A 546996-nucleotide genomic window follows, 5' to 3' on the forward strand; every position below is an offset into this window, starting at 1 on the left:
AACCGCAAGTCATTACCCACTGTGCTGAGGCAACCACAGTCTATTAGCTACAAGCCCACCTGGGAAGCCACATTCTGTGAACCACAAGTCCATGGCAAGAGTCGTCATTTATCCACGGTACCCAGACAGTGGCCATCCATCCATTACTCACTATCACACTCCACTACCCACAATGCCTTGGAGGCCTGCTTTCACTACCCCTCGTGCCATGATGAGCATGGGCCACTAGCAGCAATGCCATGACAACCACCCCCTGTTATTCCCAGAGCCTCTCTGGCCCCCCTCAGTTTCCCACAGTCCTCCACAGTGGGGTCCACGCCACCAGCTCGGGGTCGTCGCCCCCTCCCCCTCCCCCCGGCTGCCCGGGCCGCACTTCTCTACCTCCCACCCTCCAGATCTGGACTCCTGGGGTGCCCTCCACCCCGGCCCCCAGCAACCTCGGGTGGGTGTATCACCTGATCGCCCACAGTCAGCACAGGAGATGAGGTCCTCAGGACACCCCGTCTTCTTGGAGCCACCCAGGCAGAAGTCACAGTAACCGTTGGGGATGACAGTGCCGTCGGGCGCCTTCTTGGCTGGAAGACAGCAAACGGCTGTTGGCGCAGGCAGGCAGGGGCACCTAGTCAAAGGCTGCTGTGGAAGTCGGGGCAGAGGGAGGCGTCCCTACCTGTGTGTTTCCTCTGTGCCTCAGGGACCCAGGCCAATTCTTTGTAAAACTCTGGGGTTGGGGGGACAGAGAGAGGGGCTCTCACCATAGGCAAGGCTCCACCCTGCCCCCAGCCTCAGCCCCAGGGGTGAACCCCTTTTCCCAGGCGGGGGGGGGGCGGCAAGGAGAGGGAGTAGCTACCCCCGAGCTGTGGCCAGGAGCAGAACAGTCGGAGACCCAGATAATTCTCCTCAGGAACCCCGAACTCTCTGAGGACAACTCACACACCCTCTTTTTCTTAGGTAAAACTGCAAAGAACAGCTTTCGGACGAGCCCCCTGCTTCCCCATTCACACACACTTCTACCAGACAAACCAGTGCCACCTGAGCCCCAACTAGATGAAAATTGGGGACACCACTGGCCAAGATCTGGCATGGAGACAGACGGACATTCAGAAGAAAACTCCTGAACACAGAGGTGCCTGGGGGTGGAGTGGGGACCGGATGAAGAGACTGCCCTCTCCCACCAGGAGATGGGTGGGAAGACAGTTTCTCCCCTGGCAGAGCCTCCCCCCGAGCCCTCCCCCACCCCTCAGCTGTCAGGGCTGGCATGGGATTGGCATGGGCAGGCGCCGAGGGCTCCCAGGCCGCAGACCCTGCCCCTCAGCCAAAGCCTCGCTGAGAAGGGAGAAAGGGAGGCAGGGAGGGAGGGGAGTCATCTATCACCCCCCATCCCCAAGCTCTAATTGAAACAATAAATCAGACCCAGAAATATTATGCCCGGGCCGGGAGCGAGGGGGAGAGAGAGAGAGAGAGAGAGAGAGAGAGAGAGAGAGAGAGATGGTTGGTTGCCATGGCAACCCCAGAGCCAGCATCCCCATGGTCGGTGGGGGGAGGGGACCGCTGAGCTGGAGATTTTCCAGAAATGTCTAATGTGCCCCCTCCCTCCCAGGCTCCTCAGCCCCCGCTCCCAGGGTCCCTCACTACCCCACGGCCCGCCTGCCTGCTCACGTTTGTGGTTGTTTTTCCGGTGGAAGGGCAGGGCGTGGCGCTCGGCGTTCTCCTCCCCCTCCTCCTCAGCCAGGTGGGTGTGGGTGTAGTGGTAGCTGAGCCCTGGCCGGTTCTTATACCGTTTCCCACAGACTGGAGAGCGAGCAGGGAGGGCCCGTCAGCCCTCCCAGCCCATGCGGCCTCCACCCTGGCCTCGGGGATCATGCCTCCCCCCCCTCTGCCAGAGGCCTGAGCATCCCCTCCCACCGGGCTCTAGAACAGGAGGGAGGGGGCCGGCAGGGGAGAGATCTCTAGGCCCCACTCTCTCTCTTTCCCCCTCTTCAGAAGGACTCACTATCACAGACATACGGCTTGTCTCGGTCCTCCAGGGAAGCGGTGTCCTGGCGTTTCCGGAGACCCCCGATGCCATATGCCTGCGGGGAAGAGTTGGGATCAAGGGCCAAGAAAGGGAGGGAACTGAAAGAGCTTTTTCATCATTTGAGCCCAAAAGGTGAAGCGCAGCTCTGCCTCTTCCTAACTATGGGCCCTGACCTCTCTGAGGTTCGGTTCCCTCATCTGTTGTGTGGGCATAAAGACGGTTGTAAGCCAGTGTACAAGCTCTGCTTTGCAAAGGGCTTACGAATATCTGAGCCTCGGTTTGCTCCTCTGTAAAATGGGTATAACCCCCTCCCCCCTTCAGGCTGCTCTGGGGATTAGATGAGGTCAAACTGGGGCAGGGCCTGACCATTGTGCATGCTCAGTACACGGGGCCTGTCATTGAGGAGAGGGATGATGAAGAACTGGGCGGCAATACCTTTCCTTTAGCCCTGTTCTTCCTCCTGGGAATGTCATCCTCCAAGTCTTCCACCTCGAGATCATGTGGAAACTCCAGCAGCTGCTGTTTCTGGGCACCAGGAGAAGGGAAATTGAGGTCAAGAAAATGGGGGACGCTGTCCTGCTTTGTGGGAGTTCTGGACACAGCTGGAGACTGGGGGGAGCAGGGCACGTCAGGAGGTCTTCCAAAAAGAGAAGAGGTGTGGAAGGATGGAGACTTAGGATGCCCGAAGGCCCTAGGGAGCCAGGGGAGATTGCAGAGCAGGACCAGGATGAGCCAGGGCAGGTGGCCGGGGTGAGGAGGCAGCTGGGGCCCCTGAGGGGTGGTCCCACCTGGCAGTCCATAATGGTCTCCTCCTCCTTCAACTCAATCTTCTTCTCCCCGGTCTCAGCACACAGTAGCGCCTCAAGGACTGGCCCTTCCGGGAGGCCGCCCTCCTTCTTCAGGGGTGCCTCACAGTCTGGGGACAAGGCCATGGTTGGGTCAAGTGGGGAAGATGTCCCTGGAGGATTCCTCAAAAGCCCAGGTCGGGGGTGCTTCAGGAAAGAGGCTTTCCCACACTCGACCAGCGACAAGACTCAAAGATGCAATCATACACCGTGGGAAGGATGCTGAGACCCTGGGAAAGGCCCAGCCAGACACTCAGACCTGCTCAGAAGGAGACACGGCCAGACTCTCACTTACACCTGGATGCAAACGGAGAGATACAGATACTCAACCAGGAGGCACATGGGAGATACTGACCGATCATCTTGAGACAGCCAGACACACAAAGGAAGAGATACACCCAGACACGTGGAGGAAACACATTCAAACCCTTGGAGACACCCGGAGACCATCAAAAAGAGACATTAAACCATCAGCTATTCCTAGATCCACATGAGGAAGACACAGCCAGACCCAACCCTACACCTGGACACCCAGGGGGCAGAGACAGCCATACCTATAGAGAAGCACTCAAACGGATACACGTGGACTTACACAGGGGAGGAGACACCCAGTCCCTCCGAGGCAGACAGACACACCCAGAAAGACAGCCAGGTGGACACGTCAATACACCTGGACCCACACAGACCCTTGGATACACCTGGACAGGGGAAGAGAAAGAGCCAGTGACTCTGATAGTCCTGGTCACATCCAAGAAGTGAGGAAGCCCGACGCTCTTGCTGGACCAGCACACAGGGGCAGAAACACACCTAATACACGAGCCACTAGGGGAAGACATCTTCCCAGACATTCCAAAGCATCTGGCCACTCAAAGGAAGAGACAGCCAGACACCCTGATACACCCAGACACACTCAGAACAGCAGGATACTCTGCGAGACCAGACGCACACAAGACTAAATAAACCCTCAAGTACTCTTGGAAACACCTAGAAAGAGACACAGACACTTAGATACACTCCACTGCAAATGGAAAGACACTCCGACACATCCAGACACAAGCAGGCACCCATAGGAAGAAATACAGCCAGACACCACACATCCCAGCTCACCAGGGAAGATCCACGGAGACACACATAACAGATACCACTCTGCCCCCGGATACACCTGGGCCCAAGTAGGAGAAGATACAGTCCAAGTCCAAGCCCAGTCACTCAGGGAAAACTGGAGAAGGTCTGGGCTATACCCAGACTCACACCTGCAGACACTCGCTAGGAGGGAAATAAAGGCAAATGCTCAGATCCACACTGGCTGGGGGCACTGAGGGGGGCGCCACCCCGGATGCAGCTCCACCCACCGATCTTGTACTCGCAGGGCCGGAGTCTGGGGTCCTCCAGGATGTTGAGTCTCCGTTTCTTTCTCCAACAGCGCGCGGGGTACGTGTAGATCTGTCCGGGGGCCAAACCTGGAGTGAGAAGGCGGAAGGGGCCGTGAGAACACAAGGCAAGAAGGCGGGCCGCCAAGCCGCCGCTCCGCCCCGCCCCCACGCCCACCCCCACCCCCACCCCCACCCTCCATGGCCGGTACCAGGGCCGCGGTGGGTCTTTTCCATCCAGATGTAGCAGTTGTTCTGGGCCACGCCGGTCTGCGAGTCGAGGAAGGGCAGGCGCAGGCTGCGCTCTGCGCACAGGCGCGCGTTGTAGCTGCGGCAGTGTTCAATGGCCTCGCGGTAGAAGTCCTCGCCTAGGCTGCGAGGGGGCGAGTGAGCGGGCGAGTGGCTGTCAGCAAGGGCAGGGGCGCCTGGTCTCCCGGCACCCCTCCCTCCGCGCGGCCCTCGGGAATGGGTGGGCCGCCTCCCCCAACCTCACCTCTCCCCTCCTGTCGCTCCTGGACTCAGGAGCCCCCAGCCTAGGGCCCAAGCAGGCCTGGAGCCAATGAGTAAGATACACACAATATGGAAACAGATAAAAATGCACCAGGACCCATCCGTACATGCACATATCAAAATACACAACACAACCAAACCACACAGGATTCGCACACAAAGAGAGACATATCCCAAAACTCACAAAGGAGAAACAGACAAATCTCACATATGTGCACACACAAATATCTACTGAAAAAACATTAACAGCGCAGTCACCTAGTGTAGAAACAGACACATCACACATATATCCATGCACAAATACACATCACATATCCAAAGACACACAACATAAACAAAGCACCTGCACAAAGACACACAACATGCAAACAGATCACACACACAGCACTACACACACACACATCCAAAGACACACAGAGATACACAAATATTATGAGAAGAATGTTAAAACAAACTACCCACACGTGCACTTACATACCCAAAGACACAACACAAACAAATCACACACACACACACACACACACAATATCCAGGCATACTATACAAAGAAATCACACAGATTCACAGGGCACACTCACACACAATCACAAAGATACACTATAGAAACCAACATCTAAAATACCACATATTCACACAAAGATACACACACAGACCACATAGGAACAGACAAATCCAGCCATATTCACACAAAAATGTACACATAAATACATGCATACCTACAAATCCAGACACAGAACACAAATGATGTGCAGTTTCAAAGGACATGTACACACATTCAAGACCCAAATATCCAAAGATACCTAGTGTAGACTAAAATAAATTGAACACATATCCACAACACGTATCAAAAAACAAAAACAAAAAACACAAACAAACAAGTGACACACACTCCACATGCCAAGACAAAGGTAGTGTGGGCTTCACTCGAGTTTACCAAGGCTCCCACACCCCCAGGCCATTTCACTCTCTCCCCAACCCCGGGGGTCGCGGCGCGGGACATGACCCCCTTCCGCCGAAAAGGACCCGAAGAGGACTCCGAGTTCCCCACACCCTCCGCTCCTCCAGGAGCAGCGCATCGGACACCGTTCTTGCCAGAGCCCACAATCACACACATTCGCACCCCCGCGCAGCACGGCCCACGGTGACAGCCCCCCAGACACCCCTTCGGCCCCACCCCCGGCCGCCACACATACACACACGCCCGCGCACACCCGCCCGCGCGCCCTCTCCGGTCTCCCGCCGGCCCGCAGCACCTCAGGGGGCCGGGGATGACCGTGGCCATCTTGCTCCCCGGGTCCTGCCCCCAGCAGGTCCCCGCCGGGTCGGTCCTCCCAGCGCTCGGGCGGGCGCTGAGGCCGCCCATCCATTCATTCCCGCGGGGCGGGAGCACCGGGGCCACAGCCAATCACGACGGCAGGGCGGGCCCGCCCAGGCCATGCTGGGAGTGGTAGTCCCGGACCTGGGGGCCGGCGGGACCCCGCGGGGAAGGGGGCGCAGAGGTGCGGCCCAAGGAGCGCGCACGGCCACTCACCCGCGCTCGCTCTTACGCGCATCCAGTGTCCCCGGCATCCACTCACACATGCACACCTGGACTCGCACACACCCACGTACGGCAGTTTACACACACATTCACACGTATACTCACAGCCTCCCACGCAGACTCACGCACACTTCCCTCCCACACCTTCACAGACTCACATACATTTACACTCACACAAACACTTCGATGCCGTGAGACGTAGAGCTACCTTAGAGGTGCCCACGCAAACGTCCCCACCGGCATGCCTGCACTTGGCTCACTGACACCTCTCCCTCCCCCACCCCCAGGCCCTCCCAGCACACCCTATCTGTCCCACCAGGGCAGTCACTCTCACAGTGACCCCGCCCTGCTGCAGCCCGTCCTTCCGCGGGGCAGGCAGCACAGGTGCTCCTAAGGAGCTGTAGCCACACCTTGCAGGTTCAAATCCTGGCTCTGCACCTTAGGGGCCATGTGGCCTTGGGCAAGTGACTTAACCTTCCTGGGCCTCAGTTTCCTCATCTGTAAAATGAGGGTGACACCTCATTGGATTGTTATAAGGATTAAATGAGTAAATATGCATAAAGTGTTAATTTTTTTTTTTTCTTTTTTTTTCCCATGCCCAGCGTGGAGCTCACTGCCTGCCAGGCTTCCTGAAATCCAGACCTGAGTTGAGATCAAGAATCTGACACTTAACAGACTGAGCCATCCAGGCACCTCTATAAAGGTAAAAGGCACCTTTTTAAAAAGGTAGTAGGCGTTCAGTAAATTCACTCCCCAAAGAGGTTCTGATGTGCAGGTAATAGACGTTCAGTAAATTCACTCCCCAAAGAGGTTCTGATGTGCAGTAAGATGTACAATGGTGATAGCCAACCATTACTAGAAAGAATAATGCCTGGCACATAATAGATGCTCAGTAAGTTTTTGTTGAATGAGTAAATATGCTCAGTACCCACCATGTGCCAGACACAGTTCTAAGTACTTCCAGAGGGGTAACTCCTACAATCCTCATAATGACCCTCCGAGGTGATGCTGTTTTTTATCCCCATTTTCCAGATAAGGAATGGAGGACAGAGGGAGGTGAAATTACAGGCCCTCAGCCCTGGCCGCTGTTTGAAGGGACTAAGAGAAGGATTCACTCACCTAGATATCTGGACCCAAGTGAGGCTTACCTCCTCCTTTCTCCCACTGTCACCCACACAGACTGTCCCCTAAGGGATTCCCAGACAGCGCGCTGACCCACCAGGCCACACCACACTAACGCTCACCTGGAACCACCCTGGTCCAAAGTTTGTGTTCAAGTTTGAGCCCCCGCATGGATAAAAACGCCCACAAACGTCCTTGTCCACCAGGGGGCTCTCCAGCAGACAGAGAGGCAGACTAGCCTTCCCCTCTTTTGTCACTTGATGCTTCCAGCTACCCTCTGGTGAGAGAGACACCCTCAATGTCTTCCACACTTATCACTTCTAAACACACACACACACACACACACACACACACACATTCACACACACACACACACACCCTAATCTTAGACCCCCTGCACAAACTTTCCCCGATCTCCCCCAAGTAAGGCCTTGACTCCCCCACCCTGCACTCCCAACAGGACACAGTGGGTCTCAGCTTCACATCTGGCCGAGAGTAGGTGGCAATGGGGAGTAAGTGCGGGACGCTGGTACCCCCGTGCTCATGCTGGCCTCCAGGCTCCTTTACTGGCCACCCCATACCTCACCCGCAGTAAGCCCTGCCCCTCCGCCCATCAGCTCGGCTCCAAGAGTTCCCTTGCCACCTTCCTCTCACACCTCCCACCACCCTCACAGGTCCCCCAACACATGACACTTGGCTCCCCACACCTCCAGCCTCAGACACCCCAGCTCACTCCTGCCCCACCCCAGAACACTTACATCAATTTGATCCCTTTGGAGCCTGAGTGTAGATATACTCCATGACCTTCCTGGAGGCCCTTGTCCAGCAGTGCAATTGACCACAGACCCAAGCTGACACTTCCCTCCCTTTCCTTACCCCTGGTCACCTTCACAGATCCCTCTTCCACACGTGAACTCCTAGCCCCACAGCCTACCCTCATCCCTGCGGACCCCTCAGAAGATGAGAGCAAAGCAGGGAGCTGGCACTCCCACCCTAACCTTATTCTCGCCTCTTGGCGCCTGCGATGCCCCGTACGGAAAGTGGACCACACGAGAAATCAATATTGATACTACACTAATCGGTACACTTAGGGTCAGGCTCTGTTCCGAGTGCTTTACAAAGATCACAACAGCCCCTGAGGCCGTAGGCACTGTTATGATTCCCAACTACACAGATGGTAACACTGAGGCTCTGGAGGAGGGGGAGAAGGTGGGAGGTGATTTAATAGCTCAAGATGAGGTTTGAAGCGAAGCAGTCAGAACCCCTAGGCCTGCCCCTTCCACTTTCCCACTCCCAAGGCAATTCGCTCTCACATTCTTTTCAGGAGCCAGTTCCTGCCTTCAACCCTCCACCCTGCAGACCTCTCCCATGATGAGAGCAAAGAAGGGCAAATAAGGGCGAAGGCACTCCCACCCCAGCGCTTCCCCTGGCCTCCTCCAAGAGGTCTGCGCCAGGGTCAGAGTGAGGAGGCCAGAATGCCTGTAGATCCACCAACCTGTACAGGAACCCTGTCCCAGCCCGTTTGAGGGTGTTTCTCATAGGAGACACATCTGTCTGTGTGTAAGGCAGAGTGAGAGGGAAGCAGAAGTGTGTCACCATCACACACCTCCCCACACTGACCCCAGCTCCGCACACGCGCCCTGTAAGCTCTCTCTGGCTCACCGCAAAGCCACACGTGTAGGCGCGTGCCTATCAACCCCCTCTCCTCTCCCAACAGCCCACCCCGCCAGAAACCAGAAACTACTGGGGGCCTTGGGTCCAGCCGTCTGACACAGCCCTTGGGAGGGTGGGGGGCGCTCCCGTCCCCTTACCCCTCCCCAGCAGCCAGCACACGTTGCTCAAGGTCAAGGCGGCGAGCGCAAGGGGTTGGGGGAAGCGGGGTTGCGGGGGGAGGTCGCCCCAGCCCCTTTGTGCGGCGCCGCGGGCGTTCGCCCTCCGCCTCCTCCCCCAGGCCCGGGAAGAGGGGGAGGGGAGTGCCGCGCTCGCCAGCCGAGGAGGGAGGGCGGGAACGGCCGCGCGCCTGTCACTCTGAGCCCGCTGTCACCGCCGGAGGAAAGGGGGTGGGGAGCGCTGGGACCCGGGAGTCCGGGATCCCGAAGAGGGAGCGAGAGAGAGAGAAGGAAAGAGAGAGAAGAGAGGTGGACAGAGCGAGGGATGGCTAGGAGAGTGGAGGGATGGACAGGGATGGGCTTGAACCCAGGCGTCCAGGTTCCTAGCCACCGGGCCCAGGAGGAAGCTAACGCTCGGAGGAGGGACGCGGACGGGCAGAAAGGGAGGGAATCCCCCGAGATTGAGGGCCGCTGCCAGCATCCTCTCCCGAGGCATCCGGTCCCCAAGGGGATGAGAGATGCTCTCATTAGATGTCTATGGGCTGGGAGAGGGAGCGATCCCACGGTCTAAGCTGACCTGGGCGTCGGAGCTTCTAGGTCCTGAAGACCGGGGGAGGAAAAGGGGGAGACAGGAGCCCCGACGTCTCAGCTCCCACCCTGAGGCCGCGCGGGGCCGAGGTCCCCGGAGAAAGAGGGGGAAAGAGAAAGGTGTTCTGATCAGAGGAAAGAGGGTGGTGAAGACCCCGGAGACTGAGGTCTGGACTTAGGCGTCGGTACTCCCAGCCCTATGCCGGGGCAGGCCCGGCGCCCCCAGAGATGCGGAGGAGGAGAGATGGAGGAGGAAGAGAGGGAAGCCCCTACCCCCACTCTGGGTGGGGAAACGGCCTCCGCCACCCCCCAGCCCGCGCGCCACATTCCTTCACTGACAGCGACAAAGGAGAGACGCCCCCGCGACCCTGAAGGGGCTCCCGCCCCCAACCCCAGGGGACAACAAGGGGCGGTGGGTCCCCCAGGGGTTGGGGGGCGCTCTGGGGGTCTCCATTAAACTACCTTCCGCGCGCCGCGTCCCCTTCCCCAGCGAGGGCGGGGGAAGGGCCGGGGGTGGGGGGCGGGATGGAGGGACGTGGACGGCGGGGACACTCACGACTTGAGCGGGTTCTGAATGGCGGTGGCCATGGCCCGCTCGGCTGGGCCGCCTCCGGCCCGGGGCGCTGCTGCCGCCGCGCGCGGGCCCAGCCCGGCCTGCGCCGCCCGCTCTGCCGCCCAGCGCGCTACGATTTCATTCATTCTTGGGGCTGCGGCGCGAGCCGAGCGGGGCGGGCCGGGGGCGGGGCTCGGCCAATCCCAGAACCTCCCGGCGCACGACGGGACGTGGAGTCTCGGGGCGCGCGGCGGCGCCCGAGGGCGCCCCTGGCCGGACTACACGTCCCAGGGGGCGCCGGGAGGACCACACGCCCATTGGCTGCTGAGGATACAGGGCGGGGCTGGGCTCGTCCCAGAGCATCCTTTCCTCCTCCCTGAGGGTGCCTCCATTCCCATCTCGGGCTCTCCATCCTCCAGGAACCGCGGGCGTGAGAGCAGGTGGTTCCTGGCCTCTGGGTCTCCCCAGGGTATGTGGATGACCCCAGGATCTGTCGTGTGTTCTTGTCTGTGCTTGCTGGTCTGGGTGTCTCTTCTGTGTAAGCCAGCGTGTAAATAAGCACAGGGGTTAATCACTGCCTTTGTTCACTTATTCAGTGCCTGCCAGGTGCCAGGCACTCTTCTAGACACGGTGGCATACAGCAGTGACCCAACAAAGTCCCTGCCCTCCAGGAGTTGACCTTGTCATGGAAAAAGACAGATAGGTGATTAAGAAGAAAATAAAGAGACAAAATCATTTTAGAGAATTATGAATGCTATAAAGTGGCTTCTCTGAGGAGATGGCATTTGAACTGAGACCTGAGAATTTCCAGCCAGGCAATAGGAGGGGAAAGGGAGCGAGCTTTGACAAGTGCAAAGATCAGTGAGAAAACTGGTGTGACTGGAGCAGAGTGAGTGAGGGGAGAGATAGGCTGGGGAGAGAGCAAGGACCCAGATCATGTAGAGCCTTGTAGGACATTACAGAGAAATTGGATTTTGTTCTAAGTGCAATCAATCATTGGCTCTCTTCTTTTTCACACACACACACACACACACACACACACACACACACACACACACACCAAAAGCCCATCAGCAAATCCTATTATCTCTACATTCACAGAACAGATCCACAATCCATGTAGTCTTCTCCCTTCACAGCCTCCACTTAGTACCATCTACCATTGTCTCCTGCCTGGACGGCTCCAGGTCTGTTCTCCCCACGGCAGCCAGAGTGGGCTATCTAAAACTTATGGCATCACAATGCTCTCTGGCTCAAAACCTCCAGTGGCTTCTTTCACAATTAGAGTAAAATGCAAAGTCCTCCCTCGGCCCTCAACACCCTACTTGATCCCCTCCCCAACTGTCATCAGATTTCTGACCTCATTTCCCTCTTTCCTTCCCTTGGCTGACTTTACTCCAGTCACACTGGCCTCCTCCCTGTTCCTGGAAGATTCCAGTCCCATGTCAGCCACAGGATCTTTGCACTTACTCTTCTCTCTGCCTAGAATGTTCCTCCCCCAGATATCCACATGGCTCCATCCCTCACTTTATTCAGGTTCCTGATTAAATGTCACCTCCTCGGATCCAACCTCAGCTAAAATAGCATCCCCCATAACCCTGTCCTCTCAAATGCTTTCTCTTCCAATACTTATCATAGTTTGTCATAGTGTAATTGATCTATTTAGTTATTTGACTTATTGTCTGTCTCCACCCATTAGAATATCAGCTCTGTGAGGGCAGGGATTGTTGTCCTGGCCACTGTTGTCTTCCCAGTGCCTAGAACAGGGCCTGAAAAGTAGTAGGTGCTCAATAATCATTTGTTGAACAAATAAGTGGATCAACCAGACGTTATGCTCCGTGTCTCTCCCCACCGTCTAGCTCTGAGGCATGCAACCAACAGAACAGAGAGTAAGGGGGGGCTCCATGCTGTGCCCTCCACACACAGACACTTGCACAACCTGAAAGGGGGGTGCTGTATTAAGGAAGCCCCCCCAACAGGGGGCCTGGAGCTAAAGACAAAGAGAAGGGAGGGGTTCACAGGCACATTCACTCCTTTCTAGAGTATTACGGTCCCCAGCTCTGTGTGGGCACGCTGGACACAGCAGTGCTGCTCCGCCCTGGGCTCGTAAGCTCACAGCCCGGTGGGATAACAGACCCATCCCCACACGATGACAGCCAAGAGTGGAGGAAGCACAAGCAGAGGGGTCAAGGCTGGGATAGGGAAGCACAGGGGCTGTGGGAGCCCAGAGGAAGCTCCCGACACAGGCTGTGGGTCAGGGAGGGGCTTTTTGGAGCGGATTCCAGGAGAATCCTTTCGAGTCCTGACCCCTTGCCCTCTCAAGACACGGAGCAATTGTCTGTTCTGACATCTTGGGGCCCCAAGATGTCACCCAGGTGTTGAGAACACGGACCGTGGAAGTCCCAGCCTTTGGTCACTTCTCCTAATCCTGGAGCCCGAGGATCTGGCCAGCAGAGGGCACTGTGGCCCCAGTCTTTGTCCACACAGGCTGTTCTGAAGCCTCAGACCTAGGACAGACACCCTACTCCCGCAGTGGGGCCACTAGGGGAGACACTGGTCCACCCACCCTGGGCCTCCGACCCTGCCCAGCACCTGGTCACTGGTGTCTGACACCCCACCCCAAAAGCTCCTGTGGAATCGCTAGGACACCCTCTGTTCCAGACCCCGGAGGGCTTCGCCTGGGCCTCTGAGGGAGACACCATTGCTAACCTCCCACCCCATATCCCTCTCTTCCCCACTCATCTTCAGAATAGACAGCCCATGGGGCGCCTGGGTGGCTCAGTTGGTTAAGCGACTGCCTTCGGCTCAGGTCATGGTCCTGGAGTCCCGGGATCGAGTCCCGCGTCGGGCTCCCTGCTCAGCGGGGAGCCTGCTTCTCCCTCGGACCCTCTTCCCTCTCGTGCTCTCTATCTCTCTCACTCTCTCTCTCTCAAATAAATAAGTAAAATTTAAAAAAAAAAAAAAGAATAGACAGCCCTCCCCTAAGCCTCCCTTGGGATGTTCAGACATGACCTTCCTAAGTCTCCCGACCAGATGGGGATATTGAAGTACAGGGGAGGTGAGGTCAGGCAACTTAGGCTCAGAGGGACAACACCCTCGGCAAGAGCCCCCACCCAGCAGGCAAGGAGAGCTAGGATTTGAACCCCGGTCTGACTGAGAAGCTAACCTCACTTTTCCTCCCTGTGCTACTCTGAGGGGGAGCTTACTGACTTCCCTGGGTCAGGATCCACCCAGGTCTTCTGTGAAAATGCCATCCCTGCCCATCCCCCCCAATGCCCCAGTCCTAGGGATTCAGGGTCTCTGAAAACAGACCCCAGAATCTATCCTTAGCAAGCCCCCACATCTTTCTAATGACTTCAAGGCATGAGAACTACTGGGCTAGTGTTTGAGGACAAACACAGAAAGAAGAAACAAAATATAGTCGAAGGGAAGGTTGTCAAGCACTGGAGTGCGGTGGGCACGTCATAAGCCACGGAGACAAGAGTGGAGGGCGTGGGCTCTGTGGGCCAATGTCCTGTGTTCCCCTGTGGCTCTGCAGGAACCTCCTCCATCTTTCTGAAACTTTAGTTTTCCCATCTGCAAAACAGGAGTACTAGTTCCAGCTTCCCAGGTGTGTGGGGAGGATCCTGTGGGTCCATGTGAAGCACTTAGAACAGTGCCTGGCACTTTTAGCACGCGATAAATGTGATCCTTACATCATAAATTCCTGTGGCTGAACACCTACCGTGCGCCTCACCTGGGCTGAAGGTTTTACATATCTAATCTAATAGCCTAGCGGGATGGGCATGGTTCCAGCCCCTCCCCCCCCAAGGGGTGGTCTCTGGTGGGAGATCACAAATAAACCCCAAAGCCTGGACTTGAACTTGGCTGTGCTAACCCCCAAGCACCCTGTGTGCTGCCCTGACGGGCTGGCTACGGGGGGAGTCCTGGTCACTGAGCACTCCTCCCCCTGCCAGGGCACAGTCATGTGACCCTCACAACAATCCTGAGACTCAGGACAAGGTCAGACCATGTCAGGTAGGGCCTTAAAACCCAAGGGAAGGAAGCCAATGTGCATTCCAAGCACAATCTAATGCTGCTGTAGAAAGATCCCCACGGTTGCACAGGTGGGCCAAATTTTGGAGGGTGGGAGCACAAAGACCAGGGAGGAGTCTGCAGTAGCTCCAGTCGGAGGAGGGGGCAGAGCAGGGGTGAGGAGGGGATGGGAAGCGGCAGAACCATGGCCGCTGTGACAAATGACTACAAACTTGGCGACTTAAAATGAGAGAAATGTCTTCTCCTACAGTTCTTGGGGCCAGAAGTCTGAAATCGGTAATCACTGGTGTGAAATCAAGGTGCAGACAGGGTCCCCCTCCTTCTGGTGGTACTAGGAGAGCATTCTGTCTACGCCTCTCCCAGGCCCTCGTGGCTGACGGCTTTCCTGGGCTTGTGACTGCCAGCTCTCCAACCTTCAAGGCCCGTATCTTCAAATCTTTCCCCGCTTGTCTTCACATCACTTTCTCTTCTGTGTGTGTGTGTGTGTGTCAAATTTCCCTCTGCTTCTCTCTCTCTCTCTTTTTTTTAAATTTTAAAAAAGATTTTACTCGGGGCGCCTGGGTGGCTCAGTCGTTGGGCGCCTGGGTGGCTCAGTCGTTAAGTGCCTGCCTTCGGCTCAGGTCATGATCCCAGCGTCCTGGGGTTGAACCCCGCATCGGGCTCCCTGCTCAGCGGGAAGCCTGCTTCTCCCTCTCCCACTCCCCCTGCTTGTGTTCCCTCTCTCACTGTCTCTCTCTCTGTCAAATAAATAAATGAAATCTTAAAAAAAAAAAAAAGATTTTACTCTTTCATTTCAGAGAGCACAAGCAGGGGCAGACGGAGAGGGAGAAGCAGGTTCCTTGCTTGATGAGCAGGGAACCCCACTGGGGGCTCGATCCCAGGACCCTAAGATCATGTCCTGAGCCAAAGGCAGAGGCTCAACCGATGGAGCCCCCCAGGAGCCCTGCTTCTCTCTTATAAAGACCCTTGTAATTACATTGGGCACCCCAGGAGAATCCCAGATAATCTTCCCCATCTCAAGACCCTTAACTTAATCACATCTGCGAAGTCCCTTCTGCCATGTAAGGTAACATAGTCCCAGGTTCTGGAGATTAGGACTCCACATTTTGGCGGCCATTTTTCTGTCTACCACAGTACCCTATTGAAAATGGCAATCTTCCCCCTTCCTAGCACTTCCAGTCTCTTTGCTACGTTTAATTTTTTTTCTCTTTAATTTTTCCCATAATTCTTGGGGCCGCCTGGCTGGCTCAGTCAGTAGAGCATGGGACTCTTGATCTTGGGGTTGTGAGTTCGAGCCCCATGCTGGGTGTGGAGATTACTTAAAAATAAAAATCTTTAAAAAGAATCAGAAAAAAACTTCCCCATAATTCTTATCACCTTCTAATATATAATTCACTTATTTATGATATTGTTTATTGCCTGTTATGCCCCGTTAGAATGTAAGTTCCTTTTTTTTTTTTTTAAGATTTTATTTAGGGCTCCTGGGTGGCTCAGTTGGTTGAGCGACTGCCTTCGGCTCGGGTCATGATCCTTGAGTCTCGGGATCGAGTCCTGCATCTGGCTCCCTGCTCCGCAGGGAGTCTGCTTCTCCCTCTGACCCTCCCCCCCCTCATGTGCGCTCTCTCTCTCAAATAAATAAATAAAATCTTTTTTTATTTATTTGAGAGAGAGAGACACAGCGAGAGAGGAAATACAAGAAGGGGGAGTGGGAGAGGGAGAAGCAGACTCCCTGTGGAGCAGGGAGCCCGATGTGGGGCTCGATCCCAGGACCCCGAGATAACAACCCGAGCCGAAGGCAGACGCTTAACAACTGAGCCACCCAGGCGCCCCAGAATGTAAGCTCCTGTTATTACGGGGCACCTGGAACAGTGCCAGACATAAAGCAGTTGCTCAGAAATATCTGTGACTGAATGAATGGATTACTCCCCAGAAGCCTGGACCCTGATCCACTCCCACCCACAGTGTATGAGGGGCCCTATTTCCCCAGGCCTAGGCTACCCAGTTTATCCAGTTCACTTACCATGCGTTACCACGTACTTCATCCATGCTTACTGGTCCGTTCTGTTGGTCAATACCACTGCTTCTCTGGCCAACACTTGGTATCATCCAGCTTTCTAACTTTGGCCTGATCAATAGGTGTTAACTGATAGCTCACTGTTGTTTTATTTTTATTTTTTTAAGATTTTTATTTTTAAGTAATCTCTACCCCCCAACATGGGGCTCAAACTCACAACACCACTCTACCGACTGAGCCAACCAGGTGCCCCTCTCGTTGTTTTAATTTGCTTCTTTTGGATTGCTATTGATAATCCCTTGCATATTTTCCTACTAGGGATGTTATTGTTTTGTTTTGTTTTTGGTGTGAACTTTTTTTTAATTCAAGTATAAAAACATACAGTGTTATATTAGTTTCAAGTATACAGTATAATGATTCAACAATTCTATACATTTCTCAGTACTTACTTAGATAAGTGTACTCTTAATCCCTTTTTTAAATTTAGAGGGTTTTTTTTTTTTTAAAGATTTATTTATTTATTTGAGAGAACGAGAATGAGAGAGAGAGAGAGAGAGTACATGAGAGGGGGGTGGGTCAGAGGGAGAAGCAGACTCCCCGCCGAGCAGGGAGCCTGATGCGGGACTCGATCCCGGGACTCCAGAATCATGACCTGAGCCGAAGGCAGTCGCTTAACCAACTGAGCCACCCAGGCGTCCCTAGAGGGTTTTTTTTTTTTAAGATTTTATTTATTTATTTGAGAAAGAGAGAGAGAGCAAGAGCAGGGAGGAGGAGGAGAGGGACAAAGGGATTCCCGGATTCCCCGCTGAGCAAGGAGCCTGACATGGGGCTCGATCCCAGGCCCCGGAGATCATGACCTGAGCCAAAGACAGATGCTTAACCAACTGAGCCACCCAGGTGCCCCCATATTAAGTTTTTAATTTTAATTCCTGTATATTTACCATACAATGTTTTAGTAGTTTCAGGGTACAATCCAGTGATTCAACAATTCTGTACCTTACTCAGTGCTCATCGAGATCAGTGTAAGGGGTGTTGTCTTCTGGTGTTGATTTGCAAAAGAGTTCCCTGTAGTTTCTGAATTGTAATCACTCATCAGTTGTAGATGTTGTAAATATCTTCCCTCATTCTGCCTATTAAACAGCTATGAGGCTTCATCTATGAGGCTCTTCTTTGGACAGAAACTCTTGATTTTGACATGATCAAATTCATCGAATTCTTTCACCTTATGGGTTAGAGTCTTGAAGTTTTGTTTCAGAAGTCCTTCCCTCGGGGCTGCACCCGCCCCCCACGCCCCGCCGTAGGTCACTGTTCCTGTGATCACTGGCTGTATAACCAACTCCGCTAAATTCAGTGGCAGAAAACAGCCATCATTTATTACATTTATGTCTCATGGTTCTGGGAGCAACGGGGCTCAGCTGAGCACTTCTCATGGGGGTCTCTCATGCCTTGCAGCCAGAAGGCATCTAGGGCTAGGGTCCTGCTCCCTCTCCAGGCTTCTTCACACATATGTTGGGGTCTTTTTGTTTTTTTGTTCTTTCCCAGCTGTCTAGAACACAAAACCCCTCCATGTCTCCGTGTGGCTTCCTCACAACATGGCAGCTGGCTTGCAGTAACAAGCATACCGAGAGAACCCAGCTAAAGCTTTTTCTGACCTAGCCTCTGAAGTCACTGTTCTGGGGCACCTGGGTGGCTCAGTTGGTTAAGCGTCTGCCTTCTGCTCAGGTCATGATCCTGGGATCCAGTTCCACGTCAGGAATCCCTCCTGCGCTCCTCCCTCTCCCTCTGCCGCCCCCCCGCCCCCGCTCATGCTTAAGGACGCGCTCTCTCTAAAATAAATAAATAAAATCTTAAAAAAAAAAAAAAGAAGTCACTGTTATGAACAGAATGTTTGTGTCTCCCCCACCAAAATTCTTATGTTGAAGCCCTAAGCCCCAGTGTGATGGTGCTTGGAGATGGGGCTTTGGGAGGTAATTCGGATCAGATGAGGTATGATGGAACTAGGGTCCTCTTTAGAAGAGACACCAGAGAGCTTGTTCTCTTTCTTTCTGACGGTGAGAACACAGCAGGAAGACAGCTATCTGCAAGCTAGGGAGAGAGTCCTTGCCAGAACCCAGCCAAGCTGGCATCCTGATCTCAGATTTCCCAACCTTTAGAACTGTGGGAAAATGCTCTTTTTTTTTTTTTTAAGTAATCTCTACACCCAATGTGGGGCTCAAACTCACAACCCTAAGATCAAGAGTTGCACGCTCCACTGACTGAGCCAGCCTGGCACCCCCATTAATTTCATAGTTTTATTCTTTACATTTAGGTCTTTACTTCGTCTGGAGTCTATCTTCGTATGTGGTGTGAGGTAAGGATCCTTTTTTTTTTTTCTCCACATAGTGAGTCAGTTTTCCTAAAGTCTCAGTGAACAATCCATCCTTTCCCACCGAATGGAAGTGCCACCTCTATCATTTTATGTCCCTATACAGGCCTGGGTCTGCCTGTGAGTCTGTTCTGTTCCTTTGGTATATTCATCTGTTCTTGCAACACACTATTTTTAGAACTATGGCTTTGCAGTTTGTCTTAATATTTGGTAAAGCAAGACCCCCCTTTCCTTTTTTATGTTGACTTAGCTATTTGTATACCTTTATTCCTCCATATAAATTTTAGAATTGGTTTATCAAGTACTTCAAAAAAATCTGGAATTTTTATTAAGACTGCTTTAAATTTATTGGCTAATTTCGAGACCTGACATGTAGATAATATTAAGATACCCTAACCAAGGACATGCATGGTTTCGTTTTTTTCAGATTACCTTCTGTATCCTTTATTGACATTTTACGTTTTAGTTTATTTTAATTTTTTATTTATTTTAATCTTTTTAAAAGTAATCTCTATGCCCAATATGGGGCTCGAACTCGCTGAGGTCAAGATTTGCACGCTCTACCGACTAAGCCAGCCAGGCACCCCTAAAGTTATGTTTTAGTTGGTTATTACAGTGTTACTGAGATGATACTGATTTGTGTAGGTTGATCTTATGTCAACCATGATAATCTCTTTGCTAAGAGCCCTCCTGCCTCAATTGTGAATACCAGTCACATCATTGATGAAAGGCCATTTCAAATATTTATCATCCTAATTAGCAAAGCCCTTAGTGTTGATCAGAGATGGATGAGTGCCTTACAGCAGATGCCTCTGGAGCCTGCTCTTTAATTAAAATCCCGCTGACAACCCTCCCGCCTCCGGCGTAACTAACCTCTGGGGTGCAGTTTAAAACCAACTCATATAGCCACGAGGGGGCGCTGAGGCCTCACTTAGGTAGGAGGAGACTTACTGTGGGTGGAGAGAATGTGGCCACCAGGGGGCATTGTTTGGGCCAAGCACCTAGTGTGCGCCGGGCGCTGTTCTGGATGTTAGCGGAGCCATGCTCAAGGCAAGAAAGGAGCTAATATGCCGAAAGTCGGGGAGTGTGGATAGACAATAAAATAAACTAACATTGTATCAGGGCTGGGGCGCCTGGGCCGCACGGTCGGTTGGGAGTCGGGCTCTTGGTTTTGGCTCAGGTGGTGATCGCGGGGTCTGGGATGAGCCCCCCACTGGGCTCTGCACTCAGGGCGGAGTCTGCTTAAGATGTTCTCTCTCCCGCACCTGAGTGGTTCAGTGAGTTAAGCGTCTGCCTTCAGCTCAGGGCACGATCCCAGGGTCGTCCGGGGATCAAGCCCCACGTTGGGCTCCCTGCTCAGTGGGGAGCCTGCTTCTCCCTCTCCCTCTGCAGCTCCCCCTGCTTGCGCTCTCTCTCTCTCAAATAAATAAAATCTCAAAGAAAAAACCCTAGAACAATACCAAGAAATTCATGTTTTAAAATGATGAATTGGAGGAAGGAAGAAGAGGGAACGGAGTGGATGTAGACGAAGTAAGAGTGAGGGAAAGATGCCTTGTGGCTGCCGAGTGGGAAATAGCACAGACCCTGGGAGGCAAGGAGCCTGGTGACCGGGCAAGTGGGGGGCCACAATGCAAGGGTGGCAGGTCGGGTACACTGTGTCCTTTGGAGCTTTGCCACATCAGAGGGCCCGAAAATCAGTGTTCCCAAGGCACATCTTTGCTGGCCAGGGATGATGGCTGGAGGAGCTAATGGTCTAGCTCCTCCCTAGGATGGTTAAGGTTGATAACGATGCTTATTACGTGCCTGGCACTAGTCTATGATCTGTACATTTATTATTTAAAAAAAATTTTAAGATTCTATTTATTTGAGACAGAGAGGGAGAGCACGAGCAGAGGGAGAGGGAGAAGCAGGCTCCCCGCTGAGCAGCGAGCCCGATGTGGGCCTCGATCCCAGGACCCCGGGACCATGACCTGAGGCAAAGGCAGATGCTAAACGACTGAGCCACCCAGGGGCCCTGATCTGTATACATTTAAAACCTCACGACAACGCGGGGGGTAGATACTGTTCTAATCCTCTTCATTTCACAGATGTGGAAACGGAGGCATAGGAAGGTTAAGGGACGTGTTCAAGACGACACAACCAGGAAGGGAGACAGATGGCATTTGAATCCAGGCAAGAACCCCAGAGTCCAGGCTCTTACCCACTATGGTATGCTGCTTCCCAATGCTTTTGTTGTAGCCTTGTTCTCAGTCAAGTTGTATGGCCTTTTGGATAAGCTATCTCAGCAGTGTGAGCAGTCACTAACATTTTAGTATGAATTAGTTACCACCCACCGCCGCTGCCGCCCCCCCACCCGGCCTTCCTGACACTATCGTATAGCAATCACCGCTATGGTTTACAGGAGCACTGTAGTGTAGGAGTTCAGTAGCTGGGCTCCGGAATCGTATGCCTGGGACTGAAGCCCAGTGCCACTTCCCAGGTGTGTGACTTTGGGTAAGTGATAGCACTAAACTGGGCCTCAGTTTCCTCATTTGTGGAGTCCCCATTTTCCAGATGAGGAAACTGAGAAGCTCAACACGCGGCATACCCAGGACTTTAGGACCTGGGTTTTGAGCACACAGTCACCTCCACAGAATGAGGAACCAAAAACAGGTTCTGAGGTCCCCAGGCCCAGGAGGATGTTCTGGGAGATGCACGCAGGTGATTGGAGGCCGGGAGGGCTATGTCCATCCTCCACACATTTGCTCTCTGTACGTCTGGGTGGAGGGAAGGGGACCCTGGAAGCCTGAGGTCTGCATGCGCGGGGAGAACAAAGCCATCCGCAGGGCTGGACAGGCAAGGGGTTTCTGCATTCCTCTTCTCCTTCGGTGGTATCTTCCCCTCCTGCCGGACTGGAGCTCACACCCCCTGCGATGGGTGCCTGATCCTGGCCCGGCTGCTGGGTGGCACAGGGTACGGATGAGGCCAGGGCTCCACGTCAGTCAGTAGAGGGATGATTTGATAAGTGCTTTGTCCTGGTTGGGGGGGGGGATGCCCTAGCTCTGCCCCCCACCCAATCTCCTGGCCATACATAGGCAGGACCGCTGCTACAACTAGACCTGCTGATAAAATGCTGAAACCCTGGGGCGCCTGGGTGGCTCAGTCGGTTAAGCATCTGCCTTTGGCTCAGGTCATGATCTCAAGGTCTTGGGATCAAGTACCCCCCCCCACCCCCCCACCCCCCTGCCTCAGGCTCTCTGCTCAACGGGGAGCCTGCTTCTCCCTCTCCCTCTGCCCACTGCTCTGTCTACTTGTGCTCTGTCAGGTAAATAAAATCTTTTTAAAAAAATACTGAAATAATTCCACAGTTTGGGGTGAATAGCTGCCACCCACTTCTGATGCCCTTCAGGCCTCCCTAGCGCCCAGCCCAGCGGCCTCCCTGACCCAGCTCTAGGGGACTTGCCGACGCTGATGGGTGGATGGCTCCACCGATATCTGGTATCTTCCCTGCCTTAGCCTCAATGTCAATCCCTCTACTCACGAGGTTCAGATATGGGTACCCATTTCATATAAACTCCTATGCATCCTTCAAAGCCTTGCCTCAACGTCACTTTCTTCAGGAAGCCCTCCTGGTTTGTTCACGATGTGTGGTGGTGATATTGGGCACATTTGGTTTTGTGCATCTCCCGTGGTACAAGGACCACAGGCCATCATTCCCACAGGAGCCCTGAATGACAACCACTGGGGCCCTGCTGGCTTGCACTGGGCCAAGGCTGCGGGGGAAGTGAGGACAAGCCGAGTTCCAGAAGGGGAGGGGGGCAAGGTCAGCAGGGCCTGTTCTCATGCTCTCTGGCTGGCGAACGATTCTCCATCTGTCGGGCGGGCTGCGGGTGCCAGGACCGGGGGAGATGCAGCAGGACAGACGGAGGTGTGTGGGGGGAGCTCAGGGAAACCCACGGTAATCAGGGAGAGGAAAAACAGGCACACCATATTGTTACAGAACCATTACATACAACTCACAAACAAGCCAGGACGGTGTGGAGGGTAGGGGAGAAGAGAGGGGGCCACGGAGGCAAGAAGGTCAGGGTGGCGCGGTCCGGGCTGGGTCCTGGAAGGGGCTCAGGCTGCGGTCCCCGGAGGGGCTTGGCGGGTGGACGCCGGGCTGCTTGTGGAGGCCTCGTAGCTTCCCCAGCAGCTCCTGAACGAAGTCCTGAGGACGGGGCAGGGGTCCTGAGAACACGGGAAGGGGCGCGGCTGCCCCTACATGCTCCGCCTCCCCTCCCGGACAGTGAGAGGGCCTGTAGGTAGTTGGGAAGGGGGGTCGAAAGGCAGAGCTGGGGAAAGAGGGGGGGGGGTACAGCTAAAGACCGGGAGAGAGACAGAGCGAAGGAAACAGAGAGACAGGGAGAGACAGAGCCACAGACAGGGAGGGAGACAGAGACCCAGAAACTGGGACCAAGACAGAGACGCAGAGATGCAGAGGGAGAGACAGGGAGAGACAAAAGGACAGAGAAAGAGACAGCCATAGAGACATCAAGGTATTTCTCAGGCCAAGGGATCACAGGAAGGTCCCCAGGGACAGAGGCCTTAGCTCCAGGGGCAGACACACAATGACGTTTGTCCCTCGGGCAGCCCAGAGCTGGAGAAACATATTTTTCCCTTTTAAAGCAGGGAAGGAAGTGGGAGGGGTTGGGCCGCTCAGGGCCTGGAGGGATGGGGGGGTAGAGGTGGGGAAGGGAATCCCAGGGCGGCAGAAGCAGCTGGAGGGGACCGAGTGGAGGGGTGAGGCTGAGCCCCAGGACTGGCCGCCCAAAGGAGAGGGCGGCAGAGGCACCAGCAGAAGCCGGACACAGATGGGGAGTGTCTCCGTGGGGAGGAGATCACAGGCCCCAGCGGCAGATGGGGAGAGGCAAGCGGGGTGAGGGAGACAAAGACACCACTGGAGCCGAGGAAAGGGCTGAGAGACTCAGAGGGCTCCCCAGAGCTCCCTCTGCCGCCCCTGGGCCAGGCAGCATCTTCCCTCCTCCCCAGGGACCCCCTTCTCCACCAGGTTGCAGGGGCCCAGAGCAGGGAGGGAACACTCACCTCTGTGGGGTTCCTGCACGACTTCAGGAGTCCCTAAACGCCCCCCCCCGGCCCCCACAAAAAAAGAAAAGAGTAAATAACCATCCCCGCGGCCCCTCCAACCCCTTCTCTTTCCCAACAAAGCCCCAAGGCAACAAGACAAAAGGAAATCAGGCTCCAGGGTGGACTTCCCATCTGGTTGCCAGGGAAGAACATGGCCCGCGGGTCTTATAGAGCAACGGGGTGGGGTGGGGTGGGGTGGGGTTGGGGGGTGTGAGTCAAGAAACTCTGCACCAGGATTAGAGTCCAGAGAGGGCCAGAAGGTCACACAGTGTTTCCTAACAGCAAGGACACCAGCTCTGCTCCTTCTGAGCTGTGACCCGGGGCCAGTGATTAAATCATTTTCCTCATCTGGAAGATGGAGACCATACACCCTTCACAGGATTTGTGAGGATTAAATGAGTTAAGTGGAAAGCAACTGAAACAGTGCCCGGCACATAGTAAGTGCTCAGTAAACATGTGGACTATTGTTGGGATTTTCAGGAAGGTGCTAGGTGGGGGAGGGCAGCTCTCCCTCTCACCTACCTGGATTTTCCGGCTTCTGTCGTCTTCGCTCTCTAATTCCAACAATTCGTCAATGTTGACCTCATCAGGCATGTCTGCCTCCTAAGGCGGGAGGGAGGGGTGGTCAGGGTCGCGTGCCCGTCCCTCCCTCGCCTTTGTCCAGGCCTCTGGAGAAGCCCCACCGGCCCCAGGGCCCAGCTGGCAGGTTCTGGAGCAACAATGTGGCAGTCAGGGACAGCACCGCCAAGGCGGGACATCTGGGTGTTGGGGGGAGGGGTGACAGATGGGTTGACAGAGGCCCAGGGGCCTGTACCAGCTCAGATGCCGGGCGGCCCCAGAGCCCCGAGAGCCCTGGGGCTGGCACAGGTCTCTCTCCTTGGCCCCAGTTCCCAAGAGGGGAACAGGCCTGGTCCCCAGTTCCCAAGAGGGGAACAGGCCTGGTCGAGTATTGGAATGTCAGATTCTGGGATTCAGGAGAGGGGCTGGCTCTGCCCTTTCAAGGAAAAGTCTAAGCACTAGGTGTGGGGGAGGGGCGCAGGCTGGCCAGAGCGGGCTGGGGGAGGCCCCATGCCTAAGAGGACCGGAAGGGAGGGTAGGGCTGAGGCCAGCCGCCAGGGCCAAGAGTGCACCCTGGTCAGTCCAGAGAGATGACCACCAACGGCCCCCAGAGTGGGTGGGTGGGATGAGCCGCGGAGCCCAACTTTGAGCGACCCAGAGGGGGATTCCTCAGATAGCCTGTTGGGGCAAAAAGCCAAACGCAAGCTGGCTCACTAGCCCTGGGGGGGACTGAATCCAGCTGTCAAAGCAAGAGATCCCTGAGGCTACAGACTTTTTTCCTCCCCCACCCAAAGCCCTTCTGACTTCACTGTGGGCCTCAGGGCTAGGTGGTCCCGGGTTTGTGTGCCGGTTTGTGTGCGGAGAAGGGGGGGTCAGCAAAGGCCTGGATAGTCTGTAGGTGGGTCACACGCCTGCACGAGGCTCTGTGTGTGAGCCAGAGGCCGAGGCCAAGGGGCCAGGGCCGGCATGAGTGTGCAGAGGTATGGGGTGTCATGGGCGTGGACTGCACGGGGGCGGGGGGGTGGCGGCTATGGTCCCATGACTGTGAGGCGTGTGGCTCTGGTTTAGCTGTGTTTGTCTCACTGTCGTGTGTCACAGCCACTGTAATGCCCACCATTGGAGGGTGACCTTAGAGGATGCCACCTACGGATGGCCCCCGGGTTACTCTGTCTACCTATAGGAGCTTCCCTGTGTGCCTGACAACAGTGGGACCTTGTGTGGCCGTGAGGGGCCATGCCTTGTGTCACCTTCGAGCTGTGCATGCTGTCTGTCCGCCGACACAACCACCACGTCCCTGGGATTGTGTTTCGTGTGTGGTGCAGTGTGACTTCAAGCGGAGACTCAAGAGGAAGGTGTGAAATGTGTGTCTGTAGCCTGTGCGTCCCATTGGAGGCTGTCGCTCCCGCCCTGTGTGTACCTACAGCATGCGGTTTTCTGTCTGCGTGCAGCTGTAATTTCTGCCGTTTTCCGTCTGTGAGCGGCTGTAGCACCTGTCACTGTTTGCATGTGGTTCTTGCTTTTGCTTTTAGGAGGCAACCGATGGCTGTTACTCGAAACATTCCGGGTCCCAGGGGAGGGGTAGCTCGATCGCTGTGCACACTGCTCCATTGCAGGTCTCTGAGCGGCTGTAACTGGAGTCCTTTTGTGTGGGTGTAGCTGTGCGGGGTGTCTGCGTTGGGCTGTGGCCTGTGCTATTGTGTCTGTGGGTGCTGATCTGTAGGGGACCACAGCCTGTGTCCCTGAGAGTCTGTCAGGGGCGCTAACTTGTCGCTGTGCACGTCTGTGAATGCTGTTGCTTTCTTTGCTGGGCGTCTCTGGGTCTCCTATCTAAGTTTGGCTTTAAGACATCCCCCTCCCCCAACCTCTCTCCAGATATGGCCGCTCTGGCTCCCCAACTTTGCCTCCTCGCCAACCCCCCATATGCTCAACCACTATGCACAACCATCTCTGGAGACCCAAGTGTGTTTCTGGGTCCACAAGCAGAGAGCCGTAGAGAGAAGACAGCAAGCGCCATGCATGCCTGGTCCCGGGGCGTGCGCTCTCTTGTGTGACCGAGGCCAGCACAACAACCAGAGACCCCCAAGGGCGTAGGGTGTCCGGGCCCGGGGTCTGTCGCTCCGAGATCCCTACCCCCTTTCGCCCCCGTACCCCTCCCTGCCTCACCCTGCCGCGGTACAGCTCCTCCAAGCGCCCGTCGATCCACTTCTCCACGTCTAGCCGCCGCTGCAGCTCCCGCCGGTCGTACTTGACGGTGACACGCGCGTGTCGTTTCTGCAGCCCCCGGGGGCTGCCCCCCGGGCCGCGAGCCCGCGACGGAGACTGCAGCTTGCTCAGCACCCGCTTGCCCAGACGCTGAGCTGCCATCGCGGTCCTGGCCCCGGCCCCCAGCGCCGCGCTGTGCGGCTTCGCCCGGCGCCTAGGGGGCCTCTTACGGGCCGGGGCGGGGCCGGCCGGGGGCGGAGGCTCGGGCTCTCCCCGGGGCCAGCTCCGCCCCGGTCGCCCGGGCCTCAGTTTCCCCGCCGGCAGCTCAGGGACTGGTCGCTGCACCGCATAAAGCCCGCAGCCGTGCCCAGTCCAGGTGTGCGCGCGGTCCGGGAGTCTCAGGCCGGGGCCGGGCGGCTGGGGCTCCCGGGACCTGGATCCCGGGGGGCGGGGTCCCGGGACAGGCTCTTGGGGACCGGGCCTGCCTGCGCCCCCTGGTGGCTGCAAGGGACAGTGCAGGAGCCCCCGTGCCGCCTTTCTCTACAAGGGAAGATTCAGCCAGAGAACTCACAGTACAACATTTATTCATTCTTTCATTTATTCACTCATCCATGCAGCCTTTCGTTCATTTATTCACTCACTCTATTCAACAAATATGTATTCGTTTGACATCATGACATCTGTTAGCCTCTGTCTCTCATATCAGACTCCTCAAGCAGGATAGCATCCAGACTGTCCTCTCTCCCTCTGGTATTACCAGGCCCCTCCTCCCTGACTCCCTGACTCCCTTCCCCATGGGTTTCTTAGTGACCTCAGCAGGGGGAGACGGCACCTGCTCTCTTCAATCCTTTCAGCTTTCTGAAAATCTCAATAACGCATCTATCTATCTATCTATCTGTCTATCTATCTATCTATCTACCTCGGGTGCGCGCCACACGCACACACACCAAGCACTGTTCTAGGCACTAGAGATAGAGCAGTGAACAAACAAGTCCCGTCCTCAGGGAGTTGACATTTTTGTGCTGGAAACAGTCAATAATAAGCACTATTACACAGCTTATTAGACTATGATAAGTTATTTATTTATTTATTTATTTAAAGATTTTATTTATTTATTTGACAGAGAGAGACACAGTGAGAGAGGGAACACAAGCAGGGGGAGTGGGAGAGGGAGAAGCTGGCTTCCCGCAGAGCAGGGAGCGCGGAGCAGGGAGCCCGATGCAGGGCTCGATCCCAGGGTCCTGGGATCATGACCTGAGCTGAAGGCAGACGCTTAACGACTGAGCCACCCAGGTGCCCCGATAAGTTTTGTTTTTTTTTTTTTTAAGAATTTATTCATTTATTTGAAAGAGAGAGACATAGCAAGAGAGGGACCACAAGCAGGGGGAGTGGGAGAGGGAGAAGCAAGCTTCCCGCTGAGCAGGGAGCACAACGTGAGGCTCAGTCCCAGGACCCTGGGATCATGACCTGAGCAGAAGGCAGACGCTTAACAACTGAGCCACCCAGGCGCCCCAGAATATGATATGAAATATGAAGCAGGAAGGAGAAATGAAGTGAGGGAGGGGTTGCAATTTTAGCAAGGGTAATCACAGAAGTCCCTTACTTCACCAGTCTTACCACTTCTAATTACAAGCAGCAAGAACGATACTTTAAAACTTAAATTTGGCCATGTCCCATCCCTGTTTAAAACTATCCATAAGTAGGCAATGGTTTCTTAGATATGACATCAAAAGCGGAAGCAACAAGAGAAAAATAGCTAAATTGGACTTCACTGAAATTAAAAAGTTTTGTGTTTCAGGGATGCCTGGCTGGCTCAGTCTGTGGAGCTTGCATCCCTTGATCTCGGGGTCGTGAGTTCGAGCCCCATGTTGGGCATAGAGCTTACTTAAAAAAAAAAGTTTTGTTTTTCAGAGGCCATCATTAAGAAAGTGAAGAGACAACCCACAGAATGGAGAAAGAATTGCAAATCATATATTTGATAAGTTGTTGTTGGTTTTTTTTTAGATTTTATTTATTGATTTTTGAAATTTTTTAAAGATTTTATTTATTTATTTGAGAGAGAGTGAGAGAGGGAGCACATGAACAGGGGCAGAGGGAGAGGGAGAAGAAGACTCCCCTGCTAAGCAGGGAGCCCGACGTGGGGTTCGATCCCAGCTGAAGGCAGACGCTTTATCGACTGAGCCACCCAGGTACCCCTATTTATTTATTTGAGAGAGAGAGTGTGTGGGGGAGGGGCAGAAAGAGAGACAGAGAGAGAATCCCAGGCAGACTCTGCACGGAGTGCAGAGGCCCACTCAGGGCTCAATCCCATGACCCCAAGACCACAACTGGAGCTGAAACCAGGAGTTGGGCACCCAACTGACCGAGCCACCCAGGCACCCCCAATAAGGTACTTGTAATTAAAATAAAGAAGTGGTGGAACTCAATAATAATAATAAGACAAATAACCTAATGAAAAAATGGACAAAGGCTCTGAATAAACATTTCTCTAAAAAAGATATACAGGGCACCTGGGTGGCTCAGTCGGTTAAGTGTCTGCCTTCTGCTCAGGTCATGATCTCAGGGTCCTGGGATCAAGTCCTGCATCAGGCTCCTTGCTCAGCAGGGGTCTGCTTCTCTGCTCCTCCCCTGGCTCGTGTGCATTCTCTCTCTCACTCATTCTCTTTCTCTCTCAAATAAATAAATAAAATATTTTTTAAAAATAAAATAAATAAAAAAGATATACAAAGACCAGTAAGCATTTGAAAAGATGCTCAACATGTTAATTATCAGGAAAATGCAAATCAAAACCATAAGGAGATACCACTTCATACCCAGTAGGATGGCTTTAATTTATTTCTTCTTTAATGTTTATTTATTTTCTATAGTAAAGCTGTACACCCAATATGGAGCTTGAACTCATGACCCCCCAGATCAACAGTCACAGGCTCTTCCAGCCAGGTGCCCCAGGTGGCTATAATTTCTTTTAAATGAAAAATACCAAGTGTTGGCAAGGCTGTGGAGAAATCAGAACCTTCATACATTGATGTTGGGAATGTAAAATGGTGCAGCCACTTTGGAAAACAGTCTGGCAGTTCCTCAAAAGGTTAAACTTAGAGTTACCATATGACTCAGCAATTCTACTCCTAGGACTACACTAGAGAACTGAAAGCATATGTTCACACAAAAACTTGTACGTGAATGTTCACAGCATTGTCGCAGCGTTGTTCATATTAGCCAAAAGGTGGAAACAACACAGCGCATCAACTGATTATTGGATACATAGAATGTGGTAAGTCCATACAAGGGACTGGTATTTGGCAATAAAAAGAAATTAAGTACTGACACATGCTACACCAGAGATGAACCTTGAAAACACGCTAAGTGAGAGAGGCCAAACTCAAAAGGCCACACGCTGTATGATTCTACTTATATGAAATGTCCAGAATAGGTAAATCCATAGACAGAAAATAGATTAGTGGTTGCCTGGCACTGAGAGAATTCTGGGGAAAGGGAGTGACTTGCTGGCCAGTACAGGGTTTCTTCTGAGGATGATGCAATTTTCTAAATTGTAGTGTGATGGTGGCATAACTTCATTAATATACCAAAAACAAACAAACAAACAAAAAACCACCCTAAAAACCATTGAAATGTAGGGCGCCTGGGTGGCTCAGTTGGTTAAGCGACTGCCTTCGGCTCAGGTCATGATCCTGGAGTCCCGGGATCGAGTCCCGCATCGGGCTCCCTGCTCAGCAGGGAGTCCGCTTCTCCCTCTGACCCTCCCCCCTCTCATGTGCTCTCTCTCTCATTCTCGCTCTCTCAAATAAATAAATAAAATCTTAAAAAAAAAAACCATTGAAATGTACGTTTTATTTATTTGTTTATATTTGTTTGTTTATTTTTAAGATTTTGTTTATTTGACGGAGACACAGCGAGAGAGGGAACACAAGCAGGGGGAGTGGGAGAGGGAGAAGCGGGCTTCCCGCCGAGCAGGGAGCCCAATGCGGGGCTCGATCCCAGGACCCTGGGATCATGACCTGAGCCGAAGGCAGACGCTTAACGACTGAGCCACCCAGGCACCCCCAACTGTACATTTTAAAAGGGTAAATTGTATGGTATGTGGCTTATATCCCAAAAGTTGTTATATTCAAAACAACAACTGTCCATAGCTCCCCATCGTCCTGAGGGCATTCAAAGCTCTGCCAAGCCTGTGGTATCTCTCTCAGTTGGATGGGGGGGGGGCAAATGTGGGGCTATAATCAGGTGGGGTGGGGGCCGGTGGCACAGGAGGTGAGAGGATTCACCCAAGGCAGAACAAAGGAAATCGTTTAATGAGTACACCGCAAGGGAGAGGCAGTCAGGACAGCAGAGAAGAGGCCATCTTCAAGGAGGCAGTGGGTGGGGGCTGTATTTCATTTTATTTATTTTATTTATTTTTTTGACTTTATTTTTTTATTTTATTTTTTTAACTTTATTTTAGCACATGGTGGGTGCAGAGGGAGAGGGAGAAGCCGACTCCCACTGAGCAGGGGGTGGGGGCCAGTACTTAAAGCAGGAAGGTGTTGTACATAGGGCCATTGGTCAGTTAAGGCCTGTGGCTGTTTTCAGGTGGGTCGCCTGCTGGGGCTGTCTGGATTCAGCCAGGGGGTCGCTGTGGGCCCTTTTGCCTGGATCAGGTTTCCATTGCTCAAGCCTGTTGTCTCAAAGTAGCCTCTACCTTCTCAAAACCTTTGCCCTAATAGTTCTTTCTGTCAGGGAAGCTCTTCCTTGAGAGTGGTATCAGCAGGGCTCATTCCTTCATCTCCCTCAAATGTCACCTGCGCAGTGGGGTCTTGTCTGAACACCCTACCTCCCTCATATTGTCAGTCCCATGCCCCGTACCTGGCTCTATGTTTTATCCATAATATTGCCTTTCAACATTGTATATAATTTACTCATTTTATTTATGAGTAAATAAATGTCTGTTTTCCAACTAGTGATGTGCCGAAAGGCAAAAGGAGTACAGGCAAAAAGGGGGTGCACTGTCTGTAGAGATTTTAAAATATAAATAAATAAAACTGGCCAAAAGTTGGCCCAGTGTTTATTATACCATGCACTGACAAATTCTAGGCAGTATCAGTGATAAAATAATCCTCCAAAATAGTCCAAAATCTTTTTGTTGGTCTGCTTATAGGCAATTGATGCAATTGCTTTTGAGTTTATTTTTTTTTATTTTTTTATTTTTGCTTTTGAGTTTATTTTTTAACAATTTATTTATTTGAAAGACAGAGTGAGAGAGAGCAGAAGCGGGGGGTGGGGGGCAGAGGGAGAGGTTGAGAAGCAAGCTCCCCGCTGAGCTTGGAGCCCAACATGGGCTCAATCTTGATCATGACCTGAGCCGAAATCAAGAGTAAACGCCCAACCAACTGAGCCACCCAGACTCCCCTGGTTTTTTGTGTTGTTTTTTAAATAAGGTTTTATTTGAGAGAGAGAGAGAGAGAGAGAGAGAGAGAGAGAGAGAGAGAATGAATGGGGGAGGGGCAGAGGGAGCAGACTCGCTGCTGAGCAGGGGGCTCGATTCCAGAACTGAGATCACACCCCGAGCCAAAGGCAGCCACTTAACGGACTGAGTCAGCCAGGCGCTCCCCTTAGCCTGTTGAGTTTTAATAATAGGCTTCCAGTTAGTCATTTTTATTACTGTATCCTTTAGTAAACATTGTATTTGTAATAGTTTTCTATTGCTACAGAATAAATTACCACAAACTTTGTGGCTTAAAACTTACTATCTCATGGTTTCTAGAGATGGTTTAGCTGGGTCCTCTGCTCCAGGGTCTCACTGAGCTAATCCAGGTGTCAGCCAGAGCTGCCATCTCATCAGAGGCTCAACTGGGGAAGGATCTGCTTCCAACTGCTTGACCTTGCAAAGATGAGGTCTTCATTTTCTTGCTGGTTATCAGTAGGGGCTGCTTGAGCTTCCAGCTCAAGCCCTGGCTTAGAGGAATGGGGTGGGTGGGGGGTTCACGTGCCTGAGAGAGCTTTGTCCTCACATTGAGACTCTTGACCTTGAGTCCTTGGCTCTCACTGCAAGATTAAAGAAGATGCTGGGCAAAAAATATTTTTTTAAATAAAAAAATGGTGAGGGCATCTGGTTGGCTCAGTTGGTATAGCACACGACTCTTGATCTTGAGGTTGTTGAGTTCCTGCCCCACGTTGGATGTAGAGATTACTTAAAAATAATTTTTTTAAATGTACACAAAACAATTGCTGCAGGTAAACACCGTTCTGATAACCCAATTAAGGCTCCTCACATATTATTATGCCAGGAGGGAGGCTGAATAGTGGGAGTGGCCCTGGATCCTGTAAGGCACTGCTGCCTTTCTTGCCTCAGGCCTTTTGCATTTTCTGTTCCGGATGCTTGGAATGTTTGTCCATCAGCCCTTCTGATCCTTCAGGGTTCATTATCAAAGCCAAGTTGGTCCGAGGGTTGTGGGTTATTGTTAAGCTGTTTAACATTATCAAAGCCACCTCCGCACTTCCACCACCTCAGTCCCTGATCCTTCAGTCTGTGCTTCCCTGTCACATCCCCAATCATTCTAATCACTCTGTCCTATGCTTCTGTCATCACTACTCTCGGTTGTTCCTGTCTGGTGAGGAAGGGACTAGTCTGGCTTGGTCATCGCTGGGTTCCCGGTAATGCGCCTAATAGGCGTTCAGTGAACGTTCAATTTAGGAAGGAATAAATCCCTCAACCTCAAAGGAGGGCAGAAATGAGGCGAGCTTCATCGCCACACTTTCAGGAACCACAGACTTCTAGGAAGAGCATTCTGTACCCTCTTCTCCCACCCCGAGGCCCAGCCCAAGGGTGAAGGTACAAGGACGTCACCAAGCCCCGGAGCAGGGAGGCAGGGGGCCCCAGCGCTCAGCAGGTTTGCGCCTCCCCGCAGGCTAGCTCCTACCCTGGGCGGACCAACTCAAGCCCCACCCTTCCCCTCCCACCCAATCCTGGGGCCAGCCCAGGTGCGCCGAGGGAGGAGGATCGCCGCGCAGGTGCGGGCTCCCTGCGCCTGCGCTCTGCGCGCCCCGCCTCGCCAGGTGCGCCCCGCCCCCCTTCGTGACCAGCCACCTTCGATAGCCGCTCGGAGGCGGCCGCCATTGGCTCTAGCGCCCACTCAGTGTTTGGAAGTGTGGTGGGGTTCTGAGCCGTGGGAGAGTCGCTGAGTGTCGCCGGGGGCAAGGGGCGAGTGAGGGGCGGACAGAAGCATCGTGGGCGTAGGAGGCAGAGTGTCCGCACACCGAAGGTCCGACGTGTGGGGGTCTTCCCGGGGACTTCGGCAGGAGCGCCGGCGCAGCACCTCGCACACCCTCTGGGAGCGCCCGCACCTGAACACGAGGCTCTCCAGCGCGCGTGCGCGGCAAGGGTCTTCCCGCACCTGATCGCGAGACCCTAACGGCCGGCTGCTCGAGGCTTCGCCTGCGCTACCGGGTGGAGACGGTCATGGCGCAGCTGTGTGGGCCGAGGCGGTGCGGGGCGCTCCTCGCGCTGCTGGTCTCGCTGCTCCTCTTCCGGGCTGAGGCGGCCGAGGGAGAACGTGGCGTCCACGGTGAGGGCCGGGGCGGGTCTCCTGGGAGGAGTGGAAGGCCGAGGGCGGGACATTAGGGTCCGGGGGCTAAGTTGGGGTGCGAGGGGCCTTGGGCAAGGTCTGAACGGGGCGAATCGGCGGGAGAGGGAATTGGGGGCGACCTGGTGAAGCTCAGGGGGTGTGGTGGGGCGGGCTCTGGGAGATTGAGCCTGGGGATGAGGCTTGGGAGCCCCTGGGAGTGAGGACGGGCGGCGGAGCCAGGGTTGGGAAAGTTTTTTGCGGGTGAGGGAGGAGACTTAGGACTGTTGACCAAGAAGGAGTGGCATTGGCCCTTCCTGTGGCAGGAAGGGGGTGAGAGGCCCAGCAGAAGACCAGCCTCCTCCTGGCAGAGGGAAGTTCAGCTGCCCAGGAGATCCCTGGGAGACCAGGCCTGAGAGGGTGGGGGTTGGATTAGGTGACATAATGGCAATTTTAGCCTCTGGGAAGAAGCCCCCACGCCCACCTCTTTAGATTTATTGGACCACAGCCTCCCGAGAAATTTTAGCTGATTCGGTTGCAGTAGAGCGCCTCCAAAAAGAAAGGTGTTTCTCAGTGATATCCAAAGGAAGGAGAAGAACAAAAGTGTTGGAGGGGAGAAACTTCGCCAAGGTGCAAGAGGGGGGACCCCTTGGTGTTAAGAAGAGTATTGGCATTGAGAAGCTGGGGTTGGGTTCGTGGAACTGGTCCTTAACAGGTTGGTGGAGAATAAGGCCCAATTTAAATTTCTACATTCTCTGGAAGTTTGGTCTGGGAAGGTCTTTTTTTTTTTTTTTTAAGATTTTATTTATTTATTTGACAGAGAGAGAGAGAGCACAAGTAGGCAGAGTGGCAGGCAGAGGGAGAGGGAGAAGCAGGCTCTCCGCTGAGCAGGGAGCCGGACATGGGGCTCGATCCCAGGACCCTGGGATCATGACCCGAGCCGAAGGCAGCCGCTCAACCGACTGAGCCACCCAGGCGCCCCTGGGAAGGTCTTTTTGAACAAGTGTTGTCATAACCTCAGCTGCTTCAGACAAGCACAGCCAGGCTTTGGAAAAAACCTTCTTTTCAAAGAAGAATTCATTGATTCAAGCAAAACTTACTGAGCCCCAGATGTGTCAGGGATGATGCTGGCATCGGTGATAACACTGAGTTGTGACTCAGACAAGCCAGGTCCCTGCACTTAAAGAGCTTATATTCTAGTGGGAGAGACAGAGACAGTGAGTAAACATTTAGATAAAGAGCAGTCACTGCAGTATTAAATTACTAAGAAGTAAATGAACAAGGTGAAGTACACAAACAACGTGATTTTAGATGATGGGCCTGCTTTAGCTCAGGTCCTCAGGGGAGGTCTTTCTGAGGAGGGTGACGTCTTGAGCCCTAACACGAAGACCTAGTAGATGAGAGTCCAGTTGGAGGTAATGGAGTACAGAGTCCTCGAGGTTGGCGCAAGCCTGGTGGTATTCAAGGAAAAGACAAGAACCATCCTAGCTGGAATAGAAGTGGGGGTGGGGAGAGAATTGGAGGAGGAGGTGAGGTGGGAGAAGTAGGCAGGAGCCAGGTGGCTTCCTAGGCCAGCATTTTGGGTGGAAAGAGAAAGCAGGGTGTGTGTACACCAAGTCATCACCTGTGGTGGCTTCTGAAGGCTGTTAATTTCCCCACGCCAGGGGCAGAGAGGAGAAATCGAGCTAATGGGGATATCCAGGGTCATTGGGGAGAGAATCAGCTCTGTAGGTCAAGGAATCAAGAATGCAGGTGTTGGGCACCTGGGTGGCTCAGTCGGTTAAGCGTCTCCCTTTGGCTCAGGTCCTGATCCCAGGGTCCTGGGATGGATCCCCGCATTGGGCTCCCTGCTCATCGGAGAGCCTGCTTCTCCCTCTGCCCCTCCTTGCTGCTCTGCCTACTTGTGCTCGCTCTCTCTCTCTCTGTCAAATAAATAAATCTAGAAAAATAAAACAGAACTCATTAAAAAAAAATGCAGGTGTTGAACTTTCTTGCAGTCTGGACTAGAATTTGACAGCCCTTCTGGACTTTTTTCATTGATGTAATTATGTTAGGATGTACCCTCCAGTTACCTGCCCTGGGACTTTATCAAAACTGAGTTTAGGGGGCGCCTGAGTGGCTCAGTCGTTAAGCTTCTGCCTTCGCCTCTGGTCCTGGGATCAAGCCCCGCATCGGGCTCCCTGCTTGGCGGGAAGCCTGCTTCTCTCTCTCCCACTCCCCCTGCTTGTGTTCCCTCTCTCGCTGTCTCTTTCTCTGTGAAATAAATAAGATCTTAAAAAACAAAACAAAACTGAGTTTAGGGTTAACCTCTACTGCTTACTCTGAGCTCCCATGTGTTTAATCCTTGAAACAACCTGGTGGGGTGGTGAAGTTAGACAGGTCTTGCCTAAGGTCACACAATCGTAATTGACAAAGTCAAGTCTGGCTTCAGAGGCCTTTTCTTTTCCTAGTGGCCTTTCTGGCTGCTGCAGCTGGCTGGACCTCCTGACCTTTCAGAAGTACTCCTGTCCGGTTGGGTGAACTAATGACCTTGCTTATCTGAAGTTCTGTTTGTTTGAAGGCTTTCAGTAGTTTAATTTGAGGCCGGAAGTAGTTTTGATTTTTTCCCCCCTTCTGATTGCTTTGATGAGTGTGGTGAGGTGGGGAAGTGTGTCGTGAATGTGTGCGAGGGGACGATCGTAATAGTTGGTCAAGGAACTTGATCTGTGTGAAGACATGAGGGGGCTGAGGGGTAGAGGAAAGGTGGTAGGGTCAGTGGATTGTTGGAGTTGAGGTTTTGGAGGGAATGAACTAGAAAGACAGGATACAATGGGCAGTGAGTGAGACGCTTGGAGCAGAGGTTCCAAGAAGTTGTGCTTATTGAGACAAGGTCTCGGCATAACCATGGTGGGGCGAGGCTGAGGAGAGGACAAGATCACTGGAGAAGAGGTCTAGGAACCAAGAGGCCAGGATGGTGTGAGTGTCACCCACCTGGATATGGAAATCACTGAGAATGATGAGAGGCAGCATGAGAGACAGCCAGGAGCTAAAGTCATGAAATGAGGAGTAGTGATCTGGGCTAATGGATGATGCACAAGGTGGGGTACAGTCTACTTTGATGATGAGATTAATAGCTGGAGTTTTGAGAGGGCAGAGGGTGAATGGTGTAGAAGCAGCACCAGGAGTAAGGAGACCTCCCCTCTTGGGCATGTCCTCAGGGGAAAGCAGGGTCTGGTTAGAGTAAGAAAGTGATGAGAATGTTCCAAGACGAGATTGAGGAAATGAGAGATTTTGCTTAAGGTAGTTGCTGAGTTCCCAAGTCCCAGAAGTTAGGGGAAAGAGAGATGGGAACAAAATAGGATGTATGGGGATGAGGGGGGTAATTCAGGAGTCTGGGGCTGATGAGGTGATAAGCAAGTGATAGGAGTGCCATGTGGTTTCAAGGCTGACAATGTTGGGCAGGCACTGGGTGTTGGAGGGCAGACAGGAAGGGGTTTGGGGTATAGCCGACACTGGAGTCTGGACAAAGGGTGTCCTGAATCCGGACCCCTGCTGATGGAGGTGGGGGAAAGCTGATGCTGCTCTGGGTGTTTCTAGCATTCAGGGAGAGTGCCAGTCTGCCATGGAAAGCGCATAGAGATCATAAACTGGCTGTTCCCAAGAGGCCTCAAACAGGCTTTATGTGAGTTGTAGTTTCTAGAATTGGGAATTTTTTTTATGAAAAAATTTGGCTGGGGCTCTGCCTGAAAAATGTGAAGATCATTGGCACCAGGTCAGGGTTCCTCCATAGCACCCATAGTGCTCGTTTTGGAAAGGACATGTACTACTCTCCCTGTCTTTTTTTTTTTTTTTTTGAGATTTTATTTATTTATTTGACAGAGAGACACAGTGAGAGAGGGAACACAAGCAGGGGGCGTGGGAGAGGGAGAAGCAGGCTTCCTGCCGAGCAGGGAGCCGGGAGCCCAATGCCGGGCTGGATCCCAGGACCCTGGGATCATGACCTGAGCCGAAGGCAGACACTTAACAACTGAGCCACCCAGGCGCCTTCCCTCAGTCTTTATGTACTTGGCCCGCCCACCATATCTCTAAGCATTTGAGTTGTGACCCCCCCCCAATCTTAAGAATATGCTCCATTTAGTAAATGGAGGTAGAGAAAACATAACAGCTCCTTATAAATTGTATAGTGTGGGGTGTGTGTATCATTGCTGTTAGGGAGGGAAAAGCCTTTATCAGGTGGCCACAAATGTGTGTGTGTGTGTGTGTGTGTGTTTTAATCTTCCCCTGGTGACAAGTCCTGTTATTTGGAGTGGCCCAAAATACGTAATTTTTCACTCAATTCAAGGGCAGATAATACAGTTGGCCCTTGAATAACACAGGGGTTAGGGGCATCTCTGTGCAGTTGAAAATCCACATGTAACTTTTGATTCCCCGAAAACTTAACCTACTGATAGCCTGCTGTTGACTGGAAGCCTTACCAATGACATAAACAGTCAATTAACACATATTTTCTGTTACATGTATTAAATACTGTATTCTTACAATAAAGTAAGCTAGAGAAAAGAAAATGTTATTAAGAAAAGCATCAAGAGAAAGGTCAATTGTGTATTCCTTTTCAGAATAAAACCTTAAAAATTCCTTTGGGAAGTTTAAGTGTAGTTCCTGCTGCCAATAACTTTACGCCTGACCTTGGGCATCAAAGCTTGGCATTAATGGGTACTGGGCTCATGGTCTTTTGTTGATTGTTCTTGGGACTTTCCACTGGAGAAAAATGTAGCAGCCTTCATTTGAGAGCCTCTACTGCACTTTCAAGTGATCTTCAGTTTCCATTAACCTCTTGGGTTAATTACAGTTTCTCCAGCACCTTGACTTAAAGGACAAACTTCCCAGCACTTCTCCAATAAGCATATTCTTAGTCACCACTCCTATCTTTTCACCCCCATGGATGGTTGTAAACTGAGCGGTCAGAGATATGACAAAGAGCTAAAGTGCAGTTGGTGTTGGTGATCAGCTGAGGGTTCTCCAAAGTAGCATCTTCTAGTATTTTTTTTTTAAGATTTATTTATTTATTTGAGAGGGAGCGAGGGCACCCTCGGAAGTGGCGGGGAGGGGCGGAGGGAGAGAATCTTCAAGCCGACTCTGAGCATGGAGCCCTGATGAGCCCAGGGCTCATCCCATTACCCATCAGATCATGACCTGAGCCGAAACCAAGAGTCTGGCGCTCAACTGACTGAGCCACCCAGGCGTGCCTAAGCATCTTCTGGTATTCCTGCCTTCACAGAAGAGGCACTTGTTTTGCTTGCAGTTAAAGCAGTTTGTTCCAGGATACTCTGAAATATTTATTCAACACATTTTTTTTAAGTTTTTTTTTGTGGGTTTTTTTTTTTTTTTTTTTTTTTGTCAGAGAATGAGGGAGTGAGAGAGCCAGGCAGAGGGAGAAGCAGGCTCCCCGCTGAGCAAGGAGCCTGATATGGGACTCAATCCCAGGACCCTGGGATCATGACCTGAGCCGAAGGCAGATGCTTAACCGACTGAGCCACCCAGGCGTCCCTTGAAAGATTTTATTTATTTGATAGCACAGGCGGGGGAATGGCAGGCAGAGAGAGAGGGAGAAGCAGGCTCCTCGCTGAGCAGGGAGCCCCACGTGGGGCTCAATCCCAGGACCGTGGAATCGTGACCTGAGCCGAAGGCAGACGCTTACCCGACTGAGCCACCCACGCGCCCCTATTCAACACATATTTATTGGACACCTACCCCGTGCCAGGTACAGTTTTAGGCCCAGGAAACAGCATTGAACAAAACCAGTGACCTCCGAATGCATGGCAGCTACCTTGTAATGAAGACAGTACAGTAATAAAATGAGCAATGAATATGTATTTGGTGTGCTAGTACTGAAAACATGGCCTTTGAAGCTCAAGTGGTGACAGTCCCTAAAGAACATTGAGGGCCTCACCTTCAGGTCCGCTGAAACATTCCTTTACCCTGGTCAGCATTTGAGAGCTCAGCCATGATAGAGAAAGCAAATTTCTCTTTCAGCCAGGTCTCCACACACTTCTCATTTTTCCTATCCCCAGGGTCATTTGCAACTCTCATGCTTGTCTTGAGGTAGTTGGCCAGGCGTCCAAGCCTCTGCCATGTGCTGAGGCCAAGTAAGTGATGAGGTAGCCTGAGATTCATGTGAGAGGGGAGAGAACCCTGAAGGGGTCACACTGAAATGATTTCATGGACCCCAGGAAGCCTTGGTGGCCCACTGGTCATATGACTGACGCATTTTTCACAGTGACCCTAGAAGCATTAGCATGTGGATTATGGGTGTCTTTATGCAGTCCTGGTCACAAATGTCATTTCATGTATTGTTTCTGACGAGATCTTTTTTTTTTTTTTAAAGATTTTTATTTATTTATTTGACAGCACAAGTAGGCAGAGAGGCAGGCAGAGGGAGAAGCAGACTCTCCACTGAGCAGGGAGCCCGACATGGGGCTCGATTCCAGGACCCCGGTATCATGACCTGAGCCTAAGGCAGCCGCTTAACCGTCTGATCCACCCAGGCGCCTCCTACAAGATCTTTTTTTTGAAAACTGAAAAGGGATGCTGGAACATGGGTGCTGAGGCCCAGTAACTTTAGAGTTTACTTTTAAATTATTTGATGTACATTTTTCATGATTGGAAATCCATTTTAGAAAGGGCAAAAAATTTAGCTCTTGTTTTACATGCTAGTGTTTGAGATGCATCTCACCCAACGGGGTCCTGGGTCCGTGGCTTCTAAAGTCCTTGAGTTCATATATCACAAGTTCATGTCATATTTTATATGTGTCCCTGGGTCTGTCATTTAGAGTCTAGGACATGCTCTTAAGTGGGTGAAAAATTTTATCATAGTTTGTGACCTTTCAAAGGGCCACTCCTTATAAATAGATATACAGTATGTGTGTGGTATTGAAATTTAATGGTATGCAATCGAAAAAACATGTCTAAAAAGGTTCCTTAGGGGGATGATAATGAAAAAAAGTTCGAGAAACACTGTTTGAGGGAGAGGGTTCGTTAGCTTTCATCAATTTGTGAAAATGGTCCATGATTCAGAAAAGGTTAAGAATCCCTTGAATTAACAGGCAGTCCCATGAAAGACGTTGAAACTGTCCTTACAGGTTATTCAGATGGGCTACTGTAATTCTAGTTATAGATTTAGGTAAGGGTAGAATTTATAGTCTTGTTTCAGTGATGAATATGAGGTGACAGTGGGTAGGAGTGGTAGTTTGCATTGTGCTGATGGTTTCTAAAATGTAAACTTTTATATCTAAATATTTTATATCTAAAATGCCAAGGTTTTATATCTAAAACAAGATATTATGAGTCTTATAATTTAAGTTGGATTTGTCATTGTAAATGTTCTTTCCTCATAAATACCTAAGGGTTATTTTAAAGTTTCTGAATTATTTATCCTAATAATGACAACTTCCAGGCACCCAAACCTAGAGGAGATGGGTAGTCAGTAGCTTTCTTTACTGAAATCAGAAGCACTCAAGTATGTAGAACCTACTCAGCTAACCAAAATAGGTGAATTTCTAGACCATTTTGAAATAAAACTGATCGTAAAATAAATGTCAACTCTGGAATTTGGCACAGTGGAATTAAAACAGCCATGAGTACCTCCCTGATACTCAGTACCTCTTCAGTTACACAGAACTTTTAAAGATTCTCATTCTTTGGTGAAGAGATACGGAAGGTACAAATGGGTAACCAGGGCATATTTTTTCTTATTTTCCCCAGGCTCTGAACACTTAATCCAGGATAATGTGGGGTTGCAGGACTTTGATCTATGTGATAGTTTGCCATTGTCCTACTCTGGGTGAAGATAAGGAGTGGTGTCACTTGAGGCACGGTAAATGGTCACACAGCAGAAAAACAAAGGGAGGAGTGATGGTTGAGTTGGTTGATCAACTCTGACTTGAGGTTGTATTTGTGGTTTTCCATATCCCCTGTGTCCTGTCAGCTACCATATTCAGTCGGACTTTCTAGTGAACTGTGTCATCCCTTTTTTTACCTTCATTCCCACTGTCCCTTTATTAGTCTGGCCTCATCAAAATATATTATCTACTATTTATTCAAAGCTTTGTGCTAAATGTTTTAAGGGCTTTTTTCTTTTTTTAATTTTTTTCTTATTTATTTGAGAGAGAGAGAGCATGAGCAGGGGGAGAGGCAGAGGGAGAGAGAAAGGGAGAAACAGACTCAGCTGAGCAGGGAGCCCAATGTGGGACCTGATCCCAGGACCCTGCGATCATGACCTGATCTGAAGGCAGACGCTTAACAGACTGAGCCACCCAGGTGGCCCTGTTTTAAGGGCTTATAATGGAATACAAAACTCCCTTAATCTTCACAACACTCGTAACGTCACTTGTCTGTGTGTCAAAGAAATCCCTCCCATTTGAGTTGTTTTTAAGAAACACATCTGAGGAGATGCCTGGGTGGCTCAGTCGGTTAAGCGTCTGCCTTCAGCTCAGGTCATGATCTCAGGGTCCTGGGATCGAGTCCTGCGTTGGGCTCCTTGCTCAGCGGGGAGCCTGCCTCCCTCTGCCTGCCGCACCCCCTGGCTTGTGCGCTCTCTCTCACTCTCTGACAAATAAATAAATAAGATCTTAAAAAAAAAACAACGCATCTGTGCATGCCCCCAGAATTTATCTCTTTAGGGACTATGGAGGAAAAGCTGATGAATCTCCTTGCTTTATTACTCAACAGTGAATTCAAGTGCCCTTTCCCAGATAAGCCATTGTCAGGACAGCCTCAAGAGTAATAAATAGTGCATTCCAAAGCAGGCAACATAAATCTAGACGTCACAGAAGGGGACTTTTTGCTAACAAACTTGCCAGAAAACACTTAGATCATGTATAAATCACACAGAGACCCCCTCACTTAAACTTGGGCTGAGTTCTAATGGCCTAAAGATAGTTCTCTTGCTAACAGTCTCAGCTTTTACCGCTAAACTAGATTTTTTGTTTAAGATTTTGTTTGTTTTGGTAAAGATTTTATTTATTTATTTGACAGACGGTGAGAGAGGGAACACAAGCAGGGGGAGTGGGAGAAGGAGAAGCAGGCTTCCCACGGAGCAGGGAGCCCGATGCGGGGCTCGATCCCAAGACCCTGGGATCATTACCTGAGCCGAAGGCAGATGCTTAACAACTGAGCTACCCAGGCGCCCCTAAACTAATTAGATTTTAAAGAGAAAACTGTTTACTACGGAATATTTCTGACACCAGATGAATGGGCTTTTCCACATCAAGCAATTCTCCAGTTCTCAGTGGACACCCATTTAACTCAGTTCTGACACTGACACTGTGGAGTTAGCACAGACCCTACAGGTTACTAGCTCAGTCCCACAACGTGCTCCTCCCACACCTTCAGTTGAAAGTCCCAGGTTGTCGCCTGTACTTCCAACCTACCTGCTATAAATCAAAGGTTCCCACAATGCCCTCAGGTTTAATAATTTGCTAAAATGGCTCACAGAACTCAGATACATTTACCAGTGTATTATAAAGGATATAGATGAACAGCCAGATGAAGACATGGAGGGAAGTCTGGGAGGGTCCCCAGCACAGAAGCTTCTGTCCTTGTGGTGTTTGGGGTGAGCCAGCCTCCTGGTACATGATGTGTTCACCAACCCATCTCTTCTAACCCCTTTGGTTAGGGTTTTTCAGGAAGCTTCAGCATGTAGGTATGATTGATTAATAATTCAAACTCCCATCCCCCACCTCTTCCTGGAGGATGGGGGTGGGGCGAAAGTTAACAACCCATCAGTCTTTCCTTTGTCTTTCTGGCAACCAGCCCCCATCCTGAAGCTCTCTAGGGGCCCCCCCAGCCACCAGTCATTTCATTATCACTCCAGAGATTCCCAGGCTCTTAGCTCTTGTGTCAGGAACCCAGGTCAAAAACCAATTATTAGAACAAAGGTGCCCCTAGCACTTAAGAAACCACAGGGAGGTGGGGGCAATGACCAAATATCTGTCCCTTACTATGTCAGAGATAGGTGGAATCCATAATCAGAGTTTTGCCTTATCTTCCTGAGCCTCCCAAGCTTCCGGTTTACATACTCCAAGCCTCTAAAATCTGCATTTTTTTTTTTTTTTAAGCAGCCAGGCCTAAATCAGTGAATGTGTGGCTTGCTGAATTAAAGAATATGGGGTTTATATGTTTTCCGGCTTTATTGTTAGTATGCATTTGTTGCATGTACTATTGTTCCCATGTTACGAGTGAGGAGATAGGCACAGGAAGGTTGGGACTGCCTCTATCTAGGTAAGACAGCGGGCTCGTAAGAGGCAGCCAGGGACTCCTGCAAACAGAGATCTTTTACCAGAATGAGGATCTGTCTTACATGCTTTTGCCAAATGCCTGTTCCATATGTGTCACACCCCTACACTAGAGCCTTTGGTCATTTCCTTTGTACCTTATATTGGCTTACAAGCTCTTTGAATTTCAGATGTGATTGAAATACTTTACCATGTGTGATTTGTTTTGTTTTGTTTTTCTGCCCAATGAGTCTTATTCTACTTGGAAATCCCTGGAGGGCAAAAGACCACATCCCCAGTCAGTGCCTTCTATGTAGGATGGCTGCTCACCCTAGTTTACCTTGGAGGGTTCCAATTTATGCCACCATATGTCACAGAGCGACTACTAAGAACACCCCCTTTCGTTCTGAAAAATGTCTTGATCCAGAGGGTATACTGTATGGTGACCCTATTTACATATAATAGCTATTCAAACACTTGTTGCTTAGTACTGATCAAGATACTAAGAAATTTAGCACATTCAATTTTATTTATCCTATAGTTTTAAGTTTGTTTTTTTTTTTGTAAGATTTTATTTATTTGACAGAGATAGCAAGAGCAGGAACACAAGCAGGGGGAGTGGGAGAGGGAGAAGCACTCTTCCCGCGGAGCAGGGAGCCCGATGCGGGGCTCTATCCCAGGACCCCGGGATCATGACCTGAGCCGAAGGTAGACGCTCAACGACTGAGCCACCCAGGCGCCCTGAGTTTTAAGTTTTTTAACTGAAAATTTTAAACAGAAGGGATCATAATCCACTGTCCTGATAAAACCACTGCTGACCCTTAAAAAACAAAAGTAATGCATTCAGAAGATTAGAACACTCACATTGTACTGAAAGATACAAATGGAAAAGAAAAACCGGGGAAAAGCCTCTACCCCTCCTTCAGGCCCTTTCCTTAAACGTATATTTATACACGCGTCTAAATTAAAAGTTTAGAAAGGAATTACAATATGTAAACCATTCTGCTTTTCCCCTTCTTAGTTTTAGACATTTTCAATACCGGCGCACACACCTTGGCCTGTTTGGAACAGCGCTGAGTATTCTGTTGTGTGTATGTCTCATAAGTTACTTAACCAGCACAAACAGGATGTCTTGACGTTGAATTTTCAGCTGTATAGGTCTGCGAACACCAAGCCCTTTGTGGGTGTGGTAATTGTTGCCCCCGTTCTTTAAAACACTTGGATTACATGACTCTTCATTGCTTTCTTTGCTTTTTGATACGGAGGAGTGAATTGTACTCTTATTTTTTTGTGTACAAATAAGATTTTCAAATGTCTGAGGATTATTACAACAGAATTTCTCTGTGGCCATGGTCCTTAGAATTCTGAGTTGCTTTCATGGAAAGAGAAGTGCTGTTTTTAGTGATGGAAGGGTGTGCTACAGAGTCCTTGGCAAAGGATAAACCCGAGGAATGCGTGGTCAGTGTTGTTATAAGAAATGTGAACGCTGGGAGACTATTTGATAGCTTGTGACTGCACATACAAGACTGGCTGAGTGCTATAGTGAAAGGGGTGGAAAATCTGAACAGGGTGTTTTTATAAACACTCTAAAGAAGAGACTAAACTGTAGTTCATGGTTGCTGCCTGCGTATGGCCTGCGAGCTAAGTATGGTTTTTACGTTTTGTAGAGATTGAAAAAATCAAGAATATTCAAGAATATTTCAAGACATGTAAGAATTACACAAAATAAAGTTTTAGTGTTCATAATAAGGTTTGACTGGAATGACAGCCATCCTCATTCATTTACATGTTTGTCTTAAGGCAAATTTGAACACCTTAATTCTCAAATCTCTAATATTTTAGCCAGATTGTACTAAGTAAATACTAATGTTACTATTTTTCATTCTATATATTTAAAACCTACAGTTTTTAATGTTTTGACAAATTTAAAGGACTTGGAAGACAGAAATTTTCCTGTTGCTTTCCACACTATGGTGTAGAGCAGGTACTGCCCGTGTTCAGTGTTTGGCCCACCATAAAAGTTTACTGAGCTTTGCTCTAGAAAAACAGATGGGTGCGAGGGAGAGGACCACTTCATGAGTGTCTTCAGGTTGCTCAGATGGTCCCAGGCTTGCTTGTATTAGGCAGCCAGTGAGGTGAGATGTCAGGTTTCTTCAGTGTGTAGCACCCAGGGGAGTAAAAAGTGTATCAAGGGCTAGACTCCTAGGAAAGTTCTTTTCACTTGTTTTAGAAGTAAACTTACTCTGGGGTCATAAAAAAAATAAGGGGCTCCTGGGTGGCTCAGTCGGTTAAGCATCTGCCTTCTGCTCAGGTCGTGTTCCCGGGGTCCTGGGATCAAGTCTCACGTTGGGCTCCCTGTTCGGTGGGGAGTCTGCTTCTCCTTTTACCTCTGTCCCCCTCAGCTCCCGCTCGTGTTCTCTCTCACTCTCTGTCTCAGATAAATAAATAAAATCTTTAAAAAAAAAACAACAAAAGAACAAGTTCAGGGTGGTTGTTGATTCAAGGGAGAGAGCAGGTAGGATTGAAGTAAGGGGTATACAAAGGGTTGGAATTTGGTAAAGCTGAGAAGTAGATAGACTTGTGTTACAGTATTTTCTGTACTTTTCAGAATGTTTGAAATACTTTATTAAAATATGTTAATTTTGGGGTGCCTGAGTGGCTCAGTTGTTAAGCGTCTGCCTTCGGCTCAGGTCATGATCCCAGGGTCCTGGGATCGAGCCCCGCATCGGGCTCCCTGTTCCGCGGGAAGCCTGCTTCTCCCTCTCCCGCTCCCCCTGCTTCTGTTCCCTCTCTCGCTGTGTCTCTGTCTGTCAAATAAATAAGTAAAATCTTAAAAAAAAATTTTTTTTTTAGAGTAGGCAACTGCAATAGTGCCTTTTTGGAGAATGATTAGATACCGTCTTCTTAAGCCTGTAGAGTTAAATTAGATTGGCAGTGCCTGGGAGCCTAAAATTACTGTGATGTTCTTGTTAGCAGGTGACAGCAGGTTATTCCAGCTGATTGCACATGGAGTGAAGGTGTCTGAGCCTTTGGCTTGTTGTCTTGGTTGAAGTTCTGATGACTTTAGAACCGGAGGAACCTGTTTTCCATGACGAAGACCAGGCTGTTTGGCAATTTTATAATAGCTAATGTTCAAAATGCCTGCTGGGGTTTTGTAATTTAGGTTCATATTTCAGACAATACATGATTTTTAACCATTTCTGATGCTTTTCCAAGAGAACGTTAGGGTTTCCTAAAGACAGAAATTCCATTTTTACATACTCTGAAGTGAGTATTTCTAGATTTGGTGCTCCTCAGCTTTTCTCCGTTTTTCCTCTGCATTGAAAACTTACAGGATGTGGGCGCCTGGGTGGCTCAGTCGGTTGAGTGACTGCCTTCGGCTCAGGTCATGATCCTGGAGTCCCGGGATCGAGTCCCGCATCTGGCTCCCCGCTCGGCGGGGAGTCTGCCTCTCCCTCTGACCCTCTTCCCTCTCGTGCTCTCCATCTCTCATTCTCTCTCTCTCAAATAAATAAATAAAATCTTTAAAAAAAATAAAATGAAAAGAAAACTTACAGGATGTATTTCATTTTGCACTAGCATTTGTGAGCATACAAATAGGACTAGAGACATAGTTTTCTTTTTTTTTTTTAAGATTTTATTTATGTATTTGACAGAGACACAGCGAAGAGGGAACACAAGCAGGGGGAGTGGGAGAGGGAGAAGCAGGCTTCCCGTGGAGCAGGGAGCCCGATGCGGGGCTCCATCCCAAGACCCTGGGATCATGACCCGAGCTGAAGGCAGACGCTTAACGACTGAGCCACCCAGGCGCCCCTCTTCAGATTGTATTTTTAAGTAATCTCTGCACCTAACTTGAGGCTTGACCTCACAACCCTGAGATCAAGAGTCACATGTTCTACCAACTGCGCCAGCCAGGCACCCCCATTTTGGTTCATTTTTATTTTAATCTGGATCTCCTAAAGTACAGTGCTTTTTTTTTTTTTTTTTAAGATTTACTTATTTGAGAGAGTGAGAATGAGAGAGAGACAGTACCTGAGGGGGGGAGGGTTAGAGGGAGAAGCAGGCTCCCCGCTGAGCAGGGAACCTGATGCGGGACTCGATCCCGGGACTCCAGGATCATGACCTGAGCCGAAGGCAGTCACTTAACCAACTGAGCCACCCAGGCGCCCCAGTACAGTGCTTTAATGAAAAAAAAAAAGCCCTTTAAAGAAGGTGATAAGTCATGGAAGCCATGTTAACATCCTGAAGTATTTCTGGCGTTTTGTACCAGCCACGTGGAGAACAGTGAGAGTGCACTGATGCTTTTTCATGAGTTCACTTCTTTTTTTTTAAGGTTTTATTTATTTATTTGACAGAGAGAGACAGCGAGAGGGAACAGAAGCCGGGGGAGTGGGAGAGGGAGAAGCAGGCTTCCCACTGAGCAGGGAGCCCAATGTCGGGCTCGATCTCAGGACCCTGGGATCATGACCTGAGCCGAAGGCAGATGCTTAACGACTAAGCCACCTAGGCGCCCCTTGAGTTCACTTCTTAAGCCCAGACAGTAACAATTTCTCTCACAGAGGCTTAAAAGCAATTTAGTTAGTAAAAGCATGGGGCAAAGTGAGAATTTTCTCCATTTGACAGGGAGTTTCCAGACTTGCAGAAGGGACTCTTACACATGGTTAAATTTCACCTTGATGGAACCTAGCTTCAGGCAATTATTCTGCTACTTGGAGCTCTTACTTTTACTCTAATCAAATTTGTGTAAAAAAAAAAACAGGTGAGTTTTTTTTCTGTCTTTATTACAGAAATTTTCAAATATACACACAGTTGTGTGAGCCCACATGGACCATCACTCAGCTTCAGCAACTGTTAGCATTCTGTCTTTATGGACATACTATGGTTTTAGTCCAAGTTTTCTCTTAATAAAGAGACATTTCTAGGGGCGCCTGACTGGCTCTGTCAGGTAAGCATCTGACTCTTGATCTCAGCTCAGGTCTTGATCTCAGGGTCGTGAGTTCAAGCCCCATGTTGGGCCCCACATTGGGTGTGGAGCCTACTTAAAAAAAAAAAAATTCTAAATTTCCCTGCGACAAAAGTGAAGGTTCCCCACCCCCTCCTACCCCACCCAGGGAACCTCAAAATAAGGCTTTCTGAAACTTAAACTGTGAAGTCAGTGTGTCATCATTAGGAGCAGACGAGAGCCGCTCTCTGGGACATAGCGGCCCCCCGGCCTCAGGATTTGATGCGAAGACACCGTCACATCTACACCATCACGTGGCAGTCAGGGAAGGAGGTATCCCAGAGGCACACCTTGACTGCGGTGTCTTGACCGAGGTGTGTCCTGAGTTGCGTGCTCTGCGCCTCTGGGCTGCCTGGTAGATCCCGACGGAGCAGGATGTCCACTGGAATCTTGCAGCAGACTTCCTTATTCTGACTCCAAGGGACCTGCTCGTTTCGGCCTGCTTTCTGAGGTGGTGTGTTGATTGATGTGTACATCAACACGCTTGGCTGGTGTTTCTCAGCATCCTCCTGTGCCCTCTGCCAGCAAGCGCCCACATCCCTGCGTCTCATCAGCCAGGGCACTGCGAGTGTCTGAGCTGACAGGAATGAGGGCCAGATTCTGGGCAGTGTGACTTCACTAAGCTAGCTGCTCTCCAGCCCCGGATAGGGTTTTCTCTCCATTATATACTCTCAGCCCCTTCTTCACCTGTACCGAACGTGTATCCAGCACCCTTGCTCAGGAGAAGCTACCACATCTCCACCCTTGGCGAGGTAGGTGGTCAGCCCGTCGCATTCTCTGCTGTGGTGTCTGGAGGTTCCCACCTTAGCTGCTTCGAGCTTTGTTCGGCATTCTCTCTTTGTTTTGAGATGCAGTTCACCTGTGATACAGTTCACCCATATAAAGGGTGCAGTTCCTCTCTCAGATCTTTTGTCTGAAAGACTGTCCCTGAAACTGCTCAGGAAGCAAGGACACCAAGCAGTCCGAGTGATTGGCAGGGCACTGGATAGGCTGTTCACCTCTGCAGCAGTTGGGTCCTCCCCGCCTTGAGGTCGTTTTCAGTTGTGGGTCATACGTGGTTCCTGTGAGGCTCTTCTCCATCTTGTCTTGTTAATGGCAGTGCTGCCTCAGACATTTGACAGCCGCCATTGAGCAAATCATACACCAGAGAACTCTTTTCCTTTGGTGTCTTGGGCCTTGTTGATTGTATATGTTTTGTGACCTTTGGCACGTTGTCAAAAGTATCTGCAACAGGTGCACACCCAGCTGATTCTGGTTAATGTGTTACGGACAGGAGGTGCCCCTGTTTTTTCTTAAACTGCTTAAAATATTTACATACCATAGAATCAGCATACAATCCAGTGATTTTTAGTACATTTACAGAGTTGTACAACCATCCCACAATCTAATTTTAGAATATTTCCATCATCCCCAAAAATCCCTGTGCCCATTTGCAGTCCTTACCATCCCCCAACCCCCCTTTCCCCCCCAGTACCAGGCAGGCAGTAATCTACTTCCTGTCTCTCTTGATTTGCCTTTTCTGGACATACTAAATGATTCTTTTCATATGAAATATCCAGGTAAGGTACTTTTTAATTGGTGATTAAAAGGATGGTTGCTTTCAAATTAACAGAAAATTTCTTACTTCAGAATATGCTTTTTCTGGGCGCCTGGGTGGGTCAGTTGGTTAAGCGACTGCCTTCAGCTCAGGTCATGATCCTGGAGTCCTGGGATGGAGTTCCGCTTCGGGCTCCCTGCTCAGCGGGGGGTCTGCTTCTCCCTCTGATCCTCTTCCTTCTCGTGCTCTCTCTCTAAAATAAATAAAATCTTAAAAAAAAAAAGAATATGCTTTTTCTGCTGCACTAGTTACCTGTGATTTATCGGTGTGTATGAGAGCACCTTGAGGTTTTGCTCAGTACTATAAGCCTTTTTGTCCATAGATCAATGTTTTGTGGAACATTTGGTTTCATGCCCATTATTGTGACATATATTGGGAGAAACGAGGTCTTGCCCTCTGCTTTTGAAAGCTGTCCCCTAGTTAGTGAAGTAAACCTAACAAACATGAAAATAATCAGGAGTAAATGACAGCATATAACCAAGTGTTGGGCCCTGGAGTACTTTTATTTGCGATGTTTATTGAGCACCCTGCTCAGATTGGAGCTTATGCCAGAAGACAAGAGATGGGTGGAGGCCAGGGAAGGTAAAGGAGGTGATGTGGACTCAGAATCCCAGGAAGATGATAGGGTGCTACTGGGCAGACGTGGAATCACATTGTCAGGTCATTCCCTTTTCAGCTTGCTTTCCATCCTCCTGATTCCTCCAGGAGAAAGTCTTTATTTTGGTGCAGGTGATACCTCCAGCACTTGCTTATTTCTACCTTCTTAAGAGACGGCAGCTCTCTAGGCCTTTGGGAGGCAAATGTAGCTGGCTGGTATTTCATAACATTTTTGTTTGTTTCCCTTGTACTAGAGGAGGGTCACATTTGGGGGTACCTTGAAACCCATGCCCCTCTTGGAATGCTCAGATGTGGCCCTTACAAGTACTGGAGCAGAGGAGTGCCCTCAGCTGCCTTGGGAGGTGGGAAGACTAGAGTTAGGAGCTTCTTTTTGAGGCTCTTGTGGAAATTTGGGTGTGAAGTGGTTGACCTGGTCAAACAGTGGATAAGGAAGGTTAAGACACATCCTTCAGTGCGAGGTTTCCCCTCGAGTCAGCTGTGTGTTTTGCCTTTGAAAGCCATATTTCTACACTGAATGGTGTACGTCATTAATAAATGAGGGCAGGGACAGAATCAACATGCAACTGAAATATAGTTAAGTTGGGTGGGTGGGTATCTTTGTTAGATGATGTGTTTCTTTCCTAAACAAGGAAGGAATCACTAAGCCTGGTGGCAGCACGTTAGAAACGGCTCACAGAGAAGCTGTGCTGGATCTTGGGGCTCAGGAAAACTGTGGGCCTCCTCTGATAGGTCTGTGTGTCTTCTCTGTTGGCAGGATTGTCCTGCCAAGCCAACTGGTCTCTGCTTTATATTTTAGACTTCTGTCGAGGCCCGAAGATAGTGGGAAGATGCCGGGCCTCCTTCCCTAGATGGTGGTACAATGTCACTGATGGATCCTGCCAGCAGTTTGTGTATGGCGGCTGTGAAGGGAATAAAAATAACTACATGACCAAGGAGGAGTGTCTTGAGAAATGTGCTGGTGTCACAGGTAAGACATTGGTCCCTGGGGAAATGGTATAACCTAGAGACAGTTTATTAACTGGGATGTGATGCCTTTTGCATTATGCGCATTCTTCACGGCTGAACCTGGGGGATGTTTTTATTTTTTTTATTTTTAATTATTTTTATTTTTATTTTTTAAGATTTTATTTGACAGAGAGAGACACAGTGAGAGAGGGAACACAAGCAGTGGGAGTGGGAGAGGGAGAAGCAGGCCTCCCACAGAGCAGGGAACCTGATGCGGGGCTCGATCCCAGGACCCTGGGATCATGACCTGAGCCGAAGGCAGATGCTTAATGACTGAGCCACCCAGGCACCCCTGGGGGATGTTTTTAAAAAGCAGAAGAAACAGGCGCAGTTTGAAGGTCACCCACACAGTGGTTTCACAGCAGTCCTCTACCTCCTCTTCCCAGAAAGGAGAGCAGGCCACAGGCTGGAGCTGGGGGAGGGGGACATGACTGCCTCTTCTCCTCGATTCCTTTCTCTCACTGCTGAGCGCCAGTGCCCTGCCAGGCCTAGCAGAGGAGAGTCCTCCAGGCCACCCAGACAGGCTGCCCTCCCTCCTCCCTGGGCATTGGGGTTATTTTTACCTCTGGGACAAATGACTTGAGGAGCTCACCCAGCCAGCCAAGGTATGAGTCAAATTAAAACTGCAACAACTTGGGGTGCCTGGGTGGCTCAGTTGGTTAAGCGTCTGCTTTCAGCTCAGGTCATGATCCCGGGGTTCTGGGATTCCCCCGTCCAGAGACAACCCCTGCATCCTCGTTGGGTTTTATGTCTCTTCATGCACTGGCTGTAATCTCCCTTGGCTTTGAGTTCTGCATTCAGAAATCAGGTATCTTATTAAAGTTGTACGTGAAGAGGGGGAAACAACAGTGGCCTTGGTGTGGCCAGAGGTTCCAAACAGTGCTTGAGCACACAAGCCCACACTGACAGAGCACCTCGAGGAACATTCTGATGATCTTTGTGTTGTGCTGCCCAGAAGACATTCGATAAGCGTTTGGAAAGCTGAGGTGGCCGGGTATTATTTTGGGATCATACAGGCAAGTCCCTTACCTTTTGGGGGGCAACTGGCAACCTTACCAGATGGTGACTGAGGAAAATACCATTTATTGTACTTTTTTTGTTGTCCGCTATGATCCGGCATGGGAGCAGGAATTAAAGGGAAACATTTTTTGCTACCTTTTCTGTCCTTTCTCCATTAAGAGTCAGCTGTAGGAAATGTGCCTGCCTGTTTGAGTTTCTCCTTATTTTTCAGGAAAACGGTTGAAATTTTAAGAACACAAGCAGTGAACAGTGGGCATTGAGACAGGATGTTGCTACAAAGGGTCATGGGTTCTTGAGTTTTGCTGGGAGAAGGCAGACAGCTGTCTCCCTACAGGTGGTCCAGAGTCTGAGGGCCCAGAAAGCTTGTTTGTTGGCAGCTGAGTGTGACTCCACTGAGTCTCGTTGCAGCGTCTCTCCCGAGTCTGGGAGGAGAGCTAACACTGCCAGAGCAGCTCGCCGCTGGAGCCTTCCGCCAGCATATTCTCTCCCAAGCAGGCATCCTCGGTGGGAAGCCAAATGAGAATGAGAATGTCAGTTTATTCATTTATAATGAGAACCAGAACTCCCCAGGGGACCAGACACTCCAGTCTCAGAGCCTGCTGTAGCTTTAGTCCATGTAGGCGAGCCTCTCCGCCGGACTCCCAGAAGATCGCTTGCTGTGGAGAGGCGCAGAACAAGGCGCGCTGGTTTGTGATATGGATGTTTGATGGCATCCGGTGATGCTGGCCCCGTGCCTCTGCCCCAGCTCTGCTGGGACCAGCGGGGAGGCAGGGGGGGCCAACTCCTGTCCTTCCTAGACCCTGCCGGTGCTTCCTTCCTCGTACTTCCCTAACCAGCAGGCCTCTCTGCCCCACGCCGTCACTCTGTGTGCATGTGTGAGGTAAACTATACCTAGCTGCACAGGTGCCCAGTCCCCACAGCTCGGCGGCATCGAGTATGTTCGGACTGCTGCATACCTTTTTAAATTCATGGGGTGAGTTAATACAGTTAAACAGATTATTTGGCCTTGGAAGCCATTCTGTTTTTTTAAAGTCATTTCAGACATCTTTGATCTAATTACCAGCGAGGGATCTTAAAGTTTAACCCACAGGGGCAGTCTTGGTTCCTTATTTCCAAGTTCCAGCAGGCTTGTGGTCCGACACGTACATCGAAGGGCCCACCACAAAAGGAGAAATGGGAGTCACCGTGAGAGGCACGTGGGACCGTGGCTGCTTGGGGACTCTGCTCACTGTGTGTTATGGGGCATTCTTGAGGTGCACTTTCTCACTGTGTCGTCTGTCCCCTTGTAGAGAACACCATTGATGATCTGGCCACCAGCAGGAATGGAGCAGATTCCTCTGTCCCAAGTGGTAGGTTCTTAAAACCACCGAGGATGGAGTGAGGGCCATCCGGACCACGAAAAGGACATGTGTGATTTGGGAGTCGTATAAGGGCTCCCACCTCCTGGTCTGTTACTCCGAATCGACGAGCCGGGGCTCTGCCTGGGCTGCCAGCTTCCGGTTGCTAGCTGGCATCCTTACACCGGGGAGTTCACGTCCAGCAGCCGAGAGGGCCAAGGGGTGCTGCCGTGCTTCCAGGCTCGCCTCCGCTTCCTCCTGGGGGACAAGGGATTGTGGATGCTGCTGTGGCCCGCAGCGCACGCCCCTTCCCTGTCCCTGGGCTGGCCTCTGCCTGCTGTGCCGTCTCACTGGCCCACCCCACCTCTCCTTGCGTCTTCTGTCTCCTTTGTCTTCGGTTGTCCTTGCCGTCCCCCTCCCTGTGCCGAGTCCTCTGTCTTCTGCCACCCCCGCCTGCATTCCCACTGCAGTCCTTGATCTCGAGCCTTGTGTCAGCTTGCTTTGTAGTGCTGACAGCAGCTGCCCCCTTCCTCCTTTATGCTTAAAGGACTCTGCATGCATCAGGAGCCTGGGGTGAGTGGTCCAGATGCACTGGCAAGTCCAGCCCAGCTTTCTTGAAGGCCATTTCCCAGGCAGTGGGCTCTGTTGGGCAAGACCTGCTGTGGAGGGAGGGACTCTGCCCCCGTCCCATTTGAGCACAGCCCCCCAATTGGCCAGTGGCTCTGCACTGACTGCAGCCTTGGCTTCGGTCCTCTGGTTCTGACATCAGTGCTCACGTGAGAGCGAGCGTTTTATTAGTTCAGTGGTTGGCTGGCTCGTTAGAGTCACTTTCCAGTTTTGCTAGACCAGGAATCCGGCAACTGTCCTGACCATTGCTTTGCCTAGGTTCACTCTTCATTCCCAAGCTGGCCTCCAAGGTCATCTAGCATCCTTAGGCACAGGCATGGTGTCTCTGTTTTAGAAGAAAATCTCTCCAGGAGGGTGAGGGGCCGTTTCACTATGTCAAGGAATGAACAAGACCGTCTTCCTCAGCACCCCCGAAATTGTGGCTGGGATGAGTTTCCGTAGGGATCCCTGAGGTGACAGGCAGGCCTCCCCATCCAGCATGCGTTCCAGTGTGTGATAGAGCCCGTGAGGACTGGGGGGCGACAAGCCTACCCATGGAGGGGACTCCACTCCTAGTTGCCGGCGGGTCCTTGCTCCCTCAGTGGGCCCTGTTAGTCTCAGCTCCAGCCAGGCTATGCGTACTGTGTCCATCCTAGCCTCCCTGACTTGGATGTTTCTGTTTTAGTTTCCAGAAGGCAGGATTCTGATGACCTCTCTGGTGATATTTTCGACTATGAAGGTATAACTTTTTAAAAATATTTATGTATGGGGTGGGGGATGCCTGGGTGACTCAGTTGTTAAGCGTCTGCCTTCGGCTCAGGTTATGGTCCAAGGGTCCTGGGATCGAGCCCTACATCGGGCTCCCTGCTCAGTAGGAAGCCTGCTTCTCCCTCTCCTACTCCCCCTGCTTGTGTTCCTGCTCTCACTAACTCTCTCTGTCAAGTAAATAAAATCTTAAAAAAAAAAATTTATGTATGGGAAAAACATGTTTTCCTTAGTTGGGAACTGAAACACACTTGAGTATTTCCACTAAGGAAGTAGTGTAGTGCAGAGCTTCCTGACCTTCCGCAGGTGGTGGAACTCACAGGCATGCCCCAGGGCTGCGGGAAGCACGTGTGGCACAGCCGTGGGTGGGGAAGCTTCCCGGCGGGAGGCCGTGTGGTGTGCTGGCTCCTACCTCTCCCTGGCTGGGTGGCTCTGCCTCCTGAGGATGAAACGAGGGGCCCATGACAGATCTCTTAGAGACCAAGTCAGTACGCGTGAAGTGCCTAGAACAGTGTCTGACATGGAGTGATCTCCTTACCAGTGGGGTCTGGCTGTAAAGAGAAAGATACCCCAAAACATGGAGGAGTGTCCAGTGGGCCCGACTGGCCACGTCTGTATTTACAGGCCCCTCTAGCGGAGAGTTGTGTCTGTTGGCTGGCGGCGGTGCGACTGCTCAGGAACATTCCAGCTCCACTTCACAGCTGAGCCCTGCTAATTTGTCCTCCTTGGGTTGTGTCGTTCCCAGAATACTGCACTGCCAAAGCAGTCACTGGGCCTTGCCACTCATCCTTGCCACGCTGGTACTTCGATGTGGAGACGAACTCTTGCGACAACTTCATCTACGGAGGGTGCCGGGGCAATAAAAACAGCTATCTCTCCAAGGAGGAGTGCATGCACCGCTGCTTTGGTGAGCCCACCTGATTCCTAAATGCAAGAAACAATGTTGGGTGGATGTGTGGGTGAGGCCTCTTGTGAGGACCGTGGGATGGGTCCATTTCCCCATCCCTAAAAGGAAGACCTTGGCGATGCTGTCATTTGGACGCTACCATTCTCTGGCTCCCTCCCCAAAGGGAGGCTTTGGGCCCAGCTGTTGCACAGACGTGTCCTAGGTTCCCACCAGGGTGTCAAGGCCTCAGAACCCTCAAAAGAGCTGGAAGAAGTCCCTCAGAAAGAGCCTCTTGTGAACACCTAGTTGGTGGCAGCTCTGGAGGGCAGGAGGACTGTGAGCTGACCTTAGGGTTGTGTGTTCCTTTCCAGGCAAGCAGTTGTATCCTGTCCTGCCCCGTGGCACTAAAGGTAAGAGGCCTCTGGCCCTCCACCTGCCTTCCCTGACTTAAGCTCTGCAGTGTTTTTGCAGGCTCATGTGGTTCTCTGACACATAATCCTTCACCGTAAACATCTTTTGGGTTGAAAGTCCTGTTTCGGCACGAGAATGGTCAGACAGCTTGGAACAGAATGCTGGAGGTTTGTCCCGCCAGGCAGTATAATGGGGCTGGAGGCAGGCAGTCTTCACCCGGGCGCCCTGGGGTGACTGGAGGACAAGTTGTGCTGTTAGGCTTGTGGGGTCTGCTGCACACAGGCCTGAGACTGGCTCCAGATTTGGAGGGAACTTTGCTGCTGTGGGGTGTGCTGAGTTGGTCACGGGTGACAGGAAGTTGGAGAGCCCTTGCTGTGTGTGGGCCGAGCGAGGCAGGGCCCGTGCTGTTGTCCCGAAGCAGGCTGGTCTGACAAGACCCCGGGCCTCCTCTCACTTTTGTTTCTGATTCCGAGCCTGAGTCATGGATGATCGTGTTTGCACAAAGGACCGGCCACACTGGTTTGGCCTCCTCTTTCCACTTGTTTTCCTGTTCAGGAGCCCAGACCTGGCCTGCGTGTGTGCTGTGGTTTAGAGGAGCGAAGCCAGAATCTGGGTTGCCCGGCAAGGGGCAGAACGCGGCCCGGGTGTGGAGGGTTGCGGGTGGAGAGGGGGCTGCCCCTGTCCATCCTGTAGCCACATGGGGAGAGGGAGCCAGGCAGCTGCCGTGGGAGGCCACCTTCTTTAGCTGGAGCCCCGCCTGAGGAGAGCGTCTTGGCTGACCGAGGAGACAGCGGTGGGGCAGCCGCAGTGCGGTTTCCCCCCCGGGCAGTGAGGAGCACGACGGTCCCCTCCCAGCGCCGCTCCGAACGCACCCTTGCCTCCGCCCTAACCTCATTCCGCAGGCAGCCGCTCCGGCCACTGCCGGCCACATCCTTCTCTGGCTGGTCAGTGTGCTGTGTGAACACACAACCTTGGGGTTTCATGTTTACACACGAGCCAGAGGTGTGTGCTTTTTACATCCTGGTACCCATTTGGTGGCTTGGGACTCCTGCACCGGTTGCCCCTGAGAGGTGGAAATACAGGTGGAAGTGGGATCTTTTTGTTCAGAAAGAACAGAGAGAGCCACTGGGTGCACATAGCACAGCGCCTCCTTTTCTCAGGAATCTGCTTCTTGGGACTGTAGACTCCTTGCTGACCTCCCAGGCGGGCGGTGCCCGTTCTCCAGACCCTCCCAGGCTGGGGTCGGCGGAGGCCTGGCACAAGGGCTGCTGGTCCTCGCCCTGAGCCCACCTGCACGAGTCCCGTGTGAGCCCTGTGCGGCCCTGCGCTGGCTCTGCTCCTCTTCGTCCTTCCGGTTCTGAAGCCTTTCTCTCCTCCCCAGTGGTGGTCCTGGTGGGGCTCTTCGTGATGGTCCTGATCGTCTTGCTGGGCGCCTCCGTGGTCTGCCTGATCCGGGTGGCCCGGAGGAGCCAGGAGCGCACGCTCAGCACCGTCTGGAGCTCTGGGGATGACAAGGAGCACCTGGTGAAGAACACCTACGTCCTGTGAAGGCCCTGCGAGCCAGAGGCCGCCCTTCCTCAGGCTTCCCTGCGGATGACGAGCACCTGGGATGGGAGGGGAGACCAGTGGAGCACGTGTGTGTGCTTTTTAAAATAGAGTGATTGGTTTGTATTTGTGCAATCATTAGGGCTTCGGGTCTGTTTGTTACTCCAGAAGGTGAGAGGGCTGCGTCCCGCTCTCCCGCTTGGGTTCGTGTTGGGAACCCTCTCGGAGGAGGGCTCTGCCTCACACCGTGAGCGGTCTGGCCCCAGATCAGAGTCAGCTGCTCTTCAGTTTAGTTCTTTGCCCCAGGTCTTAGTTTTCTTGATTTACGTTGAATCCTGTAGTGTCCTTTCCCATCACAAAAGTCATGTCTTAATAGCTTCCTTTGTTCTGTGTGTTTTTGTTTTTTGTTTTGTTTTTTTAGTAAGCAGAAACAAGTCTTTTTTTATTAGGATTCTGAAAGGAAGAGAAGAAAATGTACAAGTTTAATAAAAATGGCCTTCCCTTTAAAAATAAGTTTCAGCAAGTGCTTGCTTTCTTTATGGGATTGCTGATTTAAACTCTATCAAAATTAACACAGAACAACACTACGTGAGATGTCCCATTCTAGAAATGGACTCCTTAAAAAAATTTCATCTTTCAAATCTTTTTAAATGAAATACATCTTACATTTCAACTGGGTGCCCGTAAAATTTCAACAGACAACACTTAGCCTTACCACCTGTGGTAATCTCTGGCATTTCCTTCTTCTATGTCACTTTTGAAAAATTCTAGACATACCCCACTCAATTGGTTTTTGTTTTTCTTTGTTTTGTTTTTGTTGTTGTTTTTTATTTTTTATTTTTATTTTTTAAGATTTTATTTATTTGAGAGAGAGAGAATGAGAGATAGAGAGCACGAGAGGGAAGAGGGTCAGAGGGAGAAGCAGACTCCCCGCCGAGCAGGGAGCCCGATGCGGGACTCGATCCCGGGACTCCAGGATCATGACCTGAGCTGAAGGCAGTCGCTTAACCAACTGAGCCACCCAGGCGCCCTGTTGTTGTTTTTTAAATAATGACCCACTATAGACTACTCCACACCTTGAAACACTGCCTTTGAGGGCACAGGAGGATTGGAGTGAGGATGCATCCTGTCGAAGGGAAGACCAAGACCTTCCTGAGACTGGAGTGGCTTTGACCAAAATCACTTCGCATCCATGATTTTCATCTTTCCCCGAGGCTCTGCAATCTTTCTCGGGTCTCTATGTGCTTCAGCAGTGAAACGGGACAGGGTACCATCTGGCTGAATTCGGCCTCCAGGCTTGGCCCCAATTCTGCTGCCTACCTGTGGGTGTTCCCTTCTTGCCTCTAGACTCTGGAGGCTCTTCCTTTCTTCCTCCTTGTCCACACACGTAATCATGAACATGGAGCAGCTTTGAGGGAACCCATGGGGTCAGGCAGGCGGCCTGGGGCCTCCACTTGCACAGGTGACTCAGGAAGCTGGGCAAGGCCTCCTTCCCTTCACCTTTCTTAGAAATCCCCTCAGGCCAAAAAGGTCACATTCTGTGCACTGGGGGAGAGACTTGCACCCCATAGGGCTTAGAAATCTATTCCAGAGGCAAGTTGGGCAAATACCTCATGTCCTTCTTTGTAGCCTTCCTCATTTGTGGAGATGTTGCTTGGGGATTCTGGCCCTGGCCCTGCCAAGCCTTCTAGGCAGCCTGGCAGTCTAGCCTCAGAGATGATGGGGAGAAAATGAAACCTGCCTGCCGTATCCCAGATAGATAGGGACCCAGCTCTGGGAGAGCCTGCGGAGGCATTGGGAAGAGACTCCACCCACCATTCCAGGTGTGCAGCAGTGAGCTGGTCACTCAACTCCTTTGAACCTCCAATTTCCTCACCTGTACTCTGGGTGGGTGTGAGGGTTATGTGAGATCATAGATCACCCAAGGGAAGTGCTCAGTAAGGGGGCCTCCTTCAGGGGGCTGGTGTCCACCTCTGCCTACCTATCATGACCTGAGCCTATTTATTTGAGAGAGAGAGCACAAGGGGCAGGGGCAGAGGGAGAGGGAGAAGCAGACTCCCCACTGAGTGGGGAGCTCTGACAGGGGGCTCGATCCCAGGATCATGGGATCATGACCTGAGCTGAAGTCAGACGCTTAGCCGAGTAAGCCACTCAGGTGCCCCTCTTTATTTTTAAAGATTTATTTAAGTAATCTCTACACCCAATGAGGGGCTCAAACTCACAACCCCAAAATCAAGAGTTGCATGCTCCACTCACTGAGCCAGCCAGGTGCCCCTGTGTTTGGATTTTAAAAGAAACTGTTGGGAATCACTTTAAAGTAATTCTGCAGTAGGAACATCATCAAGTCAATTCTCTTAACACCATCAAGACCAGTTGAACTTTAGGTTTTCTTTTTTTTTTTTTTAAGATTTTATTTATTTATTTGACAGAGACACAGCAAGAGAGGGAACACAAGCAGGGAGAGTGGGAGAGGGAGAAGCAGGCCTCCCACCAAGCAGGGAGCCCGATGCGGGGGTCGAACCCAGGACCCTGGGATCATGACCTGAGCCGAAGGCAGATGCTTAACAACTGAGCCACCCAGGTGCCCCCAAACTTTAGGTTTTCATACAGTGTCCTTTCATGTTTCCCATGCAGAAGTCATGCTGACTCACTTCTGCCAACACGTGTCCCGTTTGTCTCATGGGTTGGGAGGCCCCGTGGTCCACTCGCTCCTGGCTGATGGACACCGTCGGACCTGTGGCCCCCGCTTGGCCGGCCAGTGGCGTCTCACTGCCATGCTTTTTCAGGGTGTGGGGCTGCTCTTGCAGTCCAGGCAGCCAACTCCTGCCACGCCACTGTGGCCCTCGAAACTAAACTGCCCGTTTGGGACATTCTGGACCATTTACAGGCTAACAATGGTGCTCTTGTTGGAAAGACTGCCCAGCAATGGGCCAATAGCCAAAGTATTCAATGGCCATTTCACAGCCTTTGTCATCCTCAGGCTGTCCATATCACTCAGAGGTGGGATGGATTTTTAAAAAAAATCACCTCAACAAAGACCTGTCACCATCCCCTCCTGCTCCACACACTTCAGTAAGGAGTTTGTTCACTGACTGTGGCTGTCCCTAGAAAAGGGTTACTTCTGGGCCATCTCCTGGGGAAAGATCAGGTCAAAGGGATTGGGAGCTACATAGTCAATTTTGAAACTTGGAATTCTTTTCTCTTCATTTCTGCATATGATGCATCTTTCTTCCCTCTAGCGTCAAGCCCAGGCCCACCTGATTGGTGCACCTTCTGGGTGGCCGGCCGACCAGAGGGGGGCCTTGGGGTTGTAGTAAATCCTCAGCTGGAGCGCCCTGTGCCCCAGCATTCTGCGTGGGAAGGAATGAGCCACAGTGTCTCCCCATTGCGCATGAGGGTTGCTTTGGGGCCTTGTAATTGTTGGTAATGACACCAAAGAGCTGCAGGTCAGTCTGAAGTCCCTGGTGTGGGTCCTAATGGGTGAGAGACTAGTCTTCGACTGCATCCTGGCTGGCTGAAGTATGTCCGCTCCTTCACGGCTGGAAAGCTCCAGGACCCTGGACGGCAGGTTGGCCTATCTGCAGGACTCGCTGCTGCTTGGAATCCTGTTCACAGGTCGCTTTAAACACTGTGTGAGAGAAACGGAATGAATTTGCTCTCAGGCTGTTAGATTAATCAGAGTGGCCTATTCGTGTGAAAATTCACCAGGAGGCAGGAGGTGTGGATTGTTGGCAGAGACGGGTCTCCAGCGGGGGTCTGTGTCACGCTGCTACAAGGATTCCTGGGCGTGCCGAGAATGTGTGACCCTGACGGCTGTTTACCTGGGCCGTTTCTCAGGTTGGGCCTGCAGCGAGCACCTTGAGGGACGAGGGAATGGCTCCCTCCAGGACAAAGAGACTTGCCCGCTACTTACCGGCAAGTGGCAGGTTCCCCAGCTCACGGGGCGAAGAAAACCAAATGCTGATGCTCCCGGTGCTTGCTGCGAGTAATAAGGCTTTTTGTCTCTGACCCAGGAACCTCCAGGCCTCTGCCAGCATTTTGAAAACAGTTACCGGCTAACTTGTTAGCTTACAAATAGAGTGAAAGCAAATCCCGGACACAACAGTCAGCTGGGTGGTAGCCAAGCTTGGCTTTCCACAGCCAGGCTGTCTGCCCCTTGGCCCATCCCAAAGGGTGGTCCGTCAAGATGTTCTTAGTGTTCCAGAATGTCCAGGGCCAGGGCAGCATTTTGGTCTTGTGGGAAAGGAAACTGAGTCCCTACGTACTGTGTGCTTCAAAGTCACCCATCTCCTAGGATGTGGTTAAGTTCAAAGAAAACATTCCAATCCAGGGATTATGATGTTTATGGGACCAGGGCACTCCGTTCATGTGTAAACTTCAGGAAAGAGACGAAAGCAGGCCTTGCACAAGTTGCTTTTCCAGGAAGCCATGTCAGGCCTCAGATGTGTAGGAGCGCCGCATCCTGTGGAGGACCGTGTCCCAGTGGCCCACTGCTCGGTCCTACCCTACCTTGGCTTCCCTGGCCACTCGGCATCCAGCAATCTCTTCCTAAATTGCAGTGACTCAGTACAAACTTCAGGGTCGGGGTGAGCCTCCAAAGAGTGTCCGCTGGTGGAGTGCTAGAGAAAGGGGAAGCTGAGCTAGTAGTGAAGGGCAGCATCACAGGCCAGTTGGGAACACAAGTCCCTTTTTCCTACAAAGAAAGCATTGCTTATACCCTTAGGACCGAGTCATGTTAGGCAGAAATAAGGAGGAAACAAGCAGAGGAGGACAGAGCTGTTAGAGGTCAGGGGTGGGCTGGGCCTGGGGAGGGATGTAAGCTACCGTCCCTGCCCCTAGTAGCTGGCTCGGGGAGTACTGAGGGCAGGGGCTCTTTCCCGAAGAGCAGAAGGCTGGACGTGTTCATCTTATGCCCTCACACCTGCTTTTCATCAAGCATTTGGGTTCACCTTCCCAGCTTTAACCTGGCCTCCATTTGTAAGTCTTCTGGGTTAGAGCAAGGGAATGAGGGTATATTCACTGCCACCAAGAGGGAGTAGTGACCGACAGGCTCCCATGTCCATTTTCCCTTCCTTGCAGTAAAGAAGTCCCCAGGTTTTCGCTGGGCATGCGGCCGCCCAGCTCGGAGCTGTATTCTCCTAGCCTCCCCTGCTGCTAGATGTGACCGTGTGTCTGACCTGGCCAGAGGGACAGGTGCTGCTTCCAGGTGCAGTCCTTAAAAGGAATTGGTGTGCCCTCTCCTCGCCCTTTCCCTTTCCGCAAATCCGATGGTGGAGGCCAGCTTCCCTCTATGTTCAGGACAACACCCGGGAAGGATGCAGAGCAACCAGTTAGGAGCAACCCCAAAATTTCCCTGGGTGATTTTAGGGGAGAAAAAAGTGGAGCTATCTTGTTAAGGCTCTTTCTGGTCTCTGTGAAAGTGGCCACATCCTAACTATGATACAGGAGTGAATAGAGGGGAATTTGGAGGATCAGGCCGCGCTCTTCCCCGGGCCCCTTCACCACCCCCACAATCTTAGCCAAGTAGTAAAGAGCTACTTCCTCTTGGGTCTGGAAGGCATCTCACTACCGATCTGCAACCTACTAGCTCAGTGTCCTTGGGCACGAAACCATCTTTTTGAGGCTCAACTCCCTCATATACAACATGGGATCTTAACTGCCAGGTTCGCAAGTAAGCATATGAGATCGTGTTCGTGAATAATAAAAACTCACATTTGCTGAGCATCTATTTACCTTGTGCCAGGCAGGCTCCAGACACAACTGTCACTTTATGAGGTAAGTCTTCCACTTTATAGAGGACAAAACTGCAGTGCAGACTGGTTGACTTATTTACCCACAGAGCAGTAAGAGGTAGAGTGAGGATTCACCTGCGAGCAGACTGACCTCCACAACCCAAACTCTTAGCCACTCTGTGCTTGCTCGAACCTGACATTACATTAGCAGAGGGCCTGGCACCAGGTCACCTCACTAACTCACCAAATGATAGTGAGCACCAAATTCTGAGTCACACTGTTCTGGGTGCTGAGCAAAGCAGACGAGGTCCCTAACCCTCATGGAATTTGTTTTGCTTGGAAAAACATTTTTCTCATATCCTGCATCCACTTGTGGGTAAAGCCACAATCATCATTCGCCACCTCTTCTTACTCGGAGTAAAGATCAAAAGTCTTTGATGTACAAATCCTCCACCCCTCCACCCCTCCACCCCTCCACCCCTCCACCCCTCCACCCCTCCACTCCTCCACCCCTCCACCCCTCCACCCCTCCCATCCTTCCTCCTGTCTCCCTCCATTCTCACTGCCACTCTGAAGTTCTTGCAGTTCTTCATCACTCAGGTACATTCTTGCCTCAGGACCTTTGCACTTGGTATTCCCACTGCCTAGAACACTTCCTCCATGTGTTTGCATGGTTTATCTCCTCATCTTCAGATTTTTTAAAGAGAATTTTTTTTTTTTTAAAGACTGTATTTATTTGAGAGAGAGAGTACAAGGGGAGAGCGGCAGAGCTGGAGAGGGAGAAGCGGACTCCCTGCTGAACAGGGAGCCCGATGTGGGGCCGGATCCCAGGACCCTGGGATCACGACCCGAGTCGAAGGCAGTCGCTTAACCAACTGAGCCACCCCGGCGCCCCTCATCTTCAGATCTTTATTCAAAAAAGACTTGCGTGAAGCTTTCCCTGGTAACTCTTACCTAAAATCCAACCTCTCCCCAACATACCATGTAGTTATTACCTAGCCCCCTTTCTTGCTCTCTCTCTTCTTAGCACATACTTTTTAAAACCAGCTTTTATTGAGGCATAAGTTACATAAAAGCCATTTAAAACATACACTTCAGGGGTTTCTAATCTAAAAAGATTTATTTTTAGAGAGAGAGAGATGGGGGAGGGGCAAAGGGACAGGGAGAGAGAATCTTTTTTTTTTTAATTTTTTTTAAAGATTTTATTTATTTATTAGAGAGAATGAGAGAGAGAGAGCACGAGAGGGAAGAGGGTCAGAGGGAGAAGCAGACTCCCCGCCGAGCAGGGAGCCCGATGCGGGACTCGATCCCGGGACTCCAGGACCATGACCTGAGCCGAAGGCAGTGGCTTAACCGACTGAGCCACCCAGGCGCCCGGGAGGGAGAATCTTAAGCAGACTCCTTGCTGAGCGTGGAGCCCAACACGGGGCTCGGTCCCACCACACAGAGGTCACAACCTGAGCCGAAAACAAGGGTAGGATACTTAACTGCACCACCCAGGCGCCCCAGTTCTTAATAATTTTTACCAGGTGGTACAATTTTCAGCATAAATCAGTTCGCACGTGTTTTCATCCCCCACAATTAGATCTCGTGCTCATTTACGGTTAATCCCCATTCCTCACACAGCTCCCAGCACCCCCTAGCCTGCTGTCTCAATAACTCTTCTCTGAGCACTTGATATGAACGCTGTCCTACAGCATGCAGGCTTTCGGGTCTGGCTTCCTTCACCTAGCAGGGTGTTTTTGAGGTTCGTGCACGATGCAGTAAATGTCCGTTTCTTTGTACAGCGGAGTAACGTCCCGTTATATATTCACATTTTGTCTATCCACTTTACCAACTCACGGGGCATCCTCACTTCCAGTTGTTTTCTAATATTCTGTACATTTTACACCTCGTTTCCCCCACTAGAATGTCAGTCCCGTGAGGCCGGGATTTTGCTGGTTTTGTTAACCTCTGTATGCCCATCACCTGAACTGTGCCGGGCACATAGTAGGTACTCAGCAAATGTATGCCGAAGGAACTGACGATGAAGATAACTTTTTACTATCTTTAAGGGCTAAGCTGCTCATCAAGCAGGGGAAGGAGGGTCGCCAGGATGGGCTGTGGGGAGCCAGCAGTCAGGGCAGGGACCTCTGAGGAATGCGCTTTGGAGCAGAGACCTGAGGGCACGCGTTCATCACCACCCCCAGGCCCCAGCCACCACTCCTGCCTGCCTGCTCCTGCAAGTGTGGTGGCCCAGCTGCTGGTGGCAGGGCTGGCCGGGGATGGATTTGCAAGGACACTTGGCTGCACAGCAAGGGGAGCAGATGGCTCAGCGCCCCCCCCCCCCGCCCCCAGCAGCCTGACTGGCCCAGCCAGGCATGGGGAGCCCCTTCCCCTGAGCACCCTCCAGGGAGAGCCAGAGGGGCCAGGGCCTTGGACTTGAGCCAAACTGAGTGTGAATCCCAGCTCTAGCCATTCATACTACATTGGCCCCTCAGCATCTTGTTTGGTCCCTCAGTGTTCTCATCTTTAAAATAGGGATGATAACAATACATATCTTCTAATTAAAAAGCCAAACATTATCTTACAAGCACTTAGTCTGTGCCAGGCACAGTTCTAGAAACTAACCCATGACAACAGCCCCATATGGAGGCTGCCACGTACAGATGAAGAAACAGGCATAGAGAGGCAGAGTGACTTTCCTGAGCTCACCCCACTACTGAGTGGGTCTTCAAATTCAGGAGGCTGATCCCAAGCTCTTCACCCCTTCAGACACTGCTTCTCACGCAGCCGTCCAGGGTTTAAAGCGAGCTAATGTGCATGAAGACCTTTGGAACAGCGCCTGGCCCGCAGTAAGTACACGGAGTGTTGGCATTATGATGGTGCATAGGGCACAGGGAGACACCCTCTCATTTCTTCAAAAGCAGGCATCTGACCCTTTTATGGGAAGCAGGTGACAGCTCCAGCCCTCCCCCCAGAAACCTACAGCTGCCCACACAGTGCCCCCTCACTTGCCGAGGCTCACGGGGTGGAAATTTAGCAATCAACTGTCCACCCACCTCATTTCCCAAGAAGAAAAGTTGGGTGGTGCTGGGGAGGGGCTATGAGTCAAGGCTAAGGACTCTGAGCCAGGTTGGGTGGGGCTCCTCCGAGGTCCTTGGGCAGCTGGTTCTCACTGCCCCTCCCCCTGCCCTCTGGGCTCTTGCGGTCCTCCCCACAGACCATCTCTCACCACCATGGAGTTGGACCTGGCCGCAGGTGCGCTCCTGGGAAGGGCTCTTGAGGCGCAGGGGGCCAGGCTAAAACCCAGAAGCCTCCTCCCAAGGGCGCACGCGCTGCACCTGCACCAACCCACCCAACTTCTCTCCACAGCCCTCGACTCCAAGGAGCCCCAAGGGACAGGCCAGGTGGGAGACCACAAACACAGCCCCCCCAAAGTTCCGGGCGCGTCAGAGGCGGGGGCGGCTGATAAACCGAGGGTAAGTCACCTCAGGACCCCGCGCATCCCTCCCGGTATCGGGTGGGAGGGGGTGGGGGGTAGGCCTTTGAACCCAAGGCCCCGCCGAGCCTGGGGCTTCCAACTTGCGGGCAGGGGCTGGGTCAGGGGTCCGGGCCTCACTGCCTGCCTCCAACGAGCAGGGCGGCGGTCACCGCAGCTCCTCGGACTCCAGCAGCGACAGCTCCAGCGACTCGGACATGGAAGCAAAGGTAAGAGGCTCCCCGCAAGCAGGCGCCCCAGGTGAGGGGACAGTCCCGGACAATCGTCTCAGCGGCCGACCCCTCGCTCTCCCCTCCCCTCCGGCCTCGGCCCCACAGCCTCCAGCTGCCGCCTCCGAAGGGCACAAGAGCACGCCGGCCAAGGTCAAGAAGCCGAAGGCGAAAAAGAAGGAGAAGAAAGGGAAGGCGAAGAAGGAGGCTCCTCACTGACGGGCCCGGCCGAGTCTCATTAAACCTTCTTTCGACTCTCTGGTCGCCTTCCGGTCGCGAAGTGGGGCACCGGTCCCGCCCCGCCCGTCCCGCCCCGCCCGTCCCGTCCCCGTTCTCGGGCCGGGCCTGCCCCCTGCCGGGCGGCCGCACCAAGGACAGGCTGCCCACGCCGTGCCCATCTCGGTTTATTGTTTCCGGAACAGCGACCGCTCTGCGGGGCGGCCGGTGCAGCTGGAGATCTCGGCACCTCGGCCCGGAGGGGGTGGGGGTGGGGTCTCGGGATCGGGGCGGCGGCGGTGTCCCCGCGGGCGGGCGGGCGGAGGGGCGGCGGCAGCCGCGCGGAGCAGCAGCTGGGGGCGTGGGCCGGGCCGCCCTCACCGCACCAGGTGGAAGGTGAGCCAGTACATGAGCAGGGGCTGCGCCGCCGCCACGGCCATGGTCAGGTACATGCGCAGCTGGTTCCGGGCCCCGCGCACCGGGACGCCCTCGGCCGCTGCCTCCGCCAGGATCTTCAGCCGCAGCGTCCGGATCTGGGGCGGGAGGGGGTTCACCCTTGAGTCCCGGGCTGGGCGCGGGTGCCTGGATGTACTTCCAAGCCCTGCCTCTCTCCCTCCTCCGGGGCAGCTAGGCTGGAGTCTCTCTGCTCAAGGGGAGCCTAGGTTCCCCCCACATCTCCTCTAACAGATGGTGAGGACTTGCTCCTCCCCAAGGCTTGGGAGCAAACGTGAGGGTTTGCAAGCTCATGCAGCAGGCGAGGCCCCTGCGTGAGATGAGATGTGGAGCTTCATACCCTGCCTGCGGAGGGTGCCTGGGGAGGGTGCCTGAGGAGGGTGGCAGGCTCAGCCGGGCCGCTGTCACCCCGCTTATGTGGGCCGGATGACAGTTTTCAACACAAGCCAGAAAGGCTTTTTTTTTTTTTTTAACTTTTAAATAACATCTATGTCAAAGTATATCTGAGGGTCCGATCTGGCCAACCGGTTTTGGCCCTCTGCTCCTCACATATGCTCACACTGCCTCCGCCCAGGGCCCTGAGGTGCGTTTATCATCATCCCCCTTTTTTACAAAAGGGGAAGCAGGTTTAAAGAGAGGAAGGGATTTGCTGGGGACCCAGAGAAGCTACTTCCAAGGGTACCGAAACTTTTTTCATCCTAACACATTCTGGCAGGAAAGCCCACCATGGAAGAGTGGAGTGAGGGTGAGAGCCTACCCCAACAGCCCAGCTGGCTCCTCCTCTTCCTTCCGGCCCCAGCTTAGACACCCCCTCTTCCAGGAAGCCCTCCTGACCCCCAGGCTGGGACAGCCACTTTAAGCCTCCTCAGTTCAGCAACGTGGCTCTCGTCTCAACTCCTCCCCTGACATCCTCTGTTTGGAGGCCTCCAGGGGACCCCGATTCTGAGGGCTTGTGCCCTCAAGCCTCATCCTCCCCTGAGCCCCAGCTCACCATGAACACAAAGATAGACACGCAGCACCAGCCCAGCACCAGGTAGTAGCCAATCTTCCCAAAGAGCAGGCCCATAAGGACCCCGCCAATCATCCTGGGAAGAGAGGGGAAGGCTGGTCTGAGGGAGAGGCCTCGGGGCTGGGGCTGGAGGAGGGGGAAAGGAACGGGGTACTCACCCAACATATTTGTAGCCCAAGAAGGCCACCAGATCAATAGTGGTGAGGTCAGTGTTGACAGTGACCAGGTAGAGACTGAGCAGGATGGCCAGCACCTCCAAGGTCAGCCAGGCCAACGCAGAGCTTGCCTGCAGCCCGAGGAGGTCTGGGGAGAACCTGCCGGCACCAAGCTGTCACTCCGATGGCCGGCTCACACCCTCCCAGAGCATCCACCTGGGGACACCTGTGTTGGGTGCAGCTAGAGACTCCACAGTGACCGAGATGGATCTGGACCCTGTCCTCATGGAAATCTCATGCCAGGGAAGGCAGACCTGTCCTCAGTGACGGCCCTGAGGGGTCAGGGCTGGGATGAGGGGAGTGCAGGGCAGGGGAGGTGCCTGACCCAGTCGGGAGAAGGTGTCAGAGAGGGCTCTTCAGAGAGGACATCTGAGCCGAGGCCTGAAGGAATAAGGAGCTGACTTGCAAAGAAGGACCACGGCCTCTGCCATATCCCCAGTGCCCCAGTGATGAACGGATTCTCATGACAAGCGTTTTCGATGCCACAAAAGAAAGAGACTGGAGCCTAGGAGCAAGACGTGGGGGGCCTGACCCAGTTGGGGGGTGGGAAGGCTTCCCTGAGTAAGTGACACCAGGGTGGAGACATCACAGGTGAGCAGGTGCTCAGCAGGTGATACAGGGGAGGAACATACTCCTGAGCAAAGGGCACCGGATGTGCAAAGGCCCTGGGGTGGTGGCAGGTGGCACCAAGCCCTCTGGAGGATGGAAAGAGGCCTAGTGTGGCTAAGCAGAGTGAGGAGGAGAGGGAGAGAGAGGCTGCACGGAGGCAGTGCGGTGCGCGAGACTAAGGAGCCAGGGCTGGATCTGGGGACGGGAGAGCTCTGGGCAGCTTCTAGTAGGGTGGACATGGCCAGACCCACATCTCAGATCAGATCTTCCTGGCTGCTGTTGGGAGTCAGGGTGCAGAGGGTATGTGGGCAAGGCAGCTGGTTAGGAGGCAGTGAGGATGGGCCGGATCTGGTGGTGGAGGCGAAGATGAAGGATGGAGTTAGAGTCACCTGCCACAGGTGTGGTGATGGGCTGCACGTGGGTGGAGAGCAAGGGAAGAGGTGAGGGTGACGCTGACCGTGACCCCAAGGGCTCTGTCCTGGGCCAACTGAGAGCACGGTGGGGCTGCTCAGAGGCAGGAGATCCAAGAGACCTTCCTGACGGCCCCTCCACCCCCCAAACCTCACCCCACTCTGCCTACTCCAGGCCTCCCTTACCTATCCTGGGTCCCCAGCGCCAGGCCAGCCACCAAGACATAAGTGATGAAAGCCATAGCTGTGGGAGGCAGACACACAGACACTGGTCAGAGGAAGACGGACCATCCTGGGCCACTAGGCACCTAAACCTCTGCCCTAGACGTGCCCCCCCAGAGGGAGCAGGGGGCGGGGCGCTGACGGGGAGGGGGAGACCTGGAATGTAGAGGTCGGGAGCGTTGATGTCAAAGCGGGGGGCCACCGGTGTGTCCTGCTGGTACTGCACTTCCCAGTCCTGTGGGGAGAGTGAGGGGAGCAGGCGGGACCCCCAGAGTGGGCTTCTCCCGCACTGCTTCCAGGCCCTCTCTTGGGGCAAACCCACCCTCCCCCCGCCCCTGCCCGGCTTCTGACTCACCCTCTATCCCCACCCCTCCACCCGCCCCCCCCCCACTTTGCCCCTCCTCAGACAGTGCTCCCCTCAGTGGGCGCAGTGCTGACCTGGTGCAGGTAGGGGAAGAAGAGCAGGCCCAGCTTTTTGCCCACATACATGGTGTCCACGGCAAAGTAGTACTTGAGCTTGGTGACGGGGACGAAGCGGTCAATCTGGGGGGGAGGCAGAGCCCAGGCCTGAAGCCCTGGTCTCACATCCCCCCCCCCACACCCCCAGCCACCCCACCCACTCACGTTCTTATCTACCAGCTCCTTGCCCTGGGCAGCCAGGCTGCTCCCGTAGGCCATGGCCATGTTGGACACAGGATCCGCCAGGAAGGCAGCCTGGGGCGAGGCGGAAGGCGCAGGGTAGCCCAGGCCGCTGGGTGCCCGCTGGGCCCCGTAGCCCCGGCTCTGGGCCGAACTCGTGTCATCGAAGAGCTGGTGGGGGTCGGCCATGCCCGGCTGGGACACCAGGGTCCTCCGCTTGGACGCTGCAAGGGGAAGGGGATGGGGAGCCTCGTTCAGGCTGCAGGGCTCTCCTCCCGCTGCAGCGAAGCACTGGTCTGGAGGTCAGATGGGCGCCGAGGCAGGGGCGCGCCCGGCTCTGTCGGCCTGGCATCTCTCCGTCCAATCACCGCAATGATGTCGAGAGCTACAATGTGCTGGGCCTGCTGTGCACAGGATCCTGTCCTGAGCCTTTTACAAACCCAGTCTCTGTCAGGCCCTTCGTGCTCCCCTCACTGGTTGGCTCCAGCCACGTTGGGCTTCAACGTTCAGCAAACACACCAAGCACATTCCCACCTCAGGGCCTTTGTACTGGCTGTTCTCTGTCCGAATCCTTCCCCTGTCCCACGGCTGCCCCCCCTCCTCGAGGTCTTGGCTCTACGGTACCTTCCCTCCGGCTGTCTATCAGCACACAGTCCTCCGCAGCACTCCCCACCCCCGTTCCCTGCCGCACTTATGTCCAGAACTCTGCACCAGCTGACAGACTGGTTGCTTTCTTTATTTTGGTCACTGTCTCCCCACTAAAATGGGAGCCCCCCCAGGTGGGGAGCTTGGTCTTGTTCATGCCTGGATCCCCAGCCCCTGACAGAGGGCTAGAGTAGGGGGCTGATGAAACTCTGAGAAATGAGGGCCCACCCCATGTTACAAAGGTGGTGACCAAGGGTCGGGACAGGGGAAATGACCTGTGCGCAGGGCTCTAGCCCAGGTGCCTGCTCGATGGTGGGGGGTGGGGGGGGCAGGAAGAGGGGAGGAGGGAGGGAGCTGCTCCAGGGACGGGGGAGAAACAGGGATGCGGGGGAGGGGGCTGGGCTGCTTCTGGACAGCTTCTGGAGTTCGGAGGGACAGGGCCTGCTGGAGGCGTGCTCAGTGGGGGTAGGGTAAGGACGAGGGAAGAGAAGGGGAATGTGGAAAGGACAGATTTGAGCCCAGCACCCTGGCTCTGGGGCCTCTGCTCCTAACACCACAGCAGACGTTACCGAGCTCCTCCTGTGTCCCAGGCGCCACTGTGGGCCCAGGGAACGGGAGGCAGGGTCACAAACGGGTAGGGGAGAGGAACCGAATAATCCGCGTCCTGACTCTGTCCGCATCTCACTTCTCTCTTCTGTGGAACAGTTCATGGCCCAAGGCCAAGTGACGTTCATACAGTCCTCAGCCCCTGGCCTGTCGATGCCTGTCACCTATTGTAAATGACTAGTCCCTCGACTGTTCCTCTCAGTTATTTGTCGCCTGAAAACAGACCTAGGTGTGCTCAATCCCAAAGGCAGTGGCACTGCCCCGGCCCCCTTAGCCCCAAGGCTCACTTGCCTTTCCCCTCTCCCACTTCTGGGAGCTTTGGTGCAAGCCCTTCCTTCCTCCCTGTTGCCCCCCCGTCAGCCCTCGATATTTGGGGTTCTGCCCCCCACTGGCCTCCTAAACGCCCCTCTACAATGCCAGTCTGAGGCCGTTAGCCACTGTCATCCGACTCAAGCAGCATGTGATGCCCCTGTCCCCAATGCCAGCCTCCAGCTCTCTGCTCTCTTGGCTTCGAGACACTGCTCCTACCTCCTCCTCTTTCCAGAGCCCCACAAACAACCTCTTGAGCACCCCTGTGTGTTAGGCTCTGCTGCAGGCGTGGTAGATATAGCAACAATCAAAAAGACAAAAACTCCTGCCTTGGGACGCCTGGCTGGCTCAGTTGGTTAAACAACTGCCTTCAGCTCAGGTCACAATCCCAGGGTCCTGGGATCGAGTCCCGCATCGGGCTCCCTGCTCAGTGGGGAGTCTGCTTCTCCCCCTCCCTCTGCCTGCCGCTCCCCCTGCTTGTGCTCGCACGGCTCTCTCTCTCTCTCTCTCTGACAAATAAATAAAACCACCCACCTTAAAAAAAAAAAAAAAAAAAGACAAAAACTCCTGCCTTTACGGAGCTGACAGTGTCCAACTGATCCCTCTCCACCCATGATTTTTTTTCAGCTCCCTGAAACATGTGGCCCAATTTCCCACACTTCTGGCTTTGCCTCTCACCTAGAGCAATCTCACCCGCCCACAGCTTTCCCAGCCCTGGGCAGTGGGCCCTGTCTCCAGCCGCCACTTCTCTCCCCACACCCAGGTCTGGCCCGCTCCCGCCGGTGCCCCCACCCCAGTGTCCAAGTCCCTGACTCTCCTTCCTTCGGGCACCCAACCAACTAATTGCCAGTTCTTACCCACTATGTCTCCATGTTTACCCTCCCCTTTCGGACTCTCTGGTCTTGAACCTGACTTTAATGTCCTCCAACCCTTTCTCCAGTCAGCAGCCAGGGTGATCTTTTTTAAATGCACAAGAGAACATTTCCTGGCCCCTGCCTATGATCAGTACCCACAGTGCTGGGAATAAAATCCACAAGGCCCTGCAAGACCCCAGCCCTGCCAACCACCCTCATTCACTACCTCTCTTGGGGCTCACTGCACCCAGTCACACACTGGCCTCTTGGGCCCTGACTCTGCGAAGCTCCTAGTCCACACAGGCTTCTGAACATGCACTGCTATCACTCCGGAACATCTTTCCATCATTAACACCTGCCAGCATAGCACTGAGGCCTCTGCTCAAGAGTTTCCTCCTCAGAGACATTCCTCACCCCTCAGTAGAAAGCACTAGCCCCACCTTGTTCTTTCTCATAATATCCAGTTGTTCTTTTTCCCTTCTGTGCACTTACCACATTTGCTAAATAGTCACTTGTCCATTTGTTTGTTTGGCACAAGCCTCTCACCACAAATCCCCTTCTCTGAGCAAATTCCTCGTCATTAGATGTACCTCTTCCAAGAAGCTTCACCGACACGCCCAGGCTGCGTCACACGCCTAATCCGGGCTGCCACAATCCCTGCGTCCCGGTCCTGATCCCTTCGCCTGTGCTTCCCACATCAGGCCACCATCGCTCTAGACTGCTCCTGTCTTCTGCTCTGTACTGGTAGCTCCCTGAGGACAGGAACGAGGGCGGTAGCCCCAGCATCACCCACCACAGGGCCAGCCAGGCACCTTATTAATGGCCGAAGGCAGGAATGAGCACATCAGGCCTCTGAACCTCCCCGGCATCTGGGATTTCTCCCTTTACAGCCCTCACTACTCCCCAGATTTTCTCGCTGACTTGCTTGTTCCGAGTTTAGTGTCTGTCTCACCGCTAAACTCTTGAGTTGTAAGTTACCAAGGACTAGTGCTAGGCTGGTTACTACCAGGTACCCAAATTCCAGCACAGGGCCTGCCTGGCCCAACGGGAGCCGAGGCAGAATACGCTCAATGAATAAATGAGATGCACGCACACTCGCGGAGACGAAGAGGAACTTAGAGATACAAATTAACAGAGACGGGAAAAGGGGGTGAAGAGTGTAAGATATATAGGTTCAAATCTTAAATGAGAGGTAAACACGGCCCTCTCAGCTCACGAAGGGCTCTGAACGCTGTCCTGCGGGGCGTGGGCGACAACCCGAGGCCACCGAAGAGTGGGGAGAAGGCTGATCGCTAACTGCAAATGAATGAAAGTCCCGTTCTCCTGCACATCACACAATATCCTGCCCAAAGTTGTTTTCTTCCAAAGGAATTTCCTAAAGAGAAGAAGGCTCGACCCCAACGCGCCCCCTACCCGGACCTGGCATCCCAGCGCTGTGCACGCCCCGAAGCTCCAGCTTCCTGACCCCGTGACCTCCGACCCGCAACGACCTCGCCAACTGCCGCGGCGGCCCCGCCACGCCCCCGCCAGCCACCCCCCCGCCCCCGCCCCCGCCCCGATCTCCTTGACAGGCCACGTACGCCACTTACGCTGCCGGGGCGTCCCCGCCGCCGCCAAGCCTGCCGGGTGCATCCTTCACCGTCGCAGCCACCGCCGCCGCCGCCGCCGCCGCCCCAGCCACGGTTCGAAATGTGCCCGCCCGGCTCCCGTAGGCACGGCCCACCGGCGAAGCGACAGCCAATGGGCGTCACGATCGCTCAGGGGCCACGCCCCCCGCGGAGGCCTGTACGAGTTGGCAGTGGGCAAGAGGCGGGGACTGGCGGCCGGTGGCGGAAGGCGAGAGTCAGCACTGTTGGGGCAGGAGGGCGGGGCCGAGAACAATGCTAGGAGCAGGCGTTATCGTGCATGATGGGAAATGTAGGCATCGAGAGATGAGACTGATGGGCAATGGAGTTCCCTATAGGCGCTCGATTTGGGTGGCTGAGGGTGTGGAGCGGGGGGGAAGAGAGATCCATTTGTGTTCTCGAGGGGGCTAAACGGAGTTGTGCGGACTCTAACGCTTATACAATTTCGGCAGACCTTAGGTATTAAAGTGAATATTTAGAGTGAGAAAAGGACACCCAATAAGTTAGGTAGGAAGAGCCAGGTGTCATAAAAATGCTCTTGCGTTGCTTCCTGGCTCGCCCCGTCTGCCAAAACCACTCTGCAACCTCCGGCCACACAGAGCACACACAGGTACACTTGCAAGTGAGGAGCCCTAAAAACGAGCCCTTGGTCTCTCTCTGTCCCTCAGTGTCCCCCTTTCTCTCCCCCTTCTCTGTCCCTCAGTCCCCTCTGCTTATCTCAGGCAAAAATAATGGTAGAAGCGACTTCTGGGCAGTGATAGCACTCCGGAAGGATGTCAGCAAGTGACCCTGTCACTGTGGCTTTCCCTTTCCTCCTCCGAGATGTTGCCTTTTCTAGAGACCTTGAGGACTGTTCTGGTCTCTTAGTTATGAGTCCTGGCTCAGTCGCGGTCCTTTTTTCATGACTGAGGTACCCCTATTCCTCCTCTGCACCCCTGGCTTAGCATCCATCCCTTGGGCTCCACCACCATTTTTTCATCCTCAGCTCTCCCTAAGTTCTTCCATGAATATATTTTGTAACATTCACAGCATTTTATTAATAAAGCAAGCGTTTTGTCTTCCTGCTGGCCTCATATTTACTCCTTACCAGTTGTGTGACTGGACCCTTTTTCAGCCCTAAATGTTCTCATCTGTTTAATGGGAACCATGTAGGAGAGCTTGAGGATTCGAACAGTGCCTCTGTGTCTACAGGGCCTGACATATTGTAAGCCTTTGATCACTGGCAGCTGCCGTTGCTGTTTGTATTATCAAGTGTCTCTTCCTGTGGGTTGTCAGCCTCAAGTTGGGCTTTGCCCCTGGAACTGTCGCAGCTTCATAAATAGAACCAGCTGGGGTGTGTCTGAGCTGGGCCCCAAGCCCCACTCCTCTGCCATTCTGATGTGGTTGGGATTCCTGGCTGCCCTCCAATGGCCGTTAGAGTGTTGAGTTACCGCTGGAGGGGTATATGGAGAAAAACAGGGAACAGGGAGGACCCCCCCCAAATAGAGGTGTGTACTGTGGTTCTGCTAGGAAGAGAGACCCCGCCTCACTCCTATTCTCCCTTAATGTCTCAGCTCAGACATCGCTTTCCTCAGGAAGCTCTCTTGACCTCCCGAAGCTGGATCAATTATCTCCTCTGCGTTCCTGGGGGCTCCATCCACAGTCCTTTTGGTGTCCCCCATCCCGGCTCCAGTCACTCTGTCTGTGCTTCCCTCATCTCACCCCTGACCCTCTGGGCTGCCACTCTGGGTGTCCCCCCCACCGTCCCCTGTGGCCAAGGTCTAGAACTTGGAAGTGCTGGGAGTCCCCCATGGGCTAGGTCTAGAACTGTCTGGGTCACAGCTGTGTCCCCACCAAAGGGCCAGACACAAAGTGGGCGCTGAGCAGACATTGGAGCTAAGGATTCCCACTCTGTCCGTGAGGGACAGAGGACACCTGACTCTGTGGTGTCCCTTGTTGTGAATTATTATCATTACTATTTTTATTTAAATTCAAGTTAGTTAACATACAGTGTATTATGAATTTAGGGGTAGAACTTAGTAATTCCCAGTGCTCATTCCATCAAGTGCCCTCCTTAACACCCATCACCCAGTTACCCCATCCCTTCACCCACCTCCCCTCCAGCAACCTTCACTTTGTTCTGTAGAGTTAAGAGTAGTCTCTGAATGATTTTTTTTTTTTTTAAGATGTATTTATTTTAGAAAGAGAGAATGTGTGCGCCTGTGAGTAGGGGGAAGGGCGGGGGGATAGAGTCTTCAAGCGGACTCCGGCTGAGTGGAGTCCAACCCAGGTGGATCCCACAACCCACGAGATCACTTGAGCGCAAACCAAGAGTCCTGCGCGCCCAACCCACTGAGCCACCCAGGCGCCCCCCTCCTTGTGAATTATACAGGCGTCCCCTCCGGGCGGGAGCACCCCCACTCCAGAACGCAGGACTGGGCGAACGGAGCAAGGACCGGATTTCAGTTTGTCCCCTTGTCCGCCCCCGCCACGCGCCCCGATGCAGTGCACAATCGTCGTGATGGCCCCGGGGAGTTGGGGAGCGACTTCTCGGTCTGCCAGAGGACAAGAGTTCAGATTTTCTCTAACATAGGGAGCCGAGACTCCTGGGAGGACCAGAGGGAAGGAATGGAAGGAATGGAGGAACTCCCCACCCCTTCCATCCTCTTTGGTGTCCCGGGTCCGTGACCGCGGGGCTCCGCCCTCCCCGCACTCAATACCTGGCGCGGGGGCGTGCCTCAGTTTACCGGAGGCGGGGCGTTCGCCCCCTCCCCGCCCCTCCCCCTTCCCCTCTTCCTCTTCGGGGCGCTGGCAGCAGCACCTCGAGCACTGCCGGAACTGAGCTTGGGCTCCGGGCGGCCGGGAGGCGGGGGCCACGTCAGCGGGGCGGCGGGGGCGGTGGAGAGCAGGTCGCGGCGGGCGCCATGCGGCCGGGGGCACTCCTGGCGGGCGCCCTGGCCGCGTACGCCGTCTACCTGGTGCTGGGCGCGCTGCTGGTGGCGCGGCTGGAGCGGCCGCACGAAGCTCGCCTCCGGGCCGAGCTGGAGACGCTGCGCGAGGAGCTGCTGCGGCGCAGCCCGTGCGTGGCCGCCCCCGCCCTGGACGCCTTCGTGGAGCGGGTGCTGGCGGCCGGACGGCTGGGGCGCGCCGCGCTCGCCAACGCTTCGGGGCCCGCCAACGCCTCGGACCCCGCCTGGGACTTTGCCTCGGCGCTCTTCTTCGCCAGCACGCTGGTCACCACCGTGGGTACGTGAGCGCCGCCCCACCTGGGGACCCCGGAGTCATCGCGAAACACTCTTATCCCGGCGGACCGCCCCCCAGGCCGCTCTGGGTCTAGGATCTGCTGGAAAACCCCCAACGAGTACCGGCCCCCCTTTGGGGAACCCCCCCATCCAAGCCCTTCCTCCCAGCAGGAATGCCCCAACCCGGTTCCCTCCGGGACTAGGGCGCCCTCAGAGTACCTTCCAGGGAGCGTTTGGGACCCCATTCCTCTGCCTGAACCCCCTTGGAGACCTGTGCCCGTCCAGTCCCCTCCGGGCCTTAGACTACTTTCAGAGACCTCCCGCGAAGACCTGGGACCCCCCCTCCGGAGACCCTCGCCCCCTCTGGACCCGGACCTCAGGCAGGTAGGGACCTCTGCCCTTCTCTCTGGGCTGAGACCGCCATTCCCTCCAGAAGGTCTCCTGAGTCTCCAGATATGTCCTGCGGGGATGCCCCTTGGGAAGTCCTACCCCCCCCCCCCCCCCCCCGCCTCCTCCTGACCCTGGTGCCCCAGTGAGGACACTGAATCTCCACACTCTCTCAGGGCACCATCACTAAAGACTTTACTGCCAGTACAGATCCCTCAGCAAGGACCTGGGGCCCCGATGGGTGACTTCCACCCCTCTGGACCTAGACCACTGCCCAGCAAGGGCCCCCCATCCTCCTCCAGACCAAGGACCAACCAAGAACCACCCTTCATCCTCATATTCCGAAGCAGGTAGCCCCATACTCCCCAGCACGTAGCCCTGACTGCAGACACAGAACCCCTCCATCTTGACATCTCCCCTGTAATGGGAGCCTTCAAGACAGGAGGTTCCTCCCAATAGGACCACCCCCATTCCCTCTGAACCTGGGGCTTCCGAGTCAGCAGCTCCCAACGGTGGATGTGTGAGAGGGACCCACCGTGGAGGCAGCTAGAGCACCGTCCAGGAAGGACCACTGACTTTTCTACCAGAAGCCCCTCAGCCGGGACTTCCACCTCTCCAGTCCCAGAACCAGCTCCAGCAAAACTTCTAGCACGTTCCACAAACCAGGGACTTCTCCATGGAGGCCTCTTTGAACCCAAGAACCCCTAGATGAGACTCTCACCACTCTCTGGACCCTGGCACCCCTCAGTAGGAGCCCCAGAACCACCTGGACCTTCTATTAGAAGGGACCCCAGCACCCTCCGCACACACACTGTCAATGAGAGCAGAATCCCGCTTCACACCCCCCACCCCACAGGATGCCAGCCCAGAGACTGCTCTCTGCACCCGCTACCCCTGTCGTGAGACCCCTGCCCACCCTGGATTTCCTACGAATGGGAATCTCCTGGGGCCTGACACCCCTCCTATCTTCTCCAGACCCACAAGTGGGACCTCCATCTCCACCCCAACACTATTCCCCTTGGCTTTGGACCCGAAATTCTCCCCTCTGTCGAGGACACTCCAGACCCTCAGCACCCTGGAACCCTTCCCAGTCCCCACTCGTGACCGCTTTCCACCCTTCACACTCTCAGCCAGGACCGGGGACACCTGCCCCCTCCCATCATCCCTTTAGCATTATCTACCCCCATCACGTCCCCTCAAGCATCCAGGGGCTCAGAAGCCCCCTCGCCTGAGGATTCCCCTCCCAATCCCATTCATGATCCACAAGATGCCCCCCACCCATGCCTGCCTCCTCCTTCCTCGGGACTCAGGACCTCAGCCCCAAACCAGGATCCATTTCGAACCAGGACACTGGCCTCCGATTTCAGATTACTGACTCCCCTTCTCTGAACAACCCCCTCCACCAAGTGGAACTGACCCCTCCCCCCAGCCCAACCCTGAAAGTCCCTTCCTGCTTCAGCGCCCAGACCTGGAAAAATTCCTTTGTCATCATGTTCTGCTGGTCCTCCCATTGCCCTTCCCAAGCCCCCAAACTTCCTCTTCACCTCTACTGGGGATTTGGACTGGGGGAGGGGGCTGGGACCGGCCCCGACTCTTAACTCCCCCTCCTGCCAGAAGTAGCAGGTGGCCACCGAGCTTTCAGTGCCCCATTATGTGGACAGGCAGCGGGGGGCTGGATGCTTCTCGCAGACTCTGTTCTACCCAGCTGGCCCGGCCGGCCCGACCTGCTCCTGGGCTTCACTGGGTCACGTCAGTGTCTCCCTCTGCCTCCTTCCGGATCCTGGCTTCTGAGAAGTCATCCCAGCCAGGACAGGTGCAGAAGCCAAACTCAAGGCAGGCACGTCCTGGGTTTGGCTTTCTGCTCAGCTGCTACTCCTCTGGGCCTCGGAGTCCTCCCTCATCTGGAAACGGAGATCGTAACACAGTCCCCGCATCACAATAACAATGAAACCTGTAGAGGACTTAGCGCCTACGGCCTTTAACTCGGTCAGCACACTGGCCTTTCAAGGCAGAAGCCATTCACGGCCCTGTTTTTTCAGCAACAGACACCGAAGCCCAGAGAGGTTGGACCATTTGCCCAAGACCACACAGCTAGGGAGGTGTAGAGGCCTCAGAGTACCGTGCTTTGAACCAGTACCCCACGCTAGGCTTGCACAAAGAAGGGTGATACGCATGTGTAGTGTGGAAGAAGAGTTTATTCTGACGCTTGTTAAAAATGATAAGTTCTTACAGTAGGGGAGAGAGACCGACCTCAACTCCGAACATAGCGAAGGCAGCTGGAGATTTAGAGCCGAGGGTGGCGTGAGGGGTCACTGGATAGAAAGATGACTAAGAGCTGACACCAAGGGGAGGGGGATTCTTACCGTAGTGGCTTAGGACCCCTGCTAAAGCTGGGCCTGGTCGAGACAGGAGCGCAGAGGAACCCAACTGACGTTTGGTCAAGGAGGGAGTCCTTGTCGGTGGAAAGTGCTGGTAATAACAGGTTTACGGAGACTGGCTTGTCATTATTGTTGGTGAAGCTGGGAGCCCTGAGTGTATCGAGAGAAGCAGAAACCCAGACGTGATTCAGAGAGACCTCTCCCACAGCGTCCCTGGTTTTGTCATAGGCCCACGTCTTCTGAGGAAGGCCTGGGGCCCAGACTCCATCCCGGCAGCCGTGCTGCAGATGAGGCCTTGGTGGAGGGGTTGGCCCACCCGGAACCGGGAACCCGGAGAGGGGAAGTGAGCATTACAGTCACGCTAACTCTTTCCATGCCCTTGCTCGGTGCTATACCCTGTCCCAACCAGGGAGGGTTACTGCAGTCGTACTTGAGGAAGGGGTTTTCATGAGCCCAGTTGTCGGTACTCGGGGCAAACTGAGGCTCAGAGAGGAGAAGGTTCGCAGCCAAGGTCATGCAGGGAATCCATGGCAAAGCCCTGCCCGGGACTCAGCTCTTAGAGGTAGTCAGTGAAGGCTCACAGCCTTCGTTCTATGCGAACTCTGTGGTTTTCCGTTTATAAGGTTTTCATGTCGTTTGCAAACCTGTCATTTCAGCTGGGCTGCCGGAGTTTCTCCATCCAAATCCCTGTGATTAATGAGGGCTGGAGCCATAAGTGATAAATCTCACAGAACAGTTGCTTAAATTGATGAAAGTTTATTTCTTGCTCACATTCAAGAGCAAGACCAGAATGGTGCTGCATGGTCAGAGACCCTTGTGCTCCTCTGTGCAATTTCCATTCACAAGGTCACCTCGTGGTCCAAGGTGGCTGCTCAAGTCCAGCCTTCATGTTTGTGTTCCAGCCAGCAGGAGGAGGGAGGAAAGAAAGGGGATAGATCCTCATCTTTTTTTTTTTTTTTTAGATTTCATTTACTTGAGAGAGAGAATGAGCGGGGGGAGAGGGGGAGAGGGGCAGAGGGAGAGAGAGAGAAGCAGACTCCCCGCTGAGCAGGGAGCCCAACTCGGGGCTCTATGCGGGGCTCAATCCCAGGACTCCGAGATCATGATCTGAGCTGAAGGCAGATGCCCAGCCAACTGAGCCACCCAGGCACCCTGGCATCCTCCTCTTTTTAAGGAAAATTTCTAGAAGTTGCTTGCTTCTATCATGTATAACTCATTGACCAGAAATTATTCCAGAGTCATGCCTAGCTGCAAGGGAGGAGGGAATATCTTTATTCTAGGTATCCAGCAAAACCCAGAGGATTCTTTTTTACCCCAATTTTTAAAAATTGTAGTAACATATACATAACAAAATTTACCATCTTAACCATTTTTGTGTGTACAGTTTAGTGGTATTAAGTACATTCATACTGTTATACAACCATCACCACCATCCATCTCCAGAACTCTTTTCATCTTTCAAAACTGAAACTATAGGGGTGCCTGGCTCATTCGGTGAAGCGTGCGATTCTTTCTCTCAGGGTTGTGAGTTCAAGCTCCACGTTGGGCGTAGAGCTTCCTTAAATAAAGAAAAAAAATGGGGCGTCTGGGTGGTTCAGTCGGTTAAGCATCAGACTCTTTTTTTTTTAAGATTTTATTTATTTATTTGAGAGAGAGAGAGAATGAGAGAGAGAGCACATGAGAGGGGGGAGGGTCAGAGGGAGAAGCAGACTCCCCGCCGAGCAGGGAGCCCGATGCGGGCCTCGATCCCGGGACTCCAGGATCATGACCTGAGCCGAAGGCAGTCGCTTAACCAACTGAGCCACCCAGGCGCCCAGCATCAGACTCTTGATTTTGGCTCAGGTCATGATCTCAGGGTCATGAGGTCGAGCCCTGTGTCTGGCTCCACTGGGCTTGGAGTCTGCTTGGGATTTTCTCTCTCCCTCTGCCCCTCCTCCCCCCAGTCATGTGTGCACTCTATCTCTAAAAAAAGTGAGAGCGAGAAAGAAAAAACTGAAACTATACCCATCAAACAGTATCTCCCCATTCCCCACTCTCCGCACGCAGCCCCTGATAACCACCATTCTACTTTTCTACTTCCTGTTTCTATTTCTATGAACTCGCCTACTCTAAGTACCTCAGACACGTGGAATCATGCAATATTTGTCTTTCTGTGACTAGCTTGTGTCACTCAGCATAATGCCCTCAGGATTCATGCGTGCTGTAGCATGTGTCAGAATTTGCTTTTTCCGGCTAAATAATATCCCACTATATGTATATCCTGCCTTCGGTTTACCAGTCTTCTGCTGACGGACACTTGGGTGGCTTCCATCTTTTGCCTGTTGTGAACAATGCTACCATGAACATGGGTATCTCTTCAAGCCCTGGCTTCTAGTTCTTTTAAGATCCTCACAGGTGAATGCCTGCTCGTGTGTGCAGTTTCTACATTTTCTTATTGATCACAGGGCTGAACCTGTGGTCATTTTGGCATGACAGTTTACTGTCAACATAAACCAGGGCCCTTACCACTCCACTTATATCTCTGACCCTTTGGTTTAATTTATTTGTGGGGAAAAAAAAGGAGAGAGATTTTAAATTACACATTGCCAAAACAGGCCACCCCCGTGTCCCCAACACCTGAACTCCCCTGTATTCTCATTCTGTTTGCAGTGCCCACACCCACACCGACCTTCCCTGTGTTCCTGCAGTCCACCAGGAGCCCAGTGGGGCTTGTCACACCCATTTTAGAGAAAGGGACACGGAGGTTCTGAGCTAAGTGGAGAGCCGGCACCCTTCATTCATTATTTTGACTATCGATCAAGTGCCCACTCTGGGCCAGATGCTGGGGCTACAGCAGTGACCCAAACAGACAGAAGCCTCTCCCATCCTGCAGCTGTACCCTAGTCAGGAGAGGGACACCGACCAAATAAGTAAACCACATGGTTTACCAGAAGGGGTCGAAGTGCTACGAAAACAAACAAACAAACAAACAAGACAGCTGGGTCAGAGGGTGTAACAATTTAATAAGGGAGTGAGGGAAGTCCCCACTGAAAAACTGACATTTGGGCAGGGAACCAGCCCTGGGGGGAGAGCTTTCCGGGAGGCAAGGAACCATCCGTGCAAAGGTCCTGAGGTGGGAGCACGCTGCCCTGTTGGATCGCGCAGGGCCTTGTGGGTCATGATGAGGACTTTGAATGGGATGGAGCCACAGAGGGGCTCGAACTGTGGGAGGATCATGACCTTACTCAGGTGTCCGTAGGGTCCCTCTGGCTGTGTGCAGGGGTGAGGCGGGGGGCGGGGTGGGGGAAAAGGGAGACCGGTGAGGGAGGAGGCTCCTGCGTTAGAATAGGCCCGGGGTGGGGCCGTGGGGCTGGGGTGGGGTGAAGGGAGCAGCTTTAGGAGCTACATGAACTTCGAGTCAACAGGATTCACTGGCAGGCGGAACGCGGGCGTGAGTCACGGATGACAAGGCTCGCGGCCTGCGCGGTGGAGGGACGGAGGTGTCATCCCTGAAGATGAGAGGCTGTGGGACGGGCGGGTTCCAGGGTGCAATTAACTGTCGTTTAGGGTGGCCACAGACCCCCCCCCCCGCGCGCCCCGGGGGAGGTGCCAGGCGGCCGCGGCAGGACCTCCCCTTGCTCCTGCAGGCTACGGGTACACAACGCCGCTGACCAATGCAGGCAAGGCCTTTTCCATTGCCTTTGCGCTCCTGGGCGTGCCGGCCACCATGCTGCTGCTGACCTCTGCGGCCCAGCGCCTGTCGCTGCTGCTGACGCACGCTCCCCTCTCCTGGCTGACCTCGCGCTGGGGCTGGGACCTCCGGCGGGCGGCTCGCTGGCACCTGGTGGCCCTGCTGGGCGGCGTCGTGACCGTCTGCTTCCTGGTGCCGGCTGCTGTCTTTGCCCACCTGGAGGAGGCCTGGAGCTTCCTGGATGCCTTCTACTTCTGCTTCATCTCCCTGTCCACCATCGGCCTGGGGGACTATGTGCCCGGAGAGGCCCCCGGCCAGCCCTACCGGGCCCTCTACAAGGTGCTGGTCACAGGTGAGCGGGGTGGTGGCCGGCCGGGGACCAACGGCGGGGCGGGCACAGCCTTACCCTGGAGGGTCTCGGGGTGTGTGTGTGTCCGAGCTCACCCATCGCCCCTCCACCGTCCTCCGCAGCCTACCTCTTCCTGGGCCTGGTCGTCATGATGCTCGTGCTGCAGAGTTTCCGCCGCGTGTCTGACCTTCACGGCCTCACGGAGCTCATCCTGTTGCCCAATCCGTGTCCTGCCAGCTTCAGCGAGGCTGACGATGATCGGGTGGACATTGTGGGCCCCCAGCCAGAACCGCACCAGCAGCTTGCCGCTGACTCCCACCCCGACTACGCCTCCATCCCCAGGTAGCTGGGGCGGGTGCCCTGAGGCCGGCGGGAGCTGGCCTGCCTCTGAGGGGCCCCCGTGACTGGAGCTGCGATCCTGGACCGTCCTCGAGCACAGGCCCGTGTTTGCGGGGTTCGCGAGGCATTGCCACCAGCTGTCCGTCCTTTGTTGTACCTGTCCCAGGCCGTGCCACTGCCCTGTTCTTCCCCCCCATGCCCCTTCTCTCACTCTCCCCACTCTGGGCTCTCTGGCTTTCCCTCTCTCTCTGCGTCTCATTCTTTCACTGACTCCGTCTGCCTTTCCCTCAGCCTCTCCACCCGCCCATTCTAGCAGGCTCTGGGCTCAGAGCTCATTTCCGGCAGCCGGAAATGGGTCACTATACTTTGGGCAAGTGGCTGCCCCTGGCTGGGCTTTGATCTCCTCATCTGTCAAATGGAAAGAATACACTCACTCAACCAAAACTCCCTCCTTGCGCCGGCCTCAGGCTGGGCAGCGCAAGGGACACAGTGGTGGTTGAGGTGGCCCTGGGCCCGGCTCTCGTGGGTTCCCGGTCCAGCGAGGAGGACAGACCTGTCCCCACACGGCAGCAGCCCAGGATAGACAGCACTTTAGGGGAGGAGGCAGAGAGGTCAGTGGTGTGTTCGAGAAAGCACAGGCAGAGGGGGCAGGGCTGAGGTGGAGGGGGCACAGGTGCAGGACTGTGCCCAGTCCAGCCTGCAAGGTCAGGGAGGGCTTCCTGGACGAAGGGACAACAGCTCAGGGGAAGAAGGTGGACCTGACTTGTTTTTCTCAAGTGTCTCTAGGGAGCGAGATCCGCATGGAGAGCCCGGGGCATAGGCCTGTGGGACAGAACCCTCTGCAGCAGCCTGGCAGGCAGGAAGCTGAGATAGGACCCAGCCTGGATCCAGATGGCACGGATGGCCCTGTCCTGAGCCGGGACACCATTGTAACAGCTCTCCCCATTTCCCGAGGACTAATTGCATAAGGTACGCTGGACTCTGGAGCCAGCCTGCTTGGGCTTAGATCCCAGCTCAGCTGCGTCCTGCCTCTGTCCTCGGGCAGTCACTTCACCTCTGTGATTCTGAGTTTCGTCATCTGTAAAATGGCCATAATAACAGTAGTTACTTCAAAGATGATGTCACAGAGCCGGCCGTGTTATTCTGCGATGCTTTCTTTGGCCAGGGCCAGGTCCTGTTCTGGGTAGTTTACATAAAAGGAGGATAACATCCTCACCCTTTTTCACAGATGAGGAAACTGAGGCGCGAGGTCTCAGACACAGAGCTAGGAGGTGACTGGTTTTCTGCTTACTGCCCCCCCCCCCCCCAGATTTGCCTCCTCTCCAGATGGTACGTCAGAAATAGTGCTTGCTGCCACGGGCCCTGTGGAAGTTACAGAAGGGATGGGGCATTTGAGGCGGACCTTGATAACACTGAGAAAGAAAGGGCGCAGGAGGCACTCCAGGCAGAAGGAACTGTGTGTGCCTGGAGGTAGGAAAGCCTGTCGATGTCAGCTTCTGGCAAGTGGTTTATTGTGATTGGAATATTGGGGTGAAGGGGGGAAGGAAGGTGGAACGGTGGACATAGGTGCATCTTAAGTGTCCTTAAATGACCAGTTGGGGAACTTGGCCTCTTTCTTGAAGGCACCAGAGAGCCATGGAAGGATTTTGAGCAGGAGACGGCTGTGGTCAGGTTTGGGCTTTAGCTGCTGTGTGGAGGTAGACCAGAGGGGGAGACTGAGGCTGGGTGCACAGGGGAGGCTGGTGCAGGAACAGAACAGGAGATGATGGGGCTGGGCAGGGCCAAGGGAACGGAAGAGGGACAGTGGAGGTCATGCTCAGGAGGCCAAGTGGACAGGCCCTGTGTAGGCCTTACACTCTTGGGAGAGAGAAGGCTGGGGAAAGGCGCAAGGATGGTTGGCTGCCCTTGAGACAGGGACCTGGGAGGAACAAACAGGTCTGAGGGGAGACACTGAGGCTTGTTTGGAACACGGTGGGTGTGAGGGGCTAAAGGGATATCCAGAAGAAGGCGTCAGAAGGCCTCAGGGTGTGGTTGAGGCTGGAGACAGGAGGGGGAACCAAGGCCACATGAGTAGGTGTGGCAGCCCTGGGTTGGAGGAAGAGAGAACACCAGCCTTGAGAAGTCAGCTTTTTTAAAAATTTAATTTAATTTTATTATGTTATGTTCTGTTAATCACCATACATTACATCATTAGTTTTTGATGTAGTGTTCCCTGATTCATTGTTGAGAAGTCAGCTTTAGGGTATTTATATATCTATACAGTAAGGAAACACTTGTGATGAGCACTGGGTGTTATATGGAAGTGATGAATCACTAAATTCTACTCCTGAAACTAATATTACACTATATGTTAACTGACTAAAATTTAAATAAAAATTTAAATAAAAACTTGAAACATTAAAAAAATAATAAGGAAAGATTTGGGCTGCAAGTAACAAGATCCTGAGTGGCGCTGGCTGAAACAATATGATTGTGTATTGCCCGTCACCCGAGTTGGGGAGAGCTCTGGGCAAGAGACAATCCACAGCTCCAGGAGGGTCTTGTGGCCTGAGGTCCCCAATCTCTTTATTCTGCCACCTTCAGCTGAAGGCTTGGCTCCACATGGGCTCTCCTCATGGCCCCAGAGTGACTGCCACAGGACCAGGCATCACAACCGGACATGATCATTTTCAGTGCAAGAAGGAGGGGGGCATCTCTTCCCATATTGTCTCTTTGGAAGCAAGGAAATCTTTCCCCTTCCTTCCTCCTCCATCTCATTGGGCAAAATTGGCTCACATGTCCATCCTGAACCAATCCTTGGCCAGAGTGATGGAGCCATCATGATTAACTTGGATTCCTCAGAATTCCCCCTGCCACCTGGAATTGAGGCTGAGACTGAGATTTTGGTTTGGAGGCTGGTGAAGGTGTTAACAAAACTGGACTTCTATTAGAAAGTCAGGAGAGGGAGAATGGACAGACATCGATTAGCTAAGCAGTTAGGGTCATCATGTAGTTGTGCAGGTCAGGAACTACATAGGGGGATGTCTGGCCGGCAGGGTGGAAACAAACAAGGGCTGAAGTTCAAGGCTGAAAATGACCCAAAGGGGCTTCTTTTTCTAGTTAACATAAAGGCTCCATATGGCAAGCAGTGACCTTTCAACCGGTGTCCTCATACCAGAGAGAAGAGCTTACAAAGGAGACAGAAAAGGAGTTCCATAGAGGAGTAGGAAAACCAAGAGGGTAGGGAGAATCAGTAAGAGATGAGAGAATGTTAAGGAGAATTCACCATTGTCAAATCATGCTAAAAAGTCACACAAGATTGTTTTAATAACAGTGATAAGAAAACACTTACATAGGATTTACTACGTGCCAGACACTGTTCCAAGCTCTCGATAGGTAATTTATTTGACCCTCTCAGCAACTCTATTAAGTACCTTTTCTATAGTTTACAGTCGAGGAAAGGCCCAGAGAGGTTAAATAACTTGCCCAAGGTCACAGAGGAGGTGCAGAACTGAGATCTGAGATCTGAGCAAAGTTTTCTTTGGTCACCTTGTCCCACAGAAGCTCAGAAACTGCTGTCTAGCTCTTTGTTAGCCTCCCAGCCTTCCTGGCTCCTCATGGTCAACCTCGCTGGCTGGGGGAGACGGTCGCTCCTCACCTTGCAGGAGGTGCCTGTGTGATCTGGCTTCTGCTCCTCACTGCTCTTTCCAGATTCTTCCGGAAAAAGAAACCAAGCCCTGTTTAATTCATGGTGGTGGGGGCGGGGAGTGAAGGCTAAAAATTCAAAAGGTACAGAAGAGTGTACAGTGGGAAGTCCAGCACTCAGCCTGTGACTGATTTCTCAGGTCTTCCAGGCGAATATCAGCAATATGTGTGTGCATATTTGTGTCATTTATTTTTTCCTTCACTCTGCTCGAGTGCTATCAAGTATGGCAAGGTGGTTACAATCACAGACACTAGAGGCCAAGTCCCTGGGTATAAGTCTGAACTCTGTCACTCCCAAGCTCTGTGGCTTTGGGCAAGTGACTTCACCTCCCTGTGCCTGAGTTTGCTAATCTGTAAAATGGGTTGATTACAGCACCTACCTCGTGGACTTGTTCGAGAATTTAGCAACTTAACATCTGTAAAACTCTTAGACCAATGTCTGGTACTCAATAAATTGTTGACTGATTATTTCTGTACCTTGCTTTTTAATATTATATAAGATATATGAAGATATACAACTTTTTGAAAAGATTTTTTTATTCATTTGAGGGAGAGAGAGTGGGGGAGCATGACCTGGGGGAGGGTCAGAGGGAGAGGGAGAAGCAGACTCCCAGCTGAGCAGGGAGCCCAACGTGGGGCTCGATCCCAGGACCCTGGGATCGTGATCTGAGCCAAAGACAGACGCTTGACCGACTGAGCCACCCAGGCGCCTCTGGATATACAATTTTTATATACTTTTCCTAGTACTATTCTCATTTCTGCACCTTGCTTTTATCACCACCCGGTAAAATTAGGAGATCATTCCAGAGACACACAAGTAGGTCTCATAACCTTTTTATGCCTGCCATGCCTCTTGTAGGACACACATCCCATAAATTATTTCAGCGTCTCACTAATGGGCACGTGGGTGGTTGCCAGTCTTTTGCTGGTGTAAATGCTGCTGCAAGGTGTGCCTTGAACATCAAGATCTAAGGGAGAAACCCCCTGCCCCCTCACCCCCGTAGGGCTGAATTCCTGGGGGGGGGCTGCCATGAGGACACCGAAGTCTCTCTGACTCTGTTCTTGAGTCTGGAAGGGCTCAGGTACATAGCTGGTGAGTTTCTTCCCTCGTATGAAGTCACCCCTCCATGGCCTGTGGGGCTGGACTGGGCTGGGAGGGGGGCGGGGGGCATAGACTTCCATCAACCCACTTACATAGAATATCTACTCTGTGCTGTGTTGGACAGGGTTGGGAACAGTGATGGAGAAAGCTCTAGGCCTTGCCCTCATGGAGCCTGTGATTCAGTGGGAAGCAGTCACAGTCTAGTGTGTTCAGAGGAGGGATGGGACTGGTCATATCTTACAGACAAGACCCCAGGTAAGGAAAGTGGTCAGCCAGTGACAAAGTAGGGAGTAGTGTTCCAAAGGGTGTTACTGCATGGACACAGTGTGGAGGAGAGAGGGAACAATCCTGATCAAGGGTATGCGAGTCCCTCCGTGAGACTGGGCTGTAGACTACACAGGTCTATAGGGAGAAAGGAGATGAGCTGGATAGGAATGGCACCGGGATGAGACTAGGCAGGACTCTGGGAACCAGCTGGGTATTTCCCTGAGGTCCCGGGGGCTACACAGAGGGCTTGCTTTAGCGCACTGGTTCTCCAGGTGTGGTCCCCAGACCATCAGTATCCGCATCACCTGAAAACTTGCCAGAAATACAACTTCTCCAGCCCCACCTCAGAGCTCCTGAATCAAACTCTGGGCGGTGGAGCCCGACAACGTGTTTAACAAGCTCTTCCGGTGAGTCTAATGCACGCTAAAGTATGAAAATCATGGATTTAGGCTAAAGTCAGCTCTGCAGTTCATCAAAAAGCCATGGTCTGAATCCTTAACTGTGGGGCATCAGAATACAAATGAAAATTATTACTCTATTGAGTATTTCCGCCAGGCATTCTTCACGTGTTATCTTACAGGCTCCCCACAACTCTATGAGATGGTTTGCTTGTGCCCCTGCTGTGTAGAGCAGGGTGTTAAGCCGCAGTCAGATTAATTCCCACAAGGAGACCAAACGTTTTTTAAGAGATTTTTTTAGATATAAAAGCCTGATGCGGCAGAGGACGAGTGATGGCTTCCAGAACAACCGGTAGGAACTCCCTGAAGACCCTCCAATCACAAACTCTTGTCTCCAGCACCCTCAGCCCCCCAGGCCCCGGGCGCCAGGGTGTCGAGCACCGCTTTCACCACGGCGCCAAGTGGCAGGCGCCGTTTGGGACGAGCGTTACCGTGGAGACGGGCGCGCGGGGCGGACGGGCCTCGGGACAGGCGGAAATCGGTTGTGGAAGTGTGGGCGGCCATTTTGAAACCGGGCAAGAGGGGCGGGACTGGAGCGGCCAAGCGACAGTTGACCGGTTTCAACTAAGTGACTGGTACCGCGGGGCGGGGGAGAAGAGGGAGGTGCCTGGGGCCACCCCAGGGAGGGATGCGGGGGGCGGGGGGCGGAGAGAAGGGGAAGGAGGAGGGGGAGGCGAGAAGGGGAGAAGCAGGAGAGAGGGAGGGGAGTGGAGGGACCGAGCAAAGGAGGGGAGGGGTGGAGAAAGGGCGGGGCGACGAGCAAGTAGAGGCTAAGAGAAGAAGCGAGGAGATGAGTAGGGGCGGGGCTATAAGAGGCGGGACGTGGAGCCGGTAGCTGTCCGGGGTATGGAAAAGGGTGGAAAGGGAGAGTGGGACCAAAAGATGTCGCGGTTCGGGGGAAAGGTGAGGACCGAGAAGACGCTGGCCGACAAGATAGCGCCCGCGTGGAACGAGAAAAAGGGGCAGGGAGAGGAGAAGGCGCGGAGCGAGGGGAAGGCCAGTGGCGAGGAGAGATCCCGAGGCAGAGAGAGGGTATCTAAGGAGAATGGGCGTGGTTCTACGAGGGGGCGGGGTGAGGGGCAGGCTCAAGAAGGACCGCTCTCCGAAGACCGGGGGAAAAGGCGAATCGATAAGGGGCGGGTCGAAGAACAGGGACAGCTACAGGAACGGGGGCGGGGCAAGGAAGGGAAGCCGACCCAGGAGCAAGCTCCAGGAGAGAAACAGGGGCGGGGACAGGGAAAGGGGCGGGGCGTGGAGAAAGTCTGGGCCCAGGAACCGGAGAAGGGAGAGGCTAGATACAGGACCCGGTACCAGGGTAGGGCCCGGGTCAGGAGAAAGCGGAGATGCGAAGAGAAGTGGGGGGACGGGGCAAGAGGTGGGGGCGGAGCCAGGTGCAGGTGCAAGTGCAAGTGCACGACCAGAGAGAGTAGCAGGACTGGGGAAAATAGATGCGGCACAGCCAAAGCCAGAAACAGAAACCGAGACCCGGTGAAGAGTAGGGGCGGGATGCAGAGCAGAGGCGGAGCAGAGAACAAGTATGGGGCAAGGTTAAGGGGTGAGGCGAGGAGGCGGGGTGAAACTAGGAGCAGGGGCGTGTCAAGGAGCAAGAGTAGAGGAGGGACCTGGAGTAAAAATAGAGGTGGGATCCAGAATAGGAGCAGATGCAGCATCTGTGTCAAGGGCGAAATCTGGAGCAGAAGCGGAACGAGGAGCAAGAGCAGGGGCGGGGCCAGAAGCAAGAGCGGGGGCGGGGCCAGGAGCCAGTGCAGAGGCGGGGCCGGGAGCAAGTGCAGGGGCGGGGCCAGGAGCAAGTGCAGGGGCGGGGCCAGGAGCAAGGGCGGGGGCGAGGCCAGGAGCAAGAGTAAGAGCAAGGGTGGGGCCAGAAGTCTGAGTAGAGGTGGGGCCAGGAGCAGGGGCTGGGCGAAGCGCAGGAACTCGGTAGGATCTCGGAAGGTGGCTCTTGGGCGCAGTCTGGCTGGCAGGTGTTGACCCCCTTCTCCAGGTTCGAGTCACGTTGCACGCTGCCCCCCGCGATGTACCCTGCTGGCCCTGCGTGGCCGAAACTCCGAGTCCTGCGGGCGCTGTGGGCACTACTGGCGGTGCTATTGGCATCGTGGAGGCTGTGGGCGATCCAGGATGTCCAGGAGTGCACCTGGCAGGTTGTCCTGAACAAGTTCGAGACGGTAGGCAGAAATGGCATGAGCGACCGCTTCTTCGATCAAGAGCCCCTGGAGACAGTGGACAATGTGTTCAGCCCGCTGGTGGATGTACCCACCGACCAGGGCGAGGTGAGGGGACTGGGGTCAGGTGAATGGGAGAGGTCATAGATCTGCACCCTACTGGGCTCTGGACATTTGCCCAACCTTTTCTTGCAGAAATACCTGAGCTTCCCATACTACCTGAAGATCAACTACTCCTGCAATGGAGAGGTAAGTGAGTGCAGCGGGGGTGAGCTCATTCTGTGTGGCCCTCAGCTTCCCCAATCTCTAACATTTTAATAGTGGTGGCACCACCAGACCTTGGGGACCCTAAGGATTCAAGAGGATTCCCAGTATCCCACCGGGCACATAGTAGGTGCTCAAGTAAGCTTTTTTTTTGCCATTAAAAAAATTGAGATGGGGTGCCTGGGTGGCGCAGTAGGTTGAGCGTCTGACTCTTGGTTTTGACTTGGTACTGAGACTCGCCTCTGCTCCACTCTCAGGGTAGAGTCGGATTGGGGCTCTCTCTCCCTCTCATCCTCTTCCTCCCCTTTCCCTTCTCTCTTTCTCTCCAAAATAAATAGATAAATCTTTTTAAAAGATTGAGATGTAACTCATATATCATAAAATTCTCCATTTAAAGTGTACAGTTTAATAGTTTTTAGTATATTAACAAAGTTGTGCAACCATTACCACTAATTACAGACCACATTCATCACCCTATAAAGAAACCCAGTACCCCCATCCTTCAGTCTCTGGAGACTACTGATCTACTTTCTGTTCCTATAAATTTACTTATTCTGGACATTTCATATAAATGGAGTTGTCCAAGAGGTAATGCCTTTTGTGCCTGGCTTCTTTCACTCAACACATTTTCAAGGCTTGCCTATGCTGTAGCATGTATCAGTGTTTCCCTTTTATTTATCTATCTATCTATCTATCTATCTATCTATCTATCTATCTATCTATTTATTTATTTATTAAGATTTTATTTATTTGACAGAGCAAGAGAGCGAGAGCAGGAACAAAAGCAGGGGGAGTGGGAGAGGGAGAAGCAGGCCTCCTGTGGAGCAGGATGCCCAATGCGGGGCTTCATCCCAGGACCCTGGGATCATGACCTGAGCGAAAGGTAGATGCTTAACAACTGAGCCACCCAGGCGCCCTGAGTGTTTCCCTTTTAATGACTGAATAATATTTAATTGTAAGGATGTGCTACATTTCATTTATCCATTCATTAATTGATGGAGATTTGGGTTATTTCCATTTTGTGGGGGTGGCTATTATGGACAATGCTGTTATAAATGTGTGCACAAGTTTTTCTGTGGACATATGTTTTCAGTTCTCTTAGGTAAATGCCTACAAATGGAATTGCTGGGTCTTAATGTTAACTCTGTTTCACTTCCGAGGAACTGCCTGATTGCTCTCCAAAGCAATTGGATCATTTTCCATTCCCATCAGCAATGTATGAGGGATGGTACTAGTTTCTCTGTATCTTCACCAACACTTGTTCATCTTTTGGTTATAGCCAAAAGATGTGGGTGTGAGGTGGTATCTCATTGTGGTTTTGAGTTACATTTCCCTCATGACTCCTGATGTTAAACATATGCTCACTCTTAACTTATTTATCTTCTTTGGAGAAATATCTATCCAAATCCTTTGCCAAATTGGGTTGTCTTTCTATTGTTGCATTGTAAAATTTCCTTATATATTCTGGATACTAGTTGCTTATCAGATGTATGATTTGTAAATATTTTGTCACATTCTATGGGTTGTCTTTTCATTTTCTTGATGGTGTCCTTTAAAGCACAAAGGTTTTATGTTTACTGAAGTGTAATTCACCGACCATGAAATAGCACCAATGTTTTTAACCTTGATGAAGTCCAATTTATCAGTGTTTTTCTTTTGTTGCTTCTGCTTTTGGTGTTGTCTAAGAAGGCTGTGCCTGGGTCATGAAGATTGACTTCCATGTTTTCTTCTGAGAGTTTTTTAGTTTTAGCTCTTATGTTTAGGTCTTTGATCCATTTTGAGTTATTTTTTGTGTGTGTGGTGTGAGGTAGGGGTCCAACTTTGCATGTGAATATCCTGTTATCCCATTACCATGTGTATAAATGAATTGTCTTGGCACTCTTGTCAGAAATCATTTGACCAGGCCTCCTGGGTGGCTCAGTCGGTGAAGCATCTGCCTTTGGCTCAGGTCATGATCTTCAGGTCCTGGCATCGAGCCCACATCAGGCTTCCTGCTCAGCAGGGAGTCTGCTTCTCTCTCTTTCCCTCTGCCCCTCCTTACTGCTCATTCTCTCTCTCTCAAATAAATAAATAAATAAATAAATAAATAAATAAATAAAATCTTAAAAACAACAACAACAACAGAAATCAATTGACCATAACTGTAAAGGTTTATTTCTGGGTATAATTCCATTCCATTGCTCTATGTGTCTGCCCATACACCAGTATCACAGTCTTGATTCCTGTGGATTTGTAGTAAGTTTTCAAGTCAGGAAGTTTGAGTCCTCCAACTTTGTTGTTCTTTTCCAAGATTGTTTTGGCTCAAGTAAGCTTTTTTTTTTAAGATTTTATTTATTTATTTGAGAGACAGAGAGAATGAGAGAGAAAGCACATGAGATGGGGGAGGGTCAGAGGGAGAAGCAGACTCCCTGCTGAGCAGGGAGCCCGATGCGGGACTCGATCCAGGGACTCCAGGATCATGACCTGAGCCGAAGGCAGTCGCTTAACCAACTGAGCCACCCCGGCGCCCTGCTCAAGTAAGCTTTTGAGGACAGTAGAATGTTGTAGTCTAGAACTGAAGTTCTGGAGGCAGCAGACCTGGGTTTGAATCTGCCACTGACTAACATTTACTTGGAGGAAGTGTGGCATGATAATTGATAGTTTGGGCTCTGAAGCTAGGCTGCCTGGGTTCAAATCCCAGCTCTGCTACATAATAACTGTGTAATCTCTGGAAAATTACTTAATGTCTCTGTATCAAAGTTTCCTCATCCTTATCAAGGTTTCAGTAGTGATCATACCTGCTTCACAAAATGATTAAACATGTGTGAAGCACTTAGCAAGTGTCTGGTTCATAGAAAGAGCTCGAGTGAATGCTAACAACAAGTTTGTAGAGTGTGACCCTGAGCAGACAGTTTTACCCCATGAACCTTCTCTCCTCATCTGTAAAAGTGTGATAATAATACCTTTATCTGGCCATTCAACACCTACAATGAGTCAGATCTCCCCCCCCCTTTTTTTACAACATGGGCTATATAATGATTAACAGCATGGCTTTGGCTCAGGTCATGATCTTCTGGTCCTGGGATGGAGCCCCACATCAGGCTTCCTGCTCAGCAGGGCAGGTTTTTCTTATGGATTCAGGCCACCAGGGAAGCAATCAGCAAGTAAATACATAAAATATATAAAATAATTTCTGAAAACTAATCAGTGCAAAGAAGAAAATAAAATATTTTATATATTAGAAAAGAAAGTGTTACAGGATGGTTGGGGAAGTTCTCTGAAGAGGCTTGAGCAGAGACCTGAGTGATGAAAAGGGACGACTGAGGAGACTGGAGGAAAGCACCCCAGGCCACAGGAGAGGCTAGCACAAAGAGCGCAATGGTCCTGAAGTAGGACAGAGGCTGCTGTGTGTAAGGAGCCATGAGGGCACAGTGGGAGGAGACAGGGCAGGGAAGTGACCCCAGGCAGAGCGAGGACTCGGCCCCCGCTCTGAGTGAGATGGAACCATGAGAAGGTTCTGAGCAAAGGAGCGCCTAATCTGATTCAGGTGTTCCCAGGCTCCTTCCTGCTGGGGGGAGGGGGGGCAGGGAGACAGTGAGGAGGCTGTCCGGTGGTCTAGGCAGGAGTTGAGGGTGGACAGGACCAGGGCCACTTTGGCACCAACGGGAGAGCCCCGCCTCACTGACACCTGCAGCTGTGTGGTTGAAAAACCCAAGGGGCTCCTGGGTGGCTCAGTCTGTTAAGCATCTGACTCTTGATCGCAGCTCAGGTCTTGATCTCAGGGTTGTGAGTTCAAGCCCCCTCTTGGACTCCATGCTGGGCGTGGGGCCTACTTAAAAAAAAAAAGAAAAAAGAAGTAGGGCTGGGACAGGTGCTGTTGGCAGGGTTGAAAGAGCCCTGGCTGAGCCAATGAAGGCCTGTGCAAAGGTGGTTGGGCCCATTATTTTTTCTAAAGATTTTATTTATTAATTTGAGACATACACATAAAGGTGTGCGCACGCATACACGCGCCAGTGGGGGGAGGCGCAGAGAGAGAGGGAGATTTCCCACTGAGCAGGGAGCCTGATGTGGAGCTCCACCTGAGGACCCTGACTACGGGATCATGACCTGAGCTGAAGGCAGATGCTCAACCGACTGAGTCAGCCAGGCGCCCCTGGTTGAACCCATTAAATCTCTCTCCCTGGTCTCACAGCCTACCCACCCCCCCCAAGAGGGCTGCTTGAGTGCAGCCTTCTCTTGGAGATGCCTCTACGCCTTTCCTATGCTGTTCCGTACACCTGGTACACCCTTCTCCTTCCCTCCTTTCTTCTCAACTGTAAGCCCTGCCTCTCTTTCTCCACCCAGCCAGGACTCTGGAATCTCTGGGAGGCTGTCCCTGGCTATCTCCTCTTGCTCCTTACCTGTTCCTTTCTGTGTAACTGCCCTATCCCACCCTCACCCACAGGCTCCAGCTCCAAAACCTGGCTATCCTCTGACCGGGGGGGTGGGGGGGTGGGAGGGGAAGGGTGGTAGAGAGTCAAATTTCTGCAGAGAGGATGGAAGCCTCAAGAGTGGGACTGGGAACCCCTGAAGTGAGGGAAGAGGCTCCTCGTAGCTCTGGGTGCCAGATTCATCCCCACCTGCCCACGTTTGCTTATCCCATGCTGTTCCCTGTGCATTCCCTCCATCCAAATCCTGTCTGAAGACCGTGGCTCTGGCCTTACCTCCTCCTGTGACTCCCTCACAGCACCTAGCCCCTCTGCCTGTCTCCTAGCCTGACCTGTCCCCACCCCAACCCCGAACCTAGACCGTGTTCTCTGACCTTCCCGTGGTGGAGAGTCTGTTCTCCCACCTAGTCTAAGAAGATGGGCTCAAGGCAGGGGTACCCAGAGCCTCTCCTAAGTACACACCTGTGGGGCCATCTTGCCCTCAGTCCTCCGAGGCCCAGGTCCGCAAGGGCCACCTGACGGGGCTGAAGCCCGTGGTGCTGGTGACCTTCCAGTCCCCAGTCAACTTCCATCAGTGGAAGATAGAGCAGCTGCAGATCCAGATGGAGGCAGCCCCCTTCCGCAGCAAAGGTGGGCTTGGGGGGCACCTGGAGGCGCTTGCTGGGGGCCTTAGCAGAGTCCATGACCTTGAGGGGGAGGCTGACATCCTCAGAGGAGCCCATGGCCTGGCGGGGTTGTGGGAGTTTTGGGGATGCCACAGGGGGCTCTGTGACCTGGAAGGGGGCACAGGGAGGCCTCAGCAGGGTCCGTGGCCTAGATAGGGCCACACAAAGGCCCCAGTGGGGTCCATGGCCTAGAGGGGGCCTGGGGAGGTGCAGGGAGATCCCAGGGGACTATGGCCTGGAAGGCACCCTTGGGAGGCCCCAGTAACCTCAGTGCCCACTGTCTACCAGCAGAGCAGTGCACCGCAGAGGAGGTGTGTGTCATGAGCTGGTACACGCCCATGCCCATCAAGAATGGCAGCGTGGTCATGCGTGTGGATGTCAGCAGCAATGGCCTGGGGCCCTTCATTCCCAATAAAAGGTGCCCTTTCCCAAGCCTGGGGCAGGGGGTAGACTCTGGGAGGGACTTCCTAATCTCCAGATCCCCCAAGAAGCCAGGAGGAGACCCAAGGGAAGGAAGAGGGTAAGGAGGTGATTGTGAGCTATGGTAGGAGCCCCCGACACTGGAACCCTCGCCTGTGCTTGTCCACACCTCCTCCCAGATTTCAGGTGAACATCAACGGCTTCTTGCAGAGACAGCAAGACAACACACTCCATTTCACTGTGGGAAATGAGGTAAGGGGCCCAGAGAGTAGAGAAACATGGTAGAAAACGTGGGTTAAAGACAGTGGGCTGGGGCCCCAGTGACTTCCCAGATAAGTGGCAGACCCCACTTCCAGAGTACTCCCCTTGCACCAGGCCCCAGGTGAAGCGCTCCACTAAATGTGCAACCACGTTCAGTCCTCACAATGACCCTGTGAGGGAAGACACTCACACAAACCCATTTTCAGGAGGAGAACACTGAGGCCCCCAAGGGATGGAGCCATTTGCCCCCAGTCTCCCAGCATGCAGCTATGGAACGAGACTTGAAACAATGTCAGCCTGACTCCTGCACCCATAGTCTCCTTCGTCACGGTGCATGCATGCATTCAGCAGGCACTTAACTGAACACACAGTGTGGCCATGAGGTGGCACCATGGGGGGGCAGGGGGAATGTTGAGCAGCCCTCCTTCCATCCCCACTTGCCCCCTCCTCCCCCCGCCCCACCAGATCTTCAATCTGATACCCCGGTACTTCATGAATGTCCCATCGAGGGCCCTGTGGCACACTGTGGACCAGGCACCTGTGCTCATCCTGGGTGGCATTCCTGATGAGAAGTCCGTCCTGCTGACAGACACCAGCTTCACCGACTTCTTTCTTGTGGAGGTGAGTGGTGCAGGGCAGGTGGTGGGTGGGCTGGGGTTTCTTGAAGGGTGCTGGGCCTCAGCCTCTAAAATAAGGTGGGTCTGGGGCTGTGGAAAGAGTCCCTAAAGACATAGCAGCCCCCATGAGAGGCAGCCAGCAGGAAGGGAAGATGTAAGACTGCAGCCAGACGCTCTGGCTTCAGAGCCAGGTTCAGCCACTCCTGGCTATGTGACCCTGGGCCAAGTCATTTCACCTACCCGGGCCTCAGATTCCCCATTTGTCCCATCTGGAAAATGCAAATAATCTTTATATTCACCTCATAGAATCATCGTGAGTTTGGTATAAGTTAACATCAGCCAGACACAGAATGAGTACTCGACAAAAACAAAACCACAATGCAGTTGTGATACCCAGCAAAAGTAGCTAGAACCCTTTCATATCATCTAACAGGGCCAGAGTCAGTATTCCCCAATTATCTAAAAATGTCTTAAATCTTTTTTTTTTTTTATTTGGGGGTGCCTAGGTGGCTCAGTCAGTTAAGCATCTGCCATCAGCTCAGGTCATGATCTCAGGGTCCTGGGATTGAGCCCCACATCCAGCTCCTTGCTCAGCAGGGAGCCTGCTTCTCCCTCTTCCCTGCTTGTTCTCTCTCTCTTGCTCACTCTCTCTCTCTTTCAAATACATAAATGAAATCTTTTAAAATTTTTTTAAAAATTAAAAGAAATTTTTTATTTGAATATAGTTGACACAATGTTACATTAGTATTAAATGTACAACATAGTGATTCAGCAAGTTTATACATTGTGTAGCTACCATCTGTCCCCATACAGCACTATTACAGTACCATTGACTGTGTTCCCTGTGCTCTACCTTTTATTCCTGTAACTCATTCATTCCCTGACTGGAAGCCTGTATCTCCCACTCCCCTTCGCCCATTTTGCTCATCCTCCTACCCCTGCCCTCTGGCAACCATCAGTTTGTTCTCTGTATTTATGGATATGATTCTGCTTTCTGTTTGTTTGTTTGTTTATTCATTTTTTTTTTTTAGATTCCACATATAAGTGAAATCATATGGTATTTGTCTTCTTCTGTCCAAACTTATTTCACTTAAAATAACACCCTGTAGGTCCATCCATATTGTCACAAATGGCAAGATCTCATTTTTTATGGCTGAGTAATATTCCATTGCAATATACATACCAATCTTCCTTATCCATTCATCAGTCGATGGACACTTGGGTTGCTTCTATATCTTGGCTATTATGAATAATGCTCAGTAAACATAAGGGTGCGTATATCTTTTCAAATTAGTGTTTTCCTATTCTTTGGGGAAATACCCAATAGTGAAATTATACTGGATCATATGGTAACTCTACTTTTAATTTTTTGAGGAACCTCCATACTGTTTTCCACACTGGCTGCACCAGTGTGCATTACCACCAACAGTGCATGAGGGGTCCTCTTTTTTTTTTTTTAAGATTTTATTTTTAAGTAATCTCTACACCCAACATGGGGCTCGAACTCACAACCCCAATATCAAGAGTTACTTGCTCTACTGACTGAGTGAGCCGGGCACCCCAGAGGGTTCTTTTTTCTCCACATCCTCCCCAACACTTGTTGTTTCTTGTGTTGTTGATTTTAGCCATTCTGACAGTTGTGAGGTGATATCTTCCTGTGGTTTTGATTTGCATTTTCCTGATGATGAGTGATGTTGAGCATCTTCTCATGTGTCTGTTGGCCATTGTATGTCTTCTAAAAATGTCTTTTAAAGTTGGTTTGAATCAGGATGAACACATTGCGTTTAGTTAGGTCTCTTAATACTCTTCTCACCTGTAAGTCTGCTCCCCACTCCACCTCCTTCCCCTCATCTACCACCTTTTCTCAGGCAATTGGAGAAACCAGGCCTTTTGTCCTATAGAATTTAGCTGCTTGCTTCTTCATGGAATTGGTTAACTTGTTCCTCTGACCCTATGTAGTAGTCTGCTCAGGCTGCCATAACAAAATACCACAGACTGTGTGTCTGAAACAAACATGTATGGTCTCACAGTTCTGAGGCTGGAAGTCCAAGATCAAGTTGTCAGGAGGGTGGTTTCTGGGGAGGCCTCTCCTCAGCTTGCAAGTGTCTTCTCAGTTTGTGCCTTTTCTGTGCTCACCTGTGGAGAGAGAGAGATCTCTGGTGTCTCTTCCTCTTCTCATAAGGACACCAGTCCAATAGGATTAGGGACCCATCTTTATGACCTCAGTGGACCTTAATTTTCTCCTTAATGGCAGGGTTAGGGATTCAACATATAAATTGAGGGTGGGGACACAATTTGGTACATAACACCCCATGGAATTATTGCCTATAAACTGGTACTGAGCTCTAGAAGCTTGATTAAATTTAGATTCTTTTAGTCAAGAATCCTCCATTAATGGTGCTTCCCCACTGTTAGTCTATGATATCGCCAGTGTTAGTGATGGGTCAGTGAGTTCAGAGCGTGTCAGCCTGACAGCCAGTTGTGTCCAAGGTAAAATAGGGTGGTTGGGCCAAACATGAGACCTTTGGGATCTGACTCTGGCCTGGGGAACAGAGATTGATGTGTGCTGTTGAGTATGCTGTGCACTGCCAAACTCTAGGGAGCACACAAAGTCCCAACTGCCTCTGGCTTGGGTCACCTGCCTCCCTGACCCATGTTGGGGAAGTGTGGCCACAAGGTACTACTTCATGGTGGGCAGGGAAGGTGCCCTGGGGGCAGCTGCCTGTGTCCATCCCAAGCAGTTGTCAGAGCAGGTGTCCCTCTTCCCAAGGCAGGATGTGGGGGCTGAAGCCAAGGTGAACCTGCTCACCACTGACTCTGCTCTCCTGCAGTTGAACATTGACAGTTGCTGGGTAGGCTCCTTCTACTGCCCTCAGGCCAGTTTTACTGCCACCATCTATGATGCCATTGCCACCGAGAGCACTCTCTTCATTCGGCAGAACCAGCTTGTCTACTATTTTACGGGCACCTATCTCACCCTCCACGAGAGCAACCGCGGCAGTGGTGAGGGGTCCCTGGCATCTCGGGGAAGGGTTCCTGCCTGTGGGAGCCCCAGGGAGGGCACCCCAGTGAACCTGTCCACTGGAAGCACCCGGGATTGGAATTTCCATGGGTGGGGAGGGGTGTGTTAGAGGGACTTTCTGAGGTCCTTGATCATCCCCACCCACCCTAAATGGCCTTCTCCTACCCTCTATATGCTGGGGTAAGGCTTTCCTCTGGACCTATGAACCAGCAGAGGGGAGAGGGAGGCGTGAGAGGGAAGGGAGAGAGAGAGAGAGAGAGAGAGAGAGAGAGGCAGGCGCGCGCGTGCGCGCGCGCGCACACACACACACACACACACACACACACAGTCAGAAAGACAGAGGAAGACAGGCTAAGAGACATGCATAGCAAAGGAGCAGTTTGGGGGGTGGGAGAGAGGTATGGAGAGTCAGAGAGAAAGGCAGACAGAGAAAGTGGGATGAGCAGTTGGAGAGGAAAAGCCACGAAGGTGACTGATCACAGAGGAAAAAGAGACTTTTGATTTAACCTTATCTTTTAAATGATACCCAAACCCTCCTGGTCCTTAGCTCCCCCCCCATAAATGAGAAATTTCATTTTATAGGGTCACAGAAACTTGTATTATAACCTATATTTCATTAAGGCTTATTCCCAACAGCTTCATTTTCGTCCCTTTCTTACTTAGAACATTTCACAGTAGGAGGAACCAAATTAAAATGGACTTAAGTCAAAGAAAGGGTTTAGATAGATGAAAAACCCAGGAGCAGTTGGTTTCAGGTACAGTTGGATCTAGGCGCTCACTGAAGCTTAGGCCTCTCCTCGTGGCAGCCATGGTGATTCCCCCCTCCATCTAGCATCTATGGACTTTTATCCTCTCAGGGGCCCCAGGGAAGAGCATCTCTTCTTTAGTAGTGGCAAGCTGGTACTGTCTCTGATTGGTCTAGCTTGGTCACATGCCCAGCTGAACCCTTTGCTCTGACCAGGGGAATACAAGGGTAGGGTTAGCCCAATCTGTACCTCACCGACAGAGTATGAGCAAGGGGAGATTTTCCCAAAGGCAGCTGGGCCCTATGCCAATGGCCCCTCAGACACCACATTGAATAGCCATATGGATGGGGGTCAGGTCCCAGGTCTATAGACCTGGGTCTGAGGTTCCATGCTGGCCCCCACAGGGAGCTGGGTTCGTGTCCTGGCCAATGAGTGCATCAAGAGGCTGTGCCCTGTGCATTTCCATAGCAATGGCTCAGAGTACATCATGGCCCTCACGACTGGCAAGCGGGAAGGCTATGTCCATTTTGGGACCATCACAGGTAAGGACGGGGGCCTCTGGCAGTCCAAGAGACCCCTCTATAGCCTCATGCCTCCAAGAATTCCAACCTCTGGCCTTCATCCCTCACCAGATGCCTTCAGGAGGTGTCCCAGGCTGGAGGTTGTCCCTGTGAGTAGGGATGGGTTTTGCATTTGTGGAGTAGGACTTGAGTGTGTTATATATCTTTCATGATCTGTTTGGTTTCAAAGGACAGAAGCCTAATTCAAAAATCATTTAGGCATATTTGTGGACTTGATAAATGAGAAGACCAGAGTCCAACTTCAGGCATGGCCAGATCCAGGGGCCCACTGGTTATATCATTAGGACTCTGTCTATATCTTGGCAAGGTAGTATAGCATAGTAATTATAGCAAAGAGAGAGATTGCTTGAACACACCCAACCCAAGTCACCTGTGGTTTTGGACAGGTGATTTAACCTCTCTTTTTGGTCTCGTTTTCCTCATTTGCAAAATGGGGTTAATGATAATACCAGTACCTGCCTCTTTGGGTTGATATAAAGATTAAGTAAATTGGCATGTGTAAAGGTCTTAGGGCAGTGCTAGGGACACAGTGGTTGCTCTAAAAGGGTTTTTATTATGAACCCTGAGATTTGGCTTCATTTTCAGGTAGATACTCCTCTCTTGGGGGTTGAAGATGGTCCAGGAAGTTGGGGCTCACATCTCCAACCAGTTTGAGTTACCCCAAAAGAATGAAAGCAGCCTCTTCCATTAGCTCTAGCATGAACCCTGGTTGTACTCTGATTGGCCCATTCTGGGTCAGTGCCTAGACCTGAACAAATTACTGTGACCAGAGAGACCCATAGTGGAAGGCCAGGTGTGAGTGACTGTCAGGTTGGGGGTGAGACTCGTCCCTGGAAGTCCCACAACTAAGGGGGCGGGAGGCACGGGCACCACACCCTTGTCGATTGGAGACCTGGTGTGGTGGGATGCCAGACAGACTGGGAAGGGCCTGAGCACGGACCTGCCTTGCTCCACAGATGGTCGTGTGTCCTTCAAGTTGCTGCCCAAGCAGCGGTCTGTGTGCGAGGGGATACAAGGTACCTAGATCCCAGAGGGGTCTGTGGCAGGCAGGTGGGGGGATCAAGAGTGTGGGAGAGCAGGGAAGGGTGGGAGAGGTCATGGGAAAGAGCAGTGGTGTCTTGGGAGGGGTGGAGAGTCACAGGGATAGGTTACAAGAGACATGGAGAGGGGTGAGTCCAGGGCTGCTCTGGACCTCCCTCTTCCTGTCCAGTTGCCAACTGCTCCATAACCTGGGCCGTATTCATTGCTGGTGACTACATATTAATGATGCTGGTGGAGATCCAAGACCCCACCACCAGGAAGTATTTCCAGGTGGTCAGCTACGACTTGGGTAATTGGGATATTGTGGGGGGCTGCATGGGAAGGGGCAGGAGCCCAGATTGTGAACTTCGTGCCTGTCTGCGGGATCTGTGCTCAACAGACAGGGGGAGGGAAATGTTGTTCACATCACTCCTGGGTAAGAGGTAGTGGTAGAGAATGGGCTTGGTGGGATGGAGGAACAGAAGAAAAAATATAATTGGAACAGAGGGGGAATGGGGAGGGAGGGAGATTGGAGAGGTGGGCAGAAGCCAAATCTGGAAGGACCCTGTGGCTCACAATAAGGAGATTTTTTGATTTGATTTGATTTGATTTGATTATTTTATTTTATTTTATTATTTTATTTTATTTTATTTTATTTTAATTTTATTTATTTTAACTGAACAGAGAATAGGGCTGCTATGTACAGTTGTATAGGCTGTGCACTGTACTCTCCAGCCAAGAAGTCAGAGGAGGCAAGTCCTGTGCCCTACCATATTCATATAAAGAAACTCTAAGGGCTAACAGGCCCAAATTCGAGGGTTTTTTGGAGGGCTTGGGGAGCTGGTGACTTGCCCAGTTTCAGGTTTTGAAAGCTCAGAGCCTCAGAAGATTTTGCTGTGTTCTCCCCGGCTGTAGTCAGTGATAACCTGGTCATCGTCTACACCATCCCAGAATTCATCCCTGATGGTAGGAAGGGAAGGCAGAGGGGGTCTCAAAGGTGGATGAGGGCCAGGAGAGGTCCAGATGACCCTTCCCTCACTGCTGTGTCCACTCTGCCTGTGTCCCAGCCAGCTCGAGGCCTGGAGTTTCTGATGATTCTAGGGACAGAGTCTTACACCAACTTCCCAATGGTACCCAAGGGCATGTTCTACAACCCGTATAACAACCTGCTGTTCATCTGGGGCAATTTCCTCCTGCAGAGGTATGGGGCTGGGCCTATTCTGCCTCTCCCGGTCCCATCAGGTGGGGGCCCTTTCTGAAGTCATCAGGTTTTCAGAGCATGCGCAAGTCCAGAAGTTCTCAGGATTGTGATGGGGAAAACACGAGCTGTGGTGGTCAGGGCTGGGATGGGGAAGCTGACGTTTTAAAGTTCTGGGAGGCCTTTCTTAAATGAAACCTGATGTCAGGGCCCAACCTATGTGAAGGGCATTGTCAGGGGGAAAGGTTAGGACACTTTGCACCCCTCAGGAACTTTGGGGCCCCCGAGTCAGCTCCATGGGCTGTTGGCAAAGCGCTCCGTTGGCCAAATGTTCCTGTTGACAGGTGGGCAGGTCACCCAGGCTTCCAGGTATATTCTCACAAGGTTAGCAGAAAGTGGAGTAAATGGGTCTTGGGTCCTGTTAGGCCTGGAGTTGAGGGAAGCTGATATCCTGCAGGAGCCTCACCTGGGTGTCCCTGGCTCCGATCTCTGCCCTTTGCAGCTACAACAATGAAAACTTCATCTACCTGGTGGATTTCCCCAAGGAGCAGTCCATTAAGTACCTGGTCAACTCGTTCCACGGGGACATGGCTATTGTCACAGAGACTGAGGAGGTGGGCTACTCTGCTCCTCTCGCCAAACCCCAGGGGTCTCCCTTCTTCCCCTGTCACAGGTAAAGGGGTTCAGGGGAGGAGATGCCCTCAGGGATTCCAGAGAAGGGCAGCAGAAGCTCCATTTATAGCTGAGAACCCTGCAACTCAAAGAGAAAGTCATTTTTTTTCCCCCAGTCTTTCAGCAGAGTGAAAGACTCAGAGTCATGATCTGATTTCTAGAGGGGACCCTCTTTCATTCCATCATGTGGTTCACTTCATAAACATTGAGCACTTACTGTATACCTGACCCAGTGCTGGGGGTACAGTGGTGACTGAGTCAGCCCTGGACCTTGTCCTCACAGAGTCCCAGTCCGACGACAGTTCAGAGTAGCTGGGGCTGCAGGGAGGAAGACAGTACCTATGGAAGTTCAGAAATGGGGGTGCCGCTGAATTTCCAGTTCAGTCTGGGGGTGTGTATGTGTGTGTGGGTCAGGGAGGGCTTCATAGAGGAGGCCACACGGAGGAGGGGCATCCTCAAGGCTGCAGGGGACCCTCCAGGTTGAGTCTCAGAAGGGACTGAGGTCCAGAGTCAAATGCGTGGTGGGGTGGGTATCCGTGCAGAGATGGGAAACTGAGGCCAGGGGGATGGTGAGACCCTGGAGGGTGCAAAGAGTGAAGAGAAGATAGGGCCCACCCCTGGGAACCCTGGAGGGGTATAACTATTAGGAATGCTTCAGTTTCAAGTAATAGTCACTCAAGCCGACTGGAACACTGAAGACATTTATCGTAGCAAGTGGGGCCTGGAAGCAGAGGGGTTCGGGCTCTGGGGAGTAGAAATGGCATCACACAGAGAAGGTGTGTGAGCTCACCGGGCCCCGGCTAGAAGTGAGCTCTCAAGCCTCACCCTCAAGGAACAGGGGCCATCATGCTGCGCAGAGGGAGAGGTGGGGTCAGAGGTCCCCATGGCCCTCACACACACACACATCTGGCTGTTGCACCCCCAGATCTGGTACCTCCTGGAGGGCAGCTACCGGATGTACAAACTGTTCCCATCCAAAGCCTGGGAGGTGTACGTCAGCCTACAGGTGATGCACCAGTCCTCTTTCTACAACCCCAGTGAGACCATGGTCACCCTCTTCTACGAAGACCGCAAACTGTACCAGGTGCCAGGTGGGGGGTCACGGGGAGCCGTGGGGGAGTCGCAGGGTGGCTAGCTGACAGCAACTTACCTGGCCCCGCCTCCCCACGGCAGCTGGTGTACCTTATGAACAACAAGCAGGGCCGGCTTGTCAAGAGGCTTGTGCCCGTGGAGCAGCTCCTGATGTACCAGCAGCTCGGCAATCACTACCTCTTGCAGCGGCGGGGGTAGGAAGACCCTGGACCGCAGCAGTAGTCAGGGAGCCCTCCCTGCTGCCCACACAAAGCCCCTATTGCAGGAGGGAGAGCAAGTCATCCCCAGTGGCAATCCTCAGGGCTGGGATGGGCCAGCTTAGCGCCCATGGAAGCTCAAAGGAGGGGCCTGACCGAGACTGGGGGAGGCGGGTGCCATCAGGGAGAACTTCAAAGAAGAAGAGGTGCGAGAGCCACTGTGAGCTCAAGGGGGAGGGAGATTTAGCCAGGTGATAAGATGGAGAAGGGGTTCCAGGCAGGGGAAGCCACATGTGCAAAGGCCCTGAGGAGGAAAGGAAATTGGGTGTTCAAGACTGAGAGAAGTGTACAGCGCAGACAGAGTGCAGTGCTGGGGGCAGGGTGGACAAGGTGAGCCTGGTGATCATAGGGAGGAACTTGGACTTCATCTTGAGGGTCCTGGGGAGCCATGATGGGACTAAGAGGAGGGACTGCATGGCCAGATTTTACTGCGTTCAATAATGATCCTTCTGGTCACCTGCCGAAGAGCCTGGGAGGAGCTGGGAGGAGCTGGGAGAGGGGGCGAGGAGAAAAGGGAGGTGGAAGAAGGCTTAAGAAGTTGTGGGGGGGAGGGGCGGGTGTCTAGGATGAGGTCCAGAACTCTGGTCTGAGGGACCCAGGGACGTCCAGGGGGATTTGTCCAGGGGCACCAGGGGCTGAGGCTGAGGAGGAAGGTCAGGGCTGGATTAGATTTGGAGATTCAGCAGCGCAGAGGTGGGAGGAAGGCCTGATGAGTAGGGGGGAGGTTCGCGGTGCGCCAGGCGCCGAAGAGTCAGCCGCTCTTCCCCCACTGCCGCGGCCCAGGAACCACCTGACGCTCTCCTTCACCAACTTCTGCCCCTTCACCGTGATGCGCCTGCGGGACCTGCCCAACCCGCAGATCTACACGCGCCAGGAGCGCTACCAGGCGCACCCGCCGCGCGTGCTGGAGCCCTCGGGCTTCCACGACGAGAACTCGCTCGCCGTCTACCAGGGCCTCGTCTACTACCTGCTTTGTCTGCACTCCAAATACCACAAGGTGGGCTCCTGGCGGGGGCCCGGTCTGATCTGAGACCGGACTGAGGAGAAAGCAAGGCCCGCGAAGCTGGAACGCAGCGGAGCTGCCTGGGAGAGTCCGAGGCTAAGGGGTTCCCGGGGAGCCGGCAAGCAGAGCTTTGGAGAGATGGCTTTGGGAGGGTGGCTGTTGAGCTGGAAGTAGGGCTGGGGGGTGGGGGGCGGGCCAGGGTCTGGTAGCTTTGGCTTTGGGTTAGGGGCTGGGCATGCCACCTGCCTGGGGCCGTCTCCGCACCACCCCCGCCCCCAGCTCACGGTGCCGGCCGTCCCCCCAGCCATACGCGGACCCGGTGCACGACTCCACCTGGCGCTGGTGGAAGAACAAGAAACTGGACCAGGTGCGTGGACAGGGTTGGGGGTCGGGGGAGAGGCGGCGTCAGGACACCCCTCCCCGTCCCCACCCCGGTCTGACTCTGCCCCGCATCCCATCCCCCAGGATTACTACTTCTATCTGGCTAGCAACTTGCAGAGCGCAAGTAACGTGTACATTGACATGGCCAGCTACGAGAAGATCTACGACCTCAAGGCCAAGCACGAGCTGCCCGAGCGCATCTTTCTGGACAAGGGCACCAGCTACCGCTTCTCGGTCTTCCTGACGGTCCGCGGGCACTCGTTCCAGTTCCGGCCGGAGCGCGGTCTGTGGGCGAGGCTGGAGTGGAGTCCCCGGGGCGGGGCGAGGGCTGCGGCCTGGGGCTTGTCGGCCAGTCCTGGGGGCGGGGCACCGCCCCACGCGCGCGGCCTTGACCCCTCCCACCCCTCCCTGTGCTTGTAGTGCTCACCACCATAGAGCTGAGCAGCAAAGTGGAACTCGGCGTGGTGCTGGCCGACCCGGGCTGCATCGAGGCGGTGGTGAAGCAGAAGGTCCTCATTAATCGCAACTCGGTGCTTTTCTGGGTGAGATAAAGCGGGGAGGGGGTGTCGAGGTGGGGGCAGAGCGCCCAGGGCAGGGCACTATTAGAACTGTCCACGGGTCCTCAGGCAGGCCTGTTGACGCCTTCATTTCTGCCCCCAACCCCAGGTTACGCTCCATGATAAAAGGTCTTGCTTTGATCAGGGCCTTAGTGGACATCATCTCATGAAAACCTCCATGTTGGTCAAGGTTCGGTCTAAGACTGGAGGGGAGGGGACACGGGAGGAGGAGAAAGACTGAGCCCACGGGACCCACCATCATCACCTGCTTCTACCCACAGGTGGTGGGCGCGGTCGGGCACTGCTTCCAGAACACACACCAGGGGCCCCGCATGCAAGTATTGGACCTTGGGGTATGGGGCCCTGTGCCAGGAGGGAGGAGATTGGGTTGAGTCTCAACAGGGCTGATTCTGAGTGCTCCCCCTGGGAATCCCACTAGTGCATTCATAATTTCTTCCTTTTGGCTCATTCACCCACACACCCACCCACCCACTCCTTTCATCCTTCGTATTTGCAAAAAGGGCTGCCTTTATGGTTGTGTACGTTGCACCCAGGCTTGTATGTATAATATTTCTCTGCACGGAAGAGTAAGGCATCTGCGACACAGGCCTTTTTGTTCCCAGTTGGCACAAAGGAAGTCATGTGGGCTAACTGGGCCCTTCTTTCACATGTTGCTCTTCATTTGCCTGCTCACATGTGCTTTGTTCACTCCAGTGGGTCCTTAGGTCTTCACTTGCTTACCCATGCAATATCCCTTTTGTACAGAGGCAGACACTGAGGCTCAGAGAGGTGCAGACATCTGCTCAGAGTAACCCAAGGAGCTAATAAGTGGTAAAGGAGGGACTTGACCAAGGTGTCTTGTTCTCACCCACTTCCTTGCCCACTCACCAGCAGACAGGCCCTGCTATCCTCCCTCCTGGCTTGGTATAACCCAGGAAAATAAAAATTAAAAAAAAAAAAAGGAGAGGGTTGTAATAGCTCCCAACTCATTGTGGGGGAGAAGGAGAGCAGGGAGGAGTGGCTGACTCAGCCACTCCAATAAGTATTTCCTGCTAGCCTTGGTGATATGCATTATTTTCCTTCTAATGATAACCCCAGAAGGTCAAAGTTAATACCTCATTTTTGACCCAAAGGATCCATTCTAGGAGTCTAATCTGCAACACTCTGTTACAGCAAAATGTTGGAAACAACCTAAATGTCTGTTAATAGGGGAGTGGTTAAATAAATCATGGTACATCCATGCAATGGAAAACTATGCAGTTGTAAAAAAAAAAAAAGGGAAAGAAGATCTCCACATACTGATATGGAATAGTTTCCAAAGTGTATTTTATTTTGTTTTTAAGAGCTATTTATTTATTTAAGAGAGAGGGAGGGAGCATGAGCAGGGGGAAGGGGCAGAGAGAGAAACTCAAGCAGACTCCACACTGAGCGTGGAGCCTGATGCAGGGCTCAATCCCATGACCCTGAGATCAGACCTGAGCTGAAACCGAGAGTCGGATGCCAAACTGACTGTACCACTCAGATACCTCCAAAGTGTATTTTATTCTTAAGAGAAAAAAACTGGGTGCAGAACAGTATGTATAAAACATTAGCATGAAGGAGGCTAATTGAGAACATACATTCATGTTGGCTTTTATTTGCATGAAGAAACTAGGAAGATAAGTGCAGAAGTCCTTATAGTGAATTGCTGCTCTGGGACGGAGGAGAGGCAGGAACAGGAATGGGAATGGGGATGGATGTGAAACTTGTCACAGTGTGTGGGTGGGGTATGTGCGTGTGTGCCCAGAGGAAAGTGGAGAGAGATGAGATGAAGTTAGGGGGCAGATCACGTGAGGCCTAGTGGGCCATGGTGCCCCAGGAGCCAAGGAGGGACTCAGGCGTTCACAGGCTGCATGCAGGGGATAGACTGGGGAGAGGGGCAGGAGCAGGGAGACCAGGGAGGAAACAAGGTTGGGCAAGACAAGGCGCGGGGGGGAGGGCAAAAGAATTGAGGAGTTTGGGGAGGAGATGGCTCTGTTTTGAAGTCTAGACAACAGGATGTCTAGATGGACTGACTGTGGGTATGAGAGAGAGAGGTTTCCAGGACAAGGCTTTTAGCCTGAACATGGAGGGATGAGGTGCCATTAGCCAAGATGAGTTGTGGATAGACTGAATCTGAGCTGCCCATTGGACTTCCCAGTGCATGAGTGGCTGATAGGTGTAAAATCTTGGGCCCAGGCCTAGCATGGGGAGTGCTTGCTTAATCTATGGACACCAACCCCTCTCCCCAGTCACTGTGAAGCCCATGCCACAGTCTTTGCATGTCCATGTCCCTTTGACAATTGGATGAAACCTTTGGACCCTACCCCCGAAATGGGCCAAAGGCTGTTCATTTTGAAGATGATGTCATGGGACTTCCCTAACCTCTGACCCCCATCCTGAGCTTCACTTCCCTCCTATACCCCAGGTTCCTCCCCAATCTATTGTTATTTGAGAATTCAGGCCCAACCTGAGCCCCATGCAGTACACCTACAAGTTGGCTCCCCCATAGGTGTGGGTGATAGTGATGTGTGTCTTTTTCTGGAGGCAGCTGGAGCCAATGTCTCAGTTCCAATTCCAGCTCTACCCACTCCAGGTGGGGCTTTGGGTAATTAACAAATGGCTTGACCTCTCTGTGCCTCACATTTGCCATCTCTGTCATGGGGATGTGAATAGTCTCTACCATACAAGGCTTGTTTTTTTTGAGGATTCACCTTGAGCTTGAAGCACTTAGAACATCAACCCATGCCTTGCACACAGTAAGAACGACATAAATAGTTTGCACTTTTTAGAGTATTGTTTTAATGGTAATAATGGTCGTATGGCAGTGGTGAGGATGAGCCTGGCAGGAAGGGGCGAGGTGTGTGGGAGGAGGGGTGTCTGCCGCGCGCCCCAGTGCAAGGCTTTTCTCCTCCCACCTAGGGCAACTTGATGGTGCCAGTGCTCATCGGCTGCCCCCCAGGCAAGCGGCTGGCCTTCGACATCACCTACACACTAAAGTACAACCGCCTGCAAAACAAACACTACTTCGACTGTGTGCACATTGACCCCGAGATGCCCTGCTTCCTCTTCCGTGATAGTGCGTGTCCAGTCCCCTTGCCCCATTCCTTCACAGTCCTCTGCCCCCACCACTGGGCCCGCCTTCCCTCACTGCCCGTTCACTTCCTCACTCGCCGTCTGCTCTTCCCCTCGGTCTTCTCATCTCTCCTTCCTCCCCTTCTCCACCCTCCACTTCTCGGGCCAAGCTAATTTTTTCTCCTCCTGGCCTCCCTCCCACCCCACAGTCTTCTACCCTTTCTTCTTGATCCAAGACTTGGTGACGGGAGATTCAGGCAGTTTTCAGGGCAGGTAAAGATGTGGCCAAGCCAGTGACTGACGGGAGTTTGGGGGGGGGGTGGGAATGGATAGGGGAGAGTGTGCGGAGTGGGTGGTAGAGCTGATGCAGGACTCTGGACCCTGAAGCCAGTGCACATGCACCTCTGCACCCGGCAGCTACGTGCTCAAGGTGGTAGGCGGTGGGCCCACAATGGACACCATCAAGGAATACAGCGAAGAGGAGATTTACCGCTTCAACAGCCCCTTGGACAAGTAATGCCTGCAGGACCCTGCCCAAAATCCACCCTCTTTCCTCTGCAGACCTCTCCTGCTTCCCAGCCACAGACCTCACCCTCGCTGCAAGCACCACTCACCTGGTATCTCAAGGCTCCTAGGATGGCACAAATGCTTGCCCGCCCTTGCTGCCAGGCCCCGCCCTCCTAAGGCTCCCCCTGCCCCGTCCTTCCACTGCACATACTGCTGGCCTCTCTCTGCACCTGCAGCAGTGCCCCCCACCCCCCGCCTCCCACTGAGGTTACATGGTCCTGCACAGGACTAACAGCCTCATCTGGACCACCAAGAACACAACGACCACCAAGGACTCGGCCTTCAACATCATGACCCATCAGAGTTTGGGCATCGAGTGAGTGCATGGCCTGACTGCGGGTCCCCTTATCCACAGTCTGTCTGGGCTGTTGTCCCTTCTGCCTCTGGGAGACCTCTTTTTTTTTTTTTAAAGATTTTATTTATTTATTTGAGAGAGAGAGAATGAAAGATAGAGAGCACGAGAGGGAAGAGGGTCAGGGGGAGAAGCAGACTCCCCGCCGAGCAGGGAGCCTGATGCGGGACTCGATCCCGGGACTCCAGGATCATGACCTGAGCCGAAGGCAGTGGCTTAACCAACTGAGCCACCCAGGCGCCCTCTGGGAGACCTCTTGATCTTCAGGCCAGACTGACTGCCTTCGTGTTCCTCAAATGGGGCTGACTCCTTGTCTGCAGTGCTGGTCCCTCTTGTTCTTTCTTCAGGCCTTAGTTCAGATGCCCCTTCATCCAGGGGACTTTTCTCACCGTCCTAAATGGGCCTGGGTTCCCACGTCCTCCTGTGCTTTGCCTCTTCTCACCCTCACCTCTCTGTGCCTCCCCCATCCCAACCTCCCCCCACCCTGGCCTGTCACTGTCTCTTGTCAGTTCTGTCCCCCTTATAGTCCCAGGTCCTGATAGACTAAACATAGTATTTGTTGACCGAGACAGTGAAGGAATTCATTCATTCATTCATGGTAGGCATTTATTGACATTTGAATGGAGGTCCTTGATGAATGAATAAAACAATGGAGGAACAAATTAATGTATAGGGGCTCAATAAATATTTTTGAGTCAGTGAAAGGAAGAAAATGATACCATGAGCCAATGAAGGAAGTGAATGAATGAATGGAGCAACCACCTTGTACCTAGTCAGTAGTCAACCTATATTTATTGAATAAATGAATAAAGGAAAGCATAAATGAATGGAGATGTGACTTTGTACCTAGTAGGTACTCAAGGTATATTTGTGGGCTGAAGGAATGAAGGCAGCAAGGAATAAATGAGGAGTTGGCACATGATAGATCTACACTCCATAATCTAGACGATTGCACTGTAATGGAGGAATTGACAGATGGAGATGTTAAGGCAACAGGACGTGAATGAGTAAACAGCCCGTCACAGGGTAGGCGTGGAGTCAGGCTTATTGGATGAATGAATGAAGGAGTGAATCAGGGAAGAAGGGACGAGATTACATCTAGTTGGTGCTCACCCAGAGTTTGTGGGCTGGAGGGAGAGATCAGAGGTTGGCACATGCTAGGCATGATTTGTAGCACGTTGCCTGAACTTGGGTCCCCAGGTGGCTGTGTCTGGAGAACTCCCCATGCCATGACACCATTCCCCATACCATCTTCGCCCCCGAATTCTTCTTCAAGGTGTTGGTGAGCAACAGGTGAGCCAGGCATGTAGCCCAGGTAGAGTTGGGGGCTTCCTATGGGGTGCCCGACTCCTCCCCCAATGCTGAACCCCATCCTTCCCCCCAGAGGTGTGGACAAGAGCACATACTGTGACCACCAGCTCATCTTCCTGTTGCATATCCATGGGCTCCCACTCAGTGCCAAGCGGGCCCTCTTAATCCTCATGGTGAGTGGCTGCCGAGGAGCTGCCCTGTTAGGAGAATGGGGCTCTCAGGCTGCCCACCCATGTCTGTTGTGTGACGTCTGCAGGTGTCATCCAGTGTGTTTATCGGTCTGGTGATCCTCTACATCATCTTCTGCCTCCTGTTGCCTGTTATGGTGAAGGCCTGCAACATCCTCCGCTGGAAGATCAACAACATCCTCACATCAGAATCCTACTACACCTACACGTCCTCTTCTAGAGTCTTTAGCGGGACGTCTGGGACCAAATCCAGGGGCAGCTCCAGCGTCAGCTCCAGTGTCAGTTCCAAAGTGGCAGAGGGGAACCAGGAGGCCCCTGAGGAAACCTCGAAGAAGCAGTCTATTACCTGAGCCTCTTGCCTGCCCCAACCCCCACCAGCGTGCCCCCTCACTTCCTGGGCCATCTTGGAAAAGCAATTATCACTCTTGTCCCAGGCTTTTTTGTTTTGTTTTGTTTTGCTTCAATATTCACTGCTCCTTCAGACCTAAATCCTTATTTCGGGACCAGCTGTGGGCCCTTGTAAGGGCTCACGTTCAGTTAGTTTGTACCACACAGCCATACAGGTTATTAAAGTCAAAATCCTTCTGTGCTAACTGGTAAATAGCAGCTTCTCTGGGTGCCTAACAACTCCGCCCCTCCCCAGGCTGCCCCCAACCTCCCCTCAGTTCAGCAAGGTCTTCCATGACCCAGGCCCGTCTCTGTGGCCTGCAGTACATTCTGATTGTTCAGTGCCCAGGTTTAGTACCAATCATTAAATATTTTGAATTTCAATACCTATCTAGTGTCTAGCTTAAGGAGGGGACTCTGGAGAGGTTAGGATTTTTGTTTTAGTTGCAAGTAACAAAAATTTCACTTAAATGGCCTACATAGAAATGGTAATTTATGGGCTTTAATTGGGCTTCAGGTACAGTTTGATCCAGAAGTCTTCAATGTCTATAGGGGTCTGGCTCCATTTCTCTGTAGCTTTTCCTGACCTGACCTCCTCTGAGTGTGGTCTCTAACCTCAGGCCAGCCCCCTTCACAGTCTGAGGTCCACATATCTTATTGTCCAGAGAAAGAAGGGGCTAGAGTTGAACATTCCCAAGCAAGTCCTAGCGGTGACTCTGATTGGATGGGGATGGGTCCTGAGCTCACCATTTTACTACTCACAATGCCAGAGGTTTAAGCGAATTGAGCCCACCCCTGGAGCTGAGGAAAGGAAAATGTGCTGTCAAGAAGGGAAAAATCTGAAAGGCAAAAACAAAACAAAATACCCACCCACCCCCAACACACAAACACACCTTGTACTCTACCCACTCTCCACCTAATAAGCTCAACACCAGTCCCTCACCAGAGATCTTGGGTGAAGTGACTATGGAGGTTCTGTGACCACTCTCTTCTACTCCCCTACTCTGGGAGTAGAGGCCCAGGGGACACATACTCTGAGGGGACATCAGGGTAGACAGTTGGACCAGCTTGTCCATGATGAGATAGCATAGCTCCAGAGCAGGCAAGGATGGGCGCTGAGGTCATGTTTTGGAGCTTGGAAATTATCAGAAGAGTACTCAGAGCTGAGAGGCCAAAGGACATGGTTAGATGTAGAAAGGTGCTCCTGAGGAGGACAGCTCAGGACTGGAGGCAGAGATCCCAGGGAGGCAGTAGGCCAGAGATCTGGACAGAAGAGAATGGGGCTAGACCAAAGCCTGCTGTAGGGAGGGGAGGAGGCAGCAGGTGGGAGAGATGCTCAGGAGGCCTAGTGAACAGACCATGGGGCTGGAGGGCCATGAGGGGAATGGGAGCAAAGGAGGCATTTAGGAAAAGGTCCAGGGCTGGGGCGCCTGGGTGGGTCAGTTGGTTGAGCATCCAACTCTTGATCTCAGCCCAGGTCTTGATCTCATGGTCATGAGTTTGAACCCTGCATTGGGCTCCATGCTGGGCATGGAGCCTACTTAGAAAAGAAAATGTCCAGGGCTCTGCCGTGAAGACTGAGGGACAAAGAGGCTGTCCCTAAGATGACCAGGAAGAAGGAGAAGGTTTTGGGGACAGACTGAGGCCTTTGGGGTCATGGCAGGTGTGGGAAATCTGAGAGACTTCTGGAGAAGGCCATCCAAGAGGCTGCAGGAATGTCAGATCTGGGCCTCAGGAGGGAGGTCAGGGACGGTCAAGCCATATGGCACAATAATCAGCAGTAAAGACTCATCAACAATATTAACTGCACTGATGCAAATAAGGAAAATGTGATAATATCCTGTTTTGTCCTTAGTCCGTTCAGGCTGCCCCGATCTATCTCTTCTTTATGGAAATAAAAATGAATATAAGAGCTTGTTATGAACAACTGTACAGCAACAAATGGAATAACCTAGATGAAATGAAAAATTTCTAAAAAATATAAAAACTACCAAAACTGACTCAAGAAGAACTAGAAAGGGACACCTGGGTGGTTCAGTTGGTTAAACATCTGCCTTTGGCTCAGGTCATGATCCCAGAGTCCTGGGATTGAGCCCCACATCAGGCTCCCTGCTCAGCGGGAAGCCTGCTTCTCCTTCTCCCTCTGCCGCTCCCCCTGCTTGTGCTGTCTCTCTCTCTTTCTCTCTCTCTCTCTGTGTCAAATAAATAAATAAAATCTTTAAAAAAAAGAAAAAAAAACAGATGAAAATCTTGACCTTTGATTTGGCAATGATTTCTTAAGTATGATACTAAAAGTCCACGCAACAAAAGAAAAAGCAGACAAATTGAACCTCATCAAAATTAAAAACTTTTCTTTTTAAAAATTTTTTATTGTTATGTTAATCACCATACATTACATCATTAGTTCTCGATGTAGGGTTCCATGATTCATTGTTTGTGCATAACACCCAGTGCTCCATGCAGAATATGCCCTCTTTAATACCCATCACCAGACTAACCCATCCCCCCACCCTCCAAAATTAAAAACTTTTCTGAATCAAAGAGAGTGAAAAGACAACCCATAGAAGGGGAGAAAATATTTGTAAATTGTATGTCTGATAAAGACTAATATCTAGGGGTACCTGGGTGGCTCAGTCGTTAGGCATCTGCCTTTGGCTCAGGTCATGATCCCAGGGTCCTGGGATCGAACCCCGCATCGGGCTCCCTGCTCCGTGGGAAGCCTGCTTCTCCCTCTCCCACTCCCCCTGCTGTGTTCCCTCTCTCGCTGTGTGTTCCTCTGTCAAATAAATAAAATCTTAAAAAAAAAAAAGACATATCTAGAGGGATGCCCAGGTGGTTCAGCTGGTTAAGCGTCTCTTGATTTCAGCTCAGGTCATGATCTCAGGGTTGTGAGATCGAGCTCAGTGTCTGGCTCCATGCTCAGAGCAGAGTCTGCTTGAGATTCTCTCTCCCTCTCCCTCTGCCCCTTCCGCTCATGATCTCTTTCTCTCTCAAATAAATAAATATTTTTTAAAAAGACTAATATCTAGAATAAAAAGAACTTCTACAACTCAACAACAAAAATACCACAAACAACCCATTTTAAAAATGAGCAGAAGACTTGAATGGACGTTTCTCTGAAGATATATAAATGGCCAATAGGCACATGAAAAGATATCCAACATCATTAGTTATCAGGGAAATGCATATCAAAACCATAGTGAGAGTTGGGGTACCTGGCTGGCTCAGTGGGTACTCTACCCACAGAGTACTCTACCCACATGTGACTCTTGATTTCGGGGTCACAAGTTCAAGCCCCATGTTGGGTGTGGAGCCTACTTAAAAATAAAATCTTAAGGGGCACCTGGGTGGCACAGTCAGTTGAGTGTATGACTCTTGGTTTTGGCTCAGGTCATGATCTCAGGGTCATGGGATGGAGCCCCCAGTAGTCAGGGTGGTGTCTGCTTGACACTTTCTGTCCTCTCCCTCTGCCCCTCTCTCACCTCTCCGTCTCTCTCTCCTTTAAAATAAATAAATAAATATTTAAAAAAAAAACCATAGTGATATATCTCATCATACCTATTAGGATGTCTATGTTAATTTAAATAACAACAGATAGAACAAGTGTTGGCAACGATGTGGAGAAATTGGAACACATTATGTTGCTAGTTGGAAAGTAAAATGGTTCAGCTGCGGAGGAAAATAGTTTGCTGGTTCCTCAAAAAGTTAAACATAGAATTACCATATCCAGCATTTCCATTGCTAGGTTTATTACCCAAAAGAATTGAAAACATGTTCTCAAACATGTTTGGTTTTTTTTTTCTAGATTTTATTTATTTATTTGAGAGACACAGTGAGAGAGGGAATACCAGCAGGCAGTGGGAGAGGGAGAAGCAGGCCTCCTGCGGAACAGGGAGCCCGATGTGGGGCTCAATGTGGGGCTCAATCCCAGGATCCTGGGGTCATGACCCCAGCCAAAGGCAGACGCTTGACGACTGAGCCACCCAGGCGCCCCAAACATGTTTGCTTTTTAAAAAATATGTGTAGCACTGTTCAGTTTTTGTTTTAAAACTTTTAAAAATAACACTATTAACTAACTGGAATTGAAATAAAAACTTAAAAAAAACTTTTTAAAGACACAGGTGATTTTACATATCCATTCATTCACTCATTCAACAAATATTCATTGACTGTGTACCACATGCTGGGAATACATAAAGAACACCGATAAATATCCCTGCTTTTGTGGAGCTGACATTCTAAAGAAGACAGAAGAGTTGGGTTTGAGAAAAGAGGAGATGTTGAATAGGCAGGTGTGATATATACGGAGGAATCAGGAGTGGGGATAAAACAATGGGAATCCTCCGCGTATATATGGTATTTAAGGCATAAGACTGGATGATTTTTGTAAAGTTTGTGCATATTTTTATAAGCTTGGAGAAAATGTAGAGGATGCACTGACAGACTAGAGAGAAAGACCTCGGTTCAAATCTCAGCGGTTAGTCTCTGGGAAGGTTACGCGGCCTTTCAAAGGCTGTTTATAAAATGGAAATAATGGCACAGCTCCACTACCGCCCCCTCTTGGCTTAAAGAAGCTTCTGTGAAGGTGGAACCTCGAAGACAGAAATGTAGCGTCACGAACGCGGGAGCTGAAGCCATGGCAGCCATATTGGTTACGGGAGGCGGGGAAGCGTTGCGATCGCTGCCATTTTCAGTTGGGGCAGGAGGGGACTTCCGGTCACCATCTTGAATGACAGCAGAGGCGGAGCTCTGACTGACATGTTCATTAAGGGCCGGACTCCAAGGGCACCTCCCCGAGAGCGGCTGAACGCGAACCGCGGCGGGCGGAGGTCGGCAGCCGTAGCCGCGCCCCCGGCGTTGGGCTCCACCTCCCGGCCCCACTTCCGCCGGGTGAGCGCCTGTAGGCGACGCTGCCGTAAATCGGGCCGGAGGTTTGCCGCATCACGGAAGATGGCGGCCACGGCGGTGAACGGGGCGCCGGGCGCTTCGAACTCGGGCCCTGCGGCGGCCTCGGGTGCAGTCCTGCAGGTCGCAGCCGGCATGTACGAGCAACTTAAGGGCGAATGGAACCGTAAAAGCCCCAATCTTAGCAAGTGCGGTGAAGAGCTGGGCCGTCTCAAGGTAGGGTTCGGCGGGGGCCGCTATGAGGGGTCTGGACCTAGCCGAGTTCCCCGCCACGGGCGACACCAGGACGGGTTGGGGTATCCAGTAGGGTGAAGGATTCGGAACTGCCAAAGTGCGAGCTTAGAGGGGTGAAGAAGAGGTTTGGAACGGATCAAACACGGCCCCACATTGGGGGTGGGGGAGGCAATGATGGAAATGTTCAGGCACAACTAAGTGAGGGGTTCAAGTTTTGGTATTCGGAGGCCTAGCTGGCTGGAGCGGCAGGATGGCAGTATTGGAGTTTTTCTGATGGTGGGTTCTTGACGAGAGCAAGGGGGAATGAGGACTGGACAGGATGATGAAAGAAGGCTGAGACGAAGGGTTGTGTGGTTAGACCAGACCCAAGTAAGGGTCTGAGAGATCTGGGACTTAGGGACGCATCTGGGGAGAGGTAGGGCAGCTGAGTTTTGAGGACAGGACTGAATCTAGAAAAAATGTTCTTATAGGAGAGGACCAGAATGGTGCTCAGGGTGCTTCAGACCGAGCGTGTTTGGGAAAGAGTACAAGTATCGTGGGCTGAGCTAAGTCTCTGAATGGGGCGTGTCTGATAAGTGATGTGTGGGCTAGACGATGGGGGGATGTTAGCTCCCTTCCCTCCCAGGTGTGGATTTGGGGGTGGATGGGAGGTATAGCTGGGCCCAACCCAATGGATTGTGGAAAAGGTCTGCCAAGAACTGAAGGTGCTAGCGTCCCCCCATCCCCTTGATTCCCTTGAGTCAGGCATGGGGGGTGTTTCCTGTTTCCCCAGTAGGGCTATTAATTGTAACATGAGGTCATCCTAAATGGGCACTCAGTGTGCCCAGGCCCTATTCTGAGTGCTTTCTGAGGATTGACTCCTTTAAAACTCACAACAGCCTTGAGTCAGGGATGATGATTAGTTCTGTTTCCTAGGTGAGAAAACTAAGGCTTAGCAAAAGTAAGTAACCTGTACTTGAGGTCCCATCTTTCTTTCCTTCCTTCTCTGCTCTCCTTGTCAGCTGGTTCTGCTGGAGCTCAACTTCTTGCCAACCACAGGGACCAAACTGACCAAACAGCAGCTCATTCTGGCCCGTGAGTGTCTTTGGGGCAGGTGGGAGTGATGGGCTGAGGGTGATTGGAGGAATGGCAGGAGTGGTGGTCAGGAGAGGGACTCAGGCACCTCCTGAGAACCTGCCCTGTCACCCACAGGTGACATTCTGGAGATTGGGGCCCAGTGGAGCATCCTGCGCAAGGACATCCCCTCCTTCGAGCGCTACATGGCCCAGCTCAAATGCTACTACTTCGATTACAAGTGAGGATGGGTTCTGCCCCTGATTGGGTGGGGGCAGGCGGTTATATGGTTGCCTTTTTTTTTTTTTTTTTTTTAATCACTGGTTCTCCAGCCGCTCAGGTCATCTTCATTCACCTGGAAACTCCTTGTTTGTCTAGCTCTGTCCCCAGAGCTTCGGGGTGGGGGTGCTGTTGCCCTGGAGGTCCTTATCCTGGGATTGTACTGGATTCATTCCCCATGGCAGCCAGTAGAATCTTTGTGACACTAAAATTTGACCCAATGTCAATACCCTGATTGGAACTTGTCATGACTCTCCATAGCTCTCAGGCTCTAGACCAGACTTTCCTGCAGCCTCCAATGCTATATCAGCCATGACCCCTCTGACTCTGCCTCCCCTATCCCAGCCCAGTCTCTCCCACTGAACTCCTAAAGTCAGAGGCGTCTTGGTCACGGCTGCATTCCAGTACTGCCTAGCATGAGGCTGGGCCCAGAGCAGGGATTCACTGAATATGTGTTGAATATAAAACTTAATGTTTTTTAACTCAGTAGTGCCTGCATGGATTAATGATTAAGAATTTGACATCAGAAGTCAGACAAACCTGAGTTTTTGTTTTTGTTTTTTTAAAGATTTTTTAATTTATTTTTTGACAGAGAGAGATAGCGAGAGAGGGAACACAAGCAGGGGGAGTGAGAGAGGGAGAAGCAGGCTCCCCGCGGAGCAGGGAGCCCGATGCGGGGCTCGATCCCAGGACCCTGGGACCATGACCTGAGCCGAAGGCAGACACCCAATGACTGAGCCACCCAGGCGCCCCCAAACCTGAGTGTGAAACTAATTTTGCCACTTCCTGATTATGTGGTCTTGGGCAAACGACTTCACCTCCCTATGCCTCAGTTTCCCTCTTAAAGTAAGGGTGATAACTCTTAATATCATAATCATAGCTAACGCAGAATATTTATTTGAGTCAGGTACTGTTCCGATCACTGTACCTGGGTTAAGTCATTTAATTCACTTAATCCTTATTCACTTGACCTACCTTCTATGAGATGGACGCTGTGGTAGTACTCATTTTACATCTGGGGAAACTGAGGCTGAGTCCCTTTACTGAAGTGAGGTCACGTGCTTGGACCCATATGACTTGTGACTTCTTCATACCTCTCTGGGCTTCAGTTTCATTTAAAACCCAAGACCCGATACTTCTGCAAGGAGACAGCACAGGGCAGTCATCAGGGAGTGGGGAGTGGAGCCTGGAGTGGGGGGCTCGTAGGTACTTAAGCCCTCCTTACGTTGGTTCTCCCACCCTGGTCCACAGGGAGCAGCTCCCCGAGTCAGCCTACATGCACCAGCTCTTGGGCCTCAACCTCCTCTTCCTGCTCTCTCAGAACCGGGTGGCTGAGTTCCACACAGAGTTGGAGCGGCTGCCTGCCAAAGACATCCAGACCAATGTATACATCAAGCATCCTGTGTCCCTGGAGCAAGTGAGGCTGGGGAAGGGGGTGGGGGGATCTGAAGGGGGTGGTGCAGGTACAGACATTAGGGAAGATTTCCTGGAGGAGTGGGCAGGAGTCACCTTTTAGCCCAGGCACTCATTTGCTCATTTGTCCAACAGCTGTTGAGCCCCAGCCATGTGCCATGTGGTTGGTTTTCAGACTGTACTGCAAACAAAACAGATTAAAATCCAGGATCTGGTGGGCATGACATTCAGATGAGGAAGTAGACAGTAAACTAAAAGATTAATCTGTGTGGTTTGTGGTCTGTCAGAAGTTAAGTGCTATGGAGTAAAACAAAGGTAAGGAGGGTAGAGAGTCGGGGCAGGGGTGAATTTTTTTGTAGGGTGGTCAGGGAAGGCCTTGCTGAAAAGGTGAGATTTGAGGAAGATTGGAAAGAGGTGATGAACCCAACCATGTGGACATCTGGGGGGAAGTGAACTGAGGAGAGGGAGCCGCCAGTCCAAGGTCCCAAGGCAGAAACATGCCTGGGGTGGCTGAGGGTAAGTAAAGACGACAGTATTTCTAGAACAAGGTGAGCATGGTCAGGGAAGAACTTTAGTACTGAAGGTTAGGAAGTAGTTCCTAGAGCTGACGTCTCCTGGGAGGATTTTGCTGTGATGAGAAGATGGGAGAGAGCAGTTACGGCCAGCAGCAAAACTCAAGCAAGGGAGTAGAGGCGTGAGCCCGGGGTGGATCCGGCTCTGTCTCCCTCCTGTCTCCCTCCTGTGATCGGAGAATAGATAAGATAATTAGCTATCAGCCCAGAGCAGTTTGGAGAAAGAATGTGCATGAGTGTGTGTATGTGTACACACCAGGGAGGGCTTCCTGGAAGAGAAGGTGCTCAGTCGGCCTGGGGAATGCGTGACTGTACACTAAGGGTGTTCTAGCAGAGGGGATTATGGAGGCACTGGGAACGTGGTGAGGCCTCAGCTGATAGGCCCCTGTGCTACCTGCTCCCCACCCTCTTTTCCTCCCCACCCCTGGCCTCTGCAGTACCTGATGGAGGGCAGCTATAACAAGGTGTTCCTGGCCAAAGGCAACATCCCTGCTGAGAGCTATACCTTCTTCATTGACATCCTGCTTGACACTATCAGGTGTGTGTGTGGGGGGGGATGGGCAGGGTCCTGTGGAGTTCAGAAAGAGCTTGGACTCTGGAGTCAGACAGCCCTGAGTTGAATCGCATTCTGGCCACTTGAGGTCTGGAGAGGTTGGGCACATCAGTTCTCCTTTTCTATGAACTGGAACTTGTCATGAGATTGTGGAAAACAGGCCACATCTCACTGTGGGCTGCTTATCTGTGTGCGCATACGATCCGGTCTTGGGCTTGGCACCCAGACAGCGCTCAGGAGGCAAGACCCAAGTTGCCTGGCTTAGGAGTGCTCCAGTCCATGAGGCATGTGACCTCACCTCAGGTCTCCTAAACTGTGGAACTCTGTTTCCTCTTCCTTAGAATGGGGCCATTAAGTCCCGCTCAGGGGTTGCTCCATGCACTAGTGACATGACATGGGCAGGTGGGCATGACATTTACACATCCCTTGAAGAATAAAAGGGTCCAGGTGGTGGCAGAGCCAGTTCATGGAGGCAAAGTACCAGACTGAGATGGGTTTCCATTCTTGGATGGCAAAGCCAAGCTCAGAGTTGTGGTGGAAGTGAAGAGAGGTAGCTTAGTGAGTTTAGGTTATTTTTAAATGAGAAATATTTGGCTATCTAAAATGAACAGGGAATAATATCTAACGAGTGTCTGTATACCTGCCACTTGGTCTAAGAGATAAAATACATCAGAAATGGGTGCACACTCCCTGTCACTAACTTTTCCCTGGAGCTAACTCCTTCATTTTCAGTGACTTGATCCTTTGATGTTTTTCTACTTCATTATTGATCTTGATGTCTCTTAACGGGTGGCAAGGAACCCTCCCAAGATCAGATCTAGAAATGGGGCATAGCATCCTTGTGTGGGGGGGGAGGGGGGGGTCTGTAAAGAGATTCCCTCGTGTGAATCCTAGGCTGGGTTTCAGACAGCCTGAAGTCCTCATGGCTGGGAGTGGGATTCAGAGTTTGAGCCCAGGAGTCTCAGAGATCTGGACCCTGCTGTTGCCCTGGCTTTGCAACTCTGGTCAAGCTCCTCCCCCTCTCCAAGCCTGGATGAAACAGGGCAGGAAGCATGTTCCAGCCGTCAGTGCTGAACTGTCAGAGCTCACACGTGTCAGGCCTGGGAGGACAAGGCCTGAAGAGTTGTCTGTGCTCAGTAATGAGAGCCTTGTCTTTCCTCAGGGATGAGATTGCTGGGTGCATCGAGAAGGCCTATGAGAAAATCCTTTTCACTGAGGCCACCCGGATCCTCTTCTTCAACACACCCAAAAAGATGACCGACTACGCCAAGAAGGTGGCTGGGGCGCAGGGCGAGGGGCTGTGGGGCCAGGGGTGCACTCATAGTAGGATTTTCTGGAGGGACTCTGGAGCAAAACTGCACATGTTTAAATCCAGGTGTGTGACCACAGGCAGGTTGCTGAACTCTGAGCTTCAGTTTCCCGATCTGTAGAATGGGGCTAGAATTTAACATGTGGGATGAGCTCAGCTTAGCATGAGCACCTGGCAGGAGGTGGAGATGGACACTGACGCTCAGTACCTGTTGAGCTCTTGTCCCTAACAGGATTCCTCAGAGTTTTTCTTCGCGAGCCTTTGCCTCATTTGGCCTGGGCTGTTTATGCAGGAGTAGTGCCCTTGGAGACATTGGGGCATGGGGTGTAGGGACCCCGGTAACCAAGGAGGGTCAAGACCAGACTGGAAGAGGTGAAATTGAACTTGAGCTATGGTGACAGCTGATATTTAGTGATCATTTACATGGCCAAACACTTCTCAGCACTTTAGAGGTGTTGATTCACTGAATCCTCATAGCAGACCCAGAGAGATGTGCGATAAGAGTCCTTGTCTCAAACATGGAGAAACGGGGGCACAGAGAGGTGAAGTTACTGGTCTAGAGTTGTGTGGGTAGAGTAGGGGTGGCGAGGAACAGGAGCCAGGGCCCACATAGGCACGTGCTGGCTCTGGGGGGTGGTGGGGGGTAGCCTGTGCGATCACCCCACCCATCTGTCACCCTTCCCTTCCTGCAGCGAGGGTGGGTTCTGGGCCTCAACAACTACTACAGCTTTGCCAGCCAGCAGCAGAAGCCAGAAGATACCACCATCCCCTCCACGGAACTGGCCAAGCAGGTCATCGAGTATGCCCGGCAGCTGGAGATGATCGTCTGAGCCTGCCCGGTGCCGGGCTGGGGCCGGGCTTGCCGTATTTAAAGCAGTGGCAGGGCAGGGCTTCCTCCAATAAAGGTGGATTGACATTCTCTCTTCTAGGCCCTTGTCTCCCCGGGTGGAATGGTGGGGAGACAAGTTCCTTATCTCGGGAGAACTTAGAAGTCTGGGGGCCCTTTGGGAGCTGAGATAACCCTCTGTTGGGTCAGCCTCTGTCCAGCGGCCATGGCTGAAGCTGTCCAATGGCAGCGCATCATAGGGGCCCAGTGGCAGGGGAGCCCAGGTTCCAGGTAGAGGGCTTGCAGCCAGCTGTGGACCCACAGGAATGCCAGGCCAAGGCATGAGTTTTTCAGCGAAGGGGGTGACGCGTCACAATTTTTAAAATGTTTGCAATTAAACCAGTTTGTTCAATGACGTGCGAAATGGAACCTGTCTGTGGGCTACCAGTTTGAGACCTCTGTGGAACAATAGGTGTGGGCGCCGGCATGGGCTTGCCCTGGTTCCCATCCTTCCTGAGCCAGTGCTGTAACTTAGGACCTTCTGAACCACCCCCAGCCTGTGTTTCCTGCCTTGAAGTTCTCGAGAAGGTATTTAAGGCAGAGTCCAAATCTGGCTGAGCCATCTGTGGGATGTGGGATTTTCAACAAAGTCCCAGAGTCCGTTTCCACATCTGTATAAAGGGAGTGAGAACTCCTGCTTTCCAAAGGGATTTGTGCTGAACATCTCAGCTTGCAATCAGACTGGCTCAGAAATGGGGTTGATGGTATCAAGGGTAATGAGACTGTCTCAGCCCCGGGCCCATCAGTCCCGGTGCTGGATGCCTGGAACCTCCGTCACTGCTGTTCTGGGTCCAGTCTCCTTAACTGTTTCTAAGATGTGCTTTCATGGAGGCCTCTGCCCTAGCGCATTCCATCCCTTCAACCCTAAGCAAGTGACTGACAGGTAGCTAGACATCTGGATGGTTATTTTATTGTCAAGGAGTGGGAGGCAGAGGGCACTGAGCAGACTGCACTCAGTTGGAATGGGTGGCCTGCAAGTCGTAGTGCTCCAGCCCGGCCACCAGCGAGCCAGCCAGCTTGATGGTGGCAACCCAGGGTGGCTCACTCAGGTGGTTGGTGGGCGTGCTCAGCCTAGAGGGAGGGTAGAATCAGCAGGACATGGTCAGGTGGCCAAGCCCTTTCCCCTTCTAGGTTTCACTTTGCGCATCTCTATGAGGGGCCATGTATGAGTATCACAAAGGCAGTCTAGGGCAGGGCTGTATTCACTTAAATTTAGGAAAGGGGGCTAAGGGTTGGTGATAGTGTCTGTGTCCTGTACTCCCCTCTCCCCCACCTGGCCCATCCCTGCTGAACCCCCAAGGAGTCCAGAGCAGAGGGTCTCTCAGTGATTCAGAATCTTTGGGAGCCAAGGTCCTATAAACCCTGGTGACCAGATTTGTGTGTGTGTGTGTGTGTGTGTGTGTGTGTGTGTAGGGGGAGGGTGTAACTGAAAGGTATCTCCTCTGGGTCTGAGGACTCAGGTATATACTCTGCAGTACAGGGACTGGGACATCAGTGTCCTCTGGCTGCCAAAGTCTTGGGACCCAGAGTCAGGAGAAGTTGCCAAAGGCTGGGAGGGGTCAGGAACTTCTTTGGAGGTATGCATTCATCTCCGCTCCTGTCCCTGAAAAGCTTGAGACATGGTCCTTCTTGGTGCCCTTGGATAGGGTTAAGGCTGTGAATAGGGTCAGTCCCACTGGCACCAGCTTTCCTCCCTGATGACTCCAGAAAGTCACAGGGCCAACAGTCAGCTTGGAGATCTGTATACCAAGAGGCTGGACCAAAGTGTTCCCTGTCCCTGGTCAGGGGTCAGTATGGTGTCAAGTTTTCTCTTAGTCCTGAAGGATTGGAGCTCAGCTGGGTTTGAGATACAGCCAAGGAAGGAGTCAGGGGTCAGCTGGGGTCAGGACTCCAAAGGGCTGAATGGGACTCTATCCAGGAAGGTCGGGTTCAGGACTTCAAGGGGTATACCCTCCCCTCCCCGCTCCCTGACGACCTTCCCTCACCAGGCAGACACGTTGCGTGGTAGACGGCGATGACGCGGCTGGTGGCGGCAGTAACACTTGCAGGGACAAGAGTTAAGCACCTGGAAGGGCGGCCAGTGGCGTGTGGTGCCCGTGTTGGCCATTCCCGCTGGAGGCGTCCCGCCGCCACCACCCGCTCCACCACCACTGTCCGTCACGGTAGCTGCAGTACGTTCACGAGGACCATCTCCGGGTGCGCCATCCTCACGGAACGCGCCTCGGGCCGCGCGGGGACCCTTGCTCCTGCGCGTGCGGGCCTTGATGGGCGCGGGCGCAGGCAGCGTTGGCTCCGCTATGGTGGGAGCCGGGGCCGGGGCCGGGGCCGGGGCCGGGGTCGGGGCCGGGGCCGGGGCCGGGGCCGGGGCCGGGGTCGGGGCCGGGGCCGGGGCCGGGGCCTGGTCGGCAGCCAAGGCGAGGGGCAGAGTGGGAGCCGGGGCGGGAGCCAGAGGCGCCGCCTCCAAGTGGCCCGGGCGTGGGGTGGGAGGGCGGGCCACTGGCAGCGGCGTTAGCTGGAGCACGGGCGGCTGTGGTGTCGGCGGCGGCGCGGGAGGCGGCGTGGGTGGTGGCGTGGGCGGCGGCGGCGGTGGTGGCACCTCCTGTGGGCCTCCCGGCCCTGGGCTCACAGGCTCGCCATTGGTGGGCGCCGGGAAGATGAACATAGGCGGCGCCAGCAGGGCCGGTGCAGGCCTCCGGGGCCCGGGAGCTGGGTGCGTCTGCCCTGGCGGAGGCGGTGGGGAGCCCCAGGGCCCTGAGAGCGCGGCCGCCCGCCGTCTGGGCACCCCGACACCGCCGCCGGCTCCATTGAAACGGAAGTGGCGTTCGGGGCCGTCGGGAGGGCTCACCCAGTCAAATTTGGGCTTCGAGCCTGGAAAGGTGGTGTACGGTGGCGGCGGAAGGGTCCTGGCGTGGGACACAGGCGCCGAGGGGGGTCCAGAACACCCCTCGCGGTCTCCATCACCGCCTTCTGCTTCCTGAGTCCCCCGAGGGACCTCTCCCGAGGGTCGAGCGGCCCGAGGGGCCAGGGGCCCCTGCTTCAGGACCTCAGCGTAAGAGATGGAACCCGAGGCGGCAGCGAAGAGTTCTCCGCCTCCGCCGCCCCTGAGCGAGGCTCTGGCCGCTAAGGAACTCGAGGCTGCCGGAGGGGCCAAAGTGGGCCCCGACTTGAAGGTGACTTTACACAGCAGACTCAAGCCGGACTCGGAGACCGTAGGCCGGACCATTTCGCCCTCGCCCGCTTGGGGAGGCGCCCCTCTGCGGGCTCCAACGGCCGTCTGGCCCTCGCTGCCGTACCCGACCTGGCTTTCTGTGGGGGGTCTGGCGGGTGTGGCCAGAGCAGGAATGATTCTGTGGTCCGGGGGCTGCCGGTCGGAAGGTGGCGGTGGTGGCAGCTTCCGCGGCTCCAAGGGCGGCTGAGTAGGGGATGGGGCCCTCGGGATAGAGCTGGGGTCCTCTCCAGTTAGTTGCCGGGGCGGCGGCGGCAGCGGACGGAGGCTCGGAGGATCGCCCTGGCCGCGATGGCTCGCCTCCAGCAGACCGCGGATCCGGGGCACCGGAGTGCCTGTGGGTTTTCGCCACTTAGACGGCGCGGGCAGCAGGGTCCCCACGGGGGGCGGGGGTGGTGTGGAGACCGCGGCCGCAGCCGCCTCCTCTGAAAGGGGCGTCACTGGCGAAGGCAGTTGTAAGGTCAGGGGTAGGGGCGAGGTTGAGGCCTGGGGCTCCGGGGGTACCAGGATTCCCGGGGGCGCGGAGCTGCCAGGGAACCAGACGCCCAGCCCGCGAGCCAGGCGCATGGCTGGGGAGGAGGGGGTCACCTCGGGCTCCACCAGGGACGTCCGGCGGGAGTCAGAGGAGCGGTCCGAGGCTTGCTCTTTTCGGGAGCCCCCGCCCGCGGACGGCTCCGACTGCATGTTCCCCATTTCTGACGGAGGTCGGGGACTGTGGTCAGAAAAAGTTCCGCCAGTCAGTTTGCTAAAACTGTGGGGACTCCAAGAGGCTGGCTGTATTTGGTCCTACCGGTCCACCCCAGACCCGCCCCTGTGTTCCAAGATCCACCCAGGCACCAGTCGCTACCCGCATTCCTGTTACCTGACTCTCGAAGCTCGAGCGTTCTTCCCCATAGCCCCAATCAACTACCGTCATGCCTTCTTCCTCATGGCCCCATTCAGCTGCTGTTCAGACACTTAGGCTCCATTCTCTTAGTGTACTAAGGTTCTGTCCCTGTCCCCTCACCCTACCCCAACTTGTCCCTCAGGGCACATCCCTACACTTTGACCAGGTTCCCGGTCTCTAGGCTCCAAGACGCAGGTCTTGCCCGCTTTCCTGTCAGTCACTCAGGCCACATCACTCATGATGATTGTGCTCAGGAGCCTGTAAGGCCTGCAAGGAGTTCAAACCTCTCCCAGTCTTCTAACCTGGCTCCGGAGGCCCAGGCCCCGCCCCTGCTCTCTGGTCCCGCCCCCGATTGTCGGTATCGGGCCTCAGCACCCGCCCCAGGTCTGGCCCCGCCTCCGCGGTATTCTTGTCTTGCTAACCCCTTCGTCCTCACCTCTAACCCTCCGACCCCTGTCTCTGTGTCGATCATTTGAGTCTCGCCCTCTTCCCTGGCAGCGTCAGATCTTCAGGCCTCACTACTAAACTTTTCCGGCTCCTGGTCTACCAGCCGTCTTCAACACTCAGGCCTCACCCCTTTCTCCAACTCCGCCCTGGCCCCGCCTTCGCCCAGAGGTTCCCACTCACCGACTCCTCCAACCGACCAAAGTTCAGACCGCGGCCCCCTGGGCCCACGGCAGGACGGGGAACGGCCGTAGCAGAAAATAACCGAAAAGAACGGGAATGAAGCGGGTGATGGCAAGTGGGCGAGACAGCGAGGGCGGAACCCGAGATCTAGGCCCCGCCCCCGGGCTCGAGGCCCCGCCCTCCGGTGAACCGGCTAAAGGCCGGCCCCTTACGAACCTGGATCTTCCTTTGAAATATTCCGACGTCTTCTTCCCCGCCCCCAGGCCTTGAAGTCCTAGGCCCCACCCCTTTAGAATATTATCCTTAGCTCCTCCCCTTTGTAAGTGCTCCGCCCCTCGTCCTTAGTCCCTCCCTCGAAGCTCCGCCCATTACGAACACTGCTACGTAGCTCCTCCCTTTCAGCTCTCTCATGGGCCCCGCCCATAAGACAATTTACTTCTAAACTCCACCCTTTTAAGACCCCACAACATCTCTTCTCAAGGCCCTCTCCTTCCTCGGGCCTGCCTAGAAGGCCCTTCCACCGTGGAGCCGCCCCTTCCATGACGCAAGCGCTTTTCCGCGCCCTCGGCTTCCTCACCGACTCTCCTTCCCAAGGCCCTCCGACCCCGCCCCCTTGCGAAGGCTCCCTTCTCGCCCCACCCCTTTTCGAACCCTATCAGGTACTCAGCTCCTCCCATTTAGAACCCAAAGCGAAGACCCTCACCTCTTTAGAACCCTGAGACCAGGCCATGTCCCGGACCCTTACCCACATCCTCAGGGATCAATGGCGCGGATGGATGGGAAAGTGGGGGATCCTTTCTGGATCCTGAGAAAATGGGGGCTGGGGGGCTGTTCTCTGGAGCCAGTGACGGGCTCTAGGACCCAGCGGGCACGTACGCCCGCCTCGCGCTTACCCCTCCCCCAAGTCGCCCCCTCCCCCTCACCCATCTTCCAGGTTCCCCCTCCCTCCCCGGTCGCCCCGGCTCCCGGTGCCCGTCTCTAGCGCCGCCGGAGCCAGCGAGGGAGCCGGAGCGAACAGGAGGAGGAGGAGGAGGAGGCCAAGTCGCCGCCGCTCGGAGCCCGGCCGGAGCCTCCCAGGCAGGTGCCAAGGGGGGCGAGGGGGCGGGGGCTGACAGACCGCCTGTCCCGGTGAGGGGGCGGCCTGGACCGCGCTGCGCCTCCTGCCCACCGGGGCGCCCCCAAGACCGCGGCTGGAAGGACAAGGGGTTGGGGGCTCCTAAACTGCGCGGCAGCCATTTAGGGTACCAGTCTCCATTTGGGGGCCTGGACTTCTCCGAGGACGCCCCATTCATAAAATTCCGAACTGGACCCCCACCACTGAGGAACTCTGGGGACCACTCCCCCAGGGAAACAGATGTGTGGGGAGCATAGGGCATTCAGAAATCCCGGCGTCCCATCCCAGCTAGGCCCTGGGGGACCCCTGCCCTCTTTCTCTGCTTCACCTGTTGTCGGGGGAGGCGGGCGGACAAAGGAAGCAGTATCACGTGACTGCTCATTCACAAAATCCCATCCCATTGAGAAAAGGGGGCTGGGGGCGCTGCGACCGCCCCTTCCCCTCCCGAAGGGCCGGGGAAAACCGGCAGCCTGCAGGTGGGGGAAGGGGCTAGAGCTCGTTGCCTGGGTCCCTAAGGTTGAGACGCCAGGGTTCCCTGCGCTAGGTGGTAGTGAGGGGCTGGACGCTGATTCGGATTACTGGGCGGAGGGCTACGTCCCCTGAGCTGGGGGGCGGGGTAAGATGGTTCTGAAGGATGCTGGGGCGGGGAGGGGGAGGAGGAGGGATCAATTCTCCACCTCCCCTCAATGTCTCCCCCTTGCCTTCCTTCGGCTGGGACCTGAGGGAGCAGGCTTGGTTTTTGTGAATGAAATGCACTCTGGTTGTGTCTCGGTCGCCCGTTTCTGGCTTCTTCTGCCTCCATCTCCCTTTCGGCCTCTCTCTGGCCATTTCTGGTTCTCTCCCTGTTCCCTGCCCATCTCCCGTTGCTGGGTGACTCAGTGAGCTTTGCATCCGGTCTCATTCATAAATCCGGGAAGGTGGGGGGGGGGGAGAAGAGAGCCTGGGTTTCTCACCCAGCCAGTGGCCTGGGCGGCAGAGTGTGGAGGCAGTGTAGGGGGATCTGGAGCTGAGTTGATGGGCTCTAAGAAAATACATATGCGCAGGCACCCAGCTGTGAGGGGGAACGATGGGTGGGGCTGTGGGAATGTGCTGAGGGAAGAGAAGGAGACTGGGTTGATAGGGGAAGAGCCGGAGGGGGAAGGGAGGTGGAAAACCGAGGCTATGGGGGTCAGGATGGGGCCGATGGGGAAAGGGACAAAGGTGGGTATGGAGAGGAAAAGTAGATGTGGAGAAGCTAAGCCTGGGAGAAAAGAGACGGCATGAGGAAGAAAGAAGCCATGCTGGAAGAAGGTGGGCATGGGGCGGGGGGTGGGAAGAAGGCAGGGATGTCAGAGAAAGTGAAAATCGGTGCGTGAAGGTGCAGCGGATCCAGATGTGAGGGACGAAGAGGGGGGGATGAGGGTTGGGGGAACTCTGAATGGGAGAGCAGCCCTGCAGCCCACTGACTGTGTTGCCCCCGCCTCCCCACGCCCTCCAGGTACATGGTTCCGGTCCGAGCCGTGGTGATGGCCCGAGATGACTCCAGTGGGGGCTGGCTGCCTGTGGGGGGCGGGGGCCTCAGCCAGGTGAGCGTTTGTCGGGTCCGAGGGGCCAGGCCCGAGGGGGGGGCCCGCCAGGGGCACTACGTCATCCACGGGGAGCGCCTTCGGGACCAGAAAGTGAGCCACCCTGGGGCGTGGGGGTAGGGTGGGGACGCGGGGGAAGGAAGGGGATGGGGCTGGGAGTGCAGAGATGAGGTCAGGTCATCTCCCAGCCCAGAAGCAACCCCCGGGGCGTGGGATGTAGTTGGAACTGAGTATCTGTCTTTCGGAGAACAACTGGGAGTTTTGAGAATATGTGGGGTTTCGAGCACGTCCTGTCCACTGCCATTGCCCAATGGGCCATCACAGCAGCCTCCTCCCCATTCTTGCCCTGCTCCTGCTCCATCCCCCAACCTCGGTCTGTTCCACAGGGGCCCTGCTAACACCTGACTCAGATCATGTCCTCCCCTCCTGCTCAGAACTCTCCCGGGCCTCCATCTTGCTCAGAGATCCTTACCAGGAGGCCCCACACCACTGGCCGCTGTCTGCTCTAAGTATATGGAGGCATTTGGTGGGGGACCATCCGGATGTGTCAAATAGGGTTTACAATCCTATATGTGGGTTCAGCAGGAATATTCTGGGCTGCTTGGCATGATTTGGAAGGCCAACGGTTGAAGTTTCAGCTGGGGGTGTAGTAGAAAGACTTGGATTGTTTGAAAAGGCTTGGGGGATGGCTTGCATTTCAGAGCAGGGGTCAGAAGGAACAACGTAGGGGGATTTGAACTGGTGTGATTTGAATATGGTGATTTTGGGCAAGGATGTGAGGAAACGTCAGTTGGTGTTGGCCAGCATCTGAGGGGAAAGCTATGGGAGTTTGATAAGAATTTTGGGAGATTGTTGGGGCATCAGAAGGAGATGAACAGTAATATTTTGAGCTGCTCAGTAAAGTTTGGGGAGTATTATTGAGTCAGAAGGAGGGACATGGGGTTATCAGAAGGGGGTATGAGGAAAATATAGGGATCAAGGGGCTTGAGGGAAATATTGGGGTATCAGAGGTGTGCTCAATAAAATTGGGAAGTGGTATTGAGGTGTTGATCAGGGTTCAGGGGTACACCTAGGATTGGCAAATGAAGTTTGTGGGATGCTGAGGGATGCAGATAGGCAGAGGGTTGAGAGGAAGTCACAGGCATGGTTGGAAGGGGGTGTCTGACCTGCCCCCCCTCCTGCCCCCTCAGACCACCTTGGAGTGTACCCTGAGGCCAGGCTTGGTTTACAACAAAGTGAACCCCATCTTCCATCACTGGAGCCTGGGTGACTGCAAGTTTGGACTGACGTTCCAGAGTCCCGCAGAGGCTGATGAGTTCCAGAAGAGCCTGCTGGCTGCACTGGCTGCGCTGGGTCGAGGTAAGTGGCACAGGTGGTGGGCACTGGAGGATGGGGTGGGAGGACTGGGAGAAGCTGGGGCCCAGGGCATTCACTGTCTGCCTCTCTCCCTGCCCCAGGCTCGCTTACCCCCTCTTCCTCCTCCTCTTCCTCCTCCCCTTCCCAGGACACCGCAGAGACTCCCTGCCCTCTGACGGTGAGTCTCCAGGATGCCGCTCTGCTGGGAGGGCAGGGGTTTATTTCTATTCTCTAAACATTCTTGAGCATCTCTTGTGTATCAGGCAGCGTGCCACACGCTGGGGACACAAATTTGGGCCCAAACTATTAGTGTCAACTTAATGCCTGTTATCCTAATTTTCCTATTCTATTGTGAGTCACATATTCATTCAAGAGTATTTATTGAGCACCTGCAAATAAGTAGTGTTTTAGGCACTGGGGATACATCAGTGAACAAAAACAAAGTCCCTTTCCTCATGGAGCTTCTATTCTAGTGTGGAAAGGCAGAAAATTAAAAAAAAAAAAAAAAGGATAAGCCATAGTTTTTTTTTTTTTAACATTTTATTTATTTATTTGAGAGAGAGAATGAGAGCCAGAGAGCACGAGAGGGAAGAGGGTCAGAGGGAGAAGCAGACTCCCCGCTGAGCAGGGAGCCCGATGTGGGACTCGATCCCGGGACTCCAGGACCATGACCTGAGCCGAAGGCAGTGGCTTAACCAACTGAGCCACCCAGGCACCCGATAAGCCATACTTTTTATAGTGAACAAATTAATGACAAATCCCATTCTTCTAGTTACTCAGGGTACCAACTTTGAAGTCATCCTTGACTTTTGTCGTTTTTTATGCTCCTCATCTAATCTGTCATCAAATATTGGCTTCATCTTCAAAATGATTAGCATCTGCCTCCAACCTGGTGCTGTCCAACCTCATCTGCCAACCGGAGCATCTCACCACCTTCTTATTGTCAACTGCCCCCCTCCTATTCCCTACTGTCTGGAAGTTCCCCACACACAGCCAGAGGGACCCTATCGACATCTAAGATTGTGGCCATCCCTCCACTCAGAACTCTTCCGGGGGTCCATCTCACTCAGGGTAAAGGACAAAGCATATAAGATCCCATACCATTTGGCCCCCTATTCTCCCTTTTGCTCACTCCACTCCAGCCACACTAGCCTCCTCACTGTTACTCCAACATGGCAGGCACATTCCTGTCTCAGGGCCTTTGCACTAGCTGTTCCTTCTGTCTTGGAATACTCTTCTCCAAATTTCCACGTGGCTCATCCCCCTACTTCCTTCAGGGTTTTATACACATTTCGCTTTCTTTGTGAGGCCCTTCCTGAGTAAGCTGTTCAAAACTGTGATGTCCTGATGCTCCCTATCCTGTTCTGATTTTTTCCCATCTTCTAAGATATTTTCCTTATTTCCTTCCTATATAGACAGTTTTCTTTTTTTTTTTTTTAAGACTTTATTTGAGAGAGAGATAGCAAGAGAGAGCATGAGCAGGGGGGCAGGTAGGGAGAGGGAGAAGCAGGCTCCTCACAGAGCAGGGAGCCTGACTTGGGGCTCAATCCCAGGACCCCAGGACCATGACCTGAGCCAAAGGCAGCCACTTAACCGACTGAGCCACCCAGGCGCCCCAGTATAGACAGTTTTCTTATCTGTTAGTTTATTGCCTGTCTCCTGTGCTAGAATGCCAGCTCCAGGAGGGCAAAGGATCATTTGTTGCTTTCTTGCTGCATCTCCGAGACCTAAAACAGTGCCTGGTATACAGTAAGTGTTCAGTAAATATGTGTTGAATACATTTATTGAATGAATAAATGCACATGATGTCAGATGCAATTTGGCATTTGCTGGGAACAGTGGGAGTTGCTGAGACTTCGAAGAACAAAATTGGTTCCCTGGGCAGAAAAGTGGGAATTTATATGCAGGGTCGTGGGGGAGGTGGGTGGGGCTACAGAAATCACGCAGACAGGTCCCACGTATTTGGTGCTTTTTCAAGAAAGAAGCCGACTTCCCATGCTCCATCTTACGTTCTTGCAATGGACTTGCGTGAGCCTGGCACGCTGTGGGTGCTCAATGAATGTTTCCTGAAGATAGCAAATGGATGAAGTCAGAATGACCCCCCAGGTTACAGAAAAGAAACTGAGGGTCTGAGAAGTGACTTTTGGGTTTGTAAAGGACAGGTGGTTTGGAAGGAACACCTTCCCGGTGGGTGGAGCTGCCCCAGTCAAGGTGTGGGGGTGGGAATTAGTCAGGAAGGTGGCTGACTGGCCAAGGGAGAAGGGTTCTGAGAAGGGAGAAAGATATTTGGATGTTCAGTAGGTCAGCAAGCTGAGTGGATAAAGAAGAGGGGGTCCAATAATAAAAACAGTAACCATTTCTAGCTCTTCCTGTAACTTCAGGCATGTGTTATACCCTTTACAGTGGGTCCTAACCACATCCTTATGAATAGACACTATTATGATCCCCGTTTTACAGAGAAGGAAACTGAGGCTCAAAGAGATGAGCTCACTTGCCGGAGGTCACACGACCAGTCAGTGGCAGAGCCGGGGCTAGCACCCAGGCCTGTCTGGCTGCAGAGCCCTCGCTCGCCATGGGAGGGGGTCTATGTGAGGGCATCGGCTGTGCCGGGGGTCCGGCTCTGAGGCCGCCACTCTCCCCCAGTCCCATGTGGACAGCGAGTCCTCCTCCAGTCACAGCCGCCAGGAGACGCCTCCCACCGCCCCGGCGGCCACTATCATTACCGTGGAGTCAGCTTCTGGCTTCGGGCCGGCTTCGTCACCCCAGCGCCGCCGCTCCTCTGCTCAGGTGCGACCTCCCACCTCCCGCGGAAGTCTGGGGCTGGGAGGAGGGGTGGGAAGTGGGGTAGGGTGACGGGGTCCAGAAGGAGGTGGGAGCTGAGACCCCAGAAGGGCAAGAGACCACAGATTCTAGGGCATAGTTGGCTTGAATTCGTGGCACTGATGGGGAGGGTGCTTGGGGACGGAGGTTCCCTGGAGGGTCGGTAAGGGCTTTCCCCGTGTCTTGGAGATTTTGGAAAGTTCTGAGTTCTGAATTCAGAGGGGCATGGGGGACGACTTGGACAATTCTTCGAGTATATTAGGGAGTTTTTCGTACTTGTGGAAGGAGTTGTTTAGACTGCTTAATTCATTGGGAGGGGCATGGGCTCCAAGGGGGTTAACGCTCCTTGGGGACTGGATTTCTGCGTCCTGAAGGACTGGCTGGGGTCCCGAGTTCCCAGACCTGGAAGTGGAGGGGATTGGGTGCTGGGACTTTCTGGATCTTGAGAGAGGACAGGGCTGAGAGTCTGGATCACCGGGGCTCTAAGGTGTGGGCTTGGTGCCTGGATTCTTTGGTCTGTTCTTGGATTTGAGAGGATTGGGCTGGGGCCTTGGAAGTCTGAGTGCCGCAGCCAGGCACTCAGGATCCCAGGACAGCTTCCTAGGACGAATGAGGCCTGAAGGCTGGGTCTTTGGATTCTTGTTCTTGAGACTGGGATGGATTGTGGTGGAGCGTGGGGGATCACAGACCCTGCTAACCTGTTCTATCCCTTCGTTCCACAGAGCTACCCTCCGCTCCTACCATTCACGGGGATTCCGGAGGCCTCAGAGCCCCTGGCCGGGGCAGGGGGCCCGGGCTGGGGCGGCCGTGGCTATGAGGATTACCGGCGCGCCGGGCCGCCCGCGCCCCTCGCCCTGTCCACCTGCGTCGTGCGCTTCGCCAAGACCGGCGCGTTGAGGGGTGCAGCCCTGGGGCCCCCCGCCGCACTACCGGTCCCTCTCGCCGAGGCTGCGCCCCCAGCGCCCCCCGCTCGCCCACCCCCGGGCCCCGGCCCTGCCCCCGCGCCCGCCAAAGCCTCCCCCGAGGCGGAGGAGGCGGCGCGCTGCGTGCACTGCCGGGCTCTCTTCCGCCGCCGCGCGGACGGGCGCGGTGGTCGCTGCGCGGAAGCCCCGGACCCGGGTCGCCTGCTGGTGCGTCGGCTCAGTTGCCTGTGGTGCGCCGAGAGCTTGCTCTACCACTGCCTGTCGGACGCCGAGGGCGACTTCTCGGACCCGTGCGCCTGCGAGCCGGGCCACCCGCGCCCCGCGGCGCGCTGGGCCGCGCTGGCCGCGCTCTCCCTGGCCGTGCCCTGCCTCTGCTGCTATGCGCCCCTGCGTGCGTGCCACTGGGTCGCGGCGCGATGCGGCTGCGCCGGCTGCGGGGGTCGCCACGAGGAGGCGGCGCGGTGAGGACGGCCTGGTGGGTCCGGTAGCTGCACCGAGGACCCCAAATTGAGGGTCCAGGACCCTGGACTCCGTTCGGACCCCCACACCCAAACCTAGGCACACCCGGAACTTGGAGCTTGAGTTTGGATTGAGAGACCCCAGACCTGGAACCTGGACCCCAAATCTAGGACTGAGAGACCCCAGACCCAGCTTCATTGGGATGTCTGTCCAAGAGGTCCCAGGCATCCTGAGTTCTGGCGTCCCCATCCTGCCACCAACCCCCTCCCTGACCTAGACTGAGGAGACTCCAGGCATCCCCAAACTCTTCACCTCAGGCAGGCTGGGGAGCACATGTATCCCTGAGAGACTCAGGGTCCGAACCCTGACTCCCTGTTCAAATAACCAACCCAGACCCCATCATGCCTGACACCACGAACCCTCAGATTACAGTGAGTCAGGAGTTGCCAATACCTGACCCTGCCTGCATATAATTACTCCCAGATTTTGAGACCATAGAACCCAGATTCACCCCAAATGATCCTTGAATGCTCACCTAAAACTTGGGGCACGCATATCTGAGATACTCTTGTAGCCCCCAGGACCCTGGAGGCACCAAACCCTCTTAAGATGCCCTGAGTCCATAGGTATGCCCAAACAGATGTTCTCTGACCAAAATGACATGTGAGACCCATCTCCGAGTCTCCCCCTATCCTCCCCACCCAAGATCTAGATGTCAGACTCCAGGATGTTCTGGGAACCAAGGATCAAAGACCTCTGTAGACCCACTCACCACAAGCCAGTGTTCCCAGAGCTTTGGATCTCATATATAGGACTCTGAGGTGCCTAGTACTCCCAGATGTAGTACTGAAGACCACCAACACCTTAGGGCCCAAGGCACTGGTCTCAAGTCCTCAGATAACCCTCTTTCAAAATCCCTTAGACTTGGATTTCAAGCCCCAGAATGGCCTGGAATCTTTGGCTGCTTTGTACCCACAGATCCCCAATCCCCTCAAGGCTGGAAGCTCAGCTCCCAGATGTTGGGATGTTCATGGCAACCCAGACCTCTCACCCCTTGGCCCCTAGCTCCTGAATGACCCCGAGGTGCTTTGGGAGCACTGGTTCCAAGACCCCAAGGTGCCATTGGTCCCCCAAATTCAGGGCTTAAGCCTACACAACATTGGGATTGTCCCTGACTCAAGACCTTGGTCCCTCCGTACCAGAGACAACTGACGTGCTCCAGGACCAAAGCACCGTCAGATCTCAGATTTCTTTGGACCCAGACCTCTTAAGCCTGATATTCCCTGAGACCTGCTGCCCTTGAATTCTGCTGTCCATAAGTCCCTGAAACCCCAAGGTCCCAGACCTCTGATTTCAAGCCCCAAGGGCCCCAGCCCAAGCCCCCAGCATCTCACAGAACTACTCCTTTACTAGGGTAAAAAACAAAACCAAAAAACCCATCATCTTGAGCTCATGTTCCTGGATTCCAGGAGCACCCCAGAGCGCCCCACACCCATCTCTAGGACCTAGCATTGTCATAGATGATTGTGCAGGCTGTTCACTAAGCAAAGACACAAGTCGAGGTAGGGGTGTGGCTGGAATTCACACCACACTCTGCTGGCTGCACTGTGCACAGAGTCACTTTTTAGGCTAGCTACAGCTCTACACACACACACACACACACTCTCTCTCTCTCTCTCTCTCTCTCTCTCTCTCTCTCTCTCTCTGCACTCTGTCCCAAGCCCAACCTTAAGCCCCAGCCCTAGTCCAAGTTTTTTATGTTTTGCCCTGTTAACTCCTTCCCCTTCATCTCAGAGTTGGGGGTTGCTTTGTAAAGTTTGAAAGCCGCTTTCATGGCCCTCTGTGATGCCACAGTCTCTTTTCCCTGAGTGGAACGGGACTTTTGGGGTACCTCAGGTCTGATGGCCTGAAGCAGAGGACTAAGGTCTTGGAGCAAGACAATCTCAATGCTATATGGGCTTGGGACCCGCACGTGGTCCCAAGCATCTGGAAATGTGCACTTACCTTTCTTCATTACCCAGACTTGGATGGCCTTGTAGGGGTTCAAGGGATAGGTCAAGGGGGTCAGAGGGCTAGATCCTTCTGTCACTTCCTTTAAATTATTAACTATTTATTACATCCGGAACCTGTGAGATTCCGCTCTCCCAACCAGACCCTGGGATGGGTGAGAGAAAAGGGGGATGTCCCTCCCATCCCCACTCTGCCCAGCTCTCGTCACTGTCAGACCCACCAGAGCTGAGGGCGGAGGGACCGGGGGGCTGGGGCGGCCTGGGTCCCCATCCCCCTCTCTGTGCCTCGGTCTCCTCCCTTCCGTGGTGGGCGGGGGGAAGCTCCATTCTTAACCTACCTCGTTTTGGGGAGGGGTGGGACGGGGACCAGAGTGCTGTAAGGTGCTGTGGGATCTGCGGATGAAGCAGTGGGAGCTGGGGAAGGTTCCCCCAGCCCCCACCTCCCAGCACCGCCTCTCCCAGGTCTCCCAGTCCTGCTCCCTGCTGATACCCACCTCTGATCCATGATTACTCTTCATCACCCCCAAATCAGGGGTGCATGGAGGGCTGACCCTGGGAGCCAGGAAGACCTCAGACCCTGGAGCCCCCAGGCCCAATTTCCCAGCTGCTTGCCCCTCAGATTGGATGCTTGGCCCCCAGACTTGGGGGAGGCACCCCGACATTTATCTTCCTGATCTTGATTCCAAGCCAGTCTGTGACCTCAATATTGTTATCGTCAGTGCAGGCTGCCGTGGCGGGGGAGGATGGGGGCCAAAGACCCAGCCTTGTCATTGGGGGAGGGGGCATGAGATATTCGCTCCAAGAAATGTCTGTGACAAAGTCTCAGCCTGTGTCCTTTATTTGCGTTGATGCACCCCATCCAGTCACCTTCCTGAACCACCAAACCAGTCTCCTACCCAATTTGTCCTTTCTCCTTCACACCCTTTAGTCCCAAGCAGACCCTCCAGCTGAGTTTTATACATTCAGTCACTCAAGTACACTCTCTAAACCCCCATCATATGCCAGGCCCTGTGCTCAGCACCGAGGATAACGTAGCGAACAGAGCAGACAAAATCCTTCCCCATGAGCAGCTTATGAACTTTACAACGAAGGAGACAATAAATGACATGTTAGAAATTATATGCCCTATAGAGAAAAGTAAAGTGGAGATGGGGGGATACAGTCATTTTCAGCCAGGGTCCTCAGGGAGGCCTCACTGAGGAGGCGGCATTTGAATAAAGCCTTGAAGGAGGTGAGAGAGTCCTGTGGAAGTCTGCAGGAAGAACATTCTAGGTAAAGGGGAACTGTCCATGCAAGTCCCCGAGGGAAGAGCATGTCTAGGTAAGTTTGAGGGACATCAAGGGAGTGAGTGTCTGGAGGGGAGGAAGCAGGGAGGAAGGTATTTGGGGGATGAGGGCAAAGAGATGACAAGGCAGATCTGTGGGTCCTTGAGAGCCATTGCATGGATTTTGCTGGTCACCCTGAGTGAGCTAGAGATACAGGAAGGCTCCAAGCACGGCCGCGCTGTGACCTGACTCAGGTGTTTACACGTTACCTCTGGCTGCCTGTAGGGAACAGACACTGGGGGTGGGTGGCTGGGTAGGGAGCAGGGAGGAGGCTGCGGTGATGGTCCAGGGGGAGACAAGAGTACAGAAGATGAGGGTGAGAACAGTGGAGGCAGGGAGAAGTGAGCAAGATAATGGATCTACTTTGAAGCTAGAATCCACAAATTTATTTATTTATTTATTTTAAAGATTTTATTTATTTACTTGACAGACAGCGAGAGAGGGAACACAAGCAGGGGGAGCGGGAGAGGGAGAAGCAGGCTTCCCGCTGAGCAGGGAGCCTGATCCCAGGACCCTGAGATGATGACCTGAGCCAAGGGAGACGCTTAACGACTGAGCCACCCAGGCACCCCTAGAATCCACAAATTTAGATAAAGAGTTTACAAAGAAGAAAAAAATCAAGGCTGGGATTCCAAGGTTTTGACTTGAGCAATTTTAATGTTTTATTAAGGTCAACAAATGGTCCCGAGTACCCAGGCTTGGGGAGGCAGCACTATGGAGGATTATCTTAACAACAGCAACCAAAACAGTAGCAGTACTAACAGTGGTAATAGGTTAAGTGATTAAAAGCATCGACTTTGGAATCATGTGAATTTGAGTCCTGGCACCACCACACATTCACTCTGACTTATCCTGTCTGAACCTCCGTTTCTCCTCCCTAAACCGGATCTAAGATACTTAGCCTAGTAGCACACACAAAATGATCAATATATATTAACTGAGTACCCCTATATGTCTACTAAACACTTACAGGACTCTCAACCTCACAGCTCTTAAAAAGTACGTTTTATCCCCATTATACAGACACGAAGCAATTTGGCAGGGACACAGAGGTGGTGAGTGGTGGAGTCAAGTCCTAACCCTTGTTTGTCTAACTCCCACGGTGCACTCTCTTAATCACGACAGTGTATTGCACCTGCTCCCTCTCCAAGGCCTAGGGGGAAAGAGGGGTGAAGGCCCAACTGGTGCGTTGCGATCGATGAGGACTGGTGTGTGTAAGGGGGCGAGCCGGGCTTCCTGAGGCCCTGACGTAATTCCAACGCTATGCTGGAAAGGAGGAAGTAAGTTTCTGCATTTGGAGCGGAGTTGGGAGAACAACACTTGGTCTAGGGTGCTTCAAGAGCGAAGGGCATCTGAGGGAGGCTGAGACAAAGAAAACCCAGTTTCTAAGTCGCAGCAATAGCGACACCCGCTGGCCTGTCGCGACAGCTAGGATCCTGAACGCACGGGCCGGATTTACAGAGCCGGGGCTTTTCCCCGGTCTGGACCGGGTTATGCGAACCGCAGCGCTCTAGCTCTCCGCGCCGGAGGACCTGGGGGCGGGTTCTGCTGCCTCCTGCACCAATCGGGGCGCCGAAGGCCCTTAGGGGCTGATTGGTCGCCGCCGCCGCAGGGCGCCGACCGCGCACGCCGCTCCTGGGGCGGGGCCTCCCGCCGGCCGGCAGGGGGCGCGCGCGCCGGGAGAAGAGACGACACTTTCATGGAGGGGGCGGAGGCGGAAGCGCGGGAGGGGGACGCTGTGGCCCGGGACCTGCTGGCCTTGGGGTAAGGGGAACGGGGTGTGGCTGGGGGAGGGGGCGGGGGTGCAGGAAGGGACAGGTTTGCCCTCAGAAATTGCTATTGGCCTTCCCAACCCCCTCCCGCTGCCTCGGCCCCGCCACAGGTATGAGGGCTTCTCGGGGGCGCCGTCGCTGGGCACCTCGTGTCCAGACTTCAGGGCGCTGTGCGCGCGGCTGGCGGCGGAGCTGGCGACTCTGGGCGCCCTGGAGCGGGAGCGAGGGGAGAGCGCGGAGGCTCTGAGAGCCGACGACGGTACGTGTGGAGCGGGCGGCCCGGAGGGGTGGGGCTGCGGGGGTCGCCACCGCGCCCTGACTTCTCCGGCCTTCTGCAGGCCCCGGCGCCGAGGAAGAATTCCTGCGACAGTTGGCCGGCCTGCTGCAGGAGTTGCACTGCCCAGACCGCGCGCTCTGCGGCGGCGATGGCGCGGCGGCGCTGCGGGAGCCCGGCGCGTGCCTGCTCCTGCTGCGTGAGCCCGGGATGCGGAAGTGGGCGAGGCTACGGCCTCCAGAGGGGCGGGCTCAGCATATTTAAGTGGAGCCAGGGTTCGCCCCCCCCCCGGGGGGCGTGGTCAGAATTGAGGCGCGCGAGAGGGTTCGAGGTGGGTGGGGTTCGAATTTGGACGTGAGTGTCTTGAAGTTCAGGTGGGTTGGATTTGATGTAGCCGGACAGGTGGTCCCTATTAGGTGGGGTTCGAAGTCCGAGCAGGGGACTGGGTCTCAAAGTGGGTGGAGCTTATCCTGGAGGTAGAGCCACGGTTCTAGGTGGGCGGAACTAGAAGGCCGGAGTATTGGAAGCCTGGAGGTTTTGAAGCCGATGGAGCTTTTTGACCCGGGTGGGTGGGGTGGCAGCCCTCCTTGATTGCAACGCTCCCTTTCCCTTATAGGCTTTCTCTGCTCGGAGCTCCAGGCTGCCCGCCTCCTCCGTTTGTACCCCCGGCTGGATCCCAGCCCCGCACCGCCCTGTGGAGAAGGGGAAGAGGAGGGAGCTGGCATGGTCCAGGAACTGATCCTTACCCTCCAAGCTCTGGGGCTGCCCAGACCCACGCCTGGGACCGCCGCCAGCCGGCTGCTGTGGGAGTTGCATGACAAGGTAGAGAGCTGGAGTCCTTTCCGCACCGGGGCCACCCCACTTTCCTTGTAGGGAGAGAGTCCTTTTTTTTTTTCTTTCAAAGATTTTATTTATTTATTTGACAGAAAGAGAGAGCACAAGTAGGCAGAGAGGCAGGCAGAGGGAGAGGGAGAAGCAGGCTCCCCGCTGAGCAGGGAGCCCGACGCGGGGCTCGATCCCAGGACTCTGGGATCATGACCTGAACCCCCAAGACCCTGGGATCATGACCTGAGCCGAAAGCAGCCGCTTAACCAACTGAGCCACCCAGGCGCCCCAGGGGGAGAGTCCATTCTCCAAAAGCGGCTCTGGCCCGAGTGCCCCAGGCACGGGGATGTTGTTCTAGAGCTGTGACCACCATTCTTGATTCCGAGGCCTGGGTCCTCAGGGCCATGGGGGAACTGGAATCCACGGAGAGTACATCTGGTTTCTGCCCGGTCAACCTCAGACTCCCTTCTCCCGTCAGATCTCTGAGCTGCTGCCTTCCCTGCCCCCAGGGTTCCTGCAGCCCCTCCTCAGCTTCCCGCTGGACGCACCCAGATGGGTAAGACTATGTATGACTGTTGGCAAACAGCATCCTCCCCGGAGATGGGAGTGAGGGGGACCCCTGGCATGACTGAGACCTTTTCCCCAGGAGGCATTGGACTCTCTGTGCCAAAGGCTGGGAGATCAGTACTGCTGCCGCCGCTGCCTGCTCCTGAAACGCCTGGACCTCACAACATCTTCTTTCCACTGGAGTGATCGGGCGGAGGTGTGGGAAAAGGACTTGGGCAGGAGCAGGGAGGCCCAGTTGTGGGGGTTACCACTACAGGAAGGAACAACGAGGGCAAGGAATATGACCTTACAGCAGATTCTTAGAATCTTGTAAGGTTTGGGGTTCTAGAATTTCAGGGCCTCGAGGGCATTCTAGAATCTAGAGGTCCAGGGCATTCTAGAATTCCTAGCTCTGAGCTGGGAGTCTCTCCAGAGCTATAGCTCTTATTTAGAGATGCGGGAGGTGAGGCCCTAAGTGGAGAGAGAGATGCTTCAAGAGGACAGATCCCACCTGGAGGGCTCTTGGCCACCTTCTCCATGCCCCTCTCCCCAGGCCCAAGGAGAAGCCATGAAGGCAGTGCTGATCCCAATTCGAGAGGCTCTGACCCCAGAATCAGATGTCTCTGTTGCACACGTCCTGGCTGCCCGAGCAGACCTGTCTCGTCTTGTCCCAGCCACCAGCAAGGCTGCCCGCCGAGGGACCTGCTGTGCCATCAACAAGGTGGGCGCCTGGGAGTGGGGAAGGGCCCCTACATCCTTGGCCTTCAAACTTGGCTCTCTGGTCCCCTTGTTCATTTTTCTTCCTGACACGCAAGTCTGATCAACTCTCAGGTGCTTATGGGCAACGTGCCAGACCGGGGGGGCCGTCCAAATGAGCTGGAGGCTCCCATGCCCAGCTGGCAGAGCAGAAGAGAGGATGGAGGTGGGCGGAAGGCAGGCCGCCAGAACTGGGGTCGCAAGAAGAAGAAGAAGTAAAGGGGGACTGGTGGTTTGGGGAGGTCCTCTGTGACATGCTAATGCCATTGGTAATCCTTGGGGAGTCACTTTGGGTTTCTCTTGGTATCTGGCTCCCAGGCCCCACATCCCCTGCTCCTAAGGTCCCAAATGTCCTCCCACCATCCACCACTCAACAACAAGGACCATGTTCTCTGGAAAATAAATTTAATTTATGACAGCTATAGGACCTATCTCTGGGGGGGGGGCAGGTCAGGGGTGCTCAGGTTTGTGGAGGGGTAAGGGTGTCTTTGTCCCCTGGGTCTCAACAGACCCCTGTTGCTCTGACCCTCATAGTCCTCTGCTCTTTAGCAACACATCATTCCCTTCCTGTGGGCACAGGGAAGGAGACATGCAGGCATTGGACAAAGAGTTCTCAGGTACCCACCATGTGCTAGCCCTGTTCTTGGCACTAGGGATACAGCAGTGAAAACATATAGATCATAAAACCCCTGCTCTTCTGGAGTTGACAGTTTCTGGTGAAGAGGAGCAGACATTCAACAAGATAAATAGATAAAAAGTATAGTTTGTTAGATGGGTAAATGACTTTGGAGAAAAACAAGGCAGAGCAGGACTAGGGGGTGGATTGCAACTTTGAGTATGGTCAGAGGGGCCTCCCTGAGAAGGCGACATTAGACCTAAGTCCCAAAGAGGGAGACATGTGGGCCTCCCTGAGAAGGCGACATTAGACCTAAGTCCCAAAGAGGGAGACATGTGGGCCTCTGGAAGAGCATTCTGGGCAGAGGGAACTGCCAGTGCAAAGGCCCTGAGGTAGGCAATATTTTTGGCATGTTCAGGGACCATAGAGGCCAGTGTAGCTGAAGCAGGATGAGTAAGGGGGTGAGTGGTGGTAGGTGAGGTCAGAGAGGTGACGGAAACAGATTGTGGGAGGTGGGCTGCAGTGAGGATTCCGGCTTTTCCCCTGGGTGAGAGGGAGGCATAGAAGGGCCCTGAGCAGGGGAGAGACTCAGGTGTTCACAGGCTCCCTGTTCCACCCCTACTTTAGCCTTCTGTCCTGTCTCTGGAACCCCAGAGTTAGGAACATAAGTGCCCAGCCTATCCCCTCCCCGGCCTGACCCGTGCTGTCAGTGTAGCGTACTGGTGAGGAGCTTCCATCTCAGAGGCAGACAGAGGGCCTTGGACTTGAGTCCTGCCTCCAACACTTAGGGGCTCTGCCACCTTGGAGAGCAGCTTAACCTCCCTGGGCCTCAGCTTCCTCGTCTGTGAAATGGGGATGTAAGGAGTTGGTGGGATGATACTTAAGTCTAGACATACCCAACATGAAATCGCACAGATAACAAAGTTCGGGGAAATGGGAGTACAGGTTGTGGCCACTCTGAGGCAAAGGAAGAAAATAACTTTCCGAGTAAGAGATGATGAACTCTTCCCCGAAGGCGGTGTGGATGGGAAGGCGGAGGTGCCTTTGGGGGTCCTGCTGGAGGCCGAATCACAGGACTTGGGACTGACTCTGGGGGAGGTGAGAGACAACAGACCAAGCAGGGTCTAGGAATTCAGCTTGGAGGACTGGGCGGGCGGTGAGGCCGTCGTTGGGAGGGGCACCTGGAAGGAGGAAGACACTGGGTCACGTGGGGAGGATGTGGCGTCTAGGAGTCCGAGCACTGCCAGGGGCAGAGCCTCACCCAGACTTTGTTTAGTAGATGAATGAAAATGCCTCTGGATGTTCTGGTTTTTTAATTCAATCCAAAGGTCTCTACCTTTGAACAGTAAAATTTACTCCACTGACACCAGTTACAGCTCCTGATGTATTTGGTCTTGTCCTTGCCATTTTCTTCTTTTTCCTTTTTTCTCCTTAAAATTCCTTTTCTGTTCTACTATTGGCTGCCCCCCTTCCCACTCCAGTGTATTGAAAATTTTATTTTTCTATCAATGTTACAAACTAACCAGGGTCTGTACCCTCCTGCCCACACAATTGAGGACTCTTGCACCTTTTTACTTCCCTATGCTTTCCCAAATCTGCCCGGGTTCCCCCAAGCAAATGGCCTGGACTCCCCTGTATCCCCAGTTGATGGTGGGGGGCCGTTCGCCTTACCGTCTCTGGTTCCCAGGAAGGGTGTGGGGGCTCTGTCTGGGTCCAAGCATGGCAAAGGTGGCACCCTGTCTCAGGTTCCAGGGATAGTGTGTAGGAGAGATTGTCTTCCAAGCCTGTTTGTGGGGTGATAGATGAGAGGGATGTGGGTATGATGGAAAGGGCCTCATGACCTTGGACTTTTATCCCCATCCATCAGGCCCCCTTCCCAGGACTGCCACACCCTGGGTCTTACCACAGCTGGCGTGGGGAACCGGTATGGGTGGGACGGGGGCTCCGGGGGGGCTCATGTCGCCCTTGGCCCCTGGCCTCTTTTTACACTCCACCTTCACACGGTCCCTGCAGTGTTTGTGGCAACACAGCCCACAGTCTAGGAGAAGGTCAGCAGTTAGTGGTCAGAGGCCCAGCCTGCGCCCCGCCTTCATCCGGCCTGTAGGTGCTGGACTCCCTCCCTACCACCAAGGCCTCACTCACCCCGACAGCGGTAGCCTTGCTTGGTGACACCCCAGAGCTGGGAAGAGAAAGCAGAATTGGTGACGTAGGCTAGGGGAGAGAAGGCTGTGGATGGGGCTGGGGTTGGTCTCCGGGAGTGTAGAAACCATCTGGTTTGGGAAATCCTCAAGGCTGGAGGCTTAAGTGGGAACTAAAGGAGTCTGGGGTTATTGTAAGTTTGGGGAATCATCTAGGATGTTAGAATTAGACACAATCTGGAATTAACGAACTGTAAATTCTATGGGCAGGGATTGTATCCGTTGTGCGTTCTGCTGTGTGCCCCTCTCCCCAGCCCTCAAGTCTAGAACAACCTGGCGCACTGGAGGTATTCTTTGAATAGGAAGTGAATGAAAAAGTGGGTTTGGGAAGTGATCCAAGGTTCGTGAATTAGTCTTGGTTTGGAGATTGAGAGATCTGTCCATTATCCAGAGTTTGAGGATGCCTTGAATTTGAAAAGTATCCAGGGTTTGAATTATCTGGAGTCTAAAGACTTGGAAATGGATTCTGTTTGGAGATAATCCACCCAGGTTTGTAGATTAGGGTTTTGGATATCCATAGTTTGGCAGTGATCCAGGATGCAGATCATTTGGGATTTGGGCACTATCTAGATTCTGGGCATAGCCAGTGTTTCGGGTTTATATGGGATGTGGGGATGATTTGAGACTAGGGGATTTTCTGGAATTTGGTGATCATCTGGGGCTTGGGGACTGGGAGCCCTCCAGGGCAGGGCTGGCCTTCTGAACCCAGGCTGTGAGGAGTCAGGACTCGGGACTCTCCAGGGGAGATGGGCCCTGATAGAGGGGCAGGGTGCTCACAAAACCACTGCAGCTATCACAGAAGGTGGGCTTGCGGAAGGTGACCTCCTGGAAGTTGTGCAGGAAGGCCAGGCCCAGCTTGGAGCAGATGGCACTGGCCTGGAGCAGGTAGCCCGTCAGCTCTTCTCGGCTGTAGGAGCCATTCCTAGGGGCAGAGATTACACCTTAGTGTGAATGGCCCCTTTCTCCCAGGAGTCCTGGCAGCCCCAGCATCCTCCCATCCTCCTCTTTGGGGGACCTAGAAGTCAGGAGTACTTACCCCTGGTGGGGGGGTGGGTGAAGCCCATGGCAGGCGAAGGGGAAATTGCCTGAGAGTCGCTCAAAGTCCTCCTGAGAGATGGTTCCTCGGCCTTCAGGGTCATAATTCTTGAACACAGACTTCAGAGGAGTATGGGAAGGAGAGAGTAAGGCCAAACCATGATCATCAAGGTCTTAGATCTCCTCTGGGTCAGGACTGTACAGATACATTCCTTCCTGGCGCCCCCAGTGGCCAGGCCACAGTCCCCTCCTTACCTCCACCAGCAGCTCCACGTGCCGACCCAGGGTGGCCCTGTCGGGCTTGGGTGTCACGCCAGAGGCCCACTCCACCACCAGGGGTGCTTTGAAGGGGGAGGGTGGCTGGGGCAGGGACAGAGGGGCACAGTTAGTGCATGGGCTTGGGCTGGTGGGCAGGGGTCAGGGGTCAGTTCTCACCAGACTCTTGGGACAGCGGGGCTCGCGGGCGTAAGAAAGCTCATAGATCTCATCCTCTGTGTAGAAGAGATCCAGGGAAAGCTGGGGGATGGGGGGGGAGGGCGTTACAGATTCTCACCTCCATCCTCCTACCTACAGCCTGCGCCCTCCCCACTTTCATCCTCCTTCCAAAGCCCCTCTTCTCTGGGGACTCCTAGGCTCCTCTCTCCCACCGAACCGCCATTCCGTCTCCACACCCCCGTTCCCTAGTCCAGAAATGCCATCTTCTCACGGAGGCTTTTTTTTTTTTTTTGGGTCCTATTTAAAATGGTAAACCCCTATTACTTTCCTTGCTGGTTTCTACTTTAGTTTTCACTATTAGCACTTATCCTCCAAGAGACCATATGATTTATTCATTTACTTTGTTTTATTGGCTGTCTCCCCTACTGGGAAGTCAGCCCCACAAGAACAGCAGTTTTTTTTTTCCTGACGCGCTGACTGCTGTGAGCCTAAGTGCCTAAAGTAGTGTCTGGCTCACAGCAGGTGCTCGATAAATATTTGGGCTCGATGGCCTTCTAGAATCAGCAAAGCACAGAGCCTTGGGCACCAATCATCTTAGGGCAAGGCCAGCTTCACAGGCAGGCCCCACACTTGGAAGGGCCCTACTTCATTTAATGCCCTGCTGTCACCGTCTTGAAATTATGAAGAATTTTGAACAAGGAGCCCCACATTTTCATTTTGCACGGGGCACTGTGAATTATGTAGCTGGCCCTGTCTTGGGGTCCGAAAATCAGTCTTAGACTCCATGGCCTTTAGAATCCCAGTCTCTCTCAATTTCTAGCTCCATGGGCAGGGCAGGAGGATACATATATAAAATTATATTATATAAATAGCATACAGCCAGAACCCCACACTCCCAGTGTGAGGATGTAGTGTGGTGGTTAACATATGTTAACACACAGGTTCTGAGGCTGACCTGCTTGGGTTCAAATCTGGGTTTTACTGCTGTGGGACAGCAGACCAGTGACTTCACCTTGTGGGCCTCAGTTTCCCAATCTGTAGAATGGGCACGACAAGGATGCGGATCCCCCTGCACCCAGGACCCCAAATCTCTACAGCCTGCAGGTTCAGTCCCCGGGCACCCCGGGCAGGGCGGCTCACCGTGAGCAGGTGCAGCAGGTCCTCGCTGGCGCTGCACGGCGGGTGCTGCCTCTGGAGGGCCGCCAGCTCCTGCAGCCGCAGGTAGAGGCTGTTGAGTTTGGGTAGGTGCAGGCGGCCATCAGGCAACCTGTCGGGCTGTGCCTCGTGCAGGGACACCAGGTCTTTGAGGTGCACGCCCAGTACGGGCAGCCGGAAGCCCGTGCATTCAGCCCAGGTGCGGCGGTAGCGCGCGTAGTTGTTATGGGCAGCAAGCAGCTCAGACAGCTCTAGCAGGGCCTGTGCGTGAGGGCATATTATGGGGAGTGGGGAATGTTATGGGGGAGGCCATGTCTGCTCCCTTAGTCTCCTGGAGGGGGTATCCTGGCAGCCTCCCGTTTGGGTTCCGGACTCCCAGGGGCCCAGTGGCATTTTGGACATCGACCTAAGCCCCTCCATGTCCCACATTGGCCTCAGCATCCCCCCAAACTGCTCTTCCTTTTGGGTCCCCATCTCAGGAAAGCTCCATATCCCCCATTCCCCAGGCTAGAGTGATTTTTTTCCAAAACTGAAATCTGATTATGGGTGCTGGCATCATTACCAAACCTTTCCTAGCTCCCCATTGCCCTTTGGATAAAGCCCAGACACCTTAGTTCGGCCTGCAAGTCTCAACAGGATCTTCCCTTGGGCATCTCCAGCCTAATTTCCAGCCAGATTCTGACTTCACACACTGGACTCATGAATAACTCACTCTCCCCATACACTTCCCAGGACAGTCCTAACCTGTGCTCTTCCCATGGGTGGCCTAAATTTGGTGTCCTTAGGGGCATCATTTCAGTCCCCACCTGGTTCTCTGCTACCATCTCTCTGATCTGTCTTCCTCCAGTCCTGCTCAGGACTGGAAACAGAGAGGGGAGAGGGGTCAGCATGATGCGTGCATGGTTGAAGAGGCAGGAAGAAAGGCAGAGGACAGTCTGGGGTTCTGTCCCATTTGGAGGAGCAAGGTCTCCAGGTGGCTCCAGGGCCCCTGGGTAGGAATGGAGGGGATGGGGAAAAAGTATGTGGGGAGGTTCAGGATAATTGACTGCTGGAACTTTGGGGAGAATAGTGGGGGTTCACCTTGGTGCTGTCAGGGCTCAGGTGGGCATGGGAGTCCTTGAGTCTGGAGATGGCACTGTGACACAGGCCCCCCGTGACGGCCATCAGTGTGTTGAAATTCTGGAGCTGGTGGAGCCTCTAGGAAGGGAGGGTGATACAGAGATGGTGGTTATCACATGCAGGATAGGCAAAATGGGGTTCCCATGACTGCATCCCAGTTGAATTGTGGTGTCAGGCATGTGTGGGTATGGGCCACTGTGAGTGTCAGGTGAGAGGTGTCAGGCAGGAGTGGGTGTGTCAGGAAGGAGTGGGCTGCAAGCAGGTATATGGACATTACATGGGGGGGTCAGGCAGGTGATAGACTGATGTGAGGTCAGAAAAAAGGCCGGGGGTGGGTAGTCAGGCGAGTGTGAGGAGTTAGGTTTGGGGACTAGACAGGTGTGGGGGATTCAGACAGATGTCAGGTGACAGGCACCTGGGGGTCAGACTGCTCTGAGAGTCAGGTGAAGGGAGACGGCCTGGGCTCTGGGCCGGAGTTAGGAGCCGGGCAGAGGTGAATGGGGCCAGAGGGAAATGGAAGGGTTGGCAGGACAAGAGAGACAAGTGTGGGGTCAGCAGGGCATTGGGGGCAACTGCCTCATCCTCCCCTTTTTCAAGTTTGCCGGGCAGAGGTTGCTGTGGGGCGGGGGAGGAGCCAGAGAGGAATGGGAGACACTCTGACCGGGAGACCCCTGGGCGGACACTGGAACTTTTAAGTCCGCGGGGGCCGCACAGGCTACGAGGAAGGGCGTGGCCTGCGAGGAAGTACGCAAAGGGGCGTGGCCACGGCGGGGGAAGGAGGCTCCCTTTTCTCCAGAAAGGAGGGAAGGTATCTGTTTAGGGAAGGGGAAGAGAGAGGTTGTGACACAGTGGGGCTGGGCCAGGGAGAGACCTGACGTGATGGGGAGGGAGGCATGCAGCCTGTCCCGAAGGGACGGCTGGGGTCTAGAGACTGAGGTAGAGGGTGATGCAAGCGTGGGGGCCTGCCAGAGACGCTTTCGCCGCCCTGTGAACAGAATATTCGGGCTTAGGGCTTGGGAGACGGGTCAAGAGGGGATGTCGTCAACAGCTACGTCTAGGACCAATTGGAGGGCCAGGGCGGGTTCAGCGTGGTAGTATCAAGGCCAAGGAAGAAGTGCAGTCGCAGTCCTGGGTTAAAACCTCTGGACCAGGACCTCGGGGGCGAAGTCGGGGTGGGCGTGATGCGAAGGGGGCGGGCCCAGGGTGTGGATGACGTCACCGCCGGGGCTGGTCAGCTGTGGCGAGGGCCTGGCAGCTGGACCGGGTGGGGGGTGGGGGTCAGATAGCTGCGCGCGGCGGTTCCCTCAGCCCCTCGGGGCGGGCCTCACCTGTGCCACCTGGATGAACTTGTCCAGAACCTGCGCGCGCTGTGCCGGCCCGGGACGGCTCAGCACCATGACCTGCACCCAGCGGGACACGCTGTTGCTGAGCCCTACGGATCCCTCCAGGGCCGGGCAGCCCCGCACGGAGCCCTGCAAAACGTAGCCCCGCAGGTCCTGGGGCTGGGGGTGAGGTGGGCGTCAGGGTGGGCAGTGGCGCTTCTGCCTTGCCCTCACACGCCCATCCCCCTAGCAGTTGTGACCTCTGAGGCCCTAGTCTGGCTGTCACATGTCCTTGACGTCACCGTGGCCCTCTCCCTCTGAAGAGAAATATTTAAATAAAGTCAGGCGCTGTTCTGAGCCCTCTGTCCTATTAACCAGTTTAATCCTCACATCAACTCTACTGAGTGAATACCATACTATATTATTCGCATTTTAGAGATGAGGCCGTTGAGGCACAGAGAGGATAATTTGCCCAGGGTCACACAGGTGTGAACCCAGTCTATTGCTCATAACTGTATACCTGACTGGTATACAGTCAGCAAAAGGAAGGATGGCAAAGAAGGCACGAAAGCAGTTTCTCTTTGTTCTGCTCAAGGGGTCAACATTCCATACCTACACGTACTGCACCTTGTGTGCGTGTGTGAACAATCAGGAAATTTTCACACTAAGGAACCGGCCTTCCCTTGAAGTGGTGGTAGCAATAGCTAATACTTATATATAGGTTGAAGCATATGAAATTATCATTTGGGTAGGTAAAATATGGAATTTCAAGTCCTTCTACCAGGTAGTATTCACTCTGGAGCTGACACTGAACCTATAAGGCAGGAAATGTTAAATTCCCCTTTTTACAGATAATGGAACTGAGACACAGTGAACTTAAATGCTTCTTGAATAAATGAATAATTAATAAAATATTTTGAGCGCTTACTATGTGCCAGACACTGTGACAAGCATTTCTTTTTTTAAAGTAGGCTCCACACCCAATGTGGGGCTCGAACTCACGACCCTGATATCAAGACCTGAGATCAAGAGTCAGATGCTCAACCGACTGAGCCACCCAGGTGCCCCCTGACAAGTATTTTTAAGTGGGCATATTAATTTAATTCTCCCAACCCTCTAATGAAGTATTATGACCTCCATTTTATAAATGAGAAATCTGAGTCCCAGAGAGGTTGAGAATCTAATTCAAAGTTACACAGATAAGGAAGGGCTGATGGATTTGAACCCAGGGGTTCTGTCCTCAGCCAGCTTAACTCATTTTCCCGAGCTTTCTAGGACCCACGTTTGAGAGTTTGAGATCCCTGCCTAATGTAGGGGTCATCTGAGTCTTGCCAGGCTCCACCCCACTCCCAGCCATTCCCAGCTGGGGGAAGGGAGTCCTCACCGTGATGGCCTGGAAGGACCGGAACTCCAGATAAGTGAGATGCTGAGCCAGCTCCCCCGTCTCCAGGTGGTCGAAAAGCAAGGACACTTTGCGCTTTTTGCCTAGGCCTGGGCTGTTCATGGGGGGTGGGGGGCCAGGGCCACCTGGGCTCAGCCTGGGGGCAAAGAGGGGCAGGGTATGGGAGGGGTACAGGGTGGAGGATGTGGGGGTGAGGAGGGGGATGGGAGAATGGGGGTGGAGAGTGACTGACTCACAGGTTGGAGGAGTCTCCCAGGCTCCTCTGGGCAGAGTTGCCCTCCTGCTCCACAGTGGCCCAGAAGCGACCTATAACCTCTTCTAACTGAGGCTCTTGGTGTACCGTCTCAGGGTGTTGGGTCAGCCAGTATCTGAGGGTGGTTTAGAGATGGTGGGATGAGGCTGGGGGTGGGGAAGTTCTCTAAAAGGGGTCTCTTGGGCTGAGGAATCTCTAGGTACTGAACTAGGGGTCTTTGAAAGGTCAGGGTTGGAGAGGCACCAGCCTGGGGCTCTCTCTAGGAATAGAACTGGGGGCCTCTAACCACAGGCTGGGGAATCAATGGGAGATAAACTGGGGGGATCTCTTGGAGGTAGAATTGCTAGGAAGCAGGATAGTGGGGGGCGGGTCTCAAGAACTAAGCTGGGGCCTCTGAGGGGTGAGACGTTTGGGCAACAAGGTGAGGGGGATCTTAAAAGTAAGGCCAGGGCATGTGGGGGGCTGGGGAATCAGAGCTGGAGGTCTCTGAGCATCAGCTAGGAGAGGGTCTCTAGGATCTGGTCATGGATCTCTAAGAGGTAAGGGTTCTAAGGAGCAGAACTGGGAGGGTCCTGGGAACGAAACCAAAACCAAGGCTGTCTCAGAAGTGGTATTTGGGGGAGCAGGGCTTGGTGGGCCTGTGAGGAATGAGTCTGGGGAATCTCTGGGAGGTGTTTTTTGGGGGTAGGGAATAGGATGGGGGTCTTGGGTCATGGGAGTAGAGGTCTGGGCCCAGCCCTACCTGACCAGGTGACAGATCTGCAGCCGCCTCTGCTCTTGTGTGTTCCCTGTGGCCTCCTGGTACTTGAGTTCTGGTCAAGGCTCTGATATCCAGCATGCCAGACCTGCCTGTTCACCCTGTCCCCATTTCCCAGACTCTCACGTCTCTGCCCTCTACCCTCCACCCCCTGCTCATGGCCCTGGGAGGATATAAGGTCAGCAGACGGGCAGCGAGGTGGGCAGAAGGCAGCACCCAGCTGTGCATGGCCAGTACCATGTTGAGAATGTGGTCCCCACGGCGCAGGCTGCCAGCTGAGTCTGGGGGGTGGGAGAAGGGGACTCTGTGTCGGAATGGCTCCCGGGCAAGAGACTGCACGGTCTCCAGAGCCCGTTGGATTGGCTGGTTCAAACTCCAGCTCTACCTGTTTCTCCCTGCATGAACTAGGGCAAGCAACTTGGCCTCCTGAGGGTGTCTCGGTTTCCTTGTCTGTACTGGGCATAGACCACAGCACCTGGCAAGTCATGGTGTAGATGGAAATAGCATCACACCTCCTCCCCCTCCGCATCTCAGGAAAAGAAATGCACATGTTTCTCTTATCCTGAATGTCGTGATTGAGATTCATTCCACACAGCCTTGCTACCATTTTATACGCCCCACCCCCAAACAGGCCTAGAGAGAGGTGGCTGCTTTACCACCTTAGGACTAGGGAGGCTGGTCAGGGAAAGGGACACTCACCGAAGGACTGAATGCATTTCTCCAGCAGTTCGTCTTCACTGCAGTCGCCCTCGTTCAGCATGCCCAAAGCCATGGAAGCCATGACCTTGCTGATTTCCCGGGGGCTGGGGCACGTCTTGTGGCGCCGGGCCTGTCGGGGCCGGCTCCGGCCCCCTGTCTTTCCTGGGCATTCCTGGTGGGACTTCCTATGGGCACACCCCCCAGGGAATCATGGGAACCCCGTCCTTCGGACAGACCCCCAGAATTCTTGACTCCAAAACCCCAAGGCATCATGGAAGAAAACCCCTGGAGTATTTCAGATCATGGGAACCTTCTCCTACAGGTAAACTCAAAGCGTTACTCCTGCCCCCTTCAGGAATCAGGGGAAAAGACTCTTAAGACCACCCTGAACCCCCAGAAAATCATGGAGAAGAAGACCCCCAGGATTACTAAGGACCCTCCAGGGAATCATAAGAACTCCTTCCTCCAGGCATTGACCCCAAACTCCCCTTGCCTGTAAAGTCCCAAGGCATTATGGAGAGACTTTCTGTCGGCAGAACCCTGGGATGACTCTTGACCTCCCAGGGAATCAAGGGAGAAGACCACTGCGCCCCCATCCCTCCTACTCCTGCTCCCCCAGTCATTCCTGTCCTTCTCAGGTTCTGCCTTCAGGGAGATTCCTCAGAATTCCCCCTCTGCCCTCCAGTGCTGGTCCTTTCTTCCCCCAGCCCTCATGAAAGCAGCAGACTGCTGAGATTCTATCTGTCCCTCCTCCCTGAGCTGGACCCCCTACTACAGTGACAGGCCCCTCCCCCAAGCCAGTATTTTGGCAGGACCTGAGTCTTAGCCACCAGCCTGAGCCCCTAGGTTTGGAGAGAAGATATGGGTGCAAAGTGGCCTCACCAGGGCTCTTCAGAGCTGGGCAGGGTCCCTGGGGTGAGGCAGCTTCAAGGAAAGTTTAAAAATAACCCTCGCTCTGCCTTGTGCCTCCCTGAGGCTCGTGGTCCAGTTGGGGAAAAGGGTAATGGAGAGACAGGGATGGTGGAGGAAGGAGAGAGCTGAATGGGCTTGGCTTCCACAAGGGTGGAAATGGGATTAGAGAAATTTCTGTTGGCTGTGTGACTTTGTGCTAGTCACTTAATGTCTCTGGGCTTCAGTTTCCCCACATGAAAAATGAGAATCATCCTTAGACCTTCCCTAGGAATTTATTATGAACATTCAGTGCCTTGCTCTTCAAAAGTGCTAAATAAAGGACTTAGTTTGGAGCACCTGGGTGGCTTAGTCAGTTAAGCATCTGCCTTTGGGCTCAGGTCATGATCTCAGGGTCCTGGGATCGAGCCCCACATGGAGCCTGCTCAGTGGGGAGTCTGCTTCTCCCTCTCCTTTTGCCCCTTCACCCACTCATGCATGCACTCTCTCTGTCTCAAATAAATAAATAAAATCTTTAAAAAAATAAATAAGGGACTTAGTTTGCTCAGGCTGTTCAGTGGCCAGAGAAGGGAAAGTTGAACTTGGGATACAGAGAAAGTGATGGGGCAAACTAGAAGCCAGGCCTGGGGTACGGAGTGAAAGCAGAAGTGGGGAGACCCTCATCACAAGGGCACTGCCATGTCCTGGCGCATCCTAAGGATTCAGGGGATCAGTCCTGAGTGTTCTTGAGCTGGCATTTACTGAGTACTGAATATATGCTGGGCAGAGGCCTGAGCACCTGTCTAGTTCAGTGGTTTTCAAAGCATGGTCCAACTGATACCACCAGCATCACCTGGAAACTCAATAGAAATACAAATTCTCAGGTCCCACCAGAGACCTACAGAATCAGAAACTTTGGAGGTGGGGCCCAGCCATCTGTGTGTGTGTGTTTTAAGATTTTTTACTTTTAAGTAATCTCTGTCCCCATCGTGGGGCTCGAACTCACAACCCTGAGATCAAGAGTCTCCTGCTCCACCTACTGAGCCAGCCAGGCGCCCCGACAGTCTGGGTTTTACAAGCCCTCCAGGTGGTTCCGATGCATGCTCAAGCTTAAGAACCACTGGTCTAGACTGTCTCACTGAGGACTTCCTGGCCCCTCTGAGGAGGGGCTGTGATTATTCTATTAACAGAGGAAGAAACTGGGGCACAGAGCAATTAAGTAACTTACCTAAGGTCGCACAGCCAGAAAAATGAGGCAGCCAGGTCTCCACCACTAAACTGCTGGGTATTATGGGGAGGGGACCCCTTTGCCCATCAGAGACATGCCAGAGGAGGCTGGAGGAGCGACCCAGGCTAGGGACCCAGCCACCATCGCCCCGGTGAGGACAGGAAAGCAAGCTGGTCCAGGTCATGGGAAGCCTGTTCCAGAAGCTGCGAGGCCCTTACCTGTGGACCATCTGCTTTCCGTAGTGCCTGGAGCGGCCAGGAGGGGTTTAAGAAGCAGGAGAGCTGCCCTGCCCTGTGTCACACTCCCCTCCCCCGGGGCAGGGCCCTGCAGGAGCCTGGAGTTTCCAGTCCAGGGGCAGGGGGCAGCAAGGGAGCGACCGTGATGGGACACCAGGAGGAGCCCAGGGAGGACAGAGACACCCAATCTAGGGAGCAAGGAGAAGTGGGGGCGGGGCAGAAGGGGATACAGAGCAGCTGAAACTCCAGACAGTGAGGACGAGCCCCAGATGCTCAAACACACAGCCCCAGCCCTAGCAGCTCTGGACTCCCTGAAGTACCGTTCATCTGGAGCCCCCTGCTCCTGCCCTTGGAACCCAACCCTCTGCCGGCAGCCTTAGTACTCCCCAGCCTTCCCACGCAGCCAGAGGCCCAGGGGCTTAGGGCGCTGCCGGTCTCCTTGGGGAGGGTCCTCTCACCTCTTGCTGTCTTTCCTGTTCATGTTTCCTGGTGGGGGGAGGGGGTCTTGCAAGAGTCTGGCTCAGTTCTTCCCCCCCACCAAGTGTCCAGCTTCTTAGCCCCTTGGGAGCTTGGGCCTCCTCTGTGCTTGGGAAGGAAAGAGGAACTGCCCCTCCCCACCCAGCCCCAGGCCAGGGGGAAGGAAGAGGCTGGGGAGAGACCAAAGGTCCCCCCTCCCCCACATGGGGATCCCTTCAGGCTGAGGTTTCCGGTGCTGCAGGCCCCCACCCCCAGTCGCCCAGCGGGCTCTCTATCTCCCCGATCTTTCGGTCTCTAGACCCGTGATTCTCTGTTCTGTCACTGCTGTACTTCAACGAGAGCAGGTTTTGTTTGTTTTTTTTTTTAATATGCCTATTATGACACATTTATGTAAAAACGTGTACTCAGAAAGTCTATATTTCTATAAGGATATATTCATGTATCTAATACACAGAGGTTTGAATGGAAAGTCACAAGACATAATACTTTGTATATTTCTTCTTATTATTTCTTTTATTCCTGGTTTCATTTTAAGAATAACCATTTGTATCCCAGAAAACATTTTCATTTTATTATATTTGTTGTAACAAACCCTTATGTAGTGCTTACTGTATACCACAGAGTGTTCTAAGAGCTTTTAAAATATTAACTCATTTCATCATCACACAATCGTAAAGACTGTTCTCTTACTGTGAAAAACATCATAGATGGAGGTAAACTCTCTGGGGGCCCCTTTCCCCCTTAGGCAGGGGTGACCAATATCACATATTGTTGGGTTTCATTTGATCTGTAGGCTGTGCGTTTGTTTAGGTACATAAATACATGCTCAAAGAAATGCAGACTTTTCTTTTGAGTTTGTGTGCTTTTTTTTCTTTTCCTTAAATGTGTCATGCTTGTCATTTGTAAATTGATGACCAAAAACACGAATCCTAAGTGTTTAGGTTGATGAGTTGTGATAAACTGAGCGTATCTCCGCGTCAGTGACAAAATCGAGAAACGTTTCCATCCTGCCCAAACTCCCCTGCACAAGCCCCATCCCAGTCCTGCCTCCCAAAAGTTGCCCCTAGCCTGATTTCTTTTTATTTTTTTAAAAAGATTTTATTTATTTATATGAGACAGAATGAGAGAGAGAGCACATGAGAGGGGGGAGGGTCAGAGGGAGAAGCAGACCCCCTGCTGAGCAGGGAGCCCGATGCGGGACTCGATGCGGGACTCGATGCGGGACTCGATGCGGGACTCGATGCGGGACTCGATGCGGGACTCGATCCCGGGACTCGATCCCGGGACTCCACGATCATGACCCGAGCCGAAGGCAGTCGCCTAACCAACTGAGCCACCCAGGCACCCCAGCCACTAGCCTGATTTCTATCAGTGTAGTTTTGCCCAGGGTTTGAGTGGCTTATAAATGGAATAATTTATTGTGTCTGACTTCTTCCCCTTAATAATCATGTTTTCGTGATTCTTGCATATACTTGGTTGTAGTTATCCTTTCGGTTCCCACACCGCGTGACTATTCCACACTTTATTGAGCAGTTTTCCTGTAATGGACAGGTGAGTTGCTTCCAGTGTGGGGCTATTGTGAAGAAGGCTGCCTGTGAACCTTCTAGCCCTGGTCTTTGGCTGAACGTTTAAGTGTGCGGTCCTGTAGGTAGATACCAGGAGTGGAATAAATGGGTCATAGTAATTAATATGCCTCTGCCAAACCTAGGGTGTTAGTCAATTCAACCCAAGCTCTCATAGAAGTATATTTTTACTCCTTTCTTCTTTTCACTAAAAGAAGTCACCATGGATTTTTTTTTTTTTCCAAGCCAGAACATTTAGACAAGCACAGAGCTCATGCTGTGTAACTTTTCCATGACATGACCTACCGTATAGTCTCAGGCCCTCTCTCTCTCTTCCTCTCCCTGCCTCTTTACCCGTCCCTCCCCCGCACCAAGTCTCTGGTGGTGCTGTCCATGATGTGCTGTCTGTCTGTCTCTCAGCCCATCTCCCCAGCACCTGCATTTCACAAGGTGATGTAACACCACTGGCTGAGCCCAAGCTTGTGGTGTCTCCTCTCCCCCCACCTCCCCACCCCCACCCCCAGGACCCAGAGAAGCCTCAGGAAGGGAGGTCAGTACATGCGCCCCCCTGCAGGCCTGCAGGGGTGGTTACTACTCCCAGTAACACCATCAACCACAAAGGAAAAGGCTTCTGAAGCAAACTACAAAAACTTATAAGGCATGTGCATTTGTTAATATCAGAATAAAGATTTCTCTCAATGAGGACACCATGGGACAAATAGATGAGATGACAGAGTGGGAACAGGGATTTACAATGTCTAAAATCAACGAGAAATTAATCTTTAGAAGGGTGACAGGCACAACTGCAAATCAGCCAGAAAAAGAGACACCAATCCTGATAGAAAAATGGGCCAAGAGTGTGAGCAAATGACCAGGAAACCCCAAGTCTCTGATAGGTACCTGAGAGGATGCTGGACATTCTTGGTAACTGATCAAGGAAGTGCAAATTAAAACACCGGTGAGTCATCCCTTTGGTCTGGCAAAGGTTGGAAGTTGGAAAATGTCAAGTGGAGGTTGGGGATGTGGGGCCCTGGGAACTCTGATTCCCAAGGGCCACTTGGCATGACTTAGTCAAATTCAGTTAGCTGCTGGGTGTGTGTACCTGGACATTCGCTCCCAGTCCCGTAAAGGGACATATAAGGATCCTTCTATGAGCTGCAGGCAGCCTGGGTGTCACCCCAAGAGGAGAGTAGCCAGGAAGTCCTGCAAAGCCCCCACAAGCCCAGAACAGGTGTCCATAGAGCAACATAGATAGGTCTTAAAACACATCATGATGACTGATCAAAAAAAAAAAAAAAAGAAATGCTATTAATATCTTATGATATAATGCACAATGACACAGAATAATTGTTATACATAAAATTCCAAGGAAAAATGTAATATTTAATATGCAAGCATGTATGATATGTTGTATATAGATAAACATAGTTACATTGTATTGTGTGATTATATTAGCCTAAATACATAATTATATAATTATGCATTATAAAATTCAAGAATATGGTACAAACTCATATGTTGTATATGACAGTTGTATCAATATATCAGTATTTAAGTATATGACACATACCAACCTATTATACATTTGACATTTTTTAAGAAAAGATTTACTTGTTTATTTTAGAGAGAGAGTGAGCGAGCACAGGGAGGGGCAGAGGGAGAGAGAAACTTTAGCCGACTCCACACTAAGTACAGAGCCTGACATGGGGCTCCATCTCATGACCCTAAGATCATGACCTGAGCCGAAACCAAGAGCTGGAGGCTTAACTGACTGCACCACTCAGGCGCCCCTATACATTTAACATTTGATGTATAATTTTATTGGACTGCAAGATATTGTTTTATATAACTTAAGAGATACCATTACATGTTAATAATTTTAATATTATCAGTAAGTTACCTGTATCAATAAATTACCATATCATAGGCTCTAAAAGGTTTCCTCGTGACCCCTACCTCCAGCCCCATGTAGGGACTATTCTAAATTAGCCCAACTGACAGATGAGGAAACTGAGGCCCAGAGGCACAAAGTTGTATGACTGGCAGGAGGCCCAGGTATGTTTGGTGTCCTGCACTGGGCCTCCAAGCCTCACTGCGGCCTGTTTTAGGGAACTGCAGAGGCCGGTTGTCCAAGCTTCACAGCCACGCTCCCCAGAGCCGGTGGGGGACCCCGGGGAGCCAGTGTGCCTTCAGGCCATGGAGGGCCCTAAGCAAGAAAGCAAGAAGGAGCTGCTTACCCCTCTCAGATGTCTCCTGTTGACAAAACCCATGGAGCTTATCTGCATAAAGGGGTGGCCCAGCTAGTGGCCTTCAGTGGCTCAGGCAGTCCCTGGGGAGAAGGAGGGTTAGAACTCTGGTGGTGGGGCCGGGGGGGAGGGGCAGGGAGGAAGGTGGCCCTTAGGAATTGGGTTTTTGTTATAATTAGATTTTATTATATATCAAGACAATGCAGTGGAATGGGTAAGAACCCTAGCACTGGGTTCAGATCCCTTGCTCAGCCTCTGTGTGACCCCGGGCAAGTCACTCTACCTCACTGTCCTCAGCTTTCCTCATCTGTAAAATGGGCACCATAAATCTACTGATTTCACAAGATTGTTGTGAGAACTACATCATTCATTCCGGTCCTTAAAATTAAACATGGTAAGGACCATGCATTTTTATTTCCTCCTCTAAATAATGTGAATAATAGCAGGATTGTCCTGACAACTAAATGAGATGCAGTAAAAATATCTTTCTTTGGGGACTCAAATACAACAGGCACACAAAAGACGTCTGCTATGGCTATTATTCCTGCCTGAAAAGATACGATGATGATGATGATGATGATGATGATGATGATAATGATGTAAGCAACACTTAATAACATTTACTGGGTGCCTGGGTGGCTCAGTTGGTTAAGCGACTGCCTTCAGCTCAGGTCATGATCCTGGAGTCCCGGGATCGAGTCCCACATCGGGGTCCCTGCTCGGCGGGGAGTCTGCTTCTCCCTCTGACCCTCCCCCCTCTCGTGCTCTCTCTCTCAAATAAATAAATAAAATCTTTAAAAAAAATAACATTTACTATGCATTGGTACTCTTTAAGTGCTGTAAATAAATTATCTCATTTAATCCTTGCAAAGGTCCTATGAGGTAGGTATTATTAATTTCTCCTTACCAGTTGGGGAAACTGAGGCACAGAGCGGGGATGTGACTTGTCCAAGGACACATAGGGAGTGGCAAGCCTGGGATTCAGATCCAGACTATCTGGCTCAGAGTCCTTGCTTTTAATCACTAAGTATGGTGCTTTTTAAATTCGGGAGACCTTGATGTGCATCCCAGCTCCACTGTATGGCATCAAGCACAGGCTTCCCAGCTCAGAGCCTCAGTTTGCTCTCTGTGAAATGGGCTTCCTTACCCTGGAGGTGCAGAGGGGGCAGCTACCTTCCAGACGCTCCCCCTACAACCTCCCACGCCACCTACCCGTACCTCCGGCCAAGGTTTGGGGTCTGAGGGTGGGGCTCCGGTTAGGGGGCGTGGCCTTGGACGTCCTGGCCCAATGGGAACCGGGGGGGGGCGGGGACCTCCTTCCACCTCTGTCCAGCACGCGAATCCTCCTCGCAGTTCCATCTACCTCCCGGGTGCCCCAGAGGTCTCCGACCCCAGCCCACCCGCCCAGCCTGCAGCCCCCTCCTCCTATTCCCCGACCTCAGCCCGCGCCCCTCGGGCCTCGACATCATGGGTGACGGAGGAGAGGGTGAGGATGAGGTCCAGTTTCTGCGCACGGTGCGTATCTCTGTGTTAGGGGGTCTCTGGGGCTATCTCTCGGGTCCCTCTGAGTGTCTCCTTGTTTCCGGATGTCTCTGTACTGATCCCTGTTGGTCTTTGAGTCTCAGGGTCTATTCCTCTGTCCCTTTGGGTCACTGTCACTCTATCTTTCTCCTTTTTTGTCTCTCAGTCTCGCTCACCTTTCTCACCATAGAGAATTAGAAGACTTTGGGACTGCAGAATGGGAAGGGGGATTTCGGCCACCCTCCCCTTCTGACATTTGCTATTTGTCCCAGAGAAGAGGGGTTAGCTGAAGGAGCACCCCCCTCCCACCACCCTGGAAGCCGGCACTTGGGGAAGGTGGTTCTAATTCCTGAGCTTAATTTAGCTGTTCTCCCTGCCCCCCGCCCCCACACACCACCTAGCCTAATTCTCTTTTGCTCCAGATTCTGACCTAATTTAAATTTTGGGAACGGGGCTGGGGTGGTCTGGAGGACCTAACTTCTTTGAATTTCCAGCCCTTGAGGGTCTCCTGAGGGGACCCTCAGGTTCTGGGTCTTCTTTCATCCCTCCCCTCTTTTGGGTAGGAGGGCCAAATATGGCTGCTAAAGGTCTCTGGGTAGTGTCTCTCCCTAGCCATCTCTTTGGGTTATCTCTGTCTTGCTGTCTCTCCATCTCTGTCTCTCCCTGTCTCTGTCTTTGTTCTTTGGCTTTAGGCCTTCTGCGTTTTGTTCTGCCTCCCTAGCTCTGTCTCTCCTGGCATCTCTGATCCCCTACTGGGGGGCAGGGATGAGAATTGGAACAACAGGTGTCCCTCCCAGAATAGCCAGCTTTTCTGGGGCCTGGGCAGGGGACAGGGAGAGGGTGTGGGGGGGGGAGGGGCTGCCCATCTCAGAGTCCTTCCCACTGTTCCCTGCCAGTGGCTGAGTGTATAGGAGGGGATGTTCTCTCTTCTGGGCCAGGTCTGCTGACCCTGCGATAGCCCCTCCCCTCCTCCTCCCAGGCCCTGGGAAATGCTGACACAGCATTCCAGGGCCCCAGAATAGGACCCTGGTGTGCTGGGTCCGGTTTCCTGGGAGGGAGGAACAAACAGCTGGGGCTGATAGTGAAGGATAGGGACAGCTGGTCATTCAGCCACAGGAGGAGGCCTAGCTTCACCCTAGACTCTTGCCCCAGCTCCAGCCCCTTAGCAGACACCATGGGTTGGGCTCTCCCCTCCTCCCCGGCCCTAATAAGACCATGGCCATGGTATTAGCCTTGAGCAGCCGCTCTACGTCAGGCCCCATGCCCAGGGCCTCGGTCTCCCGAGACATCTAATTATATCCTTGCCTGCCCTATCTTCTGAGGTAGGGCCCTATCTTTATCTCCCTGGGAGATTTGAGGGAAACCAAGGCCTGAGTGGTAGAGTCATTTGCCCAAGGTCAAGGCCAGAAAGTGTCATCTCTGGATGCCCCTGGGACCCAGCCCTCCTGCTTTCACAAGAGGAGAACTGACCTCAGATTTGCCAGGTTAACCTGTGCTGGGGTCTACAGCTCTGGCCCTGGCATCTCTTGGCCCCAGACTAGGTCTGTTTTCCTGCACTTTATTGGAGATGGTGTGGTATTTTTCTCACACTTTTTGGACCTCATCCCACCTGTCAGAAATACATTTTATCTTGCAACCCAGTGCATGCAAATACACACATATATTATTTTTAAAACCAAACTTTATTGAGGTATAATTGACATGCAATACATTGTACCCATTTTAGGCGTCCTAGTTCAGTGCGTTTCGAAAAACTTTGCACATGCATGAAACCACCATCATAAGCAAGACATAGAACATTTCCTTTACCCCAGAAAGTTCTCCCTTGCTCTTTGCAGCACTCACCCTGTCTGTCTGCTGTATGTCACTGGTTTCCACTAGGCACTTTGAGGGTTTCATATATAGTATATGCTCCTTTGCCTTGCTTCCTTTGCTCAGCCTATTTTTGACATTTATCCACATAGCATGTGTCAAGAGTTTCTTTTTGTTGCCGAGTGGTACCGCACTGTGTCAATGTGCCACAATTTGTTTCTCAGTTCACCTGCTGATGGACATTTGGGTCGCCTCCCAATTCGTGCGATTATAGACAAATTGGGTGCATTCACACAAAATCTATTTTTTCCTGGAAACAGGTTTCATAAAATGTAGGGAGCCCTTAGAACGGGGGGGGGGCAAGTTGCTATGTTCTGCTCTACTTCATTTCAGTTTTTAAGCATGGTGGCCGTGCTCCCCCCTCCCAAAACGAATTCATTTCCGTTTGATGGGTGGTGACCTCTAGCCCTGCCTAGGCTGGGGTTGCTCAAAGCATGGCCCACGTCAGAGCCTCCTGGATGCTGGTAATGGTCCAGATTCCCTTACCCCAGAGCCACTGAGTCATGCCCTTGGTGTTGGGTGGGAAACTAAGGCAGCAAGGGACCTGCATTTGTAACCAGGCCACCTCCGTTCATGCTGCTGCAGGAGGAAGTTAGAGGATCTTGATGTAGTGATTAGGCCTCCAGTCTCTGGTTGATATCCTGGTTTGCCATTTGCTTGCTTCCTAACTTTGGGCAAGTGATATGAAGTTTTCTCTCTGAGCCTCAGTTTCCTAATCTGGAAAATGGGGGCAAAAATAGGTACCATAAGGATTCAATGGGCTCCCTGCAAACTCTCTCTGAGCTCATCTCCTTCCGCTTTCTCACTCCTTCTGCCACTGCCTTCTGCTATTCCTCAGCACCCACGCTGGTTCCCTCTGGCCACAGGCCTTGGCACAGCCTGCCCGGCTTCCAGAACGTTCTTCTCCCAGAGATGAGCCGGCCGGATCCCCTTCTTGTTAGTCGGACAAGGTGCAGCTCAAATGTCACCTCCTTGGAGAGGCTGCCGCTTCACCCCCTCACTGATGTCATCCCTACCCCCAAAGCCACTCTATTACATCAGCCTGGGTTGTTTCATAACACTGGTCACTGACGTGAAAATAATGAACCTATCCCTTTGCGTATTGAGTGTGTCCCCAACGAGGATGGCAGCCCCATGAGGACAGGGACTTTGTCTGCTTTATTTGCTGCTCTATATCCGGTGCCTAAATCAGAGCCTGGCTGTAGCCGCCACCCAATAGCTATCCGCTGAAGGAACGTAAAGCCCTGAGTGTAAAGCCGGGCAGAGAGTAAGTGCTTAATACATGTAAGCTGTCTAGCCCTCTGAACACACAAGTGCCCAGAGTGTGCTGGGAGGTCGGGGTTGGAGGTTACAGGGCAGATCAGACCTCTCCTTCCCTCCCTGGCTGAGCAGCCGATGGGAGGCTGCCCGTGTGCCCGGGAGCCCGGGACTGGAGTGAGTTTGTGTGATATGCTGGATGGAGGGGCTGGAGGCCGTGGGACCTCAGGCAGGATACCAAACTTCCTTGAGCCTGTTTTCTCAGCTGTGGAAGGAAATAACCACTACTTTACTCAATGGTTAAGAGCTGGGGTCTCTATCACTTCTGACTGATGTCAAAGTGTTGGGCATTCCCCCATGCACATGTATATTAGTTATAACTGTAGATATGGGCTACTTTACTAATGTATGAAGAGGTGGTCTAGTGTTCTAAGAGTGTGGCATATAGAGCCACGGCATGGGGATCAAATCCCAGCTCAGCTGCAGGACAGCTGTGTGACCTCAAGCAGGTTACTCGACCTCTCTGGGTCTCAGTTTCCACAGGTTCACATCATAGAACTTACGTCAGAGGATTCAGTAGTGAGTTCATACGTGTTAAGTTCTTGGAATGGGACCCAGCACATAGAAAACACTCTATTTCACTTAAAACTTTAGCTTATAACCTTGAAATCATTTCCAGCTTAGAGCAGAGTTGCAAGGTTACTTCGAAGAACTCCCACGTGGCCGTAAGTCATTTCCCCCACTTGTTAAGATTTGGCACATTTGCCTTATCTCTCTCCCCCGCCCTCCCTCTGTGCACATTTCCCCCCTCAGCTGTTTGAGGGTAAGCTGTGGACTTGATACTTAAGTCCTAAAACACTTCAGTGTCTGTTTCCAAAGGAACAAGGGCAGTCTCTTACAAAACCACAGGACAGTCATCAACGTCAGGAAATGTAGCATTTCTCTGATGCCATTATCTGTCACGGTCCTGGTCTGGCTTTCACCAGCAGTCACCAGGAAGGGGTCCCTTGTGGCCTGTCCAGGATCCAGCCTGGGCCCTGGCATTGCATTCAGGTGTCATTAGAAAGCACTCCTTGGGGTGACTCTTGGTATCAGTTCAGGTCTTGATCTTAGGATCGTGTTTGAGTCCCACGTTGGGCTCCCTGCCCGGTGTGGAGCCTACTTAAATTAAAAAAAAAAGAAAGAAAAAGGGACGCCTGGGTGGCTCAGTCGTTAATGGTCTGCCTTCAGCTCAGGTCATGATCCCAGGGTCCTGGGATCGAGCCCCACATCAGGCTCCCTGCTCAGTGGGAAGCCTGCTTCTCCCTCTCCCACTCCTCCTGCTTGTGTTCTCTCTCTCTCTCTCTCTCTCTCTCTCTCTCTCTCTCTCTCTCGCTGTCTCTGTCAAATAAATAAATAAAATCTTAAAAAAAAAAGAAAAAGAAAGTAAGCACTCCTTAATTGATAGCTATTAACGAAACAATACACAAAAGAGAAATTAGAGAAGGCTGAGCTTAAAAGTCATTGAAATTGGGGGTTTATAGTTTCCACCTCCGTGGCTCACCTTGCCGACCCCACTGGAGCCAGTGGGACTGGGGTTCAAATCCCAGCGCCTCCCCTTAGCAGCTGTGTGGCCTTGGACAAGCTATGCCCCCTCCTTGAGCCTCAGGTTCCCCATTTGAAGATGGGGATGACTCTAGTTTCTGTCTCATGGGATGTTAGAAGTGTGTGGAGCCCTCAGCATGGGCCCCCACGTGACACACTGTGAGCCCATATTATCTCTTCCGTGAGGAGACGGGTGGGATGATGGTCTGCAGTGTCTGCGGGAGCCCTGACCCCGTGGTCTGCACACAGGACGACGAAGTGGTCCTTCAGTGCAGCGCCACCGTGCTCAAGGAGCAGCTCAAGCTCTGCCTGGCCGCTGAGGGCTTTGGCAACCGCCTCTGCTTCCTAGAGCCCACCAGCAATGCCCAGGTCAGTGTGGGAGTGTGTGGGGAGTCTGAAGGGGCAGAGTCTAGGGTCCAAAGAAGAGGGGTCTGGGTCTGAAGAGGGGGTGCTGACGGGAGAGCAAACAGAGAGGGGCTAAGAAGGAAAGGGGGCTGGAGGTCCGAGGCAGGTGGGAGTGGAGGTCTGAGAAGGGAGAGCAGGGGACCTGGGGAGGGGGGGAGTCTGAGGGGATGGAAGGTCTTGAGTTCAAAGAAGAGGGGATCTGGAGGCGGCTGCTGATGGGAGAGAAAGTGGGGAGTTGAAAAGAAGGGGGCTAGAGGTCTGAGGTAGGTAGGGGTGGAGGTCTGTGGAGGAAGGGGCAGAGGCTCGGGAGTCTCAGGAGGCAGCTGTTTAAGGGGGCAGAGGGCCTTGGATCCAAAGCAAAAGGGCCTGCAGGATTGGGGGATGCTAGCGGGGTGGGGGCTTGCTGACTGGGGAGGGAGTTAGAAGCTGGGAGTGGAGGGAGCCCAGGTCTGAGGGTGAGGTGGACTCAGGGTCTGAGAGTGGAGGTGACCTGGGGGCTGGGAAAGGGAGGGGACGTGGAGTCAGATGGTGGAGGAGGCCGAGGGTCTGAGGGAGTCAGAGAGTCTTGGGTCCAAGGGGGAGGATGCTCCAGAGTCTGAGGTGACTGGGTGGGAGACTGAGGAGGAAGGCACAAGGTTGGACCCTGCTGTGATTTGGAAGCAGTGTTCAGTGTCTGAGGGAGGAGGCAGGAATTGGGGCTATCTGATGGTGATTGCAGGGGTGGGGCTTCATGGGGGGTCGCAGAGGTTTGGGTTATCTGCAGGGGAAGGCATGGCGTTGGAGCAGGTGCAGGAGGGGGCTGAGGCTCACTCTGACGTTAGGTGGGCTGTGGGGTACTCAGGCGGGGAGGGTGGTATGGAAGCTTCTGTGAGGTTCGGGTGGGGTTTAGGTGTTTGAGGGAGGAGGCATGTTTCCTGTGACGTTGGTATGGATTCAGGGTATCTGAAGGGGAGGCAGAGCGCAGTGGCTTCTTGGGGGGTTGGGGTCAGGTCTGGGTCTGTAAGGGGTGTGGGTATTTAGACCAGCGCTCAGGGGCCTTCAGGCCCCCCCTCACATCTTCCCACCCCCAGAATGTGCCCCCCGATCTGGCCATCTGTTGCTTCGTCCTGGAGCAGTCCCTGTCGGTCCGAGCCCTGCAGGAAATGCTGGCCAACACCGTGGAGGCTGGCGTGGAGGTGAGGCTCCTGGCCCAGGTGGGGGCAGGGCCAGGGCGGGGTGGGAAGACCTGGGGCTTGTTCACCATCTGCTCTTCTTCCTCTCTCCGCCCTGCCCCCCACAGGCCCTCAATTTGGATAAGTGGGTAGGTCTGGCCTTGGGTGTCACCTTGTTCTTCCCACCTCTCCTGACCCCAGGCCCGCCTCCTGGGCACACATCCTGCACACAGGGGCTGGGGGCCTCCCCCACCCCAGTTGTCAGGGGCTGTGGAGCCCACACAGGCCAGGCAGGAAGGAAGGAAGGGCGTGGGGGCTTCTGAGCCCCCCGTGCCCCCGCCTGCTCCTTTCTCCTCTTTCCCACCCTTTCCTCCAACCCTGATCCCAGCTCTTCTCTGCATGGGACCTCCCCTCTTGCCTCCCCCTGTCCCAAGTGTGGGTTCCCTCCACTCCACTCCATGTGATCATGGGGCCCCATCACATGGCCCCCTCAGAGCATGGGCATGTGAGAGCCAGGATGGGAGGCATGATGCCATCGAGAGACCGGGTGACGCCCTCCCCCCAGGAGGGGCAGAGTCTCCTTGTGCTTGGGGGGGGGGTGGTGTGTGGCAGCACAGGGCGGGTCCCTGTGGGGAGGTTCGAAGATTTAACGACTGGTAGGACTACACTGGTGCATACCGGCTGCAGCTCAGCTGTGTTAGGACAGGTTACAGCAAAAGGGGCCAAGGCCCATGGTATATGAGGTATTGGGGCTTCCCTGGGAGTCCCCAGGCAACTGGAACAGGGGTTAGACTCCCTGAAGGACTTTGGGGCCTGGTTCACAAGATGAAGGGGGCAGCGAGGACAGAGTGGGCTTTGGGAAATATAAAATGTCCTATCCACAGGCTTCTCAGAGACACAGCCTCTACTTCCATGAATGGGGCAACTGAGGCAAAGAATCTGTTGAGGGTCTGAGCTAAGGCTTCCTTGTGTCCAGGCCTGAGCATGGTATTTTATGGGGAGCATATTGCCACCTGGGACAGGCCAGATGCCTTGGGGGGTTCTGTACTCACTCTGTGCCCCCCTCCCCCGTCCTCCCCACTGCAGTCGTCCCAGGGCGGGGGCCACAGGACACTCCTGTACGGCCATGCCATCCTGCTCCGGCACACACACAGCGGCATGGTGAGTGCCAGAGCGAGGGCGCATGGGCAGGGGCAGGGGACTCAGGGCCCGCCTGGAGGAGGCTGACTCCCCTCTACAACCCTAGTACTTGAGCTGCCTAACCACCTCCCGCTCCATGACTGACAAACTGGCCTTCGACGTGGGACTGCAGGAAGATGTCACAGGTGCGGTCCTGGAGTGGGGAGGGTGGGGATGGGGAGACTGCAGGCAGGGGCCGGGGTGCAGGAGGTGCAGGACTGGGGGGTCAGGGATGCGGGGGACAAGGGCAACTTGGGCCAGCATGGGGGAACCCTAGGCAGAGGGCCTGAGGGCAGGAATGGAGGACGTGAGGCAAAGAGTAGGTAATAGGAGATGATAGGAGAATTTGGGACAGAGGGCTGGGGAGGCTCCATGGCTGGGAAGCCCTTGGGGAAGGGCATTCTGGGTAGCTCTCATTCTGACAGCTCGCCCCCCACCCCAGGAGAGGCCTGTTGGTGGACGATGCACCCGGCCTCCAAGCAGAGGTCGGAGGGAGAGAAGGTCCGCGTTGGGGATGACCTGATCCTCGTTAGTGTCTCCTCAGAGCGCTACCTGGTGAGCAATCCCACCCCCAGTCCAGCTACTGCTGCCCCAGGGCTGGGGGGCCCTCCGGGACTGCCCATCTCCTCATCCTCCGTTTGTGGGCTCTCTGGCCCCCACGTCCCGACTCCCGATTCCAAGTTTCCTGACCTCTGGCATCCACTTCTGGCCTTTGGTGCCCCATGCCCCAGTTGGATCTTGGTTTCCTGATCTGTGCTCTCTGATTTTCTGTCTCCTGTCTGCTGCTTTCCCGGCTTCCACCTTTGGTTTCTGGCCTCTGACTCTGGAACTATTGCTCACCCCACCATCGTCTCTCACTGCCACATCTTGGCTGCACCCAGCACCTGTCCACGGCCAGTGGGGAGCTCCAGGTTGATGCCTCCTTCATGCAGACACTGTGGAACATGAACCCCATCTGCTCTGGCTGCGAAGAGGGTGAGGATCCCATACCTCATGCCCCTAGATTAAGACCCCCAAAACAGCCTTCCCACATTGGCCCTCAAACATGTCCATACTGAGCCTTGGAACCTCGGACCCCAAACCTAGATCTCCAAATTATGACATACTTAGATGTCCAACTGACCCCAAATCCAGAACACTGGAGCTCAGACCCCAAACCCCAAACTCAGTATCAGCCACCCAAATCCAGACCCCAAAGCTCATATGCCAAACTCAGGCACTGGAGGTCAGTCAGACCCTTAAACCCAGATCCAAAGCTGAAAATATCACATTTGGAGCTTATCCCTCAGACGCCCAAGGCTCAGATGACAAGCACAGATGGAGACCACAGCTCCCAACACTCAGACCCCCAAATTCAAACCCAGATACCCAAATACTCAAACCAAGACCTCTAATTCAGACCCCAAACCTCAGTCAACTGACCTCAGACTTCCAAGTTTTAACCTCAGATATCTAAAATCATCTTCCAAATTCAGACCCTCATGTTAGGACCCCACAGCATGACCCCAAAACTTTGACCCCAACTCTCACACCCAAACCTCACACCCAAGCTGAGACTCAGACCACAGATCCTGAAACTCAGGCCTTAATCTCAAACGCACCAGCTTCTGACTCCAAAGCTCAGATCTAACTTCAGACCCTAAACCTCAGATACCAGCCTCGGACCTCCAAAATCAACACTCAAAGTCCATACCCTAGCCTCAGACTCAACCGTCACACCTCTGACCCCAGACCCCAAATCAAGCCTTGGAACTCAGAGCCCAGTATCTGGGAACATTAGACTCAAAACCTCTGACTCCAACCTCAAAAATCCAAACTGAGGCCCACAAACCCCCCAACCTCAGCCCTGTACACTCAGACCCCCAAACTTAGATTCCCCACCTTAGACCCTAAATCTCATACCCCCACTTCAGGCCTCAAACTTAGCCCAAATCTCAGACTGCCACTTGGGGTCCTGAAACTCAGATCTCTAACTGCAGACCCCCCAAACCCAGCCCCAGCCTCCCACAGGGGAAAAGCAGGACCCTTAGACTCCACTTCGGCTCCCAGGCCCCTCCAGGGCTCCAGCCCCGCAGTGACCTCTTTCCCTTGCTCCTCAACAGGCTATGTGACCGGGGGCCACGTCCTCCGCCTTTTTCACGGACACATGGATGAATGTCTGACCATTTCCCCCGCTGACAGTGAGGACCAGCGCAGGTCTGGGCTGGGGACAAGAGGCCCTGGGGTGTTGGGGCAGGAGGGGGGAGCACAGAGGTAGTCCGGGGGGAGAGCACCCTGTGGGCGGGGCTGGGGATCACATTCTGGGGGGCTGGTGACTGAACCCCTGACCTCACTCTCTCTCGTGCCCCCAGACTTGTCCACTACGAGGGGGGAGCTGTGTGCACCCACGCCCGCTCCCTCTGGAGACTGGAGCCGCTGAGAATCAGGTGGGGGGTTTGGGGCTGAGAGCTCCTGGGGGGCCTGGGAGGGGAGAGAGGGTCTTGAAGATCTGAGAAGGAAACTGGAGTGTTGTGAGGGAAAATCTGAGGAGCCCGAGAAGGTGAGGAGGGTCTTCAGGGTCCTCGAATCCTGGAGGAAAAGGACTTAGGGGAGAGTGGGCATTCCCGAGGGAGAGATTGGGGGTCCCCAGTAAAAATGTGAGGAGATGCCCCACCCACCCCCCCGCAGGAAGACTGGGGGCTTGATGAGGTTTGGACCAAGACTGTGGTGTCCATGGGAGGGCTGGGGGAGTCCTCTGACCCTCAGCGCCCCCACCCTTCGCAGCTGGAGTGGAAGCCACCTGCGCTGGGGCCAGCCACTCCGTATCCGGCATGTCACCACGGGGCGGTACCTGGCGCTCACCGAGGACCAGGGCCTGGTGGTGGTTGATGCAAGCAAGGCCCACACCAAGGCCACCTCCTTCTGCTTCCGCATCTCCAAGGTCGGTGGGGTCAGGGTGCCCTCCCTCACTTGGAGCCCCGAATCTGCCCCAGCCCCCACTCCACAGGCTCTTGGGCGGGGGCTCCCTGATTAAATGCACAGGCAGAGGAGGCTGACCTCTGTCCCCTGCCCCTGCAGGAGAAGCTGGATATGGCCCCCAAGAGGGATGTGGATGGCATGGGTCCCCCTGAGATCAAGTATGGGGAGTCACTGTGCTTCGTGCAGCACGTGGCCTCGGGCCTGTGGCTCACCTATGCCGCCCCAGACCCCAAGGCCCTGCGGCTTGGTGTGCTCAAGAAGAAGGTAGGTGCCTGGCGAGGGGAAGGGGTGGGGGTGTCGGCAGGGGGGGCAGGAAGGGGACTGGGTGGTGGTCGTGCTTGAGCCTTTGGGAGTTCGAGGGCAGGACTGAGAGAGAAACTGAGATTGAGAGAGACAGGAAAGAAGAAAGAGGGATAGACAGAGGGAGAGAGAGGTGGAGAAGGAGAGAGATACAGAGACAGAGAAAGGCAGAGACAAAAAGACATGGAAACAGGGACGCATACGTGGTTCAGTTGGCTAAGCGTCTGCCTTTGGCTCAGGTCATGATCCCAGGGTCCTGGGATCAAGACCTGCTTCAGGCTCCCTGCTCAGCAGGGAGTCTGCTTCTCCCTCTCCCTCTGTGTGCACACTCTCTCTCTCAAATAAATGAATAAATCTTAAAAAAAAAGAGATATGGAAACAGAAAAACAGAGAAAGACAAAGACAGAGAAGGAGAGATGGAAAAGACAGAGAGAGACAGAGACAGTGACAAAAAGACCAAGAATAACATTCGGCAAATTATTGAGTACCCCAGTTGTTCTGGATGTGTGTGTGGAAAAGTAGGTGAGACATGGTGAATAAACTGCCTTTAATGAAGTACATAGCCACCCTGGACCGAGGGCACAGCATGTGCAAAGGCCCTGAGGTTGGAATGAGATTGGTTTGTTGCAGTACCAGAAAGAAGATCCAGGTTGGCTGGAGCACAGAGATTGAGGGATGAGTCTTGGAAGGACAGAGAAGAGATGCGAGCCAATCATATGGGGCCTTGTGGGCCATGGGGAGGGTCCCAGCTTTTACCCTTAGTGAGATGGAGCCCCAAGAGCGTTTTGAGCAGGCCAGTGAGGTGACCTGACTCAGGTTCACGTGGTTCCTTAGCTGCTTGTAGGGTGGGGGTGAGGAGCAGAGCTGGAGTAGGGAGTCCAGGGAGGTGACTGCTGCCATGGTCAGGTGGGACAAAACAGTGGCAGGACCAGGGTGGGGACTGTGGAGTAGGGAAGGTGGCAGATTCTGGTTGTACTGTGAGAGTGGAGCCAACAGGATTTTCTGACAGACTGGATATCGAGGTGAGAGGGACAGGGGTTGAGGATGATGCCATGATTTTTGCCCTGAGCAACTGGAAGGATGGAAGTGCCATTAACTGAGTCGGGGACAGTCAAGTGTCCGCTCAGGATGACAGGGAACCAGGGTCTAGAACAGAGCCCCTGGATAAAGAGTGAATGAATTGGAAAAGTAGGGAGACACCCATTTGCAGAAACGAGGCTTGTAGTCGGTTACCTGATGGGAGGATGTAGAGACGGGCCCAAGGGGAACTGTGGGAGCTGTCAGCAGCGGTGGTATTCACAGCCAGTGGGACTGGATGGGGCCCTGGGGAGGTCGGCTCAGGTGAAAGCTGGAAGCCGAGATGGTCTCATCTTACGGAAAGGTGGTCAGGCACTCAGTCTGGGACATGTTAAGTTAGGGGGTGCCATTAGAGCTTTCTGGTGGGAGAATGTTAAGTCAGTAGTAGGAACAGGTGGAGAGGGTCTTGCCTGGAGATAGACAAGACAGTAAGAGAGAGGCAAACACAGAGTCAGAGGGGGATACAGACAGAGAGAAAGGAAGAGACAGAGACAGAGAAAGACAGAGACTGAGACAGAGGAGAGGCGGCGGCAGGGGGTGGGGGAGAGAATGGAAGAGGAAGAGTCGGGTGAAGAGGGATACAAGGCGGTGTCCTGCAGAGAGACTCAGTGGAGGACAGGGGGCAGCTCTGGGGCTAGTCTCGATGGAGGTCTGCGGGCGTCGCCCTTGGTGGCCCGGCCCACTCCTCACCTCTCTGTCCTCCCACTGCCAGGCCATGCTGCACCAGGAAGGCCACATGGACGACACATTGTCACTGACCCGCTGCCAGCAGGAGGAGTCCCAGGCTGCCCGCATGATTTACAGCACTGCTGGCCTGTACAACCAATTCATCAAGTGAGCCACCTGCCCACTCTGCCCCCCGGTGCCAGGCCCCACCTTGACCCCCAAGCTCTTGGTGGTCAAACACCTGACCGCTTTAATCTCTACTGACTTCCACACCCCTAACATACACAGGATCCCTAACCTCTTAAGCCTCTGACTTCTATACACTGACCCCTAATCTGACCTTGATAACCATGATTTTGACCTCACATCCCTGATCACTGCTGACACCCAGACACTTGATCCTGGAGCTCCCCAGCCTAACACCTGCTTCCACGACCTGTGCTTACACAGGCGTGAGTCCCTGTCTTGGCCCTGTCCTTGGCCACTGTGTGACCTCAGGCCAATGTCAGTCTCAGTCTCCCCCTCTGTGAAACAGGAGTGTCCGTGAGAGTTCTCCGGGGGCCTGGGGGTAGGACTCGCGAGCGCCGCAGGATAGCGCTCGGGGCTCATTGCTGACGAGTGCGCCGTCCCCACAGGGGCCTGGACAGCTTCAGCGGGAAGCCGCGGGGCTCGGGGCCGCCAGCTGGCACAGCGCTGCCCATTGAGGGTGTCATCCTGAGCCTCCAGGACCTCATCGGCTACTTCGAGCCGCCCTCCGAGGAGCTGCAGCACGAGGAGAAGCAGAGCAAACTGCGCAGCCTGCGCAACCGCCAGAGCCTCTTCCAGGAGGAGGTGAGGCCGCGGCGGGGGGCGGGGCCGGTGGACGCGGGCGGGCGGAGGCTGAGGGAGGGGCGGGGCCGCGGCGCCGGGCGGGGCCGCGGCGCCGGGCGGGGCGGAGCCTGAGGGACCGGGGAAGTACGTAGTGGTCTGAGAGCCTGCGGGGCGGGTCGCAGGCCGCGGGGGACAAGTGAGGGGGTGGGGCCTTGAGTTGGTGGGCGGAGCCTTGAGGGAGGGGCAGGGCGTTTGGCAGAGCAGGGGCGGAGAGCGAGACGCAACCAGAGCGCAGGGGCGGGGCAGGCCTTGTTCCTTCACCCGGGGGAGGGGGGGCGGGGCCTAAGTGAAGCCTTGTGCAGAGAGGCTTGGCCTGTGGAGGCTGTCAGGACAGGAAGAAGTCAGTGGATGAGGCAGTGGGAGTCAGGAGGCTGTGTCTGTGGGGGCTCGGCCTGCGGTTGGGGGGACCGAACCAGAGTGGGGCATGGGGGTAGGGGCAGGGCCAGAGGTGGCTCTTTGAGCATCAGTGACCTCAGTGCAGGGAGGGTACTCAGTTGCAGTCAGGGGCTGAGGGTCCGTGTGTTTCGAGAGCACGAAGGGAAGACATGTGGAGGGGCCTCCGTTCAGCACCGGGTCTGAGTGAGGGGGACCGAGCCGGGTGGGAAGAGGGGACTGGACAAAGGTCTGAAGGTCTGATGGCTCCACAGGGTGATGGGGGAGCATGTTCACTTAAATGCTAAGGACCTGGCCCTCCTCCCCTCCAGGGACTCCCAATCTGATCCAGAAATGATAATAGTAACAATAACAAAACTTACGGAGTGGAATTAGTATATGCCAAGCCTGGTGCTAGCACAGAGCGGGTGCTATATAAGTGTTAGTGGTTATTATTACCTTGAATTTAGGCTTTATTATGTGCTAAGGGTGCTATATACATGACATCCTCCTGATAACCCCATGGGAGTTTTAATTCCCATATTACAGATGGGTCACTGAAGCTCAGAGAGATGAGATAACAGCCGTCTACCCTGTGGTGTTTTTTTGTTGTTGTTGATTTCACCGTTTCAAGTGGCCCCCAGGTTTAGTGCTGGGGGGCTGCCTAGTGTTCCTGAGTGCAAGATACTGTGATGTGCCTTACAGAGAAGATGTTAGATAAGCTTCATTTAGGCATGAGTTATAGTGCTGTTGGCCGTGACTTTTTTAAAATATTTTATTTATTTATTTATTTATTTGATAGAGACACAGCGAGAGAGGGAACACAAGCAGGGGGAGTGGGAGAGGGAGAAGCAGGCTTCCCGCTGAGCTGGGAGCCCGATGTGGGGTTCGATCCCAGGACCCCGGGATCATGACCTGAGCCGAAGGCAGATGCTTAACGACTGAGCCACCCAGCCACCCATACACAACAATATGTATTAAACCAGTGTCTTTATTTTTTTTATTTTTTAAAGATTTTTTATTTCTTTATTTGAGAGAGAGAATGAGATAGAGAGAGACAGCATGAGAGGGGGGAGGGTCAGAGGGAGAAGCAGACTCCCCGCTGAGCAGGGAGCCCGACACGGGACTCGATCCAGGGACTCCAGGATCATGACCTGAGCCGAAGGCAGTCGCCCAACCAAGTGAGCCACCTAGGCGCCCTAAACCAGTGTCTTTAAACAGACACACATATAAACCAAGAGGATGTATTGATTGTCTGACAAAAATGTTGTGACTCAGCGAAACTCCCTGTTTGGTTCAGTATTTGCTAACTGTTCGTGGTGATTTTAAAGAACCTAATTAGCACGAATAACAAGAACTGACTGTATATGTTTTATATGCCTTTCTGTATGTCTGTTATAATTCACGATAAAAGAAGACAAAGATGAACATGTAAAATGCAAAAAAATCTCTCTGATGGTTGGCGTGGAGAGTGAGCTGGGTCACACAGGACCCGAGTGGGGTGCTTGAAAGTGGGTGGGATGGAAAGACAACTTCAGGAAGGAAAAGCACAAAGTCAGTCCTGATGTTAATAAGGACGTATTATGTTGGGGACAGCAGCAGAGAGGACAGGGACAGATGTGGGGAGCTGAGGAGGAGAGGAGGGTGATGGGAGTGGAGGGGAACATGGAGCTAAGGGCATTGGATCTGGGGACATAATCACTGGTTGTGGAAGTCAGATGAATTTACAAATCCAAGAAAAGCAAGGAAGGGAGGGCCTGGGACACCCGCAGTGACCCACCCTGTTTTCCCCACCCCAGGGGATGCTCTCCTTGGTCCTGAACTGCATTGACCGCCTAAATGTCTACACCACTGCTGCCCACTTTGCCGAATTTGCAGGGGAGGAGGCAGCCGAGTCTTGGAAAGAGATTGTGAACCTGCTCTATGAACTCCTGGGTAAGGGGCCCAGGCCTGATGTCCCCTAGAGCCCCCCCCCCCCAGGTTCTCAGTCCCATTGGATCTGACCCCTCTTTCCACCCTCAGCCTCCCTGATCCGTGGCAATCGTACCAACTGTGCCCTTTTCTCTACCAACTTGGACTGGCTGGTCAGCAAGCTGGATCGGCTGGAGGCCTCCTCTGGTAGGAGAACCCAGGGGGAGGGGACAGGGGCTGGGGCAGGGGAGGGCCGTGGTCTCCTCACCTGTCACTCTGCCATCTGCGCAGGGATCCTGGAGGTGCTGTACTGTGTCCTGATTGAGAGTCCTGAGGTGCTGAACATCATCCAAGAGAACCACATCAAGTCCATCATCTCTCTCCTGGACAAGCATGGGAGGAACCACAAGGTTGGCCCCTCCCCCTGGCCTCTCATCCCCTGAAATCTGAACCCTGACCTTTCCCCATGCCCTGGGATTCTCCACTTCCCTCACTTCCCTTGCCCCATCTTGGACTGCTCTCCACACGCTTCCATCTCAACACAAGGGTCTCAAACTGACAGTTCTTCAGTAGATTCTGGGCCACAGATGTGCTTCATTGGATCTCTGAAATATTTTTAAAAATACCTAATTTTGTAGTGTTTAGGTGGCCCTGTTTACACTCTCCAGTTCGCCACAGGTCCTACCTGTTCCTGATGCATGATTTCTAACCAGCTCCCATGTGTACATTATCCAGCTGGTCCCTGAAGACAGGAGTGTGCAGCCAGCCGCTGCTGATCTAAAATCTTCTCTTGACTCCCATACTCTCCCTAACCAACAATTTTCTTTCCCTCCTCCCTCTGACCCCTCACCTCTTACTCCAGTCTCTCCTTCCTTACACTGCTGATGCCTTATCCCAGCTCCTGTGGGCCACCCCCCCAGCCTGACCTTACTCTGTGACCCTTTACCTTCCTCTGTGAGCCCTGATCTCCCACGTTCGCTACCTCCTTACAGTCAAAATCTCCATCTCCTGTCCTGGCACATAATCCTTAACATCTGGCTTCCCACTGTAGACCTTCCATGATCTCCCTGCCCTGGTGCTCTCACCACCTGACCTCTGACCTTGACTTCCAGGTGCTAGATGTGCTGTGTTCCCTGTGTGTGTGCAACGGCGTGGCCGTGCGCTCCAACCAAGATCTCATTACTGAGAACTTGCTCCCTGGTCGTGAGCTTCTGTTGCAGACAAACCTCATCAACTATGTCACCAGGTCTGGCCCCTAACCTCTGACCCCAGCCTGACCTCACCCTGACCACAGATCTCAGAACCTCTCCCTTTCTCACCTCCACCCCTGCAACAACCTGGCTCTGCTCTCAATCTCTCCCTCACTCCCTGTCCTGTCCCGTCTCTCCTGCAGCATCCGCCCCAACATCTTCGTGGGCCGAGCAGAGAGCACCACGCAGTATGGCAAATGGTACTTTGAGGTGATGGTGGACGAGGTGGCTCCATTCCTGACAGCTCAGGCCACCCACCTGCGGGTGGGCTGGGCCCTCACTGAGGGCTACAGCCCTTACCCAGGGGGTGGCGAGGGCTGGGGCGGCAATGGGGTCGGCGATGACCTCTATTCCTACGGCTTTGACGGGCTGCACCTCTGGACAGGTACCTGGACCCTTCCAGGGGGCTCTCATCCCTCACTATCTGCCCCAGAGTTTCCAAGTTTCTCACCACACATCTTGGGGTCGTTGGGATCCTGATCCCCAGAATAGACCAACTTTTGACCCCTTAGTCCTAATTTCCCAAGACCTAAAGCTTCCAGAATCTTGGCCCTAACCCATTTCCTCATAGCCTCCAGAACTCTGACCCCAGGAGATGTATGATCTCTGGCCCTGGAGATCCTAGAAAACTTCCCAGATTTTTATGACCTCTGATCTTTGACTTCTGACCCCAAAGATTCCAGAATTCTAACTCCAGGAGGACTTTAATCTCTGACGCTATAGGTCTCAGGATCCTAACCTCAGGGGAACCTTGACCTCCCCGATAATCTCAGAGCTCCAGGACCCTCCATGGGAACACTTGACCTTAGGGTTGCCAAGATCTAGATCCCACAGGATCCTCTAATATCTGCTTCTTGTCTCTTGAGACCATTGGTCTCTGACCAATGAGGTCTTGAGACCTCTGACTTCTGACCCTTCCCTGGTGACTCTGGTGCAGGACATGTGGCACGCCTGGTGAATTCCCCAGGGCAGCACCTCCTGGCCCCAGAGGATGTGGTCAGCTGCTGCCTGGACCTCAGTGTGCCATCCATCTCCTTCCGCATCAATGGCTGTCCCGTGCAGGGCGTCTTTGAGGCCTTCAACCTGGATGGGCTCTTCTTCCCTGTCGTCAGCTTCTCGGCTGGTGTCAAGTGAGGACTTGCCCTTGCCCCCTTGCCAAGACTCAGACCTGGGACTGTTCCAAGACAGCTTCCGTAGTCACAACACGGCCTCCTATAAAGCCAGGATCCCAGAGCCTCGGGACTGAAGGATCAGATCCTTATATGAAGGTCCCAGTGACCTTTACATTGTCCCAAACACTTTAATGTCCTTCCAGTGACCCAGACCCTTCCAATGACCTCAGCTTCTTCCCAACCCCATATCCTTCCAGTGACCTTCAAGTGTTCCCCCAAATTGCATAATGATGTAATAGCCCCAGACTCTCCCAGTTATTTCCCAAATGATGTCAGGCTTTCCCCATGACTCTATGCCATTCCAATGACTGCCAAATGACTCCAGAATCTGACAGCTGTCTTCCAGTGACACTGAACCCTCCCAGTGACCCCCCAATGATCTTGGACTCTCCCAATGACTCTATGCTCTTAACTTCTCGGTGACCCCGACATCTCCCAGTGATCTTCCAATTTCTCCATAATCCTCCAGTGACCATAATCCCTCAATGGCCCCAATTATTTCAAAGACCTCTCAGTAACTCAGTTTTTTCCCGATGACCCCAAGCTCTGTGAGGGGCTCCCCAGTGGTAATTAGGGTTACCTCACCATTACATCAGATTCTTAGTGATTTCCAAATGACCTTCTTGGTCTCCCAAAAACCTCCCAATATCCCCAAATACTCTGTTAAGCCAGGGTCTCTTCCAGTGGACCTTCCCATGACCCTGCATTAACTCCCGAATGACTCCACACTTTCCTTTTTTGATTCTTCAATGATTCTTATTGACCTCAGACATTCTCTTTGATGTTATACTTTCCCTTTTGACCCTAAATGACCTCCATGACTCCATGACTGCCCAGTGATCTTTCCCAGAACTTGCCATTGATCCTAAGATTGCTCCCTTACCCCCACTGAGCACGGATTCTCCCTGTAATCTGCCCCGCCAGTGACCCCTCTCTCCCACTCAGGGTGCGGTTCCTCCTTGGTGGCCGCCATGGCGAATTCAAGTTCCTCCCTCCACCTGGCTATGCTCCATGCCACGAGGCTGTGCTCCCTCGAGAGCGACTTCATCTGGAGCCCATCAAAGAGTATCGGCGGGAGGGGCCTCGGGGGCCCCACCTGGTGGGCCCCAGCCGTTGCCTCTCACACACCGACTTTGTGCCCTGCCCTGTGGACACTGTCCAGGTACTGCCTGCCCCGCAAGGGCTTCCTGGTGAGGCAGTCCTGAGTAAATCGTACTCAGCAGTTACTGTTATCTGTAGCAGTAGTGATATTATTTCAGGGGGAACTTCCCATCCCCCTGTAGCCAGGCCAGAAGGTGGGCCTCCTTCTGGATGTCTCCCTCCCACTCCCCCCAGCTTGTCAGCCTCATGGGCTGTCCACTTGGCCTCCTGGACATCCCTCCCTGCCTCCTCTCCTCCTCATGGCCCGCCCTGTTTTGAACCATCATTATCTCTTGTCTGAAGAACACTAATGACGTTAATATTTATTAGTCACCTACTGTGTGCCAGGCTTTTACCTAAACCATGTAAGGTTTAGTAGTTTATCTAGGTTATGTCACTGAATCCTTATGAGGTCAGTGTTGTTCGGATCCTCACTGTACAAAGAAGGAAAGAGACTCATCCATTCATTCTGCAACCACTTCTGGAGGATCTCCTCTGGGCCTGGCTCTGGGCTAGGCAGGGCTGGGAAAGTGGTAGAGACTGAGGCAACCCCAGGCCCTGTCCTCATGGAGCAACCAGTCCACAGCAGGGAGATAGTCCCGTTCCCAGATAATTCCTTAATTCTGTAATTCTAAGTCCTTACTCAGCTGGATGTCAACCCTGGGGTCAGGGTCAGGTGATGAGGAGCAGGGCTCAGAATAGCGGGAAAGGTGTGGGGGACTGTCCAGGGCTTGTACATGTTCTTGGGAAGAGGGGTCATGGTGCAGCCTGGAAGGACCACAGGGGCCTCACAAACGTTCCCTGCCCTGCCCCCAGATTGTCCTGCCTCCCCATCTGGAGGGCATTCGGGGGAAGCTGGCAGAGAACATCCATGAACTCTGGGCGCTGACTCGCATTGAGCAGGGCTGGACCTACGGCCCGGTGAGGGACTGCCTGCGGCATGAGGGCGTCAGCCTTGCTGTTGGGGGGGATGAGCAGGGAGGGGCCCGTGGTTGGGGGAAGGGACTCTTGGGTTTCCTGTGGCAGAACTAAGGGCAGGAGGTCAGGGGTCACAGGCTGGGCATGTTGGGGGGAGGGAAGGGGACCCTGAGGAGTTGACATTGGGGTTTCTCCAGGTTCGGGATGACAATAAGAGGCTGCACCCGTGTCTTGTGGACTTCCACAGCCTACCAGAGCCTGAGAGGAATTACAACCTGCAGATGTCGGGCGAGACGCTCAAGTGAGGCGGGTACCGGGGAGCAGGGGCCTAGGCCTGGGCCTGACCTCTGGTGAGGAGGAGGGCAGGGAGAAACAGGGATCGTGAGGCAGAGACTGACAGAGGGCAAGAAAGGGCGACAGAGGCGTAAAGAGAGCCGGTCAGTAAGAGAAAGAGAGAGACGCGGAATCGGGGAAAGAAGCGGACAGGAAAAGATGGACATAGTCGAAGAGATACAGAGACAAAGAAGCAGAGAGAGACAGGAGTCAGAGGGACAGAGAACGAGACAGAGAGATGGGGACAGACACCCAGAAAGCCAGAGCAAGAGACGCGGAGGGCCAGCAAGGGCCGGGGGAGGAGGGGAGTCGGGCTTGGGGAGAGGAGGCCAGGGGCCAGGAGGATGTGTGGGCTGACCCTGTCCTCCGCACGCCAGGACTTTGCTGGCACTGGGCTGCCATGTGGGCATGGCGGATGAGAAGGCGGAGGACAACCTGAAGAAGACCAAACTCCCCAAGACGTGAGTGTGGTGGCCTGGGTCCCATCTGGGGGAGAGAGTGGGAGGCTGGGGATGACGTGGTGAGGCCTGGGCGGTTGAGGAGGTCTTCTAGAGAGGCTGAAGTCAGAGACAAAGGGGCCACAGGTTAGGGTAAAGGTCATAGGACCTTCAAGAGTCAGGGCTCTGGAGTCAGTGGTGAGTGTCCTGGGGAGGTGTCAGGATTGCAGAGTTGGGAGTTCCAGAGGGAGAGTGGGTGTGAGTCGGGACCTAAGGTCAGAGTCTGCCATAGAATCAGGGAAAAGGAGGGAACAGAGGTAATATCTCCAAGTCAGAGGCAGGGGTGGTCAATAGAAAGAGGTGAGAAGTTGTTAGGAGTCATAAGTAAGAGACCCTAAAATTGTAGGTGAGAGATCAGAGGTCCTGAGGATAGAGGCCAGGGTTCAGAGGTCAAGGACTCCAAAGCCAGGAATTTGAAGTGATAGGGTTCTGAGGTCAGAGGTAAGAAACCTCAGAGTTAGAGGTGAGAGGTCAGAGTTCCAGGGTTGAAGATGAGGCTCCCCAAATCACAATGCAGGGGTCAGAGAGGCCAGAGGTCAGTGAAGCGAAGCCCTTGCTAAGGCCACAGGATCCTGCGTTCAGAGGCCAAGTATCTCAAAGCTCATTCAGGGGAGTCATGGAACCCCGATGTCAAGAGATCAAAGGTCAGAAATCCCAAAACTCAGAGCTCAGGATCACAGGACCCTGGGAGCAAGGGTGGGAAGTCAGGGACCCCATTGTGCAGAGCCCAGAGGCAGGGGTGAGGGGTCTCATCTCACCAAGCTCTGCCACGCACACAGGTACATGATGAGCAATGGGTACAAGCCGGCGCCACTGGACCTGAGCCACGTGCGGCTGACACCCGCACAGATGACGTTGGTGGACCGGCTGGCAGAGAATGGGCACAACGTGTGGGCACGAGACCGCGTGGCCCAGGGCTGGAGCTACAGTGCTGTGCAGGACATCCCAGCACGCCGCAACCCTCGCCTGGTGCCCTACCGCCTGCTGGACGAGGCCACCAAGCGCAGCAACCGGGATAGCCTCTGCCAGGCCGTGCGCACGCTGCTGGGCTACGGCTACAACATCGAGCCGCCTGACCAGGAGCCCAGTGAGTGCGGACCTCGGGGCCCCTGACACTAACTCCTACCCCGATGCAGACCCCGCTGCCTGACCCCTGACTTCTGATCCTGCTCGGCCCCTGGATGGGCTCCATCTACAACACCGAGCCTTTTCCCCACGACCCTGACCCTTACTCTGACCCTGACCCTGAACCCAATCTTGACCACTGACCTCGATCATACTCAAGCCCTGCCAGACCAGGAGCCCAGTGAGCACTACCCCAGATCCCGGACTCCAGTCCCGGACCCCCAGCTAAGACGCCTAACCCCTGACCTCTAGACTATGGGCTACAACATGGAGCCACCCAACCAAGAACTCAAAACCTCTAAACCTTACCTGTAACCTGACCCCTGACCTATCACTGACTTCCAATCCCAGCTTCCATCAGCTGCTCTTGCTGTGGTCCCCAACCTTCAGTTTCTCTACCCCTAGCCCCAACCCCAATTTCTATCCTCTCCCTGAGCCTGACTCTGACACTCTCTCCCTGATTCTGCTTTCAACCCTTGAATCTAAGCATTGACCCTAATCTTGACCCTTAACCCTAGACCATGACGGTGACTGACCCGACTTTCTGTCCTGTAAGCATCTCTTCTTTGAGGGTTCTGAGTGTTAAAGAGATGGGGTGGGGGTGGGAGTCTCACTGACTAGGTCCTTCCCACCCCTTTGACCAGTCTGAGAGTCCCCAATTCTTCTCCTGTAACACCAAGAAATTATCCCTCTTCCCCCAGCACCCCCAAGGCCCTTGACATCTCTGGTGTCTCCCACCAACCTCTTGGTGTCTTGGGATCCATTCCCCACCCATCCCCTGACTCTGCCTGGCCCCATTTGTAGGTCAGGTGGAGAGCCAGTCTCGTTGGGACCGGGTGCGCATCTTCCGGGCAGAGAAATCCTATGCAGTGCAGAGCGGACGCTGGTACTTTGAGTTCGAAGCAGTCACCACGGGTGAGATGCGAGTGGGCTGGGCGAGGCCTGACCTGCGGCCTGACGTGGAGCTGGGAGCTGATGAGCTGGCCTATGTCTTCAATGGGCACCGCGTGGGTACCTCCCTGGGCTCCTTTCTGCCAGGCCCTGTGGTCCCTCCCACAGCTCATATATTCCAGCCCTGCCTCTGTCCGTGCCCCACTGTCCACTCCTCCCTGCATCTGCCTTACCACTCATTCATCCGTCTGTCCATCCATCCATCCATCCATCCATCCATCCCACCCTCCCTGTCCATGCATATATCTTTTTAAAAATATTTAGTTAGTTATTTGAGAGAGAGAGAGAGAGTGAGGATGGGCAGGGGGAGAGGGAGAGGGAGAGTGACAAGCAGACTCCCTGCTAAGTGGGAAGCCCAATGCGGGGCTCGATCCCAGGACCCTGAGATCATGACCTGAGCTGAAGGCAGACACTTAACCGACTGAGCCACCCAGGCGCCCTTGTCCATACATATATCTATCCATCATCCATCTCTCTATCCAACCATCCTTCTGTTCATCCATTCATCTACCCACAAATCCAATTATCCATCCATCTACTCATCTGTTCAGATAATCACTTGACTGTCCACATTTCCATCTGTTTATTCATTTATTTGTTAGTTCAGTCATTCACTTATTTAATCAATTTGTGATTTCATTTATTTATCGAATCCTTTAATGCATGAATCCATCAATTCATCCATTTATCCACCCATCCGCCTGCCCATCCATCCACCCACCCACGCATCCATCTATCTTTCTGTCTATACTTTCTTCCTTCCCTGTATCAACCCATGTAGACTCAACTTCCTTTCCACTCTTCCATCCAGGCATACACCCTACCTCCCATCCATCCAACCCATTATCCATTGATCTATTCCAGGGGGCATATTGGTCTATAGGAGTCTGTAGACGTTGGCAGGCTCGTTGTTCCTTTCCATCCCTCTCACTCGCTGCTGCCCCCAACTCCCCGCTACCACTCTGGTGGTCTGCAGAACCCCAGCCATGGAAACATAGAGAGCTCAGGCAGAAGAGATGGGATACAGAGATCAGTGGGAAGGGAGAGCGTGAAAGCCTACCCCTTACATTCCAAGGATCTTGGATACAAATGTGGGGAATGATGGGGGCCCTGTTGGGGTGACCCCTCTTCTGTGCAAGGCCCTGGGCCCAATGCCTTGCATATGTATCTTTCCATGTCTCTCCTTGCTTCTGTGTGTCTCCGTTTCTCTGCGTGTCCCTCCCACGCCGCATCTTCCCCTTCATCTCCTCACAGGGCCAGCGCTGGCACTTGGGCAGTGAGCCATTTGGGCGCCCGTGGCAGCCAGGTGATGTTGTGGGCTGCATGATCGACCTCACAGAGAACACCATTATCTTCACCCTCAATGGCGAGGTCCTCATGTCCGATTCAGGCTCTGAGACGGCCTTCCGGGAAATCGAGATTGGGGATGGTGAGGGCTGGCCTCCTGGCCCCTTTCTGGTTTTCTTTCCTCTCACCTGACCCTACACTGGCTCTCTAGCTTCCTGCTTTTCCATCCCTTCCTTCCACTGTACCTCCTCCCCTCCTGCCCCTGCCCTGCCCACCTGTCCTCACCCCTGCCCCTCTGTCCCCTCCCATCAGGCTTCCTACCTGTCTGCAGCTTGGGACCCGGCCAGGTGGGTCACCTGAACCTGGGCCAGGATGTGAGCTCCCTGCGGTTCTTTGCCATCTGTGGCCTCCAGGAAGGCTTTGAGCCATTCGCCATCAACATGCAGCGCCCAGTCACCACCTGGTTCAGCAAAAGCCTTCCCCAATTTGAGGCCGTGCCCCTTGAGCACCCCCACTATGAGGTGAGGACTGACCCCACTCAGTACCCTCTGATCTGCCTCCAAACCTCATTCTTCCCACAGTTCTCTTCCCCAAGTTTCTCCTTTTCTTCTGTGTTAGCCCACAAACCATGTAGAAGGTCATGTCCAGACAGTAGGCTCCCAAGGCTGCCTTGTAGGGTATAACCTCAGCAACCCACAACCTGTCTGACCTCCAGGGGCCTTGCCTATTAAATAGGGGAAGGGCAAAAAGAGGAGCTGGGTTGAGTGACCCAGACGGGAATTTCCAGTCCTTATAGTTATCGCATCTTATAGCAAGGTTTAAAGAAACGTAAATCTCTTGGTACATTTTGGCACCATCCTTACTAATTGCTATTTGTATATGCGTATTTTTTTCAGTTTATTTGTTTTTAACAGCTCTTCATTAATCCGAGTACCCTAGTCTTTAGGCTCTAGTGTCTTTTCTTTACCAAGGTTAAACTTAGCATCAGACTTTGACTGTAAAAAGCTCACGTAGACCAAAGTGATAGTCCTTTTCTCAACCTGGGAAGAACCTGAATCCCACATGGCTGAACTTCAGCAGGTACTTTAGATAATCAGCCACACCTCGGTTGGCTTCTTATTTGCTGTGTGGCCTTGGGCATGTGACTGTCTCCTCCTGAGCCTCAGTTTTCCCATCCATGGCATTGTTCAGATCTCCTCACATAATCCTTCTCCCTCTCTCTCTGTTCTGAATCATTTGAATAAGTTGGAGACATACATCTTTTTAAAAAACTTTTATGTAAGCTCTATGCCCAACATGGGGCTCAAACTCACGACCCTGAGATCAACAATCACATGCTCTACCGACGGAGCCAGCTGGGTGCCCCCATTGTGCCTCTTTATCCCTAAATATTTCAATGTGCATTTCTTCAGAACAGGCTATACCCTTACAGAACTGCAGCTATGAAAATTGGTCATGAAAATCAGGAAATTTAACACTAATACATACTCTTACCTAATTCATAATCCATATTCAGATTTTATTAATTGTGGTGACAATGTGTCTTTTTATTTTTCTGGTCCAGGATCCAATCCAGGATTATATGTTGCATTTAGTTGTTATGTCTCTTTATTCTTTTTTTTTTTTTAATTTTGTTTGTTTACTTATTTATTTATTTAAGAGAGAGAGAGAGAGCACGAGCAAGTGGGGCCTGGGGCAGAAGGGGAAGGAGAGGGACAAACAGACTCTGAACTGAGCGTGGAGCCCCACATGGGGCTCGATCTCATGACCCTGAGACCATGACCTGAGCAGAAACCAAGAGTCAATGCTTAACCAGCTGAGCCACCCAGGCGCCCCATGTCTCTTTATTCTTTAATGTCAAATGTTCCTGAGTCTGTCTTTGTCTTTCATGCCATTAACACTTTTGAAGAGTATAGACCAGTTATTTTGCAGATTGTCTCTCATTTTGGTTTGTCGAATGTCTCCTCATGATTAGGTACAGGTGACACATATTTGGCAGGAATGCCAGAACATTGTGTCCTGCTTGATGCAGGATATCAAGAGGCACATAACATCATTATGTCTCATTACCAATTACTTTAATTTTGACTGTTTGGTTAAGGTGGAGTCTGCCAGGTTTCTCTACCATAAATTACTATTTTCCTCTTTGTAATCAATTTGTGGGGAGGCATTTTAAGACTGGGTGAGAATGGATGGGTTTTAAGCAGTTTAGATCTGAGTTTTGGAAAGGTCCCCATTGAGAGTGGATTACAGAGGGTGACAGTGAAGGCAGAAAGACCAGAGGTGCCAAGGGGCTGGAGAGGCTGATGGAGCAGACGTTGAACCTCCTAATTCCTGCTAATGCCAGATGTGTTCTCAACCCAAAGAACCAAATGCTAGACAGCTGTGAGAATGAATAGACTAACCTACACACAACCACGTGGACGAATCTCAGAAACATAATGCCGAGTGAAAGGAGGCAGACACAAAACAGCACAACTGTGGGTTCCCATTTGTAGACAGTTTGAGAACAGTAAGAGCTAATCTGTGGTGTGTTAAATCAGGAGGGTGTTACTGTGAAAGAATATCTGAGATGTTTAGTTACTCTGCACCCACATCACAAGAGGGAGATGGTCAGTAGACTGTTGCCAAGGACCAGAGCGAAACTGGGTTTATAAGAAACGGGGGAGAGCGGAGAAAAAGACCCTGCAGACAGTCTGGGAACAGCAAATCTTGGCCACAGTTTCGAGGTGAATTCACTGGCTGGCAGAGAGCACAGAGGTCTCGGCATTTGGTCTTTGGAGAAGAGACAGGAAAGAAAGGGAGCCACTCTGGTTGTTCATGGAGTCTCCAGAAAGCCTCTGAGAGGCTGTCTTTGGAGCACCGAGGCCAGGCATCTGTCCTCTGTCAGCTCCTGCCTCTTGTTTAGGCTAGGTTGGGACATTTCCCTCATCAGAATCCCTCACTGTCTTTGAGAGGGTGGTGACTGAATGGGCACCAAGGGGGCTCCTGGGTGGGTGGGTGGGCCTTGGTCAACTTGGTCAAGTTCTATGTCTCCGTCTGGGTGCTGGACACACAGATGGGGTCACTCTAAAACTTTACCGTGTTGTGCATTATGACACGTGCATTTTTCTGAATGTTATATTTCCATATAAGCAAATTTAGCAAAAGTTCATCTGGGGGGGGCCTTTACAAAACTCTGGCCCTTCTGGCCTATTCTCCCGGAGAGTCTCCCCAAGACACCAGGAGGGCAGGGCCTTTGTTCTGCTCACTGATGTGTTCCCAGCACTGGGGAATGGTGCCTGGCACATAGTAGGGTCTCAGGAAGTATTTGTGGAATGGATGGATGGGTGGATGACTTCGTCTGGATTGAGGCCTGTGTGTAGATATGTTCAGAACGTTCCCCCAAGTGATTCCAGAGTCTGGCCAGGGCTGCCACTGTACAAGGTGCCCAGAGATCAGCAGAGGGCTGAGCATACCCTACAGCCATTCTGTGTGTCCCGCAGGGAGCCCATCCACTCAGAGGAGTGAGTCTTTGGCTAATTCTCACACAGGTGCTCTAAGGCCTCATGGTGGCTCCTTGTGGACCGGGTTTAGGACCAGTGGCCTAGCCTGCCTGCCTGGCTCAGTCTTCCTGCTCCCCCTTAGGTGGCCCGTGTGGACGGCACCGTGGACACGCCGCCCTGCCTGCGCCTGAGCCACCGCACCTGGGGCTCCCAGAACAGTCTGGTGGAGATGCTCTTCCTCCGGCTCAGCCTTCCAGTCCAGTTCCACCAGCACTTCCGGTGCACCGCAGGGGCCACCCCCCTGGCATCCCCCGGCCTGCAGCCCCCTGCTGAGGATGAGGCCCGGGCAGCGGAACCCGATCCCGACTACGAAAACCTGCGGCGCTCAGCAGGGCGCTGGGGTGAGGCTGAGGGGGGCAAAGAAGGAAATGCCAAGGAGGGGGCACTCGGGGGCAATGCCCAGGCTGGGGTGGAGGCCCAGCCCATCAGGGTGGAGAATGAGAAGGATGCTACCACAGAGAAGAACAAGAAGAGAGGGTGAGTTGAGGGTAGGGCCGGGGTGGGGTTTGGGAACCCCAATTAGGCACCCCACTTCAATAACATGAGAAATCCCATTGTGTCCCTCAGTGGCCCCATATATGCTTAACATTCTGGAGTCAGAATCCTGAGGGAGCCCATCATGCCTCAAGTGAACCCCATTATCTCCTGGGATGCTCTCATTTCCCAGAGAATAGTTAGGGTATCCCACTATATCTATGGAGAACTCTGCTATCCTTGGGGTACCTGGTAAGTCCCAAAGCATTTCACCCAGTGGACTTTATTATCCATGGACACTAAAGTGGACAGACACTAAAGTGTCTTGGGAGTGTTGACTATACCCCAAGGTATCCCAGTGGACACTGCTGGTCTTCTAAATTGGGGTCATTTCTGTGTCTCAAATGTGCCCCCCCAAAAGCTAACTTCAAAGGAGACCCTCAACAGGCATTAAACCTGACTTGAAACTAAATGTGCTTTCCCCTACTATCACAGTGGTTTTCAGTGGGATGTAGTTCTGTGTCTCTTGGCGGATCTTTGGAAATGGTGGATGATTTTGGTTATCACAGTTTGTTGGGATGGTGGTGATGCTACTGGGGGACTCCAGGAATTCTACAGGCTTTTGGTGTACAAGACAGTACCACACAATGAAGGGTTGTCCTTTCCCAAATGCCTTTAGCACCCATATGAGAAATGCTGACTTAGGGGGACCACTGTATGCCCCAAAGGGAACCTCCATGTTCCCAGAGGCACCTTTAAATTTGGGCATCTGCAAGCACAGAGCACAGCATCTCCAGAATGGATAATGGTGACTCAGTTGGCAATTTTATCCCTCTAGAGGCGGGGACTTGGGTATTAGAAATGGGATGTGGGGGTCATGAATGTTGTGGTGGAGAGGGCTGGGGGCTGGGCTTGAGAGCTGGTTCTCACAGTAGCCTCTCCTCCCCATCACCAGGTTCTTATTCAAGGCCAAGAAGGCCGCCATGATGACCCAACCACCAGCCACTCCCACTCTGCCCCGACTCCCTCGAGAGGTCGTGCCCGCTGACAACCGTGATGACCCTGAGATCATCCTCAATACCACCACGGTGGGAATCTAGGACCCTCAACTCTGAGACCCCTCAGATTTCCAAATTTCATGCTGCAATCCCCTTGTAATCCCCTTACTGGGGACACCCCAATATACACTGAAGACCACAAAATAGAGCACACACTGATTTAGTCCTTTGAACCTCTAAATCCATATACCTAGAGGGACTAAAAATTGCAGGAACACAATGAAGCTATAAGGCACACTGATAAAACTCCCAGGGATCCAGAATCCAGAGGAAATACCAATACAGACTTGAGACCTCATATTTGTGTTCACCCATATAAACTCAATACCCCCAAATTTAATAGCTATTCTAGTATATTCTTGGGAACCAACATTCACAATTACCCCAGTAGAGTTTGGGGATTTCCCAAATCTGAAATGTTTTCTTTTTTTTTTTAAAGATTTTATTTATTTATTTGAGAGAGAGAGAGCATGAGAGAGAGCATGAGAGGGAAGAGGGTCAGAGGGAGAAGCAGACTCCCTGCTGAGCAGGGAGCCCGATGCGGGACTCGATCCCGGGACTCCAGGATCATGACCTGAGCCGAAGGCAGTCGCTTAACCAACTGAGCCACCCAGGCGCCCTGAAATGTTTTCTGAGACAGCCTTGTGGTTAGGATTATGGGGCTACCTGGGTGCCAAGTGGGTAAATCACTTCTGCTCAATGCCTTCTCCTTTATGGAAGTTTTATGGTTTTCCCATCAGTAAAATGGGGATACAAATTGTACCCACTTGGTGGTGATTAAGTTAATTAATTTGTGAACTATTTGTCAACTATTATTTATTAATAACTCTCTAATTTGGAGAGGGACCCAAATTCGGGGGTATCACAAATAGTCCCAAGAGGATTCCCAAATCTAAAAATATATCAGTAGACACAGAAATAGAGGGGCATAGACCCCGGGGTGTGTGTGTCTCAAATCCAGTAATTTCTTGAACTCCCAGAGGACACTGTGAATCCAGAGAGACCAACTTAGAGTTCCAGGGAAGCCCTGTGTCACGCACCTTCTGGACTGACCATTGGTCCCCTTTTGCCTCTCTAGTACTATTACTCTGTGAGGGTCTTCGCTGGCCAGGAACCCAGCTGTGTGTGGGTGGGCTGGGTCACCCCTGACTACCATCAGCACGACATGAACTTCGACCTTAGCAAGGTCCGGGCAGTGACGGTGACCATGGGGGACGAACAAGGCAACGTCCACAGCAGGTGAGCAAAGAGGCTGGGACCGTGGAAGGTGAGGGGTCAGCGCTGGGCACCTGGCTCTCCCCAGGCTTGCCCCAGAAGCCTTCCTCCCCCTCTTCTTCTCCTCTTCTCTCCCTGTTTACTTTCCTGCTCTGGGTTTTTCCTCCTCTTCTGTTTCTGTTTGGTCTTTTCCATTTTCTCTTCCTTCATCTCATGCTCCCCTTTCTACATTACCTCCTGTCTCTGTTCTCTCTTCCTGCTCCCCTTCCCTCTCTTCCTCTCAGAACCCCCAGCCAACTTCTAAGAACTCTCGCTCTGAGGGGCTTGGGGTTTCGGCACTCGGGTCTGCAGATGGGGGTCTGGGGGTGGAGCTCGGAGGTCCTGGTAATCTGGGAGTTTGGGGAAGGAAGTGCCCAGGGTCCAGAGCACCTTGGCTGAGGAGCCATGCACTGACTGCTCCTGTTTCCTCCAGCCTCAAGTGCAGCAACTGCTACATGGTGTGGGGCGGGGACTTCGTGAGCTCCGGGCACCAGGGCCGGATCAGCCACACAGACCTCATCATTGGCTGCCTGGTGGACTTGGCCACTGGCCTGATGACATTTACTGCCAATGGGAAAGAGAGCAACACCTTTTTCCAGGTGAGCCCAGCTTAGCAATAGTGTCCTCATGTCCCAGAATGCTGGGAAGACCCTTCCAGACCGCCTCTGAGGACAGACCCCAGAGAAGGCCAGGCCTTGGGAAGGCCCTGGGAGACCACCTAGTTAACCATTCACTGAACTGACACCCAGAAAGGAGGAGACAGAGCACTGCCTTGACCTTGGAGAGGGGTCCATAGTCCCTCTTAGGCCTGCTGACACCAATCGCCAACTTTTTGCCAATCAGGGAACACCCTAGGACGAGTCCTCGGGTGGGCTTTTCCTTTTCAACATTTCCTGTTGCAACACTTATTTTATTTATTATGAAAGATTTCAAACATACAACAAAATCAAAGGAATTGTACAGTGAACGCCCATATGCCCACTACCAAGAACCTACCACCCTTCACGTATTCATCCACTTATCCATCCATTAATCCATCTAATTTGGATTTTATAAAACTTTATTTTAAATGGAGAATTTCAAAAATATGCAAAAATGGAATAGCGTACTGGACCTCCATGTCCCCACTCTCCAGCTTCAACTGTTACCCACTTGCAGCTGATCTTGTGTCATCTTTTTTTTAATAAAGATTTTACTTTATTTATTTATTTGAGAGAGAGAGAGTGCAAGAGAGCACAAGAGGGGGTGAGGTCAGAGGGAGAAGCAGACTCCCCACCGGGCAGGGAACCCCACGTGGGACTCAATCCTGGGACTCCGGGATCATGATCCGAGCTGAAGGCAGTCGCCCAACCTACTGAGCCACCCAGGTGCCCTGATCTTGTGTCATCTTTACCCTTTATACCCGCCTTCACTTCCACACCCACTGGATGATTTTGAAGGAGACCCCAGATATCATATGGTTTCATCTCTTTTCAGTGTGTATCTCTACAAAAGTAAGGATTCTTTTAAAAAGCATAACCACTATACCACTCGTATAAAAAACCCCTAGTAATTCCTACTTAATTAATCCAGTCCGTGTTCACATTTCTCTGGTTGTCTCAAAAAGTCTTTTTCCCGTTTGTTCATTTGAATTGGAATCCAAATAAGGTCATGTATTTTAGTTAGTTGCTATGCCCCTCAAGTCTCTCATATGTAGATTTCCCTTCCGTGTCTGTCTTCTTCTCTGAAGTGTGTTTGTTGAAGAAACCAGGCTGTCTGTGCTGGAAAGCTTTGCTTCTCAAAGTGTGGTCCCCAGATCAGCAGGATCTGCATCACCTGGGGGCTTGTTAGAAATGAGGAATCTCAGGCTTCCCCCTAGACCTGCCCAGTGAGAATCCGAAATTTAATCCTGGGGGATTCGTGTGTCTACCAGCATCTGAAGAGTGCTAGCCTGGCTTCTCAGTCTGCATCTGGCTGATGCATCCCCGTGGTGTTGTTTTAACATTTTCCTCTGTCCCCTGTATTTTCTGTCAACCGGCAAACGGGTCCACAGGTGTGGTTAGATTCAGGTTTGGCAAGACTGCTTCACAGATGATGGTGTTTGTGGTGATGGAGGCTGGGTGGGTTCCACTGCAGAGATCAGAGGGGCTGGCGGGAAAGTGCAGTCAGAAGATCTTCCTGGGTTTTGACGAATGAGTCTTGGGAGAGAAATGGAAATGGTACCAGGTGGAGGGCATGAAATGCACAATGACCCAGAAGATAATGTTGCCCCTGGGGGAGGTGGAGGAGGTTGGCCTGTCTGGATCAGAGGTGGTGCAGCCCACGAGCAACCTCGGGGTCCCTGCGGCATTTTCAGTGCCTGAGGTTGGATCTGTAAACACCAGCAGGATCAGGCTGGGGCAGTCAACCCCAGAGTTCAGGATCCAGAGTCAATGTCACCTCTAGTTCACCCTCTTCCTCACCCTGGCGTTTTCTTCCTTGCCAGGTGGAGCCCAACACGAAGCTGTTTCCTGCCGTCTTTGTCCTGCCCACCCACCAGAACGTCATCCAGTTTGAGTTGGGGAAGCAGAAGGTAAGAGTGCAGTGATGGGGCAGGCTGAGGCGGTAGGTGCGGGAGGTCAGGCTGCCAGAGTGGCTGAAAAGTGGGGCAGTCCGGGAGGTCTCCCTGGAAGCAGAGTGGCAGGACAGAGAGGGCTGGGAATCCTGACCAGAGCACACCTCTGTGCCCCTAGAACATCATGCCGCTGTCGGCTGCCATGTTTCTGAGTGAACGCAAGAACCCGGCCCCGCAGTGCCCGCCTCGGTTAGAGGTGCAGATGCTGATGCCCGTCTCGTGGAGCCGTATGCCCAACCACTTCCTGCAGGTGGAGACACGGCGTGCAGGCGACCGGCTTGGCTGGGCCGTGCAGTGCCAGGAGCCGCTGACCATGATGGCTTTGCACATCCCTGAGGAGAACCGGTCAGGGCCAGCCCAGGCTTGTGGGGGTGGGATGGGTATTGCAAGTCCTCTGGGGCCTGGAACCCTCTCAGTGCCCCCCTCCACCAGTACCCCAGGACTCCAGCCAACACCCCAGTAGGCCCCAGATCTACCTCAGGGGACCCTGACTCTCAGCTCGGGCATCCTCAGATAAGACTCCGGGGGACTCCAGACCCACCTCAGAGGGCTTTAGGCCCATCATAGTGGACCACAGACTCATATCCAGGGACCCCAGACCTACCCCACAGGGCTCCAAGCCCATTTCAAGGAGCCCAGATCCACACTGAGGAGCCACACGAACTCCAGGAGCCTCAAGTGCACCTCAGAAGGACATGGACATTACTCACAGAGGCCCGGATGCACCCCAGGGTGTCTTGGGCACACGCAGGGAGACTCTGGATGTATCACATGGAAATCTCAAACCCAGTCCAGGGGACCGAGACACACCCAGAGTAGAGCGGTGTTCACATGTATGGCAGGAATGCTCTCAGGTACCTTGAACAGACTCCAATCCCAGACACCCCGGGAGGCTCTGATATGTTGCATCTTTCTTTTATTCATTCAACAGATAGCTCTGAGCTCTTCCTATGTGACCAGCAGCATTCTAGGCTGGAAACACCAAACCCGTGTGGACAGACATTCTAGCAATGCTCATGTATAACTCAGGGGGCTCAGACTTGCCCAAGGGGACTCAGACCCATCTCTGGGAGTCCCAGATACACGCACTCACTTACTTTATCAATCTCTCCATCTATTTAACAAGCATTTATTGAGCACTTACTATGTGCTAAGTCCCGTTGAGGTGCTGGGAATATAGCAAAAAAAAAAAAAAAAAAGTGCCCCAAAGGCAGAAATGTCCTGCCCTGGTGGGGTTTACATTCTAGTCGTATTCAAACATAGCCAGGTTACTCAGTGAGCCTGCCAGAGGGAGGTTCAGTCCCAATTTGAGGTCACCAGATCTCCTCCATGTACTCTCAGATACCCCAGAGTACCACACCACCCCAGGGATCCCAGAAACATCCCAAGGAGCCCCCAGACCACCTCGGGGACGTCCAGAACTTTTAAAAGACTCCTAGACCCAGCTCCGCAGACCTCACAGAACCTTGACCCAGCAGGACACTGGGAGTTGACACTCACCTTAGCATTTCTTTGCCTCTCTGTGGTCTGTCCCTGTCTGTGGCCCATGTCCTGTCCGCCGCAGCTGCATGGACATTCTGGAGCTGTCGGAGCGCCTGGACCTGCAGCGGTTCCACTCTCACACCCTCCGCCTCTACCGCGCGGTGTGCGCGCTGGGCAACAACCGCGTGGCGCATGCTCTGTGCAGCCACGTGGACCAGGCGCAGCTGCTGCATGCCCTGGAGGACGCGCACCTGCCCGGCCCGCTGCGGGCCGGCTACTACGACCTCCTCATCAGCATCCACCTCGAAAGTGCCTGCCGCAGCCGCCGCTCCATGCTCTCTGAGTACATCGTGCCCCTCACGGAGGAGACCCGCGCCATCACTCTCTTCCCACCTGGAAGAAGTGCAGAAAATGGCCCCCGCCACCATGGCCTGCCCGGCGTTGGCGTCACCACCTCGCTGCGGCCTCCACACCATTTCTCCCCGCCCTGTTTCGTGGCTGCCCTGCCGGCTGCTGGCGTGGCGGAAGCTCGGGCGCGCCTCAGCCCCAGCATCCCTCTGGAGGCGCTGCGGGATAAAGCGCTGAGAATGCTGGGGGAGGCTGTGCGAGGTGGTGGGCAGCACGCACGTGACCCTGTCGGGGGCTCTGTGGAGTTCCAGTTTGTGCCCGTGCTCAAGCTCGTGTCCACCCTGCTGGTAATGGTTTCCTCCTGCTTCCCTCTGTCCCATTCTTCTTCCACATTCCAAATCATCCATCAATCCCCCTCTCATTTATGCATCTAAACCACCCATTCACCTCTCCATCCTCCACCTTTCAATTTATCCTTCTATCATCTACTCTCTTTCGTTCACTTTTCCTCCCATCCATTCATCTGTCGCCTATTAATCTGTTTATTAATCTTTTCTCCCTTCTTTCCATTCACCCATCCAAACAACCATCATTCATCTATCCTCTACCCGTCTATTCAAACATACCCCCATCTTCCTCTCCACAAGTCCATCCATTTATTTATCCTTCCATTCTCTGCCCACATATCCATCCATCCGTCCATCCATCCATCCATGTATCCATCTATCCAACTTTCAATCCAGTTGTCCGTTCATCCTTGCATTTACTCATACATCAGTATATCTACTGTTCCATCCATTCATTTATCCACCTAGCCATTTATTTATTAATCTCTTTCCTTTCATACATCCAATTATCATCCTCCTTCCACCTGTGCATACATTCATCCACATATCCATCCATCCACCCATCTACAGGTTCATCTGTTCCTTCATCTTCCACCTGCCTGTCTGTCCACCAATGCATCTCTCAATCCATATATATATACACCTATCCACCTACCCACAAATCCATCCAACTAGCTACACCCATTCATCTACCCACCATACACTCATTCTTCATCCTTTATTGCATGTATCTTTTCATTCATTCACATACTCATCTAATGTCTCATCCATATATCCATCCATCCATCCATCCATCCAAATTTTCATGTGCACACCTATCCACCCATCCATCATCCAGCCATCCCACCCCACCCCCTGGCTATTTACCCATTTATCTATTTACCCATCCACTCATTTACATCCACCTACCCACCTATCCATACATTATATATTCTGTCATTCATCCACCCACCTCTTCCTCTACCTTTACCTTCACCTCTCCAACCATTATCTGCCTACCAATTTCTCTCCCCTTCATACCTCTACTGTTTTTTTTTAAAGATTTTTTTATTTATTTATTTGAGAGAGACTGAGAGATAGAGAGCACGAGAGGGAAGAGGGTCAGAGGGAGAAGCAGACTCCCTGCTGAGCAGGGAGCCCGATGCGGGACTCGATCCCGGGACTCCAGGATCATGACCTGAGCCGAAGGCAGTCACCCAACCAACCGAGCCACCCAGGCGCCCCATACCTCTACTGTTTCATCTATTAATTCAGCCACACAGTTCTCCCCCGACCCCCACGTATCCATCTCTCTTTCCCCACTGTTTTTCCCTTTCATCTACCTGCTCTCCCTCCATCTGTTAGCATCTTCATTATGTTTACTGAGGGCTAGCATATACTGGGAGCTATGAGAGCATCCCATCAGGGTAGGGTGTGTCCTGTTCCAGAGTTACATGTGCTCAACCTTAGGAGAAAGGACATTTACTAGTGAAGGGAGAGGTGCTCACGTTTGGCTGTGTGGTCTGGGCCAGGTTAGGTGGTATACAGGGTGTGGATCTGGGGGGATCTTAAGGAAGATGAATAGCAGGGCGGGGGATGCCATTTCTTTGTGTAGGAGGAATCATACCTAGCCCATGTAGGAATGCATCTGACATGTGCAGGAGAAGCAGATCTGGGGAGTGAGGCTGGGATGTTGATTTGGAGGTCTTGTGGGCCACAGTGAAGGACCCAGGCTTTGTCCTGTAGGTGATGGGCATCTTTGCCGATGAGGATGTGAAACAGATCTTGAAGATGATTGAACCTGAAGTATTCACTGAGGAAGAAGAGGAAGAGGAAGAGGAGGAAGACGAAGAGGAAGATGAAGAGGAGAAAGAGGAGGATGAGGAGGAAGAGGCACAGGAGAAAGAAGATGAGGAAAAAGAGGAAGAGGAGACAGCGGAAGGGGAAAAAGAAGAAGACTTGGAGGAAGGGCTGCTCCAGATGAAGCTGCCAGAATCTGTGAAGTTACAGGTGGGCTGATTCTTCCTGCTCTCCAGCCTCCCCCCATCGGGGCTGGGAGACACAGGATCTGGTGGGGCATGGGTCTGGACTTGGTCCCGAGGAAGTGGGGAGCTGTGGAAGTGCCACAGACGATTGGAGTGCTGCTGGCTTCAGATGATCTCTCTGGTTGCCATGGGGCACGTGGATAGGAGAGAGAAGACCGTGGAGAAGGCTGGCTTAAGGATCCAGGCAGGAAACGATGGTGGCAGATAGGGCAGGGCCATGGAGAGGGGAGAAGAAGCAAGAAAATTTTCAAGGATGGTCTCATCACCATCATTCCTACTGCATGGCTGTCCTCCCACAGATGTGCCACCTGCTGGAGTATTTCTGTGACCAAGAGCTGCAGCACCGTGTGGAATCCCTAGCAGCCTTTGCGGAGCGCTATGTGGACAGGCTCCAGGCCAACCAGCGGGACCGCTATGGCCTCCTCATGAAAGCCTTCACCATGTCTGCAGCTGAGACTGCCCGACGTACTCGCGAGTTCCGCTCCCCACCCCAGGAGCAGGTACTCTGACCCTTGACCCCAGCTGGCCTTACTGTCTAAGCCCCAACTTTAACCTCTCCCCCTACTGATGGTACTATACCTTTAAACTCATGCTTGACCTCTGACCCTATTGATACAATTATTTCTTACTCTTCTACTTCTCTCTGAACCAGTCTTACCTCTTAGTCACTTCAGACGGACACTGACTCCTTTCAAACCTCTAGTCTCTCAGATAGTGTTTACCAGCTCATGACCTTAAGCGGGGACTCACAATTCAATCTTTGATCCTTGACCTCAGAGTTTCTGCTCTTGGGCCTCTGACCCTCATTCTAACTTTTGACCTTCTTCTAGATAAACATGCTATTGCAATTCAAAGATGGTGAGGATGAGGAAGATTGTCCTCTCCCTGAAGAGGTCCGACAGGATTTGCTCGAATTTCATCAAGACTTGCTGGCACACTGTGGTAAGAGAGATCATCCATCTCCCAAACTTTCTCTCGAGACCTCTCCTGAAGTTTCCCTAAGATTTCCTGATCTTAAATATGTACAGTATTGGTGCAATGTAACTTCTGGTTGAGTGAATGAATACGTGAATGAATGAATGAATTAACAGACATATTAGTGAACAGACAGAGGATGAGTGGAAGGATAAGTTTGCATGGGTATTTGAGTGGGTTATACAGGGATGGATGGCTCTAGGCAAGTGAATGATGAGTGTGTAAATTGGTGGATAGAGAGATGAATGAATAAAGAAATGGGTGAAGAGATGTCTGGGTGGATGGGTGGATAAAGAGAAGGGTGATGATGGATGGGTGGATATATGGGTAATTGAAACTTGGATGGAGAGATGGTTGGGTGGCTTGAGGGATGAATGGATAACCTCCATTGTTTCTGATAATAAGTCAGTTAATAATCTTGCTAAGATTCTTTTATATGTTATGAGTGGTTTTTCTCTAGCTTTCAAGTTTTCTGTTTGCCTTTCCTTTGAAACAGTTGGGTACCATGTATCTAGGTATGGTGCTCTCTGATTTTATCTTACTTGGAGTTTGTTAACTTTCTTGGATGTTGTAGATTAATATATTACATCAAATTTGGGACTTGTGGGCTATTATTCTCCAAGTATTTTCCCTGCCATTTCTCACCTCTCTTTCTGGGACTCGCACTATGCATATATTTATATACTTGATGGTATCCCACAGGCTCTGAGGCTCTGTTAGTTTTTCTTCATTCTTTTTTTAAAAATATTTTATTTATTTATTTTGACAGAGAGAGAGAGAGAGACAGCGAGAGAGAGACAGTGAGAGAGGAAACACAAGCAGGGGGAGTGGGAGAGGGAGAAGCAGGCTTCCCGCGGAGCAGGGAGCCCGATGCGGGGCTCGATCCCAGGACCCTGGGATCATGACCTGAGCCGAAGGCAGATGCTTAACGACTGAGCCACCCAGGCGCCCCTCTTCATTCTTTTTTGCTCTTCAGACTGGATAACCTCTGTTGTCCTACCTTCAAGTTCACTGATTCTTTCTCCCACCAGCTCAAATATGCTGTTGTACCCCTCTAGTGATTTTTAAATTTCAGTTATTGTACTTTTCAGCCCCAGAATTTCTATATGGTTATTTTTTATATGATCCACCTCTTTATTAATATTCTCTATTTGGGGAGTCATTGTCACCATACTTCTCTTTAACACTTTTGACATGCTTTCCTTTAGTTCTTTGGACCTATTTACAATAGTTAGTTTAAAAGACATTTAAAATTCTTCGAAGGATGAATAAATGAACAAACATATGAACATATGGAGAAATAAACAAAAAACCCAAGAATGCACACCTAAATGAGGAATGAATGAACCAATGAATGAAGAAGTGAATGAGGAGAAGAATAAGCACGCAGACGAATGACACCTTCTCCCTTTGACCAACTCCAGGAATTCAGCTGGAGGGGGAGGAGGAGGAACCAGAGGAAGAGGCCACCCTGGGCAGCCGCCTGATGAGCCTGTTGGAGAAAGTACGGCTGGTGAAGAAGAAGGAGGGGAAACCCGAGGAGGAACCACCTGCTGAGGAGAGCAAACCCCGTGAGGACTGGGGCCTTTGGGGAGGGGACAGGGGTGGGGCAGGCAGCCCTGTACTTGGAGAGCCTCTAGGTCCAAGATAGGCCATGAGGAGTAGGGCAAGGGAGCGGTAGGTTAATGAGAGAGGAGGAGTGGGGGGGTGGGGTGAGAGAAGAGGCCTACTGGAAGTGTGGCCCAAGTGTGGGGGCCGCACGGTACGTGTGTTGGACCAGCATCCATGTGGCCTTCCAGAGCAGAGACGTACATCCCGCCTTGAGATGGTGGCAGCTTCTCTACCACCATGGCTTCTGTGTCCTCAGGGCTTGTCTTTGGTTTCCTCTTTTTTTTTTTTTTTTTGGTGAAATGATTACTACGCTGAGGGATTAGAAAAGCAGTTCTGATAAATGTTGGGCCAATGGGCCATTATGCAAAATGTATTTTAGCTCCATCCAACAAGGACAGAGTCCCTGATGTTGGTACAGGGTTTATTCTACAACATTCAAGAAATGGTTATTGGGCCAGCTCTGGGCCAGGCACTGTTGGCAGGGCTGGGGAATACTGTAGGGGGAAAGAGTCAAAATCTCTACCTTCCAGGAGTTTATAATATTATAACAGATACACATATACATATTCCATAATGTCAGGTGGCCATGGGTGCTAAGGAGAAAAATAAAGCTGAGTGACAGAACAGAGAAGGGGTGGAGGTGGAGGGGTCAGAGTGGGGGAGTGAGGTACGCAAAGATCTGGGGAGGATAATTGGTACAAAAGGAATAGCCGGTGCAAAGACCCTGAGGCAGGAACGTGCTTGGTGTGTTTAGAGGCCAGTGTGGATGGAGCAGAGTGAGCAAGGGGAGAGGGGCAGGAGATGAGTCAGAAGGGACAGGGCCAGATTGCGTAGCACTGGAAGGTCATGAATTGACACCATCGTTCAGTGCCAGTGCATGGAGGTTTCTCTTAACCCTGAGACATGTGAGACATCTGTGCTTTCTCCCAGAAATCCTGGGGAGGAGAAGGGTTGGGAGAGAAAGAGAGACAGAGAAAGAAATGGACACGGGATGTAGGAGAGATGAGTCCCAGGGAGATGTCCAGGGAAAATAAAACAGTTCATTTTGATATCATTTCCAAATGATACTGAAGGCCACAGGTTTTCCTTGTGTCTGTTGTCTCTCGATGAAAAATCAGCAGTATTTTTACAGACCAAGTGGAATTATGACTTGTGCCTTCAAAGGTGAATTACATATTTCAAAGGTGCTTATAATGTTACTCTGGTATTTTGAAGTGATACAATTTCTTTTTCCTCTTGAAACCTTTAGGGGGCCCTTGCTGTCTGGGTATTAGGGTGAAGAGAACAGGGAAGCTCTTAGGGCAATAAAAAAAAAAATCTTCCAGAATCTGCCCACTCCTGGCAGATGGAGAGTTGGGGAGATTAGTAACTGAAACGCCCTCTGGAAAGCGGGGCCCTTTCTGCATTGTTCGGGCTCAAGGCCCCAACCTGGCAGTGTTCTGATGCTTATGTCCCTTCCCAGAGTCATTGCAGGAGCTGGTGTCCCACACGGTGGTGCGCTGGGCTCAAGAGGACTTTGTGCAGAGCCCCGAGCTCGTACGGGCCATGTTCAGCCTCCTGCACCGGCAGTACGACGGGCTTGGGGAGCTGCTGCGTGCCCTGCCCCGGGCATACACCATCTCACCGTTATCCATGGAGGACACCATGAGCTTGCTTGAGTGCCTTGGCCAGATCCGGTCCCTGCTTATCGTGCAGATGGGTCCCCAGGAGGAAAACCTTATGATCCAGAGCATTGGGTGAGGCCCTGCCCCCTCCCTGGATTTCGCACATCCTCCAGGAAGGAGGGGGGGCCCTCCTAGCTCCAGCTTGTCCCCCTGGCTCATGTCCCCTGGATGCAATAATGTCTCCTTCATCCACTTCATCCACTCCTGCCCCATCCTTGGGGTGATATATTTCTCCCAGTAGCTAGCCCATCTCCCTGGCTAATGTCCCCTCCCCTCCCTTCTTCCATCCAACCCCCGGGGTAACAGCTCTTACTCACCTGTGACTCTTGGCACAAGATTTACCCTCTTTGAGCTTCAGTGTTCATCTCTAAATTGGAGAAGAGCCATGCCTACCTCATAGCTCATGCTATTGATAATGGTAATGATAGTATTGAGCACTCACTCAGTGTCGAGTGCCTCATTCATTCACTCAGCAAGCATTCATTGAGCACCTACTCTGTGCCAGGCCCTTTCTAGGCACTTGGGGAATACAACGTGCAACGTGGTAAGGATCTCTGCCCTGGGGGAGCCCACCTTGGATCCGTGCGTCAGTTTCCTTTTCTATAAAATAGGGATAATTATAGTTCCTGCCTTCCAGAGTGGACATAAAGATTGAATGAGCCCAAATCTGTAAAGGGGGATGGTGCCAGGCATGAAGGAAGAGCTCAGTAAATGTTGACTGTTATCCCAGTGGTGGTGACAGCTCTCCCAAGGGCCCAGGGGCTCTCGCTGCACTTGGGCCCCACCTGGCCCCTGGCGACCCCGTGTACTCTACCTGTTCACAGGAACATCATGAACAACAAAGTCTTCTACCAACACCCGAACCTGATGCGCGCCCTGGGCATGCACGAGACGGTCATGGAGGTCATGGTGAATGTCCTTGGCGGTGGTGGCGAATCCAAGGTAAGGGGCCTGTGTGGGCCGAGGAGCTCAGGGCAGGGGGCCACTGAGGGGGGCAGCCACTGACCACCGGCCCACTCTGCCTGCCCAGGAGATCCGCTTCCCTAAGATGGTGACAAGCTGCTGCCGCTTTCTCTGCTACTTCTGTCGCATCAGCCGGCAGAACCAACGCTCCATGTTCGACCACCTGAGCTACCTGCTTGAGAACAGTGGCATCGGCCTGGGTGAGAACCCCTGAGCCCGGACCGGGGGGCTGTCCCCCATGGCCCACTCTTGGCGGTCCATCCAAGCATTCAACTCTGCTGGCTCACTCACTCATTCAGTCATTCAGCAAACACTCACTCTCAACCTACCCCTAGGCTGTAGCCCTGTGATGAGCAGGGCTGGGGATACCCTGCCAGCCCCGGCCCTGGCCCTCACAGGGCTCACGGTGCAGCGTGGGAGACAGACAGTGACAGCCCACAGTGGTCAGGCCAGAGGAGGCACCTGACCTAGGCTGTAAAAGGGGTGGTCACGGAGGGCTTCCGAGAGGAGGTGAGACACGGCAGCAGTGAGACGGTCAACTATATACCTCTGAAGACATTCTCCCTGCCCCTTGCCCTCACAGGCATGCAGGGCTCCACGCCTCTGGATGTGGCAGCTGCCTCCGTCATCGACAACAATGAGCTGGCCTTGGCATTGCAAGAGCAGGACCTGGAGAAGGTGTGGAAAGAGGAGGCCTGGCCCCTACGTGGCCCCTAGGGGCACCTGCTAATTTGGGACCCACTCTATAGGATGGCCCAGGATTAAACCAGAAGAGGAATCATTTGCAGGGGAAGAGCAGGACCTAGTCCCTCATTCATGGGCCCGAGTGCAAATCCACGCCTCACTCTCCTGCAGCTGCATGACCTTGGCACATTTCTTAGCCCTCTGTGCCCCCCACTTCTGTGGGTGGTGACTTAGGGCATGGGCTCTGGAGTTCAGCAACTTAGGCTAACTCCCCTTGCTCTCTTGCTGTGTGGCCTTGGACAAGTGACTTAAATCTCTGGGCCTCTGTCTCCTCGTCTTTCGAATGAATGTAATAGAATAGCGTTGTCCTCAGGATAAAATGAGTTAATCCATGAAAGCATTTATAAACCAGGAAGCACGCAGTAAGAGTTACCTGCTGTTGTAGTATTACCCATTCAACAACTATTTCCCGAGTACCTACTACGTGCCAGGACCTGTTCCAGACAGTAGGGGTGTGACAGTGATGGAGAAAAGCAAAAATCCTTGTCCTCACGAAGCTGACATTCTAGTTGGGAAGTTGGATAATAAACAAGATGAATAAGTAAAATATATCGTGTATGAGCTAGTGACGAGTGTTAAGAATGAAAAAAGTGAGCCGGGGGAGAAAAACATCAAGTGTCAGGAGGGTGTCCAAGTTTAGACAAGTGTGATCAGAGAATGCCTCACTGAGAAAGTGACATTCAGGTAAAGCTCTGAAGGACGAGAGGGGCCATACGGACATCAGGGGGAAGAGCCTTTCAGGCAGGGGAACAGCAAAGGCCCTGAGACAGAAGGGAACCTCGTGAGTTTGAGGAACAGCAAAGAGACCAGAATGGCTGGAGCAGAGGGAGTAAGGGGTTAGTGGTGGGAAGTGAGGGCAGGGAGGTGACAGGGAAGATTGTGCAGAGGGTCTTAGTGGACCACCGAGAGGGCTCTGGGTCTTACCCTAAGTGAGGTGGCGCCACAGGGGGGTTCCAAGCAAGGAAGGGACACTTCTGTGTGTTGGGGGAGGCGTTGGGTGGGATAGACCAGGGGAGCAGGGAGCCCAGGAAGGAGGCCGCTGGGATGGTCCAGGTGGGAGATGAGGGTGCAGGAGGAGAAGGATTGTGTGCTGAGAGATGCAGAAATGAAGCCGGTTGCAGAGCTCCAGGGATGGGCAGGGACGTGTGAGCCTTGGGGGGGAAACTGTGGGTCTGGCCTCTGGCTGAGGCCCTCTCCACCGGCAGGTGGTGTCCTACCTGGCAGGTTGTGGCCTTCAGAGCTGCCCCATGCTCCTGGCCAAAGGGTACCCAGACATCGGCTGGAACCCGGGGGGCGGTGAGCGCTACCTGGACTTTTTGCGCTTCGCCGTCTTCGTCAACGGTGAGTCAGGAGTTGGCGGTGGCAGGGCAGGGGGCTGGGGGCACTGACCAAAGCCTCCCTGGGGTGCGGGCCACACCCGGAGCCACTGGCCCAGCCTGGGCAGGGGCTCCTCTGGGTGGGCGGGGCCGGCAGGATGCGCAGACCAATGGGGGCCTGACGTTAGCCCTCGAGGCGCTGGGTCCTGGGCTGCCGGGGCGGTGGGGGCGGGGTTCCCTCCGGGCAGTGGCTCATGAGGCCTTCTGACCCCGCCGGAGCCGCCAGGTGAGAGCGTGGAGGAGAACGCCAACGTGGTGGTGAGGCTGCTCATCCGCAAGCCTGAGTGCTTCGGGCCCGCCCTGCGGGGTGAGGGCGGCTCGGGGCTGCTGGCCGCCATCGAAGAGGCCATTCGCATCTCTGAGGACCCGGCGCGCGACGGCCCAGGAGTCCGCAGGGACCGGCGGCGTGAGCAGTGAGTCTCCTGCCTCCTCCTCAGCGGAACGGGCCCACCTGCTGGGTGCCCCTTGCCGCCTCCCCCACACTGCCCACCTTGCCCTGCAGTTTCGGTGAGGAGCCCCCAGAGGAGAACCGTGTGCACCTGGGACACGCCATCATGTCCTTCTACGCTGCCTTGATTGACCTGCTAGGACGCTGTGCACCGGAGATGCACGTGAGACCTAGATGTCCGGGGACAGGGAGTGGCATGCAGGGCCAAACTTGAACCTCTTCAGTCAGGCATTGGACAACATTGACAGCTCTCGCTCTGTGGGTGGTCTTAGGTGAGGCAGTCCTGGGGATAGACAGACCAGTGACCAAGACAGCCCCAGGCCCGGCTCTCACGGAGCTCCCACACCAGTGGGGCAGACCAAGCAATGAGGTCCAGAGGTGGTCAGGGCCACAGCAGAGAAGCACGGGCAGAGGAGTCAGGGCTGGGAATTCTAGAGTGTGCCCCACGAGGAGTCCCGCTCTACCTGTCAGTGGGTCAGGAAGGGATGCATGGAGTAAGGAGCATATGGGGCACAGGGCGCTGGATGATGTGCCCACTTCCCTCTTCCAGCTAATCCAAGCCGGCAAGGGAGAGGCCCTGCGGATCCGTGCCATCCTGCGCTCCCTCGTGCCCCTGGATGACCTTGTGGGCATCATCAGCCTCCCACTGCAGATCCCCACCCTGGGCAAAGGTGCGGAGGGGGCAGGCCTCAGCAAGGGAGGGATGCTGTGGAGGGAGTAGATGGGTCTGAAGGGCATCTCTGACCGCCCCCCCTCCCGCCCTCCTGGCCCACAGATGGGGCTCTGGTACAGCCAAAGATGTCGGCATCCTTCGTGCCGGACCACAAGGCATCCATGGTGCTCTTCCTGGACCGAGTGTACGGCATTGAGAACCAAGACTTCTTGCTGCATGTGCTGGACGTGGGCTTCCTGCCTGACATGCGGGCAGCCGCTTCACTGGACACGGTGAGCCCCGTGTAGCCACCCTCCCTGCCTCCAGAGAGGACGCAAGATGGGGCACGGCCATAGCGGCTGTGCTTCTGTTTGTCTGGGCTTGTGTACACATCCTAATCCTCCCCTCCCGACCCCCGGCAAGAGAGAAAACAAAAACCAAGATAAACTCTGAGTTCTGGGCGAGGGTGGGTGGAACTCTCCAACATCTCATCTTTCTTATTTAAGAGAGAATCATTCTTGATGATGGCTCAGCACCAAGGAGACAGACCTGCGCACGACAGCAGCGATAATAGTTATATAGATATATAATAGTAACACAGATTATAGGAGGGGACACGGCCCAGCAACATGAGGACAGAATGACCGCTGGTGTGGCCAAATGGAGGTCACTGGTGAACTTGCTGAGCACTTGCAGTGAGGCGGTGGGGGAAGAGCCCTACTGGAGGGGGTTTACGAGGGTCTGGCAGGTGACGTATTGGAGACAGCAGGTGTCAACAATTCTGGTGACAGAGGAGGCAGAGGAATGATGATATGCTGGACAGGTGGCCTTGGCTGAGAGAAGACTCTTTTTTTTTTAATAAAGATTTTATTTATTTGAGAGAGAGCGAGAGAGATCACAGAGGGAGAGGCAGAGGGAGAAGCAGGCTTCCCGCTGAGCAGGGAGCCCGACGCGGGGCTCGATCCCAGGACCCTGAGATCATGACCTGAGCCGAAGGCAGACGCTCAACCGACAGAGCCACCCAGGCTCCCTGAGAAGACTCTTCTTAAGATGGGAGAAATAACTGTTGGCTGGGAAAGGGAACACTGCAACTTGACTCTGTAACTACCAGTGTATCAGAAATACTGAGGGGCAGGGGCGCCTGGCTGGCTCTTTATGTGGAGCGTGAGACTTTTGATCTCGGGGTTGTGAGTTCGAGCCCTGCGCTGGGTGTAGAGATTATGTAAAAATTTAAAAAAAAAATCTTAAAAAAAAAGAAAACAGAAAGGAAGGGAGGAAAGAAGGAAGGAAAGACAGAAGGAAAGACTGAGGGCAGAGGCACAAGTTAAAGTACACCACCAGGACATGACGAGTCAAAACTAAGATATAGGAAACTCCATTGGATAAATGATCCAGTTTTTCCAGCAAATAAATAGCATTAAAAAGAATAGGAGGGGGCACCTGGGTGGCTCAGTTGTTAGGCGTCTGCCTTTGGCTCAGGTCATGATCCTACCGTCCTGGGATCGAGCCCCACATCGGGCTCCCTGCTCGGTGGGAGGCCTGCTTCTCTCTCTCCCACTCCCCCTGCTTGTGTTCCCTCTCTCGCTGTGTCTCTGTCAAATAAATAAATAAAATATTAAAAAAAAAAAAGAATAGGAAAGGTTAGACAATTACAGATGAAAAGACCTGAGACCCAGAAGCCAGACACATACAGTATGGGGGCCTTCTGGGGATCTCATGCCCAGATCCAAATAATCCCAGCTAAATGTAAAGCAATTTTTGAGACAATTGGAGAAAGCTGATCATGAATTTTGCGCGCTTGTTAATTCTGCTGGGTGTGAAAATGGCAGCCTGGGATGTGAAACAGAAGCACTTGTCTGAATAGAAATACATATTTAAATATCTATGGGTAAAGCGGTATATGGCTGGGGCTGTACAAAAATATTACAGGAAAAAAAGGTGAGTTTGGAGAGGAAATAAGCCCGCAGAGCGATATCTGCTGAACAGTCTACTCTGGATAAGGAGGGTTCATTCACTGGTTCCTCGACTTCTGTATGTTTGAAATTTTGCATAGTTCAAAGTAATAATAGAGACGGTGGTGGGGAGTGTTGTGGGGTGGGGGGCGGGAGATCCGAAGCCAGGGCCACCCGGGGAGCAGAGTGCAAGCAGTCCTGATGCCACCACTCTGCGCCCCAGGCCACTTTCAGCACCACGGAGATGGCGCTGGCGCTGAACCGCTACCTGTGCCTGGCGGTGCTGCCGCTCATCACCAAGTGCGCGCCGCTCTTCGCGGGGACTGAGCACCGCGCCATCATGGTGGACTCCATGCTGCACACGGTGTACCGCCTGTCCCGCGGCCGCTCGCTCACCAAGGCGCAGCGCGACGTCATCGAGGACTGTCTCATGGCGCTCTGCAGGTGGGGCGGGGCCGGGGGTGGCGCAGGCGGGGCGGTGGGGAGAGGGGTGTGTGGCCAGCCTGGGGGTGAGACCCCGCCGTCCGGTGCGTGTCCCCACAGGTACATCCGCCCGTCGATGCTGCAGCACCTGCTGCGGCGCCTGGTGTTTGACGTGCCCATCCTGAACGCGTTCGCCAAGATGCCGCTCAAGGTGAGGGCGGGCCCTCGGGCCTCAGGGCTGCGTGTCCCGCACCGCCCAGCCCAGTTAACCTGCAAAATGTGAGGGCAGCGTCCCCACGGCAACTTCTCTGGTGTTCTCATTGGCATACTAGGATTTCCAGGACGGTCACTTGGCGTCATTGGTGCCCCTACCGTTCCTTCATTGGTGCTTGATTTGCCTAACACTGAGCCAGGCCTCACCTAAATTCGCACAGATTTGCATGGAGTACACTGCTTTCCCTAATTAGCATGCTTATTCGTATGCCCAGACCACCAGCCTTACTCTTTTCAAATGAGTGCATTGATTTGAATAAATAGCACCCCAACTATTCTGAATATTTGCACAGTGTCTCCTATGATTTTTTTTTTAATTTGCCTTCTGGTTTGCATAAGGAGATACCTCCAACTCAGATATCTTGACTGTTTTACATAATACATCTAAATCAGCCCGTTTCAAATTTGCATAGTAGGTATGAGGCCCTCTTCCTAATTACCATATATTTGCATGGGGTTCTGCCTATATTTGTTTGCCATGGCCATTCTTGGGAGCACAGATCACTCCGTCCATATGTCCATTTGCTCTTCGCACACAACCCTACCTATGAATTAATATTAGCACGCTTGTTTGTGTGAAGCAACACCAGACAAATGCAGCTCTGGTTGAACAGCCATCCTGACTCTAAATTGGATGGCTAAATTTGCATAGTAAATGGTCCCAGGCCACTCCCCCAAGAAGTGTACCATTTTCCCTCATTAGCATCATTTGCATAATCCATATCACCTTCATAATTTAAAGGCCCGCACCCCTGGCCTCCTCGGGCTTTCTTTTGCCTGCCACCTATTACATGCCTCTCATCTGTGTGTTCCCCTCTTGCTCCCGCCCAGCTCCTCACCAACCACTATGAGCGCTGCTGGAAGTACTACTGTCTCCCCACGGGCTGGGCTAACTTCGGGGTCACCTCCGAGGAAGAGCTGCACCTCACTCGTAAACTCTTCTGGGGCATCTTTGACTCGCTGGCCCATAAGGTCTGGGCACGTGGTGGAGGAGGGGCTGAAAGGAGCCTGTTTGGAGGGTTTGGGGCCCAAAGTTGGGGAATCCCAAATGACATTCCCAAACTTGGGGTTCAGAGAGGAAGCCCCCAATTGTGCAGGTTTGGATCCAGAAGAATCTATGAGTTGGGTCTCTGGTTTGGTTGTAATGGGAGAGGGGTTCGGTCTCTAGTTTGGGAGCTTAGAGAGGGGTGATATAGGGGTGGTTTTTCGGGTCCAGGTGGGCTGAGGTTTGGGTTTCAGGGAGAGAGATCATTAATTGATGTGTGGTGGCCCAGGGAGGGGGGTTGATTGTTGGAGGGGTGAGTTTGAGGTCCTAGGGCTCCCAAGATTTGAAGGCCCAGCCAGGCCTGCAGTGACCACACTCCCCACCTCTGGTGTCCCCAGAAGTATGATGCAGAGCTGTACCGCATGGCTATGCCTTGTCTGTGCGCCATCGCAGGGGCCCTGCCCCCCGATTACGTGGACGCCTCATACTCATCCAAGGCGGAGAAAAAGGCCACGGTAGATGCTGAAGGCAACTTCGATCCTCGGCCTGTGGAGACCCTCAAGTGAGGCCTGGGGGCAGGAGTGGGGTGGGGATTGGGGGCTGGGGGAAAGAGAAGAAGGTTTCAGACATGGAAGGAGGGGTCAGCCCCAACATCTGCCCACCCTATCCCCCCCTAATAGTGTGATCATCCCAGAGAAGCTGGACTCCTTCATTAACAAGTTTGCGGAGTACACGCATGAGAAGTGGGCCTTCGACAAGGTTGGCACCAGGGTCCTCCCCTCCCCAGCAACCCCCATTCCTGCTGGCCTTTCTCAAGACCCCAGCTTTCCCCCAGACCCAGGTCTTCCCTGAGGCCCCAGATTTCCCTGAGACCCCTAACTCTTCCTGAGACCCCAAACCTCCCCTGGAGCCCTCAGCCCCTCCAGGGACTCCCCTAGGAGTCCCCCAGGCTGCTGTCTACCCCTCATCCTGCCCCCGCCCTCAGCTCCATAGTGGCGCTGCCCCTCCCTGTCCCCTCTGCACCTCTAGATCCAGAACAACTGGTCCTATGGGGAGAACATAGATGAGGAACTGAAGACCCATCCCATGCTGAGGCCCTATAAGACCTTTTCAGAGAAGGTGAGCAAGACTTGGGGCCCAATGCTAGGGGTCCAAAATGTAACCTCCAAATTTGGGCGTTTAGGGAGGAGGGAGGCTGCTTCATCAGTTCAGATCTAGCTGGGACTGCACGTTAGGGCCCCTCATCCCTGGACTTTGCCTCGCCTAGACCCTGGACTTCTCGTGTTCCTTCTCTTAGAAAGAGTTAGAGAGACGGGGTTTGATTCCTTGACCATACAACTTAATTTCTCTGAGTCTCATGTGTAAAATGGGATGAGAGTTTGTTTGGTAGGCACTGTAAGAGACCTGGGTTCAAATCCAAGCTGGACCACTTCCTCCTAGCCACCTGGTGGAGGCTTTCCCCTTCTTAAGACCCTGGAGGCCAGCCAGTAAGGCTCCTACCGCCACCCCCCTCCAGTCCCATCCCACCAACTGCCCACCTTTCTGTCCACCCCAGGACAAAGAGATTTACCGCTGGCCCATCAAGGAGTCCTTGAAGGCCATGATTGCCTGGGAATGGACGATAGAGAAGGCCAGGGAGGGTGAGGAAGAGAAGACGGAGAAGAAGAAAACGCGGAAGATATCCCAAAGTGCCCAGGTGGAGGCGGGGGCGGGGGGAGGGGGGTCATGGGGATGGTGAGCGGCTAGAATAAGGAGCCGGGCCAGGAGGGGGCGGGGCCAGGCAGGAGGTGGGGTTGAGAGAGGAGAAGGGCGGGAGGTGGGCTCCGCAGAATCCGGGAGGCCGGGAGCGAGGTGCTGGACAAGGCTGAGAGACCTGGGAAAGGAGTGGGCCTGGGTCTGAAGAACCGCAAAGGGCAGAGGAGAGGAGGGCGTGGCTTAGAGACGAGGCCTTAAGGAGCGGGTGCAGAGCCGGGGTCTAGGGCCAGGTGGAGGGGGTAAACCGTGTTGGGGCCCCGGCTTCCTGCTAGCCCATCAAGCCCCCCCATCTCTCCCTTGTCCTCCCAGACTTATGATCCGCGAGAAGGCTACAACCCCCAGCCCCCCGACCTCAGCGGAGTTACCCTGTCCCGGGAACTGCAGGTGAGACTCCTGATCTTTTATCTAGCGGCATGGAGGTGATTGTTGGGGTTGGGGAGGACATCTTCTGAGTCTGGGCTCTGACTCTCATCCACTCCCAGGCCATGGCAGAACAGCTGGCCGAAAATTACCACAATACGTGGGGGCGGAAGAAGAAACAGGAGCTGGAGGCCAAGGGTGAGGGCGCCCATCCCATCCCCGCACAGACCCCTCTTCAGACCAAAGTCCGCTAGTCATAGGCTCCGGAGTCATAAGGTCTAGATTAGAATTGTGTGACTTTGAACAGTTGCTTTCACCCTGCCCCTCCCCCCGCCCCTATAATAACAGCATCTACTACCATAGGGTTGTGGCGAGGATATGACGATCATCTGAAAACCATGTGTTGGTTATTCTTACCTCTGTTTTTATTGCTATAATTATGCATGCCCTCAGCTGCAAGAACCACTTCACTGAGAGTGGCCTGGGTCTCCCCAGTCCTCTGATTTCTGGTCTTTGCTGCTCCAGGTGGTGGGACCCACCCTCTGCTGGTCCCCTACGACACACTCACAGCCAAGGAGAAGGCACGAGATCGAGAGAAGGCCCAGGAGCTGCTAAAGTTCCTGCAGATGAACGGCTATGCTGTCACCAGGCACGTGGGCTGCAAGCCTGGCCAGGGAGGGGCGGGGAATGTGGGAGAAACTAGCAAGGCAGAAACTGGGAAAAGCTGGGCTGGGGTAACGGGGCAGGGCCAGAGAAGGGAGGAGGCTAAGAGGGGTGGGGCCTGGAGAGCAGGGGTGGGGCCAGAGAGGAGAGGAAGGGGGGGGCCTGGGAGGGGGCGAGGCCAGAGAGGGGAGGGGCTAGAAGGGCGAGGCCTGGACAGGAGAGGGGGGCTGGGGTGAGGTCTGGAGAGGGGAGGCGGGGCCAGGGAACATCCGGGAACTTGAGGGGGACCTGGGGTGGGGCAGAGGCCTGCAGAGTCAGGGCCTGGGGGAGCAGAAGGGGAACTGGAGAGGAGTGGGAGACTGGGCGGGCCTTCCTGTGGGCTGACTCCTCTCTGCCTGTCCACGCAGAGGCCTTAAGGACATGGAGCTGGACACGTCTTCCATTGAGAAACGGTTCGCCTTTGGCTTCCTGCAGCAGTTGCTGCGCTGGATGGACATTTCCCAGGAGTTTATCGCCCACCTGGGTATGAAGGAGTCCCTCTGCGCGCCCACCATACGCCATACGTGCAGTTTCACCTAAGGCCCCAGTTCATGCATTTCTCCTTCCCTCCCATCATCTCATTATTGTGCCGGATGGCTGTTCCAGGTGTTGAGAACACTGTTCCGGGTGTTGAGGGCAATGAACAAGACAAAGATCCCTGTCCTCCTGCATTTATAGTCCTGTGGTGCATTCAGACGATTAACATCAGTTAACAGGTTTTTAGAAGGCAGTTAGTGTTTGGGGAAGAAGAATACACTTGAGCCAGCTAAGGAAGATTAGGAGTGGGGGAAAGTAGGCCCGGTTAAAATTTAAATAAAGTATTCAAGAAGGCCTTGAAGGAGCTGGGAGGGAGCTGGTGTGAGGACAGTATTCCAGGCAGAGGAACAGCCAGTGCGAAAGCTCTGAGAGGTCCCTGGTGTAACAGGAGGCCCAAGTGCAGCCAAAGCAGAGTGACTGAGGGAGAGAGGGCGAGGAGCTGGGGGCAGAGACATGACAGGGCCGATCATGTAGGGCTTTGCAGGCATGGGGAAGACGGTGGCTTTTTACCCTGAGTGGAATGGCACCATGGAAGGGTTCTGAGCAGGAGAGGGCTGTGACCTGCCTCAGGTGTTCACAGACTCCCGTTGGCCGCACTGGGGACAGACTGTGGGCATAGGGGCATAGAGGGTGAGGACTGGGCAGATCCTGGATCTCTTTTGAGGGCGGAGGCTGTTGGTATGCCCTGGACATGCCTCATACGTCCCGCTAAGAATCACAGTTGGCCCGTAGAATCCCTCCCAGCTTCCCCCGGGGAGCCACCCAGGACCCCCGGACGCCCTCAGATGAGTGGCGCAGCAGGACTCACTCTCACACATCTCTCCTCAAGCCCCACCTGTGCCTCAGTTTCCCCATCTGTCCACCATAACCGGCCCCAGTTCTGTCCCTTGCTTGCTGGGTGACCTGGACTGAGTTACTTCACCTCAGCTCCCCCATCTATAATAGGAAGGAGAGGGACCAACTATACAGACCTCCAAGTTGGGAGGCAATTGTACAAGCACATTTCTCGCAGTGCCGGTGACATAGCCAGTGTTTAATAATGGGAGTCAGCATTATAATTTTAGTAGTATTAATTAGTACTGTCACCATTACTATTGTCTGAAATTGATTTCTGCTCTAAAATCAATTCGAATCTGTCTACACTGACTTCTTGTTTCATGCATTTGTTCATTCCAAATTGATTCAGTGCCAAGTATCAAAGTTCAGGGAGAAAAGGGCCTATGAGGAAGGGGATGTCCCACGGCCTTACCCCATCCCAGTTTATCCTCCTCCCCATTTTCAGCCTCAGGAAGGGTTTGATCAAGGAGTTAGGGAGGGATCAGATGAGAGATAGGGGAGAGAGGTTCACCTTGAAGCCAGCAGAGGTGACTTTATACCAAGAATTAATCTCTCAACTTTTCCTACCTTTGCCCCAGAGTTCACCCCCCCATTGGAACACCCCGAGTTCCCCAGCCTTGAACCCAACATGACCCCTGTTTTCCCTCCTCCACCAGAGGCTGTGGTCAGCAGTGGACGAGTGGAAAAGTCCCCACACGAACAGGAGATTAAGTTCTTTGCCAAGGTGAGGGGTGGGCTCAGAAGCTGGAGGGGACTGGGGACTGGGTAGACTCCCCTACCCTTCACCCAGTCCCCCTCATCTCTTCCCCACCCCACCCCCCAGATCCTGCTCCCTTTGATCAACCAGTACTTCACCAACCACTGCCTCTATTTCCTGTCCACACCAGCCAAAGTGCTGGGCAGTGGTGGCCATGCCTCCAACAAGGAGAAGGAAATGATCACCAGGTGGGCTACCCTGTGACCTCTGACCCAGCGCCCTGACTTCACAGGATTGTAATCCTGGACCCTCTCCACCCAACCTTGGACCTTGGGGGCTCTGTGCTGGGCGTTGGGCACTAACCACCTGCAGAGGGAGCTGAAGGGTGAGGGTGACCAGCTGTCCTGTTGTGTCCAGGCCCGACGGGTTTCCCAGGACATGGGACTTTCAGGCAAACGGGGTGAATTGGCCACCGAGGCAGAAAGGCAGACCAGCCTCCCCAGCCCCCAGCACGCACATTTCTGCCCGTGACTCTCAAGCTTGCTCATCTCCCTGCACCCTCCCCGCCCTTCCTCTCCCCTTCGTTTTCTTCCCCGGCATCCTACGCCCTCCTGCTCCTCTGTCGCTGTCCCTCTGACTGCGTCACTGCTGTCCTTGTCCCTCGATAGCCTCACTACCTGTTTTCCCCGTCGTTCGGTCCCCTTCTTTCCTCAGCCTCTTCTGCAAGCTTGCCGCTCTTGTCCGTCACCGAGTCTCTCTCTTTGGTAAGTAGCTCTGCTCCCCCAGCTCTTCTCCCGAATCTTCCCTCTCTCCCTGCAATCGCCAGCCCCACCCTGAAGAAAGAGCTCCCGGTTCAGGCCTTGATCTGAGCAGTCCTCACTGTGTTCTCCCTCCGCACCTGGGCACGGGCGAGGTCATCCTGGGGACAGGGCTGTGACTGGGACAGCCCTGGGCCCTGCCCTCATGGAGCCCCCAGGCCAGTAGGGACACAGACTCATCCCCAGGCCGTGATGGCCCGAGGGGTCCAGGCTGGGGTGGCGGAGGCACAGGCAGAGCGGGTTTGGGGAAGGACAGGGGTCCAGGTGGAGGGGGCGCTGGGGCTGAGGTGGAGGTAGAGGAAGGCACTGCCCTCTTGGCCCTTCCTTCACCCTGGCCCGTCTTCCTTTCCCAGGGACAGATGCTCCAGCTGTGGTCAACTGTCTTCACATCCTGGCCCGCTCCCTGGATGCCAGGTATGGGGCGGGGTGCCCACTCCCGCCCCTGTTCTCCTCGGCTCTCTGAAATCTAGAATCTCCGCTTCTAGAACTGGCGCGCCCCGCCTTCCCTCCTAGGACGGTGATGAAGTCAGGCCCTGAGATCGTGAAGGCTGGCCTCCGCTCCTTCTTCGAGAGTGCGTCGGAGGACATCGAGAAGATGGTGGAGAACCTGCGCCTGGGCAAGGTGTCCCAGGCGCGCACGCAGGTGAAGGGCGTGGGCCAGAACCTCACCTACACCACCGTGGCCCTGCTGCCTGTCCTTACCACGCTCTTCCAGCACATCGCCCAGCACCAGTTCGGAGACGACGTCATCCGTAAGGGCCCCTGGCCCCGCGGGCAGGGGTGGGGGGGCTGATTAGGCCAACACCAGACGTCCCCATGCGCCTGACAGAGCCCCCAGGTGTTTGTGTGCGTGGATTCATTGCTCTGAGCCCAGGGTGCATTCATTGAATTGGTAGGTAACAGAATGAGTCAGTGAGGGTACGAGTTCAGCCGCTCTAACAAAAAGACCCTAAATCACCGTAGCTTAAAACAGGAGGGAAGGGTATTTCTTTCTCATGTAACCGTCTAGTTGTAAGTGGCTCCTCACGTCAGAAGCCCAGGTGTCCTTCACCTTGGTACTCTGCCATCTTGGAAATACTGCCTTTTCCCGTGTGGTCCAGGATGGCACACCTACATCCTCACTCTAGCCTGTAGGAGGAGAGAAGAATCAAAGAGGAGGGCATTGCAGTTCTTTTAAAGGAACGCCGTAGAAGCGGTCTGCATCGCTCCTGCTGACATCCATCTGGTTGGCCAGGATTTAGCGTGTGGCCTCATGCCACTGCAAGGGAGGCTGGGGAAGTGGCCTTTATTCTGGGAGGTCGTGTGTCCAGCTAAATATTGTAGGTCTATTACTAGGGAGAAGAAAAGAGCAGAAAAACGTTAAGAGCAGGTATTGGGAGTCCGTTAGTAGTGTGTGCCGTGTTGATGCTACCAAAGGGACATAATAGTGAGCAACGTGCCTTTGTTAATGAGACAGGGGCAAGACGCTACACCCAGTGGGGAGTCAGGTACTCAAAAGCACGAGCCTTACCAGAGGTCACCCGGACTGTGGTGGAGCAGTGCGGGGAAGGACAGGTGGAGCTGATGGGACAGACGCTCAGGAGGCCGAGGGGATCGGCTTGGCAGGGAGGCAGCCAGAGTGAGGCCCAAGGCCCTGGCCCAGGACCCACAGATGGTGGGCCTTCCAGGAGACACGGGTTGGAAGAAATAACAAGTTTGGGGTAGATGCTGAGGTCAGTCGGGGATTTGGTGGTTGCGAGGGGCCCAGGGAATACCCCGTAAGGTGCCCAGGACGGGCTGGAGGGCCGATGGGCTGGGGGCAGTGGCGGATAGTGGGGCCATGTCTCAGCCCACTGTTTATTTGAAATTGGAACCTCTTGATAAAAGGAAGATAGGTCATGCTTGGATGGGGTTCTTCCCCCACCCCCACATTTTGTTTAGAAAATTTTCAAGTGTCCAGGAAAAGTCAGAAGAAGAGGACTGTTAACAATTTGCCCATTTGCTTAGCCTTTCACTTTAGGGGTGAAAGTATTTATAAACTTTTTTGTTGAACTTTTTGAATGGGAGTTGCACACACTGTGACACCCCATCCCTAAATACTGAGTCTGCACGTCCCTAGAATCAGAACCTCTGCCATGTAGTCACAATGTCATTATCACCATGTACCCTGACTGTATTAAATTTTCCTCGTTACCCTTAAAATGTCTTTGATTAAAAAAAAAAATTCAGAATCCAGCCAGGTTTCTCTCGTTGCGTTTGGTGGTTATGTCCGCGTAGTCTCTTCCATTCAGAATCTGCCCCTTGCTCTCTTTTTGTCTCATGACAATTGTGAAGTGGTTGAGGTTCCTAATGTGGCCTTCCAGCGGCGGGGGTGGGTGGGGGATGGTGGAGGACCTCAAATTTTAGTCAGGATTGGATGTTTGTTTGCATTTTTCTGGAAAGAGTATTTATCACTATCATCAAAAAGACCCATGACTCCTCTCTAAGGAAGGAACAACTAGCCTTTATTGAGTGCCTGCTGTGTGCATGTTCCAGTTGGTTTCCAAGCATTAACCCTTTTGATCCTCACAACCACCCCACGAGGAAGGTACTACAGTTATCCCCATTTACAGATAAGGAAACTGAGTCCAAAGAGTGTTAGTACTTGCTCAAGTCACAAAACTGGTAAATGGCAGGCTGGCTCCACAGCCCTGCTCTTACCCAGTATTTGGAGACGAGGGAGGAGGGCAGGGTAGCACTGGTACGGTGGGTGCCTCCCCAACCCTCGCCCTCCCTCTCTCCCTCAGTGGATGATGTCCAGGTCTCTTGCTACCGAACGCTGTGCAGTATCTACTCTCTGGGAACCACCAAGAACAGTTACGTGGAAAAGTAAGGAGAGAGAGCCGTAGTTTGAGGCTGGGGTGGGCACTGTGTGGGGTGGGGGACGGGGAGGGCTCAGGGAAAGGAGGGAGCAGGAGAAGATGGGGGTGAGTGAAGAGAAGGAGAGATTGTTCAAAGGCTTCAACAAAGGACGTGCTTGGCGGCAGCTGCAGTTCAGCGGGGCGGCCACGTGAGGGCGCTCGGGGGAAGGCCAGTGAAGGAAGTGGCTGCCTAGGGCTCAGTGGTCACATCGGCCCCAGGCACTGGCTGCCCAGGATGGCCGGTGCTCCCCACGGGGGAACGAGCTTGCTCTGGCAGGGGGCCCACAGAAACGGGGGTGGTACACGGGAGCCACAGCAAGCTGGGGGCACCGGGGAGGGCTCCCCCGGGCGGTGGCCATGTGGGTGGGCTCTCCTGAGCTGGGATCACCGGCTGGAGCAAGAGGGCACTTAAGAAACCCAGGGACAAGGCTACACTGGTGCCCTCGGTGGATGACAGCTCTGCTCGGGAGAGTTCTGGGGAGAGGCACTGCTGCAGGGACAGAGGCTGGGACCCTGGAGCAGGCGGGTGGGGGGGTGTGGGAGCTAAGTAGCCCCCTCTTCCAGGCTGCGGCCGGCCCTCGGGGAGTGCCTGGCCCGCCTGGCAGCCGCTATGCCAGTGGCGTTCCTGGAGCCTCAGCTGAACGAGTATAACGCCTGCTCGGTGTACACGACCAAGTCTCCCCGGGAGCGGGCCAGTAAGTGGTGTGGCTCTGGGGCAGCTGTCCGGCCTGACGTTCTCCCCAGCACAGGGCCCGGGGGAGGGTGGAGGGCCGCTTTGGGGGCAGTATGGTCCAATCTGGGCTCTGAGGGCTGAGGATTCCCCAGGTTGGGGGCACTCCGGAGCTTGTGGGGGGGCCTGGGTTGGTGGGGTGGACACTGAGGTCTGGGGGCGATGGGTTGGAGTGCCCTGACTCCTCCCCACACCCCAGTCCTGGGGCTCCCCAACAGCGTGGAGGAGATGTGTCCTGACATCCCGGTGCTAGAGCGGCTCATGGCAGACATCGGGGGGCTGGCCGAGTCGGGGGCCCGCTATACAGAGATGCCACACGTCATCGAGATCACACTGCCCATGCTGTGCAGCTACCTGCCCCGCTGGTGGGAGCGTGGGCCTGAGGCGCCCCCACCTGCCCTGCCCGCTGGGGCCCCCCCGCCCTGCACGGCGGTCACCTCCGACCACCTTAACTCCCTGCTGGGGAATATCCTGCGAATCATCGTCAACAACCTGGGCATTGACGAGGCATCGTGGATGAAGCGGCTTGCAGGTGGGTCTGGGGGGCCGGCATCGGGCCTCTGAGGGCTGGGGCCAGTGTCCTGGAACTCGGGCCCTTTGATCTGATGGTCTGAGAGGGAGATCCCGGGGCCCCTGGTTTCCTGGGAGTTGGGAGGAGTTGGAGTCTAGGTTTGCTCAGGGTCAGAAGGCCAGGGGTCATCGCAAGGGGTCAGAATCTCAGGCTCATAGGGTCTGGGGTTAGATGGATGGGTCCTGGGAGTCTTCCAGGCTGGATTCTGAATTTCTGGAATGTTGGAGAGGGTGAGGAGCTGGGTCAGAGGCATGGGTTCCTTATACAAAGGGTCAGAGAACCAGGTCAAGCATCAGGGTCTCTGCTATGGATGGGGTTGTAGGTTAGAGGTCAAGAAATGAGTCTTTAAAGGGCTGGGATCCCTGGCTCAGAAGTTCCGTTTCAGAAATTGGGTCAAGCTAGAGATTGGGGGCAGAAGTCAGAGACTGGAGTAAGAAACCTTACTCCAGAGGGGTCACAGAAATCATGTAGTGACATAGGGGTCTGGGTCTGGGCTAGGTCAGGGGTTAAAGACTGGGGTGAGAGGTCATGGGCTAGGGCAAGGTATCGGGTTATGATTCAGTTGTTGGGGTCAGAGGTCAGGGGCTTCTGTCAGGTTGGGGGTCACAGGTCCAGGTCAAGGGATATGGTTGGGACTGGATCAGGGGCTGTGTCAGAGGTCAGGGCCTGAGGTCAGGAATGGGATCAGAGGTAGAAGTTAAGGTCAGAAGGCAGGGTCAGGCTGGGGTCCACGAGAGCTGCTGGGTCAGAGGTACAGGTCAGGAATCATGGGCTGGGAGCAGAGGGCAGGAGTGAGATCAAAGGTCATAGGTCAGGTGCCGGAGTTAGAGGCTGGCGAGCAGCAAGTCCCCCGCACCCCCCTTTTGCTCCTGCAGTGTTCGCCCAGCCCATTGTGAGCCGGGCCCGGCCTGAGCTCCTGCATTCACACTTCATCCCCACCATCGGGCGCCTGCGCAAGCGGGCCGGGAAGGTGGTGGCCGAGGAGGAACAGCTGCGCCTGGAGGCCAAGGCCGAAGCTGAGGAGGGCGAGGTCCTGGTGCGGGACGAGTTCTCTGTGCTCTGCCGGGACCTGTACGCCCTCTACCCACTGCTCATCCGCTACGTGGACAACAACAGGTCAGCAGGTGCCCAGCCGTCCCCGTGCACAGTCAGCCTGACCTCCCGCTTCCCTGAACCCCAGCGGAGCCCCCCACCTTTTGTGTGACTATTAATTTTTTCTGATTCTCACCTGAGCCCACCCAGCCTTCTGACCACTCCCCACAAAATCCAGCCTGCTGGTATCTGCTCCCCTTCTGCTCCTTTACACCTGCTGAGTCGGAGCCCCTGGGAGGCTACCGTGTCGGCCATAAGGAGCCCCGCTTTGCCCCCAGCACTGTCTCCAGGACTGGGTGGATGGGGCCCAACGGTCGGGTCTTCCTCCATCACTGAGAGGAAGGGGAGACAGTCCAGATCCAGCCAGCCTGGTTTCCCTCAGAAACAGGTCCTTAATAAAAGCAAGAACAGGTATCCACTGATTGCCAACATCTCCCTAAAATCAGAAGCACTATTTAAAGAATTATTAACTCCTAGGGGCAGCCAAATCCGGGGGTAGTGAATAAGTTTCAACTCCAAGTTCCATCCTGGTGGAGAAGATTTTAAGGTTGCATCAGGGCTTCGTAAGAAAGGGGGCTGTGATTGATTAGCTATGTCTGTCACGGGAGCAGACATGGGAAGCAGTGGTGCGCATGCTGGATACATCCATGCACACCCATTGCTGTGCTCAGGGGGTGGGTATTGCTATAGGGTAGGTGCCCAGGAGGCGGAGCGCTGGGTCAAAGAGCTTGAACAAGTAAATTGTGGTGCGTTCACACAGCGGAATACTACATGGCAACGAGAATGAGCTAATCCTTGCAACACACAACAACGTGGGTGGATCTCAACAAACATCAGGTTGAAAGAAGCCAGGAAAATTCGAAACGGAGTACATATTCTATCATCTATTTCTGTAACATTCGAGAACGGACAAAAATAATTCATGTTCAGGAGGAGGGTCACCTAAGGGGAGGGAAAGAAGAGTGGCTGGGAGGGGCGCGAAGATACTTCCGGGTTCTGGAAAGGTTCTGTTTCTCTACGCAAGAGTGTTTGCTTTGTGCGCGTTCATCAAGTTGGCGCTTTATGTTACACTTCCATGAGAAGGGTAGAGATAGAAGAATCCATTCTTTCAAGGAATGGTTAAGATTTTCAGATCATCCAAATGGCCAGATTACTCTGGAAAACTCCACCCCTCCCCTCCCGTCGGAGGGTCCCCTCCCCTTGAGAGCTCTCTGTGAGTCATTCTCTCCTGGGGGTCCCGCCCCCATCCCTCACTGGCCCCCTTCCTGCCCACCCAGGGCGCACTGGCTGACGGAGCCCAATCCCAGCGCCGAGGAGCTGTTCAGGATGGTGGGCGAGATCTTCATCTACTGGTCCAAGTCCCATGTGAGTTCCCGCCCACTCTGCCCCTCCTTGCCGGGACCCTCGCCGCCGCCACTGATCCCGACACTGCCTCCCCCACCAGAACTTTAAGCGTGAGGAGCAGAACTTTGTGGTCCAGAATGAGATCAACAACATGTCATTTCTGACTGCTGACAACAAGAGCAAAATGGCCAAGGTGAGTGCTTTGCTCCGAGAGGACTTAGCAGGGAGGGTGGGAGCACCCTCCAGGCCTTCCTGCCTGACCCCGGCACCCAGCCAGCCTGCCCTGTCCTGGTCACATTCCCTGCAGCTGTCACTACATCCTGCCTCCCCATCACTCTTTTCCCTTATCCCCATCTCCTTCCTCTCCCTCTTCCCCATCTCTCCGCCCCATGTCCCTCCTCCCCGTGTCCCTCCTCCTTCCTCCCCATCTCCTTCCTCTCCCTCTTCCCCATCTCTCCGCCCCATGTCCCTCCTCCCCATGTCCCTCCTCCCCATGTCCCTCCTCCTTCCTCCCCATCTCCTTCCTCTCCCTCTTCCCCATCTCTCCGCCCCATGTCCCTCCTCCCCATGTCCCTCCTCCCCATGTCCCTCCTCCTTCCTCCCCATCTCCTTCCTCTCCCTCTTCCCCATCTCTCCTCCCCATGTCCCTCCTCCCCATGTCCCTCCTCCCCATGTCCCTTCTCCCCATGTCCCTCCTTCCTCCCCAACTCCTTCCTCTCCCTCCTCCCCATGTCCCTCCTCCCCGTGTCCCTCCTCCTTCCTCCCCATCTCCTTCCTCTCCCTCTCCCCCATCTCTCCGCCCCATGTCCCTCCTCCCCATCTCCCTCCTCCCCATGTCCCTCCTCCCCACTCTCTCTCATTTCCCTCCTCTCCCACCTTCCTCCTCCTCCATCTTCCTCCTCCCCAATGTCCTCCTCTCCCGCGTCTTTCCTCCTATCTCCATTATCCCATATCCTCCGGCTCCTCTCCCCTTATACTCCTCAGAACTGCCCTCTTCAGGGTCCTAAAGAACAAGCCCACCCACCCCAAGTCAGAGTCTGGAAATGCCCAGCTAGGGGATGCGTGTCAGGCTGGGTCAGGGGACCTGGGGTAGGGCGCACTTGGACTCGGGCCCGGGGTTCTCTGAGGGACCAGGGTAACCCTTCTTGTCTCTGTCTGCAACCTGATGAAGCAGGCGGGAGATGTACAGGTCAGCCCCATGTCTGGGACCTTCCGCATGCCTCTTGGCTTAATACCCTTTTCTCCCCCCCTCACCCCAGCTTCTGCATCCTCTCTGGAAAACCCCTGCCCCCGTTCCCCACCCCTCATCCTTGGCTCCCAGCCCCCAGCCTTTTTCTCTCCCTCCATCCCCGCCCCCATCCATTCTCTTCCCAACGCTCAGCTTTTGGCAATTTAACTTTTTTTTTTAAACTTTTGTTTAAAAAAAAACAAAACAACAACACACCTCTGAGCTTTTCTCAAAGCATTATGGTCTGAGGTCACGGGGAATGGGAATGGGGTGGCCAGGCATGTGCATGGAAGGGTTTAAGGCTTGGTTTCTGGAACCAGATAGACTTGGATTTGGATCCTGACTCTTGGCAGTTGGTTGTGCGGCCTTAGTCAAGTGTCTTATTTTTTGAGCCTCGACCGGCATCTGCCCAGTGGCTCCTGGCCCCAGGGCTCTGCGAGGACCCAGTGGGATGCTGCATGTGCGGCCTCAGCAGTCTTGGCACATACGTGGGCCATGCTCCATACTGTGAGCCGGGGTAGATGTGGCCAGAAGCTTGTCACTGGGGCTTGTCAAAGCTTGTCACTGGGGCTTCTCTTTGGCATGACTGGGGTGGCCTTGGCCCCGGGTCTGCACCCAAGGCTCCAGAACACGGCTGTGGGACTCCGTGCCCCGTGTTTCTGCTTCCAGATCGTTCTGGATCTCTCTTCCATCTTCTGCCTCTCCATCTTCTTGTCCGTCTCCTTCTCTCGTGTCTCTCTGTTTCTTCCAACTTCTTTTGTCTCCTGAGACTCTTTATGGTTCTGCATCTTTCTTTCATTCTTGGGAACTCACTCCTGGGATAGAAAGTGTCGGGTTATGTGTGTTGTGGGCTGGGGAGGTGTGGTACTGAGGTCATTAGGGGATTCTGGAAGAGACTGCCAGAGGTTGAGAAAGGCTTGGAATTTGGGGAAATCTGGAAGGGTCTGGGATAGAGGTTGGGAATTTGGGCTAGATAGAGGCTTGGGTCTAGCACGATCTAGGGTGAGGGCTGGGGGCCTGAGGTGAAAGATCAGCAAGGCCTGGGGTGGAAACTGATGCAGGCCCTGAGATGGGGGAGGGGACACCTGGCACCCAGGCCGTGGGCTGGAGGGTAGACAGTGGCAGAGGCCGGGGCCAGGGCCTGAGGCCGGGCTGGGAGTTGGGCTGGTGCTGAGCCCCTGTCCCCACAGTCAGGTGGCTCGGACCAGGAACGCACCAAGAAGAAGCGCCGAGGGGACCGGTACTCTGTGCAGACATCCCTGATTGTGGCCACACTCAAGAAGATGCTGCCCATCGGCCTGAACATGTGTGCACCCACGGACCAGGAACTCATCACGCATGCCAAGAATCGCTATGCCCTGGTGCCTGCACCGCCGCATGATGGGAACCTGCCCGCACCTGACCCTGCACCCCACCAAGCCCCTGGGACCCTCCTGAACCCCCAGATCCCACTGAGACCCCTCTCTTAGGACCCTAATGAATCTTTCTCCAGGACCCTGAGGACTCCTGGGGTGCCCTAGGATGTCCTGAGCCTTCCCCCGGGATGCTGAGGACCCCTCTCAGGATATTTCCAGAACCCTGGGACCTAAGGACCCTAACTGGAACCCCACTGATACTCAGGAATATCATTAAGACCCCTGGGGCCCAAGGACCATATTGAGCCTTCAAGGACCCTACTGAACACTGCTCCCCCCCAGGACCATGCCTAACTTATTAGGACCCTGAGGGCCCCACCAAGACACCATGAGCCCCCCTGAGACTCCTCTGAGGACCTCCCAAAGCTCCTTGGGACCCACTGAGTCCCCCATGATCCCACTGGCTCTCCCCCGAACTTCTGGGTCCCCACTGAGCTCTCCAGCTCATCACCTCTTTCCCTTGGGGCCCTGGTGGCCCCACCCTCTGGACTCTGTTGACACCCAACAGAGTCCCCAAAGACTTGGGTACCAGTGAGCACTCTGTGATCCTAAGTAGCCCCCCAGGATCCTAATGGCCCCTTCCCCAGAACCACACCCAAGCCTCTGATGCATCAGGATTCCTGAGATCAGTTGATCCTACCCCCTTCCCCGAACCATCTTAAGCCCTCTGAAACTCCAAGGAGGCCTCCCAGAATCCCATTTACTCTGTATGGGATAACAACCCCTATTCTTGTCAACCATAGGGATCATAAGAATCTCCCCCAGGACCCTGCTAAGCTCCCTGACAACCTATTAACCCCTCTGGGGCCTTGAAGACCACTGACTCCCCCTGGTATCACAAATATCCCCTTTCCTGGAACTCTGAAGACTCCTTCCTTCAGGACCTCAAGCTCCTCCTAGGACCTGTTGAGTCTTGCCAAGAACCCAAAGAGCCATCCAGGGCCCCCCGACCCCTCGACTTGGTCTTTGAGGGTCCCTCTCTCCTGGGGATCTAAGGAATCCCCCCTACTCTCCCCTCCTTTGGCCTCTACAGAAATCCCATCCGTGACTTGATCTGCCTGATCCCTCATGACCTCTGCTGATCTTGCCATTTCCCTTATAACCCCCTCTCCTCCTCTGATCTTCAAAAACTCCCTGCCCAACTCCCAGCCCCACTTTGACCCTCCTGTGACCCCCCAGTCATCCACCGGTGGCCTTATTTGACCTTCGAGAGCATTCTCTCATCACTCCCTACCTACTCTCACACCCCAAGGCCCCTATCATCCTTACTGTCTCTTCAAGGTGCGTCTGTGGCCTCTAGGACTCCCTTCCGACCATTCCTGACCTTTGGACCCCCTTTCAGTTTCTCCCAGAATCCACCCCCCCACACACACCAGCTGCTGGGGCGATGGGCCTGGAGGGGAAAGGGATGTGGGTTAAAGAGGATGCTGAGTGACCCAGCCTGGCCATGTCTCCCCAGAAAGACACAGACGAGGAGGTCCGGGAATATCTGCAAAACAACCTTCACCTTCAGGGAAAGGTAACTTCCTTAATCTGCAAGCAAAAGGGGCATGTTAGGATAATAGCAACTGTTGATAGCCAAGTACACTTACTCTGTACCAGGCATTGAAGTCTGGGTGGCTCAGTCGTTGGGCGTCTGCCTTCGGCTCGGGTCGTGGTCCCGAGGTTCTGGGATGGAGCCCTGCATCGGGCTCCCTGCTCGGCGGGAAGCCTGCTTCTCCCACTCCCATTCCCCCTGCTTGCGTTCGTTCCCTCTCTCCCTGTGTCAAACAAAAAAATAGACCTTAACTTGTACTCACCCAGTGAGTCGGCACAGCACCGAAAGGGGGGCGAGGGCAGCCAGAGAAGCCCACCTCGCGCGCGCGGAGGGGCCCGGCTGGGGAGGGGCCCTCACGCAGGCCGCCTGTCCTTCCGCCCCTCAGGTCGAAGGCTCCCCTTCTTTGCGCTGGCAGATGGCCCTGTACCGGGGCCTCCCGGGCCGCGAGGAGGACGCCGACGACCCCGAGAAAATCGTGCGCAGAGTCCAGGAAGTGTCAGCGGTGCTCTACCACCTGGAGCAGGTGGCTGGGGCTGGAGGGGTCTCACCGGGGAGTGGCTGAAGCGTGGGTCTCTGGGCGGGGCAAGGGGCGGGCCTTGGATCTGGGGGCGGGGTCTGAGGAGGAACCTTGGGTCTCTGGGCGGGGCCTGGGTGAAGCCTGGAGTTTAACGCGAGGCTTAGAATGGAAACTTGGATCTGGGGCAGGACCTGGTGCTTAAATCTTGAGCCTAGAGGCGGGGCCAGGGTCAGAATTTGGGGTCTAGAGTGGGGCCTGGACTCAAGACGCCTTGACTCTGGGCGGGGCCGTGGGTGGGGCTTGGCGGGCCTGGCTAACGACCCGGGACCTGTGGGCAGGGCCTAGGAAAGAGCGTGGTCTAGAAGAAAAGCCCAAGTCTGAACCTTGACTCTCTCTGTTGGTGCAGCCAGCGTGTTCCTCCGGCCCCGCGAGTCAGGCCTGAATTTGGGCCTGTACCTAGATGGGCAGTTTCGCCCCGGGCTGGGAGTGGGGATCAGGTCAGGGGCAGAATTTGGGGACGTGACCGATTGCCGCCCCCCAGATCGAGCACCCTTACAAATCCAAGAAGGCCGTGTGGCACAAGCTCTTGTCCAAGCAGCGCCGGAGGGCGGTCGTTGCCTGTTTCCGCATGACCCCCCTGTACAACCTGCCCACGTAAGACCCCCCCCCCAGGGAAGAGGGAGGCTTGGGGGCGGTGGAGGAAGGGGACTGAGGAGGCGGGAGGACGGGGTGCCACCACGGTCGGGTCTGGTTGGGGAAGGTAGATGTGCGGGAGGATAGAGGAGGCGTGGAGTGGCAGACGGTCTCAGGGACGCTACACACCTTTCCCCTGCAGGCACCGGGCCTGTAACATGTTCCTGGAGAGCTACAAGGCCGCGTGGATCCTGACTGAAGACCACAGTTTTGAGGACCGCATGATCGACGACCTTTCAGTGAGCTGGGGCCTGCCTGGGAGTGGAGAGGGCCGGGCTGGATAGGGCTGGGGGCCTAGCTTGCTGGCTGCACACTTCCAGGGGTCGCCCTTCACATTGAGGGGTATGGGAAAGGCAGCCCCGGCTTGGGCAGAGACAAGGAAGGGGGGTGCAACGTGTGGGGCAGAAAAAATAATCTAGCCCAGTAGGGTTATGGTGGGGGGAGACAGGAGGGGACTCTAGAAACCCCTTTCCCAAGCCCCATCCCTCCCCCAGAAAGCTGGGGGGCAGCAGGAGGAGGAGGAGGAGGTGGAGGAGAAGAAGCCAGACCCCCTGCATCAGCTGGTCCTGCACTTCAGCCGCACCGCCCTGACTGAAAAGAGGTGAGGACCCTTCCTACATCCTGGGAAGGGATCTGCATCCTCCCGGCCCCGCAGCAACCTCCCTGTTCCTCAAGACGGGCCCTCTGTGTCCTAGAGGAGCCCCCCAGTTTATCCCTCAGTCTCACTTTCCCCGGACAGGCAGGGCCACTGTGTCCCATTTTGTTGGCTGAGCACTTCGCAAGCCATCTCTTCTGAAGAGCTCACATCATAGGCAATATCAGTTGAAGCTTTGCTGGATGAAAGTGTCTTGCTGAAACAAAGTCGGTAAATTATGAGAAGAAAATCAGCATATTGTAACAAATTTCTAATAAGATGGATTGCTTAACTTCCAGACAGGACCACATGCCGGGCAGAAAGAAGGAGAAAGACTCCCCCCGCTCCCCCCCCAGCCAAGCAAGATCAAGACCTTTTTATCCCAAAAGGGGCGCGCTCCTTGGCGGGCTTCTGCGCAGATCCTATTGGCCAGAGTTCTGACATCAGACCACCCCAGCTGCGGGGGAGACTGGGACACTGAGAGTGTCCTGTTTCCCATCCTTCACAAAGCCAGGACTCTGGAGTTAGACTCTGCAGGCTTGACTCGCCGCACAAGCTGTGTGACTTGGCTAAGAAGGATCTTTGCGCTTCAGCTAACTTATCTGTAAAATGAGGCTTGTAATAGGTCTGCCTATGTAATCCTGTCTTACAATAATAGGATTATTGTGAGGATTAATTTGTTAAGACATATAGAAAGCACTTAGAACAGGGACTGACCTAGAGTAAACACTCAATAGGTGTTGGCCGCTACTTCCATTCTTCTTCTTCTTCTTGAGGAGACCCAAGTGGGTGGGTGGTCATAGTTGTCAAATGAGCCAACAGCAGGATGGCTCCAGGTGTTGAACACACTATTTTCACAACCCCAGTGGAAAGGGGGCACCTCTATCAACTGCTCTGACAAAACTCCCAGAATGAATTCCAGTGGACCCGCATGAAGCACAGGACCATCTTGTCCCTATTACTGTGGCCAAGGCAACTGAACTCAGCCTCGATCGCACACCCTCTCTGGCAGTGGACAGTGGACCTCCCTGAACCACACAGCCTGAGCATGGGGAGGGGCGGCTCTCCAAAGGGAAACTGGAAGCGGTTATAGGATGGTGGTTGTCTCCACTGGGCCCTGACCATCTCCCCCTCTTACTTACTCAGCAAACTGGACGAGGATTACCTGTACATGGCGTATGCTGATATCATGGCCAAGGTGAGGCCCTGCCCCCATCCAGGGCAGCTTCCCTTCACCCCCGCTGCAATGCCCGTCCACTGGGAGGGCTAGGGGTGAGCTATGGGATCTCCTCTGTTCACCGTCATCCCTAACTGATGACCCCATCCCCAGAGCTGCCACCTGGAGGAGGGAGGGGAGAATGGCGAAGCCGAAGAGGAAGTGGAGGTTTCCTTTGAGGTAGGTGGGGTCAGGAGGTCCCCGAGGAAAAGGCTAAGGGACCCTGGCTTTAGTCATTCCCTGTTCATTCAGATTGTGTTCACAGAGTAGTGCTCTGGGCCAGTGTGCTGGGTGATGTTGGGGACACAACCATGACTGTCAGTCTCCTGGGGAGACACATACATCATCCAGGCAGCAATGGCAAAGAGTATTCATGGTGGTGATGAGGGAGGCTCAGGCAAAGTGGGCAAGGCAGGATGGGGGAGGCACAGGCAGACGGGTCACGGCCAGAGAATCCAGAGAAGCTCAGGGGGGCTGGGGGTGGGGGTTCAGAGGGCTGTGGAAGCCCAAGCAAGGGGCCTGACCCAGCCTGGGGGGAAGGGTGTCAGGGACGGCTTCTCAGAGGAGGGGATGTCCGAGCAGGAGGCTAAAAGTGTGCCAGATGAAGAAAAGGAGAAAGGTGTTCCAGGTAGGGGGAACAGCGTATGCAAAGAGCAGGCAGTGAGAAAGAGCTGGTAAACACGCAGGTAACCCATCCATTCATCATTAAGGCAGTCAGCAAGCATTTCCCCGAGTTTCTTAACCTTTTTTGTGCCTGAGTCCCTTTTGGCATCTGGTAAGCCTCTCTTAGAATCATGTTTTTGGTTTTTTTTAATATTTTGTTTATTTTTGAGAGAGAGAGAGAGAGCACGAGTGGGGAGAGGGGCTGAGGGAGAAGCAGATTCCTTGCTGAGCAAGGAGCCTGACGTGGGGCTCGATCCCAGGACCCCAGGATTATGACCTGAGTCAAAGGCAAACGCTTAACCGACTGAGACACCCAGGCGCCCCGACCTCCTAGGTTTTATCTTTTGACCCCCTTGGAGGTCCATGGGCCCGGGTTAAGATTGCTCCATGTCTGGCCCCGCACTGAGCACAAGAGACAAATGGTGGACTTCGGTGCCAGGGGATAGAGGGAGCTCACAATGAAAGGAATGAGCTGGGGGATGTGGTTGGAGCAGGGAGGGTAGGGGTGAGGGATGAGGCTGTCACTGATCCCGGACTCACTGGGCCCCGCGGGCCTGGCTCTGCTGCAGGAGAAAGAGATGGAAAAGCAGAGGCTGCTGTACCAGCAGGCGCGGCTGCACAACCGGGGAGCGGCGGAGATGGTGCTCCAGATGATTAGTGCCTGCAAAGGTGCCTCCCCACAGGCACCCCTCCTGAGCACACGCATCCTGTCCCCATTCCCCGCTGCCCACCATTTCCTGGGGACCCCGCGGCACACTCTCCCACCCTGCACGCCTGTGCCTCGCATACCAGCCCTCTCACGTCCCACTCGCCTTGCAATTTCTCGCTCTTCCTTCCTCCTGGCGCACGACGCCACCCCCTTCTCCCACCTACCCTGGGGTGGCCGTTTTCTGGCGGGTGGAGGACCCGGCTCCCAAACTGAGTGCGCCATCTTTTGCCATCTCTCCAGGAGAGATGGGCGCCATGGTGTCCTCCACCCTGAAGCTGGGCATCTCCATCCTAAATGGAGGCAATGCTGATGTGCAGCAGGTAACAGGAGAAAGGACTTGGGAGGAGGGCTAAGAGGGGTGGGGGGGCTCCCATGTGACTCCCACTTCCCTGGCCCCTCCCGCCCCCTCTGTAGAAAATGCTGGATTATCTGAAGGACAAGAAGGAAGTGGGCTTCTTCCAGAGTATCCAGGCGCTGATGCAAACGTGCAGGTAGGGCCTAGCGGGCATCTCGCAGTTAAGCCCCATTGCTGTGGCCGGGGCCCCGCCCCTGGTACCACCTCCAGGGGAAGAGACCCACTCAACGGAGCTCAAATACTGGGAAGGCGATTATAACAATAAGAGGCTTTACGAATGGACAGCTGGAACCAGGTTGTAGTGAATCCAAGGGGCACTCAGCAGGGAATCGGGGCTCTCTCTGATGACCCCCATTCATGTGACTACTACTGTCCGCTTTTGTTCTCTTCTGTCAGCCGACTCTCCCTCCCCCTCTGAAGCTTTTGCTAACTGACGGTTTCTGCTTCCTCCTGATCCGAGCTTGTGCACGTGTCATCCCAGCCCCACCTCGCTTGAGAGAGGCTGCCACATGGCTTCTCCCAATTCTGTTTCCACTTCTTCTTGATTTCAGCTCTTGCCAGGGTTTACTGTGGCTCTCTGCCCAAAATGGGGGGGGCGGGGCTGCTGGGCTCTAGAAGAGCAGGGCAGAGGCCTTAGCCCATCTTCCGCATCTTTCCTTTCTTTCTCCCAGCGTCCTGGATCTCAACGCCTTCGAGAGACAGAACAAGGCAGAGGGGCTGGGCATGGTGAACGAAGATGGAACCGGTGAGGCCCTCTCTTGGGCTTCCCTCTCCTGGGACATCCTCTTCCTTTGGGAGCGCCCCCTCGCCCACATTGCCCAGAGCTCCCTTCTGCCAAGACACTCCCCACCCTACAACCATCCCCATGTTCCCCTGCCCCTGTGCGGCGGCCCCCAGTCCTGCCCCCACATCCCTCCAGGGTCTCCCTCCTCAGGGTCCCCACCCCTGGCTGCCCTTCCATCCTGTGTTCTTCCCCCCCGCCCCCCCCCCCCGCAATCACCACACGGACCCAACCCTCTACATGCCCCAAATCTCCCACCCTGGTTGCTGTTCTCATTAATGTCCCTAATCCGGGTTAATTGAGTCTCCTCTTTGCCGTGTTGTGACGTGTCTAACTTTTCTGCCCTGATCCCTGCCTCCTGCCTCTCCACCCCTCCCCTGTCCGTTTCTCTTTATCTTCCCTCATCTTTCTCTCCCTCCGCTTTTACCCCCATTTCCTACTCTGTCTCCTTATCGCTCTGATCCTCTGTGGTCGTTCCTCTCTCCGTGTTGATGTCTTCGTCCCTGACTGTGTCACTGTTTTTCCGTGTCTATCTCTTGTCCCCTTTCTGTCTCTCTTTATCCGTCTTTTCTCCTGCTTCCTCCTCCCATCCTGTTGGCTGCCCCAGTCATCAACCGCCAGAACGGTAATTCCCCCAGCCCGTTCCCCTTGCTGTGCTACTGCACCCCTCCCTTCTAACCCCCAACCGCCCCCTCCCCCTGGGGGCTGAGGATCTGGGACATCCAGGGAGGGAGGAACCCTTCAGTGACGCACCATGCCCGCAGAGAGTCTTGAGCAGGAGACCAAGACCTGGGTCCCAGATTAGCCTCTAACAACAACCGGAGACTGTGAACACGTCTCTGACCTTCTATGAGCCCGTTTACCCCTGTGTAAACCAGAAGCCAGAGAGGATGGCAAAGATCCCTTTCCAGCTAGCTCTCAGACTTCCAGACCCAGATTCGCAGTCCCGGGGTCGGGTAATCCCCACTCCCACCTACCCTGCTCTCTGCGCCCGCGCCCCCAGATTGCTCAAGTCTGCGGTTCCCACCCGCCAACCGGATTGGTTGCCCCCGGCATCCACTCTGATTGGTGTGCGTGCCTCCTCTGCGCCTGCTCTGGTTGGCCCATTCCTGTCTAGCCTCCCCCTCTCTCTCTTCCCTCCCCTAGAGCCCGCGGTGATTGGCTTCTTTCAGATGCCCATTTGGATTGGCCCATGTTTACACGCCACCCCCCTGCGTCTACTGGATTGGCTGCTTTCAAGGCATCTGAGCCAATTGGCTGGCTTTCCATCCCACCCCCGGCCCGATCCCCTCCTGCTCCGAGCCTTTGCGTGAAAGTGACTCCAATCCCCATAATCCATTAACCCTACCCCGCCTAGGCCCTGGATGGGGGCCAGGGGAGATACCAGCTGCCTGAACCTCTGTCGGGTTGGCAGGCATTCCTGGACGTCATACAAGTGGTGACGTCAGAGGGACAGTGATGTTTAGAAAGACGCTTGAGGCCCCAGCTTCATGACTCAGGGCCCCTGGGGTCTTTATCTGCTGATGACTCTAAAGCCGGGTCTCCCTGGTGTCATGGATGCTCCTGGCCCTCACAGCCTCTTTGAAGTGGCGGCTGCCCCTCCCTGCGCACCCGTGCTTTGTGCATGCGTGTGCAGTGTGCAAGGTCCGTGTGCATGCGTGTGCTCTGTCCTGGCGCATCTGACCGCTTCTGGGCCCTGTCCCCCTCTTCCCCCCAGGAGAGAAGGTCATGGCAGATGATGAATTCACCCAAGACCTGTTCCGATTCCTACAATTGCTCTGTGAGGGGCACAACAATGGTGAGGAGAAGGGGCGGGTGGAAGGGTGGGTGGGAAGGAGGCTAAGGTTTGGGGTCAGTCTGCAAGGGTTGCCTGAGTTCATCTCCCAGCCCCTCACCCCTGATTGGCAGTGGCCTCACCACCCATCCTTGATCTGACTGTCCTTCCTCCTTCCTTTTCAGCCATTATCAAGCCCCGTCCACCCACCTTCCTAAATCCCCCTCGAAGTTCTGCAGTCTAGCCACTTCGCTTCACTTGCACCTCCCCTGGCCAGTCCAAATTCCACAAAACCAGTTTGCCCCCAAATCAGTGCGAGCACGGGATGAGCACCTAGCCACATGCCATTTTTTCCCAGAGGCGTTTTGCAGCAGCTGGCCAAAGTAACCTAAATGTGGTAGATTTCCATACTTTGGTTCGGGGGGGGGGGAATCGCATGGCGTTTTCAAATGAATTTATTAGAATCACTTCTTAATTTTGCTTATAAACTAGTTTGCCAGGAGGAAGGCCTTACAGATTCTTTCCCAACTTAAACAAGAGTTTCCCCAACTTTCATTCTGGTGCAGGCAGTTTGAGCAGATCAAGGATGACAGAGCAAGCTAAGGAAACACATCACTAATGAGAACATATAACCCTGTGTGGCACAGGTAGCTCACAACATTAAAGGGACAGTCAGAATTCTGTACGACAAACATTCTACCCAAGGCCGTTTCCTATAACAAATATGCACAATTTCACGGTTGTGGTTATAACACATAGCAGGTGATTGTGAAACCACAGACTGCCCAGAAACTAAGCTTCATCACAAGAACGGGAGTAATCATAAATCTAACTTCCACAGAACCTGCACCCCATTTGGCTGGTGTTCATTATGGTGAATTCACTTGTAAATTTCTTTAATCTTCACTCCTCTGTTCAGCCGTGGATAAAGCGTGATCCATTGCTTTGCATTCTCAACAGCTCTTATGTCCACAACCCGTTCTTCTTCAAGGTTTATGAAATACTGTTGTTCCACGAGACTAGGATTTTCTCTCTTTAATTGTAACTAAGGTGGAATCAGTCTTTGGGGTTTTAAATGAATTTTATTCCCTGGATCTCTGATTTCTTGGAAATGAGAATGTTCTAATTCTAATTAATGGGTGGAAGTCTTCTCTCCTACCAAATTTGCAATCCAGAACTCGACATAAATTCGTGGGTTCATTAACCAGCTCAATCAAATAAATATTTGAAATAGCTTTCAAATCTCAGATGCTTTGCATGTCTTGAGTATTTGGTTCCATTCAAAAGAGACAAAAGGTTTGTTTCTTATACACATCTGTGGCTGTGTTCTCAGTTGACAGAACTCTTTACAGGAGAGGGGAGCTGTCTATGTTCCCATTTAGGCATAGTAAATGCTCAATAAACTTGTGGTACCAAAGAATAAGTAACCAATCTTCATCTCACATTACTCAATAAATATATATGGAACAAATGAACACAAGAAATGGCAGATAAATGGCTTATCTCTTCTGGCTTTGCGCAGGTGCTCAATAAGTATTTGTTGGATAAATGAATGAATAAATAACCAATCCTCCATCTCCCCCATCACATAGTAGGCATTCAATAAAAATTTTTGGAAATAAATGGAAGACTGAATCTCCATTTTCCCCTGCCACATTGAGGTGCTCAAGAAACATATTTTGGGGGGGGGGATGAATGAATAAATGACTGACCCTCCACCATATCCGGCATGTAGTAGGCCCTTGATAAATGGTTACTTCATAAATGAATAAATGATCCTCACTTTCCTCTGACACACAGTAGGTACTCGATAAAGCCTAAATAAACTAACAATGATGACTGTATGCCTTTGGCATACAACAGACACTCAATAAACACCGATTGCACACGGTAGACTCTCGATAAAAGTATGACTTTTCATCTCCCTAGATTTCCAAAACTACCTACGGACACAAACAGGGAACACAACCACTATTAACATCATCATCTGCACGGTGGACTACCTCCTGCGGCTGCAGGTGAGGATGGGAGGCCGTCCAGGTGTGACCTGGCTCGGGGATTGCGGGGACCTGGTTGGCGCAGCACCCCTTCACACCCTGTCGGCCCCCCAGGAGTCCATCAGCGACTTCTACTGGTACTACTCTGGCAAGGATGTCATTGAGGAGCAGGGCAAGAGGAACTTTTCCAAGGCCATGTCGGTGGCTAAACAGGTGTTCAACAGCCTCACCGAGTACATCCAGGTAGGACCCGCCCATGGGCGTGGGGAGAGGCACCCCCCCACCCCACCCCCCCCCGCGACCTACCGGCGCTCACTGCAGCCCTCTGCCCCCCAGGGTCCCTGCACCGGGAACCAGCAGAGCCTGGCACACAGCCGCCTCTGGGACGCCGTGGTGGGATTCCTGCACGTGTTTGCCCACATGATGATGAAGCTCGCTCAGGTTCGGGCCCCTCTGTCCTTCATCCAGCTCTTTCCAGGCATCCCCCAAGTGGACCATTTCCAAGTCAGTTTCGCACCCAAGTCCTCCTGGCATGTTCCAGACGAGTTCCCTCTGGGTGGCCAAATCCATCGTCCTTCTGGAGTGGCTCTCTGCATGACCCCGCCTCCTCCTCTGCCAGCACCAATCGGCTGGTTTCCCACCCAAACTTCCATTGGTCTAATGTGTAGGCCCCGCCCCCTCCGGTCCGGAGTTCCTCTGCGATTGGTTTGGTGTTCTTTTCTCTCCGAAGAGGTCCTCTCAGATTGTGACACCCCTAGGGATAGAAAGGGGGCAGCTTTCCAGGTCAGGGACTGGGGCTGAAGGAGGACTGTGTTTCTTTATTCGGCCTGCGGCAGATGACGCCCATCTCGGGCATCCATGATGTAAGGTCCCTGTCGAGTCCTTCTCCCATTTCTAGAATCCTGTGCTCCCCTTTCTCTACCACCCCCCGACCCTTTGCTGCCTGGTCAGTGTCTCGTGAACACCTTTGTCCCTTTGTTCTGCTTCTGTCTGGTAAACATGTTCAAGGCTGCACCATCCACATCCTGGACGTCGTAAATGCCACAGCTTTCCAGCAGGTGGCGCTATTCTATATGCTGTATTCTAATTTCCCAGCAGGAAGCGTCTGGAGGAAGGGAAGACTTGATCTCTAGTTACCCGAAGGTGCCACAGGGGCTGGCAGAAATCCTGTCGGGTGTCATCTGACTTTTTGAAAGGAGTTGAACCTGGAATGCAATTCCTCAGTGTCAGTGTAGCCGAAGTTGTGTTTTGGTGTGATCTTAAAAGTCTAGAGAATATTGATGTTTTAGTGTAGAGTTCCAAATCCTGCAGTGTTCATTCGTTAGCCAGGGACTAAGGCTAGGTTGCATGGGCTGGAAATCCAATGCAAAGTGGTAGCTTAAGGCGGGAAAAAGAATTTATTAGTTCACATCAGAGATCCAGGGCCTAGAGTGATGTCAGCAGAAATGTGTTTCTTCTCTCTGGCCTCATTCTCAAGCAGGCTCTCACACTGGCTGGAAAAGTGGTGCCCCAGCGTTCTATGCACCCCCACTAACTGCTCCAGATGGCAAAGGACCCCTTCTTTATGGAAGCCCTGACTTACAATTTCCTCTGATTGGACTATTGAGTCACATGCTCATCCCTGAACCAATCATCGTGGCCAGAGCTCTGATTGGCCAGATCTGGTCACACACCCGCCCCCGAAACCAGGAAAGTGGGGTTAGCCCCGCTTGATCTGAGAGTGCAATTGCCACGCGAAGCAGGGTGCCGGCTCATACGTCACCTGCGGACACACACCACAGGCACCCATCCGGATTAGGATCTTGAGGTTCTGGTATTTTGGGATCTTAGAGGCAGAATGCCAAACTTTGGTACTGTGTTAGAATTAGAATCAGCAACTCAAGAAGGAGCACTGGGGTAGAGGAGCCTTACATACCATTTATCTGGTATCCTTCCCCCTCCTCCATTGTATTATGTAAACCAGAGGAGATGAGCACTCAGTGGGTCAAAAATGCGCGCATGTTGGCAGTTTTAGGTAGCTCAACCTAATACAAATAAGGACCATGAGACAGAACTCTGGCCGTATAAGAAGCTTCTGTAGGCCCTACATGAGGCACTGTGACAGGGGAGGCCGTGTGCTCCCACATTCTCCCCAAACTGTTTACCAAAAGGCACATGGCTGAGTCCTCCAGCCTTTCTCCTGAACCCAGCACCTTGCTTTTTCCATCGCACATTCATTCAACAAACATGTCAAGCACATAAGCCATAAGCCCCAAGCTTCTGCCCTCCCAGTCCCTGTTGTCCACCTGCTCTTGCCCCCCCATATCACCCATTGAGCCTGCTTCCCCCCCGAGTGCCAACCCCACCCCCCCAATCTTGTCTCTCTGCCCCTTCCCCTGCTTCCGAGGAACATGTGTGGACTCGGGTCCCCTCGGAGGTAAGAGGGGAGGAAGAAGGGGTCTTAGGCCCCGCAGGGTGGGTCAGGAGGGGCAGAAGCAGCTGGAGGTAGGGGGCGCGTCTCTACAGAGACCATCTCATAACTGGGGTTTGGGGTCTCCAGGACTCCAGCCAGATCGAGCTGCTGAAGGAGCTGCTGGATCTACAGAAGGACATGGTGGTGATGTTGCTGTCGCTACTAGAAGGTAAACACCCAGCAGGTGGGGGTCTGGGTACTGACAAGCAGGGAATGGCCCTCTTGAGACCCAGGAGACCCTAACCTTCAACTTCATCTGACATCGTGTCAGGGTCAAATGGGCTGGTGAAGGAGTCACAGTAAGAGCTCAGCAAACACATATCGAGCATTTATTATAGGCCAGGCCCTGCCTGTACATACCTTAGTTCATTGACTCCCCAGAGAAATCTTAATAAGGTAGGTGGCCCCGACGCTTTTTAAAGTTTACGTACCTCATAATTATGTATTTCTTTGTTAAATGTGGCAGTTGGCTTTTGCTGCCTAATGAATGTCCTCAAAACTTAGTGACTTGAGGGGCGCCTGGGTGGCTCAGTTGGTTAAGCGACTGCCTTCGGCTCAGGTCATGATCCTGGAGTCCCGGGATCGAGTCCCACATGGGGCTCCCTGCTCAGTGGGGAGTCTGCTTCTCCCTCTGACCCTCTTCCCTCTCGTGCTCTCTATCTCTCATTCTCTCTCTCTCAAATAAATAAGTAAAATCTTTAAAAGAAAAAAAAATAGTGACTTGAAACAACCACAGTTTATTGCTAATTAATAAGGCAATTTGGGGCACCTCGATGGCTCAGTCGGTGGTGTCCGGCTCTTGATTTTGGCCCAGGTCATGATCTCAGGGTCGTGGGATCGAGCCTGGCATCGGGCCCCACACGCTGTGGGGAGTCTGCTGGAGATTCCTTCTTTCCCTCTCCCCCCCCCAAATAAAGAAATAAGTATCTTAAAAAATAAAATCTAAATAAATAAATAAAATGGACAGGTACAAGAAGCAGCTGGAGCCAGTTTGCTCTAGACAGGGGTGGGATCCCACTATACCACAAGCTCCACTTCTCCCTGTTGTCTCAACTTTGGCCCTACCTCGCTCCTCTCTGGACCTGCTTGGCCTCAGGACTAGTGGAAGGCTTAGGTGTGTGAGCTCTGAGGTCATGCAGCTCTGGCTTCAAATCATCCTCACCCCCTTGCAGGGTATGTAACCCTGAGCATGTGACTTTCTCTGAGTCCCAGCTTCTTCATCCGTACAAATGGATGGTAACACCCTTCCCCTGGAACGGGGAGAGCGTGCCAGCCCAGCACCGGGCATGGCATCTGGGACCTGCTGGTAGCTTCTGGCATTGGTATCTTTATTGGTGACCCCCCCACCCCAGCTATCAGTGAGGTGCCCCGGTCAGGTTCACATATGATGCTGATGCAGGTCAGGAAATGAGCCGTGCCCTCTGCAGGGAGGCATGGGAGCTGGCCAGGGAAGCTTCCGCAAGCATAGTGGATCCTGGTGGCTCCCGAGCTGGAGAGGCAGGCCACCCCGGTGGGGCTTCAGAAAGCAGGCTCCCCTGGGCCACATTGACTGGTCCCCCTGCCCACAGGGAATGTGGTGAACGGCATGATTGCCCGGCAGATGGTGGACATGCTTGTGGAATCCTCATCCAACGTGGAGATGATCCTCAAGTTCTTCGACATGTTCCTGAAACTCAAGGACATCGTGGGCTCGGAGGCCTTCCAGGACTATGTCACCGATCCCCGTGGCCTCATCTCCAAGAAGGACTTCCAGAAGGTGGGTGCTAGAAGGCAGGTGGGTGGGGTGCCAAGTGGCAAGAGACTTCTCTGTGAGCCGCGGCTTCCTTACCTGTAAAATGGGGATGACACAGCCTTTGGGGTTGTTTTGAAGGCGAAATGCAGGCACACAGATGAGAACCTTTACTTCTGTTATCGTTATTCCTAGTCATAGTATTGTCATCATTATCAATAACAGTTATTCAGTTGATAAACATTTGCTGGCTTTCTCCTCTGTGCTGGGCCCTCTGCTGCTACCACGGACACAGCAATGACTGAGACAGACACGGTCCTGCCTTCATGGGCCTTATAGTCTAATGGGGAGGCAGTTCCTAATGACCCTTACAGGTCAAATAATAAGGCTTTTAGGAGGGAGGTGCAGGAACCAGCTTTATCCAGGAGCCCCCTCATCTGCCTCTGTCCATCCTCCCACCCCAGCTCTGCCCTCGCTCCCGACGGAACCCCAGGCATGTCACTCGGCTGCTCTGAGCCTCAGTCTCCTCCTCTGTGAAATGGGACTAGGGTAGTTACATTCACTGTCTCACATGACCGCGGTAAGGCAGACAGTGTGTGGGCCGTTCCTGGAACTCAGGGGCATTCAAGACATGCTTTCTACCATTATTCCTGCCAGATCGTTCCCCTCACCCTTTTGTTAACTGTTTCTTTTGAAATAACTTCTGACCTACAGAGAAGCTGCAAGAACAATACGTAGAATTCCTAATCACCTTTTCACCCCTATCACCCAAATGTTGACTTTTTACCACATTTGCTCTCTCATGATTCTCCTTTTCTTCTAAATAGTTCAGTGTGTATCTCCTGAGAACAAATTCATTCTCTCACATAACCACAGAACAATTATGCAAATCAAAAAATTAGCATCAGTATGACTCAGCTATCTACCGACCTTAATTCAGTTTTCACTCAGTGAAGAAATTGTTTTGCCTGCTAAGGACCCGATCCGGGGGTCAGGGACCACATTTAGACATCCTGTCTCTTTAGCCTCCTTCAATCCCGAAGCCTTCCTTGGTCTGTCTTTGTCCTTCATGACCTTGACATTTTTGAAAAATAGAGAGCAGTTCTTTAGACAGTGTTTCTGTCTTTGTCCTTCATGGCCTTGACATTTATGAAGAATAGAGACTGGTTTTTTAGAGAATGTTTCAGAATGTGGGTTTGCCCGAGTTTTTCCCGTGACTCGATTCGGGTTGTACATTTCCAGTAGGAGTATCGTAGGAGTGATGTGTCCTCAGTGCGTCTTTATCAGGAGGCATGTGATGTCGGTTCTTCCTATCACTGTTGGCTTTAGCTTGGCTCGCTTGGTTCAGGTGGTGTTACCAGGGTCTCCGCTGCAAAGGCGCCATCATTCCCTTAAATATCTTCTGAGGATGTGCTTTGTGACGATGTAAATACCTCTCGGGTTTGTGTCCATTGGTGATTCTGCCTGAAATGATGATTACTATGGTAGTTGACAGACAGTGGTTTTCTTTTGTTTTTCTTTTTTATTATTTTCTAAACCTTTTTTTTTTAAGAGCGGGGAGGGGGCAGGGGCAGAGGGAGAGAGAGAATCCCAAGCAGACTCCACACCAAGTGCAGAGCCCGACGTGGGGCTCAATCTCCCGACCCTGAGATCATGACCTGAACAGAAATCAAGAGTCCAACCCTTAACCGACTGAGCCACCCACGATCCCCAACAAATGGTGGTTTCCTAACTTCACCATACCCTTTGCCTTTATTAGGTACCATGTTGCTGTACCCGTCCGTCCATTTATTTTTATGTATCAGTGTAGACTCGTGCCTTCTTATGTTAATCTAGGAGTTGCAACCACTACTGCCCACTTAATAAACGTTGCAAAAACAGTTAAACGTTCAGCGTCTGCTGAGTTAAAAATTAAGTGTCCCCGGCCTCCCCGGTGTCCTGAGAGCCTCCCCGCGACTCTCGCCCTTCTCAGCCATGCCTCCCAAGGGCCGGCTACCTCCGGCTCCCTCCTTTCTCACCTCCCACCCCTTCCCTGACTCAGGGCTTGCTGGCTTTGGTCCCTGTCACTCTCCTGAAACTACCCTGACCAAGATGGTCTGTGACCTCTCCACCCCTGAATCTCTCCTCTGTTATCTTCTTAGCATTGGCCACTGTTGGCCATTTCCTCCCCTCCACGAAGCCTGCTTCCTGGGGTGTCTGTGGCACACACTCGTGGGATCCCCACCCTCCCTGCCAACCTCCCTTGGCCTCTTCTCTGCTGTTCTTGAGCCCTCCGCCTTCCAGAAGAGCTGAGAGTTACCATGTTCTCACTCCGTGCCAGGTCCTGTGTGTAAATGGATTAGGTCACATAGTCCTTACAGCAACCCTAAGTGGTAAGGACTATTTTTTATTCTCATTGACAGAAGAGTGGAAACTGAGGCATAGGTGTGTGAAGTGACATGCTCAGGGTCACACAGCTAGTAAGTGACAAAGCTGGGATTAGAACTCAGGCAGCCTGGCTCCAGAGTACACAGCCTCCAGACTCAACCATTGATCTAGTCCAATAAATAGTGAACATTCCCTGGGTTCCAGGCCCTGGCCAGAAGTCCCAGCCCTACTCTCTGAGCCTGGCAGGTTTAGGGAGAGAATCTCAATCAGCCAGGGAACCAAAAATCACCATGTAGGAGCTAAAATACACCACATTCATAACTTTTTTTTTATGTTATGTTAATCACCATACATTACATCATTAGTTTTGGATGTAGTGTTCCATGATTCATTGTTTGCGTATAACACCCAGTGCTCCATGCAGTATGTGCCCTCTCTAATACCCATCACCAGGCTAACCCATCCGCCCACCCCCCTCCCCTCTAGAACCCTCAGTTTGTTTCTCAGAGTCCATCGTCTCTTATGGTTCATCTTCCCCTCTGATTTCCCCGCCTTCATTTTTCCCCTCCTGCTATCTTCTTCTTTTTTTTTTTTTTTTAACATATAATGTATTATTTGTTTCAGAGGTACAGGTCTGTGATTCAACAGTCTTGCACAATTCACAGCGCTCACCATAGCACATACCCTCCCCAGTGTCTATCACCCAGCCCCCCCATCCCTCCCATCCCCCACCACTCCAGCAACCCTGTTTGTTTCCTGAGATTAAGAATTTCTCATATCAGTGAGGTCATATGATACATGTCTTTCTCTGATTGACTTATTTCGCTCACCATGACACCCTCCAGTTCCATCCACGTCGTTGCAAATGGCAAGATTTCGGGTTTTTTGATGGCTGCATAATATTCCATTGTGTATATATACCACATCTTCTTTAGCCATTCATCTGTTGATGGACATCTTGGCTCTTTCCACAGTTTGGCTATTGTGGACATTGCTGCTATAAACATTGGGGTGCACGTACCCCTTCAGATCCCTACATTTGTATCTTTGGGGTAAATACTCAGTAGAGTGCAGTTGCTAGGTCGTACGGTAGCTCTATTTTCAACTTTTTGAGGACCCTCCATACTGTTTTCCAGAGTGGCTGCACCAGCTTCATTCATAACTTTTAAATGATCCTTCTCAGAAAAGGAAAACCATCAACAAAATGAAAAGGCAGTTTATGGAATGGGAGAAAATATTTGCAAACCACAGATATGATAAGGGGCTAATATCCAGAACGTGCAAGGAACTGACACAACTCAACAGCAGCAACAACAACAACAACAAAAACCCAAATAACCTAATTTTTAAATGGACAGAGGACCTGAATAGATATTTTTCAGAAGACATACAAATGGCCAACAGGTACATGACGAGGTGCTCGAGGGGCGCCTGTGCAGCTCCGTCGGTTAGGTGTACAACTCTTGATCTCCACTCAGGTCTTGATCTCAGGGTCGTGAGTTCGAGCCCCATGTTGGGCTCTGCCCTAGGTGTGGAGCCTCCTTAAAAAATAAATAAATAAAAGGAAACAAAATGATTCTCTCGAAGAGATATCTGTGTTTCCGTGTTCATTAGAGCATTATTCACAGTAGGCGAGGTACGGAACTAACCTATGAATGTGATATATAAAGGATTATTATTCTGCCTTTAAAAAGAAGGAAATCGGGGTGCCTGGGTGGCTCAGTTGGTTGGGCGACTGCCTTCGGCTCAGGTCATGATCCTGGAGTCCCTGGATCAAGTCCCGCATCGGGCTCCCTGCTCAGCAGGGAGTCTGCTTCTCCCTCTGACCCTCCCCCCTCTCATGTGCTTTCTCTCTCTCATTCTCTCTCTCTCACAAATAAATAAAATCTTAAAAAAAATAAAAAAATAAAAAATAAAAAGAAGGAAATCTTGTCATTTGCAACAACATGGATGAACCGGGAGGGCATTATGCTAAGTGAAAAAAGCCAGAAACAGAAAGACAAATGGTTCATGGCATTACTTACATGTGGAATCTTCAAAAAAAAAAAAGAAAGAAACTGGTAGAAACAGAGAATAGAAAAGTGAGTGGTGTGAAGGGCTCGGGGGTGGAGGAAATAGGGAAAGGTTGGTAAATGGGTACGAACATTGAGTTATAAGATGAATTTTTAAAAATATTTTTATTTATTTATTTGAGAGAGAGAGAGCACATGAGATGGGGGGAGGGTCAGAGGGAGAAGCAAACCCCCCGCTGAGCAGGGAGCCCGATGTGGGACTCGATCCCGGGACTCCAGGATCATGACCTGAGCCGAAGGCAGTCGCCCAACCAGCTGAGCCACCCAGGCGCCCTATAAGATGAATTTAAAAATGAAATTGGTACAGATCTCTCCTGACTGTTCAGGGCTTCACACATAACAAGGTTTGATGTCATATACACATTTTATTGCTCAGTATCTCTGTGTCACAAAGTTACAATCTGTAACTTGAAAAGTGTGTTGGTTTTGTTTCCTAATAAAGAATACATTCACATGATTTAAACAGCAAAAATGTAACAGGGTATGAAGTGGGAAGTCTCACTCCCACTGCTTTCTCCGTCTGTATCCCCCCTCCCCCGACCTCCCCACTGCTGTGAGTAACATTAGTTTCCTTTGTATCCTTGCATCATTGCATCGATGTTGTTTTTCCCCCAGAATTTGTTATTTTCTTCCTTTCTTGCATAACAGGCAGTGAACTACATACACTGGTCTATATCACTTAATAATATATTCTGGAGATCAGAGAGTGACCTCATTCTTTCTCTACAGGTGCCCAGTATTTCATCTTATGTATATATTATGGTTTCTTTGATTATTCTTTGTTGACAGACACTTGCTTCGCTCCTAGTCTTTTGCTTTTACAACTCATGGACAGTTGTGCAAGTTGTGCACTGTACAAAGGTACAGTTGCTAGCACAGATATTGTAAATTTGTACTGCAAATTTCCAGCAGGTGGGAGTAAGTGTGCTGAGGAAGGCCCCATTTGGACCACTAGCAATGCTGGCTACAATGAATCCCCTCGTACATAATGTCATTCTTTATGTGTAGTTATATCTAAGAATATATAGTTCCAAAAGCAGGATTTCTGGGTTAAAGAGTAAGTGCATTTGTCATTTGGACAAATTTTGCCCTCTGTTTCTCCCTCTCATTAAGCAACACGTGAGAGTGCCTGTTCCCCACAGCCTCGCCACCAGCCCACACTGTCAAATATTTGGACTTTTGCCAATCTGATAGGTGAAAAACAATATTGCTGTGCAGTTTAAGTTCACATTCCTCCTGTTATGGGTGCAATGAAGCATATTTTTCTGTTATTTCTTTTGTATTACCTGTTCAGTGAACTGACTATGTCCTTGGCTTATCTCTCTATTGGGATGTTGGTATTTTTCTTCTTGATTTTTAAGAGCTCTTCATGTATTAGGCTGGTTATAACTTTGTTAGTGATAGGAGTTGCACCTGTTTTTCCTAGTTCACCATTTATCTTTTGACTTTGCTTATGGGGTTATCATATATTTCTTGGCCTTGCAGAATACTTTGGTTTTCATGTAGAAAATCACTTGAAATATCTTCTTTTTAATGAAATGGGTAATACAAGAATACATTCTTCTTGTAAAGAAACTCAGAACTTACTGCTATGGTTGAGATCACTTTTGGCCCCCACCCCCAATCCTGTTCTCATCCCACCTCTCCAAAGACCTCCCCTGACAGCCACTTTGTGTCTCTCCAGATGTTTACTTCTGGGAATCCCTGTTCATACATGCTGCATTTTAAAAGTATAGCATTGTTATCTGGTTTCCCAAGTTCTTTGTTGTTGACAGAGTTCACACTTTGCAAGGCATGTCTTCATTGATAAGTAAGTACTTTGCAGATTCCACCCAACATCTACTGCATTTTAGAAAGCCCTCTCTGGTCGCTGAAGACACATTTCAGGCTATTAACTTATTCTTGGTCAGTACTGTTTTGAGGTTTTCCCTATTTTTTTTTTTTTTTTTTTAGTCTGCAAATATTTTTGGGTGTATCTCATAAGTTCATCCATTTAAAATGTATAATTCAATGGGCTTTTTTGGCATATTCACAGAATTGTGCAACCATAACTACAATCTAATTTTAGAACATTTTAATCACCCCTTTAGCAGTCACTTCCCATTTACCACCCACCCCCCCACCCCCCCCCGCCCCAGGCCCCTGGCAACTGCTAATCTTTCTGTCTCTATAGATTTGCCTGTTCTGGACATTTCACATAAATGGAATTGTATAATGGATGGTCTTAAAAGACTTTTCTTTTGCGGCTCAGTCGGTTGGGCGTCTGCCTTCAGCTCAGGTCATGATCTCAGAGTCCTGGGATGGAGTCCCGTGTTGGGGGGGGGGGGTCCCTGCTCAGTGGGGAGTCTGCTTCTCCCTCTGCCCCTCCCCCTGCTTATGCTCTCTCTCTCTCTCAAATAAATGGATAAAATTTTTTAAAAAAGACTTTTATAAGGAAAATTACTTTTCCTTTTATAATAACAAACCATAATGTCATTTTCATTCCTAACCAAAAAGGGAATAAAAAACAAAACAAAAAATATCCACAATTTGTTAAGTCATCAAATATCTACTCAATGTTCACATTTCCAAATCTCATAAATATCGCATATACTTTAAGAAATGTTTTCTGGGGGCACCTGGGTGGTTCAGTCGATTAAGCAGCTGATACTTGATTTCGGCTCAGATCATGATCTCAGGGTCTGAGGATGGAGCCCTGCTTCGGGCTCTGTGCTCAGCATGGAGTCTGCTTCTCCCTCTCCCTCTGCTCCTCTCCCCCCCCATAAATAAATAAAATCTTTAATGAATTTCATTTATTTTTAAAGATTTATTTATTTAGTTACTTGTCAGAGAGAGAGAGCACAAGCAGGGGGAACAGCAGGCAGAGGGAGAAGCAGGCTCCTCGCTGAGCAGGGAGCCCCATGTGGGGCTCGATCCCAGGACCCTGGGATTATGACCTGAGCTGAAGGCAGATGCTTAATGATGAGCCACCCAGGTGCCCGGCAACTGGTTATTTCTTTAAACCGCCTTGTATCTACTGCTTCCCCTCCAGCACTTTTCCTTTTCCTTGTAGTTGATCTGCTGGAGACCCAGGTGTTTGGCCCTATAGAGGAGCACTCTCTGATAGAAATACAATGTGAGCAGGGCGCCTGGCTGGCTCAGTCGGTAGAACATGCAGCTCTTGATCTCGGGGTCGTGAGTTTGAGCCCCTGTTGGGGATAGAGTTTACTTTTTTAAAAAATTAAAAATACACTGTGGGCAACATGCATAATTTAAATGTTTCTAGTACCCCTGCTTTTAAAAAGCACAAAGATGCACGTGAGGTCATTTTCTTTTTTTAAAGTTTTTTATTTATTTGAGAGAGAGAGAATGGAGAGAGAGAGAGCACAAGAGGGAAGAGGGTCAGAGGGAGAAGCAGACTCCCTGCTGAGCAGGGAGCCCGATGCGGGACTCGATCCCGGGACTCCAGGATCATGACCCGAGCTGAAGGCAGTCGCCCAACCAACTGAGCCACCCAGGCGCCCGAGGTCATTTTCAACAGTGTATTTTATTTAACCTCATATAGCCAAAATACCATTTCAACATGTAATCAATATAAAAAACTCTTCCACATCTTACATTCTTTTTTTTCATGCTAAGTCTTTGAAATCCCACATGAAATCTCAGTTTGCACCTGCTGTGACTCAAGGGCTCAGCAGCTGCAAGTAGCCATTGGCTCTCACTGGGAAGTGTGTGTCCTGTTTGTAGAGTTTCCCACAGTTTCCATCCGGCTGAGGCAACCTCATTGTGTCATGTAGTGTGTTCCTCCTTCCCCCTGTGTTTCCTGTAAACTGAGACTTAGGTCAGAAGCCCATCAGATGCAGGTTTGGATCTGTTTGTTTTGTTGGCACATCCTCTGTGGAGCTGCCTACATTCACCAGGAGGCAAATCCTTTCCTGTTATCTCTCCCCTGCTGAGGTCAGCAGCTACTGATGTTTGACACCCAGACACATTAGTGCACTAGAGATTGCAGAATGACGCCATTCCCATTTTTGTTAATATTCTCATTTCTGAGGGGCCATTTATCAAGCATCGTATGGTTTCCTAAACACAAAGCTTCATAGGATTCCCAGACTCTTTACAAATATGTGTTTCACAACATGCTTTTTGGTTTCCTTATGGTTTAAAAGGCAAGGTCAGGATTTTTTAAAGGACTTTTTAATTTTCAAAAACTGTAACGAAGGGACAAAGTCTTCTCTGCTTTCAAGATGCTTAATTCACTTGACAGATGTGTCCTGAGCATCTACTGTGTGTAGCAGCAAGCAGAACAGACAGAGACCCCAGAGCAGATAGCCCAGTGGGAAGGGGCAGATGAAAATAACTAAAAAGCGGTACCTGGGGGGCTCAGTCAGTTAAGCGTCTAACTCTCTTGATTTCGGCTCAGGTCATGATCTCGGGGTTGTGAGGTTGAGCCCTGCAGCACTGGGCATGGAGCTTGCTTAAGAGTCTCTTTCTGCCCCTCCCCCTCCCTCTCTAAAAGAAAAGAACTAAACAAAATAATTTCAGGTTATAATCTGTAGTCTGAAGGAAGTGAGCGGAGTGGTGTGTGAGACAGCATGGGTGGAATAAGCCCTGTCAACTGGGTGGATGGGGGAGGCCTTTCCAGAAAAGAGCATCGAAGCTGAGAGCCGAAGCGTACCATGTGGAGGTGGTGGCATCCCAGATAAAGGCGACAGCAAGTCTCAATGCTGAAAGGTGGGAACCAGAGGGGTGGCAAGGGGGCCAGCCTGACTGGAGAGGGCTGTTGATGGGGAAAATGGAAGAGGTAAAGTGCAAGAGGGGAGGGAGGCAGCAGACGTGCAGGGCCTGCTTGGGTGCAAGGAAGACTCGAATTTTTAACCTGAATGAGATGGAACCAAGGGACGATTCTGAGCAGGGAGAGGTGTGTCCTTAGATGTTTATAGGGTCCCCTGGCTGTGTTGGGGGGAGCAGACTGGGGATAGAGGGGGAGCAGGGAGAACAGGGAAGAGGTTGCTGTGTGAGTCCAGGGGGAGAAAATGCGGGACCAAACCCAGGGTGGGCCCGTCGAGGGGGCAGATGTGCGTGGGTTCTGGATCTGTGAAAGCAGAGCTGACAGATTTGCTGATGAATCAGGTGTGGGTGGTGAGATAGAAAAGAGGAATCAAGGATGACTCAAAGGTTTTAGCTTAAGCAGCTGGGTGGGGAGCGATGCTATTCCTGAGATGGGTAAGGCAGTGGGAGGAGAGGTTTTGAAATCAAAAGTTCAGTTTGGACCATTTCCAGTTTAGGGTAGAGATCCACAAAAAGATGTCAGATAGGGACTTACTTCAGCTGTCAAGTGTCTGGATTCTGGGGAGAAGTTAAGGCTGAGATGTAAATTGGGCAATCCTTGGTGTGGGACAGTGTTCAGAGCCTTGGGCCTCGATGATATCTCCATGGAGGGTGTGTATCCCAAGAAAGGGGGCAGATTCCAGGCCTGGTGCCCCCAACCTTTAGAAGTCTGGAATAAAGGAGGACGCCAGTGTAGGAAGCTGATAGCAGTCAGAGAAAGAGGTATTTCAAAAGAAGGAGAGTGGGCAAATGGATGATGACAAAGAGAGACGCGCAGATCACAAGAGCAGAGTCCAAGGCTGAATGGAGGGGATGGAGTCCCAGGCCTCCCCATAGAGAGGGGGTCTTTTATGAGAGACAGTGACACACTGCATCATAAGTGGAGGAGGCAGGTCGGTGCAGCAAGGGTAGATGGTGAGGAGTTCCTGTGTGATTATGTCTCCACACTCTGTGGTTTCTAGAGCCCTTCATGATTTGCAAAGCATGTTACTCATTTAGAAAGCATTTTGCAAAGTTCTTGGCTACAAAGCACTTTTTAGAGCTACAAGATTTTGCTTCTGTTCATACCCCAGAGCAGCATTTCTCAGACTGCATGCTGCAATTCATCTGTGGGTCATGAAATTAATTCAGTGAAGTCATGCCCAGCATCTTTAAAAATAAAATGGAATCGAACAACTGCAGAGAGTGTTGCATAGTGAAAGTCAGAATTGTATCATGAGCCCCTTTCTCTGGAGTCACCCTACAAAATGCATTCTTACTGTGAGTGCAGTCAAAACATTTGAAAAACTGCTCTAGAGAACTTCTTGCAAAAAGAGCACAGGAGGTCAGCACCAGACTGTTCAATGAAAGTGTTGTCTGTAAAGTAAAAAACTGGAAACAACCTAAATGTCCATTATCAGGAGGATATATGGTGTTGCATTTATTAAAAATACTACACAGCAGTAAAAACGAATTCGTTTGATCCATATATCAACATGGATAGACCTTGAAAACATAGTTGAGTAGAAAAAGCAAGTTTCAAATTATATGATTATAATAGCAATTCTTTAAATAAAAAAAAATGTACAGGATACTATGTATTTTCATGAGAAAATGCCAGGATATAGGTAGTAGAAGTATTGAGACATGTTTAGAAGGATAGATCATCTCCAGGACAGTGGTTACTTTGGGAGAAGTTGGGGGTGGCATGGGGTGTGGTGTGGGACAAGAACGCACAGAAGGCTCCAATCATACCTGTAATGTTTTAGTTCTTAAATACATAGTATTTGAAAAATATGTCCGCATGAGCATTTAATTCTGGGGTGATGGGCATAGGACTGTTTGTTTCCAGTTGAAATTCGGGCCCTCCACCGTGTCAAGTGTCAATGATGTACTTGCTGGAAAGGGGTGGGGCAGCGGGCCTTGGGGGAGGTTTGGGGTAGGAGGAGACATGGATCAGTCAGGGGCCCTAGCGTGGAGGGGCTGTCCTGGAGGAGAGGGTAGTTACCTAACTTGGAGATAGAAGCAGCTGTTTGGGCAGGGCTGTAGGACTGACTTTTGAGGGAGAGACATGACCATCTCAGGGAAGAAGTCAGGGAGAGCAATGCCTCGGCTCCATTCTCTTCCAGTTCCCTGACTCCAACTAGACAGACCCTGCCTGCAGCCACAGGGACCCAGAGAGCCTCTGGGACAGACCATAGGAGCCATCAGGCGGGGAGGGTAGACCGCAGGCGTGCAGAGCACATGGAGAGCCTGGGGCAGCATTTCTTTACCATTCTACACAAGTGCTGAGTTTCATCAATTCCATCTTACCATCTCTGGAAAAGGGATGTATCTTACAGTGGATGGTGGCTCGGCTTTGTGGAAATGCAGCATTCTGGTATTTGATAGCTGGTACAGCCCTATCTGTGCCAACCTGCCGGGGTTTCAGCCTTGGGTGCTGGTTTTGATTCTGGAATTTTCTGTCTTTTCGAAAAATCCATAACCTTTTAAAAAAAGATTTTATTTATTTATTTGAGAGAGAGAGACACAGTGAGAGAGGGAACACAAGCAGGGGGAGTGGGAGAGGGAGAAGCAGGCTTCCCGCTGAGCAGGGAGCCCGATGTGGGGCTCGATCCCAGGACCCCGGGTTCATGACCTGAGCAGAAGGCAGACGCCTAACGACTGAGCCCCCCCAGGCGCCCCTCCATAACTGTTTTTAAGAAGAGCACCGCGGCTCCCCAGGGCCAGCTCAGCCCTGCCCACCCCCAAGCTATGACCTCTCTGACCTCTGCCGCTCACCCTTGCCCGCCCCCAGGCCATGGACAGCCAGAAGCAGTTCACGGGCCCCGAAATCCAGTTCCTGCTTTCCTGCTCCGAAGCGGACGAGAACGAGATGATCGACTGTGAGGAGTTCGCCAACCGCTTCCAGGAGCCAGCCCGCGACATCGGCTTCAACGTAGCCGTGCTGCTGACCAACCTGTCGGAGCACGTGCCCCACGACCCGCGCCTGCGCAACTTCCTCCAGCTGGCGGAGAGCATCCTCGAGTACTTCCGGCCCTACCTGGGCCGCATCGAGATCATGGGCGCCTCGCGCCGCATCGAGCGCATCTACTTCGAGATCTCGGAGACCAACCGCACCCAGTGGGAGATGCCCCAGGTTGGCCCGCCTGCGCACATGCATGCTCGCCTCCCCCGGCTCCAGCGCATGCTCCTTGCACGCTTGGACCCCACAGGGTCAGGTACCCGCTTTGTACAGCCGCTCTGCAGTCCCTGGGGGGCTCTTGCTCTGGCCATGCAAGTCCATGCCCACCCTTTTGCATCCATGCTATGGGCCCCGCGGTGCCCTTGCACGTCCCGGGGTCTCCCCTGCCCACTTCCTGCAGATTTAGCCCGGAGATGGATGGACACCCCTGGCACATACAGCCGCGTGTGCTGTCCCCACTGGCTGCTTGAACACCATGCCTGCCACTTGCACACTCAACGCTGGGAGCTCTAGTGTGTCCTTGTAATTCTGTTCACAGCCACGCGGTCGCGTAACGGAGCACGTTGGTTATACGTGGTTATGCACCGCTTGCTCATCTTCCCGGTAGCCCCTGGTGTGCCCTCTCTGAGCCCTGGCCTACTCATGCCCTCTCTTTCACACACTCACCTTGGACGCTCCGGGGCACCTAGTTATGCTGGCCTGCCCCTAACCAGTCACCACACGTGCCCCTAGTTGCTCTCTGAGGTCCCAGCACACGATGTCCACGTATTGGGGGTCCACGTGTGGGTGCACACCTCTTGTACACTCACCCTGAGGATACAGTCCTGGCACACTATATGGTTGTCCACCCCTCACTTACTCACCCCCTTGCATACCCTGTCTGGCATGCCCATGATCACCCGTGCACACTTGGATCACCCTCCATCGCACCCCCAAGAGCCCCCGAGTGTCCTCGGTACCGCGCCTATCCTTGGCCTGATGTGGCCTGTCTCGGCTTCTCAGGTGCCCTTACTCACTTGCCCCAAGGGCACACTCGTGTGGCTCCGGCAGGCCCCCAGCCCACCTCACACTTAGCTTGCATGGAGCTCCCATTCCCTATTCTCTTGCGCTTCCCTTACATTCATACTTCCCATTTGTTCCTTACCTGCACATTCCTCCCACATGGTCTTACACACCCTTTCCCATCTCACACTTGTAGCCCATGAGGCTTGCATTCCCATCACCCCCTCGACAACTGGACCCCTCATGTCTCCTCACTGACACCTGGCTCAAGCACACCTGGGCTCATGTCCCACACTGAACCCTGTCCTCATATTCTGGGCCTGACTGCACCGACTCCCAGGTCCCCCTTGCACACTCATGCCTGCCTCACGTGCACTGGTGCTATGAATTGTAGGCCCCTCCAGCACTAACACTCCCCTCCAGTTTGGGCCCCAGGCCCTTGCATGGCTGCCCTGTGTGCCCATGTCCACCATGGACACTTGAGCCCCACACGGTGGCATCTTTCCCACATCCTCCTATACCGCCACCCGATTCCCCCCTTAGTCCCTGGTGCCCACTCACAAGGCTCTTGCACGTCGGCCCCTTCACATACTCCATAGGGCCCCCCTCAAGATTTTGCACATTGACCTGTGTCCCTTGGGGCCTGATTGCATATTCTCCACCATCACCAATCTGGCATAAAAGTGGTTGCACCATCCTTGCACGCAGGATGTCTGCCACATCTCTTCACCTGCAGGAAGCCCCGGCTCACCACTGGCCCTTCACACTCTTGTACAAGCTGTGGGAGCTCCATCGCCCCAACCCCCGCCCCTCACATGCTCCCCACATGCACACTCTTTCTCTCAATTCCTCCAAACACCCAGTTCTGCCTGCTCACCCCCTCCCATTCCCACTGCCTCCTTCTGCCCGAGGCCATGTATGCAGGGTGGACCTCCAGCACTCTGCAGCCATATAATAACAGCGAGCACTATGTAGTATTCATTAGGCGCCGGGCACTGTTCTCATCTCTCAGCATCTCTGAACTCACTGAATCCTCACACCAATAACTGAGGTCCTATTATTATCCCCCAATTCGGAGGGGGGAAACCGAGGCCCAGAGAGTTAACGTCTAAATCAACCAGCTACTCAAGTGGCAGAATCGAGGTTGGAACGCAGACAGGCTGCCCGGCTGCGGGACCTTTGCCCTCCACCACTACGCTCCATCGCTCAAAGGAGCGAATAGCCTCGATTCTGGAGCCAGCTTTGTGGGGACTCCAATCCTCCAGCTGCCACCCCTCGGCGGCGGCACCCCGAGGACGTGACTTGCTAGGCCCTCCATTTCCCCAGCTGCGAAGTGGGGAGCCGAGCCCCTGGTCTAGGACCGATGGCGAGGATTCAGTGAGATCCCCGCTGTCACACGCGCGGGGCAGGGGCTCGGCGGCCCGCGCGCTCACCCCGTGGCGCCCCCGCCCCGCGCGCAGGTCAAGGAGTCCAAGCGCCAGTTCATCTTCGACGTGGTGAACGAGGGCGGCGAGTCCGAGAAGATGGAGCTCTTCGTGAGCTTCTGCGAGGACACCATCTTCGAGATGCAGATCGCCGCGCAGATCTCCGAGCCCGAGGGCGAGCCGGAGGAGGACGAGGACGACGGCGCGGCGGAGGCCGGCGCCGAGGGCGCGGAGGAGGGCGCGGCGGGGCCCGAGGGCGCGGCGGGGCCGGCGGCGGCGGGCGTGACGGCGCGCGCGTTGGCGGCGGCGGCCCGGGCGCTGCGCGGCCTCAGCTACCGCAGCCTGCGGCGGCGCGTGCGGCGGCTGCGGCGGCTCACGGCGCGCGAGGCGGCCGCGGCGGTGGCGGCGCTGCTCTGGGCGGCGGTGGCGCGCGCGGCGGGCGCGGGTGCGGGCGCGGCGGCGGGCGCGCTGCGCCTGCTCTGGGGCTCGCTCTTCGGCGGCGGCCTCGTGGAGGGCGCCAAGAAGGTGACGGTGACCGAGCTCCTGGCCGGCATGCCCGACCCCACGGGCGACGAGGTGCACGGCGAGCAGCCGACCGGGCCCGGCGGCGACGCGGACGTCGAGGGCGCGGGCGAGGGCGCGGGCGACGAGGCGGAGGGCGCGGGCGACGAGGAGGCGGCGGCGCACGAGGCCGGCCCGGGAGGCGCCGACGGGGCCGTGGCCGTGGCCGACGGGGGCCCCTTCCGGCCCGAAGGGGCGGGCGGCCTCGGAGACATGGGTGACACGACGCCCGCGGAGCCGCCCACGCCCGAGGGCTCCCCCATCATCAAGAGGAAGCTCGGGGTGAGAGGGCCCGCGGGGCGGGGGAGTTGCGGGGTTTTGGAGACTTCGGGCATAAGAGGGAGAACCGGACGGGGAGGGAGACTCCCAGAGACAGAGAGAGAGGGGAGAGAGCCCGAGAGGGAGGCCCGCAGAGACAAACCAGAGAGACACAGACCAGGGATAGAGAGACGCCCGGAGAAGTGGACTCAGAGATGGAGACCCTAAAACAGGTAGTATTTCTGGGAGACATCAAGATATCTGCAGCCAGAGAGAGGAGAGACTCCGAAACCTAGTGAGAGGGGAAAGGGGACCGGGAACTAGAACAGCCCGGGATAGGGTCAGGGCCGCTGGGAGAGCCCCTCAGAGATACACAAGTGGTTGTGAGGAATCAAGTAGCCCTCATCCTCAGGCCCTCCGTGCCCTGAGTGCCACGGGTGTCAAGGCGATGGGAAGCCCTGGGGAACAGGAGCTCCACTTGGAGTCAGCCTGACTCTGCACAGTGCTTTGGCAAGGCGCTCCACTTTCCCGAGCCTCAGTTTCCCCTCTGTAAAACAAGATTCAAAATCCCTCTTCTGATGGGAGGAGAGGAAAATGTAGGTTGCCCAGGGACAAAGAGGAACAGGCAGAGGCGCTCCGAGAGGCGCTGGGGTGGCAGCTCCTCCCTGATGCTTGCCCTGCTTCCAGGTGGATGGAGAGGAAGAGGAGCTGCCTCCAGAACCAGAACCCGAGCCCGAGCCCGAGCCTGAGCCCGAGAAAGCCGAGTGAGTGGCCTTGGAGTCCAAGGGGCCCGGCCCCTATCATTGCCTCCCTCCTGGACCGGGAGCCTCCTGAGGTCACGCTGTGTCCTCAGCCTCATCCAGACCAGACTGGGGCCCAGAGGAGGGGCTCTGTCAAAGGGAGTAGGGAAATGAATGCTCCTCTCTTACCCCAAGCCTTCCTGTGGGCTGTTCCCTCCGCTCAGAGCACTTTCTCCCATGTTCATCTCGGTCTCCCTCCTTCCCATTTGGGCTTACGTGTCTCCTTCTCCAGGAAGCTTACCTTGACACATACGCCCCACCACCAAGTGGAAGAGGTGTTTCTGGGGCTCCCACAACCCCCTGAGCGTCCCCCATCCCAGCCCTGACCACTCTGGGCTGCCACTGCCTGGTGACCAGTCTGTACCGCCATTGGACTGAGCCCCGTGAAGACAGTGACTCATCACTGTGTCCCAAACACCAGACCTGGGCCAAGCATGGGGTGGGCCCCCAGTGCATGGCTTCGAATGAATGGATGGATTGCCCGGGCACCTCTTCACTCTTTCTGTGTCCTGCCTGCAGTGCTGAGAATGGGGAGAAGGAAGAAGTCCCCGAACCCCCACCAGAGCCCCCCAAGAAGATGGCACCTCCTCCACCCCCTCCAAAGAAGGAGGAGGCTGGAGGCGGGGGCTTGGAATTCTGGGGAGAACTGGAAGTGCAGAGGGTGAAGTTCTTGGTGAGGACCCCACAAGGGGGCTTGCTGACACCTCCTCTCCCAGGGAGACCCCTCGGTGCCTTCACACCACCTCTCTTCTGCACCCCGTTCTTGAGCTCACCTGTGCCAGGCTTATCTCTCAGAAGAAGCCAGGCTGGGCACAGATGTCCCCAGACGGAGTCGGGACCTGGTCACAGGGCAGCATCTTAGGTGGTCCCCCGCTTGGCTTCTCGGCCTCTCCCTGCTCAAGATCCTTATTCCAGCCTCCATACCTTTGCTCATCTGGGGCCACCTGCCTCAGCTTCCCACCCCCATGTGCTCTCCAGAGCTAAATCCAACCGAGGCCATGCTTCCATTCCTCCCACCATGGCCTCTTTCTTGGTTCTCAGCCTTTGGGTCAGAGCCACTGCACCGGTCCCAGCCCCTCCCGTCCGAGGTTGGAAGAACTCATCTCATCCAAGCCAGGAAGAAGGGAGGGAGTTTGGGAGGGCAGGGCTCAGGGCTCCACCTGTCCTGCCTCCTCTCCAGGCCCAGCCTGACATGAGGGGCTGAAGGAAACCTGTTGGGGCGAAGGTGGTCCAGCGAGGATGCATGGGAAGAATGAGGGACAGGGAGAACAACGGAGAGAAAAAGAGGGAGGGAGAGATGGAAGCGAGTGTCCTCTGGGCTAAAGCAGACGGGGCAGCCTCACACAGGAAGCAGCATACCAGAGCGGTTGGGAGTGCGGGCTCCGGAGGTTAGGTGCCTGGCCTCAAACCTCAGGTCTGCCACTTCTTGGCTGTGTGACCGTGAGCAAGACATGTCACCTCCCCAAGCCCCGGTGTTCTCATCTGCAAAATGGGCAGATCCACCGTGCCCGCTTCGTGGGGGGTGTGGTGAGATCCATACACGTTCGTGTGTATAAAGCTCTTAGCACACGTCCTGGTATACAGTAGGCACTCGATAACTAGGTTGTGGGACCAGGTTTTGGATTGGTGGGTGGATGATGGGGCGAATTCTCCAGGGAAGAAGGTGGACTGTGAGCTCTTTCTCTTTCTCTCCTCATCTTAGAACTACCTCTCCCGGAACTTCTATACCCTGCGATTCCTTGCCCTCTTCTTGGCCTTTGCCATCAACTTCATCTTGCTGTTTTATAAGGTGCTGGTCACGAGGGGCCTGGAGGACCAGGCGCTTATCTGGGCTGGGGGACGGGGCGGCTCAGCCCCTACCAGGTTCCCAGGGCCCCCACAGTGAAGGGACAAGGTGTTGGATCAGGGGTGCTGGGGAGGTTCGGGCTGGACACCTGGATCTTGGGACCCCCATGGGAGCATATGTGGGTATCGGGGTGCCTTGGGACAGATGCCTGACCATCTGCAGGAGTTAGAGCAGGGAACCAGTTCCGGCTTCCACGCTCAGCTCTGCCACTCGCCAGCCCCATGCCCCTGGGTGTGGGACTTGGCCTCTCTGCAACATGCACTGATTCAGTGGAGCTTCTTTGCTTTCGCCTAAGCTAAAGAGAAATCTGTGGGGAGGAGGAAATGAGCAGCTCATGGAATGGGAGGAAGGGGCTAAGAACCAGGCCTCCTGAGAGACAAAGGGGCCCCTGGGGTCTTGCCAACAGGATAGAGAAGCGGTCTGGCTGGCTTCTGTGGGACCAAATCCCAACTCCACCACCCACTGGCTGTATGATGTTAGGCAAGGGGCTTAATCTCACTGCCCCTCAGTTTCCTCATCTGTAAAATGGGACACTGACAGTATCTACCTCTGAGAGCTGTGGGGATTACAAGAGGATTAGCGTGTGTAAAGCACTTAGAACAGCACTTGGCATATAGAAAGTACTGTGTAAATGTTAGCTATGCCTAATTTCAGTATTCTTGTTAATATTGGTGGTCAGTCTCTTTAAGGCTCCGCTGTTAAGGAGAATCCGCTCCAACGGTTTCCGTCGCCCTGTCAGTCCAACAGTCAGCTTCCCAGGACAGAGTCTGGTTTGCTAGCCAGGGTTCCGGGCCCACCCCTCATCTTGACTGCCAGTCTCACCGAAGTTGTATCTGACTGTCCCCCCAACCAGCCTCAGGCATGGAGGCTGCTAATTGTGTCGGTGGGTTCTGGGTGTGGCAGGCCCTGACCGACCTCTGGCCCCCCTTTCAGGTCTCAGACTCTCCACCAGGGGAGGGCGACATGGAGGGCTCGGCGGCCGGGGACCTGTCAGGTGCAGGCTCTGGTGGCGGCTCTGGCTGGGGCTCGGGGGCCGGCGAGGAAGCGGAGGGCGACGAGGATGAGAACATGGTGTACTACTTCCTGGAGGAGAGTACGGGCTACATGGAGCCGGCCTTGCGTTGCTTGAGTCTGCTCCATACGCTGGTGGCCTTCCTCTGCATCATTGGCTACAACTGCCTCAAGGTGGGTCATGACCATGGTTCCGGGGCAGGGGCTTGTCGGGCAGGGAGAGGTGCTGGGCCACTGGCTGCGAGGGTCTAGGGCAGGGGCCGGGGATCTCCCGTGGCGGTTGGGACAGAGGGGGCCTGGAACTGGAGTAAGGGCTGGGGGCCTGAGTACAGGATTGGGGTCTTCAGCAAGGACACTGTTCAAACTGGGAACCCATGTGGGTCACGGCTGAGCAGCCAGGGCCTAGGACCAGGTTAATTTCTGGATCAAGAGGCAAACTTTGTCACTGTGAATATTGTTTTCTATATACTGATCGGTTGGTGAATGAAGGCGTGTGGGGAGTCTGTGGGGTCTCGGACATAACATAGGTGCTAACAGGGGAGTGTGGATTCTGACATAACGATCCCTGAGGTTTGTGATGCCCCAGAAGGCGTGTTATGAGAGCTTCAGTTTGGGTTCCAAGGGGTCTGTTTGAGCAAATCTTGATACTTTACTATTGGAGGGATAGAGTTCTTTTGGCTCAGAACTTTTGCATATGCTGTTCCCTCTGCCTGGAATGCTTTGCCTCACTTCTGGCTCCTTTCACCTGCCTCTGTTTTATGCAGCCCCCCTCCCTGGGGAAGCCCCAAGGCTGCACCAGGCACCACTTCTGGGCTCTCCTGACTCGCTCCCATCCCAGCCCTGGCCCATCTGCCCTGATTGCTCTGGGGAAGCTCCCAGACGTGGGGTCTCACCCCGGCGCCAGCAAGATCTCCCAGCTCCCGCCAGTGCCTGACACCCACCCCTGTGCCTCCCTGCACAATCCAGGTGCCCCTGGTGATCTTCAAACGGGAGAAGGAGCTGGCCCGAAAGCTGGAGTTTGACGGCCTCTACATCACGGAGCAGCCTGAGGATGACGATGTGAAGGGCCAGTGGGACCGGCTGGTGCTCAACACGCCGTAAGGCCTGGCGACCCCACCTCGGGGCGGGTGGTGGGGGGACAGAGCTGGGGTTCCACTCCAGGCCGGGCCTGGGCTTCAGAAGACCAAGGTTCCGGTCACTGCCAGCCCTGACTCAGGTTCCCCAAGCCTGTCCGTAATACGGACAAATTTCCCCAAGTGTTAATGTACGGGTGCTGGTGACACATGGAGATCCCTGGGGCCCAGACCCTGGAGATTCTGGCTCAGTGAGTCTGGGGTGGGGCCCAGGAATCTGCATTTAAACCCAGCCCCCATGTGTGATTCTTACCCAGCTGCCACGAATAGGTAATAGGAAATCATTGCATTTTTAAACTGACCCCAGAGAGGGAACGACGAGGGTGTGGGAGAGCAATGTGGTGGGACTCTGGACCCCCAAATTGCACTCCCAGCCCACTCTGTCCCCAACGCCCCCACCCGCCCCGTCAAGTCCCATTTCACATGTTCATACGGTGGGGCCGCATCCTATCTAGAATAAGAACACCAGATCAGGTTCAAAGCCTGGGTTGGCCACAGCCTAGCTGGGAATTCTTGGTCTGGTCACTTAGCCTCTCTGTGCCTCTGTTTCCTAATCTGTGAAAAGGAGGGTAAATAATAGCACCGAGGGTCTTGTACTGAAGAAACGAGTTCGTGTAGTTTCTGGGGCACAGTGAGTCCTAGATAAGTGTTGGAAGTTATTTTATTATGGGGTCCTGCCCAGGAGAGGTGGTGACAGGAAGGGAGAGAAACCACACCAAGGACATCCTGTGCTCTCATTGTCACCATCAAAGGCACATCTGACTTCTACACATTTAAGCACACGTGCTTAACAGAGAGAGTCAGGGAGAAACGTCTGTTTATTCTTTTTTTTTAATTAATTAATTTATTTATTTATTTATTTATTTATTTGAGAGGTGGGGAAGGGCAGAGGACGAGGCAGAGGGACAAGCTGACTCCACACAGAGCGCAGAGCCTGATGCAGGGCTTGATCCCAGGAACCCGAGATCATGACCTGAGCCGAAACCAAGAATCAGGCACTTTACCAACCGAGCCACCGAGGTGCCCCAGAAACATCTGTTTAAAGTTGCATTTAGGAGCGCCTGGGTGGCTCAGTCGTTAAGCGTCTGCCTTCGGCTCAGGTCATGATCCCAGGGTCCTGGGATCGAGCCCCACATCGGGCTCCCTGCTCCGCGGGGAGCCTGCTTCTCCCACTCCCACTCCCCCTGCTTGTGTTCCCTCTCACTGTCTCTCTCTGTCAAATAAATAAAATCTTTAAAAAAATAAAATAAAATAAAAATAAAGTTGTGTTTGCCCCTGCACCTGGGCTCAGTCGATTAAGCGTCTGCCTTTGGCTCAGGTCATGATCCCAGGGTCCTGGGATCGAGCTCCGCATCAGGCTCACTGCTCAGCTGGAAGCCTGATTCTCCCTCTCCCTCTGCCACTCCCCCTGCTTGTGCTCTCTTGCTCTCTGTCAAATAAATACACAAAATCTTAAAAAAATAAATAAAGTGTGTCTGCCCAAGACCTTGACTTCTAAATACCATTTCCCACAAAAAGGAACCACGCTCCTTGGAGAAGTGGCAGATTTCAGGGCTGGGGTGGGGAAGTGCAGCAAGCCAGGGTTACCTTGTGTCAGGAAGCAAGGATGTGCTCAGTGGGAAGCAGCATCCAGAAGGGGCTCCTGGAAGGGGCTCCCGCTGGACAAATCAGGGGCAATTTGAGCCTCAGTAAGGAGAGCAAGTGCCACGAATTGAAACACATCAAACAGGTCTGAACCCATGGATTCATGATAACTCTCCACGCCAAACCCAGCAAAACTCACTCACCACCTTGGCAGGATTGTAGGGCATCAGCTTGTGAATCAGAAAACTGGTAACTAATGGCATGAGGTCTTTAGGGCCCGACTCCCGGTGAGATGCAGTCCTACTGTGCGGGGGCCCCTGTGCGAAAAGCATCGGAACTCCCGCCCACCCTGGCCTGGCTGGTGGCTCCTGGCCCTTCCTGCCCTAACACCTTGGGGTCTCTCTCTCTCTCTCTTTCTCTCTCTCTCTCTCTCTCGGCAGGTCTTTCCCCAGCAACTACTGGGACAAGTTTGTCAAACGGAAGGTGAGGACATGGATGGGGAGGTGGCAGGGCCTCCCGGGCTGGGTCTCTTGCTGCCACCTGGCCATCCCAGCCCTGACAAGCAGTCGCTTTATGTGCGACCTTAGGCAAAGGGGCTTTGGCTGCCTGAGGAGCACCTCAGTTTGCCCATCTGGAAATGGCACAATAATCACCCGTCCCTCTGTGTTGACGTGATACACGTAACGAGTGTGGCATAGAGCCAGGCTCAGAGTGAGGACCCAATAACTATTAGTTAAGAGGGAGGAGGTGACGCATACTGTTTTAAGCACACAGACTCTGGAGCTGGATTGCCTGCTTTTCTACTCTTAGCTGTGTCAGGCCTTTCTGTGCCTCAGTTTCCCTCAGATTCAAAGTGAGAGTGTAAGAGGCCAGACCCCACGGGGTTGTTGTAAAGATCATATGGCCTGCTGCATGAGCAGTATCTGGCACCCAGGAAAACTAGATCATTCATTCGCTCAACAAACATTTATTGAACACCTGCTGTGTGCTTCAGGGAGCTGGAATCCAACAGGAAGCACAACACTCGAGCTGGCAAGGCAGATGATGAGCGCGTTTATAGGGTTTAGGTGGTGATAAGTGTTGTACAAGAAAAAAAGTGAAGAGGGGAGTGTGTGTGTGTGTGTGTGTGTGTGTGTGTGTGTGTGTGTGTGTGTGTGTGTGTGTGTTGACCAGGAGTAGGCAGGAAAGGACACACTAGTTAATGAAGTGAAGGGGTGAATCGGGTAGAATCTGGAGGGAGTGTCCTAGGCAGGAGGAAGAGCCAATGCAAAGGCCTCGAGGCAGGAATGTGTGTGGTATATCTGAGGAACTGCAAGGAGGTCTGTGTGTCTGTGTGGCTGGAGCAGAGTGAATGAGGTGGGTGAGTGGGAGAAGATAAGTTCACAGATGACAGAGGCCCAATTATATAGGGTTCCTGGACTACTAGTCTGATAATAATAAATTATCCCTATGAATTTGGCTAATGAATCAAGTGAACCTTTTAGACCCTCCCCCTGAGGATCTGAAGAAAGCTCTGGCCCTTCTTTCCCAAAAAAACGCACCCCCAATTTGTCACGCAAAGTTTACAGTGTCCCCAGCCTCCCCCCATACAGGCTGTGGCCCTCCCCCACTCCAGCCGTGTCCCCACGATCACATGCTCCCCTGCGCAGGTCCTGGATAAGCACGGGGACATCTATGGGCGGGAGCGGATCGCCGAGCTGCTGGGCATGGATCTGGCCACGCTGGAGATCACAGCCCACAATGAGCGAAAGCCCGAACCACAGCCAGGGCTACTCACCTGGTGAGTCGGGGACCAGCCTGCACAGGCCTGGGGTGGCCAGGGGAGGTGGCCAGGGTCTGAGAGTCAGGCATCTGGCCATCCCTCTTCCTCCCACCCCGCACAGGCTCATGTCCATTGACGTCAAGTACCAGATCTGGAAGTTCGGGGTCATCTTCACAGACAATGTGAGGAGGAGCCCATAGTTGGGGGAGGAACTGCAGAAGGGCCTTTGGAGGGCTGGGGTATCCTTGACCCCAGGTATCCCTGACCAGGGCCTGCCTCCTGAGCCCCTGCGCACCCCTGGTCCTTTGAAGCCCCCTGCCCCCCAAGGCCCCTTGTCCCTCGGGTGCTCTTGAATTCTCAGACTATGTCCTTCAGCAGAGCGTTCTCCAACTTGCTCTGGGGACGGCTTCCTACCCAGCGTGCTCCGTTACTGCCTGGTGCTCCCGATCCTCCACATACTCCCTAGGCAGAGATGGCACCCTGACCCCCAGAGCACTCCCATCCCTCTCAAATGTTCCTGGACCCCCTGTTCCCACAGTGCTCCCTACCCCCCCAAATGCCCCTTGACCCTCATGAGCGCTCCCTGACCCCCAGAGTGCTCCCCATGAATCCGGCACGCTCCCTGACCCCTGAGCCTGTGTGCCCACAGTCTTTCCTATACCTGGGCTGGTACATGGTGATGTCCCTCCTGGGACACTACAACAACTTCTTCTTCGCTGCCCACCTCCTGGACATTGCCATGGGGGTCAAGACGCTGCGCACTATCCTCTCCTCCGTCACCCATAATGGGAAGCAGGTGTGTAGAGGACCTGACTGCTGAGGGGTGTGAGCCTGGCGGGGATGAGCTGGTAGTCTGAGTAGGGGTGGATGGGGGGGGTGTTGGGCGGCTCCCGCGAGGAGGGGCAAGGCTGGGTGGGCTGAGCCAGGATGGGTGTGGGTAGTGAGACCCAGGAGGGAGGGCCACGTTGGCTGGGGGCGGGGCATGAGGACCCAGGAAGCTGGGCGTGGGGAGGGGCAGGCTGAGCATGGAGCTGACGGGGGACCCCCCCCCCGCGCCCCCCCAGCTGGTGATGACTGTGGGCCTCCTGGCGGTGGTGGTCTACCTGTACACCGTGGTGGCCTTCAACTTCTTCCGCAAGTTCTACAACAAGAGTGAGGATGAGAACGAGCCCGACATGAAGTGCGATGACATGATGACGGTGAGCCCCTCCCCCCGGCGCTCTCGGGGCGGGGGGGGGGGGGGCCGTTACTGACCGTCCGACCCTTAGCGTGCCCGTCTCCAAAGGGGCTTAGTAGTAGTACCCACCTCGTCGCCTTACTGTGGGGGTTCCGTGAGCTGGTACTTGTGAGGGCCTTTGAGGAGTGCCAGTCACATAATCAGTGCTCAGCAAGCGTTGGCCACCATTGTCATGTCATTTGAGCCTTTAAAGCTGTGATTATTGGAAAGGTGCTCGGGCATCGTGCCCGTGTCGCGCAGAGATTTGGGGTAATCTCCTCAATCTCCCCGTGCTCTGGTGCCCTCCCTGCTAAGATGGGTGTGTGATAACAGTGCAGTGCCTACAGCCTACGGCTGATTTTAAGACTCGGTGGAGCTCCCTCAAGAGTCTTAGAATGGTGCCTGGCGTGTATTAAGGATTCCATAGGTGTTAGCTACTCTCATCGGGTTCTATAAAAGTTTCACCCAGGGGCGCCTGGCCGGCTCAGTAGGGGGAGTGAGTATGTGATTCTTGATCTCAGGGTTGTAAGTTCGAGCCCCAGGTTGGGTGTAGAGATTCCTTAATATATATATATATATATATAGTATTGTATTATATTATACATATATATAAATTTCACCCAAGTATCAGCATGCCATGCTTGTTTATACGTTCTCTTTTATTCTGACAATGGTGGCCATGACCCAGACTGCGCTGGCCCTGTAGAGGCACGGGCCACAGTGGAGAAGAATGATCTCAGGGCTGTCACACGAGATGCCCTGTACTCTGGCGCTATGCTCTCAGGACCCAGTCCAGCCCCTCAGCCTGACATTTGAGGCCCCACGAGACCTAGTCTTGCCACGCATAGCTCTTAACCAAGACACGGGGTTCTCTCACTTTCTGGGGACACAGAAAGAACAAGCGGAAAGTCTTTCCCAGGTGCCAGGCAGACCGTGGCCCCCTCCCCGCTCAGAACCTTCTCGTAGCACTCCAGTGCTGTGTGATAAAATCGAATCCCTCACCGCGGCTCACAATGCCAGGGAAAAGCCAGCTTTACCCGAGTCTAACCGCAGTCTCTCTTGCTTTTTGCTCCCTGGCTTCCTGTCCGCTTTCAGTTCCCCTAAGGCCGTGTGTTTCCTCCCGCGCAAGTCCTCTGCATCTGACATTCTCTCCCTCTTCCACCACAGGCCCCATGTCCACGCCCCTCTCTCACATGACACGTCACCTTTCAACTTAAATGCTGCCTCCTACAGGAAGCCCTCCCTAACCACCGGCTGGCCTCATTTCTTTCCCTGCTCTTGCTTACTGGAGCTCTTTTTTCTAGCCTCGCTGAACCTCTTTCAGTTCCTCCTGGGAGCAAAATGTATTCTTTGCTCCCCAGAGGTTACGTAACACATGTGGTTTTCTCTGCCTGGAACACTTTTTCCCACTTAACACCTCCTTCAAGTTCCAGCTCTCACATGTCCCCTCTTCTAGGCAAGTCTTGCCTGATCACCCTGACTGAGTCAGGCTTTCAAAGCTTCAAAGCTTCAAAGCTTCCTGTGCTCCCCCCGTTTCTCCCCTGATCGCCCTTGCGCTTCCCCCACCCTGGCTCTGCCCCTTCTGCCTGTGACCTCCCTATCATAGCCATGATCATTTCTGGGCTGTCACTATCTGATGCCCCGTTTGTGAGCCCTGTGTGAGGTTAGGGCCCAGAGCTGGCTCAGTCATTGCTGTGTCTGCCTGTCCCCTCGGCCCAGGGCCCAGGAGGTCCTTGGAGAATGTCGAATGATAGAACGCATGACCAATATGCTTGCCACCCCCCCCTCAACAGTGTTACCTCTTTCACATGTACGTGGGTGTCCGAGCTGGTGGGGGCATCGGGGATGAGATTGAGGACCCTGCAGGCGATGAATATGAGCTGTACCGAGTGGTCTTCGACATCACCTTCTTCTTCTTTGTCATCGTCATCCTGCTGGCCATCATCCAGGGTCAGTGCTGGTCGGGGTTGTGAGAGTGGGGGCCCAGTGCCCAGAGGCACACTGGCTCCTTTAAGAGTGTAGTCAGCCTGGATTCAAATCCTGGCTCTACCTCTTCCTACTGTGAGACTTTAGGCAAGTCACCTCTCTGGGCCTCAAGTTTCTCCATCTGCAAATGAGGATATTAACTATCCTAACCTCTCAGGGTTACTGTGAGAATTAAGTCAATTCCTAGGTGTTTTGCTCATAATAAGTGCTCAATAAACGCTAGGTGTTATTATCTCCAGGAAGCAGGGTGAGATGAGGGAGATGGGGGACGGGAGGCAAGGCTCAGGGGTGGGTAGCCAGAAGAGGGAAGAGTCTGAGCTGGCTCGGAGGTCGGGCACTGACTCGCACCTGCTGCCGCAGGTCTGATCATCGACGCTTTTGGCGAGCTCCGAGACCAACAGGAGCAAGTGAAGGAAGATATGGAGGTAGGTCGAGTCTGGGGGCGACCCAGAGGGAATGCGGGACCCTGGGGGGGTTGAATGGGCCCGGATTCTGATGTCCCCCGCCATCCATAGACCAAGTGCTTCATCTGCGGCATCGGCAGCGATTACTTTGATACGACACCCCACGGGTTCGAGACCCACACGCTGGAGGAGCACAACTTGGCCAATTACATGTGAGCCCGGGCCCGTGGGCCAGGCGGGGGGCGGGGGGAGAAGGGGGCGTGGCCGTCGACCGCGAGGGGCCGGGTACTGGGCATTGACCAGTTAGGTGTGGTATCCAGGTGGGTAGCTTCCCAGCCAATCAGGAGAAAGTTAGGGTAGTCCTGACCTATCTCCGCTGCCCTCCCACCCTCAGGTTTTTCCTGATGTATCTGATAAATAAGGACGAGACAGAACACACGGGCCAGGTAAGGGGGCGTTAATGGGAGGGCAGTGGGCAGGGACATGGAGAGCTTTAATATGAGGTCAGGCAGCAGGTGGCAGTAAAAAGCTCATGCCAGCATGAACATTTGGAGATGCGGCCAACCAATTCTTCCCCGTGCCCCAACCCTAGGAGTCTTATGTCTGGAAGATGTACCAGGAGAGATGTTGGGATTTCTTCCCAGCTGGTGATTGTTTCCGCAAGCAGTACGAGGACCAGCTTAGCTGAGACATCCCCCAGCTGGCCCTTCACCCTCACCTCAAGTGCCTTATTCTCACAAGCCCCTTAGCCCCAAAGCCCTTCCCCAAAGGCAGCTGGGGGACAGGTGACCATGTACTGGAGAAATAAAGTCTGTGCTATTCCCCTGACATCATTGTGTTGGGTTCTTGACATTTGGGGGGGTAGGCATCCAGGAATTCTGCCCTCCCCTCTCCTCTCTGGAAGAACAAGATGACAGCAGAGGCTGGAGTCATGTTTATTGGGAGACAAGTGCGTGTTGTGACCATTAATATGTGTCCGTTGGGGACAGGGGTGCAGGGACTGGTTCCCAACACCCCCCTAGGGACTCATTCCTGGATGTAGAGGTTGCTGGGGGCAGTAGGATCGTCTGCTGGGCGTGTCTCCACCACCACAGGCCTGGGGAAGGAGGAGAGAAGTCAGTTCATTCATTCATTTGTCCACCCAATCATTCACAAAGGAGTCACTAGAGGCTGTACCGGCACAGCGCTGGGCTGTCACAGCGATGAGCAGACATGGTCTCTCCCCTTGAGGACGGGAGACCAATCTAGAACAGGAGACCAGCAGAAGTCAGTGAATTACAGCAGTGCAAAACAGCACTGAAACTATCCCAAAGGGTCGGCCAAGGTGGCCCAAAGAATAGATGGTGGAGGGGACGCCTGGGTGGCTCAGTCGGTTAAGCATCTTCCTTCGGCTCAGGTCATGATCTCCGGGTCCTGGGATCGAGCCCCGCATCGGGCTTCCTGTTCAGCGGGGAGTCAGCTTCTCTCTCTCTCTCTTTCTCCCTCTGCCCCTCCCCACTGTTCCTTCTCTCTCTCTCTCTCTCAAATAAATAAATAGGATCTTAAAAAAAAAAAAAAAAAAGAATAGATGAAGCCCCAAAAAGGCTCAGGAGGGAACTTGGTGAAAGGTCAGGGAAGGGCGTTCTGGGCAGAGAACAGCCTGGGCAAAGGCCTTGAGGTGGGAGAGAGCTTGGGACTTGGCTGCAGAAGTCAGAGTCTTGTGGGCTGTGGCCAGGACTGGCTATTTATCTTGAGGCCACAGGAGTGACGCAATGGGACTTAGATTTGAAAAGGCCTCTCTGACATGTCAAAAGGTCACGAGAGATGCTCGAAGGGGGCTGTCACTGGTTAAATATGGGAGTTCTTGTGCCTCAAAGTAAATAATTGTAGTAATAACCCCCAAGAATAAAATGGAAATCCATGAGGCTATGCTGAAAAGCACACACACACACACACGGAGGAGAAGGGACAGATCCTCCCCACAGCGGCATGCCAACTAAGGGCAGAAACCATTTAGTAACTATCCTCATAATATATTCAGGCAGAAGTCATCAATAGATGCTAAAACCAGTAGGTGAAAGTCTGATGAGAAACAGTATATGTACACACTCTCAACAAATCACCCCCAAAAGATACTTAATAATACAAAAAGTAACTTTATAGCAGAGAAACCAGGCTGACTCCACCCTACCCAAATGCTCAAAGATAACATCACCCGAAATGGGACAAAGTGACATGTGCCTCCTGATAGGAGGCATGGAGAAGGACATGCCATCACTTCTGTGGTATTCCTGCTCAAAATGCTTAACCTGGAAACCCTGAACCCAACTGAAGGACATTCTGGAAAACAACCTTCCTGTACTCTTCGAAAGTATCAAGGTCCTGAAAAACAAAAAAAGCCTGAAGAATTGTCCCAGGCTAAAGACCAAAGAAACCTGACTCCTACATGCACTCCCCATCATCCTGGGCCAGAAAAAAATATTACTTTTTGGTTATAAAGAGTATCATTGGGGGGCGCCTGGGTGGTTCAGGTCATGATCCCTGAGTCTCGGGATGGAGCCCCACGTCGGGCTCCCCGCTCAGCGGGGAGTCTGCTTCTCCCTCTGGTCCTCACCCTGCTCATGCTCTCTCGTTTGCTCGCTCTCAAATAAAATGTTTAAAAAAAAAAAGTATCATGGGCCAACTGGTGAAACTTGAATGGGTGTGTGGCTTAGAAAGTAGTGTTGTCTTGGTGCTATTTCCTTGATTTTGGCAGCTGCATTGTGGTCTGCAGGTGTAGGTCTTTGCTTTGATTTAGGAAACAACTCACACCCAAATAGAAAAAATTATGTACATATACACAACGCGGTAAAAACAAAACACACAAAAACCCCCAAAAAACCACCAAAAAAGTTAACAACCGGGGAACCTGGATGAATGAAGGGATACAAGAATTTAAGATTGATTTTTAAATTTATTTTTGCAACTTCTCTGTGAGCCTAAAGTTATGCCAAAATAAACAGTGAAAATAAAAATTAAAAAACAAAAATGTCCCCTTGGCTCCCGTATGGGGAATGGACTACAAGGGGCAGAGATAGAAGCAGGGAGACCAGGAGAGAATGTCCAGGCCAAAGATATAGGTGGCTGGAGGCATCTCAAGACACCTCTCCACATCAGAAGCCCCCCTCCCAGGTTCTGTGTCCCCTTCGCCATGTCCATACCTGGGGGAGCCAAGCAGACGGAAGGTGAGGGTGGGGTCTCTCAGCTCCTGCAACAGCTGGGGAAAAGGTGTGTGTGTGTCAGTATCTAGAAGACTCTTCCCCCATCCCTTAGAATGGGGGGGGGGGTGTCTCTGAACTTCTAGTCTTAGGTCTGGAAATAATCATTCTTGCTAACACCATTCACCAGCTGTGTGACCCAACCAAGTTACTTTACCTCTCTGTGCCTCAGATTACTATACTAACCTGTGAAATCATAGGACCTTCCTGATGGGTGATCGAGGAGATTAAATAAAATACAAACACATAGGGGCAACATCTGACACAGTGTTCTATGAGCTAAGGACCATTTATCGCTCCATTTTCCAGCTGAGGAAAGTACGGCATGGGAAAGTGAAGTCATTTGCTTCAATCAGCTGGATTCCAACCCAGGCAATCTGTTCATGCTCTTAACCACCCACATATTTCTCTAGTGACCCCCATTTTATAGCTGCAGACTGAGGCTCAGAGGGAAGCAGAATCTCTTACATAAGATCGCACTGCGGCCTGGAATGAGCTCCGGACCCGAGAGACCCTGGGGTATAGAAGAGGACCTGTCTGCCCTGAGACGGGGGAAGCTTCTCGTCAGGGCTCCACACCCTGCCTCAGTCCCCCGGGTCCATCTGAGGAACCAGGGGCGGGGCTGCGGGCGTTCAGATGGAGACGCTTACCTGGTCTGAGCCTGGAGCCCACACCTGCACTCCATGCTTCCAAAAGGCCTGCAGCCGACCCCCGACCATAGCTGGGAGGAAAGCAGTGCCCGTCACCCTTGGGTATCACCGAGCCTCCGCTCCGAGCCGGGGGCCCTCCCATCCCTGCACCTACCCACGGCTTCCACCGCCTCAGTCATGGGGATCTCCGGAGTTCGAAGCCCCCGGACTGGGGCTCCCTCCGGGGTCACCAGCTTCAGGGACCCTAGAAGAGGGTAGAGAGAGGGTTTTAAGAGAGAGGCTCGGAAGGAAGGACCGCTGAGGGACTGGACAATAAATTCATTGAGAAGCAAAGCAGGAGGCAGGCAAGGCCTGTAGGGGTTCAGCATTTCCGAGAAGCACAGGGTCTGCGAGGCGGAGATGCAGGAACAGTGGAGGAGAGAGGGAGGAGGGCCCTTACCGTCCATCAACACCATCACCTTGTCTTCCTCTACTTGGGTCACCTGTACCGGTCCCCTGTGCTCTATTTGACAGGAGGAGGTTCAAAAACCAATTCGGCAGGGTTCTGCCCTCCTCCGCCGGGCACCCTCTCCATTCCCAAGCCAGCAGGCTAAGCCCCGCCCATCACCGCGGCCGGCCGGGTCCTCAGTCTCACGGGTCGAATCTATATCCATCTCTCTTCCCGTCGCCCCAGGCTCAACCCCTTTCCTAATCACACCTCAGGGCTAAAGCCCCGCCCCGCCGCCCCGCCCCTCCCAGCAGCCCCGCCCCCAGCGAGCCCGCCCCCCCTCTCACCTGTGCTCATCTCGCCCAGCCAGCAGGAGAGCGCGCCGAAGCGCACGGTGTGGAAGAGCACCGGCTTCGCCGGCTGCCCCGGGCTCACGCCGATGCAGACGGCGGGCAGCTCGGAGCCTGGCCCGGTGAGTAGCGCGAACACTGGAAGGGGCGTCGGTAGCGGGAACAGCACCTGCTGCAGGCCGCACAGGGAGGGGCGGGCTCAGAGGAGGCGTGGGGCGGGGCCTGGGAGGGGAGGGGCCTGAGAGGGGCGGGGCCTGGGAGGAGAGCACGCAGGAGGCTTCGCAAGTATCTCCTGGGCTCTCGGTTCGGAGGGATGCTGTCTAGAAACTTCAGGGGGTGAGAGCCCAGAGGAGTGAGGTGATGCCTCCTTAGAAATGGACAGATGATGTGGCCTTAGAGTTGGCGCGGCTTCTGTTCGGGTCGTGCCGCCTTCATGACAGAAAGGCAGGGCCCCCGGAGGGGCGTAACCTCACAGGCCGCCAAGTCTCCTTAGACTCAAAGGATCTGAGTGGGGTCTCCTGGAGACCCGGGGGGATGGGACATAGGGCCTGAAAAATAAGTAGGCTGGGTGAGAGGCGGAGCTTAAGGACCAGGAAGCCCTCCGGAGGGGGAGCCTCGGGCGCCTACCGCAGGTGGGCGGGGCCTCGGGTGGAAGCGGGGCTTCACCAAACTCTCGGCAGAAGCAGAACGAGGGGAAGGCCCTAGCCATTGAACCTCACAGAGTCCCCAGCCTCTGCAGGCCCCCTACCCGGACCAGCAGGAACTTGTTCATGGGCTGGTACCACTGAAGCAGGACCACGGACGTCTCCAATGCCCCGCACAGGAACGGGCCCCCCGAGCTCGCACCCTCCGCTGTGGAGGTGGGTAGGGATGGGTTAGGGCCAATCCTCTCTCCCCTTCCCCGTCCCCGACCCCCCCCCCCCCCGCCGAAAGGGCACACATATTTCCCGGACTCTGGACAGCCTGCCTTAACTCTGCAACCCCCTCGGGTAGATGCAGCCCAAGCCCCGCGTCTGGCCCAGCCCCACATCCCTCTTCAGGTCCGCTCAGTTGGGATTCTCTCTCACCCACGCAGCAAGCTCGGCACCCTTTGGTGTCCTGGATCTTGGTGGAGACCATGTTCTTCCTGCAGAAGAAAGCAGGCGTAAACGCGGAGGGACGGCAGGAAGGGGGGATCCCAGGGGTCTGTGGCGCCACTGGGAGCTGGTACCTTGCCAGTAGCCGGTGGGGGCTAATGTGAGCGATGGGGCTTCCCGCTCTGGTCTCCTTCCGTTCCAGCAGGCCCAGGATGCTATGAGAATACAGGTGGGGGGTCTTTCCTGCAGTGTGTGTGTGTAGGGGGGAAGCAGGCAGTTACAGGACACCAGGCACTCCCACCTTTCTCTGTCCCTTCACTTGGCCCCATCCCTTTGAAACTCCCAAGGCTCCAAGTCTCAAGCACTTTTATTTATGCCTTTTTCACTCGACATATTTTAAGTGTCCACTGTGGGCCAGGCACTGTGCTGGGCTCTGGTGAACAAGGAGTAAGATAAATATGTTCCCTATCCTCCTGCACTTGCAGCCACATGAGAACCTATGGACACTGCACCACTGAGAGGAAGTTACGCACATTATTAAGTTGATCTAGAAATTCTCTGATTATTAACCGATCTAGAAATTCTCCTAAAGCGTGTCGTCACAGATGTGATTATTAACTAACTCATGCGGCCTATTTGGCTTGGCGTTTCCCCCCCTAGATTAGAAATTCTTTTATACAAAATGTTTATAAAACAATAACACAAAACTGTAACCTATAACTCCTCACTCACTCTATTTTAATAAAGCATGGAATAAGTTCTAATTGGCATCTAAACATCAAGGAAATGTAAAGACTTCCTGTAGACCTCACCTCAAAACTTACTGGAGGTGAGACCTATTGTGAACCCCATTTTACAGAGAGACAAACTGAGGCTCAGGGAGCAGGTCCCCCAGTGAAAAGGTGGCTGGGATTTTAACTGCAGGCTCTGTGAAGAGGGAGCGTACGTTTGTTTGGTTTTGTTTTTTTCCAGCTGCGCCCGTCTACCTCCCAACCCCCTGACTCTCAACCCCTTAACTTCTGAACCCCCTCCTCCCACCCAACCCACAGCCAGACCTGAGAGAGACATGAGGACATTGTTGATGGAGTACACCCAGGTAGTCCGGCTGGGAAAGAGCTGCGGAGAACGGGGGAGATGGCTCCCATAAGACCCCAGCAAGCCCCAACTCCGTCCCCCTGCCCTTGGCCCCCAGGCCCTGTGCCTCACCATCTCCAGCGTGGCCTCCTGATCGTTCCGATTCAAGATGAAAATGCCTTCCTCTGCCCCCAGGAGCAGGTGCTGGTCTGTGGGGCCAGACACAAGCACGCTGGGACCCACCTCATCCTGTTGGGCCTCCCAGACCGCCAACATGTCTGACCCCAAACACTGGTAGTCTGTCCCCCAGGCCTGACTCTTCATTCTCTCTTACTCCCTTGACTCTCCCAGCCTCTGTTTCCCCAAATGTGAACTCAAACCCTAACCCAGTCCCCTGAGCTGATCTCATTCTCACCTACCCTCATGCTTGGGCCCGCAAATCCTGCAAAGCCGGACCCCACCCCCTCACTGTTGACCCCAACATTAGTCCGTGCTTCCCCACATAGCCTCCTACGTGCTGTCCTTCTGTCTTCCCAGTTCTGGTCCCCAAATGCTAATCTTGTTTCAACACTGGTCCTCAAACTCGGGCCCTCTGAAGTGTGGCTTTTTCTGTACAGTGTGTCCCCCTCAAATTCTAATGCTGTTTTTTTTTTAAATAAGTTTTAGTAATTTTTTTAAGATTTTATTTTTGAGTAATCTCTACACCCAACATGGAGCTCGAATTTACAACCCTGAGATCAAGGGTCACACGCTCCTCCGAGGGAGCCAGCCAGGCGCCGCTAATGCTGTTTCTTTAACATTTACCCCCCGCCCCCACTGACCTCGTCTCTACATCTTTCATCCCCAAACTCTTCCCCTTCTGCATTCCCATCCCCCAAACTCCCGAACCCCAAAATTCTGATCCCAGCCTACCAATAACCTCTCACTGAGGTTCATGGGGTCCAACTGTCCCCCATCTATCCCAAACTTGGACTTTTCTGTTATATCTGACATTCCTGGCCCCCAAACTTTTATTTTCCTAGTTCTTCCCCTCAAATCTATCTTCACTCTACCCATCTTTGATCCCCAGACCCCAACTGTCACCCTGGGCTCTGGTCCTGCCTCAGCTCTGCCCCTCCCCTGTTCCCACCTCTGTGCCTCCCTTAGGGCCCCTCCCCACCCCCCCCACCCCTGCTCTCCGAGACACGCCGAGGGCTCACCCTTGGTGGAGGGGTGTGTCCAGGCAGCTGTGCTGTGGATCCGGAGGGGGCAGCCGTTGAACAACTTCACGAGAAGGGCACATCCCTGGGCAGGCCACGGGGGGCAGAGCAGCGGGTCCAGCAGAAGGAAGGAGGGGACAGGAAGGTGCAGCGGTTAAGACCCAAGAGTGCCAGCACTCTGCCTCCTCAAAGGTTTATCACCTCTCTGCCTCTGTTTCCCCATCTGCGAAGTGGGGGATAACGCCTATCTCTGGGATTTCTACCAGCATCTGTGAAGGCTGATACCACACAAAGACGTGAGCTCAGCGTCTGGCCCAGGGGCACGGGTCACCAAACGTCACCTCTCATCGCCACCACTCCGCCCACCCCACCCCCAGGCTTCCCAACCCCGTCTGGGGAGCACGGCCGGGCTCACCTTTCTTTTCATCTTGTCCTTCTTGGGGGGTAACAATGGGGGCTGATCAGGCTCCCGGGGGGTTGGGTTCCAGAGTGAGGGCTCTGAGACAGGGTGGGGGGGGGAATCAGCCCCCAAAGGCCCCCCTGGCCAACCCACGCCCCCGCCCACCTCCTGCCCCAGCCTGCCCCATTACCTGAATGGGCAGTTAGGTGGGGGCTGCGGGTGGCCAGGGGAGGCCCGAGGTGGGGGGTTCGGGGGGGAGGCCCACTAGCACACCGGACCAGCACCCCCGGGCTCAGCTGTCCGTCATCCCCAGTGCCCCCAGGCCCCTCATCTGATGGAGAGCGGAACTTGGGCTATGGAGACAGAGGAGGAGTGTGGGAAAGTACATTAGACGGTCTCAGAGAGAGGGCACCCTGCAATCCCAGCCCTGCCTCTACCAGAACTGACGTTGGTCATGGTTCTGACCCTCCTCACAGTGTCCTACCACCACCCCGGCATCAACCCTGACCTCCCACCCCCCACCCATCATCAACTAAAGGGTTAATGCCGGAGCGCTTTGTGCTGGGGGTTCCCAGGACCAGTGCCCATCTGGCTGAATACTTTGAATCCCACCCCTAGGTTCAAGGATGCTGCTTCCAGATCCCAAAGTGCTCATCATCCCATCCCCCAGACTTCAGGGGACCCGGTGTCCCACCCTCCAACCTTAGAGTGCCCGGTATCCCAGCATCTAAGGACCCTGGCCTCTTGGGCCCCGGCCCCCAGCCCCAGCGGGCCCAGGGCCTTACTTACCTTGGGAGGGAGTGGAGGAGGTGTGTCCTCTGCAGGGGTGGGGCTGGAACACACAGACGGGGTGAGTGGGCGGGGGTGTCGCTAACAAGGACTCGGGGCAGGTGGGGTGGTTTGGGACCGGAGGTCTGAGATCAAGAGGGCCAGGGATGACTGGGTCTGGGCTGGAGCCGAGGATTAAAGCCCTCCGAGCCATGATGATCCTGGCAACAGCGATGCCGGATATCGAGTGTGGAGGATGCATCCAGCCTGAACCTTCAGTCACCTAGTGCCGCAGATCACGTGAGCTCCGGGGGCGCGGGTTCTCGCTTGGGGCTGGGCACGGCAGCCAGATGTGCAGAAGGGACGGGTGGGGGCGTGAGGCAGACGCAGGCCTGGGGGCCGGGCTGACTGTTGGGGCTGACGTGGGGTCTTGGGCCAAGGGTCTGGTGTGGGGCAAGTTCCCAGGGGGGAAGATGCAGATGAAGGCTGGGCTCTGAGGGTTTGGGCTGCAGTGGAAGACTGGGGGTCTGAGCAACATCTGGGAGCTGGGGGCGGGGACGAGGTGGGGGGTCTGGGTGGCGCTGGGGGTTGGCTTTGTGGTGGGGGAAGGAAGGTGGGGGTTGCCGGGGGAGGCGGTATTAAGGGTCTAGTCAGGGTCCGGGATGAGTGGCGGAAGGCGAGTAGGGGCTGAGGTCGGGGTCGGGATGGAAGGGAGACGGCGGTCATAGGAAGGCAGGGTGGGTGAGGGCCGGTGGGGCTGGGGGCCACGGCTCTCTTACATGTCCACGTCATCATAGTCATCGTCAGACTCCGACAGCTGCCTCCTGAGGAGTGACAGGCGTGACCCTCAGGCGGTTCCCCCACATGTCCCAGCCCCCTCCCCTCCACACTGAGGGTCCCTGACCTAGGACTGCTGCTCCTGAAGTCTCCAGGGGGCTGTAAGTGGGCCTGTGGGATGGTAAAGGGTCAGCGGTGCCAAGGGGGAGGGGAGGGCGTCCGAGGCAAAAGCAGGGGGAGGCCTCTCACCGTGTGGGGTATGGGTCTGGACTCCATCGCTCTGAGCTTCCGGAACTCCATGTGCCGCCCTGGAAGTTGGGGGGGGGGGGAAACAGTAGCACAGTGAGCTGAGAAAATGGGTCTGGGCAAAGAGGAGAATTTGAAGGGGGAGGGTTCAGGGTCAAGATCTTAGGTCCAGAGCTGTCCTGTAGCGGGAAGGGTCTTGGTTTCCAGGGTCTCACTTGGGGGGCCGGGGCCAAGGTTTGGGACCAGGGAGGTGGGGGCTCAAAGTTATAGAGCGTTTGTTTTCAGGGTTCATTTGGGTATTGGGATGTGACAGAGATTTCGGAGGTCTCTTTGGGGGTCTTGGTGTTATGGGAAGTCTCATGGGGTCTGTTCGCAGGTCAGAGAAGTGGGGGGGGGGTGTCTCTGTAGTCATTTTGTAGGTCGGGCGGTGATGAGGTTTTCTGGAATCTCTCGCAGGGCCAGATAGCGACGAGGGTCTCTGAGGGTCGATCATGAGATCAGATGGTGCTGAGGGTCTCTGGCAGAATCATGGGGTGGGGGGGGTGGAGTGGGTCTCGGATCTATTATAGGGTCAGGGATCCCCAAGCTTAAGGATTCTCTACTCACGACAGCAGTCGGCATCTGGGATCCCTAGGGAGCTGGATCGGTGGGTGGACCGGATCCGCCGGGGGACAGCAGGGGGCACCTGGGCAGAGGGGCAGCTCAGGGCCACAGCCCTCTGGCACCCCTCCCACCCTGTGGGCCCAGCTGGGAGCCTCGGGCTCTCCCCTACCCCTCTATGCCCCCAGCCCTGTGCCAAGCCCCGCCTCCCCCCTCCCCTTTTTCCTTTGAAGAGAGGCAGCAGGAAAGGGCTCCTGGCAGGGTGTACAGCCTGAGCAAAGTCTGGGAGCTTCCATCACTCTGTGGGCCAGGGCGCCCTCACCTCAGGCTCCTCATCTTCAATCTCGACCACAGGGGCCCCCTTCCCTGGATTCCTCAGTTTGTCAAGAAGATCCAGGATCAGGCCTCTATTTAGCCTGGGCTGGGACACCAGCTGATGCTAGAGAGGGGAGGAGGGGGTCAGCGGACAGACCCCTGGAGAGGTCCCTGGTGTGGGGGAGAGGCTGGGACAGGGGCCTGCGAACCCGTCTAAGGGAATCTAGTGGGGAAGGTGCCAACCTAAGGAGAAGGCACGGAACCCTGGGGAACTGAGACTGGGGGATTTTAAGGGGTTGGAAGGGATTAGAAGAATCTAGAATTCCCAGCAGGGCCAAATGGAGAATTCCAGAGGTGTCTTAGAGGGGACCGGGCTTCCCCTGGAATTCCAGAGCAAACCCAGGAATGGGACTGGAGACCCTGGGAAATTTGTGAGTTTTAAACAACTCAGGGTATCTTGGCAAAAAGTCTGGGGTACAATTTGGAGGATCTTGGGGAGGTCCTGGGGAATTCTGGGGGTGAGAGTTTGGGAAGGGCTCTTCCGGGAAGCGAGGGGACAGTTACACTGAGCATCTTGGTGGCACCAGGTCGTTTCTTGGGGTTCTTAGTGAGGGTGACTTTGACAAAGTTGTGGAAGGCAGCCGACCTTGGGAGGAAGAAGCCAAGTTCTGGGGTGAGGAGACCAGAAACCCTCCTAGCAGACCCTCAGTCCCGGCTCCCCCCTCGCTCACCCTGTCTTACCATTTGCCTTTCTCCTTTAGCCTGGGGGGCTGGTAGCCACTCTTCGTCATGAGGAAGAGAACTCTAGAAGAGTAAGGGGAGAACGTGGTGTTCAGACTCCCAATGGGGGGGGGTCAGACCTCATGGCTCGAGGGGTCCCCAACAGCACTGAGGTCAGCAGAGAACAAAACAAGGGACAGAACCAGAATGGGGTTTTGGTTTTACAAGGTGCTGGGCTGCCACTTCCGGGGGACTCTGTCTGTCACGTGACAGAGCTACAGCAGCTGTGATGCGGGCCTCCAGATAGGGAGTCCCTGTGCTGGGGGGTTCCCTGCTGTGGAGGCTGAAGAAAAGGCTTTCTGGGTTGAGAGGATCCCTGGGGAGGTCTCAGAGTGAGCTCTGAGGAAGGGATGTCTCTTGTGGGTGGAGGGGGGGGCGGTGCTCAGGGTCAAGGCTGGGGGATACTGGTCAGGCCTGCCTACCTGAGAGGGTGCACGTCAAACAGCGGCGGTTGCAGCTCGGCTAGTTCGATGGCTGTGATGCCCAGGGACCAGATGTCACACAGCTCATTGTATCCCCCCTTCAGGGCCACGGCCGCCACTTCTGGAGCCATCCTGGGGGGCGGGGCAGAGACCCTCAGAGAGCCGGGGGTGACACCAGGAGGGGAAGGGGGCGACTCCTTGGCGTGGGGGCGGGGGGCAGGAGAGAGAGAGAGAGAGAGAGAGAGAGAGAGAGAGAGGAGAATGGGGCACCGAGAGAGCCAGATGCAGAGCAACGTCAAGGTGAAGAGAGAGACCGGAATAAAGACAGACACGGGGAGGTCGAGACAGAGACAGAGACAGACCGATCAGAAGAAACATCAACAGAAAGAGACCTAGGCAAAAGGAAAACTCAAGAGAGAGCCAAACAGTAAGCAGAATGTCCAACAGGGAAAGATAGAGGCAGGGAAAGGAGCCAGGAAGGAGATTCCTAGTGATCCAGGCGGGGATGGCCACCGCCCCCCCCACTGCACCCCTACCAAGGCATCCCTCACCAGTAGGGCGTCCCAATGAAAGACAGGCGTCGAGCCAGTGTGGCCCCAATCTGGGCCGAGATACCAAAGTCAGCTGGAGGCAGAGAGAGAGAGAGACATGGTGACCCGGGGTGCACTATTTCCTTGGCCCCCAGCCAGTCCCCTCCTCACCACCACCCCCCACACTCACCCAGCTTGACCTCCCCAGCATCATTGATGAGGATGTTGGCTCCCTGGGGAGAGAGGGGGAAATTAGAGGCTGTCATAGAGACCCCCCCCAGCCCAGTGCTGCCTCCACCCCGTGGCCCTTCCCCACCCCACAGCTCCACACCACCCTGAGTCCTCCACACACCACTTCCATCTCCTGCCCCCCCCCCCCCCAAGGCCACTTTTCTGCCCCTAGACCACCTTGATGTCCCGGTGTATCTTCTTCTGTGAGTGCAGATAGGCAAGTCCCTGGGAGAAGGGTGGACACAGGGGCTGTGAGTGCCCAGGGGCTGGAGCAGGGCCCTGCCCCGACCCAGGCCCACCCGGTCTCTCCTTACCTGGAGCACTTCCCTGCAGACATAGCTAATCTGGAGCTCGGACAGGGGGCCTGTCACTGCAAAGGTCACATCAGTGGCGTTGGGTGGGAACCAGAAAACCTGGCGCCGGGAGACCCTGGCCCCCACCCACATGGGGAGCGGGTAACAGATGGTAGAAGTGGGAGGGAGAGATGGAGGGACAGTCAGCGACCAATGCAGGGAACCAGAGGCCGGAGGGAGACAGATTCATTCAATAGACATTTACTGTGTCCACTGGGTGCCAGGCATTGTGATGGGCACTGGGGAGACAGCTGTGGACAAAAGAGACAGAGATCCCTGCCCTTGTGGAGGGAACATTCCAGTCGGGGCAACAGACGGTAAACAAGATAACTCCAGCATAGCGCCTGAGATGCTAATAAATAAATAGCAAGAATATAGGAAATATGTGTGGGAAGGGGTATGACATTTTACAGGGTGGTCGGTGAGGTCCATCCTACTCTGAGAAGGTGTCAGGGTGAAGATGTGATCAGTCCAGCTGGGAGGGGAACAGAAGAGCTGGTGCAGAGGCCCAGCAGTGGAGAGGGCCTGGTGGGCTCAGAAAAGAGCAAAGTGGGTGGAGCAGAGTGGGGGTGGGAGAGAAAAGGGGTAGGAGGTGAAGTCTGGCCGCTTGGGTGCAGGTGGGGGTCACCCTGGGGAGCTCGGGCTTCTCTTCAGAGAGAAATGGAAGCCATGGGAGTGTTCTGAGCAGGGGGTGATGGGAGTTTGCAAAATGAGGAAAGGCAGAGGGACACGGGCACCAACGCACACACACAGATAATGAGAGACAAACAGAAAGACAGAGAAACGGGAACAGATTCAAACTGAGACCCAAAAGCACGAAGAAAGAAAAAATGAGAGAGAGAGAGACACACAGAGGTGGAGAGAGAATGACAGGGAGACAACAGAGAGAGAGAAGGGGTCAGAGACCAGGGCTGGTAGACCGGCTGGGTGAGCCACTTCCTCTCTGAGGGCCTCAGTCTCCCCCCTGGTGACTTAATCTGGAATTTCTTCTTTGTCTGACATTTGAGATCTTGGGGTTCAACGGAGACAGAGAGGAGGCCGAAGACAGAGGTGACCATGAGAAATTGAGAGGTGATCAGAGGCCCACCCCATCCCCATCCTCAAATTTTCCAAAAGAGCGAGAAGCAGGCTGAGAGAGAGAGAGAGAGAGAGAGAGAGGGAGAGACAGGAATTCATTCACTCAGTCAATGAAAACGTGGACCCGGCTATGGGCCAAAAGTGCAGAAACACTCAAACACCTGAACGGCAGAGAGATCGGGGCCGGACCATCAAGGGCTGGAGGCAAGGGCCCAGGGCCCACTCGGTCACCACAGTATTCCCAGCACCAACCAGGCCAGGCCTGGGCCCAGAGCGGGGCTCCCTGCAGGAAATGTGGACCAGAAAGACGGTCCCAAAAGACACAACCCCAGAGAGATAGGAGGGGTGGAGGAGGGGGTGCTCCATGGATCCCCCTTGCCCTTCCTCTCACCTTGGTAGATGTCCTGGAGAGAACCAGCCCCACAGAATTCCATGCATATCCAGAACTTCTGAAGCCTACAATTCAAGGGTGGTAATAACAGCAGGAATAAATCATCACTTGTGGGACACCTCCAGGTCACTGTCTGTCTTGTTCCAGCTCAATAAGAACCTTAAGGTGATAGCTGTCATCCACCTCCCCTTGCCCACCGGAGTGAGATCATCCCACTTCCATTTTACAGGTGGGGAAGCTGAGGCTCAGAGAGCAAACCTATGTTCAGGGTCAACTGGACTCGAACCCAGGTCTTTGGACTCTTAACCCAGGAGGACTCCTAACTCTGCTAATCTACGCTAACCCAGAAGACAGGGCAGATAGCTCACAAGTTGGTCAGGTTCAGGGGGGACAAAGGGGCTCAGGGTGCCAGGTCTGGGGGGACAGATGTCATTACTGGGGCATCAGGGATTTTAATTTAGGGGTGCGGGGATTTAGGGAATGAAAGGAGCAGAGAATGGAACTGGGGGGCCTGAAGGGCAGGATGACAAACGATTAGTTTTAGGGGACTTGCTTTCAGGTTTGCTTACTATGAAAGGATTGCTTTTGGGGATCCCCGCTCAGAAATGGGAGTCCTGAACTGCAGATTACATCAGAGAACACTCTGGTCAGAAAAGTGGGACTTCAGACTGGGGATCGAGCTGGGGGGGCCCAGTTTAAAAGGGGGGTCCAGGATTGGAGGTCAGGAATGGGGGTTCTGGGCTAGGGGCTGGGCATGGTCCCAGGGCAGGTTTGAGGCTCATCACCAGAGGTAACTCCCATGGTAGGCCACGATATTGGCATGCCGGCACGTTTTCAAGATGAGGATTTCCTTCTGAAGTGTGGAAACATCATCGTCTGTGAGGAGGAACAGGAAAGAAAAGGCCGCTGAGGGGAGGGACTATGGGGGAGGCAATCCCGGTGTCCCAAGAGGAGGGGTAGGGGTGTGGGGAAGGCGCGCCTGTGTCCTCACCAGGCTCCATCTTCACCATCTTCACTGCCACCAGGTCCCCCGTCACCTTGTCGCGAGCCTTGTAAAGGGGAAGTTGGCAGTCAGGCAGGCTCCATTCGCCTGAGTTCCTCCTCAGCATCCCTGAGCCAAAGCCAAGGACTGGGATCCTCTCTCATCCCCTTCCCTTCTTGGGCCTCATCCCAAAGGCTCGCTGGTCTGAGGGTGATGGAGAAGGAGGGGTGTCCTCACCTTGAAGACTTCTCCATAGGTGCCGCCACCCAGCCGCTGCAGCAGGTCATAGTGATCCCGGGGGTCCCTATTAAAGATGTCGGGGTCCACGAGGTCCATCCCTGGGGGCTGGAGCTGGGCCTGTGCCCAGGGGCCAGCAGGGCCTCAGGGCTCGAGTGTGGCACCTCCCTCCCTCCCCACACGTCCTGCGCCCTGCACCCGCCTTGCCTTGCCTCCACCGGCTGTGGCCTCCCCCGTCCCCACTCTCGCTTCCTGCCCCAGCACAGGGCTGTGCAGCGGGCTCCGCCCCCTGTCCCCTGGGCCCTGAGAGCCTGTGAGGGGCAGCTTGCCTTGGGACCCAGGGGAGCCCCCCAGCCCCACCTCCAGGGCCTAGGGCTGAATGTAAACCAGATGCAAACTATCTTGTGATGGGGGGGTGGTGCCCTGGCACCCCCTCCCGCGTTCTGGGCGGTGGCTAAAAACCACAGTTGAAAGTCTGCTGAGTGCTTGAGGGTTTGGCCACCATCCGGAGATGGAGATGGTAGGCCAGCACAGGAGTGGTCGTGCACTGAGCAGTGCCCACCTATGTACCCACTGTGCGCAGACCAGTAGACGTACACATACCTGGATACCCGTGTGCACGCACACACGTGGATGCGCCCAAAGCACATACCTCCACGTATATGACACATGCTTGTGCATTCACGCCTAAAGTGTGCAGAAGGGCACTCGCCTTCTGCCGCAAGACTGGAGCCTAAAGGGGCCTGAGCGCCAGCCGGCAGGGTCCAGGAGCCCCTTCGGCCCAGCCCGCCCCTGCCGAGCAGAGCACCACAGCTTTACCGGCCCCTACCGCTGGAGTTGGGGCGGAGGGTGGGGGCGAGGTTCTGGACCCCAGAGCTCAGGATCCTGCTTCAGAGGCCGAGGCCTGGGGCAAGGGGGATGTCAAAGAGCACTTCCCCAGGGAATTTGGCCAGGGCCCTAGTTAAGGGATACCGCGCGCACCCCAGCACAGTTTTGTGAGTTCACGACCGCGCGCAACACAACGCGCGTGCGCCGGTGGAGAGCCGTCGCCCGGCTCGGGAGTTCGCGCGCACGTCCCAGGGGGCTAGAACTCGGTGCCTGAGGCCCGGGAAAAGCTTCGCCCCGCCTCCTCGCCCCGAGACGGCGCCTGCGTACTGGACTAGATCAAGCCTTTTCTCACGCTGTTGGTCCAGCTCGGGGGGAGCGTATGCGCACGCGCCAACAGCGCCCGCCGGGAAGAAAGTCACGTGGCAGCCGCCGCCAGCGGCGCGGAGAAGACAACGACGTAGTTTCCGTCTCCGCCACCTCTTCCTCTTCCGGCCGTCGGGGACACCCTACCGGGTGGCTCTTGCCTACAGCCCCGGCGTGGGAGGCGACATTCGTCATGGCGATGTTTGAACAGATGAGAGCGAACGTGGGCAAGTTGCTCAAGGGTATCGACAGGTCTGAGCCCGGTCGGAGGGAGCGTTTCCGGCCAAGCGGCGTGGTGGAGGGGTTTTTCTAGAGACCGCAAGGGGTGGTCAGGGTCCTGGACTTGCCCGGGAGTAGGCTTTCCTGCTCGTCCGGGAGGAAGACGTGTTTAAGGAGACGGCACTGCAGGGGCCTGCGGGCGGGAGACAGCCCTGCCTACCTCGCAGTGCTCCCGCTTTTTAATTGCTTTAAGGTCTTCCTCCCTGCTCCTCAGCTTTCTCTCTCACAGCCCCTCAGTTTCCTGTGACTACGCTCCTCAGCCTTTCACAGTGTGTGTCAGTGCCTCTTCATCTCTGTTTTCTTTTCCTCTAATGTCGTTCATTCAACACACGTCACTGAAATCTACTCTCTCCGCTCTGGGCAGTGCTGGGGACCAGAGGTTACCAAGACAGCCCCAGGCCATGTTTCCATGGAGTTCCCAGTTCAGAGTCCAGACAAACCGGACAATAGGCACTGATAGCCAGAAGTAGTCAGGGCTGGGATGGGGGAAGCTAAGCAGGAGAGGATGGGGTAAACCAGGTTGGGGGTCTGGAGAGGGGAGGAGGGGGTGAGGGGTAACGATGTGCAGGAGGCCAGGTGTACAGGTTGCAATGACTGATTGGCTGAGAGGTGGCGGGGGGCGGGGAACACCCTAGAAAAGACCCAGGGCTCTGATGGGGTTCAGAGCTTTGGCTTAGGTCTGTAATGTGGGTAAGTGTTGTTAGAGGTTATAGAGCTGATTCAAGAGTAAGTGGCAGAGTTGGAGGAAAGGAAGGAAGGGAAGGAGGAGCAGGTTACGTCGCCCTTCTCCCCCCAGCCCCACAAAGTGACTGGCCTCAGCTCCTCTTTCCTCTCTGCTCACCTGTCCTGATTCTTCTGTAGGTACAATCCTGAGAATCTGGCCACCCTGGAGCGGTATGTGGAGACGCAGGCCAAGGAGAATGCCTACGATCTGGAAGCCAACCTGGCCGTGCTGAAGCTGTGAGTGTCTGCCTCCATCCCCACCTCCGGACCAGCAGCCAGCAGGGGGCCACTCTCAACATTGGATGAGGCCGGAGTTGGGGGTGGTCTTCCGGATGTGGCTTCTCTTGGTGCGCAAGGCTAGGAAGCCAAGGGAGTTGGCGCAGGAGGAAAGATGGTTTTTAAAAATTAATCAGGGTTACACGTATAGGTTGGTACAAAACAGAAACATAGTTAAATAGGTACAAGTGAAAACCCGCATAAACACCAGGCTTATTACAAAATCGAGTGTTGTCAGGGCCCCAGGCCCTTTGCTTTGTATGCTTTGTGCTGGCCACCTCACCCCCACCCTAGTAACCGCTTTTATGCTCTCATGGTCTGGTTTTATGTGAGTTTACCACACACGCACGCAACCTGATGAGCTTGGCTTAGGTTTGCCCGTCTTGAACTTGACACAAATGTAGTCCTACAGCATGAGCTTCTCTGCATCTGGCATCTTCCACTTAGCACCAGGTTTGTGAGATCGATCCATTTCTCCTGCGGCTGCAATTTGTTGTCATTTTTGTGTAGTGCTTCCCTGTGCAAGACTGTCTTAGGTTACCCATCCTCCTGCTGACGGACCTCTGCGTTCTATCCCCACAGTGCTGTATTAACACACTGTCGGTTGTGTAATCTTTATATGCTGTCTCAGTTTTGATGTCTGTAAAATGGAGATAACACTTGTATTTGTGGGGTTGTTTAGATTGTTAGTGGTGTAATTGCTGCTTAGTGAGCGCTCATCACGGTAGCTACTGTGCTGTAAGCTTTGTGTGTATTAACTCAGATGCTGTATTGTCTTCGTGAAGTACATAGGGTGGTTATTGTCCCTTCTTTCGAGGGAGGGGACTGCTGCACAGAGAATTTCAAAGGGGTAGTCCAAGGTCACTCATGAGGGAAGTTTGAACCCAAGCAGTCTGCCTCCAGAGCCTCGACCACTGCTCCAAACTACATTTACGTATTTATTTGTGAACCACTTTTTTTTTTTTTTAAAGATTTTATTTATTTATTTGACACAGAGAGAGACACGGTGAGAGAGGGAACACAAGCAGGGGGAGTGGGAGAGGGAGAAGCAGGCTTCCCACGGAGCAGGAAGCCCAATATGGGGCTCAATCCCAGGACCCTGGGATCATGACCTGAGCCGAAGGCAGACGCCCAGCGACTGAGCCACCCCGGCACCCGTATTTGTGAACCACTTAACAGTGTCTGGCTTATGGGGTGGTTGGGACGGTTAACTGTCCCCGTCTACAGAATAGGAAAGTAGGTCAGGGAAGTTAAGGTCACAGAGCCAGAGTGCTGTGATTGGAGCCCAGGCATGTCCAACTCCTGAGCTCTGGGCCACAGCACTGGGCTTCTCAGGAGGCCCAGGGAGCTGAAGAAGCCACAGTGGCTCTGTCCCTTGTTCCCCTTCTCAGGTACCAGTTCAATCCAGCCTTCTTTCAAACCACGGTCACCGCCCAGATCCTGCTGAAGGCCCTCACCAACCTGCCCCACACAGACTTCACACTGTGCAAGTGCATGATCGATCAGGCACATGTATCCTTCCAGTTTCTGGGCAGGGTGTGCAGGGGAGGGGCTGGGGGCAAGGTAGATGAATTCCCGGGGCATCGGTCTGTGAGTTCAGCCACAAACTCCAAGCACCTGCTCCGGGTTTGTTGTGGTGCCTGGTGGGACATTTGGGTGGCTGGGACAGGCCTGGCCCCTGCCCTCCCCGAGCTCAGCATGCAGCTGGGGAGAGAGGTCCTCTGTCAGGGACCACCTGCACTCGTCCAGGCTTAGGGTTTAGAGAGGCCAGAGGAAGCACCTGACCTTGCCCGGATGTTAGGGAGGGCTTCTTGGAGGAGGGAACGTCTGAAAGATGAGCTAAATGAAGTGTTAGGGAAGGGTGATCCGGATGGAGGGAACAGTATGTAAGGAGGCCCAGAGGAAAAAGAAGAGGTCAGTGCTCTTTCAGAGGCCATAGAGGAAGTGTGGCACAGCCTCACCACAGGTTTCAAAATGCAATCTGGTCAGACTCGGAAGGGCACCAGGAAGCCATAGAAGGCTTAAACCGCAGAGTGAGTTGGGTAGATTTCGGCTTTAGAAGGATTCCCACTGAGGGTTGTAGCTGAGTGAAGGCCACCAGGCAAGAGGCAGGAGCCATGAAGAGCTGGAGCATCAGCTGAACTTCATTCTATGTGTCTTCCGTATCTGGCACCGTGCTGGCCGTCCGTGACTGAAGGTTGACTGAAAATGAACTAGCTTCCCCCCAACCCTTTGCTTTGCTCTGGCCTGCGTTTTTGTGACAGGTCCACCACATGGCCAGGGGAGCCTCCCTCTGCCCTTGAATCACTTGACAAGCTTGGCAGAGCCCCCCCATCCGTGCTTCTGGCACTCACAGTCCCGAGGGTGTCACACTTAACCTGCCCATCAGCAGCTGAGCTGAGAAATGGGGGCTTACGCATTGAACCTGCTCTGCCATGTGTGTCCATGGGAGTGCCTGCCTTCTGAGAGATTGTCCACTTTGCCCAGGGGTCTGTTCTGGTGACTTCAAAAAATAAAAAAAAAGAAAAGGCATACGATACGCTGTTAAAAGTACAAAAAGCATATGGTGGAAAAAGACGGCCTCCTTCCTTCCCTGTCCCACAGGCACCCCACTCCCCTGCCAGGAGGCAAGTTGTTTGCTGTTCTCAGGTACCTTTCCAGCTATACCCTGAGTCCAGGTGTGTGTCCCCCCCCATACGCATGCATGCACACACAGCAGCCGCCCATCCAGATGGTGGCCTCTTATGCATGTTGGTCTGCATCTTGCGTTTTCACCTCCCAGTGCATCTTGTCGCATCTCCACGTCGGTTCTCTAAGAGTTGACTCAATCCCAGAGTGTGGACAGGCCAGGTTTTGGCTTCATGTCTCCATTGCTGGATCACCTGTTGCCTTAACCATGCTGCAGTGAACAGAAGGTGGGCTCAGGGCTGTTTTCCCTTAACACTTTCTCCCCTTAGCAAGAAGAACGGCCAATCCGACAGATTTTATACCTCGGAGACCTGCTGGAGACCTGCCACTTCCAGGCATTCTGGGTAACTTGGCTCCAGGGCCAGGGTGGGCGGCTGGGCTGCTGGGCCGAGCTCGGACAGGCTGCTAAAAGAAACAACCACGCGCATTTGCTGTCTGCTTGCATAACCGTGGGCGATCCCGTGCTCAGGGCTTTGCGCGGGTGACCGCATGGACTCCTCATCCTCGCGCTGAGCCAGGACTCCCACACCGTCCCTTGTTTCCCCAGGCCAGGGCACGTGTGCACGCACCCACATCTGTCCTTCCTGCCAAAGTTCTCCATCCTCTGGATGCTCCTTCCCTTTCTTGCTCGAGCTAGAGCCACACCCTCCACTTCTGCCAAGGGTCCTCCTCACCGTCATCCCCAGGCCCATCTCTCCCCGACAAAACCCCTCAGTCCTGAAGCCCGGGTGTTGGCACTTCCCGCCCCACTCTGTGGGTGTCAGCCCCCTGACGGCCTTGCCTCCTTTCATGAATAACCGAGCTCCTGTTCACCCCCCACTCACTGCTACTTCTGTCATTCTCAGTTGCTTGCAAAGCCCGACCAGTGGTCTTTCCAGCACCCCGACCTTGGGGTGCCTCCATCTCTTGTCCTCCACGTGACCTCGGCCCCTCCCTCCCAGTCATGCCCTAGATCAGCTCTTAGCACACTGGACCCTCGAGGAGTTTAAAAAACAAAACAAAACTGATCCTTGACTCGGGCCATCTGAGTTGGATCTCATCGGTCTGAGTGTGGTGTGCGCTGTGGGATCCAAAGCAGTTATCACAGATATCCCTGCTGCCCCGGGAAACGGGGGAGCCGCCCCCCCAGTCCCTACCTTCAGCAGCATTGCTCCCTTCTCTGCCGGTGTCCGACGTTTGCACCCCCCACCTCCAACCACTTCTTCCCAGCTTCCCGGCTCACCCCTGGGAGGGCACCAGCCTAGCATGCTTAGGCCTGACCAGCAGCCCGGGCCCTCCGTTGTGCTTCCTCCGTCAGCAGGAGTGTGCACCGGACACTGCGAGAGGCCGGAGGGAGGCCCATCGGCCCCGCGGTGCACATCCCCTCCTGGCCCAGGGGCTTGCCGCCCGCTCCCAGCTCTTCACACCTTCTCGTCCCCTCTCCTTCCCTCCCTTCTCTTCTCAACTCATGCTCCTCCACCTGGTTTTGTGGGAAGACCGAAGCAGCCAAAGCAGAACTCCCACGAGTGACCGCCCTCAGCCTTGGCATCTGCTGTGAGCCGACTGAACGCTTTTCTGTTTCAGTTGGGGAGTCGTCCCTCCTCCCATCTCAGACCGCCCCCCCCCGGCTGGCGCGCTTTTCCCCTTGCCCCTCGCCCCTTCAGCGCTCCTCCCTCTTGTAGCAGCAGGGCCTGGCCTTCCCCGGTTGTTGCTGTCAGCGGAGACCACGGCCACCCCGTGGTTCGTTCTCACCTGCAGGAGAGAACTCTCCCCGAACCTCAAGCAGGGCCCTTGGTTACCCCACTCGTGGGCAGGGTTGCCTGTGCTCAGTTTCTCCTCCTCTCCCTGCTCACTTGAAGCCACTGTGTTCATTCCATTCAGGCTTTTGTGACCAGCCTTCTACCGCCCCGGTCTCCCACGTGTATACGTGTGCTTGTCTGCACGCATGCACGAGGAAACCCACCTCTGATGGGGGCCGCGCACTGCTCCCTTAAATCCTTTTATCGTTTGGCTCCCAGGACAGTTACTCTCCTATATATCCTCTGCATTGTCCTTGGGGGTTCTTCATACCCTGCACTAATGTTGGAAGGAGCCCTTGCTTGGAAGGTGACTTTTGGACAGAAGCCTGAAGGGTGTAGGGGTGCCAGCCATGGGGAAGGAGAGTTCGAGACCCAGCACCAGCCAGCTCAAAGACCTTAAGGTGGGCGGGTGCATGGTGTGTCTGAGGAGCAGCAAGGAGGCCCCTGTGGCTGGAGTGAAGGGCTGAGGGGGAGGATGTCTTGGAGGACGTCTTGGCCTTTTCTCCAATGGGTGAGTGCAGTTAGCTCATCTGTCTCTGTTCCCTCTTCGGGTCTGTGGTTTCTGCCTCCCTGGTTCAACCCCCAGCTCTGCGATTTGGGGCAAGTCACTTAGCTGCTCTGAGCCCTGCTTTTTCATCTCCAGAAATGGGCAGAAAATAGTGACTTAACGTCATAGGGTCGCACGGAGAAGAAAGTTGGCATGTGAGGTGGATGCCCAAGTCGTAGCTTCTGTTGCTAATTTCATTAACAGTAATATTCTTGAGGTTATTCACGTTATTGTGAATGTTATCATTGCTCTCACAGCAAGCCCTGGATGAAAACATGGACCTCCTGGAAGGTATAACCGGCTTTGAAGACTCTGTCCGAAAATGTAAGTCCGTCTCAGTACCTGGGTTCCCCAGGGGGAAGGGGTAGGGAGTGGCAGCAAGGTCCCGAGGGTGGCCCTTTACCCTCTTCGTTCCTCATCTCTGCAGTTATCTGCCACGTTGTGGGCATCACCTATCAGCACATTGATCGCTGGCTGCTGGCCGAGATGCTCGGGGATCTGACAGGTAAGGCCTCTCCGGGTTCCCGGTGCCAATCGAGGAGGTTGGGGTGGTCAGGGGCCGTGGGGCTCAGCCAGCTCCTCAGATGGACCCATCCCTGGTTCAGCAAGTCTTTGGAGGTCCAGCCCTGCTCGTTATCGAGGGAGTAAGGAACATAAATAAAACATACCCTGCTTTAGGGGAGATGCTATGGTACTCGTTTATTGTATTCTGCCTAAGTTATTTGAATGCTTTCTCTGTACCAGACTATTCTAGGCCTGGAGGACTCAGCAGCGAAGGAAACAGGGTGGCTCAGATTTGTTCTCATGGCAGTAGTAAAACATAACAAAATGAGATGTACGAGTCTGGTGTGAACTCACACAAGACAGCTCACCGGGCTGAGGTGAATAGTGCCTCAGTGGAGACAGGCAGGCAGCCTGAAGGTCGAGGAAGCCAGAGGATGTTGAGGCAGGCAGGGGCGCGCCTGTCTTGTTCACAGAGCAGCCAGGGTACCTGGTGGAAGCAAGTGAGCGAGGGGTAGAGCCGAGGGGCAGAGAAGTGGCGGTGGGAGGGACATCTTCAGATACCATGGGGCTTCCTGAGGACATAGTCCTTTGTCCTGAGTGAGCTGGAGCCACAGGGATTTCTGAGCAGGGAGGGACATGATCAGATTTGTGTTTTTTAAAAGATCCTTCCAGGGGCACCTGGGTGGCTCAGTCAATTAAGTGTCTGCCTTTTTTTTTTTTTTTTAGATTTTATTTATTTATTTGAGAGAGAGGCAGAGATATAATGAGAGCATGAGCAGGGAGAAGAGGGAGAAGCAGGCTTCCCGCCGAGCAGAGAGCCCGATGAGGGACTCGATCCCAAGACCCTGGGATCATGACCTGAGCCGAAGGCAGATGCTTAACGACTGAGCCACCCAGGCGCCCTAAGCATTTCACTCTTGATCTCAGCTTAGTTCTTGATATCAGGGTTATGAGTTCAGGCCCTGCATTGGGCTCCATGCTTAAAAATAAATAAGGGGCACCTGGGTGGCTCAGTCATTAAGCATCTCAGTCATTAAGCATTAACATCGGGCTCCCTGCTCAGCGGGAAGCCAGCTTCTCCCTCTCCCACTCCCCCTGCTTGTGTTCCCTCTCTCACTGTCTCTCTCCGTCAAATGGATAAAAATAAATAAATAAAAGTAAAAAATTGTCCCAGAAAGAGAGAAAGAAAAGAAAAATGTTTGTGTATTTGTTCCTTTTTGCAAAAAGAAACAGGAAGAAAAATAAAGCTAAGGAAAATGGTTACTCCTTGGGAGGTGGGGGGTGAGCACAGGGAGGAGAGCGGGGGGTTGGGGGTGAGATTTGTCTGAGTACCTTATTTGGGTAGTTTTGCCTTTTGATCTGGTTGTGTGTGTGTTAACAGAAGCTAACTTATTGGACACTTTGTGTCAGGCTATACCAAGTGCTTTACATCAGGTAGATGTTTTGTGTATTTAAAAGTGAGATTAAGTCAAAAAGGATCAAACAACCCTTAGAGTTGAATCCAAAGAGAAGCAAATGAATTTATCAAATCGCTAATGGTCCCACAAAAGAGTTACTTTAAGTAGCAGGACATTTTTCGGCCGTACGTCCTTACTGGCAGGTTTTTTAAGAGCCAAAACAGCCTGCCAAGAAATTCCCAGCTGAGGCTCTGGGCTTATGGTTCGTGATAGTGAGGACATAATTTTAAAACCATTTCAAAGTTCTGTGGAAAAGCAGGGAAGGAAGCACACCACTGTTGTTGGAAACTGAGATTTGCTCTGGGAGAGAAAAGAGGGGTAGAAATGAAAAGAAGGGGAGACAGAGGCCCTGTGATGTAAGGGTGGGAAAGCCGACAGGCTCCCTCTGGCTGCCGTTTGGAGAATGAGCCATAGAAACGCAAGCAAGTGCGGCTGCAGGAGATACGGTGGCCCCTGAGGCAGTTGGGCCGGGAGGGCGCCCCGGCCTCTGGCTGCGGTCCTAGGGGAGCGGGGTAACTGAGCCCCTCCATGGCCCGTGTCACCTGCAGATAGCCAGCTAAAGGTATGGATGAGCAAGTACGGCTGGAGCGCTGATGAGTCGGGCCAGATCTTCATCTGTAGCCAGGAGGAGAGCATCAAGCCCAAGAACATCGTGGAGAAGATCGACTTTGACAGTGAGTGCTGGCCCAAGGCCGCGGACTGTGGGTCTAAGGAGCTGCGCTTCGACACACCGGGGCTGGGGCCCCAAAGGACTTGGGTAGCTGTCTGGTTCAGGGCCAGGATCTTTGCATCTGTCGGAGTCCACTGACTTCTCCCATTCTCTCATGGGGCTGCCTGCTCAGGGAGGAATGGTGGTGGGGGGGGCGGGGGTCCCTCCCTGGGACTCCTGGGGGCTCCGGCCTGTTGGCAGTCTGTCCTTGGGGATAGCGCCTCGGCCCTGGCATCCGCAGAAACATAGGAACACCAGAAAGTGCGGGTTCTGGAGTCGGGTAGTGGGACGGGGATCTCGGGTCTCGGTTTCTTAGTTCTGCCACTTGGGGCAAGTGATTTTACCTCTCTGCCTCAAGTTTTCTCATCCAAAAAGTGGGGATCCTGGCAGCACTCATTATGACAATTACTGTGTAGTTCCTGACGTTTAGCAAGTGGTTTGGTGCTCACATGAGCCCTGTACAGTAGGGGCCGTTACTGTAAGTGAACAGTATCCTAATACGTACGTGGAGGAGTGAGCGCAGAGTGAGACAGCCGTGTAGAGCGCGGAGCGGAGCAAAGAGCCTCGTGGGCCGTGCTTGGCACTGCTGCACGCACGCTAACCGACCGCAGCCCCTGCTAGCCCCTCGGCCGCGAAGGGAGCAGAACAGCTGTGTGGTCAGGCCCTCACTGCACTGTGCATGTGTCGGAGAGTGAGCCAGAAGCCGGGGATCGGCTGCTCCCTTGCGCCCTGGGTCTCCTCCCGCCCCCACCCTGTCCCTTGAGTCTGATTCTGGGGTTTTAAAGGTGTGTCTTGGTACAGCGTGGCTTCTCCCTACAGACTAGCTCATTTGGTGCTGAACTGAGGATCAGGACTCAGTGGGCTTTCACTCTGAGAGGTGCCCCCTTTGTTGGGGTTCGGGGTGAGAAGTCGCTGCAGGAAAGGGCTCCCCGGCGAGGAGGTGCAAGGCTGGTACTTAGCATGTCTTGCAGACAGCACACAGAAAATGTTGCTGTGGCAGCAGTGAGAAGAACCAGGAGCTCTTGGTGCCGAGCATTGTTCTGAGCGTGTCGGCCCGATGCTCCGTGCAGGTGGGGAAGCTGGTGTTGACGAACTTGCCTGAGGTCGCCCACCTGGTACGAGGCAGAGCTGTGATTGGACGCAGCTCTCCTTGCTCGGGGGTGGAGGTTCTTAACTACTGCCCCGTACTTCCTTTGTGGGGCGCCTGGCTGGCTCAGTCCGTAGAGTGCGACTCTTATTCTTGGGGTCGTGAGTTCAAGCCCCATGTTGGGCACAGAGATTACTTAAAAAAACAAAAACAAAAAACCCACCAAACTGTCTTTGTGAAGGTGACCAGGGCCCAGAAGGGGTTTGTGATCTGCGCCCCCTAAAGAATTGTGGGTGCCATGGCTGGTGGCTGGAGGTTGGTCTCCCATTCTTGCCCTGTTGACCTGCTCCCGTCTTCTGTTCCCAACAGGTGTGTCCAGTATCATGGCTTCCTCCCAGTAACTCGGCAGGCGTTGAATAAAGAGTTGTTGACTTACTCCTGTTTCCCGCTCATTGGCTTCCGGCCTCTGCCCCTCGCCCACCAGAGGGAGCCCGGGAGCAGGCCTCTGCCCACTCTGTGCGGGAGCCGCCTCCCTTCTGCCTAGGGCCTCCCTCCTCCTCCTCCCTCCCCTGTCCCGCCCCAGCAACCGACCTTCCACCCCCACCTTCGTGACCTGCCAGGTCACCAGTAGGGAGCCGGCAGCCATGAGTCAGCAGCAAGGAGGGGAATGTGAATGAATAGGATGTAGAGAGTCCTGCCCTGCAGCTGGGTGTGGCCCGGGCTCTTCTGCCCTCTTGAACACCTAGGTGAACAGGAGTGGGTTCCTGGTGAAGGGAGGCACCACATTTGCCTTTTGGCCCCCCAGAGGAGGAGTGACTGAGAGAGGATTCAGTCCGCCTCCTATCCTGGCCCCTGCTCAGCCCATCGCTGTGTGTCCTTGGCGACTCTGCCTCTGTTCCTCAGTTTCCTCATCAGTGAAAGGGGGAGAATGACCCACCCTTGTCATGGAGGATTCCATGAGCTCTGGCCAGTAAAGGTCTCATCAGGGCCTAACCTGTTCCTGGCTCTTAGAAAACGGGCGTCGTTAATTTCAGACTCAAATTGTCCCCAAGGTTGTGAACTAGTCCTCACCATTCTGCTTGGAGAGCCTTTACAAGAAAATTGGGATTTTTAGCTAGGCCATTCCCTCCTCCCATCCACAAGTCTCAGCCTACACCTAGCCAGTGCTACTTGCTCTGTAGCTGGGTTGGTTATCCCGGTCTTACACAGGAAGGATTCTGGAGTCTGGCGGAGTGACCTTGGGCAAGTGTCTTCCCCTCTGAGCCTGGTGTGTGCAGGAAGAAGGGGTAGTGACAACAGCGACTGCCTTTGGGGGAAAGTGGAGGAAAAGAGATGCCATCGTGGATGTCCAGCCCTTAGCGTAGCCCGGCAGCTGTCCCTGAGGAAGCGTTTCATTCTCGTGAGCCATTACCCATGAGCTTGGCCTCCGGAGAGGGCAGTGGTGGTGCCTGGGCTGTACCCCGCTTCCCGGTCCTCCCTTGTCTGCTTGCATTCACACCCATCATTCTTTTGAGGACACTGACTGGGAGCCAGGGCAGGGCGGGACACCCTTTGCCCTGGGTTCCAGACCTGAGCAGGAGCCAGGAAGCAGGATGTGCCCAAGTCCTGGGGACAAAAGGTGCCTCTGTGGCTCGCAACTTGGGAGCCAGCCCTAAGGGGTGGGAGAGGGGCGTAGGAGAGAATACTGGGGTGCTATTAGATAGTGTAAGTCAGCAAAGGCACCCCCTCTGCGTGAGGACGACTCCCACTCACCCCGCCCCCGCTCGGCAGGTGCCTTCATGTAGATACAACCTGCACAGCCAACTGGCTGCTCTGCAGGGAAGAGGAAGTGACCTTGACCTCTTTGGGAAATGACATCTTTTCCTGCTTAGGCTACTGCTTTTGCTCTAGGAGGATCATTTGAGCAGCTGAGAGGCCTGGCTACAGAGAAAGACTGCCTGATTTCAAACCTCAGCCTAGCGACCTTTAGGCACATTGGTTGACCTCCCTGTGCCTCAGTTTCCCAGCTGGGGAGAGCACCCACTTAAGTGGTTGCTGTGAGTTCATGCGTTTGAAGAGTTGAACATAGTCTGGCCTATAGTAAGAGATGATACATTTGCTGTCGGTCTTGTTCTCTCGGGCTTATTTCAGTTGCTTCCATAGTCCCCTCTCGACGCCTCGGTATCTGTTCACATTCCCACCCTAGGAGGACAGAGCCCTGTTTGGTTCGTTTCACTAACTAGAATTAGCAATGGAATGCAACAGGGGTGCCTGGCTGGCTCAGCTGGTAGAGCATGTTGATCTTGGGGTCATGAGTTCAAGCCCTGCATTGGACATAGAGCTTACTTAAAAAAAAAAAAAAAAAAAAGTCACACATAACATTTATAAATAAAGGGAGCCTTTAAACCTCACTGACTGGGGCCATCCACTTCATCTCTGAGCCCTTCCTCTAGAAGGCTTTTCAGTGTCCCTTGGGAGCAGGCAGGGTGGGGCCGATGGCCCATAGCCCCAGTGGCTCTCCCTGCCAACTAGGACCAGCACAAAAGTCCTGGTTTGGTTCCCCAGGTCACAGCCAACACTCCTGGATCTTTGGCCAGGTCCTGGCATCCCCTGGGAAAGTGGGCTGTGCCCAGGCCTTGTCCCCTTCCTCTGCGTGCTGTTGGATCCCTTCCAGTGCCTTTTTGAAAGAGTGGGGAGAAATCCACGAGCTCCCATACCTGGAGGAGTCGTGTCTTCTCGTCCCCGTCCCTGAAGGTTGACTGTGACACAATCCCCTCCGTTCACACTGTGGGCCAGTTCCTGCTCTAGTCTACTTCCACCCCTTACCTTCTTCCCTTTCCTGACTCCAATCAAGTTCGCACTCCCGGGTTGCTCAGGTCCAAACCTTGGGAGCCGTCTTCAGTCTGGATTCTTCCTTCATTCTCATGGCCACCCCCTCCCCCCATCCAATTCACGACAGTCAGTCCTGTCAGCTCCATTTTTCCAAATCCTCCCACTGCCGGTCCTCCATGGCTGTCTCCTCCTCCAGACCCCACGCTCACCTGGACCATTGTGGTAGCCTCCTGGCCGGTCTCCCTGCGTTCACTCCGCCTACAGTCTGTTCCCCTCCTGTGGCTGCTGGATCCTGTAAACAGCTACACTGAATCCCAGCCCTCCTCCTGCTTAGGGTCCTCCCTGAACTTCCCATTGCATTTCCAATAAAATTCAAACTCCTCATCATGGTGTTAAGTCCATCCATTCATTCATCTAAGAGATATTAAGCGGCTATCTTGTGCCAGACACTGCTTCAGAGACTAGGGAAACGGCGGTGACCAAAGATCCCCTCTCTCACAGCCTGACATTCTTGGGAAAGAGACAGATAAACCGCAAGCCAATCATGTAGTATGCTAAATGCGTGATCAGTACTCTAGAAAAAAACAAAGGAGGGAAGGTGTAGGATGCTATTTTTAACTAAGGTGGTCAGGGAAGGTCTCACTGAAGAGGGGATATTTTTGCAGACCTGCAGTGGAGGAGGCTGTTGAAGCTTTGGGGATCCAGTATGTGGGGTAAGTGTTCCAGGCAGTGATAACAAGGTATCACCCAGTGCAAAGGCCCTGAGGCTGGAAGGTGCCTGGTGCGTTTGAGGAACACTGAGGAGGAAGTCAGCCATGTGGCAGGAACTCAGAGACTGAGAGGGAGAGAGGGAGATGAACTGGGAGGGGAATGAGGAAGACCTTGGGGGTCTGGCTGAAGCTCCAGCAGTGTCTTGTTTTTGTTTTTAAAGATTTTATTTATTTGACAGACAGCAAGAGAGGGAACACAAGCAGGGGGAGTGGGAGAGGGAGAAGCAGGCTTCCCGCCGAGCAGGGAGCACGACGCAGGGCTTGCAGGGCTCGATCCCAGGACCCTGGGATCATGACCTGAGCTGAAGGCAGATGCTTAACGACTGAGCCACCCAGGCACCCACAGGAGTGTCTTGTTTCAAAAGCAGGGCTGGGCTGGGCCAGGGCAGGGAAGACTCCTTCTTTAGCCTTTCCTCCTTTCTTTGACCTTGACTCATACTCATTATTGCACCAAGGAAGGGTTCTGAGCAGAGGAGGGAGAGGCTTAGGTGAGAGATTTGACTCAGGTATTCACAGGCTCCCTTGGGCTTCTTGTGGGAAATAGAGTGGGGTGGAGGGATGGGAAGGGGAGCAGGGAGAGGGTAAGGAGACTGTTGCAGCAGTCTACGTGAAGACAAGGCAAGGGTGGACAGGACTAGGGTGGGGCCATGGAGGCAGGAGGAAATGGGTGGATTCTGTATATACTTTTTGTTATTTTCTTAAGATTTATTTATTTATTTGACAGAGAGAGAGAGAGAGAAAGCAAGTCTGGTGGGGAGGAGCAGAGGGAGAGGGAGAGGGTCTTAAGCAGACTCCACGTCGTCGGATGTGGAGTCCCACATGGGGGGCTTGATCTCACGACTCTGAGATCACAACACAAGCGACCTGAGTGGAAACCAAAAGTTGGTTGCCTAACTGCGCCCCCTGTATATACTTTTAAGATGGAACTGACAGAATTTCCTGAACTGGACGTGTGCAAAGACAAAGAGAAGGCAAGGACTGATTGCAAGGCTTATTGCCCACACAGCTGGAAGGATGGAGGCGCCATTAATTGAAATGGGGACGACTGTGGGGTGATCAGGTTTGGGAAGATCAGAAGCTTAGCTTTGGATATTTAAATTTGAGAGGACTATGAATGTGGCAACGTCATTTATCTGTATTAATTTGCTTACTTATTTTGCTCCCCCCCCCACCATGTGAGCCACTTGAAAACCAATCATGCTTATCATGCTCAGCACTCTATGGCCAGCGCAATGCCTGGCACACCACAGGTGGCTCAGTAAATGTTTGTTGAATGAATGAAGACAGACAAGTCCCCAAACTCCTTTACCTTCCTGGTCAGCCAGTATTTATTCCAATCTACCTAACTCTTGTGTCCATTTTGTGAATCCTTCAGGTCTGTGTTCAAATGTCCTCCTTTTCTGCAAAACCTACCCTGCCTACTGTTTGGCATTCCAGCTCATGCTTAATTTTTCTCCATAACATTTATCAAACCTTGGACTATACTTCCAAAGATTTTGTTATCTTCCTTCACTAGAAGGTAGTTCCACGAGGGCAGGGATTTCTGTCTATCTTGTTTAGTGCCAATGCGTAAAACATGATCTGGCACACAGTCGGCGTTTAATAAATATTTGCTGAATTTGTGTTGCTCAATGGGAATGCACATTCCAGGCCTGGGCAGGTTAAGGCTTGATGGCGAGACCCCGCCTTATGAATCATTCATGATCTGGCCCCGCCCACACGCAGAGGACGCGCGCGCTCACGCGGGAGAGGGGACGCGGCTCGTACATGAGCTGAAGAGGTGGTAGGGGAAACGGACTCTGCGCAGGCGCCGGGTTCCCCGAGGCGGGTCCCAGCGCCTTTCTGGTTAGGAGGCGCGCGCGCGCGGGAGGGCGGCGGCGGCGGCGGCGCGGTGCGCACGCGCGGAGAGCAGTGCGCAGGCGCTGGGGGAGGGCGGGCTACAGCAGCTGAAGCGGCGGCGGCGGCGGCGGCGGCGGCGGCGGCGGCGGAGGAGGCTCGGGCAGAGGGGCGGGAGCTGCGGCGGGAGCGGACGGGCTGGTGGGCTAGCGAGTGGCGGCGGAATGGTGGACTACCACGCGGCGAACCAGTCGTACCAGTACGGCCCCAACAGCGGGGGCAATGGCGCCGGCGGCGGGGGAAGCATGGGCGACTACATGGCCCAGGAGGACGACTGGGACCGGGACCTGCTGCTGGACCCGGCCTGGGAGAAGCAGCAGCGCAAGGTGCGCGGCCCGCGGGCCGGACGGGCTGAAGGGGGGCTTCCGAGGGAGGTTGGCGCCCTGGAAGAGGACTGGAGGTCTCGAGAGGGAATTGGAGGGTCTGTGATGGGAATCGGGGGTCATGAGAAGGAATTGGCGGGACTGGGAAGGGGTTTGTAGTCCTGAGAAGGAATTGTAGAACTTGGCCAAAGAATGGAGAGTCTGAAAAAATAATTGGCGGCCGTGTAGGGAATATGGTAGTCCAAAAAACAAAACAAAACAAAAAACACAAAAACCAGAGAGCCCGATGAAGGAATTGGAGGGTCTGGGCGGGGAATTGAGGAAAACCGAGATGCACGGAGACTTCTAAAATGGAATTGGGGTCTGAGGCGGAATGGAGGGCTCAGAGGGTGGTTGGAGGTGCGGAGAGAAATGGGGGATTCTGGAATTTGTGGACCAGAATGGAATTGATGGTTGGGGGAGCCTGAAGAGGAGCTCGAAGATGGAGGGGGTTATTTGGGAGTGCAGAACGGTCTGAAGAAGATTGGGGTTGGGGGAGTCCTAAAGGGGATGGAGATTCTGGAAGTCTGAAGATGGAGTAGGGGTATTGGAGTCTGAGGAGTAGTGGGGGGACCTGGGAGACTTGGAAAATGAGAGGGGCAGAGGAAAGAAATGGGTGTGAGACTGGGGCGTGGGAGTGCAAGGATGGGTAGGGGTGCGAACGGAAGAAATTAGGGAGCTGTAAGAAGTGTTGGGAGGAGTGAGATTTATTGGGGGTGCCCTGTTCTAATTGGGAGGCGGGAGGAGTAAAAGGAATTGACGAGGGATAGAGAGGCGGAAGGGGGGGGATGCAGAGGGTACCTGGAGTGTTTAGAAGAGGGGATTCTGAAGAACTGATGGAAGGCTGAAAAGCTCAGCCAAGGGTTGGAGGAGCCTAAGGAAAAGGTAGTGTGGAAAAGGTGAGCATGCTGGAGAGAATGGGAGCGGTGGAATGGCGGGTAATGGGAGGGAGATTAGGAAAACGAAAGTCTCATTAGGAAGGCAGCATGTGATGGATAGACTGAGAAAGGAATTTGGGGGGGGAGGGCTTCTAGAGGTACAGTCTTGGGACTACAGAGTGTGTTTTGAGGCGGGGGGAGAGAGAATAAGGGAGGACGCAGTGAGCGTGCCAAGAATTGTGTCATTTTGGGGGAGGGGGTGTAGGGACCCTTAAAGCAAGGTCTGTTTTCATATGGCATGTTGGGGTGTAGAAGCTACTTAGGGGGGACCGCGGTAGTGAAAGGGAGATCAAAAGAAGTGGGAGGCCCAGCGAAGACGTTAGGGGGGTAATTCAAGGTGGTTGAGGAGGGGAGCTCTCAGCTGATAGAAGAGAGGGTTTGAGTGTGTGCAGGAAGAGCAAAAGAAAGGAGTGTGTTGAGTGGGTGTGTGTTTTGAGAGAGATGGTTTAAAGTGTGTGTGAAGAGAGTGGCAGGTACTTGAAGTTAGAGGCTTTTAATATGTTCCGGAGACCTGAATTTTCTTCCCAGATTTGTTACTCATCAGCTTTGTGGGCCTGGGCAAGACCCTTGCTCTCTCAGTACAATTCTGTCATCTGTGAAATTAGGAAGGGTGGAAGGAGGCGTCCTGTGATGCTACAGAAATGGATGTGTACTGCGTGGGGACTTTGGGAGGGGGGGATTTGGTGGAGCTTTTCCAGGAACATGGGGCAGACTCAAGGGATTTGAGCGATGAGCTGAGGAACGAGAGCAGAGAGTGTGACTGGAAGCCTCTTGAGGGTGTGAATTGGTGCTCAGGGGCCCAGTGCAGGCCACCCAGGGTGGAGGGGAAGGGTGAAAGGAGCAGCTGTTCCTGGGGTGGGGCCTGGCATAACCTTGGGTAAATTCCCAACCTCTGCTTGAATTTCCTCATTGGGCGGTGGGGGGGGGGGTGGCGGGTTGGTGATGGTGTTCTCCATTGCTCCACTTGTCTCCGGGTGGCTAGGTTGAGATAATCTGACATAGAAATGCTTTTTGAGGGAAGAGGGAGATCTAGCCTGCTGTTACAGCAATAATTTATTGCCCCAGGCAGTGCCGGGTTGGAAAAGGTTAAGAGTTGCCAAGAGACTTGGAAAGTTGGGAGGGGAACGGGGCCGCAGCGTTGTTGTTATTTCTGGGATCTGTCTTCTCCAGCTCCAGGTGCTTGGGAAAATGAGCCCCTGACTCTTTTCTCTCAGGTGTGAGAGTGCGGGAACCTTCCCTTTCCCTCCCTTCCTGTCTTCTACTCCTCCCCAGATGACTCCTTTTGCTAGCTCATTTCCACTCCCTTCTGGGAGTTAGGGTGTGTGCCCTTCGTGGTTATAGCCTCCCTTGCACACAGGGTGAGGCTGGGGCACCATTCAGGTCCTGGGCGGGAACCAGGACTCACGGGAACCCCAAGGCCCTGCTGCTGTGTGTTATTTTCCCTCTTTCCTCCCTCAAGGACCAGGAAAGGTTGAGGGAAAGGGTGGCTCACATTGTGTCCTCTAATACAAACTGCTTTCAATTCTCAATAAGGGTCAGATTCTAGTATATCCTGCTTTATACCCTACTGCAGCAAATATTTACACATAGCTGTTCTTTGGGGGAAAATATTGCTTCACTGCTGTGCACTTTTCCTATTATGGAATAGGGATCCTTTATGAAATGGGGGAAGGAGTAATGGAAAGGAGTATGTACACAAATTTTTACTGTGTTGCCCTGTTTCTTTCCCTTCTAAGAAGAACCCCCTCCCCCTCAACGGTCTGGGTGAGTTTTTCTACATTACAGTGTCAGTTTAGCGACTGACAGGTTGTCCTTCTTGGCTCTCCAAGGCTGAGCCACGGGCACAGGGAGAGTGGCAGTCCTGTGAGTGTCTTGTGCATACTCACATACTCTAAAATAATCTGCGTCCAGGATAGCTGTAGTCCCGTGAAGTGTGTGGAATTGAATTCTTCTGGGAATTAGGCAAGGGTTGGTTCGAGTCAGGGTGTGTGTGGCTTCTGGTGGTTCTCGCTTCTGCCTGAAGCCATTTGCTCTGACTTCTAGGGACCCCAGCAGTTCTGACATGGAAGGCCCTGATTTTCTCCTGGGGGGATGGGGGAAGGACTCGTCCGGTGTTTTGAGCAAATTCTCCAGCAGTTGCAGTTCTCGGCCACAGTTCCTTCTCCCAGCTTCTGAAAGGGTTAGCCTGGCTGCCGCCCCCTGCTCTCCTGGACAGGAGAGGTCTCTTGTCACCTCCTCCAGGTGACCTCTGGCATAGCCAGAAGGAACACCTCCCTCGCTAAGCCTGCGTGTTCATTGAAACGTCACTGCTTACAGGGACTCAGTGTTTAGACCCCTGACCTCTGGCTCAGGCTGTATTAAGGGTGAGTTAATTATTTGAAAGTTCTGAGGGTGTTTTGTTTTTCTCCAAGCAGGTTTTTTTTTTTTTTTTTAAAGGCTGACAATAGAGGCCTCAAAGTAGCCATCTGTTTTGTTCCATTACTCTAATTGCTTCCCTCTTGGGATCTGGCTAAGACTGACAGGTCCGTAGCGGCTTTCAAAATTAAATAACGTACCTATCCCAAAAAATTAAATAATAATAATAAAGATTTTTAAAACCCCATCGAACTTAATATCATCTAGAAATAAGACTGTAAAGATGGGAGGAGGCAACTATACTCTGTCCTCTTGGGAGAGGGGTAGGGGAAGCTACTCGGCTACTGAGCCCTCCCTCCCCTCCCCAGTCCCTGAGAACGGGTCTTAGAACATGGCTTTTCTGATGACTGCCCAAGAGGTGAGGTCTGGGAGGAGCTGTGCCCCTGGTCGCCGCTCACGGTTGCTTAGTTGAGAGTTGGTACCATGTCGTGGGAGCAGTGCCTGCTAATCCTAGGCGGTCCAGGGCGGCAACCCGGGATTGCCCTCTGCCTTTTGAAACACCCTCCCGGGTTCCGGCTTCCAAGACCAACAAGGAGGCTCGCTAGGCTACCTTGGCAGCAGGGAGCTGACTCACTCTCGGGTTGGAACTGGTGTTAAATGGTTTTATTTAAGGGCAGCCGATTGCCTGGCCTCGACTGGGTTTCCTTGTGGGACAAGCTTGGTGAACATGTTGGAGGAACACAGCGTAGGAAATGGAGGGCGGTGTTTGAGTGTCCGGGCTGTCCCCACGCTGTTGAACCCCTGAGCTGCAGGCAGGAGGTCCGTTAAGATGTAGGATGGCGCTTGCAAAAGGTCTTGTTAAGCAGATTTCAGGGGAGCAGGGACGAGTCTGGATTCTAGTCTGAAGCCTGTGGGATGGGGAGACTTCTGTCCTTGAAATGTAGACTCCAGTCATGGTGGACTTTGACCAGACAGCCCAGTTTTTCAGAGTTACCTGAGTGACTAGTCCAGGTTATCTGCCAGTGCTATCTCACAAAGGACAGAAAAGGGAATAGAACCCAGAAAGAATGGATTTGAGAAGGCTCAAGGAATTTCTGAGACTGTTGAGGGGGGGACACTTTCGGCTTTTGCTGTATTGGTTTACAGTGTGCTGGAAATTCTACAAGCCTTTGACCAGATCTTAGGGTTCTTAAAAGAAAACAAGGACTCCCTTGCTGCTTCTGTTTTGGAGGGGAGGGAAGGGGTGAGGAGAAGGGCAAAGATAATTAGCGAACAGCTGTTTGCCCTCGGATCACTTGCTCAGTCAAGTTTTCTGAATAGCCAGAATGTCGACACGTTTATCTCTTCCCTGGCGTGGAATATATTCTAGACCAGGGTCTCCGCCAGCTTTATCCCGGTTTCCTTCACTTAGTCACGTCCCCGGTCTCATCAGTCACATTCAAGTCCCTTCCCTGTGGAGTGGGTCCTGCCCACTGCCTTTATTTATGTATTTATTTTACAGAATAACAAAACACTCCTGCTCAAGCTCCTCTTCCCCCCTTTTCTTTTTTCATGGAAATAGGAGGCAAGTGGTAGCAAGTTGGTAACTCAACAAGCGGTGGTCACTGAAACACAGACCTACCTACTGAAAGGGGAAAGGGAAAGGTAGATGGAAGTTTCTAGTGGAGCGGATGCAAATTCTGTCATCCGGTGGAGGTTTGAAAGCCGTCTTTCTATCCTGGGTGGTTTGAGAGCTCAAGAGCCGTCTCCTTTAGGATGAGTTTAAAGTTGAAAACATCAAAGCACAGTTGGAAGGAAACTTAGTTTTATTTACACTGTTGGCAACGTAGGCGCCAGAATTTGTTATAGAGTGTCTGAAAGTGGCACGGTAACACTTGCTTTGCTTCCAGAAGGTTTATGAGTTACATTTTAGTCAGTATCCCAGGTATCAAGGAGCGTAAGGGTCAGTGAATCAAGAAAAACAATTATTTTAAATTCCAGACTCTGTGTAAAGAAGGATCTTACTGGGGGAGAAATTAGCCGGCTGACTGGGAGGAGAGGGATCTTGCCTCCCCGAGAAAGGGAAAGCTTTGCCTGAATTTAACTGGCTGGGGTGTCCTTGCATCAGTGCTGGGGCAGTTTTATCCAAGTAATGATCTCCCTGGGATTATAAAAATCTCTGAGACATTCGTCTTGCTGTTGTGCCTTTTTTGGTTGTGTTGTTCTTTCACGTCCCTTCCCCCCTGCCCCCTTCCTTTGTAAACAATCGATGCATTAACTTGGAATGTCCAGGGAAAGTCTTGAAAAGCTGGTTGGTGTAACTTGGTTGCCTTCTCTTGAGTCCCGAGCAGCAGTTACTCTGGGAGAAGCCAGTGGTCTTTCTCTTAGGCGTAATTTATTGAAGAGTTATTGGAAAGCCAGTGGATTGAGTTTATGGGGGATTTGCTATTTGTCACCTGTTTTCTGTGCTGGCTCCTGCCTTTCTGGGATGAGCCCTGTACCCCCAAGAGTGAGGGGCCATTGGGCCATTTCCAGAAGAGACCGTGGTTCTCCACCCAGAGTAGCAGCCACGCCCCCAATCCTTGCTCCTATGCTTATCTCCCTATTTACTAAACTTCAGTCATTTGTAATTTTTCAGTACCCACTTTTATGTGCTTAAAACTTTTCTTTAAGTCAGTTTGCCTTTCTTTGGTTTCAAAAGGAAAAGTTACATAAGTGTGCTAAATGAAAAATTCAGCCTCCCTGGCCATAAATAGAAGGAAACTGGGGAAATAAACATGCTGAAAACAAAACAATGTCGTTAAATTCTAGCTAGGTGTTATCCCTGCCGAAGGCTCTGGGCCTGAGGCCTGTTCCCTTTGTTAAAAAGAGAGATTGGCAAGTGTTAGTGAGGTGCTAAAGACCCACAGTACCAAGCAGAGACTTTCTCTTTGAAGTAATCAGAAGGTTTACAAGAGAATCAAAGGAATAACCTCACCGTGATTCACGGTTTAACGTAGAAGTGGATAACCCTTAAAATCTCCCATGTGTCAGGACACCTGGGTGGCTCAGTCAGTTAAGCACCTGCCTTCGGCTCAGGTCATGATCTCAGGGTCCTGGGATCGAGCCCTGCATTGGGCTCCTTGCTCAGCGGGGAGCCTGTTTCTCCCTCTGCCTGCCGCTCCCCCTGCTTGTGTTCTCTCTCTCTGACAAACAAATAACATCTTAAAAAAAAAAAAATCTCCCATGTGTGCGTGCCACACTTGGAAAAAACCATCTCACTTGACCCTGGAAACATTCCACGAGTGTCAGGACAGCGTGACTTACCCAGGAACACACCGCCCATCCTGCTTGCCCCACGTCCCACATCTCACTCAAGATTGGATGACACTGGATTTATCTTTGCTTTCAAATGTTAGGGTTGTTTGTTTTTTAAGAACCCGGGGCCACATCATAAATATAAGAATTGTGGGCTTATCACTTGTCCCTCACATAGCTTCTTTTTAAGGCTCTGGTTTTTGTACACATACCCACTGGAAGTTTGGCTGCCGCCCCCCGCCCCCCCCCCCCATGAATACCCTGCTCTGCTGTTTGGGTATTTGAATCCTAGATTCTAAGAGGAAAGCAGTGCCCTCCTGCCGAGTTAAGAAAGGCTTATTTAAATGTTTTTCTTCCAAATATCAGAGCAGGACAGATTCTTTGTTTTCCAGTGGAACTGTCGACACAGGGCAGGAGTAGTTGAAAGTGGCAGTTACTACTCGCGGAACACAATGAAGTCGTCTTGGGAAATATCGTTGACGGTGTTGAAATGATTGAATGGGATGCTAGAACACCAGCCATACAATAGCATTTGTGTCTTCAGCTTCGGGCAGGAATAAAGAAGACATTGTGGTTTGTTTAATGCTTTTTAAAGTTCCCCCCCCCCCAAAGGTGTGGGTCTGAATGATGTCTGTCACTGGCTTTCTAGTGGGTTTTTCTTTTCATCTTCTCCCCCTCCCTGATGGCTGTTGAGAGTGGGTGAAAGCCACATTTTAGGTGGATGGGAGGCAGTGCCGAAGGCAGGCGGTAGGCCCTGCTCCTCTTTTCCACCTGTGAGGAGAACAATCTGGTTTTTTCATCTCCAAAAAGCCCAAGATAGAGTTTTCACGTTGTACCTCCTGAGCAAAAATGACTCTGATTTAAGAACGTCTTAATTAGCAGCCATCCAGGATGGAGGCACAACAGGAAGTGATCTGGATGCATTGCTTTTCTTTGATATGTATGTCATTTCAGTGTCCGAGAAGGCCAAGTTGCGATTAGAAGAAGCATCACGGGAGGAAGCTTGAAGGTGATTGAACAGCCAGCCATGCTGGGAGGGTGTTGGAGGGGCTGTCACTCTGGGAGGGTTGGTGGGTCTGAAATGACAGGCCCTCTTTTACCAAGCACCAAGGGCAGTGCAGGAAGCCTCCTTCCGACAGTGTCATTGCCCCAGGCCGTGCGTGTATAATAGTCAGCACATGAGTGCTCTGTGATCTGGGTGTGAGTAAAAAGTATTTAGTTGATACCACCATGGAAACTGAGTCGCTTACTAATTGTCTTGGGGAGCGCCTCCGCACCAGAGGCAGCACTGATGGTGGAATGTTGGGCTCTTGGGCAGAAATATGCGGCCAACCGGTGTCCCAGGAAAATATCCACAGGCATGGTGGCCATGCCCGGTAGGTGGGTGAGGGGCCTGTTTCCTAGTGCAGGAGTCGTGCCGCTCTGTTTTATCCGTGAGGGGTGTGTGTTTGCGCATGAGAGAGGAAGAAGGAAAGGCAGACAGCAGGAAAGCCGCTGTTGGCTCTGTGGCCAGGACATGTGCTTTTTCTCTAGGCATTTAGAGTTGGAATCTCAGCTATGTGACTTCTTAATAGCAGGGCAAAATGTGCCTGCATCTTTTGCCTGCTTTCACAAACACTGACAAATTAAAAAGGACTCTAAAGTTTCCAGCAAATCCCAAGTGCAGTTCATTCCATGATAACATTAAAAAAGAAAAAAATCCACATCCTTCCGATCCCAAGTCTGACAGTAAATAAACTTTTTTCTCCCTGTTACTTCCCCCTCATTCCTTTAAGGAATTGAATGTCTTTATATTAAACTCTTGAGTCTGATGAAAATATTAAACGCTTTTACAAGTGCTTGTTTGGCTCTTGCTGGCATGGATTGTGTTTGGAAGCGTCAGGTTTTTGTTGTTTGGGTTTTTTGTTTTTGTTTTTGTTTTTTTTAATTTTATAGGCTTGTATGATCTTCCAGTTCTGGCTTATGATATAAACTCAGTTTCAAAATTCAAAATGTCTGGAAGCAGCTGGTTTTCCAGGCTGGTTCAAGGGCAGTCTGATGAATCAACCCTTCTTACAGGCGGTCTGCTAACCAGTCCTGGAAGGTATCCAGACGGTAAACATCACTAGGATTGTGAGGCTTTTTTTTTTTTTCCTTCTTTTCTTTTTTTGGGTCATTTGAGCTATGCTGCCAAGTCTGGTAGGATTTGACTTTCTGTAAAACAGAAAGGTCTGTATCAAGATGTCTTTTTTCAGAGATGTCAGGCCTGTAGTCAACTCAGCGCTGTGTCTGTTGGTAGAGTGAGAGGAAATACCTAGACTGGTTTGGGGAGGGCCTTCTTGACCATTTTGGGAAACTAATTGTCCCTTTCCTTGTGTAACTTTCTTTAACTCACTGACACAGAGACAATCCACAGAAAAGAATTCCGTCCATTGAGAGCTGCGATCCATGTTAGGGATGGTTGGTTAAGGGACCGTGGCCCAAAGCTGCGTAATGTCCCGGGGTGGCGCTCGGCTCTTACCTCCCGCCCAGAAACACCCTAGAGATTCAGAGGGAACAAGCTTTGACCATAAAAACAGAAGACTCAAAGCGCATGGAGTTCTCTTTGCAGCTACCTTAGACTTGGGAAAGTTCTGGGCTTCTTTAATAAACAACCACAAAGCAACGCTTGCCAAATACGGCCTGCTCTAGGGCCACAGGGTTAGCTAGGAGACAACTTTCTTGCCTAAAAATAAGTGCATGTTCCTATCAAACATTCCAAGCATTGTTTAAACATGAGACTTCTGAGTAGCTGTTCAGGCCTTGTGGGTTCAGTGATGTCAGCATGTGGGAAGTTTGGGGAGCTTGCTCCCCATTTTGGGATTGGCCAGTGGCCACCAAGGAAGTCAGGTGACCAAATGCAAACCGTCTTCCATCTCATTTCTATATGTTCTTGGTCTATTTGTAGGCTGGTGGGGGAGACAGAGAGCAAGCATGTGAATAAAACAAGGTAATTTCAGATAGGACAGTGTGGTGTGAATTAAATAATAGTAATCCCTAGCATGTTACCCCGTGCTTAATGCTAGTCTAAGTGTTTACCTGGACTGATTCGTGTCATCCTGTGAGGTAGGTGTTGTTACCTTTATGGGACAGGTGCAGAAATGGATCCATGGAAGTTTAAGTCACTTGCGCAAGCAGCAGTGCCAGGATTTGAACGTTGAAGGTCTGGCTTTTGAGCCTGTGCTCTTAGAGCTACATATACTACAGTCTGGTGATTGGGAATGGCTTGGAGGGAGGTGAGTGAGGGGAGTAGGGTGCAGTGCAGGTAGTTTAGATCAAGAGGGAGATCTTGGAAGACAGGACATTTGAGCTATTCCCTAAGGGATGCGAAAGAGGGAGCCAAGAGGGCACTGTGGGGAGGCTGTTCCAAGCAGGGGGCAAGAACGTGCGGAGACCCATGAGGAGCAGAAAGAAGGCCAGAGTGGCCAGAGCAGGGCATGTACAAAAGACGGTCCCAGCCAGATCTCTTAGAGCTTTTTTGTGGGAAATGCTGATGAGGCCTAGAGTCTGCAAACTCAGTGCCTCTTAGACTCCATTAGGCCAGGAACCTCATGCTTCCAGAGCTCTGGCCCTGTAACCCTTGCCTCTCAGGGCCCCTGGACCGGCCAAACCAGAACTGACTTCTAAAGTGGGAACCCTGGGAGGATGGAGCATTAAACCAAACAAAAGCTTCAATTATCCCTGGGCTCATTGCTGCAGTAGGCACCTGTGTTTGATTAAAGCGTTGGTAACTTTTGAATCTGGAGTTTTACAGCACTGCGGGCTCATGGGGCTTTGTAGTGTCTCTCTTCGAGAACTTAACTCTTACCCTATGAACAAATTCCAGTCCCCTTCTGTCCCATCAAGAGGCTGCTTGATTTATAAAGCATCTTCGATAAAATGTTGTGGTTCCCTCTTTGAAGTGGGGAGCCAAGAAGCCTGATTTTTTTTTTTTTAAACTGGCTCTTCTCCTAGGACCTGCCTTTCTCTATAAAGCCCCTTTCCATTTACTCAGTATATCCCCCTGGTTTCTTCTGGTCCTGTGGAGCTGTAGCTGGCGTGGTTCTGGTTCAGAGAGACACACATGCAGGCCGATTGAGGTGTTTAGCTTTCCGTCCTCCCCCCTCCCCCCGCCCCCCGGAAGCCAGTCCAGTAACCCCATGGCCTTCATTTGGCCCGTGGCTCCCCATTTGAAGTCACACCTTGTCAGACTAGTTATGTGGCTTTTACTCAGGGAGGAACAGCAAACCTGCTCTGGGCTATCAGTAGACAGTCCTGACTCGGTGCACACAGCACTCAGCAAGAAGCTGAGTTCACAGATCATAAAGCGTCCAGTGTGAACATGGGCTGGGATTCTCTCTGCCCTGCCCTTCATATGCTTCGGCTGCAAAAATCCTTCCCGTTGACAGGATCTAAAGGAGCGAATGAGTATGAAGGCGTCCTGTGGTGGCATGGGCAGCCCAGCTGCTTCGGCTGGAAAGATGGCAAGGTTTCCATTCTCCTGGCAGCATACCCATGTGAACTTGTTGAATCTTTTAAGTAGCTGTATAGAAGGGGAGATAAGTGCGTGTGTATTTATCTTTATCCCCTTACATACAAAAGCCTCCCCTTTATAAAACCGATGCAGAGTGGGAAGAAAGCGTATGGCAAATGGAAAACGTGGCTCATTACATCAAGTCCTACCCCACGTTTGGGATACAGCTGTAAGTTTCCACAGTGGGTGGCTTATTATGCATTTATGCTGAGCTGAACCTGCTCCAGGCTGTTCCTGCAGATAGAAAAGGCTTTCTTGGGGGGAAGCTGTCTCTTTCCATCACACTGTAAAGACTTGGAAGGTCTTTTGAAAGCCTTCAGCAGTTGTCACTTGGGTAGCAGAATTGGGGGCCACTGAGCAAAGGTGGGTCTGCATTTTATAGCCACCCAGCATGTTGTGTAACATGAGTTGGGGCTTCACGGGCCCTGGAGTCCGGCACTCAGGTAGAAACATGACCGCCAGGGCCAGACGACAGCCCTCGCTGGGCCCCTCTGCAGAGCGGAGCTCTGCGCTGAGCCTTTGGGGGTATGAGAGAAACCGGAGACCCAGCCCATGCTCTCCAGGGGCTCACTGGGTAGTCGGGGAGAGAACAGAGCCACATGAGACTTCAGGAGGACACTAAGCGGCACACAGAAAAGCCCACAGCATTCTAGCCGTGTCCCGGGAGAGGAAAGGGGTGAATGAGGGCAGGTGGGGTCAGTCATGGAAACATTCATAAAGGAGGTGAGTGTGTAGGAGGGGTGGGCCTTTGCCCCAGCTGCCTGCAGGTTTCTGGGAGAAGCGTTAGGGGGGTCTCTGGTGTGTGATCGGACAGTATCCCTTATATGTCTCTTAGGAGCGGTCCTGCCGGTTCCTTCCCCTGATGAGCATCGTCTTCCGGGGAGTTTCACCTTTGAGGCACCATGTTCGGTATATCTCAGCTGTACCTTGGAACCTCTGAACAGCCAGACCCCCAGGGTCTGAATCCATAGCCATTCACGGGTCCTGTCGAGTTCATGGCCGTTGTGGGCAGGCTGCCCCCACCCCCATGTTGGAGTCTGCCCTGACTAATCCTTGAGAGGGCATTTGCTTCCAGCTTGCTGATGGCCCCTTCAGAATAAGCACAGGCTTCAGAAAAAGGAACAGAGAGACTCGCTTCTTAGGGCCAAGAGTCTCTCCAAGCCTTGTGCCTTATGTCCCCTCCGGCTGTGTGGTGCTGCCTGGTCTGGATGACCCCTCCAAGCCGGGAGAGGCAGTTCTGTATTGAGATCACCCAGATGAATGGGGTTGATTCCTGACAGCCTGGCTGGCTCCGTGGACCACCATTAACATGCTTTCCCCGGAATGAGGGTAGCCTGCAAGTATCCTGCCTTGAAAGTTTATTCCTGCCTGCCAAGCTTGGCTCACAGGTGCTATTCTTTTCCTTAAATAAATGCCTTAGAGCTGGCTTGTGGCACTTAAGAGTTCCCATCCCCGGAAATACTCCAGTATGTTTAAAAAACCAAAAAACCAACAACAGTTCATTCAGGTGCCCATGGCCAAATGTGTGACTCAAATAGTGCAGCGCCCTTGATACGCTTTTCCAAAATGGACATACTTGACTCGCACTCTAGCCCCACTGCGAGATAAGGTTCGGATAGCTGGCCCGTGCCTCTTTCTTTGCGTGGTTTCAGGTTGGGTTTTTCTCCCTTCGGATGATGCTTGAGAGCTGTGACATCGCTTAGCTAATGCAAGCAAAAGTAGTGGCTGGAATCATCCAGCAGAACCTGGTCCCCATCTTTGACACTGCCCAGGATCAGTAGGTTTGCCACGGAAGGATTGGTGGGGCTGGTGAAGGTGGCAGGTGTCCCCTGGAACGAGCCAGTCTTTGTGGCTTGGGCACCAAAGCCCTGCTTGTGCACTGAGGGGGAGAGCTGCAGAATATTAGCGCAGCCAGTTTGTTTCCTCTTCCAGCTTGTTAGGGCTTCGAGGCAGGGTCCGCCTGATCATCGTTGGGGGTGCCTTTTCACACCCACCTTCCCCCCCACTTCTGAAAGGCTGTGATGTTAGGGAGGTGGGCTTCCTTTTTTTTTTTTTAAGATTTTATTTATTTGACAGAGACACAGCGAGAGAGGGAACACAAGCAGGGGGAGTGGGAGAGGGAGAAGCAGGCTTCCCGCTGAGCAGGGAGCCCGATGCGGGGTTCGATCCCAGGACCCTGGGATCATGACCTGAGCCGAAGGCAGATGCTTAATGACTGAGCCACCCAGGCACCCCGGGAGGTGGGCTTCCTTTGGGGAGAGAACCTGGGGCTCATTAGTTGTCACTGGAGAATGCTTTGCTCTACCCACCTTTTGGGAGAGCTTTCTCGAGAAGTTGCAGAATATACAGTGTCACAAAGTTTCTTGCACGAATCCAGGCTCTGGGAAGAGATGCCTGCTCAGCTAGTGGGTAAGCGATAGCAGCCAGCCTACCCACCAGACTAGAGGAGGCGGCTCAGATGTCACTGGGATTCAGGCAGCTGCAGCCTGGGAGGCGGTGTTGAGGGGGCTGCAGCCCCTGTGGGAGGGTGTTTCCTGCACTCCCGTCTCCAGGCTTGGTTCTGGCGACAGAACTGGGAGGCCGTGGAAGGTGTGTGGTGGGAAGAGGGTCGGAGCACAGCCTTTAGAGGGAAACAGACCTCGGTTCTGCACCCATTCCCTCTGCCTCCTGGTTGTGACTCTGGGCAAGTGATAGAGGTTAAGGCTTAGTGTCCTCCTCTGGAAAGGGTCATCATCCTGCCTTACAGGATGGTTCCAGCATTCAGTGAGATAGCGGACATAAAGCACCCCGCACACTGTGCTCGGTAGATCTGGCGTCTCAGAAAGATTTCAGCTGCTCACCAGCCTGCATCCAGGGGGCTCTTCTGCTGGCAGCTTCTCTTTAAGGGAGTTGAGGGGCCTGCTGAATTGTAACAGCTCAGTGGAAAGCCAGAACATGCACCCACTAACGTACCCCCCCCCCCACCCAGGAGCTCTGAACTCTAAAACCTAGCCAGCACCCTCAAAGATGAATTCTCTGTCAAGTGGCAACCTGTACTTGAGCTGCAGGTGACAGGACCTCTCCCCAGCCTCTGAGTCCATCTGGGCCTCCTTACCCAGGAGATAGCTTCTTATTTCTGAGTTGGAGCCCTGAACAGTTTCGTGTCTGGATGAGCCATAGGCAGTGCTGGCAAGGCTTTTTCATGAGTAACACAGCTTGTTAGTAAGTTTGGGAGAAGCCCGGGGGCTCGTTCCCTGGGTCCCTTTCTTTCCCTGTCCCCTTAGCCCCCAAAGCAAAAAAAAAAAAAAAAAAAAATCGATATCCACTCAAGTTAGAAACAACCCACAGCCTCAGGTCACACTGCTTTCTCTCAGCTGGTGATGATGGAGAAAGAGGAAGAGCATCTCACTGATAACCCCAAAAATAACTCTGCAGAAATGCTATCAAACATGGTGTAGAGGTGTGCAGGCGCCCGTGCCCAGTGGCTGACCTGGGACGTGGGACCTTCCAGAGGGCTTAGTGGAGCCTTGCCCCTTCCAAGGGCTCCTTCCCCCGTGCTTCTCACGCCTGCTGCTCCATCCTCTTTACTGCCTTCCTCCTGCCCCCCCTTTCCCGAGGTCACTTCCTGATGCCATTCCTCAACTTAGCCCCTATCCCCCCCAAAAGCAATCAAATCCATAACCTAATAAGGCAAAAGAATGAGGAGAATGTCCGCCTCCCAGCCTCTCCCCTAACAGGGCGCAGGCCCACAGCAAATTTGGAAATTGGAAAATGTTACAATGGAGGGACAACGGACGGGTGGGGGGTGGCGCATGCAGGACCCTGCTGGAGGGCCACCCGGTTTGCGTGCTTTCCAAATCCGGCCGTGCACACCCCTCTCACACAGAAAAGGGTATGGAAAAGTAATGGCCTGAGTTGGCTGCACCTCGTTTTGGGATTCTCAGGCCAGGAGAACCTGAAGCACAGACACCAAGAATCCTTGGTGGGAGTCCCCCTCAGAGAGGCACCCCTCCGTCACAACTGGGACTCTGCAAATCCAAACACTTTCTCCCTCTGAGATGAGCAGTTTTCTTCCCCTTGACTGTGCCAGGGTTGAATTAGCCCGGGCATTAATTAAAACTTGTCGACATTTAGAGTGGGGGGCCCCCCCCAGAAACCTGTCACCCCTCCTACATCATTATCCCAGGCAAATCAACCCTCTGTGACGCAGTTTCCATTCTCCACTCAGGGGGAGGAACAAGCCCCTCTCGGCCTGGGGGCCCTGGGGGAGGGGGGCCAGCTGGGCCAGACCTACTTTGTTTTGGAAGGTCAAGCTTAGTAATTAACCTGAATGCTTCTAGGAGGGGGTGAAGGAGAAGGAATCGGCGCTAAAGATGTGCCAGGTCTGTCAAATTGCTAATTATCAGCAGGCATGAGGTCATCCGTAAATATATCTAATTCTTTAGCTGTAATTAAGGTGCTCATTAAAAGTGCAAGGAAGTTTTGGTTTTTTTAAAAAGGAAAAAACACAAAAAGCCTTTGTTTCAACTTGACAGGATGGTTCAAAACAGGCGGAGGACTCAAGGCACAGAACTAGTTTCCTGCCTTAAGAACCTTTACAGGAAATCCACTGCAAACAATATTGGTGACCCTGCCAAAGAGGCAGACCTGGGGTGATGTCATTGTTAGGAGCTGTCACCTCAAGCCTGGCTTTGGGGGAGGCAGGTGGGTGGAATTAAAAAAGGAGTTAGTGAATGTGTGTGTGTTTAGCTGTCTCCAGAAGAGGCAAGTCAGTTGAAAAGCAGGGCAGGAGGGAAATCACAAGTGGGGGGTCTTTGAAATATTCTTAGCTGGGTTCAACTTTTCCAAGTTTAAAAAATTCTCTCTTGCTATTTTTGCTCCTCAAAATGCTGCTGCCTTTTTCAGAGACAGCCTTTTCTGAGCCATTCCGCATTTAGTGCTTTTCTTTATAGTGGGATTTGTGGCCCACAAGGCAGGGTGCTAAGTTCAGCACTAGGTAAACGCGGCTGCTTTTCTGAGAACGAGAGGCTCCGTCGCGAAGCGTGGAAACTGAGACACAGGACTAGTTTCGTGTATCTCTTCCTTCCACAAAAACCATTTTGGAAAACTACCCAATGCCAATGAGTTGGCACCTATAAGTTGTTAATCTTCCCATGTGCCTCCAGGAACCGTCTGGAGCATCTCTGAAAAAAGGACAAGCTTAGCATCTTGTCATTTTTCTTCTGGCTGGAAGTCTAACAGAGAGGCATAAACACAGTCTTAAAATGAAAGCAACAAAAATAAACTCAAACCAGCCCTGCATGAAGACATTAATGCAAAATATGCAAGCTGGCTTGCTATTTATATGGCAGAAAGCAGTCATAAGAAGATCCAGGCCTGGTTAGGGAGAGTTACGTCTTTTGAGGTGCCTGTTTCACAGAATTCCAAATAAACCATGGGTGATTTACTGGGAGGAGGTTATAATGCGGTGTCTCGTTTCATGTTTGCACAGTCCCGTCCCTGGATGAAACCTCTGAAATGCTAATGCAGGATCAGGATACAGTTTGGAGTGCCCCGTGCCCCTTCCTCTCCTTAAAAAACATCCTAACAGCTTTAGAAGGAAGTTTGAGGATTAAATACGAGAGCCCTGTAAGTTTCCTGCTGTTCACATCCTGTGATCAGTTAGTATTCTTTTTTTGTTTCCCCCTCCATGCAGCTGATATTTACCCAGACCGTGTGTTACGGTGGAGATACAGCAGGAAAGAAAACCAGCCTAGCTCCTGGCCTCATAGCCCTTACATTCTGGAGGGGAAGATGGTCAGTGAAATTAATGGCGAAAGTGAACTGGATGTTAGGGTGGCATGTACATGTGAATGTGGCCTTTGGTTCACTGCTGTCTTATAAATTGACCTCCGGGTGAGTCCTGAGCGTTTGGTTCTGGCTGTGTGGGTTCATAAGTTCCCCAAGGCTGAGGGGTCACCGAGGGATCCGGCTTTTCCCCTGGAACTGTCCTGGCTGGAGACATGCCCCTGGAGAGAGAATGACATGGGCAAGAGGGATGCCTCTCCTGGTCATGGAAGCCAGAGTTTGCAGGTGTCCCCCATCTGTGGCATCTAGACTTTGTGTGTGGGAGGCTCTTCAGTCTGGTTTTGAGTGGATGGGTAGAGGAAGTCTAGAACCCGTAAGCCAGCTGTTTTGTGTGTGTGTGTGTGTGTGTGTGTGTGTGTGTGTGTGTGTGTGTGTGTGTGTGTGTGTGTGTGTGTGTGTTTGGCAGCTGGGGAGGAGCTGCTGGAGATCTGGGTGGGGTGGTGCCTGGGAAGATGGTTGCCCTTGGATTTGTTCGAGCTGCTGCTTGATTCTGGAGCTGCCTTGGGCATCTGGAGCCATCCATACTTTTGTGGTAACCGCCAGGAAGCTGAGCCCCGTGTGGCCTCAGGAAGTTGGTGAGACTAGCAGCACTTTCTGATGGGCTGGTAACAGTCCCGGGGCTGACACCCTCATGGTTGTGGTCCTGGGATTCTGTTCTTCGGGAACACTTTGGAAACCATCCCTCGGAATGCTATCTCACTTGCTAATTAGGTGGAAGCAAGAGTTGAGGGAAGGAGGGAGAGGCAGTTGTAGCCCAGCCAAAAATCTCAAGGCTCGATCTTCAATGTATGGAAACTTTAGTGCTTTTCTGATCTTTAGTGGAAATAGCTGTTCGCTCTTAGCACCAGTTGGAAAGTGCTGGCAGCTGAAGGGGGGGCGGTCATTCCTCCTGGGCCCCTCAGAGCCAGTATATCCTGTTTCTCACATTTTCCTGACCATACCTTTGCCCCATCTCAGCGTCCCAGCCCCACCATTTTGGCTAGAATGCCTGGAAGGAATGGTTCTGAGGTCCCCTCAGGGAATTTGATGTTTCCACTCAGGGAAGTTGGGGACCACAGAACACGTCCACTCCCACCTGGGATTTCAGGTTGTCTCTGGGTCCCTGGGAAGAGGCCAAAGGCAGCTGGAAGCTGAGTGGGGGGTGGCTTTGCCCTGGCATGTAGCTTGTCACTCCGGGTGGGTGGTCCTGTCATTTGGGCCATTGTGAGGGGAATGGATGTGAGTGCTTCTGGTTTTCTTCTGGAGCTGAGGGACTGTGGTCCTGGATTATCATAGGGCAGGTGACAAAAACCAATGAAGTAGCATGATGGGGTGGCCACTACTCAGCTTCATCTGATTATGGCCAGGTGGGAATGAGGGTCTGGGATTTCGTTTTCCAGGAATTTGGAACGGAGTTTTTATGAGACAGTTAATTCAACTTAAAAAAAAAAACAAAAAACCTGCAAGCCATACGAAATGGGGCCTTTTTGGCTCCAGGAGCTACCCATTTGTGACCTCTGACCTTGGACATTTGCATGCTCTTGATCCTCTCTGCCTCTCCTTCAAAAGTTCCTTCTTTTCTCTTGACTGGATTTCTACTGCTTAATCCTCTTACTGCGAAGGAGAAAATCCATTTTCTTTTGCTCCTTGTTGACAGCTCTGATAAAAGGTGGTTGAAATGAATGGCAATGCAAAGGGGTTGCCTTATCTGTGGTTTTCCATCTTTGGGACCCTTCCTTCCCCCCCCATAGATAATTAATAGTTGGCTCCTCAAAATTCCTTTCACCATGTCCATGTTTTTAGGATCTGGCTCCATGTTTCTGTGAACAAAAATAGCAGAAAGTTTTTTGTTGTTGTTTTTGTTTAAGAAGGCCCCAAACACATACAAAGGTAGCTCTTCTGCACACACAGTAACCTGGTAAACAATGCCAACGTTCAAAATTAACTGCCAATTCAAAATTTGCACCCAAGCGGCACATGTACAGAAATACTCATTTAGGAACGATCACTTAAATTTGACTTCTGGAAGATAATGGCCATCCAGGTTTTGTGAGAGAGACCAATTCTGAGATCTTTGTAGGCAGAAAAGTCACAGCGCCGCACTCATTACTGATGAGGGTTGATGGATTGCAGAAAAATGGGATGTACTCGGTGTGCACCAGATTTGTTGACCTGAAAAATTTTTTGACACTTTTCCCTGAAAAATTTGTATAATTTTTTTTTTCTAAGCTCTGATTGAAGCCTCTGTTAATTGTATGAATGGTCCCACAGAAAGGGATCCTTACTGAACTTGGCATTTGGACCTGTCTGGGAAAAGCCAGGAAACTCTCCATAAAGCCATCGCCCTCCACTTTAACTTTTTTAGGCTCTGTTGCCTCCACACTGGCTTGAGTATTTCCTGGCTCAATTGTTTTCTCAAGCTGGCCTTGAGTCCTTAGATGTTATTTGTGTGCCTTGAAATAGCTGGAGGAAAAATGGTTGTAATGCTTTGCATTGCTCACTACCTCTCCGTGGAGGGAAACTCTCTCTGCAAGGGAAAGCGCTTTCCACCCAGAAAAACAGCTGGGTGGAGGGGACTTCATCACCCTGGCAGGCCTGTCGCATCATTCCAGCAGGGCACGCGCACTGTCCCGCAGTGAAGAGGATGAGAACGTTTCCAGCTCCCTGCAGATTGTCAGGCCAAGGTTCATCAGGATAGAGACCAAAGCAGTAGGAGTTCTCATAAGTGGGCTCGGCTGCGGCCATATAGACCATATGGGGGTGTTTGTCTGTTTCCTATCTGTGTTCCTTTTGGTGGATTTGGGATGGATGGAGGAGGAAGGAAAAGAATTATGGAGAAGGGAGAGGTAGAGCAAGCATGGATGAAGAAGAGAAGGCAAAGCCTTCTCACCAGTTTTAAATTATGGAACCCAGCATGGTTGATGGAGGAGATGGGGTGGTTTCATCTCTCCTCTGTTTACTGAGCATTTATCCAGGATGTGCCATAAACAGGGTACTGGGTAAAATGAAATGTTCCTTCCTGTCCACACAGAGCTTACAGCCCAGTCGGGGGAGATGGGCCTTCAACAGCAACAACAACAGCAGAAATCCCAAATGTTTAGACTGTTCCAAAACGTGATCACTTTTGTGAAGAAAAAGAGCAGAGCCCTTTAAGAGGGTGCAGAGGGGAATTTGCTGTCCTTTGAGGAAGTGCCGCTAGGGGATGGTGACGGGGAAGGGAGACCTGGAGGGTGAGCAGGAACCAGCCGGGGTTCAGCAGCCCAGGCGGGAGGACCCGAGGGGTGTGGGAAGAGAGAGAGAATGAGACCGGGGTGGCTGGGGCCCTGTGGGGCGAGGAGTGTGAGTTGAGGTCAGAAAGGTGACAGCAGCCAGGACATGCCTCCCATCAGGACCCTGGCTTTGATTCTCAATGCAGTCAGAAAGCCTTGATTCCATAAATACGTATTTCATGCCAGTCACTCTTGTGGTCTCTGAGTACACAACTGTGAAAAAACCCGACAAAACCCGCCCTGCCCTCGTAGGGCTCCCAGTCAAGTGCAACATCGTGGAAGCATGTCCTTTTTTGATGCTGGGACAGATCCCATGACGGCTCATAAGGCATACGGCACTTTTCCACCTGTTCCTTAGCTTATTGTCGCGTCAGCCTTGTGTGTTTATTGTTTGTGTGGTTTTTTTTTAAGATTTTATTTTTAAGTAATCACTACACCTAACATGGGGCTCAAACTCACAACTTCGAGATCGAGTTGCATGTTCTTCCCACTGAGCCAGCCAGACACCCCTTTGTGTTTTGCTTTGTTTTATTGAGATTTTAGTTATTTATTTGAGAGAGAGAAAGTGCACACACGCACACACAGGCAGAGGGGGAGGGGCAGAGCAGGGAGAGAGGGACAAGCAGACTCCCCGCTGAGCGTGGAGCCTGATGATGCCGGACTCGAGGGGCTTGATCTCACCACCCTGAGATCATGACCTGAGCCGAAACCCAGAGTCAGGTGCTCAGCCAGCTGAGCCACCCACGTGCCCCTTGTTTGTGTTTTTTAATTGTCGTATAGTTGATGCGTGATATTACATCAGTTTCAGGTGTACGTAGTAGTGATTGACAAGTCTATATTATGCTGTGCTCACTGCAAGTGTAGCTGCCGTCTGTCCCCATACAGCACTATTACAGTACCAGTGACTGTGTTCCCTGTGCTCTACCTTTTATTCCTGTGACTCATTCATTCCCTAACTGGAAGCCTGTATCTCCCACTCCCCTTCGCCCATTTTGCCCATCCTCCTACCCCTCCCCTCTGGCAACCATCAGTTCTCTATTTGTGGGTCAGTTTCTGCTGTTTATTCATTTGTTTTGTTTTTTAGATTCCATGTATATAAATAGGTATTTGTCTTTCTCAGTTTGAGTTATTTCACTTAGCATTAGCCCTTCTTGGTCCATCCATGTTACCACAAATGACAAGATCTTATTCTTTTTCATGGCTGAGTAATATTCCATTGTCTGTGTCTGTGTGTGTAAATATACCATATCTTCTTTATTCATTCATCTATTGATGAACACTTGGGTTGTTTCCGTATCTTGGCAATTATGGATAATGCTGCAATAAACAGGGTTTCAGCCTTGTGTTTTTGTTTCCACCTTACAGATGAGGAAACTGAGATTCAGAGAGGTTATATGACTTGCCCAAGTGTACTCAGCCAGTAAACAGAACCAAGAATCAAACCGTACTCTTTTTTAAGATTTTATTTATTTATTTGACAGCACACAAGCGGAGGGTGGGGAGGACAGAGGGAGAGGGAGAAGCAGGCTCCCCGCGGAGCAGAGAGCCCCATGCAGGGCTGGACCCCAGGACTCTGGGATCATGACCTGAGCCAAAGGCAGACACTTAACCGCTTGAGCCACCCAGGCGCCCCTAAACTGTACTCTTCTCTTTCTGCTTATTTCTCCCATGTCAGGGCTGAGCGATTGGTTCTCTTCTCTGTGACTTCATATGCCTGGTAATAAGACTTAAGGGCTCATGGTGATCCTTCACAGACTTCCGGCATGTGATGGCATCAGGGCCCCTAAGATCTGAGTCCTGGGGAATAGGGTATGGCGAGAGGACAGGGTTGGTGACGCCCCTGCTTCAGTAACTAGAGTTCTGCCAGTGTGTGGGCATGTCCCCTTCACCTCAGCGTCTGAGATTGGAGACAAGCATTTGACTGAGCAGCACATCTGGGGGACCCTGTTGAAAACAGTGGCATGGTGTTGGAGAGTTGACTTAGCTCTCTGGCCAAACCAGGTGATGGCAGGAGGAGTTGTTTTCTGTATTGCTGGTGGGAGGTGCCCAGCTACATTCCTTTGCAGACAAGCACAAACTAGATATTTTTGAAATTGAAGGTCTAAAACCAGCCAAAGAATTAATCCTGGTCTGAAAAGCATATGGTGAGACTATAGCCAACCTGGCTTGGGTGTTGCCTTCTCAACTTTGTTGCTTTTTAATAAGCCTGGGAATATGTCTCAAGAGAAAGGATTTTTGTGAACATCTTAGGCCATGTTCCTTATGCCTGACAGTGGCTAACGGTGAGGCCTCCTGCCATCTAGGGCTCAAGTCCATCTTGCAGTCGTATGCACTTTGGCTGATGAGGTGCCGAGCACAGGTTTCAGCTGCTCCCATGGGGTTTCCTGATGAGAGGTCAGCTGGATGGGCCCGACTCTTCATCACCCAGCCAAGAGGCCTTGTAGCAGAACGAGAGCAGGGCCTTGGACACGGGGGCTCCCGAGGTACACAGTGGGGCCAAGCGGAGGCAGAAGCTGGACCCGGTGTGTTCTCAGGCTCTCTCTTGCCTTGGAGACTGTAGGCATGAACGAACATAGGCCATGAAGCCAGGGAGGCTCCAGTGCTGATTCTCGCCCTATACTTACTGCCCAGGGCACCCTGGGGAAGGAAGCGGCGGCTTCCTTGTCTACAGAATGAGGGGCCAATAATGTGTCTACCTCCGGGTTGTCAGGGTCCAGTGAGGTGATGGTGTGGGGCTTGTCTGGCATGTTGTAGAGATCAGTACATGGCTGTTTTAATTACTACTCTGTCTACCACGGGGTGGGCTGGGACAGAGTCTTCTGAGGTCTCATTCCGTGGGTATGGAGTCCCAGTAAGAGCAGTCGTTGCGGGGGTGGCATCAGGGACTATTCTTCAACTAGGAAACTGCAGGCAAGAGCACTGTCTTAGGTCTAAATTTGAAGCCGGCTGCTCTTTGAAGATTGACCTTGAGTTCTAGCAAGTTCAGCGGCTAGATAGATCAGCAGTAAGCATTGGAGGGGTCTTGGAAGTGAGATTCCTCGAAAGAGGCAGCAATCTATTACTCATCCTGATTATCTCAGACCCAGGGCGGCGGATGGAGCCCCTGTGGTTCAGAGACAGACTCAATATTGCTGGGTGAGAAAGTCAAGCCAGGGGAGAACGAGCACTTTATACAGCAGTGCCCTGCAAGGGGGCTGTAGACTTTGCTGCAGGAGGCCGGTGGGCCCCCCACAGAGCCTCTGAAGAAGCTAGATGAGGTATTCTGTGTCCGGCAGGACGCCACATGGGTCCTTCCCTCTGGGAAGCCTTCCCCCTGGGCAGGGCATCTGCGGCCGGATGTGGAAGGGTAAACAGGCAGCCCTTCTGCTCTTTTACTACGGATGGGCCCGGGGCCCGGAAAGGCCCAAGCTGTAGCTTTTCATCTCAGGAAGCCCTGGGGTCCGCCTGGCTCTCCTGAAGCAGCCTCATTGTCCCTTTGCAGGAGTACAGCCAGGTGCCCCAGCTCCTGTGGCGCCAGTGTGGCCAGGTGCCCGTGCTGAAGTTGGAGCAACAACCCAAGACCCTCTCCCATCCATTCTCTGCTTGGGAGCCAGAGAATACCCTGCTTGAAATCTTGATTGGTATCCCTTGCCTTTGGGGTCAAATCCGGAAGTCCCCTGGGCCCTGCAGGATCTCCCCTCCCCTTCCCGTCCTGTCACTGTGCTCCAGGCACACCAGCTGCCTCTCTGCTCCACACGAGTTCCTACTTGTGGATCCCTCTTTCCCCCTCCAAATCCCTGACAACCCCGGCTCCTGCTCATTCTTTAGTTTATACTCCTGTTTGTAGGGAAGTCGTGCCTGACTCCTGCAGCCTGACGTTCAGTCCTTCTCTTAGGGGCATGTCTGTCACCTCTACTTCTCCTTTTAACTGGAACTATCCTTTGCTCTCTCTGCTCGCCACGGCACGGTGAAGGCCAGAGGACAGAAACTGAATCTCTTCTGCCCACAACTTTGTCCTTAGCATGTGGGACAGTGTCTAGCAGATACGGGTGCTCAGTAAGTAAGCATTTATTGAATGAAGGCAGAACTAGCCAATCAGGCAGGTAGAATGGACCTGCCACCTCCCCATCCATCCCTCGTTTGAGTGTCTCCCAAGGGACACTGTCTCCGCTCTGGTGTGAGGGATAGAGACTGAGCACCCACAGGCCCTCCTTTGAGGGCCTGGCACTGTCACTCCCCAGGCCATCTCTGCAGGTCAGTTGAATCCCCTCTAAAAGCTGGCCCTGTGCTAAGCTGTGTGCTCTGGAACGTCCTTAGAAGGCCTTCCCTGGGTCGCGTCCAGCCCCAGGAGGGTAGCCAGCTGTCCTCACAGAACTGTGCATCAATGCTTGTAGTGATGAGGCACAAACAGGATGCTTCTTCGAGTGGGGAAAGGAGGGAAATCATTGTTAGAACAGAATCCTCTTCTGTGCAGATATTTAGCAAGCTAGATGTCTACACGTTGTGTGCCAGGCACGGGTCTAGGCAGCAGGGACACAGCGGCGACTATGGCAGGAGGAAGGCCCCTGCCCTTAAAATGACCCAGGTGGCTAAATGCAGGGAGACCTGTCCTTTCCCCCCCTCTTTTTAAAAATTTTTCTTTTTATACAGAAATTGCTACCTATAAGTCAAATTAACTCATATGGTAAGAAACAGTGAAGTGTTTTATTTCTAGGGATAGTTGAAAACATCAAAACACAGCCCCGTGGTTTAGCAGTCCGGCCACCTTCCTGAAACCCAGCTCACTGTTGTACTGTGGTCTGGGGCAGCCCACTTGTCTCCACGTCCCAAGCCGAGCCTGGAGGCGTGCAGGACCAGGAGAGGAAGCGCTGTCCGGGCTATCTTTGGTGGCCATTGTTGTTTATGGGGCATTGGCAGAGAAGCCTGAACCACGGAAAATCTAGAGAAAGATAGGCTACACGGTGTGGTTGAGCAGAATTCGATAGCTCCTCGTCACTCTCCAGGCCACGGACGGGCCCCCGGAACGACAGGCCGCCCTGAGTCTGCTGTCAGGCCTGGCCTTGGGCTTTGTCTGCCTCATCCCTCCACACCTCCTTCACTGTCCACAAGAGCAATGCTGGGGGATCGGCCACTCTGTTCCGAGTCTGCGCCCCTGGGACCTTCTCTCTCTTCGGGACACAAAACCTGAGACTTTTTCCTTCTAAATGCAACTTTGTTCTGCAGGAGAGGGAAAGAGTGAGAAAGAGATTGTTCGTTTGACGATAGTGAGGTGTTCTCGGATATGCCTCTGAAAAGGGCCCATCTGCCCCAGCGGCCTTTGCTGGGCCCAGGAGGGGAGCCCAGGGAACTTAGTGGGAAACCGAAGCTGCAGCAGTGGGCTCTGTGTGTCCCTCTCGTAGGAGAACAGAGTGGTGCCGGATGGCCCACGAGCCAGGTTCCATCCTGGGAAAAAGAAACCGGCATAGATATTGGCCATGGTGATTTTTTAAAAAAATGTGTGAGCCTTTGCTCGCTGATTCTGTGTTCTCACTTCCCATATACTTCTGGGCCCCCACAGCACCCCGAGTCTGCTCTCTCAGCCATCTCTAGAGACTGGCTCTTTTCCACCCCCGAGGGGCACATGCAGCACTGCCTGACTGAGCAGGACGGATCTGGCACCTCCCGTGCACCAGGCACTGTGTGTTAAGGGCTAGGGAATTCGAGTGCTGGTGCCTCCTTTCTCAGTGTCTGTCCAGTGCATGATTCTTTCAGAACGCACACACACAGGAACATTTGCAGACAGAATCCGAGTGTACCCATCACCCCGTAGGAGCAATTATCCCTTTGCCAAACTTGTTTTCAGCGTCTCCCAGCACCCCACCCGCCTTTAGAGTATTTTAAAGGCAACCCCAGACATCACCCATAAATGAGCCCGTATGTTTATCTGATGTGGATATATGTTTTCTGTATAACCACACCCTGTTACACTTGATGCTTCTGACCCTGTCTTAAGAAGACCGTGTCTTCCCCTTCTCTACTTCTCTGGCTCTTTCCTCTCACGCCCTGTATCTGGCTCCCTTCCCTCTACCCGCCTCTTAAATGTGGGCATTTCACAGTGTCCTTTCCCCTGGAGGATTTTATCCACGCTGCTCCCCGGCCTCTAGTCTCAGCTCTCTGTGCAGGACTCCCGTGTCTCAGGTCCCACCACACTTGTCGCTCTCCCGTGTGATCATTTGCTCACCTGTCACTGTCCCTTGTGAGACTCGGAGCTCTTCTGTGGAGGAACCTGGCCTTACCTCTCCCCGAACGCCCGGCACCAGCACCACGCCTGGCCACGGGAGAAGCTTGGGAGATGTTTGAATGAGTGACCGAGGGAACAGGTGACCCTTTTGCCCAGTTGTAGACTCAGTTTCTGCATGCCGGTGGGTTGTGCGGCACATAACGTCACTTTCGGCATATCCCGAACCATGCTGGGTCCTAGCTGCCCGGCTTGAACATTGCCCTGTCCGTGGGTCGTCCCGTTCAGAAGCCTGGGAGCCCTCTTTTGATGTCTCACCCTGTGGCGGCAGCCCAGTTTTACTGATCTGTTTCTCTCACAGATCTCTCCGAACCCTCACCTTCCTCCTTTCCTTTGCTCTTGCTGCTGTCCTAGGTCAGGGCCACACACGGGGTGCTTCCAGGCGCAGCTTCTAGTCAGACTGTCTGGGTGCGGCCTCAGTGCCCCGTTTGCTGTGTGACTTGGGGGAAATGGCTTAACCACTCTGTGAGGGGAGCGCCTGCGTCCTGGGACTGTGGTGAGACTCAGTGAGTTCACACTCGTGTGCCCTTTACACCATGCCCGGCACCTGGGAAGCACTCTGACATCGGCCCCCCCTCATTGTCCCTGGGGTACCACCTGTGCCCAGGTCTCTGGTGGCTGCCTCCCAGCTGGCTTCACCCCAGGCCCCTGCTTCATCTTGTTAGCCCCGTGAACGGTATCTTTCTGAGACTCACATCTAATCAGGTCATGAAGAAACCTGCCCCTCACGGCCCGAAGAACACCTTTGGAGTTCTTCAGCCTCCCTCTGCCTTCGGACCCCATCTCCTGCCGCCTCTTAGGGGTCCCCAGACATTTGCACGTTGGTGTTTTTTTGCTCTCGATGTTCGCACTATGTGGAGTAACCGTCTTCCCAGGTCATCACCTATCAGAATCGTGCTCCTCTTTCACAGCCTAGATCGGGTGTCACCTGACCTCTGCTGTCCTCGGATCACACCGTCTGCCCCGCCGTGTCCCTCTCCAGCCGGACCCTGCCCTCCTCCGGGGTAGAACTGGCAGCTTCTGCAGGTCTCCCCAGACCCTTGCTTCTGACTCTTTACTTGTCGTGAATCTCAGCACAACCCCCCGCCCCCCGGAGGTGGGAAAGCTACCTGAAGGCCACTTTCACCTTAGTAGATGCTTAGTGACATAAACTGAGCATTTTTCATTCTCTCTGCCTGTAGTTCTTCCTTTTCCGTTTTCTCGTCCGAGAGGAGAGGATGCTGTGGAAGGTGGAACTCATGGCAAGGGTTCGCTCCCACCAGGCAGAACGGCTGCCTACTTTGGCCCCTCTGCTGCCTTTCTCGCGTGCTCCCCGTCGAATTCTCTCAGTGGGCACCGGGCCAGACATGGGCGGGGGGAGACGGGGACGACGTCGGGATACAGGCCTTCTTATCTTCCCTTTGTTTGTTGCTCCACCGTACAGAAGGGAGCGGGCCTCCCCCGCCTCAGACTGGAATGGCCGCACATGTGGTGTCTGCCTTCCTCCCGCCGCCCGCCACCCACGGAGCAGAGAGGATCAAAGGCTTCAGCAGGGGAGGGGAGGGGTGGGGGTTCACGCCAGTGGCACCAGAAACTCCCCTTTCCCCTTCCAGAGCCCCGTCTTCCCCTCCATCCGGTGGGACACAGGGGCCACCGTGGAAGGGCCACGGCCCTTTGGAACGGATTTCGCATGGAGGATTTGAGATTTAACGCAGCAGTATTTCTCAGCAGCACAACTGTTCCAAGTTGAGTCTCATGCGTGTCTGCCATTTTATAAAACAAACAAAAAGCTCTGCTGAGGGCAAATTTGAGTAGGTGGCACCTTCCCTCAAGGCAGGGCTCTTTTGGGAATGCTGTTTGGAAATCACTCCTTGGTATGACTTCCCATTCTCTACTCTTGTTGGCCTTGGAGTGTCCCTTTGGTGGAGTCCACTGTGGTTCACCCTTGGGCCTGTGTGTCTCTGAAGAAGGTGGTCGAGGGTGGGTCCTGAGTGCACACGTTGGAGGCAGCTGCGTGCCGAGCAGGATCATGGTCCCCTCGTGGCCCTGGCTTCCTGGTTGTGTTAGAGAGCTAGGCTCTGCCTTCAGGGTCCTCTCCATCTTCACTGCTGTAACCCAGCCATCCACACAGCCGCCGGGGAGGCCTTCCTGCACCATAAATCTGGTCATGCTGCTACTCCCGTGAAACCCCCCCGAGACTTCCTGTTGGTCTTAGAATGAGCCCCAAACCATGGCCTGTAAGGCGCCCCGTGGACTAGCCTTCCTCCCCTCTGCTCCAGCCTTGCCCCTGCTCGGATGTCGGTGGCTCTTTATCTGTTCAGGCTCTTTTTGCCACCTCCACAGAGGTCTTCCTGGACTGGCTGAACTTGATCCCCGCCTCAGCTGCCCCTTCCACCAGTTAACTCTTGCCACATTGCCCTGTTGTATTGTACCACATTGTCTCCTATTTTCTTTTCTACTTCTCATCTCCTCCGCTAGAACAGAAGCTTCATGAGCCCAGGGATGTTTGTCTGTTTAATCCCAGTGCTCAGAATAATAGGTGGCGTATAGTAGACACCCAAAACGTTTGAAAATTAGAATGGATGATTGAGGTTTGGGAGGGGCTCAGAGCAGTGTCTCCTTCTGGGGGGCTGGGGGCTGCCCGGGAGGGGGGTGTCTGATGCAGCATTTTGGGCCCAGGCTGGGATGATTCTGGAATCCTGAGAGGCCCTGTCACCTCCTTTGGTTCTCACGCAGTGTCAAGGCACAGAGACCTCACCATTTTGTTCCCCACGGACCTGAATGGCTGTGCCTCCCAGCGCAGCTCCTGTCTCTCCTTTTTGGACTCCTCTGGGAGAAAGCAGGTGGTTGGGGCTCTCTGAACCCATGGAGGACTGGCTGTTCTGCTCCAGCCTGAAATTGATTTCCTCCAGGCCCTGCCTTGAACCAGGCCCTGCCCTGAACCAGTTCCTGTGAACAGAGGGAGGGGTCTAAGCCTGGCCTCCCCTGCCACGTGGGAGGAGGAGAGGGCTAGAGCCGCTGGGCCTAGGAGCCACCAGCCTCCCCCCATATCTCTAAAAGGCACACAATGGCAGTTGGGCTGCACCTTTGTTTTCTGAGTCACCAGTGTGATAGCCTGTCATAAATTGTTATTTCCTATACTTTCGGAGCTTTATCAGGCCTCTCCTATGCAATCCGGGAACAGATTTGATGCAGGGTCAGTTAACACGTTGTGTTGAAATCTGTCATTGTGCCCATATAAGGCAAACTCCTCGGGTTACTTTTTACCTTGGCAGAATCACAGGAATGTCGAGGTAGCCAGGCCACCTCAGCGTAGCTCCGATTCTCATTGGGTCACCTGACCTGTCCTCCCTCTCCCATGACTCATCCTGCGGCCCATTGCAGGGCCTGCGGTGCTTACAGCGGATGGAATTGGCCAAGGGCCTCTGGGGCTTCACTTGGTTCCTGTCTTCCTTAGAGTGGATCAAAGGAGAGAAACTACGTAAGGGGTCTCACGTGGGGCCCGACAGAGTGGGAACCAGAACCGGAAAGCAGTCTTGGCCAGACTTGGGTTGGTCAGAAGACGTGTGATCCCAGTTCTGACACCCCCCAGCTGTGGGACCACGGGCAGATTGCTTCAGCTTTGGGAGCCTTATCTGTAAAATGTAGGGCACTCAGAACAAATTCTGGTAAGCAGTAAATGTTCAATAAATGTGAGTCATTTGTACAGTTACATTAAGGGACGCCTCCTACCCCACCCAATCATAAAAACACCTCTCGCTATCTTCTTTGAAAAAGCTCAGCTCCATAGCAGTGCTGATGGTGCAGACAGAGCTGGGACGCCGCGTCCTCCCTGGAAGACTGACCCCACACCTTCACGATGGCACGCCATTACCCGCGCTCTTCCCGACATACGTGCACATACAAAGCCACTCCTCTGTTGTGACAGGGCCAGGAGTCGGATCTGCCCCTGAGAGCGGTGGGGGGGCCTCCTCCTCCTCTGACATCACACTGCTCCTGGAGACAGTTGCCCCTTATGACTGCTCTGTGGTTTGGCCAGGCCTCAGTACCAGCCCCAGGAAGGCCTGTAGGTGGGGCAGGCCAGAGTGAGAGTCTAGCCCTGTCACTCTGCCAGGGCAAACGGTTTCACCATTTTTAATGGAGCAATTATGAGTCAGAGGTTTCAGTCTCTCTTGACTGGTTCCTCCCAATCCTGTAATTACCCTTTGGCTATAGAACCTTATTTTGGTTTTTCTTTTTTAAAAAAAAATCCTTTCAAGACACTGTTGTTATTGTCCATCTTGTGTGTTCAAGGGGTCTAAGATGGAGTGAATATGGTAAAGGAAAAAAGACCCCCAAATCGAGAATGATTTATTTACCCGCAGAAATTGTGCCCCCCACCCCCACCATCGTAGTGACAGGAGTAGAACCAGAGCCTGCTTACATGAGGCTAAGGGCAAGAGTGGGTAACTCTGAACACCACCAATTACCTCTTGGCAAACTCCAAACTCTAAGCCAGGAATTTCTGGTCTGAGGCACCTCCCAGATTGACGATGGATTCATTCACTCCCTCATCCAGTATTCACGAAGCCCCTACTTGGTGCCAGCCCCTGAGAGGAGTTGCCCTGAGCCTCGGCAGAGGGTAGGCAGGCTGACAAGTACCCAGCACCTCCGTGGGCCCCCTGCCAGCGCTGGTCCACTCAGAGATGAGAGGAGTTGATCATGCAGATAAATGCCCTGTATTCTCTTGGCCTCCAGACTCACCCTGCTTCTCGAAGGGATTGTCTTACTCCCCGGCCCTGTGAGTGGGAAGCCAGTGTGGGACAGAGTAACGTATGAAACAAGTGTATGTGAGCGCTGCTCTGGGCTCCAGTTTCCCCCACTGTGTCAAGAGCACGGATTTCCAGGCCAACACAGTTCTGCCCTAGCCATGTCACCCACCCCCGGACACCCCTCCCTGCTTTCACTGGAGTAGGAGAAGGCTTCTGGCCTGATCAGTGGACCATTAAATCAGAACGTCCCAAAACAAGAAAATGGAAAAGGATCACCGAGGAGGAGTTTCAGTTGTCAAAAGCAGAACATGCACCGTTAGAAATCACTTGTAGGCCTAGCATAAGTACCCTTCTGCCACCGTAGCCTAGTTTGTGGATCATGTCAGTTCCAGCAGGAAGCAGGCTGTCCCTGCTGGATGGTGAACAGAGGGAGAAATGTTGGTGTTTGCCCTGCTTCCAGATACGTATCCCTGCCTTTTCCCTTCTCAGTTCTGCTCGGGTGTTTCTGGGGTGGGCTTGCTGGCTCCGAGCAGCAGTAGCCTGAACGACACTGGAGTCTGCTTAGTGCCCCCTCTGCGTCTGTCTCCCCAAATACCGGATGCCTGTTATCTAGAAAGCAAGTCCATGGCGGATTTGTCCATGCTAAAACGTCTGTTAAATCTACAGACTGGTTTTCTTAGGTACCTGTTCGGATTCCAAGCCACACAGTCTCAGGGCCAGAATTGGCTCACTTGGCTATCTTTTTGAAGGATCAGAGTTTAAACCAGACGATCTTTAATCTCCCTCCCTACCCTGAAACCTGAGCTCAGCTGTAAGCCATTGAAAGTAAATGGGGTTTTTGTAGTTCAGACTCCCTGTTCTCCAGGTGAAGGGCCCCTGTGCCTGATCGTTTCACAGCAAAATGCCAGATTGGTCCAGAGGAGGTGGAGGGCATGTCCCCAGTCTCTGCTGCTGCCCTAATTTAAAAACTGCCTTTTGGGAGTGGAAGTTTTCTCTTTTCAAGGTAGCCATTTCGGGTAGGCCTCACCCATCTCTTCTTCCTGCTAAAAAGCTTTCTTTTGAGAGCTGAGTGCTGCCTTCTGCCTCAACCCTATGGGCCCCATCTGCCTTTAGTTCAGACTTTTATCTCCCTGTGTACTCTGTGGGGAGGGCAGCCTTTTCCCCCTTGGGGAAGACCCATTTCTTTGGTGTAATCTGAGTAGCTTTGGGTTGGTTGGTTGGTTGGTTGGTTGGTTTGCCATGTGTGAAATAGCTTCGGAAAAGGGCCATTTAAGAACAGAAGCAAGCTCAGACTGGGTGACCTCCCTACCCTGGGCTGCCTCCCCTCTGCTTCTCTGGGGAGTTTCTTTTAGCCCCAGGGTCCAGTTCAGTCTGACAAATCCAGGGGCTCCCTAGTTCTCCCTGGGCCTCAGATTCCTCACTTATGGAATGAAGGAGTTAAATTAGAGTGGTGGTTCTCAACCTGGCAACATGTTAGACTCACTTGGTAAGCTTCCTGAGTTCCATTATTCAGGACCCATCTCCAGGGAATCTGATTCATTTTACCTGGGGTGAAGTTCAGGCATTTTTATGAAGCTCCCAGGTCCCATATATTTATTGTCAATTGATATCCAGCAAAGGCGGAAGACATACTCCATGGGTTAAGAGTCGTCTTTTCAATAAATAGTGCTTGAGACAGTTGGATATCCATATGCAAATAATGGAGTTAGCCCCTACCTCGCACCATATCCAAAATAACTCTAACTGGATCAAAGACCTAGAAAGAGGAAAACATAGGCGTAAGTCTTTGTGACCTTGGATTAGGCAATGGTTTATTAGGTAGGATACCAAAAACACACACAACCAAAGAAAAATAATTATCTTAGACTTTGTGAAAATTAACTTTTTTTGTTTTGCTTCAAAGGACACTCAAAGTGAAAGTAAAAAGACAGCCCTCAGAATGGGAGAGAATATTTGCAAATCATATATCTGATAAGGGTCTAGTGTCCAGAATATAAAAAGAACTCCTACAACACAACAATGAAAAGACAAATAACCAATTAAAAAATGGGTGAAGGACTAGAAATATTTTCCAAAAAGGTTAATACAAAATCAATAAGTACATGAAGAGATGCCCAGTATCATTAGTCATTAGGGAAATGCAGATCAAAACCACAGTGAGACACCACCTCACAACCCCCAGGATGACTATAATCAAAAAGTCCAATAATAAGCGTTGGCAAGGATGTGGAGAAATTGGAACCCTCCTACGTTGCTTATGGGAACGTAAAATGGTGAAGCCTCTTTGGAAAACAGTCTGGTAGTTCCTCAAATGATTGAACAGAGAGTTGCCGTATGCCCCAGCAGTTACACTCCTAGGTATATACCTAGAGGAAATGGAAACACACATCCACACAAAAACCTACACGTGAATGTTCATAGCAGTCTTATTCACCATAGCATAGGTGGGAATGACGCAAATGTCCATCAGTTTGTGGATGAATGGATAAACAAAACATGATACATTCATACAATAGAATAGTGCTCAGACAAAAAGTAACAAAGTGCACCTGCTACAACTGGATGAACCTTAAGAACAGGCTGAATACCGTGTGATTCCATTTATATGAAATGTCCATAAAAGGCAAATGCATGGAGACAAAGTAGACTAGCAGTTGCCAGGAGCCGGGGACGGGGTGGAGGGTAGGGTTGGGGAGTGCTCACAGTGATGAAAATGTTCTGGGATTAGGTAGTGGTGATAACTGTACAGCCTCATGAATAAACGAAAACTCACTGATTTTTTATATTTTAAAAGGGTGAGTTCTATGGTATGTGGATCAACTAAAAAAAAAAAAATTTTGGTTCTCCAAACTGTACACCTGATTAAAAAGAATACATGGCACACCTATGATCCAGCAACTCTGCCTCTGTGTTGCATTAGTCCTCTACTGCTGGGTAACAAATTGCCTCAGAGTTTAGTGGCTTGGGGCACCTGGTGGCTCAGTCGGTTAAGTGTCTGCCTTTGGCTCAGGTCATGATCCCGGGGTCCTGGGATTGAGCCCTGTGTCGGGCTTCCTGCTCAGTGGGAGCACAGCTCCCCCTGCTTGTGCTCTCTCTCTCTCTGTCAGATAAATCTTTTTTTTATTTTTTTTGAAAGATTTTATTTGGGAGAGAGCATGAGCGGGGGAAGGGAGAGGCAGAGGGAGAAGCAGCAGACTCCCCACTGAGCAGGGAGCCCGATGCGGGGCTCGATCCCAGGACCCTGAGATCACGACCCGAGCCGAAGGCAGACGCTTAACCGACTGAGCCACTGAGGCGTCCCATAAATAAAATCTTAAAAAAAAACCAAAAAACTTAGTGGCTTAAAACAGTATTTATTATCTTAAAAAATGAGGGGGTGGGGAGAGAGAGAGAGAGAGAACCAGAAGAGCTCAAGGGTAATCCTAGTGTACAGCCACGGTCGAGAACCTCTGGACTTAAAGGGTCTCTGGCAGCATGAAGAACCAGGTCTGGTCCTTATGTTCCTTTACTCGTCTGGTGGTCAGGCTAAGGGAAGGGAGGTTCGGGGAAGATGGCATTGTTTTAGCCACCAGAGTACAGCCCACAACGTGGCAAATCCTGGGGGCGGTGGGGGGGTCTGGCTTCACCTGACGCTGCAGGTGGCACCTTTGGGAACGGGAAGGATCCAGTAATGAATAGAACATCTCCTGATCCCTCATTCCCTGTGGGCTGTGTGTGCATCGCCCTGTCGAACGCTCACATCAAGCCTGTTACCCTCATTTTACAAAGAGGGAGACAGAAGCTGAGAGTGGTGACGTTTGTTTTCTAAGGCCACACACTCAGCAAGTGTTGAGGATTTGAAGCCATGTGTGAGATTCGAGAGCCCCCGTTCCCCACTGTGTCACTTTGTCTTCTCCTCAGTGTGCCTCCTAGCCCGCCCGCTGCCCCCCACTGCCCAGGCCCCGCCTCTGCGCCAGGGTCTCAGCGAGCCCCGCAGCCCTGATGCCTGAGCAAATGAGGCTCCCGAGGGCTCCCATCCTCTTGCATCGGAGTAGTAAGCCAAGAGCAGGGTCTTCCCTGGCTGGCTTTTGGAATGTCTACAGCTCTGGGATTTCTTTTTGTGAACTGTTGAAAGCAAGCAGTTTCATCCCTATCTCAGGACTCTCACCAGTATAAAATGGGATTAGAAACTATGAAGTCATCAGTGACTGGACATGAGAAGCCCCCAGACCATCCTGCTTGTTCTAGGGTTTACTGAGCAGCGGCTGCGCAAGGCCATGGGGTCATGCAGCGGACCGGACTCGGCTCTCGTGGAGATTATGGTACACTCTGGTGGGAGACTGGTTACGGACGGAGGACATAATTTCTGAGAGTAACATATACAGCAGATACGACATAACAGAGTAAAATGATTGCAGGGTGCAGACGTCAGGGTCAGGGAAGACCTTCTGGGATGTCATCTGAGGGAAGTCCTGAATGATGAGAAATAGCCGGCCCCGTGAGGAGCGACAAGAAAGTTACAGACCAGTGCTTCTCATGAGGTGGGGACGGCACTGCAGAATCAGTCTGTCGCTTCCTGGTGCTTCCCAGGGTGATTGGCCGAGGCGGAAGGGTGGCTGCGGGGGGGGGGGGTGGCAGGGGGGAGAGCTGGTTTCTGGGTGGACACGCAGGACCTCTGGAATGCTCACAACTCCACTGCGCAGTATTTATACCTCTCCTCCGACTGGGAAGTCAGAGCTTTTTCATGTAGGCTGAGAAAACTCCGAATAAGGCAACGTCAGGCCAGGACATAAGAAGCATTCCATATTTCCCTGTAATTGCTTTCAAATTAGGTTATGTTGTCATGGGGCAGGCACACGCAACAGGCCTGCTCTGCCCTTGACTAGCTGTGGAGTTGGGTTCTGAGGGGGGCAGCTCATTGTGTCCCCCGTGCTGCAAAACCACCAGCCTCAGTTTCTGGTGGGGCTGCATCCATCTACCTGGCAGCCAGTTCATTTTCTGTTCTCGGCCTGCTCCCTGGTTTCTCTCCCCTTCGGCTCTGGTAAAGGCAGTGGGTCTTCAACAAAACAGTACTCATGTGTACCATCTCAGAACTGTTCCAGAGCCTCACAGACTCCCTGGATGGTCCATGCCGCTGTTACCAGGGTGATCGCCTTTTCGCCTGGGCCGCTGGCAACCCAGATTCCAGTAGGCTGAGCCGTCAGGCCCTGAAAGGGCCTTTATAGTTGGTGATGGATCTCGGGGGTCAGGGGAGCAGTTTCTGCTTTCAGGACCTGAGAAGATGCCCCACTGGGGCCAGGCCTCGTCTGAAGTGTGGCAGTGGCCAGGCGGAGGGGTGATAAGGCTGGATGCCTATCCTTGGGATAAATAGCTGTCCCTCCCTCGTGTCCAAGCCCTAGACACCCTTCCCGAGGACCCACGGAAGCAGGAACCGTGGGCGGCGTCAGAGGCCACAGCAGGCAAGCTGGGAGTTCAGGAGGTGGGACGGCGCCCCCCCCCCCCCAAGGCAGCCGGCGCCCCGGTGGAGCGGCAAACCCAGCGCGGTATTGCAGAGACGAGGTTTGAAAACTCCCGGCACCGTAGGGAGCCCTGTCTTGCTTCCTTGTGCCCTGGGGGAGTTTGCTGTGACCAGTTCCAGTCAGTCCTGGGCCGGGGGAAAGATGCAGCCGGTCCTCGTGGGTCAGGCTCTTGGCCTGTGAGGTCCTGCTAAGGGGGTGGGCAGCATACTGGCGGAAGGCGGGGGATGCAGTGTTCGGCAGCAAAGAGTCGGTCCTAAAATTCTGTGAGCATGGAGTCAGTGGAATCCACACGTGAGCATCTGTCGTGTGAGTAGGACTAGTGCAGCCTTCGACCCTGGTCCAGGAGCCCCTGCTTGCCAGGGCCCATAATCAAAGCCAGTATGTTCACCCCAGCCAAGGGACTTGGCTGAGTCTGTTTCTCGGCCCAGACTGACTTTTCTAGAGACTTCCCCTTATTCTGGGCTTAGTGGAATTCCAGCTTCCAACAGACATTTCCCTCCACAACACCCCCTTCAGTACCACGGCCGTGTTTTGTAACAGGAAGTCTTTGAGAAAAAGAGGGAAGGGAAGTTGCTCCAGCTGGGGCGGCCGCATCCCACCGGGACCCTTTCTTGGACTCACCACTCACCATCACTCTGCCCACTGGGACGCCACTCGGTGGCCCTGTGTCTTCAAATGTTTGGTTCTTATTCAGTGACTGCCCCAGAGTAGAGAGGGTTTACCTCTTTGGGTTGGGGGAGGGAGTCATCAATGAATGGCTCATTAAAGCCCCCTGCTGCCACATTCCTGGCTGCTTCGGTCACCTCCCGAACAATATCCATCATTCATTCACCCAGCCGCCCCACATCCTGGCCACTGGGAGGGGTCCTTGTGACACAGGAAGGACTTTATGGCCAGCAATGTTAACCCTCCCCTCCCTCCCCCCGCACACAGAGTGACAAAGCAGAAACGGCCCAGGGGCCCCTCCAAAGCTTGCCTGCCTTCCCCGGTGCACCAACAGCATTGGGAGTGGTGACTGGATCCCAGAGGAACCAAAAAGCCCGTCTTTCTCTCTTCTTCCACCCCTTCCTCTCCCCCACTCACACCCAGTGCTATTTTAACAACCAGAAAAGAATCTTGAACAGGCTGCCAGTGTGCAGAGGCAAGTTCTAAAGGCTCTTCTCTGTGGTTTTTTTCACGTGGGTTCTCAAAGACAGACAAGTCCACATCCTTCCTCCCTCCCTAGATAGGTCAAGGGCCGGGTGCAGGCCCCCTTCTCAGAATGGCAAGGACAGGCTAGGAGCAACAGGGCCACCCCGGCGTTGTTTTGCCACCTTGTGCTGGGTCCGGGCCACCCTTTAGGAAGCAGGCGAGCTCTTGGAGGCAGAGCTGCCTGCCTGCCTCACCCTGTGAGCTCCCCTCCAGCTTGGGGGCGGGCTGCGGCCGGGCCCCTTCTTGACCCCATCCTGCTGGCTCTGCTTTGCCGGGCCAGTACCGAGCATCCCACTCAGACATTGTGGACAAGGAGCCGCCCTGGGCTTGTGTTGACAAGCTCTGTGACCTCAGGCAGGTCAGTTCACCTCTCCCTGCCTCAGTTTCCTTATCTGTAAACTGGAGATGATAATTTATGTAATCGTGAGGTTGGAGGTTTTAAAGAGTTACTACGTATAAATAGTGAGAACTAGTAATTAGCAGTTGTTGCATAATTACCTTTGACATGCCCCCCCCCCCCCCCGCCCCCTACCTTCACCAGCATGTAAATTCTCTGCTTGCTTTGCTTCTCCCCATGCCCGGTACCCAGTAGGGGTTCCAAGGTGGGATTTGTCGGCCAGGTGAATGCACTGAGTGCCCGGGGTCACAGACACTGCTCAGAGTCCATGCTTACCCTGAAAATGACCTTAATAGTAAAGCCCAGCTGAGCTCGATGCCTTTTGCCTTTTCCTCCTCCCACAGAGTACCTGCCAGGATCTCTGGACAGCTCCCCTCCCCGCCCCCAGCGAGATAGAAACCTTGAGCTTGCCTTTCTCAGTCACTCGGTATCTCCATCGGGGCTCCTCCGCCTTCCTCCTGCAGGTCTCTCTCAGAGGCTTTTTACTCTCTCTTCTTCCTGGTCCTTGTGCATCGACCCTTGCCCCCTTCAGTTCTGCCCTCACACGGCAGCCGCCATGAGGTAGGCCCCGCCGGCCTCCTGCTACAGCTCACTCTGCCTCACTCCGTTCCTTCCCTCCGACCTGCTGGAGGGCCTTTGCACATGCTGTTCCTGTTATCTGGAAAATATCCCTTATTTTTGTCTTCACTCTTTCTCTGTCGTATCAGAGTCTGAGAATCACCTCCTTAGGGAAACTTCCCCATGTCTGCGCCTGCCATGAGATCAGGAGCTAGCATGTTGAACACTCTTCAGGTCCCTTTCCGGGGGGCAGCGGGGAGGAGGGCACATGCCTGACCCCTCAGAGTGGGGCCTCTGGAGCTCCGAGCACCAGAGTCCAGCTCTGTAACTTTCCAGGCGCGTGACTACCTGTGGTCAAGTCACGACACCTCAGACCCTCGGTTTCCTCATCTGTAAAATGGGGCAACGGTGGCAGCTACCCCACGAGATAGTTGTGAAGATACGAGAAGTTAGTACGTGACATGGCGCTCAGCACACAGTGAGCTCCATGGAGGTGTCCGCTCCCTTTGTAACTCTTACCACTTCCCCTGCGCGTGTTGCTTCTATAGTTGAGTTGCTTGAGACCCTCTCCCTGTTCAGACCAGGCGCCCCATGACTGTGCAGGCTGTGTCCACGGTTGCTCACGCCTGGGTACTCGGCCCAGGACCTGGCCCGGGGTTGACACCCAGCAAATGCTTGTCTAGGGAATGGACGTATTCCAACCCCATGGGCCCGGGGCATCGCGGAGCGTTGGGACATGCCGGTGGTTGGGCTCTGCAACTCATGCTCTGAGAATTGTGCAGAGCAGAGAGTGGTGTGGTGGGCGCACAAGGCCTCTATCTATTGAAAGCACCCCTCCGCACTCTCCACCTCACACATCCTCGTCTAAACTGGGTAGGGAGAAGAAGTGTCTTAAGTAGAGAGTTATTCTCGTAACCAGCTAGAAAAAACTGAATTTTTAATGTCCCTTTCAAATTCCAGCTCCACCTCACCAGTCACTGCTTGAAGAAGTGGCTATCTGTGGTGGCCTTGTTCCCTGAGGATGGCCTTATGAGGTCCTGCTCTCCCTGTCCATGAGCCTCTGGTTGTCAGTACGTGCCCCTCATCTTCCAGAAGGAGGAAACAGAGTCAAGCAGGGCATGGAGTGGGAGGGTGGGCAGCCTGTCAGTGGGGTTTCTGTTCTGTCTGTGGCAGATTCAGGAGCCTTCTCAGCTCCTAGGCGGGCAGGTGGATATTCTCCCCAGCACCTGCTCTGTGTTCTGCTTAGGACTCTGCCTGCTTGCAGCTGGGGAGACAGAAGTACACAATACGTAGTTACCATTTATTTGAAAGTAGATTTTTCTTTGACATATGTATAACGCTGCGTGCTTACTTCATCTGTGCCAGGCACAGTCCTAAGTGATTTACTTGAATTATTTTGTTTAATCTTCACTTAAGAGGAGAGATTGCTGTCCCTGTTTCATCGTTGAAGAATCTGAGGCTCATTGCTTGCCCAGGGTTCTCCTGCTGGCGGGTTGCCTCCCTGGCGGCGGCAAGATTTTGACCCGGGTCTGTGTGCTCCCCACAGAAGATGAGCAAAGGATGGGGTGCACGTTTGGAGGGCAGATAGCGCAGTGACCTTGTGAAGACGGATAGCCTGAACCCGATGAGGCGAGATTTGTTCACAGCCTCCACAGGAAGAGGGTCTCCTGCAGTTTCATTTCCGCTGCAAACTATGGGGCTGGGGTGAGGGTGAGGGCCTTTGCAGAGAGGGAGGCAGCCAGTTCATCCGGCATTTACTTCATGCCAGGCACCGCGTCGGGTGCTTTAAAGCATCTCCCCCACTTAATCCTTACAGCAACTTACAGGAGGTAGGTTCTGCTAAGTCCATCCTACAAAGAAGGAAACTGAAACGTAAGGAGGTCAAGGAGCTGGCATTGGAACCCGGACCTATGCCCTTTGAGAGCTCGTGGGCATAACCCAGGCAGGCCAAGGTGATGAGAGCTGCCATTTAGACACGTTCCTGGCCCTGCCTTGCAGACCAGGGGCCTAGACGTTGGCCCTGACAGCACCAGAACCCTGAGGGGCTTGGCCTCTGGGAATCACCCTCTTAGGTCCTCAGCCTCGGCAAGTGATTGGTCGCTTTGCTGCTCGCCAGCGTCTTGCAGGTACAAGCATGAGCAGAGGCCCGGCGTTCCCGGCCGCCTCCTGCCCACATCTCTGTGCAGCCCGCTGCTGCCCGCCACTTTGGAGGACAGTTGAGTCGCACACCTGCCCACTGCCCACCGCTGCGGCCGGCTGCGGCTTAGGCATTCTAATGGCACGTGGGATGTGAGATAGAACCCCTACACCCCTGGAGCTTGCACACGTGCAGGCGACGTCCAGTAAGACACAGAATGACCGGACAATACTGCTGAGAGCTGCCGAGGGCTGCGTGGTGGCCAGGGTAGGCAGGGGACGGAGAAGGCACTCTGGAGGAGGCAGCAGGATTTCAGGAGAGGAGGAGATCTGGGGACGGCCCAGCGATGAGCGGGGCCTGCTGTTTATTGAGCACCTGCCGTGTGCTCTGTGGGCATCGCCATCGTGAACCCTCACACTGACCATCACTCGGGTGCCGTCCTACTCACCATGTTACGGATGGGGAGGCGGTGTTCAGAAGGTCGGATGGTGTGTCCGCACGGGTGGCGGAAGCAGCAGCCTAGCCCTCATTTGTCCGACTTGAGAGTTGCATAGGGGGAGCTGGGAAATGGGGTGGGAAGGCCCGTTCCCGTGTTCCTCAGTGAGCTTGGTGGCCGGAGCTCATGCATGTGGGGAGGCGGAGGACAACGCCCAAGTGTGAGAGCCCGGAGAGAAAGGTTCCGTGAGGAGATCTGCACAGAGGACGGGACATCCAGGTCAGAATTGGGGTGGGCCAAGCAAGCCAGTGTGGGTGTCCCCAAGGAGCAGCACTTCAGGCTGATTTGAGGGGATTGGTAGGTGCCAGCTCAGGAGAGGCAGCAGCAGGGCCCAGGCACCCTTAGCTGAGGGGACAGCCTCACACAGGATGGGGTCTGTGTCCCCCATGCAGAGGGACTCTTCGAGTTGGTGACGTGGGGTGGGGGGCCCTGGGCCACCCACAGTTATCCACCATTCGGGTGTGGGTTTGGAAGGAAACCTCGTGCCCATCCTCATTGTGGTGCAGCGTATTAATTAGGCGGCTTCTTTGTCTGGGAGGGGCCTTGTGTTGAGTCTCTGAGTGAGCAGGAGTGGTGACAGTTGTCAAAACACATGGTGCTCTGCCAGAGGCTCCCTGGCAGCCCCTCGCCCCCCACATGGCCTCTGCCTGCGCCTGGGCCTGGAGTGTGCTCTTGTGCGCCCCTGGCCCTCTGCCCACATCCATGCTGGCCCCTGCGGGGGGCGGGGGTGGGCAAGGGCAGGGCGGGGCATGGGGGCTCCGTGAGAAACAGAAGCGTGGCATTTTTCCCAGACCCTGCTGTGGGAGGCTGAGTTGCCCCAGAAGGTGTCTGGACACGTCCATCTTTAACTGATGTGACGTGCGTCCTGGGGGTTGATGTCTGCTGACATGCCGAGCCAGCGGCCGGCTGAGTGACTGGGGTTGTGCTGCATATTCTGTGTATGGGATTTGGGCTTCTTGTTTGTGGCCCTCTCTGCCTGAAAGCATCCTGTCCCCTCCCAGCATCTGCATGCCCTGTGTTTCACAGAAACTTCCTCAGAGATGGCTGCCTAACCCAGGTGGGAGGTGGGTGGCTGCCTCCCACTTGCCTTCCAGCCCCCTCAAGCTCCCTTAAGATTTGGAAGGGTGGGACGTGGAATGTTCTCCGGGGAATAGAGGGTGTCTGGCCTGCAGGGAAACAAACGAGGCTTGCACAGGGCTCCGAGGAGCTGTGCTCCTGGCCTTTAAGGGGAGGTGCTCGCTGCCAGGCCACCCAAAGCTCGGAGAGAGACCCATGTGAGGAACCCTTGAATTTACAGAAGGCTTTTATTTTCCAGCTGCTTTCCTGCCCCAGGTCATCTCTGTGCTGCCCGAGCTCCTACCTGAAGGGCAAGGAAGCTGGTGCTGGCTGGGGCTGGGACCCGTGGTCTTGTCCGCCGGCCGGGGGGTGGGGGAGCTGGATGTGTCTGTTCAGGAGAACATAAGGTCCCCGAGAGCAGAGACCCTGTGTCTCGCTTCCATACTCAGGGCCTCACGCTCAGTCACATTTGCATGACTGGGTTCTCGTCCACCCTCTGCCACTTACCCCCTGGCTGATGGTGCAGTGGGTCTGTTAACTACCCTAAGCCTCAGTTTTCTCAGGTCGACTTGCCCGGGTCGCTTAAAGAGCAGAAATAGTGCGTACGAGGGCTGCGTGGTGACCACTGTTGTCCCAGGGTCAGGACTGTGTGTCTGGCCCTTTTGCTAGAAAGCCCCAACAGCCGCACTAACCCTCCAGGCCTCTCTGTCACGTTCCCCAGACGTTCACAGCCTGGTGCAACTCCCACCTTCGGAAGGCCGGCACACAGATCGAGAACATCGACGAGGACTTTCGAGACGGGCTCAAGCTCATGCTCCTTCTGGAGGTCATCTCAGGTGAGGCCCCTTTCCATCACAGGACAGCCCACACCTGGAACAGGTGGGCTGTCGCAGGTCGCGGGGACATGGCCCACCCCAGCGGTCCCGTGCCTGCTAGGGGGAGCGTGAGGCTTGAGTCATGGCAGTGTGTCTGGGTGCTGGCCTGGGGGTGGCTTGGGGGGCAGAGCACTGTGGCGGCCGGTTCCGCAGAGCAGTGGGGTCACTGAAGCTTCTCTTTCTCGGTGTGTGACTCTCAGGAGAGCGGTTACCTAAGCCGGAGCGGGGCAAGATGAGAGTACACAAAATCAACAATGTGAACAAAGCTCTGGACTTCATCGCCAGCAAAGGAGTCAAGCTGGTCTCCATCGGGGCGGAAGGTGAGCTCGGATGGGGCGGCTCGGTTCCTGACCTGTAGGCTCTGAGCCCCGAGCTCTGTGTTCTGAACAGAACTTGCGTGGGTGGCAGAAAGAGCACTTGGGGTGTGTAAAGCTCCAATATATATCTGCAGTGACCACAGTGACTGTCTTCTCGATGTGATCATTGAACCCACAACTTCCCCCACCCCCCACCTGCAGAGTAATCCATCCAGGACTCGGGAATCCATGACCCCTGTCATGTAGGGCAGGCCTCTTCTGCACGGCAGGAATGGCTTTGACTTGGACTTTGGATGCCCTCACTCGCGCTCCTTGTGCTGGGCCCCAGAGACACCCAACAGACACGTGGCCAGGCATCTCTCTGTGCCTGGAGCACCTTGGCCCTTTGGTCCTGCCTGGTATCTGTGGGCAGGAAGGGTGCAGAGAAGAGAAGGACACTCGAGGCCTAGTGTCAGGGCTCTGGGCCGGGGGGTGCAAGTGCAAAGGTCAGCGATGAGACCTTGCTGGCCACACGGCCCAAGGGAGTGTGGCCTCTGACTGGATACCCAGGACCCTCTGCGCCCCGTGGGGATGCCCAGGACTGTGACCCTTCATTCCAGATCCTCCCCCTAGAGCAACAACATGCTATCCCTCCAGCAGCCAGCTCCTCTTGAGCTCACGGAGCTTTTGGAGATGAGGCGAGGCCTGATGGAGCCCAGAAGCTCCCCCATCAGCTCGTGCTCACAGTTCAGCTCATTAGAGCAGGATTTCCGACACCCTGACATCCATGTTGTCCCAGCTTTTAGAAAAACAAAAACAACTAATTGCTGTTAATGACAGGACTCTGAGAGTTTGGCCAAGACTCTAGGCCAGAGTGTGTGTGCTGAGTTCCAAGGCTCTGCCCCCACCCGGGACCTCTCCGGGAGGGGTGCCAAGTGTCACATGCCCTGGTTGAGGTGGTAGGTGTTTGTTTAAAAAAAAAATCAAAACCCTCAAAATCAGTTGGGCCCTCACATTTTCTGTCCTTACGTGCATCTTTCATCCTGGCTCTGCGCCATCTTTCTGCCTTTCACAGCTGCATTTATTTTGCTCAAATGCTAGCCTGTAAAGACAGAAGGGGTTAGAGGAGAGACCCGGTGGCACTCATCAGTTTTCATTTGAAGAAAAACTCCCATCTAGAAATGTTCTCTCTTAATGCCCAACTTGGTTCACTCCCAGTCCCTGTGACCGTTGGGCCCTGGGACAAAGCTGGAAGGCAGCCCACTGGAGGCGCCCCCAGGGGCTCCAGAATACCTGAAAGCCTAGCCCCCTGCCCCGCCCCCGTCGCCCTACCCTCCACGCGGGTCTGGACCGTAGCTGAAACCTGGCTTCCTCGTAGGGGCACAGCTGTGGGTCCGAGATGCAGCTGGTGCAAGTGTCACAAGAGAAGCTGTCTCCCCCCAACTCCCCTCATAGGAACTCCCTAAGCCCCCCGTGACCAGCTTCCTTGTGCAGCTGGCCGGGTAAAGGAGCCGCGGCCTCCTCCCCAGACCGTATCCACCCCCTGCTCTGGAGTGCCCGCCGCTTGGGAGGAACGTAGATTTCCTGATTGGATGGCTGCCCTTGCCCTGGGCTGGGAAGACTCGGCCTGGTTTCTGGGTCTGGGCTTCTTAACCCTGGGAAAGGGCCTGACAGACATTGTGTCCTTCCCCCTGCCTCCAGCCAGCCGGCTACGCACGTTTCCTTATCCTGACACTCTAAGCTGAAAGCTGCCCTCTCCATCAGCCTGCGTGGCTTGGCTGTGAGGAGCGTCTCCATGGTGGCTCACAAGCGCCCACCTTTCCCTCCCGAGTGTGCCCTTGGGGAAGGTTCGGCCCCCTCCTTTGGGTGACTGCTCTACCTCCTGTCCAAATCAAGCCCATTCTAGAGTGTCCTGTTCTCGAGGGTCAGTGGGCAGGGTCTCTCCCCGCACCTGCTGCGCTGAGATCTTGGGGGGCGGCGGGGAGCAGAAGGGTTTCAGAGGACTGCCGTGGCCCATCTGGCCGATGGACTCAGGGATGAGGCCACTTGCCCTCACTTCTCTTACCCAGCACGAGACACGTGGTGCCCTGAGTGTTGCAGAGAGGACTTCTCTGTAAGCGCCCAAAGCTGAAGAATGTGTGGTGCAGACCCTTCTGTCTCACTCCCAGAAGTTGGAGACTGTAGCGGGTTTTTGGTTAGTTAAGGAAGTGTGTGCCTTACCAGCTGGGCCTGCGTCCCTGCTGTCCCTGTCCTGCAGCCTCGTAGCTTCCAAAAGGGCGGGGACTGGGGACACAGCGGTGCTCACGAAGGCAGGCCTCGAGCAAGTGAACTAGCAAATGCGTGGTTACAAATGATGGTCAGCGTGTGAGGGGGAGAACAGGCTGCTGGGGAGAGGCACCGGGCAGCGCCTGCAGACGGGCGGTTGGGGAAGCCATCCCGGGAGATGTGATGGCAGAGGCTTCTAGGATGGGAAGGACGGCCGTCTGAGGGAAGGGCCGAGGGGTGCACTTCGTGGGCGGACGGAAGGTATGAGGTCCTTCCAGCAAGGAGGAACCTGGCTTGCCGAAAGGACCCAGCCAGAGTGTGCTGGGGAGCGAGGGGCTGGGTCCCCCAGGGCAGGGCTCGTAAGTGGGATTGGGGAGTGCAGGTTTCGTCTTAGATGTGGTAGGGCTTTAAGCAGGCAAGCGGCACACATCCAATGCATCTTTTAAAGTGAGCGCCCTGGCAGCCGTGTGGAGGTGCAGCGCACGGGGCACGGAGGCGGCGGTGTGTCCAGCTCTGGGGGAGACCACGGTGGCCCGGACAAGGGTGGAAGGAGGTGGACAGATTGTCAACAGACAGTAGTACAGGACGCACGTGCCGGCGGGGAGACGCACCCGTAACGGCATGAGGGAGGCGCAGACGGATGGCTGGGAGTGCCGGCCCTGCGCCAGGGACAAGCCTCAGGGAGGCGCAGGCTCGAGCTGGCCAGGCGGGAAGAGGCCCGCGGGTGCCAGGCAGCAGAACGCTTTGGGGACGGTGCATCCCAGCATTCAGGTGACATCTCCCAGCGAGGGTGGCCGACAGGCCTGGGTAGCTCCCGTCGGATGATCAGAGCTCATCTCTACGCAGAGCCAGCGGGAGTTCCCTCTGGTTTTAACAACCTTCTCATCCTCTGCCCCCTTCTCTGCATGCAGAGATTGTGGACGGCAATGCAAAGATGACCCTGGGAATGATCTGGACCATCATCCTCAGGTTCGCCATCCAGGACATCTCTGTGGAAGGTGAGAGCCTGCGGACTGGCAGAGGACAGCCTTTCTTCCCCACCCTGCTTCCACCCAGGTTGGAGCGAGTTAGATTACAATGTTGGGATTTTGTCTTCCTGCTTGAGGCTCTGCCCTGTTCCCCAGCATCCCTCCCAGGGCCCAGCCCTGTGCAAGAGTGGTTAGTGAGATGCTGGCCCAGGCTGCAGGTGAGGGGGGCCCTAGCAGCTGCCCAGCTCTGGTATCCACCCAGAACCCTTCAGCTCCCGTGGTCTCCATCTCCGTGGACCCTCACCCGATGCTCGTCAAATGGGCACGATTGGCCCCATTTTACAGTCGAGGAATCTGAGTCACAGAGCAAAGTAGTGACGGAGTGAGGGCTGGCCTGGTTCTCCCGTGGATCAGTACCTACCAGTGTTTCCGCTTGACACCCCCACCCTCCGACCTTCGCCTCCATGACCCGAGGGCCAGTCCAGGCCAGCCAGGAGTGAGCTGCTTCACTTCCCCTCCAAACAGTTGGGTGTGCCAGCACGTGAAGGGGATTCCTGCAGTAGGCCATAGCAGTGACCGGCACAGACGTGTCCCCTGCCCCCAGCACCCCCAGACTGTCCCTGGGGAACAGACAGACAACCTGGGCCCCTCCCACTCCACTTTGCTGAGGCCGCCACCAAGCGGGCCGGGCCCAGCACTCCAGACCCTCTGCTGATTCTTCACTGTTCAGAAGAGGCCGAGGCCAGCATCAGGGGCTTGTTTGGCAGCGTGATCTGGCAGATAAAGGCATAGGCTTTGTGGTCAGAAGCATGGCATGGTCTTAGGTCCTGGTGTGGCCCTGGCACTGCCACTTCCTGGGAGAACCCTGGGCAGGTGGTGTCTCGGTGCTGTGCGTGTGTGCGGGCCGGTGGTTAGGACCAGCAGAGGCCTGCGGCATCTGGAACAGGAGCACCTCTTACTCCCGGCTGTGCTGCTCTCAGTCCGACTCCTGTGCTCGAGCCCAGAGTATCATGGCATGGGGCTGGGTGCTCAGCGTTGGGCTTTGAGCCTGTGCTCACCGCCCTTGTGTGTTCCTCAGAGACCTCTGCCAAGGAAGGGCTACTTCTGTGGTGTCAGAGGAAGACTGCCCCGTATAAGAATGTCAACGTGCAGAACTTCCACATCAGGTGAGCGCCCAGCCAGAGCTCTGCAGCCCGTCCCCTTCCCTCGCTGCCCCGAGGCGGAAGTCCTGCAGTGGGCCGTCTCCCTCCGCCGCCGGCTGTCCCATTCAGGGGCGTCACTCTGTCCCAGAGGTGAGCCCTCGCTCATAAAGGACTTGTCACGTGTCGGGCTGGTCGAAGTGATGACACGTATTCCCTCCTTTCATCCTCACAACCCCCCAGCAGGGCGTAGGTACTGTTACTACCCCATTTTACAGACACGGAAACTGAGAGAGCAAGAGGTAATGAGACTTGCCCAAGGTCGCACTGACAGCAAGTCAGAGCTGGGATTGCACCGCAGGCCGTCCACCTCCGGCCACTCCACCCTGCTGTCTGCGTGCAGTGCCCGGCACATCCCCTACCCTGATAAATGGGAATTAGTCCTTCCCGTGGGCGTCCGGGCCACCAGCGCTTGCGGGATGGTGCGAGGGCCCTCCCGTTCACCTTCGCCTTTCCATCCCCAGCTGGAAGGACGGTCTTGCCTTCAATGCACTGATCCACCGGCACCGACCAGAGCTGATCGAGTATGACAAGCTGAGAAAGGTTTGCCTCTTGCTTTGCCCTCAGTGGCCCAGAGATCCACAGAGTCTGACCCTGACCCTGATGCTGGGTCACCTCCCCCAAGCCTGTCCACAGCTGGTGTCCTCAGCTGGATTCTGCACTCAGATGGGCAGGCTGGGAGAGCCTTGTACCAGCTGTCACCAGACCCTAGGCTCCGTGGCTGGGTCTGACCTCCCTTGCTCCCCTTGGGGACTGTCCCCTTCTCCCTTTATGGGCATTGCAACTGCCCATGGTTATTTTAGGGCCTGGCCAGCCGTGCCTTCCAGCTCCCCTACCTTAACCTTTTAGCTTCTGGAAGCATTTTCTCTCCACCTAACGGAGAAGAGGGGTAAGGAATTCCAGACCATCACCGCTGGCAGGTGTTTCCCGTGTAGGGGCCTGTTCTGATTTGCCTGTACAAAGTTTACAATCCCGTAAGACCAAGGCCCTGCCCTCTAGGAGCTCCCAACCAGTGGAGAAGGCAGGATAATGTGTCCGGAGGAAACCTGCCCCACAAGGCCATGCACGTGTGCTCAGGCTGAATGCGGGTGGGAAGGGGGTAGGGCCAGACAAGTCGGAGGATGGATGCACCTGAGCTGGCACGGTTGGGGAAGGGCCCCGGGGGGGGGGGGTGCATTCCCAGTGGGGGGGTAGGGCACGAGCGTGCATTTGGCCTGTTTAAGCCCCGCTGAGCAATTGGATTGGGCTCTAGCTGGACATGGACTAAGGCACATGAGGGAGGGTCTTGAATTCTGTGGACAGTGGGGAGACAAGTGTGAAGGGATGCTTCGGGAAGGCTGGACCTCGGAAGCTCTCGGTTTACCCCCTCCCCGTCACCGCCCCCCCCCCCCCCGCCCCCAGTGCCTGGTCTGGACCCCACTTGCCAGGTTTCAAGACGGAGGTCTTAATCTGGGGTCTGGAGGGCTGGAAAGTGTAAGAAAAGAGCCCAGCTACATTTTTTCAGGAGAAAAAGTCGACAGTTTGCCCCACGAAGATTTCCAGAGGCCTTCCTTTGGGTGGGAATAGACTGAGTGCCCCCCCTCCAGTCCCCACCGCAGCACACAGGGCTGAGAACTGCCTGAAGAGCGCTTTCCGGTCCTGCCCCTGCCAGTTCTTCCTCTTTCCCCCAGGACGACCCTGTCACCAACCTGAACAATGCCTTCGAAGTGGCCGAGAAATACCTAGACATCCCCAAGATGTTGGATGCGGAGGGTAAGTACATCCCTTTTGTTCCGTCACCGCCCTGTTCTGTGGGCATGTCTTGCGGTAACTTGAGGGAGCTGGCCGTGCCAGTGAGAAGGCTGAATGAAGCTGGTCGAACCAGGGACAGCAGTCCTGGCCCCGAGCCGGAGCGGGAGCAGTCTGAGCAGACGAGGCAGGCTCAGGGAGGGATGGGCAAGCCGGGAAAGGAGGGGCTTGAAGAGGATAGGTTCTGGGGGCCGCATAAGTGTCCTGCCGGAGCCCTGCCCGAGTCCTGCCCGAGTCCTGCCCCTCTCTCGGGGTGAGCAGGCCAGGTGGCCAGGGAGGGCTGGTTCCTGCAGACAGCCAAGGCGGCTGCCTTCCCTGCTTGCCCCAGGCTCAGAGTTTGGAGCCCATAAAAGGGAGTGTTTGTTTTTTCCTTTTCCGGCTTTTCTCCATTTCCCAGCCGTGCACCGCCCCCAACCAGGACCCATGGCTCTGGCCTCTGGTGGCCCCTGGGGCTGACGGTCTAGCAGCCCCTTGAGGCCATTCTCAGAAAGAGGAAGTGGCCTCATTCTAATCCAGTTCCCACAGCCTTGGCCTTTCTAGAGACCACAGGGGATGGAGGGGCCAAGGGTGTGGACAAGCCCACTGGAGTCACCAGGGGTCACTGAATCCATTCTGAGGGTCCTTCTCCTGGGATGTCTGTGGCCCTGGGAGACTTTGGATCCCAGTGAGCGACCCCCCCCCCCCCGCCCGCCCCTACTTGGGCGGTTTAACCCTTGTTGTTCACTTACAGACATCGTGAACACGGCCCGGCCCGACGAGAAGGCCATAATGACCTATGTGTCCAGCTTCTACCATGCCTTTTCGGGAGCGCAGAAGGTACCGGGCAGGGCCAGGCAGGCCCACCTCGCCGCCACTGCCCAATGCCGCTGCTGCCTCTCGCCTCCCACGCTCACCTCATTTCTCTTGCAGACGGCAGTGGCCTCTCTCCGACTGGAAGCCGCCCCCCCGACTCCAGGCGGCCCTGCCCATGTTGTAGTCTTTGCTCACGGTGTCTGTTGAGTGCCCAACCTGGGCCAGACTCTGTTCTAGGCATGGGGCATACAGTAGGGACTAAGGCAGGATCCCTGATCTCATGGAGCTGACATGCCAGTGGGCGAGACAGGCGACAGGCGTGGCCACAGATCAAGTCGTTTCACGTGGTGATGAGCACAGTAGAGAACATGGGGCAGGATGGTGGGGGACAGATGCCGGGGGGCTGTTTCAGGGGGGGCCGCGGTGGGAGACTTCTGCAGGCTGACCTGCGCAGGCACCTGCCGTGATGAGCAGGAGCTGCTGGATGAAGATCAGTAGGAACAGCATCCCAGGCAGATGGTAGAGCAAGGTGCAAAGGTCTGGTGGCAGAAATGAGCTTGGCTTATTCCAGGAATAGCCGAGAAGAGAAAAATGAGGTTGGAGATGGTAACAGGGCCAAGATGTGTAGAATCACAGTAGTGAGGGATCAGGAGTTTTATTCTCAGGGCCCCTGGAGACCATTTGGCGGTCTGTCCTAGGGTGGTAGCTGGTTACATAAGACATGATCTCACTGATGTTTTCAGAAAGATTGGTTAGCCTTTACCCTTCTGGCCCTATACAAGGCTTCCTCTCCAAAGCCAGTAGCCAGTGTCAGAGACCCAGCTCTGGTTAGAAGAGGGATCCATCGATTTGGACTTGCCCCTTTGCCCCTACAAAACCCCCGCGAAATGTGCCCACACCGCCGGAGCCGGGGTTTGGCTTCCAGTCCAGAGCAAGCGCTATTCCTCCCGCATGAGCCTCGGGCCCGGCCCCGGCCGCCCTCCCTGCAGCTGTCACTCTCTCCTGCCTCTCTCTCTCTCTTTCTCTCTCTCTCTGCGCAGATATTGTAGGCACTCTGAGGCCAGATGAGAAGGCCATCATGACTTACGTGTCCTGCTTCTACCACGCTTTCTCGGGGGCTCAAAAGGTGAGCTGGGGCGGGAGCGCCCCTCACTGCTGTGGCTGGAGCCTTGCCCTTGCTGTCCCCCTCATGTCCCCGCCACCCATTTTGTGTTTGGAGCCCTGCCCAGGCCACCTCACAGGCCACCCCAGCGTGAGGACGGATGGTTCTCATGACCGTGGCCTCTGGTGCCGACACATCACGGTTATTCTCTGTGAACAGAGCCCACCCTGTGAGGATGGTGGTGGCGTCCCGGTGTCTCAGAGCTGCGGTGGGCACTCGTGCTCCTGGCCGCTGGTCGCCCTGCCCTTCTTTCTGTGACCCGCGCCTGGCCGCTTGCCCATTGTCCTGGCTGCACGCTCTCACTGGGGAGCACTGGCCTTTCCTGCCCTCTTCACGGCTCCTTCCCCTCCCGGACGCCGCAGGAAAGGCTTGGCCTGAGCAGGTTCAATCCTCTCTGGGCCTGCACCCGCCGACCTAGCCCACCCAGCCCACCGGGCCCCCATCCCCAGCAGGGCCACGGACACAGCGCACTCAGGGGTGTCTGTGCCCAGTGGCAGTGGTCCACTTCCACGAGAAGGCGCCCAGCTGGCCCTGTGGAGAGAGACCCTGCCTGGAGCCCTGGGCACCTTTGTCCCCTCCACCTGCCTCCCGGTCTCTTGGGCAGCAGTGTAACTCGCGGTGACTTGATTTCATGTCACCAGTTAGAAGTGGGCAGGGCAGGGGAGGAGAAACCAGCTCTTGTTCATTGAGGACTTACTACATGCTGGGCAGTCCTCCAACAACTCTGCGAGTACAGGTTCCAGGAGAGTCCCAGACACACCCCAAGAGGGTGGGTGCCGTTATCTTCTTGTAACAGAGGAGGAAACCAGAGTTCAGAGAGCTGGGGAGCTGTTCCCAGAGTCACAGGACCGGGACTGCGCCTGCTGTCTCCTGTGGAGCACTTTCCTCGGGGCCAGCAGGGGCCCTCTGTTGGCCATCTGCCCTGGTCCCTGCTGTGTCACCTCTCAGCAGTGTGACCTCAGATGAGTCCCTTCCCCTCAGTCTCCCCATCTGTAAAACGGGGATCCTACCCGTTCCTTTCTCAGGATTGTCCCAAGGATGAAATGAACTCAAGTAGGTGAAGGGTTTCGTTTAGAATAGCGCCGAGCCCTGTAAGTGCTCAGTCAGAGATCGGGTGGTTGGAGCAGCCTGCGGGGCGTGCCCCTGTCCACCGTGGTCCTTCAAGCCCTGTGGCCTCTCCCCACCCATTCAGCACGTGGCTGGGGCTTATGTTTGCAGAGTTCTGCTTGGGGGGGGGGCCACAGGCAGGGAGAGCAGGGGTGTGGGGTGGGCAGCGGTGGAAGATTCCTGGACTCAGACCCAACCTGACTTGCAGCACATTTGCCACTGGACTCACCGCTCCGCAGGCCCAAGCCAGCCTCACTGCCCACCACGTCACCCTCTCCTGCCCAAACTGCCCTCCTGGGCATAGCGCTGGCCTCCTCTGTGGTGGAGGCTGGGAGGCCTGGAGGGATTTGTGGGAGCAGATAGCAGCAGGAGAGCTCAGGCCAGAGCATTTGGGGGTTTGAGTCAGCTGGGTCACTCTTGTGAGAGAGGAAGGGAAGGCCAGGCTACTGGGAGCTGCCCGTTCACCAGGGATGGGCTGCGCTCAGGGTTCTCCAGCTGTGGGTCCAGCTTCCCCCAGCCCGTGTTTACTTCTCAAGACAGCCCTGCAATGCTTTTATTAGTGCTGCTCTTTGTCCTCAGAGACTCAGTCCAGCCTCTTGGAGGAGTGCTCTCTGGCATTTGTTTTATTTTACAAGCGCAGGGCGAACTCCAGACCTCGCAGGAAGTATGCCCGTTCTCTCCTGATCGTTTATTTCCGGTCACTAAGCATTTGCTCCTTATTCCTTTGTTCGCTCCTTCATTCGTCAACTCTGAGTACCTAAAACCTACCGAGCCCTGAGTGGGGTGCCAGGAATTCAGCGGTGAAGCAGAGCACCTCTGACTAGCAGCTCCCGCCTTCACGGGTGGATCTGAGCACGGGGTGCCTGTTGTCTCTCCAAGTCAGGGGTCAGGGACTGACCTCCACGACACCCCCGCCCCCCAAGCTGGGAACCTTAGTTCTGCTTCCGGCACTCACTTGGCCGAGGCCCTCATGAGCCTCATCTCCGAGGAGCAGTGCCTGGAGCCGTCGGTGCGTGCCCTGCAGTGTGATGCGCGGTGTGTGCATGTGTGTCCACGTGTGTGCGCACACCAATCCCAGCTGGCCCCCCCTCACCTCCCCGCCTGTCCCAGAAGCAGCGTGTGGATGGGAGCGGCTGGGCATCGGTGCCTGTGGCTAGCGGGTCTGGAGCCATCCCCAAGCCTCTCTGTTTTCCTTCCCCACCACTCCATAGACCCTCCTCACTCTTTCTGTTCCTGTTCTGTTGCCGTTTCAACTTCTCCTCTTGGACCCTTTCTGTGCTTCCTGAAAGGTACCTGGCTTCTCCTCTCCCCGTGTGGCACCCCCTCGCTCTCCTTCTCCACTCCTTGCATTTCCGCCCCAGCAGGACAAGGCAAGCACATTGTCCCATAAGTTCTGAGCAGAGACTGGTCACATTCTCCACTGCTGCCTTCTGCCCCGTGGATTGTGACTTCTGCCCAATGAACCATCCACACCCACCTCTGAAGGGGACACGTGTGCTTTGCGGCTGTGCGCAGACTTCTCTGGGGGCACCTGCACCTCCACCTTCCACCACAGCCCTTTGGCGCTTGGTCTCTCCACAGCAGACCTTCCTGCCTTGAGGGAGATTCCTTCAGGGATTGTCCTAGTGGAGGACCCCACCCAGCCTCACTCCTCGGCCTTCCTCTCCATGGGCCTGTTAATCCATTTCCCCCATAGTGGCAGGGCTCCCTGACCCCTTCAGCACCTCTGGGGTCCAGGCCAAGGGGCCCAACCTTCTGGCAGGGGCGGTGGGGGTACCTTAGCAGTAAGCTGTGGGGACGCCGGCAAACCCATCAGGACACAGCTACTCTGGGTGCCATCTTGCTGGAGCTGTGCTTCTCTCCTTCCTTCTTTGGGGCATGCTGTGTGGGCTGTGGATGGGCCAGCTTTCAGGGGACGAGCCTGTCAGGAGGGAGGGTCACCAGCCCCCAGGGGCCCCTGACCGGGACGCTTCCCCTGCCCCAGGCTGAGACCGCTGCCAACCGGATCTGCAAGGTGCTGGCCGTCAACCAGGAGAATGAGCACCTCATGGAAGATTATGAGAGGCTGGCCAGTGACGTAAGTCTGCCACTCACCCCAGCCCTGGTGGCCTCACCGGAGCGGGAGGATTGGGTTGCCTCTGGTTACCCTTGGCCAAAGGTCGTGTGTCACTTGCAGAGGGGCGGGCAGGTACAGTGGGGACCCTTCCTAGATAAGGGCATAAGGTTGCAGACTGGAGTGTGGCCAAGCCAGCATGTGGCCTTTCCAGGCTAGTTTCACAAGGCTAAGGGTCAGACCCACGGTGTCACCATGCTCCCTGGCCCCTGCGGTCTTGAGCTCGGGTTCCTACAGAGGTACTCAAGGACAGTTTCCCGAACACCCCACCCCTTCAGACCTAACGGGGGAGGTTTTTGAAAACCTGCCATGCCCTCCGCGCGGGCTGCCTGGCTCTGTGGGATCGAGGGAGACCCCGGAACTGAGCTGGTGACAGGACTGTGGTTCGTCATCGCGGGCCCTGCGCCTGCATTTCCTGAGCAGGATCTGCTGTCTCGACAGCAGCCCTGGGCAGAGGGAACACGCATCGCCCCTTTTCCGAGTGGGGAAACAGACCCAGAGGGTCGGGCACCAGGAGCGCGAGTAGACCAGAGAGTTGGGCTTCAAACCCAGGCAGTCCCACTCCAGAGCCTGAACCTGGAAAGTCCTTTGGGATTGTGGGTGTTTAGTACATCTCTTCCGGATTCCCGCCTTTAATTAAAAAACTTCTATTTGGGGAAAAAAAAAAAACCCACAAAAACGTTGAAGCTCCTGGAGAGCAGTAGTTTGACCGCTCTTCGAGACTAGTGGTTCCCAGACTTCGGAATGTCATGAACCAGGAATATTTGGGAAAGTAGTTGACAGCCAACCTGTAGTGACAAGTTAAAAAAAATTTTTTTTTTAAGTTAAGGATATTTTTTAAAAGGAAAAGCTTGCGGGGCACCTGGTTGGCTCAGTCATTGAGGTGTGCGACTCCTGATCTTGGGGTTGTGAGTTCGAGTCCCACGTTGGGGGTAGAGACTACTTAAAAATTGTCAAAACTTAAAAAACTTCCATCAGTTACCACCATCCACCATCCACCATCCTTTCTAACACCGAGAAAAAGTTAAAAAGGTTCTCTCTTGGAACCCCATTGCTTCCTAGGAAAGGGCCACTGGCACCATGCATCAAGATGTAAAGGCACATAGATACCTTTTTACTTGGTTTTCCCATTTTGCCAGAGTTTGGCATTTGGGAACCACTTTTTCAAGCATATCTGTGCTGGACAAGAACTGATTTTCCTTTGCAAGGATTGTCCTAGAATGTCCAGTTTGTTTGCTTGTTTGCACCTGTCCTCTATCACGGATATGAGTGGCTCATAAAAATGTCACCTTTATCCCTCCCCCCCAATTTTACCGTCAAACTGTTTCCATCCCAAGCCCTGTGCCTGGCGTGCTGGCTGCCTTAGAATGAGCCCGGCGTGCTGTGGGCTCCGCCCTAGAGGCACTTACAACCCTTGAACAAGGAAGCAGCGAGATGTCTCTCTCAGTGCCAAGCTCAGTGAACATGGCAGTGGAGGGGGGGATGCTCGTGTGGTGGGATATGATGGGAGCGGTGCCTGAGTCGAGGCCGCCTCGCTTCGATAAGAGTAAAGGAGGCCCAGGAGCAAAGGCATGAACAGGAAATAACCAGAGAACACAGTGGTTCAGAGGGGTGCACACATCCCCGTAGTTCCCAGCCATAGGATCCCAGTGGGCATCCTGGAGAAGTCAGGCTGGGGAGCAGGGCTGATCCCTGGGGACGGGGGCTGGAAAACCCGTATTCCTCGTGCCCATGAGCGGGGCCAGGCCCCCCCCAGCGCCCTGAGGCTTCTGCTGGGCCTGCAGCTCCTGGAGTGGATCCGGCGCACCATCCCCTGGCTGGAGGATCGGGTGCCGCAGAAGACCATCCAGGAGATGCAGCAGAAGCTGGAGGACTTCCGGGACTACCGGCGCGTCCACAAGCCACCCAAGGTGCAGGAGAAGTGCCAGCTGGAGATCAACTTCAACACGCTGCAGACGAAGCTGCGCCTCAGCAACCGGCCCGCCTTCATGCCCTCTGAGGGCAAGATGGTCTCGGTGAGTGCCCGGGGCCAGCCAGCCAGGGCCCAGGACGGGTGGCCTGAGTCCCCAGCCAGCCTGTGGGGGGAGGGGTGGTAGGGGGTACGCTTGACTCACCACGTTCCTCCTCCCGCCATCACGCCCTAGAATTTTACACCCATCCGCAAACCACACCTTATTTTGTGTGACGTTTGATTGTGGATCCTTGGATCTCCGCGATTCCATGACCTACCCTCCAAGTGCTCAAGGCCTCTTCTCAGGAGAGGGATGGTCTTCACAGTCACCTGGCTCCCGTAGCGCTGTTGATGGCACTCCTTCGTCGTCACTTACTCATTTACAGAACAGATTGCACCCGCCATGTGCTGGGCCCCGTCCAGGCACATGGATCTAGCAAAGAAGGGGCTGGACATGACCCCAGCTGTTTCCACCGCCTGCCTTCCCATCAGTGACCCTCAGGGAGGCATCGCCCTGCCAGCGGGCCCAGCTCCCCTTTGTGAGCCGGTCGTCTCTGTCCCCACAGGACATCAACAACGGCTGGCAGCACCTGGAGCAGGCCGAGAAGGGCTATGAGGAGTGGCTGCTGAACGAGATCCGCAGGCTGGAGCGGCTCGACCACCTGGCAGAGAAGTTCCGGCAGAAGGCCTCCATCCACGAGGCCTGGACCGACGGTACGGTCCTCCGGCCCCCTCGGTCTGCTTCTCTCTCGCACGCCCGAGCACATGCGTGCCTACACAGCCCCTCCTGCGTCGTTGCGTCTGTTTGTCAGACCCCCTTTCCTGCTGCTTGGGAACATGTCTGTCAGAAACGTGTCTCTGGGTCCCCCCAGCCCCAGGCAGAAGGAACACTTGGGAGCTGAGCTACCCCGTCTGCTCTAGTCTCCGAGACTACTCACAGTCAGGCCCCTGCCTGGTGGCCGAGGCTGTCCTCCAGGAACGCAGCCGAGCCTCATCCCGGTTCCAGCCAGAAGGAAACCCTTGTCCCTCTCCGCTCTGCCGAGGTTTCCCCGAGGATGGTGCCCCTGCACCCCCTCAAGGCGGCGGGGGTGGTGGGGGGTGCAGGGCTCCCATCCTCGGGGAACACAGGCTCTCCCATCCCCGCAAGCCTGTGTTCAGATATGCCACCCGCCTTCCCACTCCCGTACCCTTTGTGACCGTGGACTTGGCACAGGAGAGCCCGTGCTGGCTGGGCCTGTGTGCCTGGGCACGGTCCTTATTAGGCAAGGCTGGGCAGCCGCCTCCTGGTTCAGCTGCCTGGTCTGCAGATGGTGCTCGCTGACCACCGGCGCCTGCCCCGGGTCTGCAGATGGTGCTCGCTGACCACCGGCGAGCCCGTGCTGGCTGGGCCTGTGTGCCTGGGCACGGTCCTTATTAGGCAAGGCTGGGCAGCCGCCTCCTGGACCAGCTGCCTGGTCTGCAGATGGTGCTCGCTGACCACCGGCGCCTGCCCCTTCCCCCTTCAGGGGCCCGGGCCCCCAGAAGGTTGGCCTCTCCCAGAAGGGAGGCACCAGTGGTGCCTCCTGTTTCTCAGCAGCCCTGTAGCTGCCTACTCCCTTCCCATCACATCCCTGGCCCTCGGTCAGGACCCACACCATGGCTGAGATTCCACATCCCGGGAGTGCTGAAAGCCTTCAGAAATGGGCCGGTGCCTGGGAAAGCCACGAGCCCACCCACCTGTGGCTGCCTCCTTCCCGACGGTGCCCGGCTGAGTTCAGCCTTCCTTGTGGGGCTCAGTGTGGTGGTGTCCTTCCGCCCCACAGTCCCCCACCAGGTCCTCACCGAGCTTCTGGGGGCCCCTCTCGCTGCTGGACGGGCAGCCCCGGCCCAGGCCAGATGCCGAGATCTACCGAGAGGCCCCAGCCCTGGCGGCCTGCCAACACGCCACCTGCGGGATCCGCAGCCCCCGGGCCCACGTCCCCCGTGTCACTGGCGGCAGTGCTGCTCACACCCGCCCTCGTCACGTTAGTGCAGGCCGCTGTTTTCCGGCACCCAGAGTGACACCTAGTCCCTCCTCTGCTGGGGAGAGCATGTTGTGGACGAGGCGGTGAAGTCGGCTCAGCAGTGTGCTGGGGCCGGGCGGTGCGCCTCCACCTTGCGGCAGGGTGTCCTTGCTGGAGGCCGGGGGAAGGGGGAAGCTGCCCTTCAGTTCATTCGCTCATTCATTCGTTCATTCGGCTCTTCCCTGAGCCCAGTAGTTTCTGGGGGTGGGGGGCTGGCCCTGGCCCAGGGAGCCTCGTCAGAGCGTTCGTCCCGTCAGAGGGCCCTTGGGCGTGTAAGTGCATTTCACCGCGTCCGTACCCTGCGCCTGGACTCAGCAGTCTCCTCCTGTCCTTACCTGTGCCCGTCCTTCCACAGACCCTGGGCCTCATCCCCGGGCGCTTCCCTCGTCGGGCTCTTGGCCCATGTCGTCAGCTTTTCGGTCCATCACCTGGAGCAGCAGGGGGCCCCAGGGGATGGTGTCCTGAGGCTGAGGGGCGTGGGTGTGATGGCCCCCGAGTTCTTCCCCTGGGAATGACTGGCACTGGCCTTCCCCCCACAGGCGTTCAGGGGAAGTTGGCTCAGTGTGTAGCCAGGGCCCATCTGGTTCAGTGGCCTCCACACGCCCCTGTCTCACCCCTGCTGTGCCTGCAGGCACTTTGGCATCTGGCCTTGCCCTTCACGTCAGCCTGGAGCCCCCAGGCAGGCTTGCCCACTCTCGTTCCCAAGACCTGAAGCTTCTGTCCTCTGAACCACCCAGTTATGCAACACAGGAGGACAGACTGACCTCCTGGCCCCCTCTACACTCCTGGGATCCCATGCTAGCAGCGTCCTTTCTCTGGAGGGGTGGGCCCAGAGAGAGGGCTGAGCCACCATATTCCAAGCCTCCCTCACCATCCCCCACAGCTCGCAGGGGCGAGGGTCCATGTGGATGCTGTGCGGAGGGTTTTGGATTGTCAGGGAGGAAAAATGAAAACGAGCCTCTGCATCCCCACTGTGGCTGCCCCTTGGCCTGAATCCAAGGCATCTGTGGCCACGGGCCACTCCTCCTGACTCTCCCCAGGGCCCCCCCTTGCCAGCTCCCTTGCTGAAACCCTGCTGAGGCAGAGAAGTGGTAACCTACTATTTCGGGTTCCCACCCTTGGGAGAAAGCAATTTGGTGAAGGGAATTGCAAGCTTGCCTTTGTGGTTAAGCCTTCTGCCCCAGGGCTGGGGCGGCGGGCCCGTGGAGCCTCTCTCCCAGGCTGCTGCCTCCTGCCCATCCGTGCCAGGCCCTGTCCTCAGGGCAGATGAGATTCTCATGGTACTAGCTCCGTGTCCACCCTGCCTGGGACTTGAGACCAGGAGCTGGCCTGGGCCCCGCTTTACAGATGAGGCAACAGCTGGGGAAAGGCCGCATGCCTCCCCAGGCAGGCAGCTGTTGGTCACATGCTCTGGTGCCAAGCTGAGGAGTGGGTCTCTGAGCTGCCACCCCAAGGGTAGCCCCCAAGGTGGCTTCCCTGAAGCAGAGCACCTTTAGGAGCCAGGGGTCCCAGCCACCTTCGCAGACTGGCCTTTCCCCGCCCTGTTCTCTGCAGTACCTCCCCATGGTTACAGGGCTTCTTGGAGCTTCTGGCCTGGGGTATATAATTAGCCAGGCTCCAGAACTAATAATAGTGTGCCTCTCCTCCTTCAAAGGACCTGACAATGGGCCCCACCTCAGTGCACATAGTAGGCCCGTAGGATGGCACAGGACCCGGAGGTGGGTGACAGGACCCCACCCCGAGGGAGCCTGGCCCCCCAGTGCCAGGGAGGCAGGCACGAGGGGTTGGGCCCGTGGAAAACTCTGACTGGAACTCTCCCCCTGCGCCCACCCTGCTGAGGCATGGGCTGCAACCCCAGATGCTGGCCCTCCAGGGATGGGTGTCCACCTTTCCAACGGTGGCACATTCCAGTCCTTACTGTCCACTGATAGAGGGCTCTAAGTTTAGAACACACAGGTTGAATTGGGTATCGGTCTCAGGCCCCCTAGTCCCACAGTGTCTCCTAGCTCCATCCAGGGTATAGTTGGGCTTAGAGATCCCTTGAAAAGGCAAGGAGAAAGGCTCTGGAAATTTCTAGTCTCCATGGCACCATCCTCGGTGAGGCAGGATGTGGGGTCTGAATCCCATTTTCTAGGGTTGGACAGCCCCCTGGACTCCCGTTGCGCTGTTGTCTAAACACCTCCTGCCCTCTGCCCACCGCCAGGGAAGGAGGCCATGCTGAAGCAGCGGGACTATGAGACGGCCACCCTGTCGGATATCAAAGCCCTCATTCGCAAGCACGAGGCCTTTGAGAGCGACCTGGCTGCACACCAGGACCGCGTGGAGCAGATCGCAGCGATTGCTCAGGAGCTCAAGTACGTGAGGGGTCGTGGTGCCCCTGCCCAGGGGTGGGGGGGCGTCCCGGCCCTCTCCGTCCCCCAACCCCCGTCTCCTTTCAGATGCCAGGGAGGGGCCTTACGGGATGATCCCTTTTGCCCCCCAGATGAGAAACGGAGTGGGATCTCTCTTCTCAGGCAGAAGGGAGGTCTCTGACCCCTTTCCTGATACCTTAGGCTGTAGGGGTCCCTGGGGCTCTACCTTCTGCCTGCTACACCAAGGAGAGACCCCCTGGCCCCCTGATGGAGGGGGGCGGCCTAGCCCCTGCTGCTCCCACCCGCTCCTCCCTGAGGGGATTGGGCTGCACAGAGAGCCCATTGTTCTGCCCGGCCCCTTCCCTCGCTTGCTCAGAATACACTTATTGTGTGAGCTTCCAGGCAGCCGGCTTCTTCGCCCTCCCTTTCCCACCCCAGTCAGATAAACTTGCGCACACAGTTAGTACACCGAACCTCCAGAGCCAGTGAATGGGGCCTTATTCCGCCGGCACAGTGGCCAGCAGCAGGGAGGGCCCAGGGTGTGGGAGGCCTAGGCCATTACTTCATGGAAAATCCACAGGGCCTGGAGGGACGGCATGGCTCCCAAAATAGCCGTCTGCTCAAAAATAGGATACTCGGCTGGAGCTGCCCTTTCCACAGACACCCCCCACCCTGCCAGTCATCCCTAAAGTTCTGCTTGTTTCTACAAGGCTGGGGCCCAGCTGCAGTGCCTGGTGGAGCCCCACGCCAGGCGGGGCCGTTTCTCCTCCCTGACTCACTCCCTCTGCACTGCCCAGTCGCTTTGGGGGTTCCCGTTTGCTCAGCCAGAGGCAGAAGTGCTCAGCTGCTTACCTGGGGGGCCCTCACGGTCATGGGAAACAGTGTCCCCTGGGGTTTCGCAGCCTCTTGTAGGCTTGAGCCTCAGGGCCTGGCACGCCCAGGAGGAGGAGAGTGAGGTCACACGCGCAGATGTCCCTAGCAGTTGTGGGAGGTGGGATGGGGGCATGTTCATGTTCCGCCACTGACAGGCAAGCCCCTGGACGCTGATAGGAAACAGGCTTGGAGTAGGTCCTTGGCCAGCCTGCCTCCCAGGCACCGGGAACAGAGGTGGGGCACCTGCTGTCTGGAGTGAGAGCAGGTGGCTGCTCAGGCAGCTTTTCTGGACAGTGGTGCTGCAGGAGGAAGGAAGGGTGGTTTGCGGGTGCATTCTGTTCCCCCAAAGATGAGTTAGAGGGCCAGGTGCTGGCCAGGATGAGCCTGAGTAGAGAGCCGCTGAGTGTTGGTGAAGAGCAACAACAAAAGCTCAGAGCAGTCAGTGCTCCACACGTACTGGCTCCTTTAATCGCCCAGCAACCCCATGTTACGGAAGGGGAACTGAGGCTCAGGGTGGCCAAGAGGCTTGCCCACGGTCACATTGCTGGGGGGTAGCTGAGCCAGGAATGGAGCTCAGGCTGCGTGGCCCGTCTGTGGAGCCCAGCCATGGTCCCCGGCCCCATCCCCCATGTCCTGTTCCTCCCAGAATTGTTCCCTGCTTCCCATCCCTCCCCAGGCCCCCAAGGTTCTGCTTGTACCTCGACTCCCTGGAAACCTCCTGCTAAGAGAATCCAGTGCCTGGAGCCCAGGAGGAAGGAATCCTGGGCCAGATGGGAGGAAAGTAGGGGCGGGAGGGGCCAGGAACTACTGCATCAGCCCATTTCTGTCTTAGACATAGTATTAATTGCTTAGAATGACATTGCAGGTTTGCTACTCATTTTTCCTTTGGGTTCATTAAAATAAATCCTTTTAATCACTGTTGGTGCATCTACGCACTGAGGCCCAAGGACTGCTCTCAGCACTTCACGTGCACTCAGTAACTGGAGCTCCACAATGATCCCATGCCTGTGTCACAGAGGGGAAAACCGAGGTCTCCAGAATAGGGAATTCATGCACCGGGGGTCACATGAGCACAGAATCACAGTCAGGATTCAGGCCGAGGGAACTTGGCCCGGGAGCCCATTGTTTAGCCAGTGTGCTCTGCTGGACCTTTGGGTGACAGAAGCGGTCCAGACACAGGCGTGGTTGGGGGCTGCACTGTGGGGGTCCCTGCATTCGCGTGCTGTGACAGCGATTCTCAAGGGTAGTCAGCAGGGACCGCCCCGCCCCTCTGTGACCCCTCCGTCTGCATTCCTCCTGCCTTGGAGAGGGTGCGGGCTTGGGGGGCGAGGTGATGGAGGACTGGTGCCCTGGCACCAGGGGCACCCAGCGCAGCCTTGCCCCCCCGCCGGGTCTCATGGCCACACGCCCCGCCCGCAGTGAGCTGGACTACTACGACTCACACAACGTCAACACCCGCTGCCAGAAGATCTGCGACCAGTGGGACGCCCTTGGCTCTCTGACCCAGAGTCGCAGGGAAGCTCTGGAGGTGAGGGCGGGGTGACGTCACCCGCGGAGCCCTGTGCCCCTGGGGGCCGGTGGGGGGCGGGTGACACCGGGAGCCCCCGGCTTTCCCCGACCCAGCCCCAGGCCGCCAACCACCTGCTCGCCGACTGACCTCCCCGCTCGGTCCCATCCCTGTCCACACGCACCAGAAAACGGAGAAGCAGCTGGAGACCATCGACCAGCTGCACCTGGAGTACGCCAAGCGGGCAGCACCCTTCAACAACTGGATGGAGAGCGCCATGGAGGACCTCCAGGACATGTTCATCGTCCACACCATCGAGGAGATCGAGGTCCGCTCCCACCCGCACTGCCTGTGGGACCTCTGTGGGCCTGGGCTGCCTTTCACGCCGCCTCCTCCTTCCAGGGCCTGATTTCAGCCCACGACCAGTTCAAGTCGACGCTGCCGGATGCCGACAGGGAGCGCGAGGCCATCCTGGCCATCCACAAGGAGGCCCAGAGGATCGCCGAGAGCAACCACATCAAACTGTCGGGCAGCAACCCCTACACCACGGTCACCCCGCAGATCATCAACTCCAAGTGGGAGAAGGTGGGTAGGCTCGGCGGCGGGGCCGGGGCCGGGACCGGGCTGACCGGGCGAGGGGCCATCACCTGACCACCGTTGTTCACCACCACCCCCGGCCCCCCCAGGTGCAGCAGCTGGTGCCCAAGCGGGACCACGCCCTCCTGGAGGAGCAGAGCAAGCAGCAGTCCAACGAGCACCTCCGCCGCCAGTTCGCCAGCCAGGCCAACATCGTGGGGCCCTGGATCCAGACGAAGATGGAGGTGAGGGCCCGTTGCCCCAGCCTGGCGGAGCCCAGGAGAGGGTCTTGGGGCAGAGTGGAGAAGGAGCTGCCGTGAGCGGGAGGCCAGCCGCCTCCTGGGAGTGGGAGGGTCTGTGACTGTGTTGATGGAAGTGGCAGCACCCTCCAGAGGGAAACAGGGTGGAGGAGTCAGGTAGGAGAGGGTTCGAGTCTCGGCTCTGCCCTGCCCGCTGACCAGGAGGTCAGGTACGGTTTAGCTTCTGTTCCTGGGTTTTCTCATCCCTAAAAAGGGATGGAAACAGTCTTTTCATTGCCCTGGCAAATGCTTTGGGTACTGCTCTGTGGCAGCCCCATGGCAAGCCCTGGTGTTGCTGGGACCAGGGTGGCCCAAGTGCAGACCCTTCCAGCAGGCTCACCAGTGAGCCTGGGGACCCAGCCCTGGAAAGTTTGCAGGAATGCTGATTGCAGCCCTGGGCGCACCTCCCAGAGTGCTCACTACGTGCCAGGCACCAGGCCGGGGTGGGGCTCTGGGCTGGCTGAGCTGCACGGCCACCCTGGGAACCCACGCGTGGGGTACTCGTGCTCAGGAGCATAGATTCTGAAGCCAGCCAGGCCTGGGTCTGGAGCCTGACCCTGCCTCCCGCTGTGAGGAGTTGTTGCGTTTGGGCCTCATTTTCCAGGCCTGTGGCCGTCCTGGGCCTCACAGGGAGTCTGGGGTGTGCACTGAGGTTAGGCCTCACCGGCCTCAGCCTAGACGCTACCCCCCTTCCCCCTCCCCACCCGGCAGCTTGTATAGTGGAGGGGGGCCTGGAGGGGACAGTCCGCGAACAGCAGGCTTCCGGGCAGGTGAGGGGGGGGCCGGAGGTGGGGGGATGGCAGCAAGAGGCCTTCCCCAGCCGGCGGCCCATGCCTTCCGTGCAGGAGATCGGGCGCATCTCCATCGAGATGAACGGGACCCTGGAGGACCAGCTGAGCCACCTCAAGCGCTACGAGCGCAGCATCGTGGACTATAAGCCGAACCTCGACCTGCTCGAGCAGCAGCACCAGCTCATCCAGGAGGCCCTCATCTTCGACAACAAGCACACCAACTACACCATGGAGGTAGGCCCACCTGGGCGCCCCCAGCCTCCCCTCCTGCCCGCACCGGAGGGTCCCTGTGGCAGCACAGGCCCGGCCTCTCTAGGCCAGACAGGTTTTGCCTGGTAGAAAAGGTGTCTGCCACTTTCTCTCCCCTCTGTGTCCCTCTGACCAAAAAGACTAGATGAAACGTATACACATTTTTTAAAAAGTACAGTTTTCCCACCGTTTCTTCCCTCACCAACACAGCCCAGGGTCGGGACACACTCCTGGGAGAGCTGGGAGGGAGGGCGGCCCCTGCCCACTGTGGGCTCAGTGGCAACGGCCTGGCTGGAGGACACAAATCAGCGCAGGCACCCACTTGCCATGGCCGGGTTGATGTGTCGGGGCTGGTTGTCACCCTTTGGGCAGCCTGACCTCGTCCACGGTGACGCTTGACGCCCTGCAAGTGCGCTGCTACCACAGACAAACCCGGGTTGTTTCCCCTCCGCCCCCCGCCAAGAGCTGGTTAAACATTGCCCCCTGTATTTCTGCGGTTCCCGCGTGGGTGCGGCGCATGGACTGGGCCGGCCCTCAGCTGCTTTCGTCAGCAGACACAGACTTGACGTCACCCCGCTGCTGGGCAGAGGCAGTGGGGAGGGGCCATGCCGCTGTCCCCGTGTGGGGCTGAGGCGCGCAGGAGAGCGTGGGGCTGGGTTGGCGTTTGGGAGAGTCAGGGCTAGCCCACCTCCAGGCCATATGCCCACCCCGGGCAAAGAGAGCTGGGCTCCAAGTCCCTGGTTGGTGGCGGCAGCGGGGGTCCCCGCACCGGCCCGGCCCATGCTCATGCCCTTGCTCCACCCCCAGCACATCCGCGTGGGCTGGGAGCAGCTGCTCACCACCATCGCCCGCACCATCAATGAGGTCGAGAACCAGATCCTCACCCGCGATGCCAAGGGCATCAGCCAGGAGCAGATGCAGGAGTTCCGGGCGTCCTTCAACCACTTTGACAAGGTGAGCAGCTCCCTCTGCCCCTGGCGTCTTCCCTCCCCACTGTCACCATCCCATCCTGCCCCCTCCGTCCTTGCATCTGTCCGTCCACCTCACAGTGCTGAGTATTGGCCACCACTCCCCGGGCTGGCAAGGCCCCAGCCACTGAAGCGGGTGCAGAGGTGCATCCCTCGACCCACAGCCTGGGCACTTTCCCTCAGGAGGAGAAAGGGGGGTGGGGTCCAAGTCCTGCCTCTGGGGCCACGTGTCCTTGCCAGCCTGCTGATGAGACTCTGGGACAGCCTAAGTCCCAGCATACCCGAGATGTGCGGCCTGACCGTGCATCTGGTCCATGCGTACGTGGAGCGTTGTAAAGATTCAGAACGCCGGATCTGGTCTGGCAGGCCCCCTAGGAAGGCCCTGAGCACCTGAGTTTGCTGCAGTCCCCACCCGCCCTGCTGGGCCTGGCGCGCCATCTGCCTGCCTTCTGTGGGTGGGAGGGTGCACGCTCAGCTCCACACTGTCACGTAGGGACCCTACTGTCCCAGATAGGACGGAGTGTAACCTCCTCTCACCCCAAATCCTGGAGGCAAGGAGAGCTCCCTGCCCTGCTCTGGCCGAGGCGTTGGGCAGGCCTCTGACCACCCTTCAGGCCGCCATGCCCCTTGCCCTGCTCACCGTCCCTAGCCATCACCTCGTCCGTGTCACCTCTAACTCTGTGTTTCCCCCCCGATGTGTTCCCCACCCCCTGCCCTCTGCATGTGACCCCGGCCCCTCTCCCCACGTTTCCGCGCCGGCCTGGTCTCCATGCCGCCCCTCGCACACACCTGCCTTCGGACGCCCGGCAGGACCACGGCGGGGCGCTGGGGCCGGAGGAGTTCAAGGCCTGCCTCATCAGCCTGGGCTACGACGTGGAGAATGACCGGCAGGTATGCGCCCCCCTGGGCCCCAGCGGACTGTGGCATTAACTGCTCTTCTCTCTCTCTCTCCTTCTCTCTGTCTCCCCTCCCTCTCGCCATCCCACCCCTTGCCATGTGTGTGCCATTTCACTGGCTCTCTTGCCTCCTCCCTGCCCTGTGTCTCTCTGGACACCTTCCCCCTTACCCGGTCTCCCGGGGCCGCCTGTCTCCCCGGCTCCCGCCACTGTCCTGTCTCCCTGCTGTGCACATGGGGCGGCCCCTCTTGCCTTCTCTGGGCCTGGTCTCCTCTGCTGTCCCTGCGTCCTCGAGCAGAAGCAGACAGGCAGCATGGACTCCGATGACTTCAGGGCTCTGCTTATCTCCACAGGATACAGCCTGGTATGCGGCCTCTGCCTCCCCCTCGCTGCTGGGCCTCTCCTCCCCCCACCCCTCGCGCAGCCTCCCCCCTCCTCCTCACCCGCCTCCTCGGGGATACTCCCCCAGCAGAGCAGCGCAGCCGTGCCCCCTCCTCCTCCACCTGTGCTGCTTCTGCTGGGCAGGGGTCTCTCCGATGACCCCCCCCCCCCCGCCACCCACCTCCTTTCCTGGAAGTCTCCTGAGAGAGGAGGTCAGGCCTCTGGCTCCCTACCCTTTCTCTTTCTCTTTCTCTCTTTCTTTCTTCCCCACCCTCCAGAGCTAAGTCGTGAGCCTAGGGCTGAGGAGTGGTAGACCTGTCTTATCCATTCCCCAGCTCCCCACTTCCCAGAAACGGGGGCGGGGAGGAGCAGAGGGAGCACATCCCCAGTCGGGGCAAGTGGGGCCCTGGGCCTGGGGAAGCCTAAAGCCCTGGAGGCGTGTGCCCCCCGGGGCCGGGCCCTGCTCTCCTGGCTCTGTTCCGCGGGCCAGGCCCGGCCGGCCATCCTGCCCTGCTCAAATGCCGCCTGTCCCCCGCCCCACCCCCCGCCTCCTCGCAGGGTGATGCCGAGTTCAACCGCATCATGAGCGTGGTTGACCCCAACCACAGCGGCCTCGTGACCTTCCAAGCCTTCATTGACTTCATGTCCAGGGAGACCACCGACACAGACACGGCCGACCAGGTCATCGCCTCCTTCAAGGTCCTGGCAGGGGACAAGGTAAGCAGGGTACCTCAGAGGCATCCCGGGGTGGGGCAACAGGGAGGAGCCCTTGCAGCCAGGACTGGGCGGGTGGGGGTGGGGGTGGCCCAAAGTCCCACCCTGCCGCCCCCAGAACTTCATCACGGCCGAGGAGCTGCGGAGAGAGCTGCCCCCGGACCAGGCCGAGTACTGCATCGCTCGCATGGCGCCCTACCAGGGCCCTGACGCCGTGCCCGGTGCCCTCGACTACAAGTCCTTCTCGACAGCCCTGTACGGCGAGAGTGACCTGTGAGGCCCAACCCCCCCACCCCACCCCCGGAGAAAGCCTGACCGCACGCCCCCTCCTCACAGCCTCCAGGAGGGGCTGGGGGAGCCCTCTGCCCTTCTCCCCGCCACGGGGGCCTCCCAGGTCTTGTTCCTCTGACTCTGTATCTATGCAAAGCACTCTGTCAGTCTTTTCTGGGGGGGGGGGTGGGCAGGGAGGGGCTGGGGCAGGCTCTCTCCTCTCTCTTCGTCAGTCGGCCCCCTCCCCCTGGATAGGGGTGAGGGAGACGCTCGGGGTCAGCGCTTCTGGTCTGGTAAATATGTATGATGTGTTGTTTTGTTTTTTAACTCTGTGGAGGGGACAGTGGATTCCCACAGCGAAACAGGTCACCTCCAGGTCCTAGGAATGCCCTCCCCACCTCATCCCTCCTTTGCCCGCCCCCCACCCCCGCCCCCCACGAGGTCCCTTCAAGGCCTCTCACATCCAGGCCAAAGCCCTATGTGCCTTGTCCAGGAACCGCCCGGGCCTGCCATGGGCCCAGCAGAGGGTGACACAGTGCCCGACAGGGAAGAGGACCCGCCCCTTCCCTTCTTCCCTCCCCCCCAACTTGCGATTGCCAGGAGATGGGGGCATGCAACTCGGCACCCCCCCTTTTCTGCATCAGAGGAGTAGGGTTGGGCAGACCAGCCTCTCATCCCCAGCCAGCCCCCCCCATTTTGCTTTATCCGGACATGTGTATCTCTCAGATTTTCTAAGGACCAAAAAACAAAAACACCACAAAACAAAAACAAAAAACCCACAAAAAAAAAAAACCTATAAAAAGAAAGGAATTAAAAACTTTCAGAGAATTACTATTTACTTTATTAACTTACGGATTTATTATATAAATATATATTCACCTAGCGACATACCCTCGCTGCCTCTTGCTCTCGTAACGCAGACGTAGCTGATTTGCTGCCCTCCCCCCAGCCCCCTGCTGATCTTTCTCTGTTGTCTGTCGTTGGGCCTGGGTCTCTGGGGACCCTCCTGAGGTGGAGGGTGGGCTGCTGGCCTGGCTGCCTGTTAGTTGATGGGTTTTGCTCCCTTCCCCTCCCCCCCCCTTTTTGAGTTTATTCTGATTTATTTTTTTTCTCGGTTTCTGGATAAACCACCCTTCTGGGGACAGGATAATAAAACATGTAATATTTTTAAGAAGGATTCCTGCCGTGTTCTCTCTTTCTCTTTCCTGTCTGTTCTCCGCATCTTAGGAGCGCCACGGGAGAACGTCTTGCCAGAGCAAGGCTGGGCGTGGGAGACCCCTGCCCCCGTGAGTGTGTAAACATGGGTGCCGCTGGGGACCCGCTCTGGGCCCGGCCCTGCCCCCGGCGCTGACGCGGGGGGCCTGCGCGAGAACACTGCTGTGACCGCCCCTGCTTACAGATGAGCAGGGCAAAGCGGGGAGGCGTGCGGGGACCTGCCTGGCCTCACCCCGCTGCTGAGGGCGCGGGCCAGACAGCGCCCCACGTGCCAGGCAGAGAGGCGGAGGGTGTGCTGGTGCTCAGACCCCCCCTCCCTGTGGAATAAACCCCAGTCCCGGCTGGGAGAGGAGAAAGGCGGTCCTCCTGGCATGCGTCTGCCTCCGGCCACAGGTGTTCCAGGCAGAGAGATTCTAGACGAAGGTGGCCAGCTCCACCCACTGGGGGAAAGAAGACAGCCGGCTTGAGGCAGGGGTCTCCTGGGACTCCTGCTTGGCCGCCTGAGCCGCCCCCTAGCCCCCAGCCCAGGCTCACCTGTCTGCGGGTCAGGCAGACGACCCCCTCCCCTCCTTCCAGGTGCCGGCTGCAGTGGCCTGCGCAGAGCAGGCAGGTTGAGCACGCCCTGTGGCTCGTGGGAGGGAGACACCCCCCCCCCCAACTGGGGTCCCCGTGCCGGGGCATCGCTCACGGAAGATGCAGGTGAGCTGGGCTGCACAGGACACGAAGCACTCGAAGTCCACCCGCAGACGGCTGTCCCGGTAGCGGCTCGTGAGGGCCTGGGTCAGCTGGTTGTTCAGGTGGAAACCTAGGGCAGGGTGCCTGTGAGCCCCAGCCCGGCTCCCCGGGGCAGGGGGAGACACACAGCTACCCCGGGGAGGGGGCTGGTCCCACCCCTCGGACCCCAGCCGTGTGGCCCGGGGCAGCTCCCTTCACTCCTCTGTGCTCCTTTTCTCACGTGACAGCCCTGACCCCACAATGTTGTGGGAAGCCGTTAGGGAACTTAGAATGGCATCTGTCACATAATGACTATATGGCCACTTTATTAGGACTTTAATCTCTGGCCGGTTTCTGCGAATGGACACTGGAGGAATTTCTGTGCAGCCAAACATTTTTGTCAGTCCCACATGGAGTCCGCTTCTTCACATCAGAGACGATTTCTAAACTTTAGAAATCGCCTCTGATGAGAAATCTCAATAGGTTTTACAAAAGCCAAAAACAACAGGTCCTCCTTCGAGGTCCAGTAATCCTCCGAGACTTAAGGTTGCAGGCTGGCTCCTCCTTCCCCCACGTGTCCAGATAAACAGTTCTGCCGACGGCGTCACGGGCTGACACCGCCTCCTTAAACCCATCTGTGCCCCGGTTCTGATCTTTGTCGAGTCTGTGCCAGGGGACCCTGGCCAGAGAAGGGGCAGGAAGCCCTCAGCTGCCCCCTCAAATTCAGCTTCCTCTGACCACTCTCTGCACCGCCTGCTGCGGGGTCCTGCCTGGGATCCCCTGGGTCTTCGAGAAATCCCTCACCTGGTTTAGTAGGTCCTGGTTCCTGGCTACCCCTGCCCAGGGCCCCCACTGTCCTTAGCCGCCTGATGGCCTGCGCCGACCACACCTCGTCTACCCCCCTCCCCCTCCGGCACTTGGACCTTGGGCTCTGTCTTGCCTCCCTTGCACGTGATGTTCCTTCGGCCGAGAACACTCCTACTCCTCTCACCCTGCCCCCTTCAGGAAGCCCTCTCCGAGCCCCCTGCTCTTCCCCCCTGCAGCCTAGAGCGCCTCCTGTGTCTCCCTGTGCCTACCCCGTTCCCCACCCTGACCCCTCTGAGCTGTCACTGTCTTTGGAGGCTCTGGCCGCCTCTGGCCCGGAAGCTGTGGGAGGGGAGGGGAGGGGAGGGGAGGGGAGGGGAGGGGAGGGAAGGGTTGGGTTTCTGGACACCGCCTAGTCCCCAGCATCAGCTGGCACAGCCAGGAGCAGAGCGGTGTTTGGGGAACGCGGGTGCCTCAGAGCGTGGCTGAGTGGCAGCAGGTCATTTTTCTTGCCGATTCCCCCACCCTGATCCTGCCCACCCTTGCCAGGGCTCTCTGGAGCCTGCTTCCTGCCTCTCCGCTCCCCAGTACTCCCTCAGTACACAGCGTGACCTCTCCTGTGCTGTCGGCTCCAGCCTCCCCACGCACCCTGACGCTGGACCTCATGGGGCTTTACTGCCTCCCTCCCCGGATCTTTCATCTCTGACCACCACCCTCCCACCTCCTCACCCCCTGCCCACCCCCCACCCCCGCCAACCCCGGCCTCTAGCCACACTGGCCCCACCCTCATTTCCAGGACCGGGCCCCTTGAAGCTGTTCCAGCAGGGCCCATGCTGCATCTCACCTCAGGGCCTTTGCACTGGCTGTTTCTTCTGTCTAGACTGCACCTGCCCCTGTGTCTCCAAGGCTCAGTCCCCTTCCTTCAGGTCTGCTCAAACGGCACCTGGATCCTACCCTGACCCCTGTGCCTCCAGCCACACATCCCCGCTCCACCATGTACACACCTGCTTTCTCTTCCCACCATAGCGTGTGTCACCATCTGACATCTGACCCAGATGTTCTACTTGTCTGTCTGCACCACCAGTGTGACACCCCCGCCCAAGAGCACTTCCTCAGTCTTGTGACTAGAATAATGCCAAGAACGTGCACCAGGTGCCCAGTAACCCCGACAAGTGGTGCCAACCTTCCATCCGCCCTCGCGCTCTCAACCTCTGCTTCTGTCCACCTGGGACTCCACTTCTGTCCCTGTGCCACACCTCCCAGCACTCTGACTCCATCTCTTCCCCCTCTGGCTTGGCCTCTTTGCTTGCACGTCTCTGGACACTGGAGCTTCTCCCTCAGGGCCTCCCTGCCTCTCAAACTGGGTCACAGCCTGGCGCACCCTCCCACCTCCCCTTGTCCGCTCCCCCCCCCCCCCCGGCTTGGCTGGGGCAGAGAAGCCCTGGGGTTGGGGCTGGGGATCTAGGAGCCCCCTCCGGTCCCAGCCCCTCGGTGCATGAACTTACTTCACTTGCTTCGATCAGGGCCCAGGAAAAGCTTTGCTCCCTGGCTCCGTCCCCTGGGTAGGATTTTGTGCTACACAGATGGGTGGGGCTGTTCTACCTCTTTCTGGAAGAACCCAGGTTTCCGAAACCTTTGCCCGGGCCCTCCGCATGCAGTCACCAGAAGCTGCGTGCCCCCCAGCGCTGAGCCCCATGGGCTGCATTCCGAAGGCTCCTCCCAGCCACCCTGGGTAGTAGCCATTTTACACTGAGGCTCACGGAGGTGGACACACCTGCCCAGGATCTCCCAGGGAGGAAGTCAGTAGAGGCAGGATTCTAACCCAAGCTCATGGGAACCCAGGCCACTTTACCACAGTGCCCTGGGGGCCGGGGCCTCTCAGATACCAGCTCCCAGGCTCTCCCCATCCTCCCCCTCCAGGAGCCCCACTCCCTCTCCCAAGGGCATCCAGTAACTAACTGTGGTGCGGGCTTTGTGGATGGCGGCGGGTGAACAGCCAGCCAGGCCTGCGAGAGTTCAGAGGCTAGCAGGGGGAGCAGATCCCGTCCCCGGGACCACTCCCCAACAGACCTGCCGCATTCAGCGCCAGCCTCAGCTCGTAGGAGTTCATGGTTCCGGAGGCGTCCTCGTCAAACTTGTCGAATGTGGCCTGGGCCAGGAGGTATAGGTCAGTCCTACCCCCCCCGGGGTCCCCCACGCACCCTGAAGAGGGCCAGTCAGCCTGGGTTTCCACCCCTGCTCCCTTTCTTCATGGCTTGGTGCCCTAGGCAATAGCTTTACCTCTCTCGCTCTGTAAAATGGGAATAATAGTAACAGCTAGAATAGGGTTATGAGAACAAGATGCTACCCACAAGGGAGGGCTCAGCCAACAGCGAGTATAGGGAGGCTTTGGACCATTGCCTCCTCCCAGGGATCCAGAGCAGTGGGATTTAACGCCTCCCGCTAGCAAAGGCCCCTCAGAGCGGAGGTGACTTGCCCGAGGTCACACAGCCAGAAAGGGGCTGAACCAGGAGCTGGGACTTCAAGCCAGGACCAGACCCCGTGCTTTCCGTCCCTGAGCTATTTAGTGCCCCTAGAGGGCTCACGGGGCCAGATGGGGCAAGGACATCCCAGCCAGATCCCTCCAAGGTATGATGTGGCCCACGTTCTCCTTCTCCCCTGGGGCCCTGCTAGCCCGCAGAGCACCTCTGTCCTGATCAGTTAAGAGTGCCTCACCCTCCGGGAAGACGTGGCCCCACCAAACCCCCAACCTTACCTGCCACTCCAGGAGATGGCCCCAGAGCTCCTGGAAGTGGTGCAGGGTGAAGCTCTGTCCGTTCTGGGGATGGGGCATCTGGTTAAAATCCGTATCCCCAGAAGGGGGCCAGAGGCCCCGACATCCCCACCCTCCCTACCCGGGCACTGCCCCCCTCACATACCCCAAAACAGCGCAGCAGCTGCTCACAGGTCCTGAGCCCGATCTCTCCAGGGGTCTGGGCGTGGGCCCTGGCTACAGGAAACAACAACAAAACCCTGGTACCTCCTGCGTACTAGGGAGTCCGGCTATCCCCACTGCGGGAACTGAGGCATGGGACTGCTGGTAACTAGCAGAGCAGGGATCTGAACCCAGGCAGGGGGTTTCCAAAGTCCCCTCAGGGCAGCTACACTCCCTGCCTCCCTTAGGGGAAGGGGGGGCCTTATGGGTGGCTGTGGCCTTGGCCACGAGTCCTGCCACAGGACCCACAGGTGGGAAGACACTCAGGCTGAGTCCAGGGCTCCCATGGCCTGACTCCTGGAAGCATCATGGATTAACACACCTAGGAGGCTCTGTGGGGTCCACCCCAGTCCCCAACTCACCAGGCTCCAGGGCAATGCTTAATAGGGTCTGGAGCTGAGAAGCGCTGAGTGCTTCCTCCTGGTCAAGGAGAGAGCCAGTGGTGAGGCCATTCACTCAGGCAGCCATTCAACACAGCTCGGGGCTGGCCCCAGTAGCATGCTGGGCAGTGCTGGGGACACAGCAGAGACCGAGAGCTCGTGGTCCAGGGGGAGAGAGAGACCTGTCCCCAGAGCGAACAGGGCTTGGGGGAGGGGGGGCGGGAAGCACTAGGCTGTGGGAGGCCACAGCCGGCCTGCAGCTGACCAGCCTGGGGGGAGAATCCCGGAGGGCTTCCAGCGAAGGGCACAGGAGAAAGACAAGACCTTAGCCAGGACAGCGGAGGAGAAGGGAGAGAAGGCGGTCCAGGCGGAAGTACAGACAGGGCAAAGGCCCTGAGGCAGGAACGAGCTGTGAGCATTTTGAGAGTAGAGAGTCAGGAGGTTCAAGCACAGGGAGAAACTAAAGCAAAATGAGACCCCGAGGATGAGGAAGGGGTCCCAGGGGAGGGGGGGAGGGGGGGAGGGGAAGAGGGGAAGAGGGGTGGACCCCCTCACCTCTCCTGCCAGCTCCTGAAACAGCTGCTCTAACCCCAGCTCCAGGGGAATGTAGGGGACCTGTGGGGCGGAGGGAGCTTAGTGCCGGCCCAGGGGACCCCCACCCCGCTGCACCCCGCCCCCCCTCCGGAGGCCCCGCACCATGAGGGCATGCAGGTCGGCGCTGATGACGTCATCGATCTCCCTGCCAATGACAAGGGAAGCGGGGGAGTCGGGGGTGGGGCCCTGGGCCGATCCCCGCGGGGGGTCCCGGGGGGCGGGGTCCCGGGGCTCTGGCCGGCCGGGGCGGGACCCCGAGGGGCGGGGGCGGGCGCGGGGGACCCCGGCTCACACGGCCGTGTGGCGGCGCTCCGAGAAGACGCGCAGCGTGAAGTCTGCCTCGTCGCCGGCCCGGGCGGCGCTGGGCACCACCAGGTAGTGGCCGGGGCGCAGGCGGCAGCGGCGGCTCACGTCGCGGCGGGCGCAGAAGGGCGAGCGGTCGGCACGCAGCAGGCCCGGCAGGAGCTCGCGGCTGCGCGGGGAGTCCCACAGGCCCAGCAGCTGCGGGCCAGGGCGGCTGAGCGGCGCCGCTCGGCGCCCGGCCTCGCCCCCGCCCGCCTCCCTCCCTCCCTCCCTCCCTCCCTCCCTCCCTCCCGCCGCAGCCTGTCCGAGCCCCTGGCGGGGGGGGGGGGGGGGGGGCCGGCCCGAGTGACCCTGCAATCCGGGGTCCCAGCTGAGACCCACCTCCTCTGGGATCTGTAAGAAGGAAGAGCAAAGCGAGTTGGGGACCGCGGTGGTGGCGGCCACCCTTCAGAGCCCCGTCCGCACCTCCTTCGCTTTTCTTCCCATCCCCCCCACCAGTACCCCTCGTTAAGCCCCTGCCCCTCTGGCCCTGGCCGGGCCCCATCTCTGACCCCTGCTGGACCCCCTCCGGTCTGTGCCCTCAAGGACCTTCTCTGTCTCTGACGCCCACCCCCTGGGCCTTCCCAGCCCCTCCGTGGCTCCCTGTTCCCCGCTGCTCCAGCTAGGCCCCCCCGGGGTCCCACCTGGAACACGTGGAAGCCCACGGTGAGGTAAGTGAGGCCCTGGGCCCTCAGTCGCCGCCGGTTGCGCTGGATGAGTGACAGAAGCACAGTGCACTTGGGGATGCGCCCCCCCCTCGCAGGGCCCCACGCTCCTGCTGCCCCCCAGCCCCCCCAGGGCCCCTCCTCATCATCCTCCTCCTCCTCATCAGGCTCCAGCAGCGTCAGTCGGAACTGGGGGTTGGTCCAGAAGGTTTCTAGCAGAGAAGAAATGGGGTTACCCCACCTGCCACAGCGACCCCCCTCCTCCGCTTGCTTGCCCCTCGGGGCACCCTCCAGGCCTCACCGGCGCCAGGCTGGCTCCCGCCTGAGTTGAAGCCACGCACCCAGCGGCCTTGGAAGGTGTGGATGTGCCAGCCGCCTCCTGCCGGGCTGGGGCCCAGCACCTCAGGGCTCAGCGAGCAGATCTGCACGGTGTTGAAGTGGCGGAGGAAGTCCTTCAGTTCCATCCTGCGCAAGGGCCAGTGGTCAGACCCTCCCCAGGGCCCCGGTCTCCCAAAGATCTCAGGACCCCCGGATGGCCTCCAGATCACAACCCCCGCCAAATTCCTTAAACATCGCCAAGTGCCCCTCAGTCCACCAAACAGTACTGCGTCTCCAGAAATGACCCCCAGATCGTGGAGCCCTCCAGTCCACCCCCGCCAGATTTCTCCAAGGCCCCAGAAACGCCCAAGTAGCCAGGATCCATGCGCTTCCCCCGACCTGTCAAATTGCCTTCAGCCCCCAAATATCAAGACCCTCAGACTCTCAGTTGCCAACAAGTATCCTTCAGGCCCTCAGTGTTACCAAATCTGCAGGAAATGCCCCAGATGTCACCAAGCCTCCCACAATCGTCCTAAATATTACCCATTACCCAACCCCTTCAACCCGCCGAAGAGTACTGTGCCTCCCAGTTCCCCTGATATTGCTAATTCTTCCTTGACTCCCCCAAATAGAAGGCAACCCCAGAGTTACCACCCCAGGGACAGTTTCTTGCTCTGAACTTGTCCCCTGTCCCTTCAGGCAAGCCTCACCCCCTCCCTGCGCCCCTTTGGCCTGGCACCAGCTCAGAGGCAGGGCTGGGACCCTGGGCTACTCACCAGAACTCGCCATCCTCCTTTTTCACCAGCAGGGCATCGCGCCACTCTGCAGGGAGCGCATCCCAGCGCGGGCAGCTAGGGAGACTGGGGTGTGAGGGCTGGGCAGGGGGGTCCAAGCCCCCCACCCCACCCCCCCGATCCATCCCACCTGTCGCTCCAGGCCCCGGTCCACTCCACACGGCCCCATGGGTTCCGAAGCCTCAGCAGCCGCACCTTGGTGAAGCCCAGGGTCACCTGAGGGCGGCATGGTCAGTGCGGGGGGCGGGGTGGCACCATGACACCCCTGCAGCCCAGTCATGGGGGATACCCACCTTGTACGTGCCCGTGACTGAGTACGCATGTCCCTTCACCAGCCCGTCTTCCGTGCGGTACTCGCCCCGATCACTCTGGGCAGAGGACAGGGGACGGTGAGGCCGTGGTGGGGTTCAAGCGGGTGGCTGCTCCTCTCTGCCCCTCACCCCCCACCCCAGCCTCGTGCCACCAAAGCGCCCCAGTGAATGACACAGGGCATAGGATTGGCGAGAGAGGAAGTCGGAAACAAGACAAAAATACGTGGAGAGGACAGAGATACAGAGCAGGCCGACCGAGCGAAAGAGGCAGAGAAACCGGAAGGACAGGGAGTCACCGCGTGAGCACAGGATTAAGTGAAGGAATTAGACCAACTCAGTGAATGACTGAGTATGTGACTGGGTCACAGATGAACGCATGACTCAAGCTGAGCCCGTGAAAAATCGATCCTAGGCCTTTTGCGGGAATTCTAAGCAGCTTTGCCTTTGCTTTTTTGTTTTTTGTTGTTGTTTTTAAACCACTGGGGGTGGCAGGAGGGACGTGCAGCTGTGGGGGCCCCTTTTGTGCCCATGAAGGGAATGCCTGCCCAGGAGTGAAGCTAACCCAGAACCAGGAATAGGAAACCACAATCTCGGGGCGCCTGGGTGGCTCAGTTGTTAGGCGTCTGCCTTCGGCTCAGGTCATGGTCCCAGGGTCCTGGGATGGAGCCCCGCGTCGGGCTCCCTGCTCCCTGCTCCGCGGGAAGCCTGCCTCTCCCTCTCCCACTCCCCCTGCTTGTGTTCCCTCTCTCACTGTGTCTCTGTCAAATAAATAAAATCCTTAAAAATAAAAAAGAAAAGAAAAAGAAAACCACATTCTCCACATCCACTAAGCACCTGGATTCAGTTGTGCCTGAAGCTTGTATAGTTATGAAAGCAAATAAGTTGCCTTCTGACTTGCTCGAGTTTGCTGGGTGAGTGCACACAGACAGGAGGATGCAGGCCGCCTCCCCGCTCCAGCCCCGACTGTGCTCTCGCCCTGGCGGGGAGGGGGGGTCTCCACGCCAGCCAGTCGGACTCTCACCAGGGCGGTGGCACCCACGAGGGACTCCTTGGCCAGGGCACGGCGCACGGCAGAGAAGAGGCCTGGGATGTCTTGCCTCAGGTAGATCACCTCGCCCACGCCACCCGTGAAGTCCACGAAAGCCTCATTCATGTGGCCGCCTCGCATCACTTCATAGGAGCTGTGGAGCCTGTGGGAGCAGGAGTGTCGTGGGCATGTCTGAGGCATGGACGAGCGTCTCACACACGCCTCCGGGACCTGGGGGCCTCGGTCCCCGGCTGTGGGGGGCCCAGGGACAATCCCTGACATTTGTAGACTGACATGGCTGGGGTCCACTCTGGAAGCCCTTGGAAATCGGGCCTGTGGTCCCTGGGCCACTAGAACTGTGGCCTTTGGGTGGCGGGGGTGGGGGGTGGAATCATCAGAGAGGCTCGGTCAGAATTCTGGGCGTCCTCGGGGCTAGGTCTGAAACTGAGTCTCCAGGAGACGTCTGCTCTGGGGGTGATCTCTATGGGGCTTGTCAGGGATTTCAGAGCCACAGGATGGAGAAGAGCAAAGATTGAGTGTTCCAGGGAGTACACTCAATATTTCGGAGGTGCGGGGCGCCTGGGTGGCTCAGTTGGTTAAGCAATTGCCTTCAGCTCGGGTCATGACCCTGGAGTCCCGGGATCGAGTCCCACATCAGGCTCCCTGCTCAGCAGGGAGTCTGCTTCTCCCTCTGACCCACTTCCCTCTCGTGCTCTCTATCTCATTCTCTCTCTCTCAAATAAATAAATAAAAAATCTTAAAAAAAATATTTCAGAGGTGCGGGGCGCCTGGGTGGCTCAGTCGTTAAGCGTCTGCCTTCGGCTCAGGTCATGATCCCAGGGTCCTGGGGTCGAGCCCCACATCGGGCTCCCTGCTCCTCCCCCCACCACCACTTGTGCTCTCTCTCCCTCAAATAAATAAAAATCTTTTAAAAAATTTGGGAGGGCGCCTGGGTGGCTCAGTCGTTAAGCGTCTGCCTTCAGCTCAGGTCATGATCCCAGGGTCCTGGGATTGAGTCCCGCATCGGGCTCCCTGCTCAGCGGAAAGTCTGCTTCTCCCTCTCTCTCTCTCTCCCTCCCTCTGTCTCTCATGAACAAATAAATAAAATCTTTAAAAAAAAATAAAAAATAAAAAATTCGGGAGGCGCGTTGAGTTTCTCAATGGATCAGGAGAGATCTTCTGAGATTAGAGGTCCCCCCAGGGGATAAATCTCAGATTTAGTGGCTCCGGCGCCTGAGAGAGGACATTTCAGGCCCCTCAGGGATTGTGAGTGTTGGTGGGTCTCTAGGAATGTTTTGTGTGAAATGTCAATAGAGGGAGGTATCTGTGATTTGGAGGGAGGCCCTCAGGGGATGATGGTGTGACATTAGGGTTCTGGGCACCGTGACTTGGTTTGGGACCCTTGGCAGGGTGTCTAGAGGATCCCAGAAGCTGGGGGTCTCTGGGGTTCCCTTGCTGGCTGGTGGGGGGATGCGGGGGTCCTTACTTGGCATAGGCCTTCTCCAACAGCGGGGCCCAGAACTCGTTCCGCTGATGCGAGCGCACGAACATCAGCTTCCCCTCACGCACGGGCAGCCTGTCGTCCACCACGACGTCCACCCAGCAGCCAAACTGCCAGAGCTGGTGGGAGGAGGCTGGGGTCCAGGCTCGGCTTCCAACCCCCCAAGCGTGCCTGGACCCCACCCTCTGGCGCCCCAGCCCTGCGTACCAGTCCGAGCATTGCAGCCCCAAGGCGCCTGTGTCAACTATGAGATCCATGGCACCATGAGGGAAACTGAGGCACAAACCGAGGAACTGAGCTTTACCTGGAAGTGGAAGACACCCGCATAGCCATCTTGGAAACTCTGTCCAGGGGCGACCACCCGGCACAGGAGACGGGGATACAGAGTGAGGGAGGCAGCGGCTGCAAGAAACCAGCAGTTCCCTGGGAGGAAAGGTGAGGACAGGGTGAGGTTGGAAAGGGGGCGACTGAGGTGTAGGGAGAGGGGAGGCTGAGGGGCGGACCCAGGGGCCGAGTGGCAGGGTCCCAGCCACAGCCTGCCAGATCTGGGAGCCCAGGAGTTCGGTGGGCTTACCTAGGCGCCCCTGACACACGTCTGTTCGGCTCATGTCCTCACAGATGAACTGGGGCTCAGCGCAAAACTCCTGGGGGGGGGCATGGGGGAGTCCAGGCCTCAGCCAGGAAAGGGAGGGAAGGAGCGACTGAGACGTCCGATGCCTGGGTCCCCTCCTGCCCTCACTGCTCTAGACTAATGAGCGCCTACCAACCGCAGGGGAGGCTTATAAAGCCTGTGGGCAGGCATCTGGGGCACCCCAGACCCAGCAGTCGGAACTCCCAGCCCCTCTGCCCTCAGACCGAGGAGCCCAGCCCCCCCGACAGCTCCCTCCTCCCTCAGACCGCCCCCCCCCCCCCCGCCGCCAGCCCCCAGCCACACATTACATGGGGTCTCATCCATTCCACCCCTTTCGCCTTCTCGGAGTCCGGCCCCAGCTCATCATAGCCAAGGGCATCAGGGCCAGCAGGGAAGTAGGGGTCTTGGAACAGGATCCCCTCATCCAGGCAGGCTGCTCGGATGGCCTCGTATCTCTGGCCCCGAAAGGGCTTCGGGCCCCCGGTTCCAGGCCCTGCCTCTTCGCCCACCAGCTGGATGGTGACCCGCCTGCTACCACACGCCATCCGGACACTCTGGGCTCACAGGCTGGCCCCCGGCTCTTCAACCTCCTGGCTCACGGGGGTGGGGCTTCCCCTCCGTCTGAGCCCCGATGGGGGCCTTTAGGCCGCGAGGAGCCTTCCCTTGTTAATACTAATTGATGGTTTGGGGTGCCACGGAACAAGGGACGCCTCCTCAGTGGTTTCCTCCCCAGGGCGTGGGGCCTTCAGTTGTGGCCAGGGCAGCAGCTTAATGGGCTTGGCCAACAGCAGGAGGGAAGGTGGGCAGAGCTGAGGGAGGACTGGCTGCCCCCATGGGGGCGCCTGGAAGGAGGTCAGTGTGGGGGTGTGTTTCTGCCATCTTGCCCCTGCCCCTCCCTCTGTTGGGCTTGGGGGGGGCTGCGGGGGTGGGGGGCGGCACGCTTACCCTGTGTCTCCATCTCTCCTTGTCTCTCGGTCTGCCAGTTTCTCTCTTTCCCATTGTGTCTCTCCTCTCGGTCTCGGCCTCACTGTCTCTGTCTCTGTCCATCTCTGTCTCCTTTGGTCTTCCTCGGGTGCGTTTTGGGTTTTGTTGCTCTATGTCTCCATCCCTCTCTCTGTAGCTCTTTCTGCGTGGCTGTCTCGCCCTGCACCTGCTAATGCGTGCCTCCCTGTCCGTCCCCCTGCACACTTTTCCCTGCCCTGTAGCTACTCAGGCCCCCACACCGGTCCCCCGGGGCCCGTGTGGCTCACTCCTCCTGAGCCGCCAGGACCCTGTCTCCCCCTTCCCCAACAAGGCAGACCTCAGCCTGCTGACTGTGCAGGGTCCACTCTGCACCTACCTGCCCTGTGTTGGGAGCCGGGCCCACCAGTGACCGTGACCCCCGACCCTACCCCCTCGCAGCTCAGGGCCCAGTGGAGCAGTGTTTCCCCCAGAGGAAGTGGGAGCCATCGGAAGAAATGATGGAAGTAGGTCCTGAGAGGCCAGAAACTCACCAGTTTGGGTCCCAGCAGACTCCCACCCTCGGCGGGGGGCTGGGGGGGTGTCCCGTGCACGGGCAGAACCTTGTCACCTCTGTGGCAAGAGATGTCCCTTAGTCCTCTGGCGTCCTTCCCTCCAAATGGACCAAGAAATATTGTCTGAGTCCCCGGCTGGGTGGCCACCAAAAAGGGGTTATAAAACAAGCTGCCAGTTTACTCTGGGTCTCCCCTGCCTCCTCACCTAAGCCGCAAAGGACAGAGTGTTCCTGCTTCACCAAGTAAGGCTGTACCTGAGCCATTTAAAAAAATATCTACCTAAAACACTCTCATGAGGGGCACCTGGGTGGCTCAGTCAGCTGAGCGGCAGACTCTTGATGCTCAGGTGGTGATCTCGGGGTCATGGGATCGAGCCCCACATTGGGCTCCAGGCTCAGCGGGGAGTCTGCTTCTCTCCCTCTCCCTCTGCTCCTCCCCTCCGCTCTTGCGCACTCTCTCAAATAAACGAATCTTAAAAAAATAAAAATAAAACACTACCATGAAAATGAAAAGCCCCACTCCTGGGGACAGCAGATATGTTACACAGATAATAAACAGCAAATGCTTGCTATTTACGGGGCACTTTGCACCAGGCACCATGCCTGGTGCTTCACAAATATCTCATTTAATCATCCCGTGAACCTTGAGTGGGACCTCAGTCCGCTCTAGCCGCTGTAGGAAGTACTACGGATGGGGGCAGACGTTTCCAGCCGATGGACCCGGAGAGTTCCAGATCCCAGTGTCAGCGCGGTGAGGTTTCGGAGAGAGCTCGCTTCCAGGTGGGCCAGTGGCCACCTGCCTGCTGTGTCTTCCCAGGGCAGGGGGGCAGGAGAGAGGGAGAGAGGGAGAGAGGTTGAAAGGGAGGGAGGGAGGAAAAGATGGGGTGGGAGGGGGAGGGGGGAGGGGGAGGGGGGAGGGGAGGGGGGAGGGGAGGGGGAGGGGATGGGAGGGGGAGGGGAGGGGGAGGGGAGGGGAGGGGGGGAGGGGGAGGGGAGGGGGGGGAGGGGGAGGGGAGGGGGAGGGGGCTACGCTGGAGTCTCTTCCTCTTCTTATAAAGGCACTACTCCCATCTTGAGGGGGAGGGGAGGTCCCGCCCTCAAGGTCTCATCCAAGCCTAATCACTTCCTTAAAGGCCCCACCCCTTAATACCATCATATGGGGGGTTGGGGCTTCAACACAGGAATTCCGGGGGGACACAAACCCAGTCCATAGCAAGTGGTAAGGTTTACAGATGAGAACGCTGAGGCACAGAGGAGTGGGGTGCTTCTTCTACGCTCTTACAGTTACAGAATCAGGATTTGAATCTGAGGGTCTGGCTTACCGATTATACTATATTGCCCCTCAAAAGATTAGTATTCGGGGGGCACCTGGGTGGCTCATCTGGGTTAAGCATCTGCCCTGGGCTCGGGTCATGATCTCAGGGTCCTGGGGTCGAGCCCCGCCTCGGGCTCCCTGCTCAGTGGGGAGCCTGCTTCTCCTTCTGCCCCTCCCCCCACTTATGCTCTCTCGCTCTCTCGCTTGCTCTCTCTCCGTCTCTCAAATAAATAAAATCTTTAAAAAAAAGATTAGTATTCGGAATCTATAAAGAGCTCTGATAAACGAACCACAGTTGACTCAATAGAAAATGGGCAGAAGACATGAATAAGCAATCACAGAATCAGTGTCCAATAAGCATATGAAAAAAACCTGCTCCTAATTAAGACCACCTGAAATACCACCACGCCCACTACATTAGGAAGAAAGTTAAGAAACCTGAAAATAGCCAGGGTTGGCAGGGACGAGGAGCAACAGACATGGACGCAGAGTCGTAACTTGGTCCACTTTGGAAGGCCAACTGGCATTCCCTGGTAAATGCCTACCCCATGACACAGCGATCCCATTCCCAGTTACGTATCTACTAAGGACATGCACGGGGCACCTGGCTGGCTCAGTCAGTTAAGCTTCTGACTCATGATTTCCAATCGGGTCCTGATCTCATGGGTCATGAGATCGAACCCTGCGTCGGGCTCAGTGCTCAGAAGCGAGTCTGCTTGGGATTCTCTCTCTCCCTCTCTCTGTGTCCCTCCTGTCACATGCTCTCTCTCTTTCTCTCAAATAAATAAATCTTTAAAAAAATAATAAATGCATGTACACTTGTCCCAGGAGACCTGTACAAAAATGGTCACGGCACCGTGGTTTGTAATAGCAAAAAAAAAAAAAACAACAACTCAAAATATCCATTGTCAACAAAAAGAGAAAGTCATGTTATATTCATACAAGGGAAGATTACACAGAAGTGAATATTGGATGAACTGCAGTTACAACATGGGTGAATTTTGGAAACGTACCATTGAATGAAAAAGCAAGCCTCACGGGACGCCTGGGTGGCTCAGTTGGTAAAGCATCTGCCTTCAGCTCAGGTCATGATCCCGGGGTCCTGGAGTTGAGTCCCACGTCCGGCTCTCTGCTTGGTGGGGAGCCTGCTGCTTCCCCCGCTTGTGCTTTCTCTCTCCCTGGCAAATAAATAAAATCTGAAAAAAAAGAAAAAAAAAGCAAGCCTCAGAAGGATACCCACGGTATACTATTCACTAAAAAAGTACTTTTTGTTACGGAAAAATGAAAACATCAACAAAAGTAGACAGAATGGTATGATGAACCCCACGTCCCTATCACCCAGCTTCAATAATTAACTCATGGAAATCCAGCTTCACTTATACCCCACCCCTCCCCGCCCCTCTTGTATAAATTTGAAGCAAATCCTAGACTTCATTTCATTCCCTCAGTAAATATTTTTTTTGAGAGGGAGAGGGAGAAGCAGACTCCCTGCTGAGCAGGTTGCCCAACCCAGGACCCTGAGATCACCACCTGGGCCAGGAGGCAGACGCTGAACTGACTGAGCCACCCAGGTGCCCCTCCCTCAGTAAATGTTTCAATACATCACTCTAAAATGTTCTTTAACTCTTAAAGAACACCATAACCCAAATACCATTGTCACACCAAAAAAATTAACAATAATTCCTTTTTTTTTTTAAGATTTTATTTATTTATCTGACAGAGAGCGAGAGCAGGAACACAAGCACAGGGAGTGGGAGAGGGAGAAGCAGGCCTCCCGCGGAGCAGGGAGCCCGATGCGGGACTCGATCCCAGGACCCCGGGATCATGACCTGAGCCGAAGGCAGACGCCCAACGACTGAGCCACCCAGGTGCCCAACAATAATTCCTTAATATCACCAAATATCCAGTCGGTATGCACATTTCTCTCTCATGAATGTCATAAAATTAGTAATGTCTTGCAGTCTGGACCCAAATAAGATGGATTTACTGCAATTGATTGACATGTCTCTTTATTCATTTGAGATACAGAGAGAGAGAGAGAGAGAGAGAGAGAGCATGAGCAGGGAGAGAGGCAGAGGGAGAGGGAGAAGCAGGCTCCCCGTGGAGCAGGGAGCCCGATGCAGGGCTCGATCCCAGGACCCTGGGACCATGACCTGAGCCGAAGGCAGACGCTTAACCATCTGAGCCACCCAGGCGCCCCGATTGACATGTCTCTTAAATCTCTTTTAATCTACGAGTTCCTTCTTTCAGCTCTCTCTTTTTTTTCTTACAGTTTTTGGCTGAACACCTCAATTGTCCCAGAGACTTTGCCAAGGTCTGGGTGTGGCTGATGTACCCCCTAGTGGCATTTCCCATGTACCTCTCTCTCCTGTAACCCCTGTAACTGGGCATGAAATCTAGATGCTTATCGGTTGCAGGCTCCGTTTTTCCACAAATGACAGCCTAGGAGGTGTTTGGCTTTTCCATCTGGTTGTCTCTGATGCTAAGCAGCGGGTGTTCGCTGCCTACGGGTGCTGATGCCAGATGGGGATTGCGAAATGGTGACATTCTACTTCTGTCATTTCATTTTCCTGTGGTGGCTGGAATATGATATAAAGGAACACTTTCCCTTATCTGCTGAGGTACAGTTCATAAAAGAGAGACTTGGGCCGCCTGGGTGGCTTAGCCTTAACCGACTGCCTTTGGCTCAGGTCATGGTCCCTGGGTCCTGGGATCGAGCCCCGCATCGGGCTCCCTGATCAGCAGGGAGCCTGCTTCTCCCTCTCCCTCTGCTTCTCCCTCTCCCGCTGCCCCCCTCCCCTCCCACAGCCCCCCTGCTTGTGTTCGCTATCTCTAGTGTGCTCTCTGTCTCTCTCTCAAATAAATAAATAAAATACTTGAAAAAATTAAAAAAAATTAAAGAGAGGATGCTTCCTTGATTCTTTCCTTCTATTTACCAGTTATTAGAGAGCATGGCTTTTTTTTTTAATATTTGTCAGAATTCTTTTTGAGAGGTTTTGTTGTAACAAATTACTGAGTAGTGAGGTTGTGTGAGGGGAAAGCCTTACCTCCAATTCTTGGCAGCTACTGATACCTCCCCCAAAGAACTGATATCTGAACATGACACATTGGCTTACGTCAATTAGCGCCCAGAGGCGAGTGTGCTGGAGAACGAAGCCCACACTGAGGGATGCAGAGCTGAGACTTTGCCCAGCCTAGACTTGCTAGAGACAAAGCAGTCGCTGATGATGACTCATAGCAGGCAGGGACAAGAATGGTCTCCCAACCTGTCTTGTAGGTTTGACGAAGTCCCAGCAGGCTACATCCTTCTAGATGCTCTGAACTCAACCTTTCATGAAAGGTTCATTTGAGGTGCACCTGACCACATCCTTGAGGACCCTATTCAATTAGCCTTTTGGCTGGTGTCAAGCAACCAGAGTCCTGCTGGAGTCATGCACTGATCATAGGATCATTTAGAACTCATGCCTTGGGCACCATTCCTGAAGGTGAGCAATGAAAGGTCACTAGATTCTTATACACTGTTCAAACGAGGGTGGGAAGTATCTGAAATATTTTAGCCAACATTGCATGTCACCAATTTCACCAATAACAGCCCATTTTTAACACACATTATGCTAATTTTTAAAAGATTTATTTTATTTTTTTTTTTAATTTTATTTATTTGAGAGAGAGAGAATGAGAGATAGAGGGCACGAGAGGGAAGAGGGTCAGAGGGAGAAGCAGTCTCCCTGCCGAGCAGGGAGCCCGATGCGGGACTCGGTCCCGGGACTCCAGGATCATGACCTGAGCCGAAGGCAGTCGCTTAACCAACTGAGTCACCCAGGCGCCCGATTTATTTATTTTAAAGAGAGAGAGAGAGAGCACACGTATGCGCTTGAGGAGGGGGAGGAGCAGAGGGAGAAGGAGAGAGAATCTCCAGCAGACTCCCCGCTGACCGAGGAGCCCCAGACGAGGCCGATCTCACAACCTGAGATCACATCCTGAGCCGAAACCAAGACTCAAATGCTTAACCGACTGAGTCACCCAGGCACCCCAATAATTTTTTTAAGTAAACTCTATGTCCAACATGGGGCTTGAACTCATGACCCTGAGACCAAGAGTCGTATTCATTACCAACTGAGCCAGCCACGCGCCCCCACTGAGCTAATTGTTAATAAGCCATTCAACATACAAATGAAAACTCACTTTTTTTTTTCTTAAGTAGGCTCCACACCCAGCATGGAGCCCAACACAGGGCTTGAACTCACGACCCTGAGATCAAGACCTGAGCTGAGATCCAGAGTCGGTTAACACATTTAACCATCCGAGCCACCCAGGCGCCCCCAAAACCCATTTCTAACATTCTCATACTAATGAATGAAGTCTCTGGTGTTTCTCAAAGGTAACTAGTTGAAGCTCTTGTAGTAATTGCCTATTTGGCTTTTCATCAGATGCTGGCTGACTATTCTGGAAGTATGTCTTCCAGCTTAGGCTGCCTGAGGGGCTCCTGGAGTGTACCTAATGCCTCACATCTTTGTATCATCCTGTGTCTTAGGTTGAGGTCCTTAGAAACCCAGAGACAAAGGGCTGCATGCACAAGGGCTATTGCAGAGTGGCCTCAGGCGACACCCCAAAGGGAAGTGAAGGGGGCAGGATTGGGCTGCGGGACAAGGCGACACACAACTTGGTTGAGACAAGCCTCAGACAATGCTATGCGGAAATTTGGAGCTGGGGTGGCCGCCCAGATTTGTCCCCAGTGGAAGCAAGGCGGTCAGGGCTTTGGATCCCAGTTAGCATCTGGTCACTGGTGTGGGCCACTCCCTGGAAAGGGCATGACATTAGGTGAGGCTGTTCTCCGTGACAGAGGGCACATCCAGGGAGGGACACAGCCGCAAGACACAGCAGCCCAAAGCCCAGCATTTCCTAGCTCTGTCCACTGAGGGGGCCCGTATGGGGAACTTCTCCATAGGTTTGTGATTATTTCCAAATCAGAACAAATAGTAAAACAATTGCATTGATTATAGAGAGGGCTGGTTTTTGTCCTTTCCACGCTGCTTTGGTGGCCTAATAGAGCCCAAATACTGGGAAAGGAGAGGCAAAGAATAATAATAAAGAATAATAATAAAAGCCAAAATTGTATCAGCAAAAACTGGAATGAGTTACTGGGAAGAAAGAATAATTATATCATCTCCCTCGTATTACCTGGGGAGAATTAACAGATAACATTTAATTCTTGACATCGTTAATTAAGTAACCACAGGTTCAAGTATGGGCTTAAAAAAATCTATATGTGTCAACTATCTTCAAATAAAGAAAAAGAGGGACACCTGGCTGGCTCAGTTGGCAGAAGGAGCGACTCTTGATCTTGGAGTTCTGGGTTTAAGCCCCATGTTGGGTATAGAGATTACTTAAAAATAAAATCTTTTTTAAAATTTTTATTTATTTGACAGAGAGTGAGAGACCACAAGCAGGGGGAGCAGCAGAGGGAGAGGGATGTGGGGCTCGATCCCAGGACCTGTGGAAGGCAGACACTTAACTGACTGAGCCACCCAGGTACCCCAAAAATTAAATCTTAAAAAAAAAAGAAAAGAAAGAGAAAAATCTGTAATCATTAGTGGGATAAAAACAGGACATATAACTTCCAAATGAGTAGAATAGTTTAAAAAGAAGAAAGAAAATACAATCCATTGGCAAAGGTCAAAAAACAAAGGAAAACACCGGAAATCATACAAAATAAAAACAGAAAGGATGAGACAATGACCAAAGTAAAGCCAAGTCTACCAGTTCTAACAAAGTTATGCAAATGTGTAAAACTTACTAGAGCAAGTAGAACAAACCAACTCAATTCTATGTACTGGCATCAGAACATTCTCCAAAAAAACAATCTGATTAAAAAATGGACACAGGGGCGCCTGGGTGGCTCCGTTGGTTAAGCGACTGTCTTCGGCTCAGGTCATGATCCCGGGCTCCTGGGATCGAGCCCCACATCGGGCTCCCTGCTCGGCGGGAAGCCTGCTTCTCCCTCTCCTACTCCCCCTGCTTGTGTTCCCTCTCTCGCTGTCTCTCTCTCTCTGTCAATTAAATAAATAAATAAAATATTTAAAAAAATAAACAATGGACACAGGACCTGAATAGACATTTTTCCAAAGAAGACATGCAGATGGCCAACAGACACATGAAAAGATGCTCACCATCACTCCTCATCAGGACACAAATCAAAACACAATGAGACGTCACCTCACACCTGAGAAAATGGCCAAAATCAACAACACAAGAAACAACAGGTGTTGGCGAGAATGTGGAGAAAAGAAACCTTCATGCACTGTTGGTGGGAATGCAGACTGGTGCAGCTACTCTGGAAAACAGTATGGAGGTTCCTCAAAAAATTAAAAATAGAAATACCATTGATCCAGCAATTCCACCTCTGGGTATTTATCCAAAGATAATGGGGTGCCTGGGTGGCTCAATTGGTTAAGCATCTGCCTTCGGCTCAGGTCATGATTCTGGGGTCCTAGGACAGAGCCCCAAGTCAGGCTCCCTGCTCAGCAGGGAGTCTGCTTCTCCCTCTCCCTCTGCCCCTCCCCCACTTGTGCACGCTCTCACTCTCTCAAATAAATAAATAAAATATTTTTATTTTTAAGATTTTTATCCCCCAATAAATAAAATAATTAAAATAATAAAAATTTTTAAGATTTTATCTGCCTCAATAAATAAAATCTTTAAAAAAAAGATAATGAAGACACTAACTCAAAAAGATATCTGCACCCCCATATTCATTCAGGTCATAATCCCAGAGTCCCTGGATCGAGCCTGCATCAGGCTCCTGCTCAGCAGGGAGTCGGCTTCTCCCTCTGCCCTTCACCCTGCTTGTGTTTTCTCTCTCTCTTAAATAAATCAATAAAATCTTTAAACAAACAAAAACATGTTTAAAAACCCAAGCTCATAGAGAACAGATTGGTGCTGGTCTGAGGTGGGGAGTGGGAGGGGTGGGCAAAATAGGTGAAGGGCGTCCAAAGGTACGAACTTCCAGTCATAAAATAAGTTAAGTCCCAGGGGCGTAATGATATTTTATTGCCTATTTGTAAGTTCTTAAGAAAGTAAATCTTAGGGGCGCCTGGGTGGCTCAGTTGGTTAAACATCCGACTCTAGATTTTGCTCATGGGTGATCTACTGGGTCCTGGGATCAAGCCCCACACTGGGCTCTATGCTCAGCAGGGGGTCTGCTTGAGATTCCCTCTCTCTCTCTCCCCCCCTCTGCCCCTCCCTCCACTCCCTCTCTCTCTAAAATAAATAAATAAATCTTAAAAAAAAAAAGGAAAGTAAATCTTAAAAGTTCTCATCAAAAGAAAAAAGATCTATGACTCTGTATGGTGATGGATGTTAACTAGACTTATTGTGATGATCATTTCACAATATATGTAAATATGGAATCACTGAAACACTTGAAACTAATATAATGCTATACGTCAACCATACCTCAATTTTAAAAAACAGGACCTAAGACCTCATCTAGTTCTGCTCCCCAAAATAAATAAAATCTTGAACAAGAATATAATTTTAAAATAATAATAATAAAGTAAAATACATACCAAAAATCTAGAGCTTTCTCGTAAGTTACTGGCTTCTAATAAAAATGACTCTATTGGGGCTCCTGGGTGGCTCAGTTGGTTAAGCCTCCAACTCTTGATTTCCGTGGGGTGATGACCTCAGGGTATTGATCTCAGGGTCAGGAGATGGAGCCCAAGTGGGGCTCTGGCTCATTGGGGAGTCAGCTTCTCTCCCTCTCCCTCGGCCCCTCCACTCTGCTCATGCGCACTCTCTCTCTAAAATAAATAAATAAATAAATCTTTTTAAAAAATGACTATCGTTTTACAACTTTATTGACTTCTGCAATGCTGATATCTAAAGATAATGACACAGGGGTGCCTGGCTAGCTCAGTTGGTGGAGCTCTAGTGATTCTTGATCTTGGGGTCGTGACTCTACACATTGGGTGTAGACATTACTTAAATAAATAAAACTTAAAAAAATAAAAAAATGACACAATTTTTGAGGTTATAACACCTATGTGAGAAAAACAGCTATGTTTTCCCCCCCACAGTGATAAATATAGTAACTCTAAACTTGGTAACCCTGTGTGTGCTTTCTTTTTTTTTTTTTTTTAAGAGATCAGTGTTGCTATTTTTTATTTTATTTTATTTATTTATTTGACAGAGAGAGACACAGCGAGAGAGGGAAGTGGGAGTGGGAACAAGCAGAGGGAGTGGGAGAGGGAGAAGCAGGCTTCCTGTGGAGCAGGGAGCCCGATGCGGGGCTTGATCCCATTAACCCTGGGATCATGACCTGAGCCGAAGGCAGACGCTTAACGACTGAGCCACCCAGGTGCCCCGTGTGCTTTCTTTTAAAAGCGTGTTGTATATTTCATTTGGCAAGCCAGTCCTTCTAAAACCTGAACTCCCTTGCAATCCATCTTTTCAAGCAAAATGTTTTTCTTTTTCTTTGCTGAAAAGAAAATAGAAGTTTTGAATAATATAAATTAATAAGGTTAATTTAATAGCTATATATATATTTTTTCAAGCATCTATCAAACATTTACAAAAACTCAATTTTAAAAATAACAAGCAGAGGAAAAAATAAAATAAAATAACAAGCAGAGGCGCCTGGGTGGCTCAATCTGTTGGGTGGCTGACTCTTGGTTTCCGCTTAGGTCAAGATCTCAGGGTTGATAGATTGAGCCCCATGTGGGCTCCAGGCTCCGTGCTCAGCAGGGAGTCTGCTCAAGATTCTCTCTCTCTCCCTCTCCCTCTGCCCCTCCCCCTGCTTGCCTGTGCTCTCTCTATCTCAAATAAATAAATAAAATACTTAAAAAAAATAAGCAGGAGCACCTGGCTGGCTCAGTCAGTGGAATATGTGACTCTTGATCTTGGGGCCATGAGTTTGAGCCCAAGTTGGGTGCAGAGATTACTTTAAAAAAGAAAAAAAAAAAAACGGGTCACCTGGGTGGCTCAGTAGGTTAAGTGACTGCCTTCAGCTCAGGTCATGATCCTGGAGTCCTGGGATCAAGCCCCACATCGGGGGGGGGGGGGTCCCTGCTCAGCAGGGAGTCTGCTTCTCCCTCTGACCCTCCTCCTTCTCACACTGTCTCTCATTCTCTCTCAAATAAATAAATAAAATCTTAAAAAATAATAAAAAATAAAATTCTTTAAAAAAATAAAAAAGAAAAAGAAAGAAAAGAACAAGCATTGTATAGGGATTTGTTAACAATAGATAAATTCCAATTACAATCAGGAAAAGACAATATGGCTACCCTCACTATCATTCTGGAAATATTAGACATTGTAATAAGATATAAAGGAGACGTAACACATATAGTGATTGCAATAGAATTAGAAATTAGCAAAAATTAGGAAAGCAGAAATCTGACAAAATTCAGAAATTTAAAAACACTCATAACTTACATAGGTGAAGAGATATAATTACAGACTATCTACAAAACAATGCATATAATTAAAACACTATTGTCAGAATATATTATACTCAGATATGTCAATAGACTTAAATTATTTTGTTATTAAATAAGAAAGCATGAAGCAGTAAACTAAATATATGTAAGTTTTTAAATACAACAAAATAGGTGGAAAAAAATAAACACAAAAGTAAATAAATTAGAGACTCAGAGAAGCAATAAAATGGATACGGGCACTGTTGTACACTGAAAATTACAAACTATTGTTGAAAGAAATTAAAGAAGATCTCAGGGGGGCGCCTGGGTGGCTCAGTCGTTAAGCGTCTGCCTTCGGCTCAGGTCATGATCCCAGGGTCCTGCGATCGAGCCCCGCATCGGGCTCCCTGCTCCGCAGAGAGCCTGCCTCTCCCTCTCCCTCTCCCCCTGCTTGTGTTCCCTCTCTCGCTGTCAAATAAATAAAATCTTTAAAAAAAAAAAAGATCTCAGGAAATGGGAAGATATCCTGTGTTCATGGATTCAAAGACTTCATATTGTTCAGATGGCAATACTCCCCAAATTAATCTACCGTTTCAATACAATATATCAAAATCACAACTGATTTTTTTTTTTGAGAAGCTGACAAGGTAATTCTGAAGTTTATTTGGAAAAATATACAAAACAATTTTGAAAAAGAAAAAAGCTAAAGGACTCTAAGTTTCCAATTTCAAAATCACAGTAATCAAGACAGTGATATTGGGATAAGCACAGACATGTAGATAAATGGAACAGAACTGAAGGTCCAGAAATAAATACATACACCTATGATCAATTAAATATCGATGAGTGTGTCAAGACAACGCAATGAGGAAAGAACAGTCTTTTCAACTGGAAATCCATGTGCAAAAAAATAAAGTTGAGCCCCAATTTCACAACATACACAAAAATTAATTCAAATGGTTTATCTATATTTATTTGAAATGACAAACAGAAAGTTTTAAGTACAACACAAACTAATTTTTCCTGAGCTGTTTATAAGTTGCCAACATGCTGCATTTTCACTTTCAAATTTTCTTCTTTCTTTTTTTCTTTTTCTTCTTTTTTCTTTCTTTTCTTTCTTCTCTCTCTCTCTTTCTTATTTTATTTATTTAGAGATGCCTGGGTGGCTCAGTTGGTGAAGCCTCTGCCTTCAGCTCTGGTCCAGATCCCAGGGTCCTTGCTCAGCAGGGAGCCTGCTTCTCCCTCTGCCTGCAACTCCCCCTGCTTGTGCTCTCTTTCTCTCTCTGGCAAATAAATAAATAAACTTTTTTTAAAAGAGATAAACTGAGGCATATTAAACGTTTAAAAAAAGATTTTATTTGACAGAGAGTGAGAGAAGGAGAGAGAGAGAGAGCACAAGCAGGGGGCGCAGCAGAGGAAGAGGGAGAAGCAGGCTCCCCTCTGAGCCCGGAGCCGGAACGTGGGACTCGATCCCAGGATCCTGGGATCATGACCTCAGCCGAAGGCAGACGCTTAACCGACTGAGCCACCCAGGCGCCCTTCAGATACTTTCTTAATATGTAGTAATATTTTGTATAAACATGAACAGTCTCCACAATATACACGGTAAGACAGAAGTGAAAATCAGGAAATTAACACGGATGAATCACTATCATCCAACCTAGTTTACCAGTTCTGCCAACACTGCCTACCTTTCACTGTCCTTTTCCAAATTTGTACCCTGTGGGTAGGTACAAATTTTTTTTTAAATGTTCAAAAAGTACATGAACGGACAAATGAAATAAAAATTAATTCATTTAACAAAGAGCCCTGGTATAACAATGGATGTTAGATTTCTCTCTCAGGTCTCCCACCGGGAGAGGAAGACCCCTCATGCCTCGGCCCACCCAGAAATATACAAAGAAGAGCCCAGAATGAAGAGGGGCTTCTCCGGGATGAAGCTCGGAAGTACAGAGAAAAGTTCGGTCTTGGAAGCATTCGAATTCGCCCAGATTTCGAGGTCACACAGAATTTTGCATCTTCAGAGGAAAACAAGGTAACGCACCCTCGCTCCCACACCAACTGCCGAAATTGCAGCATCCGCAGAGGCCACGGGGAGGCGACGTGTCCTACATCTCGCAGGGATCCCAGGCCCGGAACCCCAACAAATCCCTCCAGGGGCGTGGCTTCCGACTTTCCTGAGACTCCCCGCCAGGGCCCAAACCGCAGTGAGGGAAACTTGCCAGCCGACCCGATCCATCTCACAATTAGGAACACGGCTATTGCAGAGTGTCGCGCTCACGGAGTCACGACCTCCCTCCAACCACAGCCATTAGGTGACGAGCAGCCACCTACCTATCAGAAACGCACCGCCTAGCGCTGGGGGCGACTGGGCGTCTGTGTGTGGGCGCCCACTACCTCGATCCCCCACGTTGGCACTCCGGCAGGAAGCCGGGGGCCGGAGCGGTCCACGAACCCAGGTGCAAGAAGTGTGGGAGTGGGGCGCGTGCCCGCAGCGGGGACCCAGAGGCCTGATCGTCGTGTCCCCCGTCCGCTCGGCGGGGAGATGCCGCTCCCGTGCGCGTCTGTCCCGGGGCGCACGGGCGGGGGCCTGTCCCGACTCGGGGACAGCCGGGAGGCGGGCGACGCCTCATCCGCAGCCCGGCCCCACCCCGCGCCAGCCGGCTCCCGGCGCCCACACGGGTCCTCGCCCCGCCTCCGCCAGCTCGGGCTCTCCAGGGGCCCAGGCGTGTGGGGACTCGCTCCCCCGTTTGCAGATGCACCCACCCACACGGAGCTCTGTTGTTCCGCACAGGGGGCGCCAAGGGGAGCTCGAGCCCGCTCCGAACGCCATCGGGTCCCCCCACCCGCACCCCGCCGGGCTGCTCTGCAAAGTGCGGCTGGGAGACGAGCCAAGACACACCCCGACGCGCGCTGGCCTCCCAGAGCCGGTCCCGCAGCCCGCCGCGGCCGCGCAATCGCGGTGGGACCCTTAGCCAGAGTCTTCGCCCCTCTGAACCCGCTTTCCGCGTCTCCACGCAGGAGGCGCAGACACACAGAGGCGCACAGACGTGGGCTGAAACTTTATTTGCCATTCCTGGGACCCCCTCCCGGGGGTCTCAGAAGATCTTCACGGATTCCAGCTGCAGGTCCCCGCCCACCTCCAAGAGGCGCACGCGCGCCGGCGGGATCCGGTAGCGGAAGTGGTGGTACTCCGAGTCGCCGACCACCGCCTGCGGGGACACAGGGGCGGGGGCTTGGGGGGCAGGTCCGCGCTGGAGTGCCCGAGGCCGCTGCGGGGGTCCGTCCCGACTCGGACCTGCGCCCTGGGCCCTCCCTCACCACGCCGGGCCCCGAGCTCCCCGGTGGCGAAATGGGCTCGGGATCGTTCTAAGCGCCTGTCGGGAACGTCCCGTGGGCTGACCGGTGGCCCCGACGTGCGTTTTCAGGCTCGGCGGGGGCGGGGCCCTCGGCTTGCGGCGTGCGCTGCTCCCTCCCGCCGCGCCCACTGACCGCAGCGAGCGGCCTGGGCGCTGGAGGGTCTGCAGCGCCCGCCGCCCGCCGGCGCGTGTTTCTGGGCCGGTCTCCCGCCCCGGCCCCGCCACAGAGCCCCGGCCTCACACGCTGTCGGGGAGAAAAGCGGGGCCCCGCTGCCCCGCTAGGGGACCCCCACCCTCTGGGCACTTGGCTCTTGCGCGCTTGGGCCTTGCCGCTGCCGCACCCCTGCCTTCGGACACCAGCGGGGATGCACCGGGGGGAGCAGGGGGACGCGGGAAGCCCCTGCCCAGCACGGCCACGCCCTTGCTCCCCTCCTCCACCAGCAGCCGCCCTGGCTTCCACGCCTGGCGGTGGCCGGGACCCACCTTGAAGCCTTCGTCCGTGGCAATGAGGAGCACATCGAAGGGCTGCCCGTGCTGGAAGGGAATGCCTGAGCCGCGCTCCTCTCGGCCCCAGGTGCCCTGCTCCAGGGTGTTGAAGACCACAGCTGACTCATCCAGGCGGGGATTGAAATGCAGGGCGGCCTCACTCCCCGGGGCCTCGTTGCACAGCAGATTCACATAGAACCTGGGGGTTGGGGGTGCAGAGGAGGTTCAGATAGACCTCAGGGGCCAAAGGGCCTGACTCACCGTTGCCCGTGCACATACAAATTTCAAAGACCAGAAATGTCGCACACCACAGAAGGAGGGCTGTGGACTGGTGGCCAGGACCCAGATTCCAGGGCATCCAAAAACTTAAGACAGGGACCCTGGACACATCCACCTACACGAGGGTCACACTGCTATGGCTTGGGTCCCCTCAATATCCAAAGCCTCTAAGAGTTGCCATGAGTCATGGTGCCCACGGCCAGGGTGCTCCCCATCCCCAGGGTATCCCCATTCCCAGAGGGCTAGGAACAATACCACGGACCCCATTCTTCCAGGCGCCGGGGATTCCCCCAAATCCCACAGTTGCCGGGGCCCAGGAAGTCTCAGGACTGATTGCTTGGGTTTCCCGGATGCCCAGGCCACGTCCACATCACAGGACGTATTTCCAGAGCTCCTGGGGACTCAGACTGGGAGTCATAGGACTGTAGGTAGGAATCCTGAGATTCCCTGGAGCTCCCAGATTCCTAGGGCCACGTGGACACCCCAGCTTGTACCCAGCCATGGGACCAGTAAGTGAAGACAGGAGATTCCAAAAAGTCAGTGATGGCCCGGGGACTCCAAGACCCTCGTGGACATAGGTGGCTCTGGCACCCTCCCGTCTGGGCTGGAAAAAGTCGGGGTCACACGTCCCACCTCTACCGCTGGGGTCTGGGGTCTCACCTGCCAGCCTTGTCCGGGACGACACCACGAATCCTCATCACCGTGCCCACTCGGATGCCGTCGGGCAGTGAGGTCTTGTGGGGCACATTCTGCAGGACCAGCGGTGTGGGGTCCAAGGGAACCAGGGACGCAGAGGAGAGAGACAGATGGGTCAGCCCCAGGGAGAAAACGACCAAGACCCGGACCAGCTGGATCACTGACAAGAAAGGCCACAGAGAGAGAGAGAGAGCCCGAGCCAGGCAGAGGCGGGGAGAGAAACACACAGAGTCAACAGACACACACACACACACACAGAGAATCCAAAGGCAGATGGGAGCATTGGGTTGGGTTGGGTCAACCCAAGAGCCACAGCCCAGACACTTCCTAGCACACCCTAGCACCCACTTTCTCCTTTCAAACAGGGGACGTCAGGCGGGCCCAGCCCCTCCCCGAGTCCGGTGCCCCCTTGGGTCCAAGACCCCCCAGCCTCAGGCCCCCACTCACAGAGCTCCCTGCCATGGTTGGGACAGTGGGCAATGGCGCTGCTGGGGATGCTGCTGGGACCTTTAATAAGAGCAGGGCGTGGCAGGCCAGGCTGACTCACCTCCCCCCCATTTCCACACCTGCCGCCCACACCTGGCACAGACCCTGGCCCTGGGGCCACCTGGCCCAGAACCTTCTCTCGGGGGGCCTGTGCCTTCCCTCCACTCCCGAGGGTTCCCAGGTGCGCTGCCCCCTCTCCTTTGAGCTAATAATCGTAAAGACAGTGCCTAAGGAAATCCTTAGGAAAACAGAGGGGACTGGGGGAGCCGGGGTCCATCCAGTCCTCTCTTCCCGCTGCCTGGCAGCGAGAAAAGAGGATTTTCCCATTTTATCTCGGGAGCCTTGGCCCCGAGAGGCCGCGCCGGGGGCTTTTGGGTGTCCGGGCCCCCCTCCCAGGCTGGGACCTGTGGCCCAGAGCTGAGGCGGCGACCCCCGACATGCCCGTTCAGGCCCCCGACCCTGGCAGCATCCGCAGCCGCAGCAGAGGGGCTCCGAGGGCCAGCAGGTTCGCCTGCTGGGCGGCGCTGCGTCCCTGGCCTAGAGCAGTGCCTGGCACACGGGAAGCCCTACGAGAATGCGGGGGAAAGAAGGAACAGAAAATGCCAACACGTGCCATTTCGGAGGCCGCTGGGCGCGGCTGCGCACACGAGACCTCCCTGCGCGCTCAGCTGGAGCCCAGCCGCCAGGGGCGTCGGTCACCCCCATTCTACAGCCAAGGACACTGAGGCTCAGGGAGGGGAGGCCATTTGCCCAAAGCCACCAAGCTGGGCACTCCCATGTCACTGGGGCTCTGCCTTTCCTCATCTTGGGCAGTTTCTGTCTCGTGTCTTCTGTCCCTGTGAGTGCCCCGGTCCCTCTGCCGGGCCCTCTGGCTCCCTCTCTGTCTCCCAGGTGTCCCCGTCCGCCTCTCTCCTCTAAAGCGCTGTCCTCCTCCACCGCCCCGAACTGCTGTCACTCCCCCAGCTAGCTCTCAGGTGTAGGGAGGGCAGGGCAGGGGTGTCCTCGGGCCCCCCCACACCCAGACCCAGGTGGACGAGAGCACCGTGGGGCCCTCCTCCACCCAGGCTCGTTGCCAACCCCCATAGCCCAAGACTCCAGAAGAGGAATCCAGGATAGGAAGGGGGGGGGGGGCGGGCAGAGGGAGAACGCTGAAAGACGGTTCTGGAAGGCAGGGAAGAGGCAGGGTGAGGCAGCCGAGCAGAAACCCCTCCCAGCAGCCCGGCAGCCCTCCTCCCCGCCTGCACCACCCCACTCTCAGCGCCCACTCCTCCCCCACCCCGCAGGGGGAAGAGGCCTGGGGCAGAGAAGAGAATGGAAACTTTGGGTGGCGACACCCAGACTCAGAACCTGATCCACCCCCCGCCTGTCCCCCAGGCCTCCCAGACTCTCCATCCGCCCACCACACGAGGCACCCAGGTGGGGGCGCAGTTTCGGAGCTAGGGCCTCAGAGAGGAAGGCTGGGCAGTTGCATTTGGCCTGGGGGGTGTTGGCCGGGGCACCCCCATTTTGCAGAGGAGAACACTGAGGTCTGGAAAGGGGCAGCCTCTCAGCCAAGGCCACACAGCAGGGCAGCCGCCCGGGGCTAGGCGGGGGCCCGGGGTGGCCCAGGGCTGGGCATCAGGACTTCCATCAGAGGGGACACGGGGCCTGAGGCTGGAGCACCAGCCCCTGAACGGGTCCTGGAACGATGGGTCCGCTACCCCCAGAGCAGGGTGTCCACTCTCTCGGCCTCCCTGTCTGGCGCTATGGATGCCAGCGACTCATCCTTCTCCCGAGCTCTTCCTTGGGGCTGGCTCTTCACACACCGCCAGCCTGCAAGTCCCAACTCGACTCGGGGGTTGGGCCCAGTGTTTGCATTGGATCTGTTATCACTGTGGTCGCCGGCTCATTTCTCAGAACTCAGAGATGCGCAACCTTGAAGGCTCCTTGTTCTCCCGTGTTGCTATTCTTCATAGCAGTTCTGGAATATTTTCTAGAGCATTTTTTTCATTTCCAAAGCAGTACTGAATGTGTTCATTTCTCAATACCCTTCCCACTCCCTGAGCTATACCCTGCTGTCCTAAAATACGCAGGGTGTCACAGAATGGTGATGAGTTTTGACAGACGGACAGATGCGAGCAACCCCCCCATCAACAGTCCTCGAGCCCCCGAAACAGCCAGCCCCCCTCCCCCTGCCCAGGAAGCCGCCGCCGTCCCTCGGCATCTCATCTCGTGGCTACAGAATTCATTTGTCATGAACGGGAAGAAGAGGGGTGGCCAGCGGGCCGAGTGGGCTGACCTCACCCTCCCTTGGGACACAGGTCGGGTCAATGAAAAGGAACTCCTGTCCCCACCGTGGTCGTGGCCACTGAAAATCCCAGGCTCTGCTAGCTTCAGCTTGTTGGGGGCTTTGGCTCGTTCTTCACCCTTGGTTTGGTAAAGGAACATTCAAATGAGGAAAAGGACACCTTGATCCTCTGACTATTTCTTCAGCCCAGAATCCACGGCCAGCCTCCCGGTTCTACTTGTAGAACCCCTCTGTAGTAAATTTCACCAACCTGGTCCCTGCAGAGGGGAGGCAGGTTTCTGTCCTGTTTGCTTCCACTGATGAGCTGAGTTCATTAGACTCTCTTCCATACTCCAAGCTGCACGTGGGCCTTTGCCGTGTGTTCAGTGGTAGGTCTTTCCACTGTCCAGCGCATTCTTCCAAGTCCTAAGTGATCGTTGTACATGTCCATGCCTGAGGGGGAAATCCACTGACTTTTTCTTTTTCCTCTCTTCTTCCATCTCTCCCCTCCCTCCCTCCCTCCCTCCCTCAGTCCCTCCCTTCCCACTTTCCTTCCTTCCCTTCTTCCTTCTTTCCTTCCCTAAGCCAAGGGATTGGGTCCTCCAGCCATCAGGTGGGACGGCCGTTGCCCGGTCTGGTGAGTGGGGAGCTGGGGTGCTGGTAGTGGGTAGAGGGTGCTGTTCCACTGTGGCATCAGAGGGAGCTAATGAGAGTGCTCAGAAGAGGGTGGTCCACAGGACCTGGGGGCGGGGGGTGGGGTGGAAATTCAGAACCTGGGGTTGATTTGGTGTCAGGCCTTCCGTCTGGAATGGCTCTCTAGTCTTCCTTTGTCTTTCAGGACCTTGGCACTTGGGAGGTTGGAGGTCGATGTATCATGGTCACTAGATTCAGGTTATGCACTTTTCACAGAAGACCCACAGAAGTGACACCGCGTGCATCCTGTCTAGCTGTGCCCCACCTCCCTGTGTCCTCTGGCAGGTGAATTGACTTGGATCATGTCACTAGTGGCACCTCCCAGCTTCCCCACCAGAAAGTCACCCATTTGTCCTTTGTCATTAGCATTTTGGGATGCTCTTGGAAATTATGTCAGTGTCACTCACATCTGCTGTAGACTGTTTGTCTGCCCCCAAATTCCTATGCTGAATCCTCACCCCAGTGGGATGGTGCTTGGAGGTGGGGCCTTTGGGAGGAAATGAGGTCATGAAGGCCCCCCTCATGAGTGGGGCTGGTGCTCTTATAAAGGGACCCCAGAGAGCTCCTCTGTCGCCTCAGTCATGTGAGGGGGACAACAGAGGACAGAGCCAGAAGAAGGCCATCTATGAGCCAGGAAGCCGGTTCTCACCAGACACCTAATATGCTGGCATTGATCGTGGACTTCCCAGCCTCCAGAACCATGAGAAATAAATTTTTTTAAAAAGATTTTATTTATTTATTTGACACAGAGAGAGAAAGAACACAAACGGGGAGCAGCAGAGGGAGAGGGAGAAGCAGGCTCCCCACTGAGCAGGGAGCCCGATGCGGGGCTCGATCCCAGGACCCTGGGATCATGAGCTGAACTGAGGCAGACACTTAACCGACTGAGCCACCCAGGCACCCCATAAATTTGTTTTTTGATAAGCCCCCTGGTTGGTGGTATTTTGGTCATGGCAATTCTGACAGAGTAAGGCAATGTCAGTGCGGACTCACGGCCTCCTGTTTTATTCACAGTATTGTTGTGCATGACTCTCACTGTCCCAGACCCTCCTGTGGGAGTCCCTTAGGCCGGCTCATATGCTGTTGCATGCGCCCCAGGTCTGTGAAGGCTTCCTTCTTCTCTGACACAGGAAGCTATCCCTGGCACATCCTCTTTGAGCCTTGGAAACGGCCATTTCTACAACTTTCTTTCGTAGAGAAAGGTGCCAGTCCTCAGGAACCAAGATCGGTTCAGTGTCCCTGCTCCCGTGCCTTATCTGGGGCTTGAGGTGGGGGCTGCAGGAGTCCAGACATACCTCTGCCCTCCTAGGATCTTTCAGCTTGGCCCCAGAACTGAACTGATACATCAGGTGGAAAGGAGAAACGCACACACAATTACATAACTTGTTCAGGACACCTGAGGCCTCCTGAGGAAACGAAGCCTCAAAGAAATGGCCAAACCCCCATGCTTTTATATTAAGTCCGGGGCATCTGGGTGGCTCAGTGGTTAAGCGTCTGCCTTCCGCTCAGGTCATGATCCCAGGGTCCTGGGATCGAGCCCCGCATCGGGCTCCCTGCTCCGCGGGAAGCCTGCTTCTCCCTCTCCCACTCCCCCGGCTGTATTCCCTCTCTGGCTGTGTCTCTCTCTGTCAAATAAATAAATAAAATCTTAAAAAAAAAATAAATATATTAAGTCCAACCACAGAGCGAACTGTGGAAAAGTACCTCATCTCGTATGTGGGATGGATAAAGGAAGATAGGAATTACTTTCCCAAGGCCTCTTTGTATAGAATTCTCTAGGTCTCAACTTGCTATAAGAATGTGACTCTCCTGCTGGCTCAGGGGCAGTATCTTTTGGCGGGCGGGGGGCGGGGGGGCGGATTTCCTCTCCTGTTTTCAGGAAGCAAGTGGGAGGTTAAATCGTCCTTCTGGCCTCTGTTGTTTGGCAAATGCCATCAGTTTAAAGGAATCCTTATGGGCCCCTGGGGGGCTCAGATGGTGAAGCGTCAGCCTTCGGCTCAGGTCTTGATCCCAGGGTCCTGGGATCCAGTCCCGCATCGGGCTCCCTGCTAGGCAGGGAGCCTGCTTCTCCCTCTGCCTCTGTCTCTCGCTCGCTCTCTCTCTCTGACTCTCATGAATAAATAAATAAAACATTAAAAAAAAATAAAGGAATCCTTATGCTAAAGGGGCATATTTGCGGGGTGGGGTACAGGTGGCCCCCTGAAATACAACATGTATTTCCAACTATACTTTTTTCACTTTGGAGGTATAATCATCCTCATCCATCAAAGAAGGGGGAACACGACCTGATGGCATTCCTCCTACCTGGTCCTTGGAGTAGTCAAGTTCAAGGAGACAGAAAGAAGAAGGCTGGGGGCCAGGCGCTGTGGGGGTGGGGAGTTAGTGTTTGGTGGGTGCCCAGTTTCAGGTTTACGAAATGACGGGAGTTCTGGAGAGGGATGGGGGTCGGGGAATGGCTGCACAATAACGTGGATGCACTTGTACCCCTGAACTTAAAAAACAGTTCCAAGAGGGTGCCTGGGTGGCTCTGTCAGTTAAATATCTGCCTTCAGTTAAGGTCATGATCCCAGGGTCCCTGGATGGCGCCCCACTCAGCAGGGAGTGTGCCTGACCCATCCCTCTCAGTAGCGCTCTCCGCCCTCCCCGCCCGCTGCCTGTAATCTCCCGCCCTCTGTCTCCCTCTCAAATAAATAAATAAAATCCTAAAAAAAACACAGTTAACATGTAATTTTGTTTTCGTATTTTAACATAATAAAAATGTTTTTTAAAAGATTTTATTTATTTATTTTAAAAGTGTATTTAGAGGGGCGCCTGGGTGACTCAGTCGTTAAGCATCTGCCTTCCGCTCAGGTCATGATCCCAGGGTCCTGGGATCGAGCCCCGCATCGGGCTCCCTGCTCGGCGGGAAGCCTGCTTCTCCCTCTCCCACTCCCCCTGCTTGTGTTCCCTCTCTAGTTGTATCTCTCTCTGTCAAATAAATAAATAAAATCTTTAAAAAAATAAAATAAAAATGTATTTAGAGGGCGAGCGGGGAGGGGTAGAGGGAGAGAGAGTTTCAAGCAGACTCCCCGCTGAATGCAGAGCCTGACGTGGGGCTTGATCCCAGGACCCTTGAGATCATGAACTGAGCTGTAATCACGAGTTGGAAGCTTAATCGACTGAGTCACCCAGGTGCCCCAACATAATAAAAAAATTTTCAGGAGACACATGCCCCCCAATGTCCTACCCCCCCATAAAAAAACCCTCATGAAACCACGAGTTCAGACAGACACTGCCAATCAGGTTCATGGTCTTCTCCTTTCCACCTGGAACTCCCTCCTCTGAAAGTGACGGAAGACACTTGCCACCTTCCATGGTCGACACGCACACTATAGTCACTCGCCCAGGGACAGGTTCCCCCCCCACACCACACCCACTCTCATGGTGGAGCTGAGCTTCCAGGGTTCAGCTGCCCTTCTGGCCCGTTACTGCCACCCCAGCTCCCCACCCATCAGACACAGCACCTGCTGTCCCACCTGATGGCTGGAGGACCCAATCCCTTGGCTTAGGGAAGGAAAGAAGGAAGAAGGGAAGGAAGGAAAGTGGGAAGGGAGGGACTGAGGGAGGGAGGGAGGGAGGGAGGGGAGAGATGGAAGAAGAGAGGAAAAAGAAAAAGTCAGTGGATTTCCCCCTCAGGCATGGACATGTACAACGATCACTTAGGACTTGGAAGAATGCGCTGGACAGTGGAAAGACCTACCACTGAACACACGGCAAAGGCCCACGTGCAGCTTGGAGTATGGAAGAGAGTCTAATGAACTCAGCTCATCAGTGGAAGCAAACAGGACAGAAACCTGCCTCCCCTCTGCAGGGACCAGGTTGGTGAAATTTACTACAGAGGGGTTCTACAAGTAGAACCGGGAGGCTGGCCGTGGATTCTGGGCTGAAGAAATAGTCAGAGGATCAAGGTGTCCTTTTCCTCATTTGAATGTTCCTTTACCAAACCAAGGGTGAAGAACGAGCCAAAGCCCCCAACAAGCTGAAGCTAGCAGAGCCTGGGATTTTCAGTGGCCACGACCACGGTGGGGACAGGAGTTCCTTTTCATTGACCCGACCTGTGTCCCAAGGGAGGGTGAGGTCAGCCCACTCGGCCCGCTGGCCACCCCTCTTCTTCCCGTTCATGACAAATGAATTCTGTAGCCACGAGATGAGATGCCGAGGGACGGCGGCGGCTTCCTGGGCAGGGGGAGGGGGGCTGGCTGTTTCGGGGGCTCGAGGACTGTTGATGGGGGGGTTGCTCGCATCTGTCCGTCTGTCAAAACTCATCACCATTCTGTGACACCCTGCGTATTTTAGGACAGCAGGGTATAGCTCAGGGAGTGGGAAGGGTATTGAGAAATGAACACATTCAGTACTGCTTTGGAAATGAAAAAAATGCTCCAGAAAATATTCCAGAACTGCTATGAAGAATAGCAACACGGGAGAACAAGGAGCCTTCAAGGTTGCGCATCTCTGAGTTCTGAGAAATGAGCCGGCGACCACAGTGATAACAGATCCAATGCAAACACTGGGCCCAACCCCCGAGTCGAGTTGGGACTTGCAGGCTGGCGGTGTGTGAAGAGCCAGCCCCAAGGAAGAGCTCGGGAGAAGGATGAGTCGCTGGCATCCATAGCGCCAGACAGGGAGGCCGAGAGAGTGGACACCCTGCTCTGGGGGTAGCGGACCCATCGTTCCAGGACCCGTTCAGGGGCTGGTGCTCCAGCCTCAGGCCCCGTGTCCCCTCTGATGGAAGTCCTGATGCCCAGCCCTGGGCCACCCCGGGCCCCCGCCTAGCCCCGGGCGGCTGCCCTGCTGTGTGGCCTTGGCTGAGAGGCTGCCCCTTTCCAGACCTCAGTGTTCTCCTCTGCAAAATGGGGGTGCCCCGGCCAACACCCCCCAGGCCAAATGCAACTGCCCAGCCTTCCTCTCTGAGGCCCTAGCTCCGAAACTGCGCCCCCACCTGGGTGCCTCGTGTGGTGGGCGGATGGAGAGTCTGGGAGGCCTGGGGGACAGGCGGGGGGTGGATCAGGTTCTGAGTCTGGGTGTCGCCACCCAAAGTTTCCATTCTCTTCTCTGCCCCAGGCCTCTTCCCCCTGCGGGGTGGGGGAGGAGTGGGCGCTGAGAGTGGGGTGGTGCAGGCGGGGAGGAGGGCTGCCGGGCTGCTGGGAGGGGTTTCTGCTCGGCTGCCTCACCCTGCCTCTTCCCTGCCTTCCAGAACCGTCTTTCAGCGTTCTCCCTCTGCCCGCCCCCCCCCCTTCCTATCCTGGATTCCTCTTCTGGAGTCTTGGGCTATGGGGGTTGGCAACGAGCCTGGGTGGAGGAGGGCCCCACGGTGCTCTCGTCCACCTGGGTCTGGGTGTGGGGGGGCCCGAGGACACCCCTGCCCTGCCCTCCCTACACCTGAGAGCTAGCTGGGGGAGTGACAGCAGTTCGGGGCGGTGGAGGAGGACAGCGCTTTAGAGGAGAGAGGCGGACGGGGACACCTGGGAGACAGAGAGGGAGCCAGAGGGCCCGGCAGAGGGACCGGGGCACTCACAGGGACAGAAGACACGAGACAGAAACTGCCCAAGATGAGGAAAGGCAGAGCCCCAGTGACATGGGAGTGCCCAGCTTGGTGGCTTTGGGCAAATGGCCTCCCCTCCCTGAGCCTCAGTGTCCTTGGCTGTAGAATGGGGGTGACCGACGCCCCTGGCGGCTGGGCTCCAGCTGAGCGCGCAGGGAGGTCTCGTGTGCGCAGCCGCGCCCAGCGGCCTCCGAAATGGCACGTGTTGGCATTTTCTGTTCCTTCTTTCCCCCGCATTCTCGTAGGGCTTCCCGTGTGCCAGGCACTGCTCTAGGCCAGGGACGCAGCGCCGCCCAGCAGGCGAACCTGCTGGCCCTCGGAGCCCCTCTGCTGCGGCTGCGGATGCTGCCAGGGTCGGGGGCCTGAACGGGCATGTCGGGGGTCGCCGCCTCAGCTCTGGGCCACAGGTCCCAGCCTGGGAGGGGGGCCCGGACACCCAAAAGCCCCCGGCGCGGCCTCTCGGGGCCAAGGCTCCCGAGATAAAATGGGAAAATCCTCTTTTCTCGCTGCCAGGCAGCGGGAAGAGAGGACTGGATGGACCCCGGCTCCCCCAGTCCCCTCTGTTTTCCTAAGGATTTCCTTAGGCACTGTCTTTACGATTATTAGCTCAAAGGAGAGGGGGCAGCGCACCTGGGAACCCTCGGGAGTGGAGGGAAGGCACAGGCCCCCCGAGAGAAGGTTCTGGGCCAGGTGGCCCCAGGGCCAGGGTCTGTGCCAGGTGTGGGCGGCAGGTGTGGAAATGGGGGGGAGGTGAGTCAGCCTGGCCTGCCACGCCCTGCTCTTATTAAAGGTCCCAGCAGCATCCCCAGCAGCGCCATTGCCCACTGTCCCAACCATGGCAGGGAGCTCTGTGAGTGGGGGCCTGAGGCTGGGGGGTCTTGGACCCAAGGGGGCACCGGACTCGGGGAGGGGCTGGGCCCGCCTGACGTCCCCTGTTTGAAAGGAGAAAGTGGGTGCTAGGGTGTGCTAGGAAGTGTCTGGGCTGTGGCTCTTGGGTTGACCCAACCCAACCCAATGCTCCCATCTGCCTTTGGATTCTCTGTGTGTGTGTGTGTGTGTCTGTTGACTCTGTGTGTTTCTCTCCCCGCCTCTGCCTGGCTCGGGCTCTCTCTCTCTCTCTGTGGCCTTTCTTGTCAGTGATCCAGCTGGTCCGGGTCTTGGTCGTTTTCTCCCTGGGGCTGACCCATCTGTCTCTCTCCTCTGCGTCCCTGGTTCCCTTGGACCCCACACCGCTGGTCCTGCAGAATGTGCCCCACAAGACCTCACTGCCCGACGGCATCCGAGTGGGCACGGTGATGAGGATTCGTGGTGTCGTCCCGGACAAGGCTGGCAGGTGAGACCCCAGACCCCAGCGGTAGAGGTGGGACGTGTGACCCCGACTTTTTCCAGCCCAGACGGGAGGGTGCCAGAGCCACCTATGTCCACGAGGGTCTTGGAGTCCCCGGGCCATCACTGACTTTTTGGAATCTCCTGTCTTCACTTACTGGTCCCATGGCTGGGTACAAGCTGGGGTGTCCACGTGGCCCTAGGAATCTGGGAGCTCCAGGGAATCTCAGGATTCCTACCTACAGTCCTATGACTCCCAGTCTGAGTCCCCAGGAGCTCTGGAAATACGTCCTGTGATGTGGACGTGGCCTGGGCATCCGGGAAACCCAAGCAATCAGTCCTGAGACTTCCTGGGCCCCGGCAACTGTGGGATTTGGGGGAATCCCCGGCGCCTGGAAGAATGGGGTCCGTGGTATTGTTCCTAGCCCTCTGGGAATGGGGATACCCTGGGGATGGGGAGCACCCTGGCCGTGGGCACCATGACTCATGGCAACTCTTAGAGGCTTTGGATATTGAGGGGACCCAAGCCATAGCAGTGTGACCCTCGTGTAGGTGGATGTGTCCAGGGTCCCTGTCTTAAGTTTTTGGATGCCCTGGAATCTGGGTCCTGGCCACCAGTCCACAGCCCTCCTTCTGTGGTGTGCGACATTTCTGGTCTTTGAAATTTGTATGTGCACGGGCAACGGTGAGTCAGGCCCTTTGGCCCCTGAGGTCTATCTGAACCTCCTCTGCACCCCCAACCCCCAGGTTCTATGTGAATCTGCTGTGCAACGAGGCCCCGGGGAGTGAGGCCGCCCTGCATTTCAATCCCCGCCTGGATGAGTCAGCTGTGGTCTTCAACACCCTGGAGCAGGGCACCTGGGGCCGAGAGGAGCGCGGCTCAGGCATTCCCTTCCAGCACGGGCAGCCCTTCGATGTGCTCCTCATTGCCACGGACGAAGGCTTCAAGGTGGGTCCCGGCCACCGCCAGGCGTGGAAGCCAGGGCGGCTGCTGGTGGAGGAGGGGAGCAAGGGCGTGGCCGTGCTGGGCAGGGGCTTCCCGCGTCCCCCTGCTCCCCCCGGTGCATCCCCGCTGGTGTCCGAAGGCAGGGGTGCGGCAGCGGCAAGGCCCAAGCGCGCAAGAGCCAAGTGCCCAGAGGGTGGGGGTCCCCTAGCGGGGCAGCGGGGCCCCGCTTTTCTCCCCGACAGCGTGTGAGGCCGGGGCTCTGTGGCGGGGCCGGGGCGGGAGACCGGCCCAGAAACACGCGCCGGCGGGCGGCGGGCGCTGCAGACCCTCCAGCGCCCAGGCCGCTCGCTGCGGTCAGTGGGCGCGGCGGGAGGGAGCAGCGCACGCCGCAAGCCGAGGGCCCCGCCCCCGCCGAGCCTGAAAACGCACGTCGGGGCCACCGGTCAGCCCACGGGACGTTCCCGACAGGCGCTTAGAACGATCCCGAGCCCATTTCGCCACCGGGGAGCTCGGGGCCCGGCGTGGTGAGGGAGGGCCCAGGGCGCAGGTCCGAGTCGGGACGGACCCCCGCAGCGGCCTCGGGCACTCCAGCGCGGACCTGCCCCCCAAGCCCCCGCCCCTGTGTCCCCGCAGGCGGTGGTCGGCGACTCGGAGTACCACCACTTCCGCTACCGGATCCCGCCGGCGCGCGTGCGCCTCTTGGAGGTGGGCGGGGACCTGCAGCTGGAATCCGTGAAGATCTTCTGAGACCCCCGGGAGGGGGTCCCAGGAATGGCAAATAAAGTTTCAGCCCACGTCTGTGCGCCTCTGTGTGTCTGCGCCTCCTGCGTGGAGACGCGGAAAGCGGGTTCAGAGGGGCGAAGACTCTGGCTAAGGGTCCCACCGCGATTGCGCGGCCGCGGCGGGCTGCGGGACCGGCTCTGGGAGGCCAGCGCGCGTCGGGGTGTGTCTTGGCTCGTCTCCCAGCCGCACTTTGCAGAGCAGCCCGGCGGGGTGCGGGTGGGGGGACCCGATGGCGTTCGGAGCGGGCTCGAGCTCCCCTTGGCGCCCCCTGTGCGGAACAACAGAGCTCCGTGTGGGTGGGTGCATCTGCAAACGGGGGAGCGAGTCCCCACACGCCTGGGCCCCTGGAGAGCCCGAGCTGGCGGAGGCGGGGCGAGGACCCGTGTGGGCGCCGGGAGCCGGCTGGCGCGGGGTGGGGCCGGGCTGCGGATGAGGCGTCGCCCGCCTCCCGGCTGTCCCCGAGTCGGGACAGGCCCCCGCCCGTGCGCCCCGGGACAGACGCGCACGGGAGCGGCATCTCCCCGCCGAGCGGACGGGGGACACGACGATCAGGCCTCTGGGTCCCCGCTGCGGGCACGCGCCCCACTCCCACACTTCTTGCACCTGGGTTCGTGGACCGCTCCGGCCCCCGGCTTCCTGCCGGAGTGCCAACGTGGGGGATCGAGGTAGTGGGCGCCCACACACAGACGCCCCGTTGTCCCCAGGGTTCGGTGGGCTGGCGGGGTCTTCACTCTGCAGCGGCCTTGTCTCAACCGCTGGATGGCGCTCTGGCGGGGTAGGCGAGGGGGACGACTGCGTTCCGGCGCGGGGCGTTGGGCTTTGGTTCCGGGCTCGGGCCAGTCCGGAGCCACGCCCTAGCCAGATGTGCCTCGCCCGGAGCCCGCGCCAAGGGTGACAGACCTGCCCCTCCCTGGCCCGCTCGGGCCATGCTGTCCTCACAAGCAAATGCGCAGTAAGTTCAGACTGTTCCTGACCTCACATGAAGCAGAGCGTAGGGTCTGAGTCTTTTTCAGGACCCATTTTCTTCCCCTTGAGATCCTTTAGGGGAAACCACCCCACCACCGAGCCCTTGAGACTCTCTGTCTGGGTGCGCCGTGTAAGCGAGGGTCCCCTCTCGCAGTTGCGGACTGGAGAAAGTCTGAATTCCCTAGTTCCCCAGTGCTCATTGTTGCATGACAGTATTTATTTTTATTGGCCTGTGTCAACTACTTGTAATTAACAAAAATTTGTGAATCTCCTGCGAAGGCCCACTTAGGTATGTGAATAAAAATCTTAAAAAGAAAAAACCCACAAAAATTTGTTTAGCGATAACACTGGTAGGGAACACATTTCAAACATATACAGTTTGAAGAAAGAGCAGTTATTGGCACTTTAAAGTGGTGGGGGTCCTCGGATTAGATGGTGTGATCCATCCCTGTTAATTTTTAAACACTTTTTTATTTTATGGAACTTCAACATTTTTAAAAATTTTTTATTTAATTTTTTGAAGATTTTTTATTTATTTGGGAGAGAAAGAATGAGAGACAGAGAGCATGAGAGGGAGGAGTGTCGGAGGGAGAAGCTGACTCCCTGCTGAGTAGGAAGCCCAATGTGGGACTCGATCCCGGGACTTCAGGATCATGACCTGAGCCGAAGGCAGTTGCTTAACCAACTGAGCCACCCAGGCATCTGGAACTTCAACATTTTTAAAGTAGGCTCCACGCCCAGCATGGAGCCGGATGCTGGGTTAAACTCAGAACCCTGAGATCAAGACCTGAGCTCAAATCAAAAGTCAGATGCTTAAGAGACTGAGCCACCCTGGCGCCCCACTATTGATTTCTTTTTTAACACATGGGCCATCTAGAAGGGTGTTGTTTAATTTCCACATATTTGGAGATTTCCTAAATTTTTTTTATGGTTGGTTTCTAACTTAATTCCATTAACTTTGGAGAATATACTTGGTATGATTTCAATTTGTGTAAATTTATTACAACTTTTTTATGGCCTTATTTTATGATCTCTGGAGAATTTTCCAAGTGTACTTGAAAATAGTGTATGTTCTGCTTTTGTTAGGTGGAATGTTAGCTTGTGGTTCAAACTGGTTGATCATGTCTCTATGTCTTTTCCATCCTTACTAATTTCTGTCTGGTTGTTCTATCAGTTACTGAAAGAGGGGTATTGCAACTTATAATTGTTCAGTGGTCTATTGGTCATGTGTCTGGGGTCTGTTGTTAGTATACATTTTTATTTGATACATATATTTACTATATATGTATATGTGTGTAGGCATCTGGTGTATTGCCCCTTTTATCACTATGAAATGTCCTTCTTTGTCTCTAGTACAGTTTCTTTAAGTAGGCTCCATGCCCAATATGGGACTTGAACTCATGACCCTGAGATCAAAAGTCACATGCTCTACTGACTGAGCCAGCCAGGCGCCCCTCTGTACAATTTATTATGTTTTTTTAAAGATTTTATTTATTTATTTATTTATTTGGGCTGGAGGGGGGCATACAAGTCCATACACGAGCCAGGGGAGAGGCAGTGGGGGAGGGAGAGGGAGAGAGAATTTGAACAAAACTCCCAGTCTGCTGCAGAGTAGCAGCCCGACTCTGGCTGGAGCCCTCCACTGTGATGTCATGACCTGAGCTGAAACTAAGTTAGATGCTCAACCACCTGAGCAACCCAGGCACCCCTATTACAATTTCTTTTAATAGCTATTGTGTCTGATAGTAATTCTGTGCTTCTTAGTCTCTTATGGTTATTGTTGGCATGGTATATCTTTTTTTAAGTTTATTTATTTAAGTATTGTCCATACCTGACGTGGGGCTCGAACTTATGACGCCGAGATCAAGAGTCCCATGCTCCCCGAACAGGGCCAGCCAGGCGCCCCCCATGGTATATCTTTTCTCATCCTTTTACTTTCAACTTATCGGTGTCTAAGATCTAAAGTGTGTCTTTTATAGACAGAATTTACTTGGATCTTGCTTTCTAATTCAGTCCAACAGTATGTTACTAATGGATCGCTTCAAAATCAATTACCCCATAACTTAGCACCATAACATTTTTATGATCTCACCCAGTTTCTGAAGTTAGGATCCAGGTGGTTGTGGCTCTGATTTTCCATGGAGTTACGCTCAAACCGTCTGTGGAGTTGCCGTCATCAGAAAGAAGATTTCGCAAACTCCGGCTGTGGCCAAACCCACTCATTGCCCCGTTGAGTATGGCTCCCAGGCTAAGAATAGGTTGTACATTTTTAAATAGCTGAAAACAATAAAAAGAATATTTCTTAGGGCGCCTGGGTGGCTCAGTTGGTTAAGTGACTGCCTCCGGCTCAGGTCATGATCCTGGAGTCCTGGGATCGAGTCCCGCATCGGGCTCCCCGCTCAGCAGGGAGTCGTCTGCTTCTCCCTCTGACCCTCTTCCCTCTCATGCTCTCTCTCATTCTCTCTCTCTCAAATAAATAAATAAATAAATAAGTAAATAGAATATTTCTTACCACTAAAAAGTATATGGAATTCAAATCTCAGCGTCCATAACTCAGGTTTTATGGGAACACAGCAAGCCTCTTGCGTGTCCGTCCTGCCCAATGGCTGCTTTTGTGCTTGGTCGGTGGAGTTCAGTTGTGGTGGAGACTAGATCACCCCCAATGCCTAACATATTCACCATGTGGCCGTTACAGAAAAGGTTTGCAACCTCTGCGCAGAAGCCTTGACTTGGACGAGAGGAGCCCCTTCTGGGGAGGTTCACACACTTGGCTGTTGGCAGCAGTTTTCAGTTTCTCGTCACATGGGCCATTACACACGACTGTTCGAGAAGCATCTTGACTCCTCCTAGAGGAGCGATCCAGGAGTGAGAGAAGCTGGAGTGTCTCTTAGAACCTAACTTTCTGCCATATTCTTAGTCACACACAGCAACGCAGGTACAGCTTGGGAGGAGAGTTCACAAGGGTGTGAACACCATTGGAGGCCACCTTGTTGGCTGACCACGACATCAGTCTCTGCCTTTTGATTGGAATGTTTATTTCATTTACACTTGAGGTAATCATTGAGATAATTGCCTTCCCGGCTACCTTGTTTGCTCTTTGTTTGTGCTCTCTGTTAATCCTTCACTACCTTCTTTTGTGTTAAACTTAATTTTTTAAAAATTTTTTAAATTTAAATTTTATTTTTTTAAAGATTTTATTTATTTATTTGAGAGAGGGGGAGAGAGAGAAAGAGAGCATAAGCAGGGGGAGTGGCAGGCAGAGGGAGAGGGAGAAGCAGGCTCCCTGCTGAGCAGGGAGCCAGGCACAGGGCTCAATCCCAGGACCCTGGGACCATGACCTGAGCTGAAGGCAGATGCTTAACCAACTGAGCCACCCAGGTGCCCCAACAATTTTTTTTAAAAAGTAGGCTCCATAGGAGCCCAGTGTGGGGCTTGAACTCATAACCCTGAGATCAGGGACCTGAGCTGACATCAAGAGTTAGATGCTTAACCAACTGAGCCACCCGGGAGCCTCTATGCCTCCCTCTTTGCTATTTGTTTTTACTCTCTGTTAATCCTTCACTACTTTCTTTTGTGTCAAACAATTTTTAATGAATCATTTAAATTCCTCTACTGACTTTTTTTAGCAGTACTTTTTGAAAGTAGTTTTTTAAGTGGTCACTCTAGGGATTACAATATATATCTTAACTTATCACAGTCAACTTTATTTATTTTTAGAGATTTTATTTTATTATTATTTTTTAAAGATTTTATTTGACAGAGAGAGAGAAAGAGCGAGCACAAGTGGGGGAAGCAGCAGGCAGAGGGAGAAGCAGGCTTCCTGCTCAGGGACTCGATTCCAGGACCCTGGGATCATGACCTGAGCCAAAGGTAGACACCCAACCAACTGAGCCAGCTAGGCACCCAAGATTTTATTTAAAAAAATAATAACAGGGGCACCTGGGTGGCTCAGTCATTAGGCATCTGCCTTCAGCTCGGGTCATGATCCCGGGGTCCTGGGATCGAGCCCCGCATCGGGCTCCCTGCTCAGCGGGAGGCCTGCTTCTCCCTCTCCCTCCCCCCCTGTTTGTGTTCCCTCTCTCGCTGTATCTCTCTCTGTCAAATAAATAAATAAAATCTTAAAAAAAAAATAACAAAGATTTTATTTTTAAGTAATCTCAGATGCCCTACTTACCGCAGTCAAGTTTAAGTTAATACTGATTGAATTCCAGTAAAATGTAGCAGCTTTGCTCCATATACCTCTATTTCCCACTCCGCTCTGAGCTATTATTGTCAAATATGATCACATACAGATATGCTGTATATGCTACAATATAGTGTTATAGTCTTCTTTATAAAATATTTTATTTTTTTTAATATTTTATTTATTTATTTGAGAGAGAGAATGAGAGAGAGAGAGAGAGCACATGAGAGGAGGGAGGGTCAGAGGGAGAAGCAGACTCCCTGCTGATCAGGGAGCCCGATGCGGGACTCGATCCTGGAACTCCAGGATCATGACCTGAGCCGAAGGCAGTCGCCCAACCAACTGAGCCACCCAGGCGCCCTCCTTATAAAATATTTTATTTTTTTTTAAATATTTTATTTTATTTATTTGAGAGAGAGAATGAGATAGAGAGAGTACATGAGAGGGGGGAGGGTCAGAGGGAGAAGCAGACTCCCCGCTGAGCAGGGAGCCTGATGTGGGACTCGATCCCAGGACCCCAGGATCATGACCTGAGCCGAAGGCAGTCGCTTAACCAACTGAGCCACCCAGGCGCCCTAAAATATTTTAAAAGAAATCAAAAGATGAGCAGCTGGCTGGCTCAGTCAGGAGAGCATGTAACTCTTGACCTTGGGGTCACGAGTTCGAGCCCCATGTTGGGTGTAGACATTACTAAGAAAAACAAAATAACAACTAAAAACTAAAAAAAAAGGGGGGGAAGAAATCAAAAGAAGTAAACAGAAAAAATATATTTATACAATTAAAAAGTATTTATCTACATACTTATAATTCCTGGGTCTCTTTATTTCTTTCTGTGGATTTGAGTTTCTGCTTGAGGTCAGTTTCTTTCATCGTGAAGGACTTCCTTTAGCATTCCCTAGAGAGCAGCTCTGCTAGCAATGAATTCTCAGCTTTTGTTCATCTGGGAGTGTCTTTATTTTGCTTTTGTTTTGAAATAGTTTTGTGGAATATGGAATTATTTGTTGACAGTTTTATTTTTCTCTTGGCAGCACTTTGAATCATTCGACTGTTTTCTGATCTTCACCGTTTCTACAAAAAGTTAGCTGTTAATTGTACTTCTGTTCCCTTCTACGTGATGAGCTGTTTTCACTTCCTGCTTTCAAAGCCTTCTCTTTTATTTTATTCCAGCAGTTTGTCTATGATGGGTCTAGGTGTGGCTCTCTTTGTGTTTATCCTACTTGCAGTTCATTGAGCTTCTTGGATCTATAAATTAATGCCTTTCAAGAACTTTAGTAAGTTTGCAGCCATTATTTCTTCAACCATGTTGCAGCATCGATAGAAAACTAAACATGACCTCTCCGGCTCAGCCCCTCTCCCTGAGCCCCTCCAGGCTCTGTTACTGATTTGTCTCTCCACTGCTATCCCTGGGACATGCCACCCTGGTCAGTGACTGCCCAGGGAGAGAGGGGAGCAAAAGGGAGAAGTAGTCTCCACTCCCACGTGGCCGAGAAGGAAGAAAAGAACATCTCAGACTGGAGGCTGCCCAGGTCAGCCCTCTTCCATTCCCAACCTCCCCAGGATCCACCCCAGGTCTGAGGGCCCACAGAACATCCTTGGTCAGTGTTTGCCAAAGCGGTTCTACCGCTTTGATCAATTTGCTGTGATTCTATCATCTGGAGAGTTTAAGAAAAATATTGGTGCCTAGGACCCACTACTGATTTACCAGGCTAGAACATACAAAATTATTGGCCTTTACCCTACAAAAAATGGCATATGCATATGGTTTAACCTAATAATGGTCTGGATTGGGGTCAGGTATCAATATTTTTTAAAAGCTCCCCAGATGATTGGAATGTACAGCTAAGTTTGAGAACTAGATTAGAAGAATAAATGAGACAGTAAACAGAATGAATGAACGAATGAATGGACACTGAGAAATGCCTGAATAATGGATATGTGAACGAGTGAGTGAATGAATAAAAGAATGTATGAATGGGTGAATGAAAGTGTAAATAAGTGAACACATGATTGAATCAACCAAGACTGACTTGGTAAGAAGACAATTGGATGGATGGCAGATGGTTAGTGGACAGATGGAGAGATGAAATGATAAACGAATGGACAAAGAGTTGCAAATGGATGGAAGAATAGATCCTAAAGAGATGGATGGATGACAGGATAGAGAATGAAGAAGTGGATGGCCGAACAGAGGGATGAATGGGCACATGGAGGATGTATGGATGGATGTGACGGAAGGCAGAGAATTGCATGGACAAATGGAGGGATGAAGAGATGAATGCATGAGTTGGGTATAAGGATGGCTGAATGGATAGACGGATGGATGAGTAAATAAATCAATGGTTAGAAATTTGAATGGATGGATGGTCAGATGGATGGTTGAAGGGTTGGCTGGCGAATGAGTGCACAAATAGTTGGATAGGTGGAGAGCGAGATGGACAGGTGAGTGGATGAATGGTTGGATTTTTTTTTTTTTTATGTTTTAGATTTAAAAAATTTTTTTAAGTAATCTCTACACCCAACGTGGGGCTCAAACTCACAACTCTGAGATCAAGGGTTGCTTGCTTCACCAACCAAGCCAGCCAGGTGCCCGTGGTTGGATGTTTAGATGGATGGATGAACATATGCTCGGATGGATATTTGGAGAGATTGATGGATGTTGAGATGGATGAATGGAGAGGCAGATGCATGGACGGGTGGAAAAACAGGCTGTATAGCGATTAAGTATGTAGCCAGACCACCTTGATTTGAATCCTCGTTCTGCCATTGATGGGCTGTGTGACCTTGGGCAATTTGCTTTATTTTAATTTGCCTGTTTCCTCATCTTTTCCAGAGGGAAGATAATAATAGTTCCCACCTCCTGGTCTTTTTGTGAGGACTGAACAAGCTGATACACATAAATCCCAAGATCTGTGTCTGGGATATTCCTGGATTTATTGTGATGGGAGGATGGATGGACAGTTGACTGGATGGTTGAATGGACAGTGTATGATTGAATCAAGGAAGGAAGGAACCGGTGAGGGAGGTGAACGGAGTCACGGACACTCATGAGACACCCACAGGCATTTTATTAGGGGCTTAGAAGGGAGTCCTGTGGGACCTTTCCCTCTGTATTCCCAAGAGTTGTGGCCCTGGGAATAGATCAGACTTGGACATAGGACAAGGTGATATCACCCTGGATCTCCAGCACGTCCACATTCTGGAAGGCCGAAAGGCGATGGGGATAGTCGAAGAGGTGCTGGCTGTTGGCGTACACCTTGAAACGATCTATGCCACAGCGAATGGACAGCTGCAGAGAGAGGGCAGGCTTGAGGCCAGGGCCGGGACAGAGGCTTTGGAGGGAAGGGGGGTGGGAAGGGGACCCCAGACTCACATCAAAGAATTGCCCAGGACCAAATGGGTTGTAGGAGATCTTCCTGTCCTCGGACCCCCATGAACCATTCAGATAGCTGTTCCGAATCACGAGACCCTCGGTCAGACGAGGGTTAATGTGCAGAGCCAGGTCCCCTGAGGACCCCACCATGAAGTTGATGACAAAGCTGAAGGCAGAGAGGGACAGAGGTGGGAGTCAGATGGGGGGTCAGTGCCTGGTTCTCCAAGGGAGAAGGGGATTGGGGCCCAGACCCCCGGGGGGTCTGAGGGAGGAAGGGGGCTGAGGATTCCCACCTCAGTCTAGATTGTGTACCTCTTGCCCATGGCGGGTATGGAGCCCTTGATTATGATGGTTCTTCGGGCTGTAAGACCTCCTTGCAAACTCTTCCTAAATGGCACAGGCTGTAGGAAGAGAACATGAGGTCCTATTATCTCTCAGGTCACCAGAAGCCAGGCAGGGACAAATTTTCAGAGAGGGGTGCCCACTCCTAGGAAATGTCCCCAACCCCCATCCCCTCCCCGCTCCGGCCACCAACTCCAGCCTCTCCCCACCTCCCAACCCAACACCCTCTGCCCACTCTATTTCCCACCCTCTCAGGGCCCCAGTGGTCAGGGCCCCCTCCCCACCATCAGTTCCTGCTTCCCCACAAACTGCCTGCCACAGAGCCCTAAACTCCCACAGGACACTTTACCGGGTTGAAGATTGGGGGTCCCTCCATGGTCTGTGAAGTGAGGAAGGAGAGATATTAGCCTATAACATTCCACAAATATTTACGGCACACTGACTACATGTAGGCACATCTCTGGGCGCTGGATGGGTATGACTCGGGGGCCCGACCTCCTTGGCCCCTGCACTTCTCTCCCCCCTCCCCCCCCACCAAATGGCCCCACAACCCTCCCACTTCACAGGCAGCTGACTTGGCTATTGGTGGGTGTGTCCAGGACCCGACAGATGGATCGAAGGCAGAGATGGTGAGGGGGGCTGGGGGTCTTTCGGCTGCCCCAAGACCTCCTCATGCCACCAAACCCCCACCACGAGGAGAAACCCACCGCCCCTCAGCAGGTACTTACTGGGTACACTGGAGTTCCCGGGGATGTCTGTGGACACAAAGAGAATGTGTGAAGGCAGGCAGGCAATGAGGGAGACCCCAAATTAGGGCTTGGAGGGTGTCAAGGATGCGTGCCCAGGGCAGCCCCACCACTCCCGTCCAAAGGAACTCGGGGGTCAAAGAGTGGCACCTGGTGGCTTATGAGCGGAGAAGAACTTGCCATGTTTAGGAAGTTGCCATGAACTCCAGTGAGCAGAGTGACACTCCACCCCTTTAGGGCAGGCCTGGTAAATTCTATTTACCTCCCTCATCCTGCTCCCGCCTGTCTGGGAGCCCTCATCCGCCCCCTCCTCCCCCTCAACCTGGCAGCTTCCATAACACGGATACTCCCCAGAACATCCTCCCAGCCCACACCACAGATGCCCCTGCTCACCTCACCCCGTCAGGATTTGGCCCTCACTCTTGGTGCCCAGCACTGGGGCAGGGAGCAGCCGTGCCTTTCCCCTGCCGGCCTCAGGCTCGCTCAAGTCTGCGTGTGTCTCTGTTCCTGTCTCTCAGTCTCTGTCTCTCCCTGTCTTTGTTCTGTTTTCTCTTGTCTGCACTTTCTCACAGGTGCGGGCTTGGAAGGCCTCCCCCGCCCCCGTAAGTTATATCCATTTGTTCTCTCGGTTCCCTCCTCTTCCCAGCGATCTCCTTGACTTCCATTTTAAGCCAGCGATTCTGAAGGCCCTTCCAAAATAGCCTTATTGTCGTTTTTCTTGTTCAAGTGCATGGATGAAGTACCATGGTCAAATGAACATCCACAGGCCCGTGGCTCCTCGCGGATGAAGACATTCCATTCTTGCTGGTCCCTCATCTGGGCACAGACCCCCGCCTGCCACTCACCAGCTCCATGACCTCGGGCAAGTTACTTAAGCTCTCTGCGCCTCAGTTCCCACATCTGTCCCAATGGGCCCGAGGATCATCGAGCGTGGGGGTCGGGGGGGCCTTACGGGTTGGGGAGTGTAGCGCCCGGCGGGAGGCTAGGGCTGCTGTGGCTGTTTTGGTGGCTGTTTGTTCACCGTGGCCCTGGGAGTGGGGTTTCTAGGTCGCCGGGGGCATGTCTGCTCCCAGCCATTTCCAGGGGAGTGTGGGCCGGTCCCCAGGCTCGCCCACAATTGTTGTTGTGCGCTTTTCTCTGGACAGCGCTTCCCACGGGTGTGGGCGGCATCTCGTTGTGATTCGAAGTGACTTTCTTGGTGACTAGCCATGTTAGGCAGTTGCTCGTGAACTTGCCTGTGGTTCCTGTGGCTTTTGTCCCTTCTTATCTTGGCTTCCTGACTCAGCTTACGGCTTTCCTCCTCCTCCTCCAGGAAGCCCTTCCCTTGGCCTCCCCAAACCTCGGGTCTGTCTCCCATCCCTGCCCTGACCGCTTGCAGCCAACACCATCTGGTGAAACGTCTTCCCAGTGGACGGGGTCGGTTGCCTCTGGGTCTGCGGCCCCTGGCACAGAGCAGGTGCTTGGGACACAGATGAATGTGGGCCTGGATTAAGGAAGGAAGCAGGGCGCATAAGAGAGGGAGACACCACACACCTGGCCTGGGCGCGGGTTGCCACCGATGAAGTTGATTGATTGAAGCTCCACGTCCCCATCCACTTGCAGGTGAGTGACCATCTGTAGGGGCAGCCGGTGCCCGAACTCGTAGAAGGGATTTCCATTTACCACCACCTGGGGGGCAGGGGTAAGGCCAGAGTCAGCACCCAGGACCTTGGGAAGGCAGACACAGGAAGTAGGGAGCAACGATCATTTTAACTTGGACTGCAGTCTTGGAGGGGAGCTGGATAGCCACAGAATGGGGAATCTTGGAGTCCACAGGTCAGAGGTCAAGCCAGGGTCAAAAGTCAGCTCACAGACTGGCAGATGGAAGAGAACAGAGAATTTAGTCAGGATAGCGATCCAGAGAGGATCCAGTCCGAGTCCTGGTTTTGGCACCAAATGAGTTGGGCCTGAGTCTAGCTCTGATGTGTGGGCTGTCTGACCTTAGGGATGACGTGTGGGCTGTCTGACCTCAGGGAAGTCACTTTCCCTCCCTGAGCCTCTGTTTCCCTATCTGTAAAATGGAGGCTGGCTCTGGGATTGTTGGGAACATTAAAACCCAGCCAGGCATGTCAAAGGTGTTCTGGAAATCCTCTGTAGAGCCTTGCCTAATTATCTTTTTTCTTTTTTAAGATTTCATTTATTTATTTGAGAGAAATAGAGAGAGAAAGCATGCGCAGGGGCAGAGGAGATGGAGAAGAAGACTCCCCGCTGAGCAGGGAGCCCGACGCGGGGCTCAATCCCAGGACCCCGGGATCATGACCTGAGCCAAAGGCAGACGCTTAACCGACTGAGCCACCCAGGCGCCCCTCAGCTCAGGTCTCGATCTCAGGGTTGTGAGTTCAAGCCCTGCTCTGGGATCCATGCAGTAAAATAAAATAAATAAATAATAATAATAAAATAAAGACACAGGAAGAGATCCAGGCCAAGAGAAGTCAGGATAAAGGCCACCCCTGGGGATAAGGAGACTGGAAGAGACATGAAGGGTTTCTGGGGCTGGAGGGCTTGTTTCTGGACCTAGGTGCTGGTTCCACAGGTGTGTGTTCTCTCCATGGAGAACCAGTGAGCTGGGTACACATGACCCACACTCTTCAATAACCCATTAAAAAAAAATGCTTGCATAATAGTAATCAATCACAACGTGTGGGCCTTATCCGCGCCTGGTTCCAAGTGTAGAAACGTTAAGGTGTTTATGAGGTGGTCGGAACTCTGACTGGATGTGGGGGCGCTGAGGAAGAACGGTCAGTGTTTTCCGTGGGCCAGTGGCATCATGTGCTCCCGAAACTCGAGATATTTCTGAATAACACGATATCTGGGATCAGTGCTTACATCCTATGCAAGGGGAAGGGTGAGGGCAAAGGGACCCAGAGCTGGCCAAGGAGACCAGGGGGTGGCTGTGCCCTCTCTTCCTTCTGTGTGTGTTCAGAGTTCACCAGAAGAAATAGCAAAAATAGGGTGCCTGGGTGGTTCAGATCATGATCCCAGCCAGGGTCCCGGGATCTAGCTCCCCCCGTCTGGCTCCTTGCTCATCGGGGAGCCTGCTTCTCCCGCTCGCTCTGCCCTTCCCCCACTGCTCACGCGCGCGCGCGCGCGTGTGTGTGTGTGTGTGTGTGCGCTCGCTCTCTCTCTCTCCCAAATAAATAAATAAAACCTTTAAAAAAATAGCAAAAATATGCATTTTGCAAGAACACGGAGGAACAAGGTGAGACACATGAAACATTAGAAAGCTATCCCCCGTGGAGGAATAGGAATGAGAAACAAGAGGAAAAAGAATGTTTTTTAGGAGAAAAATGTTTTACTAGGAAGGAAGGAAGGAAGGAAAAGAGAAAAGTGAGGTAGGAAGGGTGGTGGGGAGAGGGAAGGCGGAGGAGGGAGGAGGGGCCAGGAGGAAGGGCAGGGACAGATGGAAGACAGGGAGGGGGGAGGGAGGAGGGGAGGCCCCGCCCCCGAGTTCAGACCTTGTAGTGCTCCGCCTGGACCATGAACACCAGCTCGAAGGCCGCGCCCTTGCGGAAGGGCATGCTCCGCTTCTTCTCCTCGCTGCCCCACTTGCCGCCCTGTTGCGAGTTGAAGACCACCTTGTCCCAGCCATCAAAGCGGGGATTGAAGTGGAAGGCAATGTCCGCTCCACAATGCTGCCCCGCCACGAAGTTCACGGAGAACCTGGCGGGACAGGAAGGGCTGTTCCCCCTGGCCCCACCTGCCCGAGCATGGGGCCCTCCTCCGGGAAGCCCTCCCTGACCTACCCTGTTCCAAGGTCCTGGAACACGTCCCTGAACTGGGCGGGAGGGGGTTGGGGGACGAAGACAAAATGGGACAACACACTTGGCCACTGTTGCCACTAGAGAGGAGGGGGTGGGCAGTGCCCCTGAAGTTCAGGAGGCAGATTCCCTCGGCAATGCATTCCCTCTCTCCCTTTCCTTACCAGGCCACCGCACCGCCCCCGCCCCCAGCCTCTCCCAACTTGGCAACTGGGACTCCTGCATTTCCTCCTTCACCATGGGCCAGACACTGTCCTAGGAACCCTACATATATCCGTTAAGGTCTCTCTGCTGCCACCCTGACCCCCCAGGCCACTCCCCACCTGCAGCCAGGGGGACCCAATGAACAGCCAAGTCAGAGCACCACCCACACCTCCCCTCATGCCAGCATCCCTGAAGTTATTCTAACTGGGCAAACACACACCTGCCTCAGGGCCTTTGTACGGCTGTTCTTGCTGCTGGTCTCTACTCCCAGGCTCCCTCCCCCCCTCCTTTGAGTCTTTGCGGAAGTGTTCCCTTCCCAGAGAGGCCTTCCCCGGCTACCCTATTTAAAGGGACAATGCCACGCCCCTCTCCCCCCCCCCACATCCATTCCCCATCTCCTCTCCCTGTTTATTTGTCTCCATAGCACTTAGCACCACTGGACCCTGCACATTTGATTTTTATCTTTCTTCTCTCCTACTAGGATGTCAGCTCCATGTGAGCAGAGATCTTGGTCCTGGGGACTGCTCTGTCCCCAGTGGCTAGGCACATAGTGAGCATTCAGTGAGCAAAAAAAAAAAAAAAAAAAAAAAACCACGATGAATAAAGAAACAACAGTGCCAGGGTGCTGGGTGGCTCAGTCGTTAAGCATCTGCCTTCGGCTCAGGTCATGATCCCAGGGTCCTGGGATCGAGCCCTGCATCGGGCTCCGGGCTCAGCAGGGAATCTGCTTCTCCCTCTGCCCCTCCCCCTGCTTGTGCTCTATCTTTCTCTCTCAAATAAATAAAATCTTTTTTTTAAACCTTTTTTTAAAAAAAAGATTTTATTTATTTATTTGACAGAGAGAAACGGAACGCAAGCAGGGAGAGTGGGAGAGGGAGAAGCGGGCTTCCCGCCGAGCAAGGAGCCCGATGTGGGGCTCGATCCCAGGGCCCCGGGACCATGACCTGAGCCGAAGGCAGACGCTTAACGACTGAGCCACCCAGGCGCCCCTCAAATAAATAAAATCTTAAAAAAAAGAAAGAAAGAAAGAAAAAGAAACAAAACAAAAACCCCCAACGGTGCCTTGAGGTCAGTTCAATTGTCATCACCATCTTAAGGCCATAAAAAAATGCTAAGACTTATTTTAATGCTTCCTTTCCAGTTCTCCATGTTTTATACATGGAATCCTCAAAGCAATCCCATCTTACAGATGGGAAAAGAAAGCACAGAGAGGTTTCCCAGTCACACAGTTGGGCAGTCACAGAGCTGGCCGGCTCTGAGCCTGTGGTCTGAATTCTTGTTATCACACCCAGCAGTTCCAATCCGACATCCCAACTCCTGGGCTGCCTCTGGTGGTGAGCCTCCCTCACTGCCCTTCCCCCCCAGCCCCCAGACTCCCCGTTCCTGTCACCATGCCCTGGACGTCCCAGGCTCGGGCTGGTCTTTGGCTATTGGGTACCGTGGCCCAGAGTCACCTTCCCAAGCACGGTGGAGGAAGGGGAGAAGGCCTCCTGCATTAGGGATGGTAGCCCCTCTTTGTGGCACCGCCCCAGCCTCACCTGGCAGCGGGGGAGTACCTTACCTCTTCATGTGCTCGCTGGCCACTCCTTGGATGTACACAGACATTCCCACACTGAGACCACCCGGGATGGGCTGGTTGTAGGGCAGAGTCTGTGGAAGGGGACTGGTAAGCCTTTCCCCCTCACCGAGAAGCCCCCCACTCTCATTCGCAAGGGAGAGGACACCAGGGGTGAGGGGTCAGCGTGAAGGGGAAGAGGGCCAAGAGTCAGGGATGGACATAAGTAGCCCGAGGGTCAGGGTAGGAGCAAATCAAGCTTCAGGGCTGAATCAGACTCCAGGGTGGGGTGGGCACCTCCAAAGATCACCCTCCAAGGGGTGAGAGTAAACTGGTGTGTGGGGGGGTCAGGGTGGCGCTAAGCTGGGACCCGTGGTTAGGTCCTGGGTCGCCGTCTTACCGGATTGTAAGTGGGCTGGTAGCCAGGTGCAGGGATATAGGCCATCTTGAGAGGCTGGGCTGGTGGCTTGTCCAGTGAGAAGAGATGCAAAGCAGGCAATGATGGCGGGCGGCAGGTGGTGGGTGGCTCTTATACCTGAGGAAAAGGGAGTGGCTGGCTAGGCAGGGTCCGTGGGCTTCCTCTTCTGGGTATCCCAGGCTCACATCTTTTTCTAGGGCACCCCCTTGTGTCCCTTCTCTTGCTAGCCTCACTGGTCACCAGCCAGAACCCAGATCAGCTGGGCTAGGCCGGGGGTTGGGGTGAGGGGGGGGACACACCCAGATCAGGCCGGAGCGGGGGGCCGGGGGGGGGATACTTTAGGCCCTTCTGCAAAGAGGAAGTGCTAATGAACTTTGGGCCTGCCAGGGCCTTATCAGAGCCCATAAAAGCCTGCCCAGACCTTCGTTAGCAGAGGGAGGTGAAGACCAGGAGGGCTGGGCAGGGCAAGGCTGCAGGAGTGGCCCATGACAGATGGGCCACGGAAGGAAGTGAAAGCAGGGAGGAACGGGGTGCTCTGGACACCCCTAGGAACTAGGAAAGGACCTACATTTATTGCATGCCCACTACGTGCCCGACCCATGTACATTTGACTGTAGCTATGGTTTCAGTCATGATTTCTGGAGCCAGAGGTTCTGGGTTCAAATCTTGCCTCAGCCCCTTCCTGGCTGTTTTGTCTTGGCTCAGTGCCTTAACCTCAATTTCCCCATTTGCCCGTCTGTAAGATGGGGATTTTAATAGTATAAACCTCATAGAAGCCTGGAAAGGAATCACTAAGATAATAAATGCTCAGAACAGGACTTGGAGTAGAGAGGGCACTAAATTCATCCTTGGCCTCTTGCACTCATTCCAAATATAAACCCAGGAGGTTGGGATTATATGTGGACATGAAAACGTGAAGTTCAAAGAAAAGAGACAGGGGTACCTGGCTGGCTCCGTTGGTACAGCATGTGACCCCTTAACCTCAGGGTGGTGAGTTCAAGCCCCACCTTGAGGCTGAAGCCTACTTAAAATAAAAAATAAAATAAAATGAAGCAGTTGGCCCAAGATTGGGTAGCAATGGAACTCGAGCCAGACTGGGGCAGTGGGTGCCTGGCAGAGTGAACCGCCCTCAAGTCTGGAGCGGGCAGGGAGACCATCTGGAGCTTTCCAGCCCAGAGGAAGCCACATGACTTTTGCTTGCTCAAGCCCGCCAGACATTTTATGGGCCCTGGCCCGCCCACCGCCAGCTCTGAATGGGCAGCGCCTGCTGGCTTCCGTTCCCATTGGTCAAATCTCCATCCCCAACCTTCTGCACAGCAGGCAGTCCTGGGAGCCCCCAGGGATGTCGTACCTCCTTTCAGCCTCTCCTTTCTTTCCAATAAAGACACCAGGTGCATTAAGTTGCTTTATTGTTTGGGTGAAGATAAGGCCCTGAGCATGAGGAAGTCACGGTTATAAGGTTAGAAACGGGGGAGACCAAGGGAAAAAGCACCAGGTGACCATCTTTACTAATTCTCCTTCTCTATGGATGAGGAAATGGGCATGAGGTGGGGCAAGGCCAGGCCCTGGGCCTCAGCAGCTCTCAGAGCTTGGAGAAGGTGACGTTCTTCAGTTCCTGCTTGTCCATGGCAGCCTGGACAGACTTCACGATGTCCTGGGTTTGCAGCATGCTCATGTTCCAGGTGGCCTGGACAAAGAGGGTGGAGTGTAATGGCAGGGGCGGGGAAAGATTGGAGTTGGGCCAATGAAAAACAGGGAAGAGACAGCAGCGCACCAATCAGAGGACAAGGCCTGCAGAGGGTTGCTGGGCCCTGACTGGCCGCTCTGGGACCAGAGAAGGGCTGTGATTGGCTGGCCGCAGAGCCTTACCATGTAGTTGAGGCCCTCAGCCACCGAATGGTTGCGGGAGTAAACCAGGTTGATCTTGGTGCTCTGCACTGCCACGGGGCTCTTGGTGGAAATCTCGGCCGCCAGGGTGAAGGCTGCATCAAGCGTGCCCACCTTGTCTGGGAACACCCGGCTGCGGATGAAAGGAACCAGTCACTGGGGAGGGCGGGGAGGCGGCAGTCTGCGAGGGAGTCTCGCCCACGGAGGAGTAAGTGGCCAATCACAGTAGAAAGCAGAAAACCGCCCAGTGAAATGAACCAATCAGAGCAGGGCACTGGACTGCAGCCTGAAGAACTGACCACCCAGAGAAAGTAAGTACCCCCGTAATGCCGCGAGGATACACCCGGACCCAAAGGGCTCTGCCCAGGTTGCCCCTGAGCTCTTAACCCGCACAGGCCGCGGCTCCTACCTGACCAGCCCACTGCTCAGGGCCTCATCAGCCATCATTTTGCGGGAAGTGAAGGCCAGCTCGTTGACCAGGCTGCAAGAGGGCAGGGCGGATCAGGGGATTGCAGTCATCCTGGGCCCAGCAGATGCCCTGCGGTCCCCTCTCGGGCTCCTCCACCCACCTCTGGTTTCCGATAACTTTGGGCAGTCGCTGCAGCGTTCCCACATCAGCCGCCAAACCTACGTCCACCTCCTGGGAGGAGCCATCATGTCAGTACTTGGTTCCTTCAACCTAGAACACAGCTCACCTCCCAATTCCTCTGCCTTCCCAACTCGTCGAGGTTGGTCACATCTATCCGCAGAGGGAAGCCCTCGAACCCTGCCCATCTGACCCCCTCACTGCCACGGGGCTCTTGGTGGAAATCGCCGCCGCCAGTGGAAGGCAATGTCCGCTCCACAGTGCTGCCCCAATGGAGGGGCAATCCAAACCCCACATGGATTGCAATGGCCTATCCTTGACTTCCCTCATGGCCAAAGTGTTACTTTTTTTTTTTTTTTAAGATTTATTTATTTATTTGAGAGAGAAAGAGAGCAGGGGGAAGGGCAGAGGGAGAGGGAAAATCCCCAGCAGACTCCCCGCTGACCTCGGAGCCCAATGCGTGGAGCTCAATCTCATGACCCTGAGCCGAAATCAAGAGTTGGATGCTTAACCAACCGAGCCCCTCAGGGGCCCCCGAAGTGTTACTTTTTCAGGTTCAGTTCTGACTAACTCTTCCACGAAGCCCTCCCTTCTCACTTTCACCCTCACCCCCTTAACCTGCTCTGTTGCCGCTCTGCCCCTGCCCTGCCACGTGTCGCCCACCTCTAAGCAGGATCCGAGGAAGCAGCTCAAGATGGCTCACCTTCACCTGGAAGAAAGCATCCTGGGCACAGTACCGGATGTCACAAGCAGTGATGAGGTCCACGCCTGCAAGGGGGAGGCCGGGGCATCAAACTACCACAAGGACCGGCCCCTCCTCCCAGGTGATGGGGTTGCGCCTCTGGGCAGGGTTTAACTAGCAACTGATCTGAGGCTGGAGGTCACTGGTTGAGGGAGGGAGGCAGCAGCAGCTACAGTGCGTGCCCGGATGGGTGGTGGGTAGCTCAGACTCACCCCCACCAATGCAGGCCCCATGGATGGCGGCGATCACCGGCTTCGGACACTGCAAGGGAACAGGAAGGGTGGGGTCAGGGTTGGTCCAGGAGGGATGGACAGGGTGTGGGGAGGTGCCCCGCCAACCCCCCAAAGAACCTTCTCGATGACGCTGAAGGTCTCTTGGTATCTGCTGATGAGGCTACGGAGGTACCAGCTGATGCGGGCCACATCATCTCCACGGGGCTGAAGGATTTCTGAAGCGATCTCCGTAAGGTCAACACCTGGTGGGGCGGCATGAGGAGGCTCATGTAGCTGCCCAGGCACCCCCTTCCCCTATACCCCCCGCCACTGCCCCAACTAGAGGTCAGAACTCAGACTTAGCAGATTCAAACCCCCAAACCACCACAGTGGAAAAGCTGCTCATGCAAGATCTAGCGAGGGATTGCATATGGGGTGTGAAATAAATAAAAGCTAACATTTATAGGGTCATTACTCACTTTATCCTCACAATAAGCCTATGAGGTGGGTCCTCTTACTATCTCCATTTTACTGGGGGGTAAACTGAGGCACGTGACGTTTAAGTCACTTGCCCAAGGTCACACCAGCTTGTGAGTAGTGGCACTGGGATTTTAAGCCCACACCCATGCACTGGCTCCAGAGGTCATGCTTTTCACCATCATGCCAGGTGGTAGAAGAGACAAGGGTTTTGGCCTGAGTCAATGGTGGTAACATTTCCTCAGGAAGACTCGAGATGAAGCAATTTCTGTGGGCTCCAGCTGCAAGACGATCCCAAATCTAACCTTTCCTCCACTAATCACTCTCCCGGACGCCGCACTCTGGCTAAAACAGTTTACCCTGGTCTCCCTGCTCCCAGCCCTGCCCTGGCCGTTCCCCACACGTGGCCAAACGAACTCATGAGCACGTCAGGGCCTCCTCTCCCCTCCCACCTCACTTATTTGGAAGACAATACAAGGTATGTGCCAAGACCTCACCAGCCCTCCGGAACTCCATTTCCAGCCTGTTCCTTTGGGCACACAGGCCTCCAACAGCTGTATCAACACCACCACACAGTCCCTTCCTAGGGCCTTGTTTTTCTACCTACAACAGTCCCTCCTTCAGTGATGGTCAGAAGACTGATTCCAGGGGCGCCTGGGGGGCTCAGTCAGTTAAGGTCTGCCTTCGGCTCAGGTCATGATCCTGGGGTCCTGGGATCAAGCCCTGCATCGGGCTCCCTGCTCAGCGGGGAGTCTGCTTCTCCCTCTCCCTCTGCCCCTCCCCACCTGCTTGTGTTCACTCTCTCTGTCAAATAAAATCTTAAAAAAAAAAAAAAGAAAGAAAGACTGGCTCCATCTTTCCGTTCAGGCCACAGATCAAAGGTCACCTCCTCTAAGAGCCCCATCACCCTCTACCTCCCTCTCTGTCTTACCTCAGTCCCTGCCCTCTCCTTATCACATAATTGTGTGCTTATCTCGTTTAGTGCCTGTCTCCCCCTCTAGGACGTGAGCTCCAGGAGTGGAGTTTCTTTCTGTCCACTACTGCATTCCCAGTGCCTCAACAGACCCTAGTATGCAGCAGGTGCTCAATAAGTGGACAATACAGACAACACTGAGCTGCCCTTCAATGGGAAGACTGATGAATAAGTAAATACATTTTGTCTGGTGGTGACAAGGGCTGAAAGAAAATTACAGCAGGGACATGGAATGGAGTGTGTTAGGGTGTGTGCGTGCAGTGAGGGCTGTTGCGATATTAAATGGGGTGGTCAGGGGGCGCCTGGGTGGCTCAGTCAGTTAAACAACTGACTCCTGGTTTTAGCTCAGGTCATGATCTCAGGGCCATGAGATTCAGCCCTGCGTTGGGCTGGGTGCTGAGAGTGGAATCTGCTTGGGACTCTCTCTCCCTCTGCCCCTCCCTCTTGCTCTCTCTCTAAAATAAAGAAATAAATCTTAAAAAAAAAAATTAAATGGGGTGGTCAGGGACCCTCTCACTGAAAAAGTGACTTTTTTTAGAGAGAGTGCTTGCACGAGCAGGGGTGGGGGGTGGGATGGGGGAGGTGGAGGGGCAGAGGGAGAGGGAGAGAATCTTAAGCAGGCTCCATACTTAGCAGGAGCCATCTCACAACCCTGAGATCATGACCTGAGACAAATTAGAGTGGGATGCTTAACCAACTGAGCCACTCAGGCGCTCCTGAAAAAGTGACTTTTGTGTGAAGATCTGAAGAAGACGAGGGAGGGAGCTATAGGGATGCCTGAGATCAGAGAGCTCCAAATGTCAGGAAGAGCCGGTGCAAAGGCCCTGTGGTAGGAATGCCCCTGATCTGTGTGAGGAACATGGAGGACGCGGGGATCTAAGGTGACAGGGCAGACTGTGCGGGCCTCACGGGCCAGGGGGCAGACTTTGGCTTTTAGTCTGAGGGAGACCTTGCTATGAGGCGGTTCTGAGCAGAATCATCCCTCACTTTCTTCCTTCTGGGGTTAATCATTCTCATCCTTTTGCCTCTGAACAATGCTATCAGACAAACCTGAAAAACCATTCCCACATTTGGCCACACCCCCGGCCCTCTGGGGCTCCGCCGCCTCCGCAGCTTGTTTAAATGAGAGAGACCGGAGGATTTTTGACTCAAGGTAGAGCTGAATTTCTGCGAGGTAAATATCTATCGGTAAGACAGGACTCCCCTGTGTGACCTTGGCCGGGCGACTTCATCCTCTGGGCCTTTGGTTTCTTCTCCGGAAAGTGAGGGTAAGACCCTCCCTAGAGCTGATGGAGATGCAAGGATGGGAGGAGACAGAAGCCCAGAGGCCCTTCACCCGACTATTCAGCCTGCCAGCACGTCTGCAAAGCCTGTGTGACTCAATGGAACCCACGTGGGCTCCCAGAACAAGCCCAGCTTGGCACTTTGCGACACCTCCTTTCACTGGCTTTTCTGGTTTACCTACCCCACGTGGCCCTGTACACACCGTTTTGCAACCCCTTGAGATAAAGGACCAGACCGTGGTCCAAGGTGTCCTCTCTCCCAGATAAGAATTGCTCACTGCAGGGCGCCTGGGTGGCTCAGTAGGTTAAGCTTCTGTGTTTGGCTCAGGTTACGATCCCAGAGTCCTGGGATCGAGTCCTGTGTCTGGCTCCCTGCTCAGCGGGGAGCCAGCTTCTCCCTCTGCCTCTCACCCCTGCTTGTGCGCTTTCTCTCCCTCTCTCTCTCTCTCAAAAAAAACAAACAAACAAAAAAAAACTGCTCACTACAGATAAGGCCCCCATCTGTCTCCCCTGGGAACCTCTAAATGCTCCAGATCTCATTCATAATCCTAGCTCCATTATTCATTATTCAAAATAATATCGGATACATCAACAAAAGTCCTACACGTTTTAGGGGCACCTGGGGGGCTCAGTCGGTCAAGCATCTGACTTTTTTTTTTAAGATTTATTTATTTGAGAGAGAGAAAGTAAGCAGGGAAAGGGGCGGAGGGAGAGGGACAAGCAGACTCCGCACTGAGCACGGAGCCCAGTGTGGGGCTCGATCCCAGTACCCCGGGATATTGACTTGAGCCGAAACCAAGAGTCAGATGCTCAATCGACTGAGCCACCCAGGGGCCCCAGCATCTGACTCTTGATTTCAGCTCAGGTCATGCTCTCAGGATCATGAGATCAAGCCCCGCATTGGGCTCCGTGCTCTGTGGGGACTCTCTCTGTTCCACAGCCCCACCTCTCCTGCCCTCACACACGCGCTCTTGCGCTCTCAAAAAAAAAATAATAATAATAATAATAATAATCCCAGCTCTGCCATTTCCCATCTGTGGGAACTGGGCAAGTTTCTTCCTCTCTCTGGGCCTCCGTTTCTTCACACATAAAATGGGGGATGATAATTGCACCTGTCCGGAAGGGTTCCAGGGAGAATTAATGAATATGTGTACAGTGTCCAGACACCCTGCAGATAGTAAGTAAGTGTGGGCACTTCCCTCTTTTTTTTTCCTTTCTTCTTAATTAGTGGTTCCATTCTATCGGTGGAACTACTAATTACATTTTCTTCTTTCTGGCCTTGAGAGTCTTGCTACTGAAAATGGGACCAGACAGCTACGGACAGCCGCGAGCTGGAAGGTGAGGGCCCCAGGCCTGGCGCCACCACCGATGAAGCCCCATCTTTCACTTCTCAGGCATGAGCTCCATGAGGACAAGGGCCAAGAACCAGGGCCTCCCTGCCTGTTTCTAGGTCCCTGACACCCAGGAAGGGCTTAGCACTGGAGTGTTTGTTGTACGAACGAACAAAATCAACAAAAGGAGACCGGAGAGAGGGGTAGAAAGTAAACAAGGGACACGTAAAAAAGTTAACAGGGGGGCACCTGGGTGGCTCAGTCAGTTAAGCGTCTGCCTTCGGCTCAGGTCATGATCCCGGGGTCCTGCGATCGAGCCCCACATGGGACTCCCTGCTCAGCAGGGAGCCTGCTTTTCCCTCTGACCCTCCCCCCTCTCATGCTCTCTCTGTAATAAATAAATAAAATCTTTAAAAAAAAAAAAGAAAAAGAGGGCGCCTGCGTGGCTCAGTTGGTTGGGTGACTGCCTTTGGCTCAGGTCATGATCCTGGAGTCCCGGGATCGAGTCCCACATTGGGCTCCCTGCTCAGCAGGGAGTCTGCTTCTCCCTCTCACCCTCCCCCCTCTCCTGCTCTCTATCTCATTCCCTCTCTCAAATAAATAAATAAAATCTTAAAAAAAAAATTTAGACAAAGTCCATCATCCTGTCATGTTCTGTTGGACTCATTTTGGCATTTGAGTGTTTTTGTTTTTTAAACCTTTTTTTTAAAGATTTTATTTATTTATTGGACAGAGACAGCGAGAGAGGGAACACAAGTAGGGGGAGTGGGAGAGGGAGAAGCAGGCTTCCCGCCGAGCAGGGAGCCAGATGCTTAATGACTGAGCCACCCAAGTGCCCCTTGAATGTTTTAAATTAAAAAAAAAAAGGGCACCTGGGTGGCTCAGTCGTTGGGGGTCTGCCTTCGGCTCGGGTCATGATCCCAGGGTCCTGGGATCGAGCCCCGCCTGCACTGGGCTCCCTGCTCCGCGGGAAGCCCGCTTCTCCCTCTCCCACTCCCCCTGCTTGTGTTCCCTCTCTCGCTGTGTCCTATCAAATAAATAAAGTATTTTTTAAAAAATTAAAAAAAAAGATAAAAGTGGAAGTTAGGAGCTGGTTGAAACCCTAATGAAGAAGAAGCCTTGCTCTATTGCCAGGAGCAGGGGAGACTGGAAGGGGTGGGGGTGGAGAGTACCCGGTACCTGCAGTGAACAATTTTCCTGCACCAGAGATCACCACAGCCCGACAGTCAGGGTCTTGTGCTATCTTGTTGAAGCACTCCACCATCTCTCTGGGAGGGACAAGGAGAGAAAGGCTGTGCCTTGGAAGGGTACCCCTGCGCTCATGTCACCTGTCCCCCACATCCCACCCCTGCCCACGCCCTCAGCCGCTGCCTCCTCCTGCAGGCAGGCCTCCATGATCTGCAGGCCCTACCTCCAGAAGGCTCTGTTCATGGCATTCCTCTTCTCAGGCCGGTTTAGCTGCACATGCAGGATGTGTTTCTGAGGAACTGTCACCTGAAGGGACTCATAGCTATGGTCTGGCGTTTCTCTGGGGGCTGCTGTGGAAGCCTCATCTTGAGCAGTGGAGCTCATGGGGCAAAGGCTAAGGCTGAGACCCTGGGGCGTGGGAGCCATCACTCCTGGGGAGACAAAGGAAAGAAGAGCCTTTGATGACCCCAGGTTGGGGACACAGTGCCTTCAAGAGCAGAAGGCACACATTTCATCTCAGTGATGTTAGACTGGGGAACACAGGTCCCTAAGAAACCTCAGTTTAGGGGGATACAAACTTTCAGATTAGGAGTGCACTTATCAGTGGCCTCAGTGTGAGGCCTCCTTCAGACCCTTGATCATGGGACTGACTCCACATTGGGAACACTAAGCTGTCGGCGACCCAATTGTAAGACAAAGGCTTAAAGAAGTAGGGAGCTCTTTGGTTGGGAGCATATGCACCCCTGTGTTTAAGGTGCTCAGACCGGGACCCCACCCTACGGAGGCTATGACAGCACGCCAGAGCAACGGGCTTCCAGGGGTCGAGGTGACTCACGCCGTATCAGCAGGTTCCGGAGACTGCGAGAAGCCGCCAATGTTGCCGCCATCGCAAACTAGTAGGTAGGAAGACTGACTAACCCAACAGACAGGAAGAAGCTAAGGGGGCGGGCACGACGCCACCATGTTTGGCGAGGGCACCGACGCCGCAGTTCGATAGCGGTGACGCCCGTCTTCCCGCCATCTTTACTAAGGGCAACCGGAAATAGGCTTCTTGCTTCGCCGACAGCCCCCTTAGCAACGGGCCCTTTGCCCCAGTAGGAACCTGGCCCATTATTGCTGCTGGACATTTCATCACAGCGCTGTTTTATAATGGTGGAAATATTGGAGACAGCTGAAATGTTCAAGGACATAATGGCAGAATAACTGCAGCCCCGCAGTTTTGTCATCATGCACTTGTACCCTGTTAACTGAAAAGAAAAAAATTGTCTAGTACTGAGCTTATCCCTGTAAGGGAATGAAAATATAGACGAGCCAACATTGCGCGCTCTCTGTGTAATCTGTCTGAACTCTCACACCACCTAAGAGGTTGCACTATTTTTTGATTGTACACAGAGGAAACTGGTGCTTGGGGGAGGGAAAGTCACTGGCTCAAGGTTATCTGGGCTTCGGCATCTTAGGAGTGCCGAAGAGGGGATTTGTGTGGCTCTGAAGATAATGTTTTTTGTTTTTTGTTTTTTAAGATTTTATTTATTTGAAAGAGAGACATAGCGAGAGAGGGAACATGAGCAGGGAGAGTGGGAGAGGGAGAAGCAGCCTTCCCGCCGAGCAGGGAGCCCAATGTGGGGCTCCATTCCAGGACCCTGGGATCGTGATCTGAGCCGAAGGCAGACCCTTAACGACTGAGCTACCCCGGTGCCCCTGAAGATCATGTTCTTAAAATAATTTCTTTAAAAAACAAAACCACTTTGGAAAAAGCCAGCTAACCCAAGAACATCAAAAGTGCCATAAACTTGCTGAAGTATGCTCTTTAGGGAGATGTGCACCAAGGTGAACAGAGGCCTCCAGGCAAATGGGATTATAGGAAATACCTTACCTTCTTAGTGTGTCATAGGCGGGTAAGCTCTTTTGGAAAACAGACCCAGTAAGTTCCATCAACAGAGAACTGTTTATAGTTATCTGTACAATGGGAAGCTCTAAAGCCACTGTGCAGACGCCAACATGAGGAACAATTTTACATTTCTTTAGGATTTTTTAAAAGTAATCTCTACACCCAACATGGGGTGCAACTCACAATCCCGAGATCAAAAGTCACACGCTCCACCAATTGAGCCAGCTAGGCGCCCAAAGAGAATTTAAGGATGTACATTTAGCATGATCGGTTGGTGTAAAAAAGATGGTTATATATGGCCCTCTGTGCATAGAATACAGTACATACATAGAGGATCTCTGGAAGGAGATTCAAAACTGCTAAGGGACGACAACTGGGTGTTGGGAAGCAAAATGAGAACATTTTCTTACGCCCAAGATTGGCTTGAAAACAAATGATGGAGGATTTAGAAGTTTATGGCTGCAAGGCAACTGTGGTTTCTCCTTTCCAGAGGTTGTTTGAACCTTACCCTGGCGAAGCAGTTTCTTCATTCCATAAATGCCATGTGACTTCAGATGTGAATAATTTGAGTTTAAAAAACTTCACTGTAAATTCCCCAAGTGGGTTTTTTTTTCCTAAGGTTTTAAGAAATCTCTACACCCAACATGGACATCGAACTCACGACCCTGAACTCGAGCCGCGTGCTCCACGGACTGAACCAGGCAGGCATCCCAGTGAGTTTTCAGGTGCACATGCACGAACAAGGCACAGTAAACAGTCCTCACTGATTCTCTGCAAACTGCCTCTTCCAGCATGAGTCAAGGTCCTTAAAGGAGGATCCTTCTACCTACAGCCCCCCCATGCCCCACCCCAAGCATATACCCAAGTTCCCATCTACCCACAATTAAGAGTACCACATTGCAATTGTTATCTTTAAGTAGACTCCACACCCAGGGTGGAACCCAACCCTGGGCTTGAACTCACAACCCTGAGACCAAGGCCTGAGCTGAGATCAAGTGCCCTTGATGTCTTAAGCACACGCCCCGAATTATCTTTTACTCCGCAATTCACCTCCACCACCAGTATCAGGCAAGTTGGCTTGAGGCATTTGCCTGCATAGCAGTACTGCTTACAGTATCAAGAAATTAGATTTTACCTTTTAGGACCAGGGAAAGGATGACATCCCCATGAAGATACTGTGCAGGGGGGTAAGGATAAGGAAGCCGTGTGTGTGACAGGACAGAGAACACTGTACAGCATAAAGCATTTTGTTAAAAGAACTTTATGGGGGTGCGGAAACACACCAAAAATTGTTAAAGGGACTGGGAAGCAAATCTTCACTTTTATCTGAGGTTTTAATTTCCTTATTTTCCAGCCTTATAAAAAGCAAATATTTGACAGGACGAAAGCTTTTTTTTTTTTTTAAAGATTTTATTTATTCATGAGAGAGAGAGAGGCAGAGGGAGAAGCAGGCTCCCAAGGAGCAGGGAGCCTGATGCGGGACTCGATCCCAGGACCCTGGGATCATGACCTGAGCCGAAGGCAGGCGCTTAACCATCTGAGCCACCCAGGCGCCCGAAAGCTCATTTTTTAACTCTTGAAGTTCTTAATCTTTCCAGCACCATTTACTTTTTTTTTTAAGATTTTATTTATTTGACAGAGTTAGCGAGAACAGAAACACAAGCGGGGGAGTGGGGAAGGGAGAAGCAGGCTTCCTGCTGAGCAAGGAGCCCAATGCGGGGCTTGATCCCACGACCCTGGGATCATGACCTGAGCCGAAGGCAGACGCTCAACGACTGAGCCACCCAGGCGCCCCAGCACCATTTACTTTTTAAGTGACTCTCCCAACTAGATTCAGCTGACTTGAGCAGGGCCCATGAAGAATGCAACAAGCTCTCCCAGACTTTCCTCAACAGACTCCTTAATTCCTAGCAGCATTCCTGGGCTGGGCCCGCCATCTCCCGAAGGCCTGAAGCTGTGTCCCAGCCTGCCTGCTCCTCGGCAGGAGACCAGGTGGGAGGTAAGCAGACACAACCTGGAATCCCAGTAAGCACAATGTTTATTTTCCAAACAATTTTATTGAAATGTGCCAAGAATACACGGGCAGCACAAATGTAGAACAGGAAAAAAAAAAATCACATGTACAATAATTTTTTAAAAAGTGAAGGTTAATCTTGGGAGATATCAGGTCCCCCTCCCCTCCCCCTCCAGACTTCCGGCGTTTCCGTTATGGTTAAGCCCACTAACCTAGCATTTAAAAAAAAGGAATACAAGAACTTTTGCAAAAGAAAAAACAAAAAACAAAACCAGAAACAAAACAAAACAAACAGCATAAAGGAAAGAGAAATGTTTTCCTGCTCAGATGGGACTCTTCCTGGGCACCTATTAGGAGGCGTGCTGAGCGGTGGAGAAACACAACTTCAGAGTGTAAGGGTATGGACCATCTGCAAAGGAGAACAAAAGGAGGTTTGGCTGGGCCCCCCTCTCTGGAGGCGCCAACCACCCCGCCCCACTCCGTTTCCTCCGTTTCTGCAGTTCGCCTCCGAGGATCTAACTGGTCACTGCCCAATGCGAGACTTACAAACAAGCCCAACACTGAAGGCACTTCCCCTCCCCTGTCTTTTGATTCCACGGGGAATCCCATTCCCAGCTCCTCAGCTGGCCCAGGGCCTCAGTGGGCAGATGTTCCCCGCTGGCCAGATCAGCCCCTTTCCTGGGTACCATCTGAGCCAGCCCCTGACGCACAGAACGCCAGTCCCTGGAGAATGAGTCTCAGTAACCCTCAAGCTGACAGAATGGCGGCAAGCAGCCAGGCTGGCCCTCCCTCCCATGGGGACCATCAGGCTAATCTCCTGGCGACCAGGTCCCACCTGCCCATGTCAGCACCAGTGAAGAGATCTCTGGAGCCCTATATGTTGATGGCAAGGAAGGACGGCTCTGGCCTGAAGCCAGCCCACCATTAGGCCACGAGGGGGACAACTACAGGACACACAGATACTCACTTGGGTTTTTCATCTGGTAATGATTCAGGAAGCCCAAAGTCTCCAGGGCATCGCTCTTGGATTCCCACTCCAGCAGCCCAGAGGAGCTGCGTTCACCTATCAGAATGCAAAGTCAGTTTTAGGATGACCTGAGCAGGAAGCAGGGGGCCACCCACCTACAACCGAGGAATGGGGAAAGGCAGCGGGGGCAGTTTACTCACTTTTGCCTGAGAATACTTTCACAGAAGATGGCCGTTTCACTCCCAGCTCGTCGCAGATCTGCAAGACACAGAAAAGATTCAGAGACGGGAGTAACCACGTGGCAGGAGTCAAGCAGCCCAAGATGAGAGTAGAAACTGCTTTTTAAAATCCCCATCTGGGTGTAGCAGCACTAAACAAATGTTTGCTGAACTGAAGAGCAACATCTCAGGCCCGAGCAAGGTCTCAAGTCCAACCCTGCCAGTCAGCCCTCCTCCCCCTCAGTGTCCCAGTTTCCTCTGATGAGGCTTGAATGGGAGCCTCCCTTCTGATGTTATCGAGACATGGAAGGGCCTGACTCCTTGGATGCTTTTGAGACTGGACTCTGATCACCACTCTCTCACCCAGACACGGAGAAACCTTTTCCAGCCAACAGCAGCCATCCTAGTTTATCAATAATGCAAACAGTACAGCCACCTCCACTGCGGCTAGGGCTCCGGAACCATTCTCAGCCTGTCTTTCCTGGTCCCTGCTGCATCCCCGGGGCCCAACCCAGGGCCTGGCAGAGCTGTGGCTCAGAAGGTCCTCTAAAAGACTAAAATAAATGGCTCATTCAGATAGCTGTGGTGAGGGACCAAACTCCACAGCACCCACCTCGAAGAAGTTCTCCTCCGTCACCTCCAGAGGGGCATTGAAGAAGTGTAGCACGTTGCTAGGGTGCTGGATGCGGTTCTTGGCTGCCTGCTCTGGAGTAGAGAACCGATTGTTCCTGGATTCGCTGAAGTCTTTATAACTGCAGGACCCGTCTTCTAGCCCGTAGGACTGCCCGGGCATGATGGCCGGTTGCTTGGAGACACTGTACCAGGGGAGAGGAGCTCTTTGTCAGACCAGACCCCAAGCCCTCCACGGTGGCCCCGTTCCTGTCTGAAAATGCTGTGTGCCTCAGGGAGCATTGCTCCACAGCTGAGGCGAGGCCAACGCACTTGTTCCCACTGCTTCAGTCAAACGCCGGGGAGCATTCCCGCCACACCCAACCCCTGCCCCAACAAGCACCTGGACTCCCTGTGCTCCTGTGCGGGGCCCTTTCCAGAGTGGTCCCAACCCACTTCCTTCTTCCCGCGGCTCCTCTCCCAACACCCGCAAGCCTGAGGAGACGAAATACCTACCAGACATTCAGCTTCTGCCCGAACATGAAGTTGTTGTTGAGGTGAGTAATGGCCCGGTCCACAGCATAGCCATCAGCCATCTCCACCATGGCAGCCCCCGGCTTGCTTTTCATAAATTTCACCTTGAGGAAAGCAATTGTGATCAGTGCCACTGCCCGGCTGCCAGGGACCCTTCTCCCACCCCTTCTGAGTTAGTTAAAAGCAAAGAACTCCTGGCTCTAGAGCGAGGCTTCCACCCCCTCACTTGTGAATGAGAAATCAGGAACACTGAGCGGCACGTGTGGCCCACAGCAAGGGCTCAGCGTGCCGGGCAGGGTTTTTCTCACCCGGGGGACACGACCCATGAGTGCATCACTTAATGAAGCACAACAAAAACGGGGGCGGGGGGGCACACGGTGAGAAAACAAGGCAGATCCTGCCACCAACATCTGTCTGGGAACACACAGATGCACACGGGCTACAGAGTGGGCCATGACGTGTTAACACCGCTGTGGGTGACAGGACTGGAGGCAGCGAACAACCCGTGACACAGGCGCTGAAGCCAAATCTCTAGCACGAGGTCCTGCTTCCACATAAAGGTCTGGGAACCTGGGCAAGTTATTCACCCTCCCTGCCTTCACTGCCCCTTGTCTCATCAAGGATTCTACTAACAAGCAAGTTGCTACACGTCCAGTCCTTTCCACAGCGCCTGATGTGCGGAGGGCAGGCTTAACCTGCACTATGGCTGCTACCACCATGACTCCCAGGCTAAGCCAGGGGCTGCAAGCACACAGGCTCCTGGGACTCAGCTGGGTTCAAGACAAATAAGCCACTTGGTCAGAGGTGAACAGCCACCTGTCCCACAGGCAAGGCAGAAAGGCCCAGAGTGATCCTCAGCCACAATAGATTTGAGTTTTATAATCACATTCGTCTGATGTTAGGCACTAGTACTTCCACGTGAAGAATTCCCGGTTAATGCCCCCGATTAAGAAACAACAAAAAACCCATGGTGAGGACCAAACAAAACATTAGCAGCCGGTCGCCTGCTTCAGTGAGTCACTCTCTCGGAATCAGCCTGCTGCCAGCCAGGCTCCTTCCCCCACCATGACGCACGAGGCTCGGCCCGCTAGGTCTATAAGGGAAGCAATGGACCTAACAGAGGCTCACCTTCTCCACATTGCCATACAAGCAGAAGACATTGAAGACCCGATCACAGTTCATCTTAGATTGATCCAAGCCATAGACCATGAGCACAGGGCTGTCGGCGTGGGGGCCATACTCGGGTGGTGGGGGAGGGGGTGGGGGGTGCCCATACTGGGGGCCGTAGCGACTTGGGCCCCGACGGTGACCCCCCACTGGTGGGCCCATCCTTCTCCCTTCGTAGTGAGGTGGGGGGGGCCCGTAGCCCTCATCATGGTAATGGCTGTGGTACCCACCGTGGGGCCCTCCTGGGGGGTGGGAAGGAAAGAGAGGGAGGACGGGTGAGAATTTGCGCGGCGGGCGGCGGGCAGGGGCACATGAGCCACGGGAGTCCACGGAGGGGAACCCCCTGCCCTCACCATATTCTGCGGGGTGATCTCCCAGGAGAGGGGGCTGTCTCTGGCGTTTGTTAGGGTTGCTGCCAGGATCACCTGCGGACAGAGAAAACAGTTAGAGGCTAACCTGGAACAAAGGGGGTCACCCTCCTGACTAGAGGCTAATCTCCAAGACCTTCAGTTCCTGCAAGCCTGAGGCAAACCCTCCCTTGCTCACCGGAGCTGCTGGGGCCTCCTTCCTGTGGCCTAACCCCGGGTGGGCATGAAGCCCAAGCCTCAAGGCTGGAGCCCACTTCCCTTCTCCTGCCCATGCCAAGCGGCTGGTTTCCTTTCTCTGGGAAGGATGAGGCCAGCTTCTGGGCTCTCTCTCTCTTGCCCTGGCCCAAATGAGAAGCTGAGCTCTCGGGTCCTCTGGGGAACCTGCAGATGCTATGGAAGTTATGTTATGGAGGACCAAGAACAGATTTCTAGAACTCCCAATAAAGGGAGAGGAGTCAAGAGTGGAAAAACCACCAAGGGAAGGCAGGACAGAAAAGATAAAATCTGGCCCCCAGAGTTCCAAGGTTCTAGGAGCTCTAGGTCCCACTCTCTAGGCCCCTTCTTTCTCCACCCTGGTCCTCCCGGCCACCCCCCCCACCCCCTCCCCCAAGTCACATCCAACCCGAGGAGAGGGACTGTGGGAAAGGACGAGCAGGGCAACATCAAAACCAGTTCAATTGAACAGTCATGTACAAGGCATTGACATTCTCAGACCCCGACAATGGCGCAGATCCACCCCAGACCCCAGCTGCAATGCATAGTCGCTACATGAATTTAGCGCTTGAGTGGCAGACACTGTGCGAAGCGCTTTACAGACATCACCACTTCAGAAATTCCTCACAACAACCCTATGAGGTAGGTACTATTTTAGCCCCCGGTTTACAAATAAGGAACCTGAGCACTCAACTTTTAACTGAGCAGTTAAAAGACACTTTGGCCCAAGGTCACAAAGCAAAAGTTAGCCGCCGAGCCAGGATTTGAACCCAGGTCTGGCTGACTCCAAAACCCAGGGCTCGGGATCACTGTCCTTTCCTGCCACCCGGCCTGGGTTTTGTTTCCAACAATCAGTCATTACAAAGATGGAAAAGGGCTACTTACAGCAGAAGTACAGAGTACAATGTCCATTTGTCACAAAAAACAAATCTGTATTTTCTCTTACCATTGGACGCTTCAACAGTGAGTTAGCACAGTTCTGAAAGATGGCGTCCCATCAAACATACACTGCGACCCTGCATCACATGGTTTTACAGTCATAAATACAAGTTACGGTACACATCCGCTACAAATTTTTTTTTTTTAAGAATTGTCTTAAAAGTCAATGTTTTTGATTAAATCAAAAATGGCTCACAGATGTTCTGTCCTCAGAAGATACCAGAAAAGTGGAAAATAAAGGTGTATGAAGTGGGTAGTGTCCCTCCGTGTGGTCAGCTCCTCACACTTGTGTGCTGCAGTGCGGTGCTTCTGGCTGTGTAGCGCTCCGTGTGCGTGTCTCCTGGGTATGGGTGTGCCAGTGGCCCCACTATGCCCGCGCTTTTGGCCTTGGGAGCGCGCCCGGTTACCCACCAGCAGGTAACTGTGTACCTCTGAGCTGTTTGGCTGTCTGGTTTTAGATCTGTTTTGTTTTTTTTTTGATTTTTTTTTTGTTGTGGTTTAAGTTTTTTTTTTTTTTTTTTGCTCTCTGATCTCCAGTTGGTGCAGATTATGTTGGCAGCCGATGACTGCGGAAAAAATAAAAATATCAAAACAGAAAAGAACAAAAAAAAAGCCCTCCCCAAACCAAAGGACTTAAAAAACAAAAAACAAAAAAACAACCCATATGGCGAGGAATGGAGAGAGGATCCTATTGTCTTGGAGGCCCATGGAATCTACTTCGGTCTATGAAACGTTCTCCGAAAAGAGCGCCGCTGGCTGGCTGGGAGAGCTCTGTTCTCTGTGTTTCCTACTTCTGTGTACATTCTCGGGTTCGAGTTTGCTTGGATTTTGACTTGGTTTTTTTTTTTTTTTAATGTTTAATAAAAAAGCAGTGTCTGCTGCCATGTTGCGTCTCTTTCTCTCTTTGTCTCTGTCTGCCTCTGTCTCTGTGCTGGTAGCTGTTCGTTGGAGCGCGGTGTGGTGTTCTTGATGTAGTGAGCTCAAGTCTGCGGCTGTTTCTGGGGACGTGGTGGAGGCTGCGTGTTCTGTTCTCTCCCGGAAGAGCTAGTGCTTTCTACCCTGTGTGTTGGTGAGCAATGTGCAGAGGCAGAGCCGCTGAAGTATGGTTCCCGAGGGGTGGCGAAGCACCGCCCTCACTCCAGGCCACCTCCTCAGCTCTCGTTTTTGCCCCCCCGTCTTGGGGCGGCCAGAGCTGAGAGGCATCAAAACCAATGCACAGCCAGCCCCTGCCACTAGCCCCTGCCGGTCTGCACATCTTCTAGTTATGTTCCTTGGAGAAGAAATGGTTGGTTGCCATGTTTCTGTTAGCGGTCATGTAATGCCATTGCCCGCTCTGGTATTCACTCGGATCACCAATTTGCCTCTGACCTCTGGAGGGGCGGCCAGGCCCACAGCGCCCACCGTGAGGGTCCTGGGGAAGAGTCTAGCCCACCCTGCCCACTGCTTCCCAGCTGCGAGGGCAAGCAAGACAGGCCCACCTAGGAATGGGGGCCTCTGGCCTCCCAGGGCCCCGCGAGAGGTCAGCAACCAGCCTCCTCCCTCAGCCCGTGGCCTAGTCCGACGTATCAGACCAAGACAGACAGAGATGACGGTCTCGCTGAGGGGGTTGCCGCGCTTTTCCAAAGGCCATCCTCCTCCACCTCTCCCTCCTATCCAAGGCAAACCATTCTTGACAGAGTCTAGGAAGGGGGTTGTCCGTTTGCCCCCCCCCCCCGCAGAGATGTTGAGTCCCCGCTACAAGGGAGGTGAGGCGTGTCCGCCCTGCTCCAATCCAGGGTGTCTCACCTCCACAAGTCAACTTGCTCAAAGGCTCTCCTCCAAGGGTCTGGGCGCCCTCGTTACCTCCCCAGTCTGCCCCCGCCCTGCCCCCAGCAGACCCTCTTGATAGTGACAAGCAAGAGAACCATTCCTGGCCCAGTGAGAATGGAGAGTCAGTGACTCTAGGCAGGCTCCTAGAAGGGCAGCAGCAGAATCCGTCTGGGGGCTGCTACTGGTTTATAAGGCATTGCCACGCCCTGTGCTCAGCGAGGCCCTGCTCCCCAACCCCTTTCAAGCCTCTGCCCTGGCTCTATACCCTCAGCCACGTCAAAGGGCCCCCAGCAGCAGCTAGAACCTACAGAGGCCCCCTCATTCACCCTCTCCCACTGAAGCACCTTTTCCAAGAGCTGACCGCGCCCCCCAGGCCCTCCCATGTCCATAGGGAGCCCAATGGCATTACATAACCCTGAGCCCGGGTCAATGAAGTGCACTAGTCGAGTGAAGGCAAGGCAGGTGTGTTTAGAACAAAGTTGCCATCAGGATTACCTTGTCCACTGAGATTGGGGTTTGTGTAGTCCCAAGTATCCTGATCGTTCTTGAACACATTCAAGCGTGTGGGCTGCAGGGACAAGACAAAGCTTGAAATTAGCCAGGCCCCAGCTCACCTAGAAGCTGACAAGGAGTAGTCGTTTCCTAGACCTACCTTCGCGTATTCGATCTTCAGAGTGCAACAGCCTGAGTAAATGTCAGCCCCATTGAGCGAGGCCTTGGCCCGCTGGGCACTCTGCACAGAATCAAATGTGGGTGAAGTTAAGAAAAGCCCCAAGACAGGTGCTCTTTGGAAAGGGCTTCGAGCGGTCCCAGAAAGGGAGGAGGATGAGGGAGCACCCGAAGACCATCCTGCATGTGCGCTCTGGGGTTAGTTCACTGGCCAGTCACTAGCCGCTTACATGGAGAGGCTGGAGTGCTGCCCCGGGTGGGCAGTCACCGTCCAGTTCCTCTGTCATCTGCACTCCCAACCCCACGAGCCCACAGGTGGCAGCAACTCCCTCGGCCACCACCCCAGGCCAAGCCACTTTCCCTTTGCCCCATCCTCTCTTGTGCCTTGTGCTTCGACTAAGCCTGGACAATCTCTGAAACATCAACCGGACGACGGTCCTGCCTGGAAGGCCATCAGTGGCTTCCCACCGCACCCTGACCGTGCTTCACAGCACTGCCTCAGAAGCCCTGCTCACTGCTTCTAACGCCCGCAGTGAATCTTCTGTGCCTCATCAGCCGCCAGGCCGTTTGCGGTCTCCAACGCTAAGGACCTGAGCACCTTTACAGAGACCGGTTCTTCTGCCCTGAATACCAGCTCCTATTTCCTCATGGCAACAGGGTATCAGCCTGCCATACCTGCCGGTCGCTCCTCCCCCCTACGGCACTTTAGACTTGACCTTTCACGCTACATGCCTTACTGTTCGTTAACGATCCTTCCCATCAAGGAAAGGGGCTCTAGGAAGGGATCTGGCACCTGGCAGCCACTAGGGCTCCGTGCTGGTTGAAAGGACAGGGCCCTGCCGAGCCTTGTGAGAGCCCTCACCTCAAAGAACACCCCTTTCCCAACAAAGGATATTCCACCATGGCCTGGACTCCATTCTTCCGGAAAATAACAATTCTCTGGACAGGACCACAAGGGTTGCAGATAGTGTAAAGAACATCCTGTAAAAAGCACACAGGCAAGATGAAAGGGCACTGGCAGGTCAGTCTGGTTCAGGAGAGAGAATGGGAGGAAGAGAGCTCACAAAAGCAGCTAAAAGAAGGCCTGTTGGCACGCACCGTGGTAATGGAATAAATCGGGTTCAGGATGGTAAAGAGAAGCACACTGTTGACACTCCGGGAGTCATCAGAGTCCCCGGGGCGGGAGATCTTCTGGCTGGTAGAGTAATTGACAAAAGCTGGGTGGCCAGCAATGTAGATTTGGTTGTCGGCTGCGTAGTTCACAGCGTTGCAAGCCCCCAACACGTCTTCAAACTCCACCAACGCTTGTCTCTTTTTAGGCATTACTACCACATAACTGGCAGAGAAAACACATGTTTCAGTCCTCTCAGGGAAACACAGACAAGAGAATTAACATTCAACTTTCCCTGAATGGACTCATCTCTCTGGACTCCTCTGTACCTCCACCATGGTTTCCTGACCTGAACACCCTGCACCCTATGTGGCACAATAGGCAAAAGAGATGTAGCTGTGGCATCCACCTCCTCTGGGAAGCCTTCCTTCCTGAGTCCTCCTCCCTGGAGTCAGATGCCTCCTGCAGGCTCCTGGCCTTTCCTATCACAGTACTGATCACCCTGGGTGGGCAGCTATCTGGAAGGAGCCCGAAAGCTTCATTTGTTACTCTATTCCCAGCACCTAACACGTGACAAAAATACTTGCTAAATGAGGGAATGTGGACTAGAAGCTAGAGACAGGAAAAAAAAAAAAAAAAAGACATGAAACTCGCCATAACCTGTCCCAAAGTATAAGGGCCAAACCTAAGAGTGGAGGAGTCCCAGGACCCTGGGCCAAACTGGCCATGTCACTTCCTAAAGAAACTAAGGACGCACAGGACACCAAGGAGTTGCATTCTATGTTCAACCCGTGGCCTCTGATTGGAATACCTGATGGGTCCAAATTCCTGCAAGGCCTCCACAAGGTCAGCTTCCACCACGCCGTCAATCAGGCCCCTGATGTGGACAACTGGGGAGGCAGGGGTTTTGTGTGGGTCATCGTAGTTCTCCTGAGAAAAGAAACAAGAACGTAACTTAATTTCCTGCTGTACGGGATGGTGGCCCACTGCCCTCTGTGCTGCTGGGAGACCCAATCAGATAAGACGCTTAAGTGTCACACAGAGCAGACAAGGGATGGCAATACAAACCAATCACCCCAAAACGATTTTGGGCCAGCCAGTGCTCAGGCCCTGAGTGGGTGGCCAGCCACTTGCCTATACCTCTTGTTGTAGCTTCTAAGGAAGGCAGAATGGAATACAAGGCTTGCCCTATACCTTATATTCCTCCTAGAATTTTTCTCTTCCCACTGGTCAAGAAAACGGGAAAAGATTGGGATGGAAAGGGGACAGCATTGGCAGGAAGGGCTCAAACAGCTTTTTGCTGCAGTCTGAATCACAATATTCTCTTGGAATGTTTCTTTGCCCTTCCCCTTGTGCAACAAGCCCAGCCAAGCATTGCTGTTCCCACCACTCACCCCCAGGATCAGTCACGGTAAAAGAGCCCATGTCCCAAAAGCTGTGAAAACCACTTCTAGTCTTTAATCACCCACAAAAATCTGTGCTAGAAAATACTGCCTAGGCTAGACTATGGAAAATCAAGATGAGAAAGGTCCTTCAGAAAAAAAAGAAACTCCAACCCACATCACTAAAAACCAAGACGGTTCCCCCCCAAGAAGTATCTTTCCACCCACACAGAAAGAAGCCTCTGGAATCAGGAGGAAAGTAACTTTCTCCATGTCTCCTGGGCTCTGGGCCCAACCTCCTGTTTGAGAGCCACCAAGCAGAAGCCCATGGAACAGGGGCAGAATTGGATTCTATTTCAGGAACGAACCACACAAACCACAGGAGGCACACCCGCCTGATTACCAGCTCAGCGGTTGGAGTTCCATAGCCCATAAATTCTAATCCCAGCCCCTCCCCCACCACGAGCTACATGATCTGAACAAATTTACCTCAGCTCTCAAATCCCGAATTGTAATACCATCCTGTATCTCACACAAAACTGTTGGAAGATTTAGTTCAAGTAGTTTTAAAATGTGTGCAACAAGGCCTGCCACAATTTAAAACACTAGAAATCACAGCTAGAAATCACCACCAAACCCTGGAAAATCCTGCAAATGGCTGAACTGGAGAGGACTTCATGAACTTGCAGGGAGGAGGGAATACGCTCCAAGCCAGGAGGAACAAATGGTGGTCCTTTCCGACAAGGAGACCAAAGACGTCGAATCCCTTCCAAAACGCCCACCCTCAGGGAACATTTTGGTTCACCAAACCAACTGCACCCTGTCAACCCCAGGAAATTTTAAGAAAACTTGTGATAGTTCCAAAACTTAGCTCAATTCCCAAACGGCGTAAAAGACCTTCACAAGCCCCCTTCTTCCGGTTTTCAAAGCCCACAAAAATGGGGACATATTCTGTTCTGGGGGAATATCCTCAAATTACATCAACTTCTATATCGACACAAACCATGACACTATAAAGATTAAATAGCGATAGGCCAGAATTCCCCACTCAGGCGCGGAAAAGGCCACCGCCCACCCGTTCCCGCTCACGCGGTGCCCCCCCCCCGCCGCCCACGAGGCCCAAGCAAAAGTGCGCTTGCGCGTGAGGGCAGCGAATTAAACGATAAAAGGAAAAAAACGGCCCGGCTCCCCCCCCCCCCGAACTCAACCCCGCGGCGCCTGCGCACTGCGCCACCCGCAGCGCGAGCTCCTTCCTCCGCCTCCCACACCCCCCCACCGCTCTGAATAGCGCGCACGCGCAAGCTGCTGTCCTCGCGCAAACCCCGCCGTTTGCCCAACGCCTGCCCCTCCCCCACCCCGTCACGGCGTGAGGGCCTGGGCGCGTGCGCAGAGGCGCCCCCCCCAAATGAATACCCTCAAGGTGGAAAATTTTCCGTCCCTTCCCGGCCGTCCCCGGCATCTAGGGCCCTGGCCTCACCCCGCCGCCGCCGCCCGCCGCCCCGGCTCCTCCACCGCCGCCGCCGCCTCCGTGCTGGTCGCCAGCGTTGTCCGTCTTGAGCCGCTTAGGGGCTCGGCCGCCCTCACTCCCGCCGCCGTAGTAGCGGCCACCGCCGCCTCCGCCGCCCGCCGCCGCCATCTTCACCATCGCTCCCGACCGCCTCCGCTGCTCGTCCGGCTGCTGCCTCTGCTCCAGCCGCCGACGCCGCTTCTCCGCCCGGGGCAGCAGCCTCCGCGACATGGCGGCGCAGAACCCGCCTCCCCCCGCCTCTCATTGGGGGAGGGACACGCCCGTCACTCGCCGCCCCCACCCGATAGGGGGAGCCACTGGTCCCGCCAAGGGGGGAGGGGAAGCCTCCGCCTGCCCTGCGCGTCTATTGGGTATAGCCCAAGCCATTCTTCAGACGGGCCCGCCCTCATTTGTCTGGGACACTCCTTATAGGCGAACGCTTTCTGCCAGTCATCTGGCTGACCCCGCCGCCTTAAAATAAACTCCAATTTGATAGGTCGGATTTCTGGCCCCGCCTTGCCTTCCTTGGAGCACCTGATAGGAACGACGCTCCCCACTCGCCCGAAAAGCCCCGCCTTCTTCCCACTTTCATTGGCTTCCTCACTAATCCATCAAACCGAAAATTCTTAGTGCTCCAGTCAAAACGGCTACCTTCCCGCGCCACTCCGCAAGGAAACCCCTCCCTTTTGCCTCTCTCCAGTGGTTACTGCAGATGCCCATCTTCTACGTTTCTACCCGCTTAGTCAATGAAGAGTGGAAAGGGTCGTAGGACCACCGGTGGTCTTTGATTGGGTGAAAAAGGAAAGCCCTCCCTAAACCGCCAGGCGCTCTTCGGCGCAGTCTAGGAAAGGATCAGAGGCGAGAGCGCAGGCGCGAATAGGCTTTCAGGCGTCTCTGGAGGCGGGGCAACCCTCTAAACCCGCGAAGGCCTGGCGTACCCCAAGTATTTATTGACGTGCTGGGTGGCGCGAGCTGCCAGTGCTACTCTGTCCCCACCGGTATACCTTATTCCTCTCCATCTCGAGCCCCCAGAACGCCGGAGGAATTTTTTAATAACCCAAACTTAACCCTTTCGGTAGAAAACCATTTGCCGCTGCCGACGGTCTTCGGACCCCGTCAAGTTCGCCGGCGTCCTTTCGCCGCTCCGCCCCACCTCTAAATTCAGCCATAAGAGTGCCCTTCAGTTTGCACAAAGGGAAGGACCTCTCACGCACTTTTCTGCCCGTGCAGACCCTTTCATCTAGAACCCTTTGTCTGCCACCCCTCCTGTCGGGGGGGATCACTCCTCTTGTCCGTGCAGCAGTCTCCACTGAAAAGCGTTCCTCGTCCCAACCAGTCCCGACCCCGAACCTGCTCTGTGGTAACCCCTGACCACGCAGGCCCGTGGTTTTCACGCGACAGCCCTGACCTCTGCGGCTCGTCACAGTCTGGTGACTGTCCCTTTTCCAGCGGGGAAGTCCTGTGTGGGTAAGGGAGCGGGGATCCCTCCCTTAGTGAGGCTGGCTCCCCTACCAAACATCAGCTACAGCACCCGGCACAGCGCTCGCGCTCTGCAAAGGAGAGTCCTGGTGCTCCAAGTGTCCGGCAGGCCTGCCTGCCTTGGGGACCGGGTAGAGCGACCCTTAAGATAATGCCCTCCCTCAGTCCCTAGGGTCCAACGACACCCAACAGCCGGAACCTAGGAGCGGGGCCGCGAGCTGAGCCAGGATCCCGCGTTTCGGGGCTGCTGCTTGGGGGTGAGAGGGGAGACACTGCGCTTAGAGAGGACTGAGTCGTGAGAAATAGGGGCGACTCCCCCAAAGATGCTTCGGAATCTTCCCAACGGTGAAAGGGGGCTCCCGAAATAGGAGCCCTCCTGGAAACTAAGTTTGAAATGGGGGTTAGGGGCGCGAAGAGAGTGAGACAGGATTGGTGGGTTCGCAAATTTGGAGCGATAATAAAGTTGGGAGCGGGCTGACGGGAATCTAAATCAGTTCCCGGTCACACTGGGAAGATTCGAAAAGGCAGGCGGAACACAGGTGGGGGGGCGGCGCAGCGCCTTCAACACGTGATCGGTGCGCCGAGGGGCGGGGCGGGTCCCACTGAAGGGCGGGGTCGCGAGGTCCCGACGTCAGAGGAATGCGGTGGGGGGAGGGGGGAGAGGGGCCCCTCCCCTCCCCGCCCCCGCGCCCGGCCCGTACGCCCCTCGCGCCGACGCGCGCCGCCGGGACGCGGCGGAACGGTCCTCGGCGTGGCGCGTTCCGGGTCGCTCGCCCGCCGGCTCGCACCCACGGCGGGCGCCCGAGCCGTCGCGTTATCTGCACCGTCGCGCTCCCGGTCTCCGCCCCTCCCCACCCCTCACGGCGGGCGGCACCTCCCACCCACCCCCCGCACCCCTCCCCGGCCCCTCGCCCCCAGCCCCTACCAGCTCGGCGGCGAGCCTGGCCGGCCGTCCGGGATCGAAAAGAGAGCAGACACTGGGAAGTTTTGGGGGAGGGAGGGGCGGGCCTTAAAGGGACCACGACCTCTTTTCAGCCTGGAAAAAAAATAGGGGGTGGGGTGGGGGGAGAGATCGACAGTGGCTCCGCGGTTGAATGGGGGAAACAACGCCAGAAAGGAATGGAAAGACTGATGCTCCGTGGCGTTAGGGCTCCGCGTCCCTTTTCCCCAAACACGCCAACCCCTCATTCCACCCACCCCCCTCCCCCTTCCTTCTCGGAAAGTCACGCAGTTGTTTGGCAGTCACGCCTCGTTTCTCCTGGTCAGCCAAGTGTTGTGTTAGTTGAGGTTAATGTTGGGGCGCACATTGTACAGATGGGAAAATGGGCTCAGAGGACCCAAGCGGCTAATCCAGGATCCCCCAGCTTTGTAAGTGGCCCTAGCGGGATTTGTCTGCCGCCGACGACGTGTAAGCGCCGCACTGCAGTACCTGTTGTGGTTATGGGGGCTGCGGTATGCCGTGCACGTTAAGGGCACCAGCTCTGGGGCCAGACTGCTGAGTTCAAGTAGGGAGCCTGCACTTACTAGCTCTGTGGTCTTGGAAAGTGAGAGCGTTTTTTGGGCCTCTTTTTTTCCTTATCCAATAGGAGAATGGTAATAGTACCTGCCTTCTAGGGTGGTCTTGAGAGATGCTGAGAATGTCTGGAAGCAGAGGGGACCTCAGGCCTACCCCCATTTCGCAGATAAGGTAAAATTGAGGCCCAGAGAAGGGAAAACCCAGTTGAAATACACCACAAGAAGACCTAGTCGCTCCCCCCTCCTTACAAGACCTAATCTGACCCTTGTAGGCACCTCCATGCCTACCCCTTTCCCACCTGTTTTTGACATGGCACAATGACTTCCTTTCATCAAATGCCCAGAGCCCATTCCTGACTTTGCACTGCCCCCCCCTTTGCCTAGAATATTCTCCCAGACCTTTTTGCTCCTCATCAGACGGGTCATGACTCAGATGTCACTTACTGACCATCCCAGCCTGGTTACCCCCATGCACTGTTATAATCATGACCCCCCATTTGTCTCCCTCTTTGCTCTTATTGCCATGTGAAAACACTTAGTTATTTAATTTCTGTCTCTTGGCTAGAATCTGGACTTTGGGGGCTGGAAGTAGGTATGTTTTAATCACTTTAAGCATCTACCCTAGGGTCATTCATTGAGCCAACACTAGTGGGGGCATTTGGGATAAAATGGTGAACAAGATATGGAAAATTTATAGTGAAATACTTATGTTCTGTTGAAATACTTAAGTAAAACATATGCTATCAGGTGGTGAGAACTGCTATTCAGAAATTAAAACGGGTGCCTGGGTGGCTTGGTAGGTTAAGTGTCTACCTTCCACTCAGGTCATGATCCCAGAGTCCTGGGATGGAGCCCTGAGCCCCAAGTCTGGCTCCCTGCTCAGGAGGGAGTCTGCTTCTCTCCCCACCCCCTCGTGCCTGCTTGCACGCGCTCTCTCTCTCTTTCTCTCTCTAATAAAGTCTTTAAAAAAATAAAAATAAATTAGAAAAGAAAACAGAGAAGGAAGATGAGGAATATATGAGGGCAGTTTGCTTGAAAGGGTATTAAGGGGAAGCCTCACTGAGGGGGTGACATTCTTGCAAAGACCTGAAGGAGGGGAGAGAGGAAGTCATGTGGATACCAGAGGACAACAATTCCAAGCAGAGGGAACAGCCAATGCAAAGGCCTTGAGGTGAAAAACGTGCCTGGTGTGTTCCAGGAACTGGCTTTGTGACTGGAGTAGAATGAGGGGGGTGGTAAATGGTAAGCGATGCTGTCAGAGATGGGAAAAAGGGCAGTCCAGTCCAAGAGGGGACTGAGGGGCCTCCGGGGCTGGGGGAGGACTTTGACTTTTCCTCTGAGGTGGAGCCCCTGGAGGCTTCCCAGCGGGGGAGGACCCTGACCTGGCTCAGGTATTCACAGGAGCCCTGTGGCTGCATGGTGTGGGTGTGGGAAACAGACTGTGGGAGGCGGGGTGGGAGCCAGGAAGACAGTGAGGAGGCTGATTCAGGAGAACAGTCTGGAGAAGAAGTGGGTCGGATCAGAGTGGAGGCCGTGGAGGGGTTGAAGAGGGCGAGTTGTGGATCTGTTTTGAAAGCAGAGCCCACAGGACAGGCTGAGGAGTCAAAGCTCCCCATGATTCAAAATCCCAACTGCAGGGCTCATAGTGGTGGCCAAGGTCCCCAGCTCTTTTTGGTGCTCTATTCACTATGAGATGCTGCTTTAAAAAAAAAAAAAAAGATTTTATTTATTTATTTGAGAGAGAGAGAATGAGAGAGTGAGCATGAGGGGGGGAGGGTCAGAGGGAGAAGCAGACTCCCTGCTGAGCAGGGAGCCCGATGCGGGACTCGATCCCGGGACTCCAGGATCATGACCTGAGCCGAAGGCAGTCGCCCAACCAACTGAGCCACCCAGGCACCCTAAAGTAACACCTTTATTGAGATATATTCATACAACTTAGTGGTTTTTATTCACAAGGTTGTGGGATGGTCACCACTGTGTAATTTCAGAACTTTCTCATCACCCCAAAAGAAACTCCATATCCTTTAGCAATCACCTGCCTTCAACCAGCAGTAACCCTTAAGCTACTTTCAGTCTCTATGGATTTGCCCATTCTGGGCATTTCATATCAATGGAATCATAAAACATGTGACCGGTTTGTTCAGGGTTCATCCAGGTTATAGGATGTCTTTCATTCCTTTTTGTGGCCAAATAATATTCTGCTGCATGGACATAGCACATTTGTATTCATCGGTTGATGATCACTACTGCTCACTTCTCCAGGACTTTAGCTCCTGGCTCACTGTCTCTCGTGCTGCCTCTCTCATCATCCTCAGTGATTTCCATACCCAGCTAGGTGACCCTCGGGCCATCCTTTGGGTTCCCAGACCTCCTCTTCGCCAATGAACTTGTCCTCCTCGCAGCCCCTCCCTCCCTTGGGCACACCTACACCTCTTAGAACACCACAGCCTCTTAGAACCTCAGCTCCAAGCGTCTGACTCACTGCCCATTGTATCCTGTCTTTCTAGTTCATTCCCTCCAAAACCTCAACTCCAACAATCCACTGACCCCCACCACCTTTCCTCTACCCCTCAGCCCCCTCATGTCTTCACACAGATCAAATTCCTTGACCGGCCATTGAGATCACCCCCTCACACACGTTCACGACACACCTCCCCACTCCACCATACTCATCTGGCAAAACCATAGTCCTTATAAAATCTAAGTTTCCACCTATCGCATGCCTGCATCTGTGCAGTGGAATGTGGGCGGAGAAAAACACACACCCATGCCAACTGGCCTCGCCTTAACTTCATGCCCACTGACTTGGAGTGGACCCACGGTGCTGCTTGGCAACTTTGCGGGTGTCCCTGCTCCCTTGATTCTCCCAGATGACATATCAGACCTTCTCTTCAAACCTCTGAGAGCTCCTTCCTCATCCTCACTCTCAACAGTGACCTCCTTCTTGTTTCCTGAGAGAATCGCAGTCACCTTCTCACCAGGTCCACCCTCCTCCTGCATTGTCACCCTCCAGGCCGCCTTCTGCCTTGTGCCTGGGGTTGGGGCGGGGGGTGGGGGGTAGGGGCACGTTCCCATCTGTTGCATTTCCTTTTTTTCCCCATGCCTGTTCTCATTTTTCTCTTCCCCCATTCAAGAAATTGATCCCTGTAGGCTCAGGGTCTCAGGAGAGAAAAGGGACAGGCCTGAGCGCGGAAATAGGTCAGCTCTCTTTTCTTTTTAAAGCCTCTTCAGGGCTCTAAGCGGAAATAGCTTCACGGTCTATTGAGCTTCAGAATGAAAGTTCAGATGCCCTCAGGGGCCATTTGTTAAGCCAGCCCAGTAGAGGGAAAAGTCTCCGTTGCATTCCACAGCGGGGACACCCTCTCCCCCCAGCTCTATTGAGGTACAGATGACATGAAGAAACTATACAAGTTGAGGAGTTTTGGCTTATGTAAACCTGGGAGGCCACCACAGCAACCAAGATCATGGCAGTGAGAATGAACATAGCCATCATTCCTGATTTCTTCGTCAAACCCTCCATCCCTCACCCCTCCATCCCTCACCCCTCCGCACAGCCACCGACCTACCTGCTTTCTGTCACTATTGGTTAGTTGTATTTTGCAGAATGAAATGATACAGTGTGGATTCTCGTGTCTGGCTTTTTTTCACTCAACATCATTGTTTTGCGCTTCATGCATGTCAAACTAGGCCATTGCAGGGGACAGTTTATCAAGTCACCACGACTGGTTTATCGAGTGACCTGTTGGTGGACATTTGCCTTCTCTCCACTTTTTGGCAATTACCGATAGAAGTGCTGTGAAGACTGGTGTACAAGTCTTTGTGTGAACATACCCTTTCATTTCTCTAGGGTATACACCTAGGAGTGGAATGCTTGAATCATATACGGTAGGTATATAACTTTTTTTAAAAAGATTTATTTATTTATTTGAGAGAGCGAGCGTGGGGAGGCGCAGAGGGACAGGGAGATAAGCAGACTCCCCACTGAGTGGGGAGCCTAACGCTGGGCTCGATCCCAGGACCCTGAGATCATGACCTGAGCCGAAATCAAGATTCAGATGCTTAACTGACTGAGCCACCCAAGGCCCCCCTGTATTTAAATTTTTAAGAAGCTGCCAAGCTCGGGGCACCTGGCTGGCTCAGTTGGTAGAGTATGTGACTCTTGATCTTGGGGTCATGAGTTCGAACCCCATGTTGGGTGTAGAGATCACTTAAACAGAAAACATTAAAGGGGCAAGATCTCTTAGCTCTGAGACTTGCCCTGTGGATCATGCAATCTTGACTGCCTAAGGTGTCGTTGTTTGTTCTCAAACTGGCCCCCCTGTACAGAGGACAAGGGGAGACCAAAGAAAGAGACAGATCGCTCCAGATTGTTAGGTGGCTGGTTTAATAAGCAAGGGAAGGTACTTATAAGGCTTGTGTTGGGTGCTGCAAGATGAATAGGTCTCCCCACCCACCCACCTACCAGAATCTTAAAGACTGTAGAGCCAGATGGTCTCAACAACACCTTGCTCTAGCAAGGCTATGTCCTCGGGACGGCTCCCACTGTGGGAACGGTGGGCAGAAGTACATTCCACGGTCAGGGGAGGGAGTGAGGTGCCTCTGATCACCTGAGTGCAGCTCCTGGGTCAACCGGTGGTCATGTCCTCTGGATGGCCTCCCCCAGTACTCCACCCCTCATGGCCCACTCTTAGGTCTTACACACACCCCCTTGCACAATGTGCCCTGAGCAGCCAGCATGGAGTTCCACTAGCACGGAGGTGGCTTGTTGGGCGGCTCTCTGGAGGCAGGTAATTCGGGCACATGGAAGAGAAAACACAGATGAAAACAATGATTCCTAAAATAACAGTTTTTCCACGATCCAAACTACTGATTTATCAAGTCCCCTAGCCTGGGGGTGATGGTGAGGGTTGCTGAAGGTGTTTGCTTGTGTCCCCATATGATTTAGTAAAGATGATGCATTAGCTGCCTTATCAGGCGGGAGCACACGACTTTGTGTTTGGATAATGACACAGGTGTCTCCTCGCAAAGTAGTGATAATGTCCAAAGCCATCTATTTGGGGGGACAGCTTTCCTCATTAGAGAGATTTTAGAGTGACATAAAGACAGACTTTGTTGACTGTCATTCATGGCTTGCTGGGTAACTTGAGTAAAGGCTTTGGTGTGTGCCATAATGTCCTCCTGGCCAACAGGGGAGCAAAGCTAGAGCCAAACAATGGTGCCCTTGGCAAGGATGTGCCCACCTAGCCTTGAGGAGAGGGAGGCTGGCACTTTTAGGAACTTGACCTGGCTGCGTGTTGCCCAGGGGAGGCGGCACTGTCAGGTGAGAGGAGATGGACTGGGGGCTGGGGGCTGGGCACGGCAGACCAGGACCCCTGCTTTCTCCCCTCTCTCAGTGAATGGTGTGTGTTCCATTCCAGGTATGATGCATTTCAACAAGTCCAGCTCGCAGCAGGACAACGGGATCCAGTGGAGATGGAGTAGTTGTCTCTTGCTCAGGGGTGCGAAGTAACTCCCCCATCCCGGTGGGATGAGTCATTGCAAATTCCGGTAGATGACGCCTGTCTCAGGTGTCATGGGGCTTGGGGTTCTCAGTAGCAAAGCATTATAATCTGCAGTGAGCGCTGGGGCAATGGCTGCCTCCCATGACTTCCATGCCCTTCTGGTGTTGGGTGTCTCCGAAGGGGTGTCCAGTTTGGCATGTGGTGCAACAAGTCTTCCTGGGTGATCATTCCACATGAAGGGGGCGCCTGGGTGGCTCAGTCGGTTAAACATCCAACTCTTGATTCCATGATCTTAGGATCCTGGGATCGAGCCTTGCATTGGGCTCCGTGCTGGGCGTGGAGCCTGCTTGAGATTCTCTCTCTTCCTCTTCCTCTGCCCTTCCCCTTGCTCATGCTCTCTCTCAAATAAACATAAATAAATCTTAAAAAAAAAAAAGAAAAAGAAAATGTATTAAAGCCTGTGAGGGTACTTTCGTCTACCCAGCAAGGGTGGTTTTACCTGTTCGTAATCTAATCTGCTGTTTGAATATTCCACTTTGCCTTTCCACTAACCCTGCTGCTTGTGGGTTATAAGGGAGATGGGACCTCCATTCAATGTCCTGTTCTTTTGCTCTATCTTGCATATCCTGGTCGTCGAAATGTGACTCCTAATCACTGTTTATTTGATGAGGGTATCTGTACGTGGTACTCAGCTTCTCTAATCTCCCTGATGGTGGCCCCCTGACTTGCACGGTGATAAGGGAAAGCTTGGGTTAGGCCAGATGCCGTGTCCACACCAAGGAATTTAGAACCCTCACTCAGGGAAAGGAGCTCAATATAATCCGTTTGCCAATCCCTCACTAGTTGGGAACTCTGGCGGGTGGCTCCAGACTCCTTTGGCACTTGCTTTGGCATTATTTAGGACACACAGGACATACTTTTACAGAATTAGCCAAGTCACTGTATGTCAAGGGCCATCTGGCATCCCTGACGATATGCCTTCCACCTGGGCACCATGGTGGTTACTCTTAATGCTTCCTGATTGCCTGGGAGTGTCAGTGCCTTATGAGCCACTGCGTGGGAAGACAGTGAGGACACCTCAGGCTCTTGCAGGTAAACCAAAACGTCTTTCCACATATCCTGACCCCACATGACTTATTCATGATCATTTACCCCTTGGCTCCCTATTGTCCAAGCCATAGGGTTCATCATTTGAGAACAGCCCGATGGTCCGTGCAAAGGGGGAGCAGTCGGAGTTCATGGGTGATCACCAGCCAAACCACTCCAAGTTCAGCCCACAGGTTCCTACTGTTTGTTCGGGTTTCCAGGCACCAGTGGGAATTTCCCCACTCCCTCTGTGCAGGCCACCGGGGCCACCGTGAGAACGGGGCGGGGGGGGGGGCGCATTTGGAGGCTTGACATACTCTATGGGCCCTGGTAGCACCTGCCCTTCTAGAGACGATGGGGTGGTGGAGAGAGTGCTTGTCTGCGGCAAACAGGCGTGCCTCTTAGTCAAAGTGGGAGTCTGAGTTATGGCAGAGGTGGGTCGGTGAGACATATTCTCAACTCCCCCCTTAATAGGAAGGGAAGTTCTTCACTGGGATATGCCTATTCCTCCATGAGAGGCTCTACTCGGAGGAGTGCTGTGTACACAGCTAGGAGCTGTTGCTCTGTGGGGCTGTATCAAGTTTCTGTCCCCTTCCAGAGCTGGGACCCAAATCCTAAGGGTACCGTCTCTTTCCATTGTCTTAGCCAGAGTCCCCAGTCCACATCTTCTGGAATCATGGACCCATCTAATGCAAATGGCAGCCCCATTTAGGAGATACCCAAGCTTTCATCTGCTCTGCCAGCATTTTTGACTTCTCAAAGGTGGCCTGCTGCTCTGACCCCCAGTCCCCATGTGCCCTTTCTTTACCAGGTAGTACAAGGGACAGAGGCACTGTGCCAGGGTGGCGGGGGAGGGGGGGATAAATTCCTCCAAAAACCCCGTACGGGGTGGATAGGCTTGCATCTCCCCCTACACAGCTTATGCAACAATGCGCGTCTCATGCAACAAAATGACTCTCAGAAACGTTTCAGTGGCGCCCAGGCCTTGAATTTTCTATGGGTTCGCCATGCATCCTCTCCCTTGCAGATGTTCCAGCAAACTCTATACAGAGTCCTGCAGCAGAGGCGAGTCTTCACGTGTTAACATTATCATCAGTTTCATGGGCCCATTTTCCTGATGTGGAGGAGAATGGGGACAGATCTCTGGCTACCATCCCATGACATGTTTTGGGGCTGTGCAGGGAGCTGTGGGGAGGCACTGGAAAGTCCATTGTTGCCCCTTCCACATGAAGGCAAATTGATCATAGTTATCAGAAACCTGTACTTGCTAGGGCGCCTGGGTGGCTCAGTCCGTTAAACATCTCAGCTAAGGTCTTGATCTCAGGGTTTTGAGCTCACATCCTGTGCTGGGCGCCACCTGGAACCTACTTAAAACAATCAACAACAGGGATGCCTGGGTGGCTCAGTCGTTAGACGTCTGCCTTCAGCTCAGGTCACGATCCCAGGGTCCTGGGACTGAGCCCCACATGGGGCTCCCTGCTCCGCAGGAAGCCTGCTTCTCCCTCTCCCACTCCCCCTGCTTGTGTTCCCTCTCTCGCTGTGTCTCTCTCTGTCAAATAAATAAATGAATGAATGAATGAATGAATGAATGAATCTTTAAAAACAACAACAACAACAACAACAAAACCCCTGTACTTGGCAGAGGCTTTCCAAAGAACGTCCTTGAAAACAAAGTATTTTTGTAGGAACACTTTTGCAAAAGCATCAGAGCAGAATGGAACTGTAAATGATAAAAGACCTTACAATAGCCATTGTTAAAGATCTGATGAGAGTTATTATAAAGCAATTGACAAGGAAATTTGGTTATTTCTGTGACATACATTTCATTTTATTTTTTATTATTTTTTTAAAGATTTTATTTATTTATTTGAGAGAGAATGAGAGATAGAGAGCATGAGAGGGGGGAGAGTCAGAGGGAGAAGCAGACTCCCTGCTGAGCAGGGAGCCTGATGCGGGACTCGATCCCGGGACTCCAGGATCATGACCTGAGCCGAAGGCAGTCGCTTAACCAACTGAGCCACCCAGGCGCCCTATTTTGTTTTTTTAAAAGATTTATTTATTTGTTTGACAGAGAGAGACACAGCGAGAGAGGGAACACAAGCAGGGGGAGTGGGAGAGGGAGAGGCAGGCTTCCCGCGGAGCAAGGAGCAAAACGCGGGGCTCCATCCCAGGACCCTGGGATCATGACCTAGGCCTAAGGCAGATGCTTAACGACTGAGCCACCCAGCTGCCCCTAAAGATTGTATTTTTAAGTAACCTCTACACCACAACCCCAAGATCAAGAGTCACATGCTTGACCGACGGAGCCAGCCAGGTCCCCCTCCCATGTAATTTAAAACATAAAATAAACTTAGTTTAATATCTTTCTTCTATAAGGAGAGAGAACACATCTTTTGATATTTTCTCTGGAAAACCCCAGAGTTAGTTTGAGGTTAACAAGGCTTAATTTATATAGGATTTGGGGGAAGTTTGTAAAAAATATCAAAAGGCTTTAAAACACTTGATTAGGAGCGCCTGGGTGGCTCAGTTGGTTAAGCGACTGCCTTCGGCTCAGGTCATGATCTCAGGGTCCTGGGATCGAGCCCCGCATTGCATCGGGCTCCCTGCTCTGCGGGAGGCCTGCTTCTCCCTTTCCCACTCCCCCTGCTTGTGTTCCCTCTCTCGCTGTGTCTCTCTCTGTGTCAGATAAATAAATGAAATCTTTAACTAAAAAAATAAAACACTTGATTAAATAGGATCATAGGTCACTGCGAAAGAATACTTGGTTATTCATTTAACCAGGGCGATAATGAAAGACTTCACAGGCAAATACAGTAAGTCCCATAGGTGTAAAAATACTCAGCTCTTGTAATAGAGAAGAATCAGTTTTCTTAAGTAATCAAAGACCCGATAAAGACACCAGGGAGCACAGGAGATTATTTTGATAAAATGGAATCTGTTTTCTAGGCAGATTACCTACAGTCAAGAAAAAGGCTTTCATAATCTCATCAAGAACAGACCAATGGTCCAAGAAAACTGTCCTTTTATTTATTTTTTAAAAGATTTTATTTATTTATTTGACAGAGAGAGACACAGCGAGAGAGGGAACACAAACAGGGGGAGTGGAAGAGGGAGAAGCAAGCTTCCCGCCGTGCAGGGAGCCTGATGCAGGGCTCAATCCCAGGACCCTGGGATCATGACCTGAGCTGAGTAAAAACTGTCCTTTTAGCAGATGAAAGAAAATGACAGTACCTTTTTTTTTTGGGGGGATTTTATTTATTTTTGCAAGAGAGAGAGAGAGAGAAAGAAAGAGTGCATGGGGGTGGGGAGGCAGAGGGAGAAGCAGGCTCCCCACTGAGCAAGGAGCGGAGGTCGGGAGTCAGTCCCAGGACCCTGGGATCATAACCTGAGCCAAAGGCAGATACTTAACTGACTGAGCCACCCAGGGGTCCCTAAGATTTTATTTTTGAGTAATCTCTACACCCAAGGTGGGGCCTCAACCTATAACCCCAAGATCAAGAGTCGCATGCCCCAGCAGTCTGTATTCTGAAAAGCCTCTTGCCCCCGCCTTCTCCCCTCAGTCTCAGGCAATCTTGGGCAGTGTTTATTTTTCAAAGGCATTATTAGATTTATATCTTCAAGGGATAGAGAATGCGAGTTTTCTCCTTGGAGTTTTGGGACATATTTCTCCATTGGATCAGCAGTCTAGGATGATCGCTATTTAAAATTTTCCTTTGTATTCAGGCTCCGACAGTGTGGGGCACACGGTCCATCTCATTGTCAGGCACCAGGACACCCTCATCACTTTCCCAGGGACCGTATGTACCTCTTAGTGTCCTGATCAGGCTTTGTACACACCCTTGGCTCTTAATCTGGGGCAGTTTGCACCCTCCTAGCTTTGCAAAACGGCACGCTAAGGTCTGCAACTTATTATTTTGTTCTTCCACAGTGCTGTGAGCCCTGAGGCTAGCAGAGTAATGGACAACCGCATGTCCTTTTCCTGAATTCAGCTCTTCTTCCACACTCTAGCGCAAGCTTCAGCCTCTGGTGGCCAAACTGCCCACATTAGAGGCCAGCCACCACCACCCCCGCCCCGCTGTGGGCACCCCCTTCCCTGCCTGCCACAGTGTGCAATGGCCAGCATTTTGGGGGGCGTCCCCGTCCTCGTGCAGTGGCCCACAAGCATCTAACGCATGGGGCCACCCCTCCCCACATAGAGGTCGATGGCCAACTGGAGAGTTTCCCTGCAGATGTCCCTTTCCCAAGGCCCATTTCTTCGGTCTCCTGGCTGATTCGTTAATTGTCGGTTTGTGAACGGCCCCGTACACAGAGGACAAGGAGAGACCAAAGAAAGAGGCAGACCACTCCAGATTGGTAGGTGCCTGGTTTAATAAGCAAGGGAACGCACTTACAAGGGTTATCTTGGGCGCCGCAAGATGAGTAGTTCTCCCCATCCACCCACCAGCATCTTAAAGTTTATATAGGCCTTAACTGGGTCTTCTATACCAGCCAGATGGCCTCCACAACACCTTGCTCTAGCAAGGCTATGTCCTCGGGACGGCTCCCACTGTGGGAACGGTGGGCAGAAGTACATTCCAGGGTCAGGCGAGGGAGTGAGGCGCCTCTCATCGCCTGAGTCCAGCTCGTGGGTCAACCGGCGGTCACATCCTCCTGGTGACCTCCTAAAAACAGGCATGCAAGCCACAAAGCATTAGCTATTATCATGTTGGGGTAGCCAGAGAATACACAGGCAAAACACACAGTGCTCCTCAATGGGTGTTATGTGGTGGCTCATTATTGATGTGGGAAACAAGGCAAAAGAAAAAAAATTACATTTCCTTACTACTTATAGCCCATCGACGAGTCCTTGAAACAGGCAGAGTGACCTTCCTCTAGAAGCCCAGCTGCCTTGATGTTAATACTTCGCTAAGGGCAAAAGGCAATCTGAGTTTAACATTATCCCAAACCCCCGGGATCCTATTAATCTCTCTCTCTCTCTCTCTCTTTTTTTTTTAAATATTTTATTCATTTATTTGAGAGAGAGAGAGAGAGATAATGAGAGAGGGCATGCGCAGGGAGGAGAAGGAGAAGCAGACTCCCCAAAGAGCAAGGAGCCCAAAGAGGGACTTGATCCTAGGACCCAGAGATCATGACCTGAACTGAAGGCAGACGCTTCACCGACTGAGCCACCCAGGTGCCCCTCTTTTTTTTTTTTTTTTTTTTTTTAGTCTCCTTTAACACATAAAAATACATATAAAAATTCTTTTGGAAATTTCCTTTATCTCTACCCCTCAAGATATATGTTGGCAGTCATCCTCCAAGCATATGACCCACCGATATACATCTGAAGGATCTCATGACTTGAGTTTTTATTAAACAGTAATAAATAACATTTTCCTAGCAATAGCTAGCCCTCTCAGGGTCCTGGAAACCTTGTTTCCAAAATACCTTGGAGGTCTGTGCTATCCCTAACCCCCTCCCAACTTGAAAGTATATAATGGGCCATTCCTCATGACCCCAGTGCAGTTCTTTCTGCCCATGGGTCCTGGCCCCGTGCTTTTATAAAACAACCTTTTTGCACCAAAGACATCTCAAGAATTCTTGCCTCCTCACTGTTCCCGGTGCCTGCTGGGCACGCACCCACCACAGGGCCTTTGCCTGGCTTTTCTCTGCCTGGAACATCCTCCCCAGATGAGTGCCTGTGACCCTCACCTCTGGCAAGGTTTTGCTCAGGTGTCACCCTCTGTGTGACTACTCAAAAAGTATAACCTCTCTTCCTGTTTTATTTTTAATCTGATACTATATATATCAATGGTTCTCAGCAGCAACTTGTTAAAAACACAAATTCTAAAAATAAATCCTGGCACATAAGGGCAAATGATTTTTTTTAAAGATTTATTTATTTATTTATTTGAGAGAGAGAGAGAGAGAGAGAGAGAGAGAGAGCATGAGCGGGAGGGGCAGAGGGAGAGGGAAAGAGAATCCCAAGCAGACTCCATGCTAAGTGGGGAGCTCAAAGTGGGGCTTTGATCTCAAGACCCTGAGATCACCACCCAGGCGGAAACCAAGAGTCGATCACTTAACCGACTGTGCCACCCAGGCACCCCCTAAGGTCAAATGAGTTTTGACAAGGGTGCTCAGCTCATTCAATGGGAAAAGGACAGTCTTTTAAACAGATGGTGCTGGGAAAACGAATGAATATCCACATGCAAAAGAGTCCAGTAGGATCCTTATGCAACACCATATACAAAAGTGAACCTAAACTGAATCAAAGACCTAACTGTAAGAAGTCATACTACAAGACCCTTAGAGAAAACACAGGGGAAAAGCTTCGTGACATAGGATTTGGCAATGATTTCTTGGATATGACACCAAAAGAACAGGCAACAAAAGAAAAACTAAATCGGACTACATCAAAGTGAAAAACGTGGGATGCCCAGCTGGCTCAGTCGGAAGAGCATGAGACTCTTGATCTCAGGGTTGTGAGTTCAAGCCCCATGTTGGGTGTAGAGATTACTTAAAATCTTAAAAATAAAATAAAATAAAATAAATAAAATTTCCTTCCGGCTGCCATGTGGGCAGGGATTGGAGGGGATTTCCTGGACCGGAAGCCAGGAGGCAGTGGAGGCTGGGGTGGACCAGGATGGGGCCAGGGATGGGGAAAGTCAGGGGGGCATGAGAGGGGAGAGGGAGGTATGTAGGATGGGATCATGAGGCCCCACTATTAATGGGTACTAGAAGGAGGAGCAGGTTTGGGGGAGGTGCTGTGGCCAGTTTGGGACACCATGGGAGTGGGGCCATGAGAGGAGGCGTCCAGCACAAAGCCCAGCGCTCCAGAGTGAACAAGATGGTGGGTGTGACCCCATAGTCTTTAACCAGCGATAGCCTAAACGTCCACCTTTTACATTTTACTTCCCCATACTTTGCCAACATATCCATGCATCACTCGTGTACTTAGCTACTGGGTAGTTTTCTTGAAATCAACTCAGATTTTTTTTTTTAAATTCAACACATTTTTTAAACAGGAAATGTCAGGGTCACCTGGGTGGCTCAGTAGATTGCCTGCCTCCGGCTCAGGTCACGGTCCCAGGGTCCTGGGATCGAGCCCCATGTCGGGCTCCTTGCTCAGTGGGGAGTCAGCTTCTTCCTCTCCTGCTGCCCCTCCCTCCTGCTCATGTGCTCTTTCTCTCTCTCAAATAAATAAATAAATAAATAAATAATCTTAAAAAAAAAACAAAACAAAAACCAACCACCAGGAAATGTCATTTCATTCTAGGAGGTGGAAAACCAGTACTACCTGCCATAAAGAGAATACAGTAGTAGGAATAAATCCAGTGACTCAGCAAGAACCAAGAAGAGATGCTATAAGCATTGGGTGAAAGGTTGTTGGGGACAGGTTCTTCACAGGGTCCCAGGGTACCACCCACAGATGACATCATAATTCAGAGGGGGAGAAATCCGGCAGTCACTTCCCATTACGGGCAGAATTGTTTTTTTTTTTTTAAGATTTTATTTATTTATTCATGAGAGAGAGAGAGAGAGAGAGAGAGAGAGAGGCAGAGGGAGAAGCAGGCTCCCAAGGAGCAGGGAGCCCGATGTGGGACTCGATCCCAGGACCCTGGGATCATGACCTGAGCCGAAGGCAGACGCTTAACCATCTGAGCCACCCAGGCGCCCTGGGCAGAATTGTGACCCTCCCCTCCAAATTCATATTTTGAAGTCCCAATCCCCAGTTCCTCAGAATGTGATTGTGTTTGGAGCAAGGGCCTTTAAAGAGGTGATTAAGTTAGGGGCTCCTGGGTGACCCAGTCCGTGAAGCACCTGTCTTTGACTCAGGTCATGATCCTGGGGTCCTGGGATCGAGACCTGCATGGGGCGGGAGTGGGGGGGGGTCCCTGCACAGCAGGGGAGTCTGCTTTTTCTTCTCCCCCCCTACCCCCCCAACTCATTCTCTCTCTGGCTCTCCCTCTCATTCAAATACATAAGTAAAATCTTTTTTTTAACGATTTTATTTATTTATTTGACACAGAGAGACAGACAGCTACAGAGGGGACACAAGCAGGGGGAGTGGGAGAGGGAGAAGCAGGCTTCCCGCGGAGCAAGGAGCCCGATGCGGGGCTCGATCCCAGGACCCCGGGATCATGACCTGAGCTGAAGGCAGACGCTTTAGCCGGCTGAGCCACCCAGGTGCCCCAAATAAATAAATAAAATCTTAAAAAAAAAGGTGATTAAGTTAAAATGAAGTCATATGGGTGGCCCAGTGCACTATGAGTGGTGTCCTCATAGGAAGAGATTGGCAACTAATGTAACATTGTGTGTCAACTATACTTCAATTTAACAAATAAATAAGTAAATAAATACATTAAAATTTTAAAAAGAGGAGACTAGGACACAGACAGGGACAAAGGGAAGGCCATGTGAAGACAAAAGGAGAAAATGGCCATCTACTAGCCAAGGAGAGAAGCCTCGGAGGAAACCAAACCCGCCAAGGCCTTGATCTTGGACTTCCAGCCTCCAGAACTGTGAGAAACCAAATTTCTGTGCTTTAACCACCCCATCTGGGCTTTTCTGTTATGGCACCTTGATCCAACTAATACAGTCTTTAACTCCACAGGCACAGTTAGCATTGCCGATCACGCCCCCCCCCCCGCCCCCCGGATGGGATGTACTGGGAAGGACACAATGTCCGCCTACAGGGTATACTGCCCTTAACTGCAGGACTGGAATCTAATAATGAGGAAATCCAGAAACTGGGACTGCCCACGAGACATACCCATCCAGAATATAAAGAACTTAGGGCACCTGGGTAGCTCAGTAGGCGCTTAACCGACTGAGCCACCCAGGCGCCCCGAGGACATACTGCTTAGTGAAATAAGCCCGTTCACCAAGAGACTATATGATTCCACTTAAATGAGATATCTAAGAATCATGAAAACCATGAAAAATAAAGTAGAATGGGCGCCTGGGTGGCTCAGATGGTTAAGTGTCTGCCTTCGGCTCAGGTCATGATCCCAGGGTCCTGGGATCGAGTCCCGCATCGGGCTCCCTGCTCAGTGGGGAGCCTGCTTCTCCCTCCGCTTCTCTCTCTCTCTCTGTCTCTCATGAATAAATAAATAAAATCTTTAAAAAAAAAAAAGAAAAATAAAGTAGAATGGTGGTTGCCAGGGGCTGGGGAAGGGGAAAGGGGAGTTGTGGTTGATGGGCACGGTTTCAGATTTACAAGACAAAGACATCTGTTACACAACAACGTACACATAGTTAACACTATTATAACACAACAATGTGAATATAGTCAACACTATTATAACTCTAGTTAACACCTAAAAATAGTTAAGAGGGTAAATTTGGTATTATATGATTTTTACTACAATTATAAAAAACACATATGTACATAAATGCATAATAAATAGGGGCGTCTGGGTGGCTCAGTCAGTTAAGCGTCTGCCTTCGGCTCAGGTCATGATCCCAGGGTCCTGGGATCGAGTTCCGCATCGGGCTCCCTGCTCCGCGGGGAGCCTGCTTCTCCCCATGCCCGCTTGTGTTCTGTCAAATAAGTAAATAAAATCTTTTGAAAAAATGCATAATAACTGAACATGATGAAATTCTTGGTGCCCTGCTTGCCCTGAAGGTTCTTGAAAGAGGAGATGGTCCCCTCACGTCTGCGGGGATCCAGCTACCCTACCCAGTTCTGTCTGAACATAAGACGAGAGGCCACATCCTGTAGTCTCCCCCATCCCTGCTTCCTCCTTCACTGCCCGATGCAGCCATTTTGAGCTTTTTGGTTTTTAAAAACAATTGCAAAAAACTCTCTTCTGGCACATTTTTTTAGGTGACGTCTAAAACGACCGAATTTTGATCATTATGAAATGCAAAATGTAAAATGTAAAATTGTAATGGCAATACATTCTCTGTGAAATGGATTGAGGGGATTTTCCTACTTTTCTAGTTAATTCCTATATCAGGAGATCCATGTCCTTTGTTGCTAGAGTGAGATTGGGTTGGATATTAATTCTACTCCATTTTTTTTTCTTAAGTGCTGAGTAACTGTTAAGTTTCCTGTGGTTGCTGTGACAAATGACTACAGACTCAGTGGCTTAAGACGACAGAAATTTCTTCTCCTACAGTTCTTGGGGCCAGAAGTCTGAAACTGGTATCACTAGGGTGAAATCAAGGTGTGGACAGGGCCCCCTCCTTCCGGAGGTGCTAGGAGAGCATCCGGTCTGTGCCTCTCCCAGCATCTGGTAGCTGACTGCTTTTTTTAAAAATAAGATTTATTTATTTTTATTTGAGAGAGAGAGAGAGAACTTGTGCATGCGAGCTCCGGAGCAGGAGGAGCAGAGGGAGAGGGAGAGAGAATCTCAAGCCGACTCCACACTGAGCGCAGAACCTGACGCGAGGCTCGATCTCTCCACCCTGAGATCACAACCTGAGCGGAAACCAAGAGTCTGAAACTTAACTGACTGCGCCACCCAGGTGCCCCTGATGGCTTTCCTTGGCTTGTGATCACCAACTCTCCAACCTTCAAGGCCGGCACCTTCAAATCTTTCTCTGCTTGTCTTCATATCATCTTCTGTTTGTGTCAAATCTCCCTCTGCCTTCCTTCTATAGGAACACGTGTGATGCATTTAGAGCCCCCCCCGATAACCCAGAATAGTCTCCCCATTTTAAGATCCTTAATTTAATACCGTCTGCAAAGACCCTTTTCCAAATAAGGTAGTGTTCATGGATTTCAGAGATTAGGACTTGGGATATCTGTTAGGCAGCCATTTTCAGCCTACCATTTGGCATTGAACCATTCAGCAAGTATCTATTGAACACCTAATGGGTGCTAGGCATTTGGCTAGGCACTGAGAATAGAGCTATGCACAAGACAGAGATCCCTAGCCTCCTGAAGCTGACAATCTAAGGCCGCACTGTCCAGCATGGTAGTTCCAAGCCCTGTGTGGCTATTGAGCGCTTGAAATGTGACTGGTCCCACCTGAGATGTCAAATATAAAATACACACTGGATTTTGAATATTTTGCACACAAGCAAAAAAGATTGTTAAATAGTACAATAATTTTTGGATTTTTTAAAAAGATTTTTGGGGGGGTGGGGCGCCTGGGTGGCTCAGTCGTTAAGTGTCTGCCTTCGGCTCGGGTCATGACCCCAGGGTCCTGGGATTGAGACCCGCATCGCGTTCCCTGCTCGGCGGGAAGCCCGCTTCTCCCTCTCCCACTCCCCCTGCTTGTGTTCCCTCTCTCACTGTGTCTCTCTCTGTCAAATAAATAAAATCTTAAAAAAAAAGATTTTTTTTTTTTTTAATTTTTAAGTAATCTCTACATCCAACGTGGTGCTCAAGCTCACAGCCCTGAGATCAAGAGTCGCATGCTCCACCGACTGAACCAGCCAGGTGCCTTTAATTTTTGGATGTTGATTACATGTTGAAGTGATAACATTTAGGGGGACATATTGGGTTCAATCAGGTAGGCTATTAAAATTAATTTCACTTGTTTCTTTTTAGTTTTTTGTAATGGAGCTACTAAAATATTTAGAACTACATATATAGCTTGCGCTGTATTTCTGTTGGGCAACCTAAGGGGAGGGAGACCATGGACAAAAATTAACACAATAAATAAGTACATATTATACGGCATGCTAGGAAGTGATAATTTCTACGGAAAATAAAGTTCAGGGTAAGAGAGTATATTTGCTTCCTGTTGCTTCTATAACAAATTACCACAAACTTAGCAGGTCAAAAACCCCACAAATTTATTATCTTGCAGTTCTAAAGGTCAGAAGTTCAAAATAGCTCTTTGGGCCTAAAATCAAAGGCCGAGTCTTCCGGAAGTTCCAGGGGAAAATCCACTTTTTTTCAGCTTCTAGAGGGTGCCTCTACTTTGGCTCCTGGCCACATCACTCTGACCTCCGCTTGCAAAATCACATCTCTTTCTCTGACTCTGGTCCTCCTGCCTCCCTCTTGTAAGGACTGTGGAGGTTATATTGGGCCCCCAGGATGATCCAGAATAATCTCCCCAGGTCAAGATCCTTAATGTAGTCACATACGTAAAGTCCCTTTGACCATGTAAGGTAACATATTCACAGGTTCTGGGGATGGGTAAGGGGCCGTCTTGGGGGAACATTATTCTGCCCACCACGAGGAGGGGCAAACCGGAGTTGGGTCTGCTCCTGGGAACCCCTCCTCCTCCCTGCACCTAAGCCACCAGGGGTCAGAAGTTAGCGCCGACCTGGTGCCTCCAGAATGTTGCCTGAGGAGCCGGAGGGTTTGAGGCCCTTAATCATCACTGGTCTCTGGGCACAGGGTCTCTTGCCATGGTTCCTCAAAGGGCAGGCTGACCCGTGGGGAGGGGCAGGAGCCTGGGTCAAAAAGGCAATGGGTCCGGCGCTCCCCTCCACCCGCAGTCCGGGGGGACGGTCCCTTGCGCTCCGGCGTGGCCCTGTCTGTCCTGTCTGCGCTGCGTCCGCCTGCTGTGCCACTGGCGCAGGGAGGCGCGAGCCTCAGAGCTGAGCCCCCGGGGTGCGCGGCCCGCGTCAGGCTGGTAGTGAGCGATGTGGTACAGCGCCCCAAACCACGTGGTCAGGTAGTAGCCGGCTAGGGACAGGAAGGGGTGGTCAGTGCAGCTCTCGGGCTACCCTGGCCGCCCGAGGTCCCGCGGCAGTTTGTCCGCCTTCCCCCCTGCTGCGGGGGCGAGGCTGTGGGGCCCTGGGGCGCCCCCTGTTGGGTCCCGGCGTTTCTGGGGTGGGGACTCACCTTCTCCCCGCAGCTCCTCCGGATCCAACAGCTCCATGAGAAACTCCACGTCCAGCTGCGTCTCCCCAATGTGCGGACTCCAGATCAGTTCTTCCGTCAGCGCGGGCAGGAAGGCGTCGGCCCCCACGGGCTCTGGCGGAGCCGGAGGACAGGCTCTGAGGTGGATGGGGGGCGTGCAGGCACGTCCCTCCGATCCCCAGGACCACGGGCGCTGGCTGCCCTTCCACTTGTTGGGCGTGCAAACGCCTCCTGCCAGACCCCCAGGCCCGCGTAGACGCCTCGCGCTAGAGCGTACCACCCTCTCCCCTCGACGTGCACGCAGGCGCCTCCCACCCGGCTCCCGCCACCCTCAAGCTACCGCACATCCAGGTGGACGCAGGTAAACCTCCTTTACCTTGGCTCGCGGCCTGAGCCAGGCCCGCGTAAACGTCACTGCACACCGCCAGCAGCAGCGCCACCTTGCGGCGTGGGGCGCAGGCGGCGTGGAGGTGCGCCAGGCGCGCGTGGATGCGGCTCCGCAGGGCGGGGGCGGGGCCCTGCCCCTCGAGCCCCGCCCCGCGGAGTCCCGGAGGCCCCGCCCCCGCCCGCAGGGCTATTTGGCGCTGCTGCAGTCGCCGCAGTTCCTGGGCTCGGAGCGTGCGGAGTCGCGTCCACAGGGCAGGCTTCAGGGGCGCCAGCACCGCCCGGCACAAGGCCGCCTCCACCGCGGCGCCTGCGAGGGGTTGGGGCGGGTGAGCGGAGGGCCGCCGGGCTGACCCCCTCCCCGGGGCCGAGCGCCACCCTCAAGTGTAGACACGGGTGAGAGAACACGCGCGGAAGAGGGAGCCTGGGTGTGAGCACGCGCGTGGGAGAGGGAGTGCGGCTGTCACACGTGTGCGAGACGGAGCAGTGGCGAACGGAACAGGAGTTACTCTACGTAGGGAAAGGCGTGTGAGTGGCAAAGCAAACAGATGCGCAGGGATGGAGAGAAAGAAGCTGGGTGTGAACACACATGTAGGGCCAAAGGATGGCGCACGAGAACCCGAGTGGGTTCGGGAAATGGCCATAAGTTCTCTCCCCGCCCTCCTTATTACCAAGATGGTCGTCCTTCTGGGGAGCCCCAGGCCCCCTGCTCTCCAAAACGGCCCTGACATCGGGGTCCTTTGATAAGTGATCCTGGAGGTCAGTAAGGAGGTGCCGCACGTCCTGGAGCAGCTCTGTGGCCGGGTCCCCAGGCCTGTGGGGGCCTCCGGCATTTGAGGTGAGGCGCGCCCTAAGGCTCTGGAACTGCCTGCCCACGTAGCTGCCCCGGGCCCTGGCCAGAGCCTGGATGTGATGGGTGAGCACATCCTCGGGGCCAGGGCTGTTCTCTTCATCTTCGTAGTCGCCCTCGTTCTCGTGCTCGTCTTCCTTCTCTTTCTCCTCCGCCAGGCTGGCCAGAGCCGGCCCAGGATGGTGCACTTCTGGGCTGAGTGGGCCTTCAACCCAGGAGACCCGGTGCGGGGCAGGGTTCCTGGGGGCTGGGTGTGAGGAGAGAGTGGGGTCCCACAGAACAGCAACAGTAGCTCCCCCGTCCCCGAGGGGCCCAGGGCCCTGTCCAGCCCAGCTAACCTGAACTGGGTCTTTCTGCAGTTTCTGGAGCTGTCTCCGGGGGGATCTGCTCCATCCCCCACCCTCTGTGGGTCTCCAGGTAGAGCTTGTTCACCATGGACAGCACCCTCTCTGAGATGTTGAGGTGGACACTGCCAGTCTGGGGAGGACCTGGGGACCAGAATAACCGAGGTGTCCCAGATGTCCAAGGAGCCAACCCTGCTTCCTTCAGGGCACCGGGGGACTTAATTCCCAGCCCCATTACTGGTTTGGCCCCTGGCCCCTTGTCACTCAGGCCCAGGAGGCGAGCCTCCCACAGCTTCCCTCACCCCCATTTTATTCTCCCTCAAACCTGGTAGTCTGGTCCCTGAAAGCCCGTCCTGCCGGACCAAGGAGCCTGGAAAGTGGCTTCCCCCTCCCTTAGGGAACCATCCCTCACCTGTGTGTTGGTCTCCAGGCCTTAGAGTGGAAGGGGGCAAGAGCAGTGTTCTGGGCAAAACATCCCTGAGAAAAGATAAGGGGGAGCTGCAGTGTGGGTGGGGTGTCTTAGGGATGGATCGCCCATAGCCCTTTCAATGGGTGACCTGTACCTGCTGGCCGATAGGAAGGCCAGGAGACGGGGCAGGTCCGGCATGCAGAGGTTAGAATATTCCAGAGACACACCTGGGGGTAGGGGGCAACAAGGGGCAAGGAAGAAAAGTTGAGGGGTGGCAGCCTCATCTTCCCTGGGACTCTCTCTTCCTCCATCCTGTAATTCCCCCCCCCCCCCCGGAGTCCTTCAAGAGAGGGAAATTTCTACCCTTTGGAGTCCCCATCGTTTCCTGTGTCTTTATGTTTGCATCCCACTTATGGGATTGCCAAATAGCATTTGGTAATTAGCTTACCAAATAGCATTTGGGAGGTATTTGGGAAGCAAAGCTGATTAAATTTGCTGTGGGCTGGAATCTAGGGGGTAGGCTTCTCACCTCCAGGCAGCTTCTGGATCTGGTAGGTGTGGACTTCTCCTGGTGAAGCTCCTGTCCTCAACACCAGGACCTGGCTGGGGTCATGTCCTGTGACCAGGAAGCTCTGGGCAGGGACAGGGTGGAGTCAAAGGTCATCTTTTTTTTTTTTTTTAAGTTTTATTTAAGTAATCTCTACACGCAATGTGGGGCTCAAACTCATAATCCCGAGATCAAGAGTTGCCTGCTCTTTCAACTAAGCCAGCCAGGTACCCCGAGGCAAAGGTCATCTTGAAAGGGATTTGTGCAAATCTCTGTTACTTTTGCCTGCCCAGCATCCATTTCCCTTATTTTGGATTCCACACCCCAAACTTCCTTTAAGGAAACCCACTCCCTCCCTTCGTCCCTGCCAGTGGGACTAACTCCCTCCAAGCCCCAGGGATGGTCCCGTGACCTGATCTAGCCAATAGGATGACAGTACTTTTTCATCACGGTGATTGGTTGAGAGGTGGGCATGTGAATCAAGCCCAGCCAATGGAAATCTTCCACAAGATTTTTGCTGGAGGGGCGCCTGGGTGGCTCAGTCCGTTAAGTCGGCCTTCGGCTCAGGTCGTGATCCCAGGGTCCTGGGATCAAGCCTCGCATGGGGCTCCCTGCTCCGCGGGAAGCCTGCTTCTCCCTCTCCCACTCCCCCTGCTTGTGTTCCCTCTCTCGCTGTGTCTCTCTCTGTCAAATCAATCAATCAATCAATCAATCTTAAAAAAAAAAGATGTTTTGCTGGAGCTCTTTGGAAGGAAGCCTCTTTTTACACTGGAATTGCTAGGCTTGTGGGATGTGGCCGCGAGCTGGGGACAGCCACCTCTGCCACCACAGGGATAGAGCCCCCTTGTGAAGGAAGCTGTGTAGACCCGCTAGTTGCCTTGTCCAAGTCTATCCCTATTCCTTGCAGAACTGCAGCCTTGTTCTGGCCTAATCTGCCCAGCTGGAGAAGACGGATGATGTGTAGGCAGTGTTTCTCACCTCTGGGTTTATAACTCCCAGGTGAGCTTTAAAAAAATATTGCCGCCTGGGCCCCATATATTGTGAATCAATTGTGAAGGCTTTTGGTTTTCCTGGTGCAAATGGTGCTTCCTTTCTTTCTTCCTCCTTCCTGGAGTGCACACATGTGCTTGGACCTGGGGTGGCCACTGGGCAATCGTGAGGGGAGTCCAAGGGAATGGCAGAGAACCTGGCCTTGATGTCACTAGGGCTGCTGGACCAGAGTCTGTGGCTGCCTTTCTGGATGTGTCAGAAAGATAAATGCCTGTTTTACCTAAGCTACTGTAGAACAAGTGTTTGTTCCTTGGGTTTTCACAGTTGAAGCAAAGCCAAGAAATGGGATGAGGAGAAATTTTTAAGTTGTCTAATGCTCAGGGTCCGGACATTCCTGAAATTCCCTTCACTTCCGGATTTTTTAGTCTTTGGAATCGATAAGGAGCCTTTTTGGTTTGCCCGGTGTGTGGTGTTTGTCACTAGGAACCAGAGGAGTCCTGACTGATCCACGGTGTCCTGGGGAGGGTCAGAGAAGGTCCCTGGCTGTGAGTACTCACCCCCGGTGGCCACAGCTCAAGAAGGGCTTCTGCATCCTGAGTATCCAGCTCTGGGATCTGCCACACCCCCCACGTCCTCCATAGGCGAAGGAGTGGCTCTGGGGTCCCAAGGACCCCTATGGGGGTCTCACCTGCTCCATTCACCTGTGGTGGAACCCGTCTGGGACATTCGGGGTCCAGGAGACCAGGGGTTAGAGGTGGGCAGTTGGACACTGAGGTGGGGTCAAAGGTGCAGGAAGGGGCAGCCCAGGGATGAAATGGGATTCAGGGTCTTCTGAGGGGGGGGGGGTGGGCATTGGATGGAAGGGACTTCTGAAGCCAGGGGCAGGAGTTGGAGACCCCAGCCCCAGCAGCCCTCACCTCTCCCCGACGGTGGGGCCTGCAGAGGCCTCATCCTCTGGCTGGGCCATCCTCAGGATGCGGGAGGCCAGCAAGCCATGGTCTGGCCTCTGGCAGGAAGGAAGATAAGGCTCAAGGTGGCTCCAACCCAGCGGTAACAGTCAACGTATTTACAACCAATATAGCAGAAACCCTGACCAATGAGAATGGACCCAAGGCCCCTTGCTGTGGCAGGTGTTAATGCTTCAGTCCCCAGATGGTGGGGAGATCTGGGGATCCCACGAGGCAGGCCAGTGGGTCTTGGCGGGGAGGGGGGAAAGGGAGGACCCAGACTGACGGCTCTTTACCAAGTGGCACAGAAATATTTCAGCTTTTGACAACCAGTGCCGCCATAACACAGACACGGGCCAGTTGAATAACAGCTTTTGCCCAAACCCAGTGCCCGGACAGGTGCTCAGCCCACAGGAGACACACTCTGTCAATGTGACCTATCTTATACAACACCTTCCCCCTTCCCAGACCACAGGGGGGCCCCTCAAATATTCCCTCCCCCACATTTTATTAGAGACATTTTCAAACATCCAGCAAACCAGAATTTTACAGAGAACATCCTTATACCCGCTACCTAGATGTTACTGCTGGCATTTTCTTTTTTGCTTTATACCACATCTGTCCCTCTGTCCATCGGACCTCAACTCTTCAGCAGGTACGTAGTCCTAGCTAGCGTGGGTTATCACTCGAGGTGGGCATTTTTAAATATTTTCTCTGCGGCAGTGCCCGGAGTAGGACCCCTGGGTCCGTTCATCCGTGCACCTAACAAACACTTCGTAAGTACAGGCCCAGACTGGGTGCCCTGGGGAAACGGTGGTGGACAGAACAGGCCCCTGGCCTCAGGGGGTGGCGTAGGAGAGGGGTAACGAAGAGCTAAACAAATCCATCAGCCTGCTGACTAGAAACCCAGGGTTTTAGGCAGGGTGGGGACAGTGAGCAGGTGTCCTGTCCAGGGGAGAGCAGGAAGGAGGGGTGGGGGCGGAGAGGCTGATGCTCCCCTGGAGGGCCGGTGGTGCTGGGCAGGGTGGGATGGGCCAGCAGCCTGACACCAAAGGGAGGCAGTGGGGGGTGACGATGCCAGCCGCTAGGTCCCTGGGGACCCCTACCTGTTCTCCGAAGGGAGGCCTGGAGTAGCAGGAAGTGAAAGTGTTCCTCAGAGAGAGAGGAAGCTGGGCGGGCAGGGGGAAGAGGCGGGGCTGGGGGGGATAATCTGAAATCAACCTTCCTCTCTTGCGGGGGCTCAGGCCTTAGGTGACTGGGCTTTGGAGGAAGGAGCTCTGGCAGTCTGGGAGTGCGGGGGTAAGAGCTGCGGGGCTCTCTCGCAGACCCCCGAGTCCCCTGTCAGTACCCTCGGCTGTCTCCCACGAGAGCCTGGAGGTGTTCTGGTTCCTCTAGCCCCCTCCCTCCAGCTGCTTCTTTGTGTGCTCACGGAAAGGAACAGGGAGGCCGGATAGCTGATCGTTAGTTGTTTTTGTTTTTAATGTCTCCAATAAGCAACACGATCTGCCCCTCCCGGCAGGGGAAGTGGGTCCCAAAGGGAAGGGGTCCAGCACCCACTTTGGGAGTGGGAGGCACAGACTGGAGAGGCCTTCAGGCTCAGCTCCCCCCAGGGGGTGTTATGTCTGGAGGGCCCACACTCCACCCAGGGTACATTAGACTTGGCCGACTTGGCCACAGGCCCCCTAGGAGCAGTGGAGGGCATGGGGAGCCCTGGGGAGCCCCGGGGCCCCTGTCCAAAACAGTTAGGAGTTTAGCGGCAGCCCTGGCCCCGGAAGCAGTTAGAGATTAGGGGAGGTTGACCCGCACCCTGCGGCTGTTACAGCTGAGCTGCCCAGGCCTCGGCCCCGGGGTGCTGTTAGAGATTTGCCAGGGTCAGGGGGCTGGGACCCCAGTTTTGAGAGGGGGTAGTTAGGAGACTGGGGCAATGTTCTGAGCTCCCCAGACAAGAGCTGCAAGTTAGAGGGGGCCAGGGCTGGTGGCGGCTCTGCTGTCCCGGGAGGTGCAGCTGTCACTGGCCCTGCTCCCCCTCCATGGTCCTGGCCTCCTCCTTGGCAGGAGGTGCAGAATTCCCGGGGGAAGCTGAAGTGTTGGGGTTGGGGCTCCCCGACCCTGCCTGGGCATCAATGATGGCATGCTCCTTCCGGACGAGGTCCTCCAGCTCCTTCTGCAGGGGGCAAAGTTCACAGAGGTCAGAGGTCACCATGCATCATGGGGTCAGAGGACCTGTGGGGCAGGGGTCTAGGGACAGGGCTCAGGGTGGGCCGAGGTGGCCCAGACTCCTTACCTTCCATCCAAGGAGGTCGGCGAGGGCCAGGCAGCCCTGGTCACAGTCACCCAGCCAGGCCACGTCCCTGTGGGTGGGAGAGTCAGAGCTCCCAGGCTTGTCCCAGGCCCCTTCCCGCCCTGCCCGGTCCGAGCGCCTTCCCACCTCAGCTGTGACCCTCGCAGGCCCAGGACTCACCTGTAGGCCTTCTTGGAGTCGAAGTCCATGCCTCCTCCGAGGCCCATCATCATCCCCAGGAAAGGGTCAGTCTGTGGGGGAGAGGGAAGCTCAGAACACAGACCCGGGAGCCCGATGGGCTGGGGTGTGTTCCCTGCTCTGTGACTTCGCTCAAGTGACCTGGCCTCCCTGAACCTCAGTTTCCTTATCTGTAGAGTGGGGGCCATCACCAAACCGCTCCTAGCAGTGTGCTGTCAGCGGGTGAATACTTAGAAAGTGCTTAGGGGGCGCCTGGCCGGCTCTGTAGGTAGAGCATGCGACTCTTGATCTCAGGGTCGTGAGTTCAAGCCCCATGTTGGGTGTGGAGCCTACTGAAAATAAAAAAAAAAAAAAACACAAAATAAAATAAAACAAATTAAAAAAAAAAAAAAGGAAGTGCTTAGAACAGCGCCTGGCACATGGCACGTTTGGCCTGTTCGAGGAACCATCCCTGCTGAGGGATGGGGGAGCAAGACCATCTCAGGAAAAGAGCCAAAAGCAGGAGTGGGCGCATCCCAATGCTGGGCTGTGGGCCCTGGGTCCGGCTTGCCCTGACTCTTCACTTGAACAAAGCTAAGCGTTCCTGTCCTGGCTTCAGTCGCTTCAAGGTGGGGTTCTAGCCCTTGCTCAGAAGGGTCCCGAGTGACCCAGAGGCCTGTAGAATCAGAGTCCAGGTGACCTGGAATCTGACCCCTCTGGATTCTAGAACGCCTGGTTCTGAGCTGGGGGGGTCCCAGTTTCCCAGGAAGCCAGTGAAAGGGAATGTGGGACCCGTGTGAGGAGGAGGAAGAGGGAAAAATCAGAGGGGGCCTCAAAAGCCAACTCACCTGCCCAGTCTTCTCCTTGTTGATGAGCAGGCGTGGGGTAGAGAGGGGTGCCCTGGGGGATGGCGAGCTCAGTGGTGAGGACCTGTCCTGGCTCCCCCAGCCCCCAGCAGCCCCCCTCCCAGTCCCAACCCCCAACCTACTTGCTGATGAGGGATGCAAAGGGCTGCACCTGCAGGGAGGTACCCATGATGATGAGGAGATCCACCTTCAAGAAGTCCTATGAAGGGAGGGCAGCCAGTGAGGGCTCCGGAGGCTCAGCAGGGGCTGGGCTGCCTCCCGCCACCCCCCATCTGCAGCTAGTTGGGGAAGCCACCTGCCCCAGGGCCCGGCCCTGGCTGCCCCCACGTCGGGGAGCACGGGGCCACTTACTGACTGCATGCAGGAGAAGAACCTTGCTGGGAGGTTCTCACCGAAGAACACGATGTCTGAGGCATATGGACAGACAGACACAGGAAGAGAGGGTGAAATGGGAGGCAGAGTCAGGGTCACAGAGAGAGAGAGAGAGAGAGAGAGAGAGAGAGAGAGAGAGAGAGAGGGCAGGAGCAGAAGGCAGACCCGAGGGCTGGGGTAGGAGCTGTGGAGCAGTGGGGACGGATCCAGGGCACTGGTCAGGGAGGGAGGGAGGCCCGAGGTGGGGTGGATGGGGCGTGTGGCCTTCTTGGGAAGGGGCTTATGGAGGGGTGGGGGTCCCAGCCCAAATCTCTCTGGGTTGGTCCCTGGCCCCGAGGCTCACCAGGCTTCACCACGCTGTGACATTTCTCACACTTGGGAGTCACCTCGGAGAAGATCTTCTCTGGGCGTGGAGAAGGGGAAGGGAGGGAAGGAGGTAAGCGACTCTGAGCTGGGGTCTGGGGCTGCAGCCAGCCTTCATTGTCCACAAATACACCTCAGTCGCTGGGGAGCCTCCTCGGGTGTTTGCCCTGCTCACCCTTCTCAGAGAGCTGTCCCCCGCACCTCCTCCCACCCCCCAGGATTCCAGGGGGGCTCCAGGCACCAGGCTACAGCTATGGACTTAAAGAATAAACACCAGAACAGACGATGAGCAGACGTTTGCCCTTTACAGGAGTAACTGGATCCCACCAACCCCTGACCTGGGCAATAAAGCTCTCCTAGTGGAGGGGCACCTGGGTGGCTCAGTCGTTAAGCGTCTGCCTTCAGCTCGGGTCATGATCCCAGGGTCCTGGGATCGAGCCCCACACTGGGCTCCCTGTTCGGCAGGAAGCCTGCTTCTCCCTCTCCCTCTCCCCCTGCTTGTGTTCCCTCTCTCGCTGTGTCTCTCTCTGTCAAATCAATCAATCAATCAATCAATCAATCTTAAAAAAAAAAAAAAGCTCTCCTAGTGGGTCTTGGAGGGCAGCTCTATTTTATCCTGGGTGAGAGGCCTGGTGAGTCCCAGGCCTGGTGACAGAGAGAGGGAGGAATCTGCAGACGATCCTGGGATGGGGATACAACCTTAGGCCCAGCTGCTTCCCATCCTTGGGTTCTGGGACAGACACCTCCACACACACACACACACACACACACACACACACACACACACGCACCATCCTTAGGATAATCATGCTCCTTATCGCTTATTGATTAAGGAAGCTTGAAAAGCATTCTGTCACTTGCAACCAACCCACAGAATCCTGGCTTGTTTGTTCAGCTCTTCATTCATTCCTTCAACAAACATTTACAGAGCCCTGTTGTGATGTCTGTAAAGGAACTGAAAACATTTCGGCATTGACAGCGTTTAGGATTTTGTGGGGGCTGCACGCGCTATTGCTGTCAGGGACACATAAGGGGGTGGTGTTCATTGTCCATTCCCCCCGGCTGCGCGCACTCGAGCTATTCTGGAAGGGTCACCCCAGCGGCGGTCAGCCGGCATCTAGGCAGAAAGGCCACCCTCCAGCGGCCCCACCACAAATGCCGCAGCTGTCCCTGTCTCACATGGACACCAGAGGCTTTGTGAAGTCAGCATAAAGAATGTCAGCAGTGGCTTGCCAGGGGTGAAATGCGGGGCTTCTGGGCAGCACAGTGGATGTCAGACAAGATTCTCACTGGCATTCGAGAAATGTGGACTGGCTGACTTTCTCCCCCCTCTGTTCTGGACACTCTGCTCTTCCGTGAACTGGGACGCTGACTTCAACAAGCCCTGTTGTCTGCACCCCTAGGGACAGCCGCCAGCCCTTGTCCCTAGCCAGGCCTGTGTCCAGGTTCACATTCCATGGAGTCTGACTCACAGGCCATTGGACCCTGTGCCGCTAGCTCAGTCCTGTCCAATATGGTGGTCACAGCCACGTGTGGCTTTTAACACTGAAATTACTAAAAATGATGTAAAATTCCAAATTCAGATCCTTGGTACCGTTGGTTACATCTGTGAGTGGCCGAGAGCCACATGCGGCAGTGGCCCCCATATGGGACAGCGCCGATCTGGACTCGAATGTCATTGCGTTTGCCCACACAGGACCGTGGTGTAAGGTCAGGTCAGAGCCCTCGTGTAAGAGAGAGCTGGGGGCCTTGTGACCGCACAGAACAGACCATGTGCTCTTCTGGTAGCTTCTATGCCAACACACGTCTCTGCATGGCTGAGCTGGGTGTGGAGCTTGCTTCCATCATAACCCAGCTGTGAGTTGGTGTTGGGAGCAACGAAACCCCGAGGCCGCCTCATCTCCGGGGGCTGCCGTCGGCCACAGAGCAGGACGGAGTGGGTGCCCACCGCCTGGAGCCCCTGAGGAGCAGACAGTGGGCAGGAGGCCTGCCCTCGAGGATGACCTCCAGAGCCTCACCTTTCATCCAGCTGAGCGAGTACTCCCGTCGGCAGAGGGGGCTGATGCAGTGCGAGGTGTAGAAGGTGCCGTGGGCCTCCACCAGGTCCTCAGACTCCAGGCCCGCCACTCGTTCTAGCGTGTCTATGTTCTGGAGGGAGAGACGGAGGGAAGAGGCTCAGGAGTGAGACACAGCCCCCTCGGCGGCAGAAGGCAGAGCAGGGCGCTGCGAAGAGAAGCAAATGGCAGAGAGAGAAGGAAGGGAGGGAGAAGCAAGGGGCAGGATTTGCTCTATAAACTCGTCTGCTCATTCTCAGGGGGTCACCGAAGTGTGAAAGTCACAGATGGTTAAAGGTGGAGCACAAACTCATACCGCTGCCACCATCAGCCCAGATGGAGTGTTTCTGCATAGTCAGGCCACTTTGTTTCCATTTTTCAGAAAACTTGTTTTTTTTTGTTGGGACCACATGACGTTAGTGGCACCTGCCAGAAATTTGTTGGCATTGATGGACAAGCCTACAGTGGCTCTGTTGGAAATAGAGCGCCCTCAGATGTGGCATCCTTGTGCAGTACCCAACCTGCACAGCTGTCTGTGGCAGCCCTGGCTGAGCAGTAACACAAATAAGTGAATCAGGAGGGTTTATTTGGTTTTAATCACTGTTTTCCTAATCAGCAGTCGGGTTTCTTACTGTGGTCTGTTTCACAGACAGCACATTAACTGGCATTCTTTTAAGACGCGAATATATTCCTCATTAAACCAGCAAGACTATTCTTCCCTTCCACATAGACATATGTGCTCTCTCATTTTTCTTAAAGCATGCAGCACCCCCCCCGCAGCAGCTTTTGTTTGCCCGTGAGGAATGCTGCGGAGGCAGGTGCTGAAGGAGCCCCCAGCACGCGGGCAGATGCCACCCCGAGGCAGTTGGTCACGTGCAGGCCACAGCTGACCCAGCACAGCCTCCCTGAGACTCCAGGCACAACCGAAAGGGTTCTCTTTCAAGGGCAGATGGCCCCAACTGCTCTCTTCACTCCCTGCCAGCAATCAGCTTGTTCCCCAAACGTGCAGACAAGAGCCAGTGTTCCCAGACTCTCTCTGCAGCTTTTCCCCTCCCCCCCAGCATTAGCTTTGTCTTTGTTACTTGACTCAGTCTACAGCCCCCCTCACACGTGAGGAAGCAAGCAGTGTGCGTGCAAATAATTAAACAGCATGTAAAAGAACTACTGAGCCGCCTCTGTTTTTCCGAGGCCACTTCTGATAGAGAAACCACCAGCGAGAAACGAATGCAGCTGTCCTGTATGTCCTGATATGGAAATGATCCCTCCAAGACGTTAAAAGGCACAGGAGAACAAAGGCTGTGGGAAAACTATACGTGAGGTGTGTATTTGTTTGCCTGTGTATAGAATATTTTTAAAGGTGATACAAGGGGCACCTGGGTGGCTCATCAGTTAAGAGTCTGCCTTGGGCTCAGGTCATGATCCCGGGGTCCTGGGATGGAGCCCCGCATCAGGCTCCCTGCTCGGCGGGGACCTGCCTCTCCCTCTCCCTCTGCCGCTCCCCCTGCTTGTGTGCTCTCTGTCTAATAAATAAATAAAATCTTAAAAAAAAAATAAAGGTGTTAGGAGAAGCCAACAACAGCAGTGGCGCCTAGGGAGGGAAGCTGAGGGCTGGGGAGTACGGCCCCAGGACGCCCTCTCCTAAAGGACAGGTGGTGATGAACACATGATGGTATGCGGCGAGTGACATGTGGCCTGGGTGTGTGGCAGCAAGCAGGGCACGGTGAGGATGGGCAGTGGCCACCCAGCTCCAGCCCAGTGCTCCCCCGGGGGACAGCCAGCTCTTCTCAATCTGCAGGAGGAGCCTGAAGTCCGGATTTTCAACTGAACTCTCTTGCTTTTTAAACCTTGGCTCCTTTTTTGTTTCAGAACACTGTGTCCCCCTGATGGACACAAAGGCAACAGCGGTTTTGAAAAAGCATGAAGTTGGGGGCGCCTGGCTGGTTCACTAGGTAGAACAGAGTGTGCGACTCTTGAGCTCGAGGTTGGGAGTTTGAGTCCCACGTTGGATGGAGAGATTACTTAAAAATAAAATCTTAAGGAAGGAAGGAAGGAAGGAAGGAAGGAAGGAAGGGCAGGAAGCTGCTATGTGGGTGAGGATATGGAAGGGTCTTCCACACTGGAAGTTAAGTGAGAGAAAGCCCAGTATAAGCCCTACGTGTAGGGTAAATGCCATGAATATATTTAAAAGCTACTTTGCTGCAGAGATCGCAGGGGCTTGAGTGAACAGGGCAACTGTTTTCATGTTTGAATGGAGACTTGTATCTGGAGATAAAAATAGCGATCATACCTAGCTCCAGAAGTGCAACATCATCACAATCCGGAAAGAGGAGAAGACAGTGTGTTCCAGAAAACTGGGTCAGTGACTCAAAAAGTGGCTGAGGTTGACGGAGAGGGTGACAAGTTTTAAGAAAACAAACAAAGCGGTCTCCTGAAACATGAGAGTGGAACATTTTTTTTTCCCCCACGTTTGTCTGTTTTCTGTAATCGGCCGTTTTGCTGAGGTGTGTGCTGTTAAAGCCACGCATTCCCTGTTGCCAGTAGCGGAGACACGCCTGCACCTTCCCCACGGGCCCCGGAACGAACTGCTGCTGGCTCTCACGGAGAAGCAGCCCTGCCCGCTCTACCTTCCAAGCAGATTCAGAAGCTGCACGCTTCTCCCCTCAGCGGCCCTCACCCTGGGCCAGCCTCCATCCTCTGCTCCGAACGTCACAGCGGCCTCCTCCGTGGTCTCCGCACCCCCGAGTTGTCCCCGACATGCAGTCGGAGGGACCCCTGCGTCAGGTCACGACCCACCCTGCTCGGAGCCCTCCTGCGGCTCCCTCTCATTCAGCCCTTGCTGTGGCCCCAAGGTTCCACATGGTCAGTCCCCGTCCCCTCCCTGAGCTCGCCTCCTCCGTTCTCTCCTGCCGTTCTCTCTGCTCACTCGGATGCAGCTTCTCGAACATGCCAAATACAGTCTCACCTCAGGACCTTTGCCCCGGCTGTTCCCTTTGCCTGGAACCCACTCTGCCCCTAGGTGATCCCGTGGCTCCCTCCGTCCCCTCCTAGAGGTCTTTGTCTAAATGCACCCTCCTCAGTGAGGCCTTCCCTGATGCCTGTTGACAACAGCATCCCTCCCCCCGCCCCAACACTTCTAATTCCCTTTCGGGCTTAATCGTGCTCCACAGACCCCATCACACCCTAGCTGTGCTTCCCACCCGTGCTGTCCACTGTCTCTCTCCCCACAGCAGACTGTCAGCTCTAGGAGGGCAGGGATATCGCCACCAGCAGGGCCTGACGCGGGCTCGGCACTCAGTAAGCACTTGTGACAGAAGATGATGACACGGGGCCGCAGCGCGGATTCCATGAAATCACGCACAAGGGAGCCCTTGGCTTGGAGTGAGCTGTGTGTGTCGTGTCTGAGCCACGTCCCGTGGATAAAATGGACTCTGGGAAGAAAGGTCAGGTTTATCCTGAGCTGGGGCTCGGCCCGGAAGGAGGAGGCTGTCCTTTCTCAGGCCACCACCTCCAGTTCTAGGCAGCGGGCTCCTGCCCCCGTTTGAGAAATCTGGACTTAAAAGAAATTCATCCTCCCCCTGGTGGCAGCTTCTCAGGCTGGCAGGCTCCAAATTGCCAGGTGCAGGAAGAAAATGTTAGAATGCCCGTTTATCTTCAAGTATTCTCTCTCTCTTCTATAATTTTGGGTTCTGAGGTATCATTTTTTTTAAGATTTATTTATTTATTTTAGAAGGAGAGAGAGAGAGTGAGCGAGCACACAGGGAGGGGAAGGGCAGAGGCAGAGGGAGAGAAAGTCTCAAACAGACTTCAGTCTGAGCGAGGAGCCTGACGTGGGGCTCGATCTCAAAACCCCGAGACCATGACCTGAGCTGAAATCAAGAGTGGGGCGCTCAACCGAATGAGCACCCAGGAGTGCCCTGAGGGATCATTTACAACATGATATAACATGATATGACAGCTGTTACTGGCTCTGTGTAATTTCAGTACGTATTCACGTGCATTCATAAAACACCACATTCCTAAATCAAAGGTAGGGGCGCCAGTTTTTACGGTGAGGGGTGCGAGACGCCCAAAATGTCTTGCTGGCTAATCCAGAAGCCCACAACGTGAGCTGTCCTTGCCAGCGAGCTCCAGGGCAAGGCCCTTGGCTCAGCACCCGACACGGATGAGCCATGGCCCGTGTCACACGTGAGGCCTTTGTGCAAATTCTAAAAAGATGCCCCTTCCTTAAGACTCCCCATCTGCCAGTTGGAAAGCGGTCACAGTGTGCTGATTTTGTCAGCTCCGGTCACCCGGTGGCCATGTGCTGAAAACCCTAACAGAACAGGAAATCTCCACGGCAAATGGTGGCCCCTCACACGTGAGGTCCCTTGCCCCCGCACTCAGGATGGCGCTGAGCGGAGCTCCCTGCCACGTCACCACACACCTGAAGGGCGGGGCTCTTCTGGCCTCTGCTTTACAGAAGGGGAAACTGAGGCCGAGGGGGGGTGCAGCGCCCACGGCCGCCTACCTGCGTGTAGCAGCGCAGCAGTAGCTCCTTCTCCTTCAGCAGGCGGATGAAGTAGTGACAGATGGTCGGCTGGAGGGGAGCAAGCGGAACCACGCCGGTCGTGACAGAGCCCAGGGGCCATGCATCGCCACCGGCCGGGAAGTGTTCCAGGCGCTCTGGCTGGTTTACCTCATGGAATCATCACTAGCCCCATTTCTCAGATGGGAAAACGGAGGCTCAAGGTCACAAGAGCAGGAAATGAGGGACCAGGAGGTGGACCCAGGTGGCCCGGAGCCCAGGGCCTTCATGACCACGTGACACTTGTCTGAAGGGCCCCAGAGGAAGCCTTTCCCATGCCTGCTGTCCCCCCAAGCTTTCCTGTGCCCCACCCCTGGCAAAAAGGAGCTCACCTTGAACTGCCCAGGATAGAGTTCCTTGGCAAGAGCAAAGAAGGGCTCTGGGTGTTTCTGTGGGAGAGAGAACCAGAGGGCTGGTGGGCACCCAGATGCCCCTGGTGAGCTGAGAGCTGGGGTCAGGCGATCCCCACCCCTCCCTCACCATTACAGACATTCCTGCCTGGGGAGCACATACCTTGAAGTAGCCAATCTCAAAGATGGCCTCCGGGTAGGGAAGATGGTACTTCTCTAGGTTGGCATAGAGGCCCGTGGATGGGGAGCGGAAGTCAGGGATGCCGGCGGCTGGGGGAGGTGGGGCAGGGAGCAATGGGTCAGGGACCTCGGGCCCATCTATACCCCATCAATCCCTCCCAATCAAGGGCTCAGACACGGCTTCCCCCAGTCCCTGGATTGGGGTCCCCCAACATGACGGTGGCTACTCGGGGGGAGGGGACGCACTTACACGTGGAGATCCCAGCTCCCACCAAGCAGATGACCCTGCGACCTGGAGGAGAGGAGTTTCTGCATCATATGACAGTGCGCTCAGCCCCAAAATAACAGCACCCATCACAGCCCCTGACGCCATTCTCAGTGCCAGGCCCCACGGCGGGCATTTCAGATGCATGAATGGTCTTCCCAATCATCTTGGGGGGGGTGTATTAACACCCCCACTTTACAGATGAGAAAACCAAGGCTCAGATAGAGGAAGGATCATGCAGTCAACTGGTGGCAGAGTCAGCATGGAGACAAAGAATTTACTATTTCAAATTATACCAAATTAGACAGATTCGAGAAACGGCCACTTGGAGAGAAGTTTCCCCTCCTAACTAGATCTAGACAAAAACGTATGAGCTCTTAGAGAGAAGGCTGGGGGCAGCGGTGGGGGTTCCCCCCCCTCCCAGAAGAGCTACATGTTATTGTAGAAATCTCTGGCTATGCCTCACCTTTTGGACACAATCTTGAATGACCATCTATTTCTAGCATGTTCCTTCAGCATATTCCTTTCCTCTATAATCAAACACATCAGCCACCGAAGTCTGATGAAGACCAAAGATTTGCCCCTCTTGGCCCTCACCCAGTGAACAGCAGGTAGATAAGAGGGCTTCAGATCTTAGCTCTCCTGCTCACCAGCGGGGCGGGGGAAGGGGTCTTAGTTCAGATCTCCCCTCTGGGCTTCCGCTTCCTGCTCTGTAAAATGGGCCTAATTACAGTACTGACTTCATGGGGCTGTCAAGAGAATGAATTCATTTGTGTAAAGCTTAGACCAGTGCCCGGCACTGAACGGACCCTATAGATGTGTCTGCTATTATTCTTTGAGTCAGCTGCACTTCTTGAGACCCAGGACTTGTACGCGTATAAGCACTTCACTCCGTTTCCTCCCGGCTTTCAGAAAAGAGGTTGGGAGGGTGTGGTAGGAGTCCCATCATTTCCCAAGCACACGGGGCTATGCAGAAATAGCCCTGTTGCCTCGTCAGCTGCTGGCGGGCAGCCCTGCCACGGGGGACCCTGGCATCTGCCTGTCAGCTGATGGTCAGGCACAAGTGTGAGGCCTGTGAACTGGGGACTTCTGGGGTAACCTGTGCAAGGGTGACGAAGCCCTCGGCTTTGTCTCGGGGCTGCCATCGGACCGGGGCCAGCTGGACCCAGCTGGGGCCACGTGGGAGGGAGCATGTGCTCTGGATTCAGGAGCCCTGACTGCCTCTTACCAGATGTGTGACCCTGCATGGAGTCACAACCTCTCTGTGCCTCCGCTTCCTCCTCTGTCCAGATCACACCTATCGAGTGCCTAGCCCAGTGCCTGGCAAATGGGGACGGCTCAGTTAACTGTTGTTCTTCGCTGTGCCCCTCATAGGCAGCCTCATGAGCCAACTGTCCGTCCCAAAACCCAAGTGCGGGAGGATGGAAGCAACTAGAGCTTTGCGGCCATTGCCTGTGCTGTCTTTGGGGGAGGAGATGTCTGCAGACAGCTGCCCGGCCCGGCCCGGGAGAGGGAGGCTCAGGGCAGCAAGCCTGGACGCCTGAGCAGGGAGACGGCAGCAGCTGGAGGACAGGGAAACGGGAGAAGACGTTCTCAACAAAAGGCTGTTCAGGGCCCTCAAAGGGTCGATTGTTCTAGTTGAGGACTGCCGAGGGCCCGGTGTCTCGGACTCTGGTGACCTCAACTTGCAGCAAGGAACAGAAATGGCATGGTGACCTAGTAGAGAGGCACCTCCATAGCACCCCGAAACGCGCCTCCTGTAATAGTCACAGGGCACGCGGCTCTTCCGGGCCCTCTTCCGGGCATTTACGTCTCTACTCAGGTGTTGCACCCCTCAGGACCCTATGGGGTAATTACTATTGGTATCACCTTCAGGCTGTCAAACACGTCTGGCCAATCAGCAATGGAGGTGTGACCCACGCATGGCCAATCAGAGACACGGTGGTTGGTTTGCGGCAGGAGCGTGTCCCAACCTGGTCCAATTGGGGCCCATCTCTGCCCTTTCGCTTGAGCCCCTGGAAGGAGATACTAGGCTGGTGGAACTGACACTCGGTCAGTGTCAGGTCCCTTCCACCTCAACACAGAAAAGCTGCGCCAGAGGGGGTTAAGATTCTTGACAACACGGAAGCCTCTGAATCCAGCCACGCTTAACGCTGGATTTTAGTTAGAGGGTCAATACTCCCTTTTTGGCCTAAGCCTGGTGGAGCTGGGTTTCTTGTTACTTGGAAGCAAAAGGTGTGATGGTTCAAGTGGCGGCGGCTGAGAAGTCACTTGGGGCCCGGGGCCGGGCAAGTGGCGCAAGGCAGGGCGGGGACTCACAGCGCTCGCTCTGCATGTAGCGCGTCACCCCTTCCAGGGTCAGGTCGTCCAACAGACGCTCCTTCTGGGTGCCCAGGCCCAGTGTCTGGGAGAAGAAATTCCGCAGGAAGTCCACTGGCCAAAAAGCAGAGCGAGAACAGCAGGGTGGGCGTTCAGTTGGGGTGCACTGGGGCCCCGAGTGCCCCTGCCCCAGACAGCCCTGGGATCCCCCACCCTCCCACAACCGGGGACCTCTAGGTTGCATTGCACCCAGTATACATACTCTGACTGTCACCCTCAGTGGGGGTGAGGGGTAGCAACTACATCCCTGCCCTAAACCGCTCCTCCAGAACCCCACTCCCAAGGAAGGTACTCACTCTCGGCTTCTCCGCCTGCAGCTCCTTCCTCAGTGTCTGAATCTGAGTCCTGGAAGGGGTGGGGGTGGGGTGACCAGGCCCCAGAAGTGGGGTTAGGCAGGGAGGAGAGGGGAGGGTGGCACCCGGGTCTGGGGCGAAAGGCTCCGGCTGGGAGTGGGCCCAAGGAAGAGAGGGGTGGTCCGGGGGCCAGTGTGCTTGGGCTCTGGGATGGGCTGCATGGGGTAGAAACCTGGTCCTGCTCTCGAGGAGCGTCAGTTCTTTGCTGTTCTGAGTCTGATGCTCCTCATCTTGGAAACGGAGCTCAGAGGAGGTGGCACGGCCATCAGAGGGCTATCTGGGATGACACGCGTTAACCCAGAGGAGGTGCTCTGCGCAGCACCCAGTGGGGTAAGCGCTTGGGAAGTGCTGACATTGCCCGGTGTCCCGAGCCCTTGCCTTGCAGCCCTGCCTGTCCCCTGCGGCGTGGGCCCGCTGCCCTCCTCACCACAGCCACTCCTGTGAATGATGCCAGCGGAAACGCCCCCGTCCTCCCCCTGGGGCCCTCAGCGCTCCTGCCTGGAGCCCTGGACGCCACCTGTCCAGCCCCTCCGTGTCATTATCTAGCGTCATTATCCACTCCGCCGCTCAGCCAGGCTCCCAGATGGCCGGTGCTAGACTCTGTCCTGGGCCCTCCCTACCTCCTCTCTCCACCTTCCCTGGGCTAGCTCCCTCATCTGTGCCAATGGTCTTGGCCTAGCCATTGATAATGCCACCTCCTAGTCCCCAGATCCGGGGTTCCCACAGCCTCCTGGATGCCTCCTCCTAAGTGACTCCTGGCCTCCCTTTCCCACCACATTTCAAACTGGGCTTTAGCATCTCTCCTAAACCTGCCCCTCCTCCTAGGCCCCATCTCAGTGTGGCTTCTGTCCCCCAGTCTTTGTCTCCCTCTCCTGCCCTCCCATCATAATGTGTCCCCTCCCCGGGGCTCTACCTGGTCCAGCCTGTACTCCCTCCGGGGGCCCTGTCCTGGCCTCCTCCCTAAGCTCCCAGCCTCAGCCTCCACCTCTGATGGACTCTACTGCCCTCTGGGTGATGGCCTGGCTGTGTCGGCCCACCCCGCCCTCCGCTCCAAGCGCCCCTCTTGCTGGCTTCTTCAGTCTAACCATCCAATCGCCAACAGCTATGGAGTCCGCCATGACGTCAGCTCCAAGATGGTGGGATTTTTCATCTTTACCCATGGACGCCCAGCACCAAGAACAGCGTCTGGCCCCTGGCAGGATCTCCAGAACTAACCACCACTGAACGAATGGATACTTGCTGTGTGCTACACCAGGGCTGGGCCCTGCAACAGACCTCACAAAAACACAGTTCTGACTAACGCACTCTCCTGCCTAAAACCCCTCCAGTGACAGACTCCCCCATCATTCTCTGCTCTGGTTTCAAGCCTTTTTGAATAGGAACTGCCCTTCCAAACATGTTTAAATTTTTAAATTGCTTTTCCATAAGCTTTGCAAAAACTTTGACCATTAGACCATGTGTGACTTGAGGCACTTGCCTCTAGTTCCCTCACCCACCCTGGTCACGATGACCACCCTTAACAGTACAGTGGTAATGACTCTAGATTTTTTTCTCTGCACATAAAACTCATTCGTTTTCCAGAAATGGGTCATGCCATAGTACAACGTCTTCCGTCTTCCGCAGAACAATATACTATAGATCCACCTTGTCCTTTAAAAAAGCTACATAGTGTTGCATTGTAAGGATGAGCCATAGTTCATTTAACCCGCCTACTGATGGCCACTTGGGCTGTTTCCAGTGTTGCCCTTATCACAGACAATGCTGCAATTTACATCCTCAAATCTCTCTTTCTGGGACTGAGGGTCCCTTTTTAACATTAAACCTTTCTCTGTGACAGTGGCTGAGCCCCGGGATCCAGGCGAGGGAGAAGCCCCGGCCTGACAGGAAGCTTTCAGCCCCTCAGTGTGGCCCTGCTGTGCATCTGTCAGGGGCTTTCATCTCAGCTTCTGCACTGCCCTACATCTGAATGGCGATCTTGCGTCTCTGGGAGCGTTGGCAGTCTTTCAGGCTGCAGACAGCGAGGCTCTGTGGGAGGACTCAGGGGCCCTGTCCAGCATGTGGGAGCAACTTGGCCTAAGGGGGAGCTGGACGTGCTGGTGGGGCCTTCAGGTCTCTGTGAGGCGGCCTGGCTACCTCTTCCTGAAGTTTCTGGAAGGCAACCTGCAGGGTGCTGTGGGTTGCAAAGTGGTCCCTGCTCTTCTAGCAGGGGGACCAGAGGACAAGTTACGTAACAGCTCTGCCTCAGATTCCTCATCTGTAAAATGGTCCCAGGAGGCCTTGCCCCCCCCCGCAAGGGATTCTGGGAAGATGAAATGAAATGATGTACATAAAGCACTGAGCGGAGTACCCAGCTGGTATAAGTACTCAATAAATGCTAACCTCGGCTATAATTAGCTAACCACCCCCAGCCACCAGGCTAGTGACCATATCCTACCCTTCATGCCCCCCAGTCTTTGCACAAGCTGTGCACTCTGCATGGAACGCCATTTCTCACCCTGCCTAAGACAATTCTAAGTCACTCTTCACTTACTGTGAGGTGTCTGCACCTCAATCTGACTCCTAGGCCAGCCTGTGGGTTCGCCCAGGGAACGGACCGGCTGGAGTCTCTGTGACCCCACAGAGTTTACTCTGCCTTGAGCTACTTTCATAATCACCCTGGAGGGTCATTTCTAGTCACCTGTCCATGAGATTTGTGTGTTCAGGGACCAAATCGGATGCCCGTCTCTTCCAGGCCCAGCATAAATGAGGTTCAGAAAAGATAGGGGGAGGGAGCAAGGAAAGAGAAAAGTTTGGGAGGGCAGGCCTGGAGTTGAGGCTGCACACCCTTCTCTGACAGTCCCCAGAATCCACCATTCCCCAGGAGGCTGAACCAGGAGTTGGGGCAAGGGACTGGGGCAGTGAGCTGAGGGCCCTGGGGTAACTGTGTCCCCTTTGCCACCTCCCCCCGGTGTGGGGTGCGGGAACAAGTCCATCTCTCTCCTTCCCTCCACCCTTCCCCAAATCTCACCTGAGCCTCCTGCACCTTCCCTGCCTGGGTCTCCAGAGGGTCAGAGGCTGGGGGAGGAGGGGGAGCAGACGTGGTTACAGTGGGGGGCATGGTTAAGTTGGAATGAAGGGCTTCAAAGCAGAGGGGCAGGGGGCAAGAAGACCCACCAAGCTAATTACACTGGGGTGGGAGGTGGGGGTAAAAGTGGAGTAGAGGAAGGGAGGGGATGGGTAAAAGTAGACCATATTAGAATAGACAGTGCTGTCAGGAGAAGTGGTTAGTGAGGGACAAGGAGGCTGGGGCTAGAAGGTTTAGGAGAGGGAGGAGAAAGCAAAGCATACAGGGCATGGGGGAAGACTTAGAAGTGAGGAAGGAAATAGTGTGTGTGTGCGTGCGCGCGCGTGTGTGTGCAGGGAGGGTTAGGTTTACTAACAGAGGGAAATTTAAAAAGGAAGAGAGGAGATAAGAAAATACTCTGAGTAGAGACGGGTTTAGGAGAGGAGGTGCAGTGGGGATGGCATGTTTAGGAGGGGCACAGGAACTAGAGGGAAGAGATAGGAGAGGGGCACCAGGGGTCCGCTAGCATCCTACAGTTCCGCCTAACAACCAGGTACCCTTAGCAACCGGGTCCGCGGCAACCTAAGTCCTTAGCAACGAGGGTCCTCAGCAACCAAGGTGCGAGAAACACGCGATCATTAGGAACTTGGGGGACGTGGCAAACGGACCCTTAAAAGCTCGCGACCCAGAAACCCACCAACCTAGCAAGATGGATCACTTAGCAACGACCCTCCACCCCCGCCCCGAATCCCACTCCCCGCCATGCAGCCCCAACCTCCAGCCCCACCGTGCCCCTCCTCGGGCCCCGGGGCCTGCAGCCCTCCGCCAGGCCCCGGCGCGGCCCGACCCTCCCACCGGGGCCCCCGACTCACGGTCCGGCTCGGCCATGGGCGCGGGGCGGGGGCCCTCGGGGCTGTCACCGACGGCTCTGTCCCGTGACGGCACCGGAAACAGGAGGGGCAGAGATAGGGCAAAGAACTACAACTCCCAGCAGCCATCGAGGATGCAGACGGGTTTTTCGCACAGCGTCCGGCGCGCGCCGCTCTTATGTTAGGAAGCCGCGCGAGGGCCGGACTACGAGTCCCAGAGTGCTCCGCGCAGGCAGCCATGTTGGTGAAGGGCGGCCGGAAAATGTGGGAATGGGTAGAGAGCCGCAGTCCATCTGAATACTCTGATTGGGCGTAGTGTGGTAAGTGGGAGGGACGTGTACCCTTTGGCTCACTCTGATTGGATGAGTCAAGGGGGAGTGTTGGGGAATTCCCCGCAGGGCGGAAGCGCCTGGGCCTCAGGCAGAGCCTAGCTACAGGCGGGCGGCCGCTGGGGCCCCTGAGGCTTCGGGGGCCATGGCCGGGGTCGCGTGCTTGGGGAAAGCTGCGGAGGCCGACGAATGGTGCGACAGCGGTCTGGGCTCTCTGGGTCCGGACGCAGCAGCCCCCGGAGGACCGGGTTTGGGCGCCGAGCTGGGCCCGGGGCTGTCGTGGGCGCCCCTCGTCTTCGGCTACGTCACTGAGGATGGGGACACGTGAGTGAACTTTAGGCTGCCAGACCCGGCCCTAGGATCCGACGTCGGATTCCCTATTAGTCTCTGACCCCGGCTTCCTAACCTTTCACTCCTAAATCTAACTTCTGATGCTCGACTTTCTGACCTCTAACCCCCAAGTCCTAACCTTTAGTAAAACCAATCTCCTATCCAACTCTGACCCTAACCCCTTAATTTCTCTGACCTTCCTTTCTTGAACTGCGGTTCATCGAGCTCCACATCCCTATCCATTGATTTACGGACCCTAGTCCTGAGACTTTTGTTAGAGCTGTGGTTCAGACAGGCCCCTCCTGACCTCCTACCTCCAAATACGATCCTTGATCCTCAGCTCCTGATTCATGCGCCTTGAACTTGTATTTCCAGAATTAATACTTGGCCTTGACTCTAAGATTCTACCTTCTGAGCACTGATCTTCAGATCTTACATTCAAAGAGAAAATGTAAGCTCCACGAGCAGGGATTGATTGGTGTTTAATATTTATTGAACACTACCACCTTCCAGGCCCTTTTTAGGTGCTGTGATAAAGCAGTGAAGAAAACAAACAAAAACTTACATCCTTGTGGAGTTTACATTCTAGGGTAGGTATATAGACAGAAGGACAGACAGACTGACAGGAAGGAAGGGAGGGAGGGAAAACAAGGAGAGACAAGGAACGAAAGAAAGGGGCAGAGAAGGAAAGGAAGAAACAAAGAAAAATGAAAAACAATATACAAGAAAGGCAGAAAAATGGTGTGTCTGAAGGGAGTAAGTTCTTTGGGGAAAAAATAAAGCAGCAAAACGAGACCAGTAGATTATCTGGGGCAGGGCTCTCGGGGTAGAAGGAACAAGAGTTGTAAGGGCCCATGAGGGATTGCACTGGGGTTTTTTGTGTATTGCTTTTGCTGTTCTATCCACAGTGACTAAACAGTGCTTGACCTATAAGAGGCACTCAGGAAATAGTGATCTTTTCAAAGACCCCCGCTTAGGTTTCAGTAATTTTCTTTATTGGTTTTCTGCTTTTTATTTCATTGATCTCTGTTCTGATTTTCATTATTGCCCTCTTCTGCTTACTTTGGGTTTAATTTGTTCTTTTTTTTTTTAGTTTCTTAAGGTGGCAGCTGAGATCATTTTGAGACTTTTCTAGTATAGATGTTTCATGCTGTAAATTTCCCATAGTAACGCTTTAGCAGTCTCTCACAAATTCTGATATGCTGTGTTTTCATGTTCATTTAGTTCAAGATACTTTGTAGTTTCTCTTTTGATTTCTTCTTTGGCCAGTGGATTATTTAGAAATATGTTATTTAGGGGTGCCTGGGTGGCGTAGTCGATTGAGCGTCTGACTCTTGGTTTCCGCTCAGGTTGTGATCTCGGGGTCCTGGGATGAGCCCCCCCGTTGGGCTCTATGCTCAGTGTGGAGTCTGCTTGGGATTCTCTCTCCCTTTTCCTCTGCCCCTCCTGCTTGTGCTCTCTCTCTCTCTAAAATAAAGGAATAATTTTTTTTTAAAGATTTATTTATTAGGGGCGCCTGGGTGGCTCAGTCATTAGGCGCCTGCCTTCGGTCATGATCCCAGGGTCCTGGGATCGAGCCCCACATCGGGCTCCCTGCTCAGTGGGGAGCCTGCTTCTCCCTCTCCCACTCCCCTGCTTATGTTCCCTCTCTCGCTGTGTCTCTCCTTGTAAAATAAATAAATAAAATCTTTAAAAAAATTATTTATTTATTTTGGGGGGTAGGGGCAGAGGTGAGGGAGAGAGAAACCCAAGCAGGCTCTGTGCGGAGCCTAATGCAGGGCTTTCATTGACCCTGAGATCCCATGACCCTGAGATCACGACCTGAGCTGAAACCAAGAGTTGGTTGCCCAATCAAATGCCACCCAGATGCCCCTAAAGAAATTAAAAAGAAGAAGAAGGAGGAGGAGGAGGGGGAGGGGGAGGGGAGGGGGAGGGGGAGGGGAGGGGGGAGGAGGAGGAGGAGGAGGAGGAGGAGGAAGAGGAGGAAGAAGAAGAAGAAGAAGAAAAGAAATATGTTATTTGGTTTCCAGATAGTTGGAAAGTCTTCCAAATATCTTTCTTTTATTGATTTCTAATTTAATTCCATCGTAGACCAAGAAGATACTTTGTATGACTTGAATCCTCTTAAATTTATTGAGAATTATTTTATGGTGCTGAACATTATGTGTGTACTTGAAAAGAATGGGTATTCTGCTGTTGTTAGGTGTAGTGTTCTCTAAATGTCAGTTAGAGGTCCTATTGGCTTATAGCTTTACCATAGTTTTATATAGCCTTGCTGATGATTTCTATCTCCTTTTTCTATCAGTTATTGGGGGGGGCATTGAAATCTCCAACAGTCATTGTGGATTTGTCTGTTTCTCCTATGCTCTGTTATTAGGGGCACAAATGTTTAGAATTATTATGTTCTCTTGCTTAATTGACCTCTTTATCATTATGAAGTAACCCTCTCTATACCTGGTAATATTCCTTGCTCTAAAGTCTAGTCTGATATTAAAATACTCACTGCTGCTTTCTTTTGACTAACTGCTGTTAGCATGGTATATCTTTTCCCACCCTTTTATTTTTAACCTATCTTTTAATACTTATATTTAAAGGGTGTTACTTGTAGGGAGCATATATAGTTGGTTTTGCTTTTTTATTCAGTCTGACAATTTCTGCCTTTTAACTGAAATGTTTAGACCATTTACATTTAATTATTGATAGAGGCATGCTTAAGTTTATCATCTTATTGCTCATTTTCTACTTAACACCTCTTCTTTGTTTACCTTTTCTTCTTTTCTACCTTCTTTTGGAACCTGTAAATTTTGTCCCGTTGTATTCTTTTGTTGGCTCATTAGCTTTATTTATTTAAGGTTTTATTTATTTTTATTTTATTTATTTTAGCAGGGGGGAGAGGGAGAGAGAATCTCAAGCAGACTCCCCACTGAGGGTGGAATCCGATGCGGGGTGTGATCTCACAACCCTGAGATCATGACCTGAGCTGAAATCAAGAGTCAGACACTTAACCGACTGAGCCACCCAGGCGCCCCTTAAGATATTGTTTTTATGTAATCGCTACACCCAACATGGGGCTTGAACTCACAACCCCGAGATCAAGAGTCACATGTTTTACCGACTGAGCCAGCCAGGAGTCCCTGGCTTTATTAGCTTTAACTCTTTGTTCTGTTGTTTAAATGGTTGGCAAACTGTGGTCTCCAGGCAAAATCTAAAGCCATCCATCTGCTTTTGTATGGCTGTAAGCTATGAATGGTTTTTACATTTTTAGTTATTTTTATTTATTTATTTATTTATTTATTTATTTATTTATTTTTAACGATTTTATTTATTTATTTGACAGAGAGAGACACAGCGAGAGAGGGGACACAAGCAGGGAGAATGGGAGAGGGAGAAGGAGGCTTCCCACTGAGCAGGGAGCCCTATGCGGAGCTCGATCCCAGGACCCTGGGATCATGACCTGAGCCGAAGGCAGACGCTTAACGACTGAGCCACCCAGGCGCCCCATTTTTTTTAAAGATCTTATTTATTTTATTTTATTTTATTTTTTTAAAGATTTTATTTATTTATTTGAGAGAGAGAGAATGAGAGATAGCACGAGAGGGAAGAGGGTCAGAGGGAGAAGCAGACTCCCTGCCGAGCAGGGAGCCTGATGCGGGACTTGATCCTGGGACTCCAGGATCATGACCTGAGCCGAAGGCAGTCGCTTAACCAACTGAGCCACCCAGGCGCCCAAGATCTTATTTATTTTAGAGAGAGAGCAAGCGAGCAAGTGCAGGGGAGTGGCAGAGAATCTCAAGCAGACTCCATGCTGAGAGAGGAGCCTGACTCGGGGCTCGATCTCATGATCCTGAGATCATGACCTGAGCTGAAACCAAGAGTCAGACACTTAACTGACTGAGCCACCCAGGTGCCCCTGAGATTTTTGTCTTTATCATTGGTTTTGAACAGGATTTTTATGTTGGGCCTTGGCATAGTTTTCTTAACATTTTTTGTTCTTGGAAGTCACTGAACTTCTTGGATCTGTGAGTTTATAGCTTTCATCTGATTTAGAAAATTTTCCAGACATTATTTCTTCAAATATTTTTTCTATCCCTCATTTAGAGACTTAAGTTTCAAATATTATCAGGCTGCTTGAAATTGTCCCATAGCTCTCTGATGTTCTTTTCATTTCTTTTTTTTTTTTTTAAGATTTTTTATGTATTTATTTGACAGAGAGAGAGCGAGAGAGGGAATACGAGCAGGGGGAGTGGGAGAGGGAGAAGCAGGCTTCCCGCTGAGCAGGGAGCCTGATGTGGGGCTCGATCCCAGGATGCTGGGATCATGACCTGAGCCGAAGGCAGACGCTTAAGGACTGAGCCGCCCAGGCGCCCCTGTTCTTTTCATTTTATTTTATTTTTTTAAAGATTTTATTTATTTATTTGAGAGAGAGAATGAGAGAGAGAGAGAGCACATGAGAGGGGGGAGGGTCAGAGGGAGAAGCAGACTCCCTGCTGAGCAGGGAGCCCGATGTGGGACTCCATCCTGGGACTCCAGGATCATGACCTGAGCCGAAGGCAGCCGCTTAACCAACTGAGCCACCTAGGCACCCTATTCTTTTCATTTTAAAATACTCTCTTTGGGGATGCCCGGCTGGCTTAGTCAGTGGACCATGCAACTCTTGATCTTGGGGTCATGAGTTCAAGCCCCACATTGGGTGTAGAGATTACTTAAAAATAAAGAAAAATATTCTCCTTGTCTTGTTTCATTCTGAATAGTTCCTATTGCACAGTCTTCAAGTTCACTAATCTTTTCTTCTGTATTGTTTAATCTGTTGCTAATTCCATCCAGTGCATTTTTCATTTCAGATGCTGCAGTTTTTATCTCTAGGAGTTTGATTTGTCTTGTCTCTACTTAACTTTTGGAATGTATGAGATTCACTTATAATGAACTCTTTTAATGTTCATGTTTGCTGATTCCAACATCTGGGTCATTTCTGGGTCAGTTTTAACTGATTGAATATTCTCATTACAGATCTTGTTTTCCTGCTTGTTTGCCAACCTGATAATCTTTGATTAAATGCCAAACATTGTGAATTTTACCTTGTTAGGCTGGCCAGTTGTGTATTCCTATAAATATTCTTTTTTTTCTTTTTTAAAGATTTTATTTATTTATTTGACAGAGAGAGACACAGCGAGAGCAGGAACACAAGCAGGGGGAGTGGGGGAGGGAGAAGCAGGCTTCCCGCAGAGCAGGGAGCCTGATGCAGGGCTCTATCCCAGGACCCTGGGATCATGACCTGAGCTGAAGGCAGACGCTCAACGACTGAGCCACCCAGGCGCCCCTTCCTATAAATATTCTTGAGTGTTGTTTTGGGCTGCAGTTAAACTACTTGTAAGTAGTTTGGTCCTTTGGGGTCTTGCTTTTATGATTTGTTAGGTGGGTCCTGACCAGTGCTCTATCTAGGGCTTATTGTTCCCCACTATTGAGGTAAGACCTTCCAGAGTCTTCTACCCAATGTCCTGTGAATTAGGGGTTTTTCCTCGTCTGACTGGTGGCAACAGGCACCATTCCTGGACCCCTGTGAGCAATGGGCATATTTCCTTAATCTGTTCCGATGGTTTCTTCCCCAGACTGGGGTAGTTTCTTCACATCCCTATACTGATCAGTCTTCTGAATACTTGAGAGGCCCCTCTGCAGATCTCTAGGGTCTTTCCCCGTTCAGGTCTCTTGGGTTCTCTGTCCCAGGACATCCCCTGCCTTGCTGTCCCCAGACTCAGCTCCGTCTCACCTCATATGCAGTGTGCCAGGGCCCTGCCTGGGTTCGCCCTGTCTGTGCCATGTCTTCTCTCAAGACCAGGAAGTGTGGCAATCAATCAAAGGTCTCACCTCACTATGTGCCCTGTCTCTCAGGGATTGCTGTCGTTCATTGCATGAGGACCAATATCCTGAAAACTGTTGTTTCCTATACTATAGTTTGTCTGATTTATTTTGGTTGATTCAGAGGGGAGGGGAATCTGGTCCCTGTTATGTCATCTTGGGAGGAAGTAGAAGTCCTACTTAATAAACACCAACTGACCAAATTCGCTGAATTAACTCTGACCTGACCCTCCTAGATTCCTGTGGTCACGGGGCCTAGCACACAGTAGGTGTTTGTTTGCTATGTTTGTTGAATGAAGGAATACAGGAATACTTGACTTTTTTTTTTTTTTTAAGATTTATTTATTTATTTGAGAGAGAGAGAGAGAGAGCACGAGTCGGGGAGTGCAGAAGGAGAGGGAGAGAGAAACGCAAGCAGACGCTGCGCTGAGCACAGAGCCTGACATGGGGCTCAATCTCACTATCCTGAGATCACGACCTGAGCCGAAACCAAGAGTAGGACACTTAACAGACTGTGCCGGCCAGGCCCCCCGGGGGTCCTTAACCTCTGTCCTCTGCTCCCTGTCTTTGTCTTCAGGGCACTGCACTTGGCAGTGATTCATCAGCATGAGCCCTTCCTGGATTTCCTCCTAGGCTTCGCGGCTGGCACTGAGTACCTGGACCTGCAGAATGACCTGGGCCAGGTGAGCCACCCAGGGCCAGTATGGGGCTTGGGGCTGGGTTCTCAGTGCAACCACTAACCCCTGCCCTCTGCTCCTGCAGACAGCCCTTCACCTGGCAGCCATCCTGGGGGAGGCCTCCGCAGTGGAGAAGTTGTATACGGCGGGTGCCGGGTTGCATGTGGCGGAACGTGGGGGCCACACGGCGCTGCACCTGGCCTGCCGCATGAGGGCACATGCCTGCGCTCGTGTGCTACTCCAGCCTCGTCCCCGGTGCACCAGGGGAGCCCCCAACACCTACCTCGCTCAGGGCCCTGAGCGCACCTCTGAAGCCAACCACTCGCCTGTTGCCTTGTACCCCGAAGCCGACTCGGAGAAGGAAGATGAAGAGAGTGAGGAGGGTTGGAAGCTGCAGCTGGAGGCTGAGAACTATGAGGGTGAGGGTTTCCCAGTCACTGGGCAGGCCTGGGCTCCTGGGCAGAGTGAAAGCACTGGGCTCTGGGCTCGGTTCTCCTGACTCAAGACCCAGCCCCTTGGGAAATAACACTGAGGCTTCAGGGACCCCAGGCGTGGGGAAGGGCTCCCACTGAGGCCCCAGATTACTGAGAATCGGTCATGTGGGATTCAGGACCCGGACCACGTGGAGGCCCGAGACCGCTTGGGACGCAGACCTGTCACCCGCAGGCCTAGAACTACTAAGATCCCATTGTTGGGCCCAGGTTCCCCAGGTGGAAGGCACAGCTCACCCCAGACCTCACCGCCTCCTGCCAAAACCACAGGTCCTAGTCTGCCCAGGACAAGGGGACTCAAGGCCCGGATTCCCAGAGATTGACACTAGGTTCAGGGGCAGCCCCAGCCAGGCCACATGGGAAAAAAGAGCCCAGCTACCCAGGGCCCTGGCATCTGAGTCTCAGCTCCCCGACCCCTAAGCCCAACTACCTGGACCTAGCCCCTTCCACAGAGGGACCGAGATCACCCAGGACCCAGTGTTCAGGGCCCAGCCCACCCCCCCAAGGTCATGGGCCCTTCAACTACTCAGGATCCAGGAATCTGGGGTCCAGGTCCTTTGTGAGATAAAGACCAGAGACTCAGTCTCCCAGTCCCAAGATCCGGGCCGTGTCCAAAGCCCCCAGGCTCTTCACCCATAAGCCCCAGACATTCCACAAGCCAGGCGTTGGCACCACCAGCAAGTTCCAGACCACCAAGACTTAGGCACTGGGGGTGCAGTTGCGTCTTTGACTTACCCAGGAATTCAGGAGCTGGACCCCAAACTCAGTCCCCTCAGGCCACGAAGCCCTTCCCTATTGGCATTTGGGGCCCAGGCCCCTCACCCCCATCGCCTGACACCAGTCACTCTCTCTGCAGGCCATACCCCACTTCACGTGGCTGTCATCCACAAAGATGCAGAGATGGTCCGGCTGCTCCGGGAGGCCGGAGCAGACCTCAACAAACCGGTGAGCTGCCCTAGGGAGAAGGCGTGGCAGGGAGGGTTGCCCCCCAGAGTGGGGCAGGGCCTCCTTGACCTCTGTGCTGCTCCTTGCAGGAGCCCACGTGTGGCCGGAGCCCCCTGCACTTGGCAGTGGAGGCCCAAGCCGCCGATGTGCTGGAGCTCCTCCTGAGGGCAGGTGCCGACCCCGCCGCCCGCATGTACGGGGGCCGCACCCCACTGGGCAGCGCCACGCTCCGGCCCAACCCCATCCTCGTCCGCCTTCTCCGTGCACATGGAGCCCCTGAGCCTGAGGACGAGGATGACAGGCCAGGCCCCTGCAGCAGCAGTAGCGACAGTGACAGCGGGGACGAGGGCGTGAGTCAGGAGGAAAGACCGGGCGGCCCAGCTGGGGGGTCAGGGTGAACAGGCTGGTGGGAAGGGGGGAGAAGAGAAGTTAGGCAGCGGAGTGAGACCGACCTCGGGCCGCTGCGATCAGAGAACTCAGGCAGCGGTGCCAGGGCTGTCAGGCAGCCGTCCGGGGAGACCTGGACAGGGCTGGCGGGGAGAACGCGGGGAGTGGGGCTTGAGCAGAGGGGGAGCTCAGGCGGAGTGACCGGTAATGGCAGCGTAGGCAGTGACTGCGCTGTGGTTGACAGCGTAGGCAGTGACTGCGCTGAGCAAGAGTTGGAGAACTCAGGCGGTGGGAAGCCGACCTCGGGCAGCAGTGATTCCAACCCTGGCAGCAGTGGGGAAAGACCTTAGCCAGCAGTGAGGAGGTCGTGTTGGGGAACCCAGGCGGCAGAGACGATCCCTTGGGCAGGGGACGAGGTTGGGGGGCAGGGGTGAGGAGTCTGGGTAGAGGCGGAGGGAGGGGGCAGAGGAGGCAGACCCCAGAGGCGGTGGCGAAGCAACAGGGCTGGAGCCCGAGCAGTGGCCGGCGGCAGGAGACCATGGGTGACCTTGAACGTGGTGGTTGGCAAACTAGGAGCAGGGGATTTGAGTGGGGGGACTTGGGCTTCCAGGAAGGCCCCAGTTGCTGGGGTGGGTGGAGGAAGCTGGATGGCCAGCAAGGGGACAGCCGCCTGATCCCCTGTGCCTGCCCCCCTCTGCCCCCAGGATGAATACGACGACATCGTGGTCCACAGTGGCCGGAGCCAAAACCGGCTACCTCCCACCCCAGCCTCAAAACCTCTCCCTGATGACCCCGTCTGACCTAATTGTTAATAGAGTTTCCAGTTTAATAAAATCCCAGTTCTGACAACCAGAGACTAGACTGACGGTCACCTTTGCGGTCCTCCAGTTTATTCCTGGGTCCCTGTCCCTCCAAGATCAAGTGCCACACAAGCCTCCGTGGTTTTCTCTGTGCTTTATTCACACCGAAGGGTTGGAGTGGGTGACGCGGGAGGCCGGGTGTGCCCTGAGTCAGTGTGAGCCCAGCCCCTCTACCCAACTCAGACTCAGCCCCGGGCCCGGTCGCACGGCCCACCCTTCTTCCCGTTCCTGCAGGTTGGGGAATGGAGTGGGCTGTTTGGGGGGGTCCATAGTCCTCAGCCATAGGGTGTGTCGGGAAGGAGGACATGAGGCCGGGGGTCATCCCTCCCTCCTGATCTCCTCCCCCAGCATCTCCGTTGCCTTCTTTAGCTCCTCTCTCACGTGCTCCAGCCGCTCCATGTCGTGCTCCTGGTGGGATCAGAAATGGGCTGGTCAGCACCCACCTTCAAAGGTGGGCCACCCCAGTGGTCACCCGTGAATGTGGGCCGTGTCACTTTGCACAACGGCAGCCAGCAGTGGTCATCCTGGTCCCCATGGACCGCGAAGGGGGCCGCAGTGGAAGAGTTACGTTGGCCAACGCAACCGGCAGTGCGGTCCGTGTTGACTGCCTAGCCATCAGCAGCAGAGAGGACTCGGAAAGGTGCCCAACTTGGATGCCACGACCCCTTTGTGAGGTGCTGGCCGTTTTGGCCACTGCCACCAACCGTGGGGACATCATCCCACTTCCCACGACTCAGCAGTGGTGTCCATCTCTAGTCCGGTGAACCGAGCACAACAGCCCCTTCCCATGTGGCCAGACGGCTGCTTACAGAGCACAGGGGTGGCTAACTCCGACCCTTCTCTGCCACACTCGGGGCCGTCTTGGTTACTGTCATCTCAGCCAGCCTGAGCATCTCGGTCCAGCAGAGGCTGCTGCCTCGTCCCGGTGTCAGTCCTGGTCACTATGATCCATTTGTGGTGGATCTTGGCTGTTTATGGCCCAACGCTGGTACATGTTTGGTCGTAACCCACCGGCCATTTGGTCCACCCCACTTGCCCACCGCCTCCTCCGCTCACCTCCCTCTCTGGAGCCTCTTCCTTCTCCTCCTGCTTGGGCTCGGCTTCTGGCTGCTGGTGGCGGTGGTGGTGCGGTGAGTGCTCGTGCCCCCCCTCTCCGCCCCCCTGTGCCCCGTGCGGCAGGCTGCGGCCCCCGCCGAGCAGCCGCATGCCCTTCTCCTCCGCCTCCTCCTCCTCCTGGCGGAGGCGGCTGTGCAGCTGCTCCTGGATGGTCTGTGGCCGCACCTCAGACTTGGGGGCCCTCTCCGCTGCTTCCTCTTCCTCTTCCCTCACTTCCTGGCTGGGCCCCGTCTTCCCAGCCTCTTGCTTCCGGAACTCCCCAACCAGTAGGCCCTTCTCCTTGGTGGACGCACAGCCACAGGGCTCTGTCTCACACATCTCTGGCGGAAAGACAGAGGATGCTCTCTGGGCGGCAAATCGGGAAACCGAGGCCTGGGGGGAGTTCTGGGGTCTTCCCGAGGTCCCACGGGGGGGGGCTGCCCAAAACTGGGAGAGGAGGCTCAGGTCTGGGGGACATTTTCTGCCCCTCCCTCTGCAGGGAACCCCAAGGGTGGAGCTGGAGGCCAGGCTGGACACTGCGCAGTGCTGTGCCAACGCAGGCAAGGGGGCTCTGGGAGGAGACACCCCTTCCTCCAGGAAACCCTGACTGAAACCCTGGGTGGGTGGGGGCTCCCAAGAGGAACTGGGGCCTGGGCCCTGCTTACCTGTGTGGAGGAGAGCTGTGCAGGGGCTTCTCTGGGCCTGGCCCAGTGTCAGCACTTCTGTGACCACCTCGGCCAGACAGCGGGTCAGCTGGGGGTCAAGGGTCAGAGGGGAGGTTGAGGGCAGGGCAGAGCGGGCAATGAGAGCAGTTAGGGGTGTGGAGAGGAGATGATCGTGCAGGCTGGTCAGAGAGGGCCAGGGTGCGGGGGAGGTGGGGCAGGGCAAGGGGTCCGCACTCCTCACCTCTTCCTTGGAGGGTCTTGGTGCCAAGGGAGCAGCGGTGGCTGTGGAGGAAGATGGGTGCTGGGCTCGGACACCCCCATCCCACACCGGGTGCTGTCCTCGGTGCTGATCCCAGCTCCAAGATGCATCCCGTTACTCACCTGTCCCCTCCCCGAGCCTACCTTCCAGGTGTACCGTCCCCACCTGGAAGCTCAGCCCGCGAAGTCTCTAGTCTGACCCCCCTGGGTGCACCGTTCCCGCCCCTGGTCCCTCGAGTCCCTGGTCCCCGAGCTGGCCGCAGACGCCCCCTCTCCAGTTTCCGGCACTCACCCGCCCCCAGCAGCAGCACCAGCAGCAGGGCCAGCGGCAGCAACAGCAACACGGAGGGGGGCCCGCGGCGCTGCATGGTGGGGCGTCCCGACCAGGGTGCTCGGCACGGCGCGGCAGCTGCTTATAACCCGCGCCCGTGGCCCCACCGGGGAGGACGTGACATCACTACTGCCCCTTCCCCGCCCGCGGCGGGGTGACAGCTGCGGGGCGGCCACCTGCCCGAGACCCTCAATTATTCATGGGGACCCACGTCTTGCACCCGCTCCCCTCCAACTAATGGCCCCTGAGTGCCTGCATAGAGGGGAGGGTGCGTCCCCCAAACACACACAGTCTGATGAGCTTTAAGGCTGCACTGGGAAGCTGACCGGGGTTCGACTCCAACGGCAGTGAATTGCAGATAGACCTCAGGCAACGGCAACTCCTTCTCTTTGGCCATTTCCTCATCTCAAAATTTGGGTCCCCTAAACCTCTTGTTTAGGAGGTCATCCCAGTTCCACCACCAACAGCTGTGCGGCCCCGGGTAAAACTGCCGGGACTCTCTAGGGTTGGTTTCATCCTTTGTGAAATGGGGCCGGCGGCTGCGACTCCACAGGTAAGGCGTGGCGGTAGCTGAGTGCAGCTCATTTAGACAGCACTGGGCACTGGGAACTACGCAGGTCCCAGCCCCTTGCGGCTGGGAATTTTTATTGACCACCTACTCTATGCCCAGCCCTCTTACAAAGCCGGGGGCTCCAGCAGTGGACACACTTCCCTGTGCTCTTGGAGCACACATTTGAGAAGGGGCCGACGCAATACTCAACTATGCGTCAGGAAAAAGGGGAAATGACCCCCGACTCCCGCATCACATGAGCGCTGGGGGCTTTTACTCTGGCCGGTCAGGGAAGTCCTCTCGGAAGAGGGTATTTGCACCAAGGCCCGAGTGATAAAATGGAGGCAATCACGCAGGATGAAGGGAAAGCGTAGCCAGGGAAGGGACCAGCGAGGGCAAAGGTCTGAGTCGAGAATGAGTCTGCAAGGTTCGAACGGCCAGCCCCAGAGCAAGAGAGACAAGAGGCGGGTCGAGGACGAAGGCGGGGGGTGGATCACGTGGGGCTCTGTGGATCCTGGGGACCACTCTGTCCTTTCCCGAGTGAGATGGAGCAACGTGAGGGCTCCGAGCAGGGGAGGGACGTGACCTGACCCGGGCGTCCACAGGGTCGCTCTGGCTTCGTATGGGGGCCCAAGGAGCCGGGAGGCAGTGAAGAGGCTCGTCAGTCCCAGTGAACGGGACCAGGGAGGAGAGAGTAAGGGTGGCTTCTGGAGATATTCTGAAGGAGGAATGGCCAGGCTCTGCTGCCGGAAAGACTGCCACAGGTGTGAGAGGAGCTGAGGGTCACTGGACGGGCACGGCGAGGGGCAGAGCGAGTTCTGGCTTCGCTGAGGCTATGCTGTCTCCTGGACCCCTCCCTGCCGCGAGGGGTGGAGGGGTGAGGGTCAGTGCAAGGTGCCCCCTGTTCTAGAGCAAGGGGAGAGGACTTGGCATGCTCTTAGTTCCGGCGGTGGCCCCCAAGCTGCCCTCCATGTGCTCTGGGGGTTGTGGCCACGGTCCCTCCAGCCACAGCCCCTGGGATGGTTTAGCACCTCTGCCCAGCTGCCCAGCATGCCCAGCGAGTCGGCCAGGGTCCTCCGCCTGGCTCACAGATCCACAAAGGCCTTGGTTCTGACCATTTATTGGGGACTTCCTGCTAAGTACTGAGGGAGGGAAGGAGGAAGGAGGGTTGGAGGCTTCTTCTCCTCCCCTCATCCCTACAACCTTCAAGTCCCCAGATGTCCTGCTTTCTGGTGCAGGCTGGGACCGTCAGTGGTGACGGGGTCACTGGCTGATTCTGGGGAAGTAGGGAAGGGGCCCAGGGACAGAGCCGACACGAGGAATGCAGATGTCAGGACTCTGCTCAGGAAAATAGGTCCCGGGCTTCCGGGGTCCCCCGAGCTCCAGGAAGCGGCCACAGCCCTGCTGACTGATGAGGGTGAGTTCTCAGCTCGAAACAGGCCGGCCCGGGCGCCTGGGCTTCTGGGGCTGGTTGGGGCCGATGTATTGGAGAGGTGTGTGGGTGGGGGCCGTGATCCGATCGGTGCCCAGGTAGGGCTGGAGGGCAGGGGGCACGAGGACCGAGCCATCCTGGGGACAAAGCAGGCCTCAGGTTGCTGCCACTGCCCCAGGCCTGCACACTCTTCCTCCCCGAGTTCGATCCTCGCCCGCCTCACCTCTTGCTGATTGCTCTCCAGGAGGGCGATGAGGAGGCGGGGGATGGCGCAGGCCGTGGCGTTCACCTGGGAGAGAGGCATGCTCGCGTCCACATGATGACCTCCGCTGGCCTGGGAGAGGCTGAGGTGGCGTGGGCCTAGGCGGGTGGAGGCTCTGGGGCGGGTGGGAGGGGGGTGCGGGCGCTCACCGTGTGGGCGAACTGTAGCTCCCCAGCCTCCTTCTGGAACATGATGTGTAGCCGGCGGCTCTGGAAGTCCGTGCAGTTGGACGCGCTGGTTACCTGGGTGAGGGGGTGGGGCAAGCTGAGAGGATCAGCTGTGGGGGGGTAGGGGGTCCCGTCCCCTGTTCCCAACAGGCGTCCCCACCGCACCGGGGGCTCACCTCGCCAAAGCGGCCGCGGCCTGGCATCCAGGCCTCGATATCAAACTTGCGGTAGGCGGGAAGGCCCAGTTCCTGGGTGGGCATGTCCAGGACGCTGCCGCAGAAGAGAAGGTCATGGTGAAGGTCAGCGGGTGAGAGGTGGAGGCAGCGGCAGGTGGGGTGGTGGAAGAGAAGCGGATGGAGAGGAGGGTGGGGAGGAGAAAGCATGGGCCACTGTCAGCACCCTCGGTTTGTAATGGGTCCCCAAGGAAGAAGCCCACATCGCCAGGCCTCTCTGGAAGCCTGTGACGGACAGGGCTTGGGGAGGGGGGGCGTGGGGCTGCCTGAAAGGGAAGGGGTGTGCCCCCACCTCCACTCTGCCTGGGGTGAAGTGCAGATGGGGGATGGGGCGGCACCGAGGGATGGGAGCTAGGAGAGGGAAGGGGCCTGGGCCTCCACACTGGAGCGCCCTGTGCTGCTTAGGCTGCGGGCCCCATCCTACGGTCCTACACGGGATTTTACAGCCTGACAGACACACACCCCGTAGACATTCCTAATACGGGAAAAGGGGGTGGGGAGGATGGGGGTGGAGAGGCTGTTCACGATGAGGGAGTACCTAGCCAGCCTGGCCCTCCTCCCGCACCCCCACCCTTCTCCGCACCGGAAGTGCAGGCCCAGCTCCATCAAGATCTCCATCTGCAGGAACAGGAACTCCTCCAGCAGCTGTGAGCTCTGCTCCAGCCCCGGGCCTGTCACCCCAAACATCTCCACCTGGGGCAGTGCAGCGGGCACAGGAGTCAGGAGGCCCTGGGTCACTGGAGTGGCCCTCCTCCCCAGTCCCGGCTACACCAACCTTGGTGAAGTGGTGTACTCGATACAGTCCCCATGGCTCCTTCCCTGTGTCTGTCTCAGCCCGGTAGCAGGTACTGGAACAAACCATCCTGGGGGGAGCAGGGGAGGTGGTGTCAGGGAGGGGAGAGGGAATGTCACGGGTGGGGACAAGCTCTAAAGGAACTGAACATCACCTGATGGGCAGGTCCCTGAAGGCCACGGAGTGGTCCATGAAGTAGCCTGGGAGAAGAGGGGAACAGGATGGGTCAGCAGGGGTGCCACCCATCCATAGGAAACCTCTGTGAGAATTAGAAAAGGCGTCCCCTCTGGCGGACACAACCTCACGGTAGGGCAGTAGCTGGATCCTCACTGGGCTGTTGTGCAGTAAACAACCTACACAACCGTACATGTTGGCCCTGGGGTCACTGGAACATTCTCGGCAGGCAGCTGTCATCCCTAGGATGCTCCTGGTTGTCCCCCTACAATCCCTGCTGCTCTGAGGACGCTGGAGGTCTCCTCACCCCTGCTGTTGCACCCAGGCAGGTGCTTACCTGCAAGCCCCACCTCTGCTGTCCCAGCCAGGTTAAGGTCTTCAAAGCGGGAGGGGTCGATGTTGTAAATCTGGGATGGGTTGGCATTTGGTGTCATCCCACAGCCTTCCTGGGGAGGAGGCCAAGCCACAGAGGTCAGGGCACAGAGGACCTCGGCCTCCATTTTGCAGTCACAACCCCCGCTCCTCCCCAGGAAGCTTCTGGAATTGCCCTGGCCTCCTTGTTCTGGCCCGACGCCCTCAACCCAGTCCCAGGGCGGGCTCTGCTGGGCGAGACAGGCTGTTCTTCACGCCTGGGGTCCCCAGAACTGGCACACAGCCGGGCGTGGAGAGCACTCACAAACACAGCTCCTCGGAGAAGGTCTGGCACTGTCATGGGAGTGAAGCCCTGCGAAGAAGAGGGGGGTGGTGAGGAGCTCAGCCAGGACTCCCACCCGGCCCCAAGTTCAAACCGGAAGCAGCAGCACTGCAGAGTGGGCCACAAAGCCCACTCCACCTCAGAGGAAGCTGAGGAAGGCCTGAGCGGTGGGCCTGGAGCTGGCTCTGGGGCCCTCTCTGCTGGGGCTTCACAGTTTCCTCGCTCAGTTCAGTGACACAGGGTAGCGGGAGGTGTAGTGAAAGCTTTCTGTGGCTCCCCAGTGCCCTCAGGAAATGTCCGGGTCCCTCACTGCTGCCCACGCCCCACACCTCCAGCCTCTGCCAAGCCCTCGCGGTTCAGCAACACCACATTTCCCCGACGCTCCCTTTCTGCTAGAGGCAGGTGGGGAGGTGACGAGCTCAGGCTCTAGGACCAGCCCCAGGCAGCAGCCATGAGATCCTGGGCTAGTCACACCCTCTCCAGGCCTTCATTTCTCCATCTCTGAAGTGGGGATAATAATGGCACCTACCTCCCAGCGCTGCTCTAGGAACGAAACATGTCAATAATATGTGTAAAGCTCTGTAAACAGTGACTAGAGCAGAGGTGACCCCCCCGCAACCTCCCCACCTTGAGCCTTCTGAGTCAGCGTCCATGCACCCCCCCATCCCCTTCCAGGCAGCCCTCCCAGACTGGCCCATACCCGGTGGATGAGCTTGTTGAGTGTGAAGTTGACCAGGCCGTGCTGCAGGAGGGCCCCAGCCCCACGGAGGTAGTAGGAGCGGTGGCCGGACACGTGCGACAGGCGCCTGGGAGACAGATGGGCAGACAGGCGGGTGTGTGTGGGCCGGGGCTGATGGGGGATGAGGGGGACTCTTCTGCACCCCAGGGCAGAGGCCAGCTGCCAGGCGGGGGACCGGGCATCAAACATTCATGCGGGGTGAGGCCCTGGGGCTCCCCACCCGCTGCTGAGCCAGCTGCTGGGGTGGGGACGGTGGGTGGCACTTACTTCTGACGGATGATGTCGAGTTTCTCGGCGATTTCCAGGTGGCCCCGGGGTGGGAAGGAGAAAGCTGGACCAGGATGAAAAGCGGTGGGGTAAGGGTTGGGGGGAGAGACGTGCAACAGGGACAGAGAGAGGATTAGAGAGCCAGTGGGGATGAGCGGCAATAAGACAGAGGGAGACCGAGGGAAGGGGGGGAGAGGAGTGGAAGGGCGCGGGAGGCAGGGAGAGAAAGGGAATGGGGTGGCAGCAGAGACGGGCCTGGCAAAGGGGGAGGGAGATGGAGAGAGACACAGGAAGCAGAGGTGGAAAAGGAGAGAGAGGGCAAGGGAAGAGAACATTAGGAAGAAGCGAGAAAGCGGGAAGGGGACAGAGAGCCAGAGCCAGACCAGAGTCAGGGAGGAAAACCCAAGGGAAGCAGGGGCCAAAGTGGGGCAGGGACAGACTACCGTGCACACACAGACAGGAAGGAAGGCCGGGCGAGGGGCGCACAGACCTTTTACAGGGTCCAGCTGCATCCCAGACCCCGGGGATCCCCACCCCAGCCTGGGGGGTGGCCCACCTGGCTTGTCTCCGACCACGTGCAGCACTCGGGCCTGGCTCTCGTCCCCAGGGGGCTGCAGAGAGACAGCGGGAGTCATGGGGGAGGTGGTCCCAGGTGGGCCCCCGGGCCCTCCTGGGCCCAGCACGGTGCTCACCACATCCGGGTGGGTCCGGTTGGGCAGCCTCAGCGCCTGCAGGAAGAACTGCTCCTCGAGCTGGGTCTCCTTGGGGTACAGGACCATGAGCTGCTTGCGGATCTCCCGGCCATGTGCCCGCAGGCTCTGATATTGGGGGTCCTGGGGGGCGGGGGTGGGTGGGGTCAGCCCAGGAAAGGGCAGGGGTCCCTCAAACCAGTTTGACCTCGAGCCTTGCTGGCAGAACCTCTGTGGCGGACACTCATTGTCTCTTTGGCCCGACATTCTGAATTTCCTTTTGGGAAATTCCCTCCCCTCACCTCACCACCATGTGGCATGTCCAGAGGGTCATGACTCAGGCCTGGCCTACGAGAACATTCCATGGCCTTGGCCACAGTGACAGGCTCAAAGACAGGCACATGACCCCAGCCCTGGGACTACGGGTGCAGCTGTCAGGGAAGTGGCCCCCTTTGCGCGCCACCTTGGCTCCCCTTTCTCTAAGAGGAGAAAGTTGGTCTGGGAACAAGAAGAAAGCAGAACCAAATATGGAGCCAGGACCCGGAGCCAGCCTGTCTCATGAATCAATAGATTCACTTGGGTCAACAGTCCTGTTTGTTGTCTTTGGTCACATTGTAGGAATCAGGACTCATGTGGCACCTGCCCGCTCCCACTAGGGATGTGCATCAACCCTCTGTAGTACCTGCTGTACTTGACCGTTGTCCTGGTTTACCTGGTGGAAGAGAGACAGGGAGGGTGATTAGGTTCCTGAAGTTGGGGCCTGGGAGGTGGGAAAAATGGAGGGGTGAAAGGTCAAACAGGGCCAGGGAGTGTGGGGTGGGGGTGGGGAAGGGGTTCTGAATTCCTTGCTCTGCAGATGCCTGGCCGGACAGACGTTCCTCCACTCTGTGCCTCAGTTTCTCTCTCAGTAAAGCCGGGAGGAGGCAAGATAACGGACAGTAATCACACCTGCAGCTCTGTTGACCGGGAGCTACCTCATGCCTGTCTCCGCAGGGGGCTCTCACACCATCCTATCTCTCCATAACCTCTCCATGAAGCGGGCCTCGCTGTGCTCCCCATTTCGTAAATGACAAAACCGAGACTTGGAGAGGTAAAATCTGTGGACTTGTGACCTTCTACGATCTGGAGCAGTAGAGGGGAAAGCAGGCTAGACTGGAGTATGAATGCGGGGTGCCTCCAAGCTGTGTGTCCTTGGAGAACTCTCGTCTCTTCTCTGAGCCTCGGTATGCCCGTCTGTGAAATGGGCTCATAGGAGCTCCCCAGCAGGGTTGGTGCATGGCTTCCCTGGAAAGATGGGTTAGCACTCACTGAACGCTGTCATCACTTCTGTTGTCTGCACTGGCTGCCCGCCTGTGACGCATGTCGCCCGGGGCCTGGCACCTCTGTAGTAGGGTCACCGGGAGATGTAACTAGCCTTGCAACTGGCCTTCGAGTGGAGTGGTGGAAAGCAGCCTGAATGCCTGGGTGCGAATCCTGCCCCAACTTTCTGGCTGTGACATGGAGGCACATTTTTAACCTCCTGGGGCCCCCGTGTCATCAGTTGTAAGTTGGGTTTGGACTGTCCCCATCTCCCTGCGTCGTGAGGGCTGCACCTGGAACAATACCTGGCACACAGTGACTGCTTATGTAAACGTCTGCTGTTGATTTTATGACGACTTTTCCGCCCCCCGTGGCGGATGCTATTGGCTGTCCAACCCAAGACTATTTGCCCTCCGTCCTCCAGTCCCACAGACACCTGACTCAGTTCACCCTCCCTGGGCAGCCTGTAGTTCAGGGAACGTGGGCTGAGCTGGGGGGCTGCCCCTCAAGGAGCCCTAAGCCCGCTGCAGTAACTCCGGCCCTCCTGCTGATGACAGGTGTGGGTGTGGGGCGTCTGGGCCCAAGAGGCATGAGGGGACTCTGCTGGATGCTTCGGGAAAGGTCTCTTGCTCTTGAGAAAGGGCACGCAAGCCCCAGAAAAGTCCCGTTTTCTGCCTCCGGTGGCATCATACAAAGAGATGTGGGTACTACGCCAGCTACCGTGGACTGTGAGAGGGGAAACTGAGGTCGAATCAAGAGGGTGAAGCTCCACCCACCTAGGACCCCCATGCTCACCAGCAGGGCCCGTATTGCCTCAGCCACAGCCTCCTTCTCCTCCTCCAGACTCCGGATCTGCTCCCGCAGCTGCCTCAGCTCCTGCCATGTGGAGATCTGGGGGTGGACACAGGAGGGAAAGGCGTGAAGTGGCCACTGTGTCCTGCCCCTTCCCCCTGCAGCCTCGGCCTCTGGCCACCTGGACCCCAGTGGCCAGTCCCCCTTCCTTCACCCCCCCACCCCACACTAGAGCTCCCTGACGTGAAGCCCGTGGCTGCCCAGAATGAAGACGCATTTCCCAGCCTCCCTCACAGCTGCGTGTACTCCCGTGTCCAAGTTCAACCAGTGGACATGAGCAGAAGTGGCAGTGTGACTCGGGTCACTTCCTTAAAGATAAGCCCCCACGTTGGACTTTCTGTCTCGCAGTCCCCTTGGACCGGATGACGGACTGGGAGGAGAGCCAAACCGGACAACATCCTGAGGGATGCGGAGCAAGAAGGTGAAAGGACCCAGGTGCCGAGGGGCATGGAGCTGAGGCCCCGCCCGGTGCTCACCTCGGAGTCTCGCAGAAGAGAGGGGCAGCCGTCCTCTGGGGCTGCCGCGCCAAACCTGTGCCCTCCCGCAAGGCAGGCTCGGCTCTTGTTCACGGGCTTCCCTACGGCTGTGAGGTCCCTCTGTGAGCCCACATCCCTGGGCAAACCCCTCGGACCCCTCGGCTGTGGTTCTCCCTTTGACCAAATGGCGCAAACAACACCGTCCTCCCTCCTAGGGGCCGGAAGCAGCAAGGCGGCTCCCCCTGGATGTCTCCTGGACACTTCATGCTCACGCTGTGCAAGAGTGACTCGAGGACAGGCATCTCTCCCCCCAGATCTGCTCTTCCTCCTTAGGCACAGCCCCGAGAACTCCCATTCCCCACCCCGGCCCTGTGGCCAGGCACCATGTCCTGACCCTTCTGCCTCAGGGACATCTGTCAAGCCTGTCCTCCTCCCATCCCGACTCCTGCCCCCATCCAGAGCCTGTCCTCTCCCGCCAGGACCCCTGTGCCAGCCTCCCAGCCTGCAGGCTCACCTCCGCCAGCCAGAGTTCTCACACAAGCCCTCTCCCGCCTGAAAGCACCCATAGCTTCCCCGGGCTCCGAGGAACAATTCACGTGCTTTGTTATCGCCCAGAAAGCCACGTGCCATACTTCTCTTCACACTTCACACCCTAAAGATGTGTTTTTTCAAGCTTTGGGATGTGATCCATTAGTAGGTTATAAATAATTTAGGATCTCTAAACCAGCACTTTAAAAGGCTGTGGTAGGGGCGCCTGGGTGGCTCAGTCGGTTAAGCGTCTGACTTTGGCTCCGGTCGTGTTTGCAGGGTCCTGGGATCGAGCCCTGTGTCAGGCTCTGTGTTCTGCAGGGAGTCTGCTCCTCCCTTTCCCTCTGCCCCTTGTCCCCCTCCCCCGCTCATGCGCACACGCACGTGCGCTCTCTCTTTCGCTCTAATGAATTAATAAAATCTTTTTAAAAAATAAAGAAAGAAGGGCGTCTAGGTGGCTCAGTCGGTTAAGCGACTGCCTTCGGCTCAGGTCATGATCCCAGGGTCCTGGGATCGAGCCCCGCATCGGGCTCCCTGCTCGGCCGGAAGACTGCTTCTCCCTCTCCCACTCCCCTTGCTTGTGTTCCCTCTCGTGCTGTCTCTCTCTCTCTCTCTCTCCATCAATTAAATAAATAAAATCTTAAAAAAAATAAATAAAAGGCTGTGGTAAAATACACATAAAATTTGCCATTTTAACGATTTTTAAGTGTACAGTTCAGGGGCATTAAGTACCTTCACACAGTTGTGCAGCCATCCCCACTGTCCATCTCCAGACCTTTATCTTCCCAAACTGAAACTCTACACCCATTAAACATTTTCTTCCCATTCCTTGCTCCCCCCAGCCCCTGTACGTATATACTACATTTTGTTTATCTATTCATCCATCTATGGGCACTGGGGTTCCTTCCATCTTTTGGCTACTGTAAGTACTGCTGCTACGGACGTGGGTATACAAATATCTGTTCAAGTCCCTGCTTTCAGTTCTTTGGGGTATATACCCGGAAGTGGGATTGCGGGATCATAGGGTAATTCCATGTTTAATTTTTTGAGAAGCCGCCACCCTTTTTAATTAGTTTTTCTGAGCCTTAGTTTCTCCTCTGATAAAATGGGGGCAATAATGGCACCTACCTCATATGGTGGTTGTGAAACTGAAACGAGGCAAATATGTACAGAGCACTTAGAACAGGACCATCCTCAGCACCTCAGCAAGATCTAGCAATATGGTGACTCTGGGTTCTCGGTCCCTAGCATGTAGTACTGTATTACTTACCAACTTATTCTCAACACCTGGGACAGAGTAGATGCTCTTTAAATAACCGTTCAGTAGAACCTTTCATTCATTAGCTAACCCTATCTACCCTGCTACCCCTGGGGCAGCGGCAGGTCTCCACCTCTTACTCTCCAAAGGCAAACCCCTCCACCCTCGTCTGATTCACATCCCTGTCCCCCATGTTCTTCCCCCTTCCCCCATTTTCTTTTGTTGTCTTAAGCCTGGCATGAGGTTGGAGCCCAGAGGACATTGGCAGGTAGTAAGTTCCTAAGCGCAAAGCAGGTACGCAGCACGCTTTATGGAACAGGCGCATAATGGGTGTGTAGATAGTAGGGCCCTAGCACTCCGTGGATAACTGGCACCCGCACGCGGACCAAGCACAACATGTTGGCTAAACTTGGGTAGGAACGCAAATTCCCGTAATAGGTTCGCCCCCTGCTGGAGAGTATCTTGCGAGCCCATTTCGGCCCCGCAGCTAATGGCCCACGCAAGCGCACTCACGATCGCGGGCAGGTCTTCCGGCCGCAGCTCCCCCTTGCGGAGCCGCAGGGCGCGCGCGGCCTCTTCCGGGCATGCGCACAGCGACTCCATGTCCAGCTGAGGGAGCGCGCTGTAGCCCTCGCGCGCGTGCTCGTACAGGAGGTTCCGGCCTTGTCTCTCCGTGGCAAAAGTTCTCCTTGGGCTACGGCTGCAGACACAGCTTCTCCGGGGCCGAAGACCCCGAGCAGCCACCAAAGGCCACAAGCGCCGCGCCATGGACGCAGCCATCTTCGACAGAGGACAAGGAGCCACGCATCCTTTGTCCCGCCCACTCCGCGTTTAGACCAATTGCAAAGCAGCCGCCCTGCCAATCAGACCCTGGACCGGGTGAGCCCCTCGCGTGCCTCAAATACAGGCCGACCAGAAAAATTGACTGAGATTGACTCTGTCGTTGACCAATCGTCATTTGTGTCCCGCCCCTTCAGGGTACACGAGCGGCAGATCCAGCCAATCCCGGCTGGGATGGCCTCCGGAAGTGGCTAGAAGCCCGTTCAGCGTGCCTGCGGACCCTGCTGGGGTCGGTGAAGTTGTTGGACCCCTCGGGTTCTTCAAATCTCCCCGGACTTTTCCTCAGTTTCCCTTCTCCTCCTGTGTGCAGGGGGAGGGGTGGCGGGGGGGGCGGGAGAGGTTGCTGGGTGACCGAGAGCCTACTCAGAGCGAAACTAAATTTACGGAGGGAATTTCTGTCAGCAGCGTGAGGGGTTGTGGTTCGACGGTCAGGGAATTCCTTGGGTTTAATCCGAAGGCTCCGAGGACGGGATGGGGAGAATTGGGGCCCTTCCCCGGCTACGGCCACTTTTCCCTCTTCCTTCCTGATTCTCTCATCCCCTAACACAGGGACCCTGCAGGCGGCGGGATGTCCTGGTCCGGCCTTCTCCGTGGCCTGAACACGTCCCTAACTTATGGTAAGTTGGGGGCTTGAGCTGCAGAGACGCAGCTGGACGAGGGTTATCCCCTCTGGGACTTGGGCGCCTCTGCCGCAGCCCCGGGGGGGAAATCGGGGTTTTAAATTAGGGATGCACGGATGCATGGTAGATTTTAGCGGAGCTCGGGCAGCAAGGGCAAGGGGTGGGAAGTCTTTGCATTGGGGGCGACTATACGTCGTCAGGTGGGTACCAGGAGCTTGGGTCAATTACTGATTTCTTCAGCAAATACTTATTAAATAACCTCCCCTGGGTGAGACATCCAAGCAAAGGGTTTAGCTCGTTCCTTCAGCTGATATTTTTCAAGATCCTGGTGTGTGCCATGCACGGAGAGGGATGCTTTATTTATGTCCTTATGGGCTCGACAGACATCAGATGCTTCTCATGGCCACTCTGCAAACTTTTATTAAGCACTTTCTGGTTGCCACTCACCAAGGATCACATGACAGGCTTGCGACCTGCCCGGGAACTCTGGGCTAGTCTGACATACATCTCTCACCGTAGCCTCTCATACACCGTACTCAAGGAGGAGGTGTGATTCTGGTGCCTCTGATACAGTGAGGACACTGAGGCACTGAGAAGCGGAGTCTTGCTCAAGGGCATACCACTAGGAAAAGACTTCTAGCAATGTCTCACCCCCTTTGAGGATTCTGCTGTAACTTGACCCATAAGGAGACGTGGAAATGGAGAGTAGGGCCAGGACCTGCCCTGGATAGGGAGAGAGTGTAAAGTTTGGGTGTAAAAGGGCATCTGTGCTAGTGACAGGAAAAGGATGAACCTAAAGCCCTGAACTGGGAGCTCCAAGAGGGTATGCCCAGGGCTGTCTCTATCACTGTTGTGCCTCCATTATTGGGGCCAAGACAGTAGGTGCTCAGTGAATGTTTGCTGAAGAGAATCCAGTTATGGTGGCATCTTCTTACATCCTATCCATGAACAAATCATCAGTTTGCCTTGGAAGTATATTCCCTCCCCTACCTGGCTTTCTTCTTAGTCCACTGCAGCCACACTGCTCCCTTTTCTGTTGGTGTGTCTGGGGACACAGCTGGAGCAGGATGAGTAAGGGGGCAAGTAGGGAGATGAGGTCAGGGAAGTAATGGGGCCAGATCACCTGGGGCTTCCTGGGCCACAGAAAGGACTTTGGCTTTGTCCTGAGTGAGACGGCACTGCAGGAGGGAGGGCATGATCTGGCCAAGGTGTCCACAGGGTCCCTCTGGCTGCATGTGGGGACCAGACTGTCGGAGGAGGGAGAAGTAGGGCTCAATAGACGAGGCTGGACAGGACCAGAGTGGATGCAGTGGAGGAGGGAGGAAAGGGTCTGTATCAAAGTTTGGCTGACATCATCTGCTCATGGGGGTTGGAAGTGGTTATGACGACGGGCAGGAGGAGGGACACCTCCCTGAAACACCCCATTGGGTTGCTGTGGAGATGGCATGAGTTCACGTAGGTACAGTGCATAGAACAGTCCAGGACACGATGTGAATCTAATCACTTTTATTATCTTTAAACAGCATTAAAGTCAGTCCCTTCCTTGCACAATAAAAGGAGCTAATCCACATTAATTGTTTAAAATAGAACCTGACAGGTGATGGTTGCCCAGTAGATGTTATTACTCTTATTTGTGACTACCCCCAGACGGAAACAAACACATGCTTGGAACCATGCCCAGAACACTTAACGCTTTCACTGGGATAACACATCCCCTCCCCGCCCCCACCCTCCCCGTTGTGTGTCTCCAGGCCTAGCCCTGGCCTCCCAGCTCCAGGCCAGCCGCCCCATGGCCACCCTGAACCAGATGCACCGTCGAGGGCTTCCGAAGTGGCCGCCTCCACCTCTGGGCCCCACGGCCGGCCGGCCGCAGCTGAAGGGAGTAGTGTTGCGCACGTTCATCCGAAAGCCCAAGAAACCCAACTCGGCCAACCGCAAGTGCTGCCGCGTGCGGCTCAGCACTGGCCGAGAGGCCGTGTGCTTCATCCCCGGAGAGGGCCACAGCCTGCAGGAGCACCATGTCGTGTTGGTGCAGGGCGGCCGCACCCAGGACCTGCCTGGCGTGAAGCTCACTGTTGTGCGTGGCAAGTATGACTGCGGCCACGTGCAGAAGAAGAAGTGACCGCCAGGGCCACCTTGGTGGGCTGGGGTTCACCAAGAACCAGAACCTTCCTCTCTGGGTGCCTGCAGTATCCTTGGAAAGCTCTTCCAGCTCTGGAAGCACCTGGTCCTGGGTGCAAATCCTGGCTTCGCCTCTTCCAACTGGAACACTACTTGCCCACAGGGGTTCTGGGTGTGGATTAGTAAAAGCACCCCTCTGTGTACATGTATACAGCATGGGCTTCCATGTATAGAGCATGGGCTCGGGGGATCTCTTCTGCCGGGATAGGGCCCTGTACTGCCATCTGCTGCGAACGGGTTGCAATAAACACACAGACCCCTCTGCCCCCCACGGTTGTTGTGTGAACCCTCCTGCACAGTATTTGCCCACTGCGTGGTATTAGCCACAGAGATTCCCGATGGGCCTTGGTTTCCTCCAGAAAACAGCTCCACTCATAGTATCCTCCTTGTTGGGTTTGTGAAGATGAAATTCAATGCTCTAAGTGCAGAACACCTGCGGGTGGCTACTCCGTGGGAAGCTCTGGAGTCAGGTAGGCAGCACTGAGGCCCATTTCCCTTTCCCGCAGGCCCAGGATCTGGGCAAGGACAGCCCGGCTGTCAGGCTTATCTGTGGAAGGGGTGTTGAAAGGCTCGGAGGGCACGCGCTGCTGCCTGCCTGGGAGCTGCTGCTCTAGGTTATTTCCAGACTCACACACACCTGGGTCTGAATCCTCGCTCTCTCCTTTGTTCTCTGACTTTGAATATACGTGTTTCCCCCTCTGGGCCTCAGTTTCCTCCCTCGGGAAATGGCACCGAGAGTAATACTGACCTCACCTGATCACATGCGTGGCCACTGGGAGCCGTCCTTCCATCATTGGGCTCTGTGCAAGTCCTGCCTTCCCTGCTTACTGGCCAGGTGACCTTGAGCAGGTCACTGAAACTGAACTTGTTTCCTCCTGGACCGAATAAATAACTGCCTGCCCTCCATTTCCCGCATGGAGCTTAGCACGCCTCCTGAAGTTCTCACGATTGGAAACCTCCCATAGGCCTTTTAGGATTAGGGCTGGGGGCAGACAGTGCATTGATTACAGACAAAAGTCCCCCATGGTTTCACATTTAGCACCGATTTTATTGAGCCAGTTTGTTGGCTGTGCCCAGCCGGGGAAATAGCAGGAGACGCTAGGGAGGCAGGCATGAGCCCTTTCCCCTGTGGCACGCCTTGCTCTTGGAGTCTGAATGCAAGAGAGTGGAGAAAAGGAGTCTTGCCCAGTGGGAGGGGATCTGCCCCTGGCGTAGAGGCAGGAGGTGGGGGGGGGGGGTCATGGTTTGGGGATCAGCAGGATCTCCGGAGCTCTGAAAGAAATGGCACCAGCCAGGCTCAAAGGGCAGGTGCTGATAGGTGGTGCTGGAGGAGGTCACGTAGGCCTCAAATCTGAGTCCCAGAGACCCCCAAGACTACAGAAAGGGTTCCCTTTGATGCCCCTGTTGGTGACCTCAAGGACAGACTGCCCCTCCTAACCTCTGCTCCCTGCTGGGCAGTCGGCTTACCCCACAAATATGCAGACAGGAGTCACTGTCCCCCACTGTTACAAACCCTGGTTTGGCCTTTGTTTTTTGACTCGGTCCACCAATTAACATCCACACGTGTAAGAAAACAATTGCAAGCAAAGTAAACATTTCTTGAGTTACTCTTGAGTGACTTCCCACACCCTGGGAAGCTGGGGAAATTGTGAGCAGCCTGGTTGGATCCCTGGTTTCTTGCACAGCGTGTGGGCCACCATGCCAAAGCAGCAGCAAGTAGGGTTCACCGGAGGGCCACCGGGAATGGGCCACATGGGACCCCCACTGTCCACAGGCACCCGACTCCCAGCTGCAAAGCTGCCCTTGACTGATGATGATGTCCGGCAAATGGCAGTATGTTCTGGAAGGCTGGATCAGCCTGGTCGGCTAGGACAGGCGGATCCTGACCCTCACACTGGAGTGGGTCACGAGGGCGCCATAGTGGCCCACCCAGGAACGCGTGTCCCTCCCATACTGCTCAAAAGACACGTAGCGGATGCCCTTGCCAAAGTTGGTGAAGACGTGAGACACCTGCATGGGGAAGGAGAGTGGGAGGGTGAGGACCTGTGGGCCCTTCCCTTCCACCCCTTCCTCAACAGGCACTCCCCAAGGACCAGCAGGGTCCCAGGCCCTGCTCTAGGGGCTGGGGATACAGCAGTGAAGAAAGCAAAAAGGCCCTGCCCAGGTGAAGCTGATGGTCTCGTTGGGGACTCAGACACTGAAGACAACTGGGGGTAAGGGGCAGGGGGGTGGGGTACAGTGAGTGAGCAGAGACCTGAAGGAGGGGAGGGAGTCGTGGGGGTCCGGACAAAGAGTGTTCCAAACAGAGGAACAGTCTTGGGGCACCTGGGTGGCTCAGTCGGATAAGCACCTGCCTTCGGCTCAGGTCATGATCCCGGGGTCCTGGGACTGAGTCCCACATCAGGCTCTCTGCTCAGCGGACAGCCTGCTTCTCCCTCTGCCTGCCGCTCCCCCTGCTTGTGCTCTCTCTCTGACAAATAAATAAATCTTCAAAAAAAAAAAAATTCTCCCTTAAAAAAAAAAAATAGAGGAACAGTCAGCACAAAGGCCCTGAGGTAGAAGTGTCCTGGAGCAGAGAGGAGAACAGGAGGTGGTGTCAGGAAAGTAAAGGGCAGATCATGTGGGGCCTTGTGGGCCATGGAAGGACTTTGGCTTCTGCCTTTTCTTATCCTTTGCAAAAAATTTTTTTAATTGAGATAATATTTACCTAACACAATGCGCCATTTAAAGCTGTACAATTTCGTGGTTTTTAGTATATTCACAATGTTATGCAACTATGACCAACTAATTCTGGAACATTTCCATCAGCCCAGAAAAAAGCTTCATATCCTGGCAACCACTCATCTCTCTGCTTTCTCTCTGTGTCTTTGCTTCTTCGGGACATTTCCTATACATGCAGCCCTACAGTGTGTGGTCTTTTGTGCCTGGCCTCTTTTCACTTAGCATCCCATTGCCAGGGTTCACCCATGTTGTAGCATGGGTCCATACTTCATCCCTTTTTATCGCTGCATGATAAAACTGGCTTTTCCTCTGAGATGTAGCCCTAGGAGGGTTACAAGCGGGGAGACTTGTGATCTGACTCTTTTAAATGGGACCTTTCTGGATGTGTGTTGGGTGGGGAGGAGGAGATCAGAAGAGGAAACAAGAAGGCCACCTCAAGGGTTTGGTATTTTTGATTGCTGTCATTATTATTTTTAGAGAGCATGCCCAAGCTGGAGGGGGAGGGGGGGCAGAAGGAGAGAGAGAATCATAAGCAGGCTCTGACACCGGGCTCAATCGCACGACCCTGACATCGTGACCCCAGCTGAAATCAAGAGTCAGACACTTAACCGACTGAGCCAGGCAGGTGCCCACAAAGGTTACTCTGATTAACAGGTGCGATGACTCAGCACAGGCTTGGGAGCCAGCCTGGGTGTGAATGGAGCCCTGCGTGCTTTAGTGTGAGTTGGGGCCAGTCGCTTAACCTTGCATGCCTCAGTTTCCTCAACTCTAGAATGAGGATAGAGGCAAGGACTTTGATTTACCACTGCATCCCAAGCACCTAGAGCAGTGCCCAGCACACAGTAGGGGCTCTGCTAATGAAATGCATTAGTTGGCAAAACTCTGGGAAGAGTGCCTGGGCGGAAGTAAGGGTTCCGTGGTTGTTGGCTGTTATTGTTAGAGACCTCCAGCCGTGATGAAGCCTGAGAAGGGTATCTGAGCCGGTGGGAGGTGGGGTGCGTCTTTGGGCAGGTCAGGGGTGGTCTGGAAGGCAGTCTGGACCCACCTGTCGGCAGCCTCTCTCCGTCCACTGAAGGACCGGGTTGGGTGAGGCCGAGAACTTGACCACTTCGTTTTCATACACATCCAGGAGGCGGACCCGGAGCCGGTAGATGCAGCCACAGTTCTCTCGGGCACCCCACCTGCCAGGTGGTGGTGAGCCTTGATGCCCCCGCCACCCGCCTGGTCACCAGGCTGAGGGCTAAGCCTCCCTGCACTTTGATGAGGGTCGCACACCCCACGCTGCATATGGAGAAGTCAGGCCCTGGGAATTTGCGGGGAGGAGGCTGGGTGCTCCTGGGGTGGATTCTAGAGGCTTTGCCTTGGATGTGTGTGCATGGACGGGGAGGAGGATGGTGTCTGGGGAGGAACCACAACCTGGGAGAGGAGGAGCCTGGGTCTTTCTGGGGAGGAGCCAGAGCCCCAGGGAAGAAACCGGACTTTGTGTGGGGGAGCAAGAAGTCTGGAAGGAGGAGCCTGAGTGCTTTGTGAAGGAACCGGGGTGCTCTGGAACCAGGGCCAACTCTGCCCCTCTGAGTCTCAGTTCTCAGGGCACCATGCTCCGAACCTTCCTGAGGACTTGGGTGTCCACGAGCCCTTAGGGTCCATGCTGAGTGTGGCGATGAGGGTGGAGTGGGTGAGATGGGGTACCTCGTTTCAGACCAAGTCAGTCAATGGCCCCCATGTCAACAACCCCGGGGCCTGCTGAAAGGGGTCAGGGAAGGGTGTGGGGGGGGAGCTCTGAGCTCGTCAAGGCTCTGCCCCTCCCAGCCTCTGCAACTATGAGAGTATCCCCTTCCCACTCAGCCTCACCATGAAGGGCACACAGTAGCTGCGGCCAGACCAGGGGGCTGATGGGGGGCATGGAGGAACCCTTTGTGCAGCACGGCTGCCAGGCCTGATGGCGCTCAGGGTGGGTTGCCATTCTTGACTCACCAGTCGGCCACACAGATCTCGATCTGGGCACTGTCCAGCAGCTCCTGCCACACTCCTTCCATCACCAAGTCTACAAGCTGCCTCTTGAAGCACCATCTGGGAAGGGGCGATGGTGTAGGGATGAAGAAATCCACAGCCCAGAAATCACCTCCTCCAAGAAGCCTCCCCTGACAACCCTGTCTGAAGCAGCCCCTTGGGTTTTGCTGTCCTGGACAAGATGTAGGATGGACTGGGCATGCCCACTGGCCTCTCCCCTCCTTTCCACCATCCTCCAGCAGGCTCTGGGCTCCAGGAGGCTGACCTGTATGTCCTTAATATTTGTGGGGACTGGAACACGAGTACAAATGGAGGCCACACTGAGCGGGGAATTCTGGAGCCTCCTAAATAAAGTGTGGAGGCCCAAGGACTAAGGTTGTACTGCCTGTATGGACAGGTCTCCCTTACTCTCCCCTTCTTGCTGGGTTAGCCAATGGGAAGCGCTAGCAGGAGAAGGAATGGTGAGAGGAGAGTAAAATCAGGTTATTTAGCCTCCCGGCTCCCTCCCAAGGGATCAGCGTGGGACTGCCGTGTCTCTCCATGAAAGGGCACAGCTTCAGGGGGCCCTCTCCTCACAGCCTTCCCTGGCTTATGGCTCAGGAACTGCTTCCTCCCCTTACCCTTGTCAGGTCTCGGGCCGGAAATGACCCTTTCCCTCACTGTTACTAGCCTGGGGTTCATAGAGTATCTCTTGTGGTCTGCCTCCGCCTTTGTAAACAGTCCTTCTCCCCTGATTTGAATATGCCATCTAAAGATCTAAATGTGAAGGACAAAACTGTGAAGTTACTGGAAGAGATTATGAGAGAATACTGTTAGGATCAAGGGTAGGGAAGGATTTTTCATGCAAATTTCAAAAACAGACTGTAAAGCAAAAAAGAGAAGAATTTGATCATATGAAAATAACCACAAAGAACACCATGGACACAGTTAATAGAGAGGGTAGAGTGGGAGATTCCCAGTGTCCAGGATGGACAAGGGGCTAACATCTAAAATAAACAAGGAATTCTTGTATAGCAACAAGAATGAGATATCAATTCTTCTGAAACCGTTCCAAAAAATAGAAATGGAAGGAAAACTTCCAAACTCGTTTTATGAGGCCACCATTACCTTGATCCCAAAACCAGACAAAGACCCCACCAAAAAGGAGAATTACTAATATCCTTGATGAACATGGATGCAAAAACTCTCACCAAAATACTAGCCAATAGGATCCAACAGTACATTAAAAGGATTATTCACCACGACCAAGTGAGATTTATCCCTGGGCTGCAAGTTTGGTTCAACATCTGCAAATCAATCAACGTGATACAATACATTAACAGAAGAAAGAGCAAGAATCATATGATCCTCTCAATAGATGCAGAAAAAGCATTTGACAAAGTACAGCATCCTTTCTTGATCAAAACTCTTCAGAGTATAGGGATAGAGGGTACATACCTCAATATCATAAAAGCCATCTATGAAAAACCCACAGCAAATATCATTTCAATGGGGAAAAACTGAGAGCTTTCCCCCTAAGGTCAGGAACGTGGCGGGGATGTCCACTCTCACCACTGCTATTCAACATAGTATTGGAAGTCCTAGCCACAGCGATCAGACAACAAAAAGAAATAAAAGGCATCCACATTGGCAAAGAAGAAGTCAAACTCTCACTCTTTGCAGATGATATGATACTTCATGTGGAAAACCCAAAAGACTCCACCCCAAAACTGCTAGAACTCATATAGGAATTCAGTAAAGTGGCAGGATATAAAATCAATGCACCGAAAACAGTGGCATTCCTATACACCAACAACAAGACAGAAGAAAGAGAAATTAAGGAGTCGATCCCATTTACAATTGCACCCAAAACCATAAGATACCTAGGAATAAATCTAACCAAAGAGGCAAAGGATCTGTACTCAGAAAACTATAAAATACTCATGAAAGAAATTGAGGAAGACACAAAGAAATGGAAAGACATTCCATGCTCATGGATTGGAAGAACAAATATAGTGAAGATGTCAATGCTACCTAGAGCAATCTACACATTCAATGCAATCCCCACCAAAATACCATCAACCTTTTTCAAAGAAATGGAACAAATAATCCTAAAATTTGTATGGAACCAGAAAAGACCCCGAATAGCCAGAGGAATGTTGAAAAAGAAAAGCAAAGCTGGTGGCATCACAATTCCGGACTTCCAGCTCTATTACAAAGCTGTCGTCATCAAGACAGTATGGTACTGGCACAAAAACAGACACATAGATCGATGGAACAGAATAGAGAGCCCAGAAATGGACCCTCAACTCTATGGTCAACTAATCTTTGACAAAACAGGAAAGAACGTCCAATGGAAAAAAACAGTCTCTTCAACAAATGGTGTTGGGAAAATTGGACAGCCACATGCACAAGAATGAAACTGGACCATTTCCTTACACCACACACAAAAATAGACTCAAAATGGCTGAAAGACCTAAATGTGAGACAGGAGTCCATCAAAATCCTAAAGGAGGACACAGGCAGCAACCTCTTCGACCTCAGTCGCAGCAAATTCTTCCTAGAAACATCGCCAAAGGCAAGGGAAGCAAGGGCAAAAATGAACTATTGGGACTTCATCAAGATAAAAAGCTTTTGCACAGCAAAAGAAACAGTCCACAAAACCAAAAGACAACCGACAGAATGGAAGAAGATATTTGCAAATGACTTATCAGATAAAGGGCTAGTATCCAAAATCTATAAAGAACTTCTTAAACTCAACACCCAAAGAACAAATGATCCAATCAAGAAATGGGCAGAAGACATGAACAGACATTTTTCCAAAGAAGACATCCAAATGGCCAACAGGCACATGAAAAAGTGCTCAACATCGCTCGGCATCAGGGAAATCCAAATCAAAAGCTCAATGAGATACCCCCTCACACCAGTCAGAATGGCTAAAATTAACAAGTCAGGAAAAAACAGATGTTGGCGGGGATGTGGAGAAAGGGGAACCCTCCTACACTGTTAGTGGGGATGCAAGCTGGTGCAGCCACTCTGGAAAACAGTATGGAGGTTCCTCAAAAAGTTGAAAATAGAGCTACCATATGATCCAACAATTGCACTACTGGGTATTTACCACAAAGATACAAATGTAGGGATCCGAAGGGGTACGTGCACCCTAATGTTTATAGCAGCAATGTCCACAATAGCCAAACTGTGGAAAGAGCCAAGATGTCCATTGACAGATGAATGGATAAAGAAGATGTGGTATATATACACAATGGAATATTATGCAGCCATAAAAAGGAATGAGATCTTGCCATTTGCAACGACGTGGATGGAACTGGAGGGTGTCATGGTGAGCGAAATAAGTCACTCAGAGAAAGACATGTATCATATGACCTCACTGATATGAGGAATTCTTAATCTCAGGAAACAAACTGAGAGTTGCTGGAGTGGTGGGGGGTGGGAGGGATGGGGTGGCTGGGTGATAGACACTGGGGAGGGTATGTGCTATGGTGAGCGCTGTGAATTGTGCAAGACTGTTGAATCACAGATCTGTACCTCTGAAACACATAATACAATATATGTTTAAAAAAAAAGAAGAAGAAGATAGCAGGAGGGGAAGAATGAAGGGGGGGGAATTGGAGGGGGAGACGAACCATGAGAGACGATGAACTCTGAAAAACAAATTGAGGGTTCTGGAGGGGAGGTGGGGTGGGAGGATGGGTTAGCCTGGTGATGGGTATTAAAGAGGGCACGTTCTGCATGGAGCACTGGGTGTAATACACAAACAATGAATAATGGAACACTACATCAAAAACTAATGATGTACAGCGATTAACATAACAATAAAAATTTAAAAAAAGAATGAGATATCAACCCTAATAGAAAATATGAATAGGCAATTTCCAAAAGAGGGAATCCAAAAAGCTAACAAGCACACGAAGAGATGCTTAATTATTAGTAAATCGAAACATGCAAATCAAAACATCAGTAAGACATCACTTCACCCCTACATACTGGCAACTACTAGAAAGTTGGATAATGCCACAGGAGAATGGTTGAACAGGGGCGGGGGGAGGGAGCGAGAACAATGGGGATGGGGTGTGAGAATAAAGAGAATCAATCAGTCAGCTGTTCGGATGTCTCTGTAGACTCAGAAGCTCTGGAGCCAGATTACCTGGGTTCAAATCCCAGCTTTACCATTTATTAGGTGTTGGCTACCCTTTGCGCCTGTTTCCTATTATCAAGTGGAAATAATGCTATCCATGTCACAGGGTTGTTGCCAGGATTCAAAGAGTTACATGTAAAGCAGCGGGAATCGACTAACTCCTCTTTGTTGTTTTGTTGTCATCATTATTTTACTGTTTATGTGTTTCATGTCTCCCGCGCCCCCTTTCTGAATTCCCCATTTCTGAATTTTCCCTGTATCTCTGGCATATAAAAGAGTGCCTGGCACCTGGCAGGCCCTCAACAAATATTTGACAACTATTTGACTGGCTGAATAAATGAATGAGGGAAGGAGAGGGTGAAGGTGAGTGAGGGTGAGAATGAGGACAGAGGGGTAGGGTTTCTCTCCCTCCTCGGGGCCCTTGCCCCAGGGATCAAGGGCCACTCACTGGAAAGAAGTCACGAAGCAGGTCTGGGAAGGAGCCCCCGGCACCAGTGTTAGGTTCTTTTCCACGGCCCAGCCGTTCCCGCCGTGCTCTACCTCCCAGCCTCTGAAGCCCTCTGTGGGATGCAACAGGGTTGAAGACGACGGATTCACCTGCCGCCAGCCCAGAGAACCGCCCGCCACCACCCTGCTTGCCCCGCCCACCAACTCCTCCCTCCCGCGCTCCACGCCCGGTTTCTTCGACCCTGGCCCCGCCTCCCAGCCGCCGGCATTCCTGGTCCCACCCCACGACCGCGTCACTCAGCCCTGCCCATCCACTCAGCTTCTCCTCGGCCCCACTCGGCCCCGCCCCCAGCTCTCCCTTCGGCCCCTCAATCTACCCGGCTTCTCCCTGGCCCCACCCCGGGCTCGTGCCATCATGGCCCCGCCCTCTCCTACCACAGCCTTCGGGCTCCTCCTGCCTTGGCCCCGCCCACTCGGTCAGTTCCCCCTCCCCACAGGCTCAGGGTGGCCTAATAGTTCTATGCAAGTTCCGCCCCCGTCAGCACCCAATCAGCTTTTCCTCAGTCCTCCCTGGCTCCTCCCTCCTTAGCCCCGCCCACTGAATCTACAGTCCCAGCCCGCGTCATTCCCGCCAGGGCCCTTGGCTCGTCCAGCTCTTGCCTACCCAGTTAGCCTCCCTCCACAGCCCGCAGCACCCGGCCCCTCCCACCCAGTCCATCTCTTTCCCAGCCCCGCCTGGCAAGTTTCCCAATAGCCTCTTCCCTTGGCCACGCCCCTTGGCTTCCTGCCCTGGCCCCGCCCTGTCCCCCCCCCATGCATCCTGGCCACGCCCACTCGGCCTGGCCCGGCCCCCATCTACGCAACACTTCGGTCTACCCGGCCCCGCCCCCGGCCCCGCCCCCGGCCCCGCCCCCGGCACGCACGCTCTCCGCAGGAGTTGAAGATGAGGTTGCGGCGGAGGGGCGCGCGCAGGCAGTACCGCGCCAGGGCACAGAGCGGGAACTCCTCGTCCTCGCTGTTGGGCGGGCAGCGCTGGGCCACTGCGTAGAGTGCGCGGCCCTCGGCGCTGCGGTCGCGGGCCAGCTGCAGCAGCCACACGGTGGGCCCGTCCACCACGTCGCGCCAGGCACGGCACACAGCGCGGCAGCGCGTCACCAGGGCGCGCGGCGGCACGTGGCTCAGCACCTGCACCAGCAGCTCCGGGGGCAGCGCGTCCAAGGCTAGGGGCGGGTCCGCGGGCAGCGGTCGCCGCGAGGGCCGGGCGCCCATCTCCGGCCTCCGGAGTCCTGCGGGTTGAGAGGGGTCAGCAGATCAGGGCAGTTCGGCCTCCCTCACCTCTCCCAGGCCGCAAGGTCCCTGTGTGGCTTGACCACGACCCCACCAGCTCCAGTGGGGGGCCGGGGGAATGCCACGGCCCGTGAAACCCGGGCACCTAGTTACTGCCAGTTGGCTCTGAGGGCGATCGGCTTCTCAGCTTTCCCCCTCGAGCGAAAGGGCCCTGGTCTGACCAGGACTCCCCCAGGACTGCCCACGGCTTCTGTATCTGGCCGGTGCATTTGTGTCAAGCTAAGCAGTTTACGTGTATGATCGTGAGCACAGAAAAAAAAAAAAAACCCAACAAAACAAAACCCGAGGAGGCGGCCCATCTCCACCGCATACCCCAACCTGTCCCAACCCCTCGGACCTTTGGAACTCATGAACTGTCTTCAGTTCATGAAATCTCTTCACTTAACATTCTTATCGCCTTGCTCTAACCAAAACCCAGCTCCCCTGTGGCTCTTCCGAGTGGGTGAATCTTGCCCCTTGGTGCTGCCTCCAGACCATTCTTCCCTCCTCCCCCAAACTCCCCCAGCTATGATTCCCATGTTCACCACCCTGCCTGGTGCATCAGCTGCTGATCAGATCACTGCCCGCTTCATGATTTTAGCTCCAGGCTCCCTGCCACTCAGGCTGCTCTTCTCAACATTCCTGGCAATTTCCACATCCAAGTAGATATCCTTCCTTCAGCCACCTGCCTCTCTGCTCCCTGACCTGCTCTCCTCTCAGGCTCTCCCTTTCATGGTCACACCTAGACTTCGTCTCCATAACCAGACTCTTCAGAACCTCAACTCAGGGAGCTCATTTTCCACTGTTCACCCCTTCTCTCTCCAGCTCTTTCCTTCTAGTGCCCTACAATCCTTCCAGCCCACTGTGGTCCCCCCTCCTTTGTGTCTACCTCCTCTTCATGGCCCCTCAAGCCCTCAAGTCCCCATTTATTCCTTATCCAGCTTAAGTTGCTTTGATAACCATTAAAAACATTCTTTGCCCACATCGTTGTCCCTAGCTTCCTCCAGCATGTGACCCTGGTTCAATCCAGCCCTCCGCCTGTCCTGTGGCTGTACCCAGTTTAAGGTGACTGAAGAACACACAACTCCACTGGCTGCTCTCACTTCCAGATTGTGAACTTGACCCTCAAGCCGGGAAGGCTGCCTGACAATCAGATAACATTTGTTACTCACAGGCTCCTCCTCTCAGTAGATAACTCTTTCACACCTTCTCTCCCCCAGCCCCTAGCTCATCACACCTCTTCCCACCTCTTCATTCTCCCTTTGCTTCTTATTTTGCAGAAACAAGTTACAAGCAATGAGAAGTGAACTTTCACAGGTGCCTACCACCCTGTCTACCACCCACCCACCTGCCCTGGGGCCTCTGGCTTTCCCACGGCGACTGCCCTGCAAATGTCAGCCCTCTGTGTGACCTGCTCGCACCCCTTCCGCCCACTCCAGGTCACAGAGTCTCACAGTTGTCGCTGTCTGCTGCGCCTTGGAATCCCCCTCTGCACTCGATCGTTCTCAGCAGCCCACATGGTGTCATCCCTCTCGTCTGGAAACAAACCCTCTCTTGACTTCACCCCCCCCTTCCAGCTATGGCCCCATTTCTTTGCTTCTCTTTATGGTAAAGCTTCTCAAAAAAGTTGTCACCAGTCTCTGCCTCCAGATTTTCTACTTCTGTTCTCTCTTAAACCTTCTCTAATCAGGCTTTGCGCCCCCCCCCCCCGCCGCCCCTGCCCTGTAATGTCAAGGTCACCAATGACCCCTTTGGTGCTAAGTCAAAGTCAGGGTTCAGTCCTCACTTTGACACTAACACTGACACTGAGGGTTACTCCCTCTTCACTTGGCTCCAAGCCACCACACCCTCTGGACCCCTCCCATTCGCCTGGTGACTCCTAGTGAGTCTCTTTGGCTGTTCATCCTCCATCTGATCTGAAATGTCAGAGATTGGTGTTTGAACCTCCTGTATTCTCCATCACCACTCACTCCCTTGGGGATCTCGCACATTCATACACCTCCCACCTGGGCCATCACTGTCTCTCTGCTTCTTTCCCGAGTCGTCTGTTCCTCACTAGTAGCCAGGTCGGGTATGAGCACCTGAATTAGGTCCTGTCCCTGTCTTACTCAGAACCGCCCCCCTGCCCCCAGGGCTCCACCCCATTCAGGATAAAGGCAAGAGTCCTCACTGTGGCCCTTAAGGCCCCACACAGTCTGCCCCCATCACCTGCTTGCTCTCATCTCCTCCTCACCTGCTCTGCCCAGCCAAACGAGCCTCCACACCTCAGGCCCTTTGCACAGGCTCTTCCCTCCACCTGGATCCAGAGGATTTCTATGCTCGCCTCCACATTTCAAGTCTTTGCTCAAATGTCAGCATCTCCATGACACCATCCTTGGCCACCCTATTTTAGGAGCTCATGACCACTCCTTACTCCCCCTTCTCTTTTCCTTACCATATACTTCTCTAAAGCTCTTATCACCTCTTAATACACCACACACAAAAGTATATATAATTTACTTAATACCTCCTTTTTTTTTAAAGATTTTATTTTAAAGTAACCTCTACACCCAACATGGGGCTCAAACTCATGACCCTGAGATCAAGAATCGAACGCACTACTGATTGAGCCAGCCGGGCGCCCCTACTTAGTACCTTCTTCAGCATGAGGGCTTGTTTGGCACGCTAGATAACCAGTGTCCACGCCAGTGCCCGACACACAATATGTGTGCAATGAAGAGATGTTAAGTGAATGAGCCAACGAATCATCACATGAGAAACCTACTCCACAGATGAGGAAACTGAGGCACAGGAAGGTGAAACACTTTTATTTAATGAGAACTGAGTGACTGGGCTCAGACCTAGTGAGAAACTCATTTCATCTTCCCCATCGGGAAGAGTGCCTCGGGGGCTGGATCCTGCCGGCCTGGGCTCGAGTTCCAGCCCTGCCTCTAGCTAGTTCTGTGACCAAGGGCTTGTCTCTTAATCTCTTCGTGCTCTGAGAACGAGGATGTTAACATACTCTACGGGGTTGTTGTAAGGATGAAACGGGTTAATATTTGTAAAACGTTTAAGAAAAATCGCTGGTGTCTCAGACATAAGAGTGATATTCAATTAATATTGAACACTAAATTATGTTAGTTGCTAGTATTATTACACATCATAAAAGAATGATGAACAGCCTTTCAGCTACAATTTTTTCATCTGGTGACATTTATTGGGCCCTTATGAAGCCATTGTGCTGAGCATTGGAGCTGGGGCATCTCACAGAATCCCATCATCTTGTTTAATGGGCAAAACGATCACGGGAGGTTGCCCTGGGTTAAGAGACTTCAATGATCTAATGCTTGTTATATTGTCTAATGTCCGTAAGTGCTCAACTCATGACAGCTGTTATTATTTTTAAATAAGTTGATTAAGGTTTTGTTAAGGGGCGCCTGGGTGGCGCAGTCATTTAAGCATCTGACTCTTGGTTTCGGGTCAGGTCATGATCTCAGGGTTGTGAGATCGAGCACCATGTCAGGCTCTGCGCTCAGCATGGAGTCTGCTGGAGGTTCTCTCTCCCTCTGCCCCTCCCGCTTTTGCTCGAGCTCTCTCTAAAATAAATAAATAAATCTTAGAAAAAAAGAAAGACGCCTGTATCAGGCTAGTGATCCATGGACATGGCAAAATGCGGAACACCAACTTTACCCTGATACAGTGTGACTGGTTATAAGACTTAAGAAACAGGGTGTGATTTTTTTCCCCCAAGTTGTTCTTAGTTGCATTAATAATTAGCTGCCATTTATTTATTTTATTTTTTAAAAAAATTTTATTTATTTGACAAAGAGAGACACAGCGAGAGAGGGAACACAAGCAGGGAGAGTGGGAGAGGGAGAAGCAGGCTTCCCGCTGAGCAGGGAGCCCGATGTGGGGCTCGATCCCAGGACCCTGGGATCATGACCTGAGCCGAAGGCAAATGTTTAACGACTGAGTCACCCAGGTGCCCCAATTAGCTGCCATTTAATAGCAAGTCCACCAGTCTGCCTGTCATGGACGTGAAACTCACCGGAGTGTGGTTGCCCTGCTTGGCTCACCTTAAGACAGGGCTGGTCACTGGCAAACAAGGGATCTCTGGAGCTGGGGTGGCCCCCTCGCAAAATTAGGGCAGACAGGCTTCACCAAGGAGCAAGGACCTTTAAGGGATGTACCTTATGAGCCCTGAGGATACAATATCCTTGTTTGGGATGCTCTGCTGAGGGCCATAAGGAGCTCGTGGCCACCATGTCCACACGGCTGAATGCCACCCACTGGCTGGGGCAGTATGGGATACATAAGGCACATCAATGCCCTGCTGTTTGGGACTGTGTGTGCTGTGTGTGTTTTGGGGGGGCAGTTATGTTATTGGCTGGCACAGTGACTGGGGGACGCTAATGGTATACAGTTTCCAGGACCCATGATGCTACACAGACCACAGCTGGTATAATAATGTAGCAGATCTATCTGACATGCTCTGCTAGGACTTGGCCATTCTCCACTGTCCACACCCCTCTCCTTGACACAGGCAGCCCTTTGTGACCACTTCAACTTTCAGAGCGCCATAGACGTGACATTGCTAAGGGATTTCCAAGGCTGGGTCATAAAAGAAGATACAGCACTGCCTGCACTCTCTCGGGATGTGTGCCTTGGGAGCCCTGAGTCTGGTGGAGTGCGGCTAAACGTTTAACAACCAGCCCTCTAGGAGGAAAAAAGAATCTGGTTCTTAGCGTTTGCTGACATCTGGGTAAATACACCTACCGTGACTGATGGCAAGCTACCAACGTCAAGTCCCCAAACTGTGGAGCTGGTGAGCTGCCCACAATCTGCTCTCAGAAGGCCGAGCAAGCCGCACGCCCCACACACCACAGCCCGAGTCACCACTGAAGTCTGGCTGCGCTGAAGAGACCCAAGGAAGGCAGAGAAACGCCTGGGGAGCCCCAACTGTTCGAGTCTCATTCCAGGGGCTAGACATAGTGGGGACTAAGCCTTCCGATGACCCAGCCCCAGCCACGGTCAGACAGCGCTGCACGCGAGCCCCTAAGAACTGCGAAGCCAAGCCGAGCCCAGCCAATCCCCAGAGCTATGAAATAATAAAATAAAGGTTATTGTTTTAGGTCGCTGTGTTTTGAGTAGTCTGTTATGCAGCACTAGTTACAGGGGACGGTGCTCAGTGACCTGCACTGCGTGGGATGGGTACCTCCCACAAGGAACTCTCTGTCCCAAATCCCCAAAAGAGCCCCCGATGAGAAACGGTGGGTGCCCTGACTGCAGACACAGACCAGTCTGGGTTCAAATCCTGACTACCCACTTCCTGCCTAGGAAACTTATTTATCTCCTTTGAGCGTAGTAAATGTAATTCAGGAATAGCAGGTTTCTTTGACTTTTTTGTTTTGTTTTGTTTTAAAATCATGCTGTTTTTAAGTATTGACTACTGGTTTATTATTACTTTTAAATTCAGAAATCTACTTTATTTTTATTTGTTGCCTGTTCCATGAGGCTAATTCTTTCTTTCTTTCTTTCTTTTTTTTTTTTTTGGTGGTGGTAAAATTCACATAACATAAAATTTACTATCCTAAGGGGCACCTGGGTGGCTCAGTCGGTGAAGCATCTGCCTTCGGCTCAGGGCATGATCCCAGGGTCTGGGGATGGAGCCCCACTTCCGGTTCCCTGCTCAGTGGGGAGTCTGCTTCTCTCTCTCCCTCTGCCCCTCCCCCTGCTTGTGTGCTCTCTCCCTCAAGTAAATAAAGTCTTTTTAAAAAATTTACCATCGGAAATAAAATCTTTAAAAAAAAAAAAAAGGGCGCCTGGGTGGCTCAGTTGGTTAAGCGACTGCCTTCGGCTCAGGTCATGGTCCTGGAGTCCCGGGATCGAGTCCCGCATCGGGCTTCCTGCTCGGCAGGGAGTCTGCTTCTCCCTCTGACCCTCTTCCCTCTCGTGCTCTCTATCTCTCATTCTCTCTCTCTCAAATAAAATAAATAAAATCTTTAAAAAAAAATAAAAAAATAAAAAATAAAAATAAAAAATTTACCATCGGGACGCCTGGGTGGCTGTCGTTAAGCGTCTGCCTTCGGCTCAGGTCATGATCCCAGGGTCCTGGGATCGAGTCCCACATCGGGCTCCCTGCTCAGTGAGGAGCCTGCTTCTCCCTCTCCCTCTACTGCTCCCCCTGCTTGTGCCTCTCTCTCTCTCTGACAAATAAATAAATAAATAAATAAATAAAAATTTACCATCATAAGCCTTTGTAAGTATACAGTTCAGCGACATTAAATATATTCATGTGCTACCATCACCACCATCCACCTCCAAAACTCTTTTCACCTGGTAAAACAGTCACTCTCCACCCCCCTTCCCTCCTGCCCCGCTAACCACTCTCTTACTTTCTGTCTGTAGGATTTTGACCTAAGTAACTCATATAAGAGGAATAATCATATGGTATTTGTCTTTTTTTTATAAGATTTTTCATTTATTTATTTGACAGAGAGAGACACACCGAGAGAGGAAACACAAGCAGGGGGAGTGGGAGAGGGAGAAGCAGGCTTCCCGCTGAGCAGGGAGCCCGATGCGGGGCTCGATCCCAGGACCCTGGTATCATGACCTGAGCTGAAGGCAGATGCTTAACCAACTGAGCCACCCAGGGGCCCCATGGTATTTGTCTTTTTGTGATTGGCCTATTCACTTAGCGTAATGTCCTCAAGGTTCATCCATGTTGTAGCCTGTGTCAGAATTCCCTTCCTTTTTGAGGCTGAATAATATTCCATTTTGTTTATTCATTCATCTGCTGATGGACATGGATGGCTTCCACGTTTCAGTTATTCTGACTACAGGTGTTTTTGTTGGTGTAATATCTTTATTTGGTTTTATTTAAATCTCTGGAATCTTTTGGGCGCCTG

At 53.9% G+C, this 546996-nt stretch overlaps 29 protein-coding genes and 1 non-coding gene across 67 annotated transcripts in view; 13 read left to right on the plus strand and 17 right to left on the minus strand.

The window, feature by feature from the left end:
• Positions 1-6117, minus strand: part of DPF1 (double PHD fingers 1) — an 8890-nt gene extending 2773 nt beyond the window's left edge. The window contains exons 1-9 of one of the 2 annotated variants that reach the window (XM_088027567.1): positions 5993-6117; positions 4442-4602; positions 4212-4319; positions 2803-2930; positions 2450-2539; positions 1991-2069; positions 1657-1788; positions 668-718; positions 456-575 (exon numbers count right to left, since the gene is read on the minus strand). In XM_088027567.1, the coding sequence (XP_087883693.1) occupies positions 456-575; positions 668-718; positions 1657-1788; positions 1991-2069; positions 2450-2539; positions 2803-2930; positions 4212-4319; positions 4442-4602; positions 5993-6102 (979 nt within the window). In that variant the 5' untranslated portion in view covers positions 6103-6117. The remainder of the gene's footprint in view (positions 1-455; positions 576-667; positions 719-1656; positions 1789-1990; positions 2070-2449; positions 2540-2802; positions 2931-4211; positions 4320-4441; positions 4603-5992) is intronic. The other variant, XM_088027568.1, reaches the window with a different exon arrangement.
• A 16638-nt stretch (positions 6118-22755) lies between these two features.
• Positions 22756-26933, minus strand: PPP1R14A (protein phosphatase 1 regulatory inhibitor subunit 14A). Of its 2 annotated transcripts, XM_028090676.2 has the most exons (4): positions 26613-26933; positions 24414-24494; positions 23850-23882; positions 22756-22974 (listed from the first exon to the last, which is right to left on the minus strand). In XM_028090676.2, exons 1-4 carry the CDS (start codon positions 26811-26813, stop codon positions 22846-22848), a joined length of 444 nt encoding a protein of 147 aa, XP_027946477.1. In that variant the 5' UTR covers positions 26814-26933; the 3' UTR covers positions 22756-22845. The 2 variants fall into 2 exon arrangements, with proteins under 2 accessions (XP_027946477.1, XP_027946478.1); XM_028090677.2 differs by lacking the exon at positions 23850-23882.
• Positions 26934-33659: 6726 nt separating this feature from the next.
• SPINT2 (serine peptidase inhibitor, Kunitz type 2) lies at positions 33660-59762 on the plus strand. Of its 2 annotated transcripts, XM_028090653.2 has the most exons (7): positions 33668-34210; positions 52471-52641; positions 54989-55048; positions 56328-56381; positions 57153-57314; positions 57665-57703; positions 59086-59762. In XM_028090653.2, exons 1-7 carry the CDS (start codon positions 34105-34107, stop codon positions 59250-59252), a joined length of 759 nt encoding a protein of 252 aa, XP_027946454.1. In that variant the 5' UTR covers positions 33668-34104; the 3' UTR covers positions 59253-59762. The 2 variants fall into 2 exon arrangements, with proteins under 2 accessions (XP_027946455.1, XP_027946454.1); XM_028090654.2 differs by lacking the exons at positions 54989-55048; positions 56328-56381 and having other exon boundaries at positions 33660-34210.
• Positions 59763-68087: 8325 nt separating this feature from the next.
• On the plus strand, positions 68088-68930 carry CUNH19orf33 (chromosome unknown C19orf33 homolog). Of its 3 annotated transcripts, none has more exons than XM_088027570.1 (3): positions 68088-68442; positions 68603-68671; positions 68780-68930. In XM_088027570.1, the coding sequence occupies exons 1-3, from the start codon at positions 68200-68202 to the stop codon at positions 68888-68890; spliced, it is 423 nt and encodes a 140-aa protein (XP_087883696.1). In that variant the 5' UTR covers positions 68088-68199; the 3' UTR covers positions 68891-68930. The 3 variants fall into 3 exon arrangements, with proteins under 3 accessions (XP_087883696.1, XP_087883697.1, XP_087883695.1); XM_088027571.1 differs by having other exon boundaries at positions 68088-68221; positions 68336-68442; positions 68603-68930; XM_088027569.1 differs by having other exon boundaries at positions 68603-68930.
• A 129-nt stretch (positions 68931-69059) lies between these two features.
• On the minus strand, positions 69060-76556 carry YIF1B (Yip1 interacting factor homolog B, membrane trafficking protein). Of its 3 annotated transcripts, none has more exons than XM_028090682.2 (8): positions 76448-76556; positions 72430-72668; positions 72244-72348; positions 71962-72040; positions 71770-71827; positions 70508-70663; positions 70332-70425; positions 69060-69420 (listed from the first exon to the last, which is right to left on the minus strand). In XM_028090682.2, the coding sequence occupies exons 1-8, from the start codon at positions 76488-76490 to the stop codon at positions 69265-69267; spliced, it is 930 nt and encodes a 309-aa protein (XP_027946483.1). In that variant the 5' UTR covers positions 76491-76556; the 3' UTR covers positions 69060-69264. The 3 variants fall into 3 exon arrangements, with proteins under 3 accessions (XP_027946483.1, XP_027946482.1, XP_027946484.1); XM_028090681.2 differs by having other exon boundaries at positions 76439-76548; XM_028090683.2 differs by lacking the exon at positions 76448-76556 and adding an exon at positions 76278-76332.
• Positions 76557-79338: 2782 nt separating this feature from the next.
• On the plus strand, positions 79339-90977 carry KCNK6 (potassium two pore domain channel subfamily K member 6). The gene is made up of 3 exons (XM_028090652.2): positions 79339-79708; positions 86096-86491; positions 86611-90977. Exons 1-3 carry the CDS (start codon positions 79387-79389, stop codon positions 86832-86834), a joined length of 942 nt encoding a protein of 313 aa, XP_027946453.2. The 5' UTR covers positions 79339-79386; the 3' UTR covers positions 86835-90977.
• Positions 90978-93598: 2621 nt separating this feature from the next.
• CATSPERG (catsper channel auxiliary subunit gamma) lies at positions 93599-117780 on the plus strand. 15 transcript variants are annotated; one of them, XM_088027573.1, is made up of 29 exons: positions 93599-93653; positions 94341-94626; positions 94714-94767; positions 99674-99818; positions 100142-100271; positions 100453-100525; positions 101000-101155; positions 103983-104154; positions 105324-105461; positions 106457-106516; positions 106711-106830; positions 107436-107486; positions 107592-107721; positions 108221-108332; positions 109316-109474; positions 109564-109676; positions 110523-110736; positions 111047-111109; positions 111208-111406; positions 111544-111665; positions 111790-111870; positions 111962-112033; positions 114621-114777; positions 114983-115046; positions 115191-115286; positions 115567-115656; positions 116893-116985; positions 117077-117176; positions 117260-117780. In XM_088027573.1, exons 2-29 carry the CDS (start codon positions 94372-94374, stop codon positions 117539-117541), a joined length of 3501 nt encoding a protein of 1166 aa, XP_087883699.1. In that variant the 5' UTR covers positions 93599-93653; positions 94341-94371; the 3' UTR covers positions 117542-117780. The 15 variants fall into 15 exon arrangements, with proteins under 15 accessions (XP_087883699.1, XP_087883707.1, XP_087883706.1 ...); XM_088027572.1 differs by lacking the exon at positions 93599-93653 and having other exon boundaries at positions 94198-94626; XM_088027575.1 differs by lacking the exon at positions 93599-93653 and having other exon boundaries at positions 94198-94626; positions 111962-112018.
• Positions 117781-122326: 4546 nt separating this feature from the next.
• On the plus strand, positions 122327-129137 carry PSMD8 (proteasome 26S subunit, non-ATPase 8). The gene is made up of 7 exons (XM_028090673.2): positions 122327-122699; positions 123719-123791; positions 123909-124011; positions 125301-125466; positions 126472-126572; positions 127750-127861; positions 128589-129137. Exons 1-7 carry the CDS (start codon positions 122337-122339, stop codon positions 128724-128726), a joined length of 1056 nt encoding a protein of 351 aa, XP_027946474.1. The 5' UTR covers positions 122327-122336; the 3' UTR covers positions 128727-129137.
• Positions 129138-129644: 507 nt separating this feature from the next.
• GGN (gametogenetin) lies at positions 129645-133648 on the minus strand. 3 transcript variants are annotated; one of them, XM_028090605.2, is made up of 3 exons: positions 133522-133648; positions 130768-132720; positions 129645-129853 (listed from the first exon to the last, which is right to left on the minus strand). In XM_028090605.2, the coding sequence occupies exons 2-3, from the start codon at positions 132699-132701 to the stop codon at positions 129736-129738; spliced, it is 2052 nt and encodes a 683-aa protein (XP_027946406.2). In that variant the 5' UTR covers positions 132702-132720; positions 133522-133648; the 3' UTR covers positions 129645-129735. The 3 variants fall into 3 exon arrangements, with proteins under 3 accessions (XP_027946406.2, XP_027946407.2, XP_087883715.1); XM_028090606.2 differs by lacking the exon at positions 133522-133648 and adding an exon at positions 133331-133473; XM_088027589.1 differs by lacking the exon at positions 133522-133648 and having other exon boundaries at positions 130768-133187.
• Positions 133649-135894: 2246 nt separating this feature from the next.
• SPRED3 (sprouty related EVH1 domain containing 3) lies at positions 135895-141764 on the plus strand. Of its 2 annotated transcripts, XM_028090600.2 has the most exons (6): positions 135895-135962; positions 136113-136293; positions 137391-137559; positions 137658-137734; positions 140200-140343; positions 141099-141764. In XM_028090600.2, the coding sequence occupies exons 1-6, from the start codon at positions 135895-135897 to the stop codon at positions 141762-141764; spliced, it is 1305 nt and encodes a 434-aa protein (XP_027946401.2). The 2 variants fall into 2 exon arrangements, with proteins under 2 accessions (XP_027946401.2, XP_087883292.1); XM_088027166.1 differs by lacking the exons at positions 135895-135962; positions 140200-140343 and having other exon boundaries at positions 136117-136293.
• Positions 141765-146781: 5017 nt separating this feature from the next.
• Positions 146782-149683, plus strand: TSLIG3C (tRNA splicing ligase complex subunit 3C). 2 transcript variants are annotated; one of them, XM_028090608.2, is made up of 8 exons: positions 146782-146856; positions 146975-147123; positions 147203-147337; positions 147755-147960; positions 148364-148519; positions 148610-148726; positions 149063-149230; positions 149341-149683. In XM_028090608.2, the coding sequence occupies exons 1-8, from the start codon at positions 146792-146794 to the stop codon at positions 149482-149484; spliced, it is 1140 nt and encodes a 379-aa protein (XP_027946409.1). In that variant the 5' UTR covers positions 146782-146791; the 3' UTR covers positions 149485-149683. The 2 variants fall into 2 exon arrangements, with proteins under 2 accessions (XP_027946409.1, XP_027946410.1); XM_028090609.2 differs by having other exon boundaries at positions 148442-148519.
• RASGRP4 (RAS guanyl releasing protein 4) lies at positions 149654-163224 on the minus strand. Of its 3 annotated transcripts, XM_028090607.2 has the most exons (17): positions 163067-163224; positions 160257-160441; positions 159733-159838; positions 159543-159605; positions 158784-158915; positions 158530-158683; positions 157152-157325; positions 155785-155901; positions 154690-154965; positions 153550-153630; positions 153370-153474; positions 153116-153234; positions 152857-153001; positions 152024-152060; positions 151785-151919; positions 151553-151665; positions 149654-151062 (listed from the first exon to the last, which is right to left on the minus strand). In XM_028090607.2, the coding sequence occupies exons 1-17, from the start codon at positions 163087-163089 to the stop codon at positions 151006-151008; spliced, it is 2022 nt and encodes a 673-aa protein (XP_027946408.2). In that variant the 5' UTR covers positions 163090-163224; the 3' UTR covers positions 149654-151005. The 3 variants fall into 3 exon arrangements, with proteins under 3 accessions (XP_027946408.2, XP_087883716.1, XP_087883717.1); XM_088027590.1 differs by lacking the exon at positions 153550-153630; XM_088027591.1 differs by lacking the exons at positions 159543-159605; positions 159733-159838; positions 163067-163224 and having other exon boundaries at positions 160257-160356.
• Positions 163225-167454: 4230 nt separating this feature from the next.
• On the plus strand, positions 167455-275900 carry RYR1 (ryanodine receptor 1). Its single transcript, XM_088026936.1, has 106 exons — positions 167455-167492; positions 168247-168379; positions 173377-173496; positions 174603-174707; positions 175770-175844; positions 175930-176008; positions 176305-176417; positions 176744-176837; positions 177965-178058; positions 178214-178288; positions 178626-178782; positions 178920-179084; positions 180910-181031; positions 181499-181694; positions 183905-184040; positions 184128-184223; positions 184308-184426; positions 185129-185262; positions 185410-185651; positions 186204-186396; positions 187384-187600; positions 188395-188499; positions 188694-188797; positions 189207-189290; positions 190106-190413; positions 191256-191458; positions 192657-192831; positions 193002-193210; positions 196317-196711; positions 197664-197796; positions 198845-199005; positions 199454-199619; positions 201485-201571; positions 201732-201958; positions 203178-203790; positions 205516-205779; positions 206114-206314; positions 206645-206756; positions 208214-208360; positions 209863-210136; positions 210889-211006; positions 211095-211227; positions 211611-211705; positions 212977-213112; positions 213374-213560; positions 213650-213758; positions 214146-214266; positions 214371-214540; positions 216423-216643; positions 216743-216833; positions 217727-217867; positions 218279-218442; positions 218561-218639; positions 218910-218999; positions 219436-219576; positions 219945-220019; positions 220118-220193; positions 220521-220644; positions 221066-221181; positions 222728-222795; positions 222895-223016; positions 223483-223532; positions 223940-224000; positions 224100-224338; positions 226352-226433; positions 227030-227160; positions 227395-227727; positions 228642-228882; positions 230136-230223; positions 230303-230395; positions 232621-232791; positions 234305-234364; positions 234768-234905; positions 235441-235553; positions 235735-235831; positions 236087-236193; positions 237373-237424; positions 237557-237622; positions 238675-238774; positions 239055-239134; positions 239229-239305; positions 239841-239914; positions 240558-240575; positions 241668-241748; positions 243654-243742; positions 243836-243964; positions 244058-244162; positions 246261-246342; positions 247742-247929; positions 259927-260268; positions 262557-263363; positions 264027-264103; positions 264659-264812; positions 265842-265928; positions 266919-267170; positions 267963-268093; positions 270154-270196; positions 271363-271493; positions 271597-271657; positions 272125-272271; positions 272540-272674; positions 274485-274641; positions 275038-275102; positions 275193-275293; positions 275476-275527; positions 275674-275900. The coding sequence occupies exons 1-106, from the start codon at positions 167455-167457 to the stop codon at positions 275767-275769; spliced, it is 15231 nt and encodes a 5076-aa protein (XP_087883062.1). The 3' UTR covers positions 275770-275900.
• Positions 275901-276000: 100 nt separating this feature from the next.
• On the minus strand, positions 276001-291453 carry MAP4K1 (mitogen-activated protein kinase kinase kinase kinase 1). The gene is made up of 31 exons (XM_028090668.2): positions 291203-291453; positions 290975-291032; positions 290769-290859; positions 289984-290048; positions 288477-288532; positions 288340-288387; positions 288122-288164; positions 287953-288025; positions 287402-287533; positions 286941-287003; positions 286764-286845; positions 286207-286323; positions 285891-285969; positions 285288-285346; positions 285166-285209; positions 285041-285085; positions 284283-284325; positions 283684-283846; positions 283509-283591; positions 283094-283178; positions 282027-282103; positions 281876-281936; positions 280955-281063; positions 280812-280870; positions 280493-280596; positions 279742-279916; positions 279407-279469; positions 279122-279211; positions 278968-279038; positions 278261-278316; positions 276001-276177 (listed from the first exon to the last, which is right to left on the minus strand). The coding sequence occupies exons 1-31, from the start codon at positions 291299-291301 to the stop codon at positions 276108-276110; spliced, it is 2463 nt and encodes an 820-aa protein (XP_027946469.1). The 5' UTR covers positions 291302-291453; the 3' UTR covers positions 276001-276107.
• A 1041-nt stretch (positions 291454-292494) lies between these two features.
• EIF3K (eukaryotic translation initiation factor 3 subunit K) lies at positions 292495-302876 on the plus strand. Its single transcript, XM_028090655.2, has 8 exons — positions 292495-292645; positions 293534-293632; positions 295063-295183; positions 296629-296703; positions 298942-299008; positions 299112-299189; positions 301194-301319; positions 302811-302876. The coding sequence occupies exons 1-8, from the start codon at positions 292587-292589 to the stop codon at positions 302840-302842; spliced, it is 657 nt and encodes a 218-aa protein (XP_027946456.1). The 5' UTR covers positions 292495-292586; the 3' UTR covers positions 302843-302876.
• Positions 302877-308001: 5125 nt separating this feature from the next.
• On the plus strand, positions 308002-378383 carry ACTN4 (actinin alpha 4). The gene is made up of 21 exons (XM_028090613.2): positions 308002-308244; positions 351495-351609; positions 351849-351968; positions 355121-355207; positions 356256-356343; positions 356841-356919; positions 358047-358128; positions 358895-358980; positions 363210-363302; positions 365123-365353; positions 365856-366003; positions 369535-369685; positions 371975-372083; positions 372250-372390; positions 372465-372647; positions 372749-372883; positions 373783-373962; positions 374785-374931; positions 375756-375836; positions 376781-376939; positions 377055-378383. Exons 1-21 carry the CDS (start codon positions 308083-308085, stop codon positions 377211-377213), a joined length of 2736 nt encoding a protein of 911 aa, XP_027946414.1. The 5' UTR covers positions 308002-308082; the 3' UTR covers positions 377214-378383.
• A 451-nt stretch (positions 378384-378834) lies between these two features.
• Positions 378835-390021, minus strand: CAPN12 (calpain 12). The gene is made up of 21 exons (XM_028090614.2): positions 389785-390021; positions 389420-389489; positions 389150-389268; positions 388831-388964; positions 387339-387507; positions 386300-386374; positions 386137-386222; positions 385989-386063; positions 385196-385359; positions 384874-385106; positions 384572-384583; positions 384180-384388; positions 383990-384032; positions 383849-383908; positions 383276-383333; positions 382858-382928; positions 382695-382757; positions 382010-382088; positions 379110-379226; positions 378956-379014; positions 378835-378861 (listed from the first exon to the last, which is right to left on the minus strand). The coding sequence occupies exons 1-21, from the start codon at positions 390019-390021 to the stop codon at positions 378835-378837; spliced, it is 2160 nt and encodes a 719-aa protein (XP_027946415.1).
• A 14749-nt stretch (positions 390022-404770) lies between these two features.
• On the minus strand, positions 404771-407005 carry LOC114198911 (galectin-7). Its single transcript, XM_028090601.2, has 4 exons — positions 406991-407005; positions 406508-406596; positions 405566-405767; positions 404771-404935 (listed from the first exon to the last, which is right to left on the minus strand). Exons 1-4 carry the CDS (start codon positions 407003-407005, stop codon positions 404822-404824), a joined length of 420 nt encoding a protein of 139 aa, XP_027946402.1. The 3' UTR covers positions 404771-404821.
• A 9399-nt stretch (positions 407006-416404) lies between these two features.
• LOC114198912 (galectin-7-like) lies at positions 416405-418639 on the plus strand. Its single transcript, XM_028090602.1, has 4 exons — positions 416405-416419; positions 416814-416902; positions 417643-417844; positions 418475-418639. The coding sequence occupies exons 1-4, from the start codon at positions 416405-416407 to the stop codon at positions 418586-418588; spliced, it is 420 nt and encodes a 139-aa protein (XP_027946403.1). The 3' UTR covers positions 418589-418639.
• A 2328-nt stretch (positions 418640-420967) lies between these two features.
• Positions 420968-421040, minus strand: TRNAK-UUU (transfer RNA lysine (anticodon UUU)). The gene has a single exon. It is a non-coding gene; the product is annotated as a tRNA-Lys (tRNA).
• A 5778-nt stretch (positions 421041-426818) lies between these two features.
• Positions 426819-435641, minus strand: LGALS4 (galectin 4). 3 transcript variants are annotated; one of them, XM_088027592.1, is made up of 11 exons: positions 435557-435641; positions 435149-435229; positions 434188-434322; positions 433794-433882; positions 431726-431824; positions 429765-429899; positions 428214-428240; positions 427835-427864; positions 427456-427544; positions 427144-427309; positions 426819-427059 (listed from the first exon to the last, which is right to left on the minus strand). In XM_088027592.1, exons 1-11 carry the CDS (start codon positions 435600-435602, stop codon positions 426913-426915), a joined length of 1044 nt encoding a protein of 347 aa, XP_087883718.1. In that variant the 5' UTR covers positions 435603-435641; the 3' UTR covers positions 426819-426912. The 3 variants fall into 3 exon arrangements, with proteins under 3 accessions (XP_087883718.1, XP_027946464.1, XP_027946465.1); XM_028090663.2 differs by lacking the exon at positions 435557-435641 and having other exon boundaries at positions 435149-435492; XM_028090664.2 differs by lacking the exons at positions 435149-435229; positions 435557-435641 and having other exon boundaries at positions 431726-431930; positions 434188-434316.
• ECH1 (enoyl-CoA hydratase 1) lies at positions 435598-443808 on the minus strand. The gene is made up of 10 exons (XM_028090662.2): positions 443720-443808; positions 443108-443315; positions 442876-442964; positions 437771-437895; positions 437633-437681; positions 437382-437446; positions 436662-436732; positions 436502-436573; positions 436075-436225; positions 435598-435892 (listed from the first exon to the last, which is right to left on the minus strand). Exons 1-10 carry the CDS (start codon positions 443769-443771, stop codon positions 435788-435790), a joined length of 987 nt encoding a protein of 328 aa, XP_027946463.1. The 5' UTR covers positions 443772-443808; the 3' UTR covers positions 435598-435787.
• A 3001-nt stretch (positions 443809-446809) lies between these two features.
• Positions 446810-460753, minus strand: HNRNPL (heterogeneous nuclear ribonucleoprotein L). 3 transcript variants are annotated; one of them, XM_088027594.1, is made up of 13 exons: positions 458250-458525; positions 456202-456320; positions 455378-455615; positions 455173-455260; positions 454263-454357; positions 454106-454178; positions 450635-450706; positions 450243-450523; positions 449097-449218; positions 448585-448786; positions 447954-448011; positions 447754-447849; positions 446810-447195 (listed from the first exon to the last, which is right to left on the minus strand). In XM_088027594.1, exons 1-13 carry the CDS (start codon positions 458508-458510, stop codon positions 447137-447139), a joined length of 1764 nt encoding a protein of 587 aa, XP_087883720.1. In that variant the 5' UTR covers positions 458511-458525; the 3' UTR covers positions 446810-447136. The 3 variants fall into 3 exon arrangements, with proteins under 3 accessions (XP_087883720.1, XP_087883721.1, XP_087883719.1); XM_088027595.1 differs by lacking the exon at positions 458250-458525 and adding an exon at positions 460684-460753 and having other exon boundaries at positions 450243-450706; XM_088027593.1 differs by having other exon boundaries at positions 450243-450706.
• An 11496-nt stretch (positions 460754-472249) lies between these two features.
• Positions 472250-486252, minus strand: RINL (Ras and Rab interactor like). Of its 2 annotated transcripts, none has more exons than XM_088027597.1 (11): positions 486186-486252; positions 485050-485138; positions 484690-484849; positions 483125-483227; positions 482750-482822; positions 482599-482663; positions 482181-482330; positions 481664-482089; positions 480985-481302; positions 480591-480722; positions 472250-472521 (listed from the first exon to the last, which is right to left on the minus strand). In XM_088027597.1, exons 2-11 carry the CDS (start codon positions 485097-485099, stop codon positions 472490-472492), a joined length of 1509 nt encoding a protein of 502 aa, XP_087883723.1. In that variant the 5' UTR covers positions 485100-485138; positions 486186-486252; the 3' UTR covers positions 472250-472489. The 2 variants fall into 2 exon arrangements, with proteins under 2 accessions (XP_087883723.1, XP_027946471.1); XM_028090670.1 differs by lacking the exon at positions 472250-472521 and adding an exon at positions 479566-480431.
• Positions 486253-486532: 280 nt separating this feature from the next.
• Positions 486533-503324, minus strand: SIRT2 (sirtuin 2). Of its 5 annotated transcripts, none has more exons than XM_028090649.2 (16): positions 503199-503290; positions 502291-502337; positions 499227-499275; positions 498871-498984; positions 496537-496578; positions 496270-496376; positions 496089-496145; positions 495700-495768; positions 491157-491286; positions 489119-489178; positions 488755-488810; positions 488526-488602; positions 488386-488437; positions 487541-487611; positions 487364-487430; positions 486533-487243 (listed from the first exon to the last, which is right to left on the minus strand). In XM_028090649.2, exons 1-16 carry the CDS (start codon positions 503212-503214, stop codon positions 487088-487090), a joined length of 1170 nt encoding a protein of 389 aa, XP_027946450.1. In that variant the 5' UTR covers positions 503215-503290; the 3' UTR covers positions 486533-487087. The 5 variants fall into 5 exon arrangements, with proteins under 5 accessions (XP_027946450.1, XP_087883724.1, XP_087883725.1 ...); XM_088027598.1 differs by lacking the exon at positions 502291-502337 and adding an exon at positions 499456-499560 and having other exon boundaries at positions 503199-503264; XM_088027599.1 differs by lacking the exon at positions 502291-502337 and adding an exon at positions 499456-499556 and having other exon boundaries at positions 503199-503255.
• A 281-nt stretch (positions 503325-503605) lies between these two features.
• Positions 503606-513061, plus strand: NFKBIB (NFKB inhibitor beta). The gene is made up of 6 exons (XM_028090630.1): positions 503606-503848; positions 510285-510390; positions 510470-510803; positions 511732-511820; positions 511910-512170; positions 512912-513061. Exons 1-6 carry the CDS (start codon positions 503670-503672, stop codon positions 513005-513007), a joined length of 1065 nt encoding a protein of 354 aa, XP_027946431.1. The 5' UTR covers positions 503606-503669; the 3' UTR covers positions 513008-513061.
• A 93-nt stretch (positions 513062-513154) lies between these two features.
• Positions 513155-516987, minus strand: CCER2 (coiled-coil glutamate rich protein 2). Its single transcript, XM_028090633.2, has 5 exons — positions 515378-516987; positions 515069-515109; positions 514828-514915; positions 514124-514503; positions 513155-513475 (listed from the first exon to the last, which is right to left on the minus strand). The coding sequence occupies exons 1-5, from the start codon at positions 515451-515453 to the stop codon at positions 513386-513388; spliced, it is 675 nt and encodes a 224-aa protein (XP_027946434.1). The 5' UTR covers positions 515454-516987; the 3' UTR covers positions 513155-513385.
• Positions 516988-517070: 83 nt separating this feature from the next.
• On the minus strand, positions 517071-526652 carry SARS2 (seryl-tRNA synthetase 2, mitochondrial). Its single transcript, XM_028090628.2, has 16 exons — positions 526343-526652; positions 523511-523606; positions 522099-522128; positions 521420-521560; positions 521284-521338; positions 520728-520791; positions 520422-520527; positions 519704-519751; positions 519365-519473; positions 519008-519053; positions 518836-518923; positions 518644-518753; positions 518004-518097; positions 517810-517902; positions 517622-517687; positions 517071-517535 (listed from the first exon to the last, which is right to left on the minus strand). The coding sequence occupies exons 1-16, from the start codon at positions 526607-526609 to the stop codon at positions 517392-517394; spliced, it is 1557 nt and encodes a 518-aa protein (XP_027946429.1). The 5' UTR covers positions 526610-526652; the 3' UTR covers positions 517071-517391.
• On the plus strand, positions 526433-529741 carry MRPS12 (mitochondrial ribosomal protein S12). 2 transcript variants are annotated; one of them, XM_028090632.2, is made up of 4 exons: positions 526433-526708; positions 526807-526898; positions 527219-527286; positions 529041-529741. In XM_028090632.2, the coding sequence occupies exons 3-4, from the start codon at positions 527238-527240 to the stop codon at positions 529409-529411; spliced, it is 420 nt and encodes a 139-aa protein (XP_027946433.1). In that variant the 5' UTR covers positions 526433-526708; positions 526807-526898; positions 527219-527237; the 3' UTR covers positions 529412-529741. The 2 variants fall into 2 exon arrangements, with proteins under 2 accessions (XP_027946433.1, XP_027946432.1); XM_028090631.2 differs by lacking the exons at positions 526433-526708; positions 526807-526898 and adding an exon at positions 526913-526971.
• A 1364-nt stretch (positions 529742-531105) lies between these two features.
• FBXO17 (F-box protein 17) lies at positions 531106-540052 on the minus strand. Its single transcript, XM_028090735.2, has 5 exons — positions 539707-540052; positions 538785-538896; positions 534166-534261; positions 533237-533372; positions 531106-531480 (listed from the first exon to the last, which is right to left on the minus strand). The coding sequence occupies exons 1-5, from the start codon at positions 540050-540052 to the stop codon at positions 531337-531339; spliced, it is 834 nt and encodes a 277-aa protein (XP_027946536.1). The 3' UTR covers positions 531106-531336.
• Between the last annotated feature and the right edge of the window lie 6944 nt (positions 540053-546996).

The sequence above is a fragment of the Eumetopias jubatus genome, unplaced genomic scaffold (genome assembly GCF_037043125.1).
Source record: "Eumetopias jubatus isolate StellerSeaLion01/CBP00866 unplaced genomic scaffold, mEumJub1_p1.0 scaffold_10, whole genome shotgun sequence".
Taxonomy (NCBI): Eukaryota; Metazoa; Chordata; class Mammalia; order Carnivora; family Otariidae; genus Eumetopias; species Eumetopias jubatus.

Bases quoted from the DNA above. Each gene is read 5' to 3' on its own strand.
- PPP1R14A (XM_028090676.2), bottom strand. From the start codon at position 26,813: ATGGCAGCTCAGCGTCTGGGCAAGCGGGTGCTGAGCAAGCTGCAGTCT. The intron at 24,495-26,612 runs GTGAGGCAGGGA...CTCCCGCCTTAG, and splicing joins AGGAGCTGTACCGCGGCAGG to GAGGCAGACATGCCTGATGA. The intron at 22,975-23,849 runs GTGAGTGTTCCC...CCCCGTCCTCAG, and splicing joins CGTGCAGGAACCCCACAGAG to GACTTCGTTCAGGAGCTGCT.
- SPINT2 (XM_028090653.2), top strand. From the start codon at position 34,105: ATGGCGCAGCTGTGTGGGCCGAGGCGGTGCGGGGCGCTCCTCGCGCTG. The intron at 52,642-54,988 runs GTAAGACATTGG...GTCCCCTTGTAG, and splicing joins GAAATGTGCTGGTGTCACAG to AGAACACCATTGATGATCTG. The intron at 56,382-57,152 runs GTATAACTTTTT...TGTCGTTCCCAG, and splicing joins TGATATTTTCGACTATGAAG to AATACTGCACTGCCAAAGCA.
- CUNH19orf33 (XM_088027569.1), top strand. From the start codon at position 68,200: ATGGAGTTGGACCTGGCCGCAGGTGCGCTCCTGGGAAGGGCTCTTGAG. The intron at 68,443-68,602 runs GTAAGTCACCTC...TCCAACGAGCAG, and splicing joins GGGCGGCTGATAAACCGAGG to GGCGGCGGTCACCGCAGCTC.
- YIF1B (XM_028090681.2), bottom strand. From the start codon at position 76,490: ATGCACCCGGCAGGCTTGGCGGCGGCGGGGACGCCCCGGCAGCGTAAG. The intron at 72,041-72,243 runs GTCAGCACTGCG...CTCTCCCCACAG, and splicing joins TCTTCCCCTACCTGCACCAG to GACTGGGAAGTGCAGTACCA. The intron at 71,828-71,961 runs GTCTCCCCCTCC...TGCCTCCCACAG, and splicing joins TCCCGACCTCTACATTCCAG to CTATGGCTTTCATCACTTAT.
- KCNK6 (XM_028090652.2), top strand. From the start codon at position 79,387: ATGCGGCCGGGGGCACTCCTGGCGGGCGCCCTGGCCGCGTACGCCGTC. The intron at 79,709-86,095 runs GTACGTGAGCGC...TTGCTCCTGCAG, and splicing joins CACGCTGGTCACCACCGTGG to GCTACGGGTACACAACGCCG. The intron at 86,492-86,610 runs GTGAGCGGGGTG...CGTCCTCCGCAG, and splicing joins CTACAAGGTGCTGGTCACAG to CCTACCTCTTCCTGGGCCTG.
- CATSPERG (XM_088027573.1), top strand. From the start codon at position 94,372: ATGTACCCTGCTGGCCCTGCGTGGCCGAAACTCCGAGTCCTGCGGGCG. The intron at 100,526-100,999 runs GTAAGGGGCCCA...CCGCCCCACCAG, and splicing joins ATTTCACTGTGGGAAATGAG to ATCTTCAATCTGATACCCCG. The intron at 107,487-107,591 runs GTAGGAAGGGAA...TGTCCCAGCCAG, and splicing joins CCCAGAATTCATCCCTGATG to CTCGAGGCCTGGAGTTTCTG.
- PSMD8 (XM_028090673.2), top strand. From the start codon at position 122,337: ATGTTCATTAAGGGCCGGACTCCAAGGGCACCTCCCCGAGAGCGGCTG. The intron at 122,700-123,718 runs GTAGGGTTCGGC...TCTCCTTGTCAG, and splicing joins AAGAGCTGGGCCGTCTCAAG to CTGGTTCTGCTGGAGCTCAA. The intron at 126,573-127,749 runs GTGTGTGTGTGG...GTCTTTCCTCAG, and splicing joins ATCCTGCTTGACACTATCAG to GGATGAGATTGCTGGGTGCA.
- GGN (XM_028090605.2), bottom strand. From the start codon at position 132,701: ATGGGGAACATGCAGTCGGAGCCGTCCGCGGGCGGGGGCTCCCGAAAA. The intron at 129,854-130,767 runs GTGAGGGAAGGT...CCCTCCCTCTAG, and splicing joins CCACGCAACGTGTCTGCCTG to GCTGAGCACGCCCACCAACC.
- SPRED3 (XM_028090600.2), top strand. From the start codon at position 135,895: ATGAGGAAGAAAGAAGCCATGCTGGAAGAAGGTGGGCATGGGGCGGGG. The intron at 135,963-136,112 runs GTCAGAGAAAGT...CACGCCCTCCAG, and splicing joins GGTGGGAAGAAGGCAGGGAT to GTACATGGTTCCGGTCCGAG. The intron at 136,294-137,390 runs GTGAGCCACCCT...CTGCCCCCTCAG, and splicing joins AGCGCCTTCGGGACCAGAAA to ACCACCTTGGAGTGTACCCT.
- TSLIG3C (XM_028090608.2), top strand. From the start codon at position 146,792: ATGGAGGGGGCGGAGGCGGAAGCGCGGGAGGGGGACGCTGTGGCCCGG. The intron at 147,338-147,754 runs GTGAGCCCGGGA...TTTCCCTTATAG, and splicing joins CGCGTGCCTGCTCCTGCTGC to GCTTTCTCTGCTCGGAGCTC. The intron at 148,727-149,062 runs GTGTGGGAAAAG...CCCTCTCCCCAG, and splicing joins ACTGGAGTGATCGGGCGGAG to GCCCAAGGAGAAGCCATGAA.
- RASGRP4 (XM_028090607.2), bottom strand. From the start codon at position 163,089: ATGAACAGGAAAGACAGCAAGAG. The intron at 159,606-159,732 runs ATATCCTCCCAG...ACCAGAACTCAA, and splicing joins GCTGCCCGTCTGCTGACCTT to GTACCAGGAGGCCACAGGGA. The intron at 151,063-151,552 runs GTAAGGCGAACG...TCCTCCTTCCAG, and splicing joins CTTCCTGGGAACCAGAGACG to GTGCCCCTCCCAACGACGGC.
- RYR1 (XM_088026936.1), top strand. From the start codon at position 167,455: ATGATGATGATGATGATGATGATGATGATGATAATGAT. The intron at 223,533-223,939 runs GTAAGTAGCTCT...TTCCTTTCCCAG, and splicing joins TCACCGAGTCTCTCTCTTTG to GGACAGATGCTCCAGCTGTG. The intron at 230,224-230,302 runs GTGAGTTCCCGC...CTCCCCCACCAG, and splicing joins TCTACTGGTCCAAGTCCCAT to AACTTTAAGCGTGAGGAGCA.
- MAP4K1 (XM_028090668.2), bottom strand. From the start codon at position 291,301: ATGGACCTCGTGGACCCCGACATCTTTAATAGGGACCCCCGGGATCAC. The intron at 280,871-280,954 runs GTACCAGCTCCC...TTTCTTCTGCAG, and splicing joins CCCCACCGGCTACTGGCAAG to GAAGAACATGGTCTCCACCA. The intron at 279,212-279,406 runs GTAAGGGCCCTC...ACCCTCTTCTAG, and splicing joins GGTGATGGTGTTGATGGACG to GGTCCCTGAAGCTGGTGACC.
- EIF3K (XM_028090655.2), top strand. From the start codon at position 292,587: ATGGCGATGTTTGAACAGATGAGAGCGAACGTGGGCAAGTTGCTCAAG. The intron at 295,184-296,628 runs GTATCCTTCCAG...TTCTCCCCTTAG, and splicing joins GCATGATCGATCAGGCACAT to CAAGAAGAACGGCCAATCCG. The intron at 301,320-302,810 runs GTGAGTGCTGGC...TGTTCCCAACAG, and splicing joins GGAGAAGATCGACTTTGACA to GTGTGTCCAGTATCATGGCT.
- ACTN4 (XM_028090613.2), top strand. From the start codon at position 308,083: ATGGTGGACTACCACGCGGCGAACCAGTCGTACCAGTACGGCCCCAAC. The intron at 358,129-358,894 runs GTAAGTACATCC...GTTCACTTACAG, and splicing joins CAAGATGTTGGATGCGGAGG to ACATCGTGAACACGGCCCGG. The intron at 358,981-363,209 runs GTACCGGGCAGG...CCCCTGCCCCAG, and splicing joins CCTTTTCGGGAGCGCAGAAG to GCTGAGACCGCTGCCAACCG.
- CAPN12 (XM_028090614.2), bottom strand. From the start codon at position 390,021: ATGGCGTGTGGTAGCAGGCGGGTCACCATCCAGCTGGTGGGCGAAGAG. The intron at 385,360-385,988 runs GTGAGTAGCCCA...GCCCTTGCGCAG, and splicing joins AAGGAGGATGGCGAGTTCTG to GATGGAACTGAAGGACTTCC. The intron at 383,334-383,848 runs GTGAGGGGGTCC...CTCCTTGACCAG, and splicing joins TTCAGGAGCTGGCAGGAGAG to GAGGAAGCACTCAGCGCTTC.
- LOC114198911 (XM_028090601.2), bottom strand. The intron at 405,768-406,507 runs GTGAGACCCCAG...CCCAACCCCCAG, and splicing joins GTCCCGGACAAGGCTGGCAG to GTTCTATGTGAATCTGCTGT. The intron at 404,936-405,565 runs GTGGGTCCCGGC...GTGTCCCCGCAG, and splicing joins CCACGGACGAAGGCTTCAAG to GCGGTGGTCGGCGACTCGGA.
- LOC114198912 (XM_028090602.1), top strand. The intron at 416,903-417,642 runs GTGAGACCCCAG...CCCAACCCCCAG, and splicing joins GTCCCGGACAAGGCTGGCAG to GTTCTATGTGAATCTGCTGT. The intron at 417,845-418,474 runs GTGGGTCCCGGC...GTGTCCCCGCAG, and splicing joins CCACGGACGAAGGCTTCAAG to GCGGTGGTCGGCGACTCGGA.
- LGALS4 (XM_088027592.1), bottom strand. From the start codon at position 435,602: ATGCACCTGGTGTCTTTATTGGAAAGAAAGGAGAGGCTGAAAGGAG. The intron at 433,883-434,187 runs GTAAGACGGCGA...CCCCTTCCACAG, and splicing joins ACCAGCCCACTTACAATCCG to ACTCTGCCCTACAACCAGCC. The intron at 427,545-427,834 runs GTAAAGTGTCCT...CTCTTCCTACAG, and splicing joins GACCCCCAATCTTCAACCCG to CCTGTGCCATTTAGGAAGAG.
- ECH1 (XM_028090662.2), bottom strand. From the start codon at position 443,771: ATGGCGGCAACATTGGCGGCTTCTCGCAGTCTCCGGAACCTGCTGATA. The intron at 442,965-443,107 runs GTAGGGCCTGCA...TGTCCCTCCCAG, and splicing joins ATGAACAGAGCCTTCTGGAG to AGAGATGGTGGAGTGCTTCA. The intron at 436,733-437,381 runs GTGAGCCATCTT...GGCTCCTCCCAG, and splicing joins ATGCTTTCTTCCAGGTGAAG to GAGGTGGACGTAGGTTTGGC.
- HNRNPL (XM_088027593.1), bottom strand. From the start codon at position 458,510: ATGTCGCGGAGGCTGCTGCCCCGGGCGGAGAAGCGGCGTCGGCGGCTG. The intron at 455,616-456,201 runs GTATTCCAATCA...TTTCTCTGCCAG, and splicing joins CAGGAATTTGGACCCATCAG to TTATGTGGTAGTAATGCCTA. The intron at 447,850-447,953 runs GTGAGTAAACTG...GCATTCTGATAG, and splicing joins GAAAGTATTCTCAGGCAAAA to GTGAACGCAGCTCCTCTGGG.
- RINL (XM_028090670.1), bottom strand. From the start codon at position 485,099: ATGGCCCAGCCAGAGGATGAGGCCTCTGCAGGCCCCACCGTCGGGGAG. The intron at 482,664-482,749 runs GTACAGGTCACC...ATCTTTTCTCAG, and splicing joins GCCTTCCTATCGGCCAGCAG to GGATGTTTTGCCCAGAACAC. The intron at 482,090-482,180 runs GTTAGCTGGGCT...CCTCACACCCAG, and splicing joins TGCAGAAAGACCCAGTTCAG to CCCCCAGGAACCCTGCCCCG.
- SIRT2 (XM_028090648.1), bottom strand. From the start codon at position 503,324: ATGGCTGCTGGGAGTTGTAGTTCTTTGCCCTATCTCTGCCCCTCCTGT. The intron at 495,769-496,088 runs GTGAGCTCCTTT...GCTCCCCTCCAG, and splicing joins TCTATCCTGGGCAGTTCAAG to CCGACCATCTGTCACTACTT. The intron at 488,811-489,118 runs GTGAGCCTCGGG...CATATGCCTCAG, and splicing joins TCACAGCGTGGTGAAGCCTG to ACATCGTGTTCTTCGGTGAG.
- NFKBIB (XM_028090630.1), top strand. From the start codon at position 503,670: ATGGCCGGGGTCGCGTGCTTGGGGAAAGCTGCGGAGGCCGACGAATGG. The intron at 503,849-510,284 runs GTGAGTGAACTT...CTTTGTCTTCAG, and splicing joins GTCACTGAGGATGGGGACAC to GGCACTGCACTTGGCAGTGA. The intron at 512,171-512,911 runs GTGAGTCAGGAG...CTCTGCCCCCAG, and splicing joins GTGACAGCGGGGACGAGGGC to GATGAATACGACGACATCGT.
- CCER2 (XM_028090633.2), bottom strand. From the start codon at position 515,453: ATGCAGCGCCGCGGGCCCCCCTCCGTGTTGCTGTTGCTGCCGCTGGCC. The intron at 515,110-515,377 runs GTGAGTGCCGGA...CTTCCTCCACAG, and splicing joins GGTGCTGCTGCTGGGGGCGG to CCACCGCTGCTCCCTTGGCA. The intron at 514,916-515,068 runs GTGAGGAGTGCG...CTTGACCCCCAG, and splicing joins CAAGACCCTCCAAGGAAGAG to CTGACCCGCTGTCTGGCCGA.
- SARS2 (XM_028090628.2), bottom strand. From the start codon at position 526,609: ATGGCTGCGTCCATGGCGCGGCGCTTGTGGCCTTTGGTGGCTGCTCGG. The intron at 518,924-519,007 runs GTGATGTTCAGT...TGCTCCCCCCAG, and splicing joins TTCAGGGACCTGCCCATCAG to GATGGTTTGTTCCAGTACCT. The intron at 517,536-517,621 runs GTGAGGCGGGCG...CTTTGTCCCCAG, and splicing joins TGGAGAGCAATCAGCAAGAG to GATGGCTCGGTCCTCGTGCC.
- MRPS12 (XM_028090632.2), top strand. From the start codon at position 527,238: ATGTCCTGGTCCGGCCTTCTCCGTGGCCTGAACACGTCCCTAACTTAT. The intron at 527,287-529,040 runs GTAAGTTGGGGG...GTGTGTCTCCAG, and splicing joins GAACACGTCCCTAACTTATG to GCCTAGCCCTGGCCTCCCAG.
- FBXO17 (XM_028090735.2), bottom strand. From the start codon at position 540,052: ATGGGCGCCCGGCCCTCGCGGCGACCGCTGCCCGCGGACCCGCCCCTA. The intron at 534,262-538,784 runs GTGAGTGGCCCT...GCCCCTTCCCAG, and splicing joins TGCTTCGTGACTTCTTTCCA to ATGGTGCTTCAAGAGGCAGC. The intron at 533,373-534,165 runs GTGAGTCAAGAA...ACCACCTGGCAG, and splicing joins GAGATCTGTGTGGCCGACTG to GTGGGGTGCCCGAGAGAACT.